This window comes from Apis cerana, linkage group LG16, assembly GCF_029169275.1.
Source record: "Apis cerana isolate GH-2021 linkage group LG16, AcerK_1.0, whole genome shotgun sequence".
Lineage (NCBI taxonomy): Eukaryota > Metazoa > Arthropoda > Insecta > Hymenoptera > Apidae > Apis > Apis cerana.
In genome coordinates, this window is record NC_083867.1 from 3,078,547 (window position 1) to 3,530,000 (window position 451,454).

Sequence of the window (451,454 nt, forward strand, 5' to 3'; positions counted from 1 at the left end):
ACATAAATATATTTTCATATATTTAGTTAGTTAATATATTTTAATATTATTTATTTATTTAAATTAATATTATTATTTATTAATGTTATTCTATCATAGATGGGATATAGAGGGATCATATGATTAAAATTAAATTATTTTTTTTTAAATATTAACTTTATATATTTTTTTTTATATTAAAAATAAAAAATGTAATGTATTATTTTCTATAAAAAAAAAGTATTAAATCATTTATAACAAAAGATCATTGGTTTAACAAATATTTAATTATATACAAATATCTCTTAAATTTTTTTACTTTCATGGTCCAATAGTTTTTTTAGAAGAAATACTTAAATGGATTCATTTATGAATTAAAACGTATACGATTTTATTTAAAAAAATAAAGCTAAGCTCCACTAATCTTTTAATCAATCTCTAATTATGAATAATTAATAATTTCAGATAATGAAATTATCCTCCTTGAAATCAACTTTTATTTGAATTATTTCTTAATATTTAATAGTTATGAAAAATAAATGAAACATTTCCAGGTAAAAAATTATCAGAGATATATTCCTGACATATTTTACTATATTCCAGAATTCTTTAAAATTAGAAAAAAAGAAAAAAATAGAAAAAACAAAAAGTAAAAGAAGGAATACGTAGTACATAAATTAAATTATAATTTGAGAATTGTTTAAATGGAAATATATGATAGTATAAAGAGGAATAATAAAAAAAATATCATACACGTGTTTTATATTTTTGTACAATAAATTAGTTTTGTTATCTATTCTACATATTATTTTTCTATATTTCTTTCTATATATATGCAAAATATATAAAGTATAGAATAGGTACGTATGTCAAATTCTATAATTAATAATTAAACTAAAAAGATAAATATTAAAAAAGTAAGTATAGAAATATGTTAAATTTAAAAAAAATTTTGCATGAAATTTTAATTTTGTATTAGGAGAACATAAATGGAAAGGAGATCATAGGAGGTCACTTGAGAAATTTTTCCAGGGATTTTGGCAGTTCACATCTTTTTGCTATTTATTTTTTTATATATAGAAAGGATTTATAAAAGTTGTTTTTTTAAATAAATTGTATAAAAGTACACATTTTTTATTTCACTTGATATATCTTCTCTATGGCATTCTCTATAAAAAAGTACTAAGGCATATGTAACAAAAAACTTATAGTTTATAAAATAATTAAATTTAATTATATATTTTTTAAATTAATGATTTTTTACTATATATGGCGTGATTCTTTTCTATAAAGAATACCATGATAGTGATGCATTAAAAATTATATGATTCTATTTAAAAAAATGAAACTGAGCTTGAATAGTTTTTTACAAGTTCATCTACGAAAAAATTGAGAACACCAGAATATAGCTTTTTCAAAACCATTCAACTTTTATTCGAAGCATTTTTTTAATATTATTAATGATAAACGAGATATTTAAGAAAAAAATTAAGTATTTTGTATTAGGAGAACATAAGTTGATAGGAGATCGCTTGAGAAAATTTTCCAGGAATTTTGGCAGTTCACATCCTTTTGCTATTTATTTTTTTATATATAGAAGCGTAAAGGATTCATAAAAGTTGTTTTTTTAAATAAATTATATAATTAATAAATTATATAATTATTTAATTGTAATTTAATAAATAAATTATATAAAAGTATACATTTTTTAATACTTCTCTTGATATATCTTGGCATTCTCTATAAAAAAGTACTAAGGCATATGTAGCAAAAAACTTATAGTTTATAAAATAATTAAATTTAATTAAATATTTTTTAAATTAATGATTTTTTACTATATATGGCTTGATTCTTTTCTATAAAGAATACCATGATACTGATGCATTAAAAATTATGTGATTTTATTTAAAAAAATGAAATTGAGCTTGAATAGTTTTTTATAAATTCACCTACGAAAAAACTGAGAACACCAGAATATAGCTCTTTGGAAACCATTCAACTTTTATTCGAAGCATTTTTTTAATATTATTAATGATAAACGAGATATTTAAGAAAAAAATTAAGTATTTTGTATTAGGAGAACATAAGTTGATAGGAGATCGCTCGAGAAATTTTTCCAGGAATTTCGACAGTTCTTAGAAGTGACGTTAAATTCTTAAAATTTTCAACATTCTTGGAGATGATGTTAAATTTCTTAAATTAAAGAATTTTAAAAATTTAAAAAATTTGACATTATTTCCAAGAACTGTCATAATTTGTGCAAAAATTTCTCGAATAATTTGTTATTAACTTATGTTTTCCTATTACAAAATTGAAACAGGAAAATTTTTTATCAGTAATATATAATATAATATATAATAATTATAAAATTTTCAACAAAGGAATATAATGTGTCAAGAGAAGATTGGCATATCAGAAAATTTTTATTCAAATTTTCGATTTTATATTAGAATAATATAATTCTATTGTTTTGTTTTTTTCTTTTACTTATTTTTGTACATTTTTATTTTTTTGAAATGTCATATTTTCAAAAATTGAAGAAAGAAGAAAAAACATAAAATTATATGAATTTCTTGCAATATATAAGAATATATAATAGATGTATATATAAAATATATATATAAGGACAGATATATATATTTTTGACATCTTATATATAAAAATTGATAAAATAGATACATATAAAGAATAAAGAATAGATTGAATGGACTTTGATAAACTTTTAAATCGATATAATAAAAAAGATAATAAAAAAATAATTAGCCTTAATAAATAAGTTTTGCAAATTAAATATATAAGTATTGAGAATGAAAGAAAATAGTAAAAAGATAAAAATAAAGTAAAAATTAGTGCCATCTCTAGAATGTCTTAGATAAAATAAATGCAAACAAGGAAAGAAAATAATAGGAAAAGAATAAAAATAGGGTAAGAATTAATTTTTTGAGTGCCAAAGATATCTCTTCAAAGATAAAGTAGTGTAAAAAACTGATAATCAGCGCCATCTTTTAAATGCTAAAAATATTTCTTTAAAAATAAATTAAGAATTAAAGATTAGCGTCATCTTTTGAGTGCATTTAAAAAGATGTTTTTTTATACTCAAAAGATGACGTTGATTTTCAATTTTTTATACTATTTCTAAAGAAATATCTTTGGCATTCGAGAGATGGCATTAATGGTTAATTCTTATTCTATCTATTCTTTTTCTATTATTTGTTTTCGTTATTTGATTCGTTTTATCTTCTAAAAGTGACACTAATTGCACAATTTTTATCTTATTTTTGTCTTTCATTATTTGCTTTTTCTGTTTATATTTATTCTTGATATGAACATTTTATTATTTTTTTAAAAAGTGTAATATATTCTAATCTTTAATTTAAAAAAAAAAATATAAATATTATATTTTTAACTTTATAATGTATTTTAGGAGAATGCAAAATACGTATATACAATTTAAAACACTGTTCGATGATAATACTGAATATTAATAGTTTAAATAAATAAATTTGGAAAGCAATATAATTTATAAATAAAAAAACATATTAGAGACATATTTTTATTCGTATTATTTATATGAAATACAGATGCATAAGATGAAATATATATAATATTTTTTATGATGTCAATATATATGTATATATATATTATATATAGTATTAATTCATTTAATAAAATAAATACAAAGAAATAATAAAGATCGTTAAAATATATTTTCATTTATTTATTTTATTAATGGCAGTTGAAATATTTAAAGCAAAAAATTTAATCACACATATGATTATCTACAATTCTGTGACTTGTATCAGATGGCAGCACCTTGTTAAAAACAGTAATTGTTTTTACGATAGTTAAATTCACGATTAAAAATCTTTTTAAGATCCCAATATTAGTGACGAATGTAATATAGTGATTCTTGAACAGAATTTCGTTGCTTTATGTGCAAATTGTGTTAAAAACTTAAAAAGTTCAATAACAATATAATATATTGAAAAGTTTCAAATTAAGTTTTTTAAAAATTTATACATTTTAAAAGATTTTCATTAAATAAAGACCATTTTAAAAATACATTTCCATTAGACGATTTATTATAACAGTGATAAATTGTTTTAACGGAAATTGGGATTAAAAATGTTGATAAGAATTTGTGAGGTTATGTTTTTGTTGAATCGTAAATTCATCAATTTCTCGTAAAAAACACATGGAAAAATAGCACGATTTTCGCGCATGTCATTTAAATAACGCGGGATTAATATTTGAAAACAATTTTTGATATTTGTTCTTTTTATCCCGTTTAATCGGCGGAAAATTGTAAGTATATTGATTAATTATTTTATGCTTTAATTTATATATTGGAAAGATTCGTTACATAACAATTGAAGTTTTTAATCGAATGATGATAAAGAATGATACATTCAAAAAGCATTAATTTTATATTATCTTTATTATTAGATATAACAAATATTTACGAAGTATATTTAAAAATTCGAATAAGAACTTCAATTATGAAATGTGTTGATCAAAGTATCAATGTACATTTTATCAAATCTTTTACGTATTGCGTAACGTATTAGCGCTAATTGCACGTTTTTTCTTTCCTGTTACGGCAGTCGATTTTATCTTTTTTGATTGTTTCTTTTTTTTATATTTTTTCTTTAAAATTTCTTGTGTATGAGAATTAGCAGAATCATCTGATGAAAAACTGTCGCATAAAGGAACAATTAAAGGTTGTAACTGTATGCGAGATCGCGAATGTGTCTGCAAATGCATTTCGGATTTTGCGATACTCGATATTTTTCCCCCATGAGAAACAGAACCACTTTTGCGATGTTTTCTTTTGTATTCGTTTTTAAGTTGTCGCGTTTGTACTTTAGAAGGCATTTCGAGCGTAACTAATTTTAAAGAATCTGCTTTAATAGTTAAAAAAGATGTTTTACCACGACGCATTTCTTCCATTCTAGAATTGGTCATTTTCTGCCACTTAAGAGGTACTTTCTTTTTCTTAGCTTTCTGTTCAATATTCTGGAGTTGGTTTTCTAATCCCAAATTAGTATCATTTGAATATATCGATTTTTTATATTTATTTTGTATTTCTTTTGTATTACTTTTCATAGTAAAATATTCAAAAAATTGCAATTTTTTCATATCTCTTCTAAAATAGAAATAAAACAAAATATTGAATATTTAAATTTACTATTTAAATATTTACCAATAATGTTTAAGAAAATGTAGCATACTTTAACAATGCCTCACTATCTGTTTTATCCTGTCTTAACGCCATATTGGATATACCCCAACTTAATGGTTCCCGTACAAAAGGATGCGCGATATTCTTTTCTATATTTTCTGTAACTCCCATCCATATTTGTTGTCGCAGTGAACTAACTTTAATTTGTATATCCTGACTCCTTAATGCAACAGGGGAACGATGCCTCAATGTCCTATACAAATTTAAACATATAATTACTATTATTTATAAATTTTAATATTTTTTTCTCAAAACATTTTTCCCTGACATATTTCACCTGACCAAGCGAAGACAATGCGACTCTCTGCTCGTTTTTGGTTTCTCCTTCATAACGCTGAAATTTTCGTCCAATGATATGCTACGGGATCTCGCTATTTCCGGCAACACTAAACTATCATTGGTGACATCATCCGTTCCCTTCTGCATAAATTGAATAGCATCTTCTTTGGAATATCCGAGAATTTTTGCCGAACAATCTGATAAAGACGAACCTTATTCACATATTTTTTACTTTACATTATTTTCAATTATGATGATACGATACATTACGTTCTTGTTTCGTCGAGTCTTCATCCGCTGAATCATTATACTCGCAAAAATCGCTACCAGGATCTGTAGTTGGCAGATCCATTACTGCTCTTCTGGTCTAAATATTAAGCCACATTTTGTACGCGAAGAAACAGAAAGAAATTAAAAATATTTCAAATTTTACCAGCATCCTTCTTCGTCGAAGATAATAGCTTCTGTTAGTGGCCGTTCCCTTTTTGCTCCTTCTTTTACTCAATTCTAAGCTTCGAAGGGGAATGAACGTCGGCGTAGGCGGTGGTGCGCATAGATATTGGGGTGAAACAATCGGTTGCCTCACGGTATAGGCCCATGTGCCCTCCGAGAATCCTATTTCTTCTTCTTCTGAGATTGAATTATCTTGTGATGTGTTTCCTTCATCGCTAACAAATAATAATTATGCATGTCTCTGGTATGAGGGAGTGATATGTTTTAACGTTGAAATGATGACTACCTGGAGTAGTCAGTTAAGTCGATGTTAGTCGGTTCCTCGGCACTCGAACCACCCTTCATTAATCTGATTATTATTTTGTTCCGAAGCCTTTCCTTTGCATGTTCCAATTAATAAGTTATCGCGATTAATACGTAGATCCAGTCAATATATCGTAAGAATATATGGTAATTTACCTTGATGGGATCTGGATCAAAAAAATCCAACAAAGTTTCGCAAAATACTTTTCCAATTTGCTCGTAATCTTGAGTAGAAAAATGGGTCCCAGATCTAGAACCTATTTTTGTTCCTCCCATCGATGCCTCCATCGTGTAACTGTTCTGCACCCCCATAGACCAAACTACAACCCTTCCTGTACCCTCTTTACCCTTCTCCATGTGAAATTTGCAATTTTCGAAAGAGAACTGAAAAAATTAAATTTTTGTTCCAGATTTAAGTTTAACAGGGAACGAGAAATACGATAAGTTTATTTTTAATTAACCGATTTTTTTCTCAAGAATTGGAATTTCTTCAGAAGAGACACATACAAAAACATATAGTTATTCCACAAGTCGATGAGGATTAATTTCAAACTTTTTTATAATAAAGTCGAAATTTACTTGGAATTAACTCTTGAAGAATCAATCTATCGTCGATTTATTTTTAGGTTATTTTATGCAAACATAAGATATACATGGTAAAAATATAAAATAGGAACCCCTTTTTTTTCTTATCTCGTTCATAAGAAATGTTTCTTTTTTCTCGATTTCTAAAGTGAGGGAAATCGACAAAAAATTCGTAACACGTTTCGATTTCGATCGTGGTTAATTAAGCAATATTGCACTTGTTATTAACCTTATTACCATTTTACAGTGTAAAAATTCACAATGTAAAATAAATGTACGACTTAAATCACTTACTTTATCAGCTGCATTCTTGTGCAGCATTAGAGGGAACACTTGCTCGGAAAGTCTGATATGCGAAGCGGTTTTTTTGCTCTCACAACCGTAAATGAATATGTTGTGCTTCCTAGAGTGGGCGTGGAGGTCGCAATAAATTGCCACTCCGCATTCTTCCAATAATCGGCGAATCATTAATTTCGTGTGCCATATGGAGGGATAGCTTTCTCTCATCACGGTTCTGTATTGTCTGTTCAAATCTCTCCCCGACAACGAGCAACGATTGTTGCCTACGATGACTCCATCTGGATTCAGCATAGGAACTAATTTGAACACAAATCTTTCACGAAGCACCTGCGTTCGTTAAAAATCTTTCTCAATACGTTTGTCGAGATGCATTTTAGTTTATAGACAATACAAACAATACATTTTAATGATATTTGAAGAAAAGAAGCAGTGAAATTAAGATTAAAGTTAAAATTAAAATTATGATGTTGATCTCTGAAAAATACACACTCTGGCTTGATTCGATTCTCCGGTTAAAAAATCAATGATCCCTTTCATCGTCCAGCTAGATGGTGTTTCACCAGGATGCACTCTTGCCGTGATAACGATACCTCTTTTTCTTTGTACTTCCTCGTACGTAGGGGCAGTAATCGTTAAATAGTAAACCCCATTTCCTGCCAGTGTACGGCATAATAATCTCAACTTGGTATATCTAGATTTTATGGGATCGGCGACTAGTTTGCTGAGATATTCCTAAAAATTTTCCAATGATTTTCTTCGTGTATATCAAGGTAAGGAAAAAAATTTCCTTTGCTATTCCTAATTTGTTCATTTTAAATATCAATAAATTTGTGATATAAGAATAAAGAAATTAATGAAAAATATATTGCAGCATCTTAGAGACAAGTCTACATTACATATTTGATGAATATTTATTATTTGTTGCCACATGCTGTCTCTAACAATAAGTTTCAACGAATTAACTCAATCAATTTAATAAGAAAAAATACAAACGTGCTCTGTTGTTACCTGTAAATCGGTATAAGTATATGGATAACAATGTGCCAAATAGACAGTGTCTCTGTCGTGAGGAAAAGAAATGTTAAACGTTAATGTATGTTTTTCTTTTTCCTCGTCGCTTCTGAAAAACAAAATAAACTTGTAATAAAAATTAGGAATATTCTGAAACCCGATATTAAACAATATTAAATTTACAATTAATATTTTGTATATCAAAAAATTATTATTATTATTATTATCATTAATTGCCAATGAATTTGTACAATTTGAATAATTCTTAAAATTGAAAAGTTAAAATTTTAATTCTTGACAAAACTTCTGAGTAGACAATAACACGTACGATGAATCATTTCTGTAATAAGCGATATTTTCTCCGCATCTTCTCCAACCGACAGCTCGTTTCTTGGCGTCTTCTATTGAATACAAAAGTGGTCGAAGACCTTCGTTGTACAGGCTTTCTTCTTTGCTCAGATTCACAATAGACAATCTGAAATCGTTTCAAGTTTTCTCAACTTATAATACATAATATTAATATATTAATCCTCTTATAATAAAAAGTTTAAATGATATTTAAAAATGAAAAGTTCACCTATAATTCGTTCTACTTCTTGTATTCGATATTCTAAAGTAATACCACTGCGTGTGCCTTTGAGTGTAAAGATCTTTTCTAAGATAGAGTTGATAATACGTGTCCGTGATCTTCACCACTTTACAAAGATTTCCAGATTCGAAACGGGATTCAAAATGTAAGTCCGTGTTAGTATCCGCTACATCAGCCACTTTGGTCAATAGGAACACATTATTGCTAGTGTCAACATCCTTTGACTCGTTCTCATCCAAATTCGTTGGGACTGTGTTTCCGCCTACGCAAGATCTACTGAACTGTTAAACGAATATAAATTATTAATCTTTCAAAAATCTCATTGATTTAAAACTGGAAATAAAATTTGAAATAATTTGAAACAAAATACGATAATCCTTCATTGCACAATAGAGATCAGGATGGTATCATTTATTCAGAAAGATAAGAAGAAATTATGGAGAATAATTTATTTGCAAAATCTATCATGTAATTATGAAAATATTATTTCTTATTTTTCAAAAATCTATTTTCCCCAGTTCTTGTTAATATATAAAACGTATAATTATTATCATCGTGGACCAGTATCGTCGACTCACATAACTGGTGACACCAGTTGGGTGATATCGAAATATCACAGTCCCGAGCTCATCTCCTAATGGCTTTGGTTTCGGTTCCTTTCCGGTGGGCACGTAGAATGGTTCTGGAACGAGTGGAGCGTATTCAATGTGTCGTACTCTTTCTGGAAGTACCTAAAATATTAATTATTCAGTTACATTGTTCGAATAACGAACGAGTCAAATTATTAAAAAAATTATTGAAAATAAAAATTTTATTAATATTGATACAATGTTCCTTTTTTAATTTTCTTATTAATAATTATTTGAACAAGAATTTAATTCAATGATGTATAAAGAATTTTATTATTATTTATTTTTTACTTTATTATTTGAAATAATAAAAAATTTGATAAATAAATTACTTGAAAATAATATATTTCTCAAGTAAGAATTTTAAAATTTATTTACAGATATCCTGATTTTAAATTGCTCTCTTTTTTAATATTAAGTGTCATTGAGCTATCTTTGTAATTAAATAAGTTACTTACATACCTCGCATTCTGTAGGCCATCTAGCAGCTTCGCGAGTAATTCCATCTATTATGCAATGAGTGTCCAACAAGCTTCTAAGAGTCTCTTGCGAATGATTATCTCTGGTTCCAAATGGAATAGAGAACAACGATAATTCCGTTTCTCGTCGTGGTATCTCACATTGTCCCAACTGCAGCAATTGCAATTCTTGAAGTTTTTTTAAATTTGCCAGCGTACTGCCTGTTTTAATTAACAACGAATTCTATTATTATTAATATAATGAATGTTATTCTATTTACTTGCAATAAATGCACTCATAATTTCCAATGATGACTCTAATTCTAAATTTTAGTAAAATATTTTGATAATATAAAATTGTAAATAATAAATTGTAAATATGAAGTTTAAGTTGAAGGATTGATACATCAAATAAATATCAAATGATAAAAATTTTTTTATATAGGAAAATATAAAATATAAAATTTCATTTTAAACGAAAATATAATGGTGTAAGAAATGTTACTTTATTTCGAGTAATATATTATTTAAATAATAATAATATATTTAAAAGATAAATTATTTTAATGTCAAAGATATTTTCATTCTCTACAATATATTTTTTTTTATATTTTTTGGTTTAAATTTGAGACAAATCTTTTATTTTCTTATTCTTTAAATAATATTTTAAAATTTATTTGCAAATATTTCTGCTTGTTATATTGTAAATATGTTATACAAGGATTAAACTTACCAGGAACCGGTTGAATCGGGAAAAGCATAGCTTGAAGTTCCTTCACCTTGCTACCAGTCGAAAGATCTTTCATTTTTCGTTATCTTCCATCAGCTTCGTCATTTTTCTCTTCGTCCTTCAACTTTATTGTCTCGAAACTTTCAAACTTATTTTCGCTCAAATTGCAATCAATCATCCAAAAAAGTTTTCCATCCAACAAACACTTTGCAATCGTGTTCATTTTCTCCAATTTTTATTCCTATATATTTTATAGAGATCTTTTTTTAATCATTTGTCCAATCAAATCTTTGATCATTCTTTAAGTGCATCATTTCAAATTTCATTGAATGTTGTAGGATTAATCAGTTTGATGTGTTCCCTGAACGAATTTAGCGCGTGAACTGCCAGCAGGAAAATACGCCTTTCAGTGAAAAGGAATGTAAAAGCTGACTTGTCGATTGCCTGACAACGGAGAAATAGGGGCGGAGCTTTCTCGTTCATCGCTCTGATGAATGATCATTTGCATGGAATAAGAAAAATAAATTGTTGAAACGGATGAAATTGAAATTAATATTTTCATCTCTTTGAATGATACAGGATTTTGCGTATAATTATATAAATAAATAGTATTTTAAATGAATATTCTAACACCAACTTATATATAAATATTATGTACACCAAAATGAATATTTCATTGAAATTATTTCTTATAATTATATAATAATGATATAATTATAGTTATATTTTTTATGAATTATTTCATTGAATTAGAAGATAATAATAATGAGAAAATATATAATTTAAATAGTAGTTTTTAACTTTAATATTATTAGTTCAGTATAAATATATTAAAGTCTTATTATTGTACAATATTAGTATCTTTGTATACAAAAATGTCAATTGAGATGTATTCATTAAATTATAATTAATTTAATTTTGCATTAGATGAAGCGAGATAGAAAATGGTTTTATCTTTGCCACACTGTCGCTTATTTTCGTTTTGTTTCATTTAATTGATAAACTTAAATTGATTATAATTTAAAAAGAATAAATTTGAATCAATATTTTCGTATACCAATTTATATATTTTATATTATTATATTATATTTAATATTGTTAATATAATATAACATAAATAATTAAATTTTTCTATTTTAAATATTTAAGAAATAAAAAATGAAAAATAGAACATAATTAAATACTTATTTTCAATTAAAAATAAATATTTTATTTTTATATTTTTCATGAATATTATAATATGTTCTATCTTATCAAATCTGAATATAAATACTAAATAATACCTACTTGTCAGTGATTAAATAACTTATTTTAAATTTTTCTCAACTTTAGAATTTTATTTTGGTTCATTGTAAAAATGATGTTATCGATTTTTTTTATCATGTTATCAATTCTTTCAAACTCAATCTTTGCAATTGAATATCTTAACATGCTAACATGGAGGAATTTTTGTAATTTAGAAAGATTAATTGTGACAGGATATGATTTATCAGAAAACAATATTAATTTAAAAACATTCGTCGGCAATGTCTTCAAATGTTTCTTTTGCTTAGTCGCATGAAACAGCTAAGCAATTTACTTATACATCCCTTTCCTGACTGAAAATTATTGATCAATCAAGTTTGTCTGACTCAAGAATGGATATGCTGTTATTTCCTCGGCGAACATTCCTTCCACTAATCAATGAGCTTTCAATTGATAGACAAGAATCGATCGATCGTCCATTTATCGATATTCATTGTATCTTTCCAATTATATAAATGTTTACGTTACAATTTCCAAGTAATTTTTTCGCTTTTCTATTATATATAAAATTATACTGTTTTTTCTGTTTTTACAGATAGATCACATTAATTTTCGTTTTATTTGAAATATTCGAAAAAGAAAAAGATGGGCCGAACGGTGACAGTGGCAGTTTGCACGCTAAATCAATGGGCATTGGACTTTGACGGAAATTCTAGAAGAATTTTACAGAGTATTCAAGAAGCTAAAGATGCTGGCGCTACCTACAGAAGCGGACCAGAGTTAGAAATTTGGTAAATTTCTTCTTCTCTAAAAAAAAAGCAATCATTCACTTAATGTGAAATTTGTAATATATATTTTCATTCATAATATATAGAATTTTTTTCTGTATAATATATAAATAAATTTAAAAATAGTATTCAAAGTTATATTTATAGACACAAACTGAATGAAGAAATATGAATTATGAAAGAATGAAAACATTAGTAGTCAAGAATAATAAAAGAGTTATAAAAGAAATATTGAAAAAAAAAATTAATTCTTTTATTATTATTAATGAAATATGCATTATTATAATACACTTACAAATATAATAAAATTTAATGAAATTTATTAATGATTTATTAATTCTTTTTAAAAAATAAGAAAAATTAAGAAAGTGTTCATGTGTAAAATAGGTAGTATAAATTAAAAACATCATTTATTTCTTTTTACAGTGGTTATAGTTGTGAGGACCATTTTTATGAATCAGACACGTTATTCCATAGCTGGGAAGTACTTGCAATGATTCTTAAATCGACCGTTGCCGAAGACATGCTTATCGATGTCGGTATGCCAGTCATGCATAAAAATGTAACGTATAATTGTAGAGTGGCTTTTCTGAATCGACGAATTCTGCTCATCAGACCCAAGATGCAAATGTGCGAGGACGGCAATTATAGAGAATCTAGATGGTTCTCGCCGTGGACAAAGGTTATTTTTTGAAATTCTTATGATATATACGAATAATTCCCGACCTTCTAATCTTAGTCTCAATATTATGTAAATTGTAAATCGTTCGGTACTAATTATTAATTATTTATATAGGAACGTATGGTGGAGGATTACTTTCTACCTAGAATGATCTCTCAGATCACCAATCAAACAGTGGTGCCGTTTGGCGATGCTGTTATTTCGACTAGAGACACATGTGTAGGTTTTGAAATATGCGAAGAATTATGGAATCCCATGAGCAATCATATTCCAATGTCTTTGGATGGTGTTGAAATTATCGCAAACGGTAGCTGAAAATGTTATTTAGTACATGCACAGTACTACAGAGTTTTAGAGTTAATTTTTTTCTTAAAGTATCAATTAAACTAATGACCATTATTTCTAATATTTAATAATTTATTTGAACACATATCATACAAATTTTTATATGTGAAATTTTTGTTAACATAATTTTAATAATGCCATAGATTTATCAGATTATCAGATTAGGTTGAAAATTAAAGAGGAATAAAAATAAAATTGTTTTCTTGAGAAGTAATTTTAATATAAATCCAATTCTAAAACTTTGTAAATGCATCATATATAATAAGCTTAATTTTTAATTTTTTTTTAAAGAAGAACTTATATAATTTTGTTTTTGAAGGTAGTGGCTCATATTTTGAATTACGGAAAGCATATGTCACTGTGGACTTAGTTAAATCAGCTACATTTAAATCTGGTGGTTGTTATATGTTTAGTAATTTGAGGGGTTGTGATGGTGCTAGAGTTTATTTTAATGGGGGCTCTTGCATTGCTTTAAATGGTCAGATTTTAAATCGTGGCAAACAGTTTGCTTTGGATGAAGTAGAAATCATTGTTGCGACTTTTGATTTGGAAGACATAAGGTCTGTAATATTTACTAAAATTGAATTATAACTTTAAAAATTGTAATATTCGTTAAAATTTAATTTCAATTTAATCCAATTGTTTATTTTTCTTTTATAGGAGTTATAGAAACAATATTAGATCAAGATCGCATCTAGCAGCCAGATCACCAAGTTACCCACGTGTAAAAGTAGATTTTGCTTTAACTTCCGAAAATTTGATTTCCACTCCTCCAGATCGACCGATCGATATAGATCTAGGTCCTTACGAAAATGAAAATATAACGGGAAAACTCTCTTATCATACTGTTAATGAAGAAATTTCAATGGCACCTGCTTGCTGGCTTTGGGATTACTTGAGGTTCGTTTATTTATACATAATTGAAGTTATATTTAATATAATTTAATCGTTTTGATTTTTGATCTAAACGTTTTTTATTGTTTTTTTTTTTTTTAAAAAGGCGTTCTTGCCAAGGTGGTTTTTTTTTACCTTTAAGTGGTGGTGTTGATTCAGCTTCATCAGCATGTATGGTTTATTCTATGTGTGATATGATAGTGAACTCTGTTAAAAAAGGAGGTATGTATTATTATTTCTTTAATCATAAGAGGATATATTTAATAAATGATTAATCAGACTTACAGGTATTATCTGACATCAGGAAAATAGTTGGTGATTTTGAATATGTACCAACTGATCCAAAACAACTATGCAATATTCTTCTAGTCACATGTTATATGGCAACTGAAAACTCATCTGCTGAAACAAAAACACGAGCTGCCGAACTTGCTAACCAAATTGGTTCTTATCATCATAGTATAATTATTGACGCTGCTGTATCTGCTATTTTATCCATTTTCCAACAAGTCGCTAAACTAACACCAAGATTTAAAGTGCAAGGAGGATCTCCTAGAGAAAATTTAGCTCTACAAAATATACAAGTTAGTTTCTACTTTTTTATAATTTTTATAAAAAAAAAAATAAATAAGTTTTAAATTATTTTTAAATTATTAATTTAAGTAAGTTAAAGCTTTAAATTATTTATCATAATTTTTTTAAGGCTCGTTTAAGAATGGTAATATCTTATTTGTTTGCTCAATTGATGCTCTGGGTTAGAGGACGACCAGGTGGTCTTCTAGTATTAGGAAGCAGTAATGTTGACGAGGCGCTTCGAGGATACTTCACCAAATATGATTGTAGTAGTGCTGATATCAATCCTATTGGTGGAATAGCAAAGAATGATTTAAAATCGTTCCTTTCTTACTTTAGGTTAATATTTTAATAAAATTTTAATATTTTTTAAAAACTTTCTTTTTTAAATATATATGAATTATTAATTCTGTTTTAGAAAGAAACATGGAATAACGGCTTTAGATAATATTTTGGATGCTCCTCCAACTGCAGAATTAGAACCTCTTCAAGCAGGGCAACTTGCACAGCTCGATGAAATTGATATGGGTATGACATATCAAGAACTCGGTATTTTCGGACGTTTAAGAAAACAAGATTGTGCTGGACCCTTTACAATGTTTTGCAGACTTGTCCATATGTGGGATAAATGTACTTCAAAAGAAGTAACTAATCACTTAGTCCTTGTCGCTCCAAAATGTACCGACATTTTTAAATTTGGATTCATTTATAGGTAGCAGATAAGGTGAAACATTTTTATAGATGTTATGCAATAAATCGGCATAAAATGACTATCTTAACACCATCCTGTCATGCAGAAACTTATAGTCCAGACGATAACAGATTTGATCATCGACCTTTTTTATACAATCATACATGGAAATGGCAGTTTAATGCAATTGACGAACAGGTTGATTATACTAGAATGTAAAATATACATCTAAAATAAGTCAAGATCATTTTTTTAAAAAAAAAAATCAATTTATTATAGGTGAAACGTTTTCTCGACGAAGAGAAATCACCGAGAGGTCAAAAGGATGCGCCGAAGGTACCGATGAAGCCCAGATACATGATGCTCAGCTCCGTAATTAGTAGTGAGTAAATAAACAAAAAAAAAAAAGTGTACATTATCGCTGACCAAGCTCGAATCGTGGAGAAGGCAAAAGCATTGTGAAATCATCTCTAAGAGAATGATTTCCTTGCATATTTATCGAGCTAAACAGCGTTGATCGACGAATAAGACCATCGATTCCGGAAAGTCGAACGGGCCGCCGACAAACGACCACCCAGTAATTTTGACCCACCGTGCGCATACTTGTTTGTTCTTCATCTCTACCGAAAAATCATCACACATCGGCATCATTCTTTGTTGCAGATAAAACACATCCTGGAGTAGTAGTTTAACCGTAGCAGTAGCTCTCTCTGTCTCTTATCATTTTGATATTGCAGCCTTGCAAATGCATCGAAACACAAGCTTGCTAACCGACCGTTCGTACGATCGACGAATTCCTCATTGCATCGGCGCTGTTTCACACATTAAAAATCTTTCTACAAAGAAAATTTGGCTACACTTTATCGTGAGGAAACTCGTAACTGGAAGGATCATATGATTTACAGATTGTATTATATTAATGCAATTAAATGTGAGTAAACGTATATTTATGCAAATCGTGTAATTAATTTTTATAATATCCTTCTTCGAATCATTTTATAAATAAGGTAAAATAATTAAAAATTAATTAAAAATAAATTTAGTTGCGGGAATAGATATAATTAATGTTACTTTTATTATCTTTTCCATTTCACTACACAGACAGCCGCATTTGTAACCGCATTTCATATGATAGTATCAATAAATGACAAATGGATTGAGAGCCTAGATCGATATCTTGATTTAGGTAGTTTAATGTTTCTTCAAGTTTTTTTAAAATGCGATATACACAATATATTAAACAATCATGGGCATTTTATTTCCATGCATACTATATAACTCGTATACTTAGCGAGTCATATGTACAATTTGACACTCATTCAAAAATTTAAACGTACATGGCGCACTATACCAATCCTCGGTTTTTCAACAAAGAAAAAAAAAAAGTTGTTCTTGTAGACAATGATAACGACGATATATATTTACTTTTATTTATATATGTATGTATCTATATATGTAATACATATGTATATTATGTATATATGTATATATATATATAGATAATATATATATATAAATATATATTTATATATTATTAATAATGTCAATATAATCAAAATTATTAATATATCAATAATATTATAATATTAAACATTACAATATACTAGGCGGTGATAATCTTGACAAGTTAAAACGTCAAGATGAATAATTATTGGTAAATATTGGTATAAATGGTAGCAGGTATAAATGGAAATTTCTATTAATAATGATAATAAAAATATCTAGGCTAATAGTTTGGACAATACTGGACGTAAATTAAATAATCATAATTGAAATAATATTAATAATAATAATTAATAATAATAATGATAATAATTAATAATAATAATAATAATTAATAATAATACATAATAAAATAATATTCTAGATAATAAAAAGATTGCGACGAGAAATATATATTTTATTTTCGAGTATTCTCAAAGGACACAACGCGGATAAAATATGTGTACATTATCAATACGAAAAAAAGGTACTGAATAATCAAAGATTAAAACTTTATATTTCATCTCGTGCAACCCAATATTTTATAATAGTTACTATATACAAACCACCACAATATATTTCCATTCATTATACTATAAAATAAATTTAAAAAAGATTTCGAAGATGAAATATCTCTTGGAAATATTTATGAAACTATTTACACGAATTAGCTGAAGCTTAACATTATTTGAAAAATTAGAAAATAATTTTAATACGTACACTTCAAACCACTTTTCGTTGTTATTTATTTTAGCTTTCATTCATTCATTTTTAATTATTTAAAAATCTAACGTATAATATGCTTAAAAATTATTGCAAATTTTTGCAAATTCCAAGTATTTTAATCTAATATTTCTTAAATCAGACTTAAATTATACTATACATCACGTATACCTCAAATACATCATCTTTTATCTATTTCAAGAAATCTAGCGATTTTTTTTATGTATATATTTCTTATATTTCCTCTTTTATATTTCAATATTACATTAATCCCTTTAGAATCTAATTTTTGTTTTTATTATTAATCGATTTGTTTACAAATTAAAATTGCAATTTATACAAATATTATATTGATCGTGTACTTTAGTCAGCACCCGATTCATTCCTAAAAAAAAAAAAAAAATATATACCCGTTTCGTGGACTAAAATTCGGTTTGTTACCAGGTCGTCATTATCATTATTATCATTATGTATGTGAATTGAAATTTAATTTGTTAAATTATTTTACTGAAAAAGAATCATTTCTTTAACAACAAGTCGAGTCGAGAATTGATTTGTATGTATCTATTGCTATTGCATTGAACCATGTGTAACCCAAATTAACATATGTCCTACCACCGCAGAATTGCACGAAATCCCATTGTGTATATGTGTACATAATTATATGATGATAATCAAAATCTAATCTTTCGGATATAATTTGTATCACTTTAGAAATATTATATTACCAATAAATGCCAATAAATATATTTATATATATATATATATGTAATGATAAAATAATAGGAATAGATTTTTTAAAATGATGTTTCAAATTTACGGTTTATTTTTATGCTATTGATATTGTGATATTATGCGATATTATTATTAGACCGTGGAAGCCTTAAACAAATGTACTCTTTTCGCTCGATTTTTTTAAATATAAAAATTTTGATACTTTAAAAGTAGAAATCGTATTGAAGTCAAAAATAATAAAAAAAAAATATCAATTATTGCTTAATATGAATTCAAAAAATGTATATTTATGCGTGTAATCTCACTCCATTATACCGGTGCATATCCCATGAAAGAACCAAAGTGCAAAAAGCGAAATCTTGGAGTAATGAAGTAAAATCGTGTCTTATATCACAGATTTCCCAAGGTGCGTTAGTCATCTACTAAAAAAAAAAAAATTTCCGCGATATGTTTCCCCGAACGCATCAGTCAAAACGAGGAATGCAACGATTAAAATTATAAGAAACGATTACTTCGAGACACGATATGTTCGTCAAAGAAGTATATCGTTATCTCGGTGTAACAAAAATTTAGAGAAATATCTGACATATCTCTGAAATATCCCCAATATCAGATATTTCTACATAATTTTTCACCTTCCAAGTCGGAAAGCAACGTAACTTGCCGTGCATCGCTAAAAGAAAAAAAAAAAAATCGTTCGAAAAAATCAATTGGTATCCCATCTCGTGCAAAAAAAAAAATCTTATCAACGAGAAGAAATAATCATCATTCCTGAAACGTTCAATCCGAGTTTTCAGGTGTTTCATTCTTTACGGCTGACTTGTGTTTTTTTTTTCTATAATCTAAAATATATATCATAGTCTATACATATACACGTGTACATTATATATATATATATATATTATATATATATATATATAAACTTAAGATCGATAAAATTTAAAAAAGATCTGTATGTGTATGTACTCGGTAGCGCAATACTGTGTATACAAATATGCTCTTTCGTTTTTCGTCTAGGTCTGAAAGTCACGAGTCTGTTTTAAATCTTATAGAAAATTGCGATTTTTTTTTTTTTTAGAATTTTTTAACATAATCTGATCGTCATCGGCCCTCGATGCTGTTACGTGTCACCGCTAAAGGGGGGGGGAGCCACCTACAGGTACTTTTCGCGCGACGTTTACTTCGGGATTCGATGGCATTTAGATCGAGTTCTTCTAAAATCGGAGCCAGCTATCCTCTTCTTTTCTCCATTTCGCCATTTTTCTTCTTTCTTCTTCCTCAGTTTTCGTATTAGTCATCAGAAACTGGAAGCTCGGCCCAGATGCAACAACGTTGAGGAGCGTTGAAGAGGCGCTTCAAGGCTTTTCGAGGCCGATTTTACACAGCTGTCCGTATTCCGCGAGTCCCGTTGCAACAGGCCACCCTGAAGAGTTACATGACCAAGAACAATTTCGTGTTCTTGTATCTGCTATTCTTTTGTTTGAATATTCAGATTTCGTTCTCGTGTCTTCGTATTCTACATGTCATTTTATTATATTTATCTATTTATTTTTATCGCTCTTAGGAAACTATAACCTTTTTCTCTTTCGATTCATTTTATATTTCTTCGTTCATGCATTTCCCTTCCCACCCTTTCCTATCAATCTAGCTTTATAATTTTTAATTTTGAATATTCTTTTTTTTCTATTTTTTTATTTTTTTTTATTTTTTGTTTCTCCCAAGGTACAAAGAAACATGTAATTATGTTTTCTCGTTACCTTTTATTATTATTTTTTTTTTTTTATTTATATGACGACATTTTAAATTGTCATACTATACTCTAATCGGAGTCTACGTGCGCACCTGGAGCAGCATGTTGGCGAAATTGCTGTTGGTGAACTTGAAATGTCGCTTATCGTAAAATTTCAACAAAGCCGGGCTGTATGGATGCTTATCTTTCAAATGTAGGTAGTGTACCTCCGGTTCCTGTGTTGTATGACCACACTCTTCACATACATATACCTAAATAGAGCAAATAAAAAATTAGTACAAATTATCATTATTAAATTTCATATATTCATACATTCATGTTTTATATATTCGTGTAACAAATAAATTTGAAGAAAAAATTTGGTAAGTTTTGGTTATGTGAACGGACATATATATGTATACATGTAATTTTAGTATATTTATTAAGTGTATTTAAGGTAACTTTATTTATAAAGTAAGTGAAACGAACAAATTCGAATTAATACCTTTGTTCGACGTTCTTTATACGCATATTGATGTTGAACACCATGAACTTTAAGACAATGACTTTCCAAGGAACATCTCTGCGTAAAGCTCTTTTCACAAAGATTGCATTTATATGGTCGAACACCAGTATGTGTTCTAGTATGCCTCTTCAAATCAAACGTATCATTAAAACCTTTACCACAAAATGTACATAAGTAACGTTTCACATCGCTATGACATTTCATGTGACGATTTAACAATCGTTGCAAACTGAAATTTTTGCTGCACACACGGCATGTGAAACGATTTGGATCGTCATCCTGAAAAATCAAAAATTTTCTTAAATCGTTTATTATCTTTTATAACCTTGAATTATCAAGCAAATATAATCGCATAAAATATATAACAAAAGTGGAACACTAATCGGGAACTAGAATCTAGGTGTGTAAATCTACAGCTTATGGAATGCTAATCTTGAGACAAGTTAATAAAATTATACAGTATATAGGGAGGAAAAGCGTCAAAGAATGATGTTTACCTTGCCAGGCGGAGGTCGAGTTGCTCTCTCCTCCTCGCGATTAGCTGCTGCCTGTCTCTGACCCTCAATCGCGAGTGGATTTTTAATTCCGTGGCCACCGTTCACGAACTCCAGTTGACAGTCACCAGGTAACCCCAGCTATAAAAGAAAAACAATGAATTCTATCGGTATATATCCTTCTCACAATTAAATCGGTGACAGTGGATGAAGCACTCAATTTGATTGGCATTGCATAATTGTGTATATGCATAGACTTTAATGCAGTTTCCTATGAAATTAAACTTTTGTATAAAGTTGTATAAACCATTATCTTTTTTTGTATTTAGTTTATTTTTGTAGTTTTCAATTGTCTATATGGCAATGTTTAAGCATTTTGGAATGTTATACAGAAAAATTAGTATGTTTGCAGAAAACTTGATAACTTTTTAAATTTTAAATAATTTGCACAAACAAATGAGAAATTAAGAAAATATTACGTTACAATATATATAAAATCTTAGCTTTTTAATAAAAATTCCTTATTTTTTAATTTTTATAGAAATATGGTAATTCTTTTATCAATAAACTCAAAAGTAATGCTATCATTTAATTCTGAATGGTAATAAAGTTTCTAATCTTGCTTATAATAACATGGTATATTCAATCCTAAATGATATTCAATTTTTATTTGTATGTTTACAATAATTTTCCATCTTTGACAATTGTTTTACATCTTAATCCGAATGTGTTGAGAGACGAAAAAAGTTGTATGAAGACAAAGGAGAAAGGAGAGGCAAGCTTTCGAATTAACGAACAAAACAGTGCCATACAGATTCAATTAGTCGCATTCAATTTACTAAATTTACTAAAGAAATAAAGTATGCTTTTGCCTGTATCAATTTCGGGTGCTTACCCTTTGCTGCAGTACACCGACCCGTTGCGTCAGCGGTGGTTCTCCGGCTGGACCTGATTGCACAGTATTTACCGATGCCGAAGATACAGTGGCTGCTGGGCTAGGCGCATGCTCCATCAAAGCGCAAGATGGCGACGTACTAGTAGAAGCAGCATCTAACGAACAGCTCGCTGCTCCGGGACTTGGTAAACTTCCACCCACACTACTACCTGAATCGAGTTCCAGACCTTAAAGTCAATACAATTGAATCTTTAATACTTTAAAAAGCACCTATATTTAAATAATTTGTAATTAATTTGCAATTACATTAATGCTTTCATAAGTGGAAATATTTCAAAACAAATTAATGACAATTAAGAAGTAGCATATGATTTTTTCCATATTGAATTTCTCAATTTCATTTCGTTCAATTTGTTTTTATAATATTTTTACAACAGTGACAAGAGAAAAAAGTATATAAATAGAAGAAAAAGAATAAGCAATCTAAAAATAAAAATACGTATAGATATTATTACGATATGATATTATTATTATCAATTTCAAAAATCATCTTAACTATATTGTGCTTAGTTTTATTTTGATTTCATTTTTATCGATAAAATCATATGAATATGATGAATATATTCTTACAAAAAATAATTTCAAGTTATATTGAGATGTACAATTATAACCACTTATGAAATCATTATTGTTAAAATAAAGTGATTTGTACAAGTTGTTTCATGAAGAATGAAACGGAAAAAAGCTATATAAACACTAACCACTACCGGTGAAGCTTAATCCCGGACTGAGTAATCCTTGATGTTGTTGTTGATGAGGTGAAGTGGACGTTGTTTGTTGTTGCTGTTGTTGTTGCTGTAACTGCACCTGTATCTGCAATTGTTGTAGCTGTGGTTCGGATTGGTGTTGATGATTCTGATTAATGTGAAGAGCGAGTTCGGGTCGTTCTTTCGAAACGGATTGATAACTCGATTCGCCCGTGGCATAAGTTAATCCTAATTTCGAAGTGCTGAAATGTTGAGGAGCCGCCGTGTAGTGTCTGAACAAAAATGATTATTCATTTGTATTATTTAACAATAGCGAACAAGTTTCATTCGTTTTAATCCTTCAAAATTATTTATAATAACGTTCTAAAATAATGTTCTTTGCAATTGAACTTCTTTCTGAAAAGATTAATTGCTGTAATGTGATATAAAGTGATCATATTTGTCAGTTTAAAATAATTGTTATTTTAAATCATTCATAATTAATAAACTTATTAATTTAAACAAAAATTATTTACTTTTTGATTTCAAATTATAAGTGACTCGTCATAATGATTTAATGTTAAAATAAATAATAACATAAGATATATACATTAGGATACCTAAATATTTGAAAATTAATACCTTATAAAATAAATAAAAATTAAATTACATTTAATTGTATAAAATAAATTAATGGTTTATCGTGTTCAATATTGCTTCGAAAATAAGCTTTTCAAAATTTGATATTTATTTTTCTTACACAATCTTATAATATTAGCGATCGAATTTTTTCTATATTTATATTCTGAATCGATACTCTTTGTTGTTGATTTTATAATTACATATATATATTTCAAATACAAAAATATTTATCGAGAACTAATCGACAATTGATTTAAGTCGCAATTATCCATTGGTTTTGCTTAACGTTTAAATATTACATTTTTAAATACTGATTAGATAGAAAAAAGAATCAGGCTATTGAAAAAATGAATATTCACACTTTTCAGATAAAAATAAAAATAAAATGAATGTATAGTATACTTTCATAAAAAATTGCTTTTTTAAAATATTCTTATCAAAAAAATTTGAACAATCGATACATATCGTGAATATTTAACATAGTCACACGTAATTCGTCATCTGAACAAGTAAACAGAAAATAGTAGTGAAAATTCAAGTACTATTTACATTGAAATACAAAAAATAATTAAATCTATGTATTGTGAAGAATACTTTCAATTAAATTTAGTATTAAAAGTTTAAGTTCACTCACAATTGTTGATTACTTTTTTAATGAATTACAAACAAAACAAAGCAAATAGACAATTTAAAAGTCCAATAAAATTCGAAATGTACGATCACTTTACGTGGCGTGAATCATATCATGTGCACAGTTTAAAAGCAGTTCAATTTCGAAGATTATATATGGTCCATAATACTTACCTCGATGTATCGAAGCTTCTAGTCAAGGCCATGCTATGCTCCGGGAAGGGGTCAACACTTGGTTCTACAGGAGTTGTCATTTGTCCATTATCTTGACCGATCCCGCTTCCAGCTGAAGCTGGCGAGTGTAATGATTCTTCCAAAAGATCGTTGCTACCATCTTCAGCCGGTAATCTCGGTAGGAAGAGATCTGCAGCGTCACTTAAACTTTCTAAGAGGGCGGTATGATCGGAAGGCGAACTAAATGTTAGAGTAGCAGTGAACTGAAGAGGGTCCACCACTGCGCCAGTCACCATATCTACCATCATTCCCGTATCAGTCATGTCATATGTGCCATATTGTCCGGATAACAAATCATTCGCTTGAATTTTGTACGGCGATAAATCTTCTTCCTCCTTTAACGTCAAACCATACGAGGCGCAAACATTTTGCAATAGGGAGTATTGCTTGCCTTCTTGAGCGTTGTATTGGGAATGCTGCGAGTTTACGTCCTGCTGACCGGTGTCGCATTCCATCCCTACTGTGGGTGATGGTGTCAGGTATCCATTTCCTGAAACGATTATTTTATTTAACTAAAGTTTAACTAGAATTATTTAACGTAGAAATTATTTTATCGATTTATTTGAAATATTTAATTGCCAATTATCACTCTAAATAATTTTCAACACTGTTCCTTTCTTTCCAATATATGCGAAAATATTTTCATATATATAATTTACACGATATATTTTCGATACATTTCATATATATTAATCGTACAAGTTTTAAGCCAAGATCAAACATTGGAAAATTTAATCTAAATATTAAAAATATGAAAAAGAATATTATCTGAAAATATTATGATTCTTTCTTTTATTTTTTTATTTAATTAATCAAATAAACATTATATCCTAATCAAACGAATATGATGTATACCGATATACAAAATATTTTTGCATATTTTGAAAATTAAGAGTAAACCGTTGCCCGGAAGAGCGATGTTGACAAAATATTTCAAGGATATATCGCTGATCGTAATTAATAACATGATTCCTATTTCGAACAATTGATTCGTCTATCCTCTAAATTCCAGAATAAAAACATTTCGTTGAAAATCGTACCTTGAGTACTGTTATACTGATTCGCAAAGTTCGCCAGATTGTTGCCGCCTTTTAGAGATTCGTAGAACGGCGGCAAAGAACCAGTTGGCGGTGAGCTCGGTCCGTAATTTCCCCGGCCGCCGTTTCCTCCGGGATTCATTCCACCGCCGGCACCTCCGCCCACAGCACCGCCACCTCCGCTACCGCCCGTAGCCGCTCCTCCTCCGCAGTAACTACCACTTCCGCCTGAATTCGAAGAGGAGGAACTGCCCGAGTTGTTCGAGGTGTTGCTGGACCCGGAACTGCTGCTCCCTCCGGAATTGGACGTTCTTCCGTGACCGGCGGCTGCGTGGACCACTTGGGGACCGGACAGTCTCATGGCCAGGAGAGGCCTGGCAATCGAGTTACCTATCGCGCGTGACACTTTTGCGCCTTCGCGGCCTCGCTCCTCGTCCTCTTCCTTTCTCTTCGGCACAGCGTAATCGATAGGTTGCTCCTGCAAAGATAACGAGTAACGTCAGCTGTCACGCATTTCTGAGGATTGCTCGGGACTGGTGGTATGGTATTAACATATGTTCCTATTGGTATTCATAAAATTCTTCCTGGTATGCTGGCGCGGGGAGACGGACGAGCGGGGCGGAAAAGTTTAGCCTTGATGAGGTGTTAACCACTACTGTTACGAAGGACAAACACCGCGAGCTATATATATATTGATAATAATGGAGTATTTATAACGTAAGTATTTCAGTAATCACAGAAAGTATAATTTGAAAATTTTTTTTTTTCTTTTATAACATTATTTCAATAATAATATTAAATAAATTCGATATTGAAATTACGTTTTTAAAATCGGTTTATTCGAAATTGGAACTAATTTTGTTTTTTTTTTTTTTTTTTTTTGTTTAACGAATCGAAGAACAGAATCGATAATACATTTTTCAACGATCACTCATTTATTTATCACGGTTAACTCGAGTTATTATCGCGTTGTCCAAGATGAAATTTAGGATAAGGATTTTTACCAGAGGATTTATTTTATATAATTACTGTTTATTTACGATTAAATCATAAATTTGATAATTCGGTAAATGTGCCAATTAACGATCGTTTTAAAATTGGAAACGTATGAAAAAAAATGTAAACTGTTGAGAGAGAAAGAGAGAGACATCAGCTCGGCAAAAAACGTATGTAAAACGAAAAGATATAATTACTTGTTCTGGTTCTTGAGTTTGTGGCACTTCGATCTTATCTTCTCTTCTCGATGCAGATTGACTTTGGGAAGGAGGAACCCTTTGAATGACCGAGACTCGTGTGGGCGGTTCGACTCTGGGCGTTTTCGGAGGAGTACTTGGTCTGGGCAATACCAATTTTTCCGATTTCGTAAGGAATTGTGTGGCATCACTAGAAGAGGGCGCAATTGGGGGATTGCTGTACTCCTTGCGCTCCGCCCTGGTTAAAACATGACCTCTGCTTCCATACGGGATATCTCCGCCGAGGATACTCGAGATAAATCGTCTGGGTGGCGTATTAGTCGGAGTATTTGTCGATTGCCATTGAGGGGGTGGAGACGAAGCCGGACTGCTACTGCGAAGCGATTCCGGGGTCGTCGCCCGATCATCATCCGTTTTCTCGCGATCTATAAATCGTATTATTATCATTACATGTTATAATCTTCCTGTATATCGAATCTCCGACATCTTTTCTTGCAATTTTCAATCCTTTCTTTTCTTATCTTGTTCTTGCTTATCTTCTTTTCTCATATTAAATCTTGAAAAAATTGTAACTTTTTCTTGACTCTTCATAAAAAAAAATGTTTCTATTCAAAATAAAATAATAAACGTTAAATTAATTTATCCTGTAAATGGGTTATTATTCGATATTGTTTGAGATAATAAACAAATAAATCAAAAGTTTCGCTGTTTAAGAATTTACTTTCATAACCGGAGACTTAATTCTACTCTACGAGAGACCGATGCATTCGAGTCAAGCTCGAAACGAGATCGTGGTAAATATCTCGAAACTTTCTTTCCTTTTCGAATGTTAATAAAATATTAGTTTGATGAACTGCTTAGAACAGTCGATGAGATTAAATGAAATCACCGCTTCACCATTCGCAGAAGCGGTGATTTCTCGAGTGAGTTTTAATGATAGGTTTAGATATAGCGTCGCTGATCGAGGACAAATTATGAGGCAGTGCGTGAAGGACGTGCGGAAAGAGAGTATAGCATACGGTACCTACGAACCCCCTCAAGGTTGCTCGTAAATTCAGCCATCCCGACTTCATGAGAATCCATATTGTAACCGTTTGCTCATTACCTATTCCAGACGTGTTGGACATTGAAATTTCGTCGGCAAAACCGAACTAAATTTGCGAATTTTAATCTTTTCTTTCGTATTCCGAGAATAGTTTCACGAGAAAACCGTTGGCGAACTTTTGTTCGAGAAAATGAAAATTGCACGCAAAAGAATTAAAATAATTATAAATAAATTCGTTTAAACTAACAAGAATTTGTTACAAATATTAAAATGTTTTATTAATCTTATTGCGAATATGAGAAAGTATAAATTGTGTATATCAGTTTTAAAACTTCATCAAACTTTGAATCATAACGTAATATTATCTATTATATAAATAATAAAATTATAATATTCGTAAATTTTCTGCAAATATATATATATATATATATATATATATAAATACAGTAAATTGATTCACTTATAACAATTTGTTACAAATATTAAAATGTTTTATTAATCTTATTGCGAATATGAGAAAGTATAAATTGTGTATATCAGTTTTAAAACTTCATCAAACTTTGAATCATAACGTAATATTATCTATTATATAAATAATAAAATTATAATATTCGTAAATTTTCTGCAAATATATATATATATATAAATACAGTAAATTAATTCACTTATGAAGTCGAGAAAATTATTATACTATAAATTACTACTTTCTCAATACATCTAATATCTCTAACATATAAGTTCTACAAAAGATTGTATTTAATATTTTTAATACCTAATATTTAATTTAACGTAATATCTAATTTATATAATCTAACCTAACTTAATAATAATAATATCTTGACAAATTCTTTAATTAACTCCCTATTTCATTTCATTCTCGATATCAAATAACAATAACCTTGGAAGTACAAGTTAAAAAGAGTTTACGCGTTTCGGTATTCGTGCAACTTTCTATCGTTCGACGATCATGTTTATGACGGGTAAACGCGAGCGCGAGGAGCGCCCTCCAAGGACGTGGAAGGCAATTACACGCAGTCACGAATCGTTTGATCGGTGGGACGCGTTTAGTAATTTCTGTTTCCATTATCGGAGGCCCGCTTGCGTCTGCGTTCTCTTGACTTTGACACCGACTCTGTTTCGCGAATGGAGCACGAGGACATCGTGTCGGCCGGCGAAGCCATTCGAGCGTAAACCAGGAAACCGACCGCGAGGACACGCCGCTTTTTGCGAGCACGTGCGCGCCGAGTATGGGACCAGTCACGAGGAAAGCCATTTCCGCTCCTCGCTTTTAATCACTCTTTCAACGATCGAAGTATCCAACGATTTGATTCTATTGGCTTATGATCGGTCAATTAGGAATCAATTATGTAATTGCTGAAATATTTACACAAATATTCAAGCATCGATATAATTTTGATCTCCGATGTTCTATATTTAGAATAAACATGTATAAAAGCAATGTTTTGCAATAATTTTAACTTAGATTAGATATATGTAAGATAGATGTAAGAAAATATTTGATTTTAATGTAAATATTCAAGAGTAAGATGTCCTTTTTAATGAATGATTTTAAAAACAATTTGATTCGTAGAAAATTATTTTTTATTAATGAACGAGGTTTCCATTCCTGCTTTATTTCTCTCGGATCTGAAATAAATATATACGATAAATTTTCTAAGAGAAGGTATACGATATTTTTCAACGATCATTAGTATTTTCAATGACCTTCATCCTCGCCATTCGCGAAAGCCTCGTCCCTCGGGCGAAACATGTCTCCACGATCAGTGAGATTTCACGGTATAATATCAAAGACCGTGGGCCAACCGTTTAGAGAACGCTTCTAACGACGCGTTTTTACGCAATATGTTGCGTCACACATCCAACCCGAAGGTAACGACAGATCTCGCGCTTAAAAGTAACCAAAATGGCGGTTCCGTCCACGGTTGAGCAACCTTCGGGTAGAAAAGAATCGACCGGTGTACGTGAGATTCTCCGACCAAATCCCTCGAACAGGTCCGGGGCCGTGCTATAAATACCTGCGCAAGCTTCGTGACCGGTGTACCGATCTTTTTCTTCGTCTCGCTTCTTCGAGTCGCTTCTTCTCTCCCCGAAGGAAGTCCCTATCTCTTCTTCTCTTTCCATCCATCGCTTGCCTTCTTTTCATTTGTCTCGACAGGGAGAGGAAGAAAGAGAGGCTACAAGAGAGGGAAAAAAAGAAACAAGAACCGGTACTTCGAGTCTACTTCGGCAGGAATGAGCTCTCTGCCGAGAGAGAGAGAGACTAGCGATGGCCATTCGACTTTACGTGTTGCGAGTTTTCGAGCAATTTAGCTGTACAGAGGATCCAGTCGCTTCGAATCCTTATCGCGAATCGAGGCTTCATGGAGGGGAGAGAGGGAGGGGGAAAGGAGAAGGAGAAGGGGAAAGAAGGAGGAGGTGGAGGAGGAGACCGGTTACGAAGCTTGGACGGAGTCTCGGTGAACGAGAAAGATCTGATAGCTGTTCGAGCCTTGACCGTACGCAACACCCTCGTAACGTTTCTTCTTTTATATTAAATTAACACGATGCAAAACGTTCTATCATAAAATATGCAATATTCAACTTTTGAATAATCTAAACTTATATCGATTTGAAGTGAAAAAAATCCGATAAAAAAATCTACTTTGATTCTACGCAATACTCTCTAAGTAAGTTTCTTTTATATCAAATTAAATATAAAAGTCTGTATTCCAATTTTTAACGATTAAAAAATTTGTATGGAGTGGAAATAAATAAAAGCGATATGCAATCATGGAAGATTAATGAATAATGAAAATCGTAATGAATAAGAGAGTCGATAAAGAAAAACGGATCAAAGACACTAACAAAAATTATCGTACGAAGATCGGGTTTGACATTGAGATGCGCGCGTCACTGCTGTGCAATGTACTATGCGCGATGATTTATTCTAATTCTCATTGTCGATCCTGATTTCGTTGCATCTTGCACGAATATCCCTGATCGTAGAAGCCGAAAGATACAACGAAGATACTACGATAATAACGCTTCAGCGAGCGTACTGCGTAGACAGTTCCATTTTAAATGAGGACCCTGCGAACTCGATCGCTATAAAGATATGGTCCAAGGCAAGCGAGAACGTTCGACTGCCCCACGAGGCTTAATGTTAAAAAGTAACGGGTTGAAGAATCTACGATGACGAACGAGGTGACGTCGTATATATTTTTTTTCGAATCAATTCTGTTACTAGTAATCGATACTAATGCTATTGATTATCGATTTAAATCTAAAATCCCGTTTCGAATTAAATTTTTAAATTGCATTATTTTTAAAAGTACTCTTAAAGTTACAATAACTTCTGCTTTGAAGGAAAATATTCGATATTTGATCTTTTTTTTTAAAAAAAGTGTAACATTTTGAATGCAAATTATATTGTGTTTTTCAAACCTATAAATACCTGTAAAATAAATATGAATTTTGTTTATTCTTACGACAATATAAAAATTCATACTTATTAAAAAAAAAAAGAACAAATTCAATTCAAAATGAAACAATGATTTTCCACCTCATAAGAAACCTCATAAGAATGATAATAATAAATAAAAATTATAAACCTCATGCAAGTTTCTCATAAATTGTTTTCGAAATATTCTTCACAAATAGACATCGCGTTAAGAGTCATAGTAGTCACTCTCTATAATTAATTAAATAATTGACTATCACTCTCAACGCATTGTCGATTTACAAAAAAATATTCTCACGAGCAATTAGAAAAAGTTCTAATCCGAATTAAAATTCGTATCCCAACACGAATAAACGTTCGATCAAAAGGATGGAACCAGATTTGAAATAACGTATTCCGGCGGGAGAAGCGACGACTCGTCAGCCATTGGCCTCACGTCGGCTTCGTGGCTGGTTGTCCGCTCAATCGAACGAAACGCCTCGACTTAGCCGACCTACTTACGGTCCGACCACTCCTTGGATCCTTTTTTTCTCCAGTTTTTCCTTTCCTTTCCTTTTGGCTACTCGCAGAGCTACGAACCTTCACCGCTTGCACGCTATTCGTTTATCGTTTATTGCGTTCACACGGACATTATAACGCGGCCAAACAATACGGTGAATTTGTCTTTCACCGGCCGATTTATTCGTTTCTCATCCTGTCCGCCGAGAGATCGATAGCCTTCGTATACTTTGTACTTTGAATGCGCACCATTGCGATTTGTATTAGTCAAGGTCTTGGTCGAAATAAGGCAATAGATTTGCTTATCAGTTATGTCTGTTGCAACGATCCAAAAGCAATTACTTTGAAAAAAGCTATTATTAAGTCAATGCTAATCTTTTAGATGATTTTGATTTAATTTGAAGAAATTTTACACATGGATCTGATTTGACAAGAGTCAATTATAATTTATAAATTTTAATTTGCAAATGAAAATTTTTAATTTTCTAAATGATTTATTTAATGATTATTTTTAGATTTTATTCCACGCGAATTTAACATCGATTAAAAAAATGAGCTGATACTAGCTTTCAATTGTCTAATTAATATTAAATAAATAGTGCCAGTGTTCGAGAATAAATCAATTTCATTTATATATTTCTACAAAACAAACATAGTGTTAATTCCATGAACGAGTGATACATCGAGTGAGATCTTTCAGATTCGGTATGTCTCTTGGAAATTTATATCATGTAAAAAATTCTGAAAAATTTATACATCTTTAAATATTTATTTTCAAGCTTCGTTATCCAATTACACTATCAAATATTCAAACATCATTCGTTTCTAAGATAGGATAATTTTATTACTATAATTATATTAGCTTCCAAGAAATTTTACATTAAAATAATTTCCAAAAAATAGCACTTAATAGCATTTTAATGCGTGACATCGTTTAGTTTCCTTAATTTTCTGAAAGCCCTTTATGAGAAGGCTTTCTTAATGACACGTGATTCACGAAACACGTAAAGCATTCATAATTAGCGCGAATCGTCATATACAATTTACGATTATAATAAAAACGATGCACAAATCATCGCGTCTGAATCATAGTCGTCGCGTCGACCGGTTGTCACGGATTTGATGCAAGGCATCGGAACAATGTCGATCGCGTTGTTATTCGCGGTACGCATTCTTTTCAACAGTCACACCTTATTGGTCATGCACGTGTGTCGAGTATAAGTTGGCGACTGAATAGAGTTGGAGAAAATTTGAAATAAAGTGAAACAAATAAATAAATAGAAAGCTAAGATATTAAATAAATCTCTGTTCGAACATATCAATTCAATTTAATTTATAAATCATGGGCAAATATTTATTACTGTATGTAAATTAAATATTTATGTTTCATTTAATTGAAACGCAATAAGCATGGAAGAAGATTATATTCTGTTTTTCATCTCTTATTTCTTAGACACTGAAAATAGATTGAATATTTTATATATATAATTTCGATATATTATAATAATTTTAATGTATATTATCGTTACAAATATCATTTTTTTATATTTTAATAGAATATAAAAACTACCCACTCATTTCAAAATAGTATATACGAATTAAAATTAAAATGTACATTTTGCGACAGATAAAGTTGGTTCTAAAACTATTAATGTTATAATTTTTCTACTATTATCTATTCTATTATTATATATTATACGTTACTATTACTATTAAAATACGACATTGCATTCTGAAAATTAATTTTAATCATTATATCATACATTATCATATTCTTAATTTGAATCATACGAAGAACAAGTATACTGAAATGAAATAAGATTAAAATTTTAAATATTAATTGTTCGAAGAAAGAAAAGAAAAAAATGAAAACAGTGCTACACTTTCAATAGGATAATATAAGAAAAAACAAATTTTTGTCTCTTCAGAGATAAATAAGTGATAGGCGAAATATGAAAAACAAAATCGGAAAAGGAAGATCTTTTGTGGACAAAGACGGCTAGCTACGCCGTATATCTATGTAGCGTTTGCGTAGCGGTACCGTGCGTGGGTCGAAGCATCGCGAACAGCAAGGTGACACTGCACACGCAGCTATACGGTTGCCTTACGTAATGGAGGCGCGCACACGAGTGTCCCTCCTCCTGTCGTCCGTTAATTCTTCTCCGAACACAACGTTTCTCCCTCTAACGTATCTCTCCTCTCGCGGAGAACAACCTTTCTAGCAGTGCGGAACGGAAGATCAAGGCAGATCATATTTCGCGCTTGACCTCGGTGAAAAATCGCGATGAGAAAATGTAGAACAATGCTATCGTTCGAAAATCATGAGATTCCTAGTTAATAATTTTAATACACAATAATACTTCAATAGAATGGAATTTCGTTTATTTGATACACAATATGTTAGAGGATAAGATAGTTTGAATAACAGAAATATTGATGATTCCAAAAATTGAAAATCGTTATTTTTTCAATTTGTATTTCGTTTAAGAAATCTGTACATTTCGATAGTAGATTGATTCTCGCTATTTCGTGAAACTGCTTAAGAATTTTTTTTTCACATACTGCGTCAACGAAAAGTCGAATATCGATATCCTTTTTTTGTTTCACTTAGACTTATTCTCACTCTCGTTAAGAAGTGAAAATAAGTTTTAAGTGTGAACTAAAAATGCGATAGTGCCGATAATTCTTGAAACGCCTATCTCCTTCGTTAATAGATTTACTAATGAATATTTTATTCATATGCTTGAATTTTTCTTGTGAATTTTTTTCACTCACTATTCATCCTCACCATTTAAAGAATTGTATCTAATATGTATTTCGAAATGTTCGAAAAAACATTTTTTTTTTATTTTCCTTGTGTCGTTTTTTTTTAGAATAAATAAATTAAACTATTTCTAAATTTCTAGAAAGTTTATGTGAGCTTTTTAATTTTACGTAATTTTACTTAAAAAGATACATCGAAAAATAGATAGAATATATTAATCAAGAAGGGCATCCAGTGAAATAAGCAATTTCACATGAAACAGAATTGTAATTATCGCATTTGATGCTTCTACAAATATGTTGATATTTCATTAAAATTTGTTTATCAACATAATTAAATAATATATAATTTTACACTATATATATATATATATATTCTATATATCGAGAACATAAGATAAAAAATGCAAAAATATCCATCTTTAGCATGTGCTAAAAGTATCATCATAGCACATTGGAAAAATCTTCTTCATGAATAAACAAAGTTCATATTAGCATAACACAAAATAGTCTTTCGTTATAATAGGATGCAAATAGCCTAGCCAGTTTTCATTTTTTGCTTACTTTTTTTCTATCGATTAAAGCGCATAGTCGCATCGAATTGGACGTACGCGTGAAACATGTTTTCGAGATCTACGTGAAGCCTTGACATTCGTTGTACCGACGCATACGGAAAACATACATAACGTTAATCGGTGTGTTCCACCTCTCAGCGTAACGATTTACAAGAAACGCGCAGGAAAAACCGGTACGATGCTGTCTCGCGTTATTCGACCGGACGATAATTTCAATATTCCAAAGTGGAAAATTTTCCCCTCTTTTTCTTTCCTGTCAGTCACAATCGTTTCGCACATTAGTTATCGCAAAATCGCAGCAACGAGTCACGCTTACGTCGCAATGTTTTGTTACAGCTCGAAACATTTGAATCAAAAGTATTTGGAAAAATGTTTATTTTTGAAAAAAAGGTGTATTTTGATTAAAAAATTACAAAATAATAAATAAGTAAAAAAATCTTGGTGATAATTTTAATTTTTTACAATTATAATATCTACATGTTTAGTAATATAATATAATATACAAAATTAATTTTTAAAATTTACATATAATTGATTTTTATAATTGTTAAAATTATTCTTTGTTATTTCAAAAATTTTATGTTTTTAGATTTTATATTAATTCTATATTACAATATATAAATTTCATTTATAGAATATAAACAATTTTTTTTAGATCGAAGAGACTATGAATATTAAATCTACTAATAATTTATGTAAAATTGACATAAATACACTAATACGCATTTAATTCCAGGCATAAATAATTTAATAATTTTTAACCATCAATTTTCAGTCATTAATTTATAAATTTTATATAAAAATTGAATTTTTTTATAAAAGAATGATTATTGTTAAACTATTGATTAGTATTCTTTTCAAATAAAAAAAAAAGATAGTAATTCTGGATCTGGATTTTTTTAAAATTTCGGAGAATTTAAAAAAATTTCAACTCGAGAATTTAAAATAAAAATTAAATTTCGATTCATTTCTAAAATTTTCATTCATGTCCTTATATAAATATTATCCGAAATTATATCGGGAATAATAAAATTTGCACACATGTAATTTTCGAATTTTAAATTTTCATTTATATCATATATTCGTATATTACCAAGAATAATACTTAACCAAGATGTCATGATATTCGTGTGCTTGGATGGAAGATCGCGATCAGCTTGACGTGCGATGGCTTCCTAATTACAGTGTTTGTTGAACGTAATAACACGAGTCGCGAATGCAACCCGATTCCTCTCATGGAATATTATTTTTTTCAATCGTAGATGGAAATGAATGCCGCAAAAAAAAACAGTTTTACAGTTCGGTTAAAATTTCATTTTATTTTGCTCTTTCTTTCACGAATGCACCTGCTTGTTCTTTACAGTTTCTGATCGTTTCGTTTCATAAGTTGTTTTAGAAAATTTTCAAGATTTTATCATCATCAATTGATCAATTTCAATGATTTATATATAATATACTTATTTATAAAGAGAGAAAGTATTATAATACTAATATCCATTAACTATTATTACATTTAATATTTACTTGTTTGTATTTATTTATTTATATATTTAAAAAATTTTTTTTAATTATTTATTTTTTATTTTTTTAATATTAAAATTTAATATTAAATTTTTTTATGCATGAAAAATATATTCTTGATTTTTTACAGTGAGTTTTTTGATTCATGGTTATATTTGAAATTAATTGGTTGTCATAATATTAAATATATTTTTGAATAAAATTAAATCAAACTTATTAATATATAAAGTTTTGAAAAAAAATTGTTATATATCTTTTTTTTTTTAAATGATTTTACAAAAAATATACAGAAAGACACGGATTCAAAATATCTGTTTAGTATAAAAGACAATGGAAGAACAGCATTGCACGTAGATTCAAAACAAACGAAACTGATTAGTTACAGGTGCAACCATGCATCTGCCTTGAAAAAATAAACTTCTGAAGAAGTTAAGCGTTATTTAATTCTACGATGAATTTTTCTTTTAACTTCTTTTTTTTAAATTTTTTTAAAATAGATTTTAAAATGTTAAGTTATAAAAAATATAAATATTTTTATTATTATATTACAAAACATTTCATGAACCTGCTAATGTTCCTCTAGTTTATAATATATTTCACTTTGATACGAGTGGTAAAAGATTAAAATAAAAGATTTGTGAATTATATGCTACTATGTACATATACTATATGCTACTATGTATATAATTTTAGTTTCTATATTTTTAAAAATAGTGCATGAATATCTTCAAAATAATAATAAAAATTTATTAAGATATTTTGACTATTACTTATTAATAAATTGAAATACAAATATAGAAATGTTTCCAAACAAAAACTATCCGAGAAAATATTTTATTTTTCTCTATTCTAAGAATTAGTCCTCTTGGACTCAGTGAAGCGAATAATTTCACACCGAACAAAGCATCATAATTTTTTTTAAACGCTTGAACTTTCAGTCCCTCTTCGTCTTTCGTTGAATCTTTCGCTGTCGTTTTCTACTTATATTATTGACAAAGATAAAACGAGGCTCGAATTTCGTTTCTTGCTTGCGGTCAATTCCGAGCTCTGAGTTTACTCAAGTAAATATTATGAACATTAGGTTTTCTAAGAAGATACGTATTAATTTCTATTTTCAATTTTCAACCAAGTTGCGCACTAAAGAAATTTAATTTCGTAAAATATGCAGCTTTATATAGTAATTAGATTTATTAATAGAAAAATGTAAATTTACAGAGAACTACAGGACAGATATAATCCAAGAATATATCTATAACAAAGTTATCAATATTTAAAAAAAATATTACTAGATTTACAGAGTGAAATAAATCTCTATTTAAATTCCATTTTTTAATTCCATTTTTTGCAGAAATATATAATACTTATAGAAATATAAAATTGCACAACAAATATTCTTTGCAGGCATGCTTGCAACCATGCAGTCTTCCAATACTTCCAATACTAATTTTTTATAAACAAAAAATATCAACTGACGTCTCTAATCATATACTAATTATTTCGTATTCATTTTTATCAGATAATTCATTACTTATTAATATTCTTTAAAAAAAAAACGAATCTCATTATCGAGCTTAATCATGAATGTAAATTCTAATTAACCAACCAAAACGACTAACGAAGATAATCAGAGGTACGAGCATATACAACATCTCGAGGGGAGATGCCAGTGAACGGAATGAATGCCAGGGGAGAGATATGTCGCGTCGGTTGGCTTTGAAACGACACGACGTGGACCTCTGGCCGTGCGGAGAACAGGTTCAGCTCTCGTGGTCGAAAGCGGTGTAAGCAGGTAGAAGAACAGAAAAGTACGATGTACGTCTGGCTAGTGCACACACAAGCACCTGTTCACCGACGTCCGTCACACACGCACATGATGCCAAGAGTCTCCGCGCAGAGAACAGCCGCATTAACGACTACCGTGCCGCGGAGGCTAATGGCGCAAGAGGGCCGTGACCGAAATTCTTTCGAAGCAAAGGGGCCAAGTGCAGAAAATGCTCGGCTCGATAAATCTGTTGCGACCGCCACAGAGTCCTTGCGGATGGACTACCATTGCTAATTCTACTTTTCTCATACAGTACCCGATTGTTTTTGACTATTTAATACTTTCAGGATGATAAGCAGGGGAAAGTGGAGTAAAATGGGGGTATTAACAGTCGAACGTTCGAGCAAATAGAGTTATTTTTAGCCCGTGTTAAATTCGTGTATTTAAAAATTATAAAATAAAGTCTATCTTATTGTGTTTTCAAGCGAATTACACACATTTGTGACTTTATTTATAGATTAAAATTTATGGAATTATAGATTATTAATATTCAGGTATCACAATGAGTGATTAATATTTTCTGATTTACTGATTTTTTATCGATTTCTATGAATCGAATATTTTATATCATATCTATTTCTACGTTGTTATAATTTATCGTAAAAAATTAAAAATTGCAAATAAATTTCAATAAAAATTTAGCAGTGAAGACGATGCTTAGATTATTAAAACGTATTGATGAGTTTTTCAAAATATCGATGAACGGTTGTCGTTCCCATCGCTAGAGGAAACCTATACGTCTAATACCCACATACCAGTACACACAGGTAAGGACACGCACACGCGTGAAATGCACGCATGATGAACACTGCGAGCAGTGCATTGTAATTCGTCACAATGACTGCACATCCTGGTGTACTAGTCTTTGGCACAGGTGCGCGATAACCTATGTGTCAACGACAACCGAACGTCGCCTCTGACTGGTGCAACGTGTTCGCCTATTCCATCACGAGCATGCAGACTAGACTGTGAATACGCTACCTTTGGAAAGTGACACAATTTTAAATAGTACCGCGTTTAACTTCGTTCAAAATAGCAAAAGACCATGTTGACTCGTTGAGTCATTTTTTCCCTTTTATTATATTTCTTGTAAAATTCATCAATAAAATAATATTGTTATCGTTATTAAAATTATTTTTTTTCATTGAATATTTTTAAATATAATTACAAATAGATACACTGATCAAAAATTCGTATTTTCAATAAAATCATTAATATATTAATACCTTTTGTTATTTACTTATCGCGTAAAGTATTAAATCAAGCAATTTTCTGTTTAATTTTTTTCCACTTTTTTTCAATGAAAGTTGTAAGATTTTTGAAAATTAAACAAGCACAAGGTTAATCGAATTGAATTTAACGTATTCTATGACTTGCGTTTAATAAGTAAATAAAATGATGATAATATCTAACGTGTTAATTCGAGACAGAATTTTTAAACTAACTTAATAACTTAATAAAAATAAATTGAAACAAAGTAATGTTAATTTAATCTTTTAACACATTTGTTTCATAGAAAAATGAATCACCTAAATTGCCAAAATAAATAAACAACATTTAAAAAAGAAATTATTGAATTCATATCATAATTTAAACTCTACTATCATTCATAAACTAATTACCAATTTAACTTACTATAATAATAATATAACGAATAATAATGTGCGACAAAAATATTTTATCGTGCCAATATAATATTATGTATCATATATTAGAATAATAATTTACTTTATGTGTACATTTCAAAAATCATTCTATTAATTTTAAGTCATTACTTCCAATGATTCATAAGCGAGAATGTAAGTATATCTTCGCCATTTCCTTTATCGTCCATCTAGTTTCCGTAGTCGACGATAAATCTTCCCACAAGTAACAAATGCTCGATAAGAATAATTCTATGATTCGTGGAATGTTCCTTCCTCTCGGTCACTTTTCTATTTACGACTGCGAACCAGCTACGTCCTTCTGTTCCCCTCTCTCTCAATCTGTTCTCGACCCGACACAGGATTCTCTACATCGGTACACGAGGCTCGCCTTGGCCGTCGTGGAATTACAGACATTGACGATCGTGAGCGTTCTCGAGTGTTGCGCAATACGTACGAGAACCGTGCGAAACTTGAAAATTCTTATTGTAACGGGCGCGAGGGTTGCGCAACATCGCGTAACGCATGCGTGACCAAATTGAATCGTAATGAGTAAAACGCGCCCAAAAACAATTATTCTGAATGAGTAAATATATATAGTTTTCTTGAATTTCTTTATTTCAACTTGTTCAACGATAGAATAAAATTCTATATATTATTAAATTATTATTTCAGATATCAATGATAATCAATGATACGTTGATAAAATATTGATAAAAATAATTGAAAATCCTTTTCCCCCGTATTATTTACGAGATGTAATGTTGAATTTTTAGAGAATGAGATTTTTCGAAGATTAAATTGCAAGTATTAAAGATGTAAGAGAAGTAAATTTTGAATTCGTAAAAATCTGAAAAATGATATACGTACGATATGACAATCCTTTTAATAAGCACTGAATAATATTCTTAATACACAAAGTTTAAAAATAGTTGAATATATCGTATTACATACAATCAATAGAATAATCACGATGTCACATTATTCGCGTATAATAATGCAGGTGAATTATGCTAATGCTGAAACGCATAAAAAGTATCGCGGCGTCTCGCTTATGCGGGCGTCGATGTCTCCGCACATGAACGTGGAAGTGCCGCGTTCGAAGACATTGTGCCACTAAATAATGAATGTGTATAGAGAAAAATCGAATACGAATTGAATACTTTCGCAGTCACGCGGACGCAATCGATGCATCAGCAAAGATTGTCGCTTCGATAAATTATTGAATCTCATCCAATGAATAGACGCAATAAATCTAGATACAAAGTACGTAGACTTTATTCAATTATTAATATTCAATGGATTCTTTATCTTGTGCTATTAACGGGACATCGATGTAACTACGAAGATGAAACAATTGCATTGTATCATCGATAATTAATCTGTGTGATTCTTTCATAATCTACTTAAAATAAATTTCAATTTAAAATGAATTTTTTTGCGAAACAAATAGATTTATCATATGCTCTAATATATATATATATATATATAATTCTCTTATATTGCTATATCTGTATATATTTTGTTTTAATCGGTTTTAATTATATAAATAGTAATATATTAATATAAGCGACAAGTATTCTTTCTTTCTTATTTCTTCATTACATGCTGAAACATTATGTTTTCATCCCCACCATAAAAGGAGAAGTCCCTTAGACTCGATGAAGCGAGTAATTTCACACCGAAGCAATACACATAAATCTCTTGAAATGTTTAAGTTTTCGATCCATCTTCGTCTTTCGTTAACTATCATTTTCTACTTGTAATGCTTTTTATCTAGAAAGTTGAAATGAGGTTGAAATGACTTTCGTAGCCCATGCAAATAAGTATAATGATATTTTCATAATTCTTCGAATTATAAGAGAAATAAATATCACATTATTTTATTTTCTAAAAAAATAATATAATCTCGTTTTCAGCAATTCGAAAGTTTTTGAACAATTCGTAGTGCCCAATATTGATAAAATTAATATTAATAACTTGATTAAATTTTTTATCGTAATATTAATATAACAATATCTATTGAAATATTGCAAAACGGAAAAATAATAAAAACGTTACAATTTTTTTCATATAATTAAACAATCACATCATAGATATTTACAATATTAATTATACGAACGTTGACTATGATCAAATACGGTAACTATAGTTTGTGATATTTCAACTATAGTCAAATATATTCGTCACATACTATATATTATATGTTGACATTGGCAATGACCGATAATTAAATATGAAAAAAGGAATCCTAAATAGAGAAGATTCCGATTAAACACTGATAAATTAACATAATACGTTTTCACATAATAAAATAACGAACGTCTGCTTATCTCATTCCAATCTTATCTGACTAGCCTTTATTATTCCATTAAATTAATATTTCACCAAAGATACGGTTGCAAATTTACAGCTGCGTGATGGATGGTGATAATTGCTACTTATCGAATCAGCTTAGCAATTCAATTTATATAACCGATAATCATGTGCGCGCATTTACTAAATAAAATAAAACTGGTCAAATTCTTCTAATTCTTTTCGATTATTATTAAAAGATATTTTTTTCAAAAATAAAAACTCATCGACAATAAGTTTTCGAGCTTTGTACGTTTCGATTGATAATACGAGATGGTTAATGAATAACCATTGTGGGAAAGTAAATTTGCACCTGCGGTACGTGATACGAGGCCATCGACATCGAGCTCTCGAAACGATCGACCGTGTCTGCAGCAATAGAGAAAGAAGAAAAAAAAATGGAAGGGGCGACGAAAAACGAGGAACCGGTTCGAGTCATTTTTCTAAACCAGTTTAGGACCAACTTCATCGTTCTGTCTACTCACTATACCGTTGTAAAAGAATCGCGTCAGACTACCATCGCGCGTTATGCCTGCGAATAGGCGCCTCAGGCTAAACACTCAATTAACCTGTCTTTCAATGAATTACATAACCTAAAATCAGCCTCCGATTTTGTACATGGAAACTCAAAATACCGACTAATTTTGTTTCTTTTATCCATTATTCGTTATTACATTATTCAACAAAGAAATGATGTTAAAATGACATTATTTACTACATTATCAGATTTAGATAGATAATCTAAAATCATTTTGAAATCATTTGGAAATTTAAAATATCGAATAGTTTCCTTATTTGTTATTTATATTTTCATGACGTTCAATGATAGAATAATGATGAATAATAATGAAATAGAAATAATAATAATGATAGAAAAAAACGAAACATTCGAATATCGTTTTTTTGCTTTAAATGATTTAATTGAAAAATGATAAAAAATGAAATGATAAGCAAATTTATTTCTTCATAGAAATAACGTTATAAGTGAAAAATGTATTTACATATAGTTATGCGCTATATACCGTTGATTTTAAAAAAAGAAATGATCCGTTGATTGACAAACGTCACACGTTATATAATCTATAAATTATCGCTTTTTTTTTACTTTAACTATCTTTTCAAACACGAAATTATTACTAATTTTGCGATTGAATTTCGTAAAGCGTTTTTTCTCAATTTTTCTTACGTGATCAAATTAAACAGTTGAAAAAAAATTCAACTTCCCGACGTTAATGTAATAGATTGTGGAACAATGACACGTTATATAAAATGCGAAAAGATAATGACAGCGTTACAAATCAAATTTGCAAATGCACTTCTAAATTGCAACGGCACCTGTGCACACGACTCTTGTTTGCACCTGCAGCCTGGCCTAAAATATTCTCGCGCGCGCATTTTTTTTTCTTTTCTTTCTTAGGACAGTCAAGTGCAAGAAAGGAGTCTTACCAAGTCGAAGGAAACAGAGAATTTTAATGAACCGGCCGAAACCTGCTTTACAATCTTTGCAGCGAATCTTCTTATCGCGAGCTGGTAAAATTGTTACAAATTATTGTTTTTTTTTTAAAATTATTATAATTTTTCAATGTCTCTTCAATTTATATATATATATATTGATTATCAAACTATACACATTGTGAAATTAAATCTGATTTAATGCTTAAATAAATTGATTCCGAATCAGTTATTCGTGATTCATAATGCATCGAAATTTATTTTAAAATGTCGATTGATTATTGGTAATAATCATCGGATGATTCGTGATCATGCTATTATTATATTTTAGAATGAAAGATTGGTAACACGTCGAATAATTTGTGGATCATTTGTGACCCATGTTACGTTGTATTTGAAAGCATCGACTGATGGATACTGATGTACTGATGTACTGTATTTTAAAAATAATTTCTCAATTAAAATAAGATTTGAAAAAAAAATTTGTATCATTTATTCTCTAATTCAAAGTGAATTACTTGATGGTGAAATGTTCGATTGAAATAATAGTATATTCTTTTTACGGTAATCTAGAAAATTCTCTTGATTGTTGAGATTATTATTTAATTAATCTAAAAAAAAAACTTACATTGATGTTTATTCACAATAAGACTGAGAGGTTCGGCACTGCCAAGAGGACTTTCTTTACCACTACAGGGTGGCGGGCTTTTTCCAAGGTGCTGCGCTTCCAGCAACCTCAGTTGCTGCTGATGCAGCCGATTTTTGATCAGGAAGATTTTTGGCATCCTGACGTACGTTTACGCGTGCTAACGTGACTTTTGCTTTGTTGTTTCACGCCACCATTCCCACGTCCGATTTCAATAGCATTCCTCAGAACCATCAATCGCACAAATAATCACTTCTCGAGTCTTTTCGAAGTTAATAATCACTGTCCGTTTTAAAAACTGCGATTGCGGCAAACGTTTATCACTTTCGGTACAACAGAATCCCAAATGTTCGTCCAATGTCAATGATCCGAATGCAAGTTAGGCATAGCATTCTCTATTAAAATTCATTTTGAGAGAGAGAGAGAAAAAATCTGCAATGAAACGGATATTGTTAATAATACGAATAATATTAACAAAACGAAGTTTTTCTTGGATCACTGTTCCAATAGTCACTGTTTACGATCATACACGATGTTCGCGAAGTTCAGAGATCGATTAGCTACTCTGTTTGCGGTCAGTCCAAGGTCTGTCTTTTACTCTATCTCTTCCTTTCTTTACTGTCTCTCTCTTTCTTTGTCGCGGATTTACAGTTATCCTGGACAGGGACCGCAGATCAAGTAGCACACATGAACGACCGATCTCTGGTGAACGACTGAGACTCCGTTGCCTCTTCGCTAAGCCGGGCCCCGAGTTTCATCCCCACCGCGGGCAGATTTAATCCCCACTTTATTGCTCGGTCGGCAGGCCCTCCTTCTCCCACTAAACGCTCCTCGCATGGTATACAACCCATCCAGATTATTTGATCGCTTTAGCAATGCGCGGGGCCCGTCGGTGGAGATGGAAACCGCTCGCGGGATAGCGCATGCGCGTAACGGAGCATCGTACGTGTGCTGAAGCGTGCGAGACACCCCTTGCTCTTCTCCTCGTACCGGTTCCCACCCTCATCGAGTTCGCGTCTCTTTTTAACAGAGACGCGTTTTATCCTGATTGTATCGTCTCCGTTCCTTTTTCTTTTTTCTATCCTCTTTCTCGTGTATGTATAATCTTTTCCTACCACCAGTTGCTTGATATTTTCCATATATTTTTCTCCTTTTTTGCGGCAACGCGTGCAAATGCGATTGCGCGTGCGCAGTGCAAGTTTTTCATTCACACGACGCGACGATCCTCTGCGAACTTGCCCTCGTTTTTATTGAAGATAATTGATAAACGATTTGGGTAGAAGTCGGTTATTAAAATAATTGACATTATTTAAATAATTTACAATTATACATATTGTTATAAATATGAAATTTATGATTCTTCAGTATTAAAAAAACCTAGAAAAGGAAGACACTGCAAAAAAAGGAAAATTATATAGGGAATAAATTTATGAATTTCAAATACGTAAAACTAAACAGTACAACGAAAAAAGCACAACTTCTATATCATCGGTCTATAACACCTGTACAATTCGCCACAATTGCACGCACGGTTCTCCAATAAACATAAGTACGTAGATACTACGTGTCCGCATACTGGTTTATGATAGACTCGACTCACGGTTAAGGCTAGGTTCTCCTCTCTAACCACTATGTCAGTTATGTTGTCAAGCGGTATACACGTAGCGGCTGAGTTTGAACCATGCTGTTATACCACGAACACGTAATCACGTAACATATCTATAGAATATTTTAAATATTGTCGAATAAAACTTTTATTATTTATTATTTGTTTACTTTTATTATTTGAACGATGATGTATTTCTTATTACGTAAATTATTTTAATATTCGTTATTTTATTTAACACTGAATAATTATTCTTTGATTTTATTACTAAAATACAAACATTTTTAAAAAAATAATATAATAATTCCATTTTTTTGTTTAATTCTTCTTTTTGTTTAAATTTAGTTATGTTCCTATATTCCTTTAACTTAAATATATAGATATAGATATTTTAAATAATCATATTTTATTTTTTATTATTTATAAAATTATTAATATTTGATAAGTAAATTATTTAAAAATAATTTAATATTAAAATAAGATTTAAAAAATTTGCAAATACTTCAACATCTAATAAACATATTTTTTTCCTTTATTTAAATGGTTTTATCTTTATTTCAAAAAACAAACATCAAATTAATGATTATAGCTGCAAGATTTCACAGACAATTTTCACAATAAGTTCATTTCCTGTTTCTTACACTACAACTCGGGCTTCTTAATAAGGATAGTCAACAAAGATTTCTAGAGTCTTGAAATTCAAACTACGCTACTGTAATGTGACAATCTCAGGTAGGCGACGTGACTCTTAATTTTATGGAAATAAAATCAACAGCAAACTATCCATACGTATTTGTCGTTTATCTAAAAAAAGGATTGCAAAGACAGAAAGAGAAAAAGAGAGAACAAATAATACAACGAAAGAAACTAACGAGGGAAAATCTTTTCGATCTTTCTTTTTCTTTTCTTTTTTTTTTCAATTTCACAGGTCAAAAAATCTTAGAGATGACTCTGTTTTCTAGGAAGTTTTCTTATGCTAAAAGCACTTGTTTGAATTTAGACCACAACGACTGTCAACGTTGAATTATGCCTTTTGGCCACAACATGAATTCGGCAGGTATCCTGCTTGCATCTCGCACGGGAAACTTAAAATTATGAGAAAAATCCCGCACAAACCTGAATGCTTACGACTTTCTTCACGGGAGACACGTGCCTCCGAGATGGAATCTCGGACCATGTAAAGATTTTTCCTTCGATTATCAAGTTTCTTATATAGGATAGTTTCTTTCTTTGTATAGGATCGCAATAAATTTAGATATAAATTATTCCCTTGTTCGAAAAGTTAATTTTTTGAACAATTATAAGAAGGAATTGTATCACAAAAAAATATTAACAACACTATTTAAATAGAATTTGCAATATTTTTCTTATTATCTCTTTCTTCAATCTATATTCTTATAGACTGATTATACAAATTATTAAATGTATAATAAATATATATAAAATATATTTAAAAAATATTATTTCTTTATATCATGATACATATTTGTTTAAACCGAGCAATTTTTATAAAAATAAAATTACATTTTATAAAAACATGATGTATTATTATTATTATAAAAGATTTTTTATTTTTTATTCATGTTAATAATTTTTTTTTCTTTTAACTGATTCATTTTATTTCCTCTTAGATTATGTAAATAATAAAGGTATTATAAAATGATATTTATCTATCTTTCTTTCTCTTCCAGAACAATGGAATTAATAAATTATCCATCCGTGAGGATTTATTCCATTTATATTTTTTTACCGTATTATGAACAAGTAATCTTATTTGCATTCTAGAGTCTGTTATTTCTAGATATTACAAATTTTCCGAGAAATTATGAGTTTCAGTAAAATTTTCTAATCTTTTGATTATTAAAAAATTTATTATTTATATATTTATTATAGTATTCATTTATTTATTATTATTTATTAATTTATTATCATTTTAACTAATTAATCATTTTAACACATTTATTATATACTTATTACAATATTCATTTAATATCATTTTTTATTTATTTAATTATTATCATTATTCATAATTATTAATTAAATTTATTGATTAATTAATAATATATAATTATATAATCAATTAATAATTTAATTTTTTTATAAGTTTGAACTCTATTCATTTATATAATAAAAGATTAGATAATGTTTTATTTATAAATAAATATAAAATCAAGTGAAAAAGATATTAATGCATAATCATATTATTATTCTTATTTTTGATATATCCATAATTGCACTTTCTTTTTAAAAACATATTAAAAACATATACGTATTAGATATAGATTAAAAGTTTAAAATTATTATTTATATATATAGTGATTATATATAGTGATATATATCAAGTCTATTATATATATTATATATATCAAATCTATTAATTTTGTTATTAATTCGAGATTAATATGATTATATTAATAGTTAATTTTATTAATAGTTTTATTAATAATTTTAATCACTTTTGCAGGAAATAATTTTCTAAATTATTAAAATTCTAATTTAATTTTTCTTGTATTCTATAGAACAGATTCTAATGATTTTAAATTTTTGTACTTTACATCATCTTTTAATAGATATTTTTTTTTTTGTTTACGAAGAAGCATAAAATTGATATTTTTTAATACTAACATATAATTTTGTTATATTGATAGACATAGAGAATAATTGTTAATCTTTCAATCGTTACAAAATTACAATTATTTATATATAAAATATTTAGATACATATTAAAAGCCAGAAAAATTTCACAAATATCATTAATTTTATTTACAAATATTTATTTAAATAAAAAATATATATTATTTAAAATATTTATAATAAATTTTATAATATATGGCAAATTGAATAAATAATCATTATGTTATTATTATTATCAAAAAAAAGTGAAAAAAAATAGAGAAAAGCATTTTGGAAAAAGAATCGAGTTAACAAATAGATAAGAAAATGTTTTAAGAAGAGAAAATAAACTCTCTCTTTTTGCTGGATTATTTTTATGAATTCACACGTTTCTCTAGTAAATTTGAAAGGATCTAATCGATCGATATTGGCCAGAATCATATTAATAAATATGCATAACTATATTTTAAGGAAATGTAATTTTTTTAAAGTTACTTTTAAGTTTAAAAATTAAACGAAATAGTATTTTCAAATAATATTTATGAAAATATTTCAGTTTTTCAGTATTTGTATTAACTTTTTCCAAATTTTTCTGAACTACATATCCTGGTTATTAGTTTAGACAAGATTCATTTAAAGCCGATTCCATGTTCTGTTGGATCAGCGAGAGAGAGAGAAAGAGAGAGAGAAGACACAGATCAGAAACAGAGAAAGAATATACCGCAGAACCATGTAATAGCAAGCAAAGCTAGGTCTCGAGCAGCTATACACGGCTTGCGAAACCGTTCGTCGTTGACTGGCGTCGTTACTTGGTCGTGATCGTGCTCGTAATCAAGAGTCAAAGTCAAGGTCGAGATCGAGGCGAGAGAGAACACACTTATGCAACTCTCTTGTTGCCTACCGTACACCGCGATCGTCCGCGGTAGCTAAAAGAAAATGGTGGGGAGATCATTGCACAGCAGCACGGTGACCGACCACGCCAGTAAACAGGTATGAAAGAACTGTTACGTATTCCCAGGAAAACTCAATACTCGAAACGCAATGAGAAATGAGATTGCATCGTAATCAAAGCTAGGGAAAATTGAAGATTAAAAAACTGAAATATTTCTATAAGCAAATATTTTAAAATATTATTCGTTTAATTTTTAAATCACAATTATTGCAATCGAATTATTTTAGCAATAAAATAAAATATTTATTTTCTATTTAATTAAAATGCAATAAGCATCAAAAATTATATTTTTTTTCGATTCTATTTTTCGATTCTATTTTTCGATTTTTAAATTGAAAATTTATAGATTGAATACACTGTAATAAAATTAAAAATTAAATAACATAAAATTAAAAATTGCTTATTTGTATTATTTAAATTATTATTTATTATAATTTATTATTATTTATTTATTTCTTTATACAATTATTATTATAAAAAATTTTTTAAATTTTCTATTATATTGTTTTTATATATTCATTATTTTTAGTTCACGGATCATTTAGAATTAATTTTTTACTCAGTTTATGTTCGCGTTAGAAAATTATCCAATTTTTAACAAAGAATAATAGAATAATAAAATAATAAATAAAAAATAATAAAAAAATAAAATAATAATAATAAATAATAATAATAATTTTAAAAATATTTATAAATTTTTAATTATTATTTTACATTTAATATTTATCACTGTTAAATATTTTTAATTGTAAAAAGATAGAAGACTAATGAAATCAATAAGTATATTTAAAATATATCATTATATAGAAAAAATAAAAGAAAAATATAAAAAAAATCAATATAAGAAAAAGTAAAAATTGATAGGTATATTATATTAATATAATATTAATATATTCTAATATGTAATATATAAAATATTTCACTTATAACGATCTTAACCTTACTTTTCAAATTCATTAAATTCATTAATTCATAAAATATGCAAATTCGTTAAATCAACAGTGACAAATACTATTTTCGATAAATTTATAAATATTAAAAATTTTATAAGAATTCCATCATTATATCATAATAATCTAATCTAATATAAGAAAAAGTAAAAATTGATAGGTATATTATATTAATATAATATTAATATATTCTAATATGTAATATATAAAATATTTCACTTGTAACGATCTTAACCTTACTTTTCAAATTCATTATTCATAATTCATAAAATATGCAAATTCGTTAAATCAAACAGTGACAAATACTATTTTCGATAAATTTATAAATATTAAAAATTTTATAAGAATTCCATCATTTTATCATAATAATTTAATATTTAGGTTATTATTATATATTATATTAGATTATAATATATATAATATATTATATTATAATATAATATGTATATATATATAATATATATAATATATTAAATTATTATTTAGATACATATGATAATAATACACAGTAAATTATAAATATAAATAATGAAAAAACATACCTTTATGAAAACTTAAAAAATTTTCTTCTTCGCACAAAAATTGCTTCACTATGAGCGCACGATGATAGGAATGTTGACTCGACGACGTTCACTGTAAAACTGAAAATATTTGGCAGGTAAAAGTTCGCGCACTTGTTACATCGATGATGAAGTAGAAATGTACATAGCATATTGTACATACCTGAGGCTCGGACTAAGGCCCACGGGATTTTCTGGAAGGTTATAAACGTCATCGACCCAATTGTTACTGACAGGGGGCGTTTCCACAGTTTTCCTAGTTTCAAGACTCATTGCAACGAGTGGATCTACTCGCATGAACAATAGTTCCAGTGACCAACAGAACCCGCTGCTTTTGTCTAATGTTAGACCACGTCAACTCGACACGATGCCTATCCATGAACAGGAAGAGGATTAAACGTGCTAATAAATTTTACAGGGATTAAGAAACAGTCGACTTAAAGTTGTTTCGACCATTTACCAAATGGTAAGTACCAAATGGTTAGTCACATTAAAAAAGATTATTGTAATTAAGGTAAAACTTTGCAGTGCGTTCTTTTATACTTCTTTTCTAATTTTTTTTTTATATAAAATATATATATATTTTATATAAATATATATTAATATAATATATATTATATAAATATATTTTATATAAAATATTTTGTATAAAATATTTTTTTTTCCTATAAAATTGGTAATTTTATTTAATTATATATTAAAATTCTATTTATTATATAAATTGTATTTAATTATTAGTATTGATTAAATTGACAAATATATCATTTGTATTTTATACAAATGAATAAAAAATTTTATCGCTTGTGATTTTTTTGTTCTGATACATGGTAATAGAAATTATTTCTGAAGAAAAACTAGAAATATAAAAAAAATTAGAATTTTTATTTATTAATAATTATAGATTCACTACTACTTATTCAAATATGATTTCTTTTGTCATTATAAACGAAACATATAATTGTATATTATTTAAATATGAAAGTTTTTCTAAACGATAGCAAATGATGAAAATATACTTATTTTCATAAATAATTTTCCAAATATATTTCTTTTTGTTGAAATTAGATTATTAACTTATTAAATTATTGTATTTTGCAAAAAAATTGAATGAAAGATAGACCATTTTGATACAATGATGAATTTAAAAATAAATTGTTTTAATATTAATGACTTCTTTTATTAATAGAAATTAATAGAAATTAAAAAATCGATTTGATGACATCATTAATGAAAAGGATTGATACTTTTATTATTTTATCATATTATTTTATGATTTTATATTTAATGAATAGAGATAACATACGTATAGCAATTAATTGAGGTTAGATAATTTTTTTGAATTAAAATTCTTAAATTCAAAACCATTACATCATTTGTCTCTATTCATCCAATAATATTAAAAAATACTAGTCAATAAACATTAGAAAAATAGTGATTAAAACGAAGTTCAACCGAAATATAAATATGTTTTTTCAATGTCTCGAATTGTGCACGAATGTTTTAACTTAAACACTACTGTTTGAAATTTTATACTCGTTCATTATTATCAGGAAATGGTGAATTACTATATAGTTGTTATTGTTTTAACATACCCTCACCATAATATCATATATTATGATGTTATCTTTATTTAACCTAGTAATATCGCGATATCGTACAAGTCGGCAGTAGTATAAAATTAAAGTGATCCGACGCGAGTATCGAAAACGACAATAAAGTCTCAACCACGACGCAATGCAATTCATCGAGGAGTTGCGTGCAAGGTATACACATGTGAGAGGTTAAAGGGCATTTTGGACGATGCACTGAGAATTCCTTGGAGAAGCGTGAGAAACAATGGCGGAGGTCTTCGATCGAATCACGGCGACAATTATTATATTATTATTATTTTATTATATTATTATTATATTATTATATTATTATTATAAGTTATATATTTTGTAATGAAAGAAAAATATCGTGAAGTTGTATATTCCACCAAATTATCAATTTCGATATATCGATCTCCAAATATTGCTGGCAAAAAACATTGATATTTTCTATCGATATATCGAAATTATTGAAATATCGATGTATCGTTACCATTTCTAGTGTCGCATAACGAAAGATATTCTCATATTCATTAGTGTTATTGCATTTGCAATTTAATTATCGAGAATGAGAAATAACAAGTGTGAAATAAAAGAATACGTTCGATTATTCTTTGATGCGATATGTTAAAAAATCTACAAATTCCATTTTAAAAAAAAATTTTAAAAAAAGTGTGCGTGTACTATTAAAATATGACTAATATCCAGATACTATAGTTCAGTTAGTTAGAGAAAGGGGGCGACAAGTAGAGAAAAAAATTCACGTTCCGATGATTACGTAACACGAATCACGGTACATGTTTGCGACGACTCGTCAGAATGAAAGGGACGCATGTGACGAGCAACGACCGGAACTCTCTCGAGGACAGTGGCACTGAACTTGAGAGAGAAAGAAGAGAACGCAACAAGTAGAGGAAACAGACATCGAAACGTGTCACTGTGAAAACTCGTATAGTCATGAATTGCCTTCCGTGACTAATGACTGGAATTGGATTTTAGCAGCGGGCCGCCGATACGTAGAACATGAGCGTGTCGATGATAATGATCATGATGTATAGGATAGCATTGACTGGATACAAGATACAGAAAATCGTTTCTTGCTTTCATTGTACAATTAAACATTACTCTCATATATTTTTTTATAATGTATAATATTTATAGAAATTATTTTGCAAAATTATTAATTTATAGGAAATTTCATATTCTCTCTGGCAATAGTGAAATTTAAAATATAATATGACTTATACAATATTTATTACTTTTAACGATTTCTCATATTATTAGTTTATTATGAGTATATGTCTTTTTGCATCAAGAATGTACATATATTTATAATAATAATATATATTTATCGAGATACACAACGCTTTGAATATTAATTATCATTGATTATAATTCGTGAAAATAATTACATATGCTGACTCGCAATTTCTTTATTAGTTGAAATAAATAACAAACATAATGATTACATTTACTGTCAATATATTTCGAATTTCTCTCGAATTTCTATTTGTCTGATTTTGTTGTAAAAATATTCATTTCATTTTTAGAAATAGTAACAAATTTTCAAGTTATTTAACGTTAATTTTGCAATACTTCTATAATACGTTTTCATATGAAATTTTTTAAATTTATTCGTTTGATGTTTTTATTTTAAATCTATTTTTATATTTATTGAATCTTTCTATCAAAAAATCAAAATAATATTTCGTCAATAAAACATCAGGATCCACATGATGGATCCAATGTTGTCGAAATGTTACGCCGGTTCATATCTGTGTCCCAAATTGTTATATTGTTAACGTTCATTACGGATAATAAATTAGATAGGAAAAATAGTTTTTATATAGTTAAAATATAAATTGAAAAGTTAGTTGATTAATAGATTTGCTATACTGAAAATCAAAATCTTATAAAAAAATGGTATTATTTTGGAAAAAAATAATTTAGAATAAATTTAAAAGCAGACTAATAATGATATAGGATATATAAATCATACTTTATAACTATGATAATTTTGATAAATATAATTTTAATAAATTAATCAACAAATTTTGTTCAGATTTTCATTAAAACATTAATTTTTTTCTATAATAAATTATAATTAACAATAAAAATAGATGTCTTTCATAAATTATGCTTTAAATGAAAATATACTATTTTTAGAGGTTAATAAATGATTAATAGGTTAATAAGTTTAAAATAAGTAGATGATAAAATTACATATTTGTTTTAAACTTTCACTACGTCAAATATGTGAATAATATGAATAATAAGACATATCATCAAAATCGAAATTAATGCCTAATCGAAATTATGATGAAAATCCTTTTTCTAAGAATCAGTTTAGAAGAAAGCTTTTCTTCATGGCAAACGTTCGAATTGCGCGTGCGTATTTCAGGTGTAACTATGACAGAAGAGCGCGTGCGTGCACCTCGTAACACGAAGCACACGAAGACACGTCTTTAGATCCCGTATACTTCCCGCAGTAGCGTGCCAGCTTGACCAATTAAGGGCCTCTTCCGTCGAGACCTCTTAATGGTGGATGTGTTGCGTTCACTCGAGCGTGCGCGCAACTAAGAACCAGCCCTCGTAACAATGTAATTTTCCGTAGCCGTTCCACTTCGGATCGTCTGGTTATTCGACGTTCAATGCGCTCTTCTCCTTGCTTCTTTTTTGATAAACGAGATTTTGCAGCAAATATAGCATATCATTTTTCTCACATTTATTTATGCATATTTTTTATATATATATCTATAAATAGAAATATAATTATCAGAACAATATTAGATGAGTATTAAATAAATAATATTATCAAATATTAATGTATTATTATATATAATTGATCATAATTATATATACTATATTATATAAGTATATTTTACAAAAAGTTGTATATCGAAAGTATCAATATTAATTTTAACGAATTCAGAGAATTATCAAGCTATTCCTCGATAGTTGGCACAATGAAAACTGTAGCGTTATATCGGAGAAGGTCGAAACTATCGTGGAACTTCGCAGGGGAACGCCGTAACCTCGAGAAGATGTGTGGAGGCGAGGCCAATGAATGCACGACGCCGAAGAACGGGAAGGAAGGTGAGGCGTGATCACGGTTCTGACCTCAAGAACTCAAGAAAGAGAAAAAACTAAGAGAAAGAGAAAGAGAAGGAGAGAAAGATCAAGGCGAGAGAAAGATCGAGGAAAACCAGCTGAAGCGGGAGATGAAGGGCCACAGGATTCAGCATACATATGTGCACGAATCGAGAGAACTCGCCGATTCTCGCTTCGTTTCTTCAAAGTTTCTTCTTTTTCTCTCTTACAGAGGTATATACGTGCGGCAGGCACGCGTGTAAATTTCTGGAACTTGATACTTTCCCGGCGCGTTCGAAGGCAGAAATCATTCGCATAGATCTGCGAATGAATCTCTGTTCTGCGACGCTTGGATAGTTCAGTCGTACCCAAACATGTCATTTTATTTGCGTCGCATTAAGTGAATGAATAATAATTTTGTTTTATATGTATAGAAACATATAATGGGATTCCTCTATGAGATTTCTAAAATATGCATTTTAACGTGAAATAATATAAGAAAAAGTAAGAATATAAGATTTTTTTGTATTAAAAAACAAACAAATAATTTTAAGAAATTTTATAGGAATTATGCTGCATAAATATGAGTATTCTAAATATTAAGAAACTTTTAAGAATTTTTTTACTTTTTTTAAATCGTTTTATTATGAATTATGTTTCATTATCAAAATTGAGTATTTTTTTTCACAAATATAAAAATAATTATAATAATCAATTAAATATTCTAATTTTATTTCTAATTTAACTTATAATCTCAATAAACAAAATCTTTTTATCAATCGGGTTTCATTAAGAAACATTTTATTATTCCATCCTGAACAATCTAATATATATTTAGACAGTTTTTTACGATTAGTGCAGAAAATCTATAGAATTCCGGAAAATCAGTGTCATCGAAACGTGACGCAAGTAAATGTGCATTTGTGTAACTTATACTATACGGTACCCCTAGTTTGGTATGAAAGGAAAGGAAGAGCGACGAGTCGGAAACAAGACGAGAGATCTAACCTGAACAATGCGAAAGGCACGGTAATTCGCACCGCGTTCGAGTAATAATTTTTCCGGTGACAGGAAAATCATTCCGTAGATAGATGAGAAGGTGGAGCACGGTCATGGGAAGAAACCATTAGAGGAACTTCCTCTAGCTTGGTAGTAGCAAGAAACTTTGCCTATGTTTTGCGCTTTGCCGCGTGATTCTGCTCGCATGTGCGACCAGGAGAGACCAGGTAACAGCGTTCCCGTGTTACCGGTCCGCGGCCACTGTAATTTATTTAATGTAAGCGGCACATCATGGTTGTGCGCGCACATGCGCATGCGTATACTGGGTGTTCGAACGAAGTAGAAAAGTAGATATAGAAAATTGAAGGAATGATCATAATATAGAAACTAAACAAATATGGTGGTATACAAAGGTGTCTGTTGAAGTTCATTTTCAATTATAATCAACTTAATTATAAAATTATATAAAACCATAAAACCATAACAAAATTATCTATCTTTATTTACAGTAACTATTTATATCATATTTTAGAAATTGTTTTCGATTATTTTCGTATTTATATTTATTTATAAATAATAGGTTATGTTCGTATATCTTGAGGTATGTAGTATTATATTCAGTATAGAATTATTTCAAACAATTATTTGTGAATTAATATTATTTTTTTAAACATAGCTTAAAATATGAATTGTAATAAATTTATACATACGATTATTTTTAATATTATTATTGTTAATTTCGTATGATTTTACTTATGGCAAACTTACTATAGGGCAAAATTAAAAAAAGAGAAACTTATTTTTGAAACTTGTTTGAGAAACTTATTAAATAAATTTTTTAATTCTATTCTTTTTTATTTTATATTTATTAAGAAAGTGTTATATTATATTTTAATAAATATAATATTAATATATTATTTAATTTGTTTTATAAATTAATAAACAATTATAGATATAAAATTTTAAGTATGAAATTTTTCTTTATTAAATACGAAACAAAGATAATTGTCTCGTTTTGTTTAATGCAAAATTAAATTGATAACTTGAAAAATAAGTTTCAAAACATATTTACATATCAATTTTTATATTTTTTTTATACTTAATTTTTTAACATATTACCTTTTATATTTAATTATTTTTAATTTTTAGTATTCAATTTTCTACTAACTTGAATCGAACACCTTATATACGTGCTGTTCACGTATCTCTTTATATGTGCACCATGGAAATCTACTATTGGCAAGCAGGCATATCGATAAAAGTAAGTCTAATATTGTGCACACTTTATAAATGCATTATAGTTAAATACAAATAGTTTTGATAAAATTCGAAAAGTTTGAAATTTAAAACAATGTAAGGTTCTTGTTTCTTTTTTGAGGTTAAAACGTATTATAGATGTTTCTTTTATTTAGAAAATCATTTTTTGAATATATATATTAATAAAACTAATTTTTCTTATTAATATAAAAGTGAATCAATTTTAATAAAATTTATATTAAAAATAGTTAAAGAAAATATATGATCTTTTTATGAATGTATCTTTTTATCAATATTTTACGATAATAAATAAAATCAATATTATATTGTAACAATCTATCTTTGAATAGATTAAATTCTGTAATAATTAATCAAAATTATAACATATAAAGATTGCAAAATTATATAGAGAGGCATTTATAATAAATAATTTATGAAAATTGCTTCATGTTTTAAAAATAAAAGGATATTTACTGAAATAAAATTAATATTTGATTTAGAAGAAAAAACAGTGTTTATCATGAAATTTTATCATTAGGTAACGAAATAATTAGTAATTGAAAATTGCTTGCAATTAAAGCAATTAATGTGGAAAAAAAATTTTAAAAAAATGATATATAACATCCAAGAAAGAAATCATTTTTCGTTATGGTACTGGCAAACCAACTGGTAACTTATTTGATTGACCGATAAGAATTATTACAAGTTCGTTAAGTAGTTTTAAAATAATCTTTCAAATGATCTATTTTTCTATTAATAACTTATTCAACAATAATTATCTCACATTTAGTAGAATAGAATAGAATAGAGATCAAAAGTTATTTTTATTTATTTTTTTCTTATCTATTTTTTATTATCTAAAATTATTGAATCATAATTACTTCAAATTATATTTTGAATAATAACAAAATTAAAATTAATTAAAAATAAAAAGAGAAAATTTTACAACTATTCTCCTATCAATTGTAACTTCAATTACTTAATCAATTGTAATTTCTTAATCTTAAAAATTATTAAAAAAATTAAACTTTTTACCAAAAATTATTCTAAATTACAATTATGATATAATAATGTATATTGCAATAATTATATATTTCTTTTTTAGAATCATTCTTTTAAATATTCCACAATCATATTTACACAGGCCAATCAATGTATCAAATTTCACCAAAATCAAAGGATCATATTTCTGAAGTAATTTTTATTAATGAAATGTAACATTTTGCTCGATTCAGAAAATTTCTCCGAATTTTTGATAAAAAAAAAAAAACAGCGATAGCGAAAACCGTTTCATCGATCGATCGTCGTTTATCATGCCAGCATAAACGTAGAGACACCATCTAGGAAGTCAGCGGGTACCAGCATGACGACATCAGATTTGCTTTCCCGTTTCATTCGATCGTAAAGCTGCTACGAAGATTCTCATGATTTTTTGCGAAAATATCTTTGTTGCGTACTTTTCGATCCTGAGAATACAGTTCTATTTCCTTCGCCTTCTCTCGCTCCTCGATATTTCTTCCTCGTTTACGGGAATTGTCTTGCATTTATTCATTGTGAAGATTTCTTTTATTGTCGAATTTTGAAAGTTTTGTTTTGTTTTGACAACAAAAGATTATATGATCGATGCATTGTTTTGATAGTGAAAGATTTCAGTGGATTTTTCACAGTATAATTGGATTAAGAAAAATGTAAATGCATTTTATAAAATGAGCATTTAAAAAGTTATTATAGAATTGTGATGAGAACTTTAAATAAGATATCATGTATAGATGTATAGATGTATAGATTATAGACACGTTGAGCATATTTTTTGATTATAAAATCCAAACATAAAAATTGTATCGAAATATATAAAAATGTTGATTGAGGTTTATTTATTAAATTATAAACAATTAAAATTTGCGTTAGATGAAATATAAATAAAAATAAAGTATTATTTTAAATTTTATTGAAAAAAATCAAATAAGATTTAAAAATTATAGATATATATAGGTTAAGTTATGTTAGGTTATGTGCATAAAGTAGAATCTTGTTTTTTATACATTTATATTTTTTCTATAAGAAATAGAATTGTAGAAATGGAAAAGAATTATTTTAAAAATTAAATTCTATTTAATTTCGTGAAATAATAGAAGAAATATAAAAAAGGAAGATTATAGAGAAGAAAAAGATATCTTTTAGGAAAGTTCAATCGAAATTGGAACAACTAGTTTCACTCTCGAACGAGCGGTATCAAGCGTGCGAGAAACGGTTCTTCGAGGTGTCCATCTGCTTGTATTGCTTAAGAATGAGAGAACGTATTTATTATATGTATCTAATGTCAATTAGAAACACATCTAAAGATAGAATAAAATTTTTATCTTTAATTTTATTGATTTTATTTTAGTTTTAATTTTTCATTGTATGTAAATGCAAGATGTTAATACATTTGCTGGTTAGTTCCAACTTTGCAGTATCCATCAGCAAAAAATCACTTTCGAAATCAAATTTCAAAAATTTTATTTGCATTTTAATAAATAAATAAATAGTAATTAATAAATAGTAATTAATAAATAAATCTCAACTGACATTTTTATATTTAAATATTTTTATCTAAATATTTTTACCTAAATTATTAGGATTATTAATCTTAAACATCTTGAAAGGAAGAAAGACATTAAAAGACAAAGAATTAAAAGAAAGGTATTCCATATCATATAAATAATGACCATTATTTCTTCCAAATTTATTATCTGAATACCTTCTTTAAGCTATTATACTCAGTTGTAAAACTGCATTTGTTATCTTATAAGGAAATTTACGTCTTCTGAAAAATTTTATTTTAATAATATATAAAGTATAATAATAATAATAAACATAATTGATTATGTGTATATATTTCTATTATTTTTTTACAAGACAATAAGAACACAAGAACATAAAATTATTTATATTTTATAATTTAAAATTTTTGCTCATTTCGAAGTTTTCAAAGTTTTATTTAAAAAAAAATAAAAATAATAGAATACACTGAAGATTGATTTTATTGATTTCATTTTGCTGAAAATGATATTTCATTAATAAAAAAATTGCTTCACGTATAATCCGTTATGATCTCATAATAAAATATTCAAAATTTCATATAAAACACAGAAATATTTTTGGTTTTGCGATAACACCAATGTCTCATCATATAAATAGTCTAAAAATTAATTTTCTTCGATAATTGACAGTTAAATTATTATATCTGAACGCACTTACATTTGTTCCATCTTATCAGAGAAAAAAGTGACCCGATGTTAAAAGCACCTGTGTTCAAGTACGCATGCATGCGTGACAGAGGCACGGATAGCGGGGAGAAACGTACGAAACCCTAACCTGGCTCAAGTTGACCTCCGCACCTGGATTTGCGATCGGTGTGTCGGGTATTTAACGGAACCGTGAAGAAAGTAAAGTAGAAGGCTGGGGGCCCTGCACAGGTGGCCTTAGCCAGAAGAAAAACACGTCTCGAGGACTCGTCTGTTTCTCCCGATCGTTGTGCAACGGAACTCGTTCACCGATGCCATTCCGCGAAACCTGTGCAACGATTCCTTAAAGGGAGAAAATTGTGGAAAATGTGAAATGAATTATTTTTTTTTTTGCGATTTTTTTTTTGATTTGTAAAAAAAAGATTTCGTATAAGTTTCAAAATAATTTCAAATTTTTTTTTTTTTGCTAAATTTGTATGAAAATACATTTAAGGAAAATAATTTAATTAATATCTTTGACTTATTTTCAGAAACATTATCTTTTTATCTCTCGATACACGAAGATTAAATTAAATTATGATTATGAGATAATTATTTATTCGAAAATTTTAATATTTTAATTGCGTTAAAGTAACAAATTTTCTATTTACTTATTGAAAATATCAATATTATATTAATTTCATAAAAATTTTTCATGGAGAAGCTATTTCTAGTAAATTTTTCATCATAAATGTGATTTATTACGTTTTAAAAAAAATTCATTCCTTTCCTTTAATAAAATCCGGTTATTTCGGATATAAGTAAAATAAACTGGTGGCTATGCGTTCACCACGGCTTCGTGATTTCCATCATCATTTAATATCAGCATTCTAGGAAGTAAATATCTTCGAAAATGAATAAAACAATAATTTATCATTACTGACAAGAATTTTTGTTTTTTTCGACTCTATCGAGATTTTTATAACTGAAAAGCATAAATTGTTGTAAATAAGAGCTGTACTTAAGTTGAAAATATTTAAAATAAAATAGTAAAATAGATTGAAAAATGTTTCATTAGATTTAATAATTTAATAATTTTGAGATAAAATAAAAAAAAGTATATTATTTTTGAGCTCTGGTTCTCAAAAAGATTTTGGAATGATTTCATCATAATTATTAATTCTAAGAAGTAAGAAATTCTATATTTATTTCATTGTATGTTGTTTTAATTATAATATAATATATAATACAATTAATATAATAATACAATTCTATTATATTTTATATAGAGATTATATTTGTGAAAAAATATATTACAGATTTGATTATTATAAAAGGAGGTCATGATTCGAAAAAATATGAGAAACACTGTGATAGGAGAATGTTGCGAATTGATTCACTGAAGCCATATTTCAGGTCAGATTGGTCGAAGCGTTGCCAGAATATTACACGTGACTCAGAAAACCTTGAATAGAGGGGACAACGACCTCCGAATTGTATAAGCTTGGGACTTTCCTTGATGTCATCTTTTGATTCATTTCATTTTGTTCTACTACCATACCAGAGCGCACATATAAATGCAAAAAAAGAGAAAGAAAAAAGCAAAGAAAAAATTTGATAGAAGTAAAAGTCATATGGAAAGAAAATCTTGATATATATTAAACATTTTTTAATATTTAAATTTTTGAATTTTTTTTTTAAATTAATCATGAATATATCTTGTTTAAAAAAAATAGATAATATTTTTTTTATATTATATTGATAGGATTTCTAATAGGAATCTAAAAAATCATATTTTATTTTATAGATATTCGACAATAATAATCAACAAGATGTTAATATATTTGTGAAATTTTTGAATCAAATGAGATATTGAGGATCAATTGTTATGTCAAAACAAATAATTAAAAAATTAGTATACAAAAATATTGATTGATTTATTAATTTAAGTTTATATTAAATGAGTGAGACAACATCTATCTGTTATCATAATTGTTATTTTATTTTTTATTGTATTTATAAATAATTCTATCTTTTATATTTTCTATATCTTTTATATTATAAACTACAAAATTTCAAAATTATATGTATATATGTATTGGCTTCATAAATTATGTATTGTTCTATATAATAGTATTGTAAAAATTATCATTCTTATTTAATTCAATTCATAATTCATTTCTAATTAAATTTCAAATACGAGACAATTTTAAAAATTTCATTACTAAATATAAATTGAAATTATTAACTCCATAACTCAGAAAAAAATCAATACTTGCAATTTCTTATCCAGATCGTTTAAAAAGGAACAATCATTTGTATTTCCGGTTTCTCTGAAGGAATTGGTGACCGATGGCTGGTGGAATTCTAAGGAACATAAGGAACCCAACTAGAAGGAAGAATACCGAAGAACGTGGCAAAAGAAAGAAGAAAGAAGCAGCCTGGCTAGCTGTGTGCGGACTCTGGGTTTCGCCAAGAAGACGTAACGGTAAATCCGCGGCCGCTGGCGTCCGATGAACCCACTCTCAGCCTCGCACACTCGTGTAGTCCAGTGAACACGCGTTTCTTTACCTGCTTACGTCTGTGTTTAGTGTTGCGCGTGTAGGTGCGCAAGCCAGATGCGCGTGTAGGTGCGCAAGCCAGATGCGCGTGTAGGTGCGCAAGCCAGATGCGCAAACGAACTGCGGAATACATGTGCCATGTAAGCGACCACGACCAAGCCACCAAACCTGTCATCGAATTATTACTATGCGAATAGGTACGTATATACGTATACACATATGTATAAATGAGCATATATATAGTATGAGTTATATGTACAACGTGAATAGCATTTCAGTCGGTTGTGCTTTGTGCTTTTTCTACTGAGGCCCCCACTGAGTGGCTTGCGTCAGGGACAAGGAAACCTGGGACAGCAGGTTGCGTCATCGACCGAGAAGGAGAAGGGTTAGTATCCGGAAATTGGGTCGTTCAAGTTTGATGGGATTTTAATGAACCGATTATGTGATTTATTAGCCAGGATTTGAGAATTCAAACTTTTAAATAGGATTTTGTATTATTGACTTGCAATGGGATAGGATAAGTATGTTGACAAATATATTATTATTTGAAGATTTTCTTTTTAAAAACAATTCTGTTTTTGATCTCATATTAGATTCAAATCAATCTTTAATTTTTGTAATTTTTTAACATTGTATGTAAATTTAAGATTCAAAATTCAATTTTATTCTATTTTTAATAAAATTTCATGATATGAATTAGCTATGGATTTCATTATTATCAAATAATTTCAAATAAATTAATTTTTTTATATCTTTTGAAATCTTTTTATCTTTTATTCTTTGATTAATTTTTTCAATTTTGAAAGAAATAATATAATTAAGATAAAATAGAATCTAAATTATCTAAATATTTAGATAAATTTGTTTAGAATTATATTTTTCAATAACTTTTATTCAAATTTATAATATATTTATATATTTCTATAGTTTTTTGTTCTCTATTAAAATTCCATTTTATGAAATAAATTTAATCATTATATTTGATGATACTGTGCTATAGTTAGTAGTATAGTGTATAGTTATATACGAATACAATTATCAACAATTTATCAACAAATACTGTAATAGACGAAAAATAAACTTTTAAAATAAATTAATTCATTATATCTACTCTATTCTATTACATTTGATGTATAAATCAGTGTACGAAATCAGCACACGGTATCGAAAGTAAGTACCACTCATACGCAAGTCGTATATGCCGATAGTCGACGCAATCGCATCAATGCGGGGCATATGCATTCGTTGACCGAGGTGAAAAGTGAACAACCGGAGGAAAAATTCTGTAAGCACACCGGTGAAATGGAAAACGCTAGACTCTCTCATTTGAGCCGTATCGTATTTACGTCATTCATTAATTTCACATCAGCTAGATGGTTTCATCTCGATTCATTGTACATCAACAATTCGTATATTTTTCGTATTTTTGATAATACATCGCAATGCGTATATTCTATTGTTTTGAGAACGAATGAAATTTACTAAAAATCTTTCTTGCAATCATCTATTTTTACGAAGAGAATATCAAATTTCTCATATATATAATTAAAAAATTTATAGAAATTATACATATATTTTTTTTGTATTTTTCATTTTATTAAACAGAAAATAATTCCTGACTAATCTCTTAAATTCAATTTGGAATTTTTATTTCTATATTTTAAAATTTCAATTTTCAAATTCAAATATAATACTTCTTAATTTATTAATTTTTCGAATTATTCAACTATTATTGTACGTAAATTATTTCGATTATTGTAAATAACTTTTTTGAGGTTATATAATCGAAGTCAAATTGATTTATATCGATTATTCATCGATCATTTTATCTACTTTTAAATGTTAATTCTTGATTCAAGAAATTTTATCATTAAAAATAGAAAGTATATAATAATAAAATAAAAAAAAAAGTTTGAAAATATTATATATTTTAAAATAAGAAAGACTGGAGAAAAAATAATAATTAGATAATTTTCTATTCTATTTCATTCATTTTCAATTATTCAATATTCAAATTTATTTAAAAATTTTTATTTTATTAAAATAAATAAATAATACATATCAAAGAAGCGTGAAAAATTAAATATTAAAAATGATTTTTCTGAATGTAAAAGATATGAGATAATACGAAAGGACATATAGAGTAAAGGAGAAAGGACAAAACATAATGGAGGTAGAAATACAGTTATCTCGGTCTCAGTGAGTTCTTGCTATAGTCGTGTTGCTTGCTCTTCTTTTCATCTTTCCTGTCATTATCTCCATCCTTGCTTGCACTTTAATTAGCTTCACTTCGAATGAGAATCCACGCTCATAAAAATCCTCTTTCATGTGAACAAATACACGACAAGTATAGTAGTAACGGAATATGTAAGAAAAATAAAAAAAATTCTACTCTTTATGATCCTCCAATAGACAAAAAAGAACTCATCCTTCATTGTAATTCAAAAATAATGAAAATCAAAGATGATTTATATACGAGTTAACCTCGAAAATGTGTATTCTGAATAAAAATGTGTATATCAAAAGAAAAAAAATGACAGAATGAAAAAAATTAAGATAATATCTAATATTAAATAGCGGAAAAAAAATATAAACTGAATCATATATTTTATAATATATTTATAAAATATAAAATATATATTTATATATATATGTGATAGTATTTATATTAAATATCCATCGTTTATTAAATATCTTATAAATATAAGTAAATAAATATAATTATATTTTATGATATATTTATAAAATGGAATAAAATTCTTGTAAATAATATTAAACATTTTGTTTCAGAGATAAAAACTTTAAAAATAAAATAATAATAATAATAATAATAATAATAATAATAATAATAATAATAATGATAATAATAATCTTAAAAATAGATATGCAAGAATTATGTCATTCAATAAAACAACAAATAAGAATAAAGAAGATGAACAAAGAAAAAACAATGTTTAGATCGAAAGAAGAAAAAATGACCATGATAAAGAAAGAGAAGGAAAGGATGCTTACAAATAACACGCATGCACGTAGGAAGATCGATTCTCGAGCAATCGCGCGAGTGCGTGGGGACCAGTGCGCGCCCCCGTTGACTCGTTGACTCACTGACTCTTGACGGACTTACCGTTAACCAGCAAAAGTGAACCAAGTAAGTCGTGTCTCTGGAACTTGCGGTACTGATTGTACAGTATGTTACGTGTAGGATGATTTAAAGCTCGCTATTGTCATCGATCGAATATATACTGAAAAAATTTGTCAAAGAAAGTTTGAATGAACGATTTTCCCTAACCTCTCTTTAAACTGTGACTTTTACCTATAAAGATTGCTATTATAAAGGTTAGTCTGTTTATTACCTATCATCGTGTCATTATAAAGTATTATCCAGTGATGCAAAGATTTATAATTTTATTTCATATCATCAATATTTATATGTTTCAAAAACAATTTCATTTTCTTTTCTCTCGCTTTCCGATATTTCTTTCTCGTCATTCTAGATTTATGAGAACTTGGTTTCATATTTATTCATAATAAAGATTCTTTTTATGTTTTGTTAATGAAAAAATTATATTGATATGATTATTTTGATATTTTATAAAAATATCATGAAATTTAATATTAATGGTAATATGAGAATAATTTAGGTTATGATGATTTGAATTGACAATCAAATGAAACGTTATCAAATGAAACTAACTTTGCCATTTGGTTGGATAATGTTGTATTGTACCGTTGCTTGGTTATTTCTATTAGGAATTTAGATCTTTTTTTGTGTATCGTTAGGAAGTATTCTCTAATTTGATACGGATATAAAATTATAAATTATTACACCGTATCATATCTCTGGATAATAGTCAACGGCGTTATGACAAATTTATGATTACGAAGCCTTGTTTTAATTCAACCGTATACTTTATGGACTATTGCCTAAATTAGAATTTATTTTATATATATTATATGTAGATAATTATATTATATAAGATATTTTTAAGATATAATTGAATAGAAGATGATTTTATATATATTAAACAAAATATTCTTTTTCAATTATTTAAGATTTTTTTAGAAAATTTTAAATATAAGTAATTTTTTGGAAATTTTTGTTTCAAATGTTCACGATAGTCTTTTTTAATTTGAAAAAAATTACACCATATGGAAGATGAGGGTAAAAAACTAAGGATCGATTTTCAGGAATTATTCGACCATTTCATTTTGAAGAAGGATAATTAAGTGGGAAATTAATCAAGGCAATCACTGAAAAAAAGGTTCCATCGAGATGAGTCTGCATACTAGATAAATCCTAATGAAGAAAAAAAATCTTAGTAAGCTTTGATTTCCGGGTTATAAATCGATTCTTCGAAGGTTCAGGAAACATGACAGTAACATATGTTCGATGCAGATGCTCGATCAACTCCTTTCAGAACACTCCTTCTTATGCTATAAAATAAGAGTTACTGTTCTTTTATTTATAAGTTGAATAAATTTAGCAGCTTTCATTAATTTAACAAAATTTTATAAAAACATTTTAATTTATTGTATATTAATTAGAATGAACAAATATAAGTAAAAATAACCTTAAGTGATGTAATCTTAAATGATGAATCAACATTTTTTTCACAGATGTGAAAATAAAATTTTTTTTAGTATTCAATTCTTTTTTTTTAATAAAAAAAAATTGGCTTCTAATAATAATATAGTGAAATAGTAATATTTATTTGAATTTATTAAATAATGCAAATCCTTTTAGAATTTTCATCAATTTTATAGATTTCTGTATAATAATTTACTGTAATATAATTTTATTATTAATAAATAATGTTTCTTTTTATGCAAAAAATAATTTTGAATAAAAAAATTTGGACTTGATTTGAAAAAGAACAAAATAAAAAATTTAAATTTCAGCCCTTATAATATTTCAAAAATTAATTTTATAAAAATATTTTTTACATTCTTTGAAAATGGGTAAGTACTTTTCATGCTGATTTCATTTCATCTTAAATAATTATACACTTTTAATCTTTCGTTTTTGTTTTAATTTATATATTTCTGTAGGAAGAATTGTGAAAATAATGTAGAAACTGTAAAAGCGCAGAGACAATAGAAGTGTCCTTCGCGGTAAACCATGTCGATTGTAATTGCATGACAGATCGACGCCATTGAGAAGAATCGGCGGACCTTGACAATGCTGGACTCCTTGACGGTACAATGTCAGTGAACCGGTCTATAGAACAACGAACGAGTGGTAACTATCAAGGATATACACATTTTGTACCGTCTAGTACGATAGTGCTCTTCATAACATCTTTTTCGAATCTATTTTTTTAAGTTATTATTCTATAGCATTTTTATTGCTAAATCAAAAAAGTTTGGAAATAATATTCTATAAATATGATACTTATATATAGCTATTTATTATCTTCTTTGATGCAATATTTCATTTTTAAACAATAGAAATTAAAAATATATTAAAAAGTAATATATATTTATAAATATATTAATTAATAATTTTTGACAAAAAACAAAAATACAAATATCTTTTATTGATTCTTCAATGTCTTGGGAATTATAATTATTAGTTAATATACCAAAGATAATATGCAATCAATGATTTTTTTTGTATTAGACATTGAATTGCATTGACCATATTTTATTATGAAAGCCTAATTATAAGCTTCTTAAGTACGGATAGTACCTACAATTGCGAAGAAATTCCGTTAATAGCCAGGACAATTTAAAACCGCTATGCTATGCTCTTCGTCAATGTTCCATTGAAAATACAAGCTTTAAACGATAAAATATTATAAAATATTTAAAAAAACAGAAAATTTTTAATCCACATTAAAAATATAAGCAAAAAATGCAAATACTAAACATAATGAACATAATGATCAATGCACTCTTTATGGATATTCAAAATAATTTTTCTTAATGGTTGTCAATAGATTTTTGCAAATTTATTAAGATCTAGAAAATTTTAAATTCAAATTTCTATTTTGAAAATTGTTCGGAAATTAATTTAAAAGGATTAAAATAAAAATCTTGTATATTTAATAGTTACAAACATAAAAAGTTGTTTTCACAATTGTCAAAAATTACCAATTTTTAAAAAAAATCTTTTATTAATTCTGGACAAAAAAAGGTCTGGAAAGGAAAAGGTTATAGAAAGAGTAATCTATCGTTTCTAAAACTTAACCCTTCAAACACGGATGGCTGTAAACCATTCTCGATGAATTACCGGTTTAGGTTAATCCTTTGAGTTATAGACGGAGTCAACTTTTTCTAGGATTTTTTCCATCTGTTAGTAAATATTCTTAACTGCACACCATTGCCGAAATTTTTTCGAAATCTTTTTCTTCATTATTTACATTAAAGCTTACGCTTTTTACATTAAGGAAACCAAAAATTAAATATGTCATAAGCGAAGTCATTGTTATAAATATCTGATGGTTTCTTGAAAAAAATTTAACCCTTTTCGTAGATTAAAGCATGTTATGAAGCTTAAATTTTTTATATTAGGGAAACCAAAAGTTAAATATGGAATTACTTTTTTTTATAAATTCTTGCTGATTCCCTAAAAGAAAGTTTAACTATTTCTATACTAGATTTCTATATAGATTAAAACTTGTTATAAAGAATAAACTTTTTGCAAGAAATTTAAATTAAGTATAAAAAAATATTTTCTATAACCTCTAAAAAATTTAATTATTAAAAGATTATATGAACAATTATATTTTTAATAAATAAATTTTTACTCGATAAATATACTTTTTCCAAGAATTCTGTTTATATATTTTTTTTCAATAATCATTATATTCTTCTTCATAATATTTAAACAAAAGTTAAAATTTCTTTTTATTTATTTTTTACCAATTATAATTTTTTATTAATTTGTTTGAAATATTTTTTTGTACTTATTTTATATTATATTAATTTTCAAGAATTGCAACATTTTTAATTTCTCAAAAAAATTTAATAAAAATTTATTTTTCAGCGCCATATTAATGAACAGACATCAGTATTTGTAAAATAAATCAAGATTAACCGTTTATCTCATTAAACATTCCAAAATCGGTCAGTGTGGTTATTAATTATTACTATGATAATTTAAATGTAACTGGTTACATTGTTGTATCCAGAAAATCTATTCTGGCATATTCTCTTTATATATATTGAATATCAATTAAACTATCTAAGCACAGTATTCATTAAAGATGATTTTCAGGAACTTTTAATGATGCTATTATTAATATTTAATACTTATCTTAGTAATATGTTGTCATGAAATATTTACTAGTATATAAATTCAATAAAAGAAGATAAAACAAGGCTAAGTAAATGTCAAGGTAATGAAACTTACACTTATCAAGAACATTAAATGATACTTTCTATTTCCTTAATTTTTTAATGTTCATTTTTCATTAAATCATTAAAATGTTAAATTTTTCATAGTAAATTACAACTAATAATAATAATAAAAATAGATGATTTTTTTTTATATATATTTTGATATAATATATTTTAATTTTTAAAGATCAACAATAAATATAAACTTGAAAATTATATTTAATTTCAACTTAAATATTAATTTATTTTGATCAAATAAATTCAAATATAAATTCAAATATAATAGCAAAGCTAAGAAGTTAGATTAGATTTTCCAATTTCTCAATTTTGCAAGCAGATGCGAATAAAAGATTGAAAAAAACACAAATCAAAACGAACATCGTTTTTCCGTGTCATAACTAAAAAAGATAAAAGATCTTTCTTCGTAAATCTGACAAAATTGAAAAAGAGTAAAACGAACTTTATAGTGATGTTCAACATAAGCCTATTATTCCATACATTTTCACTCGGTTTGCGTCCAGCAAGTACAATAAAATCCCACTATTATGACAATTTTCTTTCGACCAGGTTTAACTAGTAGAAAATGTTGACCGTCATAAAAAAAGGTTCGAATATAGCAATTCGAAAATTTTTCGGTCATAGAAAAAAATATTGTTGAAGAAAAACCACCGATTCCGTTACATACAATAGGCAAGGCTTAAAAATATCGACGAAACCACGCTTTTTACAGTTTCAGTTTTCTTCATGGTCCATCGTGTGGGGCTTCCTTAAAAAATTTTCGTTTATGGTTCTGGTGTATATTAGGGGGCCGCAAAAATATCGATGTGAAGAAACTGGACAGGTATGCATACCTGAAAAGACTGAGTAGAAATTGGAATGATCGTGAGAGAAGATTTAGTTTCATTATTTATTACTCTTTATTATTCTTTAAGACATTGTTTACGATTGTTGGTCCTGTGAATTTTATGCAGGTATGCTAATTTTAAGTACAGTGAATCACAAATTTTAAAAAATAAATTATAAAAATATTAAATATAAAAAAATATAAAAAAATTATAGTTTAATATAAAGTTTTAATGATAGTTTTAAAGAGCTATATTACATTATATTAATTGTAGATGATTATATAACGTATAAAGATTATGTGAAGATAATTTTTATACTTTATTTCGTAATATTCATTTTAAAATATTATTTATGTGAATTATATATTAATATATAATTATATTAATATATGTATTTGAAATATTTTATTTATATAATTATTATTTCAAAAAAAGTTTATATGCAAAATCCAATGTATTATTTAAAAAAATAGAAGTATCTATTTATATTTATTATCTATTTAAAAAATCTTGTACTTCCTCACTTCTCCAATGAAATAAAGAAATTAATAAACTAATGAAATTTTCGTAACGTTTTGATATATTTTTTATTATGTTTTTATTATATTAGAAAATTAATATTTTTAATTTTTTTCGCATTTTCTTTGTCCTCAATCATCTATTTTATAAAAAAAAAATTTAAACTTGCAAAGTAATCATTTAATATTTATTCGCACTGTATACAAATACGTGATAAATTTTCGGCAAATTTTCATATTATTCCAATAAAATTTTCTATAAAATATAATTCTACATTCAATAAAAAAATATTCTATGAAACGATTAATTTATTAATGAATCCGTAAAACCATTCAAAAATAATTGAATGTTGAATAATATTTATAATATTTGTAATGAATATTTATAATATTAATAATATTTATAATATTCCTAATGGAAAAATCTTCATATGAAAATATATATTAAAAGATATGATGATATATTTAACAAACTAAAATAAAAAAATAATCGACAGAAATTAAATTTTAGAAAGAAAAGAGACGTTTTTTTTTAGACCAAGGAAAAATTCTCACAAAAAATTTTCCAATCGAAATTCAATCGATTCCATTCGAAGAGAGGAAGAGGCAAGGAAGAAGCGATTTCCTTCCTCCGTCCTTTGTCCTAAAGTAATGGAAAAGAAAGCGCAGGTGGGATAGCAGGCCAGATCTCTTTTCGCTCTGCTCGAGATCTCGTATTAGAGAGCATCCATCCATCCATCCATCCATAGGATTTTATAGAAGCGTGGGAGAGAGGGACAGGTGGTTCGAGTTATCCTTGTGTATCCTGCGTTCTTCAGTAGCACCTTACCGTATATTTGATATTTCTGTTCCATATCCTACCTGAGCACACCTTGTGGGAAAGCTTCCTGATGTTGATTGAAACCGTGGAAACCGTGATTGATCTCGTATCCGACTAGAATAGGCGCCATAAAATTTACATAGATTCGACGAATGTTTTATGAACGGTTGAAGAAAAAGTATATCGAATTGGTAAGATGAACGAATCCTTGATTTTATTTTATAGAAGAATATCAATTATTCAAAGTTTGATTTTATTCAAATGACCGATTATCCGAATGGAAATGTATTCAAAAATGTATCTAATAATGTTTGCATTTTAGAATGAAATGAATAATTTAATATAAAAATTAATAATTTATTTTCTTTGACTCATTTCTTTTACAATATTTTATTAATAATAAATTCCTCATTTTTATATTTATTCGCAATTATCTTTCGTTAATTTTTAAAATATTCGTTCTTTTACTTTGGTAGGCAATTATCTCTTCAAAAATGATTTTACGAACGCTAAAAAGAAGAAGTACCAACACTTACGTACTCTGTCGTTTCATGAGTCAACTTAATTTACGCTTCTCGCATGAAAGTTTAATTGCCTCTACTCTTTTCGCGAAACAGGGAATTATTCGATCAAGCGGAGAAGCGTGAAGAGGAACCTGTGCCTTGCCAATGTTTAAACTCGAGATGATTGTAGCTGTTTCTAAAAATAAATACGATATACACGTATATACGTTAGCGACCACTGAATCCTGAATGACGAAACTGAGTTCCGTTATAAATTCTTGGAAGATACTGGCATGTGACGTAATTTTACTGAATTATCGTGCAACTTTTCGACGTGACTGCAGGATAAGCATTCTCCGCATCATCTTGTTGAAAAACCTGTCGTTAAACCTTCTCTAACGAAAAATAAAATTGTTCATAAAATGAAGTTACATCAAGTGATATTAGGTTAGGATAATTTAAAAGGAAGAGATGAATCATTTCTTTTTTGAGATCAAATCATGTTAATGAAGAAAATGTAAGTGATTTTGATTATAATATATTGAGTGAAATTATATCAATAATAAACAATAAAATATTTTTCTCAAAAATGAAAAAGTTATAATCATGATCAAACTATCACACTATCAATCTATACATTGTAAATTAATTGCACAATAGGTATATGAGATGGATGGACCTTTTCTTCTTCTATATTTTCTAAACAAAAAATCCAATTTTATATTTATTGTAATAATAACACTTTATATTATATTATAATAATTTAAACTTTTTAATTTTTTTCATCATAGTTTCTTTTCCATTCTTAAAAGTTAAATTTACTTTAAATTGATATATTATACAGAAAACTAGTAAAATATATATTAATTTTTTTTTCACAAAAATGAAATTATAAACAAGAAATTTTTACACTTCAAATTGGAATAAAATACTTTATATATTTATTACTATAAATATTATGTAAGAATCACTTAAATAAACATTTATTTATAAATACAATATAAAGTTGAAAAAAGTTATTAATTATAATATCATCAGTATTTCAAAAGTTATATAAATATTTGGCTTATAAAGTAATATATAACATATTGAGGATTAGTCCGTTTGAACTGAGAATTAATACTTATTGAGAAAATAAATCAGGATTTAAAATTTTAAGGTAAAGCTTTTCAGTAAGTTTGACTTGTATTGGACTGACAGTTTACTAAATAGGCTTCTCATAACTGACGGTTGTAAATTATTTACTAACTCATTGTTAGAAATTTTCTCAGTGAGCTGTTTCGGAGTTTGGTTAACCTTCTTAATCTACGTGTTATAATCCTGATTATATTTTAGTTTTCCAGCATAATGGATAACTATTATTATAGATCTATCCAATATGCAAATATGCAAATTTAATAAAAAAAAGAATTTTTTTAAATGCAATTATTTATTGTCGATTTTCGAAAAAAAGAAAAAAATTATATATATCATTTTAAATCATTTTAAGATTATTTTAAAATTATCATTTTAATATATATATATGTTTAATTATTTATTTTGGAAGTTAATTTTTTCTAAAATGATGACTTTTTAAATGATATATATACTCTTCTTATAAATAAATTAAATCAAAAAAGATATCTTTCGATGTTTCGTTTATGAGATTCGAGGATTAAAAAATGAAAAGATTTGTTTTCCTGTTAGTAATAATTTTTCTTTCTCACGAAACTGATCTGGTTCTTATATACGCCACTATTGAAAACTCGGTTGAACGGCTCATAGAAAACGAACCCATTCAATATTCACGATCCTTTTTCTCGGCCTTAGAAAATATCTCGAACGAAACCCCTTTCCGCCAATTTCTAACATGAATAGTGTTGTTACAACGACCTAGATTTTCCTCTCTGCAAAAGAACAACGCATATGGCGAAAGGATTTTGAAAAATGGAATCGATTTATTGTGAAGATCTAATATTAATTCAAAACAAGAAAAATAATCGGATTGATTTCACGATTAATTTGTGATTTATAAAAAAATCTCTAAATTTTTTTTTCTTTAAATTATTTTTAATCAAATATTATATTTATATTATATTTATATTATATTTGTTTTAATATTATAATATATTACAATTATAATATTTTAATATTAATTACACAAAATTACTATCTTTCTTCAAAATTATGAATTTTTTTTCTTTATCATCTTATATACAGAATTTCCATAGCTAAAAGAAATTTTTACTTGAAACAGATACCGTTCAATTTTCTTATGTCTTGAATGGATTTCCTGGATCAAAAAATGACATTTGTCACGATATTCCATGTGGTTTGAGCAAGCTTCGTAATGAACGGCAAAAAAGCATGGCAGGTACGAAAAACACGAAAACGGAAATGCGTGAGACACGAATGAACGACGGCTACGAAATCCCCATAACCCCGCATTGGTCTTCTTCCCATGACCCGAATGTATTGTGGAAACGCATTCGCGTTCACGTTTCGCCCATTCTTCATGATATATACATATGTAAAAGCACATGTTGCTTTTGCAAATTATAAGGTACACACTCAGAAATATGCCTCTGTTGACATTTCTCATTCTCCATTCAGAATTAGTCGCAGAAATTCTCGAGTTAATGCTTTTGATACTCAAGGTAAAAATATTCGAATTTTGTAGTATATTTTGTATATTATATGATGCATAAATTGTTATATATTATATAATAAAAGCTTAAGTATATTATACATTATATATTAAAAGATTATATGTAGATGGAAAAAGCTGCTATTCTTCTGAACTTCTAGACTTCTTAAAGTTTGAATTTTTAGGTTAGGTTATAAATTTTCTATAAACAAAAACTCGTAACTGATTATACATTATTAACAATGTTTAATTTAATAATATTATTAATTTATTATTAAGTTATATTCTTAAGTTATTTAATAAATCATATTTTGTGCAAAATAGTATATATTTTCTTCTAAAATAAAATGAAAAAATTCTAAAATCATGTAGAAAGTTAGTTTGCAGTCCGTTTAGCTGACACGAACATGTTTTTCGATGGAAAATAACATATATGTATTTTATATATATATATATATATATATATATATATATATATATGGTCAGAATAGGCTTTTTTTCAAAATGATTTCATATTAAAGAAAAAAATTGTTTGTTAAAGAAATAGCGTCTTATAATGCGACATCTAAGCTTTTTAAAGTATAGTAAAATTTCTTTCTTATAAGTAAATATATATAAATAAATAATAAATAAATATAAATTTTTTTATATATAGCAGAAAAAATTATAATAATATAAGTTATGTTGCAAAATATTGAAAAAAATTCTATTTTATAGATTTCTAAAGAAAAATTGGAGTGTGCTAGTATTTTTATTCAACAATGTAAGTACATATATCTTTCTAAGAAAATAACCTCTTTGTCGCAACATGTAATTTACAATCACAAATAACATAACCCAAAAAGTCATAATTTTATTATAGCGATCAAATTGAAAGATATTATATTGTATTTAAAATTTACAGATTTGAACTTTCATTGTAACTCAAATTATATTCTCGAATAATATTCGAATTTAAATTATAGCTAAGTATAGATTTATTTTTGTTCAGTATTTAATCTTTTTTATCTTGTAATATATACAGAATGTTAATGTATTCGTGAGACATTAAGTTAAAACTTTCTATAAAAGATTATCAAAAAAATAAAAGTTTGCTTAAAATTTAAAAAAAATGAATCCAAAATATTAATCATTAAACTATATTTAAAAGTGAAATCGATAATCAAACAATGAGTAATGGATAAAATGATTTGAATTTTCCAAGATTATGAAGATTCGAATTATTTCGAATATAATTCAAAGTCTAAAAATTAATTTTGCAAAACATCTCATAATAACTTTCAAAAATTCTAGATTTCCAATTATACTCGAAATGATCTGAATTTTTCGTCACATTTAAAAGTGTTTCAAATCCCATCATTGCAAATGATTATAATTATTGTCATTAATAATAATAATGAGCCCTTCGAGAGTCGGCAGAAAACTTGAGTCACCGAAGGCAGCCGAAGGTGAGCATGCGTCGCAGGGCCAACCGAGTTTAGCCGAGACAAGGCGAAACGAACCGAACGAATCAAACGAACCAAGCGAAGCGACGTGGATACAAGAGCGTTGTTAGGTCATTGACTGCCGGTGGCCACCGATCCGCGAGTATCCAAGGACAGCCGCTCCGACGCCTCGCGATCTCTTTCTCTCTCTACCTATTTTCCCGTTCTTCCGACCTCTCTTTCTTTGATTCTCTTTTCCTTCTATTCGTTCTTATCATCTCATTTCATTCTGTTCCGTTTAGAAAAAAGCTATTGGTAAGAATTATTTCATTTCATTTTATTAATCGACTTTGGAATTTATAATTAGAAAAGCGATTTTCAAATGTTGTGATGCAATAAATGTTCACGAAAGTAAATTCAATATAACCAATTTTAGTTAACCTCTAATTGCTGTTGAGGATGAATATCGCATGATATTAAAAATTTGCAATTGACTAATGATATTAAATATCCCAGTAATTTTTAAAAACTTAATAAATGTAAGTATTTCTTTATTTTTCGTATAATAAATTGTAGAATAAAAAATAATTAGTTAAAAGTTATACAAAGTATACAAAATTTAATACAACAAGATTAGATTAGTAATTATGGATCAATTTTATCTTTTCTTGCCGTTCGCTTTTTTACTTTTCTTCTTTACAATTAATATACCACGTTAAGAATTTTTTTTCTCGTGTGTGATTCGCAAGAATTTCTATAATCCACGTTTGCAATTCTTCGCACTCGGGCCACGCATCGTCGCATTTATGTCCTCGATCGCTACTCGCGGAATTCTTGATAGAACGATGAATTGTTCCAATTTTCAACTATTTTTTTCTAAAATCTATTAGATTTTGTATTTTGTATTTTTATATGCTTAATATTAAGAAAAAATTTTCAATAATATTTAAAACTGAATGCGAAACAAAGAAAAAGTAATTAAGGAATCATATTGAATGTACTTAACTAAATGAAAAATAAAAAATTGAGTGAAATATGATATTTAATGTTAAAAATAATCTAACTTAATATTTATCGATATTGACAATATTATTGATTCTACAAAATTTTTAAAAGTTGACAAATTACTTTCTATGAATTATGATTTTAGGGAACAAGGATCCTATAAAAGAGGAAAAGAGAAAAATAAAATTATTATTCCTACAATTCTTAAATATTTGTCAAAATGATATTCTATAATTTTTTTTCTTTATATTAATATACATATAAGTAAAAGTAATAAAACTAATTATTTTTCTATTTTCTATTTTTTGAAGCCTATAAAAATTTAATTTATTTAATAATTTTTTTAAATTCATATAAAATTTTCAAAGTGAAAATCAAAATAAAAATTATTGTTTTATTTTGTAATTTTTCCAGGATGAAAAACACGTTCAAAACATAATCCTATTCTTGAATCATATTCAAGAATATATATTATACCGTATTATTGGAATATTACTCATAATATGACTTCAAATAAAACTAAATTACAGAAATTCTGTCGTAAAATTTTCAAGCGTATAGTAATCAGCTTCAGCCAATAGAACAAGTTAAACAGAGTGAAATTTGATATACAGGAACCTTTTCAGAATTTAAATATTTCTTTTTACCTTTAACCTACGTTTACAATTGTTCGAAGGTAAAATATAATTCTTCTTCAATGGCATGAACCTTTTCAACTTGGATGATCATTTGATCCTAATAAAATATGATTGTGCAATTTTTTTGCAAGATATCCAATGGTAGCAATAATAAATGAAGCTTTTCTAAATGCTAACAGAATATAAATGCACAGAAATTTTTATTTTTAATGAGGTATGAAATTTTTATAATGCTCTTAATTATATTATTTATTATTAGGTTATATAAGAATTAAAATTGCTATATATATTTTTATATTTTTGAGTATTAAAATTATAAAATATGAATCGATATGTAATAAAAATACAAAAAATGGGAATCCAGAATTGTCTTGAAATTTTTAATCAAAAAAATAAAAAAAATTATTAAAATGAAATATAGAAATAAAAATATACTTATTTGCATATCAAAAGGAAGATGATAAGGATTTATGAAAAATAATCATGAAGATCATTATTAAGATAATATTATGAACTTAAATTCATATTATTAAATTTAAATAATATTCTATTAGAAAAACAATATTCTATTATTGATATTGATTATCGATATGATATATGATAACAATTTTCAATAGATTTTCAATATTAAACGAAGAACCATGAATAAAAACAATTACAATTACGAATGAAATGAATTTGTCCGAGAAATGTGTGAATTTACCGTAATTGGACATGATCCAATTGTTGTAATATAAATGCATACCTTTTTACTCAGGCCATTCCCAATGGAGAATGAATGCTTTATAGCAAAAATGTTTCTTCGTAAGCTATGTTAATCCAATATAATGTTAATGTAAGCCAATTCGCGAAGGTCGACTTTGGCTAAGGAGATTGGAAAACATACTGGTCATACTACTGCTACTCCTTTTGCTGCTTTCTAGCACTCTGTCCGCGGAGCATCTACACATACGATGGCCTTGACCGTTTTCTCCGTGTGTGACACTACAGTTACACGCGCTTATATACAGGATGATGGAAAAAAAAAGAATTAATAAAACATAAAGATAGATGATTGCACACTAAATAAAGAAAAACATTTTGATATAACATAGATTGAAAAATTAATATTTTTAAAGTTATAAACAATTGTGCAAGAATTATGTGATTGAACTTAACCTAACTTAATCTATATATTTCGTATAAAAATGATAAAAATATACAAATTTATAAACTTATAAAAATATACAAAAAAATGATGTTTCTAATTTTATCTTAAATAGAATTAATGAAAATTCTTAATAATAAATAATAATCGTTAACAATCATTAAAAATTTTTCGATCACTTTGTAGAATGATATACATGAGTAAGCGTCCAATTGCAGGCTCACGATCAAGATCACCGTTGTCCCGATATACAAGTGAGAACCTTCAGTTTGTGTAATTTTGCATCAGAATTTTGATCGTTTGAAACGAAGAAAGTAATGCAAGCAGAAAATGACTCACTGCACAAGGCAAGTAAAAGGTTGGAGACCTGTGCAAGGTTTGTCCAAATAAGACTATATTTTTCATTAAATGTAAATGTGTTTTTCTATCTTCAATTTCTTATTCGATAATAAAAATAATAAATAATTTTACAGCAAGAGAAAGACAGATCTATTTGAAACAATTTTAGTGATAAAATTATTGCTTTGAATTGACTTAAAAATTGAAAAAAATATTTAATTGCAAAAATATATAGATATTTCTACATAATATACAATAATTATTGAATTGATAAGTCTATATTTTTTTTGATGCTATCTTTTGCATTAAAATATCAAAAAAATTATTATAAAATATATAATTTTATTAATTTATTTTTATTTTATTAATTGTTTTATTATTATATATTTATTGTTATATTATTGCAATAATTGTTTTCTATTAAAATCTTATCAATCAATAGAAAATAGAATTAGGTAAGATATAATTTTATTAATATTTGAATAATTATGAATAATTATGAATAATTATGATTAATGTAAGATTATGCTATTAATCATAACTATTTACTATTAATAACCAATAATTAATAATCATTAATGAAAAGAAATAATTTTAATCGTATAGCCAAAAATCATAATTAATTCAACAATTGTAATATATATAATTGTTCTGTTGATTATGATTGAATTAACAATATATTTTTTATAATAACAATGTATTTCTTTAAAAATTCTATATTACTGACTTAAATTTGTTAGAGGCAAGTAACGTGTTCCCGAAAGGAAGGTCAATGTTAGCATCGCTAGCAGACGGAAGTGTTTCACCTTGCAGCGAAAGCCGGTGCAGGTCCTCGAGGAATGCGTGGTTTGTGTTCGCTATTGCGACGCGGTACGGAATGCGAAATGCATTTCGAGGTGTGGCATGAGGAGCAAATGTATCACTCACATGCATGGTTTGGATCGAGCCACCTAGATTTACTAACTAAATTTGTTTTTTTTCCATTTTTTCAGAATGGTTTCCCATGTTTCAGAAAAATATACTAAGAAAAAAGAATTAGAGAAAAAATAAAAAAGAAACGAATATTGTTAATTCCATTTTGAAAATATTAAATATTCATTTTTTCTTCATAGATATTTTTTATAAAAAAAACAATAAAAAATTTATGTATATTTAAATAAGAAATAAAAAAAATACAAATTAATTGAATATAATGTAAAAAGTAAAAATTGTAGACTTTTAATTCGCAAATTCTTTTTGTTTTATACTTTCAATGATATGAATAATTTGATAAATTGCTATATAATCGTATAACTAAAAGTAATGACTACTTTGTACAATTATATTTCTTTCATGTTTTATTTATATTTAGAAAAAAATTGAACTTATTTTTAAATTATAAATATTTATACAATATTTATACATTTTTAAAATTTTTATAAATATAATTACAAATATGAAATTAAAATAAAAATCTATTTTATTTAAATTTTTCATAAAATCATTGATATTCCGGTCTAATTATCCTTTTTCTTTTTATCTTTAAGTTATTTATTTTTTTATTTATCAATACATTGCATGCCATTTATATATGTATCAATTACTTAATAATTATGTTTCTTTTTAAATCTTTAGCGACTTAATTTTTGAAATTTTTTGTTGTATATGAAAGAAACAAAAGAAACAAAGAAAATAAAGAAAATCGGGTAATTTTTCTCTTTTCATTTCATTGTTTTCTCAGAAATAGACAAGTTAAATAGAACATTCTATACCATCAAAACGATTATTAATGACTCACCCTATACACATGACATTAACATTTTCACGCGACCGATGCTATGCACTCGCCGTGTTAACCTAGATTGTTTTCTTATGCAGCAATCATGCTAATACCGCGAAGCCTTGATCTTGAATAGGAGAGACAGAGAGTAACAAAGCGAGAGAAAGAAGAAAAAGCGTTATAGATCACGTTTAACACAAGTGATCGAGAGAACTGGAAATACGAATTATAACTCTCATGAATCGATCCACGTGTTTCATATAGGTCTGTGTGCCGTTTTTTTTTATCTAAGTTACGTATCGATATCGAACGTGAAAGATCAGTATTGAAGATCGTTAAGAAGAAAAACTTAATTGATATAATTTTATTGATTTTCTGTTTTTCATCTTTAAATTTTTTTTATATAATTAATATAAAAATATATTTTTTGTATAATTAATATAATAATTAATATCTATAAATAAACAATTATATCTTATATATTTATATTCTAATTGATTTTAAAATAGCAACAGATATAAATGTCGGAATGAATGTGAATGTATATATGTATAAATGCGTATAAAATATATAATCAAATATATACGTGATCAAAAATATATTTTATATAATATAATTTGATTATAAAAAAAAATACTTAATGGCTTAATCAGAGTATGATTGTACATCAAAATAATATTTAGTTTTGTGATCGTATTTAAGCAAAAAATGATCATTATGAAATAGTTATATTCATTAAATTTTATTTTAAAGTTATACTCACTTATTGGAATGCATTGTAACGTCAATTTTTGAAGTATCTATCAATGTACACTCTTGAAACATTCTACATTTTATCCATTCACTATAAATCCGCAATACATAATGTTTCATTTATTTAATGATAGTTCTCTTTGCTCCATGTTCCGGATAACTTCCTTTGAGTCTTCAAGTCTTCGAACATGCTCAAAGATTCTCTTACTCAAATATTTACATGGTCGTATATTTTCATATAATGAAGAAACGAATATTTTAAGATTTGTGAATTATTTATATATTAAAATAAAAAAAAATTTAATAGATACAACTACTTCATAAAAATTTATATTAAAATACGTCTTATATGCAAATTTTTCCTTTTTTCAATATTTTCAAAAAATAGACTTACATTATTTTCAAATAAATATTAATCAATATTAATATTAATCTAATATTTTTTAACTTTTTTAAATTAGCAACAATTAAAACTAATAAAAATTTTCGTTTTAAAAAAATTTAATAATAGAATTTCTCCTTAGTCATCAAAAATCCAAATTCTTATATAAAGAATTAAATATTTTCTTCTAAATGAAAGAACGAATAATATATGCAAAAATAAAGATTTAAAAATGGCGCGTTAGGTTTATGACGCGGATACTTTTGGACGGAGCAAGGTTCTATGTACGTTAAAGGCCATGGCGACAGAACGTCGGAACAAGATGAGAAAGGTGGAACTGGTCGTGCGGCGGCCAAGGCACTTGTTTACTCGAACGATCGTGGCCTCCTTTTCGGTCGTACACCTTCGCTAATTCACTTCACTTCCTCTATCTCCTTCGTTCTTCTCTTCTGCCTTTCCTCTATCATTTCTTTCTTCTCCGTTTATCCTATCCATCTTTCTCGTCTACTCTTTATGTATAATCTCTACCTGTTTCTTCTGTTATTTCTTTGACGGATTATTTTCGCGCGAGTTCTCGCGAGACATCATAATTATCGAGACTTGGTTCTCAATAATATTTGTTTTTTTTGGTTCTTATTTTTTTCTTATTTTTCTTGATATTAATATTATCAAAATCATGATCGAACAAGCAATTTGGATTCAAATAATAACAAGAATTTAAATAATTTGAACGATATTCATAATAAATTGAACGATTTTATAACGATTATAAAAATTTTCAAGTTATAGAGTCGTATTTTTATTTTTTATTACAAATATTGAAAAAACATATATTAATAATATTGAACAAATTGATTAGAATTATTTTTTTTGTGAATTATTTTATCGATTCATTTAATAATTCAGAAAGATTGAGCCTGTTTCAAGAATCTGGTGAGAATCTTGCAACGAGAATTGCTCGTTAACAGGATAAAGGATGTGTCCTTGAATACGACTGCCATCTTTGGCGGCGACTTTGTGATACAAGCAGTACTGAAGTATACCATAAGACTGTTTTCGTACTTGAAACGCAATAAAATATTCAGTTGCAAATATTACATTCATTTAGAATAATGTTTATAGATAAAAAATCTTTATAAACAAATCTTAAATTTTTATAAACAAATATATTTTAAATTTTAGGTTAGAATTTAAATTAGATTATAATTTTTAGATGAATTATTTGCTTGAAATAATAATATATTTTGATTTACAGTATTTTTAATCTTTTATATTAAACATTCGATTATAAAAACAATTCATAAAACACTAAAATCGTAAAGATTATAAAAATTAATAATAAAAATATATATGTGATTATATTTTAGATTAAAAATAAAAAAAAATCCAAATTAAGATTTTGCGAAACATTATTCCGAAGAATATTGATTATCATTTTATATTATAACTTGTTCTTTATTTAAGAATTACATTATTAAATAAAGTGAATTTTCAAAATTCGAATACAATCCAAATTATATACAAAAGACAATCCAAATTACAATTATTTAAATTAATTTGTTTCATTCCAAAGTTTTTTTTAATTATCATTTCAATTATTACATTGATTGTATTATTCATGAATCACATTTCTATACTTTATTACATAAATATTATTATATTTAATTTATTATATTATTAATTAAATTTTATATGCAAAGCAAATAAAAGCAAAAATATGAAATATTTAAAATTTTTCGAATATCTCAATTGAAATATTTATTATATTATTAACTATTTACTATTGTTATATATATTATATATATATTTTTATATATATATATTATTAATATGTTAAATATTTTTTAATATAAAATAAACAAAAACAAAATTATGAAATATTTGAAACATTTTAGATATGCACAAACAATATTCTATATACAATATTCTACAATACAATTAAGGATTAATAAAATTAATATCAAAAAATTAAAATAAATCTTATTTATTACATAATATTTATATATTAATATTTATATATTATATATTATTATTTCTTCAATATAAATATATGCAGAAATATGATAAGTTTGAAACATTTTAGGTTAGAAATTCTATAATAATAATTAATAAAGATTAACACAGTTCAACATCACAGAATTTAAATCAAATCTTATTCATCAAAAATTCTTCAATAGAATATCATTCACATAGCAATAACTTAACAAAAATCACAGCAAAATAAACACTATTATAAGAATATAAACATGACTAAATAATTTTAATGTAAGCTTTGGCCAAACTCTATAAAAATATGAATTTGAATATTAAAGTTGATAGCATGATAGCGAATGAAACCATCAATTCAAATCTGGCTTATAATTTCCAACTAGTACTACACAATTTTATTTGTATATTTCTCATGAAATTGTAGAGAACTCGAACAATGAGATACTTCGTATCTTGCACGATTAGCAACGGTCATGATTGCACTAGCAATTTCTGAACATTTTGATGATTTGTAAGTGGCTATTTCCATGTATCGAACAGCCAATCAGATAGAGAAGAATGTAATAATCTTAGCACGAATCAACAAATTCGTACTCGAGGGACAACACGAATATCAAGGTATAAGCATTTTTGCATGTGAAACTAGTAATATAATTACTTCAATGTAATTTAAATATGAGTTATGCGCATATAAAAAAAAGATACATCCTGTTTATTGAGATCTCCATGAATTGCTTTATTAAGAAAATCGACTTAATTAGAGATAAAGATAATATTTGCATTGGAACAAAGATTTAATGATTCATTGTATTTATTATAGTTTAAGCATTTAGTATGTAAAAATTTGAGTGATTTTGGTTATTTAAAGAATTGATAATATATTGATAATATGGAAAAATCGAAAGGAGCATTCGCATGAAATTATAAAATAGTTTCAAATTATATAATTTCAAATATTTTAAATTTAACTCTGATTAATTTGAACAAGATTATTTGCATAAAAATTACATTTTTCTATTTTCAATTCCTAAATAAATAAATATATCGTGCGAGAGAGTATTGGTCCCATCACTAGACAGCGAACGCGAAACCCAACTGTGTGAGCAAGCGGAACGTGTCCTTGACTGCGCAAGTCCGCTATGTCCTACACACCCACCTATCGGACACCGTGAGCTGGAGCGGACCCCAACAGGAACGCACTGTGCACCGCTCCTGCCTGCGGGATCTGTATGCGTTCACCGAGCTTGATCGAAAACGAGAAAACGAGTGAAGTGAGAAAGAGAGAAAGAGCGAAAAAAGAACAGAAAGAGATAACCTCATCGAGCCAAGACGAATCATGCTCGGAGGAAAGACCGGGATTGTGGAATGATCTTAACGAGACGAGTATATACTAACAGAGAAGGAGCAATTTCTATGAGGTTCTTTCGATCCCGTTTTCTTCCCTTTAAAAGTCCTTGTTGAATATATCGATATTTTTTCCTGCTACATAACCTCAACTATCCTTGTATCGTGTAAGTAGAATTCTATTTATACTAATACGGAACAAGTCATATAATCTGAGATATATACATATAAATTCATACATATATATAATATTTGAGATATCTATATCTTTATATCTTTGTTTTAAAATCATTTATAAAAAACTTTTACATAAATTATACACAATAGAATTCTATTATATAGAAACTTTATTCAACTGAATCGTTGTTGATTTGATTGTTTTGTTAGATCAATCGTACGATTGTTTTTCAGAAAAGAAAACGATAGGCAGAACCTTCTTGTTCCTGGAGATAAAAGTCTTGGTTTCCGGTTCGTTGAACTGGAACTGAGACGAAGTGTATAAGATTCGGTCTACGGAGCTTGATCATAGACGACCGGCTCTTAGGTTAGAAGATATCCGGATTGCTTTGAAATTACCGCGCGTACGATTACTATGACGATTAATTAACGAATTATTCACCATTATTGAAATATAAGGTATTTATTTGAATTTATTAATATTTTAAAATGATATTGTCAAATGATATTCAAAATTATTATTTTAAAATAATTTTTAAATATTTTTTTAAATAATTTTAAAAAATTTAATTCATAATTAAATTTAGGTTTATTTGTTATTATGTTAATAAAAAAAATTTATCTCTACTATTTCTATCTCTATTATTTAAATAAATATTCATATGATTTAACAAATTGTGTTATCAAAACTAAAAAAAATTCTTTTTATATTAACTTTGTAAGTACCTAAAAAATATACAAAATAGTTATGTATAGAGAATCATTCGGAGAGATTTTATAATTAAAAATAAGACAAAAATCAAAAATAATAAATTGCAAGTAGTCTTTTCAAAAAATATGAACTTCAAAATTATTCAAATACATATTTAATGATCATATCGAATATGTATATAATATGTATATAATTAATTATATACATATACATATAATTAATTATAATAAATATGTATATAATTAAATATATATGAATAATTAGATAATTAATAAAGATTATTCTAAAATTATTCCGAAAGTTAAAATATTTTATCGTGAAATATTTTAAAAGTTCGAATAGAGGCCAATCAACATTATTTTTTTAAGAATTATTTTTCATAAATTCAATAAAATTGGCTTAAATTGGATATGTTTTTATATACATGTATAATTTTCTGATTAAACTAATAGTTAATGATTTAAAAATAAGAAAACATTAAATATATTATTTTTTTAATCGAAGTATTATGAAATTGAATATTTTATAACATTTTGAATTGGCTTTTAATAATTGCGATGCATCATAGTAGTCATATTAAATATCGATGTTCCTTTATTTGGTTCCTAACCGGAAATAAAACTTGAACGGAAATCAGTCCGTCGTTTTGTCATTGAAGAAGAAGTATGAATACAATCGAAGTCTTCATGATTAAAAAATTTGATCGTTTCTTTCATTTTTTAAAATATTATAAAATAATATTATAATAATATTATAAAATACTATAAAATACAGTTTTATAACTTTATAATTAAACTTTTTAATTAAATTTTATAATATATATTTATATATTTATAAAAAAATAAAAAAAATTTATTAAAATGTATTTTTTTATTTATATTTGTAATTATTTTAAAAAGTATTCTAAGAAGTTATTTATAATTATTTATTTTTATAATTATTCAAATTATAATTATAATAAGAAATTTTTCTAGATTTTAGAATACCTATAAATAAAAAAATTAATAATTTTACGATATTTGACATGAAATGTGTTGCATAAATATAAATATTGTAAATTTTAAAGAACTTGGGAATTTTTTCTAAATTAAAATAAAATAAAAAAAAAAAACAAAAATTCTACTAATAATAAGAGACATGTTTTGAGAAAGATAAATTATAAATGAATTCAAATATTAATAAATAAATTTTAATATCAAAATATATCAAATGCAGAGAAATACATATATGATAATAATATGTAAATTTCATATTTACAATAGATTCAAACATATTAAGTATTGTATTTATAATTCTAAATGCCAATTCTTATAAACTTTTCTTTTCTGTTTCTATTTGTTTTAGATATCTGAATAAATAATTAAAATCTATTTTATTATTTATTAAAAAATTTCAAATGTTTCATAGTTATATTATATATTATATTCATCATTGTATTTCTTGTCTTTATACTACAAAAACATTATATTATTATATTATCTGTTTACTTATAATATTATATAATATTATTTTATGTAATATTATTTAATAATATTTTAATTAGTTATTATTATTAGTTAAACAAATAATAAACATACTCCTTTTCCAAATACTTTATCTTTTGTATAAAAATATTACAAAAAAAATTACTATCATTGAAATAATCAATAAAATGAATTTTTTTATTTCTAAAAAGATTTAAAATGATTAATATTTGATAAGATCGAATATGATGAATAAAAACACTCATCGAAATTATGCAATACAATTCTTCATGGTATAACAACGGTTATGCACTTGATCGTATACGACACAATTTTTATAATAAAAAAATTGCTTTTAAATATGCATGAAGCAAATATTTCATCAAGATTGCAGTTCACGCGCGACATACTTGTGATTCATCGACTCTTATGTTGCACGTTCGAATTCTTTTCGTATCACAAGACATCGATGGTCAATTATTTTTTGTTGTTTAATGCAATTTGACTAATATTTAATTCAACTCTGATTGAATTAGTTAAAAATATCCAATTAATGATAATTCAATATTTTCTTCTATGAAATATAAAAATCCCTTGTCCAGTTTTCAATCAATCTTTTTACAATTGAGTTTAACTTAATAAATTAAGTTTGCATTAAACAAAACAAGACAGAGAGCAAGATAGTTATATTTTTATCACATTCCCATAATCCTGTCTATTTCATTTCATTTAATGGAAATTTAAATTGCTTAATAAATAAATCTCAAATCCCGATATTTTTGTATATCAACTTTTATAATTTTTAATTTCTAAGAATCAACTTTCACAAATATACCAAATATACTCTATATATATTTGATATATAATTTTAAAACTTACATATATATAAATATTTATATAATAATAAAATAATTAAACTTTTTTAATGAATTTCATACTGCATACTGCATTTTACTATCACAAATAATATATTATTGTACATAGGCACAGAAAAGTATTTGCAAATTCTAAAAAGAAAAAAAATAAAATATACATTGGCGGGAAGAGTTACAGCATGGGCGAGAAATGAAAAATACTCGGTGTTCGCGTATAATTAGCGGCCGTAGAGTTTCCTAGTCGCGACGTGATGGTCGAGGTGATCACGAGGAGGGAAAGGAGGAGTGGATGGATAGAAAGAGAAGGCAAGCGCAATGAATCAAAAGGAGAGGAACGAGTGAGAAAGAGGCAACGGAGAGAGGGCCACTGTCACTGCCAGGGCTACGGTGAGGTAATATCAGATTCCATGCCACGAGGCAGTTGGCCGCCATCTTGGTGTACGCTGTTCTCCAATGCGGTTCTGTCGCGTTCTTCCACCCAGATTCCTTTCGATTCGTTCACCGTGATTCGAATTACACAATTCCGCTTGATTTCTCATACTCTTCGATTCCTTTTCACCAAGCATACAGGAACGTTATTTTAAAACGGATTAATATAAGAAGGATGAGTTTTGAAATGTTAATAACTATAGTAAGAGATTAAATGATCAAAAAGAGTTTAACCTAACTTACGATTTAATTTATTTTTGTTTTTAAGAAAGAATTATATTGTTCTTTTTTTTGTTCAAATATAATATTTAACACTTAAAAAATTTGTTGTTTTATTTTAATTAGGATTTTGGAATTTCAAATATTGAAATGTATTTTGAGGAAAATAAAAAAGATGATGAATATATTTTAATTAAGGAAGATAATCTTAAAATAAATATTCCTCAATAAATACTCTGATAAATAAGAAATTATAATTTAGTATAAACTCCTTGATTATAAAAATAAAATGCTATTTTAATCTTTAACGGAAAAATCAGATAAGACAAATGTTTCTAGCAAAATTAATTGCGCTTTTTGTTCATATAGAAACGTAATTATACTTATATAATTATCCTCTATAACTATTTATTATATAATACTCTATAATACTAATATAAACTATTTAATTCTAATTATTTGTTCATAATACATATATAATCCTTTACTTTCATTAAAAATAATTTTTGTATTCAATTTTGCGTTTGTAGTATCACTAAATTAATTTCTTATTATTTATTCTTCGAAATATCCATTCAATCGTCCAATTAACAACGATCCAATTCATATATATATATATACACCTTTCATATACCTTTTTGCCATACCATTCCAGCCTATTTTTATTCTAACTATGCAAAAGGGCCCAGATACGGGGTATGAAGGCAAAAGTCCCGCGGCACAGGAAGAGAATGGCCAGAAACTAAGCGAGAATTAGGAACGAGGAAACGTCTCGTGTTTAGCTAAGACTCGAGGCCGATGACATTCGTCCGAAACGAGGTTCCACGTACTACAAGCTTGTTTGTCCCGGCAACGGAGTTGTAGCCTTCGCTAGCGCACTAGGCTGGTATTCGTCTGGTTCTCGGGCAGAAAGGCCGGAGAGAAAGAAGCGGACAAAGAGGATCGTAGAACGAAAAAGGAAGGAGTATTAGCGGAGGCACGAAAAGCGGAGGTACGAAGAGGAGGCGATGCAGAAGGAGGTGATGAAGAGGGGGAGGTGTGCGTCGCAGGACGTTCACCTTTCCTCTATGGGCTTGCAAGAGGCTGGTTCGGGCCGCCATTACACAATCGTCGGGTTCGCTTGTCCGCTCCTCGGCCACGGCCGCCATGTTGGTACCGGTCGGTGCGTCAACCATGGTTCAAGATCTTCACGGTGAAGGTCCCGCGGAGTTCCATAGACGGGTACGCTATGCCGCGCATCATGGAATGTCTCTTTCGTTTCACGTGTTTCCAGATCGATAACGTTTGTAAGAAACGACGGATATGTCGTAAATAATTTTTTTTAAAGAATTAATTGATAAAATATTTTTTAGGATCTATTATTTTGTTTTTGACTTTGGAATAATGGAAATGTTAAAATTAATATAATAAAAAATTTTATGCTATATCATTAAGTATAAGTATATTAAGTATTAATAAATTTCAATATTTAAAAGTTAAATTAATCTTTTCGAAATAAATTTTCAAACTTTATAATTTAAAATAACACGAATTAAATCTCCAATACGTTACATGCTGTATATATTTTCCAACAATCGCGAAAAAGGAAGCAAAAATTAATTATATATCTACTAAAAAAAATAATAATTACAGCGTTTCAAAGCGTGTCGGCAATTAAACAGTATCCAACGAATGAGTGCACCGTAGAATTACACGATTCAGCTCTTAAGCTACCGCATATTGAATTCGTGAAAATCACTTTCTTGGGTGGTCTATAGCTCCACGGTATCGTAAAATCCCGATACTTGGACGTAAGTAACATTGAAATTACGAAACGTATATACATTTTCCGACTGCTACTTTTATCTTTTGCATCATTCCAATCCATATGTTTATACTATTCTCTCCAAGCAACGAGATATCGACGTTCGAAGAAAATAAAAATGATTGAGTTTTATGGCGTAAAAGAGAAGGGTACGATTATACGAATGAATATCGTGGGAGATTTGAACGCATGGATAGGAGGGATAAGCAAGAAGCGCGTTAAACGTTAAGCCCAGTCGATGTATACCGTTCATAAGTATCTAAACAGTATTTTCTATTTATGATATTCAAGTACTATCATTTTATGATTAAATACGATACATTAAGCAAAATGAAAATTAAATTATAATTAATTATAAAAATTGTTATAATTAAATATGGTATAAAAATGATATGCTGCAGTCTAATAGATGAATGAATTAAATGATTCAATATGTGGATTTTATATGTAATATTTCACTTTTAATAAGCCAAAAAAAAAGGCAAGTAAAAAATTGGTTCAAATTTCAACAATAAAACAAAATTTAAATTTAATTAATTAATATATAAGTTCTATAAAGAATAAATTATCTTATTAAAAAAATATCCTTTCAAATAAAAAAAAAAATTTTTTTCTCGTTATATAATATATTTTAAAAATTTTATAATATCATAATATATATACAGATTGAATAATCATAAAAAATGAAATCGTTACAAATCTTTTATATTATTATCATTATATTTATTATTTTTAATTTAAAGATATCCTATAATATAATATTAAAAATACGTGTATATATAACATACCTTTAAGCAGTGTGTGCATTTATGAAGTATGTGAAGACCAGTACGAACGTGATGATATCATATAGTGGAATTACGAAACGAAAACTTGCTACCAAAAATTTAATTTCCAAGTCAACGAACTTAGATTTCAAAGAATGGTGCCATGTGCGTTATATCTAGTAAAATAATAAAACTGGAATCTTTAGTTAAAATGAGGTCAAGCAAATGAAGTTCAAGCTAAGAATTTTTCAATTTCTAAAAAAAAACCTGAATCAACACTAAAACTGTCTATATCTAGATAATACGTAAATTTATATATTACACACAAATAACTAAAATCAATTGTAAAATAAACTACTATTAAATTTTATAAAATAATTAAATATGTATAATTATGATGATCTAGATAAAAATTAATATTAATTTTATCAAAAATACTTGTACATTTTTAATAATCGTAAAAGTAATCAGTGAATTTCACATTTGATAATGATAAGAAGTATTACCATTTACAAAATATCTTAGGAGAAAATTCCTGAGGTAATCTTTCCATTCATATTAATACTCCATTGCTAATAATAGATTATAATAATAGGCATAATTGGATCAAAATAACCTAAAGAAAAAATAAAGAATTACTATTAAATCATCCTTTAAATTAATGTTTCCATAAAGATAGATCATATTATTTAATTTTCTCTGGTATAAAAAGCAAAAATATAAGAGATAAGAGAGAAGATACTCTGATACATCTGAGAAAAATGTAAGGGAATTTGTCTTCTTAGATCGGTGTTCGCTCACAATATAAATTCTTTGGGTATCGATCGTGCCACGTTTTGTTTTACTCCTTGGATCCCGTATAAAGAATTGAATTGGTATCCAACGAGCGAGCGTAGAGTAACTCCGCTCTTGTTAGTCGCTATGTTGCCGGTTCTACAAATTGCGAAATTCCTTTGCGTACCTGTCGGCCATTCTGGATATTCTCCCAACTATCTCAACCGCGTCTACGACCGTAAATTTCAACGACTAGGCCAGTGCACTGACCTTGCTATAAAGTTATTTAAAAAGGGGGGAGGGGGGAGAGAAGATATAGCCTTCTCCTTTCTTTTAAAACTGCGATTCCAGGTGAAATTTTATCATAATACCAGTGAAATTTTAGTGTGCAAGGATCAACCACTTTCAATAGTATGCTCTTAACGAAACATTGGATTCTTTTGTGAAGAAATTTAAATTGTATAAATAATATATTGACAAATTATCAATATATAAGTAACAAGAATATAATTATATAAAGTTTTCTTACAGTATGAAAGAAATAGATGGCCAAACTGTGAGTATTCTAATGTTTTTAAAAATGAAAAAATTTCATACAGACAAAAATATCGTTAGATTTCTTTCTTTTCGAAATATAATAATTTTTTTATAATGGAATTTTGTAGAAATTGTTAAAATTTATTCAAAGAAATTGTTGAAAATGTATTCTGAATTTCACATTATGAACAATAGTCTGGTTTTTATCGATTTCTCATTTGATTTTTAATTGAATTTTCATGTATCTTGTACTTTTGTACTATCTTTTCCAACAAGGATATTGCAGCTTGTTCAATTTTTTATATATCGCCATAAATCAAGTCAAGTTAGTCGTTATCAAGAAAGGCATATAGCGTGGCTTAACAAGAAACAGAAGTAAATAGTACTAAGCTTTTTAATACATTAGAATCTTCGGTAAAATTAAAATAAAATTTATAAAAAAAGAAAGATTATCTCGTAAAACTTTTAAATATTGCCAAAATGATTAAAGTGAATAGTCTATTAAGATTTAATGATTTGAAAGTTAATTCAAAGATCTCTCCAAAAGATTCATGAATATATTAACACTTTATATACAGAATATTCAAAGAGTTTAAATTAATACTATATGTTAATAATTGATCCTTTTTTATAATACAATCGTTCAAAAGATTAATACGTCTCCCTGTAAAAAATAAAAAATAATAAAAATAAATAAATAAATTTTATTTCAAGTCATTGAGACATCCATCGAGTATCAAACTCAATGTTTGGTTTAAATTACGTGAATAAATACCGGTAGATAAATGAAACATTCATTTTGCAGTAAGACTAACGTTCCTCGTCTTGTTGTTCAATTTTGCACGCACAAAGGACCGCTCCTCGTGCTTATTCCAGCCGCGTCTCTTCCTCGTTAGCCTCAGACTCATGGCATTCATGCATGTCCATGAATAAGGAAAATCTAAAGTTAATGTCAACATGTTCAAATATATCTTCATAAAAGATCGTGAAAATACTCGTTCAACTTTTTTATTTGTCTTTCTTTATTTATATATATTGCGAGTCTCATTCATATGTCATAAGATTCGAAAATAGCAATTAATAATAAATAAATTGCAGATTTTGTAATTAAAATAAATTCTTAATACTCAACAGAGTAATAGATAATGTAGAAATTATGTTATTTAAACTATATGGCAAACTATGCAATATTTTCAAAATGTAATTTGACTGTATATTTTACTTGCATACAAATTTTTATTAACTATTAAATAAAATAGTTTTTTAATCTTTTTTTTTTGATGAACTATCATTGTTATAATTTATCTGAAAATTAATAACTTCAATTAGTTTTATTTAATCAAGCGCTTAAATATATTACAAGAAATAAAAGTCGAGAAGTTAAATCGTGTTAAAAATAAAAAAACAAAAAAATTACTTAACTTTAAAGTACCTTTGCTCTTTCAAAAATTAATATTATTAAAAGTTCCTTTGAAGTATATTTTAACTACTATTAGAAAATGGCCATACAATTTTGATTTTTTCTTTTTATCTTCTCTATCTATATTGTATATATACATGCACAATAGAAATGAATGTTTATATTTAAGCCATCATGCAATGAATTTCGTCATGCTCAATTTTACGCCACTTAAATCACAGAGATGTCGAGATTGACCTCGAGTCTTTGAAATTTGTTTTATCTCAGTATGGCAAGCGGAGTGCATGGCAAGTCCTAAGGCATTTCTTTGGACGAGACTGCGCGTGGACGTGCGTGAACGTGCGTGGACATGTATGTATGTGAACGTCCGTGCATAAGTAGGTCGGTCGGTTTGGTTGCCTGTCCCGTTACCAAGGAGGGACACGTGTAATAACAAGACATTACGCACCTCTACGTATTTTCTTGCTGGTCACATATTTTTTTCGTTTGACCGGATACGAGAAATGTCGTCGAACAACCCCTAATGTTAATGGATTGTTAAATCTGTTAAAAAGAATTGTAAATATTTAATATTTAGAATTAAAAGAAAAATAACATACAATTGGTCACAGAAGTAAGAATGTTTTCATGCATTACTTTTCATGCATAACAAAATTTACCTAATTTTAAATTAATTAAATTAGAACTATAATATATATATGTATGTATGTATTGTATACAAATGATTAAAAGTACTTGTATTATGAAAATAATTGGATATATATAATTATATTTTAATCTGAATAAAAATTAATATTAATTTTGCCAATAATTTGTATATTATTAATAATTACAAAAACAAAAAATTTGAAAATGTCAAACTATTAAACAACTTGATCTTTCATAGGTATTTCAATATATAAAATTGATATAAGAATATAATATTATCCCATATGCAGCATAATGTGATAATTTTATATCTAATATACATATATGTGATAATTTTTTTTAATTTCAATATCTTATTTACTGATGAATTGAATTATTTACTATGATATTTATGATGAATACAAAAAAATATATACTATTCAAAAAATATTTAATATACTTTTATTTAAGGTTAGAAATCCATATAAATAGATTGTAGAAATTGTAGTTAATCATAAGACAGAACAATTTGTATTTTCAATCACTTATATTGTGAATTTAAAAAATAATAAAAATTATAAATGAAATTATTCAAATAATTGATAATATTTATTATATTCTGAAAATTAATACCATATCATAAATAATTTAGCACAGAGGTTCTCAAATAGAGATATATGCATCATTAGTAATACATATATGCAGAATTTGCACAATATATCGTATAAAATTTATTTTTAACATTATTATATTCATTTGATTCAAATCAAAATAATCACACAATAATTCAAATAAAATATTACAAATAGAAAACAAATAAAATTTCATTTGCATAAATATTATTAATATTGTATAATATTTTTTTATAAACTAAAAAATTTTTATTTTATTTTAGAATATTTTTTTCATAAACTTAAAAAATATTTCGTCATATTTAAAATAAAACAGATTTTATATATAATAACAATATGTATTCTATAATATTTATACCATATATAATGTGCCAGTTCCAGAGATATATACGTACCAGTTTTTGGGAAATTTATTAATATATATTATCATATATGCCAATACTTTAAAGATTAAATTCATAAGAATCGAAAAAAGATATAATATAATTTCCTTATTTAATTTCCAATTATCCTTGAGAGTGAAAAATTACTTTTCCTCAGAGTTTTGTCTTTCCCGCCCTGTGTGCGCGCGCACGCGTGCGTGTGTGTGTAAAAGAGAGTATCTTTTAAAAGATATTTCAACGATTGCATTAATTTCCCGCTTCCGTGGACGGATGATGGTTCGAAAAGAGAAAGAGAAGTCAATGTATTACACTGTTCAGTTGTAATAGTCGGTTGAGTAAGAAGAAAGCGGCCTTGCGCTACTTTCCATCGTTAGATAATATCGGTAATACAATTTTCTCCGACTTTATAACTCTCGGCCTCGTGAAACGAGAGGAAAGATCGTTTTACGAGAAACATCTATTAAACTTGACAATACAATAGTAAAATATTAATTATTCTAAAAACAAAACTAACATAAATGAAAACAAATCTTTACAAATAATTGGCCAGGAAGAATCAAATTTGTAAATATCATGAAAATATAAAACAAAATATCAATAGAAATTAATTCAAATCAAATTCAAATCATTTGATATCGAATATTTAACTATAAATAAAGATATTCCAAGGACATCTAGAGATATTCAGTAGTATCAACCGAGTCGATTTAAAATTCAATCGTTAAAAAAACAATCGATAGATCAGAATAGATTTAGGAATCGAGATATTCAGAGTTCAGTAGGTCAAGGTTGTGGTGAGAGTAAAGTTTAAAAGGATATAATCTGTTTTGTTCTGATTCCTTCTGGTAACACATTCACGAAAAAAAAAGAAAGACAGATGGCGGTAGAGGGGCATTGAAACGGTAGAAGGGATGCCACAGGACTAAAAGATATCATTCTATGAGCGTAACACTTTTACGGATTACGTTTTTATGTTGCACAACCTGCGATTGCGCAATCGGCGTTAGATAATCGCCAAATTTTTTTAGGTGAACCTGAACACCGTTAGACCGTTTATGAAGACTAGTCGTGGTGGATTCTTCGAACGAGAGAGTTCGGTAAACTATCGTAGACATCTTTGTCGTCTAGAAAACTTGCTTCCCTACAAATATTTGCTCGAATGTAGACTGCGGTAAAACGTCGACCGGAAATTCTTGGAAGAGTCTCTCGACGAATATGCACGATTTATTAGATTTTAACGCGAGAAAAATTAATAAGATTACGATATATGAAATATGAAATATATATATATATCTTTTACTAGTTTTTTTTTTAATATTTAATATTTTTCCAGATTTTTTTTAAAAATTAAATTATGATCATACTACGTAGAATTTTATATCGATGTGTTTCTTAAAATCATTCAAAATTTTTATTAAAAATAATATTTTATAATTTTATGCAATGAAGATTATTTATATCAGTTATTGTGAAAGATTATGTTTTATCAAAAAACTTTTTTTGGAGAATATAATAATTAATAAAAATTGATTTTAATTATATGATTGTTAAAGACTAGAAAAAAAATAAAAAAAAAAGTAAAAATAAATTTATAATTATTTATATTATTTATAACTTTTCACAGTAATTCAAATAAAAATTTTATAAATATAGATTTTTTATCTAATAATAAGCAAAAATTTGTAATAAAAGCAAATCAAATATCATAAATTTAAAACATTATGGAATTAAAAAGAATAAATATCCTATATATCCTATATCTTAATTGGAATAAAAAAAATTAATAGTTAAATAAAGTAAAATTTATTTTTAAAATTGATTATTTTTAATTTGATAATATCAAAATTTATTATATTCAAAAATTTATTATTCAACAATATATAAATTAAAAATATAGCAATCAATACAAATATCATATTCCATTTTTCTGTCTATTTTATATATATTTCATATAATTAAATATATTTTAAATTTTCTCAATTATAGTTATTATATTTCGATTTAAAGAAGACACGTCAATAACCTTCCGTTCTAATTATTCCGTAAGGTGTTCGAACTTTCGCATACCATGAATGGCAGTAGCTGATTGTTGGTCAAAGGATTACGTCATCGAATGCGTAATGCACGCTACGCCATTATATGATCCGTTAGCCCGTTAGAGTGATCCTACTGACTCCATTTTCCTTTATAGAATAAACGATTGCGATCAATTTAACTTGTAGAAAAAAGGAATCTATATAAGAGATTTTATCGATATGAATTAACATTCAAATACAAAAAGATGCCTTCTCTTTTTTATATTGTTTAAATACATATTGAAAATTATTCTCAATATTTTCACAATAGACATTGAGAATAAAAATAATTTTTAACATAGTTTCAAAAAATATCTTAATTTTCGAGAATTTAATCTCGAATATTCGCATCGTTAAACTTTAAATTTTAGATTTTAGATCTTTAGATATTATAATTTTAATTATAGATATAATTAGAATTATATTCTAGATTTAAATTTAAATTAATTCTATATAATAATTCTATATAATATTATACTCTATATATATATAATAATTTTATATAGAATTTATATAATATTAATTATATTTGTATTATATTGATATAAATTAGAAGTCATTCAAAACTGAAACGTGAGGATCATATGCAATAAATAATAATAATACGACACAATAATTAATTTTTAAAAAATAGAAAAATTGAAAAATAAATATAAATATAAATTCAATTAAAAATATGAAATATGAATAAAAGTATAAACATATAAACTCAATTAAAAAATAAATATAAATATAAATATGAATACAGTTCACTGTAGCTATCATTTAAAACCGATTCAAAATTTAAGTTAAGATTCTAATAAATGCTTGTGTATATATTATCAAAAGCAATGGGATGCTTACAATGATACATTACAACAAGTAGGCAAAGGTAACTGTTTTATTAAACCGTAAGCTGCGCCTTCATTCGGTCCGTACTTACGTAATCGAAAACACAGAGAGTGAAAATCAAGCGTAATCCTACTTTCGTTGGCGAGAGAAGAAGCGCCTCCCGGCACTTTTGCCATGGCCATGGATCAACCGACTAACGGCCGACCTTCCACCGTTGTGCAAGTCTTCTTCTCAAATACGAGGTCACTAAGATCTACGCACATATATAATAGCGTAATGAAATCAGTGAATTTAAAAAAAATATAAATTAGATATACATATATACCATATATATATATATATACAATTGTATATATAAATATATATTAATGAATTACTGTACAAATATAATAAATATATTTATAAAATTTGGGTTTTTATATGTAATAAATAGCTAAGTATTATTTTTTTCAAATCAAAGATAATATTCTTGTTTATTGAATTCTGTACATCTGAATCCATTATTTTAGTTACACAAATATTGTCCATTCATCATTCATATAAATTAAATAAAAAATTTTAAAGATGTTCTATAAAGTATATCAATTGTATATAAGTAAAATATTTTTAAAAAATTGATTTGAAAAGCTAAAACAAGTATAAAAATTAGTATATAAAAATATCGATTATTATTATAAATAATTATGAAATAATTGATTTATAAATATTAATTTCTATCTTCATTTTCTTAATAAGATTACATTACAAGATTCAAAAGATTCAAAATTAAAATCGAAATCGAAATCGTTCTATGTGATAGTAATGGTGCATCGTAAAAGATTCAAGAATAAATACATCATTTAGAACTTTATTATTCTCATTCTTCACAATGTGCTTTGCATGATCAGATTAATTCAATTTATATGATACACAGAAAAATAAAACTGAATTTATTCATGAGATTAAAAAAACAAAAGAAATTAAACAAAAAATACCATATATGATATAAGATTCTTTTGCCAATAAATTTTGCAGATCATTTATAAATAGTAACATATTATTAAGTATATATTTTAAACAAATATACATCTATATTTATGTAAATTTTTATAAACAATAACGTACAATATTAAAAAATAAAATAGAGATTTTATTTGAAATAGACATTGATATGATTGATATTGATATCAATTTATCTTGGATATATATATCACAATATCTTAAATAATATTTTATATCTTCTTATATATCATTCTGCAAATTTTTGTACATTTAAATTTTCCATAAACATATTATATTTTCTATAATTTGTGCAATTTACATGGAAAGTATGTAAAGTATATGAATTATTAATATTGTATAAATCATTAAATATATTATTAAAATACTTCAGTCTATTTCAACTATTTTAAAAAAATAAAATTCCAAAAATATTCTATATATTTTATATCTAGAAAAATGTGGAGATTAATATAATAAAAAAAAATGAAAAGAACTTTTGAAATCAATTTTACTATTATATAATAATATATAATATACTATATATTACTATAATCAATAATACTGTTATAATATAGTAAATTAATACGTATATTAATATATTATTATATATTATGATATTATTACTAATTAAATAAATATTATAACTTATGATATAATATATTAACCTCTTAATGCCACGAGTCACAGGTTAGAAATTCATAGAATATATAAATCTAGAAATATATTAAGATGCATCGTGATCTTCTTTCAATTACTTTCATCGGTCAACCATTCCACTTTCTCACTTTCGATTATTGCAGTGATGTCTGAGATGCAAAGTTAAAACGGCGAGAATAACGTTAGTGTAAACGGTACACCCATGAACTGTTATCCTTGCCGAGGTACTGATGAGGGGACCCACTGGCCCAGCGATCAACTCGACTCTCAGTTCGCTCAACAATGTCGTTTCGTCAACACTTTCGAAAAGTATCTTTCATCGCTATATTAGTTATCTTATTTTCAGGTATTTTTATTTTCTTTTCTTTTTTTAAAATCTATCGTGATTTCAAACAATTAATATAAGTAAATTTAATTGAAAGATAAAAAAAATTCTTTCAAAAGATATTTTGTATAATAATGTTAATTAGTGAACTCGTCCTTTCAATGAGTATAAAATTTCATTAAAATTTAAAAATTTTAAATATTAAATATATATATTTTATAGAATTTTAAAATTATATTATATATTATATATATATATATATATATATATATATATATATATATATATTATATATATTATATTTATATATTATATTTTTAAAATAAATATTTATAAAATATACATATTTATATTTATTTTATATTATATATATTATATTTAAATCTAAAAATTTTTAATACGTGTAAATAATATCTTAAATAATATCTAAATAATATATAAAATAACAATTGAAAATTGAAGCTAATATAAAAATATTTTCCAGACATTTTTTAATTATTTTTGTAATATCTAAATATTTTATGATATAATTATAAGAAGATAAAAAATTATTATAAGATAAAGAAAATTAAAAAAATGATATAATTTTTTTGCAGAGAAAAAAATATAACAATATAATTATATTAAAACTAAATGTTAATGTATCGAATATATTAAAATAAATTTTAATTAATGCAAAAAATCATTAACAAATATTATTAATAATGATCTGCTTGTAAGAAATCCTTGTAAGTTATAATTCATAGAAATAACTGCATAAAACCATATCTTATTTTTAAAATAAGAAAAATAATTCCATGTCCAATAATTTTTCTAACGTAACATAATAGTAATATAATAAAATGTTTGACAAAATATAAATCTACAAATTAGTCAGATATTCTAAATTGCTTTCACGTTCATTAACATAGAGATGCAATTGGATCCTCTATATGAGATCTGTTGGCATTGGTAACCAGTAAGAGGCAGACGACAGCAGAGAATCAAGAATACCGGTCGGACGAACATAGAAGCGGGTGAGAGTGGGACAAAGATAAAAAAAGAAAGAGCAACAGCGAGAGGGAAAGGGAGGGAAAAGAGGAAGACGGAGAATAGTAACGCAGAATGCCCGGACAACGCTCCCGTGGAGCTGGGGCCAACTAACGGTCCACACCACCACCATCGGGACCATCGACTTCGATGGTCCTCATCCTTCTCCTTCTTCTCTTCCATTCGTCTTCCATTTATTCGTTTTTCTTTCCTCTTTTGCTTCTTTGATGTTTCCACAATATGCATTTTAAAATGCGATAGTATTCATCACATTACAGTTTAAAATTTTCTCCTAAAACTGATTGATTAAATAAAAAAAACATTAACATATAAATATTCGTTTATAGCAAATTAAACATTTGTAGATATTATTTAAATAGATATATAAAATATTATAATATATAATAAACATATATTTATTTATATGTATATAATTTTTTTTATAGATTTATTAGTTATATTATAAAGCAATATTTATTAACAAATAGTATTGAAATAATAACAATATTATTATAACAAATATTATAATAAAATTAATATAAGAAGTGAACAAAATTATTTTTAAAGATAGACACTTTTATTTATAAAAATTATATGGTATGAAGATGTTCATAATATATATACATATAAGAACATTTTTGTTGTGGATTCTTTTATACCAATGTTTTTATAATATAATAATAATTTTTTTCATCTCTAAAAATAACAAAAATATTCAAAATAACTAAAATTATTTTAATGGACCAATCTCTATAGAAATAATAAGTATAAAAACATTAAATTCCAAATGATTTAATTTCTATTCTTAAAAATAAGAAATAGATATTTCAAAAATAGATATTTAAAAAATTATTTAAAAATTATGGTTATTATTATTATGTTATTAATAACTATAATTCATCTACTATAAATATGTAGATGAAAAAAATTTAAATATTTTTATATCATTTAATTATAAGAATAAAATAATATACTATGCATTTTATTTAAACAATATCTAAAAATAATAAGAAAATTTATAATAATAACTAAATATTTAACAGATATTACTTTAAAAAAATTATAATATAAATATATCATTTATTTAAATTTACTAATTGTCTGGATATTTATAATCGATAATGTACATACATTAATCTTGTTATGACTGTTGACAATCATTTCGAACGAATCTCTTCTTTGTAAATATTTTTTTCTTCACTCTTCTTAGAGTTTCTATTGAAACGACAGATAAATAAATGGATTACTGCGCCATCTGGTATCAAATTAATAACTAAATTCAGTTATTAATGTAATACATTAGTCATAGCCACTCGTCATGATTCATTTTCTTTGCCTCGGTCCTTCAGCTACTATTCCTATTCAATTTCTTTGCTCTTCGCAGAGGTTCCTCGTATGCGTTGAAATGCACCTTACATTATGTTAAACTTCGAAATACACGATTGTTATTCAAAAGAAATACATACCGTTAATTTCTGTTTTATCTTTTCTTTTTCTTATTTTATATCTTTTTCGATTATCTTACCTTAGAATTAATTCTACATGAAAATTTTTCCGTGAGAATTTTCTAATAATTAATAATATATTCTTCTATGTTTAATATTTAAATTTTTATTTTATAGAACATTTTATTTTGCTTCTTAAATTACTTTCAGAATTTTTATGAAAATGAATATTTTTATTTATTTTATTTTTATTTTTCAATATATATTTTTCAATATATTAAAAGTATAATTTAATTTTTTTTTATTAATAAATTTGTATACAAATAAAATATTAAAATCTAAAAATAAAAATAAAGATATCGATTATTGTATATAATCCAGATATAGTAATTAATAACATTTAATCAAAAACATTTCGTAACTAGAAAAATTTAAACCAATTTTTATTAAATAATAAATAAATTTGCATTATTTATCGTTAATTATTAATTTAAAATGCTTATTACATTTTCTATCAGAAAATAAAGTGAATTTTGTATTTGACACAAATATATATATATATATAATTATATTCTTTAAAAAATAATCTTAAAAAAAAAATATTGATATCCTGTGATCCATACAATTCATATAATTTCCAAATAAAGAAATTCTTCCTCTGAATAGTTAGATTCGAAAAATTCTCGTATTACGAAAACTATCTGATCTTCCATATATTCTAACTATTATTAATGTTCTATAATCTTGTTCTATTCTTCTTCATACCTGCTCTAGGTGCAAAAAAAATGGTTTTTGTCGAGCCGCAAAAGCACCGCAAGACAGTCTTCCTAAGATACTACTCGATGAGAATCCTTAGGTCTTCCCGAGACATTCCACTGGACTTTTTTTCTATCTCTTTTCCATCTTGCCTTTCTATCTTCTCTCCTTTCCTTTCTTCCTCTTCCCTTCTCTTTTCTTCCCTCTTTTTCTCTATCTTGTTTTCTCGCCGTTTCTGACAAGTGCGTACAAAGTATAGGTTATGACTTGTTGCTAAGAGCTATACAGACATAGTGCACAGATGTACGAACTTGTATTTATCAAAATTATTTGCAAAATTTTCATTTTAATTTTTTTTCTTTCATAAAAAATTATAAAGTATGCTAATTCTGTTCAAAAATATGTTTTTTTCTGGTTAAATTTCTCATAAGATGATTTCAAAAAAATAATATACAAATAAATCCACTATAATTGTTTTATGTGTATATAACTTAGTGGAAACGATACTTTCAAACATTCCATTTTATATAATATATACATCTGTTAAACGATTTAATAATAAATTTCATTTGTTAATCTATATAATTTATTATAATTGTTATTATAAATAGTTTTTTATCCATATTATAATAGTTGTATTTGTTTCGACTTAAATGATTAAATACAAAAGTTTAATAAGTTGTAAATAATTTTCCTGCTTCGGTATGTTTCTGCATCATAAAAAGTAATAAAAGATATAAAATAAAAGATATATAATGCAAGAGCACATTTGTTATACTTTTATGGTCCAATTTACTTTTTGAGTACAAAGACCACCAAAAATACAACGAAATATAAAAAAGAAATATCAAGACTAGTTGCGCAGTCATAAATTATAAGTCTCCTTAAAATCTTCCAAAGAAATTATCAATGTTGTCGCGCTATAGATGCATCAATTTTTTCTATCTTAACAATGAAATTGAAAAGCTATTGATTTGAGTTTATTGATCTGAGTTTCACATATAGTATTTGTGTATGCCAAATAATAACAAAATTATTAGATTACATTTAGTCTAATATCTTCTAAAAAATTGATATATTTTCATAAAAAATCTAAATATGATTCAAAACACAATTATACATTAATATTATGAAAACTTAATATAATGAAAATTTACGAATTAAATCATTTATCTATTAATATATTAAGAAATTTTATTATATAATTATAAGTTTGATAACAAAAAAATATATTTTTTAATATTTTTATCGATTATAAATAAATTATTTAAAATTATAAAACTTGTAATTTATCAAATAATTTATAACTTATCAATTTACTAATTAATCTATAAATTATACAATTATTATACAAGAGAGTTTATATAGATATTAAATTATACAAGAGAGTTTATATAGATATATAAAATATTTTCAATATATTCAATATAAATATTCATGATAAATGATTATTAATAAATATTATTTATAATATTATTAAATAATATTAGTAAATTATTATATTTTTCTTTTCAATATTCGGTAATAATAATTTGGTCATAGTGGCAATTTAAATAAATCATACTTATTTGAGGTTAACTTATGTATTTTATGTATTATATATCATATATGATATTAACTTATGTATTATATATCATATATGATATCATTCTTAAATTTATTTTTTGTTAATTATTCACTAGATTTAAAAAATACAATATAATTTTTAATCGTGATAACGAATTAATAATAAGTTAATAGACTATTTATCATTAATATTAATTGAATAATTATTATGCATAGAAATTCTGAATACAATCAATCATGTTTTATAATTAATTGAAATGAATTTTCAATAAATTTCATTATCTATTATGTATTAATTTAAGAAAAAAATTTTGTATTTCTATATCTAAAAATATATAAATATATTTAATACACTGAAAAATCTTACAATTTAATACAATAAAAATTTAATACAAATAAATATACCATAATATAATCTAATGTTCATAAGATTAACCTTAAAAAAAATTAGAATTTCTTGGAAGAAATTTGATCTATAAATAACAATTTACAAAGAACTTAATTGAATATTGAACAAAAATTCGATGAAAAATTGGAAAAGAAAATACGATAAATTTTAAAAGTAATTCACCCTATAGTATACATTTAAGTGTACACATTTAAAGATGCATTTGTATATCATTATATATTCAGTCGACGTTTCTTCAGAGAAAAAGTAAAAAAAAATTTTCAAAAATGGTTTCATTCATGGCTGATCCGTCCTTGTGGCCGTTTCACGAATATATAGCTACGTGCAAATATTTTGAATTTTTGTACTCATATTGGATATAGAATTTGAATATATAACTAAAGAAGATCGAACACAGATTGTCAGATCGACATAGAAACAATCTATCCAGGTTAGCCAACTCATAAGATACATTTATTTATGCAGATTGAATATTTAAATATAATTTCAAATTTGAACATATAAATATATTCTATTTGTTAAATAATAGTTAGTATTATACAATTATCTTAATTATATAATTTTTTATAGTTTTATTAGTTATATATATTAAATATATAATATCTTTTAATATATTGTTACGTTATTTTTTAAATCAACAAGTAATAATTTCGTGTTTAAGCAATTTTATTCAAAATTAAAAAGTAATTAAATTAATTAAAATTAATTTTGATAAAAAGTTTTAAAAATTGTAATAAAAATATAAATTTCTGTTGATTTAATTGAAATGAATAATATTTTTAATTGATTTAAATACATTTCACATTTTTCATTACCGAGATTTCAAAAATCATAAATTTATTATATGAAATGAATATAATAAAATACAATATCGATAATATTTTATAAATAAAAATTAAATAAAAATATAAATAATCTTATAAGCAATAAATAATATATATATATTTTTGTGCTTTTTATTTCCATATATTTCATTCACCACAAACCGAATTTATTATACAAATTAACAAAAAATATTAATGATAATAGTATTTTCAAACTTTAAACAAATCAATACATGAATGAAATAAATATAATATAATCAATAGATGAAATTTGAAATATTATTTTGTTTCTCATCTTGACACATCTCAAATCTAAATATATCATTTTAATATCATTTCCGACATTACCGATTCAATGTAAAAGATTAAAAGCCAATTACAGTAATAGATACATAATATAGTAGTAGATACAATAATAGATACAATAAGTCATTTAAATAAAGATTTTTTTATATCTGTAATTTGTAATTCTAAATTTGCTAATGTAAATTAGCAAACGTAAAAGGCATAACAAATCTTTTAATTTCTTATATTCATATAATAAATTCCCATAAAACTATAGATCTATTCTATATCTTTTTTATGGTTTCATTGCTGTTGATACGATCATGAATGCATATAAAGATTGCGATATTGATTATAAATTAAAGTGCACAAATAATATTCAAAATAATGAATTCGGGAAATTTCAAGATATTTATAATTGGATTGAATGCGATTCCACACATTATCCTAGAAAGAAGTATTATTTTAATTTAAGAACACTTCGAAGCATGTGGATTAGACTTGTGAAAAATGTGTGGCTTCCACATTTTTATAAAAAATCGATAAATATATTTTAAAAGAAATTTTAATTTTAATTTTTAAAATTTCTATTAATTTTTTAAACAAATTTTTTTTCCCTTTTGAATATAATACTTAAATAAATATATTTTCGTCATTATCATAATAAGTTTATTAAATATAATTAATACAAAAAATGTAGATTAATTTTGATCAAATATGTATAATTATAAATTAAAAAATAAAATTGAAAAGAAAATTAAAATTATAAATAAAATTATAAATTATAAAATTATAAATAAAATTATAAATTATAAAATTATAAATTCATCGTTATGTCAAATTAAAGACATCAATTCTTCTATCATAAACAATTTTAAAATTCCTAATATAAATTCGCAAATTGATTTATTTATATATAGGTAAATTCTTCTAATTATAATTGTTTTAATTATTCGATTTCGACTAATAATACTTTGTTTTTTTACTTAGAATTACTTCGAATTCTACTAATATTAACAAAAGAAAAAAAGATTTAACATACTCAAGATTTAAAATACACAAAAAAATAAATATCCTAAAATTTAAATAAAATATTAATTTAAATACAAAAATTATTTTTAAGTAATAATATAATATTATTTAAATATATGATATATTTTATTAATGTAATAATTATATTTTTTAGTAAAAATATAAAATTTTTAATAAAAATTCATTGTCAATAAAATAGAAATATTAACTAGATTCTATTTAAAATATTTTTTATCTTTCTATCTTTTAAAATAGATAATTATGTGTCTTATGCTGGTTTCAATCCTTTTACTTAATTACAAAATTTATATTTTTATTCATTTTTTCATTTTTTATCATTTATATATTTTTATATATATTTATTATATATATTTTTATCATTTATTCATTTTGTTACAAAAGCTTATTTTTTATAGAATAAAAGAATAGATAATAAATAATAATCTATAAAACATTTATATATATAAATACTAATAGAAATAACTTCTTAAAAATAAATTACGTATATATATATATATATATATATATATATATATATATATATATATATATATTCATAATTTATTTTCATCTGTAATATTTTTTTATTTTTCAATGTAAAGAATTTTTATAATGCAAGAATAAAGTAATTATAAAATATAAATTAAATATTTTTATTAAAAGATTTTCATTAATATTTAAGAAAGTGAATATATATCAATAATAGTAATTTCGAATAAATATTAATACATATAAATATTCATAAATCTCATATATATTAAATAATGGAAAGACAAGTTTATATTTTATTTTTCGATTTCCTTAAGCAATATTGGCAAAAATCACGGCCGGTTTCTAACTTGGCATATGGCAGACGTTACCTCGATGCAGCCGGTGCAAATATACAGCGATTATTATTTGCGTCGCCGTTAACGAATTACTATGCTCAAATATTACTGTCAATTAAGCCAAAATTAGGATAAAAAATTTTTGTTTTTTCTTTAGAAATTTTGATTATTGAAAAACAAAATTCAAATTCTTCTATATGATACATAAACTTTCCTAATCTTTTTTTAAATTTTTCTACAATATCAAAGTTTTACAATTAGTTTTTACAATTAAAATATTACTATAAAATTATTCATTCTACTTTTATTTAATATTAATGTTTATAATGTAATATTAATATTTTAATATATCATATTTCTATTTGAGTAATCAATTAAGGTTATGAAATGAAAAGATAGAATCAAAAAATATTGAAAAATTTGAATTATAAATTTAAATATATTTGTTCATACAGCAAATCGAGATGAATAATAGAAAAATAAATAAGTTTCTTAGTGATTTATTTTACAATATAATGGATATCGTTAACATTATATCAGATCATAAATAAAAGATGTGAGATTGATAACGGACGTTACTAGCGTTGAGAAAATTGCAGAGTAAAGAAAAGCAAAGACGTGGAAGTAAGATTATTAAAAGAGTTTATATCCTCATTATTGGCGACGTAATTTTAGTGTGTAACAACTCAAGAGGTCCCCGGACATGGCTAAATAGATAAAGATCGACGCACTAGCCATGAACTTTGCACCGTGAGAAGAGTTTTCTTCGCTTAACAAGTTGCACTGAAGTTCCCGCGCTTTCAGACAATGAATCCTTCCACGCGGTGAACAACCGTAATCATTTCCAAGATTCATAATAGAATGAGAAGGGAAGTTGGATGATTTCGCGATCTCTTATTGTACTCTTTATATAATTTTAGATTTTAATAAGTTGAAAATAATAAAACATAAAATAAATAAAGAGAAAAGAAAGTAGAAAAAAACATATGTGTAAAAAGTTAAACTAAAAACTTATACTAAAAATTATATTAAAAATATATATATATAATTTATATTAATAGAAATTTTTTGCTTTATATGAAAATTATATAAATTGAACGATATTAATTATTATACTATTAAACTTTTATTAATTACTGAATAAAAATATTAATAAATATAATTAAAATATTATACATATCTTTAAAAAATGTAAAAGTATTAATCATGATTTAATTATTAAAATATTTATTAATAATTTATTAATATTATAAAATTATTACTAATTAATAATTTAATTACTAAAATAAATTTTACTTTTTGACATTCAATGAATTTAAATATTTTTCGACAAATTTATTAGAAAGTAAAAAAAAGAAATAATAATTTTTTATTCACTATGAGTTTTTATGTTGTGTCCAACCTGTTTTAAAATTGATAATTTCATAGCATTGTGTTGTATATACACGTGATAAATATTCTAACCTTAATTTAAAAAAAAAATAATTTTAAAAAATCATGGGACGCCATAAAAAGGTAATTAATTATTAATTATTTCATTTGAAAACTTTTTCAATATATAAATTAAAAAAATAATAATAAATTAAATAGTTGATAAATTTTTTATAAAAATGTAAATATATTTTTTAATAATAATGATATAATAATATAATATAAAGTTAATAAAAATTAATCCCTTATTTAATTGTAAATTAATTAGGGTCGTTGCGTAAAAAGGAATAAGCAGATTAATACAGAAGAAAATCCAGATATAGTAAAAGCACCTCATTCATTTGTCATTCATCGTGGAATACCTGGAGAACATATTGTTGAGCTTACAAAAAACTTTCGTAAAATTATGGAACCTTTTACAGCAATGTCTTTAAAAGAAAGAAAAAAGAATACAATTAAAGATTTTGTATCTATAGCTAGCATATTACATGTTACACATATGTGTATATTTTCAAAAACAGAACAAGGAATGTATTTTAAACTTTGCAGGTAGCAAAATATAAGTTAAATTTTTGCAAATTATATCATAAATATATTATTAAATAATTAATTTTTAGAAAATATATTAATTATTAAATATATAATTAATTAATAAATATAAAATAGGTTACCAAGGGGACCAACACTTACATTTAAAATACATAGTTTTTCATTATCACGTGATGTAATATCTTTAATAAAAAAGCAAATGGTATATGAAGAATTATTTAACAATTCTCCATTAGTAATATTAAATAATTTTAGTGGAGAAGGTATGCAACTAAAACTTATTGCTTCTATGTTTCAAAATATGTTTCCTACAATAAATTTGACTACAGTGAGTTTTATTTTAAACAATTTTATTTTAAATATTAAATCAAATTAAGTCATAATTTTAAAATATATTTTGATTTTTTTATAGGTTAATTTAAGTACCATTCGTAGATGTTTGTGTTTAAATTATAATGCAACATCAAAAACTATTGATCTTAGGCATTATGCGATTAAAGTAATACCTGTTGGTTTGTCAAAAGGTGTTAAAAAACTAGTTCAAGCTAAAATACCAAATTTATCTAAATGTGAAGATTTTTCTGATTTTTTAACAAAAGAAACAATTTCTGAAAGTGAAGTTGAAGATGATCCTTTGAATCATGTTACATTACCACAAAAATTATCTTCACGTGGTAATTATGCAAATAATAAAAGTGCAATTAGACTTTCTGAATTGGGTCCTAGATTAACATTAGAGGTCAGAAACATTTCTTTTTATTATATAACTTATAAATATAATATAATAACTATATAACTTTAAAAAATATTATTACAGAAATTAATATTCTTTAAAATATTTTTAGTTAATAAAAGTTGAAGATGGACTCTTGGATGGTGAAGTACTTTATCATGAATATGTTTATAAATCTGAAGAAGAAAAACTCTTAATAAAAAAAAAACGAGAAGAAAAAAAGAAATTGAAAGAAAAAAGAAAAAAAATACAAGAAGAAAATAAGAAGAAGAAAGAATTACAGAAACAAGAACATAAAGAAAGATCTTTAAAGGGAATACAGAAAAAGAAAGAAAGTGAAATATTATTACAAAAAATTGCAAAAGAGTCAGTCGAAGAAAATAATATAGAGGAAGATGATGATGCACAATATTATCGTGATGAAATAGGAGAAGAACCTGATAAAGGTAATTTCAATCTTATATATTTATATATAATTAATATATATTTATATATATTATAAAATAACTTTGATTCATTGATATTTTATATATAATTTATTTTTTGTCATAGATTTATTTGAAAGAAAAATTGGTAACAAAAGACTTAAAAAATTTACATCTAAACATAAGTTAAAAAAACAAAAACTCAGCAAATCATGAAATATTAAACCAAATATATAATATCAATTTGTAAAAAATTTATATATATGAACTTATAAATATAAATATTATTTAATAAATCATTTTATATAAAATTATAAATTCAATTTGTATTTATATTTTTTATTTATTTATAAAAACAACAGTTTTATTATAATTTTTATTATATTTTTATTATAATTCATTATAATTTTTTAATAGTTTCATTAATTATTTTTTAATAAAACCATACATTTGAATTACAAAATTAAAGATATCATATGTATAATTCTCAATTCAGTCACTGTTATTTACAGTTTTTATAATATATACATATAGTACAGAAACAGAATAAAAAATTATACTTTTTACTTGTTGGTCATTGGTTAAAATACATTTAATGCACATCCTTATCCTTAAAAACGAAAATTAACTTATGGATTTTTTCTAATATCCAAATGTCTGCTCAATTTTGTAACATTGCTATTCTGCTGATTAGATCTATCTTGCAATACTTCATGTGGCTTTAAAGAAAATGAACTTTGTATTTCTTCTAATTCTTTTAAACGATCTTGCAATTCTCTTATTTGTCGAGCTCGAGAACGACATAAATCTTTCATTAACATTTTTTCTTTTTCTAATTTTTCTATTTTCACATGATCCTATTTAAAAATTATAATCCAAAATAAATACTGTAAATATTTTAAAAATTAATGTGTTAATATTTTTATATTACCTCGACAACTCCACTATTAGTACCGCAGAAACGCACAGTATTATTAGGTATTGTTTGACAAGCTTGGTCTTTTCTATTTATACGCCATCGTCTACAAATGTCACATTCCCATGCATTAATATCATTTAGAGACCTTTGTAATTTCTTTACTTCATTATTTAATTCTGCATTCTGTTACATAAAATATATTATTAAATTATTAAATTAAATATTTATATATTTAAAATTATATAAATTATTAAATTAAATATTTATAATAATTATAATTTGAGATTTTTGAGAATAAACTATATTCGATAAGTTATAATACTCAGTATTGTAATTAGCTTGAATTAAATCAAAGAAAATTTCAAATTATATAAAACTATATAAATTACCATTGCTACATATTTATAAACTAAATATCAATCTTTAATTATTTTTATATTTTATAACATACCTTATTACGAAATGCAAGTACAAGTTCTTCTAACTCTTTACATTTTCTTTGATATGGAAAATTCTCACTTTGAATTTGTATTTCTAATGTTGCAATTTTTCCATTTTTTGATACTAATTGTAATTCTAATTCATGAATTTTTTTCTTCAATTCTTCATATTTATTCTCATATATTATAACATCTTTATCAGATAAATCAGTTTTATGTTGATTCTTTTTACTATCTTTAAGAATGCTATTTTCATGTACTTCGATTCTTAATTTTGTTTGAAGCTTCCTAATTTCATCTTTAAGTTTTCTATTCTCTACCATGAAAAATTCTAATTTTTGTTTTATATCATTATTTGATTCATCTTTTGTTGAATATAAATCTAAATTAGATAAATTTGAAATTTCTCGACTATGAATGGATTCCATTTTATTATCAAATTCATTTTTATTGTATTGTATTTGTATTAAATTCTTATTTTTTATTGTTAAATCTTGTATTTTATTTATGTATTCCTTAATTTCTTTATCTTTTTGGTTCAACAATAATTTATGTGCTTCTAATTTCTTTATTATTTTATTTTTTTCTTCTTCAAGTTCTTTTATACGATGGTTTGCATCTCTTAAATCATTCTGTAATTTTTTGTTCAAATTTTGTAATTGTTCCATATGTATTTCTTTAAATTTATTATCATCTATTTGTTTCTTATAAAAACTTAACTTTGTTTGCAATTCCAAATTTTGTTTTGTTAAGTCGCGAACAATATTTTCATTTTGCGATTTGATATTTTCTTCTACATTCATTTGCAATCTCATTCTAAGCGCATCAACTTGATCACGAAGTTTTTCATTTTCTTCATTACGATATTTTAATTTCTCTTCTAATTCATTAATAAGAACATTTTCAGAAAAACGAGAATACAATTTTTCTTCTAATTTTGAAATTTCAATATCTCGTTCTCTAATTACTGCTGCATATTCTTCTAATTCATCATCCAATTCCTTATTTTTATCAATTAATTTTTGTACTTGTGTGACATGTTCTTTTATATCTTTATCTTTTTGATTTAATAATATTTTTTTATCTTCCAATTCTAATGCAATTTTATTCTTCTCTAAGAGAAGTGCATCATATTTACTTTCGTCTATCAGTGAATTTGAAGTTATGTGTTTCAAATTGTATAATGAAAATGTTTTCTTTAATTCATTATTTTCTTGTAATATAAGTTCATATTTTCCTTTAATATCAATCAAATCTTTTAAAGTCTGATTTTTAATCTCTTGAAATTCCGCAACGCGATTGCTTGCGCCTTCCAAATTGTTCTGCAATCTTTTATTTAATTCTTTTAATTCTTCTATTTCCGCTTCTGCTTTAATTTTGCTGGTACTATTTCTAATTTTTTTCTCTAACTTTATATTTGTTTCTTGAAGTTCTTTAAATCTTTCTTTCAAACTATTCAATTCTTCTATTATTGAAATATTCTTATTATTCAATTCATTTAAATGTTTACTTAAACTAGCATTTTTTATTTCTTCCATATTCAATTTATCTTTGATAATTTCCAATTGCTCTTCTCTTTCTTTTTTTAATACTTCTATTTCTTCTTTATATTGTTCTATGGTCAATTTTTGATCTTTAACATGTTCTTTTAACATTTCATATTCAGGTAAAATTGTTTCAAGTTTTATTTTATATTCAGATAATAAATCACATTTATTTTTTAAAATTGTTGTGATTTCTTCAATATGCGAATTCTTTTGTCTCATCTCTTGATTTATTTCATTATAAACTTGTGTAAGTTGGTCAAATTCTGCATTTATTTTTTCTATATTTTCATTTTTCTTTTTTATTTCAGACGAATTTGCTTCTATGATATTTTTTAATTGTTTTTCATTTATTTCAAGTCCTTCAATAGTATTATTTAATTCAAAATTTTTTGTTTTGTAACATTCTATAGTTTGAATGAAATTCTTTATTTTTTTTTCATACATTTCTTTTTCAGATTTAAGTTTCAACTGTAATTCTACTTCTTTACTTTTAAACATTTCTTGTGCTTCTTTTTCTCTTTTCTGAGCTTCAAAAATTGCTTCTTCTTGTTGATTGTCAACTTTATGTTGTTTATCAAATTCTGCTTGTAAATATATAAAATCTGTTTCTAATGTGTTCATTTTTTCTTTCAACATTTCATTTTCATGATTACTTTCTTTTAGAAAATGCTCTAATTGAAATATTTTATTTTGATATTCTTTATGAGAACGTTCTTCTTCTGTTAGATCTGTTTGCAGTTTTTCAATTTCTGCTTCTAATTCTTTGGCCCACATAACGGTACGTCTTTCTGTATCTATACATTGTTGTTTTTCTTCTTCTACTTTTTGTTTCTCCTTTTCATATGTTTCTCGTACAGTTTTAATTACTTCCTCTTCTTTAGATAAAAGCGTTTGTAAGAAAATTATAAAAATTTCATTTGCAGATTTATTTGAAAAATTTGGTAAATTTATATTACATTTAAGTGAACTGAGTTCTTTAATTATACATTTTTTAACATCATTTAATTCCTCATAAAATTGTTCCTTATCATTAATCAATGTTTTTTGTTCATCAAATAAATGTTCTTTTTCTATCGTTATTTCATTTAATTTTTCTTTAATATTTTGTAGATTCGTGAGCTCTTGTGTTAAGTTCAAATTTTCATCAATATATTTATTTAATGTGTCATTTAATTTTTTTATATTGTTATCATTTTCTTTGATATATTGTTGATGTTGCAAGACCATTGAATCCAATTCATTCTTATATTCCATTTCTAAATTATTCTTCATATTAATTATTTCTGTTTCACTTGCTTGTAATTTTTCTATCAGATTATGTTTTTCTTCCTCTTTTTCTTGCAAAAGTTTTTCGAAATTAATATTTTTTTCTTGATATTCTTTAGAGATATTTTCTTGATTTGTTATATTTTTTTGGAGATTGTTTATACATATTTCTAATTCTTTAATCTTTAGTACATTATGATGTTCCAATTCTTTACTTTGTAATTTTTCTTTTTCGAATTTCTCACATTGTTCTTTTAAATATTTTAACTCTTCTTCTTTGCATTTAATTGTAGTTGAATTAATTAACTCATTTCTCTGGTTTATAATTAAATCTAATTCATTTTTGAGAGAAAAAATATGTTCATTTAATTCACTAATCAAAATATTTTTCTTCTCTTCTTCGACTTTCAAACCTTCCAATTCTACTTCTAACATAATTCTTTGTGTTTCCAATTCTTTTTCTTGTGTAGTAAACCGATCAATTTCTTTATTCATATTAATCAATTCATTTTCAAGAATTTGTATTTTATTTATTGCTGTGCTCTCGTTATTTAATATTTTTTGTTCTAATTCTTCATTAATATCTTTTAGATTATTAATTTCATCTAACAAATTAATTTTCTCAGATTTAAATTCATTAAGTATAGCAGTAAAATTTATACTATTTTCTTTTATTTTATCTATATCATTTCTTATATGATCAATATAAATTTGAATTTGTTCTATTCTATTTTCACTTTTGTTTTCCTTTAATTGAGACTCTTGAATATTGGATGCATTTATAGTCATATCGCTTTGAAGTAATTTTGAGTCAGTATGCTCATTTTCATACAGAATTAAGAGTTTATCATGTTCGGTTTTTAAAGTTTGTAGCTCGTTATTCAAATTTTGAATCTTTTTTTCAACAAAACTGACATTCATTTCATTAACAAAAACAATATTTGAAGATAGGTCATGTTCACTTGAATTCAATTCCTGATTTACTTTATTTTTTAAAATATCAGTGTCTATACATTTACGATCGTATTTTCTTTGTAAATCTTTTAACTTTTGGTTTAAAATTTTTGTTTCAAGTTTCAAAGCTCTGTAACTTTCGTTCATATTTCTTAAATGTGTACATTGATTACAAGAAGTTAATTTTAAATCACTAAGTCTTTTATTTAGACGCGTCAAATGATCGATTTTATTCTGCAATGTTATCACTTTATTTTCTAATTTTTCGTCAGTTTCTAATATTTCTTGTTCAATTTCATTAATATCTGTACTATCATTAAATACCTTTGATAAATACAAGGAATTGTTACATGATTTTTCATTTTGAACAGAATCAAGATTATCTATACTTTCTAACAAGCTGGTGGAGAATTTTTCATTTTCTTCAGATAATATTGTTACTTTTGTTTTTAATTCTGCAATTTCTAATTTTAAATTATTATTTTCTGTCTTTAAATGTTCTATGTCATTTTCAGCAACATTTTCATTTAGTACTAATGATTGTTCTATTTTGATTTTTAATATATTGCATTGTTCCTTCAACATATCATTTTCTTCAATTTTGTCTATTAATTCTGTAGAAAGTTCATTATTCTCCATTTGCAAACACTCATTCTGTTCTTTAAGAATAACTACTTCTTTTTTATAAATGCAATCATGATCATATAAAAGTGATTTACTTTCTTTGATATTTTCAAGCTCTATATTTTTTTCTGCAATAGAAGCTGATAATTCAATGTTTTCTGTTGTTAACTTATCAATTTTATTTTGATATGATTCAAATAATTCTTTTTCATTGTATACTGTTGGCATTTTAGAATGCACAGATTCCAATTGATCATTCAAGGCTGCTAGATCACTTTGTAAAGTAATTTTTTCATTTGTAACTTGAGAAATGCGCGTATAAAGTTCATCAATTGTTTTTTGAAGATTAATTTCTGTTTGTTTCGCATTCTCTTGTTCTACAGTTAATTTAGTAGTCATTTCCATATTTTCAGTTGTTAATAAATAAATGGTTTCTTGTAAATTCTTTATATCTGTTTTAAGGCTTTGAACATCGTTTTTGATATCTTCCAATTCTTGACTTTTTAGTTGAAGAGTTTCTTCTAAATAGCTTTTCTCTGCTTCTATATTTAGGGTTAAATGTAAATTATCTGCATTAGTTTCATTCATTGTCAAGAAAGATAGATTAGATTCATTTTTTAGTTGCTCTTTTAAATCTTGATTTGTAGTTTGAATATCTTCTAAAATTTCTTTATTTTCTGTATAATGTAATTCAACAACATTTTCAAGTTCATTATTTTGTAAATTAATATTTTCTATTTGTTTTTCTAATTCAGAAGTTGCTTTTATATCTTCTTTACATGTAATTTGTTTTAACATTCTCAATTCTAGTTCAGAAGATTTTTCTTCAAGTTCTAAATTTAAATGATTAAGATTTTCATTTTGTTCTGACATAATACATTCAATTTGCTTATTTAATTCAGAAATCTTTCTTGTTGTTTTTTGATTTTTGATTTGCTCTAATTCTAATGTAGAAGTTTTTTTATCTAAATCAAAATATAATTGAGTGATAATATGTTCAATTTCATCATTTTTGGATATTATATTTTCAATTTCTATTTCTAATTCGTCAATTATTTCTTTTACTTTCTGATTTTCAATTTTTTCTGTTATAACTTTTGTCTTTAAGGCAGAAATTTTTTTAGCCAATTTAATGCATAAATCTTTATTAATAGAGCACTGTTCATTGTTTTCAAATTTCATACTTGTATTTTGATATTCAGTTTCTTTTATGTATACTTTAGTTTTTAAGTCATTAGTTGTTTGATTCAATTTGGTATATAATTCATCATTGGTACATTTTAATTCTATTTCTTCAGAAATCATTTTTGCATCAGTTTGATTATCAATTTCATTTGATATTACATGTAAGTTCAATTCAGAAATCTTTGCATTCAATTCAGCACGTAATTCAATATTAATACGCTTATATTCATCTTTTTCGGATGTTATATTGTTAATTTGTGTTTCTAACTCAAAAATCTTTTCCATAATTTTCAAATTTTTAGATTCTTCTGTCATTGTTTTCTCTTTTAGTTCAAAATTTTTTTGTTCTAATTCAATGCGTAATTCACTATTGATTCGTTCAAGTTCATTTTTTTCAAATGTTATATTCATAATCTGTTTTTCAATTTCCGAAATCTTTTCCATTGCTATAAGATTTTCATTTTCCTTTGACATTATTGTTAATTCAAATTCAGAACATTTTTTATCTAATTCAGCATGTAGTTCAATGTTAATATGTTGAAATTCATTTTTCTCTGATATTGTGTTTTCTAATTTTTCTTCTAATTCAGAAATTTTATCATTTGCTTTTTGATAAGCAGTCTGTTGCGATGTAATCATAGATTTTAATTCTGAAACATTTTTACTAAATTCAGTATTCATAATTTCTAGTTCATTTTTTTCAGAAATAATATTTTCGATTTTTTTTTCTAATTTAGAAATTTTTTCCACTGCTTCTTGATTTAAAGCTTGTTCGGATTCAATTTTTGATTCCAAATCTATAATTTTTTTATCTAATTCATTTTTTAATTCAATACTAAAATTTTCATTTTTGTTTGAAATAATTTCTTCGATATGTTTTTCTAATTCAGATGCTTTTTCGATTACTTTTTGTTTTTCTGTTTGTTCTGAAGCAATTTGTAATGCGAATTCTGCCGAAATTCGATTTAATTCAGTATGTAAATCATCATTTATACATTTAAATTTATTTTTTTCAGTTGTAATATTTTCAATTATTGTCTCTAACTCTATTATTCTGTTACTTACTGTTTCAATATTTTCTGAATTATTTTTCATTTTCTCTAATTCTATAGATTTTTTATTTAATTCTATATGTAATTCTCGACGCATATGCTCAAATTCATTTTTTTCAGAAGTAATATTTTCAACTTGCTTTTGTAATTCTGTAATCTTTTTTGTTGAATCACTATGTAAATTAATATTAATGCATTCCAATTTATTTTTTTCTGAAATAATGTCCTCAATTTTTTTTTCTAATTCTGATATTTTTGATGTTTCTTCTTGTCTTATATTTTCTTCAGACATAATTTTCAAATCCAATTCTGCTGTTTTGCTCTTCAATTCTGCACGTAATTCACGACTAATATATTCAAATTCATTTTTTTCAGAAGTAATGTCCTTAATTTTTTTTTCTAATAATTTTTTTTCAGAAATATTTTGTTTTTGAATTTGATTCAGTTTAATACATAATTCAGAAATTATATATTCTGAATTTGTTTCTTCTGCAAGATTAAGATTCACAAGTTGTTCTTTCACTTCTGAATTATATTCTGGTTTATAATATTTTAGAGTTGACTTTATTTGTTCTGCTGGTTTTATTTCCGTTTGTAAATCCTAAAATGAAAGATTCAATAATATATATAAAAAAAATATAACGAATATAATTAATATAATATTATTATATATTATATAATTGATTATATTTACTTGTGTATGGCATTGGCATATTAACTGCCTTTCTAGAGTTGTAAATTCACGAAGTTCTACAAATTCTTTTGTTAAATCTGTGATATATCGTCGTAAAACATGTTTTGGCGTAGAAGGAGAAATCTGATAACTGTTATAATTTTAAAAAATAAAGATATGAAAGTTTTATAATTTATTAATTTTTATCTTACCTTACAGTTTGAGTATAACTATTAGATTTTTCTGGTGTTACATCAAAACTATTATTTTTAGGTTTTATATTCACTACATCATCTCTAAAAGTAACTCGGTTTTTATGTTTTATTACAAATGATTCTTCATCACTATCACTTATATTTTCTCTAGATTCACGTTCTCTTTCAGTTTCAAATAATTCTAACTCAAAATCAGTAAAAGCAGTTTGAAATGCTATAAAAAATAAAAAACAATATATTATTTATTATTTATACAAATATCAATATATCATTTATATTATTATAAATAATATGTAATATATAAATTTAAAAATAATATAATAAATTTACTTTGATTCATTATATCCATAGACTGAATTATACTTTTCCTACTTGGTATTTCAGATATTTCTTTTATAGTTGGTAAACCAGTTTTAGATTGAAAAACTGCTAAATGATGATTAAACATTCCAGGACCTCCCCACGTTTGTCTTCTTTTAAATTCGTATTTCAACGAATCTTTTTGATTTGTATTATCTCCAGAAACAATACGAGTTTTTAATAATTCTATACGTTCTTCTAATAATTGATTAATACGATCTTTTTCTTGTAATTTAGATTCCATTTCTTTAACTTCTTCAGATCGATTTTCATTTTTTATTTTCTAAAATAAACATTAATAAAAATAGAACTACTAAAACGAAATGAATCTTAGATAATTTTTCAAAACAATTCAAATAAGAAACCTCTAATTCTTGTTGAAGTTTAGCCAATTGCTTTGCGTAACGTTTCAAAAGTGCTCCATCAGACATAACTTCATTAATTTGTGGTTTATTCTTTACACTTTTTGCCCGATATGCGAAACTAAAAATGAAAAAAATAAAATTTAAATAATAAAATAACAATAATATAAACAATAAATAATACAAATATACATCATATTTATATTAAAATAGCAATAGCAATACTACTAACGATAAAGTACACTGAGTTTCCTCTAAAGCAACAGGAGTCACTGCACATATTATTGCTGTCATAGCATTGCCACCTAGTGAATTCTGAAGTAATCTCGTTAATTTACTATCACGAAAATTAACATGTTTTTGATTATCCTGAGATTCACTTAATTGTTTGATTACTAAACTTAATGTTGATAGAGATAAATTAATATGTCTTCCTTCTTTGAATCTTTCTCCAGTAGCTCCTGTTTGTCTTGCTCTTTCAGAACCAGCAAGATCTATTAAGTTCAATTGTGATACTTGTATAGCACTATCTGAATCTCCTCCAGCTTCTCTACTTTCAATTGTCTGAATATAAAATTTATGTTAAAATATTTTATATATATATATATATATATATATTAATATATATTATTATTATATTAATTTAATATTTAATATATTAATATTTAATATATTAATATATATTATAAATATTATATATATATATATATATATATATAATATAATATAATTATTAATATAAACTTACAATTCTAAATATAGTATGACTTCTACTACTACGTTCATTCATATTAGTTTCTCCTGTTCTTCTATTTTTATTTCCTTTTTTCATAATAGACAGTACATTTTCAGGACTATTGGTAATTTCTTCTTTACATAGCAAAATTACTTGCCCATTGCCATCTTCTTTTAACTTCAAATCAGTCCCATTTTTATTCAAAAGATCATTAACTCTTTCATTGTAAATTTCTAAATAAGATACTCTAAAAAATAAATTATTTTTTATATATATAATATTAAATTTATCAATATTATTATTATAAGTTTTATTAAAAAAAATATATAAACCTCAATAAAAATTCACGTCCCATAGTATTAGCAATAGTATCAAACATATATTGTACAGCAAGTGGTATAATTCCTAATTCTTCTGTACCACCCATCATAGTGTATGTTTTACCAGAACTTGTTTGACCATATGCAAATACTGTACCATTAAAGCCATTTACAGCAGCATTAACAATAGGTTTTACAACAATATTAAATACATCTGAATTAGATGCATTTACATCAAAAATATGATCTATAAATATATTAAAAACAGCTGAATTTGTAATTCATTGCATCTAATATAATAGTAATTTAAATAAATAATGATAAATACAAAAAAATATTATATGCATCTGTATATGTACCAAAAATAAATCTTCCATCTCCTCGCTTTTTCATTTCTAAATCTGTAGAAACAATAGAATTTTCTTGAACTGTCCATTGTATTGATAAATTATCATCCTTTTCACGTTTAATCAAAGGTCTCACTTTAATGGCAACTTTAATACTGTCTGACATTTTTACGAACTATTTTTTTAAGTTAATGAATAATTAATAACATTTATTTATTATTAGATAATTTTTTAATTTATATTTATTTATTCTGTTTGTATACTATAACGGTTGATACTTACATAGTGAAGCCGCCATTTGAAAAATTGACTCTTTCAACTTTCGTTTGAATTTGAATTTTCTGTAATTTGATTGGTTCATTAAAGCATATAGTTACTATTAATAAGATGGATGACAAATATTCATAGCTTATTTCAGATATAAATCGTAATTTTCAACGCAACAATACTTTTTTTTATAAGTATTGGGAATAAATTTTTATTAATGATAGTAAATTTATTACTATGTATATTTACATATATATAAAATACTAAATATAAATATAATTTTTTTTCACTATAATTTATATAAATTAATATTCACTCACAACTTTTAAAAAAGAAGAGAAAAGTTAATTGCTTTTTGAAGAATTTGATGTGATAAAAAAAAAATAAAGATATATATTAAAACTATATATAGATTATTAATACAACAATAGCAAAGAAAAACAGATAAATTACAATATTGTTACAGAAAAACAAAAGGTTTTTACAAAAAAATAAAAAATTTATATTCATTAATAAATGACTTGAGAAAAAAACATAATTATTAAAGATATTTTTTAATCCTATAAATTTTAATTGCATGAATCTATAACATTTAACATGGTATATATTATTTAAAGTCTCATTTAAAATTAAATAAGATTCTATAAAATTGATTCTCTAATTTTTATCATATTTTATCTTTGTTTTTTCACTATTTACTATTCTTGTTTATATTGCTCCATAAAATTTATACTTAAAAAATGATTGATTAATTTTGTCCTTTTTGCTTAATTTGTTAATTAAAAATTTTAACAAAATTTTCAATCGAATTTTTTTATATTAAAAGTATATACATAAAATATGTCTACTTTTATATATTTATATATATATATATGATTTAATAATATTATATATATTAATTTTATATATTATATATATATAATATATATAATATATATATAATATTAATTTTTTTATATATTACAAAGACTATATATCTATCTTAATTTATATAATTTAATTTTTATAAAAATTTATATATTTTGTATATTAGACAGAATTCAATTCAAAAATAGTATCAAAAGTTATTCAAAATATTGATTTTTATTATATTTCTTATATAATGAGAAATATTATATTAAATATCTTTATTATAATTTTTATTAACTATATAGATTGATTATTATAATCAATTATATTATCATTTTGAAATGAAAAATGATTTTATAATGATGAGTTTGTAATGAAATTTAAATTATGATGGCATTATAATATTAAATTTCTCATGATTTTATATTATCATTATTTTTTAAGATTTTCTAATAAAAAAAGCTGATAAATTTTTTTATTTCTTAATAATTAAATGAAATTTAATTAATAATTTAATTAATAATTTTCTATATTACATAAGTTTTTATAATATTTATAATATTATGTATAATAATTCTTTAACATTAATATCATTAATGTTTTAAATTAATGATATATAATGATTATATATAATGATATTAATATATTAATTAATTAATATATCAATAATTTATTTAATATTATTTAATATTTAATATTGTTTTCAAAATATTATTTAAAAAATTATAACTATTAATTTTCCAATAATTTATTACATATATACGAATATACATATATCTCTACAAAAATGAACATTAATTAACACATTATATATACATATAAAAAGAATAAATATATTTCATGACTAGCATTATTTAAGCTCTTTTCAATATAATTTATCAGTTCAAAAGTACAAATTTTTTATTTTAATATTTTTTTTTGAATATATTAAATTTATACAATAATAATATTTGTAAAAAGTTTTAAAAAATCTATTATGCATTACGAATTAATAACAAAATAATTTATTTGAATGTTTTTTTTTTAATGTTCATTAATTCTTCATCATTCAATTATTAAAAATTTTTTGATATAAATACTAAAATATAAATAATAAAATTTCTTAATATTTTTAAATTGTTAAAAAGATATAATAAATAATAATTTACATAAATACTTTTTCTGATCTGTAAGCACAACAGTTCAATTGCTAAATAGTTTGGTTGGATTAGTTGTCTATATTCTTATCAATAAAGAATAGACACAATCCATTATTTGTCAACTATGCATGTTATTTTTAGTATTTTTTATAACAATATTATCTACATTCTATGTTGTGTTAAATTTCAATATCTATGAAATCATCAGAAGCATATCTCTACAATGCTTTTGTTTGGTGATTCTCTTTGGTCTCGAGACAAGACTAAAGATAGCATTATTTTTATCTTATACTTTGAAAGTGCTTTCCATTATATCATATATATCATAAGTATATTTAATAATTCAAATATATATTTTTGAAATAATAATATAATATAATATTATGATAAATTACAAATATATAACTTATTAATAAATATATATATAAATTATAATCAAGGTTAAAATTATTGTAATTTGTGGACAGCTTAGGAATGATTTTCTATCATGAACTTTCATTTTTATAAAATTTTGTATAATTCATATTATAAACCATGATAATATTATATAACATAATAAAAATGAAAAAAGAAAGATAATAAAATTATTTTGATATCAGAATAATTTGGAGAAGTATCTAGAATATTATTAAATACTATAATAAATATTATAAGTATTATAATAAATATACATTACAATTTAAAATATGGAATAAATTTCTAAATAATCAGTTCAAATTTGTATGAAAAATTTGTATGTAAAAGTTGCAAAATACTAAAATGCTACACATTATTAAAATACTATATCAATTAGTGGTCTTGAAATAACTTATTATAATGAATTTCAAGTACGTGATTAAAGTTAATATAATAATTAATTTATGTTCCCATATATGGAAGAACTATTATATACTACTTATTTTGTATCATTGAACATACATTGGCAGTTACCACATTTGATTCAGTCTGAAACAATATTATATAATTCATTTGAGTTGTGCTGGCGAGGAAGATCTATCATAAGACGGTGGCGGAGGTAAAGCTAATGATGGCGGTAAACTGGTAGTACTTGTCAAAGTAGAATCCAATTTTCGAGCTTCATGTTCTAATAATACTGCGTCTAATGATGGATCTTGTGCTACAGTTCTTAAAGAATCGCCTAAGGCTTGTCTTAATTGTTGCATTTCTCTACCTGCCCTTGAACTTCGTAAAACATATAATTGTCGACGTTTTATTTCTTGATTAAGTTGCTCGCGTAATAATTGTATCTATTATAATTTTATTTATTATAATTTTATTTATAAATATAATTATTTATAAAAATTATAGATATAAAAATAAAAAAAATATTAATACCTGATTTTCCAAACGCAAAACTTGTTGACGATGACTTTGTTCTCTTGCTTCTAACAATTTTTCAGCTTGTAATTGAGCTGCTCTAAGTCTTTCAATTTCGCCCGTTCTATCTCGATTAAAATCAAATACGGAATGTGTATGAGTGTAACTTGATTTCAATCTTATAAGTTCAGCTTCCTTCTCTGCAAGTTGTGTTTCTAATCTACGAACTTTCAATCTTAATTCTCTATTTTCTTGTTCATAATGATCTATATCGAAACTTGTGCCTAATAATTCTGTATGTGCTTTTTCATAACGTTCATAACTTTTGCTACGATTAGTTGATTTAAATAACGATAGTTGTCGTTCTAAATTACGTTTATCAGCTTCCAATAATTTCATCTAAAATATATAAAATTAATATTCAATATCAAATTTCAATATTTTTATTACAAATATATATTTACTTTATCATTAAGTGCTTCCATTTTTCCTCTCATTTCACTTCTCTCTCTTTGTGCTATTTGTAATTGTCGTAATAATTCTTCATCCTTGTTTGTATTTTCTTCCTGTATTGGATAGGTAACTATTCTTAATTGAGATTCTAAAGCACAACGTTGTACTTCGTTATTTGCCAATTCATTTTGAAGACGTGTAATTTGATCTGTTAATGTTTGATTTGTATGTTTAAGATCATTTAAAGATTGTTGCATCGATTCTATACGTTCAGATAAAATTCTACGTTCATTTTCAGCATTTGAAATTTGTTTTTGTAACTATAATTAAATCGTGATTAATAAATGAAATAGTTAATAGTAATATTCAAATATAATGTTATGTCTCTATAAATAATTTTTTTATGTCAATACCTGCTTATTCTTTTCATTAGAAGTTTGCAAAGTAGTTGTTAATTCCATAATATTATGCTGCATTGAATTAATTTCATTCTTTAATTCATTTTCTGTAGTAGATGCCTTTTCCAATGCAAGATTTAATTGTTCTACCATAGATTTCAATGAAGCACAACGTTCTTCTAAAGTTGTCATTGTTCGATTTTGTGTATCATTTCGTTCTTGTAATTTCTAAAAAAATATAATAAATGAGAAATAATATTCATAATGTAAATTAATTTTAATATAAATTAATTTTGAAATATTTTGAAATTAAACATTATGTATTTAACATACATGAATATTTGCATCTTTTTCTTGGAACATCATTTGCAATCTTTGAAGGTCACCTTCTAATGACATCCTTTGTAATTCTAATTTCGTAGCACGAGATTCGCTTTTACTAAGTTCTTCTTGTAAATTACGTTTTTCATTTTCTACTTTGTTTAAAACTTGTTTTAATTTATCTAGCTTTTCCTGCATAATTATTAATTATATAATAATAATAATAACTTAGAAAAATCTAATGTTCAAGAATTTTCTCACCTCAAATTGCATTTTTTCTTCAGAATTATTACTAATCATTAATTCAAGATTGATAATCTTCTCGCGTAATTGCTCGCATTCTTCTGACTTTAGTTGTAAAGCATTTAACTAAAATAAACTTATGAGTAACAAAATAGATAATCAAAATAATATAAATGAAATTTACCTGCATTTCATAGCCACTTTGTTTTTGAGAAAGTTTTACCTCTAATGAATTCTTTTCATCCTGAAGCATTCTTATATTTGTTAATAAAGTGTTTATTTGTAAATCAGATCTATTTTGAATCTCTTGATTTTCATCCAATTGTTTCTTCAAATTACATAATTCAGTTTTATAATCATCCTAAAATTTTAATAAATGTATTTTATTTTTATAAATTAAATATTTTAAACTACAGATGATGATTATATAGTTTTTTTTATTAATTACTCTTTCACGTTCGATTTGTGCTACTTGTTGCATAAGAGATCGTACACCTTTTCTAATAATCTCAGGATCAACATCAAGAATCACATCTCTACTAGAATCAATATGATCTTGAGCTGGATAATAAAAAAAATTATAAATATATAAATTAATTTTTCAAGTTATTTATATTGATATATGCAAATATATATACCTCTTGCTGGACTCCATCTTCTTGATGGACTCAATAATTTAAAGGGTATATTAACACTTCCATCCATTTGAATACCTGCAATTCGACGTAAAGTCGATCCCACACTATTTAATTTTTGTTCGATTTCTTTTTTTGCTATTTCTAATTGCGATAATTGTGCATCTAAAGCTCGAACTCGTCCTTCGGAACCTCCAAGACGTGCCTAATTAATTTAATGAATTATATCTTTCATTTTATTATTTTATTCTTTTTTATTGTTTTTTGTTACCTTCAGTTCTTGAATTTGTTGAGAAGCATCAGTTAAACAAACTTCTAAGTTATGTTTTTGATCCTCGAGTTTTCTTTCACGACATCGACTATCCTCAAGACGAACTACTAATTCTTGTTCTCTAACTCTCCACCGTTCATTCTCTTCATCTGCACGTGATCGCAATCTTCCAAGTTCTTGTCTTGTTACTTTTAGACTATTGTCAACATCCATTAACTGTTCAAAACATAAACATGAAAGAAAATATCATTTTAGTTAAAATATTTCATGTTTTACCTGTTTTTTTACTTGATGTAACTGTAATTGTAAACGTTCTCTTTCTTCTGTTTCGTTAGTTAATCGAGCTTGCAATTCTTTTTCATCATTTTGTGCTTGAGCATTACTTTGATGTGATTTTTGTAATTCATCTTGAGTAAAATGAAGTTGTTTTTGTAATTGCAATATTTCTTTCTCCATATCACGAATTTGTGCTTGAAGACGAGATCTCTCTGCATCTACATTTACTTTCATATCTTCCAGTGCTATAAAAAATATAAATCAACATAAATAAAATTTATATTATTATGATTTATATTATTATGTAGATTACCTGAAATTTTTTGATATGATTCTTCTAATATTCTATTTTGTTCTCTTTTTTCACTTTCAATGCGTTTTACATGCTCGCGTAATTCTTTATTACTACTATTATATTTTTCTTTTTCATACGTGGAATCACCTAATTGTCTTCTAATATCTACTAATTCTTTGCGTAATGTTTCGTTAAGATTTTCGGCTATAAATATATATTATATTTATTTATTTATATATTATATAAATATATATATAAATAAAATTTTATATAAATATGTAAATATACCATCTTTAAGTTTTCTAATAGTTTCATGCAATTGATTTTGTAAACTATCAACTTTATCTTCTGTCATATGTAATTGAACTTGCAATTCTTCAGATTCTCTTTGTGCTAATTCACGTTCTTTCCAGAGTTCTTCTATTTTTAGATCAAGTTTTATTTTTTCTTCATCAGTTTTTAATCTAGTTTCATCTAATTTTGTTTTAAGACGATTTAATTCATCACGTAATTGATTTATATTGTTACGCTCTTGTTCAGTTTTTACTGCAGCTTCTCGTTTGACTCGTTCTACATTATTTTTTTCTTCTTCCATTTCATGCAAAACAGTTTCAAGTTTTTCCATTAATGCTTGCTGATCATGGTGAGCTACAAGCAAAAAAAATTGTACCTAAGATTTTAATTTGATTTTCTATATTTTATTATACATACATATTTATTACCTATAAGAAGAGCTTGCTGTTTATCATTTTCTGCTCTAAGAAGAACTTCTTCATGTTGCTGACACAAATTTTCTATATGTTGTTGCATTTCATCTATTCTTTGCTGCAATTGATTTATTTCATTATCTTTTTCTCCAGTAACTTGCAAGAGAGATTGCTGAAGTCGTTTCTCTAAATTTATCTTTATTTGTTCCTGAAAATGAAAATTTGATTAATTTAATTGCATGTACTATGAAATGTCTACATTATAGCTATTATACTTTTTCTTCATTTAATTTTTTTATGTTTTCTTCACTATGTTTTTTCACGTTAGAAATAATTTGTTGAAATTCGGCTTCTTGATCGCCACTTTGTTGCGTTAAAGTTTGCTTTACTTCATGAATTCGTTTTTCGCTATTCTCCAGATCTTTCATTAATCTTTCTACTTGTCCTTTTAAGCTTTCTTGTTTTATTAAAAGCTCTTTCTGTTCCTTTTCTAATTGAGTCTTTTTCACGTGCATATTTTCTAGACTAGTTTGTGTATCAAATAAAACACCTTCTAATGTTTCTTTTTCACTACGCATTGAAGCAAGTTGCTCTTGTAATCTTTGTACTTCCTTTTCATTAGTTTCTAAGAGAACCTATAATAATAATAATAATAAACAATAATAATTGTATTTAGAAAAAATAATGCAATTTTTTAAAAATAATTATATGTATATATTATATACATATATAATTATTATATATAATTATTATATATATATAATTATTTTTATAATTTATATTTACTTGTTTTTCTTCATTATCTTTTACAAGATCTTCTAAATTCCGATTTATTCTTCCATTCATTTCATTTGCCTGTTCTAATCTTTGTTTGAGTCTCATCAATTCTTCATTTAATGTTTCTTTCTTTCGTGCTAAAACTGATAATTGATTATTGAAATCTCCACGTTCGCGTGTAACTTGTGCCAATTCTATTTCAATCTTCTCTTTTTCGATCTCCAGAAATTTCACTTTTTCATTCAAAGTTACTTTTTCTGATTCTAAATCAAGTCTAGTTTGTTCTGCTTGAAGTAATTCTTTTCTTAAGGAACCCAGATCACCTTGTTGATCCGTACATTGACTTGCTAATTTATTTTTTTCTTCTGTTACCTAAAATTGATAAAAAATTTCCAATAGCATATAAAATTTTGATAAAATTTTATTGAATTTTACCTTTTTTAATTCTTCTTGTAATCGCTGTTTCTCTTGTTCGTGATTGCTGCAAACTGTTTCTAGTTTCATTAAAACTTCTTGCACGTCTGATTTTTCTAATAATACACGTTCCAATTCTAATTCTAAATCACCTAAATAATAATAAAATTCAAAAAAATATTAATCTATATTAAATATCTGAATTATAAAAAATTATAATAAGAGATACCTTTGTTTTTTTCAATTTGTGAAATTAATCCATCTGTTTCTAATTTTTGTTGTTCTAACATATCTTTACTGAGATACGTTTTATTCAATTCTTCACGTAAAGTTAGTAATTCCTCTCTCATTTTACTGCATCTATCTTCTTCTGAACGCAAATTTAATTCCCTAGTAATTTAATTTGTAAATAAAACAATTGAATAAAATAACATAATTTTTACTTATCATACCTCAATTCTACATCTTTAGATAATCTATTGAGTTCACTTTGAAGATATAATTTTTCATCTTCTAGATTGTCGCAAATTTTTTGTAATTTGTTGTTAGCTTTTTGCAATTTTTCGCAATCATTGTTTAAATTCTCCATCTGAATATAAGTGTTATTAATATGAATGAAATATGAATATAAATAAAATATCATTTATTGAAATATATCTATGGAAAAAATATATATTATACCATATTATTAAGTTCTATCCTGGTTTTTTCAAGAGCATTTTTTTCTATTCTTATAGTATCAAGTCCTTTTTGTAACATATCTTTTTCTTGATTAAGTTGTGAACAGTGTAATCGAACTGCATCTAATTCAATAATCAGTTCTTCCGCTTTTTTCTCTAAAGTTTTAACATTCTCTTCCGCATTTTCGCATTGTTTACGAGTATTTTGTAGTTGTTCTTTATTAGTTTGCAATTTCACCTAATACAATAAATTGTACTATAATACATTAATTTTATAAATTAAATTTAATACTTTTAAAATTTACCAAAACATATGTTTATGTATATTTTATATATATATATATATATATATATATATAAAATATACATAAAATTTTTATACCTGAAGTTCATGTATAGTCAATTGATATTTATGGAGAGCCGCTTGTACAGCACTTATAGTACTTTCAGCAAAAGCTGGAATGGTGTTGCTTCTTGTACCTCTTTTCGGTGATTTTTGAGGAATTGGTCCAGTAGGTGATAAATGAAGATGAGGAGGTGCTTGAGTAGATTCAATTTCGCGACTTTCTGCATCTTGAATTACAGCATGTGCTATATCTCTCAATGCAGATTGTAAAATTTCTATATCATCTTGTAAACGTGTATTGCGATGAATTTCCGTTTCTGCTTCTCCACATCTTTCTTCCTAAATACAATCATTACTATTTTATATAAATAGCTTATAATTATTATTCTATTTAAATATATTATTTAAATAATTACCAAACTGTGAACATCACGAATGAGTTGATTGATTTTTTCTTCCTTTATACGAATTTCATTTTGAGCTATATCATACTGTTGTTTAAGTGTTATTAATTCTGTTTTTAAATCAGTTGTTATCTGTTCTTGTGCCTGTTGAACTTGTTGAGATATCTACAATATGATAAAATCATAATACAAATATTGAAACAAATTAAGAAAATAATATATATACCATTGGATGCATAGCTGCTTGCATTCTCATAGCAAATCCTGTATTATTACAAGCTGACGAAACATCATTAAAAGTAGAAATAATGTTATTTTTCATTTTTAATAGATCCCTTTCTGTACTAGATTTTATCTCTGCAAATAATCGTTTTACAGAAACAACATCGCGCCAAAGAATTAATAATCTGTTATGTTCTGAAGTATAATAATCATTAAAAGCTTGCTCTTCTTCTCTCCATTCTTCTTCTTTGATAGCTAATTCTTCTCTTAAAATATCCCAATCATTGCTTAATTTTTGTAGATCATTTGTAAGTGCTTCATTTGTTTGATGAGATTCTTCTAACTGATCTTTCAATGTTGTATTTAATTGCAGCAATTTTTCACATCTTAAATAAGAAAACAATAGTTATTTATTCTAATAATTTTCTCTCAGATATTTAAAAGAAAAAAATAGTACCTTTTACGTTCTTCACTTAATTTTTTTAGGGCAGTATCTAAATCATATATTTGTTCTTCACGTATTTCTCTTAGTGTTTGATGGGCTGCATCTAAAACAGAAGTTGTTGGAGGTGCAGAACTTACAACTTTATTAGAATCATATACTATAGATTCTGCCATTTGATTTTCTAATTCTGAACATTTTTGTTTATATTGCAATACCTAAAAAAAATATTAAATCATTAATATATCTTATATTATACAATTTATTTAAAAATTTACAATATCTACTTTGGCTTGTAAACGAGAAACAAGAGCAGCCTGGTGTTGTTGTGCTTGTCTATATGTATCCAAACGTCTTTTATAATTGGCTGCTTCTTCTTCAAGACGATGACGTAATTCATAGTTTTGTCTAACCAATGCATCTGGTGAAAGATCTTCTTCACTTAAACAATCTCCAGTTCCACTTAGTGTACTTCCTGTAGAATCCATTTTACTGCCTATGCCTTTCTCTATCTTCTTTATAAAATTACATTAAAAAATTTAAATGAAAAATTTAAAATTTAAATTCATTTTTCAAATCGATATTTTATAAAATTTTTTAAATTTTTATATTATTATATTTACAAATTATAATCGCATAACAAATTTATCATCACATCTATATAATTATAAAAGTATATTATATGTAATACAAAATTAAAAAGTAAATTTTAATATAGATAATATTTTTTACCATATTTATTAAATATTATCTTTTTTAATTACATCATTAAAAGATTACATAAATCTTTAATAAAATATAAAATAATATATTTATTTCTCATTTAGGTTATCTTTCTGTTTACTATTGCTTAGTATATGTATATGTATATATATATTTATGGGATATATAAATCATATACATAACGTCTGAAATTTCTATTTTTTTGAATTGATTACATTTACAATTAAATTTCAGATATAAAAATTCAACTTATAAAATATTAAATTATAAAATATAAATTAAATAGTGATTATAATAAAATCAATATTTTTTTTATTTTATTTCGATCTTAAATTATAATTTTTTAAATAATTGCTTAAAGAATTAAAATTGTACTTTGTTACTTAAAATTATTTATTTTTAATTTTTAATTATAAATTTCTCCAAATTTTCATTCAAATTTCTTCAATTAATAATTTTCTATCTTAATTTTGTATATTGAATAAAATTTTGTATACTGAATAGAAAGTAAAATATTTAATGCTAATTAAAAAAATACCTCTCTCATTCTACTAGGGCCTCTGAGAAACGGTGGTCGCCGCCTCTCCATCTGTCCTCTTGCTGATAATTGAGAAATATTTTTAGGCAATGGCTAGAACATATTTTTATATTATTTAAAATATTATCATTTTCCATCATTATATATTTATGTTTATTTTTCTATAATTAAAATTTATAAAACAGTTTTACTACATTAAATAAGGAAAATATTAATACATATCACTAAAACAAAGCAAAATAATTTATATATGATATTTTTGATGTGACTCTTTTCTTAACATGTATATTAGTGAGACAGAATAATAAAAAAGAATATATATATATATATATATATATATATATATATATAAAATATATATATATTGAAATAATTTTATATTAAATCCGTTTGATTTTTTTATAAAACTAATAAATAATAATAAAATATTTTTATTAATACGAAAAAAAAATGCATTTCTTACTTTTTCTTTCTTTTTCCTATTATATGTTTTCATTTCTTTTAAATGATTTCGAAAAATTGATATTCGCGCGAAAGATATAATTCCCAATTTTAAAAATTCCCCAAACAGAATTTTGGGTATTTTAATTGCTCAAAAGATCGATAAAAAAACGAACCGCATATAATCATATTTTCTGATTTTCTTTTTTCTTTATATCCGTATCCGATATCTGCGAATAGAAGCAGAATTGCCAGGTACCGAATGGCACCAATCGATATGTATATGGTCAAATTAACTCTTTGCGGAGGAGATATGAGAGGATATCATCTTCTGAATATGTTATTTTAACTTTTCTACACATAATTTTGCTTACAAATTTGTTTCTGAAAGATTTTAACGTGATCGGAATTAATATCAGAAATTCGACTGATGAATCGGAAAACATTTCTTAGATAATGTTTCTCTTATAATTTAAAGATAATTTCGTTTTTCTTTCATATTATTTCACTTTTTGCAATTAATCCTTTAATACAGTATTTATTAACCAATGTCTTATAATGTGAAAATTTTATTAAATATAAAAATATTTATAAGTAATGACAATGCGATAATCAAAAATTTTATTAGTTACAAAATGTTATTTTTATGAAATTGGATAAAAATTAATATTTATATTTTTTTTATATTTAGTAATATTTCTTAAATAAATAATTAACTATAATGATTATATTAAAATATATTGTTATTTTAAATAAATACAAATTTTTATTTTAAAAATTACATGTCAAAAAATTAACTAGTTTTAAATTAAAAACTTCTTGTATTTTTAAATTCTTTTCTTTTTTAAATATATCGCTAAACATATTGCCAAAAAGGTTAGGAAATACTATTCTAATAGAATATACAATTACATTCAATTAAACAAGTATGTAATAAAAAACAATTTTTCACTTAAAATTCACAAATTATTATTTGATTCATTATTATTTTTTCTACCTTGTTGCAAACAATATTAAACAAAAATAAAATCGGTAATAATATAATATAAATAAAACTTACTCATTTACTATAACTGTAAACAAAAAATATGTAATTTGGACAATCTACAAGTACTTAATAAAAAATTAAACAAAGATTGTTATTATGTGTTATATATATAAATTTCATTATTTTTTTATTATTTTAAATAAAAACATAAAATCCCATATCAAACTTGTACCTATTGGAATCTAAGTCCACAATTAGGATTTTGATCGGTGATTACTTGGAAAATTATATTATATTAATGATATAAATCATTTGGAACTTATTTTAAACTATATATTTATAGTTAATGATAAACAGTAATCGATTTTAATAGTGATAATATTAATAATACTAGCTTAAAAAGAGATAATAATTTAATATAATCAATCTCATATCAATTTGAAAAATTTAATGTATTGCACACAACATGAAAAATCATTGTTTGAGCAATTCTTCCTAAGAAGTTTGCAGCTAGACTAATAATTACAAGATAAATTGCTTCGAGTATATTCAATTTTCCTTGTCGATAGTAATAAATTAGATCGTGCTCGTTGATGTTTAAAAGTTTTTGAACCACGACAATTTGTTTAATCACGTATCTAGCTTGAAACGATATTCAGTTTGAAACTCGAGATAATTACTCGTCGTAATTACAAGATATCAGGAAACAATGAAATTTATGGAATTTAACGATGGTTTATTTTAAATAAAATTATTGTGATTTTCAAATATATTCAATACGATATCGATATTTTCAATTATTGAAGTATGATTATATGATATATGTATTATTTCAAAAAATTAGAAATGGATAAAAATTGAAAAACTTTTTACAATTTAAAAAAATTGATTTGAATTATAAAAAAAAAGTCTTTTAATTTAGCTAAAAATTTAATCAAAAGAAGTTTCTAATTTAATTAGAAGAAAAAGCCTAGTTTGATATTGGATAATACTTCGATATATTCTAAAAATATGACATTGATGCCATTATCAGTTTTCGTATATAAAAACATAAAATAAAAACAATAAAACATTAATAAAACATTTTCATCGTTAGTAGAAATAATTTTGTTGGAATAATTATAATTATAATTAGTATAAAAACTTATATTATTTGATCATTACAAATTATTAAATCTGTAATCGATACAGATTGTAGTTTGAACTATGTCAAAGAGACGAAGGAAGCGAATGAACCGGATTAAACTACACACATGCATATCTGAACAAGTTTTTACAGACAGTGGTTCCGTGGGTCATTGAGATTTCACCTCTTCCATCGTATTCTTCTCTTTTTTCTCACATTATTCCACTACTGATAATATTGTATATATACATACATATATAACTTTTCGTTGTTCTTCCATGGAGGGATAGGTTAGGATTCATTTTCTTCGTTTCTCTTTTTTTTTTCTCTCAGTCAATATTATATATAATATTAAAATCGTTATATTTTTATCTTTATATTATAATTATATTATTATGTATTTGTTATTTAAAATATGATAATGAAGAATATCGACAAAAAAAAATGAGAGCGTTTTGGTAATTGAAAAGATACAAAAGTATTGGTTTTTTTTAGCACTATTGATACCCCGATAATGACGTATTTCGAATCATTCGATTTATTTTAATCATTTTTTCTTTTTTCGTAAGAAATATCAATTGGTCATTGTATTTTTATTTATGATGCAATTTTGAAAAGAAAAAAAGAATAATAATAATTCTAGAACAATGAAAACAATTAGATATTTGATATTAAAGAATCAAATACTAAATGATGATTAAAATACAATTGAACAATTTTAAATATATATTATCGAAAAATTAACTATTGCATATGAGAAATGGTGTGAAGATAATACAACAGAAATTTTCTTCAAACCTTGCAGGTAAATGCATCGAATAAGCATAGCGTGAGAGAATTCAGGCTCGTTGCACGAAAATTCACGGTCACATAGTTTCACAAAGAGACACTTATGCTTGTCCTTGACCATATGTGAATGAATTTCGATTACATTTGAATACTGAATTGATTCATTACATATTGATGATGAAAAAAATTCGTAAAATTAAAAAGAAAATAAAAATTTGTTTTTTTATTTTTGACATCTAATTTTAGCAGATTCAAGAAAAATTTTCTAATATTGTAAGAATACAATTATAAATAAAATATGTTATTGCTTATTTTATTAATAACATTAATAAAAAATAACAAAAATGAGAAGAAAAATATTTCATGTTTAAATAAACTATATATCACTAATCGATATTTTTAAATAATGACAATTATTTATTGTATAATTTATATAATCTTATTGTCAACTTATTTTCATTAAATCTTTACATGTACATATATAATACTTCTAAAAGTAATCACAATTTCTATTTAATCTAGATATAGATCATACTATTAAAAAAGTTATCAGCGAATAATTGTAGAATTTAATAAAAAATGTATGAAAGTATTATCGAACGTAGTTTCGTTCTAAAACGCAGACACAATGATAAACGATGATTTATAAGTGGAAAAAAATGATATAATGCATATATTAAGATGAATAATGGTCAATGTACAAATAGATATTAGATTTCATGCATGAATTCATATATGGACTACTATCAAGGCGCCATCTCAAATCTTTCTAATATTATTCAAATAATTGCATTATTTCAAAAATCGAAGATTACGTCTTTTTATTTCTTTGTTGCATCTTCATTATGGATCATTAAAGAAACAAGCATGCAAATGCAGGTTATATTTATAACAAGTCGTCGCGTTAAATTAATGTACCACTGTATCAAAAACTCATTAACTAATAAGAACAGGGAGACGTGACGAAGCGAACGTCTTGCCGGGGAAATTACCACGGTCAATGTTCATCGTTCGTCCGGTTCACGTGCTAAGCGATACGATTCACGCAATGTGAAGAAACGATTGCGATATTTAATCAAAAAATATGAACCAACTACATGTGATTAATTTTTTGCAAATTGATTAAATTTTTTTCTTCTTCCTTACTACCATTCTTCTTATTTTTTCTATTTGAACTCCATCTGAAATAGAATAATAGTGATAAAATATAAAAAAAATTAAAAACATAAAATTACTGTATTAAAAGGTTAAATTATTAGTACAAGTGAGAGATAATAAGTTTTATTTGATATACAATATATATCAGTTTCCTTTTTTATTTCAATTTTAATTTATTTCGAATGAAATGTCCAAACATAAAAACTTTTTACGATAAAGTGTTATAATGATTACGTTAAGTAATATCGATTAGTTTTTAAAAGCGACATATTACTGATTATAAAGTGTATAAAGCATATTTTGCATACTCATATTTTATTTATTGCTTTCTTATGACACACAATATGCAACTTTGATTACTATATTATTATTATATTATATTTTCCGATGACAATTTTTTAGAATTTTTTTTTCTTTTCTGATTATTCAAGAATATTTGAGACATATGTTTGTAAGGAAAAGAAAAATATAGTTTTAAGAAATATGTGATACAGAAGTCTCGATAAGCCAATCAGCACGTGGTAAACTAGTGAATTTCTGTGGCACGTGATAGAACCAACCCTAATCATGAAGTCCGGGCAAATTATTATAATCGAACACGTGTCACCCCTTCACCAATGCGTCATACTTCTGCGAAACTGGCCATTGGTCAAACCATAAAAAAAATCATTATTCCTACGTAAACTAGAAGTAGCATTTTTAATCATTCCACAATTTCACTGCCATTAAAAATATAAATAATATGTAAAAGATTTGACAAATTAATAAATATAATAATCAAACAAAATTAATGATAAAAGTTTGAAATTAATTTATACTTGTTCCAATGATCAAATTCAAATTTTTTAATTTAAATTTTTATAATTATCAATTTAAATAGTTAATTTAAAGATAGACAAATCAGAAATCACTATCTGCGGAACGATGGAAACATGAGAGTACCAGTGTCGAGTTCATTTACTCAATTCTATCGACCAGTGCACTGGGTTTTAGTTAATGGAAGGAATCAATCAATTCTTGCCGCCTACGAAACTAGTTAACCAGTAATGCTAATTATCTCATTTCTCCGAGTTTATTGCACTTGGAAACGATCGAAGATTTTGTTGATTAATTGCAAACGCTATCGAGACTACACTTCAGAATTAATTTCTCTTTGTGCAACGCAATCAAGTTAGAACATAGGATTTAACTCATTTTCCATAGTAACATATATTATGAGTGTTTAAATTTATTTTTTTCTATTTTTATAAAAATAATATATATTATTCAAGAACGTGTTTTATAAATAATAAAAAAATAAAACAGAAAATAAAATTTTATGGAAGATTTCGTAAGAAAAATAATCAATTAAATATAAAAAATATATTGCGAAAAAACTAAAACTTAAAATTATAAAATCAATATTTGATTAATTATTAGATTAATTAATGATTTTTTTCATCTTTTAAAGTTAAGTTTTTAACATTTTTTCAATTATTAAAAATATTATACGAAAAATAAAGATATAAAAAAAAATCCTGAAAAATATGAAAATAAAAATAAAGTAAATAAAAAATATACTAAAATTTACTGTTCTACCAATAAAAAGAAAGATTCAATATTCGCTTGTTTAATATTTTAATATATATTGTGTTGACATTGAGGAATTAATGAAGGATTAATTGCATGATATACATTTAGACCTGTTGGATCAATTCGCTAATAAATCATCGAAGAAAACAACATAAATAAATATAAAGATCTTAATGGACATCCATATATAGGCAAATGAAATTGTATGTTCTAATCTCGATTATTTTTCCCGCAACAACTCACCCGTGACATCTTGACTTAGCAATAAGATGACGAATATCAACGATAACGGCCGTTGGACGGAGGATGGCTGGCGGCGATACAGTTTCTCCAGGGCCTCTTAGCACCCGACGAGGTTAGGTTTGGATACGCGTTCGACGCGGGCGAATGGCTGGCCTTCACTGAACCACCGACGACGCCGACCTCGATGTCGGCATTGGTAAAACGGCGTCGGCGTCGGCGTTGCGATGCTTCTACCGATCTCGATTGCGTGTGATCGCGTGCTTAAATCGTGTCCATGTAATTCTACCTCAATCCAAAGACTAAGTTGGTTTCGCTCAGGTACGACGTTGTTTCGGTAGTATCGTAAACTTAGTTTTGTCGATTAATATACAGTTAACTGTTCTCGTGATAACGTACTTGACATGTAATGTCGCGCAATTTAAGAGAGGCAAAATTTTATAGGTAATATATATTTTCCAACCACTTCCTATGGATTTCGTTTATACACGTACTTTATTTTGAGTACTTAGGAAGAAATGGAATTGTAATATCGGTACAATTAATTAGTGGTATAATGCAGTCCAACTGATCTATACTGTAAATTAATTGAATCACAATAAATGTTAATTTTTTTCTTTCTACACAAATTTTATATTTTATAATTTGAACGCTTTTATTCCAATTGTTCTAACAATTTTCACATTTATGCAATTTGCAATCACAACATTATATTCAGTTATTCTTTATTGTATCCTATACTCGATTTCACTCTAAAATATTTTGTTATTATTTTTCTCGTCATAAATCGGTTTTTTTCATATTATTGATAGAAATATTATGGTGTAACATCATTTTATTTGGTATCGTTTACTCATTATTTTATTTTTAAAAATTAAATTAAGTGGTTTGAAATTAATTACATAAAACTTAAGTACTTGATAATACTTAATATATCAGAAGCTTGAAAATGGAAATTATCTATTATATATTTGGAAAAATTTTACAATCGCATTTACTATATTTGTGAAAAATGTTCGAAATCTATCATTTATCATCGATATATCATCATTTATATGATTAAAAAAACGATAATTGAATTTTTCATTTATTGAAAATTAATCTAATTTATTAATTTCTTATATTTTTAAATTCTTTTATTTTAGCATTAACGTATATTCTAAGAAATGAGATCATACGATTCTTGAATGACAAATTTTTTCACGTAACTACTTAATAAACCAGGAAGTTCCGGTTTGCATGGGCCATTGTACTATCGTTTCGTGCACGAGAGGAGAAAACATATTTCTACCGATTTGTTATTCGTCGAACTTGTCGTCGGAGGAAATCTGTGGCTGGTACCCTTGGAATAATAATTTCTCGATCTTTGTATACTTTCTGCTTTGGGAAAAACTTTTATCCAATCATTTTATCCGATCACGACACTCAAGCTTTACAGAAATTGTGACAAATCAAAGATTTATGATTAACAATGTCATCGAACAGAAAGGAATTATCATTCGTCATTAATTTTTTAATAAATAAATTAAGGTTATAAGATAAATTTATAACAGTAAATTATTTAATATAATATTTAATATAATATAATAGCAAGGAATAAAATATAAAGGTAAGATTCTTTTTTGTTATTAATGAATTCTAATAACAAATAAAATTGTGTTCTATAATAATATTTAACCTGTTAGAAATCTGAATTTAATTAATTTCAATTTTTTTTTTATCACAAACTACATAAAAATTATTTTTATTAGTTTTATGAATTTATAAATTTTATAAATTTTCATTCATTAATTTGTATGAGGTTTAAAAAAATAATATGAAATAAATATATCAGAAAAAGAATTTTATCAAAATACATTCTTAATTGTTATTGATAACACAAGGAATTATCATTACGAACATTACAATAAATTAAAGTTATTTATTCGATGTGGTTTTCCATAAACATAAACTCGATAATGAAATCCTCTAGAATATTTCGATTTGAATTTAATTTTAATGAAATTATATCCTATTCCACCGGATGTCACCCACATGGCTCCATTGTTCTCGTCAGATAGAGAATCTACTCCTATACACGTGATTGTCACATCGGCTGGTCCATACTCTGCCTCCACTTCCTGTAACCAAGTAAGGAAAAAATCAGTACTTCTACGACATCTTTTTGCTTAATTTATATTTGTTAATTGTTTACATTTATACTTTATATTTGTAAAACATCATCGATAAAATTTCGGATCTTTTTTTTTATTATTCTCTATTGAAAAATATTTAAATTTTACGTTATTATATGATAATAAAAATAATTGAATATTTTAATCGATTAATTTTACAATGTAGAAAATTTATACATACATTAATACATTATAAATATGTTATAAATACTATAATATTTTAAAGAACAATGTTAATTATGGATTTCTGTATAAAAATTATCTTATATTTAACTTAATTTTAATTGCAAATCAAATTTCAAATAAAAATTCTTATTAAAAATTTCAAACATTTGAAATTTAATGAAAAAGTTTTAAAAATATTCAAAAATGGTTAAAATTATTTTTTTTTTCTTTTTACAGATAATTTCCATATATTCTAATATTTTAAAATTATTTCTGTTTATGTTAAGCTTAGACATTAATATCGAAATAATATTTAATTTATATGTATACGTTGACAAATATCTATGATATTCGCATGTCATAGACACCGGGTTATCGACATCACTTGCAATTATAGAGTTAGAGTAGTATACATACTTGATATGCACCGATCCTGTACGGTCTTCTGACGTCATACTCCCAGATAAGTTCCTCGTCTGTTCTTCGTTGACACTGCTCTTTTTTATATGCAACAACGATGATTAGTAAATTGAACAGGAGAAAAAATACGACGAATTTCATTCTCTCGTTTAGATTTTAAACACACGAATATAGCACTTGATTTCCATTAAAATATTTTCACCATCTGACTAATCGAACACGGCAATTGTGTCGTCAATTACTCGAAATTTCCAATAATCATTTGATGAATAGATGGAAAACACCGTTTATTATCGAAGAAACTGATGCTGCGTGTAGCACTAACAACCGGTCTGTATTAATAGCCGACCATCGATACACCGAAAGTTCCCCCTTCTGGTTACAATATTTGTTCTTGTTGCACTCTGCCGGACGCTTCTTCGACGTCGCAGAGATTAGATACAACCATGGTATCTTACATCATGTTCCTCGCGCCTGTTACTTCGACTTTATCAATTTTATATCAATACGATTCAACTATATGTCTATTATTTGATGTTATATATAATGATGTTAGAAATTATTATTAAATTTTTTTTTTTTTAGGAATATCTGAAAAATATTAAGCTTAAGGATTAAACTTTATAAGCATATATAATTTGAAGTAAGCATAAAGAATTATACATGTTTATCTTATGTTGTATCAATAATTTTATCAAATTCATCTTTTTTTTCTTAATTATTTAAGCCCAAAAATAAATTGCACAATCTCACTTACGATTTCTTTTACATATTTCTTATCGTCACTGATATTAAGAATTATTTTTGTCAGACAATCTTGAAATATTTTGCGTAAAAGAAATAATAGAACTGGGAATTTTTATAGGATGATGTTAAACAACATGATTTCTATAAGTTGTAAAGTAAATTGTAAATAAGTTGTAAATTGAAACTATTCTTTTATATTTACGTAAGTAATGAATGAAACTATGCGTCTTAAGTAGAATAAAGTCGCAATGATCAGACATCGAACAAAGTTTCGCATTGCTTCACGATAAGACAAAATTCATATCAATTTAAAATATATAAAATATTTTATTTTGATGAGTAAAAAATGTCAGAGAATTTTCTATATCTTCCTTTTAATCGGAAAAATTGTATAATTATTTTTTTTTAACAATTTTTTTTGTCCATTATGACAAAAAATTGTATATTATTTTAGTCACTGTTTTAATGTATTTAAAATGTGTCTCCTTATTATGCAATATGATTATACATGATTTTCGACATAATATCAATGTGTTTTTTTATACATTTTGATAACGCGAATAAACTATATTTTATTGTAATTCATCTCATTCAGTTTCGTATATTCTAATACGTCATGATAATGCTATAATTAATTTTCATGAGAATTATTCCTGAATTTATAAAAATTATAAATTATTACATTATTTAATTATCTCTTTTTTTATAATAATATGAATCTTAATAATCGATAGATAATCGATAGATAATCGATAGATAAAATGTTAGAGAAGAATCGCATCGTTGCATTAAACTTTTTTCTCGCTGAAAATTGGCAGTAAGGTGTAAGTGGCGGCAATAACCGAACCATTGGTATGCAAGTCAGGTGAATTTGTTCTCACAGAGAACCGTACCTGGAACCACGTGGTACGCGTTGGCTAAGAAAATGACTTTCCTTCTTGTTATTTCTAGTTAAATCAAGTTAAGGGTTTTTAAGTTTCCTTTTACCATACCTTTTCAGTTATAATGGGACCACACTATATAAATTTCAATAAATTTCTATAAAAGAAACAAAGAAAAATAATATGTAATTTTAAAATGTCTTTTAAACTCTATATATATATATATATACATATATATATATATATGAATATATATGTATATAGATATACGTAATATTAATATAGTATAATAAATATAATATATAATAAAAAATCAAAAATATATATTTTTAATTAATTATAAATATATATGTATACGGATTATAAATGCAAATATATATACTTACATATATATTAGTCGTATATCTCATATATCTCTTCAAATATGATTGTATATATATATATTTTCAATCTGTATATAAAATGAACCGTATATGATGATTGCATTAAAAGAAAAAAATAAATTTAATATTCATATATTTTACACATCAATTTACAAAAAATATTCATATTAAATTGTCTGCTTCTAAATTATTTAGCTTTTATCATATTTTTCATTAAAATTACTCATGTAATAATCAAAGTGATATGACTCTATATATATATATATATATAGATTTTTTTTTGGGGTATTTTGAATGATTAAATTTATTATTGTAATAATTTATTATTAAATTTTTCTGTGAATGATAAATTATTTGTTTCAAAATTCAAAAATTAAAATCTAAATTATTTTTAGAAAAAAAAGAAATTCTATTATATGCTATTTTCGGATGAAACATATATATATATATATATAAAAAGAATTGTTTGCGTATTGATTTATTTCACGTCCGTCGTCAAGGAACTGCATTTCAATATTATCGCATGATAAGATTGCGTTACACATTTGGTCACTGTATCTTTTGATCTGCTTTTATCCCATTTCATTCTAATATAACATTTATTTTATCTATAATTTATACAAGTTATTAATAATATTTACAATGATTACTAATTTTTTTGTTATTTTCTTGCGAGAAGAAAATATCACGTAATTATAAAAATCTATGATATCCTATTTAATTGATTCGCATTATTGATCGAAAAGTTTTATAACTCATTTATTTCATTTTGATTAGTTAAGTTATTTAAATTCATCAAATTTAAAGAAAGTCATGTAACTTTTTAATACGAATTCATTATTTTGATTTTTTTATTTATTTGTCATAAAATATATAAGAATATATTTATAATTCGGAATATTATTATTAATTTCAATAAATCTGGAAGAAACAGAACTTATAAATGAGATGGATCATTCACATAATTTCTAACTATTTGATATTATAATTTTTAATTTATTTCAATTCTATATGTTGCGTTCACAAATTTATTAAATAAATCACATTTATTTAATGTATATTTCATTTCTTTAATTTGTATTAAATATAGCAATTTCTTGTTTATAATTTTATTTTTGTAAAATCTAAAAATATATTTTATTAAGATTTCATAATATATCAATTTAAAAAAAATATATTAATTAAAATTATTTTTAATAATTTCCAATCCAAAATTTGTTACTATATTATATAATTTCAGAATGGCTTCTTTTTTCTTTAAAAATAGGATATTTGAACTTGTTGATAAAAACAAGTTAGTTGAACAATATTTTTAAATCAAAAATTTATGTTATATATCTTCAGTACTATAATATATAATATATATGTACATAAATTTCTTTTTCTATATTTTTTTTATGTAGAGTATATATTGTAATTTTTTTAAATATATGAAATAGAAAAAAATGTTTCATATAAATATATCATATAAATTATATCTTTATTTCTATTGAAAAAAATAATTTTGAAATAATTATTTTTAAATATCAAATAATTTATATAATATAGAAAAATACAAGTTAATTCAGTGAATTTCTTATTTTATATTAATGTATAATTTGATATAAATATTAATGTAAAAATTTGAAAAATATTGATTAAAACTAAATTAACAAATTTTTATCATAGTAAAAAAGAAAAATAATCTTATCGTTAAAAAAAAGAAAAAATTAGCAATAAAGTTATATGTTTAAATAGTCGACAACAGCTGACAATAATTGATAAAGATTTGCCGAGAAGGAAAAGGAAAGAAAAGATGAGAGAAGGAAAAAAGAAAGCAGATGACTGATAATACCGACATTTCTCGAACTGAGTGACCTCTGTCTCTCAAAGTCCATTAAGTGCCCTCAAGTCACCCTATCATATACATAGAATATTATTTATCAGCAAATATAATTAAACAATTCAATTAAATTTGTAGACAAGTTGTTGCTACTAGTGCATCAGATGTATTTATGTATTAATTGATAAGTATCAATAATTATCGATTAATATTCAATAATTACTGTAAAATAATAATTTTATATTTATATTTATTTATTTTTAATATTTATTGAACTTTGATCATTTCTATTATTTCGATAATATATAATTCATTATTCCTTATTTTATCTTAATTATTTGGAAATTAAATCAATGATTTAAAATTTTTAGTAATTTCATTAGTTACAAAATTTTCTTTTAACCCTAATGTTCTTTGAAAATAAGTTAGATTAGATTTAAAAGAATTAAATAAAAAAAAATATATTAAAAAATATTACATTCTGAATAAATTTTATTGATTTGTTAACTATTTTTATAATATATTCACGAGTATTTACACGAATTTTAATTATGAATCGGGTTCTTATAAAATATTTTAAATACTATAAATATAAAATTTTGTTTCGCATTCGTGCGATATTTATGAGAATTTCGCACTTAAATGAGAATCATCATAACATTCGCTTAATATCTATTTAATATGAATAATTAATTAACATTATTTACAATTTGTCAAACATAATACGAAGTGTAATGAATTAAATATAATATCATTTTATAATGTTTATATGTACGGATGTATATATATATATTATATATATATATATATATTATGCGTGTCGTTTATCTACTAGTTAAAATTCAAATTGAATTATTCATACAGAAATGAATAAAAAAATAAAAAAATTTAATTAAACATGAAAAACAAACAAATATGAAAAATGATAATATTATTAAATAAATTGCACAAAAATGGTACACAAAAAATAATATGTAAAATCACATGTTTATAAATTTTACTTTTCATTTTGTTAACATTGTTAACATTTTACAATATGACATTTTCAAAAATAAAAATAAGTATGGTTAATTGAAACATTTAAAAATATATGATTAATAATAATAATATGTGATTTGAACATATACATTTTTTTCTACTTTTTAGTTTTCTTTTTCATTTTTAATATAAAATTGTAATTTCATAAGTATTTATCATTAATAAAAATGAATTTGGTTTTTAAAGTCTATTTATATAAGTTTTTTGAATTTATCTTTTTATATTATATTTGATTTATCTTTTTCTTTTATTTTAGTTCATTCGATCGATGTTTTCGAATACTGGTTGTCTTCGTAAAAATGTTTAAAGTCATTTATATTTATATTTCTTAATCAACCACATTCTTTTTTTTCGTTCGACAATATTTATCCGTTTATAACTCGAGATTGACTGCGAATATACAGTTGCCAGGAATACGAAATTTTAATCTTATTTCATCATGCAATGATCAACGTAAACAATTTGATAATGACTCTATTATACAATTTAATTTAAAAATTTTTATAGTATAAATATTTAAATCACATGACAAATTTATATTAGATTATGTAATAAAAAAGATTAAGAAAAATTGAGTTAAAACTGTAATTTTGTTATTTTTCTATTATTATTCTATTACATATTATTGTTTTTCTATATTACATATTATTATTTAATATAATAATTGCATTCTGATCGAAATTTCATCTTGTAAATTGATCATTGTTATTTTCATTATTTCTTCAAAACGCAAATTATATTATTTCAGTCTGTTTCTCTATTCATCTTAAACTGGAAGAATTCTTCATAACTTTTACAAATTTCGGTCTCGATCTGTGATCATATTACTGTATTGAAACTATTTTAAAAAAAATGGATTTTAATAATATTCATTAAAAATAAGTTTATATAATCTTAGTTAAGATTATTATTACTGTACTACTGCTAATGGTGGATTATGTTGTACCGGTTGTGCTCGAATCATGCCTGCCAAGCGCCTAAATGGCAGTTGAAGATGATAATAGGCACAATATGGCAACGGATCCCAATAAGCAAAAAGTGCTTCTCGTTTGTCAAGTGCATTACTCAATAAATGAGGGATTGTTTCTCCTGTTGATTGTTTCAATGCATAATTCATTGTATCTGACGACAAATGTCTTTCCAATGTACTTAGCATTCCAGAATTTTGTCTGGAAAAATGTCTACATGATCTCCATACCAACCGAGGATGAATTTCCGTATAACAGATATAAGGCAAGCTAACGCCTACACGACATCCGATCGGCACTAATTCTCCTTCTTTTGTTAAGGCCAATCTGAAGCTCAAATGTCCATTGATTTTAGTGCTAAACGCACGAACAAAAAATTTGTCAAGCCATTTTACTATTTCTGGTCTTTCTTCAGGTATGAAACCTCGTCCCTCATCTACCAAGCAGGTTACATTAGCTACTATCTTCGATTCTTTCACAGTGGTGCAAGTAATATAATGTTTTCTACTAGGATCATGAATTACTATCCAAGGTTTATTCTTATTAATCTCATACTGTTGATTTCTGAATTCTCTCAATGTTGGAGGCAGTACTATTTTACTTCGATCTCTCATTCCAACCGGACCCGCGGCCAGCATCAAATATCTTTCAGTAGCAAATGCATTTTGTTCGTACATTCTTGATACATCTTGTATAGAACGTAAAACATTATAATTAGGTGCTGGTAAATTTAATGCACGACATCTTTGTAAAAGTTCTAAAGGATCTTCGAGGATTGTCACTTCACTAACACTGGGCACAAAACACTCACAACCCATAATTTCCAAATAAGGTTTTGCCAAAGCATCATAATAAGCTGTGTTGGTAGCATTCACCGGGATATAATAAATAATCTTTTCTTTCTGGACGATATTCTTTAAAGCTTTAATATATTCGATTACGTTTTCAGGTCCAGGTTTTGGAATTGTATAGAATTTGGAACACGCAGTTGAAAACTTGGCCAAACCAAACAATCCTTCTAATTCGCAAATCACCACTTTAGCTCCTGCCTTATGAAAATTTCGTGCTAAATGAACTGTCTGTACTGTGCTGCCACCACTGATAAGGATACACCGTTTGTAACGAGTCCTCTCCGAAATTGGAATATAAAGCACAGTCAAAAACCATTTGAAAATAGTTAAGGGAAATTGAAAAATTACCCATAACATATAAATCCAAATAGATGCCCAAAGTGCTGGTGCCCAGATAACGTAACTTATTACGCTAATGATGCCTTGAAGAGTTCTGAGTAGTAAATCTATATATGCAGTGAAAATCTTCAACAGTAATGAATTATTCCGATTGTGATTTTGTCCTTGTGTCAATTGAGTTTGATAACTTAACTGTAATCTCTGTTGTTGCTGTTGTTGCTGTCGTCTCGATGAAAATATCACGGTAGAAGTGCTTGAATTGTTTGATGATCGAGAAATATTTGATAAATGGGAAATGTTCGATACATAAGAAGAATTAGAAATATTCGATATAGATCGTTTCAAAGTTAATATCGGTGATATCAAGGGTGGTGAAGTAGATAGAGGTGAACTAGGAATAGGAGGTGATACGCTGTTGCTTCTGGAATTCGATGGACTCGAAGACCAAATTCTTGAGACGTTTTCGCTGGTGCAGGCTGGCATTCTTAATTCCTTTTTTTCTTTTATTTTCTTGATCAGATATAAAAAAGTTACATTCAATCCGATTCCGTCTTATAAACGGATTTTTTTTTCGAAAACAAAATCATAGCTTAATTTTTGAAAAGAATGTGAACTTAAACTTCTAATCAAAAAAGCATCAATATTGAAATAAATGTTTCCGATATAATTAGATTTAATTTGATGAACAATAATATGTGATTATTCACACAGAATCCGATCGAGAAATTTATAAAGCATGTGTACGCTATTTATGAGACGCACACTGATCTTTTAACTCAAAAACTTTCTTATATTTGCTAACGAATTTGCCGATATGCACACACAGCTTTAACTGAGGCCGGTCTTTCGGTCTCTTGGTCTCTTATGCGTTCTGCATCTCGATCGCACTATGAACCGAGGTCTTATCTAATCATTTAGCCTCAGACACCATACTGAAAGAAATGAAGGAATCGAGTCCTCGTTCTGATCATGTTTCATATTTTTTTTATTTTTTATTTTTTTTATATTTTTATTTTTAATTCATTGCTAGAAAATGCATTAGAATTTATTAAATTAAAGATAGGTTATGCACAATATTACAATATAATAATATTAGAAAACATTAAAATATTGAATTTTCAGGTGTTTTCAAGTAACAATGATAAACATCAAGTATAAATTTTAGAATTTATTAAATTTTAAATTTATTACAAAATTTCATATTATTCTTCTTTTGCGTTTATATATTTTTTATGTATTCGAAATTTGATGCGTAATAATAATCATGCATAAATAATATATATATATATATATATATATAGTTATGTTAAATAAAATTACTATTATATTTTTATATATTAATTGTATTATTTATGTAATTATTACATTATAATAAAAATATTATAATATCATAATATAAAATGAAAATAATGTTTTTTCTTAATTTATTATAATGTTTGTTGAAAAAACTGAAAATTTTCATACTTTCATACTTTCGTATTTTTTGTTTGTAATTATTTTATTTTTTCAATAATTTTATTTAGATATTTTTATTTAAATACTATAAAAAAATTTTACATTTTAATTTTGTTTACATAAATTTCTTAAATATTATAAAAAATGTATTCAAATATTTTTATGTTTATATTTAATATCTATTAATAAAAAATTATAATCTACAAAATTGATAATATTTTATATTTTAATCATATTATGTTATATATATAAATATATTATAATATAAAATATATTATATTTACATATATATTATGATTGTCATTATTGTTTACATTCTATAAACTACAAGTGCGCCATCTTTAGTAATGAAAAGTTGTATTTCAAAATGTATGATGTCTATACTATGTCTATAATTACTAAAATTTTAATTATAAAATATATGTATTATTAAAATTAAATACTTTTATTAAGAAATTGAAATATAATAAATATTCAATTTTTCAAGAAAAAGGAAACAGTAAAAAAAACGATTTCCATGATTATATATCTGTTCTATTATGGTTGGAATTTAAACATGGATCAACTGTCACATTGTCAGCACTTAAACGCCATAACGTGTATAGTATAATATTGAATCTTGATTTTCTTTTTCAAATAATTTCAAGATTGTTCGATATTTTCAATTTATGTAAAATGTCTCAAATAATAGAGATTAAAACGTATGTAATTTATTCATTTTTAATCTTTTTTATTTCTTTAAAATTATATGAATTCCATTTAAATTTGACATTTATGTATTTACAATTTTATCTTTAATTAAAATCAAAGAAAATTAATTTTTTATCAATAAATAATTATTAATTTATATTAATATTATAATTTAGTATTATAAAGTATTATAAAAAAATTGATATTTTCTCTTATTTGTTATGTTTCTCGTAAAATGTGAAAAAATTATTTTTTTTTAGTGAAAAAAAAAATGTTGCAACTCAAACTCGTGAAATTGATACTATGTTAGAAATAGCACGCTTGCAGGAACAAGTGAAACTTCTAACTATTGAAATTAATCATTTGAGGAAATATTCTGTTGAAAATTGTTCGATGATTCAAACACCTGAAAAAAATTCTAATAATATACTTGAATCTCCTATAGATAATGAAATATTACAAAAAAATTCACAAAGTGAAAAAATAGAGAGAAAAAATAGTAAAATAATATCACGTGGTTGTAATTGTAAAGGAAAATGTTCTTCCAAAATCTGTGGTTGTGTAAAAAAAAACAACCAATGTAAAGAATGGTGTAAATGTAATAATGATATATGCCAAAATCAGGTAGAATTTTATTTTCATATTTTATAAAATTTGTATTATATTATGTTATAATTAAAATGTGATTTTTTAGGAACATAAAGATGAAAGTCAAAACAAAGAAAATTTAAAATATAATGAATCATATGAACATATAGAAAATCAACAAATAATAAATAAAAATACATCACATATTAATGCACATAAAAGTCTGTTTAGTCCAAATATTACAATACAAGAAGTAGCTTTTAATATAGATCAATATAAACCTCCAGCACTTTATTTTGGAGATCCAAAGGAATTAAAATTTGTATCAGATGAAGAAGAACAAAAAGAAAAAAAAAATGAAAAACTAAAAAAAATGGAAAATAAAAATGATAAAAAGAATACAAAAAAAGTTAGAACTAGAAGAAACAATTTTGATATAAATAATTCTGAGAATATACAAAGATCTAAATCTATTTCTAATGAAAAGAAACAAGGAGAAAATAATATAGAAATAAGAAAACGTACATTAAGAAGTTATACTTCTAATGAAATTCAAATAAATAAGGAATTTAAACATGTAAAAAAACAAACAAATAATCATGTTCATAACGTAATGAATGATATGGTAACTTTGCGACATAAAAAGAAAAGAACTGAAGATAAAAATATAAAAAAAACAATAAATAATATTTCAAAAGGTAGGAATATAATTAAAAAAGAAATTATTATAATAAACAATTATTTGATCAAAAATTTGTTTTCAGAAGAAGTTACTCCTTTCTCAATAGAAGATATGAAAGAAATATCTAGCAATAAAACAAATGAAATTCCGAACTTATTTGTAGAAGAAATAAATGAAATAGACATTTGTAATGAAAATAAACAAACACATGATAAAGTATTATATCTATTTAATAAATATATATATATATATATATATATATATTTAATTTGATAAACACATTATTGAATATTTTTATTTTTATTTTTATTTTTTTTAGGATAGTGATAATGATTTTAATCCTATGAAACCTAAGCATGAAATACCTAGAACACCAATTCATAGTCCAAATCAAAATATGACAATACCTTGTAACATTTCTAATACATCATTAGTCATATCTACTAATTCTTCAATAAAAGAACAAGAACAATATCAAGATCCTGTAGGTAAGTTAATTCATAATATATTTAAAAATTAATTCAATTTACTGATGAATATTAAATATAATAACATATATATTAGAAATGAGAATTCTCTCTATTTTTATATTGTACTGTATTTTGTATTTTAATTTTAACATCATTATTTTAGAATTCAGTTATGCTCAAGTAGATTGGGAGAAATATCAGTCTCAGCTTGTTACATGTAATAAATGTAAAAGAAAATTTCATCCATTAAGAATTAAGAAACATGAATCCTGTTGTAAAAAATTGTGAAGTATGATTTTAGTTAATATGCCTTCTATGTTAAGATTTAGATTATGACTAATACATTTTTTTATATTTACAAATTAGACAGGTTTGATAATAAAATAAATTTTTTACAACTTTGGCCCATTTAATATAATTATACTATCAGAATCTACTATACAATGTTTCTCAAATATCAACTAACAATACAATAGAACTACTCACACACAATATAATATATATATATAATATATATATATATATATATGAGAATGATAATATGTATACATGTATGTAATTCTTATGTATGAATGAGAAACGTAACACGCATATACACCTGAATCGCACGCCTTTAAAGCCATATATCAGTATCCACTGATTATTAAAATTTTTTATATATTATTTTCTTAATTTATTTATCGTACATTTCTATTTAATTTATATTTTTTCAGTATCTTTTATACATTTCTATGTATGTACAATTTAAGATCAAATTATATGATGCATATATGTTTCATTCTAGTGAAATTATGAAAACACTAATTTGAAACATCAATTTTTGTTACATTGTAAAATTAGCATCGATCCGCTTTCTTTTAATGTTTAAGAAAATATAATTTGGTATATTGTAACAAAATGATATTTCCTAACAGTCTCTTAAAAAGTTTTGTAATCATTACAATTTTATGTATATTAAATAATTTTTTTTATAAAATTAACAAAAAAATGGTTGAAAAGATAAAATCATTATACATATGAGAAAAGTAAATCGTAAAAAATTGAGATTAATTTTTTTTCCTATATGAGGATGATAATTAAATTTAATTTATAATATATTATTTCAGTATCTAATATATGAATATATGTAAATTTAATTCCTCTTTTTAAATATTATGTAGCATAATAACATAACATATAATTTAAAATTTGTTTTAAAGTAAAACATATCTCTGATATCTTATAATAAATACACAATAAATTGTATGTAAGGATCTATTTTATAATATATATGGTATACAACACCAACGCAGTTTAATATGATTATATATACATATATATATATATATATATATATATATATATATATATAATACTGTTTAAAATTATAAAGTAAAAATTTTATATATTTTATAATAATAATAATCAAAACTAAAAAATATTATATATGACTAGAAATTATACTTATTTTTTTATATAATGAAATAATGACTTTGTTTCAATTACACATAATTATATTGTAATTCTTTTTAACAAAATAGTATATTTTTTGTTATAAGATTTCTCTTGCTCTTAATAATTTTAGTTCTTTAGAACTATTTTTATATATAATTATTTTAAAGAGATAAATAACAATAAAAAACTTTTTAAAATTAATATCTACATTTGTTAATTAGAATTAATTGCAAGCATTCCAATTCCATCGTAAAACTAAGTATAAGCTTTGTTTTTTGCATATATAAGTAGAAGTACAAAAGTAAAGTTGGCAATGTTTTATTAGAACTGGCATGTAATAATGACACACAGATATTATTTGTATAAGATACGCTGTAATTCTCTTTATGCAACTGCATAATTGAGAAATTTAAATAATTCATTTACATTATTTCCATCATTATCTATTTTTAACTTTTATATCAAAAACATTCTTTCTGAAAGAACGCTTGTTAATATTGTGCTGACATTTGTATTTGACTAGTACTTAACAATAGTACTTTAATAGTACCATGTTAAAACAATATTTCACGATGTATTGAAGCTGCGTTTATCTCATTCTTGGTTTTTAATTGTCGCATTATCTTTTATTTTGTTCCTTATAAAATTTGTGCCTTTAGAAAAATGGAAGTGTATCGATAGAATATAAATAGTAGAATTCATTATTCATACAAGGAAACAATTTTTTTTTATAATATAGCCATTATTATATTTATACACATTTTTATATGTTTCATCAATATTCTCTGATTCTTTCTACTCGATAAATAAATTTAATTTTTCTGAAAGTTGCATTCGTAATTTTTTTATCATTTTCAAAACTCTACAAAACATTTATCCAAGAACACGTTTTTAATTCATTTTTTTTTTACTATTAATTTTACAGATACGTTCATGATATATCAATTTATGAACAAACGATCGTATTCCACATTTATGACATTGCTTAAAATATTAGTGTTGGTTTTAGAGTCTATGGTTTTATAACCATCTTAGAGTTAATAACACTTTAATGTAATTAAGGTATTGTCTATGATAAAGTTATGAATTTTTTATCAATAGGCAGCGGTCACAAAGGGTGCACTGCAATTGCATTTTTTTTTCTTTGAATTGTAATATATATATTCTTGAATTTCAAGATTATATTATTAATGTTTTCATTTCTAAAGAATGGAAAAATAAAAGACCTGTTTGATACAATAATGTATCCGTATGATACAGTAATAAATTATACATTGACAATTTTTAGAATATTAACCACCGCATATTATTATCACATTATATACATGACAATATTGTAAGAAATAAAATAAAAACATTTTATTAAATAGCATTTAAATAAAGTAATATAATATAAAGAAAGCAATATGAATAATACATGGTATAGATATTTTTGGTTTATCTAGTATTATTAAATCTAATATTTTTCCATTAACAATATTGACATCTTGTATTATCTCTTTGTTATAATTTAAAATAAATATTAACAATAATTATTTAATAAATTCAAATATGAGAAACGATGTAAGCGTTATAATAGAAAAATTAATCATATAAATAATATTTTATATTATTATTATTATTATTATTATTATTATTATTATTATTATTATTATTTTACGATTATTTTTAAAATTTACTAATCATAAATTCATTAAATTAAAGTAGGAAAAGAAATCACAGATTATTAAACAAATGCTGCTATACATATACAATCTTGTATGTAAAGTCTGTTATTAAAAGTAAATGCAACATATAAATTAAATATATAATAATTATACACATTGATTTTCGATATATAAAATATAAACATATATGATATATAAAAGTAAATGATTAAGAATTCGAATATTAGAAACAAAAGACATATTTGTGACTTACAATATGTGCTTTATAAATTAGAGACTTAAATATCATGTAATTTTCAAATACTGTCTTTTAAAAATTTTTCAGTACAAACCTGTCGATAATGTGAAACAGGCCGATTATTATTAGGAAATAGCTTAGTTCATTATAATAGTAAAAAGTACACAGTAATATATTATAAAATCGACAGGAATGTATTGTAATATATTAAGCGTTTAATTCATGAAAAAAAGATTTAAAATAGTTTCAATTTAATATAAAATTATTTTAACTAAAAATGTGAATTATAAATACAGCGATCGGTTTTCCTACTTGTTTCGTAGAAATGCAAGAATTTTTTAAAACTAAGATATTGCATAAAATATGAAATAAGAACAAAATGCACACTTCGTTTCTCTTGTACAAAAATTCGAAATATAAACGTAAAGGGGTATATCGCGATGAGATTATGTACATTCTCGCAATACCCGTTTTAAAATTAATAATTTATATAAAACAATATAATATATTACTTTATATATTTAAGTGCTACTCTCAGCAGAATGCTGAGAGCGTAATGATGAATAACAACCTTGACAAACTCTAACAGGCTTTAAAATCCCGAGTCTCGATATTTTCGATTCAAATCGGCTGCATCTGTATATAAAACATATAAATATTTAAAATATTTAAAATAATATTTAAAAATATTTAAAATAATAAAATACTTAATAACAAAATATTTAAAATAATAATATAATATAATAATAAATTTTCGAATCTTTATTTATATAATTTTTTATATAGATAATTTTTTATAAAATATTTATATAAAAGAATTATTTAAGATAATTTTTAAAATAATTATTATGGTATAATAGTAACTTACTTTGAACAAAATACTTGTCCACAGTTACGACAATGATGTCTTCTCTCATAAAGATTAAATCTAACTCCACAACCAACACATGAATCTGCTCCTTCATCTTTAAGCCAATGATCAGCTACCGTACGTCCCGGCTGTTCACATACACTCCACGAAAATACTCTTCCCCTTGTGTCTCCAACGTACACTGTTCTATGATCTCTGTAATTATTTTATAACTTAATTTAATATAATTAATTTTATATTTTATATATTTTTCATTTTTAATATTTCTCAAATAATAAATAAATTATAAATATACCTTGATACTGCAAGAGCTGTTATAGATGCAGGTTCTGCATTATCCTTACGGTCATATGCAGTGTGCATCGTTAATTTACTTCTAAATACTAATTGCCGTTGCCATTTAAAACCGTCTCTTAAGATATTCTGTGGATTAATTTTTTTAGGTTTCGTATCAGCTTCGGTAACCATAACAAAACTATCCGTTAAACTAGTATCACTTTTACTAGCTCTTAGAGCTCCTTCAGAATCTCCAGGATTATTTGATGACTCACTAAATTTATTTAATTGATAATATTATAATAATTTATTTAATTGATAAAATTATAATAAAAATTAAAAATATATCTTTTAGAATATAAATAAAGAATAATAATAAACTATATTTTATTACCTTGTTTGAGTACCTTCACTATCTGCACGTCCACCACCTTCGCTTTTGCGAAACATTGGATTTCCACGACTCTTTCTTCGGAGCACAATAGTAGGAGTATTATTATTTTGCGGCGATGGCTTATTACTAGAACCATTGCTCGATTCATTATCCGAACATTCTTCTTTTTCTTCATGCAATCTTGATGCTTCTTTAGCATTTTCAGGTTCTGAAAGACTACTTTCTGAACCACTTTTTGCAAGCAAACTCGATCCTTCAGCAGAAATGCTCATTTGTTTAACTAATTCATGTACTCGCTTTTTTGTATTTTCATTTTGACTTTCATTTTTATTCGACTTTGTATGTTTTTCTTTGGTAGTAGTAATTTCCTCTAATTTCTCTTCTTCTGCAGGCACTTGTACATAATCCATTGACCACATCTATAAAATATATAATTTTTTTCTTGTATACACAATACATTTTAAATATTATAAATTTTTTATTATTCTTACTCGAGCTACTCCATCTGTCGAACCAGTCATAATAACATTTTGGGAATCCCATTCATGAGTTTGACTGAAAGCAACGCATAAAATTTGCTGCATTCTATCAGCACGACCAACACAAGTATTAACACTAGCAAGTTCTTCACCATTAATACTCCATACATGTAACCAAGTAGCTGCACAGGTAGCTATATCTCCCTATAAAAAATAATATTACTTTTACATATTAAATTTCTATTTTTTTCTTAAATAATTTAAAAAAACACACTGTCAATTCATTTATGGCTACAGCAGCTACTGGTCCTGCATGTCCACGAAGTTGACGAACAAATAAGCAACGAGATAAATCCCATATAATTGCAGTACCATCTCGAGATCCTGATACAATTACATTATATGCTGGACTAGATGATAAACATGTAACAGCATCCGTATGACCATATAAACATTGTTTAATGGAAAGTTGTCTTTTGGTGTATTCCCAAACAGTTACAACCTATCAAAGTATTTTAATTTTAAAAAACTGTTAGATAATTAAATTGAAATCATAACTTACAGAACTTGTGCCAGCAGTTACTATCAATTTGGAAGACGGACAAACGCATGCAACTATTTCTCCGCCACTTTGTATCATAGCTTCGCATACAAATATTGCTTTATCACTATCATAATTTCCTATTCTAAGGGAATGATCTGCGAAACCCCATGCAACATACTTGTTATATGTCGGAGGAATAAGCGTTTTATTTTGTTCTACAGCTAATACAGCTTTATCAACATGAAGTATTTGTCCAACTGGACCTTTTAATTCTAAAAAATAAATTATTAATTATAATTTGTATTTTAGTAAGCAAATTTTATATAACTATATAGACCTTTTATAGGTTGAAGTGATGGTTTTAAATTATCAAGATTATGGAAGAACAACTTATCAGATGTAGTAATACTTAAACCTGGAGTAATAGGTCCTGGATCAATAACACTAGTTCTTTGTGTCATTTTTTTGGCTGGATGTGGTTTTTTAAACAATTGCTTTGGTATTTGACCAAAATTATTAATGAATCCAATAGTAGCATTCTTTTTTAAAGGATCATCAATGCTAAAAATATATTAAAAATAATACAAATCAAATCATATTAATAAAAAATTAATATTAAATAAATCTTACTTATAAATATCAACATTCCCTTCATAAAATAAATGATGAAATACATTAACAGCTTCAACTGCAGCAGGACCATTTTGTTTACATCCAAATATTAAATCAATCCATTGATGAAGATGTTGTGATACATAATCACATTCTAAAGCGAGTCGATGCACACGTATAAATTCTCGAGGATCTTGTTTTGCCCATGGAGGTAATACAATATCTCCTAATTGTACACCGCTCTGCTTAGAACCTAAAAAATAAAGACAATATTATTGATTAATGATACAATTAATGATACATTAAAACATAAGTTTCTTTGATAAATAATATTTACCTAAATCAAAATGATTTGAATTAACAAGAAATTCTGGAAGATAAAAAAATTCTGGTATAAGTTCTTTCACATCAGCCATATTATGCTTAGATGCAGAAAGCCATGCTTCTTTTATACTATTAAACATTCTATCTGCTAGATCAAAATGTCCACCCTAAAAGTATTTTTTATAATTAGTGTCAATTAGTTTTGTGTTTTTGTTTAAAAAATCTTTATGAACCTGTAACCGAAGAAAATGTTGTGTAAATGGTTCCATTCTCACTAAATATGAACAAACTATCATTGCAGAAGAATAATGAGTTCCATAATGATAAGGGGGTGTTTCTCCATGTGGATCATCCCATTCTTTATATCTAAAATAATTAATAATTAAATTATTTATTTATTTATATTAAATTATTTTAAATTAGTTTCATTACCTTTTTTTAAACTGTAATAATCGTTCTGGACTTTGTGCACCCATAGGTTTACTAAAATCTCTAAATGTTCCTGGATCGGTAAGATCTAACTCTTCGCTATCATAATCAGCTAAGATCCATGGAAATATTGGATATTGCATCAAGTCATTATAGCTACGTCCCGCTAAAGTATTAAGATGCATCAAATACTGAAAATTAGATATCTCGCCCCTCTAAAGAAATGAAATAAATTGTAAAAAAATAAATTATTATAAATAATTATAATATAAATAATATAAATTAAATATTACTTATACCAACCACCCATCGTTGTGTAACAGAAGTTTCACCTATTAAATTCGAAAGTAAACCTGTAGCCTGTTCTACATTTGCTGTTCTTTTCTGACCAGCAACAGATTGTTGTGCACTGTCAGCAATTGCTGTTGCAAATGTCATAAATCTTTGATAAACTTTATTCCTTACTTTACGTGGAAATGCTAATAAATAATTTCTGCCATCTCCACTAAATACTTCTAATGCCATTGGTTGTAATAGATATCTTCTTTTATGTACTTCTCTACAAAAAATAAATAAATAAAAATGTATTTTATTGTATTAAATACAAATATAAAGATTTATTACCTAATATCTTCATAATTAAATTTTGAGCATTGTCTCATAGCTCTGGATCTCCTAGGAGATCCCGGCGATGGTAAAATTGGTTCATAAGCTTCGGGTAAACTTTCTATATCTCTTATTTCTCTAGATTTTAAGAGTGTAAAGCCATCAACTACATAAAAATGTTCTTTCCCAAACAACAACAAACCTTCAGTTGTATCTAAACCTTGAATTCTAGCACATCTGAACATATGACTTATCTAAAAATAGAAAAATGTTTAAATGTTATACATATTGAATATTATTTATTTATAATAAAATTATTTATATTAAAAAGAACTAACTTTTTCATGTTCCTCTAATAATCGTATTAAAGTTTGATTGTCTGGAACAGTCTGATTATTTTCTTCTTCTTGTTCATTGTCTTCTGGTACTTCGTCTGGTTCACTAGCATGACGTTCTAAGGTACATGGTACCATGGGAGGTTCACTTTCTGTAGAAGTGTCATTAACATTTAATGGTGTATCATCAATAACAGGATCACGTTCGCGTTCGAACATTCCAGATGAATTACCAAGTTGCTTTAAATAATATTCTTTACTATCAGTGCTGGTTGCAACTTTGTACTTTAATTGTTTCTATATAAAATAAAAAAAAATGAAATAGTTATTAATAAATATTCATCAATAAAAATTAATTTAATTTTTTGTAAAATGAATTTGTGAAATGCATTTTGTGAATTTACATTATCAGGATGCTCTAGTTCAGGTCGATAAGGATAATGTATATAAAAAAGTTCATTTTTCATCATTTTTTTTCTCATTCTGCATGGGCCTTCTGTCATATCTAACATCCATTTATCAAGTTTAGTAGGAGTTGGAGGTCCCCATAGACCTCGCTCCCTTGTTAATTCAGTTTCAGTTTGTAACCATTCCTATATAACATGTTATTAATATAATTATTGATTTTTTTTTCTTTTTTTTCTATTGACATTCTTACTTGATATACATATCGCTGAGTATGTTGATTAGTTTGTATATATTGCAAACGTTTAGCTGTAGCGAGTTCTCGAACTAATACAATATGTTGTTCTGTCCATTGTGCAACAGTATTCTGATGTAATCTTAATCTTACGCGTACAGATTCTTCTTTTCGAACTTTTGTTCGACTTGCTAATCTTGTTAAGCCTCCTGTTACTTTTTGAATTTTCTAAAACACAATATAATTCTGTACATTTCATTCTATTAAATTTTTATTAAAATCTGCTTTAATCAAATATTTACCGATTGTATTTGATTATGAAGTTCCCAAGGAACTCTATATGAAGCTTTTCTTTCCATAACAACGTAATTCAACCAAAGTTTAGTTGCTGCTTCATGTACTTGATCTCTCACTATTGATAGTTCAGGAGCACGTTCATTACCTATAGGTACTGGAAGAGTAATTTTAAAAACTTCTTCTATAGCAGGCTTTTTACAAACATATAATTCTTCCCAAACTCTTGTAGCAGCAACAGCCATTAAATTATGACCTTGATGAGATGTTAATCTATCATCACTAGCTTCAACTTGTGGATTAACATGCCATGTTGTTTTTGTATTTGTATCAAGCATAATTTTTATATCAGCTGTCAATTGTAATAAACAATAAGTTAAGCAACCAATAAATTCCAATTCATGATTACCAGCGCCGAAAACTAATAATCTATCGAAGAACATTTTTAAATTAAATTTTAATTACAATTTGTAATTTTATTTTAGAAAATGAGAGAATATTTTAGAATAAATTTTACCTGTGAGTAGTAAGTTTATGTAATGCTTCTAATACAGCCATTTGATCAGCTATCGAATCTGTTGCTCGTGATAATAAGAATAAAATTGTTCTGTTTAGACAATGATGAAGACCTTCCATACTAACAACACCTGGCCGTCTTTTTGCTTGGCCGATTAATTTTACAATGAAATCAAAAACTTCATGTGGATCTTTTGTTAAAGCACCTATGTTAAAAAAAAATTATAAAAAAAAGATATATATTTAAAAATAAATACAAAAATTTTTTTATTTACCTTGCCATAATTTATCAACTATTCTTGCTGCAACATAACATACGTTATTGATTATATTATTGACTGATCCACCAGGAACGACAGGTAAAGCTGCTTGTTCTCCAATTAGAACATCTGCAGCCAATAAATGCTCCATAAGAATAGATAAAATTTCTGTTTGATAACGCGTCTGTTGTCCTGTAGATGCATGTTCTGGCCATGCTTCCAAAACTAAATCAATAGCTGGTGGAGATTTTGCAGTAACAGGCAAAGAGAGGGAATCTACTACAATAACTCGTAAAAAATCCATGACAAATTTTTTTGCTGGATGATTTGTTAAACCAACATCTTTTGATGGAGATCTTACTAATACTGGTTCTTGCTAAAAATAATATAATTTATTATCAAATTTTTCATTGATTATTAAAAACTTATCACTACTATATAAGATTTACCTCATCTGCTGGAGTACTAGCTCCACTACTATCTTGGCTAGAACTTGAAGGTTTTGGAAATAAAGTACCAGCTAACGCACCCAATACTTCCGCAGACATAAATACTTGCATAAAATCAGTAAAATTATGATAAAGAAAAAAGAGAAATTGTATTATTGTCACTGGATAATCACTTAACCAATCGGGCAAAGATTCTGGGCTATTAAATAAAAATTTTATGAATTAATTTATTATTTTGTACAATATCTAATATAATTAAAATAATTTTTGAAGAAAAAATGAATAAATTATAAGACTTACTTAATTGAATAATTATTTAACATTGTTCGTACCATCGCTAATAGTGTTACCACGGCTTCTGGACAAAGATTAATTCTACTTGCAAAAGAAGATAATGTGTGATTTGCAGGAACACCAAACAAGAAATTCCATACATTGTCTAAATCAAGCTATTATTCAAAATATAAACGTATTATTTATATATAATTTAAATATTATAAATTAAAGATAAAGTATGAAAAACATTACAGAACTTTTAAAATGACTTTTGAATCAGTAGGCAATAATTTTACAGGTTGTCCCATCATAAGAGCAATAAAAAGAAAATATAATTCAGGAACAAGATCTACATGTTGTGGTAATAACCATCCTAAATGTTGAAATCCTGGTACATGAAGACCAGATGGTTTAGTTTCACCACCTGTAATTTGCTGATGACAACCTAAAAATAATATAAAAATATAAAATACAATTAATTAAATCTTATGTTTAATATCTTATATGTACATACCGAGTGCTAGTGCCATTTTATTATGATCTGTATGGCGTAACCAACTACCATTACTAGTTCCTTCTTTAAATTTTTGTAATATTGATTGCACAGAACAAATGGCAACTAAAATTCTTAATCCCCATATTACAGTTGTACTATGAAGACCAGACTGAAGAAACAATAATATCCAATCTAAACCTAATACTTTGGCTAATTCTTCACACATACTGAAAAATATTATTAAATTTTAACGATAATGAAATTTTTATTTAACTTTCTAATTTTACTTACTTTATATTTACTTTGGGACCATTAAATAATAAAGAATGTAAAAGTTGCAAACAACGATTTCGCAAAAGTATATGTTCTCCTTCTCCTTCTTTATTTCCTTCACTTTCTCGAAGAATTAAATGTTTTTCTGGACTTTGTGGTAATGTAGCAACTATAAATTGACCGAACCTATAAAAAAAATAATATTATTAATATCTAATAATAATAATATTATATAATAAATTTATAACATATAATAAAATACTAATATTATTAATATCATACAATGTAAAACAAAATAAATCAAACAAAACAATTTACCAAAGCAAATCAGCTTGTCTTGGCTGACTTAATAATATACTAAGTAGTGCAAGTAAAATCTGTCTTGTACTACTTTGTTTTACATCACTTAAAATATGTAACAATTTGTGTACTAATTGCAAATCTCGCATTAAACGTAAATTTGTTCTTTTTTCACTTGATTCTGCTATTAATTCATACAAATGTTCTAAAAGTGATCTTAAGAGTTCGCCTGGTGCTTCATGCCAAATCTAGAAATAGTTTGATATCTTCATAATATTTATTCTGAAGATAAACTATTCATTAGAAATAAAAAAAGATCATACTTGCAAATCACATAGAAGATCTTGAAATGCCATAATGTTAGGTATTGCACTAGTTTCTCTACCACTATCAACTGTACCTACAAGACTGAATGTAAGATGCAAGATATGGCTATTTAAAAGAGGACATTTCCTCCTTAGTAACATTGCCAATGTTTGATATCCTCTTCTACGATCCATTTCTTGTTGAGCAACTTGATTGGATCTCACAACGCAAACTAATGCTTTAACAGCTGCATATAAAGATTCTACATCTTGAGCCATAGCTATTAAACCTATGAAATAAATAGTTATTTAAAAAAAATTTTTAAATAAATATTTAAATATATATTTAAAAATTCAGAATTCTAAAAAATTTTACCTAATAACACTGAACATCCTCCCACATTATCAATCATAGTAGCTACGGGTCGGGGACTAAAGACACGAACTCCAAGATATCCAACAACTACACCTCCAAGTGCTCTTGCTGGTCCACTTAAATGTCCTGCTGAATTATGAAGAACTCTAATAGGAGTAGCATTTTCATGCGATGACATACCAAGCTGTCAAGTAATAATAATAATTTAATGAATACATATAAAAAATACAAGATAAAAATAATTATATATACCTGTTTAGCAATTGATTTATTATCAGCTCGACTATAAACTTTTCTAATTTTAGCTAATGTTAATTGAGACATTGCTTTAGAATTTAATCCAAATACAACTTTTTCTTCTGCAACAAGAGGCATTAAAGGTTCTTGACCTGCAAAAAAATATATTTTTATTTAAATAATAGTCAAAATTATTATAGAAATATGTAGCAACAGTATTTAAAATTTTATAAGAATTTTTAATAAAATTTTTAATAAAATAATTTAAAAAATATATTAATAAAAATTATAATATAAAAAATTAATAATTCAATGATTTTCAATTCAAATTTAAAAAATATTAAGAGATCTTTCCATTCTTAAAATCCATACTCTTAAAATTCACAGTATATAAATTCAATGTATATAATATATTTTTATTACATATAAAAATAGAACAATTTGAATTATTTTTCATTTAATACTATAATACAAACATTCGTTCAATCCTCATCTTTCATATTATAATTATATATTATATATTTTATATTTAAAAAATATAAATATTTATATATTATTATATATTATATATAAATAATTTATATATATTTTATATTTGAAAAAATCTAACAAATTCCTAATACCTGACAATAGTGGAGCTTGTAAACTTCCCATATAATGGGGGCCTAATTTAAATAATGTTGTTATATTTTGCGAGTTAAATACTTCTTCTACTAAATGGCATGGTCCCTGTTTCCATGTAAGTCTAGAATATCGTCGCCAACAAGGTGGTGTACCTATATACCCATATACTGGAGATGCTACTGTTAAATTTGCTGCTCCTCCTCCAGGGACTTGTGTAATATAATGAAGCTTTTGACTATGAATATGTTGACCATCCAAATATAATGAAAAACTTGAATTTTTTAAAACAGCACGATTTAGTACAATAACTATATGATGCCATTGGCCTTCCTGAAGCAAATCTGGGCACCAAACTCTTGCGCCACATTCACCAGTTCCTTCTGGTTCCCATTCACCTACATCTGAATTTTTTATTTAATAAATTATATTTAAAATATTAAATTGATTAATAACAAAGAATGAAGAATGAAGAATATCAATAATACTTACTTTGTGGTAATGGTGTTTCTTGTGTAGATACAATAATTGCTTTATCTCTTGCACTAAGCACAGCAGTTAAGCAAATTAAATCTTTTGTTGATTGCGGAGTACGAACTAATGTTAATAATCGTACACAATGAGCATCAGTTCTAGGATCACTAAATTTATCAACACATATCCATGTACTATAAGTTAAACCAGTCTGTGGAGGAAATAATCTATCACCTAAAAATTAATATAAATATATTTAAAAAAATTATAAATTGTTTGAGATTTAAATCAATTAATTATATTTAAGATTTACCAGAACCAATTCCGCCAAGTACGCTACTATCAGCAGCTACTACCGTAGGTGGAGTTGTACTTTGTGGTGCCACACTAGGTAAATATAAACATGCAAATCCTTCCGCACTCATATCAAGTTCTACAAAAGGTGGTAAAGTACAAGAACCATGTGCCCGAAAATCTTTTGGTGTTGTCATAGATACTAAAGTTTTAATACGCGTTAATGGTACAGGTCCACCTCGAACTTTATTTGGTTCAATATCATCGAGTGAAATACAACACAATGGATCGCCCAAACGCAAAAATTCTCTGCAATCACAAAAATAGTAACTCATACAAATATTATATGTGAAAATCAGATTTTTTAAATTTTACTTTATATCTTACCTTAAATCACGTGGTTCTAAAGATTGTGCTGCAAGTCTTTCTATAATATATTGTAATGGTTGATGCAAAGGATGTGTTTCGTCCTGTAAAGCAATTCTACCAACGGATAGCAATTCACCTGCCATTCCAGCATCACACATGATTTGTTGATTTCTTTCAGATCGTACTAAACTTTTAATGATTTCAGCAACGTATAATTGTAAAGCTAAAGCCATTTGTGGAGTAGATGGTTCTGAGATTGATGGAAGTAAATGTAGCATTCCAACTACAATACCAGGATGAACTACAATTGGTTCAGGACTAGGTGGACTTAAATTTAAAGAATTTATAATACTTCTCTTGCCACCTCCTGGAGAATCAAAAGATTTTTGTTGCTAAAAATAAAATTTACTTATTAATTTAATAATAAATTTATTATAATAATATTATATTTTATAAAATTAACATATTAAAAATCACCTCAACACTATTTTGTTTATGATTTGGTGATCTCATTCCTAAACCCACCAAATTTGGCTTATCAAAAGAATCGAGCGCTACATCATAAAGAAGTCTTAATAATAAGCATGCATATGTTAATGTTTTTGGTATAACTTCTGGGAATACAGGTTCTAATACGCTTCCAGTAAATAGTGATGATAACATATTATGATAATTTGTAATTGATATTATATCTATTTCAGTAAGTTTTGTCTGTGTTGAAAAACATCCAAGCAATCGTAAAGTATCACACAAACTTGATTGACATATCTATAAAAGAAATATTATATAAATATATTATAATATTAACAATCATTATACTTTATAAATATTAATACATAAATATTTACTTCATGATGGAAAAATTTTGCATTTGCAGGTTCAAATCTCATAGCTGTACTTATAGTGTGAAATACGACATGTAAAAGAGTTAATAACTGTGCTTCTTCCTGTGGCGTTCTTTTTATAATATCATTACAAGGTTCTGTATTCTCTGATCTTTGTATGCCTAATTGACCTTCCAAAGATACTAACACGGACATCACATATACGAAACCTCCTACTTTTCGAAAGACAGTCCTAGTTCGATGAGATTCTCGTAAACAAGCCAATAAAGACTAAAAAATAATAATATCTTAAAAAAGAGTATTAAAAGATATAAAAATTATTATTAGTATCAACTAACTTTTAATATATGTGTCTTTAAGACTAAGGCATTAGAAGGTGCTGAATGCATAACACCTAGCAATGTAGCCATATCATCATCTCCTCCTGCACTAAGTATTAATTCTCTAACAATACCAAGAGCTTGATATCGGCAATCCATATAGGGTACGAGATTATGAGCACAACGTGCTCCACCACATTCCCTAAAAACATTAGCATTTTGAACATTGCTTGCCAATAATGTTGTCAAAGCTTCCATTACTAAGGCACCCAATCGCTCATCTTCTGGACAAATTTTACATTCTGAAAAAGTAATATTTATTTATTTCTACATATTAAATGAAAATAAAAATATAAAAATATTATTACCTAATCCTTGATCATATGCAGCCTGTTTATCTTTGAGTAAAGTTGCATAACGATGAAGACATGTAACAAAGACTTCTAACATACCTACTTCCCTGTATACATCTTTAAATATATTATTATGTCTAAAAAATCAATATAAAATATAATCATATATATTATATAATAAATATATACATAAATAAGAAGTGTTGCTTATTACCTGAGTATATTAAGTAATGTTTCCATACATAAGATACTACAACTGGTTGAATTATTTGTTTTGAGTAATATAGATAATGATATAAGTTCTTTACAAGGCACAAAATTAAGTTGAAATACTATAAATTCTAATAGCTGAAAAAACTTTTCTTGTATTTCTCGATTTTTTAAATAAATTTTTTCTGCAAATTGGGATAATGTATTTTGTCCTTCAAGTATAAAATAATTTGCATTGTCACTATGATATACACTCGATATTGCATCGAGAATTGTACAACACAAAAGTGGTGAATTAGATTTTACGAATACAGATTGTAATACTTGGAATGCTTGAATATTTCGAACACTTCCTCCTATAAAAAAAAATTAGTATTTTATCAATTATAAAAAATAAGTAATATATTTTAATAAATTATATACTTAATATATTTTCAATATATTATATATATTGAAATAATAATAACATATATTTTATACATAATATATTCTATTTATATTTATTAATATTTATTAATATTTATTTTATTAATATAATTTAAAATTGTATATTGAAATATTTATACCTCTATTACTTGGTTGAGGTAAAGTAAAACCAAGCATTTGAAATAAAGATCCCATACTAGCTTGACTTGGTTTTAATTCTGTATGACCACACATTGTTAAAGATGCCAACATAAGCACTAAATTTCGAATAGCATCTTGTGCTTCTGCTCTACTATCTTGTTCTAATCTTGATGGAGCATGTCTACATTATAAATATTTTTGAAATTTATAATCTATCGCATATTATATCGCTATATTAACTAATATTATTAAGATTAAAAAAACTCTTACTTTAATAAAAATTCTGATAAAAAGATATATCCTTGACAAGCACGAAAATCATCCAGAAGTGTTTGAGATACTTCACTAGAATCTTTTAAAAAGCAAAATACAGTAACAAACATTTCTACTACTTCCAATGGTGCCAACTCAGGTACACGTTGCATATTATCAACACATAATGCTATACATCCTTTATCTATAATTAAAAATAACAGTATTTGATATAAAATTAAAATATATTTAGTAATGTTTATTTAATATGTTTTGAAAAAAGCATTAGATTCATGCTCAAATAGAAATCAATTTATGAAAAATTATATTAATAAAAAATTATACTTACTATGAATATAGCTTACTACATTTTGAGTAAGTCCATGTCGAGATAAAGTCATTAATACTTCTGCCGCGCTTTTACGCCACATTACGTTATAGTGAGGACACCAACTAGTTATTGCTGAGAATAATAAAGTTAGATCATCTTTGCGAGCAAGTTCTTCAGCTGGATATGGATGACTACATAATCTCACTAATAACTAAAAGTTTAAAAATCAAATTAATTATTCAAATAAATATTTCATTAAAATATGACGATGTATATGAAATTTTTACTTGAACAAATATTTTTTGTAATAATATTCGACGTTGTTTTGGAGTAAATTCGCTACTTGCATCCGTAATATCGGTTTCATCGTCAATCATTTCAGGTAAATCAAAGAATAAATATAAACATTTTACTAATGTTGATGGAACAGAAGCAGTAGTCATTGCCTATAAAATAATAAAATATAAATATATCAATAAATAAATATAAAATATATATAAATATGTAAAATATAAATAAATAATAAATGTAAAATTCGTTATTTGGAATAATGAAATACATACTTGTATTACAGAAGTATCACCTGCTGCAAGTAAGTTTAGAGCAGAAAGTAACATCCAACCATTACTTGATTCTTCACTATTTTCAATTTCTAAAAATTTTACAATGGCACAACTTGCAGTTTCAGTACTTTGATTGCTTGCCCTCCTACTGATTTCAAATACCATTAATTTAGATACTTGTTGTGTAAATGCCAAAATATCCCAAAATTTTTCACTCATATCTCCTGTTGGACTAGATCCAAATACCTAAATATTAAATATTAAATTTAACTTAATATTAAATATTAAGTAATTCAAATTAATAATTTAATACAAATAAAAAATAATGAAATTTATATTTATATTCACATTTCATTATATTTACATGTGACAGATATCAAAATAGAAAAACTTACCTTGCAAAATAATGGCAACATGTTATATAATTTATCATTACGTTCAGCATCAGAAAGGGTATGTGGAGGATGGGTATATTCAGAAAAAAGTTTCTTAAGATGCATAAGGCCCAAAGCAGTATGTTGAGGATTTGTACTTCCAGTACAATCATCTAAACCACCAGTATTACTAGAACCCATACCTCCAACACTTGTACCCCCTCGTAATTTACGCATTATGTTCATAGTTAGTACTTGCTAAAAACATATAAATAATATATATAAACTAAATATATATATTAATATTAAATTTTAATACTAAATTGAATAAAAAAATTAAATATTTAATATATTTTTAATTTACATAATTACATTAATATCTTTATATATATATATATATATATATATATAATACATATATGTATATATACATATTTTGTAAAAGAAAATCTATATTTTTAATAATGTATTGATAATATTTTAAATATATAAAAGAATAAATATAAATAAAATTATTGTTATATATATAGTAAGTTTTATTAAATATAATAAATAAAATATTCATAAAATGATAAAAATATAATATCAATTATTAAATTTGCAATATTATATTATTTTATATTAAATTATTTTCTGTAAAACAATTTTAATCAATTGTAAATAATCAATATAATCAATTGTATAATTAAACTACGTTTATTTATATATATATATATAATATATATATACTATCTTTAAAATTATAATTCATTTTAGTTAATAATCTATAATTTATTAATATAATTTATTAATATTCATAATAATTATTATATAAATTTTGTGTAAAAATAACTAATTACAATTCTTTAAATTAGTATTTATATTTTTATTACTACTTTTAATTAATCATAAAAAATATATAAAAAAAGAATATAAATAATAAATATATAAATAATATAAATAATAAAGAATATAAATAACAACATAAATATTCGTATAATATAGCAATATATTAAAAATTATAAAATGTTTCTATTTATCCATAAAATGTTTCCATTTATATTATACAAGTTTGAATAAAAACATTATTGAAAAACAATTAATAAATTTTTAAAAAAAGATTATATAATATATAAACATTTATTTATTAATAAGTAAAATCTTTTTAAGTACTTATTATGCTATTGTATGAAACGTTAACATATCGGAGAATATATAACATGTGAAAATGGCACATTGTTGTGTAAGAAGTAAATCGAAACACCATTTCTCAGTTGATTATACACATCAGACAATCTTTCATGCACGTGTCATGATAATTTTTATACTTTTATTTACTACTGACATTACTCATCAAACACTCAATTCAATATTTACGTCTATCTTCTGTCAAAATGTCAAGTTAAAGTAAAGTTACAATGACTTCGTAACCGCCCACGATTCTTACAAATAAAATTTGAACATCATCATGCGAATATGTATCATATTCACTAATAATTAATCAATTATTACCTGAAACGCGACACAAGCCAGAAAATTCTACATTTTCTTATGGAAAATTGCTCTTTCAATGAGAGTATTTAATATTTCAGTGGCAGCAGCCATCTTCATATTCGACGATTTCTTTGGTCCACAACCAACGCGATACGTCGATAAGTATCACGTGACTGCTAATAATCACAGTTCTATTCATTTTTTGAATGTATTAAACTTTAATATTCACATATAATAAAAAGTAATTTCTATTTTTTATTGATTTTATATTTAATTAAATGAAAAATTATTAAATTAGAAAAGAAATATTAAACTTCGAAAATATTCAAGCATAAATATAATCTTATGTTTTCGTTTGAAATTATATTAATCAATATAGTAAGAAAAACACAATATTTGCAAAATTAATTACTTTTTTATTTATTCGCATTATTACATTATATACAAAGTACATATGTGTTTAGAAAGTCTTGTGTCAAAATTTAATAAAGTAAAAGAACTATTTAATTATAAATGCTTAAAAATTTTTAATTTGTTCGTTGAAAAAAATCTGAAATTTTTCTTTGTCCAGATTTTTTAGTTGGTGATTCATTTTTATTTGGAACTATAGAGTTTTCACCTAAAGTTTGAATTAATTTGTATGTATTATGTGTATCTGTAGAAGTCTTCATTGATTGATGACTTTCATCTTTGGTTGAATCACTGCAACCACTATCCGAATATTGTGAAATAAGATCTTGTTTTGTATCTAATAATTCTAAACCTGATAATCGGCATTCTTGAATCGTTTTAGTCTGTGTTGTATCCTCTGAAACTTTCCATAAAGACTGCTTTCTTTTTTTCTCTATGCTATCTCTATCATAAATTTGTCCTTCTTTTTTCTTTATATTATCTTTACTTTGAATCTGTTCTTTTTCCACAATTCTTTTAGTGTCTATATATTCTTCTTTTAAAATCTCCGTTTTTCTTTTACTATTAATATCTTCATCAATATTAGTTAACCAACCTTGTATTTTTTCTTCTTCCATTTCAGGATATTTTTTGGTATCTAACTGAAAAGATCTTTTTTCTCCATTGTTAATGCTTTTACTTTTTTTCAAAATTTCTTTTGTTATAGAGATTTTTGTATGAATATTTGTATTTAAATGTGTAAATGATTTTACTTTACTACGATTATACAAAAAACGATAAAAATCTAAGTTTCCTGTTGAAGCAAATTCTTGATACTGCACCAACAATGAAAAAATATGAGCTAAAACATATAATATAATGAATTTTTGCATATATTTTAAAAATATTTTAAATAATATATTTAAAAAATATTTGGATATAAATTACTACCTATATTTATTTCATGTTTTACGAAGTGCATATACATTTCAGCAATAGCATCTCGTAAATTTGTATCCCCAAAAGTAAAATAAACCATTGATCGACCTGCTACAGCTGCAGCCATTAATTGTAATAAAACTTTCAGTTTTGGATTTCCACGAAATGCACCACATCCCCAGTTTCCAGTTGCAACAGCAGGAAGATTGTTCTTGTTACCTTCACAACCAACAAATCCTACATATGCCTATAAAAAAAAAATAAAAATTATTAAAATTTACATAATTAATCAACTATTATTTATAATGTATTAATTAATTTTAAACCTTATTAAGTTCTCTTGTTATATTATTTATGTTGAATTGCGATTGCGTATGTGTAAAATAAAGAGCATCTATTGCAACAATAGATGTTAATCGTCTTCCACTACTATCTTTAGGTGTTTCGTCAACATAATCTCCAACCCATTTAAAAGTGTTACTATAACCTTTATATTTACTATATCTTTCAATACCACTAACAATTAATGCTTCAGTATCATCTAATTCTTCCGTAACAAGCATTGTCACCATTAATTCAGGACAAATAACAAATCTTATTTCTTCTTGTACACATCCTAACCCAAGAACACCACCACCTACATATCTAAAAGTATTTTATATTTTTATAAATGTATTTTGATAAATATTAATTTAATTAAATATTGAAAATTATAAATATACTTGTTAGCAAAATCCACTTGCAAAAATCCAGTTCCTTCTGTTTCTATTGTTCCTTTACTTGTAATATGTAAAGGTAGCAATTTCTGTACTTGTTCATCCCATTTTGGACAATCGGATTTAGGAATATATCGTCGTTGAATTGTTACTACACCTTCTGGGGCTGCTCTATGGGAAAATTATAATAAATAATGTATTGGTTCTCTACATATGTATCATTAAATAAATATTAACGTACCCACCTTTAGATGTTACTCTGCGAAAATAATGAAATATACATTTCATTTTTTCCATTACAGATTCACACTTATTCCATTTTCCTTCTTTATATGCTGAAAATAACCTATATAAATTGTATATTAATATATTAAATGAATTCTCTTAATTATTTATAATTATTTTTGCATTATTTTATTGTATTATTTATACAATGTCAATTTTTAATATTCAATTTTAATTTGGTTAAAAATTGCATAACAAAATACCTATTGAAATTGATGTATGGGTATTTTCCATATTCAGACTGTGGATTAGTTGAATTACGTCTTGGAAATGTACAAAAAAATGCATTAGCTAGTAAAGAGGCAATTTGTAACTGGCTAAGACTTATTGCACCATTAGTGTGGCGTTTTAAAAGAGGCACTGAACCTGTTACCAAAACAGGAAGTTGCAAAGCAAGCTGAACCATTTTTGGCATTAATACTTCAAAGAAAATATTTGCTTCTTCTTCATCAAGTACCTTTAGTTTAGAATTATTGTATAATGAAAATATCTAAAAATACATTGAAAGAAAATATAAAGAATTTTTTAAGATGTTACCTCAGAAAAAAAATGATGAAGTGCAGTAAAATCCCAACGTTGTGCATATATATGATTATAAGAAAGTATTGCATTTTCTAGTTGATGGGTTGAAATAAAATTTTGAAGTAAAGATTCCTGTATTATTTCCCATCTGTTTCGACAACGCTTAGTTCCATTCTATAATAAAATATAAATTTAATATCAATTAATTATTATTTAATTAAATATCAATTATTATATTATTTAATAATTTTGACTTATTTATAAATTTCATATATATTATCACTTATTTACCTCATCTATTGGATATACACTATGTTTTGAATGTGGCATTCTAACATAATCCTGACACCATTTTTCTACTTGATATGTAGGATATGGTTTTGGTGTTCCACGTGCTGGTAATGGTAACTATTTTAAGATAAATTATTTAAAGATAAATTCATTTTTAAAATAAATTCATATATATTAATGAAAATTATTTATTGAATTTAATATTCACCGATATTAATACTATATGAGATGAAGATGGACAAATAGGTGGTAATTCTTGACAATCATATATACCTAAACCTTTATGTATTTCATCCATGTTCACACCTTTCCATTCAGGTACATCATCCACAGGTTCTGGTTCAGTAACATCAACTAACATTGAACTTGCTTTATGAAATAGAAATAAATAGTTAATTAAAACATATACATATAATACATATATAGTATACACTCAATTTTAATTTTCCCGAATTTCAAATTTTCAAAGTTAAATGTTTAATTAATGTCTTACAATCATCAGAATTTACAGGATTATTTGTCATATTATCTACATCGTTGAAGATATCTGGAGAGAGCGTTTCCTCATCAAGCGACAATCCGGGATCCGACATAATTCTTTAACTAAGAGAATTACAAATAAACTATAATAATAATAAAATATAACAATAAATAATACAATGAAATGAAAATTCTTACGTACAAAAATAAAACAATGTGTAAAAACTATATAATGCATCTCAAAAATAAAATAATCTTGAAGTGACAATAAATTATCACAATAATGAAAAATTTTTCAATAATTCTTTAAAATATCGTTTCAAATATGTATAATTATTAAAACCAATATTACGCGTATATTGCTTTGGCGCCACAATTCTTCGTGATGATAAACGTATTGCGGGAAAATTAGACATAACGGTACATAAAAAGAAAATTTTATTTAATAATATTAAATAATATTTTTATAAATTATATTAAAAGTTACATTTGCACTTTACATCTGAATATTCTTTACACTTCTATATAATAGTACGCAACATTTCGTAAGTACTGAAATTGCATGAAACACAAATTACTATGAATAAGATATTGGAATAAATCGAATGTACCGTTTAGGGGAAATTCAATTAATAGGGGAAAAATATTTCAAAATATTTTTTTTAATGATTAAAATAATTATTTATATAAAATACAAAATTGTTTATTTTTATTGTACTCTATAATATGCAAATGTAGAAGTTATTGGAATAGCTTGTATATTATAGGAACAATTTGTTAGTTAATTTATTATACTATATATATATATATACTATGTGTATATAAATAAATTTTAATAAAATATGATATAAATAATACAATAAAAAAATATAAATAAATAAGATATTAAAATTCATATACATAGTTATTTTATTAATAAGATTTAAGAACATTTTATTGATCATAGAAAATTCTACTTCTTATAGAGTAAATTTTCTTAGTAACTGTTGATCATTAGATATTACTTTTTTGTCTTTTATCTATGTATCTATGCATATGTAATGTAAATACAAAAAAAAATAAATAAAAAGTATTACTCTTTAATATCTCATATTATATTACATTTTTACATATCTTTTCTTTCATACATTATATGAAAATATATTGTAAAAATAAAGTTTCTATTTTTTAAAATTTAATAAAATAAGTATTTTCTCATGTTATAAATTGTTTTTTTTTTATCTTTTTTTTTTATCTTAATTTAATTTAATCTTAAAATTTATTTGCAATTTGAAAATTATTAGAAATTATTTATAGAAAACATATCTTTGTTAAAATAAAGATTGAAATTTTATAATTTTAGATTGCATATTAAATAAAAGATATAACTATTAATGTAACTAATGCAATCGTTTCATAATGTGATTTATAATTGAAAAATAAATATTTATCATATATTTCAATTATTTTTTTAAATAATTATGCATTTGATATTATCGACATTTTTTTTTTTTTAAATTGTTGATACGTCAAACTTAAAAATAACATAAATCAACAACAGGCAATTCAAAATGTATAATATATTTAAAAAATGCTTATAATATAAGAAAATGATAATTATGCATATTATGCATATACCCTTTAACCTATCATAACAAATTTCATTGATCCATTAAAATCATACTATTTATCATATTATTTATCATACAGAAAAATGTTTTATTTACGTGCACAATAAATTATCTACTATTTAAGTGAAATACATAACATAGATAACTTACATAGATAAGTTATATGATAATTATTATTAAGCGAATATATGTAAGTTATTTTAGAATATTTAAAATATTAACAAAAATCGGATTATATATAACATTTTAGTATTAATTATAAAAAAAGATTAAAAAACAATTTGTTACTAAATTTGATAAAAAAATTTAATCAATTTTTTAAAAAATATTGAATATCAAAATAATTTTAATTAATAATATCAATTATTTTTTTCATATTTTCTATAATGAATTATTATAACGAATTGTCACGTGTATATATATATATATATTTCGTAAATATGAATTTCTTGATATTGTAATAATTTTTTTGGTCTAAAATTAATTATACATAAAATTATAATTTATATTATTAATGAATAATATTAATTTAATATGAATGAATTTTGAATATAAGTGAGTCTGATTAAATAACTTATATTGAAATATACAACAAAGAAAAATTAAGAATTGTACATGTTACTTGTTATGAATGTTTATCTAAATGAATGTTTAAATTCTATTATCTCTAATCAGCTTGATAGTTAATATAAATCCAGTAAGGGTATCGCAAATAATAAAAAAAATAAAGGAAAGACAATTGTAAAGAGAAGTTTGATATTGGCGCTTGGCCTGCGCTTAGCTAAAATCAATGACTCTACCCGGCGAATGTGTCAGTGCGACTTCACCAACGACGCGTCGAAGCTGTCTCGTCTTCCTCGACTTCGGCTTTTTCTTTCTTTTCCTTCGAAATTCGTGTTATCTTATGATGAGAATCATGTAAGATTAGAGATCGATATGCCGAGTCAAGAAGATATGGACCTTTGTACCGATAAGGTACTGTCCAAGGGAAGAATACTTCAAGAATTAACCAAAGCTGTCAAATTGGTGAGTGCTGTCTATTTCAATGTAGAAAAGACGTATCAAGGCCATACGTCGTCTGTATATATATATATATATATATGTACTTTCCTTTCTCGAATTTTGATATATATCGAACTATTGACGTTCTACTCTCCTATGAAATTCTTCTTAAATGACTGAGATAGATTTTCATTCCTTTTTCCTCGCAGATAAAAACGACTTTCTTAAAATATTTAACCATGACGAAACAGCTGAAACTGAAGTGACATGCACTTACATGCTCGGTTGTGCGTCAAATATTTAACACTTAAATGAGTTTTATTATCTTTATTGTTTTTGAACGCGCGAACCTGTGTTGAAGAAGTACATGTGCTCCTCTCGTCATCACGATTTCCCGTTTCTCACTTGCAACTTACTCAACATCTTGTTCCACGTCGTGACTCCTCCACTGACGTACGTGCCTTTACCTCTTTGTTCGTATAATTGTCAGTCAATTATATTAATTCATTATTATTCTGTGAGATCCTTGGGGGGATCGATGAATCTTGAAATTGTCATCTTATGAATTATTTCATATTTTCACAAAACAATAAAATTTCAACACTTTAGTTTTGATTATTCGTTATTGTTGATATCGTAATTATTGGACGTTTAATATTTTATCTTTTTACTTAATATTCATAATAATAATAATTATTAACAAATATAAATATGTTATATTTCTCTATGAGAAATAATTATTAAAATATCTAATTATTTTTTAGACTAAATATCTTTATCTAAAAAATAATTTTTCATATATTGACAAAAATTTACAATATAAATATAACATATTTAATTAAATTTGTATATTAGAATTATTAATATTGAAAATTACTCAATAAAATTACATTAATTTTTTATAACTTAATAAACATGATATTTTTATTTGTATTTATTAGGTTTATGCTCAAAGTTTATATGGCACAGTAGTCTTAGATGGTGATTCTTGGTTGGTCTACTGGTTAGATAGAGCTTTACGCCATGGATTACGCATAGAAAGACATGGATATTGGGGCACAGCTCGTGAACTTAGTCATCAAGATACTGTTGTTGTAATTCATGCTCTCCAGAGTGTGTTAACTTCCATTGGAAAAGGTAAAAATATTTAACATTATAAATTTTAATATTTATTAAAAAAAAATTATAATGCATCTTTATATTTTTTAGGCAGGGCATGGCTTTATCATACTCTTAGTGAAGGCAGCTTTGAAAGTTATTTAGCTTGCTTATTACGAGATACAAAAACATTAAAAAAACAATATTTTCCACATGCACTTGTTCGAGATGCAGATAAAACTAATCAATTAGTTAATCTTCTTGCTGGTTTAGAAAATGTGTCTTTCACATTGCAACTGGTATGTAGAATTATTATATGAAATATTAATAAAATTTTATCAATATTTATTATAATATTATTTTTCTACTAAATGTTAATATTTAATAGAAAAAAACTAAATATTAATATTTCATATATTTTATATTAATATTTATATTTTGCATTTTACATTTTATACACACACATAAAATATAAAAATGATTATATTAATTTGTATAATTATCAGTATTTTACAGAAATATATTTTATAATTTTTATTTTCTCAATTGATATCAATGTGTATCACTTCATAGTTACAATTATCTCAATAATAAATTATGTTTGATATTTAAAAACAAATTTGTTTTTGTGAATTTAAGAATAATAAATTATCATATGAATCTATTTTTTTTATTATTATATATACAGTCTCTTGTTTATGAAAAATTTTTTGCATAAAAATTTAGAGATATATTTACCAAACAATTATTTGTAATATGCAAAAATATAAGGTATTATTCAAAATATAATATATAATATTAATTTTATTTATTGTATTAATTTTTATATTAATACAAAAATAAAAGATAATAAAAATATATGATATTAAATAATCAAATAAAAGAGATCAAAAATTAAATTATTTAAATTAGAGTATTGATATATATATTTTAGGAATTCATATAAAAAGCAGAATATAAATCTGCTTTTTATAAAATCATATATATATATATATATACATACATACATATATATATATATATATATATATACATATATTTATATATATACATATATAAATATATAGTTTCATGTAGTTACAATGCTTGTTTCATTTTGAATTTTGAAAGTTGTTCAGAAATACTAAGAAAGACATTGATGAAACATATGCTTAGCCATAAAATTGTTAGAATTATTCTTAAAAATTATATTTTTATAGAATTATTAATTATATTTAATTTTATTTATTAAAACTTACAAACCATTAATTTTAAGCTATCTTATTATTTCATAATAAAATAAATTTTAATTATTTTATAGGATGTCACATATCTGGATATTTGTAATTACATGCCTCAAAGACCTATGAGTGTAAATCCTTCTGGAACTATATTATCATTACATCTCAGATCATCCAGTGTTTCTTCAAGTCTGGCTTCTCCAGGTGATAGTGGAGTTGCTTTTGATAGTGACATGGATCTTGCTAATGAAACAGATGCTAGTAGTTATAAAGAGGTATACTTTTAAATTAATATTTTCTTAAAATAAGGAAATATTAAATTATATTTATTTTTTCATATTTTTAGGAAGATTTTCATGTAGAAGAAATTCCGAGATATCGAAATAATAGATATAAAACAATAATGAATAACTGTATAGAAGACAATAAAAATTTCAGTTCCAGTGATTCTAGTGAAGATGGAAAAACACCTACTCAATCACCTGGAATAGTTACCAAATTTCAAACAACCATAATGACAAAAAGCGATATAGCAAATCAAAACTTAACCAGAAAACTTGATGATAATGAGCTTAACTGTTCTAGTTTGGATACTTTAAAAGATTATGATTTTTACAGTAAGAGCTTAGATGAGTCAAAGTTAGATAAATTAAGTAGTAAAAATGATAATGGAGTTAAAGACTTAAATAAAAGAACTACATATTATAGCGATGGTGGTTACAGCTTTAAAAGAAATATTGATCCTCGAAATTCATATGTAATCAATAATGATACAAATCTTTTAGAACTTAGTATGACTATTTCAGATTGTGAAAATATAGAACCTCCATATGGTATCTTGAATACTATCAATATGATTGATGCTAGTATTTTATCATCTTCTAGCTCAGAAGCTATAGTACAACGTAGACAACGTAAAAAAAAACGTGGAGAAAGTAAAAAACGTGTTAGTTTTCATGAAGATATCTTAAAAACTATGAAATTGGATGATGATGAAAATTATGCGGATTTTTCTATGAGTTTTCTAAAACCTAATTCAATTCAGAAAAAAGATACACAAAAAGGAAGATATAGTTGGTGTGCTCATGGAGATTCTCCTTATATTCAAAAGAATGTTAATTCCAGAAATGTACATTCAGATTATTATTCCTATTCTTCATCATCAAGTACATTTGATAGCGATTGTGAAAAAAAAGGATCGCCAAAGATTTGCGAACAATTACCATGTCAGAACAATTGTAAATGTGCTTGTGGATTATCACTTTTAGAACGAGGTGCTCCAGAAGGTCAAGAAGATCCTGGAAAAGCACTTAGACCGAAAATGGAAATTGAATTAAAAGAAAATGAAGCACAAGAAGCATATATTGTTGAAAAAGAATATGGAAATATCATAGAAGATCCTCCAACAAAAGTTCAAATGCCTTGTCCATCTAATTCGAAAAAATATACTAATTCTGGTGATTGGTCAGATATTGATAGTACTACTACATCAGATGTAGAGGAACGTAGAAACAGTAGACATTTAGCTTCACCATCAAAGAAACGTAATATTACATCAATATTAACGGGAGAAAATAGCAACAAATTATTAACTCCATCTTTAAGACAAGCTCCATCTAAAACATCATTATTGAGTAGATTTTTAAAATCTATTACCGAGAGAAAATTTGAAGTTAAAAGAAGTAAAAAGTCACAAAAAACGAATCCTTTATATATCACAGGTATTAAAACAACTTACGATTCTTTTAAAGAATTCAATGATAATTTGGATCGAGAAATACAAGAAAACGTAGCAGCGGAAAAACAAGAATTTAGTGGAGAAAAAATTAGCTTAAAATTAAGAGAATTATTTAAGAAACATATTTATAGAGATAAAACAGAAGAGTTATATAAAGTATATAAAGTTAGAAGTTCATATATGACAAATGGAGAAAGTAAACCGATGATCGCTTTATTAACTGATAAAACATTATATTTAACAGGTTCAAAAGTAGATCATACTTATAGTAATCAATTCGTTATTCCTTATAACGAATTGGATGTTATAATGGTAGGTTTTGCTCACGATAAAAAATATTATATTATAATAAATAATATTATATTTATAAAATTTTAAAAATTTTAAAAATATATATTTTTTAGATTGGACCAAATGCACAAACAATATTATTATCTAATGCAGATTATGAGATGCAATATTTATTTTCTACGGGAAGTTCCCAAACTACTTCAGAATTAATTTCTCATTTAGAAATGGCTATAAGGAGATCTCCGATAAAACCGAGGCTTCCAGCTGTTAAAGTATTAAGTTATGAAGATATGCATATATTAAGGCAATCACTTCTTTGTGATACTGCTGTTCATTCTGTATGTATATATTTTTGTATTAAAACACTGAAAAGAGTTAATTTTTTTATAAATTAATGGAATTTATATTTTAGGATGAAAAGATTGAACATTACAATCTTATTTATATAGAAGATGAACATATGTCACCACCTAGCACGCCATGTGGTCCAACAAAAGAAGGTGATCTTATGTATAGACCACATACATATCAACAACTTCATCCTAATGCTCCAACTAATCCATGGGAAGCTGGATACTTTGTTCTTAAAGGTGGAGTTGTTTATATGTTTACGGATGCAAGTCAACGATTACCAAAAAGAGCTATTCCATTGAAAGGTGGTCTTTGTCAAGGATGTCGAAGAATTCCCAATTCTCATCGTCCTCACACATTCGAAATACTCTTAAAACCGAATAAGGCCTTTCAATTTGCCGCTCCAGATGAATATGTTGCATCAGAATGGTTACAAAGTTTCGTTCAAAGCGCCTCTGGATTGTTCGATATTTCAGAAAAAAGAGAACCATTGCCATGTAGCCTTATTACAACTACTAAACATTTAGTAGCTATGAAAGAAGTATTTCCTGGCAAACAACGTGGACAAACGCTTTCTTGTGCTTCTGTAGAAGACCTCACAGCTTTCAGAGTACCATTAACACAACAATCTTGGTGTATATTGGTATGTAATCAAAATTATAAGTATTTATACTATTGTATAATTTTTTTTATATAATATTTTCAGGAGTTTGCATGTCGAGAAGTACATGAAAGTAGTGGTGATTGGGTCATATATTTTACAAATTATACAGAATTATGTACCTTTAGAGAAATTCTAGAAACATTGTGGGCTGATGCAAGTTTGGTACGAATTTTTTTATTTTTAATTATTATACAAAATTATTAATAAAAAATAAAATAAAAAATATTTTTGATTATATATAATTTGTATATAATTTTTAAAAATTTGTATTTTTTCAGGGTGAATTTCCTATGATGACGCTTCCGCCAGAAGATAAGCTTCATCGACGTTGCTCAGATGCCAGTAAAGAGTTAGAACTTGCATGGCAATATTTATTACCTTCAATAATTGATTAAATAATAAGAACGATAGACAATAGTTATCGTATCATTCTATTCAGGAATAGAAATTGATAAAATATAAATATTTGATGAATTCATACAACACAAATATTACAATAATCGATAAAATCGAATATTATATTATAAACAAATAATCACACAAAATCAACACTCTGTTCCTTGATACAAGAGTGATAAAACATAAAAGATTATATAACTAAAAATATAAATATTTAGTAACACATAATGTCAATGTGCTAATTTAATAAAATGGTGCAATATCTTTTTAATAGTATAAACTATAGTATTTATCATTGATAACAGCACACAGGACTGTAATATATATAATGATGAATGCATCAAAAATCACTGTGTCAGTTAACATGAATGTCTATATAATCATATTTAATCTGCATTTGAAAATGCACTATAGATACCAAATGATAGATTTAATAAAATAACATTAAGGCTTAATGCAGCTTCTGTAATGAATGAACATTCTATAAATTGCTTTTAAAGTAAGTGTATGACATATAATTAACATTCCTACTAATAATAATAATATTGATAATAATGATAATAACACCTTTCTAATTTTATTTTTTATATTTTTTGTTTATAATACATATATGTGTATATATATATATATATATATATATATATATATATGTGTGTGTGTGTGTGAGTGTGTATATATATATATGTAAGTATATATTTTAATGATTTAAAAATTTTGTTTTTGTTAAAATTTTGTTTTTGTTAAAATTTTGTTTATATTCTTAACTTTTTAAAAATGAATTATTGAATATATTGCCATATTCAAGGTGCTTTTATTCATTAACTCAATATTTATAATTAATATTTTAATATTGATAATTAATATTTTATTTTGCTATTATAGTTATTATAGTTATATTTTGCGCAATTATTAAATTAAACATTAAGAAAAATTAAAATGGCATATTTTTTTTAAATATCAATGATGGCTCTTAATAAGAGAAATAATTTTACATGCCAAAGAAGTTTCTTTTCATTCGAAAATCAATTATATGTTATGATTTAACGAATAAATTCATATATTTTTATTTTAATGTCACATCTTATACTTTTCTATTATTAAGGACTATGTGAATCGATACAATCTGTAAATCATTGTGAATAAAATTCTAATTCTATATACATCGTTTCATGTAGTCAATTCATGTAATTAATTCATTTCATGTACAATTGTGATAAAGCATTCATAAGACTTAATAATGTATGCAATTTTAATATAAAATTTGCGCATATTATATAATAAAAATTCGAATATAATTAATATATATTATTTTCTATTGTTTAAAGAAAAAAAATGTTATAAATTTTACGTGTTTTAAGCATGTTTCTTAAATGTTACATGGAATTTTTGCACAATGCCAATATTACTATTTATCTTTAAAGTCACAAACAAAAATAATAAATAGAAATAAAATTGTAATAAAATAAAAATAAAAACTTATCTCATTCTTTTTTCTTATAATAAAAATATAATAAAATTTGAATTTAAATTGTATCTTAAACAAGAAAGAGTGAAAAAGAATAGTAATATCTTAAACTTTTTACATTATTTTTATTATAATAAATTCTTCTATATAATTATAACTTGTTTATACATTTATATAGCAGTTATTTTAACTAAATGCAATTTATGGCGAATGAATGTATGTGTGTGTGTGTGTGCGCGCGCGCGCGTGTACATTCACAAATATTTAATTAATCACTATATTCAATGACTACATAATTTTACATCAATTTATGTTAACAATTCTCTATTTTCTAAATTATTTTTTTTTTAATTTTTTAAATACTAAAATACAATTATATAATATTAGAAAAATTAAACATTGTTATAAGATTATACAGTCAACAATTGTGATAATGAAATTATTAATTAAATAATTCTGATAAAGATACAAATAAAAATAATGCAATATTTAATGATCTGAAAATTATTAAATTATTTATAATATATATTGAAATATTTGTTAATATTTGTTAATAAAAATATAATATGAATTTAATTTTTTAATATTATATAATGATATAAAGTATTTTAATATTGTCAAACTTAAAATATTTTGTTTATATAATAAAATTTGCTTATATAATTTTATAATATATTTAAAATGCTAGGAATATTATATAACAAAAGAAATATATTTAATCATGTATATAATGTCCATCTGCTTTTCTACTTCGTTTTATTTTTTCTATATTTGCCAATGGATATTGTTCTTTTACAGCTTCTATATCAAGATTGGGGAAAATTCTAATCAAACTAGCTACCTGGTTATTTTGGCGACTAAAAAAATTAATAATATGGATTAATCTTAAAGAGATCCATTAAAAAATTATTTTAAAAAATATTTTATAAATATAAAACGATACAAACTTTCGTAATTTACGTTTTTCATTCCAAAGTTTTTCTCTGTACAGTCGTAAAAATTTACGAACTGCATATCCACCATATCCAAATTGATGTTTCTTATGCCATGTAGAATTCATATATTTTGGTATAGAATATTGACGCAAACGATAAAGAGAACGTATACCTATATAGAAAATTCAAAATATAGTTTATTTATTTGCAATTTTTTATGTATTTTATAACATATATTAAATGTACAAAATATTTTACCAAGAACATTATATTTGAGTTCTGCAGGTCGTTCTCCAGTTGTTCCAATCTCAAGCATATGATATGCTCTGTTCCGTTCACGTACTACAGATTCTAAATTAGACATACTATCTTCAACTTTATCAATTCTTTCAGGATTTGGAAAATATTTCCATTCTTGCTTATAAACTTCTTCCATAGTTAAAAGCATATTGCGTTCTTTTAATAATACAAACCTTAAAATTTTTAATTCAATTCTTATTAATATGATTTATATATTATATTTTATAATACTTATATCTTACCATAATTTATGAAGTTCTTCATTACTTTTTAATCTTAGTTCATCTTTTCGCCATGAACGTCCTATACGTATTTTATCCTTTTCCCAATTTTTTGGATCATCAAAAAATTCCATCAAATCATTATTTTTAAATGTAGTATGAATGAATGCACATTGAAAAGTAGGCATCCTATATTAGATTTTTGTATTAATCTTATATTAATTATATTATCAAATATTATGTATAGAATATAATTATAAAATATAGATTCATAAAAATTATTAATTAAAATATAAAGTATTATTAAATAAAAAATTTTAAATAAATATTTGTTATATTTGTTATATCTTCATATTTATAATAAATAATAAAAAAATCATTCAGAATTTATAACCTCTTATTGAATTTAAAATAATTTTATAAATGAAATATATAAAATAAATCATAAAAACCTTGGAATAAATATCGGAATAGAAATTGAATTAACATTTTGTGATAAAGTTAAATTTGTAAATAATTTTGTCACATTATTTACACCTTTGGAAACTTGCATAGCTTTTGTGAAAGCCGCCATTTTACTAGTAGAAATTACGATATCAAATAACTTTCGATAAGATTTTGCAAAATATCGATATAGCAAAAAATTAAAATAGTATCGATATAATATATAATATAGTAAATATTTATTATAAATTATAATTATCAATAAATTATTGATAAACATATATTAAAAATTAAAAAATTATATTTCGTTCAATATTATTCAAAGTATTAAAAGAAATGGAAAAATAATGAAACGGATGAAATATTAAAAAATATGAAAATACTTAAATTTTATAAGTGTATGAAAAATCATAATTATAATTTTTTTTCAAAATCATAAATATAATTTTATTATACATAAAGAAATATATATGAAATTATATGAAATTAAAATATATTTATTGTAATAATTATAATATTTATTATCACAAACTATCAGTTAGATCTTATAATAATGTAAGAAAAATTAATGATTTTCATAAACTAATTTTATTTTAAAAAAATCATGCTATTTTTTAAATTAATTAATATAATTTTTAATAATTTTTTTTATCATTAATTATAAAAAATTTATATAATGATAATCTTCAATACGAGAAAAATACTTAATATATTTTATTGCCAATAAATGTATCAAAAAGTTATTTAAGGGCACCTTTCGCGATATTAATTATAGTTACAATCATATAAAAATTATATTGCTTTAATGTACTACTATATACACTGGTGATCTAATGTTACAAATGAATTTTTCACATTGCCTTCTTATATATCTAAGTTAGGTGCTCATATATTTAAAAATCTTTTCATAAAATATATTTATATAATTATTTATATATTTTATATATATATATGTATATATATATATATATATATATATATATACATGTACATATCAATACACACGATATGTACATATATATACACGTATTTAAAATTTTAAAAATGAAACTACAGTTCATAGATATATTATTTTATTTATTTAATATTATATATTATGGGAAGAGACTGTATATTTTGGAATGTATCACTAATAAAAGAAAATAAGTTAACGAAACGAGTTTAAAAAATCATATGTTCGTTTTACAATAAATTATCTAAATAAATTTGAAAATTTGATTAAAAATTTTATTCTTATGTATTTGAACTGTAGTTTCTATAGGTTAGATCAGATCAATAGATTTTTATTAAAATATTTTTTTTTACGACGCGAAGATTATACATATGTATAAATATATATTTATAAACATATAAACATATAAATATATATTTATATATATAAACAATTACTGGACTTTATATAACGATAAAAAACGAATTCTTAAACAATAACAAAGTATACCACATGATACTAAAATCACATAAACGCTTTACATCCAGGAAAAGGATTTCTTGCCGGTCTTTCGACAATACAATTATTTCGACTTAGAAAACGTGACAAATATTTTCATACAGCCAGTAAAGTAATACCAGTCTCCGTTCGTCTCTCACTGTTCATTATGCTCTAGAAATGTTTTATCTTTCGAATATTGCGTTGTAGTGACTTACTTCGAAAGAAAACTTTAGAGAAATTATGCGCTGTAAAAGATCAGTTCAGTATTTTCACAAACAATAATAAGTATAAACTCATTTTTACGTATTTTTATAACATTAATATTACTGTACAAAATTTAAAACCTCAATAAACTTTCATTATTACGCCCGCCGAGTGAAGGTCACTTTGAAAGTTTCCTCTATATTTTTGTCACTAATGGTTTAATTGCCATTTCTTCAAAAACTAATGTTGTAAGTTTAAGATAATTTACAATGTGAAATACTTATTAATTTTTCCAACATAATTATATTTTGTTCAGTATAAATATATTAATAATAATTAAAAATGTTATTTTAGATTAATATCAACAAACAGATCTTATGTATCAATATATGGCAATTAATAAAGCGATACATGTATCGTTACAGAAAAACGATTCCATAGATGAACTTGCAGACTTGATATAGAGTATATTTAATAGGAAGTTTGGTCCGACAGTGCTATACTAATTCTTGACTGCATTTCGATTACATGGTTTTTACATGTGAATCGTTGCTGCCGTATAACGAGCTTCTCCTCTCCGCCAGCTCCATTGACTTGGTCGATACTATTCAAAGAATAAAAAACATTTATATAAAAATAAAATAAGTTTATTTGTTTTTTTTTATAATAATTAAATGTTATCAATCTTACCCTAATTAACATTTGTCCAGATGTACTATGAGGATTACGATAAGCATATGCGGCCCACGCAGCTAAACCTACAATTAAACTAATTACAAGAAGAATTCCAATAATTCCTGATACTCCCATATTCATATTGTCTTGAGCTAAAAATATAAAAAATAAAATATCATTACATTAATAATAAATTATATTAAAATTATTACAACTATATATATAAATTGAAATCTTACAACGCTCTAAGGGACTCGTTCCAGGTTTTTCCTGTTTTACATTCATTTCACTAACAGTAACAGTTTCTTCTGAATGCATGCGCAAAGCATGATTATATTCGTCAATGTGTTCCTTGCATGTTGTAGTTGGTAATGGACAATTGTCAACTTCTTTTATCATACGAACATCGCATCCATTCAAAAGCCAATCTTGTCGCGACCTGAAAGTTCCGGTACTACACTGATTCAGTTCTGAACACCATTTACATTCGAAACCTTTCAACTTTGTCAAGCAATCTCTACAATTATCCATTTCTAAACAGGTAGGTAATGCATTTAGATAAATTACTGTCCAATTCTTAATATCTTGTCGATTAAAGTTTACGCGATGATATTCATAAATTGTTTTCCTGCGCACAACTGTAAACAAAAAAAAAAATGATTTTATTATTGCTTATTATATGAAATCTTTAAAATAAAATAAAACCAGATATTCACAGAACACTATTCTATCCATGATATAAGCATCGCTAAGACCGACTTTAACAGGATGGGCCGTATCTTCAATATGTTCAACCATCAATGGTATCACAGAATATACGAACACAATGTCACCATTTTGATGTAAGGTCACTTGAAAGGTGAATGCTCCTGCATCAGGTTTGTCTTGCAATACAACTTTTTCCCATACGACTGTAAATGCTGTTCCTACAATTAACATTTTCATTTGTTTAAAATTTATTTATATATTTATGAACATGCATTTTATTTATTATTTAAAATTATAATTCATTATTTAGTTGATGCTTACCATTGTCGACATATTTCACGAAGCTATCATTCGATAACCGAGTATCAAAATTCGCCATCAACGGTGCAATATATTGCGTAGCAGCTAACCAACTATGAACGTATTCACCAGTATATAAAAATCCTCCAGTGGCAATGGTGATGTTACGAACTTTGTGGCCGTAGAAAGGAAAATCGAATTTCAATTTAACTGTCTGTAAAAAGATCGCAAAAAAAAGAAGAAAAAAGTAACATTAATAATTCAAATGCAGAATATACATATATAAAGAGCGATAATTATATGTAAATTATACTCTTACCGCAGCTCGACGATGACTCTGACTGAGTAAATAATTGACTTTTAAATCTGGATGATTGTTTATATCCACCCAGTATTTTTTCCCCACAGCTTCATCGACGATAAATGTGCTATTATAATATTGATGCGTGTCATATTCAGTTTTTGTGATATTATGTTGGGATAAAGTCTTGTTGGTTAAGTCTGAAAACTTGTCGATGGATACTTCTCCAATATTACCATCAGAATCATCTTTATTGTTCGTAGATTCTACCACAGTTTCTGTATCTTTCGTCTTTTTACTTTCGATTGTGTCATTCGTAGAATTAGACTTACCTTGAAAATCTAATGGAACCTAGAAAAGATAAAATGCATTTTGCAAAATCATCATACGCAAAATGATTCTAAATAATTTGTATTGATTTTAATTTGTATTCATCGATTATTTGTTTCATCGTATATATAATTCCATGCAAAATAAAATTTATTGAAATTTATTTAAATAAGAATCAGAAATCTTACTGATTCTTTGGTCGAAGAATTCTTTCGAAAGTATATCGATGTCGAAGTCTCTTGATTGCTCATTGGCACTGCAGAAGTCATTACAATCTCTTTTTCGCCGGTCGAAACTGTAGTCAAAGATGAAGATGGCGTAGCAAGCGATGATTCTGTCGTGTAATCCGTCAAATAGGAAACATTGATTGGCGTATTTGAAGCATTCACAATTGTTTGCGATTGTTGTTGCTGCAATTGAGACTGTGAAGATGGCTGCTGCAATGCAACTTGTTGCTGCCGTTGTTGCTCATGTGGAGTTGACTCGGAAGAAATTTTCTCATTAGTTGCTCGACGATATCTTTCTAATGCTTCTTCATGATCAATTACATCATTATTGAATACAAGTGAAAATTCGACAGGTCCATCTTTATGCGATGATTGTCCGATATGTTCCAATTCATAATGATATTGTTCTGAAAGCATTGAAACGATATATCAATTTTTAATTCAAATTTTTTTTTTTAATATTTTTATACAAAGTTTTAAAAATATAAATTTCATTTTATTTCGTGAATTATAGAAAAAATTTTTTTAATCAAAATGAAATTCAAATTGTCAATTATCATTTTCAATATTTTCATATTTTCCATTTCAATATTGCAATTAGCACATAGATTTATAAAATAAGATTTAAAAATAATATCATGATTTCAACTCGTAAACTATTTATTATACATAAAAATATTTTATACAAAAATTACATGATGTAGAATGGAGATGAACTGGTGTCCTTTTCTCTTGATCCATTCTTATTATACTAATTTAATTCTTATTATAATATATGTATACATATAATTGAAATTATGTTAAAGCTTCGTCCTTTATATTTTTCTGATTCTGAATTCGCCAATTATTAATCGCTATTCCATTTTTTTGATGGATGATGACGGATGGAAAAGCTAACTAAAATCTAGTGATTTTCTAGAAATATTAGATGCACGTATTTAGACACGAAATTAATATTTCAAATGTAGTTTTCTATACGTACGTAATTAATTATTAATTTTAAACATGTACATCCATCCGTACTTTTGAAATATTAGACACACGACTTGCTCGTATTTGTCTTAATATTTTATCGGTATTATTGATATATCGATCTTCAAGATGAAAATTAAATATAAATTATAACTTAACCGTTCCTTTCGATGCATGTAATTTTCAATCGCGGACAGGATGCGCACAAATAAGCATTCGTCAGGGATTTTCATTGCGACGATAAACGATATAGCGAGATTCGACGAACGACGGCGATTCGAATCAATTTATGGATTGCATACTCGACGATTCGTCATATAAAAGGGATCATTCGGTTGTTTTATATACCGGTCTATATTAAGTATTCAGACTATAAATCAATCAATATATATTTTAAATATCGATTACAATATTTTTTCATTAAAGTTAAATTCAAGATTACTTATGCTTTTTAAGCAACGTTGTATATATATGTACATATTGTATTATTTATATACTTTGCTTTATTTAAAAGAATTGATTTATAAAATAAATGAAAATTCTAGAAAAATTTAGAGGTTGATAAAACAATTTATTAATGATTTGGTACATGTATATATACACATATATATGTATATAGATAGTCAAATTAGACATAACTTGGACTGTTATGTCATATGTGTATATTATCAATTATAATCACAAATATGTATAAATATACATATATTTATACATATATATATATATATTTACATAATGATAATTCTTATCTATATAGATATATTTTTTACTTTTTATTTAATGTATATGAATAATGTAACGTAATATGATAAGAATGTAATGTAATATGATAAAAATTAAAGGATGGAGATAAAAAGTTAATATAGATAATAATAATAATAGAGAATATAATATTTAAATAATTTTAAATAAAATCTTAATTTTTTAAATTTTTATCTATTTTATTTTTTTTTTCAGAGACTTTTTTTAAATACATGAGATTTATATATAAAAATATGTAATTAAGCGAAAAATAAATATTGCAAACTATAATCTAAAAAAGGCTCAAATCTAAAACTATTAACAGAGGATATTTAAAAGATATTATATTCCAAATTTAGTTGAAAATCACTTTTAAAAATTAAAACGAATATTTATTATATATATTTGATGGATATTATTATGTATTTTTATTTAAAAAATTAAATTTTGAAATGATAAGTGATTTTTTTCATCATTCTCTATTATAAAAGAAAATTCGTATTACTGTAAAATACATTATCAATGATGAACCATAATTCTTGAAAAATTAAGCATATATAAACTTTAGAATATTTTCTACTAAATAGACACTATATTAGAATATAATATATTCTAAACGAAATTAATATTGTAACTATGTCTTCACTGTTGAAAAATATCGACATAATTCTCATGTTTTCACCAACAAATTGTGGAATGAATTTTATATATTTTAAATATTAAAAATAATGATAAGAGATCGTAATTAATGAAAATAATACAAAGAAATAAAAATTATACATATGTCACGTAGATACTCGTTTTTTCCTCAATTATTAATCTTCGTAAAAAATGGAAGGAACGGAAGGGCGTCGAAGAACAGGATGTCAACCGGTTGTGACAAACTATCGCGACCGGATAGAGCAATAATTGGCGATCCAACATACAGTCGAGAATGTATGAAGCTTGACGTCAGTATAAATTTTCATGCTCTAAAAGCTTGCTCGATTAAACATTCAATCGTTACCCGTCCCCCTGCAGACTTTGAAGAGACGCCAATTTATTCGAGCCTTTATTCGTTCGCGAGCCACGCTTTTTTACGAAAACAGATTCATTATAAACAATGCAAACCACGTAGCTAAATTTTTGAAATATTTTCGAGTTTCGATAAGTCGAAGTCGAGATCGAAATCTTGAACCGATCGATTAATCGAACACGCATCGAGAATCGCATTTTGCCTCATCACTAGACCAAATGTCGAACGTTTGCGTTGTTGAACATTATTCAAAATTTCATTTTAAAATTGCCAACTTCTCACAAAAGTTTTAAACGGACGAATGATTTGCACGTGAAAAAACGAGTAATTTTTTGTTGCAACAGAAGAAATGGAGCAATATATTAGAAATTTAATTCTAATATAACAAGTAAAGGTTAGAATTCTCTCTGCGTTGTTGAACATTATTTAAAATTTCATTTTAAAATTGCCAACTTCTCACAAAAGTTTTAAACGGACAAATGATTTGCACGTGAAAAAACGAGTAATTTTTTGTTACAACAGAATAAATGGAGCAATATATTAGAAATTTAATTCTAATATAACAAGTAAAGGTTAGAATTCTCTCTGCGTTGTTGAACATTATTTAAAATTTCATTTTAAAATTGCCAACTTCTCACAAAAGTTTTAAACGGACAAATGATTTGCACGTGAAAAAACGAGTAATTTTTTGTTACAACAGAATAAATGGAGCAATATATTAGAAATTTAATTCTAATATAACAAGTAAAGGTTAGAATTCTCTCTATATATTTTTCGAGTAAAGAAAATAAATATAAATAGTGAAAAGCATTAATGAAATGAGCGAAAGAGTCATTAAAATTCGTCGAATCATTTCTAGATAAAACAAACCAGGATTGCGTTTACTTTAATTTCCAAAAAACGAATTTTATGTTTGCCAATTTATTGCGTGATTATTTGATGGATCAACAATTGCAAAATGCGTTTGACATGTATGATATTAATAATGGCTTATTGAATTATTATAGCTTATTATATAAATTTTAGGATATTTTGGAAAATTACAAATTCTGTATAATAACTATTAAGAAACAATAATTATTATGTTAAAAGTTAAATTTCTTACTATTTTTTAGATTTGATTTATGACGATTTTATGATATCTTAAATATTACAACATATTTTGAAATGTTTGAGTTTTAAGTTTAAATTATGCACATCATTGATTTTCAAAAACATTAATCAAAAAGAAATTTTTTTCTATTACAACAACATGATATCACAATAAAAATTTGATCAAGTTGTTTTATTTTATTCACTATATTTATCAGATCTTGTACAATTTAATTTTTTTTATTTGCAAAATTCATCATTCGAATCTCAATGTCTAAAAACATTGGACAACAAAATGAACATACACGTATAAAAATATATGTAAATAATAAAACGATATTTAATAATAAATTTATAAAAATCATAAAATAAAATAACGTATAATTGATATATAATAGTAATAAGAATGGATTAGATAAGATTCATATAAAATTAAGAATTTTATATTTACACGAAAGAAGATAAATAAATTTATAATTTGATATTTTTATGATGCATTATATATAACTATTGCAATATATTATAAGTGTATACAGTGTATATATTTTATAAAATAACGATCGTTATAATTACAAATCGCATAGCTGTTACATATGAACTTTGTTCTTCGCAAAATGATAAGTATCGATCGTGAACAGGAAAGGTCGACGACACGAAATAAAATCGTTTGTATTGTTTCACGAATAACTTAAATTATTATTAAGATTAACCGTTTGAATTTTTAAATCGAAATAATTTACATGTATATTTTGAATAAATAATAACAAGCTGAATATTTTCAATTAATCGATGAATAGTTTCTCTTTCATCATCTCTTCACAACATGATGTAATTTTTATTTGAAATATAATTGAAAGTCATCAGACATGTAAAAATCAAAAATGAAAGATGTATCTGTTCTTTCCATATGCTGTATTATTAATCAAAATGTAATTAGTATTAAAAAGTTATATGTATAAAAAAAATGAAAATTATATTCATTATTCTTTTCTACAAATATTTGAAATCATATGCTTTCACGTTCTAATTTCTAATTTCTAAAATAACCTGGTGTAATTTAATTATTCTATACAATGTAATATTTTATTTGTTATTTGAAACAAATTATTATCTGAAAAATGAAAAAAATTGTAAAAAAAGTATATACAATATAAAGAAATAGTATAATAAAGCCAACGAACAATTTATTTATGTATTGAATTAAGTTTATATATTATACACATGTGTGAGTTACTTGGCGCCAACGTTCTCAGACATATAATTGATATCAATAGAAGAGATGATCGCATGTATGTTGGATTAATAATCTAACTTGACAAAAATTATTTTTGTACTTTGTTAATTATCACAAAATGTTTTAATTTTTATTAAAAGTTAATTTTTTCTTACCGTATAAATTTTAGAATGGAAACATTTATAAGGTACAATAATAAATAAATAATTGTTTTCAAATATTTTTACAAGTTTATTGTTAAGACTTTTAAGAGAAATTTACCAATGAATGCAATATTGTAAAAATTTAATTTGAAAACTTAACTTTTAAAATAGAATATATATGTAATATTAATATAAGATGTCACAATAGAATTTTTCTGAGTAATATAAGAAAAATTATAACAACTTTATAATCCTTGTTAAATTAGATTTGAGAAAAGAATCTTCCAATATATATATATATATATATGCTAGTCGAAAAAAAATTTAATTTCCAGAAAGATATTTTGAAATAAAATTGTTCATTTCTGTAATATTAAATCAGAGATTTTTGTGTAGGAAGTAATTACACCTACGCATTCTACATGCGTATATACTTCTCAGTTTTATTACTCAGTTCTTCTATCATCGTTCTATCCGATGACATAATATCTTTGATTATTTACTGGAAACCAACTGGCAATGTCAATGTTATTATGAACATGTATCACAAACTTTGATGACATTTCTAATTTTAATTTTATTTTCATTTTCTTTATTTAGGCACAAGCTGTTATATATATATTCGTTTGAAATTTCAAACAAACACTAATTATCTGCTAAATTATTCATTATTCTGAATTCAAAAATAAAATTTACTGGTTTATTTCAAGAGGGGCGACATTTTACGACGATCATAAATCTTTTCTAGATGGACGTGTTTCAGAAATTTCAATTTCAAGGTGATCTACGTCGTTTTCAAACGGAATTACAAACGAACTATTTATTCGATATATTATATACGTTCGAATTTTTTTTTCACGAATATATATATATTTGGAAAGCAATTCTTCTTGGAATTTAATGAAGCGAACACTACATGTAATTAAAAAACAATTCAAATTCAAATACGGAGAAAATTCAAATTCAAATTTTATACGTAAAAAAATATAACATATTTTTATTTAAAATATACTTATTTAAAATATACTTTAAATTAAATACGTATCCGGAATGTGAAATGGAGCTTTTGTGTAATATTAAAAATATTTTAAAAAAATTAAAATTTTCTAAAAAAAAATTTCAAAAAATATTTTTGAAACATTTTTGAAACACATTTTTGAAACATCAGTTTGTATTCATTCATGATATTTATAAAAAAATTTACTGAAAATCCAAAATAATTGATTTTCATTTAAATTTCTTTTAATTTTTTAAACATTAATATCTACATAAATATATATAATTAATATAAAATTAATATTTGTTTTAATATAACATTCTCTTTTCAAAACAAAATTTTTTTTAAAATATTCTTGATATATTATATATCGCTTATTTGTTATATAATATTATATAATATTATATAAGATAGAAATTGTATTTTTTTAATTGTTAATATTAAAGAAATTATTAATCATTATTACATAAAACTTCTTTCTTCTATGGATTAACCTTTTTTTCATCAGATTTATTGATATTTCCCATTTTTCATTAGAAGATCATCAAAGATCATTTATAAACTTGCAGAACATTGTACAAATCATTATAAGCATAAGATTAATACTTATCTAATATCTAATATCGAAATAATTGCTAAATATCCGATGTCATGGCAAATTTAACTACATTTGCGAAATATCAACAACCGTTTTTTTTTTTGTGATATTCGATTGTACTGACATTAATTTATTTTGCAATCATTTCGACATTTCTCGAAACGACCTCGATCTTTTTCGTAAAATTTTTTAAATCGTGTGCACAAAAATAAATGCAAAAAAAGACAACAAAAGAAAATAATAATTTAAATTTTTATCTATCACAAAGAAAAATTGAGATAAAAACAAAAGTGAAAAAGTAATTGAAAATACGATTTTTTCTAAAAATATGTAGGATATACTTTTAAAAAAAACAAATATTAATTACAAAAGACACTGATATTATTGGCTCATTTATCTTTAATAGAGAATTAGATTTTAGACATTTATTATATTATTTTTCACTCAACGAATAATTATCTTTTCCAATCACACGATTGTAAAATAAATTATATAAATGTAGATATAAAATTTATGTAAATTGTTCATTATCTGAATATTTTTACAATTTTAAAAAAATTCGCCATAATTATGCAAAATACTGTATGTATTAAACAAAATTTATGTTTTTGCTAAGTAATGGCCTTAATATATTAAAAAATAACAAATTAAATATACTTAATAAATAAATAATCATAGAATAATCATCTTTCGTATATTTTAAACATGTCCAAGTATTAATGCAAATCATTTTAAGACTATATAATTCGATTATATAAATATAACAAATATAAATCGAAGTAAAATATTTAAATATTGTGTGATATAAAATTACAATGAAATCAGAAATTCATTTCATGAGGATCTTTGTACATCTAGGATAGAGTTTTTTAATTTTTCGCAAATAAAAAAAATAATTATTCGATTAGAGATTGAAATTAAAACCTTAAATATCAAAATGATTGTTAAACCATCCTGGCCATTATACGATAAAATCAGAAATTCTTTTTTCTAAATTAAAAAATAGAAAAAAGAAAACAAATATACGCGTGAAACTAGTAGGTAGATAGGTAATGACCGACTATAGTTAGACCACAGCTCGTTCTGGCCTGTCCTTGAAGGACTCGGAATATGCTCGAAGGCTTGCTTGTTCTTTCTCCAGACACTATATCATCACAATTTCACACATCGTGATATAATAGCTAACTACGTAACTCTGTGTTTTATCATTACCAAGATAAAATTTTTTTTCGCATTCTATTATATCTCCTATTATAAATCTGCTGAATTCGATAATGAAATGCAAAATTTTCAACTAACTTTTTCCGTTTTGGATCGTCAACAATTTAGAATTTTTTTGTTCTTTTTACATTGAATTTTTTAACTTTGCAATTTTTTTCATAAACACTTGACTAAACTTCTTGCTAAAAGAATTTTCTCAAGTAACAAAATTCTAACCTAACTTTTTTTTATTTTTAAATTTTATGGGATATATTATTGATACCAAATTTTTAATTTGTACTATTATGTACTATATATATATATATATATATATATATATATATATATATGTTTGATAATATATTATCACAAATTATTATCATTATTAAAAAATATAACATAACATAAATTACTTAATAAGACGAGTCTCTATGTATATCGAGATTTCGGCTACTACTCGATCAGAAAGGAGAATATCACAGGTGAATTATAGTTCAAAAATTTATTTCTCGATTACATTCTTTTGTTGGTCCAAGGTCGTTTGTCTGGCAGAATCATAATTATATGTATAGGTTTCGTTGCGATTTGTACGTCTGGTAGGTATAGCGAATGCGTAAGACGCGAAGTCTACAAGAAAACCAGTTTTTAAAACGTGACTCACGATTGTCCTTTATCATATGCGACACTTCGTAAAAATAACTTTGCCAGAACTCGTTCCTGAATATCTCACAATTCAGTATTGCTCGTCAGATCCGAGCAACGTTCGCATGAAAAATGGAAAACTATCATCGTGTATTGTATTCACGCTGCAAAATTCTTTTAAAGCGTCAATAAAATTTTTAAGCTATAACCAAAGTTACTATCAATTAGTATTTTCATTAATGGAAAATGACTCTCAAGAATCGTTTTCAAGATCGATGAAATTTTAATTTTAAAAAATATAGGATATCATTTGAAAAAAATATGTGTCCCTTGAAATAGTATAACTTTATTCTAAAAATTTCTTTCATTATCTTTCATCTCCATATTCTGGCCTGATATAGAAATTATCATTATTCCAGAAACGAATCGTCAATAAAACTATACTTTTTGAAAAAAAAATTCTAGAAGTATATATACATGAAAATTTTTCATAGAAAAAAGAAATGACATATAACAAAACAAAATACAAGCACAATCGTGCAATTATGATTGTACATAGAGATAAGATTCTGCTTTGTTATGTAAAGTTCTAACATCCGGAAGTGACGCGATGCATGCAGCCTATGTAATAGGAACTATTTCTGTTTGCCTCTTCCTTTCGATTTCTTTCACTTTTATATTTTTATCCGCGTTGTCCGGCATAATAATCGGATACATACATGTAAAGCGGAATGTACAAAGCGTTACAACTATTTTTTTTTTGATACCGACTGTAGATATCAACCTGCTTTTTCTTCAAATCGAAGAGAATAGAATCCAATAAATATATAGATATTATCGATCTTTTTCTCTCTTTTCTATCAACCATTTAATTTAAAAAAAAAACACGTTTACATTTATAATAATTTTCGAAAAGAAAACTACATGTAATATTTCATGACATTCTACCTTGTACATGTATATATAAATATATGATGCGTAATAAATATTGTATAGTAATCACACAATACTTCCTGTTTGACTTGCCGTCTATAAATAAATATATCCCTATCGACTAAAAGGAGAAACGTTAATTATCGAAGACGAGCTAGCATGAATGTTAGCGCAGGACACGTTCGGGAATCGTTCAAGCCTTTCTGTTCTCACGTGTATGCAAATGTTTTCCACGAAACAATTGTGACGAGAGAGTCTAATCGATGTTTCTAGAATTATTTCGATATTTTCGAAAGACAATGAAGTAGGACAAACAACTAAATTTTTAACTATTAAATTGTACAATAAGTCTCTTTGTTTTCTTTTTTTTCCAAAAACATTAAATATTGACAATTTTATGTATAACTTACGTAATCAACGTATATGTACCATTTTGTTTTATGACTTCCTGCCATCTTTTGGATAACAACAAAAAGAACAGACTTGTAATATTTTAAATATTTTAAATATAATGATCGTAAGTATTTTTATTTCAATATATTATATTATTTCGAAATGAAATATTTATTTTTCCAAAAATTCATATTTTTGATAATTGTAAAACAAAAAATTCATCAATACAATTGAATTTATTACGAAATTTATAATTTAATTATTAATCTAATTACCAAACAAGCATTGTCCAAACGATATTATTTTAAAAAATAATTCAAAATACTTAAAAAAACAAATCACTTAGTTTCAAAAGCGCTTTTAAATTGACTATTTAGATGATGAATAAAGAGCAGATAAAAGTTTTTTCTCGTGGAACAAGTTGTACGAATTCCTTTCTTTATTTATTTCACTTGTTTCAACGTTCCTTTCCATGCCCGCGATCCTTTGAACGCATTCCTGCAATGTGTATTGTTTTACGAAACTACGTAGAAACTACGTACGTAATAGATCGAGAAGAATCGAAACGATTCTCGAGAAACGTTTCTACGTATTACTCGATGCATTTCTCTTTCGCAGTGAACGTTTTTATCTGTAACACGCAAGAAAATTACACTCTTTGTTCCCTTTCTGAAGAATTGTAATTAAAAAGAAATTTAGAACAAAATTGTGAAATAAAATTTCTTTCTATGGTATAAATAACTTCTGAAATCTTTTTGCTTTAAGTCAAAGAATAAATAAACATTTTAATTTCTAAATTATATATCCGATTTCTTCCGAATTTTTCCGATCCGCGCCGAATCCATATATTGGATATGCTTAATTAATATTGAAAACAAATTTCTGAATAATAATATTTCTATATATTGTACAAATCGTACGCATATTACTCGGTTATTTTTCGCGCGCGACAGGTTGAGAACCGTTAATCTAGAGAAACATAAGCGAATCGCAAACGCCCTACGTTTGTAACACTTTCCATCGATCGGGCTGCACGAATCGCAGGGAAAAAGGTCGTGGCTTGTTGTACGCCCCGTCTATTCATGTGTGTGAATCTAACGGTTCAATGACACGTGGGAGATTTTCACATCGAGGACGGCTCACCACGTGCACGAATATGGCTTGCAGTCATGTTTTCCTTCCTCTGTTACATTAAATTTCCACCGAATCCAAAATGAAAATATTCACTGGTTTAGAAGCAAGCATTTTTTCACTCGAATGATCTTGGACGCGTGTTCGATTATCGTACGAATAACACGCACATTCTACTGTTCGTTTTGTCCTATATAAAAGGACTTGACCGAGCGCGTCAATTCGTTCACGTTATATAGCATAATTGCTGGCGCTCCTATCAAAGGCCGAGTCGTTTAAACATGTTCGCGATGTCCTCGTACCGCCTCTTGTTGCACAATGTAGTCGTTCATAACTGGCGCTTATAGGAAAATAGCTGGTTGATTTACGACTATGAAAAGCGGTCGCGGGATCCGCGGTCACAAAGCAATTTACGTGTTGAAAGTTCATCTATAAATTCTATAATATTAATTCGTTATAAACTTCCAACTCGAGATTGGCCGCGAACAATCGGAATGCGTTAATCTGATTGGTTAATTTCGACAGATCTAATAGGTTCATATAAATAGATGTTATATATCGAAAAATATCATCTAAAGAGAAAATCGTGTTTCATTGCGTGTCAGAACGGTGGAATATTTCTGCAAAAGATATAAAATTTTAATTTTTGCTGACTATGATGATCATGGAGAATGATAATAAGTAAAAAACGAACATCGAGAAATATAACCTCCAAATATTTGACCAATCTACGTTATATCGTTTTCGATGTAATATTATTCATTTCATTGGGTTCAAGGAAAATTCTTCTCAGGAATGATTTCCAATGATTTATACACGAAAAATTAATCATCTTGATTGTTATAACAAATATATTTAATAAGTTTTGTCGTTAGATATAGCAAGTTAAAAATAAGAAATATGCTAATTATTATTAAGACCATTCTGTTCAAGAAAGTGAATTTCTTCGATGAATTTCTAGATGAAATTTCGAAAAAATTGTGATATATATTTAGCTGATGAATACTTATACGAAATTCTTTTACAATTACTATTTATAAAAGTTTTAAATATATCTAATCAATTTTAATCTTTAGAAATTAAAAAATTTAAAAAAAATTTAAAAAAAAACAATATAAATTATGCGTTGAATTATGTCGGAAATTCGATAAAAAAATTTTCAAGTCAGCGAATCAAATAACGATTCGTTTGCGAATATTTACCAATGGCAGTTTAAGTAGATCATTTGTAAAAGAAAAATATACAAAATATATATTTGTTATTTAATCAGCTTTTATCAAACAATTTAGTCTTGTGATATTTGAAAAAGAGATAAGAAATAAAAGATTGAACAAAGTAAGATTTCGACGAAAAGAAACAGAAGTAGAGCCAAAGACCTCGAGGCTCGTGTGTCGTGGTTTTCGGTGAAAGCGGCCATTGTTCTTCTCGGTATGCGAGCAGTGAAAGAAACAAGACTTCGAGTTCATTTTGTAGTCTCAGTACGATTGCCGACGTCTGATCTTACCTCGCTATTTAATATTCAACCAATATAAAATTTATTTAATTTTATTCTGTAAATTTTCATCTGTATAATAAATCGATAATTAGATATTAAATATACGAACATATTACGTAAACTAAAAATCACTTTTTTTTCTTTTTACATTGAATCTTTTTCAAATTATTATTAATTCAAAATGAGTGAGTGCTACAAATATTAATAGTAATATGATTTATATATTTTGATAGATTTTTCTTTAAAAAATTTTCCTTTGGAAAATGAAATCTTAACCTAACTTTTCCTTATAATTTTATTTCATTTTTATTTTAAATTTTTTGAAATCTATTACTGATTATAAATTTTTGACCGATGTATAAATATATATATGTATGAATGTATGTATTCAAAATTTAAATCAATATTGATTGCAAAAATATTTCGCATACTAAGTATATCTTTTAATATAATTTTAAGAGAATTTTTCTGTCAAAAGCATTTGTCACGTAAGTAAATATATAATTTCATAGTTCATTTTTCGAATTTTAAACTATTCATTATCATAAAATGAAATATTATTAAATATGTCAAAAATTGATATCTTTTGTTACTTTACTGACACATAATTTTTCATAAAATATTCCAAAGATTAATAAGTATTTTTTACGCTCAATTACATATAATTATATATAAGAGATAAAACAAAGTTAAAAGTTAAAAATCTGGTGATACTTAAATCTGCATGGTAGATCGATATAGAATATTCTGCAACTTTTCCGCCAAGTTTATTCTTTATAGATTAAATGAAATTTCCGGTTCGATGCCGACTAATTCACCTGTTGACGCAACTTAGCGAAAGTTTCCTTCGGGCAAGTGTTTCAATAATTATGACTAAATTCAGAGACAAAACGAGAATTTCATCTTTGAGTTAGAATACAAACTTGAAAATAATATTCCGTGTAAATTCGAAGTTTTGCCAGAAAAGATTAGGTTAGAATACTTTGGCGTAATACTTTGAATCGGAATATAGTCGAACACAAAACTCAAGGCGAGTCAATAAATTGCAAGAAGTTTCTTCTCTACGCGCATAGTAATCAAAGAACTTTACTGTGCTGTTCGTTCGTTGTTGCACAAAGGAAACTAATTTGCAATTCATGCCATGCTAGCCATGTCTCGTCGATCGCACTAAAACAGTCTCCTAATAAAAACACAGAAACTCTCGAACGTGTGGCTTCGATCGTGTGGCGATTGGATATCGTGTTTCAAGTTCTTTTTATAAAAACTTCACTATACGGAGAATTTTCGAGTTCCTTCGTTTAAGAAAATATTCGTATTCGTACATGTTCTTCGCATTAAAGATTAAATTAGAATTAGATACAAACGTAACAAGAGTAGGATGATTAAACGAAAAGATTGGTTTAACAGATAATAGAAAATAAAATTATTAGCAATTTTTAACATATTTTATTTTATATTTAAATATTTATAAAAGGAATTTTAATAATTCGAACTTGTAATTAAGTCCTTTGCGTAATATCTGCTCGTACGATACTTACGTAAATACAAGGACATAGCTCGCGGTAACGAGCGATATTCTCTTAATGTATTGATTGGCAACTACGAGTATGATAAATACGTGTGATTTTCAAATAATGTAAAACCTATTTCTACATATTTTCTATTCTCCATTGTTTCTATTATTTAAAAATGTGATTTTATTTTTATTGAATTTTCTTTTAATTCTATTATTAATCTAAAATTGTTATAGGTGTCAATTGGTAGAAATTTCTTGATGTTCGATAGGATTTTTAACGAATTTTGATGAATTTATTTCAAATTTTACGAAAAAATTATCTTTATATTTTGTATATTTCAACTCGGAAAATTAATTTAAAAAATTATAATATATGATAATATGATATATACGATTACGATACTATCTCTTTATTATAGTGATTTAATTATAATATTAATATTATAATATTAATTATATAATATAATAATATAATAATATTAGTATAATAATTATTAATTGTTATTATCATTAATTATAAATCATTCTAATTTAGGTTGTTATATCGTGAAGGTCGTCATATAAGATTGCTTAAAATTATATATCAATTAGTCATAGTAGCTAATTGTATTAATTGCATTCCAACTGAACGTCAAAACAAACATGAAATATGAAATGCCTTCATCAATTATTCGAGCGGTTGATCGATATATATATATAAAAATAACAAGAACAAATTCAGTTATCTATAGATGATAAAACAGCTAATGTTTATAGTATATTGTACAACGTTACGCCTGTATTCGTATTTAGCAAATATACGAATTAAAATCACCATGCTAATGATAATAATGATAATATCATCGATCAGACAAGATAATACGAAATGATAATCTCTTTAATAGGCACTTAATTAATGCTAATTGTCCTCAAGTCTTTGGAATTGTATTTCACCTTATTCTACGAGCAATCTCTTGTAATTATAGTAATTTATCGTACTTTTTTTTATTTTTTACAACAGTAGTACAAGTGGAAAAAAAGAAAAATTATTTTATCAATTAAGAAATTTATTTATTTCGAGATTATTTATTTTTTTTTTAATTCTTTTCTTTTATTTATAAAAAATATCGCAATAAATAATAGATTGCAAATTTTTATACGAAAATAAAAATTTATATGAAACATATAAATGTTTTTGATACTATATATGTTTTACATATTTCATGTGAATATTTTATGTAACAAATATGTACATATTGTGTGTTAACAATGTTGGATTAAAGAACGACTTAATCGCTCCGCTTGAAGCATTAAATTATAATTAACCGAGTATAATAGATGTTTAATTGTTTAATTTATATTTCGTATATTTTATATATATATATATTGTATATCAAGGAAACGTAAATCTTTCAAACAATACAATAGAACACTGTTATTTTTCTTATCATTTCTATATTTTACTATATTTTCTATCTGTTTAATTATCGCATAATTGCACTTATCAATATTTAAAAATATTTTTTTTTTAAATCCGAATGAATTTATAATATATATATATTGTAACAGATTTTATATAATATAAAGAAACCAAAGAAATCTGATTTCATAATTTACATAATATAATATAAATATAAATATAAATAAGAGATTACGTTATTATAAAATTTCCAATCTAGAATAAATAAGAGGTCAGAATAAAAAGTTTATAGTAATCTAAAAATAAAAGGAATTTATCGAAACGATATATCATTATTCGAATTATATAGATTCGAATATAATAGGAAGATTCAAGATTAGGTTAAAGTTTGAGTAAAATTTGACGCGAGATTAAATTTAACATTAAAAAAAAAAAACTACGTTCAAGAGATAAAATTAACAAAACACCTGGACTATTTGTAATCTTCCTTTTCTTTTCTATATTAAGGGCTACCGCTTTCTAACATTTCACTTACGTTGAAATTTTATACCAGTTACTGTTGCGATATCTATTTCCGATTGAAATCGATTCTTGAGCACGGCAACGCTGTCAAGTGAAAAATAACCACGCAACAAAAGGGAATCCGAGTATCGAGCATTTAATTTTTCAATAAAAAAATACAATTTGTCACAGTGAAAGCGGTGAAAGTGAAATAGATAAATGGACCAAAACGATATTATCTAGTTGTTATTACGTTCAATAAGATGGAAAAAGAAATGAAAGAGTAAACGAAAAAAATTTTTCTCTGAAATATTTATAAAAATCACGTTATCATTAATTTCACTTTTAAATTAGATTGAATTAAAAGAGATTACATTTTTCCAATTTTGACTATTTTACTCTAATTTTTTTTTATTTTTTTTAAATACGTCTCAGATTTTTACAAATCTATCTAAATTTTAAAAATTAACAATGCAATAATTTTGAAAAAATATTTTTTTTTCCAGCTCTCATTTCCCTTTCTCTTTCGCTCGATATTCTTTCCTACGTTCGACAAAAAAAGTAAATAAGTTAAAATAAATATAGATATCGTATCAAAAAATTAATATTTTTGTCAAGATAACAACAAAAATTTAATCTCAAATCTTTTGAAATTATAAAATACGTGATAAAATGTTTAAGAATGTTCCCAAATAAATTTGCCAAACAAATAAATGCAATAGATTTGTTGTAGATATTACTTGCAATGAACTAATACGAACTTCCTCCTCTAAATGCAGTTGACTCGTGCTGCAAAATACAGTCACAATCGAATGGAAGTATTTGTATGTAGGTATACAAGTAAACTCCATTTGAATTCCATTCGACAAAGCCTTTTGTCACTAACGAGATCGATGAAGTGACACACCAACGTGATCAACGTGAATATCACTTACGTTGATTACCGAGCGCGTATCAACTGATTAGAACCGCGTTACAATAAGTTGAGTTGAACGAAAAGGGTATGCTTTTTCATCCTTCGAGAGTATGATTAAATTATTAAATAAATTCGAAACAAGAATTTTTTACGATCAAAATTTTCGAGACTTTTAATACAAATAGGACGAAGGAAGTGCACATTTTCATGGTTAGTAAATTTTAATTTTAACAATTATTTTATACGTAATAATAATTAAAATACAAGATTGGAATTATTTTTGACTTTCCCAAGTCTCTCTTAGCATAGAAGGTTAATAAATTACACGCTCTGTTTCACGGACAAAGAGAAACGATTTTTAAGAAACGAAAGTCAAATATCAATGCACAAATATATATATATATATATTTTTTTGTGAAATTTGAATTTTTATATCATAAATAATTTTTGATTGTTTTTTTCGCTGTATAAAATTTATATCTACTTTATATATTCTATTGAATATCTAATTGGATAAACATATATCTACGTACAATAAATAAAAAATTAGGCAAGTAAAAAGATCAACTTTTTTAAATAATGAAATTATCAAAATTTTTAATTAAATTATTCTTATTACTATAGATTAGTTATTCTATAAAAATATATAATAGTATCTTTTTTTATTAAATATTACTAATTAAATATTTATATAAAATAATGAATACGAAGCAATTTATTTTAATTACAAAATATAATATTCTTTCCCACGTTACAAAGTATAATATTTGCAAGCCATCGACATATCTCTGAATTTTAATTTATTTCTTATTTCAATTCACGATTACGATATTATTTCTTCGTGCATCTGTATAATGATTAAGCGTAACTTGTGAAAATATTAAAAATAATTCACTGGAGAACTGAATGCGTTCAATAGCTTGTTGGAATGAAACATGAAAAACATTGATACCAATGCAGTTGGAACAATGATTGTAAACCGTTGTAGAGCATAGGGGATTACGACAAACGTATTGGAATGTATGTCACGCATATAGAACGCATAATCTTTATCGAGAGCACGAACATATGTATTCGTAGCCTTGATTTAACCTTCCATTTATGTTCGTGTATTTTTATCACCTGTTTTCTCGCAAGATTGTTCGCTTTCATTCGCAAACGGTTAAAATCGTATATAAATAAGTAAATCTCACTGAATTAAAATTTATATAAAAATAAGATAACAAAATGAATAAATAAATTTTTTTAATTATATAAATAATAATGAATAAATCTCAAATAACAACTCCATTTTTGATTTCGGATGCAATAATCTAGATTAAAAATAAATCGAAATATGATTTTTATGAAATTCATGAAATTTTGTGATGTCTCGAAAATCTCAAAATTCAGAATTTGATATTTTTTAAAAGAAAAAAAAAGTTTATTTTCTATATGTAAAATCATTTATAGTTAACCTATAGTTATAGTAACAATAATATAATATAATAACAATATATCTCTTAATTTACAAAAAATGAGATTATTTTTTATTTTTCTGTATATATTGAATTATTAAAATCATCGATTAAAATGTAAATATAAATTCATTTGAATTATCAATACAATTAATTATTTATCATTAAATATTTATTTTATAAAAAAAATAATGGAGAAAAATATTCGAGAAAAATTTTATTATAAGACAATAAAAAATTATATCAAGTGCAAAGATTTTCAAGCTATTCAAATTTCTATTCAAAAAATTTTAAAGTTCAAAATTTTTTTTATTTCGAAGATTTCAAAATGTTTTTAATGAAAGATGAAAAAATGGCATCCAAAAACCCATTGATTAAAATATTTTGTATGTCATAAAAACGGAACGCAAGACAATAAACTTCCGGTAAGAGAAGCCCTCTAACATATCATTTGACAGAGCTTATTTCCCTCGCACTTTCTTTTTCTACTACATTTAAAATGCAACGAACTTGAAATATAGCGAAGCTACACTTTACAGATTTAATTTAAAAAATATTCTGTCGATTGAAAAAAAATTTCGCTACTGTGAAAAAACAAAGTAGAATAAAAAAAAAATATGATCGATATAATTTACGAAGATATCAATTTTTTCGAGATACAGTTAGCTATAACGTAACCCATAACTTGAAAGACTTTGTTCAAAGTATCGTGCAATTTCATTCCATCGTTGACTTTAGTTAAATCTCTGTGAATAATTGCGGAATCAAATGTTTTTCAATTAATCGGCGAAAAAAAGATTTTCTATCTCGAAATTACTATCGGGAAATTATAATAGAAACGGCAATAAATAATTATCTTTCTTCTTTGAATTACTCTTGAAATTATCTACGAGCGATTTATTAATTTCGTTTATATTTAATTGTGCATGAAACGAGGTCAACGTCGGATTACTTAGTCATAACAGATGTTACGCGATCGCGAGATCGCAAGAGGGATGATTAAGCATGATACTTAATACTATACTTATCCACAATGTGGTTGATCCATTATTTGCACTAATATAGAAGAGACAAGTATGCAAGACACGATCCAATCAAGTATAATCAGAAGGGCCATCCGTGAAAGGAAGAATTAATATAAAATATAAAATTCGCTTCGGATGCTGAGCCTTCTTCGAAATTTCTCCTTAACGAACTCGATTTTTCCCCAATATTTTTGCTATCCTCTTCAAACTTATGTGAAACGAATTCTTTCTTCAATCAATCATATTTTAAATAAAAATATAATTTTCGATAAATTTTCTCGATTGTATTATATTGATTAAATTACATTAATAATAATATATAAATATTAAAATATCGTTAAGGCAAATAGAATATATCGTTAAATACCAATGAAATATCGATAACTTATCGATAATCGATATTTAAAATGTTTAATTTTCAAATAATTTTTATTATTTTAAAGATGCTTAAATACGAAAAATCTGTATTTCGAAAAAATAAAAGTTACCAAGTGTCGCGGCAAAATGTGTTTCCGTTCAATTCCACGGAGGTGGCGGCATGTGGCGAAGGTGTAGATTTACCGAAGGAAGCAGCTTAAAAGACCGTCTATTGTGGGTATTCGTAACGTGCGTTGCACCGATCGTCGAGGAACACGATATAGGATTATGTCGTGTTACAGACATATTGAACGCGATATACGTCGCAGAAACCGGATACGTGCGGGCGCGTGTACGCATCTTCGTGTCGCTTCGTGAATATACACTCTTACTTTGCTTGTGCTACCAATGACAAAAAAAGTACCGCGCCAGCACACACGTGCTTTCCTATGCGCGCACAGAGCAGTTGCTCACGACCACGAAACTAGCTTGAATCCTTCTTTCCTTCTTTCTTTTCGCGCTTTCTCCTTCTTTTTATTTTTTCCGCTATTACGTGTCTCCGCCCTTGAACGTGTTCTCTCTACCGATATTCTTTCAACTTTTGATACATGATGTACGTTTTTTTTCGGTGTAGTTCAGAAAAATATTTTAATTTATTCGTGATAAATAATTCTCGAGCAATGCGTGTCTCAAAATTTTTTTACAACGCATTATCAAATAACCGCACTTCCTTATCTTTCTGTACTTAAAACAACAGATAAGAAATAATTTATAATTTCATAAAGATCTATTTTTATAAATATCGAATATTTCTCAAACATTTTGTGATTCCGATAATAACTTAATTCTTAAATTTATTCTAGTTTCAAATTACAATTAATCCTTAAAAAAAAATCACCGAAAGCTGTGTCTAAATTTTTATTTCCTTAAATATTTCAGAAAATTCGTTTTTTATATCAAACGATAAAAATTCAAAGCAAAAGTGAAATTGACATTTATTATTTCTTCATTAAATAAATTGTATTTCTTGATTGTTAAAAAAATATTAAAGAAAAATAAATTTTATGTTCCAAAGGCATTTAAGAATTTTAAAAAAACTAAAGTAATAAAAATTTAGTATTATTTGATTATTGTTTAAAAAAACATGCTGCTTTCGTATAAAATTATTATTATTATAATTTCTTAATTTAAATTTGTTACGTATCCAAATATTTTTATAAAATTTATATTTTTCGAAATTTCTTTTAATATTTAAACAATGGTTTGTAATAAGGTAAATATTATTTATTTTTGGCATTTATACATAATATATTTCAATATATTGAAAAATATTTTATGTATATCTATAATAAATATAGAACATTAAATTTAATTTAAATTTATAATCGAAGGTTAAAGGATGAATTTTTGTAATTCCTTGTATAAATAAAATGTAATTGTATATATTGCATAATGTCGAAAGATTTATATATTTTATATATATATATTTTAATATTATAATATCAAAGTTTCCTATTTCGAACGCGATGAAAAATGTTAATCCAAAAAACTAATTCGAATAAAACATTGAACTTTCCGTGTAACGAAAAATATGTCACAATACATGCGACAAATATACATAAAAATAAAAAAAAATATAATAAATTCAATTCCAAAAAAATTCAAAAAATTCACAAAAGAAAAAATAAACACACAAAAAAGATGACACGAAAAAGACATAAATTAATAATATTTTTAAAAAATTAAATTGGTTATATTAATGTTATAATATTTATGATCTCATAAAATATAATTATCAAAAAAAATCTAACTTATAAAAATATGCAAATATATGCTATATGATAGCAGATTTTAGTTAATTGATTTATATTTATATTTTTATTAAATATATTTGATAAAATAAATAAATATTAAGTACAAAACAACGATATTAAACAACATATTAATGTAAACGATACGATTTTTTTGGACTAATCACGATTAAATTCTTCAAAATTCTTTTAATTAAATCGATATAAATAGAGCAATGTGATATGATCGAAAGAACAATTATGATTAAAACTCTACGATAATGATCATTATTCCTTTCGAATTTATGCATTATACATACAATTATAGCCAATTGAAATAAAACGAATGTCTTTTTTCACCAGTAGAACAGTAACACATTGATGTAGAGGGTCCCACTGTCGCTTAATTGTTCCCTATAGCCTTGAAAAGAACGTGCGTGCGCTGCCTGATCGAGAGAAGAGTGGGTTGCTTGGAAAGTGCAATCCTGCTTTTCTATCTTCACTAAGAGGATTGTTCATATTTTGCAGTTCTTTGTGTTGACAATTTCGACTTGTTTCATGGGAGTATTCACTCGTCACGCCTTCTCCACTACTTCGTTCCAATCGAGGACCGTATAACGACCCTGTCATTGATTGTCGCTGTGAAACCACTTGAAACAAACTATACTACCGTCACTTGTGTATATGCTAACTTTTTATTTTGACAAGAGTTCCGAGAATTTTCGAGAATTAGATCATAAAAAAATAATATCAATAAATCAAGTTACCATTATTATTATGTTAATATATCACAAATATGTAAATCATATGATTCCACTTTAAGAAATAGATTCCTCATGATTTTTAGTTATCTCATATACACTATATATTATCAATCAAAAATTTAAAATCATTTTTGCTGTGATTGATTATTTTGAAATTGGTTTATTTTTTTTGTTATTTTATTATTAATTTCGTTATTAATTGTATATGATAATGATTAATGCCATAAATATCAATAATATTTTATTTAATAACTACATCGAAAAATAAGAGAAAAAATTGAAAGAGATTTTTGCTTTTTAAGCGAAAATATTAAATTTTTACTATGACTTTGTTGATCTTTAGTTGAAAGTTGAAAGATAAATTTGTATAAACATTTATTCTACAATGTTTATACATTACTTAAAAATTTAATTTTTTATTGACTTCTACTGTTAAGAAAGACATAATATTTTATAAATACATAATATTTTATTGCTTGAATAAGAAATGTAAATAATGTTGATTATACAATAATTTATTGATTTTTTCGAATAGACTGTAATTATAATTTGCACTAAATCTAATTTTAAGATGTAAACAAGATTAAATAACTAATAACACTTTAATATGATATTTGATAAGACGAAGAAATAATTAATATTTGCTAATGCGACTATTACAGGTAGAATTATGCATGAAAGAATATCATGAAAACATTATCACAATATATAAGAAAAAGAAATAAAGAAAAGACACGATGTCTTGGCTATCTAATTATAATTGCACACATAAGATAGAACAATTTATTGAAATTATTAAAAAAAGTAAGAAATATTGTCTGATTTCAATGACTTTCGTATTACAACATATTATGTATATTGGTTTTATGATTTAACAAAATTAATGTGTAACATATTGCGGTTAAATAATATAAACAATGTATAAAAAAGGGATAAAATGCTTTCTTGTAAAAATAAAAAAAAAAAAAATTATTGCGTTCATCATATATCTACATTATGCTAATTATAAAATATGATTCATAAAATATCAATGAAAACTCATTCAATTGAAAAAAAAGAAAAAAAAATATGGAAGTTTATTAAAAAAGATTAATTCTTGAACGATCAATCTTGAAAATATTAGAGAATATTATTAAAGAATAATTATCTTTAAAAATTTTTTTTATTTTTTTTTTAAGTTATAAGAATCATTTTTTGTGTAATTTTTTTAACATATAATTTTGATAGAGAAACTTAAAATATATCATGCCACATCATAAATGACCTAGGATCGGCCACTTATATATAGTTATCACTGTCATAAATAACTTTTTATATAATTTTTTAATATATATGATTTCATTAAAAAACTACTTGTGAAATACATTGTGACATGGATCGAAGATTAAATGCAAAAAGAAAATAAAATATGATTCGATAATTTGCTCTAACAGAATAATAATAAACAAAATGAAAAATACAGAAAAATTTTAGCGTAACAGATTAAATTTGCACAAACAACTGACATTCAATATAAAATTATTCGCAAAATCAATTATGCCAGTAAAATTTAAAAATATCATAACCAACTTCGATAACCTTTCAATCTGTCATTTCAAAATTATTTCAATTATCATCCACGATACGGGCATAGAAAATTGTATATTGCATATGTTTTTTTTTTCTTTTTTTCTATTCTTTATAAATCGAGACTTAGAAATCTTTTCCTTTACGATATATCATTTAATAAAACAGTAAATGATTATATTCCTCTTCGACATAAGCTAGGCCTAGAAAACTTATCTTTTCTTCTACGATAAATCATTTAATCAAACAATAAATGATTATGCTTTTGCTAATTATTTGCTATTATTATATTATTGCAATTTATAAATGCCACTTAATTTGCACATAATGATAGCGTTATATACATATCAAGAAAAATTAACAAAAAATTATTATCATAGTCGATGAAATGATTTTAAATAACATAAGCAGAAAAAAATAAATATTCCAAATATTATATCGTATTTCTTCATGTATGTTTTTAAACATACTTCTATTGGTCCAAGAAAATATTTAAATTAATATTATTTCCTTTTGTATTTCGAACGACATTATATTAATTATATAATCTCATTAATGATATATACTAATTTTAATCTTATTTAATTATTTAGAGATAATATTTATCATAAAATACAAACATGAGAAAATAAAATAATTCTAAATAAAAAAAAAGAGAAATCAATTTAAAATAAACATTAAAAATTAAAAATAAAAATTATTTTTTAATAATAATAAAAATTTGTAATTTGAAAATTGTTAGATTAAAATTTGATTAGTTATTAAAATTAAATAATGAAAAAACGAAAATGAGGAAAGTTTCTTTAAAAGGAACAGTCATGTTTAGTGAAATTGCGTAGTAATGCGCGTAAAAGAAATATACGTTTGTTTTCTAATACTTTCAACGAAAAAATTTTTTCCTTTTTTTTCGATTTTTTCTTTTTTATTTGATTTTAATCTAAGTATCTTTCTCAGCTACAAAATTGATATCTTTTAATTATGTTATATCTATAAAAAACATTCTTTTTCAAAAGTGAGCTAAGAAAAAGAAAGAATAAATGCAACAAGTTGAAAAAACTTAACACTCACTTAAGTTGTCTGCAAAACTTGAACCAAGATGCCCGAGTACGTAGAAAGTCAGCAACAGGATGTACAGCCATCGTTGAGGAGCTTCGTCACAGCCACGGTTAAAGCACCACGGTTCACACGCCATATTTACGAAGCAGCTAAATTCTCTTGTGCTACACGAATATAAATCCGTGCGCTTCGTATGTCTGCCTTTCGCGACCGACGATGACGAAGGGATGAATAAAAAGAGGGGATATGGAAAATGACAGAGATGAAAGGAAAAATGATAGACAAAGATAGCGATAAATAAAACGGCGAACGCTAAGGAAAGAAAAATATTTAAACTTTCGAGAAGTTATAATTGACAATACGGCTTTCGTCTTAGATAAAAATCCACCACGATTTTCACAAATGAGACTTAAATATGAAACCTACCCTAATCAAAAACAATTTTGTGTGGCACAATTATTTTAATGTAAACACAGGATTTGTACGATAATTTGCGTTCCTTTCACGAACAAACGTGAACTGTATGCGAGAAGGCGAGACAGGCAACCGATACTTCTTTAAACCGGTATTGGATAGACGAAAATAACGACGACAATTGCTTGCGGCGGGAACGGCATGTTGGCTCTTACTGGCTTACCGCTGCATTCTTCATTCGCTCTCCTGCCAATGTTTCCGTTACATTATCTAGATAATAAAGAATCTAGAATCCAGATAATGGTAGAACCAATCATAGCATTGCTAATTCTCAAATTAAATATTTCAATATTTTTCTCCATGTTTCAAATGATAATATAATTGAGAAAACTCTATTTCTTTATCGATTTATTAAAATAATAATTAAATAATAATTTATTATAAAATTAATATTTAATTAAAAAATATTTAATTTGGCAATAGAAAAAACAAAAATATACATAAATGAAATAAATTCTTTTATGTCGATTTAATAAAATAAAAAATTGATTGAATTTTATTTCAGACCATTTTTTTTTTACCTTTTTTAATATATAAATTATAAAAATCATAATTTTAACTTCTAGGAATTCATAGGAAAAGTTATGAAAAAATAAAGTTGCAACATTTAATTTACAGATAATTTGCCATTATGATTCTATTGAAATCTAATCAAAAAAGCGCATTATATCACTATTTAAATCATAATAACATCATTGATATTTTCTGATTGTGTTACCATTTTTACCAACATTTGATAACGGCAAGTATAAATAAAAATGACTATATACATGATCATTTAAGTGGAATATTCATATTCAAATATAATTTAAAGAACAATAATAATAATAATAATAATAATAATAATAATAATAATAATAATAATAATAATAATAAAATATTTATTATTTTTACCATAAACATAATCTAATATTCATTTAGACAAAGCATGAAAAATATTGAGTACATATAAAGATAAAATACTATATTTTTTATTTATAAGTTTTAATTTCACGAATTTCTAATATTAAAATTATAATTTGTATACAAAAGTTGAAAAAAAATGATTCAGTAATGTATAATTTAACCAATTAATTCTCTATTATATTAAATGTTTTGAAAAAATTGTTATAAAAACGTCGGCAATAAAGAATTCTGTATCTTTTAAAGATAATGCATTTTTTATTAAAATAAAATTTATTCTTTATCATTTTTATAGCAATAATTCATCTTCTTTAAATTTTTTTATATTAGAAAAACAGGTACTTGATGTAGAAGATAATTCAGAATATGTTTCATCAGAAATATAACTATCACAAGGAGAAATAGGAATAAGTTTCAATTTTATTTGACTTAAATTTGTATCTAATTTCAAACCACTGCTTATTATTTGATGTTGATTAAATATAGCCTATATGAAGAGTTAAAAGAAATAAAATTTAAATGTAAAAACATAATTTTTTTTAAAAATAAAAAAATAAAAATTAAATAAATTATATATCATGTTTACCGTAACCATGATTTTATCTTGGAATGTCCTATGACAATGTGCATCATCTGAATCATCTGGAAACTTTAAAGCTAAATTAACTTGTTTTATTTGTTCATGTTTTTTCTTTAACATATTTGATCTCTTTGTTGTTCTGTATATATAATCTAATTCATCAAATGCATCTAATGCTATAATTAGCTTAGAATTGCGAATTCTTGCATATTCATCTTTCTCTTCTATATCTTTTTGTTTGTCTAAAGATTGTAATATTCTAATTTGTCTTTCTTTTGTCATTTCAGTCCACATATAATAACGTTGAGTTATTAAAAAAATTGCTTGACCATCCATACCAAGAGGAGTAATACCACTTTGTTCAAAAAATTTAGCAATCTCTACCCATACTTGACCTAATTTTAATGCAAAATACATATTTATAGTAGATATTGTAATCTGTAAAAATATTAAATCATAAATATTAAATATAAGTTGTATAATATAAAACTGAATATTTGTATAACTTACTTTATCTTCTAATGAAAGATCATCATTTAATATTTTATAATGCTCCTTGGCCATTAAATATCGTTCATTATCTCTTTCTATTATCTTGTAAATACTATATATTTTTGATCTAACTGAACCAATCATATCAATTATTGCTGGACTACTATCTTTAGCTAATCTTGTGTAATAACTATCAAACCACTGTTTCTGATTCATATGAATCAATTCTTCATCTAAACAGAAAACAAGCATGTTGTATTATTGTATTATATGTATTATATGTATTATGAATTAAAATTATCTTATTATTTGACTTTGATAATACCATCTATATTTTTTTTAATTTTAATCCTTATTTCTTCTTCTCTCCATATTTTTGCTAGCAAAGACATTAATCCTGTGTTTTTATTAATACCTCTCCATGTACATACAAATGGTCCACAAAAAAAATTATCACACATATCAGTAAAAAGAGCAAGAAACAAACAATGAGAACAATATGGAACAATTTCTATAATATCAAGGATAATATATATTCCTCCATAATGAATAAATTTTTCAAGATTTTCAGGACACCATACTATACATTCCCAGATGTATGAACCTATTGCTAACAAAAGACTAATAAAATTTTTTATATAATAATATTTGAACTTTTAAATCTTATTAATATAATACCGTTATAATACATATTACCGTTGATCTAGTTTAAATTCTTGATCTTTTTGATATAAACAACGAAATAACAATTCCATACTTAATGTAACACTGTACTCTCCATAAATTTTTTGATAGAATAACTGTTTTTTCATAAGTTTTTCAATTGATAATAGTGTCAATGTTAAAACTCTTTGTTCTGGCATTCTAATTTTGTCAAATTTCAAAATATATTGAATAATTTCTATAGAATATAATACATAACAAATTAGTATGTAATTGAAAAATCATAATTTTAATAATAAATATAATATATAAACAAAAAACTAACTAATTAATAAGAAGACATATCCACATTGTCGAAAATATTCTAATATATCTTTATTATTGTTCAGAATAATTATACAAATCGTTTTTATAGTAATCATTACTACTTTAATATCAAATTTTATGTCTAAAGACCATTCTAGTATCATGCACAATCTATAAAAATATTTAAATTTTATATTATATAAAACATAAATTTCTATTTTATTTACCTAATACCACCATTATAATCCATAAATTGTTGTGGCATTTTTGGTGCTAATACAGATAAAGCATTTATAGCATACATCCATATATCCCAAAATTGAGATGGATTCCATTTGATTTTTATTTTTTTAATATTTGGATTAGTAATTTGAAGTAGAGTTTGCATTAGTTTTTCTTTTTTTATTAACTATTGTTTTACATTAAACATTATAATATTAAAATATTTCTTATAATTTTTTATGTACATAAAATATATTAAAAATATAATTACACAAGAATTAACTTCTGCTAAATGTGTAGTAATTAATAATATAATTTTTTCAAAATATAAATCTTCAATACTAGTGCCAAATGTTATTATTTCTGAAAATATTCTAACAGAATTAGTTTCAATTCCAATTGACATTTCAATAATAATATCAGCTATACCACTACCAACAAGATTCCAAGATGGTAAATTAATTGAAATCATAAGAATAATCATAGCAATTTCATTTCTAATTTTTGTATTAAAGTATCTATATTTACTATAATATATTTGTCGTTTAAATGTATAACATAGACCCCTGTATAACATAAATTTTATAATATAATATAATATGCATAAATTAATGTATTTGAAAATATTACCATAAAGCACAATGAGTTGGTATTAAATTCTTTTTTAAATTTTTTAAATTAATTGATTTTTCATTATAAAAAGATTTCATCAAGCTCCATAATACGTTTATTATCAAAAGATTTGTTTCATCACTGTATTCATTTCCACTTAATAACATATCAGGTGGACGCTTACAATGTACTTGAGTTGCAAAAGGAAGATCCATTCTAATAAGTATGGTATTGAGTATATTAGCTTCTAGCATTTTATAGCCTTTATTTAAGATCATAAAATAGAAAATATAATCAATTCAAAGTTTTAAAAACTAAATCTTTCATTTAAAACATTAATTTCTTAATACATACAACATTCATAAGAGATGGATGATAATAAGAAAACTAATTGTAAAATTTTTTCATACATTTTTGAATAAGAAGCACGTAATAATTCAGCTATAATTATTGGCAATTGAGATTTTTCCATTGCTTTACGACAATATTCAAATTTTACTGCAGCAATATTTTTTATTTTTGTTTTTAACAGCAAAGAATGAAGAATTTTATGAATCTTTAATATTTGCTGTTCAGTTGGCGAAATTATAAGAAGATCTCCTAACAATGTAAAATAGTGTTCCATTATGTCATCAACAATTAAATTATCAGATGATTTTTCTAATAAAGGTGGAATATTACAAAGTTCCAACATTCTATTAAGATGTAACTTATATTCTTTCACAGTTTTAACATTTTCAGCCAAAAATTTTATTACTTTTATTATCAATGGCAAATCTTTAATTTTCTAAAACTTTATAAGGAAATCTTGTAAATAGATAAAGACATATTTTTATGTGAAAAAAAATATATAAAGAAAATGAATATTTTCATACGAAGAAAAAATATATATATATAAGTAACATATATATATAAATAAATATAAATATATTCATTAAAGGATACATAACCATCATTTCCTATTTCATTAAGAAAATCAAATAAAAGTCTACATATACGAAGTACACTATCACTTGTTACAGGATCAGATATAAGTTCATCTAATTTTTGAAGAATACGATGTGTGTCTAATTTTAATTGTCTATGAAAATCAAATATTTCTTTTGGTAATTTTTCACTTTTAAAACAATGATGGGTAACATATTTTGGACAATTAAATTCTTTCCAAACATCTTCAGGATTAATTTTAGAATCTTCTAATTCAGTTTTAGTTATTTCCATATTATGTTATCTTTTTATAAATAGAATAAATATAAAAATATTTGTGTACATTACAAATTTTATATTATATTAAAAATAATATAGAAAAATTTCAAATAATATTAAAATGATTTAAATAAAATTTAAAAAATAATAATAATATTCTTACCTCTTTTTCAATTACTATATAAATTTCATAAAGAAATCAAATATTACGATACTTCAGATAAAATCACATTAAAAAGAATTAAAAAAAAAGTTTACAATTGAACGTTCAAAATGATGTCTTTTGAAAATATCTAGATGGCGTTTTTGACGAATGACGCGCCGACTTAATATACTTATTCGAATATTAATAAAAATATCTTGTCATTATATTTGATTTCATTAGTATTTATATTATGTATTATAAAATATCAAAGAAAAATATCTACAAAAATAATACTAGATATAGGTAGGTCTTACTAATTTAGAAAATATTTATATAAATTACAAAAGTTGATTGTATCAAGATATTCATACATATATGTAATATTTAACTGTAGACGTATTTCACGCACGTGCAAGAGAGAGTTGCAACAGTCGTCAACGCTATCGATAGTAGCAAGGTGTGTGCTCGTACATTTTAATTTAATTAAATTTTTTATGTATAATGAATTTTATTTTTACTATTTAAAACACATTATTATCAATATAGAAAGAGAAAGAGGTTAGTAGTATTAATAATAATGTTTCAAGCTATATCTTTAGTTTTATGAAATTAGAAAGTACATGCTTCGTACAAGTATTTATAATACCATGCATTTTATATTTTCAATTCTTTACTAATAAAAGTTCAAACGTATGTTGAATACAATTGTATAATATGTTCGCTGAAATACATTAAACATTTTACATAGTTTCAATGTATTAAAATCATTATAGATAAATACATTTAAAAGATTTAATTGTATACTATATTTCAAATGTTATTTTTTAAAAATATTTATATTTAATAATAAATAATTATTGTCTCGATTAATATTATATACAATATTATAATATATTTTTTGTTTTGTCACGAATGAAAAGATTTTTAGATAATAATATCGATTATTTTTATTATTTTTTATTTGATCTTCAGTAAAAAAAAAAAACTTTTTTTGTTCTGATTTCAAAAATAGTTTGATAATTTTGAATCAGAGTAAAGAAGAATGTAGAAAAAAAAAATGTACAACATTTAACCGCGGATCAGTACGTCGGTACGGAGATCTTGGTCGTTTGATCGTCGCTCAATGTCGAGATACACGGTCGCAGGTAGTCGCCCTCTACTACGTTCGCACATAAGATTGGTTCGTGCGTGTATGGTAGTTTGGTAGTAGTCGCGACGCTGCCGAGAGCAGCTGAAGTGCGTGCACGTCGTTCTTCGTGATCTCGGGACACAGTGTTTCACAACGTATGTATGTGTAGATCCATTTCTCATCGAATTTCGCGTGCTTGCAAGGAAAAAGTGTCGGGAAATATTAAAAATCGACAAGATTGGGTCTGACTTGCAATGTGATAAATCTGCGACGACCTTGGCGGGACGGTGAGTGACCTTTTTGAATGATATGTTCGTCGACATTTCATTTTTTATCTGTGCACAGAAGCAAAAGATATACGTGCCGGTATTTTTTCTATCGACATATTCTCACGGGAAAACGCTTTATCAGTTGGTAGGATAACGAGATAAATAACAAATTATTACTTTCTGCCTTTGCCTAGAATCCTTCTTTCTGTGTCTTGATAAATAAAAATATTTTTTTTCACACACAATTCTTATTTTAACTCTTTACATTTAATTTTTTCTTTTAATTCAAAAAAAATTCTTTCTAATAAGAATGCAATTCACGTCGTTTCTGTTATTTCGAAATTCATGTTCAGGGAGAAAGGAAAAGAGAAAAAGAGAGAATAGAAAAGGCGCGATCTATCTATGTATTTCTATGTATCTAGTAGTAGAAAATTCTTAACATTTACGCATACAATTAGCCTGTAGTATTTTTTTATTATTTTTGCAAACGCTTCTCGTATTCTAACTACGTATATTCGACGCGCAATAATGTATGAACGTTTGATCGATTTAACACATTGGCGTCTAGTGGTCTTTCTTGGCACTTTGACGTACGTAAATACGCAATAGGCACGCGATGGAGAAGCGCAAAAATAAATTATAGAAAATCGAATGTATCGAAGCGTTTTTGATAAGAGGAGAAATGTGTAATGTGAGTAGATGAAGACCCAGGGTGAATAAGAAGCCAAGAAATGCTCTGGTGTTAGAAAAATTTAGATACGCCGATGCGTGGAGGGTTAGCAGCCTCGTTTCTCTGAGCTGGCGAATCAATATTTGGAGGGTAAGCGTCCCGACTGTCGGCGTCGAAGCTGCGGAACGTGAGTCACTCACCCCTGATTGCGAGGGAGAAAGAGAGAAGGATGACTTTTCTCTTTCACCCTCTCTTCTTGTATTGTGGCTCGAGTAAACTCGACTTGGTTCGTCGATTCGTCTCGATTGTGTAAAGGAGTTTGCTACGTTTAAATTGAAGTTGCTCTTTCAAACTTTTCATCTTGTCACCCTAACCTAAACTAAATATCGATCGATCTTTTTTATTTGCAATCACTTTTTCCAATTGAGCTTGGAAATTACACTAACTTCTAAAAAAACTCTAAAATATGAAGATAGCATCGAAAAGTTCAACCCGGTTGTTGATCGTTGATGAAATTAAGAAATAAACACATATTGAAGTTATCGTCGTGGGATTTAGTGCGGGAATATAATTAAGATACTTACGAATTTTTGGATGTCCCTCACAGTCGTAAGAACGGAACGTTAATTTACGATCTTTAAAGACGATCGTGCACATATACAAGCGTGAAATGTATGCACCTAACTAAACCCGTTTGAGGGAGCTACGGTGGGAACAGGTTCCATAAAATTGAGCGTTCTTCCGTAGGATTTTTATCTGCGGCTAACTATCTTCGCACCATACTACATTTGCATCGATATACTAAAATAGATATCTTGAAATTTTCTTTCCAATTCAATCTTACGTTTATAAACTTTTATATTTTATAAAGATAAAATCAATATAATTTTTAGAAATTTTCATAAACAAGATAAAGCAATAAATTGCAATGATTATTTTTTAAAAAGACTTGATCCTGATATTTTGAATCTAAAATTTAGAATTTTTCAAAAAATATAAATAATGTACAAAAATCTCCTGCATTTCTTTCTCACAATGAAAGAAAATAATATTAGATGCAATAGATATTTGTAAGTTAAAATAAAACCCGGTTCGAGCTACTGTATTTATAATCAAGCGAAAGGCTATGGTAAGAAAGCGAAGAAACGCAAAAGTGGCATTAATTTTCAAATAAGCCGAAACGTGCACAACTAGCATGACTAGAAAGATGGTATCGTAACGCAGTCACGATTTAAATCCTGGATTTATCCGCGCATAGTAACTTGAATTATTTTCCCCGGACATTCGTGTCGACTGGACGTGACTCCCCTTACAATTAATCAAATAGGATTATGGATCTTTTTTCGTAGGAGATCTTCTCTCACTATTGGTCCGTGATCAATTACTAGAGTTCGAAGAAGAGACGTTCAACGTGTCTGCCGAGAAATCAATGAGCCACGCTATACTATCTTCAACGAAGTAGTAGCCGGTCTACACTTTATCCTTTTTCGATTTTACCGCGCACCGTTACGTGAATATGGATTCGCATATACAGTCTAACGGTTGTTATTGTAAGCTCCTCGAATTTCGTAGAATTTACATTTAATTTTCATTCGTATTTTTAGAAGAAAATTCATTATTATTCTGATATAAAAAAAATTACATAATATTAAGAAATATATTATATTTCAGTATATTAGATTGTTTTTTTGATTCTGACTTGCGATTTTGATATGAATCATTATATTGACATTTACTTTCAATACGTTCAAAGAAAAATGTGAATAGATTTGAAAGTAAAACTATATTACTTTGCTGGAGAATTCTGCGTTGAGAATGACTTTTCAATAGTGGTTTTTATTATTCAAAAGTAATTTTATTGTAGGAAAATCACTTTCAATGTTTATTTATGAGAAATATTGAACTTCTCGAAAGTGAAAAATAATTTTTGAGAGTTTTACTCTTAATATATTAGCACAAAAGATCGAAAATTTATGTAGAATTGTATGGATGAATATACAATTAGTAACATTAGATATTTTATATAAAACAAAAAATAATAGTAAAAAAAAAACAAACTTTTCATATATTTCAACTATTCAATTCAAATTGAATCATTAAAATTTTATATAAAACATTATAAGTTATGTACAGACCAATTTTTTTTTATCAGTGAAATATCATTTTAAGAAAATGAAATTAACGTTAAAAATTCAATTTTTTTCATTTTAAAATTTTGAAATGATACGAGATAAAACAAAATTTTAAATTATAAAATATTGAATTTTTAATATTATATTATTTTACTAAATAAAAAATATTTATAATTGAATTTCTATTTCGTATACAAGTTAAAGATAATAATAAATAATGAGATGTTGGATACTTTTGAGATTAATTGTATAATATATAATATATATGTATTAAATTCAAGTAAAGCGATTATATTACATTTTCAGCGTTAGTTCCATTGTCAATTAAAGGGTAACGAAGTAACATGCCGAGTTTTCAGCATGATCTTGTGCTTGCTTCGTTCTTGCAACCTTGAACGGAACCGTGTACACCGGTTATTGTAATAGGTATGTGGCGTTCCTCGCATGTTCATTCGTCAAGCGGCAGATAAACGAAGGCAGGTCCAAAGAAAAAACGAAAATTTGCTTCTCTCGATGGTTTGGACCAAAAATCCAGTCGAGCTATCACGAATCGAGTTGGGCCGGTTCTTTCTCAGGAAAATAACTCTTCCTTAATTTTGCCAACCTTCAACATATGTCTATTCGAATACCATATATAATCGTAGGCCACGAAGATGAGGTTAGGATGACCGGAGAAGATGTATCTTATACGAAGATGTACAAGATGTACGTCGAAAATCGCGTAAAAAGCGATAATCGAGACGATTACGAATGATATCGTGTAATTTTTTCGACATGTGTGAAAAAACATTAAACTCTAAGGTTCATTTAAAACTAATGGACGATTCTTCGATTCGAAACATGGAAAGCGATTTTTCTGTTTTTTATTTATATCGATAAATAAATTATCTTTCTCCATTAATAATTCTTATTTAAAAGAGCTATATAAGAGTCAAAATTAATGATTATCAATTAAATTTTCATTAATCAATTAGCAATTAACGATCATTTTTTTCAACTTTTTATCGATAATTTTATCATAATTATTACATAATTGTATTGTCATAATAATAATTATATAATTAAATTAATCATAACATTTTGGTTTAATTCATTTTTTAATTATTTATTATATATATTATTTATATATATATATATATGTATCAATTAGATTAGATTAGGTTAGGTAACTTTTAAATTAATGTATTTTTAAACTTAAAACTATTTTTATTTTTATTTTCGTAGAGAAGCTACAAAGAAAAAAAGAGCTAATTTTACGGTTTATGTCTTCATTAAAAAGGAAATCGAATAGTGATTTATTTGGTTATTTGGAAGATAACGAAAAGTTGCGACTAGTTTAATGTACAAATGTAGATAGGCTACTCTCGAGTCTTAAGGGCTTATCTGTTTTCTGAGAAGCTATTCGTTTGTAAACGTACCCATCATTAGAAGAGAAGACGAGCGTTCGAGGATAATTGGTAGGTTCGAATTCCAGACCTGGTCATTGTGCCACATCTTTCGTATAATTAATAGTCCTTTCTTGTAGAAACTGAAGGAATCTACAATCATTTTGAGTGGGTAACCAGCAGGAACATGGACACTTTGCTCTAATGCGAAACATCATGGACAATTAATCGTACATAGTTGAAGAACACGAGTATATAGAGTAGAAATCTCCAGGCGAAAAGATGTTATCGTTATCGCGCATTTTCCACTAGACGGTTAACCGGAATTTAAGAGTCGGTGACGTGTGAGCAAGAACGAGCGTGGAATACAAGAATATATAGCTCTGTCCAACGGAATATTATCACGGGGCTTATTTCAATTTCGAAGTAGAATCGTTTCATTCGAAATAAAATTCTAACCAATTGTAAATTTTGTTTTAGAATGTATAAAATTTTTTATTTCATGTTTTTTTTAATTTTTTATGTTTATGGTATTTAATGATATTTAATGTTACTCCTTAGTAGATTATATATATATTTATAATTATCAAAATAATAATTTTACTTTTAATCGGAAAAAATAGTTCTAAATATATGTGATATCACTAGGAATTATTTTCTTATTGAACAGATTAAAATCATTATAGTTATTTTTAAAAATAATCTTTTTAAAAATTATTTCACTTTTAATTCTATAGATTCCTAAGATTAAAATTATTATTTATCTATTAAAATACTATAAAAATTTTTTAAAACGAAATTATAAAATTAAATAAATCTTAAATTAAATCGGAGAAAATAATATTTGATACATATGTAGGAATTGCATCAATTGATTGGTATTTCCTTTAGAAACTATATTAATAATGGCGAGAGAAGATAGGAACAGCTGGAAATTATTAGAGAGGGTATATTGAAATTTTATTTTTATCTTAACGATTTTCGAAGATTATTTTCATTCTACACATTATCGTAAACTCGTAGAGTAATTTCGAAGCGTTTTGATGATTCGCGAATTTTCTGCACTTTAGCAGGACAATTTATAATTTCATTTTCCATAAAATTCGCAGAGCAGATATTTTCGTGACATTGATTACGCATAGCATCGATTTTTATGAGTTTATAAAAATTCGTAGATAATCATGGACGAAGAAAAAATGTACAATAATATTAATATGCAAATATTATTGCCGAATATGCTATCGAATATACGTTATGATAAAACATCGAATTTTATCTTTTAAAAAATGGATTTCTAATGTTTTCTCAGTATATGTAAATAGAATCTCACTTGTTTAGGTTATGTCGAACTCGAGATATCGAATAGGATATGTAATAATAGTGTTTATTGTAAATTAGGAAAGACATTTTGATTCAAATAACAATCATTATAACATGTAAATATTGGAGATTGCGAAATAAGTGGTAAAGTTATGAAATTAGGAATCGAATCAAGTATTATCGCGGCAACGGAAGAAAGGTCATGCGTCGCGTAGAAAAAGAACAAAGTATCGCGTCCCTGGCCATCTCTCGACTCGTTCTTTTTTTTCTTTGGTTTCGATCGTTTTGTTCTGAAGGCGAGTTGGCCGGACCGTGTTCGTTGTCTACCTGCTCATAGCTGGTTGTGCAAGCAGTGGTTCGATTGGTTCGTGCTGATGCACCATCCGTTTGGATTGGTCAAACCGGATCGGCTAGCCTCCGGGGAAGGAGGATCACGAGCCGATGCCACGAGAGACCTATCTTGCGCTCTTGCTACGGTCAACTAGTCCCATGATCTTGAGGACCGGTAATTCTCTATCGCAATAAAACAAACGAAACGAAGAAGATGCCCATTGCAGATGCTTGTCTCTTACGCCACGCATTACTTTGCGCATTTTTAAATGTGTTGCAGTTATTTGTACATAGTTTTTTATACACTATTTTCTATTAATATTTGGCCACTTACTGAAGCAGAATCAAAAAAATTTATATTACGTAGTTAATATTTCTGAGAATAATTATCAATTCGTATGTAAGAAACTTGGAAAATAATATTATTTTTATAATGATTTTAATTTTTTTATGTCATAGTAGTTATATGTATGGATTTATCATAAAAGTTGATGGTTAATATCCTGGTTATTAAATTTATGTTAATTTTTATGTTTTTAAAGATTATGATTTTCGATTAAGAAATTTTTTCAACAGAATATTTTTTGGTGTGAATTATTTGTTATATATTTAAATATAAATTGAAAGATATTTCTTTTAATATTTATGAAATTATATGTTAGAAGAAATTCTATGAAATAAAATTGAATATTATTCAAAATAATAATCAAAAATAAAAAAAAAATTTGATAAAATGAAACGAAAGATTGATGAAATAAAAAAAATATTTATATTTACTGCTAAGAATCCTATGAATGAAGATTAGATGCAATACTTTGAAAAATTATTCTGAAGAAATGAAATACAGCTTAATGAAAATAATCCATTTGAATTGGATAATTGATAGTTTGGAAATAACTCTTGTTTCAAATATCTAATATTTACAGATGAAACTGAAAGTTAACATGATATTAAGAAATCATTATAATTTTATCAAGAATTTGAAGTGTGACGACCTTGAATTTCCAATACAGTATTTGTCCTTGATTTAAATACAGGGATAATATAGGGATTATTTGACTCGCTTTCTAGGAACAAATCGAATTACATACAAATACGAAACAAATGCAATTTCATATAACTGTTACGCGGCTTTTGTTTGCAAGAATGTCTTGTTACAACTTTTTCTTTTGCTTCCGTGACCGACATACTTTCCCAAGGAATTCATCATCTTGTATACTTTTTATCAATTATGGCAACTGGTTTCGATTTAATAAATCTTTAATTATCTCATTATTTTAATTTTTAGCTGTTTAATTGAGAATGAAAGAAAAGAAATCATTGTCGATTGAAATTAACATATGTAAAATTAAAAAGAATTATTGTATTTCGTAAGTTAATTTTTAATTATTGCATTGATCGATTTAAAATTTTTTCTTAAAATTATTTATAGATATTTGTGATAATCTCGCAACAAATTATTAATCGCAATAAATTTAAATAGATTTCATATAATCGATAAAAATAATTATAACAATCTATGAATACTTGCAAAAATTACCTTGAGATGTGTAGGTAATCCTATTAATCTCGAGAGGATTAAAACAGTATGTATTATATATAAACGTTAAACGGTCTTGAAAGATGAGAAATAGAAGCAACGAAAGACTAGAATTACAACGCCCTTCGTGTCGAGAGTTTCTTCTTTTTTTGCCAGAGAAACAGTTGTTTCAATTATATCCTTCGAGATTACACAATGCTTTGTTCGAAGATAGAGATATATTTTAATATAACTATAAATAAAAATAAAGTAATAAAAATCAATCATAGAATCATTGTTAAATTTGGCGACGTGAAAGTATTAAGTTTACTTGGCACCTTAGATTGAGGTTAAAAAAAAAATGGATTTATATTTCTAATTATTGTAATCTCTTATTTGTAATGATGCGAAATGATTCAACAAATTTAAATAAAAATCATTCTTTTAATAATATAACGTGCATTTTATTTTATTTATATTATATGTTTTTTTATATATTATAAACATTTTGTATGTTTTTATGTATTTAAATTATTAATAAATTCACGAATATTATTAATTATATGTATTCGTGAAAAAATAGAGAATATAAAAAATTATATCAATTTCTTTTTTGATTGTTTCCTTGAACCATATGGTCATTATTAAGCATCACTATAACCTAAAAACTATTGCATTATGATACATCGTTGTTTATTAAAATATGATTCAAATGAAGATTCACGTTGAAAATTATAATCGAAGAATTCCGATTGCATCACTCGATGATATGACACGAGAGAACAAATGTACGTAAGTTCTATCATTCAACATCTAGAAAATCTTTCACAGTGGTTGATGCGTTAAATGAAAGGCAGGGTCAACGAATTTTCCATAGAAGGGAACGAACATAGGAACGAGAAGGGTGAAACGAACGGAAATCGTCGTTCCCACGTTTTACCGTGGGTATTGCATTCTCATACTCGCAGAAAGATATTCGGTGCAAGAAAACGGCAGAGTTAGACACGTTTTTTTCCACTCTACGAATAGAATGAAAGAGAAACAAAAACTCAAGATTCGTTCTGATTAATTATCGTTTCCAAATACTATGTAACTTTAAAACTTTGAAACGTAATTGGATCATTTGAGATCTTGTTTTATTTTATTTATTTATTTTATCATTTTTTTCTTAAATGAAATTAATGAAAGATGAAACAATAAGGAGAAATTTCTTACATTTTCTATGAAAAGAGATATATTTAAAAATTCTCTTCTCCCAACTCTACTGTTATGAGTTTATATGCTAAATTATATATCGATTCTCCAAAAGTAATCGATGAATATATTAACATTCTGTATATAAAATGAATTATTCAACAATTTTTAAATTCGATCGTTTATTTATGATCGTTTTATCTAAAGTATATTAAGCAAATTGTCGAATTCGGCTTCCTGCTTCTTATTCAAGGTTGCGATCTTTGAACTAAAAAATAGTTTTTTTTCGCTTTTCTAATTACATGTTGAAACAAGTTTAGTTGTATCAAACGAAAAAGCATTCAACTGTCATGAAACATGAAACTATGTTTTAACAAATTTGAATTCTTATTAACTCAAAATAAAAAACGAAAATAATTAGCCAGATCATTTTTTCTCTTTTTTTTAATTTTAACAAATGTCCAAAGTGCCAACATTACCATAATAATAATAATAATAATGTAAATTATATAATAATAACAAAATAATTTTTTCAGTTTTAAATATTTGGCTCCTTTTATTAAACATTTTATTTTTCAGAATAAATTGATACAATAAATTTAATTTTTAAATTTAATGTATTTATTTATTAATTAATTAATCAATTAATTATCATAATATATTTATTATAAATTATTAAAAGCTTTTTAGAACGTTCATCATTTTTAAAATTGTGCGCCATATTAGACTTCTGCGCGCGCATTGTCTAATTTGCGACGTCACTGTCTTTAAACTGTCTTCGACTTCAAATCGGATAGAAATGAACATTAGTGACAAGTGCGAAAGTAAAAAGAATAACTAAACAAAAATATTTCTTTTTCGCAGATGGAAGACCGAACAATATATACAACAAGCTTCTATTGAATCGGGCGAACGAAAAAAGAATCGCAACAATGGGACACTTGACCGGGAGGGCAAAACACGAGAAGAAGAAGCGGTCGTTCTAAGAGGGTGACTGCCATGGAGAGATGGAAATGGATTGTTCCACTGCTCGCGGTCTTTTGGACCCTAACCGACGCATACCTGGCGGTGGTGTCCTCGAACACACCCGCCGGTAGTGTGGTCTTCGAGGCAGGTGTACCACAGTTGGGTGGCCGTCGAAAGTATGAGGTCTCGAGCGAACGAACCGCCTGGTTCGCAAGAAAATTACTCAAGGTGCATCCTCACACCGGTCGTGTCACACTGGCGCGACCATTGAGCTGCGACGGCCTTCAATATCCACGAATCTTCACCTTTTACGTGGATTCGACCAGTAGCAGACTAGGCAGACCGACGATCGACTATTACAGCTTGCCACTTAGGATCCTGATCACAGGTTGTGGTGGGGAGAACCGAGATCTGGCTGCCACGAGAGGATGGACGGCAGAGACGTTAGCCTCGTATGCTATGCCCAGCACCGAGAGGTGAATGTTCTTTTTTTATTCGTGACAAGAAACAAAAGGAAATTATCCGTAGCTGATGTTCATTTAGATAAGTTTGGATAATTAGTCGAATTCTTATTATCTGTCATGCGAGCTTTTTCTTCATTTCTATAATTAATTTTTTACGTGAGATACGATTACGTTGACACGTGATAAGGTTAAGATTCGTTGAGAACTAAATATAAATATATACGGTTTTATAATTGTCAAGTTTTTATAGTTTTGAATACAAGCTCGATGTAACAAGGACAATAAAGATAAGTCATTTCTTCTTTCGAGACTTGTATTTATATTGAAAAGTACGAGGAGACATTTATTGAACAATCACTTTATAGAACGAATTTTAGAATTTAAAAATGAGAGTAAAATAACATTCACTGCGATAAAATTCGCATAGTGCGTGTATTAAAAATTTTTTCCTTGTCTGTACAGGTTCACCGAGGTTTGTCTTAGAACATCGCAATTAGTCGCGGCGTTACGAGATTTTCTTCCTCAGACGGCTTTGAAAGAGTGCGAAACCAGATGGGGCGGCGTAGCGGATCCTAGGTTTCTGATCGAAGGTGCAGCAGGAGATTTAGTTTCAGCAACGGAACAGTGTCTAGTGGATCCTCTTTGGAAAGTGTCCGTATCGATGAATCTAAGATGCGGAATGGAATCACGGTTAACCGATGCGGAACATCGTCTCAAGATCGTTTTTCATCACCGTCAATTGGACGATACGGATCTAGGTCGACGAGTCCGAAGGGAATTGAAAAATCAGTCTCCCTATTTTGAACAATCCCTGTACGTCGCGGTCGTTGAGGAGGAGAAAGAACCTGGCGTGTACGTAACATCTGTTCGGGCCAGAGACCCAGAAGGTGGAACGGTTCGTTATTCGATGAGTTCACTGCTCGATGCACGATCACAAGCGCTGCTAGTATTGGATCCTGTCACAGGAAGAGTTACTACGCGAGCCAGATTAGACAGAGAAAGCGTAGACGTTCATTACTTTCGGGTACTGGCCGTCGACGACTCGTTTCCCCCGAGGACGGGTACCACTACACTGCAAGTTAACGTTCTTGATACGAACGATCACGCCCCCAGTTTCGAGTGGCCAGAAGAAGAAGCTTCCATCAGAGAGGGCGTGCCGGTATATTATTAGTAATATTATTAAGAAATGTCGGGTTAATATCGGCAGATTGTTCGTTGTTTGAGCATGGATCTAAAAGTCGATACTTAATGAAAATGAAGATAAAAGTGGAATTTTAACCAAATAACAATAAACTATGTTATATAAACTTTTATAAAAAGTGCCATTTAGTTGATAACTAATTATATCTGAATTATTCTACATATAGTTTGAGATTCAGTATTTGATCGTTAAAAGTAAACTTCTGGAAATGACAAACTGTCTGATATCGCGTTACCTAAATGAATAAACGCGTATATACGTTATTAATTTACGTATTTAATTTAAACTCTTCTCTAACAGGTAGGTTCGACGGTTGTCACAGTGAAAGCTACGGACCAGGATGCTGGCAGAAACGCCGAGGTTGAATATTCCATCTTGTCTACGACCAGTAACAGTGGAACTGCGAATACCGAGGATGCGTTGATCTTCAGGATAGACCCGAGAACCGGTGTGGTCACGACGCGCACGCCTCTCGACAGGGAAAAAACCGAAGTGTACACGGTTATTCTGAGCGTGTCTGATCAGGCGACGCCGCCATCCGCGCGAAAAACCGCGAATGCAACATTGGTGGTCCGTGTGCTGGACGATAATGATAATTACCCTCAATTCACCGAGCGTACTTATTCCGCTTGGATACCGGAGGACTTGGATTACACGGCGAATCCAGTGATAGCGCGTATACGCGCGACAGACGCTGATTCGGGAAACAACGCGGCTGTTCGATACGCCATAATCGGTGGAAACACTCAGAATACCTTCTCGATAGACTCCATGGTCGGCGACGTTGCCCTCGTTAAGCCTCTCGACTACGAGTCCACCAGGAGTTACAAGATAGTGATACGCGCACAAGACGGTGGTTCGCCAGCCAGATCGAACACCACGCAACTGTTGGTGCACGTGGGAGACGTTAACGACAATGCTCCACGATTTTACACCAGCCATTTTCAAGAATCTGTTTCCGAGAATGTGCCTGTGGGATACTCGATCCTGAGAATACAAGCGTATGATGCCGACGAAGGCGCGAACGCTCAAATAAAATATACTATTGGAGCTCGAGATTTCACAGGCGCTTCCACCGAAAATTTTCCCATAACCGTCAACGCGGAGACCGGATGGCTTTATACGACGAAACAACTCGATCGTGAACAATGTTCCAGGTGTGGTATTTCAATCATTCCGAATTTTGATTTTCAAAATCCATGCAAAAATATCTGTTATACTGTTATTATTTTTATGTTATTTATATCTCGTTTCAAATTCAGAATGATTATTTGCAGTATTTAAGAAAGAATAACTCGAACTTAAACGAATATGCTTCCTTCTTTTTCTCATTCTGTCTGGTAATTACAAAAACCCGATTAATTGACTTTTATTTTATTTTCCAGGTACCAGTTCACCGTGATTGCCGCAGACTCGGGCGAAATATCAAAATCTGCCAGCGCCACCGTGATACTCACCGTGACCGATGTGAACGACAACGATCCCTATTTCGACCCGAAGAATTACGAATCCGTCGTTTCCGAAGACGACCCGCCAGGCACCCCAGTCGCCTCCGTGACAGCGACCGATCCCGACGAGGATGCCAGGATACACTACGAAATCACCGCGGGCAACACCAGAGGTCGATTCGCGATCGCGTCTCAAAACGGGAGGGGCTTGATAACGATAGCCCAACCGCTGGATTACAAACAAGAGAAAAGATTCGTTTTAACCGTGACCGCCTCGGATAGCGGGGGTAGGACCGACACCGCTCTCGTCTACGTAAACATCTCGGATGCGAACAATTTTTCACCCGTATTTGAGAATGCACCCTACTCCGTCTCCGTCTTCGAGGACGCGCCCGTCGGCACGACGGTCCTGGTTGTCAGCGCGACTGATTCGGACGTTGGGAAAAATGCGCAGGTCGCCTACAGCCTGGACACGGACAGCGGGGATCGGGCAGCGTCCGAATTTGTTATAAACCCCCAAACCGGCGCCATCACGACCACCAGACCGCTCGATCGCGAACTCGTGCCCGCCTATTTGCTCACTGTCACCGCAAGGGATGGAGGGGTGCCACCTTTGTCGGACACCACCGATGTCGAGATATCCGTTACGGACGTGAACGACAACGCCCCCGTTTTCGAAGCCCCTCAATACCAGGGATCCATTCCGGAAGATGTTCTGGTTGGTACCAGTGTTCTCAGAGTATCCGCGACCGACGCCGATACCGATCTTAACGGCAGGGTAAGATCACAGATCCTGGCTGATCAGAGCTACGGTTCGACTTTATAAAATTTTGCTTACTAGACGATGAGATAAAAATGTCGAGAGATTGTTAATTTCGTAATTGCGTTTCAGGTGAGATACGCTCTGGAGGAGGACGGTGACGGCGCTTTCGCCGTGGACTCGACGACGGGAATAATCAGGACAGCGAAGCCACTAGACAGAGAATCCGTGGCCAAGTACGCGTTGAAGGCGGTTGCGACGGATCGAGGATCCCCTTCCCTTTCGACCGTCGTGCCGGTGACCATCAGAATAGAGGACGTGAACGATTCGCCGCCCGCTTTCGAGAACGACAAGATCGTCCTTTACATAGCGGAAAACTCACCGATAGGCTCGACGGTAGGCGAAATCTGTGCCCACGATCCGGACGAGGGGGCGAACGCCGTTGTGCAGTATTCCGTGATAGGAGGCGAGGACTCCAACAGCTTCGCCCTGAACGTGAGGCCGGGCGCGGACCGTGGCGAGTTGATCACGCTCGAGGAATTGGATTACGAGTCGCCGAAGAAGAAGTTCGAGCTGGTTGTGCGTGCCGCTTCCCCCCCTTTGAGGTCGGACGCTCTGGTTCAGATACTGGTGACCGACGTGAACGACAACGCGCCCGTGCTCAAAGACTTTCAAATCATATTCAACAACTTCAAGGACTTCTTCCCCGCCGCCCCTATAGGCAAGATCCCCGCCACCGACGCGGACGTCACGGACAAGCTGACCTACACCGTGCTGGCCGGAAACAACGCCAATTTGATCGAGCTGAACAGAACGAGCGGCGAGATCCGTTTGTCCCCCCAATTGAACACCAACGTGCCGCGAGTGGCCACGATGGAGGTGTCCGTCACGGACGGGATCAACGAGGTGAAGGCCACGATGACCCTCTCGGTGCGTTTGATCACCGACAAGATGCTCCTCAACTCCATCACCGTCAGACTGGACGACATGACCGCGGAGGCTTTCCTCAGCCCCCTGCTGGGCTACTTTCTGGACGGGTTGGCGGCGATCATTCCATGCCCCAGGGAAAACATCTTCCTGTTCAGCGTGCAGGAGGACGCGAACGTGGACGGGAAGATTCTGAACGTGAGCTTCTCCGCCCGTAAGGTGGAGCCGGGCGTGGCCGACGAATTTTACAGCCCCCAGTTTCTTCAAGAACGCGTTTACTTGAATCGAGGGATACTGGCGAGACTGGCCACGGTCACGGTGCTCCCGTTCGACGACAACCTCTGCGTAAGGGAGCCTTGCTTGAACTTCGAGGAGTGCTTGACCGTGTTGAAATTTGGGAACGCCTCTGGGTTCGCGAGCAGCGACACCGTACTGTTCAGACCGATATACCCCGTCACGACGTTCGCGTGCAGATGCGCCACAGGTTTCACGGGCAGCAAAGAGTCGTACCTGTGCGACACGGAGGTCAACCTGTGCTACTCGAATCCGTGCGTGAACGGCGGCACTTGTTACAGAAGGGAGGGCGGGTACGCGTGCTCCTGCGGCCCGGCGTTTGCGGGGGAAAACTGCGAGATCTCGCTGGACGAGGATTCCTGCGCGCCGGGGATCTGCAAGGGGGGCTCCCGGTGTACCACGAAGACGACGGGCGGTTTCACTTGCGAGGGGTGCCCGGTGGCGGCTTTGGAAAGCGCGACGCCCCTCTGCGAGCTGAGAGCCCGCAGTTTCGGCCCGGCCACGTTCCTCACGTTCGCGTCCCTGAGGCAGAGGCACAGGCTGCAAGTGAAACTGAGGTTCGCCACCGAGGCGGCGAACGGCCTGCTCCTCTACAACGGCCGGTACAACGAGAAGCACGACTTCATAGCGCTGGAAATAGTCGATTCCGAGGTGCAGTTCAGCTTCTCTCTCGGCGACGAGATCACGCGGACGAGCGCGAGCATACCTGGCGGCGTGTCCGACGGCCAGTGGCACGAGGTCGAGGTGTCTTACATGAACAAGACGGTGACCATCTCCCTGGACGACTGCGACGTCGCCCTGGCCCTGGAGCACGGCGACAGGCTGGGCAGGAGGTGGTCCTGCGCGGGGAGGAGCGAGCAGGTGCTGGAGGAGCGTTGCGGCATCGTGACCGAGACCTGCCACCGCTTCCTGGACCTGACTGGGCCGCTGCAGTTGGGCGGCCTGCCCGCCATACCGTCCAGCTTTCGCGTCAGGAACAAGGACTTCGTGGGCTGCGTCAGCGACCTCTACATCGACCACACTTTCGTCGACCTGAATTCTTTCGTAGCCGACAACGGCACCAACCCCGGCTGCCCGGAGAAACTCTCCTTCTGCTCGTCCTCGCCGTGCAAGAACAACGGCAAGTGCCGGGAGATGTGGGCCGGGTTCGTCTGCGAGTGCGAGGAAACCTTCGCCGGGCCCACCTGCGCCGACGAGGTTGGCCAGCCGTGGAACTTCCACGGGGACGGGATGATCAGCTTCAACCCCCTGCTGAGGCCCATCCAACTGCCCTGGTTGACGGCCCTCAGCCTGAGAACTCGGTCGAGGCAAGCGTTCGTGATGAGCGTGCAAATCGGGCAGAACAGCTCCGCGCTGCTCCAGATCCGAGAGGGCAAGCTGGTCGCCCTGTTGGACGGCGCGGACGTCGTACGAACGTCCAACGACATCGCCGACGGCGAGTGGCACAGGGTGGAGATCGTGTGGCAGAGCGGTCACGTTTCCTTGGATATCGATTACCGCGGCCGACCCGCGCTCTCCTCCTTGCCGGCCAAACTACAAGGCTTGTACATAGGCAGGATCCTGGTCGGGGGGCCGGAACAGTCGGCGGGCGTCGAGTTGCCGCACTTCGACGGTTGCCTCCAGGACATACGCATCGGCAGTAACCAGAGCGTGCTGCTGCGGCCGACCGTTCAGGAGAACGTCGCGACAGGGTGCAGCTCGGAGGCCGAGTGCAACGTAGACTGTCCGGAAGCATCGATCTGCGTGCCCAAGTGGAAGGCGGGCGAGTGCGTTTGCGCGACCGGGCGGGTGGGACGCAGCTGCGAGCGCGTTTGCGACTTGAATCCTTGCAACAACGGTGGCGCCTGTGTCGAGGACGCGGCGTCCCGCAGAGGCTATCGATGCGAGTGCGACTCGCCCGAGTATTCCGGCAATTACTGCGAGATCAAGGCCGACCAACCCTGTCCGGCAACCTGGTGGGGCTCGCCGGTCTGCGGCCCCTGCCATTGCGACGAGGCGAAAGGCTACGACCCTGCCTGCAACAAGACCACGGGCGAGTGTTACTGCAAGGAGAACCACTATCAACCTTCCGGCAGGAAGGAGTGCATCCCCTGCGAGTGTTACGCGACTGGGAGCTTCGGGCCCCGTTGCGACACCGAGACCGGCCAGTGCCGGTGTCGAGTCGGAGTGATTGGAAGGTCTTGCACGGCGTGCCCCAATCCGTACGCCGAGGTGACGCTTCGCGGCTGCGAGGTGGTGTACGACGGGTGCCCCAGGTCCTACTCCGAAGGGCTGTGGTGGCCGAGGACGAAATTCGGGATGGTAGCTGTGGAGGACTGCCCCGAGACGGCCGAGGGAAAGACTTGCAGGTCTTGCGACGATAAACTCGGCGGCTGGCAGGAGCCTGATCTGTTCAACTGCACCTCGGAAGCGTTTATCGAGCAGAGGCACCAGCTGGCTGCGTTGGAGACGAAGGAGTTGACTTTGAACACTTACGTCGCGGTGAAGATAGCGAAAGACGTGTACAGAGCAGTGAACGTGACCAAAGAATTGTACGGAGCCGATCTGCTGGTCGCTGAATCTTTGCTGGTGGCGCTGCTGCGGTACGAGGAGAGTTTGGTCGGGTTGAATTTGACTCATAGTCAAGACAAGGATTACGTCTCTTATCTGGTCGGGATTGCTGGCGGTATTTTAAAAAGCAAGTATTTGGAAAAGTGGTCGAGGATCGAGACTCTTAACGGCGATACACCCGACCAAGTCTTGAATGCGATGGGAAATTATTTGAAAACCTTGACCGCCTCTCAACACGACACTTTTACGAACCCTTTTGAAATAGTCGATGTCAATGTAGGTAAGCAAAGTAAATGTTATCCTTAAGCGTTGATAGTATTATTTGAGAAATTATACGACTTACTTATAATTCAGCCTTTAAACGACTTGTTTCTATTTAAGTGCTAGGTCTGGATGTGGTAACTTCGGAGAGTTTGTTCGGTTACGAAACAGCGGAATATACGGAAGATCCATCCGCGTCCACAGCAAGGCCAACCGAAGCGGATCAGAAAGTTGTGTTACCCGACACTTCTGCGTTTCTCTCCTCGCCTGCTCATTTCGGCCCGTCAATTACTTTCCCAAAATATAATAATTATATGGCCGACCCGAACAGATTCGATCCATATTCTAAAATAAGAGTGCCTCTTGATATATTAGGCATTAAAACTTTAATGCAAGGTGAATTAAATGTTAAGAAAAGTTTGGTGAATCGAAAGGCTGTGTTGAGTTATGTGCAATATAAGCAATTAGGTGCCCTATTGCCTCAGAGGTATAAAAAATAATTATACTTTTTATTTCTTGCAATTGTAAAAATGTTTAAAAATTAATACCGATTAAAATTGTACTTTTACAGATTTGACGATTCTGTGACAGTTAGATGGGGCGTAGAAGTAGCGGTAGGCTCGCCAGTCATAACAGTATCCGTTTTAGTTCCTTCCAATGACGGTTACGTGTCTTTGACTGGGATTCCCTTACAATCTCCTGTTCAAATCAGTCTTTGGCTCAGCGAAAAAGACGATATCAAGACTAGAACTAATCCGCAATGCGTCCACTGGAGTACAGCTAGGGGGTATGGTTTAAAATTTTCTATATTGATTTTTGATCTCATTTTATTATCTCATCTTGCATTTTTTTTTTATATATATATTTCAGAGTGGGTGAATGGAGTCGTATGGGTTGCACTACGGAGAGTGAAGACGATTCTTTGTCTTTTGGAACGATTGTAAATTGTTCCTGTTTCCAATTATCCACTTTTGCAATATTGACGGATGTACTCGATCCAGAATACGTCCCCGAACCATCCTTGTTAGAAGATGTAACGAGTTACAGTGCATTTATGCTTGCTTTACCCTTGCTGTTATCCGCTTTACTTATTTTGGCTTTGATACGAGGTGGTGGCACAAATTCAAATAGTATTCATAAAAATTTGGTAATGTGTGTTTTCTTTGCCGAAGTGCTCTATTTGATTGCACTCAAAGCTAGAAGTCCCCTAGTCTCGAATGAATTTCCATGTAAATTGACGGCAATTGGTCTACATTATGCTTGGTTAAGTACATTCTCGTGGACTTTAGTAGACTCCATTCATCTCTATCGAATGCTGACCGAAATGCGAGATGTGAATCATGGACAAATGAGATTTTATTATGCCATGGGATATGGTGCTCCAGCTATTATAGTTGGATTGACTATCGGCGTTAGAGCCGATCAGTACGGGAATTTTTATTTGTTCGTATATATTCTAAATTTTTTTATTTATATATTTTAATAAAAAAAAAAAAACGTTATTAATGACAAAAACTTATTTTATTTCAGTTGTTGGTTATCAATTTATGAAACTGTGATTTGGTCTTTAATAGGACCGATTTGCTTGGCAATCTTTGTGAATTTTTGTATTCTCGTTATGTCGATACGAGCGGCTTTTACATTGAAAGAGCACATCATGGGTTTCGGAAATTTAAGAACGTTACTCTGGTTATCCGTAGCTTCGTTACCTTTACTCGGATCTACATGGACATTGACGGTCCTTAACGCCTCTGAAAATTCGCCAACGTTATCGTACCTGCTTAGTATAGCAGTCGTGGTACACGCATCATTCAGTTTGATCGGTTATTGCTTTATTAATGGCAGAGTACGAAGAAATCTATACTTAAGCCTATTAAGATGTATCGGGAAAAAGACACCTTTGTTGGAAGGAAGTATGGGAAATGGAAGCAGTAGTCAAAATGTAAATGGTCATTCGGTAATTATTGTCAAATAATTATATATCGTTGTATTAAATGAAGATTGGAAGTATTACTTTTTCTCGATGAATAATGTTACAGCGATCTGCATTGGCATATTCGTCAACATATAGTGGAGCAGAATCGGTGTGTAGAAGAGTTCATGTAGGAGTTTCGACGAGTAGTACAACTTCACGAAGTACAAATAAAACTGGGTCCAGCCCTTATCGTAGTGATACACATTTAAGGCATACATCAACATCCACGAGTAATTATAATAGCGATAGAGATCCCTATTTATCTTCTAGGAGTCATCGATCGACGTTACATTCCAGACAAGGTATTTTAATTAATATTAAATTCAACATTAAATGACTTAATAAACGATACAATTGATCAATATGTATAGAAACGACAGAACCAAGGAATCAACGTAGAGATTCCGAATCGGATTCGGATGGATCCCAAGCTGAAGGTGGAGGACGAAGTTTAGATCTTGCGAGCTCGCATAGCTCTGACGAGGAAGACGTTACGTCGAGATCGCATAGAAATATGGGTGTCTCGACGCAGCAGCCTGTCACGCACAGTTATTTGCCTAATATACACAGCAATCCTACCGAACATTTAAACATACTTTGCTCAAATACGGAATTATTTCCAAATATCAAACCCATTTACGCACCTAGATGGAGCTCACAGTTACCAGAAGCATATTTATCATCGAACGGTAAATTCAAACTTTAGAATTTCATACATTTAGAATTACATGAAATCAAATTTTTCTTTATCTCTAGCAATGGACGTACGCGGAAGCCAATGGTCTGGAGGTACGATATCCGATAATGAAATGGCCTCGAATAAAACTTCCAGTCCCAATCCACTGCCTTATCCAGACATGAATTCACCTCAAAAAAGTCAACCGGATGAAAATTATTCGGAAGGCGAAGAAAAACTTCATCATTTGGGAGAAAAATATTTGTTTCCATATACTGCTGAAGAAGATCACACTGTCTCGCCTACTCCGTACATGCTGCCTATGTCTTCCCGCATTCTCGCGTCTAGCATGAGTCATCATTCACAAAATTCTAATCATGAAAATATGAGTGGTTCGGAAAGGTACGGAAGCTTGAAGAGAGGACAAAGTTTACATGGCTCTCAACACGATAACCTAAGCGGGTCGGAAAGATACGGTAGCTTAAAGCGTGGTAAAATAACGCCAACTGTGCTGGAAGATTCACCGGAATATATTCTACCAATGAGTGGTAGAATATTGTCTAGTTCATTAACCCACGATTTACAACATAGCAATGAATTGGCTGCGCTTCGACAGCAGCAACAGCAATATGAACAAACTATCACAGAGACCGAGTAAGTGCGATATATTTAAAAAAAAATTTCCTATAATAATAAATTAAATCAATATACGTATGTGTATAATTTTAATTAACTGCATTTACTTTATAATTTACGCTTACTCTGGATAATCAGTGAAGAGGTAAGCGTTCATAGAAATGCTAAATACATAGATGAAAATTTGTTATTTTGCAAATAAATAAAAAGCCACATTAAATGTAATGTAATGCAATTTATGTCTGATTTATCTTGTTTTAGGAAGGATACTAATGCGGAAACGTCGGTATGATGGTCTCCGTGCTACAAACACCGTACAAAGTAATATAACGTATTATTAGCTTAAAATTTAAATGATTAAAATATATATATATATATATATATATATAGATATATATATTTCTTAGAGTGATAATAACTCTAAGATATATTTTAAGAGCGGCCATGACTGTACTTACAAATTTAGCCATATTGATTAGTATGTATGTGTGAGTGCCTGTATGTATATCTATATGCATACGCTTGTCGATATTTTGTTTCGTGTGACTCCAGTTTCGGTTCTGAAGTGATTTTTTTTTTTTTCTTCATTGATTATCGCGATATTGATCAGTGATGTCGGATAGTCGGAAGACAAATGATCTCTAGTTCATTTCCATTATTCATGTAATTAATATTACTTTTCTAGTACCTTAATTTCTAAACTCAGTATTGTGCAATGTATACATTCCAATTCCATTTTATATATTTAGGTTCTATTTCCTTTCTTTTTCATTCTTTTTTTTTTTTTTTAAAGAAATTTACATATTATATTTTATACATGCCATGGAAGAAGCGTACAACTTTGCGGCGCAATTTTCATAGTTTTGTATATATTTATATGAAAAAAATGTGACAAAATACATAATTTATATATATCCTTCATCTAACGATTGAGAATTCTCTATCCTGTTTATCATTCATCTTTTCTTTCTTAATTGCTTCAATATTATATGGTATTCGCACATTTGCATCAATGTCATTGATAAAAATTACCTTTATTCTCATTGAAAATATAAATAAATTACAAAATATAGTTAGATTAATATTCGGAAGATCGTCGTCTTTAACGTAAAGTCAATACTGTATCATTGTGAACGCCGAGCGCTACCAGACCAAACTTCTACATAATTAAATTCGAATACAATTTGTCCCGAATAATCGCCGATGAGTCTTGGTCGTTCTCAGCATTTCGATACCATGTTTTTACTAAGGTACGTTATACACAGGTTGGTGTAATCCATGTCGAGTTACGCATTAAAAGAAATTTCTTTTCGATTATTACAGAATTTTCTTATGCATAATAACGTTATATGTATGTATATAATGATGTGCAAATGTCAGAGACTTTGCTATGCAAATCCAATTAGTTTCAATTGTTAGTTACGTGTTTGCCAATAATCGTGCGAGTTATCAAAGTTCCGCTAATACATGGTATGTACGCGATTCTACAATCGGATTTGCTCGACTGTGGCACACGCACATCACAATTAACCGCTAGGACTAGGAGATTTATCATCGTTGCTACACAGTGCTTTCAGTATCAGTTGCCATAGATAATGTTTGAAGTTTTGGTACTGAATAATTTTCCGAATGACCATGAGACTGTGAGCGATTTGACACTCTTTCCAAAGTAGATGGGGCCGAAGGAGTATCTTGATGTGCCTTCGGTGGTATCGGTGGTGGACTAACCTAAAAATACGTAACAATAAATCGATAAGAATAAAGATAGAATAGAAACTTTAGTTCTTGAACGATAGAAATAATTACCTCTTGACCTGGCAAAGAATGCGATCCTTGGAACATATTGCTCGCAAAATTTGCCGTAGAAACGTTCAACGCATTTATTACGGATGGTGGTGAGATATTCATGATATCGTTGCACCTTGTCCGCGGTTCAAAATCCTCGTAACCGAGATTGTTCAAGTTGCTTAAATGCGATTGAAAATCTAACAAACTAGCAGTTGATATGCCGCTATCGCGAAGATCGTTCGGTTCATTCTGCGCTTCCGAATCATCATCCGTACTCCATTCTGCGTTACATTTATACGCTAAACGTTTCGGTGGTGCCGGTGGTACCATGGTATTCATATTTGAATCTCTCTTGTCGGGAGCTAAAACGTGAAAATTTCAATTAATAATTATACGCAAAAAAACGGAAAAATATTTAATATAAATATTTTAGTAAAATTTTGGAATTATTGAATTAAGTAATTAAACAATTAAATTACACAATTGTTATATTACATATTCATAAAAAATTTTGTATTATAAATAATTTCAATATTTCATAAATATTGTGCGTATCTGCATAGTTCGTCAATTTAAAATAATACTTACCAATGTAATGGCATGATGAAAAACTATGTAGATATTATATATTTACTTTCTCTAAATAAAAACTTACTGCAACCTCTTGGTGGCAAAGGCGGAGCTGGTTCGGGACCAGGTTCACTCCATGAAGTTCTCAAACCAGTCTGATCCACGCCATCGGTTGGCGTCGGCAAAGAATGTCTCAATGGTAATTTTGGGCTTAACGGCTTGCTCAAAGATCTTTGATGCGTAGGTCGAGGTGGGGTTGTGCCATAACCCACGGAACGTGGTCGTACTTCTCGTTGTGGAATAGGAGGCGGTCCACCATCTACTTTCGTGTAAAAACCTTCGTCTTCGGGCAAACCATCACTGTCTGCGTGCGAAGTTCGACAGCCAGCCGTTTCCAACGTAACTGGTCGTTGCTTCTCGTTGATAGGCAACGGAGGCAACGGTGAGCTGAAAGAATTGAATGCAAATAAGAAAATTCATGATTTATTTGCAAGAAAGAAAAAAGAAAAATCGCGAAGAATTACTTGACAATGCTATCCTGATGAATTGTTCGTTGCCTAGCCAAGGGACCAAGATTTTGTTTTAGCTGCGTAAATCTCTCGTGCAGTCTTTTGTGTAGCGGTTGCACACCCGCCGGCGCGATTTGCCCATGTAAATTTAATCCAGCTTCCAAAACGCTCATCTGATCAAGAATCAAACCTTTCAATCTATTTACGTGCGGCACCATTTCCGGATTTTGCCTAGCGAATTCAGGAGTGAGAAAGGCCTCTTGGTACTTGGTTATCCCACCCATTACGTTAGCATCGATAATGCCTTGAAGACGCATACTGAACGGATTAATGTTTCGATGAGGTTCGGCAGTGTATTGTGCGACAAGTCTCCTCAATTCTCTCTCTACGCTCAGCATAGTTTCGCAAGCATATTGTACAGGCGCCAACAATTCCGATCTCTTTTCGATCACTTCGAACCATCTAAGTATACCTGGTAGCTTCGCCTCGGTGGTCAGCGTGGTTCTTTCGATCCACAGAGATTTAAACTCGTTTTCTCGATCGACCGGCCCCCTGTGAAGCGGTCGGTCGAAAATGAATTTTCGAACGTCGTTCACCAGATAGAACGCGACCACTCGTTCTGGTACCTCCGCCCCTCGACAGGCCAGACTACTTTCTTCAGGGATTGGTTTCACGTTGCAGATTTGTATATCTGGATCGTTACACGATTATGATTAACATGAAATCAAAAGGGGGAATAACGGATCAACTTACATTGTCCCTCGGAACTCAAAATACTCTCGTCAGGCGGGGAGTTTTTCATTAATATTTGTGCGCTTGGAAATTCAGTCTGTAGTCGTTGTGTGAATGCCCCTATTCTCTCGTATTCTAGACCCCGGTAGATGAATAGCTTGTTCTGTAAGATCATAAATTACATGAATTACATCTTTATTACATCTAAATTGTAGTTAATCGTGGTACTTACTCTGACAAAAAGAGGAAAGCTCAGACCGTAGAAGCCTACTCTAAAATATTCCGGCTCGGGTCGAAGTTGGGTCAATATATTGTCCAGGAATTTGGCTTGCAACTTCAGTACGTGACTCAGTTTCGCGTAATCATATAATCTAGTTTCGTACAGTATCGCCAATTCCTTGCACAGCGGGATACCTTTCTCCCAACATTTGCCTCGATCTAAGTAATGAATTATTTTGTGATAAAGAACCTCTTTTCTCTGCCATTCCGGTTGTTGAGGATGCGAATGATCCGGAGGCAGAATTGTGGAACTCCAGCCAAGCTGATCGGCGTATAGCTTCATTGTAAATCCGGCTTCGGTATAATTTTCAGCTGCTAAATGCAGGTCGTGAAGCTTATAAATATAGCGCAGATACATCTCCTTTCGATTAAATTCGTTCTTGTAAAAATTCTGTAAGAGAAATTTATTATTCGTTAACATTATTTAACATGTGCATTTTACATTCTTGATTAATCAATATTTTTACTTACCAATAAATTAACAGTACACGACATACGTTTATCGCGATTTTCGTCGCCTTGAATTACGCTTCTATAATCTAACAGTCTTTCCAATAAACGCGTAATTGACGTAATGAAAGCAGTTCCGCTATCCTTCCAGGCTGGATCCTCTGACTGAACTCTGTCTAATAATCTGTCGCCAAAAATAGAATGAATATTTCTATTCGTGTACATATGAGAATATGCATAATTCCACTATCAATTTATTGCACTTACACAGCACTAAGATGCTCCCTAATGCAGCATACAAATTCAAATTATTAGGTGCATATAATTAACTATTATTGAGTTGGTGAAAAGACAACGTCAATTTTATAAATGCAAAAATAAATTAATTATAATCCGTTTAAACGCTTTATATAAATTTATCATGAATGTATTTTATTAATAATTTTTTTTTATTTACTAATTTGAATAATTTAATAAAAAATTGTAGCAATTGGATACAAGCATTCTATATTCAAACAAGAGAAGAATATTTTGATGAAATTTATCACAAATATATAACAATATATTTACTTTTATTTACTTTTTAAGAACCGACATAATCTCTCCACCAACCTGATGAATTAAATTCGAACGAATTCTTTCACGAGAGATATTAAAAAAAAAATAAATAAATTAATACTCACATTGTGTTAAACAATTGTCTGTACTCGTCGTCACCTTTGTTCTCACTGATCAAGATATCTAGTTTATCTATTAATTCCGATTCCACGGATCTGAAGCTGCCACGAGCTCGTTGTTCACATTCCATCATGTCGAAAAATATATGCAAAGTGGCTTTCCTTAGTTCGCTTTCGGGAACCAAAGTGACTTCCAAGAAAGGGCCCACCATACCAGGAATGAACTCTAACTTATGATCATGCAAATTGGACCACATGGATAATATTTGAAAGCCCATCAACACTCTCATATCTCCGTACTTTTCAATGATCTTTTCACGCTTTACCTCAGAAAATTGTTCAAGTTGCAGGGATGGCTGCGTGAGATAGGCTACAGCCAGATTAAAGTACGTGGACCAGAGTTGGGCATCGAAGCAATCGTCCACAAAACGAAAGGCTAGAGGTTGAGCAAGCTCTTTCAAAGATTTTAGGATAACATTGTTCGCTTGCATTCTGATCACCAGCCAATCAGGCGGGAACACTTCTTGCCTGACCAGATCCCGGAGAACCAGAAAAACTCTGAGAAGGAAATCCTTGAGAGGTTTCCTCTCACCAGCATGAGCCAATTCCTCCCAAAGCCGGACATAGTGATATTCGTCTAAGAGCTGAAGCAATCCTATCAAGCAAGCCACTAGACAGCCCAGCACAGGGCCACTGCTGTTTACGACGATCAGAATGGTCTGTATCAACACGTCCAGAACGGAAAGACACAACGTCTCAACGTCGTGTTGGATGCAATTATTGACCTTGTTCGAATCCTGCCCCCTTTTGTACAAAAAGCTGAGAATTTCGCCAAGGATTTCAGTACAGGAGCGCAGCTCCTCTCGTCTGACCAAGTGAATCCTCAAATGTCTGCACATGGTAACCAACAGCAGATTTCTGCTCTCGTTGTCCTCGCGAAACAAGGAGGAGGTGGTCAGGTTCTTTATGGCTGTTAATTTGGCCTGAGTAAGCTGCGCTGGCGGTTCTCTCGGCACCGAGTCGAGCATCGTACAAGTGAGTTTAGCTACCTCGAGGACTGGTAGCACGGCGACCAGTTGCTCGAACACGGCTGAGATCGAGTAAAGTAGAGCTATTTGAGAGTGGAGCACCATGTCGTACGGTATGCCCAGCATCTTGTTCAACGCGGCAAACACGCAATAGAGATCTCGCTTGAAGCTGTCCTCGTATTGGCCGGCAGTTGCTCTGGCGAACAACAGACGGCTCTGAATGATAAATTTGAAGATGTATTCCAAGGAACGGAAACATTTGATTATGGGCTCCTGTTTCTCGGCTGCTGTCACCCAGTCGGCGCAATGCTGCACGCTACTTAAAAGGCCCTTGTAGACGAGAGCGGCCGCAAAATGGCCGGAAATGTACGCGTCCATCACGGGTTTGAAATGCTCGAATTTGGAATCTTCGAGGAGGCTGAAGATGGAGACGAGCACTTGGAAGACCAAACCCGAGTGAGCCGTGGAGTTGCCGTCTTCTGTGTGAAACATGGAAAAAAGGGCGTCCAATATATCTTGCAAAAATTTGACCAATTCCTCGCCGTCCAACCGAAGAACGCGGCCGAGAGCCTCCGATATTCGTTCCGGGTGGGCTTTCCATTGCAACAGGCTCAGGAGGTCGACATTTTGCGTTAGTTTCGTGCTGCAAAGCAACGTGGTCACGAATACCACTTCTTTCGGGGATCTGGAGAACGATGGTGAACCTGAAAAATAAATAGAGAGATAAAAAGGGTGATTGGAACGCGAGATAGAATAGAAATACGAAGTATCAAGGTTTTGATTTGTATACAATGGTAGCCAAGATCTTTAACAATGATAGTTGAACTGAAATGAAGATTACAATGTTCTTTCATAATCGTCATTGTCATTCGTTAACTCTTAATTGCTATTGTGGTTCTTTAAATACAAACATTTTTTGGAAGTATTTTGATAACTTTTCATCGAATCGAAACTTAATTTAAAAATTTGTAAATATTTTTAATTCATGCAGAATTTTTTAAAATTACTCGTTTAATTTATTTAGATCAAGATACAAAAGAAAGATAAAATTCCCATCTTCTTTTTCAATTTTTCAAAAGAAAAGACTCTTGGGTAACTTTGGAAATTTCTAGGAAAATTATCACCTATTGCGTTTGGTTCTCGACCACTGCTCGGCAAGGAGAGATAACTCAACGAGTCCAATTTGGAGCGATCCTCGCATTTATAAATATATAACTCGTGCGGTCCATCCTGAAGAGTGGCTCCCCCAGGCTCCATAAGTCGAACGAAGGCAAAGGAGAATAATTTCTTGTCGTTTTTCTCGCGCGCTGCAACAAAATACAACAATATTTTATCGCGTTAAAAACGTTTTAAACAACTTCCAACTGGACTTACTGGAACAATGACGGAATTCAAATCGAACGTGGCTCCCGTAGAATTTGTCTATAGGTATTGCCAATCGAACCGTCTCGGCCCACGACGGACCATTGTGATGGTATATAACTAAACTTTGATACTCGGAACTACCCTCCATTCCAGCTGCGCCAAATAAACAATCTTCCAACGGTTGTCCATCGGCATCCAACACCAAAATGGTCACCTATCGATCACACATACGTTTTATTTATATTCCGTTTATCATCATGATATAAATTTTTACCTTTATATAAATTTTATTCATACCAATTATTTTTTATTTAAAATCATATAGAATAGTATTTTCATTTGTATCAATCTCTTTGTTCCTTATCTTATTAATCTTAACATTAATATTTGAACGAATAAATAATCATTTAAATTGAATATTTTAATACACTAAAACATTAAAATATTGATATAAGGATTTTTAATAAATCAATTTTTAAGCCGAAAAATCATCATGATATAAATTTTTACCTTTATATAAATTTTATTCATACCAATTATTTTTTATTTAAAATCATATAGAATAGTATTTTCATTTGTATCAATCTCTTTGTTCCTTATCTTATTAATCTTAACATTAATATTTGAACGAATAAATAATTATTTAAATTGAATATTTTAATACACTAAAACATTAAAATATTGATATAAGGATTTTTAATAAATCAATTTTTAAGCCGAAAAATCATCATGATATAAATTTTTACCTTTATATAAATTTTATTCATACCAATTATTTTTTATTTAAAATCATATAGAATAGTATTTTCATTTGTATCAATCTCTTTGTTCCTTATCTTATTAATCTTAACATTAATATTTGAACGAATAAATAATCATTTAAATTGAATATTTTAATACACTAAAACATTAAAATATTGATATAAGGATTTTTAATAAATCAATTTTTAAGCCCAAATTAAATGTAAATAATTACTTCTTGTATGAATTTAATTTTACAAATTAGTCAAAGCTAAATAATTAACAATTTATTGTTAATAAATCATGTGAATATATAAATTTATTTAAAAAATTAAAAAATTTTCCTTGATATTTTCTCTATATTATGCTCTAACTCGTATAAGCTATTTAAATAAATAATTATTTTAATCTTAATATAAAAATTAATAAATAAATTGTATAAACTCTAAAAGTAAATCATCATGATTAAAATAGTAAAATTTATATAAAAGTATACATCAAAATTTTTGCTCAATCACAATTCGAGCGATACCTCGATGTTTTTCCCGGTAGATTTTCCACCTCGTTCGAATTCTCCGCGTTCCAATTTCAGGTACAAATCGTTCCGCACGTCGCCGGGCATGATTACGTCGGAAAAGCCGAGTTTTTTCGTTAAACAAATATTTTTGAAGAGCAAAGGATTCTCTTCCCGGACTTGAGACAGTTCTCCGTGCAAAACGCGTAGAGAAATTACTATGCCGTAATTAGGCTGGCCGGGAAGCAGGGAACACTTGTTATTGCGGATAATCTGCTCGTGCAATTGATGAAAATCTTTCTCCTCTCCTTGATACACCTAAAATAACATTGCTCGAATTGTTGATCACCTTTGCAGAATATATTCCAAGATTTAGAAAAAATATAATTAATTAAAACTCGAGTTGAAAAAAATTGAGAAAAAACAATTTAATTGTTAATCAATTTTGGCAGCAGTTCACCTTGAACGTCATCTCGAGCTCCTCCGAGTGATCCTGGGTGGCTTCGGCCAGGGAGAGCACCGCGACTCCATGAGGTCTCCTGTAAGTCGCTGTTCCCGCCTTGTTTTTGCCGGAATCCGAATACAGCATTCTTCCACATCGCATCACGTGCGCAACCATGTAAAGGTCCCTGCTAAGATCGGCGTTGCCGAGATCCGTGAAAATCGTACAATTGCTGTGTATCTTCTCGATGAAACTCGAAAATCCCTCCTTGGAGATTCTCACCAAGAAACGTTCGCTCAGGTATTGGCTACGTTTCGCGTCGTACAAGGAGAAGTAGACCTCCGTGTCCTCGCCGATCGAGTGGCCGAAGTCTCGCATGCAGAAGTAAAGATGATGGGTTAAGACTTTCTTGTGCTCCTTCCGCCTAAGGGTCCCTCTTCCCGACGCTCCTTGCGAATTTTCCGCGCTTTGAACGTGCTGGAAATCGATAAACGTCGTTATGATTCGATAAAATTCGATATTCGAAATTGTGAAAAAATAAATTGCTCGAGCGAATAAAATAGAGATTTTTATTCCTTGGATTTTATTATGTTATGAAAAAAATTGGAATTAATAATTCACATAATTTAAAACTATGATAAATATTAGAGTTAAGATTTTGTTTCTTTAGAAAATTCTTTTAAATTTTTAAAAATTCTGAGAATAAATAAAATTGCTATTGATATATACTTATTTCGGATTAAAAATAAAGATAAAGATTCGATGTAAAAGGAAACTTTATTATGTAAGTTAATAAATATTATTTAAATTATAAAAAAAGAAATTAATGTACAAAGCTTAACGATCGATATTTAAGCGAAAAATATAGGAATTTCGATTGGATTGAAAAGCATTATTTTTTAAATTTCATATCAATAACGTGTGCACTGAATATATCCCGAAGCTGGCTTCATTTCAATTCTTGCGGAGTATTTGAAATGGTCAGCACTCCAGCTAGAATTTCAATGAACTCTAGCGATATATGTACAGCAAAGAAGTACGGGCACTCGAGAGCCCTCTACTTTTTTCTCTTTTCCAACGTATCAAGCTCCTCTTCAACGCGACTCATCTACTATTTTTCCCTTTTTTTTCTTGATGCAGTCAACCGATCGTATTGGCTCAAGATTATTAACGCGAGATCTCGTATTTTTTGCGACAATCAATTATTGTTCAAATTTTGTTTCGTTCTAATTACCACGTGATACAGTTCAACGACTGACATCGTATCCGGATCCACCATATGGGCACCTTGACGAGGTACCAGGTCTAAGCCCAATTTCCTGCAACATACAAAATATCACATAACTGAGCAAAACAAAAAAATAATAAAAAGATTGTCGAAGATATTCCTCATGGTAATCATATTTTTAACTTGAAATTCGGAATATCAATTTAACAGAGATGTGTATTTAATTTTTGATTTTTGGAAAAACAGATAATTTGATTTAGTAATTAAACATACATAAATATTCATTCTGAGAAATTATTAATCGATTTTTCTATAGAATTAAACAGAATATATCTTTATATATTTTTATATTTATTTTTTACAAGGAAATATATTTTTAAATATAACGTGATAGTTATATGCAAGTATTATATTTTAAAACTATCCACAGTTGCTTTTAATGATATTGTTCATAAATGAACACTATGATTAGAGAAAGTTATCGAGCAATCATTATTAACATAATGTTGCATGGTTACTTTCAAAGTAATATCTAGTTGCAAGATATATTCTCAAGTTTTGAAAGTATCATTTTGTATTTACATGTATTTACATCCTAACGCACGATCCAATTAATCCATTGCATCAGTTTGCTAAGTTTACTTCTGAAGTGGCAGAGCAATATACTTAACTTCCCATGACCCCGGCTGCATGCCATAGGGCCGACGTGTTCTCGAACGCATTGGGGCCCTACAGGCCCGGCTACCCGCCAGGGTCCTCGCATGGCCCCTTCACCTCGCAGGAATGCAGCTATACGCTGCCCATTTTGACTCAACTTGTTTCTCACTACACTTCACGTCTCTCCACGCCTATCCTTTATTCGTCTTATTCCAAGCATACATATGTATATGTGTCAAAATTTGCATCAACGGAGATACGTTTTTACTTTTGAGCAGTTAATTCGGATCAAGTTGAATAACGGAGATGAATTCAAAAACACATGAATTGCAAAACATATTATAAAATAATTCGCAGAAATAGCCATATTAATTGATTTGAAACGCGTCAAATTAATAACAATTCCTAGTTTTCTGGAAATTCTGGAGATTCTGAATAATAAATAAATTATCATGTTGTTGTATATTTGTTAGAATCATAAATATATTGCATAAAATTTAAAAATGTAAAAGAATTTAGATTAGAATTCAATTATGTTAGAAAATTCTTTCATGAATAAATATCGAAATAAATTAAAGTACAATTAATATTTATATTATTCATTTTGAATTCATAATAAAATCAAAAAAGAAAAAGAAAATTAAATAGTGATTCAGATATTGTACGTTAATATGAAAAGGATGTTGCTATTATTCAAACACATTTTAATTCTCTTCGATAAACCTGTGTGAAAATAATAATTAAATTTTGTCAGTTTGAGCATAACCATTAAAAATATTCATATTACAAATCAAAGTATTCTACGTAATCACATTAACTATAGAGTATAATTTGAATAAATTTATAATAACAGAAGAAACTTTACAATATTTTATTCATTGTATCAAAATAAAAAATTGCTCTGATGTTACTAATCGATTAACTTTTTCCATGCTACAAAAAAGGATTCCCTAAAAGGAAGCATAGTTGTTGAGTGGCAATTAACGTTTCGTACGTAGCATGTATATTATGAGTTCCGGGCGAATTTTAGGCAAACCGAGAAAATGAAATAGTACTTGAGAGAGCATTACTTTTATTTTGTTTTGAATCACCGTTTGAATTTTTTTTCCATTCTCTATGTACGTTACTGATCCTGTTAATTCGGTGGCATCTGCGCCCTCACTCGTTAAATAAGATCATATTAATTTTCCTACCAAAGAGGTTATGTCTCGGAATAAAAATTTCTGAAAAAGTGTACTTTGAACAGATCTATATGTATCACAATAAATAAGATATATTAATTCTAGAAGAGATAACTATTTTTAAATAATATTGAATAAACTTAACACTAATAATATAATAAAAATTATATTTTCTTTACTTGATTCAATTAATTAATAGTAATATCAGGTAAAGTTATTCTACCAAATATATATATATGGATATATATCAAATAGGGTATTTATATGATCCATCGACGCTGTACGGTCCTGAATATATGTAAAGGTCCCCCTCAGACCAGAGTTAATGGAATGCAGGTGAGCAGGCAAACTTCGATGCGTGGAGACAGGTACAGCCAATGTCCGCCGCGTTGTTCGGACCTATGTCCCATTCCAAAGATATCGGATATATTCTCTCGAAGCGGCGACGTTCGATTCACCGCGAGAATCGACCGCCTATTCGAGAAACATAAAGGACGAGCTCCTTTTCGTTCCTTCCTCTTCATCGTGTGAAGGATTCCTTTGGATGACAAATTCATTCGATCATTGGCCGCGTAACGGTCAGCGTAAGTTCACACGAGACATGAATACATATCTTCAATTTATATCAAGGAGATGATGTAAATTTTCATCTGAAGACAGATTTACTCATCGATTGCGTAATGTACAAAATGGATAGAAACGAATGGTGATAATGAAAGATTAACAGACTGTGATGCTTAAATTGGATATCTGTGGTTAGAAAGGTTGGTAAGAAATTATTTATGTAAAAAATTAGACTTTATTATATAAGGACAAATGGTCTAAATAGGCAGAAAATGATTTTGTATGCAAAAATTGTAAAAAGAAAACAAAATTTTATCATTTATAAAAAATTAATAATAATTTTAAATCATTAAAATTGATAAAAATGATAAAAGAAATTAATCGACAAATTCAATCATTTGGCTAATAATATATATATTTTTAGGAAAGTGTAAAAATATAAAAATTGGAAATTTTATTCGTTCCTATTTTTTTAGTATAATATTCTATCAAACACAATTCATTATAAAAAAACTTTTCATTAGTCTTCGAACTATTTTAAAAATGAAGAAATGATGAACCAAAGTCCAAATCGCTCGTCACAAAAGTTTCAATGTAAATTATTAAAATTACTAAGAATCATTTTAGACATTCAAATGTAATTTTAAAATATGATTCTAGGATATTCTACATTTCAGACAAGACGTCTAGGTTAGATAAGACCTCCTTTCCTTTTGGATTAATTTGAAAAATTGATGGTTAGAAAAAGAAAGAACTTTATATCGACAATAACGGAGAAATTTTGCCGATGTGAACTTTTCAGTTACAAAGTATATTTCACAAAGTTCAGTAATCATTCGGTAGCTTTAAACGCTATAATTACGTCGATATTGCGAGTTGGTGGACTTCTATTTCTATTTTAAACTGACAATCAATTATTATCCTTCGTTCACTTTGCACTATTCTTTGTTTTATTTTTTATATTTCATTTAAAATAAAATTCATTTAATAAATCTTAGTAAAGTATTAATTAAAAAATTTTTAATTATTTACTTCTAATTCTTTAGCTAAATTTTATGTATAGCATTATTGTCTATCATTCATTTTGATTGACAGAAAAAGAAAAAGAATTTTTCACAATAATGCAATACGTTTGCAGTAATAAAAAAAAATATTATAAAACTAATGTACAGAGTAAAATCTATGGAAGTTGCGCTGACAACTTGTGTATAGAGCACGGTTTCTCGCGACCGTATAAAACGGCCTTAATAGGAGTGTTTCCTGATCCCGGAACGAGTAACGAGACTCGTACGAATAGCGAAGGGTTCGTGGGAAGACGAATGCCGTGTCTGGTTTGCCCGAGGGTATACACGCACACAATAAAACGTTACTTGCACCGAGTTCCACCACAAGGAAACCAGTGCCGACTCATGACAGCGCTCCCGAGTGCAGTTGCAGTTCCGTGCGGCATCGGCCTTCTTTGGCAGAAGATACGAAAGTAGTGGTAATAGTAGTAGTAATAGATGTCAGGGCCAAATCCCCGAGCCTCCACGATCTCAATTAGATCAAATGACGCGCGATTAAGCGCGATTAGCCGCGAACCTTTTAGTTTTTCGTCACTAACGAGCATTAAAGTTCTAATTTTGTTCATCTTGTGCTATTACAACAAGAAGAAGATAGTATTTTTTTAAATTATTTTGGTTCTCTTTTACAATGATCATAAGATAAATTTCAATTATACTTGTTTGATGTCGAAAAAAAGAAAGTTTGCTGCTTATAAAAAAAGAAAGATTCTTCGAATACATATATATACATATATTTGTCGAACCGTTATGTCAATCAAACATAATATAGAGAAAAGAAATTGTACGATATATGATAGATTTAAGTTACAATTCAAATAGTACATGTTATCCCATATAAAAAAAGGATAAAGAAAAAACATTAATTTGCGATACCAAATATATATACTTATTAGTTCGACGATCATTCATTAAATTTGTTTCGAAGGTAGCAGCACGTCGGTAGCCGAGTATATACCATGGAACTTCCCCTACCTAAGGTCTTTTTCCCCCTCACGATGCGCTACCTCTCATCGTACAGCCCTGGGCCCGAGTAGAACAACGCCAGCACCGTGCTACGCCAAGACGAAGGCAAAAAGAAAAAGACTATTACCTTACGGAGAATAATGGCAGCGTTTCCCAACCTTCCAGAATCTTTCTTCGACAAATAGACTTGTACTTTGAGAAAGTATCATCTTTTTTTTGGTAATTAATACATTCCTTCTTTATTGCTTTTTTTTTTTATGAATAAATTCAAAAAGTTGGAAAAATTGATACGGAGCATTATATCAAAGGTTTATGACCTCTGAATATCTTGAATAAAAAAAAAGTTACCGATAATTGTATTTATTTTTAAGATTAGTACCAGTTATGTAAATAGAAATGTAAATCGAAAGTTTGAAACCAATAAATAATAAAATATAGATGTAAAATAATTTTACAAATTCAATGACTCTTATGGTGTCCAATGATTGTGATTTATATTTAAAGGCAATGTTTCACGGTAAAGTAATGGATACATTTAGCCACTGGATTCAGAGAATTCGAAGAATTGGGAAACCCTGAAAAGAAGAACACGTTATGTGACCTGGAGTTTCATTCCGTATCGTCGTGTTATCCCCAACAAGGAAGCAAAACATCAAAAGAAGAAGAAAAAGATGAAACTATGAAGAAATAAGAAAGATTCATAGACGGCAATGCATGCGAAATAGAGCCTAGAGGCATGCTTATTAGAAATAATAATAATTACTACGAGACGAATAATAAATGTTGTCGTTTGCTCAATATATATTATTTGCTCAATCTATATATATTGTTTACAAAAAAACCGTGTAAATAATCATTACTAGTATCTGGTAATTAAATAAAATTAAATAAATCAAACGTGTCGAATAATTTATTTCTCGTTCATATGTAATTTATTTGACTTGACAGAATCAAGCATTTGAAACTACCAAAATTCAATTCTATAAGAGACGTCAAAAGAAAACGCGAAGAAAGAAATCCTGTCTGCGGTCATTGGTAGAACCGTTACTCGTACGCATACGCGAACAAAACTAGTAGACAGCATCGACATTACATCAGAAATTTATTGAATGAATTGTGCAAATCTTTTTTTTACATTCGTTTATTAAAACAAGATTATTATTGTTTAAAATAAAATAATATTGTCGATTTTATTTATTTATAATTTTTTTAATCTGAAAGAATATAAATTTACGATGGAATTAAATAATAGGAAGAAAAGAAAATAATAGGAAAATTTTAGATAAATTTTTTAGAAAAAATATATTAAATTTGTTAAAAATTTAATCTGTAATTTTTATTGTAAAGTCAAAAATTTGAGAAGTAAAGAGAAAGGAAGATGAAAGGGGAAGATGCAAGAAGAGAAGCTTTAAAGAGCCGAGTCTCCTCTGCCAGGGGGAACAGGTTCCCGGTATAGTTATATACCGCGTATTCACTGAGCTGAAAACCTTGAGCTCACAGACAGAGAAAGAAATATCACTTCCTCTCTCTTCTCAGATGCTGTGGTTACGGTTGATCTTTACAGACATATGATACGAATCGAAAATTTAAACTCGAATAAAGATAGATTCAAAATCTAGAAAAAAAGATTCACATTTACTGCAATATCAAGATCAAATTTATATAATATTTTTATAATAAATCGTATAAATATTTATTATTAAATATTCTATTGTATCGTAATATATTTTAAAGTCAAATAGACACAAAAATTCAAAATCAAATATTAACGGTAAGAAAAGAATAACTGAAAAATGTTCATAATTATTTGTTGTTTTACAATTCTTTGTTCTTCACTTATATTACAAAACAGATTATACATCATAGAATAGATGTTGTATAATATCTACAAACACACCCGGAAGGCGAATAGTTAAGAAAAGAAAAGAAAAGAAGAGCAATGCAACCGATTCATGGTGAATCGTGGTGGCTGATTTTCAAAGGCAACTATACGCACCTGATAGAGTCGCCCCCACGCTTGAAACTCGGCGAAGCAACATGGCGGGGAGCAGTGGGGCCCAGAACGAGTCTCTCGGTTCAGTTGCTGTTCGCACGCTGGGCCCCGTTGGTGTGTTACTCGGCCTTGTCTCAAGTTTCGAAACGATTTCCAAAATACCCGTTTACGGCAACTCACGCGACAACGAACGTAAGAAAAGCGCGGAAAGAAAGAAAGTAAGTTTGATGTACCGCATCAGACATTAACTCTCAAAACGACGCTATACGTTTTCATTATTCTTATCCTTCTCCCTCTCTTTCTTATCTCTCAATTTCGTCCTAGCACGTTAACGAGCATCGAAACAAATTCGAAACACGCGATTAACGGACAAACGGTGACGCAGTGTGAGGTGTGTAAGAATCGATAATTTTTCACTGAAATAAACCAGGAGAAAAAGAAGAAATCAGTTACGACTAAAGAAAGACGTTTTGAGCAACGTCTTGCAGGAAGAAAAAAAGTCAATCGGCCAATAAGCGCGAGCTTCCCGCGCTATTGGCTCGTGGGAAACAACCACGGAATCTGTCAGTACGGATTTTGTCAGTTTTCGGCGTGGATTATCGGAAAGAGCTTGCAAGCCGACAGTGCTGATTAAAAAAAGGTATTGTTCAAATAAAATTGCGATCGTTTTTTTTTCTTCTTATTATTATACACTGAATAAGATTGGTGGTGGTGGATAAATTTGTCGAGAAGTCTTCGAGCTCAAGATTTCACAACCTATCGTGTACTTTATACGGAAACAACTAACTCGATAATTTTTATCTCGAATGGAGAATGTTAAAAATGTCGAAAGATAATAGGTTTTCAATGTAATCGTGACGCATCGAAAGCAACGAAACAAATGAACAGCCTGAACATGATTCTCTGTTTATGTTTATGTATCAAATAGCATAAATTGAGTTGTACGGTGTAAGTATACACGACGACAATCATTCAAAACACAGTTAGTAATTTTCTTCGATGGCCACGTGTCGCTTGAACAAATTATTTTCCGCACAACCTAGCCGACTTATTAAGGCCGCTCAATCGACTCCAATTGTTCGAACGCGTCCTTTCAAAAGTTAATTACATATTATAGTCAAGATTGAACAATCAGATAAGCTTAATATAATAATATTGAAGTTCTCGAAATAGAAAAATATTGCATAAAAATTAATTTTTATCAACGAAAACTATAAATGGTAAATATACTATGAATTTATTTGGAAATTTTAGACTTTTCCTGAATTTTCCATAATTATCTATAATTCCTCATTGATCGCTATCTATTGTGTCCTTTCATTCGATGGGGACAAAGACATTTGACCTTTCAACAAAGAGACAGATTTATATTTTTAACAAACTTAAAGAAATTAAAAAAATTTATGAAATTATTTTAATTGTCCTTCCATATGCATAAAAATATTTTTAAAAAATACTTTCTTTTTATTAACAATAAACAATAAAACCAAACAAAAATATCGTTTTTTATTAAATATAAGATATCTGTTAGAATCTGTTAGATATCTGTTAGAATTCTAATTGCATAAATTAATAAGAATCCCTGCGTTCTTATGGCATGAATTTTAAAATTTTAAAATCTATAATAGATCATTTATCGACATTTCTATTTAATTTACACATATTAAATTTAAATTTTTTTCTTTAGATATGTTACGTATAATAATTTAAAAATTATTAACAAATGAACTTGCTTTTTCTCTTACTGCACAATCTTCAATTTAAAAATTTCTCAAAAACAACGTAAATGAACATGAAAAACAACGAAAATGAAATCCTTCGGAAAAATATTATTAAGCTTAAGTGTAAGTAACTGCGAGACCTCGATGATACGCTTCCAGATTTTACTGTAGATAAAATCCCGATAAAGAATGAAGAGAGTTTTGCATATAAAACCGTAGATATACGACATTATCTCTATTCGAAACACCGGCGGTAAACCAGCGTCTGTATACATAGGAAATCCGAGTTTAATCACGTTTTCGCTGAAACTTTGACAAAGATAACTCAGCTTCAAATATTGTTTCATGTTCACAGTTGAAACTTGGCGTAATTTCGTTTTCAAGTTTTAAATGAAATCGATCTTACGAAAGGAATTTGAATTGTTTCTTAGTGATACATTTGTTGTTAAAAATCAAATTATAATGAAAAAATTCCTATGATTTTTCGATCTTTCGAGACTTGACAGAAATTACCGACAGAGAAACGGCTGTTAACCTCATTCAAAAGGGGAAGAGAATGCGTGAAAGATATGCGCGGGATGTCTGGCCGTTTGTCGCAAAACTAGTTTATCCGGAATCTGAAACATCGAGGATCAAAAGAATCTTGTATCTCTGGTATCGAAATTATCTGTGCAACTTGAAATTTCAAATTTTATCGCAATAGTGAATATTTATAGACATTTAAAAATTAATTTAACATTTCATGAAAAATAAATTTTTTTTAAATATTTATAAATAAATGATAAATTCATTAAATAAAATCTGAAATGTGTCAATAATAAATTAAATATCGTTTAAAGTCCAAACTTTATTCCAAAATATCATACACGATTATAATTTACATGCACCTTATGTGTCAATATTACGAGCATATAGCATTTGTCAATATAGCTTGTTCTTCCTATAGAGCGACGTGACGTGCATGAAATATAATATACGTATTGCGGTCAAAAGTCTCTTTCTTCTTTCTTCTTTCCACATTTCGATTGGTCATTCTCGGTTTCCAAAGAAGAGCATTCAACATATATGAATCATAAAGCTCATATTATGCATCATATATGCATCTGAAATACCATTGATGCATCACTTGAACAAAGCAGATCATTTTATCTTAGAACGATATAATACCGTAGGCATTGTCTTCCGTTTCTCATTCTCGCTTCGTTTCAGGTCGCTGGTCAAGCATTTTCTTCAGGCGACTATTATCTCGATAACAAAAATTACATCACATCTACAAATTACATCGTCTATACGATATATATCGATACATATCGATCAAATAATCTGACATTGAAAAATTCTATCGTGATGTATTTCGTCGATCGCGTAAATGCTTTTACGATTCAACATCGAGATCTCGACGTTAATTGGGATTTTTTTATCATCGCTATGAAATTGAGCTGGCATTCACCTTTCACTCGATGACGAGGCGTGCGCCCTTCATTCCGACGATATTGTTCACCTGATGCATATGCAATACACAAAGCATAGCGTAATCTTTTCATGCGTTCGTCACAATTTGAATCTTTAAAATATATTTATACATGTAATCAAACTAGTATTAAGTTACTAACGTCGTCGGATAGTCCTTGAACAATTTTACGGTACAAGATTTGCGAAAGCATGGTCTACCTACGATTAACCTAGAATATCCTAATTAGCATTTGAAAAATTTTATCATTCTCTTTGTTGTGATGTCTTTTTTTTTAAAAAAAATAAATTAACTAATTTTATACATAGAAATATAAAACATTTCCTTCCTAATTTTAATTAAAAATTAAAGGACTGAAGTTAAAATATTTCGCTATTTAATTGTTTATTTATTTTTGTCATTGATTTTTATAAATTCAAATATTACGTTAAATTATCTTACATCAAAATATTTAGATTATAAAATATAAAATTTATTTTGTTAATTACAATTTATTATGAAGAAATATAATATTTTAATGAAAAAAAAAATTATTTTATTCTTTTATTTCATAAGTTTTCAAGAAAAAACGACATCGATAAAAATAAGAGAATTACTAGAAAACTCGAATACACCGAAGAAGAGAAGTTCTTTAGACGACACGGCATGTTTACCGAGTAATTTCACGACTGAGAAGGTTCCCGTGTTTGCCATCAGGTCTACATGTACCAAGGATAAGTTTACGTACTTACACGTACTTTGATACTTTTTTCCTTTTACTTCGTTACTATTCTCTTTACAAGTTGGATGTACTATTGTCGAGAAAGTAATAGATATTGTTTTCGACGAAGCGATGTCAATTCTAACCAAAACTGGAATTTTTCTCTGTCGTTCAAAAGCGATCGATCGACGGTTTTATTCGTCGGTTTAAAGTTTCTAACTCGGTCGAGTGAATTTGATCGGACAATTGACAGATTTTAAAAGTTTCGAGGTGTAGTTACCGCAAACGTAAACGCAAGAGCTAACTGTAAATTCCCTTTCCGCGGGAAACCACTCGACTCGTCCTTAGATCATACCGAAAAAACAATCACGTCTACGCAATGCAAGAAACTTGTTTCCCACAAAAACCGTTAATTATTTCACTTGATATGATTGATTTTATTTTTAATTCCAAGTTGTATACGAAAAATTTGTGTCGAAAAATTTCTCTCAATATGAATATAAATAAAAAAATTAAGGTTAAGTGATTTAATTCGTTAAAAATACCACGGATAATTTCTTTTAATCGTTTTTGATGGATGTTGTCGTTATTTTATAAAAATTAAAAATTGGGGAAAAATAATTTTTACAATAATTTACTTAAAAACAAATTTATGAGAGCGATACATCGTCCATTTTATAATTGTAAAATATTGATTTTCATCGAAATTGAAGAACAAATAAAATAAATAACATTCTCATACAAAATATTTTATAATTAAATTAGAGAAATTCCGTTATGGGTTAAATGTGACTCAACGCCTACAGTGCATACAACAATTTCACCATCATTTATGACTCACACTATAATATATTCATAAAATAATTTCTCTATCAAAATTATATATTAACAAAATTTAAAATTCATTGAGATAAAATATTTGAAGAAAAGAAAAAAATATTCTTTAATAATCTAAGGATTGCTTAAGGTTACTTCGGAATTAATAACGAAAAAAAATGACAGATAGGGAGATATTTGCATAATGAATGATCATTTTTATCGTGGATATCAGGGATATTCATTGGATATCAAGATTGCTATAAGGTAGACTATATAGGTAATTTCATCTCATTCCAGATTATTTTCCAGTAGGGAGGAACGTAATTAATTAAGGTCGGTGATCTTTGTCTGGTATTCGAGTTGATAAAAATGTATGAGGATTCCCGCGGGTTGCTACCTCTCTGGAACTTCAATAAACATTTAATAAAGTTTTCTCACAGGCAGGGTACGCAGCTCTGTGGAATAAATTACGGGAACGCGGAGCATTCACAAGAACACTAGCCCGACTAAATGCCAGCCGGCACGTTTCATAACCTCACTTTTGCCCATACTACTATTCTCTCGATGCCGTCCCAATGGACAAAGACTGTTTGTTTCTTAGACATTTTCATGTCGATGAAATCGAATCCGATTCTAATTTCGATTCTGACTCGAGCCACGACCGCGTATAAATTACACCCACTAGCGAACGTACGAATCAATTTATCTCCGCGTGAGAGACATTCCGATAAAAAGGAACGGCGAACAATGACGGCAGCGCCATGCAAACTTGGATAGCTCGCCGAATGTTTCGTTCCTTGTGATCGAAGACCGAAACCGAAGATAAAAACGATTGTGTCGAGATATGAATTCTAAAATTCGATTCTTAAAATTATATGTGAAAACATTGCAACCACGATACGGGTACAATAATAATTTTCAACTTTGAAACCGTGGATCGAATTCGGGTCAAATATACGTAATAACGTTGACACGTTTGACCACTTTTTCCGCGCGTATTTACAAATAGACTGAAATGCTATATCGTAAGGAAAAAAATTCGCAAGGTATGAGTGTTGGTTCCTTTCCGTGAAGTTGCTTTTGCATCATCCATGTGTACGTCATGTGTAAGAATATGCGAAATAGGAAACCGACGTTTAGCGAAACAATACAGAGAAGCAATTCTATTTAATTGGAGAAATTCTCGAGATCGTTTTTTCTCTGTCATTAAGATAGATAGTGTACTTATGAACTTCGACGCTGGTAACTTTTCGATTCGTGCTCGGCATTACCCTTCATTAAGCTCACCATACGATCGTATAAATCACGTTTCACGGCAATTATCGATTCTCGTGTGTGGTATCGCGCATAAATTCTGCGCAAATTAGGAATACTCCATATAGAATATACTTTCGATACTCTCGTTATTTCGTCGCGTGTATTCGTTTTATATCAGAAAAGAGCGAATAATAATAATAGTTTGAAAATGTTTATATTACTTTCATTCTTTTATTTTTCAAGATGTATTGAATTTTTTTTTTAAATTTTACACATCTTTAAGATTTATCTTTTAGAGAGTTAGAGAAATAAAATTATAGACATAATAAATATTTTAACTTATCTTATCATACATTTTTAAAATCTTTAATATTTTCTTAAAATAATATAATAAATTTGAATCTCTATATGATTGAGTATATAATCGAAATTGAACAAGATTAACCGGCTTTAGTGATATTTCACCGAATAAGGAGTGGACCGTGCATGGATCCCAAACCTGTTTCCTCGACCCGTAATCCGATAACAACGATTCGTATGCAGTGTACACGAAACTACTCGTTGCGGTTACAAGAGTCGCGCTGAAAAATCAACGTCTTGCGGTTATTTCGGATTCCGATCCATTCCTTCAGTTTCAAACGTAACGCTCGTCGATTATCAGTTAGACAAAAACCGCCAATTCAAAAGAAATGTGTTACACAGAAAGATACTTCATGACGAATTCGATACTAGTAAAAAAATTTTGAATTTATTTAAAATGAAATTTAATAATTTTTTAAACATTAATAGAAATAATTACAAAATTTTTTTTAATATTTATAAATGACTAAAAGAGTGTTATTCTGTGTTGTACAAATAATCATTTTTTTTTCCAGAATATATCATCATAATATTTCTACTTTACAATTTACAGAGTGATCCTTCCAACTTTCAAAAACAGATTTTCATGAAAATCACTAGCGTGAATGTATCTGTGTGTGTATGTGTATCGAATGAAACAGTGTGTGCGATAGAATATCGATTGTGGCTGAGGAACGATTCTGAGAATGCACATGGAGATCGTGATATGTAAGTGCATAGTGCCACGTATTAACATGAAACGATTGAAAGAGAGAAAAATGAGTCAAGAGAAAGACATTAAGATGAATCCTAGTACGAATGAGTATCCAAGCAAATTAAATCGATTGTTTCGTATTACATTTTCCTTCTACACACAGAAGAACTTAAAGGAAAATAATAACATCATAGTAACCTTAATAATCATTTACCATGAAATATTTATGTCGTTAGAATATTACAAATCATAGTTGTTTTTGCAGTTTCTAAAATTACCTCCAAGAAAATTACCTTCAAGAAATTTTATGCCAATGAGTTTGCCGTGTAGATATTTTTTCTTTTGAACAACATCGGTTTCGAATGGATGACTAATTGTCTAATGTCATATTAACGATGATTTTTTGAAATTCATATTAAACTTATAAATTTCAAGTTAACAATCGAGAGCAGAGAAATTTTCACTTCCGGAATCATTGATAAAAATAAGAAATATTAAAATAAACAGAGTATGAATAAGAAATGTATTGATAGATCTGATGAATCGTTGGAGCGATTATTGGAGACGTTGGCGGTAGAAAGCGTTGCGTTTTTCTCGTGTCGTCAGCATGTCCACTCTCGGCAAGCTTCCCCTTCTCCCGTTTCACGAGAAACAGCCGAGCAACTGGTTTGACTTGTATGTTCGTTAACCGAGAGAAGGTTTCGAAGAAGCGTGAAGAAGGAATTGTAAAACCGTTGTCGCGAAAATGCGATGCTGCGCGGTCAAACTCGGCTTGAACGTGTGCGATTTACATACGTGACTAGAACGCGTGACTAGAATTATTGAAAAAAAGAAGAAAAACTTTTTAACGGACTGTTGGATGAAAAATAGATAAAGTATGTATACGTAAGAATAAAAAACATAAGGATACTTACATAAGGAACATAAGGAATACTTTGAAAGGCTTATGAAAGATAGTCCTGTAAAAATTATAAATCGCTTTAAGTCATCCGTCGCGTTGAAACGATCGTACCGCAGATAAGATCGTTTGAAATTACACACGGTCCCCTTGCTGACGTGCGCGTGCGCCGTGCGATCATTTACAAACGCTTTCAAACGTATGAAAACATTAGAAAGAAATTTCGAAATATAACTCTAATAAGCTCGTAACTTTATCGTTAACCACATTTATCTTGCACTAATGGTTCAGCTTTACGATTTGTTTTAATGTAATAATTTTTCGTGTTAAAAAATGTCCGCGTATATACAAAGGCAATCATAAAATTTGATAGTCAAAGAAAAAGTAATTCACTGTGCACATCTATGGCACTGTGGCAATTCTGCACGCTTGCAAATTGACCCTTTGCAACGGCACGTGTCTCGTCTGCTATCAATTAATTAACTAATAAACATCCTACGTCGACTCGGCTATTTCAGCGTAACGGACTCGATGATCTTTGGCAACGTTTTTAAAAATAGTCTTATTTTAAACTTCAACTTGATTGTCCTCGTAAATTACATAAGATATAGACGAATCTCATTACTCGAGTACCGAGAAATTTTTCTAAATTTAGAACGCATCGTTGAAGGAAAATTAAGAAAATTAAAATTCAATGTATCGAATTTCTTTCACAATTTTTTCGTTGTTCGAGAGAAGAAGAAACGATTGTTCGTTGGAAATGTCGCGTTGAGCTTGAAAGGGCAATGGCTTCGAACGACCGCGATAGAAATGGCGGAATCGAGTCGCCGTTACACACTCGGCGCAGTGCTCGGCAAAGCCTACAGTTTGACGCGCATTAAATAACACGTTTTTCGCGCGTTTTTCGTCTCGCCGGTAAAAAGAGAGAATCTACTCGAGATGAGGACAATGCCAAACGAAAAATCCGACTAGTCGATGGTCGTTCTTAGTCCCGAGCGAGCTTTTGTTTTCCGCCAGAGAACAATCCACAGTCTGGAGAGCGTGCTGTGACGATTCTTTATGTATATCGATCCTTCGCGTACATCTGCCGTTTCCGGTTGTGACACCCTTTCTACTCCGCGAACGAGTTCTTTGATTGACGAAACAAGACGAAACTTGGCTGATATTGTCGCTTTCCAATCCCTATATTCGATCAATATCATCCGCGTTTCATTTCTCTTCTGTTTCCTTTATCTCCTTTTTTTTGTTCCTTCATTTGTATAATAGCGGTTCTCAATCTTTTTATAAATCTGTACTGCTAGATTAAAATTCTAATATCGCTAAGATATTTTGTACCAATCAAAAATTTGCAATTATTAAATTATCCTATAAAATTTAAGAATTAGAAAATCCTTTTATGAAAAATAAAATATCAATAATAAAATTCAAATTAATAACACTAAAAATAAAAAAAAGTTATTTTAAACATAAGAATTTAATAAGGAAAAATAAACAAATTTAAAATCATATATTATACATGTATGATTTTTTCTTTTTTTTTTTATAATGAAAAGAATTTGTTTCGCATCAAATCAATACTTTCATTAATTTCTGAGATGAGAACTTACAATAATCGTACACATTAATATTTTTATATTAAAATTTTTATACAATATATTGTACAAATTATCCAATTCAATCTTTCATTGCTCTTTCTATTACTAGAATTATTGATTTATAATTTTCAAAACTCATACAATTCATCTCTAGTTTAAAAATATACTATAGAATTTATATTATGTCATTTTTTATTTCCTTCTATTCGATCATAATACTTCGATAAAAGCTATTCTTAATCTCGAAACCGCACAAGATATACATATATAGATATATAACAGCTAACGATTATTAAGTTACATGGCATCTCTCGTAATCTCCCTTACGATGAAATTTGTTAAGTCTATTATTAACGTTAATTGCATGGATATCACGTCGAGGGCGTCGACACTCTAACCGATTAAAAAGTCAAGATATACACGGTGCATTATTAAGTATCACGCGAGCCCAAAGACGTTGACGTTTTCTGTTCATTCGTTTCTAAGAGCATTGACTCACCACCAGCGTGTAACTGATTTACACGACAAGAATGTAAATACTCGAATGCTGATGGTCATATCGATAATAAATCGCGATTCAATTTCAATTACTACACTGTTGCAGTTAATTTGTCTCGAACATTCAGATCTTTTCGAGTTCGAGATTTTTTCATCGAGATAAAAGATTCTTAACCAAATTAATTTGATTTTTATTATTATCGATAATATATGCACATAATCATTGTCATTGAGATAAACAATCTTTAACTGGGTTAATATAACTTCGATTTTCCTTATCGATATTGATATATATAAATATGGACGCGAAATTATCGCATTCTTCGAGATGAAGTCTTTAATCGGATTACTAATAACTTCGATCTTTACCTATATGTCGATTATCGATATCGACATACGCGTAAAAGATATATTATGCGCGCGCAATCGCCGTGTCCATAACCTCTTTGAACAACGACATCACCGGCAATCGTGAATGACGAGTATGTCTTTTGATTGTTTCCAGGAATACGATAATCGACAATGGCGGTATTCGGATTGGTCTCGGCTGTGGCCGGGTTCGTCAAGGTACGGTACTTAGTGGACAAGGCAGTCATCGATAACATGGTGTTCAGGGCGCACTACAGGATTACCTCCGCGATCCTGTTTGCCTGTTGTATTCTCGTTTGTGCTAATAATCTAATAGGTAAGCAATCGCGGTCAGTTTGTTCTTTTTTTTCACGGTAAGAAAATTCAAAAAAACATTTCTGCTATTTTACAGAATGCTCTTACATATACATTTATCAAAAAAATTTTTATTATTACATTATCTTTATAAAAAAATTTATCTAATTTGAAAATTCTGATTTTAATTTGTTATTCTTTAATCAGAATCATGAAATCAAAAATTTATTAATCAATAATTTATTTTTAATAAAAATTATATGAATCATGAAATCAGAGAATCTGTAAATAAAAAATTAAATCTTAAAAATCAATTTAAATAATATTAATTTTTTTTTTTAAAGATTATTTTAATAGGAAAATTTGTATAATATTTTATATATATATATATGTGAAAAAAATTTTTTTTCCTTAATTCATGAGTGAAAAATAACATTTTTATATTTTTATTTTTTTAAATAAAAGAGATTCCTCAAGAGAAATCCCTTAAGAATATGGTAATAAATAAGTAATAAATAAATAAATAGTAATTCACCAGATGTGTGAAAGAATATTATTGAATCTCATAGTACAAAAGTAAATTTGAACAAGTGAACTAAAGCCTGATTCAAATTAGTCAATCGTTAATAAATTTAAATTTTGTTTAAAATCAAACTTAACTTAAAATAGTAGTTATCAGAAATAGCATTGAAGACGATTATATTTGTTGAAAAGTTTATAATAATAAGAGGAATTTTTAATATACCATTCAATCATTTTTGTAACTCATTTTTAATTTAGATTAATTAATATTTCAATAGCATATATTTATCAGCTTTTACAAAATCATATAAATCTATTATTTTAAATTATTTTAAATCAAAGAAAATTGAAAGAATATTAATTTTAAAAGGATATTTCTAATCAAGTCAAATAACAGATTCACATTCATAACGTGATTATAGGAATATAATTTAAACTTAAAGTCAAGTTAATTGATAATTGAGCGTTTAAACTTGAAAGCATATTTCAAGCCAAATAAATAACAGGTTCATACTGGTAAAACGGTTTTCTTGAATTTGAATAACTTGACTGATCTGAAGGAGGCTCAGAATCAAAATTCGTAACATACGTAAATGCAGCGATATTTTAAGACGAATGTTTTAAAGATTATCAAGGTAACTCATTTAAATTTTCCTCTAAGATTGTTTATTCATACTTCTTATAATCACTCGTAAGTGAATCAAGGAAGAAACACGATCCTCTTATTTTTCGTATGGGAGAAACGACAACATGGGTCGAGAGATCAACCGGCGGTTGCATAAACGCAGTGCGCAGGCGTCACGATACGCATCGTGTAGGGTGCGCAGACGGTCGTGATTGTAAGTCGTGCACTACGGTGTTCCATTTCGAGGACACACGTGCTTATTTATCGATAGATACAACGTTACAGCTGTTCGTCATGCGTACGACGAGGCTTCCAAACTAAATTCCTGACAATCACAGCGCATTATCTGGTCATTTAACTAGCAACCTATCAGGGGCCCCGCACGATGCACCATTAACGATCTGCACATGTGTCGCGGCTCCTTTTCCATCCTGTATTCACCGTTCAAATCACCGTTCAACGTTCTCTCGTTAATAGACAAGGGAAGGGAATCTCTGGTTGCATAATTTTACGCGCAATTGCACTTATAATCAAACGGATAACACGTGGCCGTTAATCTAACGAGGTCGTTCGCAATTTGAGAATTCATGTCACTGTGTTGATTCTTTAATGTAATCTTTCCATGTATTCAACATTGATATCGCAGAAAATTTTATTTCGTCTATTCAAAGATTCTTTTATCCGACGCTAGAAATGATCTTGCTTAAAATTCGGCAATTCGATATAATGATTTTATATAACCCTTATATTTCTAATAATACTAAATACAATAATATTATATTAATGACGACACGAAAAGAATTTTTCTAGCCAAAGATTTTTATATTTAAAAAATTATCCATATTTCAACTTTTTCCCACAACAATAATATCGTGTGTGAAACTTTTAAAAAAAAAAATATCAACGAATGATACACTTGCAGGTGATCCGATAAACTGTCTGAGTGACGGAGGGGTGCCGGAGAATGTGATAAACACGTACTGTTGGATCACGTACACGTTCACGTTACCGCACAACAACGCAAAACCGGTGGGCACTCATGTGGCTCACCCTGGGCTCGGCGGTGACATTGGGGAAAAGAGGTATCACTCCTACTATCAGTGGGTGCCCTTCATGCTCTTCTTCCAAGGTATTCTATTCTACATGCCCCATTGGATATGGAAGCAGTGGGAAGAGGGCAAGGTCAGAATGATATCCGAGGGCATGAGGGGAGCTCTGCTCGATAACAAGCCCGAGCGACAGGCAAAGTCCCAGCGGTTAGCTAAATACATCTCCGACACGTTGCACCTGCACAATACTTACGCGGCTGGATACTTCTTCTGCGAGGCCCTCAACTTCGTTAACGTGGTAAGTGCGACACCGTATCGAGGATAAAAGGTTCTCCCTCTTTTTCACGAGATCATGAAAAATTTCGGGAGATCGACAAGATTTTTTCTTATTTATTCTATATAAATAAAATATTTTGCGTCACAAGCGATAAAAGAAAAACAAGAAGGTGGTCGTTTCGAGATCGTGTTTAAGTAGAAACTTGTTTTTCCAGGTTGGAAATATATTTTTCATCGACACGTTTCTCGGTGGTGCGTTTCTATCCTATGGTACGGATGTGCTCAAGTTTAGCAATATGAATCAAGAGCAGCGCAGCGATCCTATGGTAGAAGTATTCCCGCGAGTCACCAAGTGTACGTTCCATAAATTCGGTGCTTCTGGAACCATTCAAAAGTTCGATGCTCTCTGCGTACTTGCCCTGAACATTCTCAATGAAAAGATCTACATCTTCCTTTGGTTCTGGTTCATCATTTTAGCGGTGTTGTCAGGTATCGCTCTGCTTTATAGCATGGCGGTGGTGTTATTGCCCAGCACACGAGAAACCATTCTAAGAAAACGATTCAAATTTGGCACACCTGCTGGCGTTAATGCTCTCATTAGAGAAACACAGGTAATTAGGTGGTAGGACTCAATCGATTAAACGTTTTAATTGTTCAGCTATGAAAATTACGAAAGGAGATACATTAGAGATTTTAAATTAGATGCGTAATGATTATAAATAGTTTAAATTAAATTTTCATTTCATCTTGCCAAGTTCAAAAAAAATGAGATAATAAAAATTGCGAAATTACTTTCTCGATTATAATAACCGATTTCGAGAGTAATCGTAATCCACGACGTGTTTCGTGACAAGAACGTATTCATTATATCGATGTAAATTTTCAGGTCGGCGACTTCCTGTTGCTTCATCTATTAGGACAGAACATGAATATAATGATGTTCAACGAAGTGTTAGACGAGCTATGTCGTCAGTTGAATCTCGGATCGACGAGTGGAGCATCACCAACATCAGTGCCATCAGCGCCCAGCACCCTCGAGATGTCACCCATCTATCCCGAGATCGAGAAATACGCGAAAGATACCGAGATTTAATTTCTTACATCCTATGATCTTATTTCTGCCTTTTATTTTGCATTGTGATAATGCCGAAGATGTCTTCCCCGACATCTTCGGTTTTTCTTCTGAACCGTTTGTGCTATTGACAGTTGTGGGGGAAAAAAAAAAGTACACGAGTACGTTTAATCACACGGACACACGGCAGAAACGAGATCTTGCCGCCATTTATTTTCCAACCAATCGTATCAACGTACAGATAAAACTTGCCGTCCGGAAGATGTATAGTAATTAAATTAATTTGCCATAACACACGATATATCATAAATCTGTCATTGTGACCGTGTTTATACTATCCATAGCACAAACCAACGTTAGATTATCGAACGAATATGTAATGTAAACGATACGCGATGCTTTCGGCTCGACACCTGTATAATCGTTCATTTCTGTTAAATTATAGGAAGCCGAATTTCACACGCACAAGTGTTGGTCGATTATCTCTAACGTTGCGTAACGTTCGTATTCGCTATAGTAACGGACTGCGTCGTCGAGGCGTGCAACAATAACACCCGTGAATGATCGCTATGGAATTTCAAACGGCGCGCGAACGCGGTCAATTCTTTTTTCCAACGAAAATCAATCGTTACGCGTAAATGTTTGCATCGATCGTGTTCCTGGATTCCTATTTGCGTTACACGTGCACATTCCTTTTACATTAATTTGTTGTGTGTATCGTGATGAAATAAGTGCCTTTTAGGAAGTGTGTTAAGTTGCGTTTGATGTTTCATTGTCTTTTGATCGCTGGTAGAGTACCGCAATATTATTCGTTAATAATACCGACAAGTTGTATTAGGACTACTTTCGATTCGTATATTGTTTGTACGAAAAACAAGAACGGAAAGATCGTGGTATTGAACAAATTATTATTTTGAAATAAGCATAGAAAAGAGACTGTATAAGTTTTTCTAGAAATAATAAAAATAAATAGAGAAGATCTTCAGAAGGATTCAAATGGTCAAAAGAGCATTATATTTTTTACATATTTTTATATTTATAATTATACGGTAAAGATATTCAATGCATAGAATTTATGCAGTCTTTATTTCAAAAGTACCGTATATTCTGTTCTATGTAACCTATATGAATGCAGTAGATAAGAACAAGCATTTGTTCTTTGTTCGTTTAGATTATCTATCTTTTGTATCTGCGTATGACTGGTGCAATTACCGTAACAAAGTTAGCGTGAATAATTTTATATTTTAAAAGGTTATCATATATCAAATTTTGTTAAATTTACATATAGGGGCATTCCCAAATTATTCAAAGCAATGTTTATCAATGATTTTCTATAAAGAGTTAAGGGTATATATGTAAATACATATACGATATATATAGAATCGACTTAAAAATAAGTATATAATTTGAATATTTGAATTTATTCAATTTTGATGGGATATACCATCGAGTTTACGTTTAATTTTTACGTTATACGAATCTACTTACAAATGAAATTGTATAAAAAATTTAAATCTGACAAATTAGAAATTATATGTCGATGAATGATTCTTAGAGATATTTGATGTATTTTCATTTTCAATGTTACGAATGCTTCGTTCGAAGGAACTTTCGGCTTCAATGGCTTGGCGTTCGTTGAATATTCGATATTAAATAATTCTGTTATGTTAAAAAGAACGAGTACATAGTTCCCCGAAACGAAGCATAATAACGCTGACATATATATATTTGCAACGTAGGATCGTTGTTCAATGCTCACATTCATTTTCACTCGCTATCTATTTCTCGATTTGTTCACGAGAATAATATAATGCTGCCGATAAGTATATGCAATGATAATAACTTTATGACTATATATATATATATATATATATATATATATAGTTTATCGTAGTTGGTGAAGTATGTTACATCGCTACTCTTAGTCGCGTTTCAAGTGATAGATTATATTAGATATTTAAGTTAAACGAGACAGATGTGCCTTTTTTTATAGTATATTAAATATTTTAGCGCTAGAAACTCATCAATATTAAGTCAATGTTTATATAAATGCTCATTTGTAACGATTGCCGCCGAAGTCAGTGCAAAGACTGCCAACATCTTGCAACGTTAGATGTAACGGGAGCAAATAGAGAAATATAACAAACAAATTGTAGAATAAAGATATACTCTTTCTATACGATACAATATGTATCAGCGTTTCTTGTTACCCGTTTCATAAAAGCGGTCGAACAGTATTACCAACCGAGACCGATGCCATGGTAATTTCTACTAGTGACATTTCTCAGCGAGTTAAACTCGAAGCAAGTAATGATAAGAGGAAGTTCGTAATTGTTCAATAAATTCCATTAAGTATACGGTTGAAATTGGTGAGATAAATGCGTATTTCACTTTCGATTGTGCACCGACACTTGGATACGTATACTATTACCAATGCTCGTTTATCATTCGCAATTTCGAACTTTCAATTCAAACTTACCGATTTCCCCAGTCCACTTTGTTGATTATTCGCAACTTGAGCTCCCGTGTTTGATCGGTGGTAAGAGTACCGGCCAAAAGTTGACGCCGCCATTCCAGCAATTCCCGCATTACTTTGCGCAACGTGTTGAATTTGTAGGTCTCCCTTTCCTGATTCAATTTTAGCAAAAATATTTATAATTAGCGGGAAAATATGTTCATCAATTTCGTGTAAATTTGGAAAAAAGTTTCAATATATATATAAGGAAAAAAAATAATTATCGAAATATTTTTGATAATTCCAATAATTGATCTTTATTGACCTTTATTCCTTAAATCAGAATTTTCTTTATCCAAAAGAATTTGAAAAATATGAATTTCTCGTAAGAATAATATGATAACAATATAATAATTTATTTAAACAAATTGTTTTTGAAATGTTTTATTCGAATTTCAGTTTAAAAAGTTTTGAAATGTTATTTAAATTTAAATTTATTTAATTTTTTTAAAGATTTTTATTCATCAAATTGTGTGTACAATAAATAATTTCAATTTGTTTTTTTTAGTAATTCTAAAAATATTTACGAAGAATTAAGAATATATGTAAAATTTAGAATCACATTAGAGTATATATTCGTTATTTTATTAAAATTTGTTAATTAAAATTTCATTCACACATTGATGAAATTTTGATCGAATATATAGCATGGTTTTGCATTCTCGTTATAGGTTAAAATTGAAATTGGTCAATAGATAAAACAGAATTTCTAATGTAAATAGTAAGAAAAAATGAAATTTTAATTAATAAAAAAGCAAAATAAAAAAGATTTCTTCATTGCATTATTACAGTCTCACCAATACAAATCTTGAAATTTCTGATGAATCAAATTTCTCGCTTAGCAGGAAACTTCGCCAATAGTAGAGATAAAGCACATGCATTTAATGAATCGTTAATGTAAAAGACCAAGACGATTTGATACCAATAAATTATCTCGATACTTTGTACATGTATTTTTTAATTATTTTTTTATATTATTTTTGAAAATAAATATTAAAAATCAACTTGCCCCAGTCTCCTTTACATGATGTGGAAAAAGCCATGCTACAAACGTGATCTTTCATGCATATATTGTGATTTTCTCTTTGTTCTCGATCTCGTACTAAATAAGAATCTTGCGAGTCTGAACGAGTCTGGTTTGCTTAGCAACATTTCCACTATGTTCAGAACGCATTGTCGCGAAATAGAGCGCTCGAGATTCGGTCATTAAGAATTCGTTCTTCGAACGAGATGCATGAAGTTTTCATTCTCTTTCAAGGGTGCATTTTTCATAATGTGAAAGTATGTCGCAACATAACAGCTGGGTTTATTATCGTGAAACGACAAACTGTTTGTCCGTTGTCGCAAAAAAGAGATGGAGGGGGAAACATTGCATTGGAGAGCAGTAAGGTGGCGCTCTCACTCACCACATAGAGCCTCTTCCATATTCCGCCCCATTCTCGAAGCACGAGGGTGACTTCTCGTACTACCGGATCCTCCAGTGGTATCACCGACTCAAACAAGCCCTCATTCTCGATTTTACATGGTTTCAGATGGACGTATGTGCTGGGAAAGATTCCCTTGACTGCGCGATTCTTGATCGAAAAGCCTCTATACCAGCCTACAAACCATCGATCGATTCTAACCTTCGTACAAGTTTAGTAAACGATACTCGGAATCACGCATTTGCAAACGATTCGTGTCACCTTACCTGCGCATTCCTCCAGAATCTGCACCGTTTCTCCAATTTCCAAAGGGAGACCATATCGCGTGTCTCTCCGCCAATTGTAAATGGCTGTGAAAAAGATAAAATAGTTTTGGATTAAGTGGTATATACTATTCTTAATTGTTTTTTACTTTAGAAATATCACATATCTACTAAAATTGAAAAATGAGTAAATAAAAAAACGAATATATCAAATTCATCAAACAAAGTTAGGTTAACAAGGTTAAGTTAACAAAGTTAGGTTAACAAGATTAAGTTAACAAAGTTAAATTAAAAGCGCTTAATTAATTTCAACTAAAAAATATCTATTCTTTTTTCATCTAAGTGTGTGTAAACTCAGCATCAAAGAAATCTCAATAAAAAAGAAAAATCTTTTCATTGACAAGTATATAATGAAAATTGTACAAAATAAAATTTTTTTTATCGCATGTGATCTTTTTTTCTCGATATTTTATGATATTAATTTCAAGTTTCGTATCTTGATTGTCGCTTGTTCAATATACTGTCTATCTATCTCATTTCTTTTAATATTTACTTTGTCGAGTTGTACTTCAATCAATTTCTGAGAGCAAAAGCAATCCTGCTCGTTTAAATTCTGCTTGAATGAATCGAATACTATTGTATATTGTATACAATGTTGAGTCCTCTTAGACAACATAACTGATGCCACAGCTAAATCTCTCTCTTTCTCTCTTTCTCCCTCTTTCTCCGCGTATCGACCGCGTCGCACGCCGTGCAAATATTATGATTCGCGGCGCAGATGGCCCGTTGGGAAGGAAACTAATTCTCCTTGATTTGACGCGCTCATCGTTTCAGAGAATGAGAGATTGAAAATGGACAACCTTGACCCGCATGTTAACAATTCGTGTAAAAATGACGCGACAAGATTTATTCCTTAAATCAATGAAATTCTTTTAAATTCTTTATAAAATTCGAACTTCTTTATCAACAATTATGCATTATGATGTGCAACGAATGATATTTTTGAAGCAATATGCAAGCAGTAAGATTATAAAATTATATGAATTATATAAATACATAAAAACAAATATATAAAAATTATATAAAATATAATTTTATAATACATCTTTTCGTCTCATCCATAAATCGACGTTCTAATCTTTTTCTCCAATGATTATCGTAACATGGACGAAACTTTCGATGATAATGTAACATTACGAAAGAAAAAACGAAGTTTTTTCTTACTCTGTTCTTTTTTCTTACGCTTGCGTGACCCAGGCCCATAAAACGGCGGATAAACATGTTAAGTTAATTCCTCGAAGAGTGGAAAAGGCGTAGGAGATTTCGAAAGATGAAGAAGCTCTTAGAGGAAAAGGGCACGGGCGGAAAGAGAATCGGCGCGTGGCCTTTCGTGGAAGTGTCAGGCCTCGATAAACGAACTCCGGGGCACCGGATACGCGTGACGTTGCACGCACGACGAGCCAGTTTCCGGTCCTTCGACGGAGAAACGCACGCGAGACGCATCTGAATGAGCGCGTCTCTAGCCTCTGGTTCGCGTGGAACCGTACACGCATTTACGATTCGACGACGACCGGCCGCGGAATGTGTGTTATGCGTATTTGCTCGCTCCATGCTTCGGAATAATACGCATACATGTATCGATCTATTTATTTTTTCTACTTTCTCTTCATTTCAGTTTCGAATAACTTCGACATATCTTAGTTCGAATTATAAATTAATAAAATCGCTTTTTATATATTATCGTTATCGTTTTTATATATTATTGGATTCAGTATTCAACACACAGCATATATTTGAATATCTTTTTTAATTCTTATATTTATATTTGTATTAAGATTTTTGCCATCGTTCGATTCTAAAAAGATATCTAAATTGATATTTAGAGGATTTTTAATCATTCATTTTTGTGGATAAATACGTATAAAAATAATATTCAATATGATAAAATAGCGATGAATAAAACATTCGTGATGTACGAATCGAATGTACGAATAAGATAGAAAAATGATGTTTCCACGAAAAGACTAATCATATTTCAAAAGGTGTAAAGTCGAGGAGATGATTCGACACGTATATCCTTGAACTTCGTATATAGTTATTCGTACATAAATAATGTAGCAATTCAGCATTTTTATTTGAAATGAAAATACTTGCGAATAAATTCTAAGATCTTTCTCGAGAAGTAAATCATTTGAAAATGATTTATTTACTAGTAGACAAAAGCCAAGTGACTTTTGCAAATAAAATAAAAAATACATTTTTATTCAAATAACATTATTTAAAATAAAATGCAACAAGTAAAAATAAAAATTTCCCATCCCAACGATTATTTGAATAAGAATTTATCTCGATAACATTCTAATCCCGATATATTTCCGATTATGTCTCGTTTTCGAAAAATAAAGAGATATATAAACCCTCATTCAAAGATAAGATATAAAATAAGAAAAAACATGACAGGATCTCTTCCATTCAAATCCCCTCGAATATCTATTATGCAAAAAAATTTTAAAATTATAAAGTTCTAACGGAAGATGCCTTCTTCCCATGATATGAAAACGTGTCGAAAACAATGTGTTCGATAAATACACATAACCACGAGATGGAAAAAAACGGGAATTTTTTTTTTTTTTCAGCCTTCTCTTCCAAGCCGAGAGACACTTGAACAAAGGGAGAGATGCCGGAACCTTCGCATCGAAAGTCCCTTTCCCAAACGATTTCCCCTGCGCCAGTTTTCCCGGGGAATTAAATCGATAACTCCCGCTCTCCCATGTAAAACCTTCCCCATTCTCTCTCTCTCTCTCTCTCTCTCTCTCTCTCTCTCTCTCTCTCTCTGCGCGCGCGTGCATGTGTGCGAACGAGGAAATTACTCTCTTTTCACCCTTGGTTCGTCGGTGTGGAGACGGCTGGTAATTCTGGGACACCCTCTATATCGAGAAACTCTATATTGGATCGTTGGAAGGTCAGCTCGAGGATAAATATAAAATTATATTTGATGATGAAGATAGTTATTATTAGAAAAAAAGCTACATGAATTTTTATTTATTTCAAAAAATATGAAATATGGACGAGTATATATATTTTTTTTACAATTTTCTATGATCAATATAACATATCAATTTTTTTATATCCACAATATTTTCCAATGATTTTTAACATTGTTGCATATCTGTCTTTTATGTGAATATGATAACAATGATGTTCGAAATAATTAACGGAGATAGATATTTTGAATGTACATATATATATACAATATTGAAATTTTGTTTGTACAAATGAGATTCATTTATCGCACAATTATTACAAATTGCGGTACAATTTTCACGAAATCGAAAAGAGAAATGTGAATGGAGGAACGAGCGTTTAGAGACGACCGGAAAGGGTTAAATAACGAAGAGGAAAGGAAGTGAAGGCGAAAGAATAGTAAAACGGTCAGTAAATATCGCGGTAGGCGAACACGTGCGTGCATGCGTGCATAAATGAATAAGTAAACGAGATCAAAGACCGATATTTGCTAAATGACCGTAGCTTATCGTCGCAATGTTATACGATATCTATTTTCGCATTATCAGAAAATATTACGTATCGATCATATAAGATGATTATGATTATTACATTTAATCCACTGATTTTTCTACTGGCAAAAAAAATGTGATATATATATTCGTTGCTGTGTTTTTAACTATATTAAGTATAATGTAATATAAATAAACATATTTTTAATTATACAAATATAATAATTATTCAGTCCCTTATTTATTTAGGGATTACGTATACTGATTATTAATTATTATCTTTATTTTATTAAATCATGTTATTGTTGAATTTATAATATATATTTCGATGCTTTAGGTGATGAATAATTTTTCTGCAAAAAATTTACCAATTAGAAAATATCTTGTGATAAGTTATAGAATTGCATAAATATTTTACAAAAAAAAAGTTGATAATTAAAATATCGAAAAGCATCGCTGATCTAATAGTTTCTCGAATTTTTTTTTTTTTTTTTTTTTTTACGTAAATAACGTAAAGGGCAAGAAATAGTGATTTTCAGATCGCCCTGTACATTCGAACACACACGTGGTGAACTAAGGCGTGTCAAAACGCTTGGGGTGAGATGAGGATAAGGGGCTGTAATACTTTTGGGGTGACCAGCCTACGAGCACTGGGGACAAAAGTAGGAACAGACCTGGAAGAAACCGTAAACAATGACATCTGAAATCGTTCTATAGCCTGGTGCCGATCGAACATCACCCTCGTCATCTTTCTATACTAGATTCGCTTTTATAAAGATGAACAGTTGTCCCTTTTTTCGAGGCAAAAATGCCATGGAAAATTTCAATTTCTGACAATTCATGAAAATAAATCGGATATATATATCTTAAATATAATGTTTAATTTTATCAGTTTTTTCTTTATATAATAATAATAATAATAGATGAATTCACACTTTAAAATAGTATTTCCTAATTTTTTTTAAATTATAACTATCTTTTGTATTTAATAATTTAATATAAGATGAGGAAAATTCAAAACATGCGTTATAAATAAAAACACTGAAATAAAAAAAATAGAAAAAAATAGAAAATAAATTGATACAAAATTCATACAATCATGTAAAATATAGTATACATCGTATTTAAAAATTTTGTAAATACACAATATTATATTTTTGATAACAATTAAAAAAATTAATATATAATAATTTACAATAATATATAAGCAATATTTTTGAGGTTAACTGTGTTATAAAATAATGATTGAAGCATATTTTTCTTGCGTTTCGCTGTAAATTTTCGATAAAAAATTGAAATAAGAATGATTAAAAAAAGTTATGTTTACGTAAAAGTATACGTTGTACATATATTTTTTAAAACATCTAATAATCAATTTATAATTCAAACAAACCTTTAAACCTGTCATTGATATTGTCGCCATTTATGTGACCAAAACAATAGTACGGTGTTATGTCAATAGGGGGCATATTATTTATTTTTCCCCTATATATAAGACAACACCATAAATATAAAAAAATTATATAAAATACATATAAAATATAATTAAAGAAATAAATATAGATATATGCAGAAAATGCCATTCATGTAGAGAAATAATAGAATACAGCAGCAGAATGCAAATTATGTAGACATAACAATAGCAATTGTTGTATACCAAGCATTCACGTTCCAACATCAACTAATAGAAATTATACTACAGTTGAAAACATATTGGAAAACTATATTGAAATAGTACAACACATATAAATTTGTAGATTCATATTATCCGCTTAAATTCAACATAACAATAAATAATATAATCTAGAAATGATGATTATTATTTATACTATTCAATAGCATTGAATATTTATTAAACACACGTATATGTTTATATCATGAAAAATAACATATAGATATACATGCAAAACCATTTATTATAATCGGGATCCGATTTCAGTTTCATTTATTTAAAATATGACTATATTCTTTTTTTATATTCATGATTTATCTTTTAAGATTATAAGATTTGATTTCTCTTTTAAAGAAGATTTTTCTTTTAAAAGTTCAAAATTATAGATATTCAAATTAAATAATATTTAAGAAATAATTATTTCAAACAAAATGAAATAAAATCAAGAATAAAAAAATTGCGTTTCTGATTTTGTTTTTTAGTTATCGAAAATGAAAAATTGAAAAAAATAGTCCTTATACAAACGAATGTAAGGTAGTTCAAGCAGCGAGAAACAACAGAAAAGTATATTTTCAAATTATAAATATTTTTTTCCTGAACTTGTGTAAGATAAGATTTGTATATAATTAAATTTAAATTAATTGTAACAAGTTCTATAAATTTTAATTGTAACAAATTTACAAGTGAAATGAAAAAATGATATTTTAATTTTAATTTTTTCCACTCTAGAGAGGTTAAAAAGAAAAGAGGTTAAGAATAGGCCGTAATTATAGTAGATATAAATTTATAAAAACTAATTTTCTTTTAGAATTTCTTTCATTAAAATAATTAATTAAAAAAAAAACACGCAGTTTAAGTTAAATTAATTTATAAAAATTTATCTTTTTTTAATAAATTTCTTTAATCAGTGATTGAAAAGACAGGCATAAAAGAGATGCATAAAAAATATTGGAAATTGAGAGATAAAAAAAGTCAAAGAATTGTTAAAAAGTCGTTGGAAAAGTTCGAGGTAATCGATATACGAGTTTCCTGCTTCCAAAAATTCTTTAAACTATTCACGATTCGAGAGATATTCTACGCACTAAAGGGAGGCATCAACGAAGCCTGCGTTTTCCAAGATTTTCCACTACGATAATTTTGAAGCTAACCCAGGTACACGATTTCTACAATTCACTAAATCGTTCAAGAAAAATATTGTCTTTCGAAAGAATATTGAATTTCTAAAGAATAGTGTATATTCTAAATAAAATATTTTATTTTATTTATTATATCTTTAAGCATGATTATGCTTGAGAATAAAGTTAGGTTAGAAAGCATTTAATACATTCATTTCAAATAATTTACATAAAACAATTGCTGAAGAAACAAATAAAATGATATTCAATACTCAAAATGATATTTGACTATTGAAATAAAGAAAACTAATAAAAATATATAAGTTTGAACATGTTTTGTCAAGAATTCGTCGCAAAATGAAGTTTTAACTCGTAAATTTATTTATATTTATAAATTATTTTTCTTGTTCAGAATTTTAAAATAAAATATAATGATCAAAATTTCCATAATCCTAGATATATTAAAGAAATAACAGAAACAAAAAGAATACAATAGTATTTGAATATATGACTATCGTCCGGGAATATATGCCAAAATATATATCTAAAGAAATAGATTTCCGGAGATTGACATTATCTGACTCCGTCTCTATATATTTATTAAGAATAAAAATGAGAAGTAAAATGATAATAACATTACATAATCAGGTTATTTTTAATTTTATCGTTTCTTTTAATTTTATCGTTGATCAATTAGAGATTTATGATAAATATAATAAGATTTATGATAAAAATGAATTTTTTTCAACGATTAATTAAATATTAGAAAATACCACAAAAATTGTCTCTGGAAGCTTTGTTTGATTTTTATAAATGGTAAATAATATTTTAAAAGAAGAAAAATTAATCATGTATTAAATTTCTACATGAAATTCTTCCAGGAAGAATCTTCGGGAAGAACAAGTTAAAGTAAAGTACTTATGTACGTAAAAAAGAAGAGGATGCAAGAAAATGAAAGAAAAAATTGGATATAAAATGAAAGTTGAATCGCAGTTGGAAAATAATTACAATAAAAGTTAAATATTTCGAGCAGACAATTTGAAATTCTGTTTGTATTTTGCCGAACAAGGACAAGAATAATAAAAAACGAAAGAGAAAGAGAGTCAAAACATAGTTCATTTGGTGTCAATATCCTTTAGAATGATAACGATGATATAGAATCTATAAAACTTATATATTTATATTGTATATCATCTCGATTAGTTATCTAACTTTACTATTTTCCATGGATAACATATATCGACAATATATTTATAAAATAAATATGCATTGGCTGAAAGTACATCACAGATAAGATCATATATATAATATCGCGTGTTGATAAGCGATAGAGGGAAATAAGTATATATAGTAACGCTTCTAAAAATGATAGATCTAATAAAACTAATCTGCTACCCCATTTTATAGATAATCAGTTCAATTGCAAAATTTAATGCGTCTAGTTTGACAAATTGACTCTTTTAATAACACTTAATTAGTTTAGATGAAAATTTAATGTAATTTTGATTTTGTTTTCTTATTATTTATTGATAAAAAGACCGAGCATAATATGGTTAAGATAATCTTGAATTGACTTTAATAATATTATAAATCTACATGTACTTCTCATTCTATATGTCACTTATTCATCGTCACTTATTCATTCCCACTATCGCATTTCCTTATCTTATTGTTTGAACTCTAAAAATTCAATCGTTTTTGCATACGTCAAAATTACTTTTACATTCATGGATTATTTTTCAAAGGATTAATTCCAAATACAAAAGTTTGTATACGAAAAATGTCGATTGAAATTTATTTTTTAAGTTACAACAATTTAAGTTTACATTAAATGAAGGGAAATGAACGTGGAATGAAGCCGTCTCATTATACCGCTTTTGTTTTAACTAATCTTAATCCTTTAAAAAATGCCTCACATTAACATTCTGTATAATTGGTATTGACTATGGAGCGAGTATATATTACATACCGTCACTTATGGAGAGACTACTGTATTTTATTCGCTATTGTGTCATCTCGTACTGCTAATATATTGCACAATAGGTGGCAGTTGAATTGTTCGCGCAAAAATAATCTTATATCAGATGAAAGTTACCGCAATGAAAAATATGGACAGCCTTGAGAAGATAACTTATACAATAGTGTGATACGATAAGGAATCAGATTTCTTATATCAGGCGAGAACTTGTTAATTGTTGATTCAATTGAATCGAATCGTACAATTGCGAAATTATTATTAACATTCTTATATAAAATGTATCGTTTAAATCGAACATTTACATTTTTTTATATAATTCGAAATATGTTATTGACGGATAATAATAATGAATAACAATAGATAATTGAAAAATATCATAAAGAATGTTTGATTTAAAATTAATGATACGAATAATTACAAGATAATATTAATTTTTGAGTATAGATCGAATTTGTTTTAATGCTTCATTAAAAAACACGTTAATGTATAAAATATTTAAAAAAGATATTCAGGATGACTTTAGGAAGATTTCTTTTTATAATTATCAGATGCACATCTTGAAACTATTTAAATTTCTCTTACTCGCTTTTTCTTCGCTTTAATAATAATTAGAAATAATTTCAATTTATGTATCTTTATGTGTACTGGTATATGTAGAGGTGAGCATTTAAATAAGCAAATGTTTATTTTTAATTTCACTAATCGAACTGATTACCATAAAAAGATTCATTTTTTTTTTACATAATGATTTGAAGAATTAAAGTATATTATACAAGCAAGATGAATTGCGTAATATGACTATTTCGAATTGACTTTTAAATTATTTGCTATGTAAAAAAAAATTAATTAATTAATCTTCAATAAAATTCAATAACTTTTTATAGAAAATGATCATTTGTCCAATTAGCATATTAAAAAATATATATTTCATTATAAATAATTTTAAAATAAAATTAACCTTCATCGTGTCCTCTTCACGTTTATCTACAAAACACTGATAATATTGATCCTATGTCCTCTATACTTTGCAATTTCTGTATAATTTTTGTGTTATTAGACTGTACGTGACTCACTCAAAATATAAATATCCTTACATCTTTTATATACCAATGGAGACCTTTCCTATTTATATACTCGTCACTGTACGTAAATTTATTTACGTAAATCAGCAGCGATCAACTATCGTGAAAAATGATCCTCGAGATACACGGTTGCTATTCCATTCGTAGAGAACGAACTGCTTGCGTCAGGACGAGTTAATTGAGCAATTGTTACGAGGCAGACTACGATCGGAAAATCGTTTCGCTGAGAGAACGAAACTTTTTTCTTCCTTCGATCCAATCGTGTATTATAGCGACTCAAATGTATATAATAATGGAGGAAAAAAAATAATGGGAAAATAAAATTGCTTGCTTGCAATTTTCACGATTTGTTGTATTATTCGAAAAATTATTTTGCACGTATTATTTTTTTATTTTTCTAAAAATTTCATAATTATACGATGAAAATTACATAAATTTGAATTCACTTACACGAATCATTTTTCAATCATTAGTTATATTAATAATTATAAAAGAATGTTTGATCTATAATATAATCAATTTGTTAAATTTTATGAATATTCCGATAATCTTGAAAACATCGAACTTTTTCGATTTCTTTGATATGAAACTTGGAAGAAGGTATATTTCAATATCGAGATATTTTGTGAATTTGCCAAGTTTGCTTCCAAAGAAGCATCTTTTTCTCCAACGAAAGATGAAAAGACTTTGAGACCAACTAGTCTATGGAAGCTCTTCCATTAATTTGACAGATGTACTTTTAACTACTTTTTAACTAGAAGGGAAAAAGAAAATTCGTTTGTATCGAAATGCAATAGTAATTTTTTTTTCTCACGCAAAACTAATTCTTCTGGCAGAATAAAAGAAATTGAAAAAACATCAAATTGTCATGATTTCTCTAGGGCATTGCTTTTTAACCCATATATCACGATGCAATAATATATTGTGAAAATATTTCAAGTGTATAGTAGAATTTTATTAAATATAAAAAAATTTGATATTGATTGTTATTAAATTGTAATATCAATATCAAATCATCAATAACATGAATGAAAATAAATTACAATTAGTTTTTCAATAAAATTTATTTATCTTTATTGCAACTTATTGGAAATAATATTTTTATATTTTTAATAAAAGCTGTAATAATAAGAAAAAGTAAAAATTCAATCGTATAAACCAATAATAATATCAGGAAAATTGTAACAATCTAATAAAACTTATCTTAAAATATATTATTTTATTAATTTCGAAAAGATTAAATGAATAAATTAAAACGTGTTAAAATATATTTTCACTTCAAGTGAATGACAATTTTCATTCCAAAGATTATAACATAACCTAACAACTTTTGAACTGTATCGTTAACCTAAAAAAGGTTGAGCAACATTGTTCTCAGGTCGTCGAGAAATTGGCCACAATAGCTAGTGACAATTGCCCGAGTGAAAACAAGCGTGGGCAAATCATGAGTGTAGGGAATTCGCAGTTACTACAAAAGTCAAAAACTAGGAACTATTGACGCAATGTTAATCAGCGAAAGAAACAATACGCGGGAACATCGCGAGAATAGTTTAGATTGTTAGATCGAAAGATTATAGTTTAATCGCGACGGAGATACGTACGTAACAGCAAAATAGGTTTATTGACACTTCGTCTACCGCATTGCGCCATGTTTCAACTAAAAAATTTAGGGAAAAATTTCTGACCATTGAAAAACGGAACTAGATATTTTCTTACCATTAATTTCAATCTGACAATAATTACGTAACAGAAATATTTTAATTATTATTATTTTAGTTTAATAAATTAAATTTATAATTTTAATATTATTAAAAATTAATTTACTTTTTCAATGTGAAATGAACAAATAATATCAATACAGTAGTATCTGTTTAATTATCTTCATAGACTACACGAGTGATAAAAAAAACTGCATTGTCTCAAACTAGAATTATTATATTAGAATATAAAAATACAGCATAATTCGAAAAAAAGAGGACTAATTTACAGCCATTCTTATTCCTCGAGAATTCACTCGTATCGTCGGACGAGAAACACGTTTCATTTGGCACAGTTTTCGTTAAAGGGCCGACGATTTCTATTGGAAGATGGTACCGGAAGAGGAAGAATAAACGACGGCGATAACCACAAAGCTTCGTGACGTTCTATATAAACGTTCTTTCAAGTTATCCTCTCTTTCTCTCTGTATGACGGAATTTTCCTCGTGTATCGTGTGTATCGACAATGGATAGAGAAACCGCGGTCTGAAACGAGCTTCGTTGTCGTCATGTCGCTTCACGTTGTTCGGATAAACGGTCGCCGCGATTTCGTCTGAAAAATGTATTTCTGCCTTTTACAGCAAAACTGGATCGGACCAATGGGATAAAAAGTGGACCGGACCACTTTATCGAGAACATTTCGAGTTGGAGGACGAAATGGTCCTCAGATCGATGATGCAAATTACTTTGGCAGTCGGAAAAGACGAATATAGAAATGTAAGATATATGGAAGAAATATGAGACTATAAATATAATTTTGTCCATGTTCAATAATTTTGAATCGTTCAATTTTTCAAAATTCAAAAATCTATGTACAAAAATAGATTTCGTATCATCGATCAACAGAAGTGATACATCGAAAAATATGAAGAATACATAGTTACAATTAAATTTGGACAAAAGAAAAATGATAAATAGAAATCGAATGAATGAATATTTAGATATTAAATAAAATAACAAATATCGAAATAACTTTTCAAATACATTATTCGAGTAATATTATTTAAAATATTATTTAAAATAAGATAACATATTAGAACGAATAAAATGAATTTATTTCGATTTATGCAATTTTTTAACAAATATTTGAAGAAAATTATATTTATTACAGATCCAAGGCTTGTCATGCTTATTATGAATCTATAATTATCCAGAACAAAATTTAAAATTTCTGAAAGTTCTAACAGTCTTTGAAAAATTTACAAAAAAAAAATAAAGAGCATCTGATTATTCTCATACTCTTTTCATCAATAGAAAATTAGAATATATTTCAGCAGAAGGAAACTTTTTCAATATTACATGATAAAACGTAATAACATTAGCGGAATTGATTTATGAGACTTTAGATGTTTAGCCGATCCCAGTACATCCACGCATTTGTTTCATTCTTGTTTCACAGGATTAGGAATGATTGCTTAATCACAGTGCAGCAATCATGGAGAAAATAATGTGTATAATTATTAGAAAAGCAGCCAACTATGTGAAATTAAATATATTATTTTCTGACACTTTAAATAGTTCCAGGAGCAAAAAGTTTTTAAAAAAACTTGACTTGTTTTAAAAAAAAATGTAAAAAATCAAGAGATATGAAAATTTCCACAAAAGTATATTTTCCATAATATAATCTTGAGAAAACACAAATAAAGAAAGATATCGACAAATTAAATTATATCTGAACGAAGAATAATCTTATCACTGAAAGACATAATATATGGTAAAATAATCGATATTATTTCTATTTGGAATGAAATATTGTGCCAGAAACATTTGCGATTAAAATCATTACGATTAATCTGTTAATAATGTTTTTAGTAACATAATTGCCATAACGAAATGGAAATTTTTCGTGTTATGACAGGTATATTTATTGTGTATATTTTTGAAAAAAGAAATTACCTTCCTATGTTTTTATTAACAAAAATACTACATAGTGTGATCAATAAAACATTTCTAAATATATTTAAAACACTAATATTATTGATTTTTCAAAAAAATCAATTATCACTGCATAATTCAATTTTCAATTCATAGTAAATGCATTTATTTTGTGTTTAACGAGTATAGTTATATATTCTTCATGTTAATTAAATATACATCTTTAAAATAAAATTATATCTTAATAAATTAATATGTAATTTGTTAAGAAAGTTTGCTGGAGAAAATTTTTATGATGATCTTGTAGAAATTAGAACATATATGTTTGGAATGTGTCAACGTAATCTTAAATCGTAAAAAATAACAAAACTCATAATGAAAGGTGATTCGCGTATAAAATCAAAGATTAGTCAACTCTCATGACGCATTGCTTCTTCTATAGACTGCGAACAGTCATTCGACTCTTGAAACGTCACGAAACATTGTTAATTTTTCTCTCCATTTCGGTCTGCAATTGACGCGGCACAACGTAACACAAACGCGACACGACTCAACGCGACGCGACGCAAGTTTGCGTTCAATTTGAAATAGTGGGAGCATTTCCGGTTGATCGCGGATACCGCATTCAATTGATTCTTCGACATTCTAATAATCATATAGATATATATGAAAAAAATTAATTAATTGAAATAAACAAATGTCGCGAACAACGTTCATGAAAAATAAAACAATTATTCGTTTAATAAAAATAAAAAACACTTTTCGTTCGATGAATAATTCTTTCTTTCTTCATAAAAATAATAAACGAAGACACAACGATTTTCATTTGGAATATTTGCAATTTGTTTGTCATGCAAATTTTGTATTCAGAATAGGATATGTAGTTTAAATAAAAGAGATTTTGATCAAAAATTTCACAGTCGCGTTCGAGTCTCAACGACACTTCATGCATTTCACGCGCATTTTTCATTTCACCGTGGTCGTTGTAAAGTACCTCTTCAGAGTTTGCAGAGCAATACGTGTCAAGTGTACATTCTAGTCATATATATAGATGACTTTTTTAACAGAAAATTGCTAAAAACCTCGAGACTTTATTTTTAATCTCATCTAAAGAAGAGGTTAAAACGTCTGCACTCTAAATGCCAAGAGAAGAATTAGCAGCAGGAAAAAGAATTAATCTGACTGACGAAGATGTTATATCCGCCTGTTGTAAACATTGAGAGTGGTCTAGAGGAATTAACATTAAAAACAGTGGACGCGCGCGGATGTAAGTCTGTTGACGTCGTCTATCCCAGACGAAACAAATGAAAGAGACAAACGAAAGAAAAAACAAAACTAGATATAATTTAAGATTACGGAGAATCTCCGATTTGAAAGAATTATCAGCTGACTATGAAACAAAATTCGATAGATTAACATTGAAACTTTATTATTTAAATCTGTATATAAAGAAATAGGCAATGAAAAAAGACAAATTTTTTGTCTCTATAATTTAAAACTAATACCAGTATGTATTGAAAGAAATTTTCAAAAGTCAATTACAACAATTACTTTTGAAGTTATCACGTACAATGAAATTATGATTTACGTAATTTTCGTTGATTTTGTGATATGTATGTAATAAGAAGATGTAATAAGAAAAAATAAAAAATAATAAGAAAAAAATAATTAAAAAAAAAGAAAACAAAAATCAAAATCTGATAGACAAAGTTTCACAATTCAGCATTAGTCGTTTTATTGGACTCCGCTTACTACTCTTCCACGATCAATGCATGAATGGGAGTCGAAGACACGCAATAAAATAGTAGCATACGACATATGTGTGTACATTTATATATATATATATATTTTATATATATATATACAGATACACAATAATACAATTACAGTCGCAGTATCATATCTTAAGTGTATTATGCGACAGCATAATCGAAAGAATTCAAGATATTTATTAATCAAATCATTGACACTAAAATACCTGACGCACGAGAAGAAAATCGCGATGCAATCTATACACATCAGCGATATGGAGTTGTCAATTGTTAAGCGACGATACTCGACTATCACTGATCTCGCGAAAGAATCGCGCGAATAAGACACGAGCGGTTTGACAGATCCGCGGGGTCGATGCCGCGCGTTAATAGCGAAAGAACATCTTCGAGAACTCACCGACGGCGTATTTGGTTTTCGTCGTCATCCACATCTCGAACGATTCAATAACGGTGCTACATGCCTTGCCAAATGGCCACCAACCACTCGTAGTATCACGAAAAATTCGAAAACACAAACATTGGGTGTGTTTGCCGCACAAGTGCTACCCTCACAGCTCTCTCTCTGGCGTTGAGCAATGTTGCCGATGGCCACTACGAGTTGTGGCTGATTGCCGGCAACGCCGCTACTGCTGCTCTGGTAACGTGTTCTTCAGGAACGTATTTAGTCACCAATTTTGACTTGTTCTTCCAAATTCAAATTTATTTTTTTATAAATTTTATCTCAACATGGACAATTGTTTGTAACTATTGTAACTAATTGTAACTATCAAAAATGTTTGTATTTCAAAGAAAAAATATAATCTACATGCATCAATTTGATCATTTACTTTTATCATGAATATATTATACTTTGAATTTTATAATCTAATTTTATAAGCTAAAGTATGAGAATACGTTTTTATAAAATCAAGAAAAAGATTTTGATAATAACGTTATAAAAACGTTATCTTTACGCACTTATCACTATAACATATAAAATTAAAAACAACTCTTTTACATTCCTACTTTTTGTAGTATATTATCCATTTATTTAAAATAAATACAATTATCAAGAAACAAAAGTAAATCTACTATAAAATATAAATTTCATAAATTCTCTTAAAGTTTTATGTACAGTTTTTGTCCTTATATAAAGTAAAATAAATGATGACAAAGACCTTGACCAAATGTAATATACGGCGCGTTTCAAATTGAGTGTAGACTAGATCGAAGCTACGATGAATTATATTATTAATGCTTTACAGTTTGTTTATTGATTTATTGATTTAAAAATTGATAGGTTTTCCAAAATATGCAGCTAAACAGGCTTCTTTAAAGGCTTCCGAACATGTCTGTAAATGATAAAATCAATAAAATCAATACTTAATGTTTAATCAAATATTGTTGAAAATACTTACTGGATGTGCATGACATGTCCTTGCAACATCTTCTGCACTTGCTCCATATTCTATTGCAAGAACTGCTTCATTAATCAATTCACCAGCAACTGAACCAATCATATGTACCCCCAATAATCTATCTGTATTTTTATCTGCTAATACTTTAACAAAACCATCCGTTTCGAGATTCGTTTTTGATCTGGAATTTGCTAAGTGTGGGAATTTCCCAACTTTGTACTCGATACCTTCTTTTTTTAAATCTTCCTCTGTTTTGCCAACCCAACCAACTTCTGGATGTGTATATATTACATTAGGTACACAATTGTAATCGATATGAACAGCACCTGTATAAACGTATAATTTTTATAAATTTTTCAATATATAAAAGCATGATGCGCTGTTGGTAAGTTGATATCTGGAAAAGCGTGCGGATGATAAGCTCCACTTGCCTTACTAAACATAACATAAAGTGATATATGCTCGATGTCGTTTATTAAGTTATGTTAATAGATATGATAAATTTAACCAATTATGAGAATGCATTTGATTCGATTATATGTTCGACTATATGCTTGTTAAGTTGTTTAAGTTTATCTTATTAGATTTTACATTTTTTCGTATATCAACTTATCAGCAATATACAGTATAATATATGTATCTTATTACCTCCGGCAATGCCTTCAACAGTAATAATACCCTCTTCTTCAGCTTTATGAGCCAACATTGGTCCATGGATACAATCTCCAATAGCATAAATCCTATATAAAAGTAATTTTACATATATTATAAGAATTATAAAAATAAAAAAAAATATATAAGAAAAAAAAAACAATATATACTTACGAAGGTATTACTGTTTGGAATCTGTTATTTACAGGAACTCGACCTAATTTGTCTCTTTCAATTCCTATATCTTCTAAACCTAAATTCCATGTATATGGCCTTCTGCCAATGCAAATTAAAAGCACATTGCAAGAAATATCCTCTTTCTTGCTAGGATCTTTTGCATCTTCAACAGAAACAGTAATTTCATTGCCTGTTTTTTTTGCACCAGTGACTTTTGTTCCCAATTTAAAGTTTAAGCCTTGTTTACTTAAAATTTTTTGTAATGTTTGACTAACTTCACTATCGATAGCTACTCCACCAATAAATGGTGAATATTCAATTGCTGTTACTTGTGAACCAAACCTAGTAATTAATAATTAAAGCAATTAAAAATCATTTACATTCCATACATTTAATTTCGATAAGAAAAATACCTCTGCCAAACTGAGCCTAATTCCAATCCAATAACACCAGCACCAATTACTATAAATTTTTTAGGTATTGTATCTAATGATAAAGCTCCGGTAGATGAAAGAATTTGTTTTTCATCGAATTCTATACCCGGAAATGGTGTAACTTCACTGCCAGTGGCAATTATAATATTTTTAGTATTAATTGTGCTTACTACTGAACCATCTGGACTAAGTGCAACCACTTGATTTGGACCAGTAATTTTTCCATGACCCTTTACCCACTCTATTTTATTTTTTTTAAATAAGCCAGCAATACCACCTGTTAAAGCTTTTATTACACTCCGTTTTTGTTCCATCACTTTATCAAGATTAAGCTTAACATTTTCAACTGCAAGAAAAAAAAAATGATGGTTAAATTATGATATTAAATTTTTAATTTAAAAAGGAAAAAATTATAAATAAATTAAATACCTATAATTCCACGATTTTGTAAATCTCCATGTGTCATATGATAATAATGTGAATTGTTTAACAAAGATTTTGATGGAATGCATCCAACATTAAGACAAGTTCCACCTAAAGTTTCATCTTTTTCTATGCAAATTGTTTTCATTCCCAATTGTGCTGCTTTAATTGATGCAACATATCCACCAGGCCCACCACCTATTACTACAAGATCAGCTTCTAAAGTACTAGTGTATCTACGTTGTTGTGCAGCTATCAACCCAGGTACAATACGTTTGACACATGATGGCTGGTAAAATTAGAAAAAGAAAAATGTTAATTAAAAAAGTATTTTTTTAACTTTACTTATCTTTGCATCTTTTTAATTTTGAAAAAATCAAATATAGATGACATAACCAACAGGTAAAAAAAAATGCACTTTTACGTTGAATAATGAATTTAAGAAACTAATTTTGCTTTTTCAAACATCTGATTAATAATTTATATCTAAAAAAAACTGATAATAAAGATAGTTAAGTCAATAATTAAATGAAATATACAAGAAAATCATTTGTCCTTCAAGATGTTACGAAATAGATTAAGTATGTATGGTTCGATAGTGAAGATTGTGATGCATCCATGTCACTGGATAATGAATAATTTTCTTTTTAAACTTACTTTCCCAGAAGTAGTCACCAAACTCCAAAAAGTAGCTTGCATCATTCTTTATAATATACTTTACTATCTAATATAAAGGGGGTCAAAAAGAAAACGAGTCCACGGCAGTGAAAAATGAACACTACCGGTTACTTCAATATCATCCAACTCGCTTGAGCTTTGATAATTCGATATATTGGCTATGTGTTTCAAAACTAGCTGCTTGATGGCGCTAGTGATCTATTATGCAACAAAATAAAATAACTTTTTTTTTTCATTGATTCGATTTGGATCTAAACAAGATATAGCATAGACTTAATATTTTATAAGATTTCGTGCCTCGTAAATTGAAACTTAAAATTAAAAATATTACTTGCGATCAATTATATATCAATTATATTAAACAAATAATTGAAATTTATAAAATTAATAATTTGTTTCGTTACATTTAAAAAATATATATATTTTTTAAATATTTATATTATCATAGAAGAAATAATTCATTAATTATTTTAAATATATTATATAATAATTTTTATAAAAATATATAAATTATTAGTTATAATAAATTTAAAAAAATATAAATTTAAAATAAAAATTATTATATTATCGTTTCTAATAATTTATTCTATATCAATGATAATGATCGTAAATTTCTATATGATCTTATGAAGGTATACATAAGATTTGTAAATTCAGAATATAATTTTATTTACTGCTATGAACTCATGTCAAATAAATAAAAATTTTAAACATGATTGTTCTAAGATGTAAATAGAATAAGATTAATTTTTAACCATTTTGTTCACATTTTTCTATTTGTTTAATTTAAATCAAAATTTGATAAAATGAAATGCAATTTTTATTGATTTATTTCTGTGAAATATAATATAAATTATTGAATTATCAAAGAAATTATAATATACATATAATCACAGATTTTAATATTAAGATTTAATGCTAACAATGAATAATATAGTAACATAACTCTATTTTTCAATCAATAATATTATACGAAATATAAAAATGAATTGTATTTCATGTCTATCTAATTTTTCGTCTATGGTTTTCTATTATACTATTATACATATAGTTTTTAACATTAGTAAATATTAAAAAACGAAGAATTAATTTAAAATTGTATTTTATAATGAGAAATTTAAATTGAAATTTTATAATTATAATCTATACCTATAATCTAATCAAATACTTAAATATATGAATAAAGTATTTTTAATTTTATATTCAATTTAATTTAATTATTTCGATAAATCCATATATTTATATTTCATTAAATTGTATGTACATATATATATATATATATATATATATAATAATAATAATAATAGTTAAATTATTAGATAAAAGAAATATAGATATCAAGTTTCTGTTAAATCTTTTTTCTTTTTTTTATTGCAATTCATCTTTGCGAATTTTTAAATATAACTAGATAAAATGTAAAGAATTTATGCCATCTTGCGGCCACATAAAAAAATGTTTCTCTGCAACTTAACGTTCATCGATTTATGGATTGGAATTTTAACTATAGTCGATATTTCAAATTTTTGTTCCAACATTGAAATTAACTTAATAAATCAATTTTATCGAATTTATAGGATATTTATTTTTAATTAAAAATATAGGAACAATTTTTATTTCTTGTCAAAAAGAATAACGATAGAAAAAACAAAAACAAAATAACATAAACCAATAGCTAAAGAGATAGAAACGAAAAGAACATTAGGGGTCGAGGGAAAAGGGCAACAGATGTCCTTCCGTATGACGCATGAGTCGTTTGGCCCTTGGCGAGATAGTACTGTTTGCGTCTCTTTGGCTTGTGGAAGTATTGTACGTCACAGAAGCAAAGTTAACCCTAGAAGAAACATTTATTGAAAGCCGGTTAGTATTTTTCATTTTAATAAAATAAATGACATTTTTATAATTTAATACGAAATGATATTACGAAATTTATTTACTAAGATTTTTTTTTTACTTAAATTCCACATAAATGTGTTATTGAACAAATATAATTTAATTATCACTAATGAATTCGAATATGACTGAATCTAAATTGTTTAATATTTTATTAGAAGAATTTTATAATAATATTCTAATAATATAATTGTAATTTATAGAAATATTTAATGCATGAAAAAAAATAATAATCCTGCTATATAATATTCAAGGTTTCCGAGACTAGTAATTTTATAATATATTCAAGAAAATGTAAACAATTTAATTGATTTACACTAAAATAAGGAAAAAAAAAATGTGTGAAATAATAAAAGACCAACGCAGAACGTTTCGCGATCAAGATCCTCCACGAATATGCGATAAAAGTAATGACAATTTGAAAAACGAACTTGAATTTTGTGAAACGATTTCTAATTCGCCAACGATCCTTCAACGAGTATCCAGTTTTGAAAAGTGCTTCAGTGAATCTGAATATCACGAGAAAGATCAGCAGAATCGGAAGAAAGAGAAAGCAAATCTAATCACACAGGAAAGTACTTCATCTGATTCTATTCAAGATTCGAATAGCTGTTTCAAGATACCTAAGACGAGTGAACAACCGGATTTTTCAAATGAGACAAACTCAGAGAATCTCATCAAGGAGCTCTCCGATAAAGTGCCTTCTCATCACGATAATGAGGTATGTTACACTTTTCTGAATTATTTTTTTCTGGAATTTTTGTATGTTAATTTAAGTTTCTATGTTTTCAATGTAATTTTATACATATGTTCAATATAATAAATATTATTATTTCTATTAAGAAATTGTTATTTATATAAAAAGTACATTTAGAAATAATGTACAATATATTAACAATCATACGATTTAAATAACTATACTTAAAATATATTAAATATTTTTGAAATATGTTATATTTTGTAATACTATTATCGTTTTAATATTAAATCGTAATTACATACAATATCGATAATAAAAATTAGAAACACATTACTCGATTAAACATTGATTTTATATATTATAACTGATTTATAATATAGATATTAATTGAAAATCACACATAGTTTTTGCTCGAGCGAATAAATCCATCCTTTTGAATGTTTATGTACATGATTTATAGTATATATAATGGACAAATTCATTACAATAGATTCTATAATGCATGTGTTTGCAATGACTTGCAAATAAACTGCAAGTTAATAATTATAAATTATATAATTATAAGATAATTAAGCGAATCATATGAGACAAAATATACATACGTGACCATAAATTTAACACATTGTTTGTTTATGATTTACGTAATACTTTATTTTATTTACTTTTAATTTTTATGATTTAAATTATTTTATATTTCAGTTTAAAATTTGAATTTTAATTTAATTATTTGTCATAATAAAATGTTAACCATTATGCTAATTCTAAAATAGAATTTCATCTTAAACATACACAAGCTTGATGGAAAGTATTTGAAATTAATCGCGAAATTTCTCATAATGACGAATGTATATCATTAATCAAAAAAAGAGAGTTATTTTACATTTGATCATAAGTACATAATTCTGCGACAATTTATTATCATATGGTTTTTCGAATGATCATTAAACGTGTCTCTGAAAATGTGAATCGTCCTAAGATGAAAACGTTTCAGGAAAAATTAAATCGTACGCTCGTTTGCACTTCTATATGCTCGGTCATTTATCGACTAGAAAATCAAGAATGAAAAACATCCTTCTATCTAAATTTTCATTGATGATAATGCGTTTTCTAAAATTAAAAAACGCAGTGAGCAATTTTCGTAAGAAATTTCTCGAAGAATTGTATTTATCGAGAAATCTAGTGCAATCATGCGATCGCAGGGCCCTAAGATGAATTAGGTTCGGACCTGGAAGATGCGGGCCCGAAGTCCGTTGCAGGTTCTTTTCCATCGAATGCCTTTCTTTGTGCGGAATTCAATTTAAGTTCTATTCACACAGAATTCGACTGTGCTATTTTTCGTACTAGCGTTTTTACATAATTTTATCTTTCCAACTTTTTTTGCAATAAACGTTTCATTCATTTATCATAGAATTTTTATTTCATTTCGAATTAATCATTTTTCAAAAAATTTGATTTAACGAGTCATTTGATATTCAAGGGGAGTAGTTGGTAAAAGCGAGGCTATGACTAACTCGTGTAATGCTAGTATGACGGAAGTAGAAGAAGAAAATTAGTTCCAAATATACTTGCAACACTTGAATGCTAGGGAGCATTGACCGGCTAAAATATTGATGAAAAATCTGCTATTTCGAGGCTACATAATTTTAAGGATTCAAGAACAGAGTCATAAATAATAAATTCATAAATATTTAATCGATATTTCTTGTAATTTATACTGATTATGGAATAAAATCAAATAATGTTCGTTGATAAAGTCAATTAAAATTTGATCGATACTTACTTTCAGAAAATAATATATCGATATACTTATTGTGAAAAATAATTAAAATCTTAAACCTTCAATTTTTTTCACAATCACCTCGAACAAGCTACAGAAAATTGTTAAGAATGAGAAGCGTATTCGCGTATTCGTGTTCACATGAGCATAATGAAAGATGATCATAAGATTTGAAGATTGAAACAACTAGAGATTAGTGTTGGTTGAAAAAGCGCGAGTTTGGTGTGAAAGCAGCTTATTAAGGTCGGGTCTAGCGTGGTGTTGCAGTGCAGCTTGCCTGGCAGCTTCAGTTCGATGTTTACGCTCGTGCTTCGAACATTTTTCTTCGGGGCTGTGCGCGATTCGCGGCGTGATTCCATTCCAATATTTTGTCTTTCTTTCGTGGATAAGATTTTCCGTATCCGATTGTGCCAACGTGATCCTCTGGCTTTACAGTGAGTGATTTAATACATATTTCCTTCGTTATCTTATATTACGTTATTGGATTCTTGCAATACAAATTTAGAATGTTATTAGATGAATTTTTGCATAGTTAGCATAAACAGTTTCTTCCTTCAAAATATGCGTTTTATGTAATATTTTCTTGAGAGGTAATATCGCTTAGTTTATTTTCGTATCCTTTGTCGAAACGTTAAATGCTTTCACATGTATCGTATTTACTATCCTTAGACTAGTTTTCGGAAATAAATTTCTATTGGATAATGGAAAATATGGATTATGCCGAATTTATTATAATAGAATATATTTTAATTTAAAAAATTAATCATCATTTATAATTCTAACGTTTTATAACTATATATATTATAAAAATCTTGTTGTAAAAAATAAATTGATTTATTTTTATTTTGGTTTTTTAAATAGTTATTTGCAAGAAAATTGGACATAGAAAGAAATAAATGATAGTCATAAAAAGTCTTAAGCACTGCAAATGAGTTTTATTATATATATATACTACTTTATTTCTTGTTTAACCCTCAAATGGTTGACTGATTACTAACAACATAAAGTGGTTGGTTGTGAGTCATTTATGACTTGTTATTTTACATAAAGAAATAGTTTTTCTCTTAAAATCGTATATTGTTATATCATTAACTATTGTTAATTATTGTTAATTAATATGTTAAAATAAAAACGAAAAAAGAAAATACATTTTTAAAAATTGATAAATTAATAATTAAAAATTTTAATAATTAATTATTTTTTAATGATTTAGAATCCGTCGCTCGAAGATCAGATTCCTATATATTTTGTTTGTTCTTAATTTTTCCTTAATTTAATTTCCTTCAAAACATATTTTATAAATAAATTTTTCATTAGGTTTGTCAAAAAAACATTAATAATTATAATAGAATCAGGATGATTGATACAATAATAATAATCGCACAGATGATATTTAATAAAATCTTTTATCAAAAGCGCAATCAAAGCGGAAAAAGACAAGTTAAAAAGAATTTTTGACAAATATTGAAGAAATAATTGTTACATATATTAATTGTTACATACATTTACATACACGTATTAGATATTTCTATGTTCTTAGTCGATCCTTATTTATGAGGAAATGATTAATCGTTAAATTTTTCTTATTTCATGTAATTCGCGTGGCGCAAATGGAGATATCTACATACAACGAAGAATATACACTTCCAATTCGATCGAATTACGTCAGTGACACGTGCTTACTTAACCTAACGAGGAATATCGTTCGTATTGACGAACTTCGAATAGATAACGATTCCATTCAAAGTTTAAAAAGTTTATTGATTTTGAAATAATATTTGAATATAAAATGTCAATATTTGGAAGAATTTGTGTGTAAACAAAAAAATATTTTAAACTTAATGTAGACATCATAGATAGAAGCGCATAGAAGCGACCACCATATTTAATCTAACTGCGATAACATATATTGCAACTTACAAAAATATTTGAATACATAAAAAATATATATGAATATATTCATATACTTTTTAATATATTGAACATATTCTATATGTTATACAATATTTTTTAAAGTACCATTTTAAATAAATATAATTATCAAGATTAATTAATAAATATTAATTTATTAATATGCATAAAAAATAAAAAGCCTACTAAATGTTAAACTTATTAATATGATAATAATTGTATTTTTTTAACTATATTGGAATGTATAACCATGATAAATATTTTATAATTGTTTATTTTCGGATCAGTTAAATATGATATTAAAAACATTTTAAAAAGTTTTTATAAAAGTGTTCAAATACTTATGTGAGTCATTATATATAATTCATGCATCGTATAATAAATACAATTTTATTTTGAACTATAATATAGATTAAATTAACTTAAAGTTCATAATAAGAATTCAATCATAGATTGAATTTATAATATTTACATTGAAAATCCTTTGATTAATATATGCTTTTATCTATTTCAACATGATTAAAATGAAATTTATCTACGATATGAAATAATGGCGAGATATATTATTTATATCCATCGCTGCTAGATTTTTTTTTAGTTTAGATTTCGCTTGTAACGTATTCGAAGCTTTCGTGCCATATCCATCACGCTGTGCCACTTGTTACTGATCGTGAAAATGAAACGAACGGAATTCTCAATTATTTCATAATGAAAATCCTGCCACGTAGATGAAAATTGCGAAAGTCGACAAGAATTCGACACGAAGTGGTTGAACTTTGCAATTGCGCACCACTGTTCCACGTTCAATTTCTGGTGAATGAACTTTCTCCCTTGTCACGTATCTGCATCTTTTCTTCTCCTTGTATTTTAATTAAGCCCCATCAAATGTCGGCATTCACCACGAATATTCACATTTTCACTTTCGCAATTTATCGCGATTTCGACAAGTTAAAAATATATAAGTTTACGATATCGAGGTATTCATCGTGGAATGATTATATTATTATCGTTTCAAGTGATGTTGATGAATAATTAGTAAAAAGTTATTTATCAACAGAAACATAAATTCATGTATCCACGATCTATTTTTATTTGTTCTATAATCGAAAGTGGATCAATCAATTCAAGAAAATTTTTTTTTACCAATTCAACGTAGAAGTACATTCCCATCCATAAATATGTGGATACTTATTTAATTGTAATTATTATCTAGAGAAAAATTATGAAATTATTAATTAATTCCACTAAATCTTATTTTGCCCTAATGCAATTTAATTTACTACTTACTTTTGTTAATCTTAATATTCTATATTTATATATTTTTCCATATATTGTCCACGCTTCTAAAACTTTTGTTATTCATAAATTTTTTCCTTATTTCAGATGTTATTTTCGGATTTGTCTATCCAAGGAATCCCATATTGCAGGATTATAGAACTTAAAATGTAAATACTTTCAATTATTTATAAAGTTTAAACAATTAAATTATTAAACAATTATAATATATAATACATATTATATATTATGATAGAAATACATATTTATAATAAAATTTGAACATCATAATAATTGTATATCAATCGTCCATTAAAAATGGCGTGTATCCAAACTTGTGAAGGAGAGTGTACATGAGTGCTTCGGTAGCAGACGCATATTGGGATCGCATCGCATCTATTAACGAGAGAGGCAGGTGTTCTACTGTTCTGGGAATTATCTGGCGTTATCGCATGTTTAGTTCGCTTATTTTTTTTTTAGCAAGAATGAGAAAAATTAAATCCGAGAGAAATGAAAAAAATTCCAACGTTCACTGTAAATGCAAAGAATCAAGTAAAGCATTTTCAAGAAATGGATAATTGTGTCTAATTATCGAAACAAAATATATCTAATATTATCGAGGCACTGTGTACTGGTATACTGGTGAAACGTGCGATCGAACAAAAATATTAAAAATTATATATATATTTAATAATATGAGAACATTAAAACTAGGGTGGTGCAATGAACGAGATAAATACCCGGTAGAGTCTGAAAGCGCAAGACTACCAGTTTTGCAGCATTAATTAACCGAAGAACTGGTTATGCGTTCAAGACTAGATTCCGTTGGCGAGGTTATCGCAAAGTACCTAGACTGTCGAGTTGATATTAGTGATACAAAGCGATCGAAAACAACTAGTTATTTTCAGTCATTTTATTCTCTTTTTCCTTAAACTTTCCTTAAATGTTTTTATTTCTTGAATTGATGTATACTTATTTGCCACAATGTTTGAAAAATTTCATAGAAAATTTTAGCAATATAATATATGCTTATATATAATCCTTTATATATTTTTTTTAAACATTATAATAAACTAGAATTGATCATAAAAATTATAAAAATAAAGAATCAAATGATTGTGATAAATCTGAAAGTAGATACAGGATTTATAAAATATTAACTCTATTTGTTATATTAATTTAGAAAAATGTTTAAATAGTTAAATTATGTAATATGCATATATTGAATATATATTTAATATATAATTAGAATATATTAAATATCGTAATATGTGTATATTTTCAGTTTCTAAATTTGTTCCAATATTTTTATATCAATTGCATATTTATAGTAATGATACTTTAAAAAGTTTTGTACAGTACATATGTTGTCTTTATAAATCTTTTTTATTAATATAAATATTAAATATTTTCTTCAATTACTTAGCACAATTGAAATATGACAGTTTGAAGTAATTGCCTGGTTCTCATATTTATCCAGGAAAAGGAAATTTATCTGGCGTTGGATGCAGCGAAAGTCGCTCGAGAAAAAAGCTCGTTAAATTATAGTTTTTATAGAACAGATAAAAATCGATAATCGCGTTCTGGGTATACTTTATAGGCTCGCGCAAGCTATAATTTCCCGCGATAGGCAACTGGCGTTTGCAATAAGATATAAAGTAAGAATATTCGCTGGTTTCCTCTGTTTCCACCTCGTAGGAAGCAATTATTGTCAAATTAATCTTGGCAATGGACTCGTCGGCGTGGCGCACATTCGAGCTGAGAGCATAAGTGCACTCGCCATTGTCTCGTCGACCAACTTATTCTGAACTTCTTACGACTTTACAATTGAGGTGTTATAAATAGTAAAGAATGAGAAATTCTCAAGAAAACTTGAAATATATAGTTGAAACAATAGAGAAATGAAATATTTCTATGAATTAATGTAATATATAATATAACATGTAAATTATAAACAAATAGTATTTAGTATTTACAATTAGATTCGATGGGAATAAAATATTTATTTTTAATTATAACGCAATGAGGATTGAAAATGATTAAGTTTTATTTTTTATTTCTTATTCGTTGGACATTGAAAATAGATTAAATTTTTCATACGTTATGAGGAAAAAGTACGGAAATATAAATTTATAAAAATTTTAATTAAAATAAAAATTATTATATAAATAATTAAAATTATATTTTTATAAAAAATTATTAATGATGATTGAGAGAAACTTGAGAGAAGACAAAAAAAATTAACAAAAGACAAAGAGATGTGGAAACTTCATTGGTAGGAATTTATGATGCATTGTTCGATATATTATCATCGTGGATTTAAGAATAATTCCCTTTCAGATACGAAATATGTAAAAATTATATACATAATATGCATAGAATAAACAATACATAAATATGTATTGTGCAAAACATATATAATAATGTACAATAATGTACAAAATAAAAAATATAATTTTAATTTCCACTATTATAATTTTATCAAAAAAATCCACAATCTATAATAATCACTTAATATTAATAGAATATTAACATCGATCAAATATTATTATTAGCTATGGATGGCATTTCTATCGCGAGAGAAAAGAAAACTTTATGCAAATTCGGGAGAAGATTGAGAACCAGTGACTCAATGTTTAAAATGTTTCGTGTGAGTTAAGAATCTGTCATTGCATATCACGTAGCATAACGAAAGTTTTATGTAACAAATATAATATATAACGTTTCGATTCATAGAGCTTTCGAAATTGTAATATTATCTTATATATCCTAGGAATATATTTTACGCTTCGTAATTTTATAAGCATATCGTATAAAATATTTTTCACAAGCGGAAGAACGGAAATTTGTTATCTCTAAATTTATTTCAGTAGTAACATTAATTATTATTTTTAATATATTATACATTAATTGCAAATATTTGCATTAAATATTGCATTAATTTTTCTCATATGAAATATTTGTATATATTTATATCAATGACAGATTATTTATTAAATAATTCTAAAAACTAATTTTAAAATAATGTATGTAATTCGAAAATATCTTAAAATGGCTTCTATCAAATGACTTTTATATTGTACATAATTTACGTCAAAAGCAAACATCAAAATCATAGTTACAATCGAAAAGAAAAACGACTGTTTATCTATCGTAAATTATACGATAGTCAAGGTTTTATAAAACATATGGTATCATGCTACGTAATCGGAAAGTAAACTAATATTATGAAATCCAATAATCTTTTAATTTGTATAACAATTCTATTGCATAATAATATCGAATAAATAACGATTCCTTTTTCCGATTCAGCATTACAAGTTCAAAAAAAAGTTCAATTGGAAAAATCAAACAAGAACATTTTTTTTTTTAAATTCTAAATTTAAATTAGAGATTAAAGTAAACAAATTCCATTACAAAGTACATTATTAATTAATTTGCAATCATTAATATATTTCACAAAATTTTAAATGTAAAAAAAAGTTAGGTTAAGATTTCATTATTTCAGAAAATTCTAAATAAAAAATCTGTCATATCAATAAATAAAATTACTATTTATATATAATAATAAAATTAATTAAAAACAAAATAGAAATAATTTAAAAATTTAGAAAATAACATTTATCAAAATTAATTAAATTTTTAGTATTCACAATGTTCTCGTTTAAAGATCATGAAGTTTTATCAATAGAAAATACATTGTCATCAAGAGAATAATAACAAGAGAATTTATTTTCATATTATCGTAATTCTTTCATTGTAATCGTAAATCTTTTCCATAATTCAAACTTCCAATACACGATTTTTAATTAATTTTAAATCCAAAATATTTTATATAATATTAAAATCCGCTTAATCCACTTAATGAATAATAAATGCACAGTAATTTAAATGTATTCGTTTTTCATTATGAAAAATGTGTATATAAGCACATATATTGATTGATCTAATTTCAATGAGAATATTCGAATATCTTTTATCAGAACTGAAATTGGCCGAGTATCGAGGAAGAACAATAATACCTCTGATCGAGTTATCGACTATTTGCCTTCCTCTTCGATGTCGATAAACAGAAAAGCTAATGGACAGTCGTACAAAATGAACGCATGCGTTGTTCTACTATATTTCATCACATACAATTCATCTATGAAATTTTAAGATTAATTAAAAATTATAAACTTTTTTTAAAAATTTTTATTTTTATATTTTATGATAATCCATAAATAAAAAAATATAAAGATTTTAAATTTAAGAAAACATTAATTCTAAATTTAACCTTATCTAATTTAATCAGCATATTTTATCTTTATTTATCAAATATTTATCAAACTATAAAAACAATAAAACTTAAAAAAAAAATACACTAAAGCAAAATTGAATCAATTAAATTCTTAAAAAAATAATATTCTTTAATTTTTAATATAGTTTTCTAAATTTATATATTTAATAAGTTTAAAAAAAATATTCATCTATAAAAAAAATAATAATTAAGCTATTTCTCATATTTTATGTAACTCGTATAAAATATTATTTATACCAAATAATTTAATAATTATTTAAAGTAGTTATTTTGTGTGTTTCAACTTATATATGAAAGTACCTAGTGTATGCAAATAGAAACGGTATCGTTCAACGTGGCCATCAGGAAACGTAATTCGATCATTTCTCGCAATTGTATACGTACGCTATTCTATAGGAAGTAATTCTAATAAAATGAATCCGCATAACGAGCTACCGTGCTCGTCGTGCAAAGTGAGAGCCGCTATTGTTCGGGTTGGTATTCGTGGTTTAAGAAAGAGAGGTTATGGTCCTAGACTTGGTGTGTAACGACGTTTTACTTTCTACGAAAATAAAACACATAATAATTTTAGTCGGTGAGAGAAGAGAATCTTTACGGTGCATTTAAGATGCAAAAAGCATTCAATACGTAAATAATAACTCGTATAAAAATCAAGTATTATAAAGTGTTACCTTACTGTGAAATGAATTTGAAATCTGTCTCAAACTTTAACTTGTTAAAATGTGTGTAATTGAAATAATTTAATCTAATCGTTTATAATTTCCTTAATAAAAAAAGTATTATAAAGAAGAACAAAAATTAAATACATGAAAAAAATGATTATAGATTAAAAATTTTACTTTTACAAAATATTTTACAAAACAAATATAGAAAAACAATTTCATCAAACACTGTGTATATAGTTTTTTCAAAAAAATATTTTTATTTTATTATCATTTCAAAATATTCTAAAATATTTTAAATTTATGAATAATTGTTAGTTTCTATTAAAATTTTAATCCAAATAACAAAAGATAATCTTTTCTCTTACATGACATGCTTTTCGTAATAAAATTTTTTCAAATCAAATACAATTAACAAGTTAATCAGTTCTGTTTACAATATCAACGAATTCGTCGCAATCTATTCTCGTGAGAAAGATATATAATTGTAAAGAACATTGATAGAGTCAGAATGTGAATAGAACGATGCCTATTGTGAGTGACGAGGTCTACACAACCATTCTTTATTGAGCGTCTGCACCCTCGGCTACTCGTGGGAAGTAATTATTGGCAGATTAATTCCGACAACGAGCTACCACGGCGACGAATTGGCCCTCGCATTAAAGGAACGCTTCATTCGATCATTGTTTTCGTCGCGGTACCACGAGACTAGCTCCAGAGACTGCGCCCACGTCTATCATTCGATGCGTTGAAATGTAATCTCTCGATGCTTTCGAAACTAGATGGCATTGTCCGCTAGTTTTATATCTCTTTCTCTTTTTATCTTGTATAAAATTCTTTGCCGGAAGAAAGTTACACTCGACATGTGGACACTCGACATGCGTCTTTTCGTTCTTTATGCAGTATCATTATGGACATTTAGTTGAAGTTATCAATTAGAAAAGAGAGGTCTAAAGGATATAAATAGAATGATAGAAAAGTGAAAATATTTGTTCTTAGATATTGTGAGTTCGCACAATAATGACTGATACTGTCAATATTTCAATTTTTATTGTTAAATAGTACAGGAATAATTTAACGCTATATGGTTTGTTTGAATATTAATTTTTGTTTCTTGACGAAAACCAAATATGTTTCAGATAGATTATAAAAGTTTTAATACTTTATTATAATTTATTTTTATATTTAAGAAAAAATTACAACAATTAAAATAGTTTTATAAATACTATTATATATAAATATTAAAATTTTAATATATATTGAAATATTTTTTTATTTCATAAAATCATAAAATATAATAAAATATTGGAAAAATTTTATTATTTCTGTTTATCAAATTAATTTTTTTTTTATTCCTAAAATCAAATATTTCTTGAGATATCATGTTATTTATCTTTTAAATCACTTCTTTTATTTTTTTAACATTGAAGATATAATTTCAGTTGAATTAGCTTCTATTAAAAAGGAGTGTAATCTATGTTAAATAAACCAAAAGAAATTTCCTATCTCTGTATGCTGAATTGAAAATAATATTCCGATAAAGAAATATTACATTATTAGATTATTTATGTAAAAATTAAATTATAAAAAACTTGTATTTCTAATTATTATGATGAAATTTGATAAATTTACTTCGAAAAATAACAATTTTTAAAAATGTACGTAATAAAGAAAACATTTGAGAAAATAAAAGAAAATAAACAGTTTAAAATAAATAACAATGTACCTTATTGACAACATTTCTGAAATACCGAAAATCTCTCTTGGTGGTGACATCTCTCTCATAATTATCCTAAACATAAGAGTATATACAAGTCAAGTTGCATAAAGAGGGTTAGTTACGACTATTACTGCAAAGAGAAAAGAAATACCAATGTAGTAATAAAAAGTCGTTGAATAGTAGTAAAGTACGATATAGAATTGTTTCTATGGTTGAACGAACAGTTAAAAGGCTGAGTGAGCGCGAAAAGAAAAGAAGAGAAAATCACGATGAAAAAGGGATTAGAAATTTCCAAATCGAGATCGATAGAGGTTAGTATTAGTGTGGCGCTTATGTCGTATTCTTATTTTCTGTTGGATCGTGAAAATTAGCTTAGCTAAGTTATTAACCGTTGACATAGTTATTCAAGCAAGATCGCGATCTTCATATTTTATGCTATTCATGAATTCCATTATCCTGATGTAGTTTCATGCTATATCGATATTTTACGGAAGTTGTGTTCGAAACGTGCAACGTCTCATGTAGTCACGTCGATCGATCTCGATGATCCGGAAATTACAGCTAATTGAAAAGTTGCAAGCCACGCACAACATGGTTTACAAGATTGCATTTTTTCATGGATTCATTTTTTTTTGAATAGCAATAAACAATAAAAATAATTATACAATTTTAATTTTTTTCATTTCATTCTATTAAAGATACTTGGATAAATGGTTTTTTGGTCTTGATATTTGGATCATGTAATTTTAAAGAAGATCTTGAATGAATCGATTCGATCTAGATTCGTATCGATATATATTGACTAGGCGGAAATAGAAGCTTGTCGAGAAGGCAAGTGCGGACAAGAAAGGAGTAGTAATCAGTGGACTTCCTGTATCCAAAGTCTTGACTTCGTCGTCTCGTCAGCATTTCTCCAAAGCAGTTCCGGCCGATTGAACAGCCGCTCAAATATTCTCAAGATGAATGTGTGGTTCGTTCAATCGTTTAGAAAGCGAGCGTATCGATATAGTAATTTTGTTCTTTCGTTTGCCTGAGAATTGGAAAAAGCAAAATCGGATATGCTCTCACTTAAACAATATATTAGAGATTTAACGTGTGCCATCTCATAATCCAATTTTATTTTTTATTATACCGATGGATGATATAATATGATGAATGAAAAATTCAAAATTTGCCGAGATATTTTATACTCACATTTTTCTTTAACTCAAATAATAATTTACGACAATAAATAATAAAATAAAAAATTTTACAAATCATTATGTTATGCTATATATATATATATATATATAATGATATAGAAAATAGAAAGTAAATATTTTTGTATTTCATCGTATAATTAATGATTTTGCATAGAAAATTATATAGTTTTGACTCGATATGGACAATTATCGATAGAATTTTTATCTTCATCGTTTCAAAATTTTAATGCGGATAAATTCGAGGTCAAAATCGATCTGATAGAACAGATAAAAAAGAATAGTATATATAAATTATAATTATAAATTTATTTTTTTTAATTTCTTTAATTGTTCAAGAATGCCTTTTCTCCCGTTGGGCTTTCAATATCCTCAATTGTAAATCCAGAAGTGAAAAAGAATAAGTATAAAATTGCGCCGACAGATTAACGAGATCGATGAAAAAAGAAAACGCAGACGAACGCGAGCGTGGATGGATCATAATTTCACGGTGATGAACTCAAACCGGCAATAACTCAGACGGCACGAGCAACAAACGATTCGCGTGCCCGTATTCGCGGTAATGGGGCATGCCCCGTTACAAAATCACCTTTGCCAGAGAATGTTCGAATGCTTTCGTGGCATCGACCATGTCGACTCCGGTGAAATTTCAACGCGGCTAATTAGAATTGAGATGTATATTATGGACCGACCGGTCGCGACAATGCCTCGTGGAAACGATAATGACCGCAATTAGGCCTGATCTGGCCACTGCTCCTTAGGTATTTCTATACCTCTAAATATTTCTATACTTCTGGATAAAGACTCACAAACCAGAAATCGAACCGTTTTAATTCTCGTATTCTTATCTTAAGAAATCTATTTCTACCGTTATTTACTCGTTTTTATACCTATTACGTAGAAAAAGTTTAATGAACTCGTTAATTAAACAAACTCGGGACTTATAGAAAGATAAGAGGACAAGACATGGTATATGACCATGGTTTTGAATGATAAGATTTGAATGATGGATGACACGTGTAGAGTACGTGTAGAGAGTGTGTGTATATGGATTTTCAAGAGGGGAAAAGGATAAATCTACTTTTGTTTTTCAATTATATATAATGTAACTTAAAAAATATTCACGAACCAAAGTTTAAATTAATAGTATTAATAGTAAACATTATTAGAAATATTTGCTTCCATTAAATCTTTAAAATTGAACAAATCGATTCAGAATTCAAAAATTTGCATATCCAATTAATTTTTTCAATTTCATCTTAATTTCAACGAATAATCATTTTTTAATAAAGGGATGACATTCTTTTATTTTCATTTCGAAAAATAGAATCTTTGATAATTAATCATTTATTGAATGAAGAAACTTTTGCTTTTTAGTATTATCTTAAATTTAACAAGTATATCTTATTAATCTAATTCTCATTTTCGTTACTATTTTTTTTAATTAAAGTTTTAATGCACAAGTTTTGTTATAAAAATAAATTTTAATACATTGTTAACGTACTTTTTTGATTTAAGTTGATATAAATATATTCTTATTTCATAAAATTGAGAGAATCGGTCAAATGCCCTTTCCCACGAACAGAAATTCCAGTCCTGAAATTAACCTCGTCATGAAAACGTTCGCATATCATCAGTGGCACGATCGCGCGACTGCACGCGGAGAAGTTAAAGGGTCGGTACCCGTTACGACGCACATGGGTCACCTGATTCAAATGATGACGACTATGATGACGATGAAGAGCATCATGACGACGAGAATAAGAACTGCGAGAACTATTCTTTATCTCTGTTTCTCCCGTTAGCGTGTGCGGTACACTCTATCTGTCGCGTCTCGCGCGCTTCGTGTCCTCCTGTCAGTTGGCGTGGTGCGCTCGAACGAGCGACAAGTGCCTCGAGTCGTGCGCTCTGAACCTTCGCTCGTCCCATGAACAACTCGAGCAAAACGCGGTAATTTCTGTCTCATAGTCTGTTTCCAATTAACCTCGGGCTATACATTTTCCTATGATTGTTTCCGTCAAGTCGTGCTACAACAGGAAAAATCTTCTCGAGTTTTTCGTTGCGATCATGATATCAACTCGATATACGCGGTAGTTTTGAATGATTACCTTGAAATATTGTTTTTGATCTATTTTTGAGACACTCTATATATGAAAGCTATCCGGTCAATCATACGTCGTACATAAGTAAGATTTTGTTGATATCAAATTTCCGGCATCTTGTCAAATCTATCGGCAAACAGTTCGATAGTCGTCGAAAGCCCGTTGAGTTTGACAGTTTCGGAATCTCGAACGATTTAACAAAACTCGTGATTGGGAAATACAAATCTATCGAAGATCAGTAAGTACGAGATATGAATAACACAATAGATATTATTTATATCAGTTATTGTGTACTTTTGACATTATTTTGAAAATTCTTGTTAAAAATATTTTTCTTTTAATTTATTCGTTTCTACTTTTCAATGTATTCAAAGTATAATTTCTAAATAAGATATTTGAAAAACCTTAAATAAGAAAAAAATTATATTTTAAAAAACCAGTTACTATGTTTTATTTTTATGTTATATTTTTTTTATCGAATACCATGCACCATACCGGATACATTATTTGTTTATCACAAAGTTAGGTTATGTTTTACCAAAAAATTCTTCGCAAGGATGCATTATAAAAATTGACTATTTATTTTATGGTGTATGAAACAATTTTAAAATTAGTTTCAATTGATTTCTAATAATTTAAATATATCTTATGAACATTATATTTTTTATATAATAAAAAACAAAAGTTTTATTTCTTAAAGGTTCTAAAATTCTTGGTTATTTTAAATTTCTTAACAAGTTTTAAATTATACCAATCATTTGAAACATTTCGAAATTAAAATAATATAAATATTTTACATACTCTTAATTGAAATATATTTATTTATAAGTTAAATTATTAAATTATCTTCGATTTTGTTAAAATTTATCATATAAAAAAAATAAGAAATACAGTGAAATTGATGTAAATTTGCAAATATTTTAGATTTTTCGTTAATTTGAATAGGACGCAAAGAATTTTTAGAAATAAAAGAAAATAATCATTGCAAGAAACTTTTTAGAGAATATTTTTTCTCGCCACCAGTATGTAGATCGCAAAAAATTTTACCGAGATTGTTGGGCAGTCTCATTTCGACGAGTCGATTAACTTGCTACCCACGTGAACGCGTGCAGGGCAGTTCTTGCGTTGCGAAAGAAACAGATCGATTTTAAAGCTCGTTGAAACGTTCGTCTCTCTACCGAAGCAATCGAGCATACGAGTCGAGAGAACTGAACGCATACTTATAGCCGTTTTGCAATTCGATTCACCGGTGCGTGCACTCGCTGTCTCGAGAATAATATCCCAGCTGGGCGAACCTCCGACATTTTATATTTTTTTAATTTTAAATTTACATCCCTCAACTCGCATCAAATCCATTAATTCTACTGTCCTCGTTCAATATCCCTTGTCATCGCAAATGGAAATTCCCGTTACAATGATTTCTTTTCTGCCCCGTCTTTGAAATATTTTTCTTTCATTTTTCTTTATATTTTCGATTCTCGATTGACACTAATTTTCAAATATTACTAGTTTTATCATTTGAGTATCTTTCAAGGCAACACTTTCAATAAATTTGTAATTTAAATTTAAATTTAAATCAAGTTAGAATAAGAGGAATATTAAATATGATTTTAAAGTTTTATTTTCTTAAATTTATTTACATAATACCGATTAAGCCAAGTTAGGTTAAGTTTTGAACTAATGTATTTTTTACACTCAAAATTGTCATATTATATTTTTATTCGTCGAGTTATTATTATATCCACTATTAAATTTGTTCAAGATTTCCTTAGTTATTGAAAAATTGTTATTTCTGAACTGATCATGCGCGCAATAAGCGATTCCAATTAAGATCAGTCAAGTAACGGCCATCTAGGGAGACGAGTTGTGTTTTACGCATTCGGGCCACGGGAACGAGTTTTAATGTACATATTTCTCCTAATGTTTCCTTGTTCCCGGCAAATACAATGAACACCGCCGCTGCGATACGATCTTTTCGTTTGAAGCTTCGGTGAAAGCGTACCACGAATTAAGTTTTATCCTGTAACTTGTCGAAGCTGAACGAAATTATTGCTCGTTAGATCGATACTTTCCAACCTAGCGTTATTCGATTTCTTTGTTACGTGCTCTTGCGGTCCCATAAATTGATCGATTTATCCCTATTGATATTTATTCATCGTCATTGGAATTATTCGCTTTCGAAAAATCTCTATTTCGATGATCCAATCTCACGTTGCGTTGCGTTGTTTCCATCGAGTTGGCCAGTTGGACTTGTGACCAGCGACACCTGTTGTCGTATCTTGTTACGTTTGTGCCGGACAGAATTTGAACGAGCGACATAATAAAAAATTGTAATTGAAAACAGTGCACAGTGTGAATCGCTAATGTAACTGGATAGTATTTGAGAGAAAGAATTGCAATAGCTAACAGAAAGTATTTGCACATTATTGTATTTATTATAGCATTTAGATATTAATTAATTGGGTCAATGTATATTATATTTCGTATCATTTAGTAGCACTTTCATATTATTATAAAAATGAAATCTAGAACAGGATAAGAAAATGCTTCATTGAAAAATAAATAAAGATATATGTGCAAATACTTTCTATAATCACTGTATATTATTTATAATTAATATACTTGGAATTATATCAAATATAAATTTTTTTATAAAAAAATTAATATATTTTTCAATGTAAATAATATATATATATATATATCATTTATATAAAAAGCAGATTAATTTTTTATGTATATATATACGTGCACGTAAAAATTATTTAAATTAAAAATCTTTTCCTCGTGGTATTGTTGTAGAGATTTTGAAGACATCCTATATTATAAAAAATCCAGATATGATTGTATTATACTCGCTCGTAAAATAAATTTATGTAAATGTTTTCCGTCGTTGTAAATCTTTCGTAATAATTCGTAATAAAAATTAAAGAATGTTGTGACAATCACGAAAATGACATTTGTCCAGTTAGATTGGCAATCCGTTATACTACAGCCTGTGTGATGTAAATGAGTTTGTTTGTGGTATGCCGCATCGACTTCCTTCGGTGTCGGTCGCGTAGGAATACATTATCTTTTATTACTCGACTCGACGAGTAGTTCTCTTCTCTCTGACTGCATTGTTTCCGCTGGAAAATCACGAGTACCCCCTTGATTGCGCACCTAGAATTTTCTCCTAGTTGATTTTCAAGCGCCTTTCGTCAAGTCGGTGACCTTTGAATTTCGCCTCCGGCTACCGACAGTTGAATGTAAACGAAAGCGGAAAAGGAACGAGGGAAAAAAATGCTCGTTTGTGTCGCGAGCAACCCGATTGCTTCGGGAAATTCCTTAACCCTTTTTTACCGACAGTGAAATATATAGACATTCAACGTTGAACATTCAATATAGCATACTAATTTATTTTATAATTATTATAATAGAATTGAACCCAAATGAAGATATCAAAAATTCTACTTAAATTTTATTATATATTTATAAATAATAATCGATTGATGCAATAACTAAAAATTGTTATTATATAAGATTTAATTCATTGAAATTTTCTTTGAACGAAACAAATAATATACAATCAATTTATATGAAAAAAATTATTAAAAAAATCCAAGATAGAATTTGATATATTTTTAAAATAAATATTACTGCAACATTAGAATTTAAAGTATCTTAATAATTTTATTTAAGAAATAATTCAATTTACGGATAAGATAAGATTTCAAGATAAAAAAATTCAATTCACGGTCAAAATCAGGTGGTGAAATTGTTTCCTTAGCGTTTTCATCGATCACGATGGGAAGGGAGGGAGGAATCTCTTCCTGCTGTAGCGAAGGAACGTTAATACTTTCCACTTCCTTCCGGACTTGCGACCTTTCCCCAACTAAAGCTCATCCTAACTCGTTTAACCAGCGGCGTCAGTATGTATACCAAACACGCGGTTGGACGACAGAGAACGTATCAGTCAGCTTCTAACCGTTTGCCTTTCTCTGCACTTTACGCACGTGTTCACGCTTGAGGACGAGCAATTAACTAGTGTTTGAAAACTTGTTAACTATACCATACTTCGTTTGCATATTTATTTCTATGCATGTTGATTTCTAACAATACGAATGTTGGAAACTTATATATTATTCAATATCATCAATAGTTAATTGATTAAATTATAAACAATTGAAATTTGTAATTAAATTGATAAGACAGTTTTTTTTGTAAGAGAGAATTATTTTATTCTATCTAGCTTGGTCTTGGAAATTTGAATTGTTTGTAAACTTCAGCCGATATCTTTATATATCAACCTTTGCATTTGTTTTAACCTCGATTATTAAAAAATATTTTACGCGTTATATTTCTTTCATGTTTCTTTCGTAGAATAAATTTTATTTAAATAATGAATAAATTCTTCAGAATTACCTCACACTAAGATAAAAATAAATCTGTAATATTAATTTCATTCTTGAATGGATCCGGGCTTAACCTATTTTCTAGAAATGAGGTTAATTCGGAATTCTTACTGTTTTTTTTATCATCAGTTCGTTTACCTTTGAATTATGTAAACATTAGGGTTAAAAGAAATCGAATGTTTAGATTAGAGTATCGATTGCAATTCGAAGAGCGATGATAAGTGTTTAACGAGATCGTAGATTTACTTTCTACTGAATCTTTGATGAGTCAACCAACAAGATACCGGTCAAGCCTGAAATGATATTATGTAATTCTATACTTCAACGAAGTCGATATAAACTTTTGGGCCTATGCATACACTGATATACTAATACAAATATATATATTTGGCTCGAGTCCAAGCAACTGAAACATAAATTCACGAATAAGAAAAGACAATTTTATTTGAAGAAAATTTAGTTATTCTTTATGAATATATATGAAATTTGACGATTTTATTCGTTATCTTAAGAGATAATTTATATTTATAAATAAAAAAAGCTAAGATATCATTTATCTTATAAAATTAAAATTATTGTAATTTCTAACTAATTTAAAATTAATTCCTATTTGAAACATTTTTATATTGTATTATTGGAAATATCAAATATCGAATTATCGATCATTTATTAATGATTCACGATTATTCTTCCGTATATCTTCGACATATTTTTACTTTCTGAAGTTTACTTGCTGAAACATGATATGATCCGCGAGACAACAATTGCATAATTCGTCGTATTACGCATAGCCAGATCGAAACACGAATGTGAAATCATCAGGAAAAAACTCATTGTGGATTTGTGGAAATGCAACATCAGACACATTGTTTTTCGCGGGAACATTGATAGTGGATTTCTAAGCTTCTTTTTATAGAACATGTCGTTGAATCGTGCACTCGACGGATCTGTTACGTTCGCATTTTTCATGCATCTATGTGTGTATGGAATGTTCGTTCACAGAGTGTCGCTTCAAAAAGATCGGCGATAAAAGATGCCCTACAAAACGTGGTTACATAATGGGTGACTCCCTAATCTCGTGCCCATTTCGTAGAGGTGTATATGCATCTATTGTCTTTAGATGCTCGATGAAAAAATAAAATCGATCGAACGTGCAACGACATTAGGGTTACCCATTGAAATTCATTTCGTCAATATATAGTAATCTGTAAACTACACATATTATATAATAAAATATAAGGTATAGAAATGTGAGAAATATGTCAAAAACTGAAAGATAACTCATATAATGAATCATAACGAAAGAAGATCAAATTAGTGAAAATGATTACGATTAATATTATTATTTTGGATCATAATTATCTGTGCTGATTCTATTTTTAATTTAAATTTTCAATGGTAAAATCTTAAAAAGTGATCAAACAGTTACGTTGTAATAATGTGATGAAACATTTAATGGCGATTCTTCATACTTTCGTCCACTTTCACTCTCTTTTACCTCGTTCTAATCATCAAACCAATGTAGGTTCTATTTTTTTTTTTTTTTTTTTTTAATAGGAAATGGTTCACTTCCGGTATAGCCTAGTTTCGTCGATCGATAACTTTTTTGTTAATTAAACGGCTGCTATGTATTCCATCGCGCTGGAAAGGAATTTCAGTATTTAAAAATTGATGGTCGAGCATTTCTCGTTGGATAGTTTTCTCTCGAGCATGCTCACTATTCATCACTGATATCGGAAACGGAAGTTGGCGCGATAAGAGGAAGCAGTAGATATCGTGTACTAAAAAATTGCTGAAATCATTTTAATACTGATTGCTGGAAATTTAATGGGATTTTGGAAAAAATTCAGAAATGATGGATTTTTATGAATGAAAACGATATATTTGATAATGAAATAATAATAAAAGAGAAGAAAAAAATTTAAATCAAAATTTAAATGAATGTTGTTTCATTCATTAATTATGTTCCATTCATTCTTCATAGAAATATCAAAGAAATCAGATTTTTTTTTATTTCCGAAAGTGTGAAAAATAAATAACGCTTGACAAATTTTATCATCGGTTGTACTCATTGAAATTGGTAATGAATAGTGATTGAGATTCGCAATAACAACGCTTATATCGCGGTGAAATCATCGATGACGAGTCACGAGAGAAACGCTTGTTAAAATGTCTCGGCGAGAATTAGACTTTCGATTCTTTCTTCGATCTTTAGACTTACGATAGAAACCGTATGCGCATGCGCAAGTAACTAAAAAATTGTCATTCTCACATTCACAACTATCGCTACATCTCTTTAGATCCAACTATCGATTTTCTTTTGTTCGTTCTCTTTCTTATTTTTCCATAAGATTATCTGGTATTCTATATTTTTTGACTGTTCAAGATAGTATAATAAAATCGTCATCGTAGTATCAACATAAACATTGATTTGTAATCAATAATTTGTAATCTAATGTAACACTAATAAAATCGAATTTACACATCGAATAACACAAAATAACACGTTCGCGACAAGTGCAGGAATCTTTAAACACGAAAATAACAGGAACGAACGTGGTCGAAAAGAGAGGTTATCTCTGTGGCCTCATTTTTCACAAAGCCGTCACGCTAGAAGCGTTAATTTATCAAAACGAGGTAAAACCGACATGCTCTCATCGTCGAGGGTTCATCCAAAAAACGAGAACAATGGGTGTATCTAGTTCCTTCACAAAGGGAAGTTGAAGCTGGGCAGAAATTCCTATCTTTGCGATCTTTCTTGCTCGGGGCAATTTTTCTTACAACACTCGAAATTATCGGGAAAACTCAGCGGAAATTTCCGTCACGGAAAGCACGATTATCCCCGTTACTGGAACATGAATTAGCATGCAACCGACTGAACATGCCTTTCCATGTGGAACGCGCGAAGAATGCGAATTCTTTTCTACCGATAACTGTAGCTATTCCTCCGTTAATCAACTGTACGTGTTTTCAGGTGATCAATAACGGACTGAGAAGCGATACTGACAGCTGCGACGGTTTAACAAACGGTGAGTCACGCGTCATCGACGCATCTCCTCTTCCTTCTCTTTTCTTTTCCTTCGTTATCGTTTATAGCGATAGGGTCTTTACTCTCGTAAAGAACCCTAACTGGCTATAAAAAGCGGTGCGTTAGATCCGATCCAGGCACAGGAGCCGTCGGTAAGCTTTAGCTTCATTGACCGAATCTCGCAATGAAAAGACTGCCTCCCTATTGTACGAAGCTCTCTCTGCCGGTATCCCCAAATATCAATTGAACGAGTGCCACTGTATACTGTTTCATGAACATTAAAAATATAATAGTTTAATTCACAATTGCTCACGTTAAAGTATGTGTATTTTGAATAGATACATTTTTTTATTTTCTGGATAATATATTTGACAAATAGAATCCGAATATATCAATTTTAATCTAAGTGATATTATAATTTTTATAGGTTAATTTTATAGGTTAATTTTTCGGTCAATGTTACGTTGAGAAATCTAATCGATAAGAAAAGTTTATTATTTTTAATATCATATATGTATATATGTTTATGTTAATTTTTTCTACATCTAGTAATATTGATAAATTGTCGTAGATAATAATAATTTCAAACAAAAATAAGCAGATTTCGTTTTACTGTTGATTTTTTCTTTCATTATCATTCTATACAATAATATTTAAATCAATAATGTTCAAATCATCATTTATATGGAATGATAAAATAAAATTCTAGTAAAAATAGATCAAAAACAAATATTTTATTTTCTTACAATATAAAAAGTATTGAAGATAAAATTTTTACATTATGAAAAATTAAAAATAATATAAAATAATTTATTACCAAAAATTCATATTGTTCTTAAAAAATATGACGAAGATATTTATTTTACCGTTAACAATCAACAATTTTTCTAATCCTAATATAAAAAAAGGAAAATTAAAAAACTATATATTCAAAAATTTTTAAATTCTCATTAATTCTTCATTAAACGAATAATTTATCATAAACACGAAAAAACACGAAATTCGAAATCCAATATTATTTTTGCAGGCAATAACGATGTAAAATAACATCTAGCGAAAGATTAAGAGGAATTAAAAGCTCAATAATTCAAATATTTAAAGAAAACGACTTATTATTTCAATTATTCGTTTCACCAAGGAGATCCCTCCAACGGGGAAGATGACTCCCAAGCACATACCGCGAGAAGAGCTCAAGCGTATAATACGAATAAATACTGTGTAAGTAGGAGAAACAAGGGTCAGGGTTTTGGCGGTTCGTGGTAAATCCGACGTATGGTTACGGCCCTGACTTTGCCCTTCGGTCATTATTGTCTGTCGGAGCGGTCGCCACATTTTCTCACGCTACTTCAGCTGCTTCTTATTCGCGGTGCAATGATCTCCCTCTCGTATATTGCCCGCACATCTGCCTCAAAATTACATCCTGACCGGGTCTGCATTTTTATTTTTCTCCCACTTTTCTCTCGATTTATCATCTCGCCCTTTCCCCTTCCACCTCTTTCCCATTGCCGAATCTCGAAAGACGTGTTCAATCACGAGAAAAGTATAAATAAATATCTATTTATTTTTCTGATTCTGCGAATTGATCGATTATTCGGATTATACTTCTCGTCACTTAACTCTCGAACGAATCGCTTTCGATCGAAAATTATCCGCATCACGTGCGATCCAGTTTACGAACGTTTTATATATAGGATGCGATCGAAAGTGATATTTTTACTTTAGAATATGATAAATTGATATTGTTAAGATATTATTTTGTATTTACGAGAAACATTTTTTTGAATTTGTCAAATTATAACTCTTTTTTTTTGACAAGTATTTTACATCAATTATGTTTTGAATAGATAAATTACATTTTGCTGGATGTTTCATATTCAATCGGTATATTCAATGCATCTTTCATCAGATAATAACATTTTGTTTAATATTTCTTATCGATTACAAAGTTAATTTCTTATTCTCTTTTAAATGCTTTCGTTTTCGCAAAAAGTCAATTTAGCCCGAAAATAGGTCGAAAACGATCAATTCTTGCGCCACTTTCGCTACTGATCGCTTTCCAAATGTATATTTCAATGTGTTTCTAATTGATCATTAGTTCAATGTCTGCCATAAGAAAGCCATCTCGCGGACGGAGTTTTAATGAAAAATCTAAAGAATCGCGTCATTACCTGCTTTTTAAGGACACTTGTTTCCTCTGGAATCTATATTTGCTTTCGATTTTCATTTCTTTAACCTATATATCGAATCAATTGGTCATTCTTAATTCAAATTTAATTGATCGTAATGTGAATTGAAACAGAATTGGTTAAGTTACTTCTTTTTAACTTAACATGCGTGAATTCAAACTCGAAACAATTAAAGCTACTTTACCGATCAAGTTTCTTATTCATTTCACTTGAAATATTTTCTTCAAATTCTATTATTTAACTTGATTTGAATATCATAAATTTAACAGTTTTCCTTTAACTTTCGTTTACTGAAAAGCAATTATATGCTAATTTAAAATAAAAATTAATAATTAATTAAAAGCGAAAAATTTCAAAATTTTATTTTGATATTTCGATCATTTGGATAAATTATCCGAGTTTTGTTGTATCAAATAATGATTATCATTTAAAATAAATTATTTTAAATGAAATAAATTCGGATGAGATCGTTTCCTTGTTTATACAGCTTCGTATTTCGAAGTTACTATAAATCTGTTAAAATACTGGATAATAAGCAGAGTGGGGCAGAATTAATCGGCTAAATTCGACTTTATTCGGGCAGAACCGTTTCCGCATTGAGAACTCGAACGTTTCCAACTTATACTTCCGGATTGTCGGTAATTGTATTATTTATATCCGCGTAATTATATAATTTTCGAAAGAAAATCGTTACATACCGTTACAAATATACACACACATGTATATATAAATATATATATATATATACAAACAGAGAGAGGTAAAAATAAACGATTAATTTGCGATTGGAAGAGATCGTCGACTGGAAAAAAAAAAAAAAAAAAAGAAAGAAAAACGATTAGAATAGAATTGAATAGAAAATGATTTTACAAAGTGTTCTTTACTTTCATTTCTTGACAGCTCTCGCTGAAACCGATTCCCGTGGTTTATGGTGTATGCGTGTCTCTCGGTGGCGACGGTTCGTGAGGAACTTAATTCAGCGAATCCGCAAAAGATCTGCTCGTTACGAGCTCGAACGTGATGTAGCGGATTTTCACTCGTAAAATCGAGAATGATCCACTTCCCTTTTGATGCATGGCCATCGAATGGCGAAACTTACAACTCTCTCGGTTCTTTCTAATCTAGATAAAAATAGGGTAAAATTGAGATCTGAGCGAATCAAATTGGTACCATTGTTTTTCTAAGATATGAGTTGCGATATACCAACACGTGATATTAGATTCAACGTGTAGCCTCTACATATTATCCCCGGTAAAACGTTTTGAATTAAATAACAAATAACAAGGGGGGGAAAAAAATTTTTATTTTTTTTTCACATTATGAAGTAGGATATAGTGAGAGGCAAAAATTGGATATACAGCTAATAACTTTAATAAAAAGTATTTTTAATTAATATAATATAATTAAAATCATATCGTGCTATAATTTCAAAAAAGTTAAATAGTTTCTCTTTTGGCATTTCTCTTTTGGCAACGATTGTAGAGATTAAAATTGTATATTGTGCAAAGCTCATATATCTAATTACATAAAACATGATGTATATTGTATTCAAATTCTTTAAATGTAACAACATTGGATTTCTAATAAATTAAGAAGATAACCATTAATAATATAAACATTATAATTTATGAGAGAGTTAGGTTAGGTTAAATTAATTCTACACTCTTATTGCTTGCTTTCTAATGACTTGTGCAATAGTAATCGCAATTAGATCATAAATTTTATCTTATTTTTTGAATTATATTCACTCTTATTTCCTTTAAATAGGAAAGAAATAAAGAAGATTTCGAAACTAATATCTCGATATCATTTGTTGAACAAAATCCAGTATATATTTGCGCTTAACGAGTTAAAAAAGAAATTGCATTGAGCGATCGTGAGTGATACGAATAATATTACAAAACCATATTTTCGTCGCATGCACGGAATGCGGTTGAATCACCGTAAACCAGATCTTCACAACGATTAAATCGACAAACGATCGAGAACCAGGTTTTGGGAATTCTCTAGGTCGTAACAAAAGAAAGTACCGGAAGAAAGACACGAGTTCCAATTGATTATAAATCTATCTTCCCGACCTGCATTCTTTTCAATTGTTTCGAGAAATTGTAATTTTAAATAGAATTCCAAAGTTCCACGAAATTTTTTTTAAAGGAAGAAAGCTTGTATAACGTATAACGATCGAGATTCGAGATTTAATTATATCGATTAAGTAATCGAAAAATATCGATAATATCGAAATTCGATATATCGATAACGTCGTTAAAATATCGTTACAACAAGTGGAATAATGAGCAAATCTTAATAAACAATAAATAATTAATGAAGAATAAATTCTTAATCACGTTTAAGTATATTTATATTTACGTTTTTATTTCATTTTTAATTACATACAATTGATGATTAAAATATTTAATGCGATTTATTTGATTAATACAACTTTCATGTTTATTGTATTCTCTATAATCGATCCAAAGATATCGATTCATATATTCATAACTTCTGTATTTAATAAAATTTATGTATATACAGAAACAACAAATTTTTCTATTAAAATAAATTTTTCTTATTTAACAATCATATGTTTAAAAAATTAATACAATAATAAATACGATAAAAATTGTTTAAATAATTTGTTAAATAAATCGGCTAATTGATTGATCAATTGATTAGTCAATCGATTAAATTAAATCAATTTTAATTTTTTTGACGATTAAGTTTTTCAATTATATATTTTGATTAATGAATTTGATCAAAAATTAGCATCATCGATGGATTCCATCAATTGTATTAACGGTTCTTTGGCGAAATGATCAATTTGTGGAAAAAACAGTATATTTGAAATGATTACCTTCGGAATTGGAACAACGGCGCTTTCTACAATAATTTCTACGACAACCGATGACGTATCCACGTTAAACGATGAGATATTTACGATCACTTATTCGATCTCATATAATATTCTCTATTCAAAAATTCGGTTTAATATGATAAGAGCGCATTGTTTACTTTACCTTGAAGGCATAAAAGATAGATATATGGCGGTTGATGCCGCGTATTTTTCTATCCGATTAGCAGCTATGCGAAGCCTTACGCAAAAGTATATACAAGTTGCCTGTTTGATACGGTTTTCGCCCGGAAATACTTCAGTACAATTCGCGGCAATGTGCGAGGAGGTTTCCATCAAGGAGAGAATCGCTTTGTTGGAGGGTGAATAAAAAACCTGACCGCAGAGATCTATCGATTTTAGTTTTTCTTTCTTCACGATTAAATGCTTAAATCTCGAATTTATTATCCCTTTTTTCGAATTTTTTTCTAGTTTTTTGTATGTAAAATTATTTACTTTTATTTTTTCCACTCGAAATTATGAAATTAATTTTCAAACATTTTGCTACCGCTATTACCTAATCTTCCATACGTAAATTGGTTTTTCCGTTCGATGTAAAGCATAGATCTAGTATAATGCTTTTCAAATATTTTCCATCTCTTTCGCATCTTTGTTATCGTATTTGTTTCTGATTGGCTAGATATACTAGCGATACGGTAACATTATGTTATTCCATGTATATCCACCTAACTACGATCAATCTTCAAACATCTTTGCCATCATAAATTTATATTTATGTTATTTGTTCTTTTTTAGGACGAAAGATGGCACCGGTGTTGGGTGTACCACCTCCTCCACCACCTGCTCCTCACATGGGACCAGATGGATTGATCTTGCCAAGAAAACCGTATAATCCTTATCTTTCATCCACGAATCACAAGGATCTTCGAAGGGAATTATTATTCAATCAGAAAGTGTAAGCTTCTTTTAATCCATATTTATGACATGGAATCTTTTAAGCATTGAATTATGTTAATATAATTTTGTATATACGATAGAATATCTTTGTCACATGTTATATATAGCATCTTTGAATATTGGTATATCATTATAGCATATCGGAAGATTCCAAAGAAGTGATATATATGTTTCATCTGCATTTTAAGAATATAATAAATATTTTATAACTGACTTACGTCATAATTTAAGCAAAAGTATTATTTTTATCCTTGACATGTCGCGAAGTACGAGCAGTGAAATCTAAAGTCAAATATCCGTGAGATAAATTAATGCAAATATTAAATATAATTTTAAAACAAAATATAATTTTTAACATGTTCTTAAACTTCTCAAAATATATTATTAAAAAAAAAGAATATTGAATCGTATAATTAAACTTTTCGTAAAAAACTTATTTTAATTCTTTTAATTTAAATTTATTAAATGTTGTAGCATAAAAATATTTAAATAATGATTTGTATTTTAATTTTTTATTTTTTATTTGCATACATATATATGCATATGTGTATGTATAATAATAGAAAAGAGACTTTCGCACTTCGCACGCCTATCATCGAGAAAATCGTTTCCTGTTATAACGTATTCCCTGTAATTCATTCCCAGTTACTTTTATGGTTTAAACAGGTCCGCTATTCAATTGAAAGGTTGTTCGCGCGCATTTTTCTCATCGTAACAATTTTCACGCACAGCCCATAATCTTTGTCGGCGAGATACGTTCGCCTCATAATTAGCTAATCGATTTTCACTTTCTTCCAGTGGCAAAAACGTGCTGAATCAAAAAAGCGAGCTTCAACGAGCGCTCGAGAAACAGAGGGAAGCTGCCTCGAGGAGAGAAGCTGAAAGAAATCGAGAGGAGAACTACAAAGACGATCCCCGAACTGCCTTACAAAGAGCAATCGAGCAAAGGGCAAAGCATATTGAAATGACAGTTAGTATCTTTTTTTATCTTTTATCTATCTTTTCTAATTTTATACAAAACGTTTTTCTTCTTTTTAATTAAATCTTTACGCCTTCCTGATATTTCGATTTTTCAGCTGGAACAATCTCAACCAACCGAGCCACCAAGCAATCTTTTAATAACAGCGAGAGCAAAACTGAGACCGCGCGCAGATTCGCAATGAAGTTATGTAAAAACAAAGAAAGAAAGATTGATTTGTGAAATACGATAAATTTAATATCGTACGGGTTAGCGATAATCGAAATATTACGTCGCAACTCTTGAGCCAAACTTTTTTTGATCATATTTTCTAATTTGACTATGTACATATACTACATTTACTTCGATAAGAATTCATTAAAAACGAAATAAAGTTGTACAATTAATTAAAAATATATTGTGACGTGACGTGTTAAATATTAGAAAAACAGAAAATAAGAAAAAATAGAAAAAAAAGGACAGATTTTATCATCTATCATATTTTGATAGATTTATTGGTTTAAAGTATATATATTTAATTATAATGTGTGATACTTCAGTTGTGCGTTTTTCGCGTAAAAGTAGATAATTGCCTTATTCTTCCAAAGTTCTCAGAAAGCGCGAATATGCACATTAGGTGATTTATTTCTTCTTCTAAACGAATTAGTCTCGTTAGATATTTTAGCTAAATCTAACCATTGCTTTTCATGAAATTTCGTGAAAGCAATGTGAACTTGAAATAATATATATATATATGTATGTATTCATTTGTCGAACAAAGGCCTTGTTAAATCTAGGGATTACAGATTGTTGTAAACGTAATAACAGATTAAGGCCGTAAATAATTCTCAGTAAACATTCAACTTACATTATATCCACGTGTGTCAATGATGTAATACAGTAAAATACATTACATCTTTGTTATGACGTTTAGTTATTGAAGGAGAAATAAAATTGCCGAATCTGGTGATTAAATCGGTTCGATATTTTGTTACATGCTCTTTTTTCAGAGTTTTCTTATGTAAAAACTAATACCATTAGAATAAGCGATCAGTCATAAATAATAATATAGATGAGAATTTAAATAGATACTATGAACAAAATGTAACTGTTTGACGATAACTTATCATCGTGCCTGAATTTATACCAATTTAGACCTGAATATGAAGTACAGATATAATTTCATCGCAATAAACGCAGTAGTAGAATTGGTAGCCTGGGACCACCGTACATTTGTAATAACTATATACTATTAATTAAATGAAAAATCCGATAGATTGATATAGCAGCATTTATTAAATTCCAGTGTTCATAATTCAGAAAAGAAATTAAATATATATTGTTGCACTGTTTTAATCAATGTATTATAGAAACGTGATCATACACTCGAATTTAATAAGTTTTTCATTGATAATAATACATTAAAGTACATTTATCTCTACTGTTTTGAAAATATAATAAAAATAATTATGATATTTAAAAATTCAAAAATATAATAAAATTCTATGAAAAAAAACTTACAAATAAATAGACATATTATGTAAACATGAATTTTAATGTTATTATCAAGTGTATTAAATTTTAAATTGTAAATTAATCATCATATTGGAACATTTAAAATACTAAATATATTTTATTCAATATCAATAAGTTTTTTTATTTTTATTAGTTTGTAGGAAAATAACAAATATATTAAATAAAAAAAAAATATTGCTTATAATATTGATTCAACTTGACAATTCGATATTTTGTAAAAATATTTTATCTTATCTATATCTCAATATTGGATTAAAAAATAAAATAAAAAAATATCTAATTTTCATATTTTTTGTATATTTCATAAGATTTCATCTTATCATGATTATAGTCTTCCTATCAATAAAAAGGAAACAATCAATAAAATGTCATTAGAATTGTATAATTAAATATAGCGTTATTAATAATTAACATTTATCATCGATGTGACTTTACATAAATCAACTTGTACATTCTCAGATTGTGAATATAATGAGTATACGCAATTTAAAACAATAGACATTTCAGTAGTCGTCTCCGCGAGAAATAACTTCTTTACATGTTGGGCGTAAAACAAGAGTATGCTCAAATTGAGCAGTGTAACATCCTTTGACATCAACTAAAGGTGGATAAGCTTCTACTGCACCTTTATCACATAAATCCTTCAAAGCCATTTGATATTTCGTGCAGCCAACACGATCTAACCACCGTTTGCAGAAAGCCAAAGTACCTATAGTGAATACATTTTTTATAATTTATTTTTCAACAAATAAATCGAAATTATTTCAATATTTACCGAAATGTTTATTAATAACGTTGAGTAAAGATTTGCTACTTTGTAATCTTAATGGAACGAAACCGGCATCAAAGCTCTTCATATAATGAGAACAGTCTAAATCATCGTGAACAATTCCTCTTCCAGTAGATCCAAAAGTTTCAATAGCATAAAATTCATTCTCTTCCATCCTGGTAGCTTCGCCACCTTTAACTATCGGTACAGTCTTTCCAGCGTGAATACGATACGGAGCAATTGAATGACCATTAAGATTTCTTATAGATTTTACCTATATGTATTATAATTCTCAATAATAACGATTTATGATGACATTGAAAAATTATATAAAGAAATAATAAATATACCGGATAAGTTTTGCCATCTAATTCAATTTCATATGATTCCATAACTTCTTGAATTGCAGCACCAACATCGCATAATTGAACATCAATACCAGCAGCTTTGATACCTGTATTTGTCGCATCACGAACAGCTTCTATGAGCTTATCATATTTTGGGTTGAATGCCAATGTAAATGCACAATCAATGATTCGTCCATTAATATGTGTTCCAAAGTCAATTTTGGTAACATCATCATATTCTAAAACAGTTGGATCTCCGGCATTTGGAGTGTAATGAGCTGCACAATGATTTCTTGAACAACCAGTTGGAAATGCTAATCCAGCTTTCAATCCATCTTCTCCTATTAATTTTCTAGCTGTATTTTCTAATTCATTGCAAATTTCTATCATTGTCATTCCAGGTTTCACCTAAATAAATTATATTTTTATATAATATGTTTTATTTTTTTTTTTTTATACTTATTTTGCTATTATCACATACCCATTTCATAATATGTTTTCTTGTTTGTCTATGAGCTTCAGCTGCTTGTCTTGCTTCATTATAAATATCATTATGCATTCTATCAAAAGCTCTTGCTTCTTCACTTGAAAAACGTTCTTTAGCTGTTCTATCATCTATTCCTGCAGCAGGTGGATGATCCATTATTTGCCCAATTGGGAAGTTTCCATCTGAAAATAATTCTGACACAGGAATAGTTGGTGGATCTGTTTGTTGTTTAGGACCTTTCCCACGTGATTTACGTTTCTTCTTTTTCTTTTTAATATCTTCTGTTTCTGCATCATTTTCTGTGGCCTCTATATCAACTTCTGTGTATAATATGATATGAATTAAATATTATATATTTAAATAATTTCCTAATATAAACTTAAAAACAAATTACCTTCATCTATAGCATTATCATGTTTTGTTTTTTCTTCTTCTCCTTCTGGAACATCTGCACTAGCTTCACCAGCTCCTATAAAATTATTTATGAATAAATTATAAAAATCTAATTATAACATTTTACCATTATTATATGCTGAATTCAAAAATTATTTATAAATAAAAACATTTTCAGTATTATAATCTAATTTTGAAAATTTAATATACAAATATTATATTCATTTAACATATAAAAAATTTTTCATATATATAAAAGATAATCAAATAAATTAAATCAAAGCATTTTGCAAAGCAAATCTTGGCCATAAAAAAAATGACAACAAGAAGTAAAAACTAATACAAAGTAATTTATTCACTGTGCCATACATAGTCACATAACAATAACTTACATATGTTCTTCATTAATTATAATTGAACATATCAAAATTGTATCATAAAAATTGCAATGATAAAAATAATAAATAATTATATATTATGTACGTATGCATTATTTTCATAAATAAAGATTCGGACAAACACATGATTAATCCCTGAACTTGCGTAAACGAGTATACACCCAAAAATACAATAAAATGACATACCAGCTTTCTTCTTCTTTTTCTTCTTTTTTTTCTTTTTAGACGCTTCTACTGCACCAGTTTCATCTTCTTCATCAACAATTTCATCTTTTTCTTCATTTACTAATTTTTCGGCGGATTTGCCGACTTCGTCCAATACGGCAGCCATTTTCAAGAGGAAGCCAAACAATGCTATATTAATTGTAAAGTGGCCAGCCGATAAAGTAGAAATAGCATTTACATACGTGATCTTCCTTTCAAATGCTAATAATAGCACAAACTAATACCGATAGTGTAAACAAAACAGATTTTAGTTTCTACTATTTAAAATGAGAAATTTATGAATTATATTCAATCAAATTATAATAAAACTTTTAATTTTTATTCAAAAAGAAAATATGAGATATAAAATGCAATGTAATAATTATATTTTATATCTCATTTCTCAACAAAACAATATGTATTATTGTAAATTGAATTTGATAATGACATACTATAGATATAATATAATATTTTATAGATACTGATTTAAATTTAATATAGGAAAGAAAATATATTAATATCAAATAAAAACTTAAAAAATATTATCGAGAGAGAATAGTTTTATAATTGTATGTACAAAGTATTACATAGAAATAGTGATTTAACAAAAGTTTTGTCTTGTAACTTTTCTCATAACATTAACTTATGATTAAAAATAAAAATTTTTAATATAGGAATTTAATTTTTGACATGTATGATCGATAGCTATATATAATTTAATGATATAATTTATCCTACAGAAGAAATAATTAAATCGGCAACGTCTGGATCTTGACATAGAACAGAAAGCTGCATTGTTACTTGATTATCCGATAATGCTAATCTTGCTCGTGCAAGAACTTCTTTTCCGCCTCTAAAAATACCACTTAGTAATAAATTATGTGCAGCAGCACCAGATTGTACTCGGTTGGTTCGATCTACAGCATCTAAGCCTAAAAATCCTGTAAGACTTTGGATTGCTCCTTCTAAACTGGTCACTGATGGACCCAAAGCAAAAGTTTCTTCTAGTTTCGCGTATCCTTTCGCAGCAGCTGCATCCCATGCAGCACCAAAATCTAATACTCTATTTCCAATTCCTCGAACTTGATCAGCCAAAGTTATTTCTAAATCTTCCAACTAAAAATACATTTTTTTTAAATTATTAAATATTTTTTTTAAACAAACAAATAAATATTTAATATAAAATTATTAAGTATGTTCTTAATTTGATAACAATAAAATTAAGTTTGCAAAAGAAGTTTTAAATATATAACAAAAATACCATATATTCATCATTATATCCTTGATCAGCATCTGGAACTCCTGTTGTAGGATCACAATCACGAGCCATAAATCGCAAAGTTGTAGGAATAGTAGCAACACTAGCATGAATATCTTCCGGATATCTTAATACTGTATATGTTGTGCCAAGTTCATTGTAAGGTAGACGTGGACATGGGACTTCACACACAATTATATAACTAAAAATATAAAAATATTGTATTTCGAAAAATATGATGAAGAAATATATGCAAATTATTACCCTTCAGGTGATTCAACAGCGACTCTCACATCTTCAAGTAATTGATCAGAAAGAGTATTTACACAATCGAATTGTAAAACGAGAAGATCAGTGAATGTATGTTTAATACATTTAACATTATACTCTGTTTCTGATTCTGTCAATTCAAACACAGGTGATGACTTAAGTAGAGAAGAATCGCGAATAATCATTGTCAAATGTGGTATTTGTGATAATTTTTCCATGAAGCTTTCCTCTCGTGTTAATCGAGATTGTTGTTGTTTCACAGCAGTATGTACTTCTACTTGTGCTGGTTCTTCAATTGTTTGTGCTGGTGGAATCTAAAAAAATTGATTTGTAATAAATTTGAATTAAATTAAAATTTTTTTTTAAATTTTTAATATTTTTATTAATTACTTGTGAGATATCAAATGGTTCATCCATTGATGTTTGCATATAATTTCGTAAAGCTCTTTCTAAACTAGGTACAGATAAAAGAGGAGGCTGTACTAAAGGTAAAACAGTTTGATCATTTTGTTGCTGTAAAATAGCACAATAATAAGCCGCACGATCACGGACTTCATCATCTGAATCCAATTGACAGCGCGATAAGAGAACCAACACATTTGGCAATAATGGTGAACATGCTGCGGCAAAACGTGCTAGCGCAGTAACCGCTGCAGCACGAACACTAGCACTTTCCAAAATAACACGATTATAAATAAAACGAATATATCGGGATGGCTGTTTTGAAGTTGGTCCTTCCTGACCAAGTAAATGAAGAATGCGAACAGCGAGTGAATTATGCTCGCAATCTTCAATAAATTCACAAAGATGAGCTAGACCAGCTTCCTTTGCTTCTGCATTTACTTCCATGACAGCTATTATTGTATCTGCAATTGCTGCCTTATATTCAAGTCCTCCTTCATCTCTTAGCATAGCAGAAAGAAAATTCATTAGAACTGCATGTTTTCGAGGAAATTTTTGACAGAGGGCCCTAAATAATTGGATAAAAAACTGCATAAAAATTTCTTTTTTTATACATAAAATTGATAAAAAATTGTATTATTACCTTATAGCTTGTACAACTACGACCTTAAATTCATCCGAAATTTCCGATACAAAAGTAGCGATTTGCTTCATTAATCGATCTACTGAACTTTCTGCTCCAGTTTTTAATAGAGTAGTAATTGCTAATGTAGCAATAGATCTATTTGAATCAGTAATTAAATTTTCTAAATCTAAATTGCATGCAGTAACTGCTGTTGGATGAGACATGGCAACTTTATTTAAAGTTCTAACAGCAGCAAATCTTAGAGCTGGTTTTTGAGATCCACAAAATAATTGAAGAACACTAATAGCAGGAGTAATTTCTTTTGTGCAACTTCTCCCAAGATTGATCAAGGCATGTGCTGCTTCATATACCACCATTTCTGATTTATGACGTAAACAAGATTCAATAAATCCTAAAAGTTCTTCTCCTTTATCAACTTCATCTAATAATTTACATGCCATTCTAATTAACATACATGCTGCATAAGGACTTTTTGGACTTGTTCTCATAAGCTTAGCAACTAACTTAATTACAGCATGTTTATCTGCTTTACGTGCTTGATACAAGACACCAAGAGCATGATATTGAACCATCACATTATTAGAATTTAATGCCTCTTGAGCTTCATTTGCCCATCTACGTGCAACATCTCCAGATACATTAGTCAAATGTAAAGTAGAAACTAAAGCTGCACTAGATACAGCAGCAGAACGATCTACAATAGCTTGTTTCATATAACGTTCAATAGCTGCTAACATCCCACCATCTGTAATGGTACATAATGCCCTTATTGCTGCAGCTCGATACAAATCTTCTTTTCCAGTCATATCCTTTGTCAAACTCGAAGTAACTATAATCACATCTTCTGCCAAAGAACTCAATTCTTTGATGCCTAGATAGACCAATCTTCTTAGGACAACATCTCTGGATTGGAATAACTTGGTCATAGCAAAAAATGCTTCTGTTGCTTCCATTGTACCCAATTGTTCTCCTTGATTTAATAGATACAAAATTTTCGTAAGAATGTGAGCACATTTTCTTGGATTAACTGGAGTGTCGTTGAAAGTACGAGCTTCTTGAAGAACCGTCGTTTTCTCTAGATTTTGGAAAGGGTTTCCCCCACCTATTAACATAAAAATTAGCTAAACAAGTGTCGAATGAAAGTCATTGTTTACGTATTACTTGTTTGAAAAGTGCGTAAAAATTTATAATTGAAAAGAATAAAAATCAAGTTACGTGAAATAAAAGAATTCATTGGAGAAAAATTATCTTCCACGACGAGCAGTCGTTTAAATCTGTTTACAAGGAACTGTCACAAGAATAGGTCTGATTTGTTTAATTTTGTTTAGAAACTTAAGATAATGTGGATAATGGAACGATGATTATTTATGATTACCATCTTCTTCCTCTTTCTTATCGCGTTTAAAAGCATTCATCTTGTAAAACCACTGCCGGGAAACTGGAAAATGGAAGACACGTCACCTCAACTCCTTCACATCGGAACCATTGATATATCTTCCGCCATTTTGTAGCGGAAAGAAAACGAAACTAAACTTTTGACGTAGCATTGCAATTTCGAAGTAAATATTATCTACTGCCAATAAAATTAAATCGAGAATTAAAAAAAAAATTACTTAAACAAAATAAAAATATATAAATTAAATTAACAATTGTAATATTTTTTGCGATATATATAAAGTATTTATAGAATGATAAATTTCAATAAATTATTCTTAAAATTAATATATTTTATAAATTATAACATTATAAATCATATTATACATTAATAAATGATAAAAATAATTAAATATTAATAAAATATTAAAAATTATAACATTTAAATATTTTATATTTTAAAATAGTCTTTTACTGATACATTTATTTTTTTTTGCTGAAATATGTTTATCAATTAATTAACTTTTGAAAATATGTTTTCAAAAGTACTCAATAGATGACCTTCATTCTTATTTTATTTTATATTTCTTTTAAAAAGATATCTTTGATATTCAAGAGATGGTGCTGATTTCATAATTTTTATCCGTTTTTATTTTTTTTTCTTTCTTTGAACACATTTTAATTTTTGAAATCAAAAATATTAATCTTTAATATAAAATCTAAATATTACATTTTAGAATTTAGTATTTCATCTGGAGATATTTTTACGACATATTCTATAGTAAATTGTTTTTTTTCTTGTAATTTTATGTTGAAATTTAATTTCAATTCATTATCATTTTTATTAATAATAATTTATTAATTCAATATAATAATTTACAAAAAAATATTTTTTAAATTTATTAATTTTAAAAGTGACTTATTTTTAATAAATACATTTTTGATTTTGCATTCTTTAACTATAAAGCTTATTTAATTATAAAATAATTAATTTATTATATATATATAATTTATTTTTAAACATTACTATAGCAATAACATTACCATAATTGGCATATATTTTATTTGACACGTTCAATTGTCTCAATTGTATATTTATAAATATTTTTGTACATTTTCTTAATTATAAATTTCTTCAATAATTTAATAATTTTACTGAGGTATTCTGTTTCTAAGATATGCAAGAATTTCTTCTGTAGATTTCATTAAAATTGCTTGTCTAGGTTGTTTAAAACAATTTCCAGATAAAGATAAATTCCTATAAAAATTCAATAATATAAAATATTAAATATAATTTATTTATTTTTAATTTTGCTTTAATTTTTATTTTTACCTTAGATTTTTTAAATTACCAAGTTCTGGTGGTATGTATCCAATATTATTATTAGCAAGATTTAATATTGTAAGTTTTTGTAATTTTTGTAGAGATAATACATCAATATTAGTAATTAAATTGTCATTTGCTATTAATATTTCTAGAGAACTCACATCATAAATTGATTCTGGTATTTCTTTATATCTGTGTAATAAGTTAATAAGATTTTATGTTTGCTATATAATATTTTTCATCGATATATTGATATTATTATATATTTTATATATTCATTATTAATATTATACATTATTAATAATATATGTTATTATACAATACTATTTATAATTATAAGTAATACCTGTTAAATGAAATATTAAGTTCTTGTAAATATTTAAGCAAGCCAATGTTGGAAGGAAGTGATTCTAAACAATTTTTGCTTAAATCTAAAATTTGTAGATACTTATATTTTTCACAAATCCATTCTGGTATATGTATTAGTTGATTAGATGTCAATTTTAAATCAGCAACTTTTGTAATTATATGTAATTCATCAGGTAATGTAGAGAAATTATTTCTACTTAAATCCACAGTACCTACATCAGCTTTACATGCATTTTCCAAAACTTCTTGTGGTATTTCAGTAAGATTTTGTCCAGTCAAACTCAACAATTTTGTACTATGCATTGTATATCTAAAATTCATATTATTTAGAAATAATTTACTATATTAATAGGTATTGAATATTCAAACAATTAAGTTTAAATAATTAATTTTTATATATGATAATTGATATACCTATCTGGATAAATATTTGTACTAGTATTTAATGTTATATGTCTTTTGGAATCTAAGTTTGTACTTTTAAGACCTTGTTGTATATGTTTTAAAATTCGAGATGTACCACATCGTATTATATCTGTTCTAATATTTTTTACATCATTTCCATCAATCATAAGTTGTTTTATATTAGGCATTAAGCCAATTTGTTCTGGAATTCTATAAAACAAAGAATATTATTTTGAAAATATTGTATTATAACAGAATAATAATATATTATAGAAAATAACATACAGAGTTATTTTGTTGTATGATAAATCAAAAATTTCTAGATATACCAATTTTATTATTTCCTCTGGTATAGATTCAATTTGATTATTTCCTAATGTCAATGTTTTTAATTGCCCTACACCTTCTAAACAAGACATATCAATTTCCTATAAATTATATAAAATTTTATTATATATATATAACTTTATTATATGTAAAATATTATTATTAATATAAATTATTACAATATATAAATAAATATTTTTTATAAAAAATTATAAAATATATATTTTTATAGTTATATTAAATGCACAAAATATTTTTTTTATCCATATAATTCAAACATATAAATTATTTATTTTTTTATAAATAATCACTATCATATATGCTTAGATTAGCATATAAGTACGTACAGTAATGTTATTATCAGCCAAATGTAGTATTCTTAACTGTATACAACCAGACATATCAGGAAATGTTGTTAATTTATTTGTTTGCAACATCACTGTTTCTACCTTCCTTAATTCACCCAGAGGTGGCAACATTTCCAAGTCATTATAACTTGCATTTAACTTTTGTAATGCTATTTTTAAAAAATATGTGTAGATTTTATTACATTTTTATGTCATAGAGGAAGAAACAGTGTGAAACTGTTTATTTGTTGAAGCTGATGTTATATGTTAAAAATATAATAAAAAAAAACAAATTAAATAAAACAAAGAGAAATATATGTTTATTTATTTTCTGTAAATTACTATAAATCATACCTCTCATATTTGTTAAATCAAGTGGTAATTCTTTTAACATATTATGATTTAAATCCAAAGAAATAAGTCGAACTAAATATCCCATTCCAATTGGTAATTCAGTTAAATTATTGTATGATAAATCCTAAATATATGCAATATTTCAAAAGATTAATTATATAAAATTATCTTAAAAATATAAAAATGATTACCAAGTAAGTCAACATTATGAAATCACCAAATGCTGGATCAAGCTGTTTTATATTATTATTTTTTAAGCTTAATTGACGCAATTCAGTTAGTTTATAAAATTCATGTGGTAATTTTTCTAATTTATTATTTGATAAATTTAGTATTTCTAACTTTTTTAAATTTCCTATTTCAACTGGCAAATTTTCCAATAAATTATTGTGTAACTATAAAAATTATAGAAATTTATTACATAACTTTTCATATGTAATTTTTTCATGAATAAAATTAAAACTATACTTACATATAATGTAGTTAATTCCGTCAAACATTCTACTTTTGAATCAATTGCCTTTAAACTATTGCAACTTAAGTCCAATATTTTGAGAGGTTCTTGTTCCCACCATCGTTCATTGTCATGAATATAATCAAGTTCAACATGTAAATTTCTTATTTCTTCTTCAGTTAAATCATTTATAGTCCATACTCTATCAGGTACTATAATAAGTTTCATTGATCATAATATGTTATATATTACATTAGTTTATATATAACATAACACATAAAATATAATATATTTACAAGAATGACTTACCTTAATGCATATATGTGATAATCTTGTAAGATAATCTTAAATATTGTTTGCTTTATTGCATTATTCACAATATCTAACATGCAAAGCTATGAATCAAAATGAAAAACACAGAGTTCATAACTAAAACTGAGTTACATATTGAATTAAATAAAATTTGATATATACTATATTTATTTTATTATAATTTAGATTACGTGCTTTGCTTGATAAATGAAAGTGCAAAAATAAAAAAACATTTCAAAAATAAATAATTTTTATGTTTCCAAGAATAATGAAATTAAAAAATACAATGCAACTAAAAAGCATAAAGCTGATGTGTATACATTTATCATTAATGTAATTAATTTTTATGATATTTATATATATATATATATATATATGTATGAATAATATATGAATAAAATATATAAAATTCTTAATAAAATAATATTTTATATATTTAATAAAAATATAATATACTTATATTATAAATTATTTTAAATAAAAAAAAAAATAATAAATTATAAAAATTGTAATGTAATATGAACATGAACAATCATGCATATTAATTTATTTGTACTATAGCATTGTGATAATAAGCATTTGAAAATGAAGTTTAAATAATATTCATTTCATTTTGATAGAATGCGAATACCCGTAAATAATCCTCTCGAAGAGAGATTTAAATTTCCATTTTTTCTAGCAGATATAATAATAACCTCTGACAATTCAGCATTATCATCATTTTTTGTTCGTTTTTTAAACACTGCAGAATGATAAACCTTTTTTTTCATGCCACTCATATTGTACTTATTTTGCGCATTGTTTATAAATTAATATCCTCGATACGGAATGATTTAATGATGAATGTTCCCCCACTTTGAATATGACATAAGACTATAAAGATATACACAATGTACAATAATTATTTATATACATATCTAAAAAATAGTCAAATTAAGCAAAATAGTTAATTAAATTGATCAATTTTAGATTTATCATATATATTATATTTATTTTATTTGAAATAATAATGAAAACAGAAATAAATACATGTGTTTTGATTACATATTCGAATATTGTAACAAAAACAAATAATCATAATTATAAATAATTAATATTAATGAATAAACGAAATTTAAAAGTTTAATAATTATATAAAAAATATTTATAGGAACTTTATCATAAAATGTTGTCTTTATTTAAATGATATATGGGAATATGGGGGCGGAATCGGCAGTTTCGATCCATTTATGTAGGAGTGTGGGAACAAGTGCAAAGTCGAAATAGTACTTTCTTAATAATAAAAAAAAGATTTTATTATAATCTAAATAGTACAAAAATTTTAATTATTTAAAACAAAAACTTTTAAAACCGTAACCTTAAGTAATATACGCAATGCAATATTAAAAAATTTTAAATTATTGTTATCATAATCTCTAGAGTGTATAATTTTTAAATATTAAAAATTTATTTTTAAATATTTAATTATTTTATAAAATATTAATTATCTGTTAATATGAATATGATTTCATTGAACTTTGTCATGTTAAAGAAACATATCCTTTTGCTTATATTTATGCTGAGTCAAGTTAATAGTGAAGAAGATCATTTATATAGTGTACAGTATACTAAAGATAATTTTTCAACAGAAATTCAAAAGAAAAATCATCTTGTCATGTTTTATGCACCTTGGTATGTTTTTTTCTATTTTTTTAAAAGATATATATTCATATATATTTTTAAATTTATTGTATTAATAAATTTTTTATTTTGTTAGGTGTGGTCATTGTCAAAGACTGGAACCTATTTGGGAACAATTAGCTAAAATGTCATATAATGAAGATAGTAACGTAAAAATTGCTAAAGTAGATTGTACTACGGATGGTAGTTTATGTGCAGAACATGATGTTACTGGTTATCCTACGTGTGTATGATATAAATTTATAAAATAAAATATTTATGATTAATTGTATAATAACAATATAATTATTTATATTATAAAAATATAAAATGAACTTTAGCATTTTTAATTTTTAATTTTAGATTGAAATTCTTTAAAGCTGGAGAAGCTAAAGGTATTAAATTCAAAGGTACAAGAGACTTAATATCTTTAATATCCTTTCTTACTGATCATTTAGGTATTACTTTTGGGGTAATTATCAAAAATATTTTTATTACCTCATAGAACTTGACATCTAATTAATTGAAATATTTTTTTAAATTTTCTAAATTAGAGTGAAAATATCATACCATCACCTCCTGAAGCAGTAAATGGTTTATTAGAATTAACAGAAGATAGTTTTGATAAACATGTGTCTAATGGTTATCATTTTGTAAAATTTTATGCACCTTGGTGTGGCCATTGTCAAAAATTAGCTCCTACTTGGGAAGAATTAGCTAATAGTTTACGTAATGATAATTATGTTAGCATTTCTAAAGTGGATTGTACTCAGCATCGTAGTGTTTGTGGACAATTTGATATAAAAGGATATCCAACGCTGCTTTGGATTGAAGATGGAAAGAAGGTATAAGATTTAAATATTTTTATTTTTCTATTCTAAAATTTTTCTTTTCAAAAATTTAATTAATTAATTTCAATAATATTTATAATAATTTCAATATTTTTTTTTATACAGGTAGATAAATATACTGGACAACGTACTCATGAAGAGTTAAAAGCTTATGTATCAAAAATGCTTGAAAAAGAAAATGACCAAATGGATACTAAGACTGATAATTCAGATAGTACAACTCATGCTGTACTTAGTTTAACTGGTGAAAGTTTTAAACATGGTATTGAAAACGGTATTTCGTTTGTTAAATTTTTCGCACCTTGGTGTGGGCATTGTAAACGTTTAGCGCCTATTTGGAAAGATCTGGGGAAGAAATTTTTGACAAATGAAAATGTGAAAATAGTCAAGGTAGATTGTACTCTTGATATAAGTAAAGAATTGTGTAATGAACAAGAAGTAGATGGTTTTCCAACATTATATTTATATCGTGACGGACTTAAAGTTTCTGAATATAATGGTGCTCGAAATTTAGACGATCTTTACGAATTTATAATGACCTATGTACAGCCACATGATGAATTATAATTATACTTATTTTTCTTATAATTTATCTAATTTTAAAGCAATACCAATAATTTAATTTGGATATAATTAAATTTTGGATATAATAGCGTATATTTAATTTAATTATATATAAATGTAAGAAATATCGCATAAAAATTCTCAAATATCCAAATCATATATTTTTTGTTTTTATATTTTATATAAAAAATATTTTTGTGTAAACGAATCGTGTACTTCCAAGATATATGTATAAAATTCGTGTTTGATGTGCTTCAATCAAGCATTAATCATTAAAAAATTTTGAATACAATAATTTTGTATATATTATTATTGTATATATTAAATAGTCGTAGGATAAAATGAGCGTAACCACTGTCCGCGTTCTTTATCTAAGTATAATGTTTTACGTTTTACGATTATTTCTCGTTCAAGGTCGCTTCTTGCTTTTGTTAAACCTGCCAAAGTTTCTTCGGCCACTTTTAATTCTGCTAGCATAGCCGATGTACGTTCATTTAATAATTTCACCTCTTCTAATAAACTGAATGGAACATGTTAAAATAAATATGTTTTATATAAAATCATATCAGCGTAATCATATATATAATAATGTATGATAATAGTGTATAATAATAATAGTATTGATAAGATACTTACGCAAATTGAGGAGTGTCACGACAACTTTCTACATTACGTCGTTGTAATCTATTCGCTAATCGTGTTTGTGCTACTTTCATTACGCAATCCATTCCTCTCGTTGAATGACGAAGCTCTTCTATCTCTACCTCAGTGTTTGCAAGTTCGTGTAAACACTTCAAAAATTTTTATATTTTTATTTTTATAATACTATAATCTCACGTTGTGAATTATGAAAATTGAGAAAATTGAACTTACGCGAAGTAATTCTTTCTCTAATTGTAAACGAACATCTTCCGTAAGTTTAATCTTTTTACTTAAAACCAAATCTACGCGAGTAGCTTGATTTCGAAGATCTTTAATAGCATTTTTATATATGGAGTCTAAAGTGGATCTTAAATTCGTAGATCTTTGCCTGGCCGCTTCTGCTTCCGACAGAGTTTCTCGCGTGTAATGTTCATAACCCGCAGGCGATGATTGTCTAATGAAAAATAATTAATCGAATTTATATAATTTGCAAAATATAATTTAAATTTATATATATCATATAAATCATTTCAAAAATTAATTTTAATTATATACTCTGCTGGAACTCTTGTAGCTCCAAGCTTCCACATTATGATACGAGAATCATTTGTCAATTTTATGTTTTCAGCATCAATAGTATAACTGTCAGTTTTATCAGTCCAATCCATTTCCATCCTTGCTTTTGCAGTTTTTAATTCGGTTAGTTGCATTTCTATATGTTCTCGAGTTCTAACAAGCAAATCACGTATCTCTGAACATAGCGCTACCTCCTATAATAATTAATAATTAATAATAATAATGAGTAATATTAATTAATAATAACGAAGCGATATTAACTTTTGTAAGCTCCGTTTCAACTTCATCTCGGATAAGATCAGAATCTAATCGTCTAGATCGCAATTCTAAAAATTCACCGGCTATAGATTCTGGAACCGTGAGAAGTGACAAAGAATGTTTTACATGTCGATATTCAGATTGCAATAATTCTATTTCTTTTGTAATCTCAAGTATTAAATGTTCCAGTTCGGTTTTCCAACGATGTACTTCACTTGCACGATTTTTTAAATATTCCATTGATTCCAATTGTACTTTATCTGCTTCTTTGTAAGATCGCTCGACACATCTTTTCGCGTTACTTATAGCACGGCTACATTATAATATGTAATGATTTAATTATTATTATTATATATTTAATTTAAAAAATTATTGAAATTTATTTACATACAGAGCTTCATTAATCTTTTCATTCGATTGTTTAAAAAATTTCAAGTTATTACTTCTCCACTGAGCTTCTCCGGAGTTGGTTATAGAATATCGATCAGCAACTGGTCTGATTCCTGTTAAACCATCTTGAGAAGTGTATGTTACACGACCTGTTGCCCATGGACCGATCGGTTCCATTTGTTCTTCAGGTTGTACAGGAAGCTCATTTCCAGGTTGAGGAAAATAAAGTTGTTCGTCAACTTTGGTATAGTCCAATTGTGGACAAGGCTATGTAAATTTATTAGAAAAATTTATGAAAAATAATTTAATATAAATTTCTGAAACTGAATTTATAAATATTTATGATACAAAGTTATGGTTAAAAGTTAAAAAAATTGTTATTTTAAATTTACCATTTCCTTATCTTCCTCAGCATTTTGATGATTATTCATATTAAATATTTTTTCAATAAATTATTACAGAAAACTAAATTTAGTAAGATCTTATTTATTACAATAACTTATTATTTTTCAAACTGAATGAAAATAAATTTCGATTCTTATTACGAATGATTTTTTATAACACAGTACATTGCTATTCGCTTCGAGAATCAAGGAGACAAAATTTATTGATTTAATAATTCACAACAACGAAATATTTTTCCTTACTTAATAATTGTATATCTACCGCCAATGATTTAATAAAAATGATATAAAGTTTCAATAGAATTGAAAAATAATTGAAGACACACATATATAATTATAATGCACATTTTTTTTATATTTATATTATAGATATTAATTTTTATAAATATTTTTATTAAAAAATATTTTGAAGTTTAAGTTTATTAATTTAAATAATATAATTATTCAATTATTATTAAGAAGAAAAAAAAATATAAAAATGTTTTTCACAGTTAAATATATCTATATGAGATAATGATACAAATCAAGATATGATTACATCAAATTATTCTCAAATCGCATCTCAAATAGCTAGTGTAACCTCATTCAAGTCGTTAAACTTTTTATTAATTTTTTAAAAGTATATAATACAAAAGTATTTATTTACAAGAGAGATTATAAAGAGATAAACGAAGATTTAAAAACAAAAATATGTAAATATAAATTTTTATTACAAAATAAAATTATTTTTTATATGTATTTTTAAATATTTCATTTAGTTAATTTATATAAAAATAAGCGATATATAATTAAAAAATTACTGAAAAATTGGAAAAATAAATGATATAAAATAATTAAATTTTATCTTATCAAGAGTTGTTTCAGTATATATAGCTAGACATTTATTCATTCGTTTATTGAAGGCATTACATTCATGAAGATGAATCGTAAAATTGATATTAAATATACTCAGGTAAATATATACTCTTTAATTTCAATATAATAATAATAATAATAATAATAATAATATAATATATATATATATTATAATATATTGAAATGAATTTGGCTAAAATAAAAGTTTATATTAAAAAATTATAACACTGTTAATAATAATGTATATATATAATTATTTACATTTGCAATATTATATATTTTCAGTTATTTATTAATAATAACTTTGTGGATTCAGTAAGTGGTAAAAAGTTTTCTACTATAAATCCAGCTAATGGTACTGTTATTGCAGAAGTTTCTGAAGGTGATAAGGTATTTTTTTTTATATTTATTATATTACATTATATTTTATTTTTATAAATTTTACATTATATCATAAAATTTTTTGTATTATTATTTAAAATATTTGTTTTGCTTTATAGGCAGATGTAGATAAGGCAGTTGCTGCTGCAAAAGAAGCATTTAGCAGAAAATCAAAATGGAGAACCATGGATGCATCTATTCGTGGAAATCTTATGAATAAGGTATATCAATATATAATTTTATATTTTTATTTGTGAAATTCATCTTTATATTTTTCTATTTAATTATTATAATATTTGTATATATATAGTTTGCAGATCTTATTGCAAGAGATATGGAATATATTGCAACTCTTGAAACTTTAGATAATGGAAAAACATATTCAAATGCACTTTTTGATATAGAAGCAAGTATAGAAACAATTCGTTACTATGCTGCATGGTGTGATAAAATCTTTGGAGATACTATTCCAGTAGGTATGTTTGATATTTTTTTAATAAAATTAACAAATATTTATGAATACTTATAAATAATATTTGTTATTTAGATGGAAAACTTATTTCACTTACCCGTAAAGAACCAATAGGTGTAGTGGGTCAAATTATTCCTTGGAATTATCCTTTTCTTATGTTAGCATGGAAATGGGGTCCTGCTTTAGCTACTGGATGTACCATTGTTTTGAAACCAGCTGAACAAACTCCTTTAAGTGCACTTTATGCTGCAGCACTTGCTAAAGAAGCTGGTTTTCCACCTGGTGTAATAAATGTTATTACTGGTTATGGTCCAACAGCTGGTGCTGCTATTGCTGAACATCCAGAAGTTAATAAAATTGCATTTACAGGATCTACAGAAGTATTTAATTTATGATATTGATTTATTCATATTTATACATATAAATAAAATTATATTAACATTTTATATCTTATATTTATAGGTTGGTCATTTAATAATGGCAGCTTCTGCTAAAAGTAATCTTAAACGGGTTTCTCTTGAATTGGGTGGTAAAAGTCCTTTAGTTATTTTTGATGATGTTGACAGTATGTTGATAAAACATTTATTAAAATATTAAAATATTAAAATATTGATCTATAATAAAAAAACTAATAAGAATAATTTCTAGTTAAAGAAGCAGCTGAAATTGCTTTCAATGCAATATTTACTAATCATGGACAAAATTGTTGCGCTGGTTCACGCACTTTTGTACATGCTAAAATCTATGATCAGTTTGTTAATCATGCTAAACAATTAGCATCACAAAGAAAAGTTGGTGATCCTTTTAATTCTGAGACTGAACAAGGACCCCAAATTGATGAAGAAATGTTAAATAAGATCTTAGGTTTAATTAAATCAGGAAAGGAAGAAGGAGCTGTATTGGAAACTGGGGGAGAACGTCATGGCAATGTTGGTTATTTCATTAAGGTATAATTTCCTGATTCGATATTTTTTAAATAAATTATTTAAATATTTCTCAAAAAATTATTTTAATTTAATTTAAGCCAACTGTTTTTTCAAATGTAACTGATACTATGAGAATTGCAAAAGAAGAAATATTTGGACCTGTTCAATCTATTTTAAAATTTGAAACAATGGATGAAGTTATTGAACGTGCAAACAATACAAATTATGGCCTTGCTGCCGGAGTTCTTACTAAAAATATTGATAAAGCTTTGACATTCGCACAAGCAGTAGAGGCTGGAAGTGTTTGGTAAATTTTAATTTAAATTTTATATTTTTTATATATATATCTATATATATAGAATTTAAGAAAATTTATATAAAAAAACTTATTTGAAGGATAAATTGTTATGATGCTATTACACCTCAAACTCCATTTGGTGGATTTAAACAATCAGGAATAGGCCGTGAACTGTAAGTTTATTATTATTTATTTATTATATAATAAAGAAATGTATAAAGAATTAATAAAAATGTTTTTCTTTCTATTTTAGTGGTGCAGAAGGATTAAAGGAATATCTTGAAACTAAAACAATATCCATTAAAGTATCAAGTAATTAAAAAAAACATATATAAATACAATCATAATCTATATTTAATTGCATGAAGTTAAATTTATATTTTAAAAAATTATTATATTATATATTCTTATAATTTCATGTACAATATATATATATTTTTATCAAATTGTTAATAAAATAATATAATGAACAAAAAGTACAAATTTTTAATTGTATAATTCAAGAAATATCTTTATTGGAAAAAGATATAATATGGATAAATTATCAATTGACTAGTACATCTATTAGTTTTAGTTGTAATTTTATATTTAAATTAAATACAATAAAATCTTTAACATATATATCAAGATTACAATTCTCAAGATCAAGATTAAGATTCTGATACACAAGAAAATCTATTTAAGCATCATCTGGTGGAATTCCTAATTCTTCATCTGTCCAATCTGCTGGACATAATTCAGGAAAATGACCCTGAATACATAAAAATATATAAATTGAATATAAAATACACAATATATTATAGAATATAAAATAAAATTATATTTTTAAAAATATAAACTATTTTAAAATAAATTTCTAAAAAATATATATATATATATTTTTTAGAAATATATATATATATATATATAGACAATAATTGTAAAATACTTACAATAAGATGCTTATATTCATGCCAAAAATTCCAAAAAATCCACCACCACATTATTCCACCCAAAATTTCAGATACTATTACCCATGATGTTTCATGTTTTGGTGCTGAGCGATAACAAAAACTAATAAAATATTTCATAATTTAATATAATTAATTTTCATAGATATTAGAATAGATTGATATATTTTGGAGATATTTTTTTCATAATGGAATCATACATTTGATTGAATATATTATATTCAGTACATATGAATTATACAATATTTTTTATATATGTAAGAATATTTTTGTATTTTTATGAGAAGAAAAATTTAGAAAACTTTATAAAAAAGTTTTTGTACTGTACAAACCTAACCTCTTTCTAAAAAGAAGTTATATAATATATAAAAATATTTACCATGTACGAATTTGATTTAAATTTATTGTAGTCTGTTTCTTTGCATTTAAATAACGTACGTTTTTTAAAAGTGCCGTACTACGTGATAACAACATTTTTTAACTCAAAACGATCTCTTGAATCAACTTTTATTATAAATGAAACGACCCCTATCATGAATAGTACAGAACTATCGATCAATCGATACATTATATACTTTGATGAATCGTTGCTGCAAATACATAAATGAATATTATTAACATTAGCAATACATATATAATTATTTTTTTAATAATAATCAATATATATAATTAATTGAAATAAATTTCATAAATAATTTAATAGATGATTATTCAAATAAAGTAATTTTCTTTTATTTTATTGTGATTGTCATTTATAATTTTGAATTATTAATCGTATTTATACATTAATTGATATCAGTATAGTGAATGTAATCCAATATATGTATTTTATATAGACATATTTCGTTTATTTTTATCTAATATAAAAATATATATATGTATAACTATTATTATATTATATAATATTTATATATTATTATATAATATATATATGTATAACTATCATTTGCATATAAAAGTATGAAAGTCAAAAAACGACTGTAATTCTAATTATAAAATTTTATATAAACAAATTATATATTTTGTATTGGAATTAATCGAATTTATTTACTCTAAATAAAGATTAAAACAAAAAAAGTTACGTTTAATCGAAGAAATTTAAAATTTTTAATTTTTTTTATTCTCAATTATTTTATATTTTAAATTGTTATTATAATTTAAATAAAAAATAATTCAACAATACAAATTATTTTTCAAGATTTTCAATACGTAAAAGTAAATTAATGTTTCATATTTCTTCAGAATAATTTTATTAAAAGCAAAATGTTACATTTTTTTATATTTACATGTAACGAATTTTCTTCCATCTGTCTTCCTTCGTGACTTTTCGTTTTTTTTTTTACGAGATTAATTTAAGACAACTTAACATCTGATGAAAGTCGTTCAAACATATCAACTGTGAGATATTCGCCATTACGGTCTGAAACGAGAGGGCTTCAAACAACGAGGGGGTAGACTCCCAGTTGGATGATTCTCATTGGTCTATCGGAAAGTTTACGATTTGCGATCAACCATCTGGTTCTCGGTAGCAACCCCTAAAGAAATAGACGTCATTGGTCCTCGTATCGTAACTTCTCCTCGACGTGTGCCCTAATAAGAACTTTTATATTACCTATCGACCAATCGACCTATCTTCTCTTGACAAGAAATGCAACCAGCTTTTTAGTTCATGGATTCGTTACAATAATTGTGTATAAAATATTATCTATGTACATATTTATAACGAATTATACAAGTTTTATTGGAGTAATAAATAGCAGATAATTTATTAATATTTTTGTTTTCCGTAAAAAATTATTTCAAAAAAGTATTGACTATATTTTTATAACAAATAAATATATTATATTAGTGAGAGCAATTATTCGATATTTTCAATTGTTTAAATTATATTGCAATAATAGATAATAATTTTAAAAAGTCAAGAGGATATTAAGATTTTTACTTTTATATGACTATAAATTGAATATAAATTGAAATGAGATGGATGTTAATTATGACATATTCGTAAGAACAATTATTTAATATTTTTTAATTATTTAAATCGTAATGGTACAATAATAGATAATAATTTTAAAATTTCAAGCTATAGATTATTATATGTTATTATATTATACGTTATATATTTAATTAATTTATATTATCAATTCAATCGAATTAATAATTAATAATATTACTTTTAAATTAAGTTGAATATTAATATCTAAATTACAATAATTTTATTTTCACTGTTATTATTCTATTCATTCCTATGCAATAAAAATTTCATATCAAGAATGAATTGTGTATTATGTGATACGGCATACCGATCGTTGATTCATAATTTTATCATTGCGACGATAGACCGTGTTTACAGGCCTTCTCCTCGAGAAAGAGAACAGAATTTATTGATAACTCGTTGATGGGCTCACAGAACATTTTACGATACCACTTTGGAGGATTTTTATTTAGTCACCCAGTAGCTTTTATCATTTGAAAAACGCGCCGTTTGCTGTTTTTTCTTTATCGTCCAATAAACTTGAATTGTATTGCAAATTTCTGCCTACAGGGGAACTCGTCTTTTCCTTTATCTGTCGGAATGGTACCTATTCGCACTGGTGATCCATTTGCAGTATAGACTGTTAAATGTGGAAGAAATTTTATTACGTATTTCTTCATTTGTTTGGATAAGAGTGCAATAAATGATCGAACGATAGAAAGAGAAATCGTATTTGTAAATTCAAATAAATATCATGAATGAGACGACGAAGAGTGAAGAACATAAGTGAGGTTATATTTTACACCGTTGTAACTTTGTAAAAAAAAAAAAAAAATACAGTAATCAGCTTGAATTAATTTTAAATCTCTGTTTTCAGAAATTGGGTTCGTTTTTTTGAAAAATGTTTTTACATAATATAGAAAATAGAAAAATAGATACTTTCTTTTCATTAAAAATTTGAAAAATCTTTAAGCTGTAAAGATGCTGAATAATTTTAACTTAATTTTAAATAATTGAATCTATAATATATTTGTAAATTGAAAGTCCTTTCTTTACAATAATTATTTAAAATTTTTTATATGATTCTTTTTTTCAAGTTATTGAACTTGGAATAACCTTTTTTTTTTAAATTTTCGTTGTTTGATTCTAAATAGATTCTAAATGATTAAAGAATTTAATATCTTTTGCAGGTCGAATTATATCAGTTTCAATATTGGGAGAAATTGAAGAGAGATACAATAATATTAATTCTGATAAAATAAATGATATTATTTTAAATTTTAAAAAATTAGCAACAAAAGAACTATATAAGCCTCGAAATATTCTTTTATATCACGAATAATATCGCGAAATCGTAAAATTATAATTGTTAATGTATTAAAAAAATTGACAATTAGAAATAAAGAACTTGATAAGTAAATTCAGGTTACAGTTCTAACAATAATATTTATTGATCTAAAGGATAAAGTAATTTGTCATTTATATGAAATGGGAAATTTTTTTTCATTTTAATTAGATTCTGAAAAAATAAAGAATTAAAAGAATTGAGAATACACAACAACTTTGAATAATTGATAAAAAATTTCAAGTATGTTAAAACTATATTTTTAATTAATAGATTAATTAGTAAAAGTGACGAATATTGACTTTTTGGATGAACATCGAAATATTTTATCGTCGAAAAAAAAAATGTGACGAATATTAGATTTGAAAAATATAAATATTTCATTGTAATTCTCATTTCAAGAATTCATATATTTACGAACTTTTTTGCAGAACGTTATATAAGGCAACAATTTTGCTAAATAATTTTTACACAAATTTTCGAATTGTTACAAACATTAGTCCAACTTATTTTTAATCAACATATCATACATTCGTGCTCTTGTGATAATTTATTGTCAAAAGAAGGTATTACATCATATAGAATGTATAATCGAAACGAATTTCACGAATCAGTCATTCATCATGACGATGTTAAGCTTTTATTTCATTTTTTCTTTTCTAGTTTTCCAATGATGTCAAAGAGAAACAACATTACAGAGCCAAAAAACGAGCAAAAGAGATAAAGAAAAATAATTGGAGAATAAATATGAAATTATATATCTCTTGTTACAATCATCAAATGAATTTCTACAATCTTTTCTTTTTTTATCTAAAGTAAATTACTTCTTTTCTTTATCAAGTACATCTTTTTCTACGTTTCTTCTTATGAAATCATCCTCGATTGTATTTACTATTCTACGATTTCTACTGCAAATTAGAAACTAATCAATTCATAAAATCGAGAACAATTTACACAATTTACAGAATTAAATTTTCGTATCAATTCAAGGATGAACAATTCTCTTTTCGTCAAATTTTCATTCTTATTTGTTAAAATTAATTTTTGACAGCTCGCCTCATCTCTCGTCTCCCGGATAAATTAACAAACATAAGTTTTTCTTTTTCTTTTAATGGCCGACGTGAAGGATGAAAGGCTTTCCGCGTAACGTCGACCTTCCTTCGTCATCTCGAGCACACCCTTCGCGATAGTTTCACCCTCTTTTCGTACCGCCCCTTCTATTCCCAGTGTGAGCGTTTCATCAAGGGTTATATCGCAGAGGGTGTAACCATGGATACGCGAGCAGCCATGTTGGTCCAGAGGCGTGAGAGGATGGAAAATTCGATAATTTCCACCCCGAAATGGCGAAGTTTCCTCGGAGGAAGAATGTTTAAATAATTTCTAAAACACATAATTCGTGATTTGAAAGAAAACAGAAAAATTGGAAAACGTAAAGATGCATATCGTTCGATCCGTGTCAAAAAATGGAGAAACGAGAGATTATTTATTTAAATATTAAACACAACTTATATTTGTTATTATCAGAAAATAATCTTTCACTTATTTCCCTCCATTTGTATTTATGATAACTCGATCTCGACACTTTAATCACACACGATATCCGCTATAAAAATACGAGTATTTACCAGGATAAGCGTGGATAAATGTTAACACAACACGCGTCCAACTGAATCACGGAATCGAAGCAAACTGGTAGCGGAAAGAATCGAGGACGAAAACGAAGCCTGGAGAGAGAAAGAGAGAGAGAGAGAGAAAAAAGGTTAAAAAAGGCAATAAAACGAAGGCGAAACCGTGGCTAAAAGTTTTTAAGATATAACGCAGAGGAGTAGGTAGAGGAGGTAGAGTATCAAGACGTGGAATTCCTTCGAAACGAAAGGATTTCAGATGAATGGGCCAAGAGTTATGCCTTTATTGCACCCATGTATGTATTATTTTCAAAAAATTGTCGAAGAAAAGATGCAGCTGTCGAGAGGAAAACCAGGGAGAAGAAAAAAAAAATATCGAAAACTTCAAAATTTCCAAAAATATTCGAATATTCGAAAAATATATATAATTCATCTCAAGATGAAATAAGATAATTACATTCATAAATTAAATTCACGTGAATACTCATTTTCTCCGATTTAACTTTCCCAAATTATTTATACGTGCAGTCAGATTAAAATATAAAACCATACTATTTTTTCTAAATCGTACTTTCTTGCACAATTACCATCCATTTTCGATTCGACGAGTCGTCACCATTCTCCAAAGGAAATTAAAATGAAAATGAGGGAGGGGGGAGGATGAGAGCAAGGTTGGAACGTAGAGTAGTTTATAACGGTCTCCTTTAACACCGTTAATATCTTCCGTTCCCTTGGAAACGATCGCAGAGCTCTCTTCTTCTCGAGCAGTAACGTCCGCCAATATGTCTCCCCTAAAAGCGTCAGGGTGGCGGCGGTTGCACGCTACCGATGAGGTAACAGCTGCTGAATCGTCAGTTGGTTCAACCAATCCGTCCGGAGGGCCGATAAAATTAACGTTCATTGTTCTTCACGAAACACCAATCGTCATACGTGCAATCGTAAAATTTCTCCTTTTCAGCAATCGAAATCCACGGCTGTTCAAATAATCTGACGAGCTATCTAAAAATAATTATTTGTTTATTAATAAAGATTATTAATGATCGAAATAAAGTAATTTTAATTGCTGAAGAATATGGACGAAATCGAGAACAAGCGTGTTCTTATTATCTTCGTACGTTGGAGTTTCTGGATAAAATTGAGGTAAAAAAGAACGTTTTTTGACTTTGTTTCGTAAGATGAGATCATTGCGCAGCGACGTAGTGGGTATAATAATTTTTCTATTAAGATAATATTTCTGGGGGAAAAAAGAAAAAAAGGGAAAAAGAAAGGAAAGATATTTTAATAAAGAAAGAAATAAATGAAATCCTAAGTGTCAAAATAATTGTAAATTTTCATCTCCTTTATGAAATTGTAATATGTGTAATAAAAAATAAAATTCTTTTAAAAATTAATTAATGAGAAATGTATTAAACTATAGAGCGATAGAAATTTCTTATCCAATAATAGGCAAGAATTATAATTTTGCTTATAGTAATCCTAGTAATTTTATGAAACTAATGTTAATAAACCACATACGGTGAATATTTCACTTGAAATAAATTTTAATTATATTTAACAAAATTATGTTCTATTCTTAGAAAATTTTAACTGTAACAACAAAAAATTCTGTTTCCTCCATCATCATTTTATGCTTCTTTAAAATTTATAATGCATTACAATTTTTTCCACGGATTTTGTGTGATAAAAAATTTGAAAAATAATTTCAAATATAATAAAATATAATAACTTTTACAACTTTGATACAAATTATATTCGTTGTAAATTTAAAGTACGTCTGCCATTGAATTTTTTTCGCGCTTTAATGGCTCGCGACTGCGGTAATCAAGTTTAGAGATGTTGCCAAGGCAATTACTTTCACTCGTCTAAGAACATGGTTGTCCAGCCGGCCATCAATCATCGCTTCATAAATCTAGTGGTATCCCAGTGTATTCGACAAACCCACAAGAAAATCATAAACACAACACTAACGGAGATTAGTTTACATCGTGATCGCGGTTTTCTCCATTTTGTTTGTTAAAAAGCTGTTATTGTTATTTCTGATTTTTTTTTTCCATATTATTTGTATTATTTTATGAGCCTTGTATGTACAAGAATCTTATACATGTAATGAAATATTATTTCTAATTATTTTATGTTTAAAAAAAATTTAATGTATTTCATATTTATTTATTTTGTATTTATGTTGCAATATGAATTATTGCAATTAACTTATATTCTTTTAATTTCAGGAAATGTCAAGCAATTTTTTTAATGCGTCGAAAAAAAGCCAAAGGGTTTGCGCGAACACATTCGAGTGAGTTTAATATTTTCAGTTCGTAAAATTTTATGGATGGTAATAACTGCCAACCCTTGGCGAATTTTACAGCTTTTCTTTGGATGAGCTTGAACAATGTGTTCTGAGAGCTTAATACTTAATATAACTTTGTTATAAAAAAATTGCCTAAAGTTGTAATAATTTTTCTTATTAAATTCTTAATTTTTTTTATTCATCTATTTCACAATTTAAAAATATTTAACATTTCAAGTGTAAAAAGTTGTTCATTTTTGTCACTTGTTGTCGGATTAATAATAGAAATTAAATTAATTATTTATTAAAGAAATTAGACAGAAGATAATTATATACATATATATATATATATATATATATATATATATACATATATATATATATATATATATATGTATTTTATTTGAAATTTAAAAATAAATTATTTTAAAAATATCGTTAGATGCATGTATCACGATGCGTTATTTAACTTATTTCTATATTTCTACTATATACTATATTATATTTCTATAATTTATATACAGAAATATATCTATATATCATTATAGATCTATTATTATTATCGTTATACTTGGTGTATAAAGTGTAATAAATGATATTAGAAATCTGTATTATCAACTGTCTGTATCACATCACGGAGAAAAAGGTTCAAAAAAGTGCTGTAAGAGGGCAGATATATAAGTCTGACAAGTCTGTTACCTACGTTATCCACTATAGAATTCTTCAGAATCTTTCGAAGATATTTGAAAGTTGTCAGTTAATAATAGTTTCGAATACTTACTTAATTACGATTCAATGGACATAATATTTATTGCATTTTATTTTCGAATTTTATTATCTATCAAGTAAGATCTTACACATCTATTATATTTGTGAATTCCTGAAGAATTTTAAAATTAACGATTATCAATACATTGATAATTATTACTCTGTTCCATTCTAACCTTATATCGATACAAATGAAAGTATATAAACATAACTAATCAATTTACATTAATTGATACAAATAAAACACGATATAACCAATTAATTTAATCACTAAACGAAAAATAAAAAGAATCATTTTTCAAGATATAAATGACTAAATGTCTCATAGTGTATACAAGATATTTACCAATGTTCCGTGTAACGAAACGTCACATTCCAAGTCACAGAATGGTCAGAATGTTTGCTTTTCCTCGTTCGACGAATTTCACGAGCGTTGTTTTCACTCCGGGAAGTCGTGTATGGAAAAAAAGGCAGCAAGGCAAGCAGCTAAGGCTTGACCGAAAGGTACTGGCGACGGTGCTTTTAAAGCTGTACCGCGTGTTTGTTTGCGGCCCGTGTTAATTCGTCGTACAAATAACCGGCGACGGCCCTCGGACCACGAACGATTCGTAGCCGTTGCAAATGATCAGTTCCTCGCGGGCAATACGTGTAACTGCATTGCGTTTCACCGTTCCATCGCGTGATCTTTGAAAAAAGGCAAATGAATGCCTCTCGGTGTGCTGGGTGAAGTGATGTCTTAAGCAGTGGATGCTTCGTATCGAATACGCTAGTTGTTTGCGATGGATTATCGAGGTATTTTTTTCCTAACCTTTTTTTTTTTTTTCTTTGCCCATTATACCTTTGTCCATAGATTTTATTCAATTTCTATGAATTGAACACTCATGTTAAGATTTTTGTAAGTTTCGAAATATTCTAAATCTATGTACAGAGTAGGATATTGTTAGATATACTTAGTTATGTGTGAAATGTGACTAATCGCGACACCTGTTGTTATTGTCAGTGTATTATTGTGACCATATAAATGTCATAACGTATCCTTCCTTCTTCTTGCATGGATTATCGAATAGACTTTGTTCATTAATAATAAATGCAATGGTTAGAAACATTGTGTTCCGATAGTTAAATGATTGGAAATTTATCATCAATTTTTTAAATATCTCAATTTATAACGATGAGACGTGACTCTCGCTAATAATTAGATAATTCTTAATCTCTAACCTCTTTTTTATATAATATAATATAAACTAAATAGATACACACACACACACACACACACACACACACATATATATGTTACGTCACGAGATTCATTTCAATTTGATTCAATCATTAGTCGCGAAATATATTTCGAGACAAGTTTTATTATATACAGAGAACGTTTGTAATATGAATATATTCGAGAATAAATTTCCGAGAGTTATTTTTCATCATCGAGCGATGAGTTTGCTGTGTTGTTAAAGTTATTCTTGATTCAAAAGTTTGAAAAGTCATTCATGCAGTGTTCATTAATAAGCAATAATTATTTTCTCTCTGTTAATATCACAACGGCTTCCAAAAACGAAGTTCGTTCCGCAACGAAAATACATCGGATTATACGCAGCCATTATCCATCGAAACACACTTGAAATCGTGGAGAAGAACGAAACAAGTCAATACGTGTGGAGGTTTACGACGTCGGGGTTGGAAATCAACGAAGAGAACGGCCGCGTCGCAATAGGGAGACCACGTGAGCACGCTTGTTTTTATAATACACGTTAAATAACTTTACGAGGCCTCAAGTATCGTGGCAAATTGATTTCGTAACGACAATCACGGAATTAACGTACAATAAAAGTATCATGGTGGCAATTAAGCGGAGCACTTGCTTAACTGTGAACCATCACGCTTGGCTGTGGTTTCAGTCGTGCTCGGGAGTGTCGAATGAATGATACGCAAACAGTATTGGATCATTTTGAATCTGCCGGGACGATCCACTCGCTATGGCGTCAATTTCTTCCCGACGTTTGGAGAAATCTTCTTTGAGAGTTGGCATCTTGCGTCTTTTTCGTGAGTTTAATATTATTTTATTATAGAATTAGAATCGAAAGTGACATTTTCTAATGTGATAATCTACGTACGATCTGGACAAAAATCAAAGATTTTTATGTAAAAAATCTCACATATGGATAGATATTTATTATCTAGAATTACATACGATCTAAACATTTTTACATTTGGACTAAAACTATAAAAAAATTTTTACGTAAGAATCTTATTACGATTATTATTTACGTGATATATCATCGAATAGTATTGTTTTGCTCTACGACAAGTAACGATAAAATAAAGTGAGTGGCAAAAATTTGCGACTAAAAAAAAACTTTTGCATTTTTCAACGAATATTAATGAATTAAATTATAATGGTAAACAAAAATTAAGAATATTATTTTTTTATATTACGCCGGGTACTATCTTCTTGAATTTTTTGTGAATATCAAGAAATGTAATTTAATGGCAGGAAATTATGTAACTACTTTTACATGGAAATAACGAAGTACCGTGACGGAAGTAGATCAAAACGATGCTCCTCTTGTTCAAAAGCGGAATTTTGCACGCGCGTGCGATTGTGTATACAACTATTAAGTGCTTACATTTATGTCTCTCATAATTGGCTTCGTTAAATGAAGAGAGTGACTGAGGAATTAGCTTGCCGGTAATAACCCGGCTATTTATTAACACGTGAAACGAGACGCTATGGGTCGCGCGAACCAACATATCCGACACATGAGGTGAATGTCTTCTTTGTTTCCTTCAGATTTTTCTTGTTCTTGTTTTCTTATCGCTATACGTGAATAGTATTCTCCATTCTTGTTGTCTGCTTCTTCAGGTTAAAATTTCACTTTCTTCATTATAATATCTCGTTTAATTTTTCCGATAAATGTATAAATATTTTTAATACTTTATATCTAACCTCTCTCTATTTTCTTTATATTTATTTCTTCGGATTAAAATTTCATTTTCTTCGTCGTTTTTTATTCTTAATTAAATTTTTATCTATCTAAAACGGGTATAGATATCTTTATCATTTAAAATTCCGCATTCTTCTTTCCAAGAAAAGAAATTTGAAAAAGTGGATATTAGATTTAAGTAGACGGGAATCATGGATATAACGTGGCGCGTTAATCGTTTAAAAAGAAACTGGTCAGATTTGTAACAGATCACGTAGACGTTATTTAAATGTACGTCAGTTTTCTTAGGAAGGGTTTCAAGAAAAGGAAAACTGTTTTTTCTTCACAGCATATTGCGCAAGTTTCTTTTTTTTCTTTGTCAAAGGGCCGATTTCCTCGAGAAACATCTTGCTCGGTATCGTTTGTTATTTCGTTAAGGAAAAAACTGACCTGCTGGCCTACATTCCATCCTGTTTTCACTTCCTGTCGGTATAGAAGGATTTCACGAGTTAGGAAAAAAAGGATCCTCAAAGAACTCGAAGATTTCACTTTTCTCTTTGTCTTCAAATCGAAGATAATTTTGTTTCGAAAATTTAATGAATAATTAATGATAACAATAATAATGAAAAACATAACGAAACGATAAAATTTAAAAGGGAAAAAAATAAAAGGAAGAGATTCTCTCGTGCACAGCTTTGTTGTGCGGATAATTTTTGCGTTCGACTTCGTATTCTTCGTATCTGTATTCTTCTTTTACATCCATATAAAATTGCCATTCACGGATCAACGCGTATCAAGACGTATCCAGATCTGTCGAATCAATTTTCATCTCTTCCCCGACTGTGCGTAAAATTAATTTTACTACAGCAACGATTCTCTCAACAATAAGGAGCAAACGTCGGGCATTGAAAAAATGCTTTCCTCTCGAATCTCGAAGCTGGGGCGCGACTTGGTCCAGCATCCAGGCATTCCAGAAGCGAGGAATGCGCGTTGAATCCGTAAGAGGTTTAAAAAAGAGAAAAAGCACGGGCCGAGGTGGGCTGGGGAAGAGGTAGATTTACTATCAGATGGATTTCATTCCTCTGGAGGGGTTTCAGCCTTTCCAAGCAATCCTATTACCACAGTCAAATGTGATTTAGGATCTTGGCCTTACGCCGCTCACCATGAAACACCATGGGCGTTTCGTATCTCCTCGGGACCAGATACCAACCGCGGTGCACCGGGTATTCTCTCTCTCCAACCAGCGGCCGCTATGGGCGTTTTCAGGACCGTAGAAGGGATTAAATTTTCAAAGCGAGCGCCGATTCCTCGCCGAGAGGAACCGGATAGCCTTTCGAGAAAATGGCGACGGGGACCGAGGCGGTCCATTTTTTCGAAGGAAAAAATTTTCACGCGACGTCTGGTAAACGCTCCTCTCTCCACTTTTGCAACTTTTGACGAAACCTCGCCCTGCGAAACTTGTATTTATAACTTTTTATCCGTCCAGACGAAAGAATTTCTCCGCTGCTGTCCAATCGGTCGAAGGCGGGGGAGAAAAGCGGCCGTGTTCGAGTTACGGCCCTGCACCCTTTATCTCGTCCGAGGCCACGGCGTGCACCAGGACCAAGCCTTATCCATATTCGCCATACCCGCTATTATGTAGACGATAATGGCCCCCGCATAAATATTCACGCTGGCGATGCCCATAAATGCTACCGCTGCATCCTACATATTGCCTCCGCTATACCTGCCTGCCTGCACGTGCGTTCAACCGCTATTCGAGCCGAGGATCGAAGCGTTGCTCCACCGATCAGGATCATCCACGATCGCGCCACCGATTAGGTATTCTCTGCATTTACGATAATCTCTTTTTCGTTCGAAAGTAATGTATCTTTGTATCTTTTTAATCTAGGACGATTTGTAATCCAAGGATCGAAATTTCTATCCTGTCTCACCAACAATTTTTCTTCTTCTTCTTCTTCTTTGGCGCACGTGAGAATTCTCTTCAAGCGAATTTTCCGTACGAAGCGAGCCTCATTCGCCGTGTAGATAATTAGATCCAGATACAGAGAAGGGAAGGTTCAGTAAGTGAGAAAATATTTTCCCAACGCGTCCCTTAATACCCGTCATGATGTATCTCGTCGTAAAAAGGTATATAAATATTTCAAAGGAAATCGCCCGAGGAGGGAGAGGGCCATGTGCGCGTCTTCCTGGCTGCCGCCACTTTTGAAGTCCTTCGGGAAAAGGAGAATAAAGGAAAAACAGATCTTGGACGAATTTTTAACTGGATAAAGCGGCTCGCCACTCCTACAAGGGGACAAGAGGCAGAAAGAAGTCGAAATCCCACCCACCTCTGGTCGCTCTCAGTCGCCATCACGAATAAATTCGAAACCAGTTCCCATCGAGGACCCACGCTCTTGTCGGGTGTGTCACGTCGTTTTAATGCTCGTTTCACTGGAACCGTGTCCCCCTCCCCCTTCCCTCCGCGGGACAGCAGAAATAAGACCGTTGTAAAGGCCCCTTATCTTCCTAGCTCGAACAAGGATCCACTCGACTCGAGGATTGCGCGATTGAATTTTTTTTTTATCTCCTTTTTCTTCCTTTTCCTCTCGAAATTACGGAAACCGCTAATGGAACGGGCTCCTTTGAGGAGAGTCGATGTATTCGCCGTTAATCTTCATAATTTCCTTCGGTTATTTCAACTTGTTGTGAAAATTGTTGTTAATCTCGGCAAATATTTGCTTGTTTGCGCGATCGGATATATAATTGACGGAAGACAGAAAGGGAAGAGGAGGCTCGTTTCAAGTTAACTTAAGAAAAGGGTGATCTCTGTCGTAGGAAAATTTTCATCGTGTTCATCTCTCGTTATCGTAAAACGAGGAATTTGTTTGGAACTTGACCCCCCTCCCCCTCTTGGATTGGAAAATAATAAATAAATATGGGGAAATAATTACCATACCGATATTTAATAATGCAGGTATTCATAAATATGAGTGTTCACGTTTAAAAGGACTTTAATAGCCAAAAGATGGAAATAACTGTAAGAGAATGTTAATAACCTTAACGCGGATGTTATTCGTTGTTATTCCTCGCTCGAGGAACGTTTCCATTTTTTATTCGTCGCGCTTGTGATACACGTTGGCCGGTTTCGAGATCCCGTGGAGGGGTCTCCCCGATTCTCGCACGATCCCTCCGTGAAATGGAGTTCACAGTCGTAAATACGTATGCAAATATATACCGAGGCTGTTACAGTGGCCGCTGTAAACCGGTATGGTCATCGATAAACGTTCTCGAGCCGTTGCAGGGGCTCGGAGAATCGTGTTATATTTTTTAAATAATTGTCGCGAATGAAAATTTATATATATGTATATTGTAAATATGCAAAGATAAAATAGGAAGGAAAACAGAGGGAAAACAGATTTCGTTTTCCAGGAAGCTTATTCACGACCGAATCCTTTATTCGCCGCCACATTTGAAAGAGAAACTATCTCGACCGCCGAGAAAAATGGGCGAAACGAGCGGCGAAAAGGGAACGAGGAAACGTTCCTTTGAAACGAGGGGAAGGGAAAAAAAGGAAGAAGAAAGAAAAAAAGGGTGGAAAAGGGCTTTTCACCGACCGACCAGAACTGTAATCCCTGCCAATAAACTAATTAAGGCCGTCGGCTTTCGACTGCTCTTGCTTCCGGGTTAACCTCAAAAATCCTCTCCTCTTTTTCTGTTCCCTTAAAAACTGATTGGTATGAAAATTCCGTTCGATTCGTCGTGTACAGTTCCTTTCCAGAAATTGCAATTATCGAGCGATTCCTCGCGGACGCGAGTTCCCTTCAACTTGTTCGAGAAAGAACGGGAAAGAGAAATACGTTTCGAAAGAAGGTTTACTTTGCGTTCGAAGAGACGTAAAATACGTTCCTAATGCGCTAAATGTATATTCTGTACTTTATACTCTATAAAGATGGAAAATAAAGGAACCCTGAAGGAGGGGAGAGAGAGAAAAAAAAAAGAAACTCGAGTTTTCTCCCGAGTGAAATCGGCTCGGTGGTTAACCGATGGGTCGATCGAGGAAGGGTGGTAGTCGAACCGCAGTACGTTGCGGGCAAACTCGGGCGAAAAACGTTGGTTTCGTCTCTCGTCTCTCGTCTCTTCCGCGGGAAAATGGACGGATTTTCGAATCGGCGGCCGGTACGGTTACGAGTGAGACGTCACGTGTAAGGAGGAGGGGGTGGGCCTGGGTGCGCATGCGTGTGTGAACATACGTGTGGAAGATCGAGAAGAGTGGCGAGGTTTAAAAGGATTTACGACGACAACAAAAATAATCGTTGGAGAGGGAGTCATCCGGATGACCGCTCGAACGGTCACCGTGTGTCTCTATTGCCCATCAAACGAGCAGTCGAACGAGCCACCGCCTCGAATCGACTTCCTTGCGAAACGATACCCGGTTCGTCGTTACTCGGTGGTGATTTAAGAAGGAAAAGGATTGCTCGATGGAAAGTCTTGGAAAGGAAAATCGAGGGGACGCTGTCCGCATCACGCCGATATTTACAATTTGCTCGAACGAATCGATGTTTCGGAGCGGGCGTTAAAGCCAGCGTTCGCAGGTTAGGTTAGGTTTCTTACAGCGAAGCATAGTATTCATATCATTCGCGTTCATTCGATTTATTTATAAATCGTTCGCAGTCGCGGGGAAATTATGAAAAGATGTAAAGCCGCGTTTACAATTGTCTCCATCTTTTGAATGTTATTTAAATTATTCGAAAAATTATGAAAAAAATGGATGAGCGTAAAGCCACGTTTACATTATCTTTTGTTTCTTTTTTTCCTTTCTTTGATACACTTGCCAATGTTTGTGCAGTAAAGTGTTACTTAAACTAATCGAAGTCGTGGAAAAATAATGAAAAAAACGGATGAGCGTAAAGTCACGTTTACATTATCTTTTGTTTCTTTTTTTCCTTTCTTTGATACACTTGCCAATGTTTGTGCAGTAAAGTATGACTTAAACTAATCGAAGTCGTGGGAAAATAATGAAAAAAAATGGATGAGTATAAAGGTACGTTTACAATTGTCTTGATCTTTTGAACTGCTTGCGCAGTAAAATATTATTTAAATTATTCAAAGTCGTGGAAAAATTATGAAAAAAATGGATGAGCCACGTTTACGTTGTCGATCTTTTGTCCCTTTTTTTTTCGATACTTGTTTGAGCAGCAAAGTTATTTAAATTATAAAGTCATAGAAAAATTATAAAAAATAAATGAACGTAAAATTCTGTTTTTTTGAGATACTTGCCAATGTTTGTGCAGTAAAGTGTTACTTAAACTAATCAAAGTCGTGGGAAAATAATGAAAAAAATGGATGAGCGTAAAGCCATGTTTACACTGTCGATCTTTTGTCCCTTTTTTTTCGATACTTGTTTGAACAGCAAAGTGTTATTTAAATTATTCGAAGGAACGTAAAGCTCTGTTTTTACGAGATACTTTGTTTCTGCAGCAAAGTTTGACTCAAACTATTCGAAATCGTGGAAAAATTATAAAAAAAAGGAAACAGACGAGCGTAAAGCCACGTTTACATTTTACAAACCTTTTGAGCTAACTGGAAAATTGTAATAAAAGAAAATGGACGTTAATCCACTTTATATTCGAGATATTTCACTCGATTGAAATCCAAAAATACCAACGAAACATTATATTGCGTATTTTAACATCCGCGTGCAACATTTCGATTCGAGTTTCTCCCCGAATCTTTCCTCTCCTCGTCTCGAAAGCATCAAAAGTCCACCGACTCGTCCAATTTTCCTTTTCCTTCTTTCTTTTTTTTCACTCTTCAGAATGAAACTGCTCTCGGATACGGGACAACCCCTCCCCTCTCCTTTTGCTGCGTTATCCACGGCGGAGGACAGTTAAAACGAAGATTGCCCGGCAGAGAATCGGCACTCGAGGAGATGTTGCCGCGTTTCAACCCCTTGAACACCCCCCTCCTCGAGCGTCACGAGGATCGCAAAATCGAGGAAACGACGGCCATGATTGCCCGTCCGCGAATATTTTATCATCGCGTTAACGTCCGTTTTATCCACGATCGATTTTTCATCGGAGAGGATCGAATGTCTCGTCGTGTCGTGCGTTGATTTTTCTTTTTTTTTTTCTCTCTTTTTTTAGAAGAGGAAGGAAAGGAAGAATTGTGAATATTTGTTGGTAGACGGAACATTTTTCGATCTTCAATTATTGCAACATCGAAATTTCTCACCGCGAATTTACGATAGTAATTTCGAAATTTCGGAAATTTTATTTGTATATTTCCTTTCTATTTTTCTTCTTATAATCTCTCCCTGCTGCGAATGGTTTAAATAAATAAAACACGGCGGAAATTGTGGAAATCGAGGAGGGGTTCTGGATGCAAAGGGAAACGTTTCTAATATCCGGAGCGTGCAGCTAGGTTTCACCCTCTTTCATCCTCGAATCTCACCCCTGAATCTTCCATTTTCCGTCTCCCTTTTCACCGAATTCTTTGCAGAAACTCAACTCGAGATATATTCTCTTGGAATAATTTTACGAATCTTTACACAGGGAATCTCTCGAATTGCACTCATGAATTAAAGAAAAAACTAGGAATGAACATTTCTATTAAACGAAATCGAAATCGAGATCGAGATCGAAATCGAGATCGAGATCGAAATCGAAATCGAGATCGAGATCGAAATCGAAATCGAAATCGAGATCGAAATCGAAATCGAAATCGAAATCGAGATCGAAATCGAAATCGAAATCGAAATCGAAATCGAAATCGAAATCGAGATCGAGATCGAGATCGAGATCGAGATCGAGATCGAGATCGAAATTGAAATCGAAGTCGAAGTCGAAGTCGAGATCGAGATCGAAATCGAGATCGAAGTCGAGATCTTTGTGGCCTAATTAGCCATCCCCTATGCTCGAGGGAGGATAACGTGTTACACAACAACCAATAAAAACGATGCGCTCGAAGCACTAATAAACCGGGCTCGTTAATGGTATCGCTAATAGAATCGTTTCGTATAAAATTGGACGCCATCCCCCTCAACGATAAGATCCCTTCGCCCCCTCTGCGTTAATTTTTCTCCTCTCCTCCTCTTCCCCAAGCGTGCTTTTCGTTTTTCGAAAAGCAGGCCATCTCGGGAATTAGAGTGAGTTTAAAATCGATAAGAGTGGAGGAGCTGTTCCCTCGGCGATGTATAGCTCGCCACAATGATTCCAATGCTTTTTTACGCCCGGCCTTACGGTAGGAAGTCGACCGAGAGGGGAAAAAGTAAGAAAGAAGAAAAGAAAAATCTGTGGCGAGAGGAACAGGAGATGGACTTGCGGAGGGAATACGAAAATACGAGGGGAGAAAGAGAGAGAGAGAAATGGAAGCGGATGTGGCGTGAGCAAGTTGGAGGACAGGCTTTATTTTATTTTAATGGCGCCGTAAGCCGGCCAGAGCCTCCGTTGGCCCTACGTTCGTCGTCCCAACTTCTTGGCTTCGACTTCACTATATATATATATACATTTCTTTATTCACGTTCTCCTTCCTCGATTCCCATCCCTTTCTGTTATTCCTCGTTACAGAAACTTTTCTAATCTATTTAAACTTCTTTTCCAAAGATGAAATCTCAAGATGGATCCACTCGCGAAGGCTCACTCCTTTCAAAAATTCATCTTACCTTCTTACAAGACACAGATTACATACAGATTCAATTCCCAAGTTGTAAATCTGTCGTGGAGCAATTCGAAATTTTGTCGAAATCACGTAAGAGGGATCGAGAGTTGGAGCGAGTGGTTTACGGGATCTTAAACAAGCTATGAAAAAGGTATACAACGAGTACTAGATAATCTAATGGAATATAGTCGCGTGATAAACCGGTAAGGTTATTACCGTAACCTCGGTTGATACAGCAGAAATCAATCGAACGTTCTCTAACCTTATTTCGGAACAATATATATTCATCTTCTTCTCTTCTTAATACTATCAATATTATACGAACGACGAACGAAATTCTCTCTCTCTCCCTTTATATATATAATTTGGGGCTCGAGAGAAGGAGAAAGAAGGAAAAATTAACTCTCTCTCTCTCTCTCTCCCTTTATATATATAATTTGGGGCTCGAGAGAAGGAGAAAGAAGGAAAAATTAACTCTCTCTCTCTCTCCCTCTATACGTATAAAGGGATTTCGGGGCTCGAAAGAGGAAAAGGAAAAATTAACTTTTCCTCCCTTGCAAGCAGCCGGATAAATTCAAACTATTACACCGAAACGGCTCTATTCCCTCCTCCCCCGTGGGTAGGGGTTGACGTGTCGTTATTTATGCTTGGCGGCTCTCAATCCAGCCCTCGACGACAGCCAGAGCGGCATAAATCGCCCTGCCCCCCCGCCTCTCCGCCATCATTGGCTGCACTCACCCCTAGCTCTCCTCCCCTTTCTCCCAGCCGGGGGAGGGGAGGAGGAGGCGAGAGAGGAGAAATCGAAACCTCTACGCCTCCGCCTCGGCGACCGCAACGACCTCGTGGTGGCAACCGACGATCGTCTCTCTCCGCGGTTCACCCTGCCTTCCAGCATTTTCTCTTCTCTTTTTCTTTCTTTCGAGAAAGAGAGAGAGAGAGAGAAAGAGAGTGGCAATCGATCGTGTTTCGTTACTTCTTCTCGCATATGCGGATATTTCGAACGTATCGGGGAGCGCAGTTTCTTAAAACTCGAGAGCCTCTGCTTTCTGAAGTTGGAAAAGAAATGTGCGATCGATTGTTATTTCGAAGGTTTCTCGTGTTCGAAATTTATGTAGGAGGCTGAAATTTTCGTGTTTAGAGCTGTTTATATCGGGTGCGAATGATATTCGCAGTTTGTATATATACCGACCGAGGACGATAAAAAAGTTTACACGCCGATTTATGGCAACTGGCCCCGGAATTATCGCCGCTCATTAACCCGTTAAACCGTCGTCGTTTCGTGCGTTCGAGAAACGGCGGAAAAAGGAGCCGTTTCCGCCTTCCTGAACGGTGTTCGATCTTCGAAAGGGGAGGTGATTTTCGAAAGATTTTTCTATTTGAAATTATTACCGAGGAGCGGGAATCGGTTCTTTTTATTCTTATTTATGATGAAATTATTTGGAATGTTTTCAAAGAAGGAGGTGATTTTCCAAAGATTCATCCCTTCGAAATTATTATTATAAATTATTATTAATAATTATTATTTATAAATTGTTAAATTATGTCCGTAGAGAGAGGAATCGTTTCTTTTTATTTTTATTTTTGATGAATAGCAAATTATTTAGAATTTTATTCTTTTTCAAAGGAAGGAGGTGATTTTCGAAAAATTCTTCCTTTCGAAATTATTATTAAATTATTTCTGTAGAGGAGGTTATTTTTATTTTTATTTTTGATGAGGTAGGAAATTATTTGGAATGTTCTCAAAGAAGGAGGTGATTTTCCAAAGATTCTTCCCTTCGAAATTATTATTAAATTATTTCTGTAGAGAGAGACAGAGGAAGGAGAATCGTTTCTTTTTATTTTTATTTTTGATGAAGCTGGAAATTATTTAGAATGTTATTCTTTCTCAAAGGAAGAGGAGAAGGAGGTTTCGAAAGATTTTTTCCTTCGAAATTATTATTATTATTAAATTATTTCCGTAGAGAGAGACAGAGGAGGGGGAATCGTTTCTTTTTATTTTTATTTCTAATAAGGCAGCAAATTATTTAGAATGTTATTCTTTCTCAAAGGAAGGGGAGAAGGAGGTGATTTTCGAAAGATTTTTCCTTTCGAAATTATTGTTAAATTATTTCTGTAGAGAGAGACAGAGGAGTTTATTTTTATTTTTATTTTTGATGGGGCAGGAAATTATTTGGAATGTTCTCAAAGAAGAAGGTGATTTTCCAAAGATTCTTCTCTTCGAAATTATTATTATTATTAAATTATTACTATAAATTATTATTAATAATTATTGTTTATAAATTATTAAATTATTTCTGTAGAGAGAAACAGAGGAAGGGGAATCGTTTCTTTTTATTCTTATTTTTGATGAGGCAGAAAATTATTTAAAATGTTCTCAAAGAAAGAGATGATTTTTGGAAGATTTTTCCTTTCGAAATTATTATTAAATTATTTCTGTAGAGAGAAACAGAGAATTGTTTCTTCTTATTTTTATTTTTGATAATTATTTGGAACGTCATTCTTTCTCAAAAAGGGAGAAAGAGATGATTTTCGAAAGATTTTTCCCTTCGAAATTATTATTAAATTATTTCTGTAGAGAGAGACAGAATCGTTTCTTTTTATTTTTTATTTTTGATGAGACAGGAAATTATTTAGAATGTTCTCAAAGAAGGAGATGATTTTCCAAAGATTATTCTCTTCGAAATTATTATTATTATTAAATTATTATTATAAATTATTATTAATAATTATTATTTATAAATTATTAAATTATTTCTGTAAAGAGAAAGAGAGAGAGGAGGGCGAATCGTTTATTTTTATTTTTGATGAGCAGGAAATTATTTGGAATGTTCTCAAAGAAAGAAGTGATTTTTGGAAGATTTTTCCTTTCAAAATTATTATTAAATTATTTCTGTAGAGAGAGACAGAGAATCGTTTCTTCTTATTTTTATTTTTTATTTTTGATGAGGTAGGAAATTATTTGGAACGTCATTCTTTCTCAAAAAGAAAGAAAGAGGTGATTTTCGAAAGATTTTTCCCTTCGAAATTATTACAGAGGAGCAGGAATCGTTTCTTTTTATTCTTATTTTTGATGAGGCAGGAAATTATTTGGAATGTTTTCAAAGAAAGAGATGATTTTTGGAAGATTTTTCTTTTTATTTTTATTTTTAATGAAACAGAAAATTTTCATTCTTTCTCAAAAGAAGGGGAGAAGAAAGTGATTTTCTTAAATTATTTCTCTATAATTGAAGAGAGAGAAAAAGAAGGGGATTTATTCTTTCTCAAAAATCTTTCGTTTAACTTTCAACCGTCAGTTTCCGGAATTCAAGCTTCGAATTCAATTCCTTTTCTCGGATACGATTAATTTCTCAACTTCTCGGATTCGAGGAGATCGAATTTAACCCCAAACTCAGAAAAGATTTTAAAAAAGATCAAATAGACGCCCGTCCGTGAAATTTCTCATTTTTCCAAGGGAGAAAATTGTGAAAAAGAAACTGGAAAAAGATTCCAATTATTCCCTCCCCTAATTTTCTTTTTAACCGAGAAACAGAAAAATCCGAATAATCCGGAAACGAAGTAACGACACCTCTGCGAAGAGAAACGTTGCTCTTACGAAAATTTTCTCGAGAAAAGGAAGGATCCCTCCGCTGAAAAAGGCGAGGAATAACGTTGTCCAATGGCGAGGTGCGCGAAAAAGGAGGGGGAGGGGGGGTCGGCGACCGTGAAATTGAAAAAGTTACCAAGGCCCTGGAACAGCGGAGAGTGTCGGCGTTGGCAGGAGGCGGCCATCGAGCTCTGTAATTTACGTTCGTAAAACTCCCTCGGCCCAACTCCCCGGAATACTATTAGCCGGCCGTGAATTTATTTTCATTTAAGAATCGCGAGAAAATTGCGCGCCATCTTTCCATCCTCCCCCTCCTCCCTCCAAACGACTCGTCTCAACGCACCTTCGAGCTACATATCCCTCACAGGCCCATTCCTCGCGAGAAGAAAGAGAATTCTCTAGAAAGATAATTAAATAGAATAAATAATATCGTCCCTTTCCGCTCAATTTTCCAAGGGAGAGAAGAAGGAGGAGGAGAGAGAAAGAAAGAATAATAAATCCTCCTCCTCGAGCAGGCCTTTCGATTCCTTTCCTTCGAAACTCGAATATTTCGCCCGCAATCGAACGTTTTCCATTGAATTTTCCAGTCACGTTTCCAAGGGGGAGGAGAAGGAGAAGGAGGAGGAGGAGGAGGAGGAGGGTCTGCACGGCGACTGCGGCGCGCAATAGGATCAAGATGGAGGGTCGGCGATGGCGGCGGGGGAGGATGGACGCGAGAGGGGCGGCGTGGTAGGGCGTAGCGTGGCGTGGAAAGGGGGACGGGAGGGATTTGCGCGGCGAGAGCCGCGCAGGGGTGCGACGACGCCGACGCGAGGGGGTCGACGACGGCGGCGACGGCGGCAACCCGGAACCCGGATCCCGTTTTCGATTCGAAGAGGTGAAGACACTTTTACTTATTCCCTCGTGTTCCGCGTGTCTCTCGTTCCGTGTCTCTTCGCGCTCTTTTAACAACGTCGTTAAAGGAAGAAGAAGAAGAAGAAGTAGAAGAAGAAGAAGAGGAGGAAGAAGAAAAAAGGAACACGCTGCTCTGCTCTCTCTTCCCTCCTCCTCCTCCTCCTCCTTCTCCTCCTTCCCCCTCCCCCTCCGAGAGAATAAATTCAGTTTGTGTCGTGTCGTGCCGCCGCCAGATACACGCCAGGAAACGCCGGGGAGGAGAGACTCGTTCGAGGGCTTCTTTTTTCTCCTCTCTCTCTCCAGCCTCTCCTCTCCTCCTCCTCCTCCCCCCCTTTTTCGAGAAGCGGACCTCTACGCGCACAGGGTGAGTGTCATGCGTTGGTGGATTGAAATTTTTCAGAAAATATTTCGAACGACTTCGGGTCTGGACGAATTCTAGGGATTTATTTTTGTTCGCTCGTTATATGGAAATTGCTTGCTCGAAACGGATAAATAATCTCTGCAACGTCCAGGCCCGAACTCGCGTTCGTCGATCCTTGCTCGATAGTGAACGCGTGAACGTAACGCGAACGCGGTGTGCGAGAAGAAAATTGGAATGTTTTCGAGGCGTTCGCTCGCGAATTACTCGTCGACCGTCGGCCGTGCGATGCTCACGGTAGCGAAAGCTTATTTCGACCGCAGTGAACGCACCAGTGAACGTGAATTAGATTAACAACGTTACGTTGACGCAGCGTTGGTGGAAATTTCACAGTTTTATTTCCGAATTCGGGAGGACGAAGGTAATCTCTCGAAGCGAGAGTATCTTTATAAGATCTCGGGTTTAATTGGAAGGTGGCCCCCTCTCCGTTATTTCCTTCGCCTCTTTCGGCCGACGCAACGAAGCGAGCGTGTTCGCCGCGAAATTTATGTCACGGTAAAAGGGAATTTATCTGCCGTCAAATTCGTGGGCATTCAAACGACGCTGTTCTCGCCGTATATACGCTATAATTTTCCCTTTTCTCTTTCTTCCCTTCTTTTCAGCCTTGAAACGTCGTCCCGAGGCACGATATCCCGCGAAACTCGAGAATTTCGATAGCCATTCGTTAAGAATCAACATTACCCGAAATAATTCTCCTCGTAGTTCGAGAACGATACATATTCGAGGACAATTTTATCCCGACATCGTGCAAACTATTTTTCGCGCGACTCGGTCGGTCGTTTCGTCGCCGCGCGCGTAATCCGATCGATTAAACGGTCGTGAGCGGGGAACGGAACAGGTGCTAGAGCCAGAGTTATTGTCACTGTAAAAGATAACGATGGCAACGGCGCGCGGCTGGCCGAAACTAGCGCGCTCGCGCTTTCTTTCTCCGCCATTGCTGCTCGGTCGAGCGGAACGAATATGCGCGCGCAATTTTTTTTCCCCCTTTTATCTCCACTCGCGCGCTTCGAATATTTAAAATTCGAGCGCCGTTTCTTTTCCCTTCTCCCTTTTCACAGTTCGCTCTTTCGCTCCTTTTACCAACGGCAATCTTTTCTCGGCGCGAGAAGAGGGTAAAATCTCGAGGAAGGGAAGGAAAAGTCGAAATTGAAAAAAAAGAATGTAGGATAAATGGACGAATCCCTGGAAGATACGTCGCTTTATATCGAACGGAGACGGAGAATTCCAATAACTCTTTCGATTTATTTTTTTTCTTCCCCCCTCTCTCTCTCTCCTTTCTTTTTTCTTTTTAATTACCAGCACCACGAGACACCCTGTACATACCGCTTGAAACAGCGTAAAGGAACGGCACGTGCTCATTATGCCAGGCACCAGGCACGGCCAGGTGAGCTACGACACGGAATAACAGGTGTGCGAGAGAATGGAGCCGCTTACAAAAGGCCTCGCGTTTTCCATTCAAACGCGAATAGGCTCGCGTGTACAAGCAATAATGAAGTTGCGCGCTTATGTTAATTGAGAAGTTAAATAGAAATAGGCGCATAAGCGCGCCACTCCGCCGACTATCTCCGCTTCCACGGTTAACGTTTCCTTTTGCCTATCCTCCTCGGTGTGTAAGTTTACCACCGAGCCCAGTGATAATCTAAAAGCCCTTAAATCAACCTGTTTATATTTCACGTCTCGTTTTTATGCAATTCACCAGGCGATAATTTGCGAGCGGGGATCTATCCATCCTCTCCCTCTCTTTTGACGTCTCAATCGTTCCGGACTTTTTCTTTCAGCGGCGGCGGCGGCGGCGGCGACGACGACGACGCGACTGTTAAATTAGCGGCGAGAGTCTGCCGGTTTCGGATCGTTTTTCGTTCGCATTGTGTCGCGTTTCGACGAACGCCTCGGATTTTTCCTTTCTTCCCTCCTCTTCTTTTTCGCGTCCGGTTACATAAACGAGGAAATTTCTTCAAATCAAATTCGTCCATTTTCTCGCGTATTCTTTCACCTCCTTTCTTCGCCTTCGAACCGAGTCAAACACCGATCGAAATTATCTCTTTTTACTTTATAATTATATATTTTATTTATATGTTTATCTCGGTTTGAGAAGAAACATTTTTAGAAATGTACGTATCCAAATTTTTCGAGGATGTATCACGAGTTACTACTACAAAGTGGACGCTGGCAAACGACCCAATAAATTACATCTCGGTGTACAAATGGAGTCGCGCGAGCGGGTATTTCGTGCGCGTTATTTCTCTCTCCTCGTTGCTGGAACGAGGGAAGAGGAGGAGGGGGAGAGAAGGGGGATGGTTGAACCCTGGCCGGCTTGGAGAGATCGATTCTGTACCCGGCACGAGGAGTGCAACCTCCCCGGCTTCTCCCCTCTTCCTCCTCCACCAACCTCCCCCTCCCCTCCTCCCCGCACGACCATATTCCATCCTCTCGACCGACAACTTCTTCCTCTCCTTCTTCGCCGTCGTCAACGTCGACGCAGCCTCTCGACGGATTCCGAACTTTTGCGGAATAAGATTTTAACGATCGACGACGCTCGGATACGTTTTAACGTCCGTCTTTCTTTTTTCTCCCCTCCTTTCCTCCAGCAAGCAGAGAGGGAATTTGTTTTATTCTATTTCGCTTTATCTTATTTTATCTCGCCGCTCCTTTCGTTCCTTTAACTTTGTATTCTCCCTTTTCTTCGATTCGGAAGGGTGGCGGGGAAGAACGAGTTGCGAATTTATTTTTTCACGCGTCCTTTCCCTGGGTCTGGTTTCCCTGGAAACCGGGGATATATTTGTGTCGAAGAGGGGGGAAAGGGAGGAGGAAATAAAAGGAGGAGTGTGTTGGAAGGACGAATGTTCGCTCCATTGCGCTTCTATTTTCGATTGTTCGAATCGTTGTGTTCGATTCTCCATCCCCTTATTATTATTATTATTATTATTATTCACGGTGGCGCGGCTGATACAACCTTCTCTCTTTACTTCTTTCTTTCTCCTCGGACGAGACGCTCTCACGCGGAGCTCGAGAGGAGGTTTGACACTTGGAATAAAATACGAGCCAGTTCTGTCTCGTGTCACGAACCGCGCCTACGTCGTGCTCGCTCGACGTAGATAGAAATCGTGTGTTCACGCGTAGTAGGAGAGCGCGTGCGTTTTTTCCTTTCTTCTTCTTCGTCTTCTCCTCTCTTTTTCTTTCGCATTTTACGCGCTTAAGTTTGATCTTCGGGACCGGTAAGATTAGGGATAGTTGATCGTGAGGTTTAATATAACAATAATAATTCGAGCGTCCTCGAGAAAAGGAAGAAAAAGAATTCGAGTACGTTCGAAATATTCCTCGATCTTTCTTCCGCGTACGCGCAAAGCCCGTGGAATAGCGAGATCAGAGCGACGGGCGGCGACGGTTGGGGGGGTGGGGGGGTTCCGCTCGGTCGTCGAAGCGAAAGGTTCGCTTCTCGAGTCGGGCCGAGTCGGGCCGAGCCGAGCCGAATGGGGAGTGGAAGCGTAACGCGAGTGGTGGGGAGGGCCCGCGAGACGCTGCGCGTCGGCGCGGTGGTGGGGGCACCGCCGCTTCTCCCGGAGAGGGGAGAGGTGGTGGGGCGTAGAATCTGCGCGACCGAACAACTGGTTCAGTGCGCGGCACGTCCCATCCAGAAAGCATGAGTCCCGTTTTACCAACGTGGTCCATTGTTATGCGCTCGAAAAGTAGAAGCGGAGTACATTGTTGGCGGCACGCAGGCGCGCACCTCTTCCTTTTGTGATTCACCTTTCTGCCAGGCATCGTGATCGGATATCTTCCACCGTATATTTTTTTTTCTTTTTCTTCCTCTTCTTCTTTTTCCTCCTCCTCCTCCTCCTCCTCCTCCTTTCCTCCTCTTCCTCCTCCTCCTCCTCCTCCTCCTCCTTTTCTCCTCTTTTTCTTCTTCCTCTTCCTCTTCTTCTTTTCCCGCGCCCGAATACACGAAACGACGGTGTAACGGAGAAACGGTGTAAACCCCTCTGGAACCATTATTTCGATACTCTCCCCTCTTTCTCCTCTCTCTCTCGCTCTCTCTCATTCTCTCATTCTCTTCTCTCTCTCGCTTCTGTTATTTCTGCTCGATCGCCGTGTCGTGGTCGCCGCCCACTTCCGGATACCATCGACGGGAAATTTTTCGAGTGCTTTTCTCTCCCTTTTATCTCTCGCTCTCGCTCTCGCTCTCGCTCTCGCCCTCTCCCCCTCTCCCCCCCTCCGTCCCCCTCCGAGTTAAATTTTCGCCAAGTTTCGCAAACGGGAAGTGATCACGACCACGGAAAAAGTTTGAAGTGATAACACGACCAAGGTTTCGCCACGTTTGGAGCACCGGTAACGCAATATTTCCCGTTTCAACGGAGGAGATAAGACGGTTTCGGTTCGTCGTTCCGTGAGAAAGATGGCCGGGACGGAAGTGTGAGTGCGGGAGAGGAAAAGGAAAAACGGTCGCGCGAATTTCTTCCACCCCGGGATTTCGTCGAGCGTGGTGGACGCTGGTTTCGTCGACACGTGGTTTGGCCACCACCACCGCCATCACCGCCACCACCATCACCGCCATCATCATCGTCATCGCCTGCAACCGTGCCGCTTCAAGGTAAACCCGATCGATAATTACGATATATATATATATATATGTGTATATATATATATTATTGTAAGTAATGTTGCGTTTAGGAGGAGAACGAGAGATTCTCGCGTCCCGATTTAGTCCTCCTCCTGTCCTGCTATCTTTTTCGGATGAGAAAAGGCGAGGGAGACGTCCGTTATCGGGTTTACACAGCGGGCTTCGTCCCGTCCCCTAATTGCCAAGGCAAACAATCCCCCATGAGAAAGTCTAACTGCAAGCCCGCCGATGTCAACACGCGATCCTCGGCCCGCGTCAGAATTCTCACCTACGTGGAAACGATTCAGGCGTCTCGTGGTGATTAAGGGGCACGTGGACACGTGGCGTTCGTTTGTACCGATTATAAATCGAGGAGTTGAGGCTGGCTTTCGAAGAAAAGGGATGATTAATTATTCCTCCCAAAGTACTTGCAGATACGTCTCTTATGCGTCTTTACGATGTTACCTTTCGACGTTGTTTCGTAATTTATCGTTTGTTGTACGAAGAGAGAAAGGAGAGGAGGAGGAGGAAAAAGGAAGAAAGGAGGGAAAGAAAGGAAAAGGAAGGGAAAAGTGCATTAAATAAGTGGAATTTTCTATTAGCCAGTTTAAAAAAGTATAAATCCAATAACACTGTTACGAAAATAAATAAATATATATATATATATATATATGTGCGCGACTTGCTCGTATCATTGTTATTTATATATATATTTTTAATGATAAAAAACTTGCTCCTCCCTTCTTTCGATGGACGAAAAGAATCGAAAGAAGCGGCAATTATCATAAAATCGAGAGAGTCCGATTTAAAGCGAGGCTTGTTTACAGCACGATAAATGCAATTAATCGTTGCAGACCGAAAAAGGAGAAAGAAAAAAAGAAGAGAAATATTATCGGCTTCGACCTTCCTTCGAAATTGCCGTCGTCGTCGTCGTCGGACTCGGATCATGGTCGACAATGTTATCCTGGCCTGGTTTTTATTGCCGCCACGTGACGTCACCCTCTTTCGCGTCCTCTTATCACGAGAACGATATTTCTTTCCTTCCTTCGCCCATTCCATTATCAATGCCTTCCCTATTTCTTTTTTTCCCAACCAAAATCTTTATTGCCGATAATAAACGACGCTCCTCGTGACCGAGATTATCTCACCTATCCTCCGATATACATTTCGTTGCTTCTTCCCTTTTCGTTGCGAATATATATATATATATATGTATATATTTCAGCGAAGAGTAACGTGGCGAGAGAATTGTTGGTTTTGGAGGTTATATCCTTTGCCGACGCGGCGCGTGCGGCGGGCGCGGCGCTGGTCGAACGATCTGTTTTTATTTACATTATTTCCTCGACTCGGGCGGTAAAATGATTTGTGTGTGTACCGCGGGAGGACGGCGGCGCGGCGCGCGCGCCGTGCGACGTTTAGCCCCGTATCGGTAATATATTTGTAGCTTCAATCTTCTATAGGGTCATTCGTGAGGATTTAAAGTCAATAATCTCGTTACAACTCACTACCGTTCACTTTTAAGAGAACGGTATACATAACTCGGTGGAGTAAGAGACACGATAAACCTTAAGTGTCGGTTTGCACGGTAATTCCTCCGTCCGTAACCATTATGAACGGTCGTTATCACGTTACCTATTGACCTTATGAACAGGTGAACGATGATTCTCGTTTCTCTCGCTCGTGCGCCGACCAAATTTCAACCGAATTTTGCTCTCTCTCGAAAAAGAATTTTTCCCATTATTTCCGTCAATATTGTTTAATTGTTATCGATAATTTCTCTTCTTTCTGCTCTCGATGCGTCGCGTGCCGTGTTATCTTACGAGGAAGGAAGGAAATATTATAAGTTTGAATATATGCATTATGCAGAGGCGCGAGAACACGAGATACGTGTGAATATTGTCGATTGTATTGGAGAGGAGGAGTTTTTAGAGGGAGTTGGTGTGTGTGAAAAGTGTTTTCTTTTCGGAATAGTACGCGTAAGAGATTTAAATTAAACGAGGTTTATTTCCATAAATCGCGAAAACCGTTATCGTGTCGATAAAATGTGTGGAATCGACGATCAACCAATGGATCGGTCAATTTGTTTTATTCGAATATGTACGATTCGAATGTATACATATATCGAAACGTGTATGATGAGTTTAAGTAATATTTATTTATTTATTTATTTATTTATTTATTTATTTATTTCGTTCGATAGAGAAAGGATCGAAGGAAGTTGGAACGATGTGTATTCGAAGTGGCGACGGCCATGTTGGAATCCATGATGGCCGCCCTTATTTTTCGTGCGGCGTAAGCCGTAGGTCCATGGAAGTCCTACCAATAGCTTTCGCGATGGTTTCGTATACCCATCCCTTCCTGCGGCCTATCATTTCTTCGCCGGCGAATCCTCTCTACTTTCCTTCCCCCCACCTATTTGCTTCCTCACCATTGGCTCTGAATGCGGCGGCCATCATGGATCATCTGCGCGCGCATCGATGCTCGTTTCTCTTGGACGTGTCTTCCATTCCAAGTAGTGAAAGGATTATTATACCGAAAACTTTAAAGAAGAATAGTTCGTTATTTACAACTTTCTTGCTCGTTACAGCTTCTAAAAAGTTTGATCGATGGTTAGAGAACGTTAAACTCGTGGAGGGATCGTATTGCATTTTCCTCGATTACGTGTACGATTCGATATATTCACGTGTTATCTTATGCGAGTAAAAATAAACGTTATCGTTCGTGTATTTGAACGATCTTTGGCATCAAATTAGTTACGGTAGGTCGATATATTCTGTTAAATGATCGACATGGTAGATCACTGGTATATCGATATCGGAAAATATAAACAACTTGATATTTCGAATCTTTTCAATTTATAAAAATAAATGGTTTTTAAAAGTAACAATTTGGAATACAAGAATACAAAATCGTCAACTTCCGTTGATAAGATTTCTTTTTGTTTGCAGAAACGAAAGATAGATCGATAAAACGATTTTGGGAAAAGAATAACGTTCAACGTTTAAAAAAATCAATATGTTCGATATTATTTTGTACGTTGAAAAAAAAAACTTTTATTTATCAATTTTATTTTATTTTATCAACGGTTGAAAAAATTCCCCCAACATTTTCTAATATCGATAATATCGGTAAAACAGGATTAATTTCTTGCGCGTCTTTCTTCTACCGTATCGATACCGACTGTGAACATAAAGATGGTTGCAGCGAACTCCGCTAGGTGTGCTGCGAGAAAATTATATCGATTTAAAAAAGATCAATACCGAAAGATACTTGTGCATTTACGCTTATAACATTTTCGACGAATTCGAGAACGAGATTCGAGTGATATACGCTTTATGATTTTCGTATTCGCCATTGATCGAAATTAACGATTAATTTTTCCCCGCCAAGTTCATTTACCTCCGAAGGTCACTACCGTTCGTGCGTTCTTTTCCATCAAGGCAAGGTTAACGACGAGATAAACTCCTTTTTATCGTTATCCTCTCTTTTTTTTTTTCAAATTCGATCCCATTTTGCGCCATTTCCCACAATCTTTCTTCCCTATCGAAATCTTTTCTTGCTCGCGCGCGCATCGCGAATATTCGCTCGATACATCGATAGTAAAACGTTGGAGGAGGGGAGTGAGAAAATTATCCAAGCGGTTCGGTTTCTGCGCCGTGATATCTGAAAGCCATTCGGCCGATTGTCACACAACGTGACAAATTCGAGGTTAGACGATTGGCATGGCGAACGTGACACGGATGGATACGCTCTAATTGCGTAATGCCGTTCTGGCACCGCGTTATAATTAAAACATTCCATCTGGGACGTCATATAGCGTCTCGGTGTCCGTGAACCGATCCACTCGCTCGCCCATTTGCCATTTACATTCGCGATAAACTCGCCATTCTGTTCGAGTTACTCAATTCGAGTTACGCCACTGTCACGTAATATCTCGTGACTTTGCCGTTCCTTCTTATTTCGATGGCGACAATTTTTTTTCCTTTTTCTTTTAACTTTCGTATCGCTGCGCTTTCCATCCCTCAACGAAATTCGAAAAGTGTAACGATTCGGAAGAAAACTTGTCTATCGTTCCATCTCGTCCGCGTATACCGTCATCGATCTCTGCTCATTTCCTTCACCGCGCATGCGTGGTCACGCTCTCCGCACCACCTCCCCCCCTTCCTATCTAAACCAGAAGATTCTCCTTCTCCCCTCCCCCTTTCTTCCCGTCAACTTTACGCTCCACGTACGAATACTAATTTTGCCCGTACTCCTTTATTCTCTCCTCCTTTTTCCTCTCTCTCCGCGGAAAGAGGAACAGAAATCCAAGATCCCTGTACACGATAATCCATAAATTTCCATTCAGATCGGAAAGCCGTTCCTTTACCCTCTCTAAGGGGGGCAGTTTTCAGACGAAACTTCACCCTTCCAAGCTCCCTATCATCCCCATCCTTTATTCACCCTCGAGCTCCGATAGAACACCGTGCTGACACCGCGGAAATGGGAACAACCGCCGTCGTAGAGTTTTACGGACGCGGGGGAGGGAAGCAGGGGGGGAGGGCAAATCTCCTCCTCGTCATCAGCCTCCTCGTCGCAGGGTCAGGAGGAGGGGAGACCGCATTTCCCTCGCCGCGGAGGTGCACAAATGAGCCAGCTTGATTCCAATTATTCGGTAAATTAAATGCGGGCGGGGCGGAGAGGGGGAGTTTACGGCCGTCCCCCTTCACCGCGTTATTGTTGGCCGGTGGAGGGGGAAGGGCTAAGCCGCGCGAGATACCATCGTTACGCGTTATCCACGGTTAATCCACCCCTTTTGGGGGCGGACTCGCTTCGATGTTTTCGAAAGGGTTGGCAACGATCCACATGGGGATATGGGTGGATGTAGGAGGCGTTAAAGTCAAATGCGGTTTAGTTCCCTTTCTCGAATTTCGGGTAATAAGCGCGCGCTTCTTCTTCTTCTTTTTCTTATTGAACAAGCTTGAGGGGATAATTTTTCTTTTCTTCTTCTCCACTTTAGCTGACGTCTCCTTCCCGATTACACGCAAGTTTTCTTGGATCACATTGGTTTAATTCGTATTTTCTTCAGGGACCCCGCCTCGTTTTTTACGACCACGTATTTCTCCTTCTCCCCGCTCTCACCGGTTAAAGAGTTTTCTTTCTCCTCCTCCTCCTCCTCTTCTTTTTCTTCCTCCTTCTTTCTTTGCATCCGAGTTCTCGTCGTTTTTATTCCTCTCCTCGATTCCACCAGGTATAAGAAGGGGGGGAGGAGGAGACAAGATCGGTTTCTCGATCCTTGATAGCGTTTAGTTGCTGCGTTTCTTCTTCTCTTTGGTGGAATCGTTAAGGGATTGAGAAAAAAATATTTGATAGGGGCTGATAGTATGGTTTTATTAATTCGAGGGAAAAGAAGGATGTTTAAGAGGGAAGGAAACGGAGAAAAGATTTTTTAAAGAAGGGGAATTTTTCGAATATTTCTTCGAAATTTGGAAACAACGAGAAGGACTTCTTTTTAAATTCGAGAAAAGAGATATTGAAATTTTAAAAGGGAAGGCAAATTTGGAAATTTTTTTGGAACGAGAAGAGATGAAATTTGGAAATGAAGAAGGTTTTGGCTAGATATAGCTTTTCTAAATTCGAGAAAAAGATATATCGAGATTTTGAATATTTTTCGAATATTTCTTTCGAGGTTTTCAAAATTTAAAAAGAATAAGGAGAAACGAAGAGCGTTTTAGTTGGATGTAACTTTTCTAAATTTGAGAAAAAAAAGAGAATTTTTCGAATATTTCTTCGAAATTTGGAAAGAATGAGGAGGACTTTTCTAAATTTGAGAAAACATATTGAAATTTCGAAAGAACGAGAATGATTTTTGAAAAGAATGAGGAGAAACGAAGAGTTTTGGCTAGATACAATTTTTCTAAATTCGAGAAAAAGATATATTGAAATTTTGAATATTTTTCGAATATTTCTTCCGAGGTTTTCAAAATTTGAAAAGGATGAGGAGAAATGAAGAGCGTTTTGGTTGGATATAAATTTTCTAAATTTGAGAAAAAAAGAGAATTTTTCGAATATTTTTTCGAAATTTGGAAAGAATGAGAATGATTTTTGAAATATAAAAAAGACGTGGAGAAACAAAGAGTTTTGATTGGTTATAACTTTTCTAAATTTGAGAAAAAAAGAAATATTGGAAGAACGAGAGAATTTTTTGAATATTTCTTCCGAACGAAAATAATTTTCAAAAAGAACTTTTCTAAATTTGAGAAAAAAAGAAATATTGGAAGGACGAGAATTTTTCGAATATTTCTTCGAAATTTGGAAAGAATGAGGAGGACTTTTCTAAATTCGAGAAAAAGATATATCGAAATTTTGAATATTTTTCGAATATTTCTTTCGAGGTTTTCAAAATTTAAAAAGAATGAGGAAAAACGAAGAGCGTTTTAGTTGGATATAAATTTTCTAAATTTGAGAAAAAAAGAGAATTTTTCGAATATTTCTTCGAAATTTGGAAAGAATGAGAATGATTTTTGAAATATGAAAAGGACGTGGAGAAACAAAGAGTTTTGATTGGTTATAACTTTTCTAAATTTGAGAAAAAAAGAAATATTGGAAGGACGAGAATTTTTCGAATATTTTTTCGAAATTTGGAAAGAATGAGGACTTTTCTAAATTCGAGAAAAAGATATATCGAAATTTTGAATATTTTTCGAATATTTCTTTCGAGGTTTTCAAAATTTGAAAAGGATGAGGAGAAACGAAAAGTGTTTTGGTTGGATATAAATTTTCTAAATTCGAGAAAAAAAGAGAATTTTTCGAATATTTTTTCGAAATTTGGAAAGAATGAGGACTTTTCTAAATTCGAGAAAAAGATATATCGAAATTTTGAATATTTTTCGAATATTTCTTCCGAATGAGGTTTTCAAAATTTGAAAAGAACGAGGAGAAACGAAGAGCGTTTTGATTGGATGTAACTTTTCTAAATTTGAGAAAAAAAGATATTGGAAGAACGAGAGAATTTTTTGAATATTTCTTCCGAACGAAAAATTTCCGAACGAAAAAATATCGGAAGAACGAGGAAATGATCTTCGAAATTTAAAAAGAAACTCGAAGAACTTTTGAAAAGAACAAGAAAGGGCAGTTTTTCGAGGTTGCAGAGAAAAGAAGAAGAGTAGGAAGCGGTGATCAATGAATCAGCCCGGAGAATCTTCCTCTTATCTTGGTCCAGCGTGGCGCGTATTTCAACGTTGGAGGAGCGTCGTTCACGCGAACACACGTAGGCCGACTTGTGGGCGTATAACAACCGATACCGGGGGATCCTCTCGAATATATGGACGGGGCCGCGGTATGCGACGAATCTCTCCGGCAGAAGAGGCTCTCGAGATAATCCGACCGTTTATCGCTCGGCTCCATTTTTCAACGAGGAAGAAAAAAGGAAGGGAGAGAGGAAGAAATTCCTCCAAGTCGAGACGAGGGGCCATATTTTCAAATTCCTTCGAGTAAAACTCCGCTTTTCTCCAATCTAAATTTTACAAGGACGAAAGGAGGGAAAAATTCCAATCGCGCGACAAGAATCGGAAAGATTCCGTCATCCCTCCTCGAACGGAAACGTTACGGGCGATAAACTTGCTTCCTCCGCCCCTGCGCGAGGAGAAACTCGATGGAGTGTCGTGAATACAATTACGTGAAAACTCGGGACAACAAACGCACCCTCCTCCTGTCATATTTTACAACCATCCTGGAAGAAGGAAATGCCGTGGATTTTTGTTTCCCTCTCTCAGAATATCTCTTCTCTCTCTCTTTTTCTCTCTATTATTCTCATTTCATCCTTTCCCCCCCCTTTATTTCGATTTGGTCTCGAAAGAATCGAGACACCCTGTGTGTATCCCAATCTCATTACCCCCCCCTCTTGTTTTGTCAATCCTTCGCTTCGTTTGCCATTTCACGCGCCCGCCCGACAAATTACCATCACCGAAGAATCGGTTTGCCGCGCGACGACGCAGTTTTAAACGGCCAATACCGATAATATGTTTGATTAGCGACACGGAGGACGAACGTCCATACCTCCTTTTCTTGCTGTTGAGCGGTCGAGGTTGGAGGGACGACGGATGGAAAATTCTTTTTCTCCTTCTCTCTTCTCTTCCTCGCTCTTTTTTATCGACCGAGGGTAACCCGGATTTTTCGAATGTATTCCACCAACGTACGGAGGCCGTATACGTTACGCGAGGAGAATGTGAGCTACGCCTCGAGCGTGCCTCCTCCCCTCCACTGGCTCCCGTGGGTGGAAAAATCGTTGCGCAACGTTTTCTCTTCTCCACGCGAGGGATATCCGATGATTCAGTGGAAATATATTCTCACGATATGTGTAACGCGATTGTTACAATTATTGTCACTCGCGATTGTTCGATTCAGGTTGGAATTGGAATTAGAATTTCGCGTGCAATTTCTCTTCTCTTTCGAACCGAATATGGCGCAATTAAGTAACTTTCCAAGAAGAATCCACGGGACGACGCGTCGTTTGCCTTTGTTTCCAATTAATAAAATCGTTGCGAGAGCATTTTCCCAATTTTTCTCAATTTTGCGTCCGCGCTCGATTCGATAACGATTTAATGACAACTTCGAAGCGAATGGTCCTGTTCCCCAAATCACTCTTATCTCCCGATCGAATACACCATTAAGGGACAATTGGGAACGATTTCGAAGGATAGATCGATCTCTCTGGAAAGCGCAAGGACGAGGCCGTTGTTGTCCGTCGGCACCGAAAAGCGACAAAAGACCTCCTTTACCGACGGCGAAAATATCCGGAACGGCAAATTATCCCCAAGGCCGAGCTCCGTTACAATTTTTTTCCCCTCGAGAATCCTCTTCCGCCAATACTCCAATTTTTTTTCGCCTCCCTGCCCACTTTTCGAGACGAAAATTTCGACCGGGCCTAAGCACGGAGAGAGAGAGACGGAGAGAGATCTCCAAGGCCGTAACGAGCTTCGATTCTTTTTCTCCTTTTCCCCTTTCTTTCTCTCTTTTTCGTCCCTTTTCCACGCGCATCCGTGCCCTCGTGGGCCGTGACGTGGCGTTCAGTTTTCGCCACGTCGTCGTGATCGAACGGACGAACGAGCGAAATTTCGATCCGAATCGAGGCGAGCAACGCGGTCTCGATTCGATGCACGGCGTCCGACGGGCGGCAGCGCGACGCCATTTTATCCAGCTCGCGCTCGAGCGCGATGGCGACCGCCTCGCTCGGTTAATTTTTCAGTTCGATGTTTTTTGAATAGGTGCGCGGCGTACGTATATATCGTGCCGTTAACATTGTTCCTCGTATTATACGTACGCGTAATAACGGATTGGTGGTGGTTCGTAGGATCTTTTTTTCTTTTCTTTTGAGGTAGGTTCGACGCGTCTTGTATTCCCGACACAACTTTGCCATTCGTTGTTATTCGAGGTTAGTTTTATAGTCGCGTCTTGTGGTTTATCGTATTTTTAGAATGGTAGCGGGTGTTGTGCGTATCGTTCGAATTTTTCATTCCTTTCTCTTATCCCGTTCAATCCAGACGTTTAATTTCGACGATATCCAACGAGCGCTTCGATTCCTCGAAACTTTTGACTCCTTCCAACGACGATTTTCGCTGTTCGCGTTTTCCTTCCTCGACGTTTTATCGATGCAATTTGCGTTAAATTTGCATAAGTATAGCTCCGTCGCTCGCCCTCTTATCTCTCCGCGGCTTCTCCACGCTCGCCCAGTTTTCTTCCGTTGCTAAAAAATAAACGAAATAAGGAAACGGTTCTCGCTGGATGTTAAGAAGGAAAAGAAATTTCTAACCCGATTTGTGAGCCTCGTGTTCGAACGTGATAAAGAAGAAAGAAAGGGAACGAAAATACGCTCTTTGTTCCATTTCTTTCCTGTTTGGTGCAACAACGTTTCGAGGAAATAGAGTGAAATTAATTCGAAACCTCTTCGTTTCACGTATATATATATATATATATATAAATTGGCTGCGTTTAATTTTAAAATGTGTTTCGCGCGGAATAACAAGTTGCAACCGTGACGTTGAAAAATTGAATCGGCAATATGCGATGATGGACATAGCAATTATTCTTCTTAATTGTGTGGATATACACGATTTTAAAATTGACTCGATAATTTCTTACGCGTGTTATTTGCCATGGAAAAAGATGATGAAAAGTATGAAAAGTAGGTATATAACGATGTCTCTATCGAAATCTAATGCTTTTCTCTCTCTCTCTCTCTATATATATTATTCTCAAGCTGTTTTCATTCGAAAGCTCTCCTCTTGTTTCTCCTCGATTTACAACGCGTTTCTAGTTCAAGGCTTAGAATAGGCCCCTCTCTTTAATCGTTTAACCGCAAGCGGCCAGATGGTGTTTACTTGCCGTGTTGATAGCATCATGGCTGCAAAATGTGTCGTATTTAAAAAAATGTAGAATGGGAAAAATTTCATTCGCATCGCTCGCACGGGGATTTTGTTGTTTCCGCGGCGTTCGTTCTTCGTTTGGAAAAGTTTGAAGATGAGTATTTTTGGAGGGAGAGTTCCTTTTTTTTTTTGGAAAGAGTGACTTTAAAATTAAACGACTCGAGGAATTTAACCGGATAAACGAGATGGAAGAAAGTCGTTGGGAGTTGTTGCACAAAGTATCGTACAATCACTTTCTATTTTTTTCACGTATTCTACACGGTTTTCACTTTTCACACGATTCGTAATTCGAAACGGGACACCCTGTATGAATCACGTTTTCTCGTATATCCTTTCACATTTTCACACGTGAATATTTAATTTATCGAGACTAATTCGAAATCATTCCATTTCCAATCGAACGTATTCCGCTAGCAGGATGGTAATTCGAAACTGGACACCCTTTATAAAACGCATTGCACGTATGTTTAAATGTTCTTTCGTTTCGATGCGAATTATTTATCGTGTAAAAATTGATCAATCGAACGTTTCTCCGACTAGACACCCTGTATAAATATCCTCTCACTTTTCCACACGGGAATATTTGTTAATTCAATTTTCAAACTGTTTTCTCACTATCAAGTAATTCGAAAAGAGACACCCTGTATAAACCACATTTTTTAACATTATATATATAATCCTCTCACATTTTGACTTACTTATCGTGCAAATGTCATTTCGATCTCCAGTCTCTCAGGTTTCTCGAACACCCTGTATATAATTATCCATCACGCGTTACATTTTTCACGTATTCTCTCGATTTCGTATGAAAAATCTCAAAATCGATTCGAAATCGTTCAGTTTTCAAACTATTTTCTCACTACCAAGGTGATAATTCGAAACAAGACACCTTGTATAAAATATTTTTTTAAACATCCTCTCACATCTTCACACGTGAATATTTATCGTATGAAAAATTCAAAATCGATTCAAAATCGTTCAATTTTCAAACTGTTTTCTCACTACCAAAGTGATAATTTGAAACGAGACACCCTGTATAAAACATTTTTCCATATATCCTCTCACATCTTCACACGTGAATATTTATCTTATGAAAAATTCAAAATTGATTCAAAATCGTTCAATTTTCAAACTGTTTTCTCATTACCAAGGTGATAATTCGAAAAGAGACATCCTGTATAAAATATCTTTTTAAACATCCTCTCACATCTTCACACATGAATATTTATCGTATGAAAAATTCAAAATCGATTCAAAATCGTTCAATTTTCAAACTTTTTTCTCACTACCAAGGTAATAATTCAAAACGAGACATCCTGTATAAAATATTTTTCCATATATTCTCTCACATCTTCACACGTGAATATTTATCGTATAAAAATCACAAAATCGATTTAAAATCGTTCAATTTTCAAACAGTTTTCTCATTATCAAGGTGATAATTCGAAACGAGACACCCTGTATAAAACATTTTTCCATATATCCTCTCACATCTTCACACATAAATATTTATCGTGTAAAAATCACAAAATCGATTCAAAATCGTTCAATCTTCAAACAGTTTTCTCACTACCAAAGTGATAATTCGAGACACCCTGTATAAACTACGTTACATTTTTCCATATATCCTCTCACGTGTAAAAATCACAAAATCGTTCAATTTTCAAACTGTCTTCTCACTATCGAGATGATAATTCGAGACACCCTGTATAAACCACGTTATATTTTTCCATATATCCTCTCACGTGTAAAAATCACAAAATCGTTCAATTTTCAAACTGTCTTCTCACTATCGAGATGATAATTCGAGACACCCTGTATAAACCACGTTATATTTTTCCATATATCCTCTCACGTGTAAAAATCACAAAATCGATTCAAAGTCGTTAAATTTTCAAACAGTTTTCTCACTACCAAAGTGATAATTCGAGACACCCTGTATAAACCACGTTACATTTTTCCATATCCTCTCCTCACGTGTAAAAATCACAAAATCGATTCAAAGTCGTTCAATCTTCAAACAGTTTTCTCACTACCAAAGTGATAATTCGAGACACCCTGTATAAACCACGTTACATTTTTCCACATTATGTATATATACGTATGTGTATATACGTATATTTAATCCTCTCACATTCCGACACATTTTGAGAAATATTATAAATTGGAAATCATTCTTCAAGTCAGACGTTTCTCGGACACCCTGTATATAATTACGCGTTACATTTTTCACATATTCTCTCGTACTTGGACACTTGCGAATATTTATCGCATAAAGATCTCGGGGCTAATTATGGCGGTTACACGAGGAAGGCTCTCCTGGTGGAAATGTTTGGCGAACCGCGGTTTACGAGGTGTCGTCGCTCATCGCGCAACGGCCGTTAGTCCGGTATCGCTAATAAACCCGCTTAACCGAACGCGAATATGTCGCGTTATCGAGGGAAACATTATGTCCGCGTTAACAATGGCCTCGCAATGCGGCGCGCAACCAGAGCTAATCTGTCCTCGAGTTGTTGCCGCTTTCGACGACTCGAGTATATATTGGAAATTTCGTCGTTGTTTCGTCGAGTAATTTTTCCTATTTATTAACTTTCCAATTAACGATACCTCTCAATATTTCGCGTAATTTTCGAGTGGACGGTGCGGTGGCACGTAGTTCGTTAAGAATCCTCGACGTTTCAATCGTTTTTTTTCCCTTCTTTTTATCGATTCTAGTAATATTTATTTTTAAAAATATCGATTCGAAATTTTTCCCAACGTTGCCGCGACGACGGTTTTATCGGCCGAGTGGTGAAAAGGAAAAAGAAAGAAGGGATAATCGAATTTAGAAGAGAGAATAAATCGATAAAAATTGCAAAGGGTTTTCCACTAATCGGTCGGTTGCTTGTTTTCTGTTGTCCAGGTTTCCCCATGTGGCGAAGAAGAATTATCGTTGTTCGTTCACCGCCCCACCCACGGCCCATCAAAGGTGAGTACGTACAATAAAGAGTAATTTATAACTGCGGTGGTGTGCTCGAAAACGAAGGTAGGGTTAATTGGAAGAGAACGAAGCGGGATGCGAATTCGATCATCTTTTAACAATGTGAGAAGAACGTATCTCGCGCGGAACAATTTGTCGGACGAATCGGCCTATTTACCCGATTATCCGTGTGCAATTAATTTTTAACGGGTCGCATACGGCTCTCACTCTCGATCGAAAAATCGCTTTGAAATTTATTAATCGTAAAATGGAGTTGAACGAATTGGTTCAGCTATCGTATAAATCGAACGGGGAATAAATTGTAAAGGGAATATTCGATGAATCGACATCCGTTTAATTATCCGTAATCCAATTAATCCTTTTTTACATTGTGTCTTGCACTTTCGACCGAGAAGTCGCTTTTAATTGCAAAAAAATTGGGGCACCTTTCTTTCGCTATCTGTCTCGTATAAATCGAAGAAAAATAAAAAGTATCTCGTATGAAAAATTCTTCGATAAACCGATGTTTATCCAATTACAATCCAATTAATTTTTCTCCTATATCAGTCCCATTCTCGATCAATAAAATGGAGCGACGAATCATTTTTACCGTCGTATAGATCGAAGAAAAATGAAAAGTCTCCAATATGAAAACTTGTTCGTTGAATCGATGTTTATTTAAATACGTATAATCCAATTAATTTTTCTCGCGTATCAGTTTCATTCTCGATCAACAAAATGGACGACTCACTTCTTCCGTCGTATAGATCGGAGAAAAATAACAAATCTCCAATATAAAAACTTCTTTCTCGAATCGACGTTTATTTAAATACGTATAATCCAATTAATTTTTTTTCTTCTATCAGTTTCATTCTCGATCAACAAAATGGACGAATCGTTTTTACCGTCGTATAGATCGAAGAAAAATAACAAATCTCCAATATGAAAAATTCATTATTGAATTGACGTTTATTCAAATATCTATAATCCAATTAATTTTTCTCACGCATCAGTTTCATTGTCGATCAACAAAATGGACGACTCACTTCTTCCGTCGTATAGATCGAAGAAAAATGAAAAGTCTCCAATATAAAAACTTCTTTCTCGAATCGACGTTTATTTAAACATCTATAATCCAATTAATTTTTCTCGCGTATCAGTTTCATTCTCGATCAACAAAATGGACGACTCATTTTTACCGTCGTATAGATCGAAGAAAAATAAGAAATTTCCAATATAAAAACTTCTTTCTCGAATCGACGTTTATTTAAACATCTATAATCCAATTAATTTTTCTCGCGTATCAGTTTCATTCTCGATCAACAAAATGGACGACTCACTTCTTCCGTCGTATAGATCGAAGAAAAATAAGAAATTTCCAATGTAAAAACTTGTTCGTTGAATCGATGTTTATTTAAATATCTATAATCCAATTAATTTTTCTCGCGTATCAGTTTCATTCTCGATCAACAAAATGGACGAATCGTTTTTACCGTCGTATAGATCGAAGAAAAATAACAAATCTCCAATATGAAAAATTCATTATTGAATTGACGTTTATTCAAATATCTATAATCCAATTAATTTTTCTCACGCATCAGTTTCATTGTCGATCAACAAAATGGACGACTCACTTCTTCCGTCGTATAGATCGAAGAAAAATAAGAAATTTCCAATGTAAAAACTTGTTCGTTGAATCGATGTTTATTTAAATATCTATAATCCAATTAATTTTTTTTCTTCTATCAGTTTCATTCTCGATTAACAAAATGGACGACTCATTTTTACCGTCGCACAGATCGAAGAAAAATCAAAAATCTCCAATATGAAAACTTGTTCGTTGAATCGATGTTTATTTAAATATCTATAATCCAATTAATTTTTCTCGCGTATCAGTTTCATTCTCGATCAACAAAATGGACGACTCACTTCTTCCGTCGTATAGATCGAAGAAAAATGAAAAGTCTCCAATATGAAACTTCTTTCTCGAATCGATGTTTATTTAAATACTTATAATCCAATTAATTTTTCTCACGTATCAGTTTCATTCTCGATCAACAAAATGGACGACTCACTTCTTCCGTCGTATAGATCGAAGAAAAATGAAAAGTCTCCAATATGAAAACTTGTTCGTTGAATCGATGTTTATTTAAATATCTATAATCCAATTAATTTTTTTTCTTCTATCAGTTTCATTCTCGATCAACAAAATGGAGGACTCATTTTTACCGCCGTATAGATCGAAGAAAGTAAATTTCGCAAGAATTTATTCGAATATATATAATCGATCCTAAAATTATTCAAATATTCCATGGATGGCGAGACAGTCCCTTTCGTCACCAAATATCTCCACGAAAAGTTCGCGTCCATGGTTGATGGAGACGCGTGTCTCCATTTATTAAACGCAAGTTTGTCGACGTTGCTCGCCGTAAATCTCGTTTCGACCTAAACTCACCGGCTCGTGCATTACGTCCACCGAAATGATTAATACGCGTATCGTAAAATTGGTAGCGCAGCGTATACTGCACCGCTGCCTCTTATTTCGCCTCGTCCTCGCTTCCGACGGGACGAAATCCGGCGGGAGGCGAACGTTACGCCTTTTCCAACGTCGAACCACTTCCCATCCAGCGTAAAAGCGCATCTCTAATCACGGGTTGGAGGAATTTTTCCCCCTTCTTTTAACGCTTTTACGAGAATTGAGAGAATTTATCATATCCGACGTAGAAATTTCTTACGAGAAATGGAAAGGAAAGGAAATTTTCCAAATTTTTTGGACAATGAAAGTGAGCAAATACACGTATCGTCGTACATTATTGTCACGATATCTCGAACGAATTGGCCAAGAAGTTTCTGGTATATATAACTTTGTTGTACAGGAAGGAATTATTTTCTGGATTTTCGCTCGGCGGAAGTAAGAACAGACGGGATCGCTTGGAAAGCGTCGTATTGCAATTTGGCGTAACTGGCGAAAGCATACCTTCGACTGCGATTATTTAAAAAATGGCCGACTCGGGAACTTCCCTCTCAGTTTTTATCTCTCCGTTAATCATTTCCTATCTCTAGAAACGTTACACAGGTATACATTGTGGCCGATTCAGTGAATTCGTTTCTTAGAAAAAAATAAATAAATATATATATATATATATGTGTAATCCATTCGAAATTGTTGTATATCGATAAAAGTATTTTGCGATTTTAGAAAACTGTCCGAAGGCATGTTTTTCACGCATTTTATTGTATTAAAGGCTACATTTTACTAGCCGTAACTAACTATGGATATTAACAGGATATTCACACTTGCTCGTACGCGACATGCCGCCATGACAATTACGACGCGTTCTTCACGTCGCGTTGGTTAATTCGACTAGGTATAATAATGCACGCTTGACCTTCACTTTCTTCTTTTGCCTGACCTTTTATCTCCGTATCATGCTCACTTTCTATCGTTTTCTTTCTAAATCCAAGAATTTGCACCGATAATAATAATAACGACGATAACCTTTCCCCCCTCTCTTCCTTCCTTTTTCTTCTTCCCCCCAGGGTGCGTATAATTTTCATTCGGGGAACTTTTCTCTCTTTATATATATATATATATATTCGATTAATTTTCGGAATAGATGTAATTTGAATATTCTTTTCGCGCCTCGAAGAGAAGGGAAGACCCTTGAATTCGCAGGGACACACCTTCGAGGGGTTTTCAGGGCTGGAAATAAGGGCTGCTGGGACATGGTGTTGGCCAGTGCGTTGTGCTCCATTGCGGTGCGAGGTTGTCGTTGTGCGGTTCCTCTCATTTCTTGTAATTTTAAACGTGCGTCGATTCGAAAGAGAGAAGAGGAGGAGGATGACTCAGGATGGAAAAGCGGAGGAGGAGGTAAAAAGTGTGAGAAAAATTGTACGTATATATTTTCCAAGATTCTTAGGGGCAGGAAATATTAATTTTCCATTCGGAAAGGATTCCAAATATTTGTTTACCCTTAAATCATCGAGATCCGCGGCGTGTATCGCAATATCGGTGGTTGGAAAGTATCGTGATAAGCTGACGTGGTTTATTTATAGCCAGTCGTATCTTCTCCTTCCTCGATGCCGGATTCATTAAATTAATCCTCCTCCTTCTATGACGCATCCTCCCTCCTCGTATTATCCGCGTCACAAAAGTCTCTCCAGCAGGGAATCTCCCTTTATCGGCTGAAATTTCTATACGTTTGTATTCTTGATATCTTTTCTACTGCTTTTATTTTTAAACTCTTTTCTCTATCTCTTTTCGTTGTTATAAAATTGAACTTGTGTTCTCAGATAGTTTAAATTTTCACATGTAACAGGCGTCAGAGAGCAATTAGAGCCCTTCTTCCCTCGAATTATTCGCAAAAATCGAATTTAACGCGTTGCTCTTTTTTAGGTTAGGTTACCGGTCGGTAACGGTAGAGCGCGGTCCATTTGAGAATTTTGTTTAACGATGGTAAAAGATAAATAAATTCGCTTCCTTCTCCTTTCCTTTTTTTTTTAGTACGTTTATTTTATCTTAAAGTTGCCCAAGCCCAGCTTGTTTGGGTGGATCCGGGTGCAATTGCGAAACTACTGATTCGTTGCATGCGTTGCATCGTAAAACCAGTTGGAAAAACCGGTCGCCGCCTTCCGATATTTACGAGCCAACGCGTGCAGCGATTGTATAAAATCCCGGTTTCGTGCGCGCGGCAAATTATGCTGCACTCCACCTTTCGCGCTTATTATTATCGCTCCGATTCCCAAGCGTCCCTAAAAGCACCTCTCTCGGATCGTCGATACGCGAACGCGGTGTCGCGCATCTTTATCGACCGAGCTCCCGCTAGCCGCGAGAAGGAAAGCCGCGCTAAAAAGAGCCCACGATCGAATATCCGAGCGTTCGAATATACGAACGGCGAGATACACGGCGTTCAAAAGCGCGTTCATCGCGTGTGTATCCGAGCGTGCCTCCATCAACGGTTGCCGCGGGACGGCTGTCATAAAGCCATTAACTTTATTATACCGAGTCATTAACTTAAATATTACGACTCACGTGTCGCGAGTTTCGGCTCTGTTGATTTATCGCAGCCGGGGATTTCATGACGTAACGGAACGCCGCCGCCGCCGCCGCGAAACGGTTTGTTCACCTGGCGAAGACGATCCGCCAACGAATCTCTCCTTTCTCGGGATTTTTTTTTTCTATTTAACCGACCAAGAATACTTTGTTATTTTCTCTTTATTTATCGAGAATATCGTTAATAAAGGGCGGAATCTCCCAAGAATTGGTTATTTTATTTTTGTTTTTTCCTTTATTCGAGAGATATTTTTATTTCTCTCGAGGAGCAATTTCGATAAGGTTTTCGAAAGATCGGACGAGTAAAGTAATCTTTCTTATTTACAGATCGGTAGTAGAGTAATTTCTTCTCCTTTTAGCTCGCCGTTTCTTCGCTCGTTTCGATCCTTTCCCGATTGGCCGTCGCGATTTATTCGCAGTTCTCGATTCCATTACACGATTGATTAATAGCGTCGCCTCTTCCACGAATTCTTCCCTCCTCCCCTTCCTGCTTCAATCTCCTCCATTCGAATAATTCCCCTTTACGATTTTTCTCAATCTAGCTTTCTCTCGCGTTAAAAACGCACTCTCGAGGAACGAAATCCATTTCCAAGCTTCCAAAATTCGAGCAGAATTTTCCGTCCTGATGAAATTTCTTCCGTCATGCGCTCTCTCTGGAGAGAGAGAGAACGTATTCATTTTCCTGCTGCTTGGTTCGAGGAGGGGCACTCCATATATCAAAAAAGGGAAACAGGGGGAGGTGGTGGTCGAGGGGAAGAGAAGAGGGCGTTGGAAGGAGGACGGCGTTTTTTTCGGGCCCTGGGATTTTTATATGGGTTTCGGGATTCGAAATGAGGATTTACGGGCGGCGTTGGCCGAGAAACATTGTTTCAAATAAGACGTCTCGAAGGGATCGGGGCGAGGAAGGAAGTTAACGAAGCGTTGATGAAATGAAAAGCGTCTCTCGAGAAGAGGAGAATAAAAATTCTAGAGAGACCAATAAAAGAAGGAGAGCCAATCTTTCGATTCGAGGATATGTCTCTGTGGTTCGATCCTCCGCTTTAATTTGTTTTCTTTTTCTCGTTAATTAGAAATCGGTGAAGGACGAGAAAAGTGCAAGAAAAAGAAAGGAATTTCCGAGGGCCAATTAATTCGAGTATTATTAATTAAATAAGCGACAGAAAATCGAAAAACGACCTTAAAAAATATAAGGAAAATGCGAAACTCGATCGAAAAGAAAAAGAAAGAAATTTTCGAGGGCCAATTAATTATTATTAATTAAATAAGCGATAGAAAATCGAAAAACGATCTTAAAAAATATAAGGAAAATGTAAAACTCGATCAAAAAGAAAAAGAAATTTTCGAGGGCCAATTAATTCGAGTATTATTAATTAAATAAGCGATAGAAAATCGAAAAACGATCTTAAAAAATATAAGGAAAATGCGAAACTCGAGAAAGAAAAATTTTCGAGGGCCAATTAATTCGAGTATTATTAATTAAATAAGCGACAGAAAATCGAAAAACGATCTTAAAAAATACAAGGAAAATGCGAAAAGAAAAAAAAAAGAAATTTTCGAGGGCCAATTAATTAAATAAGCGATAGAAAATCGAAAAACGATCTTAAAAAATATAAGGAAAATGCGAAACTCGATCGAAAAGAAAAAGAAAGAAATTTTCGAGGGCCAATTAATTCGAGTATTATTAATTAAATAAGCGACAGAAAATCGAAAAACGATCTTAAAAAATATAAGGAAAATGTAAAACTCGATCAAAAAGAAAAAGAAAGAAATTTTCGAGGGCCAATTAATTCGAGTATTCGAGAAAATTATTTGAAAGCTGAAATATACGTTAAATAATTCGAATATCCACCAGGGATTCGAGGGTATCCTCGATAAATTCCTCAGAAGAAGATCGAAAGAGGACGATCTTAAGAACGAAGTGGATGAAAAAGACGAGAAAAGTGCGAAACTCGATCGAAAAGAAAAAAAAAGAAAGAAATTTTCGAGGTCCAATTAATTCGAGCATTCGAAAAAATTATTTAGAAGCTTAAATTTATAAATTTTTATAATATCCAGCAAGGATTCGAGGTATCGATAAATTCCTCAGAAGAGGATCGAAAGAAAAATGCAAAACTCGATCGACCTTTTCGACTAAAAACTCAATTAAAAAGAAATACTTAACACTTAACTTGCAAGTGCAATCGAGTTCAAACGCCTTATGGAGACATGTATACACACGCATGAAATAATAAGCCTGATACAGAAAACAAAGAAAAAGTGAAAAGAACAATTCTAAGAAGAATAATTCCTCGGTTTATATATAAGCATGTAAATGGAGATTATTTCGTGCGAGCCCTTGGAGAACCATTTCGGAGGTGGAGGGGGAAGGATCGGCCGATTGCGCGCGCATGCGCCCCAACATCTTTATGAACTCGTTATTACAGCGAGCAAGCGGATAATCAAAGAGCGGTTCCCGAGCTCCCTCTCTTTCTCTCTTTCTTCCTTTCTTTGCTGCGCTCGGCCTCCGCTTCTGCTTTCTCGCGCTCACACCCAATTCTCGAACGTGTCCAGGCTTCTTTATCTCATTAGAGATCGACATCTAATAGACCCAATTTCGGAGTAGGGAATTTTTTCGGGCGCCGCGATTAATAATAAAAAAGATTTCCAACATTTATCGAGATGGCGGCTCCCCGATCGGCCACCCTTGACGAGCAAAGTTTTCATTACGCTGTTTAAAATTAAGACCCTTCTCCTTGGTGGCCGTGCTCGAAAGGGGTGGTGTTTCCAGGAGGGGCGTTTATTCACCGTGGGGTGTCGTCGCGTGTGTATTATGCATTTTTCAGCCTCCTCCGTTTGCACGCGAGGTACGAGCTTGTCCCTCGACCGCACAATTTTTCCTTTCCTCTACTTTTTTCACGGACGAGGAGACGAATATAATATCTCTCTCTCGAGATACGAAAATTGTAAAATTCTACTGGAATTATTCGATCGACCCGAAAAGAAGAAAAGGAGTTTCCGACGAAACGCGTTGTTGTTCGTACTCGAGCGCGTCTCGAGCCTTTCCCTCGAGAGAGGGGGATGCTTTTCCCGGGCGTCGAAGGGTTGGTCGCGGCGCGCTATTGATCCGTGCTCGAGCGTGGAGGGGGTGGAGCCTCGGTAGGGTTGTTCAGCGTTCCCAGCCGCCTGATTGGCCGGGCGGAGCAAGATGGCCGCCGCGCGGAAACTCGGCCCTCCCGGCTTTTCTTCCACTTTTCTTGCGCCCCAGGAACGAAGATCCCAGCCTTGCCTTTGCACGAAATTTATTGCCACGATATATATATACCCCTTCTTGCTCTCTTCTTTCTTTCGAGTATGATCAAGAATCGGATAATTAACGACGCTCGATATTCGCGAGATATCCCTCTCTCTCTCTGGACACGATCGAATCGAAAGTTTGCCAACTCTTGCATCAACGTAGCTGAAAGTTCATCGAGCCAGGGAACGAAAGTCGTTGTTAACGAGCACCTAATCCGATCCGGTGTATCGTCCGCATAATTCCAGGTGGTTAAGCGTGTCCGCGGCACGGCAGGCACGCCGTGCAATCGGAACTAATGGCGAAAGCATTAGCGACGAATTGTCAGAGATATACACAGGCGATATAAGACGGGAGAGCGGGAGACCATAAACCGCGCGCGTGTGCGCGCGTTGCAAAATGTGTGAATATTCGTCAACACCTGTGCACGAATGCCCCGCCATTTGCAAATTGTGCACCGCGGCGTCGAAAAGATGTTTTAACGCCTTCCCGCGGATAACGTGTATTTATTATGCGGAGAGGTGTTCGTTATTTTGAGATAATTGTGAGTTATGTCCAGGGATCGTGGAAAATGGCGATTGTGGACGCGAGACGGACTTTCCCCCCTCTCTCTCCCTCTCTATATATATATATATATTTTCTTTTTCTTTCAGGAAAGTTGCAAGCGGGATGTATATCGGAATTTAGAAATTCGAGAGGCGTCTCTTTCTCGTCGAGGAAGGTTTTATTTCTCTTTTGAGCGAAAGAAACCGGCATTTTGATTCGCTTTAATTATTGGACGGAATTCAGCCGCGTTGTTTGCCGGCAGTAAAAGGGTGAAGGGGTCGAGGATCTCGGAGGCTGTTCAGACAGCATCGCGGGAGGAAGGAGGAGAAACTGTGGTGGAGGCTGGGATGCTTTAGCCTTTGGGGGCCGCGGTCGATACCGCGTCTCTCCGTGGAAAGCAGTGTTGCCAACTGGCTTGCCTGGAATTTGCACTTTCCTACTCCGCCTTGGGCCGCCGTGCCGAGCCCCCCTCCTTACCCTTGGCTAAATATCTCAATAAAAGCCTCCTCCTCCGCCATTTTTAACGATCCGTGGAAAATTATTGCGACTCTGATCGATTCGATGTCTCTGTTCCCTTTTTGATCTCTTAAAAGGAAATTTCTTGCGTCGTTCGGACGGAAGATGATTTTTTTCCTGCGAGAAAAATTGGAACTGGTTGTTCTCGAGAGAGAGAATTTTGGAGGAGGGAGGAAAAAATGGCATCGTGACGAATCCAAGGCGAAACATAATCCAGTGGAAGGGTAAACAATCGTGAGTAAGGGTTGGTTTTTTCTTCTTCTTCTTCTTCTCCTTTTTTTTTTTTTTGCATAACCCTCGCCAGAAGGCGAAAGGCGAAGGGGAACGCTGGTCGGAGGGGGGCTTTTAGCGGCAGCTAGCTTGGCCAGCTAGCTCGTCGACCGATGTCTCGTTGGCCTCGTTCAATTTTCACCGAAAATATGCGGATCAAACGGGAGGATTGGAATCGACCTTCCTTTCCGATTCGAAACTCGCCATTTCCCTGGTGATCGTTTAGAAACGATCCTTTCTCAGCAAACACCTTTGCAACTCGGCAGAGGAATTTAGTTATATATGAAACAGCAAAATCCGAATACCCTTGTTTTAGGAGAGGAGGAAGCTTGTTCGAGTTAAATTCACGATTCTTATATCGAGAAAGAAGAAAGAAAGAAAGATTTGTTAATTAGTAGGAAAGGGTACGAACGAGCGGCGAGCGAACGAACAAAAAATAAGAAGCTTGTTCGAGTTAAATTCACGATTCCTATCTATATATACTCCTTATGTCGAGAAAGAAGAAAGAAAGAAAGATTTCTTAATTAGTAGGAAAGGGTATGAACGAGCGGCGAGCGAACGAACAAAAGAAGAGGGGGTATAATTTCGAATATCGAGTGAATCGCACGTGCCACTCCAACACTCTCGATTTCAATGTGTTTTTATTGCGCCTCTTAAATTCGCATTTATGACCTCTTATCCTCTCTCTCTCTCTCTCTTCTGCCCTCTCACGCGTAATACAGTGAACGACGAATCGGTGGTCGATTACGAAGAAGCGGACATATTCCAGCGATTGCGAAGAGATATTTTTATACGTAATTTTCGTAGATGGTGCGTAAGATTACGCTATCTTGAAGATTTCGATCGATCGTTGTTTAATTATTTCGAATAAAAAGGGGAGAGATGATCTACACGTTTCTTTCCTTCTCTCGATGTTTCAAATTATCCATTTACGTTTCCATTCGTGGAACGATCCCTTGGAATAGAAATTTCCTATTCGACGAAAAATAAATATTGCTAGAAAAAAAATAGGATACTGCAATCTCTTTAACATACGTGCGGGAGATCGAGTATTGTTCCGAGAGGAAATTTCAATTTAACGACCCACCCGTTATAAATAATTCAACGTTCGATCTGAGACGGGTCGAAGATGATGCAAATGTAACATCTCAGAGAGAGAGAGAGAGAGAGAGAGAGAGAAAGGGAAAAAAGATAGCTTAATTACGCGTGTGAGAAGTGGCGTTTTATGTTTATTATTTTATAGCGGTGTAATCTGTGCACGGTTAGGCTTAAATAGACGTTTAAAACTACGACGACTGTGCGCGCAAAGCTTGTAAAACAACGATTTATCGTTCGAAAGAGAAAGAATTCGCGATTTTCCACGTTTTTCGAATCCCGGTGATTTCTTTGATTAATTATCGATCACGGTGAAATCGAATGGTTTTAAGAGAGGCGTGTAAATATGTGTGTATATATATATATATATATATATATTAATCCGTATTAATGAATCATTAAATTTCGGAATTCGACGAAATGAGAATATATCTGCATATCGAGTCGAGTTGAAAATTAATTCGAATAAGTGTTACGCTGCGACTCGTAACTTTTTTTCTCCCCAACTCGGTCGATAACGTAGCGCCTCTCCCCTTTTCCGACAGAGGCGACGATCCATCCACGCTTGAATGGAATCGCTGTCGAGATCGGGGACAAAGGATGGCGGAGAGGCTATTAAGATATCCAGTGGGCTGGCTTTCCCTCCAAATTCCCCCCTCCTCGATCGAAAATATTTAAACATTGTGACACGCAAAACAGGCGTATATCAAATGTTTGACGCTTTTAGTTTTAGTTCTCGAAACGAGCCAGGTATATATATATATCAATAACCGCTCCTTCGTCGAAACTTTTCTAACGCAGCGCGTTCCAATTCTAGAGAGAGAGAGAGAGAGCACTCTAAATATCTATACCGTCGATATAACAGCGTTAATAAGGCCACTAGGATGAAGAAGAACGCGCGTATGATGTAATGCAGTAAAGATGTATATATTTCTCCAACGTGGCAATAATCGAGAGGGTCGGTGTGGAGGGGATACGTTCCAGGATTCTTTTTTATTGCCAGATCAGCGAGGGTAGAGCAATCGGTACGCAATTATTCGAAAATACCCTACCTTTACCCGAGATGGAGTAATTTCCTGTCCCCCGAGCGGTTATTGCCGCTTCACGATTGAGTCACTAGTCTCGTCTCGCTCCTTGGAGGCCGCAAAATGGCGAAACAAAGCCGCTTTTCGAGTCCTCCTGGAAACGGCGGTTCGGGAATTGACTCTCCCCGCCGCCGCCAGAGCCCGCTCATTACACTCCTCCTTGGTCGATCATCATTGGCATCGTGGCGAATCGGGATCACCGCGTTGCCGGTTGTTTAGAAAATGGCCGTTTCGAGCGGAAGGTAAATACGTTTATGTGCCGTTTCGAGCGCGTTATTTCGTTCGATTCTGTTTGATTTTGGAGGGGGAGGGTGTTTTTGTTGGTTTTTTTATAGGGTGTATAATGGATTCGGTAAATGATGAATAAGGAAGATTGGGAGAAAATGTAAGTTAGTTTTGTATATATATATATATATTTTTAGATTGTTATTTTTCTTAACGTAAAATGATACGAGTAAGAAAAAGATGAGTATGATTAGATGCAAGGAGATTGTTGAAAAAGGGAGAGAGAGAGATAAATAGTGTGGCAGTTGTAAGTATCAAAAGATAGGCAGGCATGTGGGATTCGATAAAAATCGTCGTCCTTGGAAATATCTAAAAAACTTTGCGTTTCGAATAATGTTCTTTTAATACGGAATAGAAAAATTGGCCAAAAATTTTTTTCCTTCGAAAATTTCGAAATTTCTAAGAACTTGACGCCATTTCCAAGAATTGGCAAAAATCTGAAAAATTCCTGAAAAATTCCTGTCGACTTCTCCTGATACAAAAATTGGCCAAAAGTTTTTCTCGTTCGAGAATTTCGAAGGTTCCAAGAATTTTATGTCATTTTCAAGAATTTCGAAGGTTCCAAGAAATTTGACGCCATTTTCAAGAATTTCGAAGGTTCCAAGAATTTTATGTCATTTTCAAGAATTTCGAAAGTTCCAAGAATTTGATGCCATTTCCAAGAATTGGCAAAAATCTGAAAAATTCCTGAAAAATTCCTGTCGACTTCTCCTGATACAAAAATTGGTCAAAAGTTTTTCTCGTTCGAGAATTTCGAAGGTTCCAAGAATTTTATGTCATTTTCAAGAATTTCGAAAATTCCAAGAATTTGACGCCATTTCCAAGAATTGGTAAAATTGGAAAAATTCCTCGATCGATCTCTTGTCGACTTACAAGTTTCCTGATACAAAGTCGAACAATTTTTCGAAAATTTCGAAGGTTGCAAGAATTTTCAAGAACTTTTTGAACTTTTTGAAATTCTTGAAAAAATTTCTCGATTAACCTCCTGTCGACTTATGTTCTCCTGATACAAAAAATTGGCCAAAGATTTTTTCGAAAATTTCGAAGGTTCCAAGAATTTTCAAGAACTTTTGAACTTTTTGAAATTCTTGAAAAAATTTCTCGATTAACCTCCTGTCGACTTATGTTCTCCTGATACAAAAAATTGGCCAAAAGTTTCTTTCCTTCGAGAATTTCGATAATTCCAGAAATTTGACGTCATTTCCAAGAATTTGGAAAGTTTCAAGAATTTTCAAAAACTTTTTGAACTTTTTGAAATTCTTGGAAAAATTTCTCGATTAACCTCCTGTCGATTTATGTTCTCCTGATACAAAGTCGAAAAATTGGCCAAAGATTTTTTTCGAAAAGAACTTTTTGAACATCTTCAAATTCCTAGAAAAATTTCTCGATTAATCTCCTATTGATTTATGTTCTCCTGATACGAAAAATTGGCCAAAAGTTTCTTTCCTTCGAGAATTTCGATCCCCCGATACAAAGTTGAAATTTCGAACAAGAAAAGTTTCTCCGACTTTCAGTCTCAAATGTTTCTTAAATATCGAAAATTTTGATCAATTTTTTCGATTAGAAAAGTACAATTGACAATTTACTTACCCGACACACCTGCTTAAACCGCTATTTTTGCAGGAACGAGTCGTTTTTAACGCACGAAATTTCTTACCCTTTTCCTCTTACGCATCCCGTTAATTCATAATCGATCCTCAAAAAATGTTTCTCTCTCGAATCATTAATCAACTGAAACTTCACCAGCCTACCTCCCCAAAAACCAAGCTCAAAATCCACCAAAACCCCGAGATATTACACACCAGGTATCCCAAAATTCCCTCTAAATAAATACCTCTGAAAAAGAATCTTATTACCCAATCACACAATCTCCAAACTCGATCATCCATCCATCCTATCAAAAAAAAGAAAAAAAAGAAAAAACCAGCCAAAACCTTCTCCAGCCTACCTCTCCAAACCCCAACAACAAGACGAAAGCCCATCAAACCCGTGAGATATTACGCGTGTGCCGAAATCTCTCGCCGATGCCTCTTAAAAAAGTATCCAAGCCACGAAAAGAAAGACCGAGGCGGCTCTCCTCTCCTCTCCTCTCAGGTGGAGCACGGTGGCCGGCCCGATTGGGCCACACCGTCCTACGCACTCGCCCCCGGCACAGAGGCGGACTCCTCTTCCCAACTTCTCTCCTCTTCTCCTCGGAGAAGCAGCGAGAGGCAAGGGTAGCGCTGGCCACGTAGGAGCGGCGATCTGGGCTGGCCGGGCGTTCAGTGGCGAAGCGCTCGCCAACTTCGCTCGCCTCGCTCGTTTCCGTTCCGTTCGCCAATAAGCGTGTAGAGCCCCGCTCGCCTTCGCTCCTCCACGGCCGGGCCGCTCGCGGCCGGCGGCGCAGCGGCAGTCGAAACTTCGCGATGCAGCGGCCGCGCGCGACGCGCCTCGCGATCCGCCGCGACCCTCCGACGCTCGATCGCCTCTTCTCCGCCGCGCGGTGCGCTCCTTCCGCGCCGCCCTCGCCCTCCTAATTTCCCCTTTCCTCCTCTTTCCTCCTCTTCGGCGGGGGCGGGCAGCAGTCCTTCCGGGCGGGAGGAGGGAGGGAGGGCAGGGAGAGGGGGAGTGTCGGGGAGCAGGGTCCTCTCCTTCCCCCGTTCCTTCTCAACGGGGCTGTTGTTGTGTTCCGAGGAGAACTTTGTATGGGAGAGCGTTGTATGGGAGAATAATCGGGAAGGGAGAGGAAGGAGGAAGAAGAAGATCGGTGGATGATAATCGGAGGAAGGAAGGAAGGAAGGAAGGAAGGAAGGAAGAGTGAGCGCGCGATTCGCCGGTTTTGGAAAGGGAGAGGAGGGGGGAGGAGGAGGAGGAGGAGGAGGAGGAGGCGAAGAGAGAAAAGAATAACCGATGTGTTTGGCCGGCGGCCACGTTGGAAATCGCGTGAACGTGCGTTGGATGTTTCAGCAGCTGGAAAACGGGACGGCATGGACTAGCCGCTCGCCCCGTGGTGGAAACCCTTGCAAGGGAAAAGGGCATCCCCCCCCCCGCCGGCCCTGCAAGCGTCGCGACGCTCGGCGACGCCGGTGCAACGTCGTCGATCCGCCTCTCCGCCCTTCTTGTCGTCTCAGCCGGAAGGTGAGTCCCGCTCTTTTTCCTTTTCTTTTCTCTCCTTCTCCTTGGAGAAGAGAGAGAGGCGAAATTTCGAATGGATCGTAACGAATAACGAGACGCAATATGACGATAATTCGTGGAGTAATCGAATTAAACGCGAGGATTTTTCCTTTCGAATTGGCCGGTGAAATTATTTCGTCACCAGGATCGCTCTCGACTCGCGAACGAGAGAAAATGGAATTTCGGCAGTCGAGTTTTTCCTCGGGCGAGGCAACCCGGCCGAGGACAGTTTTATTGCCGTTCGCTCAACAAAATGGCGGCGCGGAGGGAGACGAAGTAACCGCGGTTGAGAGACGTTTGGTGGTTGCTCGGCCGAAATAAAATCCAAAATTTATGGAAACTCGAGGGGCGCGTTCTGAACGAGAGCAGAGAGAGAGAGAGGGGGGAAATAAGGATGGTTCCAGGGGTGCGAGGAAAGTACACTCGAAAAGAGAATATACGATGCACCTCGTTGAAAAATTGCTCGAATTTTTCCACGAGTCGTGGAAACCCGAAGAGTTCCCCTCTGAGAACGAATCGAGGCTCTGTCCGCGCTGGGAAAACCGAAAAAGAGAGAGGAGAAGGGAAGAGGAGAGGAGAGAAAAAGAAGCGAAAAACAATCCTAACCCAAGCTAACTATAACCAATGTCGTAAAAGTTTATCGATTTCTAGCGTTGGATAAGTGCGACGAGTTTTGGATTTTTATCGTGAAAGGGTTGCCCGATCGTGGAGGTCATGGGAAACGTGTTCAAAGATGGAAACGACTTTGCGCCGAGTTGGCAAGCAATGGCCGCCGTCGGCCGATGGCGTTCGATCCACTCGTTGGAAGAGGCGACCGAGAGAGAGCCTTTGCTTCTCCCTTTCACCCGTGTTTCGTCCCCCCCCCCCCCTCCTCCTCCTCCTCCTCTTCCACTTCGTGGAATCGTGGATTTTGGCGAGAGACCAAAGAGCGGAGGAGCCTCGTACAGGTTCCTCGAATACCTGATTTTCGAGACCGAACCCCTCGAGAATAATTGATTGGATCGATTCGATTTCACGTAAAATCGTGGCTCCCGAATTCACCTATCAATATTCGTTCGTGGTGTAATTCAATCGGGCTCGAACCGATGCAAAGATGGAGATTTTTAAGAAGAGAGAATTTTTAATTTAACAAATTCACGACGCAAAGATTTGCAAAATTTAAAAAAGAAAAATTCGAATTTCTCTCCTCCTCCTCCTCCTCCTTTCGAGAAAGGAAAGACGAGATAAATAAATAAATAAATGAATAGATAAAAGGATTAGGAAATTTTTTACGAGGAGAGGCGAATTCTCGGGTCGGGCAAAGGAGGCGAGATACCAACGCGGAGAAATAGAAACGTTCCAGCTGGAAGGAGGCGCACGTGTGGAGGGAACGACGGTTGCCCACGCACGGTGCAACCCGAGCCAGCCATTTTGAATTCCAGCAGGCTTTCTGCAGCGGGCGTGGAGCGGGGAGGGGGGAGGCGGGGGGGAGGGGAGGCTGCGGATACGGGTGTCCTCGTCTTATTTTTCAGATGTCAAAGGACCGAGGCCACGAGGCAATATTGTTGATACTTGATGTTGCAGCCGTATCTCCTCTTGGCGGGAGATCCGCTCCTTTTCTCCTCTCCTCGTTTTTTTCTTCTTCTTTTTCCTTCCTCTGCTTTCGGTTTCCTAGCCTTCTCCTCTCTTCCCTTTTTTTCCCCCTTCGCGGTAGTTTCGTTTCATCTTCGATCTCTTTTTTTTTTCCTAACGTTTTTAAAGGATTCGTGGAAGTTGTTATTATTGTTACTATTATTATTTCGCGGATGAAGAGAAACAGTGTTTCTTTAATCGAATTCCCATTTGTGTGCGATTCGAATCATCGATGCAAAAGTTTTGAAACCGTTCGTCGCGAATAACACCCGTTCGAAACGTCGATATATATAACGATATAAATAATGTGAATAATCGTTTGGAGAGGAGCTCTAAAGTTTACAAACGTTTAACCGAATATATATATATATATATATATAAATATATATATATGTACACACACACACACACACGTAGAAATCGTTAGCCTCGATGTAATCTAAAGTCGGCAGTGTTCACGATCCGGTGTGGAATGGAAGGTCTTTGAACGCGAGCTCTTGTCCCCTCCTTAATGGCGGCTGCGATTCGGAAGAGATAGAGGGCAATGGAATGGCTGAGTTTTCCACTTAATCAACCGTACGAGCCGCGGCAATATTCATAACTTACCAACGGGGTTTAATGTCGTAAAAAATTTTTATCCCCCGTGTCCCGTGTTTCTTTTCCTTTATTTCTTTCTTCTTTTTCTACACGAGCATCGAAATTTATTCGAATTCCCTGGCCGCTCGCGTCGGCCACCATTTTCCACGCATGCGCGTTCCTTTTTCAAAATGCAGCCTACTCTTTGTCATTGTTGATTGGCTGTTTAGGCAACCGCGTTTCGGCAACGTGATTGGTTCAGGTGTTCGTTCGGGTTTAAGGTTAAGGTTCGTACTGTACTCCGATTATATAATTTGTTTCTTCTTTTCTAATAAGCTCCTTTCTTTCGTTTCCTTCTTTTTGGCTCTTCCCCCGTTAATAAGATGCACAGTTTATTTTCCTCGCGGCGTACAACTTCGCTTCTATTACGCGTTCGACCGGTTCGTTTATCAACCGTTTCAATTTTTCCACCTTCGGTTTCCTCCGTCGACTACCTCGACTATTCGTAATTTTTCCTCGTAGTTGTAATTTATCGCTGTTTGAAATATATATATATATATATTGTACATGTGCGTGTTCGAACAAATCTATCGAAATTATCGTAACGTGTCAAGGTTGACTCCGTAGGTAAGGTAGATTCGTAGGAAAAAATTCCCTATAGTTCCTTTTCTTTTTTTTTTTTTTGCTAGAGCGACCTCGCTTTTCCTCCATCCTCGAATCTTTATTGCCGTCCTTGAAGTATTCGTCGTCTTCTAAACGGTGCAACTCTTGGACGATACAACAGCTGCAACAACGGGAAAACATTTTTCTTTATCCACCATAATTCGGTTAGGAGAGATAAAGGGAAAATTTTTTTCTCATCCGAGAAGAAATTCCGAAAAGTTTTAACATCGATCGATTTTTCCAGAAATAACGCGCAATAATACCATTCGTGTTCGTATATATGGCAGAAAAAAATTATTATTTATCGGGAAGAGAAAAATTTGTTCAACGCGACGCGTGGGAAGGCGTCACGAAAAAGCGGAGGCGGCGCCGAAATCGGCTCTGCTTTCGGTATCGCGCGCGCGTTTTCGTACGGCCGGTGATTATTTACACAACGAGAATAGACTTCTATATCAACTTCCTATGTTTGGGATCGCGTGCGCGCGCATAAAGCCGCCCGATCTGTAAACGTTGCGTTTTACGAGCGACGACAAGTTTACGCGAATCGCTCGTTACCTTCTCGGCTTTAACCTCTCTCACCGCTTGCGCGATGAAACGAACGAGAATTTCGACTCGCGCCGGTAGTGAGTCCTTCTTACCTGAGGAACTTTTATCTTTTTACTTATTTAACGATACGGGTATAAAAAGGAATTTACATGAGGCGAGAAGCGAAAATAAAAGTCAAAATCGAGAAAAAAAAAAAAGAAGAAGGAGGAGGAGGTTGTTTGCGCGAAACAACGAGTTAAATATAGATAGTTGTTGCACGAAGAAGAAGAATTTTTTTCTACCGTGTTACCTACATATGATAAAATATTAACGATTCGAACAAAATGTGATCTCGCAGAAAAAGAAAATAGGATATATATATATAAGTATTGTTACGAATGAAAAAGAATTTTTTTTGAAATGACAATTGCAACGATTAACGATCGAGTTTGAGAAAGAAAAATTGGAAGGGAAAGAAAAAGTTGGGTTAGGTTGTAAAATGACATCTGTTTGGAATTAAGATAACGATTAAATAGAAAGCATTTAGTGTTCTCGTAATAAATATATACGGGATTTATGTTCATGAAGTGTGCTTAAGGTTGATTTACACTGGACAGAGTACGAGACAGACTGTTGCTCATATATTTACATATACTTCATTGCCACGTTGCTTGGAGATTAGAAATATTCGAAGTCGTCTATTTGGACAGGCGGCTCTATGATCGAGTGAAAGACACTCGGTGTGTTGTGATTGAACTATTAGTTATGGGGTCAATTGACGGGAGGAATGGCGGCGTTTAATGATCGTAAGGATTCGAGACGCCTGGCATTAGCTTGATTAATGTTGACGTTCTATTGAAGTCTGCATAGAGAGTGGCATGTCTGTGTAATAATCTTGAACTCCTTCGCAGTTTTAAGACCACCGTTCTCGTTCCTAAAACTGGTCGAGGAAGCAGAAATTAGTGCAATGGTTCGAAAATTTTTAAGACGGGTTTCTAAGAAAATGTCGGGGAAAAGAAAAAAAGAAAGGAAAAAGAAAGGAGAGGAAATTGTCGAGCCTATATGTATGATTTATTTTAATGTTTAAACTAAGAATTTATTCGAGATTTATTTGACGTTGTACTACGATTCGAAAAGATTTTATTTCTCTCGGCCTCTTCGTTTCTTTTGTTTTTCCCCTTTAGAAGACTCATTTGTTTACGTCTTCGGCCGAATATTTACGCGACCGAATTCTATTTTTCTCATCGAGAGAATAACCTTTCATCCTCGTGAAGCTATTTACGTTACACTCACCCTTTGGAATTTCCCCGGCGTTCCAATGATGGGCAATGAAATGGGGTTGTTTTCCTCCAGAGCCGACATTATCGACTCACCCCTCTCTACCTTATCGATTATTGGCTAATGACCTTTCGCGTGGTTCGTACGATGGCGCTGCGATCGAAACGGAGCTTCGAACCCTTCCTTTCGCTGTACACGTCACTTTGCTTCCTTTACCCTCGTAATGAAACGCTGTAAGAAATATCAAATTGCTACAATCTCATCCGAAAGAATATTTGACGCGGAAAACACATATTCCTTCCTCATTTCTAGTCTCAATCGCAACTTTTTACACTTTTCTTATCCCTTTATGTCTAAACCGAGAATAGGTTTCGCTCGAAATATCTTCGTTCGTTCAACATTTTGCATCGTCTCGAAAGAAAAGAAAACAAATCGAAGCAGATTCTTTCTTCCTTTCGTTCGATCGGATAAAGTTTTTTCTTCCGCGAGATTCTTAATTTTTCCAAACATCTCGAACAAACATATCGTATTTCTTCTCAAAAGTCGGTGGAGAGAAACGTATTCGCAAGATTCCATCACCGGTGTTAAATCGAGTAGACGCGGCGGAAGTTGCATTGCGCGTACGATCCGCAATCGCGTCGTTCATCTTTTATATATACCTTTCTCCATTTACCTTTCAGAAAAGATTCCATCTCCGTATTCCATTTTCCGTAACAATGATTCCGCCCCTCGAACCCTCCTTTTTCACCCTCTGTCAATTCCGACCAGCGTTTCCATTTTTATTTCTGGTGAAAAAAAAAGGTCCCTAGATTATTCATCGTTCCTTCGAATTTATTCCCTTGGAACAGTTCTCGCGTAAATAATTTTCATCTTTTTATTCGACGAATTTTTCTTCCAGATCTAAAAAATATAGATATTCGTTACCTACGGTAGATTAATTTATATAACAATCGATTTATTTATCTTTGCATAAGCTGTACGCAGAGACAGGAACACCTCTTCTCCCTCTCTTAAATCTCAAAGAGGGTCTGGCACTCGCTCGAAATTTGAAAATTAAAGGTAAATCGATGAAAAAAGAGGAAAAAATCGATCGTTTCAAAACGAATCCTTTCCTCTTTTTTTCGAATTTCGAGGGTCTCGCTTCTCGTTTTACGTGCAACCTCTCGAAAAGGAACACTCGAAACGAGCGAAAATTTCCAAATTCGCTCGCGTTAGTTTCTGTAACGAGGAATATCGTTCACTCGATTCCTGGAACGAATATTCAGCGTGAGATTAATATCTATGGTGGAAAGTAAACGGAGAAGCCTGATTTTCATTATTTTCATCGAAGAAATGTTAATATTAAAATTATTATTATTTCCAGATTTCGAACGATACACAAAATTGTTGAATTTCGAATTATTCGAAATAGCTCACTCATAATTATCGGCATTAATACATTTCTCGAATTCTCGAATTCTCGAAATTTCAAGCGAATCTATTCTCCGCCCCGGCCGGTTGAATCGAGTAAACTTTGTACAGCTGAACGGCAAATGCGCGGCGATCTAAACAGAAATTGCCTGCGCGTGTAAACCGAGAGCTTTCCTCGGCTGATGCAACCAATTCCGAAGAAAAAAGAAAGGAAGAAAGGAAGAAGGAAAAGAAAAGAAAAACAGATCGTCGCGGTGGAAACAACTTATTTTTCCAACGTTTAAAATTACCTTATTTCTCAGAAATTCACACTTTTCGATTGGTAGATTTTTCTTTTTTTCCAATAATAATTATAAATGCAATTAGACAGTACAAATTTGTCAACGATTTAAACAATGATAAAATTATAAAGAGAGAGATATATATATATATATGCATTGGATCGATATTTTTAAAAATAAAAATCGTCGATTCACAAGCGAACGAGTCGAATGAGCTTGAACTCACCGGGGAATGTTTTTCCATTTTCTTTTTCCTGATCGAATTTTATTGTTATATTATCCCGATCGACCTTGGAATTTTTTTCCTCTCTCCTTTTTTCCATCTTTCGCCGCGATTGTCAAAATAATTTCAACACTTTGGCCGCCATTTCCGTAACAATATAGTTAATTTAATAATTTTGTTACCATAAATAAAAAGATACGTAGCTATGTATGAAGAATAATTAAGTGTGTCCATAGAAAATAGGAATCGTGATGATTGGCAAATGACGTTCGTAAGACACGGTTGTAATTGAGATTCTTGCCAGATTATCGGAATTTTTTTTTCTGTTTTGCATGCGCGAATATACGTGTCCACTCAATTTAGCATATTAAAAACTTCAAATCATCGTCTTTAAAATTTCAACAAGAGGAGAGAGAGAGAGAGAGAGGGAGAGAGGGAGGGAGAGACGGAGAGAGAGGGAGGGAGAGAGAAGAAAAAAACGTTATTCCCTCGAAACGAAATCCCAATCCTCCAAGAAATTTAAATCATTCGATATATCATATTCAAACGTATTAAAAACACACAGATAAACATCAAACTCGCCTCGAATTTCTCCATCCATCGAAATCCTCGATCCGTCTATAAAAAAATTCGAACAATTAAATCGTAAAGCTTGCAATGAAAAATTGCAAAAAAAAAAATCCCAATTTTCCATAAACGAAGAAAAGAAAAAAAAAAGAAGAGAGAAAAACCGTTGAAATAAGAGGAAAGGGCGAAATAAAGTCTTATCTAAATTCTCGGCCTCGGGTAGGAGGCGAAAAAAAGGGAAAAGGGGGCGGACGTCTGGAAAGCAGACATTTTACTTCCAACATGGACGAGTATAAAGGGAGCGAGCGAGAGAGAGAGAGGGAGGGAGACGAGGAGAAGAGGGGAGATAGGAACTGGCTGCTGACTCTCATTAAGTTAAATTGTCTCCGAGGATGAGCTTCCTTAATTACTTATCCGATGTCTCGCCTTTTATTCCGCGCATACCGGCGCGGATACAAATTTTATTCGCGATCCTCGTACGTCGAATACCCGGTGGAATCGTAATTAAAAGAGGAGGATTTTTGGGGAGGAATTTTATTCTTGGAAAAATTTTGTTTTCTCGTTCACGACCAATATTGTATTCTGCTTTCCAAGTACGAAGAAATTTTCAGGTTAGAATGGAATGGGTGACGATGAAAAGCTTGGCCCAATTGATGAACATGATATCCCTTCGCTCGTCCTTATCTCGAGGCAGATGTAAAGGAAATGAGAAGCGAGTAAATAATTTTCGATCTTACGTATCCGTCTCTCTCTCGTCACCATCCTGCCTTGTACGTTCACCTTTCGACGTGGAAAAAAGGGCGAGGGGAAAGGGTGGGGGTTTGATAAGAGACGGGGACAAGGGAGGGGGGAACTGCCTCTAAATATGCTAATATCCTCGACGCGGGGGTAATGAGTTCCTCTCGCGCCACCACAGATCCGCTGGACTGCTATGCATATATATTCAGCCATAAACACAAGTTAGATTGCTATATGTAACGTGGCAGACCGCCGTAGGGTGCTCGACTTATTGGTTCCTTCTTCTTTGTCAAAGCGTTATGGCTTCCTCTCTCTCCCCTCCCCTCCCCCGTCCTCCCTGCTCGAGAATGGAATATATTTCGTTGCGATAAAATCGTGTCTTGGCGTCGTAGAAAATTTGAATTGTTCCTCTCTCACGTACAACAATAATCAATCGTTTCTATTCTCGATATAATTTTTCCAAAACCGAACGTATCTTACTTTAGTAGAAAAAGGATATTGGTATTTTAGAAGGTTGTTTCTTCGGTACGAAATTCGAAGGTTTTTCTGTAAATTTAAATAAATTCGATCGAAATGTGCATATAAAATGTTGAAATTAGGATCACGTAATTTCCGTGGAGAGTCTCGGTGCTCTGTTCCTATATCCGTCTCCCCCAATCCCTGGGACGTCCATCCCATTTTCAATTTCCACCACGTTTCTCGTTTCCTGCTCCTGGCCTAGCTCTCATCATGGTGGATGCGCCGTTCTATTGGCCATTCCAGCTAACTGCTTCACGCTCGTTTAAAACCTTCCAGACTGTGGAAGGAGCGTTTCATTCACGAAAAATCGTATAGTTCTTTATGTGTGTGTATATATATATATATATATATATATATATATATATATATATATATATATATTCGGTCTTCTATTAAATTTCCTTCTAACTTTTTACCAACGACGTGTCAAAATATGATGAAAATACAATAAGATTATGATTTCGAATTATATCTATAGTGAAGAAAAAGATAAGATTATTTATCTATTAGAGGAATCAACAGTGAATTAATCGAAAAATATTAAACGATATATTTAATATTTATATTTAATTCAAGAAAAAGTCTCCAAGTAATTCTAAAAACAATATCTTGCCGGATAAACGAGATATCTCAAACCTAACCTAATCTCGCGACAATTAACCAGACACCATCATAGCTGGACGATTGGGGAAATGTAGGTAATCTAGGTCGCGTGTTTATCATAGTGAAGAGAGCAACTAACACGTTCCAATTTCGATCCGGCGATTACAGTTGACCGGTAGTCCAACTAACCAAAGTATCGTGGAAACGTAATCTAGGCGACGCATCTACCGATTTAACGGCGTTTAAAGAGGAATAAATCCGTGCTTGAAGGGAAAAGGAAGAGGCGAGGGACCAGGAGGTGGCGCGTGGCTCACGCCACAGCGATGGATCACGATGCCCCGGGAAAAACTAGACTAGGCGTTTTTATGGGCCATCAAATTACGCCGACCACCTCATAAAATGTTTAAGCGGGCTCCTGTGCAAGACGTTCAACCGGTGACTGGGCTAATGTCCTTTGGCGAAAGTGCATCCTTATGTCTCCTACCTGGTACCATGCCCTTTACCATTCCATCTCTTTTCTTTCGTGTCACTTTTCTCCATCACTTTCATACTTTTCCACGCCCTTCTAAATTTTACTCCTTGAGAACGTTCAAGCATCAACCTTTGTCGACGTTTGCCGGTTGAATCTGTAGATGCAAAGTTTTTTTTATGAAAAAACGTGAATTAGAAATGAAACTACCTTTACATGCATATTTCATTATCGTATTTTATATTCAAATTTGTTATAAATGCACAAATTTAGTCTCCAGTAGTGTAATTTTTAACTCCTCGAATTGATGTCAATGCATGACTCTTAACATAGAAAAATGGTGTGCAAAGCAGAAACTACCTTCTAAAAAAATCAATATTCGAACACACTTGCGTTTGATCCCATCACTAGTCATCGGTGGACATCGTCCGTTGAATCGTCGAAGAGAAGAAATCCCAAAAGTCGTTCAGCGAAGCGGTACCAGTTTGTTAAGTAGCATTGAAATAGAGACGTCACCTCGATGGATCCGTCGGTAACAAAGAACGGCTCGAAAAGGACAAGCGACGTTAGACAGAAATGGAAAATGGCGGGAAGAGACAAGAGTCTCCCTTTTGGCTTTGACTTTTGTTAATTCAATGTCCGCGAGGTTGTGAACGAGCGCATAAACGTTTTCTCACAAACGCGTGGGCTACGGGCGTCGTTAATATCGCGTGACAAGAATAAACGTCGGCCATAATTCAATATTGTAATTATACCCTCGTAACCGGCTTTATTGTGCCGATTAATATGCGTCGTTAAAGTAATTGCCGGTAGCGTGGACTATATCTCTCGCACCTATAATCGTTTAGCCGACTTAGAAGACTCTTCGACACGCGATTCCCAATTTCAGAACGTCGTGAGCGTTGAAATAAAGATTAATCGGTTTGAGAATCCAAGTTGTACGAAAGTTACACGCGATTGTTCGAAAGTTTCTGTTCACGTTGGTTTGGTTAGGTTATTCGTTAATATTGGAACACAATGGAGGGAATGATTCTACGAAGAATTTTAAGAATTTAACGACAAATTGGACATTCTATTTTCTGAATTGTATCACTTTTGAAATATTGAACAAGAGTGGAAGACGTGTAAATTCTCTCTCTCTCTCTCTAACTTAATAATTTCAGAAATATAATTAGACGTGCAATGCATCGATATTTTCTTATTACAGTGAAAATGGGAAAGTGTGTCTGCTGATATTACGTGACAATTTTGTCAAATTCTATAATTTCTACTAGGTAAAAAAATTTCTGGTCGATCCATTGCAGCAAATATATTACTGTCGAGAACGAATATATCCGCCCACCGTACGAATATGTCCGCTTAAAGGGTTAACAAAGAAAGCCAATCGGCTCTCTTCGCGCTCCATTCGAAAGGACGAACATAATTTCCTTTACGACCAATTAGTAGATCCAGAAACACATCTACGCCATTCGACCTTAAAGAGGAAGAAGAAAGAAGCAGAAAAAGGCGGAGAGAGGTGGAGAAATTTGTGGTAATCTCTTGAAACGCGTTCCAAAGTCTCCCAAATTCTTGGTTTTCGGAATTTTTGCCCGATGAGAGTTAAGGTGGAACCTCGAAAACGGGCCAAATTGAGGTTTATATATAATCAGCCAGCTGCATGAGGTGGGTGGTCTCCATGTGAATCTCGTTTAAAATGACCGCCGCGTCATGAGAACGTGAAGAGGCTCCGTACCGACTTCTTTCTTTTTTCCTTTTTTTTTATTGCCAACTTTTGTGACTTTGAGAAGAGTTGATAATTGCGGATGTCGAATACCGCAAATTTTTCTTATAGGTCTTCTTTGATTTTTTCAGCGTCCTGAGTTTTGATTGGGTAACTAGAAGTAAAAGTTTTGAATTATTTAAGGTTTAAAGAACGAAGAGGTTTGAAAATTTTTTGATGGATGGTGATTTTTAAATAGAATTTAAAGTAGTTTTTTAGAAATGTAATTATAAAGTTTTTTCTACTAACTTTTGGAAAAATTTATTCATGGTTTTTTGATTTTTCATCGTTAATAAGTACGTATTATTCAAAGAATTAATAGAGATTTGATATTTTAGAACTTTGTAATATTGTCAGGTTGTAATATTTTCATCTATTCTTTCCATTTTTAGATATTAGAATTATTAGGATTAAAAAATGCCAAATCCAAAACTTTGGAAACTTTTGGACAAGTCTAATTTTAGCTGTAATAGTTTTTGAAAAATAATGCAATTTTTCAATTCTTACAAAATTTCACTCAACTTCCTACATATGATTTCACTTCGTTCATCGTAAAATAATCAACGTCCACTTTTTCCTTTTCCATAATTTAAAAGAATCATTACAGTCTTTGTCACGCAGCTTTAACTATTTTTATTGAGACGATAAAATTCATTATTTATAATACACGGTAATACATTACATATATTACAGGATTAAAAGAACACTGCTCGATCAAATTAATTCCGATTTATCCAAAATCATATAAGAATTTCTATAAACATATATTTTTCTATAATGTTTCTAAAATCGATTAATTTATTCCAGACTTTAATGTTTTAAGAAATTTTCAAATTACATTTTTTAAATTTGTTTAACAATTATTTTGGAAATAATTTATTTTTGAAATATCACGAATATTCCATAAATATAATTTAAAGATTTAACATTTCATAAAATAAATCATTCGTTGATTTCATATATATATATTTACTACAATTATTACTATATTTATTTATTATATTATTTATTTTATTTTCTTATTAATTTTGTAATTTTTTTTCTCCTACATATTCTTATCAGAAATTTTTTCAATTAAATAAAAAACATAACCTCAATTGAAATATGTTACTTACGAAATAATAAATATCTTTATTTAAAAATATTATTTTTAAATAAATTTCGTTCAAATTTGCCTGTTTTCCACGAACATTCGTGAAACTTGGATCTCATTAAACAGCCGACAAAGTGGCCGAGTAACAAACTACTCGAATAATATTTCATGAATAACAAAGTAAAAAATCGACGATGGCAATTAATTAACGAGCGATGTCCTTCTTTTCCTATAAGAGACCAGTAGAGGTCTTTCTCTCGTTGACCTTGAGGAAACCGCAGAATTATTAAGATCTCGAGATTCTTACGAGTTGAAGTGTCTGGTCGTAAAATTGCCAACTTTGAGATTTATATTGGTACTGGAACGAATGTTTACAGTTTTCATCAATTTGGTTGAAATGATACAGTAAAATTTCATTTATCGAAACGAAACTTTTATCAATAGTCAATTAAATAAAAACTAATTGAAATCTTTATTATCTGAACACCTAATGGCAAGCATCGCTTGCATTTATATAAATGAACACTTATAAACGAAAATAAGCACGTAATATAATAGGTTAATACACTACATAATTCAAAAAATGAGTTAAACGTACGATCGAATCCACTTATCCGAATCTAAACTTTATATCGGGACGTAAATTAAATAAATTATATATTTGTCTATATTTATTAATCACAGTTAACACTAATCTCGTTTTAATATTACAATATTACATCCTTTCTAACCTCGCACGCACTTTTCGATGTGTCTTCCATTTACTCACTTTTTCATCTATATCTTGCTCATCATACGTTCCTACAATCATGCACGGTCTCGTTCAATTTGTATTGTTACCTGTCGAACATAGGGAAATTTTTTTCTCTAATTCAACTAATTCTACTAATTATTATACAAAATGTATAAAATATAAAAATTCTTATTATCTTTTATATAAATATATTTGAGTTAAGAACGGTTCCTATTTATTTTCTACTTATTTTCTTTATATATTTGTATAAAGGATTAATAATCCGTACCAAACATTATTAAAAACAGATTATCCAATCAAATGTTTCCTCATTCCAATAACAGTTTCGATTTCGATAAAACTTTCGATTATTCTATCAATAAATAATCAAGAAAAACACAAATAAACGAATTACGTATCTATAGAAATTAAAATTTCTAACGAATTATAAAACTGAAATAAAAGTCTGTTTCATCATCGAAGAAAGTTAATAAGATTTACTCACCCATGTTCCAAATATTCTCTCATTTGACTAACCTAGTTTTTCGACGACGAATTTCTTATTATCGTATCTGATCTATATCGTATCTGATCTAAACAATAAACAATTCAACGACCATAATTATTCAATAAGATCTATTCATCCAATCGAATATTCTTTCGTTCGAATAATAACACTTTCGATGAAACGAATAAATATGCAGCCAAAGGAATAGGACCTGTCAATCGAGTTTCCTTAAACGATTACAATGTTACGGTGATGCGTATGACGAAAGAGGAGGAGCGGTCACGAGCGGAATCCGCGCGAAGCACAGCTGCAAGAAATGCACACCTATAGGTACTGAGCATCGGTGGACCATAAAATGATCGTAAAAACTTAATTTTACGAGAGGCATAATATATTTGCCACCACCCAACACCGTCGCCGCCGCCGAATCGACGAAGAGAGCCGAGTTAACCAGGGTGGAATTTCGTAGATGAACGACCGAATCCGCGATATGAAAATGATAGAAATATAATAAATTTAATGAAAGATAACAAAATCTTTAAAAAAATTTCTTTTTTGAAATTATAGCGATTTTCTTCGAGAGAATTAGAAATATGCGAATATGCGAAAGTTGTTGAAAAAATAAATAGAATAATGCAGAAATTAGATGGATATCCTTACAATATTCTAAACAAGATTCTTTCGACTTCATTTGAAATTCTATAATTTAGAACATTCTCGATATTAATTGTACTTTAATATCTCTCACGATTTTTTAAACTTTCAAAGGTTCCATACGTAATTCGAAATTGAAAAATAACTTTTCACACTTTCACTGCTCGAATCAAGGCAACACTGAAGTTCGTCGACACGTCACAAGCCACTATCACCTATGCTTTTATCGTGGTGGACACTTCGAGCCACCGTATAACGAACACGTCCTCGAGAAGCACGATATAAACTGTGAGATCGGACAAACGGGTCGAACGACAAGGGTCAAATGAATCCGATGGAACATCGCCTTTCCCTCTCGGGGTTGCACAGCTTTCTCCTCGTGTGAAAAAATTCTTGGGCCCCGATTCGAGCAGATTTCACTGAAAATTCGTGAAAGTTTGGAAAAAAAAAATTTCCTCGTGAAAGTTAGGGAATTGTCGAGGTATTGGAAACTGCCCTTCTTCTAACCTATAATATTTCGTGTTCTTTTTTTTTTATCATTTTATAAAAATTCAAATTATCATGCAAATGGAACACATCCTCGAATCCTATCCACGGTATCAATCTCTCCAGCCCCTTAACCACGTTCCCTTCCTCTAAAATTTATCGCCAAATTCCTTCGTATCTTCGTACATCGGAGGCGATATACGCGAGAATACCGCAACGCTCGAAACTCGGCCATTGATCGCCGAGCCAACGTTCATCCCCCTTCAGACTGAAAATCTCGGTGATTGTTTAAGAAAAGTTTTTACGAGCATCCCCCCAAAGGGGGATATTTCCTTAAATCTTGGCGACAATTCTTCTTTTCTTCTTCCTCCAATTCTTTCATTGGCCGACGGTCAACCAACGATTTCCGTTTTCCTTTTTATCCCTCTCTGCCACCCCTCCTCCTTGCACGTGTTATATTCGTATGTATTTTTCTTCAGGTGAAATCTTGTTCGAGGAAAAACGGTGCGCGCGTGCCTTTTCCCTCGGGCTACGTTCTATAAATAATTCAGCTAAAATAATATGATCCCCTCAGTTGGTACAGTCTCTTGGCCTTTTCCTTAGCATTCAATCCTGGCTTTCACCGGCGGGCGTAAACAAGCATGGCCGCGGCGTGGAATTAAGTTTGATGATGGTAGAAGAGGGAACGTGACTGCTTTGTTCGAAGTTTCTTTCGGTTTATTTCTTCTTTGAAGAATTAGGAGAAATGATATACTCGTTAAGGATAGTTATTAGAAAATCTTCCTTTCTTTATTCCTCCCTTGCAATTTGGCGGAGACGGTATTTCAAAGATGGAATTTAATCCTTTCTCCCTCCTCGCCTCTTCTTTGAATCCTTTCTTCCAAAGTTCCCTCTTTATTCTTCCCTTTCTTGCCACTTGAAGATGGAAGGCATCGAAGAAATACGATGCAAAATTCGAGCAAAAAACGCGGCACATCCCCGAATAAAGATAAAGGCGGCGGAAATTCCAGGCGATTAAAATGCAAAAACGTTCAACATTGTAACCTCCATCAAGCCTTATCAAATTCTCTTCTCCCAGAAAACCGAAAATTTCTTTCCTCCATCACGGGAGGGCTTTATCTCGAGCGATAGAATGCAAAACAGTGTCGCGAAAAACAACCTGTACGTACGTATACTTAGATCGAGGCGACAGACGAAGAAAGACGGATGGACGGGCGGAAGGGAGAAGAGAATATTTTCGGTTTGAGACTTCGCCTGATGAGGACGGTTCCCATGACGACGCAACCCCAGCAACACGAAACGGTCTAGCCATCCTTGACTCGATACCAGTTGCCTGTCATATATATTAAGCTTGGTATACCATACGTATAATAAACACGATACAAATAAAATCCTCTTATTTTTGAATCGTTTCTGAGCTTCATCTCATCCTCACTTCTTATTTCTGAAAGAATTTGTGAATATTTTTTATATAGCACGTGTACAACATAATATTAAAGATATTATATTCTCGTTTAGTAATAATATGCAAGTATTACCTATTACGATCTTGCTCCTTCTGTAATCATCAAGTGATAATTTTCTATCTGACTGAAAAGTATCGTAACTTTTGAATTATATTATAATTTCTTAAATAAAAATTTATATATATATATATATATATAGAATCGAGGCTGACCACAGCACGCTTCTGCTCAAACCCTCTTATGGCCCCCCTTTGCCTCCTCCGCTTTCACGTCCCTGGCCAAATGGAATATCCCACGCTTATACTTTGTTCCATCTGCGGGTCCATATCGTGCGTTCGAGCGTGTATAGGTGTGCGAGAGATGGAGTGAACGTGGAATACAAACGATCGAGCGCGAAAAGAAAAGAAAAGAAGAAAGAAGAGAAGAGAGAGAGAGAAAGAGAGAGAGAGGAGGAAGGAAAGAAAAAGCACTCGAGTCGACTCGAAATTGTTGCATTAGGGGAGTCGGTGGGCTTGGACGTGTTGTTCGCCTTTTGCGAGATTCGTTTCCTGGGGAAGGGCGAACGTGAGCGAGATAAATTGGCTTCTGGTTCAACGTTGGCTGGCTTTATTTGCTTGTTTATTTGTTTGTTTGTTTAATCGAGGCCGATGACCATTATTGCTCGTGATACGAATAACTGAAAAGAAGAAAAGAAGAAATGTATGAACGTGTGTTTGTATTGTAATCATTGCTTATGGCGATATATCTGGTAGATTTCGTGGTTTAATGTTTATTGAAAAAATTGAAGGTGTAAGAATTGTTTAATTATGGTGGATACCATATAAGATAATATAAGGTAATCAGGGACAAAAGAAATTTAGAGTTGATAAATTTGATTTATATCTGTCTATTTTTATATAGAATGTAACGGCAATTTTAAATAACAATCGAATAATTAAAATAACGAATATATAAGTAAATGGACGAGTTTCAAATTTTGTCAATTGTCTCGACTGGAAATATATGTGATTCTGTATTTTATAGCTCTTATCTTAATAAACTTCTCACTAAAAATCGATATCGAGCAATCAATCCTTTTATCACTTGACTGAAAATATAGGTGTCACGTGACTTTTCACCTTCGAAATATATCACACAGCGATATAAAAAAAAAAATTCTTCGTCCTGTTATCTCGAAAAGGCGGTTTCTTTCAAAGGTGGCCAACTTGACAATAAAGAAAAAAAAACTAGGATGATGGCTGGTAGATATCTTAATCGATATTAAAATCTCCGTTTTGAAATCTCATTTAAAGATTTCGAAAGGCTAATCTGTCTATGCTCCACCCAGTAATTTATTCCAAGACCGAGAACCATCCAAGCTGTAAAAGAAACGATGGATTTAGGCCAGGATAAGTCAAGTGGGGCATATGTTTTTTTTTTGATCCTTATATTTTCCAAAAATTTTGAAGAGACTTATAAAAGACCCGAGATAATTGATTTTAACCCAAGTTTCTTTCCATTTCTTGCTAATATTAATATTTATAAGAAGACGAATAATCAAAACTGGTTGTACATCGATATACACGAAGAGAAATGCAATCTTTCTCAAAGCATACGTCTGAATTCTCTGCCAAGCAAGATTCCATTTACGTCCTGCCAAATTTAGAAAGAAAAAAGAACAAGATCACGAAATTAACATCTAGGGAAAAATTCCATCCGATTAATTTTCCCCGATCATCAATCACCAGTAGATTATTCCATTCCCGAACCATAAATTCGCGAGGGTATAATAAGATTCGAGAGTTAATTGAGCACGAGAAGGTGAATCGACGGTGGCTGGTGAATCGAGAATCCCGGACTAGTAATCTGGCCGGTAGCGCGGACGCGGCACGCAGCGCCATGTTGGAGGCGAGTGTGGCGGGCGGCGCTTCTGATTGGCCGAGCGGCCATACCGTCTGCCTGTGGAAACGAGAGGGCGTCCCGGTGCTGGCAGCGTTCCACGCGGAAGGCGTCTCGACGCTAAAAACGGCACGCGTCGCGCGGTTATGGACTCGACCCCCTTTCCCGCCCCCCCGCCAGACACGGCCACCAGAACCAGTTCACCGAATCGTGCAGACGGCGCGTTTCAACCCCTTTCGAGCCGAGATATGCGGATATTTACATATTTTTAATTTATTTAAATTGGGATTTGAAATGGAAATTTGCATGGGCCAGTGGATCGGTTTTTAAAGTATTGTTATAGATAATTGTAAAAGACGATTCGTCTTTTAATAATATTTCGCTATTGACTGGAATATATTTTAGGATTAAAAATTTGTTTGTTCGAATTAAAGAACGAGTTTTATATACGAGATATCGAGATTTTTAAAAGTTTAGATTCGTCTAAAGGATAGACCAATCGTTACTTACGTGGAATTACAACAAAATCACATGGAACGATGAGATTCTGAAAAGAAATAATGATAAATCAATACATTATCCTATACACTTACATAACATGTAAGAAGCTGAATTGGAAACACGAAATGGGAGACAGAAAACATATCTCTCGGATGAATTAACATTCGTGTTTATTCGACCGAAGCATTGCTGCTCGAACGACTACGTATCAAGGATGTATCCTTAAGATTTATTGGAATAGGGTTGGGTCGGATAAATGAAACTTGGATGCTCTTCCAAGAGGCGGGGTATCTCTTCTTGGAGTGTAATTTCGCGAAAAACTTTTTTTTCACGATTCGAGTTTCGTAATCTCTCGTGAAGAAGGGCGACGGAGCTGCAACCCTTTTCTGCCGAGCTTTTTTAGTACTCTTGCCTGGCGTGAATTAAGACTGGCTCCTCGGGGATTGGGTTCTTTTTTTTTTCTCCTTAATTATCTCGGCCACGTTATGTCTTCTTTTTCTTTTCTCCCGTGGTGGATTGGGTTCCCTTCGTTTTGGAATAATGAACGGCGTACAGCTGGAACTTACGATTAGATTAAACTTTTAAAGCGGTATCTGATGAAAAATGATAATATTAATTCGCAAGTTTTTTTTCAAAGGACACTCTAACGATTAATAATCCTATATGGAAGAAAGAAATAATAACGTTCTTCTTACGTGGAATATAATCGTATTTATATATAAAAATATCAAAGTTATTGAAATATATAAATTTTAAGAGGGAAAGAATCGAAATATAATAACTTTCTTATTAAATATACCCATTATTAAATATTATATTGGTATATTTTGGTAAATATTAATATTATAGCCGTAAATTGTATGTAAATGTACGTGTAATATATTAATTTTTAAGTAAATATTATAACTTATATCTTTAGGTATTTATCGAAAAATCTTTCTATCCATGTAAACCACTCTTACTCGAATAACGAGGCGATAAATATCGACCCATTACAGTGACAAGAGGTGTTATCGAAAACGTGCGTTTGAGAGCAATAAACTTTGAGGGTAATAAATTTCATTGTAATCCTTGGGTCAAGGTTAAGAGTCCTATATTTTTACCAGCCACTCGATAATTTTTAACTACCGTTATACGAGAGAAACTTCCTGTCTGCACAGCTCGTGTCTCGAATTTTTTCCAATATTTTGTATAACACAATCTTCGCAGCAACAATTCATTTTAACTACTTAAAATTAAACAACTCTTCAAGCTTTCCAGTATATCTATATACACTTTTAAAAATAACTTATACAATTTTGAAAGTAAATATAATAGAGAATAAGTATAATTAATTAATCCATAAAGATTAATTAAATTAGCCTTTAGGATAGGCATATGCAAATAAAATGAAATTGAAGAAAAAATGAAAATTGTTTAATCTCCATCAATGTTCCCCATAAAAATAATTATAACCTATATCCATTATCACTTGTAACCAACAATGTTTATCCTTGAAAATATCCTTCTCGTTGGATTCCTCTTAAAAAGAAGGAAATCTTACGCCTGAAACCTTTATTACTACCCCCCCAATTAGCTAACCTAAACGCATAAATAATCCTGTTCCAAAATTCTCTCGACTCGACGTTCCTCTCGTTTCACAATCGTCGTGCGGGAAAAATGGCGCGTAACCATGCAACTTTTAATTCGATTACACAGCGAGATGCGTGCTCACGTCTCTGTTGGACGGTGTGTAAATGGACGGTTCCATAGAAATGGCATAGCCACCCCTCTGATACGCAAGAGCTTTCTCGTGTCCTGTGCGCCGCTCGTCACCCCTCGACCAATCTCCTCTGCACACACCGATGTATTTTTCACATGACCACCCTTCTGCGTCCACGATAATATCCCTCGCCCTGCCCCCACAGCTTTCGTCCAGTTTTGCCATTTTTTCTCTTTCTCCAGACGTTCTATTTATCAAACTGGAGAGAAGAGACCGAAAGGTGGGCCTTTTGTGCCGGATAAATGGCCGGGATTTGTGTATCGGCCGTTTGGATAAGATGTCCGACTTCTGGGAAAAGAGATTGTTTCATGGTTGTTGGTCGAGTTTCCCTTGTGTGGACGTGTGTTGAATAATCGTGACCAATCATAGATATTTCCATTGGAGATGATTTTATTCTGGAAAAATAAAATTTGTTTTATTTCACGTATAACGTTACATTACATCTACTGTTACATTCAATCAATTCAATCAAAATATGTATTGGATCAAGATCATTTTTGTGAAAAATTATTTTTCATGATTTAATCCTTTTTTTATACATCTATTATTTGTTCTTACATGCACAATTTAAATGATAAAGAAATTTATGAATATTTTAATGAAAATTTTAATCATAAAAATTAAAGGATTAAATTAATAAACTTGTTGCAAGGATAAAGTTAAAAATATTTACAATTTATGAATTATAGAAAGAACTATTTGCAATTTAAAATTAATTTTTATTATATGTGAGATTAATTAAATGATTGAAATGATTATATTTTTGATTGGGGAATATTGCTACTTTCAAAAAGTATTTGTCTCTCTGTTACGCGCTTCCTCTTCCGTTCGAAACGGTGTTCAGCTTGCCATAAACACATCCCTGGAGATTTGACTTCAGTAGACGACGCTTCCAGAGAGCATTTTCACGTTTCCTACCTGCAGCCTCGATTTCGATATTTACGTTCACCACGACGAATCGAAATTCACGCCCATGATTGAATTTGCCTACCTGTAAAGGGATCTCTGGTGAATTCTCTGTATGCATTTTGGATTCTAAATTTCGAGCGAGAACACTTTTGAAAGAGGATTTCTTTCGTTTAAAAATCACTGCTATTTCCATAATTTTGATATGAGAGAGAGATTTAAATTTCTGAAAAAAAATTTTTAATTAAATCAGAAAAAAATACTTGTGAAAAAAATTGAAGAAAATTTCTGAAAGAAAGAATATGAATATATTCTTATCAATAACGATTCTTTTATATTTATTTCGTACTTAAGAAATAAATGAATCTTGAAGGAACGAGGCACAATTGAGAAATCGTTATTTTAGCTGCTTTGCAAAGTTGAAAAGCGTTTGTGTTTAAGAATTGTGAATTGAAAAAATTTTTAAAAGAGGATTTTCTTTCTTACTTGAATCATCATTATTTTATATAATCGTTTTAATCAAAAATGATTCATATTATATTTCAACCAAGAGTATTTTACGAATTTTTATACATATATATATAATTATATTTCCTCGTGTTAGCTCACGTATATTAATGAAAAAAAAGAAAAAAAAGAAAAATGAAGAAAATTTTTAAAAGAAATTTTTCTTTCAGAAATAGCGTCAAAATGGCGGTCGTGTGGGCTCTATTTAAGAACGGAAGCAAATTTTTGAAAATGTCGGGCTAAGCGGTACCCCATTATAGGTCCCGTTTAATGGTTGTACAAGATATCGAACTTTATACCTGGTGCGATATAAACTACAAAAACCTATAAAATCGAAGTATATCTACTTACAAGGTCGATAAGCATTCCCTTTCTTTCTGTTCCAGGCTGATGTTTTTCTTTGTAAACTTGTAAATAAAAGGCCTCAAAGTGTACGGCGCCGTGGAGAAAACGTTTCACCCGTTCGAGCTGTGCAGCAGGTCAGTTAATTTAAATTAAAATTAAATTCGAATCTATATAATTTAGAAAAAAAAAATATATATATAGATAAATATTGAACTTTGAAATTTTTACTTTGAAAAAAACGATATACGAAATATTTAAAAATTTTATTTTTTATTTTTTATTTATATTATTATATATATATGATGGCATTGTTCACATTTATCGAATCTTTTATCTGGACCTAAGCTTTAAAATTTAGAGACACGTGTACGATTTAACTGAATTAACAACAAGATATCTTACCTTCTCATAAAACTACAAGATTATTGAGGTGTAGGTACTATTTTCGCAATTTGTGGTAAGAAAACGATGCGGACAATGCGTCTAAGACGAAAATGGCGTGGGAGTTGCGTTATGTGGCAATCGATACATGCGTTATACAAGACGTTTATGAAACCCTTTCGATGCGACATATCACTGTTTTACTGTATTCGCTAATGTTTCAGGCTTTCCCGCGTGTTCCAGCCGGGAACACTGGCCGGTATACAAGGTGAGTTGCGCACGAGCCCATTTCTGCATTTTCTTCGGCTTATCGTCGCAAATCAGTGTCTCTCAACCTTTTTGAAATATTGAGAATTCCTTTTCGGAATATTCAAATAACTTTCAAATGTTCTTTTCCATATATAAGGTAAGAAAAATTGATTTGATTTTCTTATTCCGCCGAATGATTTTTTCAATATTCTTTCAATTGCGAATTTTTTTTCGAAATATTCAAATAATTCATAACCTTTCTTTTTCATAAAAGATAAATGTTGAAATTACCCGTTTTGATACTATTAGTTAAGTAAAATATCGCAATGTAATTACATTAAAACGAACAAATTTCAAAATTCACAGGTTGGGAATCACTGATTTAAATAAAATCATTATCACGCCCACGATGCCCACATTCTACAAACATTTCTATTCCACAAAGTATCGATCTTTGAAATTCATTTTATTATACATGCAAACGAGTGTTACACTTGGAAAATGTCTACGAACAGCGACACTTGGCAATCAACTATTTTTATCAATTCACCGATTCACAATACATCTCAAAATACAAACTGCATTGCAAATGGAAAACAGTTACCTATAAAAAAAATTGAAGAACAAGAGGAAGACACATCATCTATTGTTAAAATGATCCCGATAGATGTCTCTTTGTGACAAGACGAGTTAATTCGTGTGTCATGGCCGACCTCGAAATGTCGAGCTAAAAAGTCGAGACGATAACGATACGTACTTGCCGTAAACAGAGGATTGTATACAACTGCGTCGCACTAAACCCATAGCCACTAAACCGCGCATACTACCTATAAATGGGCGAGGTTGCTATAAAGCCCATTCATGATCGCGTCTCCTGTACAACAAACGTCAGGTGGTTCACGCCTCCCCCGCGATTTATCGCACACTCTTGTTCAAACGAGAGTCTCGTGCTTCGTATTTCCCGACCACGATGAGACAAGACTTAAATGATAACAGTGTGGACAATAGATTTTTCTCAATAAGATTTAATGTAGTGAAAATTGAGAGGTTAGATACTTAATTACATTATCGTTATACCGATTTTGTAAAAAAATAAGATTTTAAGTCATTTATAAGAATTCTTATAAAAATATTTGAAAAATATTCTTTTTATTTTTTAATAATGTATCATGAATATATTAGTATAAGAATGATTATTAAAAAAATTTTAATTATTTGATTATATTGTTAATGATTAATCTTTTATGTAAAATTGAATAGCATTATATTCAATATTTTAAAAGTTGATGTTTTATTAATGTATGTATCAGACTTATTATTAGCTAATTGAAATTTTATATTATATATTTTGCATTTTTAAAATTAGAATAGCATATAAGTATCTATATGAAAATCAAAAAATAGGAAAAACCAGAAATGATTAATTTTCTTGTTCTTCATTAAATATTAGAATGAAAGAAACATTGCACACCTTTTAGAAATAAGTGTAAAATATTTAAATTATTCATTATATGTTCAACTATATGTTTCTCTATATGTTTCTCTATAAATAGATTTTCAATTATAATTATAAATTGAAACTTAAATCAAACTCAAAAATATTACAAATAATGCACTATCTTTTGATATAATAAATTTATTAGTAAATCTATTCATAATCAATTGAAACAATTTCTTAAATATTAAACTTAAAATTAGACTAATAAATACTAACCGATAATAAATTTGTTCTGATATAATAAATTTCTAAAAGTTAAGCTTTCAAATTTGAATAATACAGATAAACTTTGATGTAAGAAACTTGTCAATAGATTTAATAATCAACTTCATATGAAACATTTATGAAACAATTTTATAAAACTAAAGCTGGATAAAATTAAAAATTAAAATTAAACTGAATAATATAAATCAGTTTTAATATAATAAATGTTGATAAATTCAAGAAACAAATAAAATAGTTTTAATAAAAATTAATTGAAAAATAGATTAAATAATACAGATTAACTTTGATAATAAATTTATTAATAGAAGTAATAGTCAATTAAAATAAAGATCAAGTTCAAAAGTAAAATTAAAAATATAGATCATCTCTGATTAAAAGATTCAAAAATCAATCTTAAAAATAGTTTGAATGACATAATCAATTGTAACAATTAAAAAATTAGTTGATAACCTATAAAAATAATTTCCTAAAAAAATAATCTGAATAAAAATTACCTTCAACATAATAAATCTACTAATCAACTATTTAATAATTTTGTAAAAATCAAGTACAAAATCAAAATATGAATAATACAAACCTTTAATGTAATAGATTTGCTAGCAGTCAATTGAGACAATTTCGTAATTTCCTAGTCAATTAATTGACACACGGTCTCGCGCGTGGCGCGCTCTAGTGACGCGAGAGTTTGATGGACAGATGGAACGCGTATGTGCCACCGGAGTTGTTGTCAGACCGTTTTACTTTACTGCCCCATAAAAGTACCGAGATTTAGACTGCAATACTGCCGTGACGTATTGTCGGCACTCGTCCGCGCGTGCACATGCACGCTGCGCGCCATCGTGTACGTGGATTCACGCACCGGCGTGAGATTGTGGCAGTCGCGAGACATCATCCATTCCTCCTTTTGCGCGTGACGTCACTCGTGTAAAATACGTAGCAAGAGAACGGTCGAGGACTCGAGTCGTTTGTTCGCGGCCGACTCCTTGAATCAGTTCGCAGTATAGTCGTGTCAATGGAAATGTGACTCGAATGGATAATGTGGCCATTAGGACGATTGCTTTCACTGTATGTTGAATTGTTTCGGTGTTTGATGGCTATGAGCCCTTTATGGCCTTCGATTCAACGTTATTTTCATTTTCTCGAGTCTTACTACAATGTTGACGTTTCTTGTTTTATTTTTAAACATGTTGGAATAGTAAACAGATTTGCAAGAATTATTGAATTGTCACGATTTAGGATTATTGATAAGAGATTTATTGGGACATAGAATTTTCTATTTTGGAGATTAGATCAGTTTGTATTTTATTATAATACTGTATGTATCGTTCAAAGAAAAATTCGTCTAAAAAAAGTCAGTATTGTACGTTTAAAAATAAGATCTGAATTATACAAGTACGAAATATCTATTGACTATCTATAATAATATTTGAAATATAACAATAATTATAATAAGAAATAATTTGAATAATAATTAGAATATTTTCAACAATTACTCGATGTTCGACTAAACACAAAAAATTTAACGATAAAGACTGGTCGTTACTTCACAAGATAATAAGTATTGTAAAAAACGTAGTATTCGAATTTACGAATTGATAAAATCGTAGCTATGATAAAATAATACTTTTTTCTCATTGCTTCTTAAAATATTATTTAAAAAAAACCAAGAAAAATAAAATTCATCTTGCCAACGAGTATTTAAAATGTACGCACGCGAAATATTGTAATGGCGCGAAAACTTACACAGATTTACCATAAGCAAGGAAAAAGAATATAATAGTCGAAAAAATTTACAGTTCGTCAATCAGATCAGAATTCGGGTCACAGTAGTTTTTCTTTTATTTTTTTCTAGTCGAATCAAGAAAAATGTTTAGAAGTTTGAGACGCGGAGTGTTGACGAGCCCTCGGCGCGCGATATTCAGGCTTTCGTGAGGGCCGTGTATATATGCATGTTTCGTTGTGCTGCTTCACGCGCGACGAAGAGAAGGGAGAAAGGCAGATTAGAAGTTGATAGGCGAGGGTAGGAAAGGGGTACGGGGATAACGGCGTGGCAGCGCGCGAAGTGGTAGGGGGAAGAGGGAGACGTGTCCGTCCAGAGTTTGGTTGTCAAACGATCCGATAGATCGCGCTCGCGTCGCAGTTTAGCCCGTTTGCGCGTCGAGCCGCGGGCAGAGCTCTCAGTTGACGCTCAGTTCGGCTCAGCGAGGCCAGAGAGAAGAAAGGGAGTCTTTTCGTGTGTGTAAACACCGCGCGTGTGTGTTCGTCGCACCAGTCACAGTTCCATGGGGACCGTGCAGCTGAGGAACCTATAACCTGCGTGCTCCCCGTTATATCCGAATCCAAGGGGTCTACTACCTGACTTTCCGAGACAGAAAGGAAGAAAAAAGTGACGAGAGAAATAGCATTCGGTCCGACCACGAACGCTCCGTTTCTCCTGACTGTGGCGATCTTTGACGCGAATTTGTCTATTGAAGTTTCTTAGGTTCGGATCACGCGTCTGTCTAATCTAATACGGACAGATTGAAACGAAGAAATATTTGTTAAGAGGAATAAGGTGAAATAAGATAGAAAAAAGAAAGTGACTGGTGAGGAAGAAGTGCGCGCTCGAATTGTCGTGTGTGTTCGAAGTAATGAGCAAGGTGACAGTTTCCTTTGAGGAGACGACATGCAGCTCGAGCATGGCCTGGATCGGGACGACGATAACAAGATTGGTCGAGCAGTGAGAGAGACGTGCTCGTACCATTGTTTGACGTGCTTATCGATTCACTTTTCGTGGAAATTACGATTGCCAAGTGTCCTTTTGACATGTTCCAAGAGTGTACTATTTGTTGATCGTTTCGAGCATTCATCGTCACCGGTGACGTTCGACGATCGCCAAGTTCCGTCGAACGCGCGAAACGACATCGACCGATCCGAACAATAAAATAAAAACTGTTGTTTCACATTCATTACGAATATATCTATTACGAATAGTTAACTCAACAATCCTTTACAATCAGATATCTGTCAACGTACATTTTTAAAGAAGTGCTGTGTCAATTTTTTTGTTTTCGTTCATTCCAACATCGCGCTCCTCGCATCGTATCTTAATTACCGGTCACCGTCATTTGCTGTTCGACCACCTGGATTACCTGGACATCATCATTGGGATTCCATTGACGGTGTGACTGGATTCTCATCGACGACGTGTTCGCACGTGGTTACTTGTCGCCCATCAACCTCAATCGCAACCTCGGTCGTCATCTCGGACGCGTTGTCGCGGTGGTGGTGGTGGTGTTGGTGCATGGACCTCTTCTCGACGGATTTGCTACGCATTTTATCGCGCCCCTGGGCGTCTTCGTCTCCCTCTCTGTCTATTCCTGGTCTCGCTCTATAACGTATCTCCATCCTTCTTCTTTGATATTCCGCTCTCTCTCTCTCTCTCTCTCTCTCTCTCTCTCTCTCTCTCTCTCTCTATCTCGCCTTCTGGATCACCGTGTGTCGTCTCTCCCTCCATCCCACGCTTACCTACCCCTCCACCTGTCTGCCGCGCTGCTGCACACCCTCTCCTCTCTCCGCCAACCCTCCACTCGCACGATCACCGTATACCCGTACAATTTTCTTTATCCCCACCTATTCGCGCGCGCCTTCTCTGCCTTCCGCACGCGTTTTCTTTATTTATTCCGCGATTCCACGGAGCAACGCGGCTACTTTCGCACACGATGAAACTTGCCCTTCCGTCCTCGTCTTTTTGAAATCTCACGCGTCTCGCGCAACGACCATTGGCCATCGCCGCCGATCTCCACGCTCGACGGGACTGTTCCCGTAAAATCGACGATAATAACTACCGCTCCGCTCGCCCCCACCCTCCATCATCCTCATCCCTTTTCTTTTCCTCGCCTCCTCCTCCCTATCCCTCTCCTCCACCACCTGCGCTCCTCTCTCACCGCGTACGGTGACTCGTTCGCCCGGTCTAACGTTACTCGGTGCGTTACATCGCCGCCTCGTCCGTCCTTGGATCGTATGCGCGCGTCGTAAATGCAACCGCGCGAAACGACGATGCGTTACACGATCCGTTGGTGAAAAAAAAAAAAAAAAAAATCGATCCTTCTACTCCCCACGCTTCAATCCACCGCCACTTTCTCGCGCACGATCGCGACCGAAACCGACCGGCACACGGGACCGTGGACATCCGCTGATATACCGAATATCGTTATAACACCGACCATCACCGGCCATCATCTGCACCATCGCCGATCACGTGGCTTGCTCGACGGCGACGCTGTACGACAATGTTCACGCCGCGCCGCTGTGCGGCTCCGGCGTGGGCCACCCTGGCTCTGTTACGCCGATGGGGACAGCTACCGGAGCGGGGAATTCCACCGGGGTGACCTGGTGGGCCATGATGAACGGATCCCTCTACGAGGACAGCCCACCACCGGTCCCGCCAACAGCCTCGAGCCTTATCTCCGTTCAACAGCAACAGCAACAACAGACCCCAACGCCCGCGTCTCACCAACAAGCGACCACACCAACCTCGCCTGGTGCACCGGCCTCCTCGGCCACGAGCGCGCCTCCGCCACCAACGGCCAGCGCCAGCTCGACCTCGCCGAGCGCTTCCTCGGTGGCGAGCAACAGCGCGCCAGGACCTCTCCACATACCCGCCAAGAGGTTGACCGCGACACCGGCCGCTTCCTACGGAGAGGTCGGCTGCGTGGATTCCGCCGCCGCGCCCGCCGCTGGACCAGCGGGCGTCATCCGTCATTCCCACTCATCCTCGGCCGGATCCCAAGGCGGCTGGAGTTACAGCCCTCATCATCCGCAAGAATCTCATTATTCGTCGGCGGCCGATTCCTTGAACCATCATCAAACGTACGGGGGTAATAACCCCCCGACGTATTACAATCTGGCGGCCGATCCTACCTCCACTTCCGGCTCCTCCAGGGACAACCGGAAGGCGGGCACGCTCAGCTTCTGGTCGCCAGCGGCGGCGACGGCGGGCTCGGCCACGGCCGGGTCCACCTCCGATTACAAGTCGTACAATTCGGCTGGAGTCGCGACCACGAGCTCCTCGACGGGAGCAGGTTCCTCTTCCGCGGCCACGGGGGCCGCGGATCCGGCCGTCTCTTCCTGTCATCAAAGCTTCTCCCAGAGTTGGTGTAATTACGCGCCGTACACCACGGCCAGGCATCACCATCCGGTTGACACGGCCGGCCATCATCATCCGCATTCGCAGGCAGGGGTACCATATTTGACGCCGTCCGCGGCGGACGACCGAGGAAGAGTCACTGCCGCCATGGTCGCCGCAGAAGGCGCCTTCCCTCACGATGGATACGGGGGCCTCAGGAATTACGGGGCGCCCGAACCTGTCACGTCCAGCCCGTACCCACCTCCAGGTAAGCATCGACTCTCGCTTGGTTTCTTTCTATTCACTTGATTTTGATAATGGTATTTCGATAATCGAGGTGTTAACGTGTATCTTGTACGCGGATTTTTTTAGTGAAAAGAGTCGCCACTTTTTTTTTTTAAATTAGTCTTGGATTAATATGAAAAATAATTAGTTTCTTAAACTTGTAATAATGTTCCAACATCTTTTTAACGAGATATTAAAGTAATTGTAAATATAAAATTTATGTATTGTTTTTTGTATATTTAATTTTGAAAAACTAAAAAGTACGTTAAGGAATTTATAAATCCTAATATTTTATTTAATAATTTAACAAAATAATATGCTATTGTAGGATTGATAAGGCGGTAATCCTGAGCGGGATGATTCTAACAAATTTGTTTTTTTTTTGTACGCGCAAGGTCATCGCATTGTACGTGCTCCGGCGAATTCACAGGGAAACGAAACGTTGCTGAAAGTCACGAGATCGTGATGTGAATTTCTTCTAGCTTGACCTTGAAACGAGTTAAATAGGCAGAGAGTAAAGAAGGAGAGAATGCGCGATAAAAAATCAAAAATCGCGAAGATCCTGACCTGTCACACCAACGATCCAGTCATCGTTCATTCACGTTCTATTTGGTCATTCTCTTTCGCCTCCCCACCCAAAGTCCTTTTCTCGAGACCCTGGAACCCATGAAACGTCGCATGAGCAACAACGAACCACGGCAGGTTTATTGGCGGCCGTAACTCGTAAACTCTGGCGTGCGCCTCCGATCAGCTGATCCGTTCCATGACCCGTGCAGCCGTTCATTCTTCTCCTACTAACGGCTGTTCCCTCGCTTTCCTTCTCGCAAACGCTGTCCCCGTCACTCCCTCTCTCCGTTTCTCTCGTCCCGACGAGGCTTCGACTCGTTTCAATACTTTTTTACCCATCTAGTCGGCCTCTGGTTCGGTTACTTACATAACCAGTTCGAATTCTGTTCACTGCTAACAGACACAAGCAAACGTTCACCTGACTTCATGGTTTAGACTTTTCATCGTCAAAACATCTCTAATAGAGAAGGTTAGCTAAGCTTACCGCGACGAATTTTCGATCAGAAATCATAGAGTTTGAAAAAGAGAAGCACGCATTTGGAATCGTAAAGAATAGAAAAATACGAGACACAGTGGCTGCTCATACGGACACGCTCCACCCGATAAATGAGATAAAGTTTGCGTGATTCCCTTAGCCCCGAAGTTAATCGTACACATTCGTGGTAGGGAGGTGCACGCGCAGGCGTGCGTTCTATACAAAGTAACCGAATACGAGCGCCACGTATAGTTTAACCGTTCCCCAATAGATGGCAGCTCCATTATCTTTGTTCGTCCGTCTGGTGTTCCGAAACCACGCTGTTCATACGGTATCGCGTCCAAATATTTCTCCGGCCAAACGTTTATTTATGTGATTTTCGACGACAAGTATCGAAAACAGCTGCCGCCGTTCACGATTCATCGTTTGCGAGCAGATAGGCATCTTCCTGGATGAAAAACATCGAAATAAGGACCGGTTACAGAGAAACGTTGGATGCCCGTCATTTAAAAGCCAGTTTGCTACTTTAAATGAGGTCCAACGTTTCGTGTTTTTAATTTATCGCGCGCTTCCTGCGTTTCTTAGCGGTCTCTAATTAGCGTCACTTCAGATTATTGAATAACCATGATCGTTAACCTTAAATTATTCTCGTTATTTTGTTTTTCCAGTTTTGATCGTTAAAATTTTAAATTTGTTTTTGGAAACGAACTTTTATTAAATTAATATTTAAATGATCAGGAAGAAAGATTATATCGATACTGATAGATCATTAATAATAGTTGTCAAGAGTCTGTTATAACATGCTCGTTGCTGGCAACACGCCGACCACAAATCGATATATACGTCATTTATTCCGCAGTTTCGTGGCACACGTCCCTTGTATGTATTGACATTCGTGAGAATTCTGACCTTTGTCAAATAATTTGCATACTCTAGCGTTTTAGTGGGCAATAAATTTCTGTCGCTTAAGCAATCGTGCCACGTTATTTTACGAAACGAGACGAGACGAATGTTGCGGAAGGGCAACAGTAATAGGAGTGTGAGTAAAGTAATAGTGAGTAAAAATAAGATAAAAGTAAGGGTGAGAGATATAGAAAAAGGGAAGAGTGGATATTACGTGATCTAATAAGAATGGAAGAGAAGAAATTCAAACTAACTTCTAGATTTTTTTGTTTTATTTTTTTACGATCCATCTAATCAAATATTTAATAAGATAAATTTATATGATTAAAAAAAAATAATAATAATAAAAAATTTTTCAAAAAACAATACTAAGAAAAATTTTAGATTAAATCGTATTATTTCTTTATAAAACTCAATTACAATAAAATATATATTAAATATATAAATAATTAAATATAATTAATAAAAATAAATATACAAAAATATTATATAAATTTAAATATTTCAATGAATATTAGATAGAAAATTTTAAGAATGAATCTCTTTAATAAAAATCTCTTCTTTGAAAAAACCAAGATGTTCACTAAGAAATAACAATTTTGAGGAGGATATATCAGCATACGTAACACGTTGCATACATAACAATGTCCATGAGGTTTAATATGGGGAATAGCAGGTGGGAGAAGGCAATTTGGTTGCGCTTACGACCGTGTAACGTTGCCAGGCTCACGAAGCTGTTGCGTTTCGTGGCTATGCAACAATTCCTCGCCATCGTTGTCCGTACTTAGGTTAAAGATAGACGGGCAAGTGCCGACTGCTTTCGTAATCCCTTCGTTTCGCTACGTGCGATCTCTTTCAAAAAGACGATATTTATATCTTGTTTTTAACATTAGAACTAGAAAAATGAATAAATATCGATGTTATTTTAACAGAAAAATTTCTACATTTTTAATAAATGTGAAAAGCAAAAATTAAAAATCAATTTAAATGAATAATTCTTAAGTTCTTAAGTAGTTTTAACATTAATATTAGAAATCAAATTATAATTTATAAAATTATTTTATAAAAATATTTTTGACAAATTAGTATTATAATATAATAATAATAAAGATATATAATTACAAATACCATCTATTTATTTTCACATATATATATATATAATTTTTAATTCATTTATATCTAAAATATTAATTCTAATTCTAATTCTAATTCTGTTGAATCTTAATTACAATTTTAATTTAAAAAATTTTCAATATTGGCTGCTCTTTCTAATTTAATATAAAATAATAAAATAGAATTTTCTCGTCTTTTTTTTTATTCAACAACAAATAATAGAAATTTATAATTAGTTAAGCTAATCTCTTGAAATCATAGAAGAGAAAAATTCTAAAGCAAAAAAAACCAAGCCACGAATCATAGGATTCTCGAATCATTTACAAACACGGAACGTACTAACAGTTCCGTGTTTCGGATTCCCGTTTCATGTTTTCTGTATGGTTAGTACACTCGGTCCAATTATATCATATCGGCTGGTCGTCGCGACGCAACGTGACGAACCCTTCGCTCCATGCGTCACGCGCGCGCATATACACACACGTAATCTATAACATTAAGAACCCGCTTTGAGTATAAATTTCTCGATCTCGTGACCTCGCGCTCTTTTTCTCTAAAAAAATTCTAATAAATTCTGTAAAGAAACACAATCTTTCAGTAGCTTTTTTTTTCATTCTTAGGAAAATTATCGATATCGATTTTTTTTAAAAATGAAATTATGATTTGTATTGATTTTCGTTGTAGTAAATATTTTATTTTATTCTTAAAAAAAAAAATTATTGAATATTATAATATTTATTGAATTTTCTTCTTTTTTCTTTATTTTTCTAAAAATTAAATTTGAATTTTTATCTCTAATAGGATATATTATTCTTGAAAAAACTTCATTGAATGTTTAAAAAAAATTAGATTAGTTTCTATATATTGATCCCAGACTAACAGTATAAATTCAAGGTATTAGAATTTTGTATTTCGCATAAATATAAATTTCTAATACAAAACTTGAATATAATTCTACTTGTTTTTTTCTACTTTTGACCGGAACGCTTTCATATAAAAAAAGTTTTGAAACTATTTATAAATTACAATTATAGACTTTAATAAATTCTTATTATTTACAATATTGATATATGGTAATTAATATGTACAATCGAGTGTGTTACGCTTATCGATTCAAAGGATTTTCTTTCAAACGAAAGAAAAAAAAAATTTCCTAAGGACAAATTTGAAGACAGTATATTGATCGATCTGTTTCAATTGATTTGTAACACGTAACAAGTGTAAATAGAAATTTCATTTGGGACAAAACCTAACGGTACTAGTTACGCACCGATACATCAACTAATGAACCGATATATTTGCTCTCGATTCTGTTGACTTGTACAAATCTAATAATTCCCTAAGTCGCGAGAAAAGAAACAGGTTTGGTTAGTTTCCTCGTTCGATCACATAATTGCGAGTATCGTACCTGTTTCCATATCTTGCACGTTTATTTCTATACAAATAATTTACTTGTAAAAATATAATATCGTATATAGAATATTATACGACGGTTTATTAATTTTTTATTGATATTACGAAATTGAATAAAACATCTTATAATTTTATTTAAATTTGAATTGTCGACAAAAAAGTGACCGATCTATTTGTTCGTAGTCTATAAAGTCGATAAGCGTAATCTCACCATTGATGCAAAATTTAATCATAAGATGTATTTCTAGTTAGCACACTAGGTTGTTTGTTACCGGCAAACTAATTGTGTTAAGTGATGTGGGGTTCCTCCCCATCTTCGTTGTTTCCCGCAGGTTCCCTGGCGGGAGTCGGCGTAGGTGTTGGCGTAGCTGGTATGGGCGTCGGTTGCGGGAGCTCGAATCCTCTGGAATGGACTGGCCAAGTGACGGTACGGAAGAAACGCAAACCGTATTCCAAATTCCAGACGCTCGAACTAGAAAAGGAATTTCTATTCAACGCTTACGTGTCGAAGCAGAAACGGTGGGAGCTCGCGCGAAATCTGAATCTGACCGAGCGACAGGTGAAGATATGGTTTCAAAATCGACGGATGAAAAATAAAAAAAATAGTCAACGGCAGCAGCAGAACAATAACAATAACAACAGCAGCGCCAATAATGCAAATCACCACGCGGCGACCGGTAGTCACCACCATCCGAGCGCCGCGCATGCGCCACCCTCGAGTCATCACGTGGTCGCGCAGGCGCACCACGCAAATGGTTCCGCGAAGCATCATCAGTGACCCGTGGCCTTCTCTGGGGTCGTCTTCGGCCATCCACACTCTAATCACAGCTCTACAAACGGTTGCACAGGAACTGGGACCGGGACCGGGACAGGGACAGGGACTGGGAACGCCGCTACCCATTCCAACAACCACGCGAGCCTGGTTACAGGTCACAGCCACACGCTTCACGCGCCTCAACCTCAAACGCCTCTACCGACCCACGCCGCCGGTGCCTCGAGCACCGTCACGCCCCCCACCGCCGTCGTTCATCCACACATTCACGCACACGCTCATCATCATCAGTTGGCGCACGTGGCTCAGCAGTATCCTGCGCTTCTTCATCAGACGCCTCATGGCCTGGCTGCCTGAACACCTTTCAGGTTTTTTGACACCCCAGAGAAATCGAAGGAGTCGACGAATCGCCCATACGGTCGATTCGCAATGCAGCAATTTCTCATCAGTCCTCGTAGTCGTCGTCATCGTCATTTGAATAACCGGCATCCACGACAAAACGTCGGATAGATAGACACGTAATCCACATACACACACATACATACACACACATACACATACACACTTATCGAACTTTGTTCAGCAGCTATTCAAAGACTGCCTATCACTTGTAAGGAGAGATAATGTTTCCGCGAGTAGTATATTATTACTATTATTATTATTATTAATTTTATTATTATTATTATTTTATTTTATTATTATTATTGTTATTATTGTTATTATTGTTATCTTCATTATTATTATTATTATTATTATTATTAATCATTATTATTATTATTATCATCATTATTATTGCCATCATCATTATCATCATCATTATCCTCACCATCATCGTCATCATCGTCATCATCGTCGTCATCGTCGTCATCGCCATCATCAGCATCATCATCAGCATCATCATCATCATCATCATCACTATTATTATTATTATTATTATTATTATTATTATTATTATTATTATTATTATTATTATTATTATTATTATTATTATTACTATTACTATTATTACTATTATTATTATTATTATTATTATTACTATTACTATTATTATTACTATTATTATTATTTTATTTTTATTATTGTATTATCATTATTTTATTATCATTATGATCATCATTATCATTATTATCATTATTTTATTATTATTATTATTTTTATATCTTATTATTATTATTATCATTTTATTTTATTTTATTTATTATTATTATTATTAGTAGTATTATTAGTATTAGTATTATCACTAATATTATTATTAATTATTATTATTATTATAGTATTATCATTATTGTTATTACTATTATTGTTATTATTCTTATTCTTATTTTCATTCTAATTCTTATTATTATTCTTATTCTTATTCTTATTATTATTATTATTATTATTATTATTATTATTACTATTATTATTATTATTATTGTTATTATTATTATTGTTATTATTATTATTATTATTACTATTCCTACTACTATTACTACTACTACTACTATTACTATTACTACTACTACTACTACTATTACTACTACTACTATTATTATTATTATTATTATTATTATTATTAATATTATTATTGTTATTATCCTTATTATTATTACTATTACTACTACTATTATTACTATTATAATTATAATTATCATTATTATTATTATTATCATCATCATCATCATCATCATCATTATTATTATTATTATTATTATTATTATTATTATCATTATTATTATTACTATTATTATTATTATTACTATTATTATTATTATTATTATTATTATTATTATTATTATTATTATTATTATTATTATTATTATTATTATTATTATTATCATTATAATATTATTATTGCCGGTCATCGTCATCCCTATCGTCATCTATGGTTATTATTCAACGGAAGGTAATACTGTTGTATAGAATGTGCGTGACTTATTGCGGCGTCCTTGGAACGTCATCCAACCAGACTCTTTTTTTCCCGCGTGTCGGTATATCAGGTGTCGGTCTTCTTCAAATAGTACGCATGTCATATGCGGCACCGAACAATCTGTCCAATTCGTAATTCGGTAGTAATTTCCTCCAGTTATATATATATATATATACATATTTTATATATATATATATATATATAGTGAAGCAAATTAGTGTCACTTAGTGTCTGTCCTAAGCAGCCCCCTCCCCTTTACCTTTATTCCAATCTGGACGAACGATTTCTGTCCTCGTTACTCTCTTTCCTTTTCAATATCGGTCTGTATCACTTGCTCGACCGTAAGTTTGCTTTGTCTTGCACTGTTCAGCTCAATCAGAATCAGAAGGGAATTTAACGAAAACATCTTGAATCTTTGACGATTACGCGGAAGCCCAGTCCAAGAAAACGACGACATTGGTTCCCATTGCTACGATATTCGTCCGGATCGGCCGAAGAGAACCGCTTCTTAGGGGTAAGTGTATCGAGGCGAAAAAAAGCGCGCGATTTTTAAAATTACGATCGATGTCATTCGCGCGAATTATGTTCTATTTGTTCGATATTTGTTGAGAGATTGAAAAATATTTTTTTTTTTTTTTTGTTATATTTGTTTGACAAACGTGAAACGTTGATCGCTACTGTCTGTGATTTCGCGGAAAGTACTAATATTTGCATATAAGAACGTATATTAGTTTTTTTTGTCGCGAGACGAGTCTGATCACGACGAATTAGTCGTTCTGTAGGATCCAATCGATTTTTATTTTGAATTCCAGCTGAACAGTGAGACGTAGACCGATTTTCGATTTTGTACTATCCAACGTGCGCAAGTTCGCTGACGAGTTGCAGCGGGATGAAATGGTTTAGATCTTTGTAGATAATCTTCTATACTCATTATAATTCGACGTTTCATCCTGTGGGAAGTCGTCAGTCGAAAAATCGTCAATAACGAAATCAGAGAAGATCAAAGTGAGAAATTAGGACTGGGTTCTTTTTAATCTTCGACGAAACAATTTGCGACAAATAACAGAGTGGATAGATACTCGCTCATTTTCGCAAAGTGCTTTCGTTGAAGACACACGTCTAAGACGGACCTGGTCCAAAAAAATGATGCGGAGAATTAGTCTAATTATGTCCAGAATGTTGTATTCATCGCCTACCAAGGATCGCAAACTAGTACCTATAATTCTTATGTTACATGTAAAAAAAAAAAAATCGATTTAGATTTTAAAAGTATACCTAGTGGACTGTCGAGTGGAACTACCACTCTGAGACTGAGGTTAGGATCTCAGTCGTGGAATGAACGATATTGTGAATCGAATTCTCATCGTTTCAATTTCAATTTTTCAACGACGAGAGAAAAAACAATTCAGTTGTTATTTATTTGTTAAGTGTGAAATTATTTGTTTTGTTTGGAAAAAATTCCAAATATATGTGATTAATCCAGAATTCAAATTCGATTACTTTCCTCGTTTGAAATGGCATTCGTCTTTGGATCTGGTTATGGTAAAATTGTTGACAAATTGAAAAAAAATTCGAAATTCGTTCGCGAGAGTGGAAAAAATTTACATGATAAAATGATGGTTAGTCTCTTTTTTCAGATTTGAGGATGAATGTTATCCCTACGAACGAGATCCTAAGTGCGGTCATAATCTATAAGAAACGAATAAGGGTTCACCTTTTAATCGGTACGTCAGCGAGTAAGTAGGTAATTTAATCGGATGTTAAATGAAAATAAATATCCCGGATCTCTATTCTCTAAGATGCAACATTATCTAAATTATAAGGGCCGCTGAATGAGTGTGCATGCCTAAGATATATTACATAACATACACGCGTATTTCTTGAATGTGTGTGAGTGCGCGCCCGCGCTCATGCGTTTACATCTATATGTACGTGCAATATTGGTTAAAAATTTGAAATCACTAGTTTTTATCTATAAACTCAAAATATTTAAAAAAAAAAAA

The 451,454-nt window shown here is 29.7% G+C and overlaps 28 protein-coding genes and 16 long non-coding RNA genes across 94 annotated transcripts in view; 21 read left to right on the plus strand and 23 right to left on the minus strand.

Annotated features, from left to right (window-relative positions):
- The first annotated feature begins 3,757 nt into the window (after positions 1-3,757).
- Positions 3,758-16,732, plus strand: LOC108000462 (glutamine-dependent NAD(+) synthetase). Its single transcript, XM_017060810.3, has 13 exons — positions 3,758-4,284; positions 12,399-12,594; positions 13,018-13,273; positions 13,388-13,580; positions 13,938-14,178; positions 14,279-14,518; positions 14,619-14,734; positions 14,792-15,096; positions 15,216-15,424; positions 15,504-15,729; positions 15,798-15,974; positions 16,056-16,158; positions 16,440-16,732. The coding sequence occupies exons 2-13, from the start codon at positions 12,449-12,451 to the stop codon at positions 16,466-16,468; spliced, it is 2,241 nt and encodes a 746-aa protein (XP_016916299.1). The 5' UTR covers positions 3,758-4,284; positions 12,399-12,448; the 3' UTR covers positions 16,469-16,732.
- On the minus strand, positions 4,399-11,195 carry LOC108000461 (cytosolic carboxypeptidase 2-like). Of its 2 annotated transcripts, XM_017060809.3 has the most exons (15): positions 10,562-11,195; positions 9,833-10,050; positions 9,320-9,472; positions 8,730-9,022; positions 8,481-8,627; positions 8,150-8,261; positions 7,631-7,873; positions 7,136-7,468; positions 6,413-6,640; positions 6,240-6,331; positions 5,934-6,168; positions 5,771-5,867; positions 5,499-5,697; positions 5,211-5,414; positions 4,399-5,125 (listed from the first exon to the last, which is right to left on the minus strand). In XM_017060809.3, exons 1-15 carry the CDS (start codon positions 10,632-10,634, stop codon positions 4,525-4,527), a joined length of 3,228 nt encoding a protein of 1,075 aa, XP_016916298.1. In that variant the 5' UTR covers positions 10,635-11,195; the 3' UTR covers positions 4,399-4,524. The 2 variants fall into 2 exon arrangements, with proteins under 2 accessions (XP_016916298.1, XP_061942406.1); XM_062086422.1 differs by lacking the exon at positions 10,562-11,195 and having other exon boundaries at positions 9,320-9,423; positions 9,833-9,986.
- Positions 16,733-16,828: 96 nt separating the features above from the next.
- On the minus strand, positions 16,829-45,348 carry LOC108000485 (transcriptional regulator ovo). Of its 8 annotated transcripts, XM_062086423.1 has the most exons (11): positions 45,152-45,348; positions 44,605-45,054; positions 26,843-27,267; positions 25,653-26,127; positions 24,553-25,102; positions 23,122-23,399; positions 22,361-22,587; positions 21,469-21,606; positions 20,951-21,250; positions 20,559-20,717; positions 16,829-19,135 (listed from the first exon to the last, which is right to left on the minus strand). In XM_062086423.1, the coding sequence occupies exons 2-11, from the start codon at positions 44,759-44,761 to the stop codon at positions 19,004-19,006; spliced, it is 2,841 nt and encodes a 946-aa protein (XP_061942407.1). In that variant the 5' UTR covers positions 44,762-45,054; positions 45,152-45,348; the 3' UTR covers positions 16,829-19,003. The 8 variants fall into 8 exon arrangements, with proteins under 8 accessions (XP_061942407.1, XP_061942408.1, XP_016916336.1 ...); XM_062086424.1 differs by having other exon boundaries at positions 23,128-23,399; positions 44,605-45,348; XM_017060847.3 differs by having other exon boundaries at positions 22,433-22,587; positions 44,605-45,348.
- LOC108000486 (uncharacterized) lies at positions 24,951-27,539 on the plus strand. Of its 2 annotated transcripts, none has more exons than XR_001766559.3 (4): positions 24,951-25,091; positions 25,690-26,366; positions 26,553-26,815; positions 26,899-27,539. It is a non-coding gene; the product is annotated as an uncharacterized LOC108000486 (long non-coding RNA). The 2 variants fall into 2 exon arrangements; XR_003698228.2 differs by having other exon boundaries at positions 24,954-25,091; positions 25,625-26,366.
- A 4,102-nt stretch (positions 45,349-49,450) lies between the features above and the next one.
- On the plus strand, positions 49,451-72,437 carry LOC108000281 (uncharacterized). 7 transcript variants are annotated; one of them, XR_009833039.1, is made up of 9 exons: positions 49,452-49,831; positions 51,402-51,769; positions 63,784-63,932; positions 64,036-64,202; positions 64,276-64,390; positions 66,796-67,341; positions 68,194-69,244; positions 70,994-71,345; positions 72,077-72,437. It is a non-coding gene; the product is annotated as an uncharacterized LOC108000281 (long non-coding RNA). The 7 variants fall into 7 exon arrangements; XR_009833034.1 differs by having other exon boundaries at positions 49,451-49,831; positions 63,784-64,202; XR_009833035.1 differs by having other exon boundaries at positions 49,451-49,831; positions 63,784-64,202; positions 66,796-67,153.
- Positions 72,438-73,161: 724 nt separating this feature from the next.
- On the plus strand, positions 73,162-82,521 carry LOC133667484 (uncharacterized). Its single transcript, XR_009833041.1, has 5 exons — positions 73,162-73,720; positions 74,006-74,549; positions 77,376-78,397; positions 78,519-78,621; positions 79,502-82,521. It is a non-coding gene; the product is annotated as an uncharacterized LOC133667484 (long non-coding RNA).
- A 4,620-nt stretch (positions 82,522-87,141) lies between these two features.
- On the plus strand, positions 87,142-92,860 carry LOC114577866 (uncharacterized). The gene is made up of 4 exons (XR_003698263.2): positions 87,142-87,605; positions 87,850-88,074; positions 90,836-91,057; positions 91,969-92,860. It is a non-coding gene; the product is annotated as an uncharacterized LOC114577866 (long non-coding RNA).
- A 2,872-nt stretch (positions 92,861-95,732) lies between these two features.
- Positions 95,733-103,296, minus strand: LOC114577890 (uncharacterized). The gene is made up of 4 exons (XR_009833042.1): positions 102,810-103,296; positions 101,255-101,416; positions 95,971-97,158; positions 95,733-95,859 (listed from the first exon to the last, which is right to left on the minus strand). It is a non-coding gene; the product is annotated as an uncharacterized LOC114577890 (long non-coding RNA).
- Positions 103,056-104,790, plus strand: LOC133667485 (uncharacterized). The gene is made up of 2 exons (XR_009833043.1): positions 103,056-103,147; positions 104,038-104,790. It is a non-coding gene; the product is annotated as an uncharacterized LOC133667485 (long non-coding RNA).
- LOC114577889 (uncharacterized) lies at positions 104,313-106,662 on the minus strand. Its single transcript, XR_003698326.2, has 4 exons — positions 106,366-106,662; positions 105,681-105,938; positions 105,287-105,582; positions 104,313-104,453 (listed from the first exon to the last, which is right to left on the minus strand). It is a non-coding gene; the product is annotated as an uncharacterized LOC114577889 (long non-coding RNA).
- Positions 106,663-112,106: 5,444 nt separating this feature from the next.
- On the plus strand, positions 112,107-114,755 carry LOC108000235 (protein Peter pan). Its single transcript, XM_062086429.1, has 6 exons — positions 112,107-112,814; positions 112,999-113,279; positions 113,397-113,607; positions 113,692-114,018; positions 114,125-114,458; positions 114,565-114,755. The coding sequence occupies exons 1-6, from the start codon at positions 112,797-112,799 to the stop codon at positions 114,651-114,653; spliced, it is 1,260 nt and encodes a 419-aa protein (XP_061942413.1). The 5' UTR covers positions 112,107-112,796; the 3' UTR covers positions 114,654-114,755.
- Positions 114,756-114,804: 49 nt separating this feature from the next.
- LOC108000238 (centromere-associated protein E-like) lies at positions 114,805-125,855 on the minus strand. Its single transcript, XM_062086428.1, has 12 exons — positions 125,720-125,855; positions 125,450-125,612; positions 125,103-125,337; positions 124,783-125,017; positions 124,267-124,598; positions 124,038-124,155; positions 123,643-123,955; positions 123,310-123,526; positions 123,119-123,248; positions 115,808-123,025; positions 115,369-115,539; positions 114,805-115,294 (listed from the first exon to the last, which is right to left on the minus strand). Exons 2-12 carry the CDS (start codon positions 125,601-125,603, stop codon positions 115,067-115,069), a joined length of 9,351 nt encoding a protein of 3,116 aa, XP_061942412.1. The 5' UTR covers positions 125,604-125,612; positions 125,720-125,855; the 3' UTR covers positions 114,805-115,066.
- A 1,430-nt stretch (positions 125,856-127,285) lies between these two features.
- On the minus strand, positions 127,286-144,091 carry LOC108000490 (rootletin). 5 transcript variants are annotated; one of them, XM_062086431.1, is made up of 27 exons: positions 143,472-144,091; positions 137,155-137,247; positions 136,181-136,405; positions 135,909-136,111; positions 135,456-135,837; positions 135,242-135,394; positions 134,862-135,164; positions 134,481-134,717; positions 134,252-134,388; positions 134,029-134,189; positions 133,821-133,951; positions 133,395-133,757; positions 132,884-133,243; positions 132,624-132,816; positions 132,190-132,549; positions 131,920-132,105; positions 131,607-131,851; positions 131,331-131,546; positions 131,063-131,264; positions 130,873-130,985; positions 130,609-130,785; positions 130,443-130,550; positions 130,194-130,373; positions 129,876-130,088; positions 129,474-129,782; positions 129,028-129,408; positions 127,286-128,939 (listed from the first exon to the last, which is right to left on the minus strand). In XM_062086431.1, the coding sequence occupies exons 1-27, from the start codon at positions 143,478-143,480 to the stop codon at positions 128,658-128,660; spliced, it is 5,922 nt and encodes a 1,973-aa protein (XP_061942415.1). In that variant the 5' UTR covers positions 143,481-144,091; the 3' UTR covers positions 127,286-128,657. The 5 variants fall into 5 exon arrangements, with proteins under 5 accessions (XP_061942415.1, XP_061942416.1, XP_061942414.1 ...); XM_062086432.1 differs by having other exon boundaries at positions 130,443-130,529; positions 136,181-136,408; XM_062086430.1 differs by having other exon boundaries at positions 136,181-136,408.
- Positions 143,803-145,011, plus strand: LOC133667486 (uncharacterized). The gene is made up of 2 exons (XR_009833045.1): positions 143,803-143,912; positions 144,614-145,011. It is a non-coding gene; the product is annotated as an uncharacterized LOC133667486 (long non-coding RNA).
- Positions 145,012-145,294: 283 nt separating this feature from the next.
- LOC108000277 (uncharacterized) lies at positions 145,295-146,774 on the minus strand. The gene is made up of 2 exons (XM_017060518.3): positions 146,225-146,774; positions 145,295-145,588 (listed from the first exon to the last, which is right to left on the minus strand). The coding sequence occupies exons 1-2, from the start codon at positions 146,366-146,368 to the stop codon at positions 145,370-145,372; spliced, it is 363 nt and encodes a 120-aa protein (XP_016916007.1). The 5' UTR covers positions 146,369-146,774; the 3' UTR covers positions 145,295-145,369.
- A 3,760-nt stretch (positions 146,775-150,534) lies between these two features.
- Positions 150,535-154,104, minus strand: LOC108000521 (uncharacterized). The gene is given in 3 exon segments (XM_028667927.2): positions 150,535-151,889; positions 151,892-151,911; positions 152,013-154,104. Coding segments are annotated over 3 exon segments (1,794 nt in total). The 5' UTR covers positions 153,740-154,104; the 3' UTR covers positions 150,535-151,842.
- A 955-nt stretch (positions 154,105-155,059) lies between these two features.
- Positions 155,060-157,539, plus strand: LOC108000239 (putative uncharacterized protein DDB_G0280555). 2 transcript variants are annotated; one of them, XM_017060466.3, is made up of 6 exons: positions 155,060-155,412; positions 155,662-156,025; positions 156,096-156,687; positions 156,754-156,887; positions 156,991-157,159; positions 157,305-157,539. In XM_017060466.3, the coding sequence occupies exons 1-6, from the start codon at positions 155,387-155,389 to the stop codon at positions 157,427-157,429; spliced, it is 1,410 nt and encodes a 469-aa protein (XP_016915955.1). In that variant the 5' UTR covers positions 155,060-155,386; the 3' UTR covers positions 157,430-157,539. The 2 variants fall into 2 exon arrangements, with proteins under 2 accessions (XP_016915955.1, XP_028523754.1); XM_028667953.2 differs by having other exon boundaries at positions 156,757-156,887.
- On the minus strand, positions 157,530-176,986 carry LOC108000442 (WD repeat and FYVE domain-containing protein 3). Its single transcript, XM_017060755.3, has 45 exons — positions 176,837-176,986; positions 175,367-175,603; positions 174,972-175,217; positions 174,696-174,854; positions 174,427-174,619; positions 174,096-174,282; positions 173,825-174,006; positions 173,263-173,614; positions 173,064-173,185; positions 172,714-172,997; positions 172,379-172,645; positions 172,008-172,298; positions 171,549-171,922; positions 171,181-171,470; positions 170,886-171,101; positions 170,396-170,797; positions 169,788-169,924; positions 169,536-169,719; positions 169,178-169,449; positions 168,873-169,102; positions 168,573-168,740; positions 168,300-168,508; positions 168,043-168,230; positions 167,810-167,958; positions 167,510-167,708; positions 167,076-167,436; positions 166,802-167,006; positions 166,293-166,713; positions 166,009-166,218; positions 165,755-165,943; positions 165,354-165,647; positions 165,034-165,269; positions 164,713-164,968; positions 164,413-164,624; positions 164,214-164,346; positions 163,994-164,147; positions 163,675-163,909; positions 163,382-163,605; positions 163,063-163,316; positions 162,775-163,002; positions 162,513-162,704; positions 162,022-162,440; positions 161,647-161,901; positions 161,349-161,546; positions 157,530-161,116 (listed from the first exon to the last, which is right to left on the minus strand). The coding sequence occupies exons 2-45, from the start codon at positions 175,589-175,591 to the stop codon at positions 161,002-161,004; spliced, it is 10,317 nt and encodes a 3,438-aa protein (XP_016916244.2). The 5' UTR covers positions 175,592-175,603; positions 176,837-176,986; the 3' UTR covers positions 157,530-161,001.
- A 227-nt stretch (positions 176,987-177,213) lies between these two features.
- Positions 177,214-183,506, minus strand: LOC108000489 (poly(ADP-ribose) glycohydrolase). Of its 6 annotated transcripts, none has more exons than XM_017060850.3 (11): positions 183,404-183,506; positions 180,455-180,564; positions 180,170-180,330; positions 179,962-180,078; positions 179,686-179,844; positions 179,352-179,605; positions 179,105-179,209; positions 178,870-179,034; positions 178,474-178,792; positions 178,160-178,394; positions 177,214-178,070 (listed from the first exon to the last, which is right to left on the minus strand). In XM_017060850.3, the coding sequence occupies exons 2-11, from the start codon at positions 180,552-180,554 to the stop codon at positions 177,346-177,348; spliced, it is 2,340 nt and encodes a 779-aa protein (XP_016916339.1). In that variant the 5' UTR covers positions 180,555-180,564; positions 183,404-183,506; the 3' UTR covers positions 177,214-177,345. The 6 variants fall into 6 exon arrangements, with proteins under 6 accessions (XP_016916339.1, XP_061942427.1, XP_016916341.1 ...); XM_062086443.1 differs by lacking the exon at positions 183,404-183,506 and adding an exon at positions 180,794-181,030 and having other exon boundaries at positions 178,870-179,029; positions 179,109-179,209; XM_017060852.3 differs by lacking the exon at positions 183,404-183,506 and adding an exon at positions 180,794-181,030.
- LOC108002680 (pleckstrin homology domain-containing family M member 2) lies at positions 182,652-189,094 on the plus strand. Of its 2 annotated transcripts, none has more exons than XM_062086439.1 (9): positions 182,652-183,077; positions 183,995-184,190; positions 184,263-184,450; positions 185,452-185,646; positions 185,718-187,421; positions 187,514-187,738; positions 187,813-188,394; positions 188,458-188,577; positions 188,694-189,094. In XM_062086439.1, the coding sequence occupies exons 1-9, from the start codon at positions 182,859-182,861 to the stop codon at positions 188,808-188,810; spliced, it is 3,546 nt and encodes a 1,181-aa protein (XP_061942423.1). In that variant the 5' UTR covers positions 182,652-182,858; the 3' UTR covers positions 188,811-189,094. The 2 variants fall into 2 exon arrangements, with proteins under 2 accessions (XP_061942423.1, XP_061942424.1); XM_062086440.1 differs by lacking the exon at positions 182,652-183,077 and adding an exon at positions 183,416-183,506.
- Positions 189,095-190,384: 1,290 nt separating this feature from the next.
- On the minus strand, positions 190,385-192,365 carry LOC108002679 (large ribosomal subunit protein uL29m). Its single transcript, XM_017064493.3, has 5 exons — positions 192,188-192,365; positions 191,757-191,924; positions 191,473-191,687; positions 191,227-191,386; positions 190,385-191,136 (listed from the first exon to the last, which is right to left on the minus strand). The coding sequence occupies exons 1-5, from the start codon at positions 192,307-192,309 to the stop codon at positions 190,995-190,997; spliced, it is 807 nt and encodes a 268-aa protein (XP_016919982.1). The 5' UTR covers positions 192,310-192,365; the 3' UTR covers positions 190,385-190,994.
- A 504-nt stretch (positions 192,366-192,869) lies between these two features.
- LOC108000453 (plexin domain-containing protein 2) lies at positions 192,870-222,257 on the minus strand. Of its 3 annotated transcripts, none has more exons than XM_017060778.3 (9): positions 221,716-221,919; positions 221,302-221,601; positions 196,318-196,763; positions 195,818-196,150; positions 195,520-195,712; positions 195,207-195,416; positions 194,730-195,128; positions 194,506-194,642; positions 192,870-194,419 (listed from the first exon to the last, which is right to left on the minus strand). In XM_017060778.3, the coding sequence occupies exons 2-9, from the start codon at positions 221,423-221,425 to the stop codon at positions 194,351-194,353; spliced, it is 1,911 nt and encodes a 636-aa protein (XP_016916267.1). In that variant the 5' UTR covers positions 221,426-221,601; positions 221,716-221,919; the 3' UTR covers positions 192,870-194,350. The 3 variants fall into 3 exon arrangements, with proteins under 3 accessions (XP_016916267.1, XP_016916268.1, XP_061942429.1); XM_017060779.3 differs by having other exon boundaries at positions 221,302-221,486; positions 221,716-221,909; XM_062086445.1 differs by having other exon boundaries at positions 221,302-222,257.
- Positions 199,273-201,173, plus strand: LOC133667487 (uncharacterized). The gene is made up of 2 exons (XR_009833049.1): positions 199,273-199,834; positions 199,944-201,173. It is a non-coding gene; the product is annotated as an uncharacterized LOC133667487 (long non-coding RNA).
- Positions 203,515-210,728, minus strand: LOC133667488 (uncharacterized). The gene is made up of 2 exons (XR_009833050.1): positions 207,320-210,728; positions 203,515-206,947 (listed from the first exon to the last, which is right to left on the minus strand). It is a non-coding gene; the product is annotated as an uncharacterized LOC133667488 (long non-coding RNA).
- A 647-nt stretch (positions 222,258-222,904) lies between the features above and the next one.
- Positions 222,905-227,169, minus strand: LOC108000514 (cilia- and flagella-associated protein 69-like). Of its 3 annotated transcripts, XM_017060889.3 has the most exons (12): positions 226,911-227,169; positions 226,487-226,772; positions 225,896-226,328; positions 225,560-225,803; positions 225,201-225,495; positions 224,935-225,116; positions 224,727-224,878; positions 224,435-224,639; positions 224,064-224,359; positions 223,757-223,971; positions 223,253-223,684; positions 222,905-223,153 (listed from the first exon to the last, which is right to left on the minus strand). In XM_017060889.3, the coding sequence occupies exons 2-12, from the start codon at positions 226,760-226,762 to the stop codon at positions 222,956-222,958; spliced, it is 2,928 nt and encodes a 975-aa protein (XP_016916378.1). In that variant the 5' UTR covers positions 226,763-226,772; positions 226,911-227,169; the 3' UTR covers positions 222,905-222,955. The 3 variants fall into 3 exon arrangements, with proteins under 3 accessions (XP_016916378.1, XP_028523747.1, XP_061942425.1); XM_028667946.2 differs by lacking the exon at positions 226,911-227,169 and having other exon boundaries at positions 225,896-226,348; positions 226,487-226,620; XM_062086441.1 differs by lacking the exon at positions 226,911-227,169 and having other exon boundaries at positions 225,896-226,334; positions 226,487-226,618.
- Positions 227,170-227,330: 161 nt separating this feature from the next.
- On the plus strand, positions 227,331-249,924 carry LOC108000328 (protocadherin-like wing polarity protein stan). Of its 5 annotated transcripts, none has more exons than XM_062086435.1 (14): positions 227,331-227,450; positions 237,705-238,282; positions 238,733-239,429; positions 239,772-240,628; positions 240,857-241,697; positions 241,812-245,730; positions 245,832-246,198; positions 246,283-246,498; positions 246,582-247,154; positions 247,242-247,668; positions 247,751-247,988; positions 248,058-248,375; positions 248,443-249,016; positions 249,260-249,924. In XM_062086435.1, the coding sequence occupies exons 2-14, from the start codon at positions 237,840-237,842 to the stop codon at positions 249,288-249,290; spliced, it is 9,501 nt and encodes a 3,166-aa protein (XP_061942419.1). In that variant the 5' UTR covers positions 227,331-227,450; positions 237,705-237,839; the 3' UTR covers positions 249,291-249,924. The 5 variants fall into 5 exon arrangements, 4 of the variants coding, with proteins under 4 accessions (XP_061942419.1, XP_016916062.1, XP_016916059.1 ...); XM_017060573.3 differs by lacking the exon at positions 227,331-227,450 and adding an exon at positions 227,537-228,308 and having other exon boundaries at positions 247,242-247,653; XR_009833046.1 differs by lacking the exon at positions 227,331-227,450 and adding an exon at positions 227,539-228,308 and having other exon boundaries at positions 248,443-249,143.
- Positions 249,925-250,013: 89 nt separating this feature from the next.
- Positions 250,014-299,546, minus strand: LOC108000329 (dedicator of cytokinesis protein 3). Of its 3 annotated transcripts, none has more exons than XM_017060574.3 (18): positions 299,329-299,546; positions 284,169-284,252; positions 283,885-284,078; positions 282,443-282,591; positions 259,328-259,412; positions 258,112-258,570; positions 257,670-257,969; positions 256,406-256,610; positions 256,156-256,338; positions 254,010-255,735; positions 253,594-253,611; positions 253,348-253,510; positions 252,830-253,267; positions 252,619-252,760; positions 251,881-252,556; positions 251,442-251,803; positions 250,805-251,148; positions 250,014-250,726 (listed from the first exon to the last, which is right to left on the minus strand). In XM_017060574.3, exons 1-18 carry the CDS (start codon positions 299,360-299,362, stop codon positions 250,559-250,561), a joined length of 5,730 nt encoding a protein of 1,909 aa, XP_016916063.1. In that variant the 5' UTR covers positions 299,363-299,546; the 3' UTR covers positions 250,014-250,558. The 3 variants fall into 3 exon arrangements, with proteins under 3 accessions (XP_016916063.1, XP_061942422.1, XP_016916064.1); XM_062086438.1 differs by lacking the exon at positions 299,329-299,546 and adding an exon at positions 292,437-292,509; XM_017060575.3 differs by lacking the exon at positions 253,594-253,611 and having other exon boundaries at positions 299,329-299,545.
- LOC114577858 (uncharacterized) lies at positions 261,040-264,647 on the plus strand. 4 transcript variants are annotated; one of them, XR_003698239.2, is made up of 3 exons: positions 261,040-261,923; positions 262,384-263,969; positions 264,255-264,647. It is a non-coding gene; the product is annotated as an uncharacterized LOC114577858 (long non-coding RNA). The 4 variants fall into 4 exon arrangements; XR_003698241.2 differs by having other exon boundaries at positions 262,896-263,969; XR_009833048.1 differs by having other exon boundaries at positions 261,040-261,743; positions 261,820-263,969.
- On the plus strand, positions 265,563-282,150 carry LOC108000331 (innexin inx3). 4 transcript variants are annotated; one of them, XM_017060578.3, is made up of 6 exons: positions 265,806-265,961; positions 266,068-266,383; positions 276,262-276,441; positions 278,489-278,913; positions 279,107-279,502; positions 279,778-282,150. In XM_017060578.3, the coding sequence occupies exons 3-6, from the start codon at positions 276,279-276,281 to the stop codon at positions 279,982-279,984; spliced, it is 1,191 nt and encodes a 396-aa protein (XP_016916067.1). In that variant the 5' UTR covers positions 265,806-265,961; positions 266,068-266,383; positions 276,262-276,278; the 3' UTR covers positions 279,985-282,150. The 4 variants fall into 4 exon arrangements, with proteins under 4 accessions (XP_061942432.1, XP_016916067.1, XP_028523713.1 ...); XM_062086448.1 differs by having other exon boundaries at positions 265,563-266,383; XM_028667912.2 differs by lacking the exon at positions 266,068-266,383 and having other exon boundaries at positions 265,820-265,961.
- Positions 289,889-291,580, plus strand: LOC114577859 (uncharacterized). The gene is made up of 2 exons (XR_003698244.2): positions 289,889-290,504; positions 291,349-291,580. It is a non-coding gene; the product is annotated as an uncharacterized LOC114577859 (long non-coding RNA).
- Positions 299,547-299,922: 376 nt separating the features above from the next.
- LOC108000330 (dihydrolipoyl dehydrogenase, mitochondrial) lies at positions 299,923-302,889 on the minus strand. The gene is made up of 7 exons (XM_017060577.2): positions 302,671-302,889; positions 302,020-302,302; positions 301,570-301,936; positions 301,154-301,498; positions 300,977-301,068; positions 300,329-300,654; positions 299,923-300,262 (listed from the first exon to the last, which is right to left on the minus strand). The coding sequence occupies exons 1-7, from the start codon at positions 302,713-302,715 to the stop codon at positions 300,197-300,199; spliced, it is 1,524 nt and encodes a 507-aa protein (XP_016916066.1). The 5' UTR covers positions 302,716-302,889; the 3' UTR covers positions 299,923-300,196.
- Positions 302,890-304,395: 1,506 nt separating this feature from the next.
- LOC108000378 (uncharacterized) lies at positions 304,396-336,242 on the plus strand. Its single transcript, XM_017060677.3, has 6 exons — positions 304,396-304,548; positions 304,836-305,302; positions 327,593-327,647; positions 333,476-333,635; positions 334,436-334,607; positions 334,714-336,242. The coding sequence occupies exons 2-6, from the start codon at positions 304,919-304,921 to the stop codon at positions 334,798-334,800; spliced, it is 858 nt and encodes a 285-aa protein (XP_016916166.2). The 5' UTR covers positions 304,396-304,548; positions 304,836-304,918; the 3' UTR covers positions 334,801-336,242.
- Positions 305,412-312,705, plus strand: LOC108000379 (uncharacterized). The gene is made up of 3 exons (XR_001766522.3): positions 305,412-307,492; positions 310,353-310,414; positions 310,588-312,705. It is a non-coding gene; the product is annotated as an uncharacterized LOC108000379 (long non-coding RNA).
- Positions 336,243-336,492: 250 nt separating the features above from the next.
- On the minus strand, positions 336,493-339,124 carry LOC108000377 (methionine aminopeptidase 2). Its single transcript, XM_017060675.2, has 6 exons — positions 338,712-339,124; positions 338,129-338,203; positions 337,729-338,054; positions 337,251-337,655; positions 336,907-337,174; positions 336,493-336,840 (listed from the first exon to the last, which is right to left on the minus strand). Exons 1-6 carry the CDS (start codon positions 338,854-338,856, stop codon positions 336,635-336,637), a joined length of 1,425 nt encoding a protein of 474 aa, XP_016916164.1. The 5' UTR covers positions 338,857-339,124; the 3' UTR covers positions 336,493-336,634.
- Positions 339,125-339,269: 145 nt separating this feature from the next.
- Positions 339,270-343,797, minus strand: LOC108000376 (coatomer subunit gamma). 2 transcript variants are annotated; one of them, XM_017060673.3, is made up of 7 exons: positions 342,681-342,856; positions 342,521-342,593; positions 341,303-342,407; positions 340,648-341,227; positions 340,252-340,571; positions 339,991-340,189; positions 339,270-339,845 (listed from the first exon to the last, which is right to left on the minus strand). In XM_017060673.3, exons 1-7 carry the CDS (start codon positions 342,714-342,716, stop codon positions 339,459-339,461), a joined length of 2,700 nt encoding a protein of 899 aa, XP_016916162.1. In that variant the 5' UTR covers positions 342,717-342,856; the 3' UTR covers positions 339,270-339,458. The 2 variants fall into 2 exon arrangements, with proteins under 2 accessions (XP_016916162.1, XP_016916163.1); XM_017060674.3 differs by lacking the exon at positions 342,521-342,593 and having other exon boundaries at positions 342,681-343,797.
- Positions 343,728-347,543, minus strand: LOC108000431 (leucine-rich repeat-containing protein 40). The gene is made up of 10 exons (XM_017060741.3): positions 347,206-347,543; positions 346,281-346,474; positions 346,000-346,203; positions 345,809-345,932; positions 345,455-345,624; positions 345,066-345,208; positions 344,790-344,990; positions 344,353-344,685; positions 344,013-344,198; positions 343,728-343,937 (listed from the first exon to the last, which is right to left on the minus strand). Exons 1-10 carry the CDS (start codon positions 347,351-347,353, stop codon positions 343,832-343,834), a joined length of 1,809 nt encoding a protein of 602 aa, XP_016916230.1. The 5' UTR covers positions 347,354-347,543; the 3' UTR covers positions 343,728-343,831.
- LOC108000433 (thioredoxin domain-containing protein 5) lies at positions 347,466-350,211 on the plus strand. Its single transcript, XM_017060744.3, has 5 exons — positions 347,466-348,245; positions 348,331-348,477; positions 348,597-348,705; positions 348,788-349,078; positions 349,190-350,211. Exons 1-5 carry the CDS (start codon positions 348,070-348,072, stop codon positions 349,649-349,651), a joined length of 1,185 nt encoding a protein of 394 aa, XP_016916233.1. The 5' UTR covers positions 347,466-348,069; the 3' UTR covers positions 349,652-350,211.
- On the minus strand, positions 349,787-352,342 carry LOC108000432 (tektin-4). Its single transcript, XM_017060743.3, has 7 exons — positions 351,907-352,342; positions 351,516-351,781; positions 351,128-351,437; positions 350,846-351,060; positions 350,522-350,744; positions 350,285-350,439; positions 349,787-350,168 (listed from the first exon to the last, which is right to left on the minus strand). Exons 1-7 carry the CDS (start codon positions 351,943-351,945, stop codon positions 349,970-349,972), a joined length of 1,407 nt encoding a protein of 468 aa, XP_016916232.1. The 5' UTR covers positions 351,946-352,342; the 3' UTR covers positions 349,787-349,969.
- Positions 352,343-352,771: 429 nt separating this feature from the next.
- On the plus strand, positions 352,772-355,326 carry LOC108000434 (aldehyde dehydrogenase 1A1). Its single transcript, XM_062086451.1, has 10 exons — positions 352,772-352,870; positions 353,059-353,163; positions 353,274-353,375; positions 353,465-353,630; positions 353,702-354,006; positions 354,089-354,191; positions 354,275-354,573; positions 354,651-354,859; positions 354,949-355,023; positions 355,104-355,326. The coding sequence occupies exons 1-10, from the start codon at positions 352,832-352,834 to the stop codon at positions 355,168-355,170; spliced, it is 1,470 nt and encodes a 489-aa protein (XP_061942435.1). The 5' UTR covers positions 352,772-352,831; the 3' UTR covers positions 355,171-355,326.
- A 7-nt stretch (positions 355,327-355,333) lies between these two features.
- On the minus strand, positions 355,334-357,227 carry LOC108000435 (NADH dehydrogenase [ubiquinone] 1 beta subcomplex subunit 2, mitochondrial). 2 transcript variants are annotated; one of them, XM_062086453.1, is made up of 4 exons: positions 357,087-357,227; positions 356,180-356,390; positions 355,783-355,903; positions 355,334-355,601 (listed from the first exon to the last, which is right to left on the minus strand). In XM_062086453.1, exons 2-4 carry the CDS (start codon positions 356,272-356,274, stop codon positions 355,530-355,532), a joined length of 288 nt encoding a protein of 95 aa, XP_061942437.1. In that variant the 5' UTR covers positions 356,275-356,390; positions 357,087-357,227; the 3' UTR covers positions 355,334-355,529. The 2 variants fall into 2 exon arrangements, with proteins under 2 accessions (XP_061942437.1, XP_016916235.1); XM_017060746.3 differs by lacking the exon at positions 357,087-357,227 and having other exon boundaries at positions 356,180-356,454.
- Positions 357,228-358,207: 980 nt separating this feature from the next.
- On the plus strand, positions 358,208-362,136 carry LOC108000520 (uncharacterized). Of its 3 annotated transcripts, none has more exons than XR_009833053.1 (4): positions 358,208-358,659; positions 358,966-359,466; positions 359,552-359,686; positions 359,784-362,136. It is a non-coding gene; the product is annotated as an uncharacterized LOC108000520 (long non-coding RNA). The 3 variants fall into 3 exon arrangements; XR_009833052.1 differs by having other exon boundaries at positions 358,212-358,659; positions 358,966-359,363; XR_009833051.1 differs by having other exon boundaries at positions 358,211-358,659; positions 358,966-359,686.
- A 50,273-nt stretch (positions 362,137-412,409) lies between these two features.
- LOC108000445 (homeobox protein abdominal-B) overlaps positions 412,410-451,454 on the plus strand; it is a 45,114-nt gene continuing 6,069 nt past the window's right edge. The window contains exons 1-5 of one of the 3 annotated variants that reach the window (XM_062086450.1): positions 412,410-412,457; positions 434,596-434,688; positions 435,160-435,203; positions 441,248-442,282; positions 447,064-451,454. The exon at positions 447,064-451,454 is cut by the window's right edge and continues 6,069 nt beyond it. In XM_062086450.1, coding sequence (XP_061942434.1) covers positions 441,289-442,282; positions 447,064-447,548 — 1,479 coding nt within the window. In that variant the 5' untranslated portion in view covers positions 412,410-412,457; positions 434,596-434,688; positions 435,160-435,203; positions 441,248-441,288 and the 3' untranslated portion in view covers positions 447,549-451,454. Of the gene's footprint in view, positions 412,458-434,595; positions 434,689-435,159; positions 435,204-438,961; positions 442,283-447,063 lie in introns of those variants that run through there. The other 2 variants (XM_017060759.3, XM_017060758.3) reach the window with 2 other exon arrangements.
- LOC114577847 (uncharacterized) lies at positions 414,888-421,231 on the minus strand. Of its 2 annotated transcripts, none has more exons than XR_009833055.1 (3): positions 417,820-421,231; positions 417,162-417,377; positions 414,888-415,464 (listed from the first exon to the last, which is right to left on the minus strand). It is a non-coding gene; the product is annotated as an uncharacterized LOC114577847 (long non-coding RNA). The 2 variants fall into 2 exon arrangements; XR_009833054.1 differs by lacking the exon at positions 414,888-415,464 and adding an exon at positions 416,426-416,808.
- Positions 431,073-437,623, minus strand: LOC108000447 (uncharacterized). Of its 2 annotated transcripts, none has more exons than XR_001766542.3 (4): positions 437,485-437,623; positions 434,561-434,677; positions 433,581-433,787; positions 431,073-433,191 (listed from the first exon to the last, which is right to left on the minus strand). It is a non-coding gene; the product is annotated as an uncharacterized LOC108000447 (long non-coding RNA). The 2 variants fall into 2 exon arrangements; XR_001766543.3 differs by lacking the exon at positions 437,485-437,623 and adding an exon at positions 434,957-435,374.

What these genes read in the sequence shown, in the direction of transcription:
- LOC108000434 (XM_062086451.1), top strand. Translation starts at nt 352,832, where the DNA reads ATGAAGATGAATCGTAAAATTGATATTAAATATACTCAG. An exon ending in GTGGAAATCTTATGAATAAG is followed by an intron (nt 353,376 to 353,464) that starts GTATATCAATAT and finishes GTATATATATAG; the next exon opens with TTTGCAGATCTTATTGCAAG. An exon ending in CATTTACAGGATCTACAGAA is followed by an intron (nt 354,007 to 354,088) that starts GTATTTAATTTA and finishes TTATATTTATAG; the next exon opens with GTTGGTCATTTAATAATGGC.
- LOC108000328 (XM_062086435.1), top strand. Translation starts at nt 237,840, where the DNA reads ATGGAGAGATGGAAATGGATTGTTCCACTGCTCGCGGTCTTTTGGACC. An exon ending in CAGTACGGGAATTTTTATTT is followed by an intron (nt 247,155 to 247,241) that starts GTTCGTATATAT and finishes ATTTTATTTCAG; the next exon opens with TTGTTGGTTATCAATTTATG. An exon ending in GACGTTACATTCCAGACAAG is followed by an intron (nt 247,989 to 248,057) that starts GTATTTTAATTA and finishes CAATATGTATAG; the next exon opens with AAACGACAGAACCAAGGAAT.
- LOC108000485 (XM_062086423.1), bottom strand. Translation starts at nt 44,761, where the DNA reads ATGCCAAAAATCTTCCTGATCAAAAATCGGCTGCATCAGCAGCAACTG. An exon ending in TATTGTGAATAAACATCAAT is followed by an intron (nt 27,268 to 44,604) that starts GTAAGTTTTTTT and finishes TACGATTTATAG; the next exon opens with ATCGCGAGAAAACGGATGAT. An exon ending in ATAAAGAACGTCGAACAAAG is followed by an intron (nt 20,718 to 20,950) that starts GTATTAATTCGA and finishes TGCTCTATTTAG; the next exon opens with GTATATGTATGTGAAGAGTG.
- LOC108000376 (XM_017060673.3), bottom strand. Translation starts at nt 342,716, where the DNA reads ATGCTTTTAAACGCGATAAGAAAGAGGAAGAAGATG. An exon ending in TAAGAAAGAGGAAGAAGATG is followed by an intron (nt 342,594 to 342,680) that starts GTAATCATAAAT and finishes TTCTTGTGACAG; the next exon opens with TTCCTTGTAAACAGATTTAA. An exon ending in GATATAATGATGAATATATG is followed by an intron (nt 339,846 to 339,990) that starts GTATTTTTGTTA and finishes ATGTATTTTTAG; the next exon opens with TTGGAAGATTTAGAAATAAC.
- LOC108002680 (XM_062086439.1), top strand. Translation starts at nt 182,859, where the DNA reads ATGTGTCAGTGCGACTTCACCAACGACGCGTCGAAGCTGTCTCGTCTT. An exon ending in TAACCAAAGCTGTCAAATTG is followed by an intron (nt 183,078 to 183,994) that starts GTGAGTGCTGTC and finishes TGTATTTATTAG; the next exon opens with GTTTATGCTCAAAGTTTATA. An exon ending in GTTAACTTCCATTGGAAAAG is followed by an intron (nt 184,191 to 184,262) that starts GTAAAAATATTT and finishes TATATTTTTTAG; the next exon opens with GCAGGGCATGGCTTTATCAT.
- LOC108000330 (XM_017060577.2), bottom strand. Translation starts at nt 302,715, where the DNA reads ATGATGCAAGCTACTTTTTGGAGTTTGGTGACTACTTCTGGGAAA. An exon ending in ACAAAATCGTGGAATTATAG is followed by an intron (nt 301,937 to 302,019) that starts GTATTTAATTTA and finishes TTTTTCTTGCAG; the next exon opens with TTGAAAATGTTAAGCTTAAT. An exon ending in TTCCAAACAGTAATACCTTC is followed by an intron (nt 301,069 to 301,153) that starts GTAAGTATATAT and finishes ACTTTTATATAG; the next exon opens with GATTTATGCTATTGGAGATT.
- LOC108000461 (XM_017060809.3), bottom strand. Translation starts at nt 10,634, where the DNA reads ATGAAAGATCTTTCGACTGGTAGCAAGGTGAAGGAACTTCAAGCTATG. An exon ending in CATTGTCTTCGCTTGGTCAG is followed by an intron (nt 5,415 to 5,498) that starts GTGAAATATGTC and finishes AAATTTGTATAG; the next exon opens with GACATTGAGGCATCGTTCCC. An exon ending in GATAGTGAGGCATTGTTAAA is followed by an intron (nt 5,126 to 5,210) that starts GTATGCTACATT and finishes TTTCTATTTTAG; the next exon opens with AAGAGATATGAAAAAATTGC.
- LOC108000432 (XM_017060743.3), bottom strand. Translation starts at nt 351,945, where the DNA reads ATGAATAATCATCAAAATGCTGAGGAAGATAAGGAAATG. An exon ending in GCTACAAGAGTTCCAGCAGA is followed by an intron (nt 350,745 to 350,845) that starts GTATATAATTAA and finishes ATTTTTCATTAG; the next exon opens with ACAATCATCGCCTGCGGGTT. An exon ending in TAGAGAAAGAATTACTTCGC is followed by an intron (nt 350,440 to 350,521) that starts GTAAGTTCAATT and finishes AAATTTTTGAAG; the next exon opens with TGTTTACACGAACTTGCAAA.
- LOC108000490 (XM_062086430.1), bottom strand. An exon ending in CACAAATCGAACGTGAAAGA is followed by an intron (nt 130,786 to 130,872) that starts GTAATTAATAAA and finishes TTAAAATTTTAG; the next exon opens with GATGATTATAAAACTGAATT. An exon ending in AAGAAAAAATGCAATTTGAG is followed by an intron (nt 130,374 to 130,442) that starts GTGAGAAAATTC and finishes ATAATTATGCAG; the next exon opens with GAAAAGCTAGATAAATTAAA.
- LOC108000329 (XM_017060574.3), bottom strand. Translation starts at nt 299,362, where the DNA reads ATGTGGATGACGACGAAAACCAAATACGCCGTCG. An exon ending in AGCTCGAGATGACGTTCAAG is followed by an intron (nt 257,970 to 258,111) that starts GTGAACTGCTGC and finishes ATGTTATTTTAG; the next exon opens with GTGTATCAAGGAGAGGAGAA. An exon ending in GCTTTCCTCTTTTTGTCAGA is followed by an intron (nt 252,761 to 252,829) that starts GTAAGTACCACG and finishes ATGATCTTACAG; the next exon opens with AACAAGCTATTCATCTACCG.
- LOC108002679 (XM_017064493.3), bottom strand. Translation starts at nt 192,309, where the DNA reads ATGGCGGCTTTCACAAAAGCTATGCAAGTTTCCAAAGGTGTAAATAAT. An exon ending in ATTCCGATATTTATTCCAAG is followed by an intron (nt 191,925 to 192,187) that starts GTTTTTATGATT and finishes AATCTAATATAG; the next exon opens with GATGCCTACTTTTCAATGTG. An exon ending in GAAAAACGTAAATTACGAAA is followed by an intron (nt 191,137 to 191,226) that starts GTTTGTATCGTT and finishes TAATTTTTTTAG; the next exon opens with TCGCCAAAATAACCAGGTAG.
- LOC108000331 (XM_062086448.1), top strand. Translation starts at nt 276,279, where the DNA reads ATGGCGGTATTCGGATTGGTCTCGGCTGTGGCCGGGTTCGTCAAGGTA. An exon ending in TTGTGCTAATAATCTAATAG is followed by an intron (nt 276,442 to 278,488) that starts GTAAGCAATCGC and finishes ATACACTTGCAG; the next exon opens with GTGATCCGATAAACTGTCTG. An exon ending in CTCTCATTAGAGAAACACAG is followed by an intron (nt 279,503 to 279,777) that starts GTAATTAGGTGG and finishes GTAAATTTTCAG; the next exon opens with GTCGGCGACTTCCTGTTGCT.
- LOC108000239 (XM_017060466.3), top strand. Translation starts at nt 155,387, where the DNA reads ATGTCTCAAATAATAGAGATTAAAAC. An exon ending in ATAAACAAACACATGATAAA is followed by an intron (nt 156,888 to 156,990) that starts GTATTATATCTA and finishes TATTTTTTTTAG; the next exon opens with GATAGTGATAATGATTTTAA. An exon ending in ACAATATCAAGATCCTGTAG is followed by an intron (nt 157,160 to 157,304) that starts GTAAGTTAATTC and finishes TCATTATTTTAG; the next exon opens with AATTCAGTTATGCTCAAGTA.
- LOC108000431 (XM_017060741.3), bottom strand. Translation starts at nt 347,353, where the DNA reads ATGAGTGGCATGAAAAAAAAGGTTTATCATTCTGCAGTGTTTAAAAAA. An exon ending in TTCGAGAGGATTATTTACGG is followed by an intron (nt 346,475 to 347,205) that starts GTATTCGCATTC and finishes AACTTATTATAG; the next exon opens with TACCTGATAGAGTATGGACT. An exon ending in CTTAATATTTCATTTAACAG is followed by an intron (nt 344,199 to 344,352) that starts GTATTACTTATA and finishes CTTATTACACAG; the next exon opens with ATATAAAGAAATACCAGAAT.
- LOC108000453 (XM_062086445.1), bottom strand. Translation starts at nt 221,425, where the DNA reads ATGGCGTGTGAACCGTGGTGCTTTAACCGTGGCTGTGACGAAGCTCCT. An exon ending in AAGTTTTGCAGACAACTTAA is followed by an intron (nt 196,764 to 221,301) that starts GTGAGTGTTAAG and finishes CAATGCTTTCAG; the next exon opens with AACAATATCATTATGAATTG. An exon ending in AGAGTCATCGTCGAGCTGCG is followed by an intron (nt 195,713 to 195,817) that starts GTAAGAGTATAA and finishes ATCTTTTTACAG; the next exon opens with ACAGTTAAATTGAAATTCGA.
- LOC108000489 (XM_017060850.3), bottom strand. Translation starts at nt 180,554, where the DNA reads ATGTCGGATCCCGGATTGTCGCTTGATGAGGAAACGCTCTCTCCAGAT. An exon ending in CAAGTGGATTTTGCTAACAA is followed by an intron (nt 178,793 to 178,869) that starts GTATATTTATAA and finishes AAATACTTTTAG; the next exon opens with ATATGTAGGTGGTGGTGTTC. An exon ending in TAACAAGAGAACTTAATAAG is followed by an intron (nt 178,395 to 178,473) that starts GTTTAAAATTAA and finishes TTTTTTTTATAG; the next exon opens with GCATATGTAGGATTTGTTGG.
- LOC108000378 (XM_017060677.3), top strand. Translation starts at nt 304,919, where the DNA reads ATGTGTGAAATAATAAAAGACCAACGCAGAACGTTTCGCGATCAAGAT. An exon ending in CTGCGACGGTTTAACAAACG is followed by an intron (nt 327,648 to 333,475) that starts GTGAGTCACGCG and finishes GTTCTTTTTTAG; the next exon opens with GACGAAAGATGGCACCGGTG. An exon ending in CAAAGCATATTGAAATGACA is followed by an intron (nt 334,608 to 334,713) that starts GTTAGTATCTTT and finishes TCGATTTTTCAG; the next exon opens with CTGGAACAATCTCAACCAAC.
- LOC108000377 (XM_017060675.2), bottom strand. Translation starts at nt 338,856, where the DNA reads ATGGCTGCCGTATTGGACGAAGTCGGCAAATCCGCCGAAAAATTAGTA. An exon ending in GAAAAAGAAGAAGAAAGCTG is followed by an intron (nt 338,204 to 338,711) that starts GTATGTCATTTT and finishes ATAATTTTATAG; the next exon opens with GAGCTGGTGAAGCTAGTGCA. An exon ending in CGTTATTAATAAACATTTCG is followed by an intron (nt 336,841 to 336,906) that starts GTAAATATTGAA and finishes TATTCACTATAG; the next exon opens with GTACTTTGGCTTTCTGCAAA.
- LOC108000462 (XM_017060810.3), top strand. Translation starts at nt 12,449, where the DNA reads ATGGGCCGAACGGTGACAGTGGCAGTTTGCACGCTAAATCAATGGGCA. An exon ending in TAGCTCTACAAAATATACAA is followed by an intron (nt 15,097 to 15,215) that starts GTTAGTTTCTAC and finishes AATTTTTTTAAG; the next exon opens with GCTCGTTTAAGAATGGTAAT. An exon ending in GCTCAGCTCCGTAATTAGTA is followed by an intron (nt 16,159 to 16,439) that starts GTGAGTAAATAA and finishes TCTTTGTTGCAG; the next exon opens with ATAAAACACATCCTGGAGTA.
- LOC108000514 (XM_017060889.3), bottom strand. Translation starts at nt 226,762, where the DNA reads ATGGAAATAACTAAAACTGAATTAGAAGATTCTAAAATTAATCCTGAA. An exon ending in AAATAGGAAATGATGGTTAT is followed by an intron (nt 226,329 to 226,486) that starts GTATCCTTTAAT and finishes ATAAAGTTTTAG; the next exon opens with AAAATTAAAGATTTGCCATT. An exon ending in GATTATAATGGTGGTATTAG is followed by an intron (nt 224,879 to 224,934) that starts GTAAATAAAATA and finishes ATATTTTTATAG; the next exon opens with ATTGTGCATGATACTAGAAT.
- LOC108000433 (XM_017060744.3), top strand. Translation starts at nt 348,070, where the DNA reads ATGAATATGATTTCATTGAACTTTGTCATGTTAAAGAAACATATCCTT. An exon ending in GATGTTACTGGTTATCCTAC is followed by an intron (nt 348,478 to 348,596) that starts GTGTGTATGATA and finishes TTTTAATTTTAG; the next exon opens with ATTGAAATTCTTTAAAGCTG. An exon ending in GGATTGAAGATGGAAAGAAG is followed by an intron (nt 349,079 to 349,189) that starts GTATAAGATTTA and finishes TTTTTTATACAG; the next exon opens with GTAGATAAATATACTGGACA.
- LOC108000235 (XM_062086429.1), top strand. An exon ending in ATGTATTTTAAACTTTGCAG is followed by an intron (nt 113,280 to 113,396) that starts GTAGCAAAATAT and finishes AATATAAAATAG; the next exon opens with GTTACCAAGGGGACCAACAC. An exon ending in AGGAGAAGAACCTGATAAAG is followed by an intron (nt 114,459 to 114,564) that starts GTAATTTCAATC and finishes TTTTTGTCATAG; the next exon opens with ATTTATTTGAAAGAAAAATT.
- LOC108000277 (XM_017060518.3), bottom strand. Translation starts at nt 146,368, where the DNA reads ATGAAATTCGTCGTATTTTTTCTCCTGTTCAATTTACTAATCATCGTT. An exon ending in ACAGGATCGGTGCATATCAA is followed by an intron (nt 145,589 to 146,224) that starts GTATGTATACTA and finishes ACTTGGTTACAG; the next exon opens with GAAGTGGAGGCAGAGTATGG.
- LOC108000238 (XM_062086428.1), bottom strand. Translation starts at nt 125,603, where the DNA reads ATGTCAGACAGTATTAAAGTTGCCATTAAAGTGAGACCTTTGATTAAA. An exon ending in GGACGTGAATTTTTATTGAG is followed by an intron (nt 125,018 to 125,102) that starts GTTTATATATTT and finishes TTTATTTTTTAG; the next exon opens with AGTATCTTATTTAGAAATTT. An exon ending in CTAATAGTGGAGTTGTCGAG is followed by an intron (nt 115,295 to 115,368) that starts GTAATATAAAAA and finishes ATTTTTAAATAG; the next exon opens with GATCATGTGAAAATAGAAAA.
- LOC108000435 (XM_062086453.1), bottom strand. Translation starts at nt 356,274, where the DNA reads ATGTTGTTATCACGTAGTACGGCACTTTTAAAAAACGTACGTTATTTA. An exon ending in TTAAATCAAATTCGTACATG is followed by an intron (nt 355,904 to 356,179) that starts GTAAATATTTTT and finishes ATATTTTATTAG; the next exon opens with TTTTTGTTATCGCTCAGCAC. An exon ending in ATGAATATAAGCATCTTATT is followed by an intron (nt 355,602 to 355,782) that starts GTAAGTATTTTA and finishes TTATGTATTCAG; the next exon opens with GGTCATTTTCCTGAATTATG.
- LOC108000442 (XM_017060755.3), bottom strand. Translation starts at nt 175,591, where the DNA reads ATGAACATAATGCGTAAATTACGAGGGGGTACAAGTGTTGGAGGTATG. An exon ending in CAAAATTTTTCCATCATGAA is followed by an intron (nt 172,299 to 172,378) that starts GTAAATATTTAT and finishes TTTCTTTTATAG; the next exon opens with ATATGTCAATCAAGTTTGTG. An exon ending in AACTAGAGCATCCTGATAAT is followed by an intron (nt 165,648 to 165,754) that starts GTAAATTCACAA and finishes TATTTTATATAG; the next exon opens with AAACAATTAAAGTACAAAGT.